Source organism: Leuresthes tenuis, unplaced genomic scaffold, assembly GCF_036924035.1.
Source record: "Leuresthes tenuis unplaced genomic scaffold, fLeuTen1.0.hap1 SCAF_13, whole genome shotgun sequence".
Classification (NCBI taxonomy): Eukaryota; Metazoa; Chordata; class Actinopteri; order Atheriniformes; family Atherinopsidae; genus Leuresthes; species Leuresthes tenuis.
In genome coordinates, this window is record NW_027325367.1 from 17125790 (window position 1) to 17687245 (window position 561456).

The following is a 561456-nucleotide window of genomic DNA, read 5'->3' on the forward strand; positions in this document are numbered from 1 at the left end:
TATGTCCGGTGTACTAAAGAGCTGAGGTTATTTATTTGACTGTAAAGAACTTGGGACAACTTTAGTTGTTTTTCGTCCTGCTATATACATTTACCTTTGACCTGGGGGTCAAGCCACATAGGTATCCATGTTGAAGAAAGCATAATCAGTACACTTAATGAATTTATCATCTCCTGTGAGGTGTGTGTGTGTGTTACGTATTTATGACTGCCCTAAGTACCGCTCATCAGAACCAAAGCAGTAATCGCAGTTTCTTGACAGGGCGTTCACTTCCACCCATGAATTTTTATTACTGGCAGACTGGGCTTGCCACAGAGGGCATTAATTCACCATATGTGGCTTGGCTCGTACTAGTGGGAACCCTGAGTCATTTATAGGTCTTAAGCCATAAAGAAATACTTTATTTTTGGTGGCTTATCACTGATGTTTTATGGATGTAAACGTTTGGGTTGCTGGGTTGTGGAAATACCTCCCTCAGCTTGACTCTTTGGTTGCGTTTCAAGGCAGCTCTGTAATTTGTTAAGGTGACCATTCTAATAGCCAATTTGCTGCAGAACATCTGGACTAAAATCCATTTCGAATGGCTTGTTGACATTTACAACTGAAGAGCAAAAAACGTGTTAAAATCGACTGACACGCGGAGTTTGAGATCAATTAACAAATTGGATATATTGGAAAATGTTCGTGGCGAAAGCTTTTCAGTGTTTTTGTCTTAAAAAAAACCTGCAAATTTGAATAAGAAATGTTTAAATATTAAAAGTGTGTTTAGATGAATATGTTTAGATAATGGCATGTCTGTGTCTCTATTCAGCTTGCAGATAAACGGTATTTTCCACAGTTTAACTGACATCATATACATTAATATATCATACGATTAATAAAGGCTATTCATTCATCACAATTTCTGAACCTTTAATAAGTGCCGTTCTGTCTCTCTATAAAAGTAAGTGATTATGTTTTTATAAACCGGTCAAGTATTGTACAAAAGCTGCTTTTCTCTAATGTGATGTTATATTACATGTTCAGTGTTTATAATTAATGAACACATTAGGAAGAACTAATTAAACCTAACAAACAGCTTGTTTTTGCATAAAGCTGTTGGAAAAAATGGGGGTGGGGGAGGAGTGAAATCTCACAGCATCAGTGGCAGCTTTGACATTGCACATCATCTGGCACTACAGTTTGGCCATTTGGTTAATCATTGATGCAACACAAGCTCAGTCAACAACCAATAACTGTGTTGGGGCATGATGATGATATCTGGTTTCCTATCATGTAGTATCTTGGCAGTGTCAGAATGAACCTTGACACCAATTTGCTATCACAGATCAGTCTGCTCGCGAACAACAACCTCAGCTGTCTGCTCATCCTTTGGCAAGGTCGGAGATTTGGATGAAAAAAAAAAGAATAAAGAAAGGATTACAAACATATCACTTTTCACAGATACTTGTTAAACAGTAGCCCCTCTGAATGAAAAATATATTAGAGCTTATGGTCTGCATACTACTCTATGTAGGCTACAATATACCCTTTGAAATGGCAAAGCGTGAATTGTGGACATCACTTTTTAGAAATTTCAGTTATGAGACTTACAGTAAGTGTAAGTAACATTAACATATATCTAAAAGCTGCAAATATGGGCTTTTCACAGTCTGCTCATTTGGACTTTTTTCAGTTTACATCAGATTTAGTAAAGTGAATGATTTGTTCATGAAATATAAAGTTAATGTGCAAAGTAGCTGTCTTAATTAAGTGCAAAACATTCCTTTAAAATCTATCGAACAGACGTAGATTAGGCTCTTCAAGAATAAACCTAGTTATGTTGTCCTCAATGAAATATGTCACCTTGTAACAGTAAATATGTACAATAAATGTGAAGACGCCTTGGCTCGTAGCAGAGGTAAAAATCCGTGCAGGTTACTGAGCTTTTGCACAAGAGTAGTCCCATGTGAAAAGAAATGTTAAGTGTTCTTAAAAGTCTCTATTTAGCAAAATAAATACTCATAAGGAAAGTGAAACCTCACTCAGAATGCAGGAAATGTGGCCAGTCTGATGTGATCTTTTAGCGCCCTCTGCTGTATAGAAAACCAAAGCGCACTGTTTTGTGCCGCTTCACACACGCAGAGTAAAATATCGCACAATGTCTCACTGGGAATTGTAGTTTCATACCCATTTAAGGTCAAGTGTGGTTGCGGTGTACAGCACTCAAACTCCCGCGATGCAGCGGTGCTCCCCTAAGCCGCAAGCTTGCTCTCGCCTACGCTAAATCGACTGTAATCCTTACTGTACACAACTGAATCTATCTCTGCGGGTATTTTCACCCCAGTATAAGTTTTTCCCCCCCAAACGTACAAAAGAAATGGACAACTCTGGGAAAGAGAAGGAAGCGATTCAGCTGATGGCCGACGCTGACAAAAAAGTCAAGTCCTCTGGCTCCTTTTTGGGAGGGATGTTTGGAGGGTAAGGCAGCACTGCACCAAAGAACAGCAGCTAGCAACCGTCAGCTGTCAAAGTTGCCACGCAGGCTGTGTGCACGCAGTTGTTGAGTGGATACGGTTAGCTCTGGAGTTGTGAGCTAACTAAGGTTGTAGGAGCTTGTTGAAATGTTAAACCAGAGGAAGGTGACACTCGGTGTTCAGAGTAAAAAAAATCTTGCAAGTCAGTTAGCTAAGTTAGCTGTTACCGTGATTGTAAACAAGCGAGTAGTTTCTGCTGAAGCTTGTTGGCCTCTAAGCTTTCCAAGTAGACAGTTCATGTTTCATTAGAGAGGGGCTTCGGTTATCCAATTTGTCGATAGTCGGAGCCTTCTCTGTTATTCTAACCCGTTTCTGCATACTTTGACTTTGATAATCAGTACAAGAAGTCAGCTAATAGTACGTTTATTTTTTATTTTTTTGCGCAGTTATTTGCATTAAATGTCTATTTTAAGACCTCCACTTTCTATGAACCCAATGAAAACCCAATAAAAAAAACACTACTTGCATAATGTAATTCTGTCATAATCTCCAAACCAATAACTGGGAATGTATTGCTTTTTTCAGCAGCCCCCCCCCCCCTTTTCAATCCACGTGCCATCCCTGACAAATGTGTCAGGATGAATTGGAATTAAGTTCAAAAGGCATGATGGCAGTTAGAAGATTCGTCCCATGATTGCATGGAGCACAGACAAAACCATAACGCTTTTATACTGGCAGCTCTGGGGTTTGCCAGGCAGGGATGTAATCCTCTGCCCTCATTGAATGATCAGTGCTCCCCCGGAGGTTCTTGTCATGGACCGACATGGAGATGTTGAATGCTTCTGTAGTGGAATTTACGTTTCCCGCTCTTCCAATTTGAGATATTGCATTTAATTTCTAAATGAAAAACAGCTTGTTTGCATGGTATGACTTTAATATGCAGGACTAACTGATGGACATAACTAAATGGACATGTAGTCACAATCTGTACATGAGTTATAAGTGGGGTTTTTTTCTGTATTTTTCCAGAGGACATCACAAAGTGGAGGAGGCATGCGAGATGTACTGTAGAGCGGCCAACATGTTCAAGATGGCCAAGAACTGGAGCGGTGCGGCAGGCTGCCTCTTTTTCTTTTCTTTTTCTGTTAGAGATATCCGCACTTTAGAGGCTGTAAGATGACATGCTGGTTCATTGGCACTACGTGCAAAAAACCAAAAAAACCCAAACCAGTGTCAGCTGAATCCAAAGCAATGCGGTGAGGTTTGAAGGTGTCTGTCGTTTTTTCACTTTGCTCTTCTCTCCAGCCGCTGGGAACGCGTTTTGCAAGGCCGCACGCCTCCACATGCAGCTGCAGAACAAGCACGACTGTGCCGTCGGTTTCATCGATGCAGGAAACGCCTACAAGAAGTCTGACCCTAACGGTAAGAAAAGCTAACCTGGAGTAACCTCACCTGCGAACATTTACCCCATCTAAAGTGGGGATACGGCGACAGTCCATTACTAATGTCTCCTCCTGGGGAAGAGGTTACCTGTCTGTGATTAAAACACCCAACATCATGAGATTTCACAAAATATTGCTGCTTAGCTTGAAGCGTTTCGCAGCCAACATCATCAGCAGCCAGCAACTTCTAAGCATACACGTTAGTCAAGGGGAGATGAGCTCGTTAGCTGACTGAGACATATTTTTCTTTTTAGAGGGAGGAAGATTGTTGTATTTGGCTGTTTTTATGGTCCATCCAGCAGGACACACAGTGGTGTATAAAAGTCTGTGAACCTTTTACCATTTTCCTGTATTCCTGCTTAAGTAGGACCTCAAACGTCATCTGATTTTCACACCTGTCCTAAAAGTACATAAAGACGATCCAATTATAGCACAAACTGTTATATTTGCCCCATTAGCTATTTAAGAAAATGAGCCCAGTGTCACTGCTCTGAAAAGTATGTGAAGCTTAAACTCATTTCAGCTGGATTAGGGTCGGGATTTTGACTTGATCAGTTGAAAATTTGAGCTTAATTTGTCCTTAACCATTCCTTTTTTTGCTGGTGTTGCGCTGATGCTGCATGGCCCACTTCTATTATCTATATATCTGTATCTCATTGCCAGTGTGATTCTGAATGTATCGTTCCATCCGCGACGGCAAGTCGTTCTCGCCGAGACGCCGCAAAACAGGCTCAAACCACGATGCCTCCGCACGCCGCGTCTCACCGAAGGGATTCGCGATTGCATAGCTTTTTACGAACGCGACTCTCCATATTTAAGCCAGAAAGTTTTCCTTTGGTCGCATCTTTCCTCGGAACAGTTTCCCAGATGATCTCTTGTTGATCCATTTAATAGATCAGAGCAGCCACTCACACCCGATGGTCATTCTTTTGATTTTAAAGCATTCAACTCTCAATTCACCCTAACATTTAATTATGCCAATCTCAACGGTTGTCATACTCACGTAAAATATAATATTGGATCCCGATCTTTGATAATAAAGTATCTATGTCTTGCGTTTGATTGGTTTCTCTTTATTTACTTTGTGAAAACCTGAAGTTTTATGCCTTAATCATCCAGGAATATTGATCGTGTTGATTAATACGATACGTTTCTTACGGTTTACCTTGTTTCGCCCTGCTGTTACTATGTCTCAGTGCTGTGCAGTGAAAGTACTGTGCCACACGGTACAAGAGAGCTGTTGAATATGATGTCTAACTGTTCCCTCCTCTTCCCTTTATGCTGCTAAAAGAGGCAATCAAGTGTTTAAATGCTGCCATCGATATATACACAGACATGGTAAGATGCACATAGAACGTGTTCGTCGGTGTTCTGATCCACTGCAGTAAAGCTGGTCATGTTACATTTGTTTTTTTTAGGAAACGCATCAACTAAATGTTGCAGGCTTGTCCCTACCTTTTCCTCCAGCTACCCACATCAGCATACTCATATTGTCACAGTATCGTGCTTTTCAGTGCCCGTAATCTTTATGCAATTGCTTTTTCTGTCCATAAGAGAAGATTAAACCCGGGAATGCACAAACATTGTTGATGTAAAGCCACGGGCTGTACTTGACCTTGCCTCCCTGCATTGAGCATGGAACACCACACTTTCATTGACTTATGTGGCGTCTTGTGGATAGATCCAGTCAGTAATGATTTTTTTCCTCTCCTCTTCCCCCCCAGGGAAGATTTACCATCGCTGCCAAACACCACATCAATATTGCAGAGATCTATGAGTCTGAGATGGTGGACATTGAAAAGGTAACGCTGCCAAAGTCTGTGCAGGCAACTAATACTACCAATAACTGTGAATACTACAACTATAATGCGTGTTTGTTGTGAGGAACGTGTCCCCCTTTTTGTCACCTGGACAGGCCATAGCACATTACGAACAAGCAGCAGACTACTACAAAGGAGAAGAGTCAAACAGGTACCGTTTCTTAACTCTGCTGTTCTTTCAATATCAGGAGATCTTTCTTCTTGTTATGAAAGGTCCACTTCACCAGCTCTTTAAAGGACGGATTTAATCATTAAGTTCTTGTTTATTTACCTCGAATTAGAACAATCCTCATAAGACGAGGGCTAATGGAATACTTCCTACCTTAAAACTGGAATTTCAAACATAGATTTTGTATCTATTAGAAACGTGTTACTGCTCACAGGGTAACATCTGTGGCAGTTTCTATGTGGCTCTCAAGAATGTCAACAGTTACATCTGCGCTACTACTCTTATCTGCCTCTACAACCGCTTGCCAACTCTGGATGGATGCATTGTCCTGGGGACTGCTTTGGAGAACCCCCGCATGAAGAAGAATGCAGCACAAGCTAATGAACGTGAAGAACGGCACTGCCCACCCTCCACACATTCTGCTGAGCTGTTGCTCTGAACGCCGCAGGAGGTCACTCCTGCCAGCAGCAATAGCCATGCATAATGAAAGCTCCTAATTGTAAAAAATTACTGCCAACAATGAAATTTTCCCTTTGGGATACATAAAAGTTTTTTTTTTTTCCTTTTAATTTAACTGCATTCGTCTGCGGCTCATAACTGCCTCTGCTGAGCAGCTCCGATAATTGCGCTGTACTGATTTTCCCATGCTGTCAGTTTTACTGTTTTATTCAGTGTTACATTGATGTTTTATGCACGTTTTCTTAGTTCTGCCAACAAGTGTCTGCTGAAAGTGGGAGCGTACTGTGCTCAGCTGGAACAGTACCAGAAGGCTATTGAGATCTACGAGCAGGTGTGTACTTCTGCTTTTGCATTCGTGCATCCTGCTCACGTTTGCTGACACCTTTTGCTCCGTTTGAATGTTGGATCCAGGTTGGAGCGAACACGATGGACAACCCGTTGCTGAAATACAGCGCCAAAGAGTATTTCTTCAAAGCCTCCCTCTGTCATTTCATCGTCGACGAGCTCAACGCCAAGGTGGGTTTGCGCTACTGCGGCTCTCTCCGATTGTTTGGGAAAGTGGTGGTGGGGGGGGGGGTGTAGTCGAATTTTAACACGCCGTGTCTCCACAGATTGCGGTGGAAAAGTACGAGGAGATGTTCCCGGCGTTTTCAGACTCCAGAGAATGCAAGTTGTTGAAGGTAGCTCAGAGTTGAGCGCTGAAAAAAAAAAAATCCGACGAGCAAATCCCAAATGTCTTTTCCCTCTTCGACTTTGTTTATAGTTTGAGAATAACTCAGTTTTTCTTCTCTGACAGAAACTCCTCGAGGCTCATGAGGAACAGAACAGTGAAGCATTCACTGAGGCAGTAAGTCTGGTGTTAACTCTTTCAGCGGCTTCTCAGGACTGTGCCATGGTAAACCGCTCATTGTGTCCAACGTTTGCCTGTTGCAGGTCAAAGAGTTTGACTCAATCTCCCGTCTGGATCAGTGGCACACAACCCTCCTGCTGCGCATCAAAAAGACCATCCAGGGTGATGAAGGGGATTTGAAATGAGAGAAACCTTTGGGTAGGGATGCAGCATGGAGGGACAATTCAATCACGCATGCTTTTGCGCGCACACACACACACACACACACACACAGACACAAAACGATGCACATTTTCACGCTCATCTCACTGTATATAGCATCTGGACAGGAGTGTCTGCTCATCTGGAGCATCCCACTGCTCACTGCTGTACTGTAAGATACTGTCATTAGTTTTCATTCAAAGCATATCTGAATCCAGTCAGAATGTAAACCCCCCCGCCCTCACCTCTGTCCAGAGGATTGCTGCATACCTTTTTCCCTCTGAAATGCGACCTTTGACATTTCAGCGGTTTGTTCTTTCTAATCAGATGCTACTATTGGCAAGAGGCACTGCATGTTTTGTACAGTCGTTTCCTAGTCAGATGCAGCTTGTTTTTCTTTTTTTTTCTTTTTTTCTATTCCAGTTATTATATACCGAAACAAATAATCTAAATGTTGTTGTTTTTTTCTCCAGTTTCATGTTCAAAAGACAGGTGTGAGTGAACTTTCAAGAATGCTCCATCATCCTGTGTTTTGTGTTTGCTGGGATAGAAAAAGGGTCAAATCAATGTTCTTAGACCATAGTTATTTATTAGAGGCACAGAAAGGGATTTTATTTCCATTTTGTCACCACATTAAGCGACTCCTCTTGAAAAAGGGCAACGATATGCACAAGGGTAGACTGTTAAATATTTGTACCGAAACACAATGACATCATGGTTTTATTATTTTTAAGTTTAATACTTTAGGATATGCTGATGTATATCTGTATGCTGCGATATATATATATATATATATATATGTATATGTATATATAGCACCGATACGGAGCCCCCTAACACTTATCCCCAGGACAGTAATCTTGGGATAATGTGCTTTATTGGTCTCTCATCTCATGGCCAGTTGCTAAGCATGTCATTGTGTATAGTTCAGTGTTGTGTACATTCACTAGTGTTAGCCAGACCAAAGTTTTTACAACAGAGTCAGTTGCTCTTGTGTTCCCAGCTTCTTCCAGCTGGAATAACAACAATAGACTGTCGATGTGATCTGTATGCTTGTTCAAATAAAGGTATTATATACAGTGCTGTAGTACTGTTCAAAATTAAAAGCGCGTCATGGTTGTAATTTCTAGATTCTAAAGTGTATTCCCTTCTCCGCCTATTAGCAAGTTGATTTATTCCTTTATCGATGTCTTACGTTCTTCTGAGTGTAGTCGATCCGCTGCCTGTGAGGCTAATCTGATACCTGAAAGTTCCAGTGTGCAGGGGTGGCACATCACACTGGGAGTGGGATTTGTTAAAGCGCACCGTCTAACCTTGTTTTCCGCATTTCCACATGAATCCAAGACATAGTGTGCTTCTGATGGATTACATTGCAACTGGCTGACCAACTCTACTCAGTATTCCACTGGACAGTATGGCACTAATTGAGCGATTCAAATATTTGTTTTTTTTTATTGAAACATTTGACATCTTCTTTTAAAATGACACTCGTTTAGAAAATACCACCAATTATTTTTTATTTGTTCAACTTAACTGTTGCTCAGCAGAAAGAACGAAAACACCAGATTTAAAGTCATTTAATTTACCTTCAGACCAAGATTGATCCAGCTGTTGGTAACAGACGTTGATCCAGATGTTGGTAACAGACCATGTATGTTCATTCTAATTTGATTCAGTATATTATACTCTATGGAACTTGTACAACATAATGTTGGTGTTCATTACACCTTAAGTATAGCTCTATGGTATGTTAAGACAACAACTGAACTAAAATCATAATAATCATGAAATACCGGCTGGTCACAAAAGAAATCCTTTATACTTAAATAACGAGAGTGATGGAGTTTTATATCCTTGCATCCAGTGAGGAAGCTGCCATCAATTAGCCACCAATGCTGGCCATATTTGTTGGTGTTTAATAAAGATCTATAAGAAGAGTCGGGGGAAAGTTTTAAGGAGAGTAAAAGTGCCTCATATTCAGATTAAATCACACTCATGGGAAGTAAATGTATCAACAGGAAAAACAGGCACTCAACCTTATGCCAGCAGAACAAACAGCGGAGATGTTCCAAGCAATACTGATCACAGGCTCAGCGTTCTTTGCTTTCAGGGTAATAGTCGAGTGCAAAGTCAGGATAACGTTATCTAAGCTAACGAGAAGTCGTTACGTTGCCTGAAACGCATTAAGTTCATTAAGATCTGAGGCCAGTCCCAAAATATTTGCCTCTTTTTTAAGTTTTTTTTTATAAAACGCACCTAACCTGAATCTGGTGGCAGATGGGAGGATGCTCCCTCTGCTGCTAGTCCTGAAAACACTTCATTACAAAAGCAAAGAAATAACCATTGAAAAGAAAACTGTCCAGTGTCCGTCTGTGCAAAGCAACAAAACACGCTATGAAGAGTTCCACGTACAACGCTAAATGATTAATCAAAGACTAAATAAACCCCGTCATCTGTGTTGCGCAGTATCAGCAAATGGTGATCAGCTGCAAAAACCTTTACCAGAGCAGCCTTTAACTACTGAAAATACTTGTGTGTTTCTACACAGCCTCTTGATCCGAAGCTTCTGTTGGTTCAGCTGTAGGATGGTCTGCTGGGCTATGCTCTCCATCCCTTTGAGCAACAGCTGTTTGTTCGTTTTCACAAACCTTGTCATTAGCAGTCACTGTCTCCACGTCAGGCCGTAAAGTATCGGTCTCGGAGATTACCTTATTCTCTGAAGGTGGAGCCAGAATAGTCTGGGAAGCAGCTGCCTCCAGTACAGATGTCGTAGAGACCGTTGGGATGTCTGAGACTGATGCTAACAAGGCTTCGGTAACAGGGACTGAGAGAGTGGGCACGGACAGAGAAGTGGAAGGTGCTTCCGAGGACAGAGAAACAGTGTGTGTCACAGACACTGGTATAGAAAAGGGGACGGGGATGGCTGACCCATCTAAGGATATGACGTTTGTTCCCGCTCCGTTTGTGGCTACTATTGGCTGGATCTGCGTGCCTGGCGGAACCTCTGTGTGGATGACAGTGATGCCGCCATGGCTGACCAGAGCAATGGCTCCGTGACTGGTCCAGTCAGAGTGTAGCGTGACCGGCTCAGTCGGAACTACAATAGACTCAGTGTGGGGTTTTCCAGCTTCAATACCAGAACCAGCAGCACTAGGACTTTTGTTCGCCGTGCTCTTTTTCGGTCCCGCGTCAGCTCTTTCTGTCCTTTCCTTTGAGGAAAACCTGGGCTTCTTTTCCTCCACATTTCCCTCCAGCACCACCAGGTAGGTCTTCCACGGAGCGTCCGAGTCATGAATCTGAAGCGTAAACAAACGGGTGTCATTTTCACAGCGCTCAGCAAGGCAACACAACTGATCAGATGACCAAAAAAAATGCACCGGGAGTCACTGCGTCACAGTACGGTTCTTCAACATGGCTGCTGCAGCTTCAGCCAGGGAGTGACTTTAACCAACAAACTGCACCCATATAGTTGGAAAATACCCTTGTGAATTCTACGGCACCGCAGTTGGAGAAGCGCCACTCACCATAGTGTGCCTGCGAAGGGTGGACTTGTCTGTAAAAGTGCGTTTGCAGAGGCCACACATGTAGGGCTTCTCTCCCGTGTGAATACGCCGGTGCCTCTGGAGCGCGTTGAGCTGAGTGAACTGTTTATCGCAGTCTTTGCAGCTGTACGGACGCTCGCCTAAAGAAGATGCCCATTTCAGGTCACTCGCATTTTACAAAAATCACATCCGAGTGCGTGTGTAAAGAGTCCTCATAATTACCCGTGTGTATCTTAAGATGCTGGTTCAGAGAGTTCCTCTGAGCGAAGCCTCGGCCACACTGCTCGCACTTGTATGGCTTAAACCCGGTGTGGATGTTTGAGTGGTGTCTCAGGTATTCTTTCGATGCAAAGCTTTTCCCGCAGGCCTCACACATGAAAGGTTTCTCTCCTGATGCAAGGAGGGGAAAGAAAAGAAAAGAAAAGAAAAAAAACCCAGAAAAAGAGCAATCTTTTGGTCAGCTGAGTCATAAGTCCCATTTGTGTGAAGAAATGCTGAAAGCTGCTCACGTTCTACCTGTGTGGGATCTCTTGTGATACGCCAACATGTGCTTCTGAGTGAACCGGGCCTCACATTCATCACAGGCGAAAGGCTTCTCTCCAGTGTGAGTCCTAAACGTGTGTAAACGCACGGGTTTAGCTGTCATTATTCTATCACAAAACTACAAATACTCCTTTATCTTTCTGTTTATGATAAAGAAAGCTTAGCAAAACAAACACATCTGAAACCACACATTGGTCACAACCTTTATCGTTTTGTGAGCATTACTCAAATAGCATCGTGTGACCTCTCTACCTGTGATGCATCTTGAGGGCAGAGTTTTGGGTAAATCTGGCCCCGCAGTCAGTGCACTCGTAGGGCTTCATGCCTGTGTGAGTCCTCTCGTGCAACAGCAAGGCCGCTTTGGAGCTGAGCGCCTTCCCGCAAGTAGGACACACGTGTTGCAGGTTTCGTTCGTGTACCTAAGCAGCGGCAGAGACGGAACAGTTCATGCGGAAAAGCCCCGCCATATGTCTTTCGGGGAAACAAAGAGGCGCGTGAAACGTTCTCGCTTCCTCACCTGTCTTTGATGGCGGACGACATCCTTCTTTCGTTTGAAGGTCTTGGAGCAGGAGTCGCAGGCAAAGAGCCTCTCGTTACTGTGGACGTGCTTTTCGTGGATCTTAAGGTTGCTGCGGTTGGCAAAGGTCTGCATGCAGGTCTCACAGCGATAGACGACGTCTGCTTTCACTCCGTGGTAGGTGCTTGTGAAGAGAGAGGGAGACGGCCGCTTAGAGAAATACCAGAAGACAAATGTTCTCTGGGGAAAAACTGACAATGAAAATTTCATTGTGCCTGTCTGCTGCAGTGGTGATTATCACAGGGATTATTTGTTCGTTCAACTACATTTGACCTAATTTACTTTGTTTTCTCATCTTGTTCTGAGACTTAAAGAATTTATTCATTTTTACATAGCTTACATTGTCCGAGTTGTGGTGGAAAAGATTTCAGCGTGGTGATGTTAAGAGTACTGTGGTGGCATTCAATAAAGGAGCACTATAATGTTACCTGATGTGCTTCAAGTAGCTTCTCTCATAGTGGAAAGTCCGCTGGCACTTGTTACACTGGAACTGGGCCCTGGAGGTTCTTTTTAATTTCCCCTCGGACTGACCTTCCTCTGCCTCGTCTTCTCCCTCCTCCTCAAGTAAAAACAAGGGGTCTTGAGAATCATTACTCTGATCATCGTCCTCACATTCCCAATCATCCACATCAGAGGAGGGCTTCCCCAGTGAGGACTCATCTCCTTTATCTTTTTTATCTTCTGGCTGTGCCTCATCCTCAGTCCCGTTCCCACACTCCTTCGCACCAGCGCTGCCGACTTGACTTTCACCGTGAGGGGCCTCTTTTGGAGAATACCATTGCCTCTGAAGCACTTTTTGGCCCGCCACTTTCAGCTTTAGCCGCTTTCCTCGTCTTTTGTCATTCCTCAGCGTCATTTTTGCCTTACTTTTCTTTTTAACGACTTCCCTTTCAGAGGTCTGCGGAGAGAGCGGTCGCTTACAAAGTAAGCTTTTCGGGTTCTTCTGCTCTTTGGATTTTTCTCCTGACGTTGCATCGTGCACGTCAACCGGCTCTTCAACCGTGGACACAGACGTTTTCCCTCTGGGCTTTTGTAGAACTCCAGCACTCAGGGCGTTGCCACAAACCTCAGACAGACCCCCACAGTCCAAAAACTGTGCCATTGCTTGTACATCACGAATCTTATTCCTGGCAACTTCAACTTTACCAGTGTAAACAAATTCCAAAAACTTGGAGAAATCACTGAAATTCATATTTGATAGTATCAATTTGTCCTGGGTTGCATCCTCACACAGAAGAATCCTCTTGAAATAGCCACTGGATGCAGCAAGTATCACCTGGTGGGCCTGGAATTCTTGCAAATCCCCCTGATAGTCCACCTGCACCGTGACATCGCACAGTTGTCCTTGCAGCCTCAGATCACGCAGAGAAGAAAGAATGCTTTCATGATGTGAATTTGACGTGAGCTGGACCACTTTGATCCCCATGATTCACTAGTGGTGCTGAGAAAAACAGAAAGAGGTGACATGTGGGACATCAACTAGTATCTTAAAATTAGTTCTATGAAGGGGACCTCGGTGCCTCGTTTTGACCTAAATGTACGTCCTTGAAGCCATCACGACAGGCGCTACATTTAAAAGCAGTTTGTGAGGGTGTAACATGAAATTCTGCCACCCATCACAATCTGATATCCGATTTAGATTTTCTGCAAGTGAAAACGCTGTTGTGTGACCATAGTAAATAAATGGTCTTCTCGGTCTACTCGGATTATTTGATTCTAACATAATATGGAGAACTGTTCAATAAGAGTGAACAGCTGTCAGGTACGTGAACGTCTCTAAATAAGTATGATAAAACCAGCTAAACAAACAAACATTCACAGTGTAGCACTACTGGGTTTTGTGGTACTGGGTTTTCGTTCGTGGGCTGCTTTGACCAAAGGGGGAAAAGGGCAGCTTGTATCCAACTTGAATTACGTGCTTTACGAGTTCGTCAAAAATGACCATTTAAAGACCGTTCACCGCTCTGACAGAGGGTATACCCTCGTAAACACACATACCCACTCCCCTAAAACAATTGCACACATACAGTAATGATTTTGTCTTGATACTATTCACTGCAGGAGTCAGTAAATGCTAACAGTAGCATGCAAGCTAGGCTAGCTAAAGTTAAGCGTCAACCGCGCGACGAATGCGTGTGTAAACAACATCATGAACTCAATCTACATCACACTGCACACGGTGCACGGTTGACTTGGGACGGCCAGCTGGCTTACACAACAAGAAGCAAGTTTTCTTACCGTAAGCTCGGTAAAATGGCAGCCCTTCACAAATGCCGTGTTCAGCGGAAGGCACTTCCTGCAAAAGTCTCTCGCACGAACTGCACTTACGCGCCAGTGACATCCGGTGCCACAACAGCTGATTTGGGGTCAGCGCTTCGTTCACAGGGGCACTTAAATCATGTGAATGGCCGAGATAGAAAGCTGACTTTGGATCATTTTACTGAGCCATTGACAATAAGCGGTACCGAAAACTAGCGCATATGAAAAGTTATTCATGATGTAGCCCCTTCAGCGATCGGTTTATACGACTCCACAGCCTACATTTGTTCGGCTTTGACTTAAACATAATTTGCCATAAACAGCAATACTATTACTATTTAAATGCATTTAGCAGAAGTTAAATGGTGCTTTACGGCTTAGCGAGTTAAACGTTGCAGAAGAAGCTTTTTGGCAACTGTATCAATAATTCTGATTAGAGAGGGTAATTTGTGTAAAGTTATGAAGTTACGGTAAAACATAACGAGAACGTATTCATAAATGCAATACCCCACACTGTCCACAGGGTGGCGCAGCTGCACAGAGGGACAACGTCATTTTACACGTATGCTGTTGGCTGATCGACGATTCTCGTGGTACGATTAAAAATCTGTCCACACGTATATAAAAGCTGAATTTGCTGCCTTACTCGGAATTAGTCATTCTCCCTTTCTGAGATGTGCGTGTAATGGGGTGAAACTTCCGTTGATATTTTAAACGAGTTCATTCCGGCGTTTTCGCCCACAGTCTAATTGCAGTGTGCTGCAGTTGTCTGGGAATACAAATACCAATCGACCAACATGCTGACGGAATTAAACTCTTTTGTTCACATTCAAACCGTCATGTATTATCTACAGGGGTGCAAAATTCTGTCATTCCAAAGGTGTATGGAAAGCTACTCGGGGATTCACTGGGGTGCTGTTCTGCAGCAGCCGAGTTTTTTTTTTTTCTTTCTTTCTTTTTTTTCTTCTCAGGATATCCATATACCTTACATTTGTCGTAATGAATTCTGCAAGCTCGCTCTCTGCTCTGTTCCGGTGACTCATGCTGCTCTCTGGGCCAACCCCGTGCAGACTTCATCTCTGACCTGGAACACAATGTTCACCTGGCTTTTATTAGAATACACCTCTACCACACACAGTATCGTTAGATGACACTTAAAACAAACTGGTCCTTAATGATTTCTCATGTGATGATTAACAACTTTCAACGTTAAGTGTGTGATCCAGGAATTAAAGAAGGTTTGCATATATGTCAACATGAGGTATTCAGTCATCATGGATATAAGATGGGAGTTTAATGTAATAACGTGATAAATTATTCTTTGTGCACTTTAGTAATAATAATAAAGCTTATCTCAGTTCAGAAAGGTTAGCACTGTCACTTTACAGCGAGAGGGTTCCAGGTTCAATTCCCAGCTGGGGCCTTTCCATGAGGAGTTTGCATGTTCTCCACGTGTGTGTGTGTGTAAGTTCTCTTCACTACTTCAGTTTCCTCCCAACATCCAAAAACATGCATGTTAGGTTGATCGGTGTCTCTAAATTGTCCCTAGGAGTGTATGTGGTCGTTTGTCTCTGTGTGGACCTGTGATGGACTGGCGAACTGTTCAGGGCGTACCCTGCTATTCGCCCAAAGATGGCTGGGATGGAAAGGCTCCAGGCCCACTGCGACCCTAAAATTGGATTAAGCAGGTATAAAAAAATGGATGGATATTACGTCACACTGGTAGACATAATGCTTTATCAGTCAAAGAACAGAAGGTGAACAAATGGTTTCTGAAGCAAGTCGTATTTTCTCAGTGTCTTGGGTGATTATCACATAACTCCATGGCAGTTTGTGTCATTCAAAGGTTTTCAAGATATTAAAAAGTCATGGTTTCAGATGTTGGCGGTGCATAGCGTGCTAAAAGTCCAGCTGTATGACCAGGCATTCCAGAAACAAATGCATTTCCCGCGGATACATCACCAGGTTGTCAGCAACAAAGACGAAGTGCAAATGCTTGCTGAAAGGTGGCTCAGCAAAGAAAACATTCGGCCTTCTTTGGGTCGTGTTTGCTCTGCTATGGTAGACTCCTCCACACAACCGAAAATATCAGTGCTGACATTCCACAGCACACAAACAGCCTGACAAAATGTGCACTGTGTGAGAGAAAAAAACAAGACTCGGAGCCAAGGATGATTTTAATTCAGGGCTGCAGAACACACACTGTTAAAATAAGGAAAAAAACAGTAAAATTTTGTATTTTGATGCTTATGGCTGTTCTTGTGTGCAGGGCTTAGCTTAGGTGCTGGATCGTAGCAACACTTTCATTTGGATGCAACGAGGGTAAGTCAGTTAGTCGATGTCCTTACAGGACCTTTCTACTGCTCCTGAACAGGACTGACTCATAATCACAGCAAATGAACTCAACCAGTGATGGTACACACCAGAACATTACATGGAAGTTTGAACAGTGGTGGTCCAAGAATAACCACAGCATTCTCTTTGTGCTTTCCCAAATCACTGCACAGCACATGCCAGACCAATCATACAACAGTCCAACTCAGTTTTCTGTGGTGTTTTTGCCTTCCAATCCCCTCAGTGAACTCTGTTAGCTGAAAAACATATTTATTACATTCAGACTTGTGTTTCAACAGACTTCTGTCTATTTTTTGTCAATAACGCTTTCCTGCTTTGACACAAATTGAAATTTATCGGACTTATGTTAAACTGGAGAGTGGTTTCAGTTGCATCAGGAAATGAACATGAATCTTCACCCTTATTTGTGTAAGGAAAAAATTGGAAGTCAAATATTGTGCAGCACATGTTTGTGCAGTCCCGTCAAGGCTAAGGTTGCTTTGCCAGAATACACATAGCATACCAGGCATGTCTATGGTAGTCTATCCTGACATTTCAGTTTAACATTCTTGCTCCTTTTGTTTTTGTTTTAAAATGGCTCGATGCCACACCACATTTAGATAGTCCAGAGAATTGCTGGAACCCCTAAAACCTCAATGTAACATAGAAAACCAATGATTCACAAAATTTCAGAAGACTCCCCGTGCTAGCATTGTGGTTCCAGGGTCAGCAAAGAGACAGAGCGCAATTAAGGTCCACCCAGACTGGAGTGGAAAACAATTTAGTCCTCTCCCTTTACTGTGTACTGCATTAAGTTCACTTTCAACTGCAAAAAGAAAGAAAAAAAATCTGAGAAGCACATTGTATCAAACATGAACAGACCATACCCACCAGGTGTTACTGGATGAAAGAGATAAAAGGAGATAAAAGTCAATAGAAAGCCTTGTAGAGATACTGTAAGTTGCACTAAAGCATTTATACAGTGTGTAGCTTATAAACCAGAACGCTATGAAAGCTAGGCATTTATGATTTCAAGCAACCTATAGCTAACTAGCTAGCTTAGTGACAGCATGGTTTTTCCATGATCTTTTAATCACCTTTGCCAAGGTGGCAACATGTTTCAGTTTTTAATTAACAAACATGATACTTGATACATAACCAGAATGTTTTCATTTCATTCAGGACAGGATAGTGTAGTGGTATGATTGCTACCTTCCATTTGGGAGACCTAAGTTCAAATCCCCTGCATGACTCCAGTAGGGGTCCTTAGGCAAGACCCCTTTACCCTACCTGTAAGTCGCTTTGGATAAAAGCGTCTGCCAAATGCATAAACATTCATTTTCTATTTCAATTTACAATCACTATTTAACCTGGTACACATGTTTTTGGAGAGTGGTAGGAAGCCAAAGTACCCAGAGAGAATCTGTGGATACACTGGGAGAACATGCGAAGATCCCCCCAGCCAGGACTTGAACGACGAACCCTCTTGCTATGACGTGACAGTGTTAAAGGGGAACTCTGGTATTTTTAAACCTAGACCTTATTTCTGGCATGAAATACGTTTATCTGCTCACCGAGAACAATTTGGCGAAAGTCAGCATCCTTCGGAAACTATTTAGAAAACTTGCGATCGGCGTATATCCATATAACGGAGTGAACGGGGCTTAGACGATGCAGCCTCTAAATAAGGCATTATCTGTCTTTATTTCACTAATACTTTAAGACGAATGAATGAATGAACGAACACGTACTATTGCTCTGTTAGCAGATAGCTACTGTTATGTGGCTACTTGCAGCTAACGGAGGGAATTCTACACATACCTCTACTGGGACCACTTCATCGACAGTCATGACTGTAGCTACCTTTTTTTTAGCCTTCTACAGGCATATTTGCTAGTGTTTCAGGCCTTAGTTGCATTTCGTAGACTTATTCTTTTACACACGTGGCATTTGGGGTCTGCCATTGTGTTAATTGTGCAAGCAAGGATCAACTCCCTCATCATTTAAAGATACCATTTTTCAGAGCCAATGTATAAACAACATGTTTTCCCTCTCTTTCCATATTACTTTATTTTCTTTGAAAGTGAGCTAAGTTAATTGGTGATTCTGAATTGTCTGTAGGATTGAGTGTGAGCATGTATGGTTCTTTGTCTCGTTTGTCTCTGTGTTGCCCCTGTGAAAGACTAGCGACCTGTCCAGGATGTTCCACACCTCTTGCCAAAATGCAGCTGGGATAGACCACAGCCCCCCCCTGTGACCCTGAATTGAATAAAGTGGATATAGAAAATGGATTGATGGATGGATGGATGAAACTGGGTTGTATGAGATATCCATAAGTAGTTGAGAACAATGCCAAGCTTCATAGCAAACTAAGTCCATTGTTTGAGGCTCTGTCACATGCCAGCATCCCTCAGTGTCTGAAGGCAGCAACATTTATTCCTATCCCTGGCCTGGAACACCTGGAACATTGAGCGAGCTATGTGAGGATACTGTTTATTGACTACAGTTCAGTGTTTAACACAATCATTCCTCACATATTGTATGACAAACTGCTAAACCTGGGTGTCCCCCTTCCCCTCTGCTCTTGGATTTTAGATTTCCTCTCCAACCGCAAACAGACTGTCTAACTTGGCCACCACCTCTCCTCGATCATTACAGTCAGCACAGGCAACCCACAAGGCTGCGGGCTGAGCCTGTTATTGTACACCCTGTATACATATGACTGTGCACCAAACCATCCCTCCAACGGTATCATAAAGTTTGCTGATGACACTACCGTGTTGGACTCATAACAAGTCTACAGGGATGAGACCCAGCGGCTGACTGAATAACCTTTCACTGAACACCACTAAAACCAAAGAACTCATACTGGACTTTAGGAGGAAACAGGGTGCCAAACCTGAACCCATCTACATAAATGGAGATCGAGTTGAGAGAGTCAACACCTTTTACTTCCCTGGCACTTTAACTTCTGAAGACCTTATCTGAACAGCCAATACCACTGTGACAGTTAAAAAGGCACAGCAGTGGATACACTTTCTGAGGATGCATTGTATTTAGTATTAAGTTTGGCTTCTCAGTGTGCTGTCATCGTTTTGTTTAAACATCTCTGTGCAGAGTGCAGAATTTCACCTCCACAATATGTATATAGTGCAAAAATGACCCATGAATGGTATCTATCCTGCACCCTTTGTATAGCCTCCATTTCACCAAACAGAGATGTTTTTCTTCTTGTGGCTGCTCGGGTTGGAAAATACTTTCCTTTCATTGATGAAAAGATATACAGCATTCAGAGATGAAATTACTTTCCAAATGGCCTCTGACTCACCATCTCTATTCCCAGTGCTCTCCTGCTCTCCCCTCCCGACTTAACCCCCCCTCCTTCCTTCCTCCACCTTCACTTGTCCTTGTGAATGTTCTATCTATTGTAACTGTATACAGCACTTAGCACTTCAGACGGCAGACAAACCAACTCAAGGACAAATGCCCACTCTCGCGAAGCTCATAAATAGACGATTTGTCCAGGCTTACCAAGCACCTTACCCACAGAGCCTGTGTGGGCTGAACATTGTGTTGCTCATACTGAAATAGAACTTCGCTGCTGCTGTGTGAGGGTGGATTCGGGCCTCCAGCCTGCATTGAGAGATACCAGCTTGAACAGGAAAAATTATTGTTGTGTTGCTGTGAATAAGCTACAATGACTCACAAAGTCTATGCCTAGATAATGTGGGACTTGATTGTCCTGTTGCACTCTGCAGCACACTAAAACAGGTGTTACCTCCTCAGAGTTTCTCAGAATGCGACACTCTCCCCGACTGTGTGGGACATGACCGTCAGCACATTCCTTGAGAGCTGGATCCCCATAAGCAACAATTCCTCCTTCCTCTCTTTCCCTCCCTTCCTTCCTGCCGCCCTCGTGTCCTCTGCTTCGCTTCCGTGGATTGCATCACTCGTCTGCCTCTTGGCCTCCTCTGCTCAGACCCTTTAATCACATGTGGCACACACATATACACACACAAGTAAATGTGTGCAAACCACAGTCGTGCACACACATCCACTGTGGGCAGAAGGCACCCTCGTCAGTTCTCATACTGGTTTTGTGGCCTCAGTTGGAATTTTATGGTTGGTTTGAGAAGAGGATTTTGGAAGTTTTCCAGCTGCCATCTACAGGCTCTGCACTTCTCTTTCTCTCCTTCTTCTCTTTGTTCCTTCCCTTCTGCTTTCCTCTCTTTTTCTTTTCCTCCTCTCTTTCCTGCCCCCTCCGTGCTTCACCCACTCGCCCTCAAGGTCAGAAATATCCTGCGGTTTTGGTTTGATCCCCTCGGATATGCCTGTGCTCAGTTCCTCACTTCGCCTCTCCCTTCCTTTTTGTCTTGCTTGTGCTCGCACGAGTGTACACACACACACACACACACGCAGACACACGTACTGTAAGTTTACTACATTACTCTAAGCATTCCCATACAGGAAACACATGGTGGGATCGGCAGAGGCTATTCTGTGTGCCTTACAATTCACCGCACACACACAGTCCCACTCATCAGGGGTCAACAAGCTATCCGGTATGTAACATTTAGGATGGAAAAAGCTGTCATAGTTTTCAGACTTAGAAGTTTTATTCACTGAACAGGGTATCCCAATTAAATCTGTTGGTTCTGTGCCAGTAAAAATAAGTCACATAACCAGCTTCTTCCAGTTAAGTCACAGTTGGTGGACTGCACTGGCCACCAGGTTAACACAGTTCCTGTGGTTTCACCTTTTCCCTGAGTTGTGCAACTTGGCAGAGGCCCAGCACTTGAGCAATAATAGAGGCACTGGCTTCCTGAAATAACACCGGTCCAGCCAGTCACCATTTCATATCCATGAGTTAACAGAGAAGAACAAAGTCTTTCTCAAAAAAAAAAAAACCCTCAGCATCTTCAGTCTCTCCTGTGTGTGCTTCAGTCATGATTGAGTTATGATTTTCAACACAAAAATAGTTTCTTGCCCATAAATCAAGCTTTCTTCCTTCTTTCTATTTAAGAGTTGTCAGGGGAGTGATTCAGGGTAGTTTTATAAAAATTGCTGAAAGAAAATGTGTGATTTGGGGCAATAAATGTCAGCTGACTTGATTAACCCAACTAGACTTGTAAGGAAACACAATTTATGGGAGACCAATCAGCTTTGAAGGCGAATGACATTCATCGCATCCATATCTCCTATCTTCAAGATACATAGTTTTCTTCTATAAAAAAAAACAACAATTGCCAAATTTATTTTATCTCTTAAAACTTGTGATCTGTTGACCAACATCTTACAGAATTACTTGAATTGCAATGATTACAATGATCCCATATCGGATTAAAGGCCGGTCTCCCATTTGAAGGTCCTGCAGCTACCTTTTCTTCATATAGAAAAGGTCTCTTTTTCATTTATTTTATTTTTATGCTTAAGGATACAAATATAGGCTGATTGCGATTAATTGGCGAAATTAGAGATAATAAGCTTTAGCATATAAAAAAGTCCTGAACAGTGACTTTATACACCATTATCAAGCAGGAGATCTGAGTTCCAAACTTACTTTTGTCTAGTTTACTGAGGGTCTGGTCCTGGGGCCTGTGTAGTAGGCATTATTAATTTATTCACTTTTGGAAGCTGGACATTTCAAATACACCACCATCTCCAATAACAAAATAAATTAATAGAATAAAAACCTTTGGTTATAAGTAGCTCATATAGCAACAGTTCTTCACGTTAGCAGCTAAAAACTCAGATGAATGGACCCTCAGTGATGCCCAGGGTTTATGGAGTCCAATCTTTTATGCAGTAATCACATTATAATCCCTTTGTCACAGCCTGTGTTGCAGTTTCTACCAACCTGGGCCAGTTCAACACATAACTCGTGAGGTGACTGTAACCAGAAGAGGATTCAGTAAGTATTTGTGAATCGAATTTCCAGCGAAGTATTCTTCTATCAATTTGGTCTGTGGTATTCTGAGTTGAGCTTGTCATGTGTGAGCTCTCACTCATGTAACTGTATGCTGTCTCAAATGGTAATAATGTGCTTCACGGGTTAATGAGAGTAACTGAGTGGCATGGTAGAATACAGGATGTGGAAGAAAGGGATGAGTGGATTTGAGTTGCTCCATCTATGCCCTAAAACCTGCTGTATGAAAAGAGCTGTAAAGTCAAGGTTTAGAAAGGAAGTGTTGTACTGTACCTCTGTGTTATTTTGACCAAAGCATGTCACACACATTTCATTATGACCTCAGAAAACTGTGTCAACTTGTGACTAAGGGGCATAACGAGTCTTTTATTTGGATTCTCTCTTATACTATTGTGTTCAATATAGCCAAGGGTGGTGAAAAACATCATGGGGTACTTGAATAGTGTGACTTTCTGAATGTTTATCTAAATGGAGTATTTAGCCTTAAAAGATGCTGCGCACTTTATCATTTTTTTCCATGTTATGTTGTTTATTGGTACAACATACCAAAACTGATTAATTTAATTCAAAGATTGGAAAGGGATTGGAAATTGTTGAACATGAATTAAAAGAGGGAAAAAAAGGGAAACATAGGATGGGCTTTTAATCTCGGACCGCTTTTCATATACAAGGAGTCCCCAACATGCTGAATATCCTGCTGATATATCTGAGCTTGAGTCAGTTCCAGCACTTGTAGAGGCAGGAGCTTTGAGAAGGATTTGTGCCTCAGATTGATGCTTTCACGGGCAAGAAGAGCGACTCCTCCTAGTAAAATAAACCACAAATACTTCTCAGGAAAAGCTTCATTCTGCTGTTCGGTTACAGCTTGTTGACACAACTGCTCGAGGCAGATCATTTTTCAAATATGCAACCGGTTGTCAAATATACAGTGCCAAATTAACTTCAAGGTTACCTCCCAAAGGTCTGCACTCTCCATAATGCATTTGTCCATTTTCTTTGGGTAGTCTCCCAGAAATAAGGGAGACCACAGATATGAAAACACCTATGTGAAGTGAAGGCCAACCATACAGCCAGCTGGCCCAACCATATATGTTGAAATTCTCTGATATGGCGTGATTGATTGTAAAATTAGTGTCTTTCCAGTTTGCTCTTTTTTTTTTGTTGACTTTTGTATCAAATATAGAATCAGTGATTTATTTCTATCAAATGTGAGTCAGAAAATGGCTTCAAGACAAAAGATACTAACTCGTTGTAGGTGGGAAAATCAGGGCATTTACTGTTTACGAATAGCCAAGACCTTGAAGTAAGATGAACTGAACTAGTCCATCTTAAATCTCTGCGGATCACCACAAAGTCCTGATAATCTCGAAAAACACAGCTTTACTTTAGGAGCTTCTGTTTTATTGCAGTATGAACCCTGCTCCTTCAACAGCCTTTAAAAATGTCCAAAAATGGAGAAGAGAGAGAAAAAAGAGCACGGGGGTAAGGAAGGGATTTGACAGGCTGCTCCAGCGATGAATCCCATGACTGACACATTTACTGTGGAACAAGACAAGTATGTGAATGTGTGAGAGAGATAGAAGCGGACACTGAAAGGACAAGATGGAAGTAATGCCCCTCGCACTCACACCCATACAGAAAGTGAAATATTTACAGATGGGATATCTTTTTGTCAGCTGAACGAGGTCACAGGACTAAAGCTCCACTTCACTAATTTGATTCCATCCAGGCTGGGTAGAAATTTTGCACGGGCACAGGCAGTCTTTTTATACCCTTACTGTAAGCATCGGTGCAGTGCACTGATTTGTCACTTTTTCCATAATCAGCTCTCATTTGATGTTCTGCCATCAAAATGGCCTTCCATCTGAGACAGCTGTCACAGTTTATCCATATTATGAAGATAACATGGCCATCCTCAGTGGTTCGGCGGTGTCAGATGAGCTGAGTGTGGAGGAGATTGTCAGAGGAGAAGAGAATGATTCATTGTGTTGCTGTGTAATTGAATGATCCAGAGTTCATCATGGGCACGATGGTGAGATCATCCCCCAACATTAGACCTGCGGGTCTTGGAACTGAACTGCAGGACAGAACTTCGCAGTGCACAGAAACGGCCATACTGGTGGTTTAGCCTGTCTCAGCTCATTAACTACAAACCGTAAATTCCTAATTTTCCTGCTGACATTTTCTAAAACCGACGATTTGTAAAGAGACACTGTGTCTAACAGGCTGCAAATGGTTTCTATTTATTTGCGTGAAAGTCATTCAGCAGCAAGTTGAGAAAGTTCCCTGGAAGAGGTACTCAATTCCAATTAACGTCTTCCTTTATTTCATACGTTTGTTTTTCAGTAGGTTTCTAGTTTCATTCAGGGACACACAGATAAACATATATATTTATATTTAAGACCGCTGCTCTTTGTTGTGCTGGTCTGGATTTTCCTTACATACAGTTTTTGAATCCCAGTTTTCAGCAGCCAAAATTGTGAAATAGATGGCACCAACATATTCTGATGCCAACTGGTCACACACTGGCACTTGATAGGGTGTTAATGTCACATTAAGGCATATTGACATACCCCGATTTTCAACATGCCAAGTAGTAGTCTCCACACTCATCTTGTCGGATGAGGATATTAGAATCCTAACATTGCTTGCAACCTATGAACTTTATAAAGAAAACAAAGACAAAGCCTGCATCGAGCTTCTCTGCTATGTTCTTGGTTATAGTGGCGGTTACAGTGACATCACCTGCAAAAATGATAAGGCTACAGTCTCATGGTGTCCAGCTTAGATGTTAAGGTACTTTTATTCAGGTCTGTGAAACTACAATACTACAAAACTACAGCTACAGTTTTTTTTTAACATATAGCTCTTCAGACCAACAAAAGTAGAAGAGATGGGATGTTTGTTTTAAGTCCAAATTTGCATAATTTGGAGTTTAATTAGCAGCGTTTAGGGGATTGAACAGAAGATCAGTGCCACATCTGCAGGAATATTTGGTGGGTCATGATGAAGATATCACTGAAGCAGAAAGCATAGCTGTTGATTTACTGGTCTACGTACATTCTAATCCTGACGTATATGACACATGCTGTGGGTAATGATTGAGGAATAAACTGTGGCCACAATTGAGCTTCCTCTGAAATATTTCTGGCCTCAGCCTTAAGTTAGACGTAAGGAGCTTAGTCATTAGGGAGAATTGGGAGAACACAGCTGCTGCTCCTCCATGTCGATGGGAGCCGGTTGAGGTGGTTTGGATATCTGTCAAGGATGCCTCCTGGATGCTTTCCAGCTGAGGTATTTCTGGCATGTCGACCAAGAACAGACCACAGAGCAGACCCTGGAAAGATGGAGAGATGATGTGTTTCAGTTGAAGAGCAATTTGGAAGAGAGTCTTAGCATGTCTGCTTAGATTCTAGACCCCCTGACCAGGACTGGATAAGCAGTAGGATGTTGATTAACAGATGAATGGATGGATGGATGGATAGATAGATAGATAGATAGATAGATAGATAGATAGATAGATAGATAGATAGATAGATAGATAGATAGATAGATAGATAGATAGATAGATAGATAGATAGATAGATAGATAGATATGAATTTGTGAGAGATAGATCAATACCTTGGATGTCCTGAAGTTTCGCTCACATTCAGTTCCATATATGGCATATAAATCAAGCTTTTCTTCAGCCCTTCTTAAGACGTAACCTACTGTTTATAAAATCGAACAAAAGAAGCAAATGTCTCTCCCTCAGGTGAAAGAAAATATGTTTCATGCATCTTTAATTTGAGAATGAATCCCTAAATAAGGTCAAATTCACACATACCAGTGAAGCATTTGCATTGATGATTAATGCCACGCATAAACAACCTTTTTATAAAAAATGGAAAGCATCAATCAAGTTCGAATAACGTGCTTTCTAAGGTCTATTTATCTGAGGTAAACTGTAAAATGAGTAATAACAAGATGAATAACAAGATTTGCATTTAAAAAATTTGGTCATTTTTCCCTGAGCAAGGGCAGAGAGGATGATTTAGGAAAGCTGTTTGAGAGAGATAATAGGTAAAAGGATGAAGCAAGCGAGTGCTTGACTTCGAGTATAAAGCCATCTGTATGCTGTGTACGCACAGATCCGCACAGGCTATCCTTAATGTATAACAGCAGAGATGCTCGTTGGTACTCTCAGAGCTTCATAGATTGCCTGCCAAGACTAAAATGATTGCTACTTTGAAGCTGCAAAGATTTTATGAATCATGTGAAATTTGCCGTCATGTCTGTTCTCTGCTCCGCTTTGGGTCACTATTTTCAATTACGACTGGAGACTGGTCAGATGTCAGTTGTTTTAGCACTTCATTAGCTGGATACAGTGCTATCATAACATTGTGTGTGTGAGTAGCAGAAGTGTTGTGTGTTGGAGTGTCTGTGTAGGTGGATGGGTGGGTGGGTCACCTTGATTTTTCCACTGCTGTGCAAATCAGTAAGTTAAAGTAGGTTGGAGAAGGCAATCTTTTCCACATTTGTCTAGTGAGTCTCACATCAGAGCACAAAGAAGCAATTTACCCTCTCAGCACTGCACAAAGTAAACACACAGGCTGCAATCATAACCTCACCTCCACCCTCCCTCTCCCCCTTCTGCCTTCCTCTGTGTGCACAAGTGATAAAAGACACGAGGACCGGAGAAAGACTGCTAGGTACACAGGTAAATGGACAAAATGATCCAGTTTGCCTCATTAGAGCAAAACATTATGTTCCCAGGCACACTCGCAGAGCTCGGTTGTCATGGAAACCAAGCAGCACTGTCGCTGTCTGTTTCCGTGTCTGTCTCTTCACGTTTGCTCTTCATCAGGGGAGGCGGGGGGTGGGGGGGCACACTCAGATCACTGATACTCTACAGCACAGGGCTATGAGTCATACACATCATCTTTTGCATCTGGAACAAAAAGGGGTGGGGAGGAAAACAGCGCACGTGTCCACATACACACACACACACACACACACACGCAGCTCTTCAAAATTTCTGAAAGTGCATGCAAATATGCATCGCAGGGTTGACTACATATAGCAACATGAATGTTTGAAGTCTTGCCTTTATGCTATTTTCAGGACACGACAGATGTGGAGATGCAGCCCTGATTTGTGAGTGGTAATGTTTCTGTCAGTCGGCTTCTGTGATTTGGACTGTTTCCCCTCATTACATATCAGGTGGATTATGTGCTTTAATCGCCCTTTAGTCTCACTGATCAGCTGATGTGCTTACTGTGTTTCCTGCTTATCTAGGCCGCCAGATGTCAAAATCTGGGGTTGCACGGAAAGCCAGAGCGGCATCCTCAGCACCAGGGCAGGGTTAGGAGATGATTGATATGGAGGAGAATGCCAAACTTAGCATGTAGAACAAGCTCTGATCTGCAAAGGGATGTCGAGAGGAGCAAGATGCAGGAGTTTGCCAGATTAAACATTTTTTTTCACACCAGGTGTTTTTCATTTCAGCTTTAGGTACACAATATCACACACGCACACACACACGTGCACACCCCCTGAGGTGAATGGTAGAACAAAGAAAGGAGTGACACACTGTCACTTCATTCTCCTGCCACTGCCTACAGCTGTTTCAGCAAAGTCTCTCTTCTGGCAGCTCTTCATGTGCCTGCCTGGTACTCACACACTCACATACACTTGTCTCATGGTCATTTATCTATCCCACCAGCTTTATTCGGCTGCTTATCTCTTCAATCTTTTCCTAATTCTAGTGAACACACTCGCACACTCCACCCAATCTCCATCTCTTCTCCTCTTTAGACTGACATTAACTACTGGTACATATGGCTATCACATTCTCCATATGGATAGATGAAGGATATAAAAAACATGTTCATGGCATTTGAAGTGTATTTTCATGTTATAGAGAAGGCGTTTAGCATTCATAATCCTTAGTAACTCGGCAAAACATAGTGATGTCTTTCAAGAATTCTCACATGGCTGCATTTTCTCCCCAACAAAGAGAATACTGCTTCTTCATTACTTTGCCTTTTTTGTCTTTTGTCATGTTGGAGGATAAACATGTTTAGGGTGATTATTTGAGGTGCGTTGCCCCAATATCCCATATCATGAAAGTGCTGGAGAGACTGTCATTGGTCCGCTTAAGTAAGCAAGAACAGTAAATATCTTTCTGTTCTGGGGTTGGTGTTAAAGATGCCATCATCTGCTTGCTTCACAAAGCAGGCAGCACTGTGAGGATCATATTCTTTCATTTCTCCAGTGTGTTTAATACAATTTAGCCTTTGTTGTTATGTGAGATGCTGCAGACAATATGGATGCTTTCACAATTGCCTGGATTATTGACAGGTCAGAGTTTGTGGAAGTGAGAGGTTATTTATCTAAGAGGGTGATCAGCAGCACAGTAGCACAACATTGGACTTTACTCTCTTTGTTTCTCACTACTCTGTACACCTTAGACTTTTACCACTTAAAGCCTTGTCATCATCAGGTGACTCTGCAGTTATATAGCTGTGGGGTGTGTCAATGGCTAATAAGGGAGAACCGGTGGACCACTTTGTGGCATGATGTGGGAAAAATCACCTCATCAAAAACATGAACAAGACTATCGAGATGATTGTTGATTTCAGTAGGAGCAGGAGCAAGCTGAGCACTATTTCTCTCCTACGAGAAGAAGTGGAGGTGGTGAAAAACTACATCTTCAACTACTATTATGATCTCCTGGGTGTTCACCTCGATATCAAAGCAGAATTTGCTTTTTCAGATGTGTTTTTTCATAATCTTTCAACATTTGCAACAAGCTGTTGCATTTCTTCCATAAGTCTGTGATGGATAGTACAATTTTCTTTGTAACCATCACAGAAAGGAAATGCTATTTCTGAAGAAAGCAAAAATACAGCCTGAAACCTAAGTGAAAACTCCCAATCGGAGTATCTTCGTAATAGTTGAGATTAGATGTCTGAGTCATTAAACAAAGAGTTTGACACTGGAATGAAATTATTTTCGACCCCTGACAAATCTGCAGCTTTGGCATATGTAGTGCAGTATTTTGCCATCTTGCTGTAGCCTGTATTCACAACCATCTGTATCCATCTTCAAATGCATTAAATGAACTAATGTTGCATGAAACTGGCTGTTAAAGTTACTGATTGCAAAGTGTGGGGCTGATCCCATAACAGAACAGCATGTAACACGTAATAGGCAGCTATTTGCAGCCAACTGCAAATCAAACATCAGTTAACAAGAAAGTCAGAGAGGCTGGTATGAATCTCACTAGAGTCTTGGGCTCAGTGGTGCATAGCTGATGAGTTTCCTGCCTTACTGCTTCAAACCAGTCAGCCAGCCACTCCCTCCCTTGCAAACCAGCCTGTGTATGACTCATCACATGGAGCATGTGATCTTTTTCCCATTGCAGACACATACACATGCATATATATATATATATTTACAGTTACATTTGTCTACCAGGAGCTTCCCTCCCCAACAGGGCACGATGCAGAAAGACATCCCAAACAGAAAACCATAAAGGGAAGCCCTATATCTGTTTGTCTGGGTGTGCAAGTTTCTTCTTGCAGGTCTATTGAAAAATGTTTGAATTGATGGCAGTGTGAGGGGATGTGTGAATGGGAGAGTGTTGATTTTCCTACAGTCCGCTGTTTGATGAGGGATGAGTCATCCGAATGGAGACCCCGAGGGCTACTGGCAGGTTGGTGATTCATCCTGTAAGAAATAAAAACAAAAGGAAAGAAAGAAACTCTCGTAAAACAAAGCAAGAAGTGTGGATGAGTGGGTGCGTGCACTGTCCAGTAACGATGCTTTATGCATATGCATTCAGCATACATGTGAATTCATATCCATGTGTATGTATGAGGGCATATGCAAACTGCAAAAATATGCTGTCATTACATTTGCATGTGTGAAAGCGTCCCATCCATGCATATATTTATGTCTTATGGGTAGAAAGCTTGCTTTGAGTTGTTTTTGTTTGTCTCCTTGCAGAGTGTGGAGAGTCAGTATATGCATATATCAGAGAAATGCCACAGGGTTTTTTGTGACTCCATTAATCCAATATGCAGGCGAGTATTCCTCATTCCACACCCTTAAACTCTTATCAGCTCACTAAAGCAATATAGATGACTAAATGCGATGTGAACGTGCGGTTTATATACAGATGTGATTTAAATTATCTCATTATTTTCTTGTCAGATATGACTATACCCTCAAAGCAGATGAGAGCCACTGCATATTCAGAAAGGATTGCAGAACTGATATTCTTCTGGTTTCACAAACTTATTCATTTGTGTCATGAGAAATGGCTTCCTTAAACACAAACCATTCATTCAGCGTTGTTTTAGGTAATTTGAACACTTCAGATGAGTTATGGGAGTACTGTGCACATCACAGGATTTGGAGGAGGAGTTCACAGAAGCTAAAATGAGCGATCATTGTCACAAATGCAGCTGTGGTAAAAGCAGTCAGACTCTATCTCCTTACATTAAGATGATTTATCTGCTAGGCGGGATGCTTGGCTGATGATGAGGCAGTTATCTAGAAGAGACAACAGCGAGATCATTAATCTTCCCCCTGTGATGAGAACTCAGGGATGTGTGTGTGTGTGTGTGTGCACGTGTGTAGATGTGTGTGTCAGAACATTCATGTGTGTCTTTTTTCTAGGTAAAAGCAGCATGTGTTTGTTGTCAGTGCCACTGTTGATAATTTAGCAACGAAAAAGGGAACAGTTCCGATATGTCACTCAGTTTATGACTTAGGCGTACACGTGTGCACACACACTCGCTGATTTTGCTCTCCCAAGGGTCACCTAGAGCTGCATAAATTGGCTTTGGTTGGTTGAGGTCTCAGTGCTTGCAAATAAGCCAGACACTGCATCTCTTCGAAAAAATGGATCAGAATCCTGACTATCCTTCTAAACACGATACTCCCATTTATTTTTTTTTGTCTCCTCCCTCTGTCATCTTTCCTGTTATCGCACTCTTTCTTATTTTCTCACTGGTTCCTCTTTCTCTTGCCCCTGTCATTAATCAGATTAAGAGCATGTTCTCACTTCTTTTTCCCTTTACTCATTCACTCTCCTCTTCCTTTTTTCACAGCTCATGATTGGAGTGGAAAGTTCCTCCACAGAATCCTTAAAAGCAGCTGCTGTGGTATTTCTTTACTCATTTATTCAGAAGGCTGTTAAATGCAGTTCCACTTTTCAAACGTTACAATCTCTCTACTGTTAACGTTAAAGCATCACTTCAGCTGCAACTCATTGTTGCGGTGACTGAGCTTGATTGCTTGGCTGAAGAGCAGGAACTTGGGAAAGAGCTTTCATTAAGGAAGAATGATACAGCTGTGTCACCAAAGTAGCCAAAGCTATTAATTTCCTGCGAGCAACACCGTCAGAAGAAACAAGCACTCATTTTGAACCTGACATCAGCATGCATCTGTGTGAAAAATGGAAAATCAAAACCGTAACAACAATCATTCCATGTCAATAAAAACTACATCTGTTTAGCACTCGTCTATAAATGACAATGAGTGTTAATAACACACTGAGAGATTAGTACGTAAACACAGCTAATGGATGTTGATATTGACATTTTGATCAGCAGCTGATGTTTGCATCTTCGTCTTCTCAATACAGCATTTTGCATTCTGCAAGAGATGTGAACTTGGTTCAACCGCTATACTTTCTCTATGTCTCAGGACTAATTGATCCCAAATCTCCAATCAAATCCATCTGGAGCTATCTTAGGCACATCTTGATAAATCACGGTGTACAAACAGTGAGTTACCAGGGGTACTTTATTCAGTGTAATAAAAATCTTAACACTGCCAGCCTAAAAAAATATCAGTTGGGATTTTATGAAAGTCCACATATCAATTTATTTGTTTTATGAAGACAAATAATCCGAAGAAGATTATAAATGTGGGATAAAGAAGTATAATCGGTTAGTTTTGTATTTTTTATCTGTATTACTTTCATTACCTTTCTCTAAATGATATAGACTACAATCTTTCCAGTGAGCAGAGCACCACAGCTATGCTTTTGCTACAAGTATTCCCAAAGTTTACTGTACACACTTTCATATGTGGTCAGCTGTAATTTCAAGGCAAGACAAGACATCCAGTAAACTTTGACTTTCCCACCTTGAACAGCTCAAAATGGGACATTTCAACTCACTCTCTGAAAACAACTGACACTACTTTCTAAATGTCTTTTAAACATCAAAGTACGTAATAGTGACTTAGCCAACTCCTTTTAGAATTTAACATTTAGGGAGAAATTTACAAAATTTCACAACTGCAAACACTGCAGCCATTCAAAGCTAGCATGGATGAGTTTCTTCAAATTTTGTCATGAAATCTTTGAGAATTATTTGTTATTAGGTCCTAAAATCTGTTTTGAAAGTTGTAATTTCCTAAAGTGATAATTCTAACTTAAAACACAGTTAGAATTGTAAGTTTTCCTCACATGCATATATATATAAGTATTCAATTAGTTTCACTAAATGCCAGATAAAACAGACAACCGAGTGAAAATGTGTTCCGTTTGATCTAGACCAAGTGAGTCCTCATCTTTTGTCTTGCCACTGGCTGCGTTGGCATGGAAACCTCAGTAGAGTGGGGAACACTATGGTCGATCAGCAAATGGGTCACACGGAGAGGAAAACAAGCATAGACCCACATATGCACACACAGACACACATAGTTCTTTGGCAACCCCTTTAGCGTCAAGTGCAGCGTTACAAAGCAAAGAAACCCCTGACCTATTTCACCACCAGGAGAAAGAATGAGCCCCTTTCTTTTGCACAACATGTCTGTGTTGCAACATATTGTACAGTTAAAGTGTAAGCCAAGAGTCCTATATTTTGTTTCAATCAGACTCTTTGCCCTTTATAGAAAACTGTCATCCAGGCCGCATTGATAGGCCACTTTGGATGGATTCCGGTTTGAAAGATTTGATGGCTGATGCAAAGTAAAGTGTTTGGAGGAGCATTTGCAAAACTGAACATTTGACTCTCGTAGGCAGTCTCAGTTTCCTGTTGGTGGTAATCAGGGAGACACCACCACGATGATTCATTATTGGATACCAGGGAGTATTTACCGCGGACCTAACCACAGGAAGTAAAAAGAGACGAACAAGAGACAACTAAAGGCTAAGGCAGATCATTTTTCCGATCTCCAATGCCTACTTGATCAAGTCACGGCTTAAAAGTGTGTTCTTGGCTCAGCTTGCATTTATGATCCACAAACCAGTCAAAGATTTAGTGTTACAGGAGTTATGGCAGTCTTGGTCCGTTGCCACATTTTGGTGACCTTGTAAAAGTATCTGCAGGGCGACGTGATGAAATAAAAGATCATGTTTACAGCTGCAAAATCTATGAAGGCTAAAAAGAGTTTGCAACAGAATATAACTTCTCTCTCTGGCAACCTTTAGCAATTAGCAGTAAATAGTGATACAAATGATGTAAAGAGATATAAAGAATGCACAGACACACACTCATTCCACGGTGTCTGGCTGGCTGGCTCTCCTGCATGGTTCAGGGCTGGCATTTAGTTACATCATTCTTCAGAGAACGGAAGCTCAGATTACAGGAAAGGCAAACACAGGCCTCTGGGGTCTATAAGAGTGTGTGCGTGTGTTTGTACTTGTGTGTGTGTGTATGGCACATGCTCTTGCTGTGTCTTCTTAGACAACCAACTGGAATGTTTGACATGATTCTCTAGATGGATGCAATTTCTTTTGGGTTCAAATTTCATCATTCTGTATGACACACAGTTTCGGGGCTGTTTATAGAGCTGACTTTTGGGTCTCTGTGCAATAAGCTTTCACATGCACCTTGTTGAGATGTCCTTTATTAGTGAGATAGAATATGCTTCCTTCGACTATTCAAGGATGAAAAATATATTGAGGTAGTGTTGGATGTATTTGTCCCCATATCTAATACAAATTCATATGTTGTGGCATGTGAGAAATAAACCAATAGATAGTTCAAGCTCTTTTGAAATTTTAGTTCTTTTAATAGAGTATCTAAGCTAAGAGGTCATTCGAGGCTCATGCAACTTATTACACAAGTAGTGCCTCCATTGTTTTCATAGCAAAATCTTAGGTAAAAAACAGCATATAGATACAGCATTTCTCCGTCAGCAGGCAGATCATATAAAGGCATTAAGGCAGTTAACTGCACAAAAGGCTACATAATTACCATGGAGATATAGAATAACTGAGAGCATCATCATTGTTCAGGTCGAGAGGTAGATAAAGCTGAAGTCAGGACAAAGGGCTCTACAGTTCACCAAGCATCTCCTCTCTTGTCTCTGCCAACAAGCATTGGAGTTAAATCAGTGCTGTGTAATTAGCAGGATGGAATGGGCTTGCAGATATTCCAAAGTCAATTGAACATCAATAAGTCCAGCTGAGGCCAGTGACTGTGTCTCTCTCTCTATGTCTTGTTTCATCACTCAAACCCTCTCAGCCCCACAGCTTCTCCTTTTCCCATCTGCCTCTTCTTCACTTAATCTTTGTCTATAAGTCAGACTCTGCTCCTTTATTCCTCTCCCTGTCTTTTCAGACGGTGGAGTTGAGATGAATTTTACAGTCGGTTTGAAGCTGCTTTTCAGGCATGTGGATGAATAGTTTCAGGGTGTCTCTGTATGCTGCTGCTGATGCTGCCGTTTTGCTCTCAGCATCTCAGAAACTGGGGAGCTGTCAAATGTCTGCTGCTCTCTGCTCTCTGCCACTCAGTGCTTTCAAGCTCTCATCATAGTGATTTGAGCCAGCCCTTTTGATTATATGTGTTAAAGTGCTGTGGCATATCAGAAGATAGTCACCCAAGCACTATTCACATACCATAAACAGATGTGCGCCGCTGCACTTTTAGACAGACACTTTGAGTAATTTAGATGTACTTCCTGCTGTCAACAGCAAAGTTTAACTAATGGCAGTCTGCTGCAGTAAGTTGTTGGTTCAGGATTGTTGGTTCAGGATGTCCCCATGTTTTACTTTCAATGTTTTAGAGAGCTGTTTTTTTCAAATAATTTTGGACTAAAGGTCTAGTGCCTTTGAAAATGATTAACAGGCTATGCTACGAATTATACAATTCTAGCAGGGACATTTTAGTTTAAAAGTACCTCAATTCTGTGACAGTGTATCTCAGCTGATCCATATCTAGTTTATTGAAATTTCCACAATTAAAACAGCTGACAGGTGATATGAATAACATGGCTTGTGTTATAAGGGAGCATCTTTTCTGATTTAAGTAAACGGTCTGTTCTCAAAGTTGCAAAGAGCAAATATGGCTAAGCATAAAATGACAATAGATAAAGATGGCTTTATGAGTGGGTCAGAGCATCTTCGGGTCTTGTGGGGTGTTTTGGGGCATGCAGCTAGTCCTGTTGCAACAGGGCTCTGAGGCACTAAGCAAACACGAGGTGTAAGGACAATTCTCATGCATGTGCAAGCAAATGAATCACCACAAAGCTGTAAATTCTTTGGCAACAAGTAGCATAAAACCATCAATATTGACATCATATTGACTATGAATATGATTTTTATAGCCTTTCAAAAAGGAATAATGAGCTCAACTTTATTTTGACCTGCTGGTATGTTTGTGTTTTAGGTGCACGGCTAAGATCATGACGTAGCTAACATGGCATACAATCGCTGCAATAGGCAGCATTTTAATCAAATAGGCCAGCAGACTACAAATGATAATAATAATAATAATAATAATAATAATTCCACTCTGCCCTGTAGCCTTCTGTAAATCCACACCAAGTTCAAATATTATTTTAGTTTAGAGATTTGGAAAGCAATTGATAAATTGACAGTTAATCAAAATACCCCTGGGTTATTTAGGTATGCTGAAAGATGGAAAGCCCCACAGCTGTGTTTCACACATTATCATCATTCAGACTGTGGGATTGAAGCTTTCTGGGTATGAGTCGCCCTAGAATAGACATTTTTCACAGCAGACATTTTGAGTTGTAACAGCATAAAAAGCTGATCAGGCCTAGATGCAACAAAATAGAGCTGCCTCATGCCAGGTGAACTTTGCTCAACACAAAACAACAGTTTGGTTCATTGTTTTCATCCATGGATCATGACACTAGAACATTTTGGATATATGAACAAACATTCCTGTCATACATCTTGGTGAAACTTGGCTGAAATGACAGCTTTGATTTAGCTTTAATTTAGCTTTAATACAGCTGAGAATTTTCTGCCCATGCTTACCTCTGTCCAACCCTGAAAGCCAATAGGATGGCCACATGAGTATTAGAGCTGAACCAGAGGCTAGTAGAAGAAGGTGGCCAGGTTTGATGAATCATGCTGTCTTTTAGATCTCATGGACAGCCATGGACATAACTGGTGATTACCTAACGGAAGAAAAAGGCACCAAAATGCGCTATGGGAGGAAAACAAGCCAAAACAGGCAGTGCGCCATTCTGCTGGGAGACCAATAGTCCTTGATGATATTTTTGACATTGTTGCAGGGCACATATCCCCTGATGGCAGTGGCCTCTTTTAGCATGATAAGCCACACTGAACACATTGTCCTGGAATGGTTTGATGAAAGGCCAAAGTCATGTCAGGCACATGTAGGATGTGCTTTGAAAAACAAGTCTGACTAATGAAGATACCCACATTCAACTGTTTACATTCAGCTTTTCAATGAGCCTGATACTACGGGACACGTTGAGTTGGCTTTTTTGTGTTCATGCCTTAATGGGCCAGCGCTATCGTGGCAGAATGAGAAGATATACACAACAACAAGAAGGTGATTTTAATTGTGCTTCGTATTGGTGTATTTTCGATATTTAAAAACGATCCTTGTTGGATGCATTGGTAATCTATGCATCTTGCAATCTGCAGAACAGGTTGCAAGACTGTCAAATTATTATCTACACCCTAGTTCTGTAGCAATAATTTACAGACATTAGATCTGAATCCTGGTACTGGATTAAATTATGGGGGACAAAATGATTCAGTATGCGCATGATGATATTAGTTGGCATAAAATAATTAGGTTGCACTTTCTGCTCAAAGATGTTATTTAATATTGGATGATGTCTGACATTTCTCATGTAGGTGATACTACCAGTTTAATCTTGTATTTATAGACCCCTGACTTTGTCACAGATTGGTTTCCTGTGTACATTATTGTAACCCTCTGAGGTCTGTGATCACACCAGCTTGATCAGATCGCATGATGTTAATACAGCGCCGTAGAAAACAAACTACAATTAATTTTGATATTACAAACTAGAAAAGAAAGATACCAAGCGTGGGTAAGTCAAACGTTTTTTTTTTTTGTGGTATACAAAGGGAAAAGTATTCAAAAATGACCAAAATGGGCTCAGACCCCAGATGGTTAATATTTTGGATGTATAAGCAGGTCTAAAAGAAAAAGGGAGTCAAGATTCTGTCTGAAAAGTGTCGTTGTCTTGGTAACTTCCATTTTGGCTTTAGTTTGGACTGGTTTTTCATCGTTTTTCCTCTTGCTTTTGAGAAATAGAATTGCATCTGCATGATAAACAATAAGTTTGTTATGTATCATCCAGCTGCTTTTATGATCTATAGTTGTGTGTTCACCACCATCAGAATGCCATTCACCTTCATTGTATTGGATTGAGGGCAGCACCCTTAACTTTCCAATGTCCTAATAAAAGCCTTGGCTTGCATTCACACGCTGATATTGCTGACTCGAGTTGAGCTAAACTAGGCCAACATCCTTCTGTCTTCAGAGGCTTAAGGAGCAAACTCACAACATTGTATTCTATTTTCCCAGCTATTATTCAAACGGCATTACAACCTTTTAAAATTTGGCTAAAGCAGCAAGTTTTGCTTTTAATGAGCTCAAGAAAGTGCAATTTTGCCTCAAGGCTTAATTTGCAGTCAAATTGATTAATTTGAGCATTCTGTATGTGAAGAATTGCGCTTTAAGACGCAATCTTCTTCAAGTCTGTAGGCTAATTTACAGAATGGCTGGACAGAAACTCATTTCAGTCTGAATTTAGCCCTGCTCGAACAACATCTTCTCTCTCCCTTTCCTTTGTTGCTGTCTGGAATCTCTTCTGCTCACTTTGTGTAATGCAATTCAGCAAGGTGACAATAATGTGGCCTACAAGCTAAACCTGTTGGCCATATGCAAAACACAGTCATGTAACTCAAAGGAAGATAAAGTGGATAAGGTGGCAGTGATGAAGAGGAGCGTTCTGATGTTCCAGGCTTCTAATTTGAATTTTTTTCTCTCTTTCATACAACACACACTGAGATAGTTATCCTCATGTTTGCCGTTGCAGATTCTCTAGCCACATAAATTTCCTGTGTTTTTCATTTTGATTATGCTTTGTTTAATCGTTTAATTGTAGCAGTCGCATGACCCATTTATGCTGATGGACACAACAGGCACAACAACAGCGGAGAAAATAAAGGTATGACGAAGGGTTAAAAACAAAAAAGTCATCTTTCTGAGTTCAGTGATGTTGCAAGTAACCCGAGATGTGTCAACAAACCTTGTAGGATGTCATCCTGACTGTTTATAGGATCTTTGTTAAAATGTTTGCTGTGTAACACCTTTCAGTTTTAGCTTTAAAAAATGGTTCAAACACAGAAGGCTTTACTGATCCCATGTGCAATGAAGGGCAAATGTTTATAATGATGTCAAAGATTATAGCAAATCTTCATTATGAAAATAGCTAAAAACCTTAAAGACACCATAAAAAACCCCACATAACTGAATTTTTCTTTAAGTTTTAGAACTTGTTTATGCTGATAACTGGACTAACAAAAAGGGTTCAGATTCTGCAGGGGACTAGATTTCTTAACAGTTATGTACCTTTATCTTTTTTTATATTGCATTAATGCTTAAGAAATGGGGCAACATTAGCATTCATCTGGAGTTTTGTGTTTGGAATTCTCCCTTTAGCTCTTTTCGAGTCTCCACAAGCTCACAATGAAAACATAAGTCTCTATTATCCCCCTCTGTTTTCACAAATTAGCTTCTACTACTCTCTTGGTGCTACTTACTGATTGGCAAGTACAGCAGGATTGCCACCAGAACAGCTGCCATCTTGTATGTCCAAAAACTAGGCTTTGCAGGGTCATCAAAGTCAACCAAATCAAAGCTTTTATTGAGAAACCAAAACAACAACATGAAAGACTTTACCCCGTAACCCCTACAGAGCTGCAGGAAAGATTGAAATACATGTGCAGATTTATTACAGTGCCAACCCCTCTCAGAACCAGCCATACTTTAAGTATATTAAAACTGATGAACATAATTAGCTGTACTTAATTTATTTGAAAACATAGCTTGATGGTAAATTGAGCCTATTCTGTACACACTCCTCATGTACTACAGCTCACCTCATACTTCTCTCACTACATCACAGTGAGCTCATAAAAGGAATTTGATGAATAGATGAACAATGAGGCTCAGATTTAATCATGTTCAGACTACATGGATTGTTTTCAAGCATTACATCATTGCTTGTATGTAGTGGCTGCATATCTCAGCTGATATTTTCCTAAAGTCAAGTGATGTAAATGTCTATGCAAAGCACCATGGAGTGAGGCCATCAGCCACCTGATCTTGTCATTCAACACCGTCTGAGTTAAAAATCAGAGCGTGTACTCCTGGGCTAACTCAGATAAAAACTTTTGCCTTAACAGGTTTGCATAAGCAAAGAAACATGGAGACAGAAGCAACGAGGCAGATAGCCAGTGAGTGATGTAATACATTAACTGTTGGGAGATTATGTTTTCTTTGAATGGATGAACAGTTGATTCGATACTGTCACTTGTTGGCAACTGGCCATCTTTTACTGCAATGCAGTATATCACCACTGCAACATTGTAAAGGAATCAAACATTCAGTCGTCTGCCTCGTCTAAGATAAATATTGGAAGGAGAAAAAGGAAGAGCAAACACTGTACATTTAAAACTGTGTCACCGCAGTGCTTCAGAAGACATTGAAGGGGTAAATTATTCACTGAAGCTTTCTGATTAAAAAGTGATAAATCAGTCCATCCAGGCTGGCCCAAATGGAAACACAACCTTCAAACACAGCAGAGAGGTATTCAAGTTGGCTGGAGTACATGACAACAATCTCATTATAGACACCAACAGTATGTATCCCTCCTCTTTTTTATCCTCTTTGTCTCCTCTTTTCACTTTCTTGTTTTTTTCTTGCGCTCCCAAATATGCAAAAGAGGCATTTCCTTCGGTTCTGTAATTAGCACAAAATATTCAAAGCAGATCAAAAGTTGGAAATTAATTAGTTTTCGTATTCACAACAAATTAGCGTTTTATTGAGGTGTGTAAAATGTCCCTGTGTGTGTGTCTGTGAGTTTGCTCATGTTTAAATGCTGATCCTCAAAGCTGACCTTGAAACTATCAGTTTATATATAATTCATTTCCAGCACCATTACAACCCCTTCAGTGACAGACTTGCTTGTGGAGTTTCGGGAGAGAAGAGGCCAAACATGAGCAGGCTCTTCATATCCCTCTGGTGAAGATGTGTAAGCACTGAAGTGGTTGTGCTCTCATTTAACCTCTAATTTCAGTTGTACAAGAGGTCTAATGTCAATCCAGACTCATACTTTCAGTCTCTGAAACCCACATGTGTCTATTTATTAAACTAGGTCTGCTGAGTCATACCCACGCACACACACAAGGCCTCAGGTTTTGCCCACTGTTCTTGCTGTGTGTCTACGTGGTTGTGTTAGGTGTCTGTGAGCTTGCATGCACATGTGAAAGCGTCTAAGTCTGACACTCTTCATGTGCATTTCAATGAGCACTCATCAAGTCGTAATGAAAACACGCATCATATGCCCCTTAGATGATTTGCAACTGCCAAGCATAAACCCCCAAGCTCTATATTGCAAATATGTCAGGGGTGATGGTAATGTTAGCCCTGAGAGGAGCTGATTGTTCAAGCATTTCATTAGCAAGCATGACTGCCTATTCTGAAAAAAAAAAAAAAGAAAAGAGAGAGAAGCAGGTCCACCAGTTAACAGTTTAGGAACTTGAAATGTTGCAGCTGTTTCTGCATGTTTTATCACAGCATGCACCAGAGAGGATGACCACTGCAAAACAACATTTTGGACTGATGGCAGGAAGCGCTGTGGTTATGATGATAATTGCTCTGAGTAAAACAGGAGATGCAGTTTCTTTGCGAGACTGTGCTATGGTGGACAAAAACTGGGGGGATCGTGTTAATGTTATTTTTTGTACTCGCTCACCCACATTAGGTACATCCATTTGACTCATACACGCCTATATTTCCTGCTTTTTGGATTGAATTAGTTAAGGAGAATCTCTTCAACGTCTCTGCTCTTAATACTGAGTGGCAGCCCATTTCCTGCCTCTGTTTGTCGGAGTTGGAGGGATAAATCTAGGCTTGCCTCCACAGAAATAATTAGCATTCAAGCATAACAGCCACCCTTAAACTGATATGGTTGGATTCAAGTACTGATATGGATATATCCAAGAAGGAAGAAGGTGATGATTAGTGTCCCTTTTAATATGAGCACTTAATTGGGTAATTTAATTAATCTCACTACTGTCAGACTGACATGTTCACAGTTTGAAGATTAGGACGAAGCCTTAGTTTGATCTTCTAAACATCTGTGTTGTGACTTTCTGTCAAAGTGGCAGAAACTTGTTGCACATACAACACATGCTTGTGCACTTTTCCCTGAAATCATGGGACCTTGGTTTTGCCTTATCAGTTCTGGAAAATCTCATCACGCGCCCTGTAACTTTTGTGATCGCAGCTTGGCGTATGAGCGCCTGGGGTGAAGTCAGTACTCATCAGCAACAATCAAGGTGAGGTCCCTCTCCCCAGGCATAGCTGAGCCACCAGCCACATGTTTCTCACTCACCGCCCTGCCTTGCATCATGCTCTGATGATAGCCACAACAAGAGGCCTAACGTTGTTGAGACAGCGCGCTGCAGGGCTCTTGGCTGAGGCAAAAGAGTGCAAAACTTTGCATCAGAACTTTTTATGAGACAGACTGGGTGTGTCCAAATTTGTTCAAAAGTTTCAGAAAGAAAATTCAAACAAGTTCTTCAGGGGTGACTGCATGCCAAAATTTGTTAATCCTTTCTGGCTACATTTTTAGGTTTTCCTAATGGCCCACCAGCCATTGATCGCCACTCTTCAGCTGGCTTGTAATAAGCAGCTACATCATAGATCTGTCTGCTGAGCTTGTATCCAGCTATGATGAATGCAAGTGCTTTGCTACTCCCCCATCAGGAGACAGGCTTTTCTGTGGCCCTGTCCATTAATGCATTATAAATGAGCTCTCTCGCATCTTTCAAGAGACATGTGAGGCATGTGAGATACCACAGACCAGTGTTTCCTGTCTTCCAGTAAGGATCACCACGTGACCTGGCCAGCAGGAAACCATGTGACACAGCAGTCCAGACCACCAGACCAAAAACTGAATATATACTTAAAAGGAGCAACAACAAGGTATAAGGACAGAACTAGAAGCTCCAACCCTATATTTCAACATTTTTCATGGTTTATTTTGATTGAGGTGAAAGAAAATTATTTCAAAATGATCAACAGTTCAGCAACATACAACACTGTCATCATAAAGGATCATTTCTACCCCAGTATTTCAGTTGTAAATCAGTTAAGATGCAACCTGCATGAAATTTTCATAATAAGTGTGCGTTTGACTTACAAAGAAGTCACCTGATTGGTAGACATGCCTCATCTGTATCTGCATCATGATGAATGCCCCTTCTTTGGCTCTCAAACCTATATCAAAGGCTTGATTTCGGATACTTTCTCCAGGTATTAAGTAGAGAGGAAAAGCCAGTCCTTTTCATCTACAGCAAAGTTACAGGGATGCCACGTTTGAAGTCAGAGCCAAGAACGCTCAGCTAAAGCGCTGCTGCTCTTTGAAGTTGCTTGTTGTGCAGGCACAGTTGAGAATTCATCTAACGTTCTGATGGTTGCACTGTGTCACATGATGAGTCTAAGCATGAAAGCTGAAGATATGTTAGGACGGGAATAAAGATTCCCCTTTCAAACCATTAGTAAATGTGCTTTTGGATGCTTCATATGTATCTTGCCGCTAGCAGTCTCTTTCAGTATATACAGTACACACTGCACAAACAAAGCACACAGGGCGTTTGCCAGACTGGAAGTAAGAAAGATAGGCTGTGCTGTGATCCACTTTCATTGAGTTAAGCCCCATTGCATGCACAGTGGTTATGTGAACAGCAGCAGATATGCTATACACAGGAGCTCATATAAACACACACCTGCATGCACACATGCAAAGTTGCTATGGGAGAGCAGGAGCCACAATGGAAACTCTGAGTCATGAGCAGTCCTTTGCCATTCTGAACCTAAATTATTGTGGCACTGAGTCACAACCAGGTTTCCTGTGTGTTCATTTTAATGTCTGAAAGCGCGAGCGTGGACAAACACAACTCTAATCTGCAGTCTGAACTGCATATTTTCAGATAAGCATGGTGTTATTTTGTCTGCATGTACCATTTAATTGATTTTCTTGTGTGCTTTGAAATTTTATGCAATGTACTTGATGAAGGATTTATTATTTGCGTGTTGCTTTTGTGTGAACACATTAGATGAACCACAAGAGGAAACCTGTTGTAGGAGAGCAATAGAAACTGTACATAATGTGTCTTGTGCTTCAGAAATAATTGTGTTGTTTCAGAAGAGAAGAGAAGAGAAGAGAAGAGAAGAGAAGAGAAGAGAAGAGAAGAGAAGAGAAGAGAAGAGAAGAGAAGAGAAGAGAAGAGAAGAGAAGAGAAGAGAAGAGAAGAGAAGAGAAGAGAAGAGAAGAGAAGAGAAGAGAACCTATACTCTTAAGAATAGACTTCAGCCCAAACACGTGTCTGGTGGGCAGCTTGTTTTACAGATCAAGGGTGTAGGCAGTCAAAGATGCCGCAAATAGCAACATAGAGGGGGATTTTTATATCTCTCTTATTACCCGTCTTACACATCGTTCTCATGCTCACATTTCACATCTCAAAAAACACGCTCGCTTGCATCCTACACTTACTCTTATTCTCAAATTTTCTTAACAGAGAATTTCATTTCCAGATCTTTAATATATCTTGATAGTAAACACAACGTAGTTGACATGTCAACATGACTCTGGTTAGAAATCACACTTTTCCCAGAGAGATAATAAGGGCTTTTAACATTCCTGTTGCACCAACAAGATTGTGTAAATGCACACAGGCACACAGTAAAGGGTGTATGCAGAGGGCATAATGACTTGTAGAGACAATGAGATGTGTTTGTGGTTGCAGTGACTTGATTAGGATGCCTACATGAACATAATGCATTGTACATTGTGTCCTGACATCCTAGTCATGATCTGCTACAATTCGATACTATCACACAACACTTGGCAGCCAACTGACAGTCATGGTAATGTGCTTGCCACAGAATTTAAAGATATACCCACCCAGATATATTGCATTTTGTGGAGATGACACAAAATCCTGTAGGATTCTACAGGAGGAATGGACGCTCTGAACCAAAACAGTGTTATGGAGTTCACATTGAGGACAGTCATTTGAAGCAATCACACAAGATTATGTGTACACCAAACATCCATCTGAGACCACAGTGAAAATTCTTTAGGCATCACGATTGCTGGTTGTTGATCAGAGGTCTGAGCTGGGGACCAAATTGATTTGAAAAATCTGTAGGAGTGATTATGAGACAGGAAGGTGGGAGGATTTGAAACTGAAACCAGCCCAAATGGAATCAGATGCATGTTTAGTCAACCGCCATCAGCCTACTGCCGTCTGCCTAAAAGCTTTTGACCTTTGACAATTAGAAGTTTATGGAAATTGTTGCACTTGAATGCACATAAACCCAGGCACTCAAGCTCTTTTGTAGGCACACCTAATAAATTGTCAGTAAAACATCACCATGCTTGTGCCCTGCCAGTACCAAGGTACATACCAACCCTATCTCAGTCTCAAGCATGGCTCTGTTGATCAGATTTAGCTTTATATGTGCTTTTCTGCAGGCTTCATTCACAAGAGAGAGCAGGTTGCGACTGTACATTTTGTCTTTCCTCTACTTCAAGCAAGCAGGCCGGGAAGAATGAAGCGGCAGCCTGCCTCAGATGACTCATCCCCATTGATGAGCTTAACAGCCATCAATTCCACTCAAGGGAGCTGGACCCAGCTCTCTCCCTCATCCGCTGCACTTCTGCCTGGGGTAGGCTTCCTCTACTCTCCAACTCTCCCAGCAGAAGGCCTGGAGCTGAAATTAGAGCTCTGGCAGCGGGCCATGTGAGAGAGGGGCAGTGAGCAGGCAGCAGCCATTCATTCCCCTGGAAGCCTTAGTCAGATTCATTGTAACAGAGAGACAGGGCTCAGAATGGGCATGGTATTTTTTCCACATAGAAGCCGCTACTCTTCTTTTGCTGAATGGTCCCATTGCAGCTCAAGAAAAAGTGTTACAGAAATGCAACGAGGCACAAATTTAGGAGATGGCTTGTCATATGAAATCTGTTGCTGTTTCAACAATTTTCGTATCGTTGTAATAATAATGAACTCAAAAGTATGTTGAATATGTTTCTTACGTCTGAAACGCATGTTTAATTTTTTGTGCAGTAAATATACTGAAGTTTCATGTCATTAGGCAAGCTTTGGTCACACAAGGGTAGAAATACTCCACTATACATTAATATGGTACAAAAGACATTATTAACATTGAAGTACAGAGATTAATTTAGTTACCTGTTTACTTGACTTTGTTAGCAGCAGAGTCATAGGAAGGGCTTGGTAAGTTAGTTATAACATGGTTCTGGGCAAATACGCTTGGCCCTTCTCCAAATCTAACTGATTTCTGACTGTCTACAACAGTGCAGGCTGTTAAAATACAAATGTATGGAGGAGTACAACTATGTTAAATAAACCTTAAAACACTATATATGTTCTACAAAGCACCTTACAGCCATTCACCCATTTCACATTAGTCAAAAAAACAGCGAAACACTCTAAAACATCTGTGTTTTGAGTGCAACGGGAAAATGTATATACTGCATTTGGCCATGCGTCTAATGACTGCAGTGGCGGGTATTTTACTGCTCCGGCTCTGATCAGTATTGTCGGGAACACAACACTTAGATGCACATTTCGATCAGCAGTGACAAGAGTGGGCACGGCTCACTTTTTATCTGCAGAAACACACGCTTCTCAGCTACAGAAATTCAGAATACACTCGAGAGAGAGGATCAATCATGTGCTAGAAAAAGCATTTGCAACACGTAATGACGTGGCTCTGTCTTGGCTCTCTGCTTGTTGAAAATCAAATCAGTTCTTAACTAGACCTGATTTAGAATTGGCTCTATCACCAGCCCTGAATGAGCACCGGCACTGCTTTGATCTAAAAGGGCTATCAGTCCCATTGCGTAGGCTGACATTTATGGTCCAGTTTAAAAGAGAAGCCTATCTCAATATTCTTAGGAAATATTGATTATCAGAGTTTGTAGTCCAGTACGCCCTGTAGGATACAGTGTAATGCCGTTCCTTCACGCTATCACAGCTTACAGACTTGTCCCCTGAGAGGTAGAGCTAGTTAGTGGTCATAACTTGTCACCCTCAAAGAACTTAAGGAAATGCACTATTGAACTATGAGTTTGCAATATTTAAAATAGCTACTCTTGGTGAACCCCCCTCAGCAATATAGGGCTTCTTGTATGTTTGCACTACTTTTTCTATAACCCCATTTAAATAATCGAGTGGCAATTGGGGGTTTATTGTTTTTGTCTCCACATGTGGAAGTGTCCTTTGGTAAAACACTAACAAACGACTTAGCTGCTGGTTAGAGGAATGCCACTAAATCACCTGAGCTGTGGCCTTCCTGTTCACACACAACAGTCAGAGTTACTTGACATTTTTCTGCTCTGATTGGTTGGAGATCTATTCAAACATTCAGTGTTTAGGTTTGTGTGGTTATTTACACCTCTTGAAAATCTAATGGGAATGGAGAAGTTCCATATCAATTCGTCTTTGTGAGTTTGTCTCTTGGTGCCCGCCAAACAGATCTCTTGAGGTGTGGTTATGCTGACCACATTGGTCATCAGTCGGCACAGAATGGGCGTGGCTTCTGAGAAAATGGGGTCCTGAAACCATAGGAATAGCTTTAGAAGAAGTTATACAGAAAGTACAACATGCATGAACAAAAGCAAATACACAGTTTCAACCTGTCTGTTTCACTTTTAAGACATCTTTGATGTTTCTGTAACATTTACAATAGATGCAGTCCTTGGGTTTAGATGACTCATACATATGAGACAGACCTCCTCACACTCTTCCATGCCGCTCTTTCATTTTTCAAATATGCCCCTCTTAACCCTAACCCCAGGTTGTGAAATTCGACTGACTAAAACTACACCAAAGTGCTAGGAGGGGCAGCTACTGTAACATCAGTTTAAGTGAACTAGTAAGCTAATTATTGCTTACTTACTTCATGTCATGTTTCGATTAGTTCCTCACATGTTAACTAGTAACTGCTCCCTAATTTATTGCATTACCAAATGTAACTTTTCACACTAAATATCTATTATTAATTGTATTGGATGCACAAATGTAGGTTTTAGTAACATCTTTAATATCTCATATGTTCATTATGATTTTTTTGTTTTGGCAAATGTGTCCCCAACATGTCAGCACTCTGGCAAGGTTTCCAAGAAATCATGTATGAAAAGTATCTTTGAGATAGGTTTGACGCTGTCTGTTCACCATGTTTAATATCTTTGATCAGCTGAAATTGGTACAAAGCAAACAACTTATTACATCGACATCTGGGATCCTTTGTTGTATATTATTTGATATTTTCTTTCAACCCAGTGCCTTTGTTTTCTGCACCTCCAAAATATGATGTTATCGCTGTCTTAGGAGATTGCTTTTTGGTTCGCTCTGTCATTTCTTTGGCGGTTATTACCGCTGAAGTCAGAGGGGTCACCTCGACATATTGCACAAGTTGTTGAAAGCCATCTGTTAGTTTTCATATAATGTGGCAGCCCGCTGGCACTCGTGGCACATTTCAGAGCAATAATGCACCATTTCCAAAAAACATCCCTAAAGTAATTTACTGAATAATATCTGCAACAGGCAGGCAGTTTGGGCCGTAGCTGTGCCATATCTGATACCTACACAGTTGGACACTTTTCACAGAATGGTTACAGTCACCAAAGGTGCTTGTTCCTGTCTGCATGCTTTTGTGTCTTTTAAAGCAAAATACTTTGAAGTGTACCAGCTTTTCATGGCTCTAATATTCTCTCTGGCTAACATGATAACCTTAATTGTCATCTGCAGCAGCAGCAGTGTCGCTGCTGGAGCCCCTGCTATTGCTGTGAAACTTAATAATGTTCTGTTTCATTTTAAATGATCAGAGATGGGTATTGTTCCCAGGCACTGTTATGATAGGAGAGGAAAAATTCTTCTTTTAAGAATACTGTCATGATATATTAGTTTAGAAAATACAGTGGATCATTGATACAGTAAATGTCAGTAATGAGGCTAGGATTAGATGTGACCACCATTGTTTAGTCTGACAGAAAGCAACCATGTGTCCACCTAGCTGGCCCAAAGAACGATGTCTAGAATTTTTTTCCAACAGAAACTGAATTTTAAAAAATCATCATGCAATTTTAGTGATTGTTTTTAATTATGTTACCAGAGTCCTCATTTGCAGATCATCTCTCGGCAGGAAATATAATTTTCCAAGGCTGCAATAATTACATCATGGTTGTGTAATTTGCATCTGTGTGTGTGTGTGTATTGCTGTGTTTCATTTGAGCACATGTGCATGAAAGAAAAGACAGGAAGCGTAATTAGATTTGTGAGAAAATGAAATCAAATGAAAATGAAAGTGCATCTATGTGAATGAGTGGCTGAATAGCTCAGGCGAAATCTTTGCACCATCTTTTCTGGGTTTTACTGGTAACATGAACACTTATCGTTGACAAAGAGAGATGACTCTCAATGGGGTCTGTAGGTGATGACATTCGAAAAAAAACAAAGAAATCTGGTGGGAAAGCATGCAGGCAGAACTTTTTCTTTTGCTTTTATTTGACATATACATGTGAGGTCAGCATGAATGCATAACTCCAGTCAGCAGAAAGGGACAGCTAGGGTGCTGCACTGAGAAACTAGCTGATGAGCTGTTCTCATCCTCAGTCTTATCTCCTCATCTGTGTTCCACTTGCAGAGGTGAGTTCCAAGGGGGCTGTCCTGGCCCGAGAAAGAAAAAACATCAAAGATAGAATCACTGAGATGATATCTAAAAGGTATGATACACACAATTCTCCATCCATTTATAATATATTAGACTCATCTAAAATCAGATTTCATATGAGTTACCTGCTCATCTGAGAGACATTATGAAAGGTTCAAGTAAGGGTTATCTAAGCCTACATCAGAGCACCAAGTCGTGGCCATTGTTCTCATTATCCATTTTTATGTGATCCATTATCATAGAAAGAAGAATACAGGAAAAAGAACATACGTATTTCTCTATACTGGCCTTCCCAGAATATGTGGTCTAGTCTAGAATGATTTGAAATATGATGGTATGGTAAATTAACTACTAACCCATGTCCAGTGCTGATTGACGCAAGCACGGTTTGTAGTACACATCAGCCTAAAAAAATCACAGCCAACGGAAGCATTTGTGCTTATGGTGACATAAATCAAAGCTCTTGTTTGTCTTTGTCAGTCCTGAGGCTATTTCACCTGAAAGGAGTGCCTTTGGAGATGACAGCCAATTATCATCTCAACGGCTACTCGTTCCTCAATATGTGAATACATGTCATATTCAAAGCAGTGTGGCAGACAGCCTTCACTAGAATGTTTGAAACTGCCATAGATGGCAGGCGTCCCCTCTGCAGAACTCATTTAACGGTTCATATTATCAAACTACGTGATGAATGTTTTAATTTGATATAGTCTGCCCTCAGTCTAACATGGCCTAGATTGTCATTTTACGACGTCTCCCTCCAGATTTTACAGTGAAATGGGAGGCTTCTGTCTGTTTTTATTTTTCTTAAAGGCAATGTGTAGAGCATTACACAGAGGGAGAGCCTTGCTTGTTTGAAATGACTGTCATGCCGCAGTTGTCCCTGTTGTCTTGAACAAGAGGCTGTTTGACACCCACATTATAATGAGTGAATGCACAGAGGAGGGATTTCATTCGGTGTGTAAATGTGTGTGTACCAGCACCTGAGAGAGTACAAACATGGAGACACATGAGTTCCAGAAGCACCTCAGACAGGCAGGAAGTTGAGTTAAAGTGATGGAGCACAGTGGCAAGTGATGTCCTCGCTGGCATTTCATCAGTGTCAGCTTCACTGCTGCCCCCCCCAATCTCAGAGTCTGTTGCACCTTCCACATGCTGCGTGGGACTCCACCTGTCTGATTGTTCTGCACAGTAATAGCATGGAAATAATTGCACAGTGGTGGTTATCCCTTGAAAATTGAAAAGAGTAGCAGCAGCTGCTCCACCCAAAAGGATTTCATTTGTATGAATTTAATTTTTAATATTGCATGGTCGAAAAGCTGTTTCAGAGGTTGTTCCACCCCATCAGGAAAAACCATTTGAAGAAATGCCGTTGCACCTAAAATGAACGCAACATAATGAAGCTGTAATTCATTTTAGAAGATCCAAGTGGCAGTAATCCGACTATAATCGTGCTATGATGGAGTTGTATGACTACATTGTGATGCATGGTGTTGGAAAAGGGAAGTGAATCATGACTCCGAGCCATAATTTTTCTTTCTAAGCAGGCATGAAATTTACCTTTTGGCACAAAGTGTTCTTTCCCAGGAGATTAGAGCACGAGGTCCCTGGAGTGTTTTTCACTGTGTGTGTGTGTGTGCATACGTGAATATGTGTGTGTGAGAGTGTTTGTGTTTATGTTTGTAGTCATGTACAATGTTCCCTGGAGGATGGAGACAGGTTGCCATGGCAGCAGCTTGAAAGTTGAGTGAATTGCAGTGATATATGTGTGTGTGTGTATAAACTTGTGCTCGTGTTCTCTCAGGCAGAGGCCAGACAAGGACGGAGTGCTCTCGTCGTTTTTATAGCTCATCATACAGACTCTGAATCATTGAAAAAGACCAGTTTACAAGTGACCTTCCACAATGTGAATCTATGAGACCAAAATTCAGACACATTTAGCACAAAAGCCGCTAGCATAGTAACAGATATTCCATTTAATTCATTCAGCTACATTACAGTACCATTCAAGCCTGAGAGGGCTACATGGAAAATGACACTGCTTGGTTCAGTTAATGTCTAAACATTGGCTACATATATATATTTATCATGAAGAGCCATACTTTAAAAGCAGAATTTCAGCCTAATTATATTTTTCTTATTGTATTATATATAGGATGAATTTACAGGAATCAAATAAGCTCTTTACTAAATATTCACAGTCTAAACTGCCATCCGACAAGAGGAGCCCTTGAAAGGGAACCAGTCTATCACGTACACGAATAACCACACCACACTGCACTGATATTCACCACAAGAGTCCATTAAGAATCATCTATTAACCTAACATGTATGTTTTTGAACTGTTTGAGAAAGTCTGACCCAGACAAAACTCACACAGGCATGGGAAGAACATGAAAATTCCACATGGATGAAAGGTCTCTGCCAAGATTTGAAAAGGAACATTCTTGCAGTTAGGAAACAGTGCTGCAACAACTACACCACCCTGCAGCCCTATCTGGCATTAAATTTTTGGTAACTCTCTGCCTTTGGATCGTTTTAGAGCTGTGGTGTGTCACTAGTTGATGCAGTCTTTCCATATATTATTCACTGATCCAAGATTGCAGGACCCCTTGGGGAAGCTGAAAAGAGTCAACTGCCCCAGCAACCAAAAACACATTTCCTTGAGTATGTGTCTGAAGCAAAAAACAAGATAACATGCTCTGAAAAGTACTCACAGATTATTCGTTTGCGCCATACCTTCTGGTTTTAGAATTCTTGCCTTCGATAACTTGCTCTAGCTTTCATGGGCACACACTGCCTGGAGAATTGAGCCATAAAAGTAAAACTCTGCCATTCACTCACTGTGATGTGAGAGTAAACAGAATGTAAGAAAAAAACAGTCTTGCAAGCGAGGGTTTGTGACAACTGGATAAAACAAGTTCCTTCTGCACAAAAATACTAAAAATGCTCATACCTCCTTTGAGCTTAGGATGATCTTTAAGGGAATAGTACATCATTTTAAAACTGCAGATAAGCCTGACATGGAAAAGCATGTCATGGGACTTTTCATTGGCAATCCAGTTTTCCTCAAGAGTATCTCTGTCTGCACATTTGTTATCAATGTAGGTGTCATCGATGTGTTGTTTTTTTTTAGTTCACACCTTTCTAACCTCTGCAGCCCACCAAAGCTGCACATCTTCAGATTGTGTGAAGAAACTCCCTTTAAGGCTACATAATCAAACTGAACACAGAAACCACTCTCTTTGCTTTGAGGCATCATTGATAACCACTGAAGCGTCAGGTGATTATTTCTACTTTTCTGCTTCTAATGTGTTGTCTCAGTATTGATAATGCATTCATGTGGTGGCAGAATAAATTAGACTAAAACAAATTGGAATGGAATGAATTAATTGAAAGATCAGTTTCAAACTGTGGACGTCAGCTTGCTATGAAATGAATATTATTTACATGATATAATACAAAGTTAAACCTAATGAATCTTTACCCTTCAAGTGCAATATGGAGTTGAAATTGTATCAAATGCTAGCTAGAGCACAATATATACATCTGCAAATACATTTAACAAATACCAATGGGAAAATTAGGACTGAAATAATCATAAGACAATTTTTTAACTGAGCTTGTAAATATGGATGGCCTTTCCTTTTATCACTGAAACTTTATCAGCCATATTAAGCTGGCATCTTCACCCTCCACCTCTGAAATGGCTGTTCAAGCAGATTGATTTCAATTTCATATTCATGTTTTACATGGATTTTCTAAGCAGAAGAAACAATATCTGCTGTCAGAGTGAACTTCAAAAAAAAAAATCTTTCCTTGCAGCATTGAGAGCCTTTAATGCAACTGTCATTTATAAAGTACACTCTGTTATGAACGATGGTGCAGGAAGGGAGGACCCAGATGCAGACTTCAAAAAGGGTAACTGAGGTTTATTCACAAAAAACAGACTCGAGGCAAAAATAGAGGACGCGGCAGAGCCGGTTATCAAAAACTTCGAAACTGTGAAACAAACAAAGACTACCTATGAAACAAGGCTGTGATTCAACAACACTAAGACTTAACAAGACTATGATGTAACAAAACTGTGAACATGACTATGGAGGCCAAACCTGACGCAACAGACAAAAACTGTGGCATGAATGATAAGCTGAGGATTTTTGCAATAAGTTATGGGAACCTGGAAACTATATACTGTGGGGAGGTGATTGGTGATGAGGTGCAGCTGCGGAACAGAAAACAGGTGACTTGAGTGAGACTAAGTGACAGAGGAAAAAACATGACAAGAAATGAATCTAAAAACATGACAAAACCTGAAAACATGATAAAGACTAGAAAACATAACAAATGACAAAAACAAATTAAAACATAAACCGTGACACACATAGCATGTTCCACTGATATTCCCATTTCTTTCTAATTGGCAGCAGTTCAGCTTGAAGTCATTCCCAGTCACACTAACAGATCTGAACCTATGCGCTGTTACATAAAAGAGACAGAGAAAAGCACTGAAATGTCATTTTATTTTTCTTTGCAGTGAGCCATTTCGAGGGCTTAAGCTGCAAAAGCTGTGTGATTTCACTTTGGGAGCTCTAATGTACGACTATTATTAACCTCCCCACTTCTGAGTGAGTGAGTCACCCTGTCCAGTGACAGGGCTGCCACAAGTCCTCACTCAGCTGTCTGACTTCATGAAGGAGAGATCCAAGCCAGTGACGCCAATCCCCGATCCCCCTCCAGTCAAGATCCTTCCTCTCCAAATAGAGGAGGTTCTGTCTGTGTGACTTGCCAGTCAAAATGGCTCACACACTTCCTGCTGCCTCAGAGAAGATAGCGAGAAAACGCCTCAGAAAAAACCACTCTTCGGGCACTGCAACCTGCATTCATTCGAAAATGACATCTTCATTTTAATTCGTCTGACGTGACGCCAAATAAAGAGCTGGTCAGAGGTCAGCAGGTTGAATTAAGGTCAGCGGAAGTGGCAGTGTTTATTTGATCTGCTCAAGTGTCCCCTTGGGTTTGCTCTGCCGCTGACCGGACGTTTTTACAAGTAATGTGTTCATTTATAAGCTCTCATGCATTTCCTGTACTGCCTTAACCAGGAAAATGTGTACAAAGGAAGGGGAAGTGTCAGAGCTTTGTTATTCTAAAGTGTCCTAAAGTATGAAACATTTCCATGCCATGCCGTTGTACTGTTACCTGTTTACTTTAATTGAATATTTAGCATGGAAAAAAAAGAGTACTGTGAACTTCCACCATTACCACTTTGTGCTCTTCCGTTGTACACTATGTCATTTTATTTGACAAGTCTGAATAAAACAACCTTGCAGTTCCAGGTGTGCTTTTTGTTTGAATGCAATTCTACTGTGAGAAGCTAGAATATCAAGCAGATTGTTTGGAAAAAGGAGACGTCCGTTACCATGGTCAGACATCAGAAGAGAATTTTTCATCTTCCCCACTCCCTCCTTTCTCTTTTCCGGCTCATCATTCCTATCCAAAGATCTGCAGGTCTGCGCTGGATAAGCACTGGCCTTAGGGGTGAAAGTGAGGAGGGGTTCAGTAGTTGCCCGGTATCAGCGTGTTCAATATACGTGTTCGGATGTGAAAATGACAAATGATTAATATCAAAACAATACAAAGAAAAAAAAACTATGATTTATTGTGAGTTCACTTTTTTCATAATGACTGTGTTTGTCTTGTCACTTCAGTCTGATGCCTTTGACTCGTACCTATGTATACACGTCTCCTGTTTGTTAAATGTTCACCTGCGTTCACTGTTTCCATCTGATGCCTTTTACTGATAGATCTTCATTATTGGGACACTTTCATCCCTCTTTCATCATGTTTTTCTACTGCCTGCTTTACCATCCTGTGTTCACCTGCTTTGCTCACTTTCACAAAAGATCCTCTCACTAAATGATCTAATTCATCATCTCTCGTATAATTGAACATGTCAGTGCAAGTTACCAACAGGGAGTGAATGTGACAGCACTGAAAGATTCTAGAAGGAGTAACTAAGCTGTGTCGCCATGTGATGGTGGAAAATTGGCCACTTTCTGAACGTGAAATCCGAGTAAAATCATGCTTTTACAGCAGGTTTTATTAGGTATTCTTCAAAATTTGAACTGATTGCAACCATCCAGAAAAAAAAAAATCTGTATACTTGACATAAAAGGAAGAACTGACCTCAGACCATTTTCTCCAGGCAGCACAGCCTATTAAGAAATTTGTGAGTAACACTGCTCTGGGGATTCAGGGATGCTCAGCCACCCTTATTGACCTCTGCAGTCTTCCAAGACACATCTTGTTTTACTGGTATACAGAGTCTATCACTGGAAGGCACTGCTGGGGTTGACATTCTAGTGTGTCTGGAGAGCTGATGAGCCTCGATGGATTTTCTCGAGTGCTGCTCTCTACTGCAAATGAGTCACACAGAGCATCAAAGAACGGGGGCAGGAGGAATCTTTGGGGATTATTATTTTTGATTCATGCACAGCTGTGGTTTAGGGCTTAACAGAATCCCCATTTGGAGTCATAGCAATGGGCAAATCCTGATATGCAGTGGCATCAAACAGAAATGTACAGCGATTAACTAGGTATCCAGGTTGTCCTGTGGTAACCTGCACCATTTACAAAGCTCAGGACCATGTTCTTATTGTTCTCAATAGAATAGGTTTAACAAAAGTGAAGCTATTGTAAAGTGAGGAGTGTTCCAGCATTGTAACATAGAACAAAGTGGGTGGCTTACATAGATGATATCACAGAAAATGCTCACAAATATGCTTGAAGAGCTTGTGGGTGCAACCACAATCTGCAACTGTGAGCCACTGTTTTTGACATAAGAGGCATTTCCATGTTGTGGGGGCTTATTTAGGCAGAGTGAGAAATTAAGAATTAGAAAAGTGCACGCTTGTGTATGTGTGTGTGCTCTGCTTCTGGCTGCAAGCGAGTGAGTAAAGGTTAAATCGAACACTTCTGTCAGTGTCTTGGGTCCAGCTGCAAGCATTCCTCCAGCCGCCCTGGATTCCTACACAGAGTTGCACAATCCTTCTGTCATACCTCCTGGTAATCTAGGATGAACTAGGGGGGAATAATGAACCTCCTATATCCTCTGTAACATATCACAGAGACACGACTGTGCAAGACAGGAATTTGTTACACGAGATGTATCATATGCGCCCAGTCCTGTGTTCGTTTTTAATACTCTAGGTGGAAAAAAGAGAGCTTTTACCAGTGATTTGAGGTCCCACTTGTAGACTTGTTCACAGGTGTGCGTTTTTTTTTTTTTTAGAGTTGGGAGGGTTGACATTTATATGCTTTCATGCTAAAAAAAAATAATCAGCTCACACTGTTGACTGCTGCAGCATCCTCTGTCACCTTCTTTATGAAATATTCAGTTTTAGCTCTTGTCTCTTTAAGGGCTGCCTCCCGAAAATCCAAGTCTGTCCTCATTTGTCAGCTGATTTGCCAACTTTAATTTATCCCTTATAGACCTGCCAGCACACCCATTTCTTTTGATCAAGTCGTACATTTTCATAATGCACTGCTTTTCCACCCTTTTAAAAAAAAAAATCTTGGTTGGTGTCCTGCAGTAATTGAATGTCACAGCAGGGAAGTTCTTTTTGTCCCTGCCTCGTATTTAAGTAAAGCCACAAAGATCCGTTAAAATGGCTAAAGATGAAAATGTTTTTCACTTAGATGACACTGTTTTCGTGTCTCGGATATTACTATTGTGTGTGTTTTGGTGAAGGAGGGATGCCCCCCTCCTCCTTCTCCCTTGACTGACATTTTAGGAGGCAACACATTTGTAGCACAGCATGTACAGTAGATATAGACTGTCTCACCATCGCCTCCCCGTCCAATTTAACAGCATGTGCTGCATTTAGATTTCTGGAGGCGTCGCCACAGTCCGTGGCTCTCACATGACTTCACTGCAGGTCGGAAGCCAATGGGGTTTCGACAAGTGAGTGACGTAAGGAGGCGGGTCGGTTCACTGGTGTATGTGTGCGTGCGTGGCCGAGCGTGCGCGCGCGTAGAACACCCTCCTCCGTCCGGCAGGAAGGCAGCTCTCTCGCTCTGTACAGACTCAGTGTGTGCAGCTCGGCTGGCCTCCCTCCGCTCTGAATGGACTAGATTCCCGGCCACGTAAGAAGCACAGCGGTTCCACGGGAGAGAGGATGTCCTGCTGAATCAAGGGATTGGCCTGGGAAAGTCGGCCGGCCGTCCCTTCCTTCCTCCCCATCAACTTGCAACAGCAGACATACAAGACAGACGCGGCACTTTGTTTCCACTGAAAGAGAGAGGACGTCGACTCCTGCACACAAAGAGCCACGGCAGCCTATCCGGATGGGGTTTTCTCCTTATGTGTTAGATGACAATCACCGTGCATGGATGTGATCCTGGGGAACAAGGCCGTGCACTGACCTGGTACTCGTTAGCCAAACAAGCTAAATAGTTAGCTCTGCACCTGCTAGCCATCATTTATCAGATACATTTCTGCACAATTCTGTAACTGTAATAAGCTCGGAAAACTTGATCCATTTGTTAAGCTTGCGTGTGTCCCCCACCTCCTCCTAGTGCCTGCAAGTTGTGTTCAACGTATTGTTTCCGTTTTACGAAACGTGTCATACCCTTAACCGGCGAGATAAGCTAGCAGACGAGCTGCCGGTGGACTTGGCACCCTTCATTCATTTTAAAAGCTAACTTTTGGTAGCCTTTGTTGCAGCTTTGTCCTGCCTGCTCGCTTTAAGCGGAATTGCAGTACGTTTTTAAAGGTCTTCCCTCGACTCGGGCGAGTAGTTCTTTGATTTAGCTTTGGTCTCACCTCTTGAATGTAAAACAAAGGAGGGCAAATGAACAGTAAAGAAGGGACGTCTCTTTTATTTTGTGGGTTGTATAAAATCTGTTGAGCCGATTTTGCCTGTTGATACATAACTACGTCCTCCAACAGCAGGGTGCAGTGAAATCAGATCATCTGAGGTTTTTTTTTTTTTTTTTTTTGAAGTACTCCATTCAAGCCTAACTAAAACCTTGGACGAATTGCCTCGTTGCACTGAGTTGACAACAAAGCTGTACCACCCCCCTCCCCCGGTGAAGAAGAGAACAAGGAGGAAAGTGTCCCCGATTTGTAGGAGGTATCGCACTTATTCCCCATGAACATACAGAGGTCAAATCCAATTAACATTTCACGTTATGGGAGATCGCGACACAAATCGCACGATTTCGAAGAATTGTCTTGCATAAGGACTACAGAGGCGCACCAGAGTTTCAGTCCCAACCTCGGCTCTCCCAGCCCGCCGGAGACCCCGGACTCCTCGCACTGTATCTCCCGCATCGGGGACTACCTTTTGTTGGAGCCGCTGGAGGGAGACCACGTTTTCAGGGCCGCCCACCTGCACAGCGGGGACGAGCTCGTATGTAAGGTGAGTCGTGGGCAATGTGGTGCAAATACTCCCGATCCCGATATAGATACCCCCCCCCCCTCGTTGCTTGAAACGGGGGTAAGCAATGTGCAACAAAGGGTTTCGTTGGATTTTTTTTTTTTTGCACCTTTTGTTTGCAGCGTCACATGAGTCAAGTTACTTAAAAAGAAAACTGAAAAAAAGCATCCTAAAAACGTTGACCGTATACTTCATAGATCGGGGGGGTGCACTTGATGGCTGCGGGTTGCCTTTTGCAGCAATTGCTTCAGCTAAACTTTTCAATAATTGCTTGACTTGTAAACTGAGAGCTGGCAGAGCAGCCTAATGGAAAAAGTGAATGGGGTGAGCTGCGTGGTTTGGATTGCATGATGTAACGTTGACAAAGGAGTGAGTAACCACGCACACACTCCTCTCAGTGCTATTCTCGCTTTTCCCGTGGCTTCCCCCTTTCATAATACAATACTGTAATGCTACTCTTTCACCCTTGGATTTATATTTGGTTCGTGGAAATACCCGTGCAGCGCACTTTGCACCAAAATGCTCGTCGGGTTGTTGGTCTTTTGAAGGGCCAGTGGAGCTGAGAGGGAACGCGCCCAGGTGTGGTGGACTTCACAAGTTCTGCCTGCTGCTGTGACATTGCCCTCAGCACTGATCACTCTTAACCATAAAAAGAAAACCAAAACAAAGTGCTCTTCCCTTTTAAGCACCGGGACGACCTCATGGCCTTTCCTCGCCACATTTATAGCCCATATTGACTTTTGTATTATGCCGATTAGAGGGGCTGTGGGCTTGTCCCATAGGAGCATTCCAGCCTTAAGCTGGCTTACGTGGCTTGATGAATTGAAACAATAGTTGCATGCACACATGGACTTATAAGGCATGACACATCCAGTAACCTGCACCTTTTGACTCAAGATAATGTTTTGTCATTGCTATGACAAATTAATGGCCTTTGGCACTGCCTATGAGCTAACTGCTGTTTGACCTCGTCTGCTCCGCGCTGACCTCAATACAGCAGCGATCAATCCCACCGCCCTGGATTGATCATTCCTGTTGAGTTGGAAGCTCGGGTCGCAGCAGAAGATCTCGAGACCTGTGGGGTGCATTCGTATTGCTCTGCGAGCAGAGGAGCACTCTCACCTGAACTGGCTGCACTGAAAGTCAATGGGAGTAGGGGGTGCTATGGAAACAAAAGAAGACACTGCAACCCCTAGGCTGCAGCACAGTGCCATGCGCTATTATGATGCTTTTTGTGTTTGCCTCTGTAGAGCTTCATTTGCCAAAAAATAAAAAGGAAACGCATGTTTGTTTGTGCAAGAATTTTTGGAGATGTGTCACGCGTTGGTGGCATTTTGTTTAAAGTACAGTTTGAAGGTTTTTGGTTTGGATTGGCTTTCCACAGTGGGAGAGATAAATTGCTGTCTGTCTGACCTTCAACCACTAAAACAGTCCCATGAGATAGTTGTTGTTGTCATGCATTACTCTAGATAAGTAAAAAATGTCTTTGTGTAAACATCCTCTTTTCCTTTTTTTTTTTTTTTTTTTTTATTCGTTTGCAGGTTTTTGACATTGGCCGATACCAGGAGTCGCTGGCGCCCTACTTCGCTCTGGGCCAGCATCGGCACATTAACCAAATCCTAGAGATTTTGCTCGGGGAGACGCGAGCCTACGTGTTCTTCGACAGAAGCTATGGCGACATGCACTCTTTCGTCCGCACCTGCAAGAAGCTGCGAGAGGACGAAGCTGCCAGGCTCTTCTATCAGATAGCTTCGGCTGTGGCACATTGCCACGACAACGGACTGGTCCTCCGTGACCTCAAACTGAGGAAGTTTGTCTTCAAAAATGAGGACAGGTGAGTTTTGTTGGAAGCCTTTGCCTCTGTCACTGTGCGTCGTGGCTTTTTGTTTGATACGTGTCGTGTGGTGACATCACAACTGTGCCAGTGTTGTCATATCTCAGCTTACACAGGAGATACTGTAAGCTGACACAATGCAGGAGTGGCCTGCCTCTCAGAGATGCTGTGCAGAATGAACAAAACTGGAGCTTGTGTCTGCCCCAGTTCTTTTCATGAGTGTGGTTTCTGTAGTTGATGCATGACAATGTCCTGTGTATATAAAGATGAAATTACATGTGCGTGAGTCATTACACTTTTTCTAGGCCAGCACTGCTGATGAAATGAAAAGCGTGGTCAGATAAGTTACCAGGATAAGCTTTTGCATTGCAGATGATCCGTGAAGCTGAGCCTTTGCACAACTGTATTGATGAGCAGGAGAACACTGTGGAACCACACTTATGCGGCTTCACTGACCCCTGGTGGCAGCATTTGATAACTACACCAGAACAGACTGAAGGCATCTGTTGCTACAGCAACCTTAAAGAAGCTTTTAGTTAGTGAAGTTTAATGTCATTAAGACGCAAAATATTTAACTTTTTTTTTCCAAATTGGTAATTTTCACGTACCAATACTAACAATCGAGTTTCTACGAGTCACTTCCTCCCAGCTAGTTGTTTTCTGCACTCTGCACTTCAGTGTCGGAGAGCTTGTCGTCATGTTTTGGCACGTTCTGTGGAATAAAGAAGTTGAGCTGCCTCACATATTTAGTACGGGTCCAGTAACCTTCAAAGCTCATGGACTCCGATGCACACCTCCTTTTAAATGATTGATGTCGGGTGAACTTCAAGACTGACGGCGCAGGGCGCTGCAAGGTTATATTTACTACATGGCCTGTCGAGACTCCCGTTACACCTTCTCTGTCTTCCTGAATCTGCGGGCATGAGAGTACAGTGATGGAAGAGAGAGGAGGAGACGACCAACCTCTTCTAGCTTATGAGTCCGAGACTAAAGGAAGTAGTGAATGCATAGAGAAAAAAATAAGATGATGCTTGAGCTGGTTTCTATAGCAGGCTCTATCTTCTTGACCCAATTTTTTTGTCATGCACCCATTAGTCTTTGACCAAACGGCAGCCTTTTGAAAGAGCAACAGTCAAAGACTGGCCTCGGTTGGATTATGTCGCTTCTTAAGCCCTCTCTTAGTTGATCTCTTCACAACCCGCCGAGACTGTGAGACTTTCTTTTTTATGATGCTTGTGATTAAGCCCAAACAAACAACATGTTCTACTGCTGAATTGGGCTAAGTCCTTCCTATTTTGCCTTCTAGGCCTTCTTAACCGTAATTGCAGGTTTGCACATCCTCCAAATGAGCTGTTATCCAGACAGCAGCATACTGCGTTTAAAATTCACATGGCTCATAATCTCTCTGAGGAGAAATGTGCATTTGGCTTCAGCAGACTAAACAATCTACATTATTTGAAAATGCAAAACTGCGCCGTGGCATGTTAATGAAATCATATTGCTTTTGCAGATAGGCTAATGTGTAATTGAATGCACATGACACAGATGGGGGGGAGGGGGGTGTTTCAAACATGTCCAAGCCAACGCTTCTTGTCTTCTTCTTTTGTTTTTCCTAATGGCTCCTGGTAGATTCTGTCACACGGCCTTTGTTTGTTACGTTTGGTCTTGAGAACGTCGCATGAAAACGGCTGCATTGACACACCCACAACAAATAGTCATTGTTTTCAGCACCCAGGGGAGTCATAGCCACTGTTGTAGGGTTTAGAATGCAAATAGATGCCGTTGGACAGGGAAGGGGGGGGTTTAAACACATTTTTGGGTGGTGCTTGTTGTCCTTTTTCTTAGCAAAGTGGCTCAGTACATGAAAGTTAAAAAGATCAGTCATGCATATTTATGTTTCCTTTGGGTTATGAAGGTCTGTTTGAAAGGCTGTTTGGATCGTGATGCATTTTATTTATTTTGCTTTTATGTTAAGTGAAATATCTTAGTAGAGCTAGCAAGTAAGTATTAAATGCTCTACTTCCATTTAAAAGCATCTTTTGTTCAGTGTCAAATTCAGATAGTAAGAGGGAGAAATGGTGACAGCCAAATGACCAAAAGCGTCTGTGTGTCCCTTGTTTAATTAAGACTTCATTGTGTTTTTGTTTCTGTTCTGTTCACAGAAGCCTTGTAAAGCTGGAGAGCCTTGAGGATACTTATATCCTGGCCGGTCATGATGATTCCCTGTCGGACAAGCATGGCTGCCCGGCTTATGTCAGTCCAGAGATCCTCAATGCCAACGGCAGCTATTCAGGGAAGGCAGCTGACGTCTGGAGCCTGGGTGTCATGCTCTATACGATCCTGGTGGGGCGCTACCCTTTCCATGACGTGGAGCCGGGCTCTCTGTTCAGCAAAATCCGCAGGGGCCACTTCAACATCCCTGAAACGCTGACACCGAAGGCCAAGTGCTTGATCCGCTCCATACTCCGCCGGGAGCCAGCAGAGCGCCTGACCTCTCGGGAGATTCTGGAGCACCCATGGTTTGTCTCCGCAGGGGTGCTAGGGGGCACTCCGGTGCACGGTAGAGGGGAAAGGGAGCAGGAGCAGATTGTGCCTGAGGTGAACATGGAAGAGGAGCTGGAGCAGTTCTTCAGCTGAACAAACACCAAGCACAAAAAACGGACGACTCCGCCACAGTCGGCTCGCCACGGTCACAGCAGAGCCAGAAACAGTAGTTTAGAAGTAAATAGGTGAATTTGTCACTCATAATAAAGGTGTTTCCATCCTGTTTCCTTATCCACCATTTCATGGAAAACCTTGAGCCTGGCATGACAAATGGCATCTATATATCATCTGGCGATGCACGCCCCAATGGGGGACGTTGCCACCAGACATGCAAATTGCAAACAATGTAGCAAATGTTCTTCTTCTTTGTTTTATTTTCCTTTTTTCTTTTCTCGGATGTGTTCGGTTTAATGTGGTGCTCATAACAAGTAGACACATTCACCATTTTTGACACTATGGAAAGCATGAAGGGACATAAGGACACGGGAAACCCGAGGAGAACGGTTCCAAATGAACCGACAAACTGCAGCACCACACATTTTCTTACAGATTTTGCTTCGTTTTTTTTTTTTTGTCACGGCTGTGGCTGGTAGTGAATAAAAACCACAGAGCCAGAGTCGGAAGTAATCCCAAGTTGTATTGCTAAACTAATACAAGGTGATGACGCCTGACCTGGGACCATTTGTTAAGAAACTGAGCGTTTTAGTTAGTTAGTTTTGTTTTTCCTCATCGTGTTCAACATGGTTGACCTCGCCTCTGTTTCATGGTTAAGTTTTGTTACATTTGTCTCAGTTTTGCATTACTGAAGATTCTGACATAGTCGCTGAACTCCTCGGTGGCCTCGTTTTCAGTCACGATTAAGCCTCTTTCTTCTCCTCTGTCTCTTACGCCTCTGCCACACTTTTATTTTCAGCAACGTTACTTTTGTAAACCATTGTTTTGTCCCCCCCCCCCCAAGCTATTCCAGTCTGTTGTTACTGCTGCTTCAGTGTGTCTCCCTAAACCTTAACCTCCAGCTGTATCTCTTCCTCCCAACACGGCATCAAGCACTTGGTGTGTTAGTCTAACTTAGGTTAAAGGACGATTCCGCCTTTTTTTTTTTTTTTGTTAAATTAGCTTCCTTTATTTAAAATTTATCCTTCAGTCGTAGGAACGAGAACATAACGTTTATTTAAATTGTAACAGCTATATAAATATATAGAAATAAATATAAATTTATATATTTAAAACTACATTGCAGGGTTTTTCTTTATCCAGAGATTCCTTTTTTTTTTTTTTTTTTTTCTTTTTTTTTTTCCATGTATGATGTAGGCAATATCTTGACACAGGACAGGCGCCATGAGCAAAGATGTCTGTCTGAAGTTTTAGGAAAAAACACAATATCGTCTGTGCCAGTATTCCTGTGCCCCCCCGACAGGCCACGCCACCCGGTCCTCCCTCACTTCGTTTTTTAAAAACTTGATACGAGATATTCAGTAGTAGTGTTTGCTATGATATGCTCACTCCATGACCTCATGTTAGTTTTCCTACTGCCTGTGTAGGTCCTGTGAAACGATCATGCTTGGAATGGGTACCAGTGGACATGTTTTGTCGTATCTCAATGTTACTTGAATTTGTGTTTTTTAATCTAGTCATCGGCATGTGCTCCATGAATGCTATAGCCTGCCTAGCGAGGGTAAAGGGTGGGGTTAGGAGGATGCTTGTATTGTATTTTCTTTTCTTTCCTTTTTCTTTTTTTTTTCGGTCCGTTTTCTTTTCTCTTTTCTTTCCTTTTTTTTTCCTTAAGAAAAGCAAAAATAAACTGACTTTTCAGAGTTGCTTTTCAATAATAATAATAATAATAACTTGGGTAAAAAAAACAAAAAAAAACGCTATTGCTTTCCTTGTTTTTCGTAGACTGAGCTACCTTTTAGTTTAAGTTGGTGCTGATTTGGTGCTAATGTTTAGTTCTTTTTGTTTCATGGAGGGGGGTTGGTGCATGGTGGGATATCTGCCTCAGATGTTCTGATTGTATTGTAACAGATTCTGGTGTTTTGTCCAAATTTATTCAGTAAATAAATTGTGAACTGCTGTCGGATTCTTTTCTCCTTTGCATTAAAAAAACAACAACCAAAAAGCTCACCATTCTCTACCATATCCAGCAGGATTACACGCTGACACTTTATGATATTTACTGAATTATGAGAAACGCATTAGCTGCTCGGAGACATTGCAGTATGTGTTAAAGTTTTATCTTTTCGTTTTCATATTTGACAAGAAGCTGGAAAATGGTTTGTCGTCCCCGAACTGCGACTTGGGAAATGATGCTCTGTGATGTTTGGCCTAACATGCATATATTTTCCAGTGTGACCAAACTAAGCAACTGCCAGCTCATAAAAAGACTGTAATCATTTGAAGATCTTGAATTGATCCCAAGTGTGTTGGGACTGCTCTGGCAGCTGCAGTTTTATCTAAATGATTACGTGTATAAGACTTCATGAAGGATACCAAGGGCCCTTACTTGTGTATGACAACTCTGTCAGGAACACTGTCCTGTCCTTGGGTCTGGCTCAAAAAGGAAATGACTTCAGTCTCGACTTGTTTTTATAGGTGCAAGTTTGATCTTATTCTTTCCACTGGTAATCCTGATTAGGGTTCGATGTATCGGACAAAGCAGACAGCTGCTGTAAATATCCCCAACTCTCCCTCTCTGACAATTTAAAGTCACGGGTTGCTGTTCAGCAACACCTGCAGGTGCCATGTTGTGACAGCCTTTGGTCTCTTTTCATAAACAGCTCAAGCCCCTCCCATCTTCCAGCTGATCCAAGGTTCTTGTGCTATTGTGCATTCTGATTTTTGACAGAAAATCCGAAGCAGAGGGCCCACGCACGCACAAAAAAAGGAAAAAAAAAAGCGAGGTGGGGGTTTCTCTGAGAGTCGGGAGTGCCTTCACGAAGTTGAGTTATTGGATGTTAGCCTGACCTCTAGTGGTGCCACCACCACAGTGGGAGAAATACTGCAATGCTAACTCATTCTGTTGAATTGCACTGCAGCAGTGTGTGATCAGATGGGGAAATTATGAAAAGGATACAGTCAGAAATTAATTCAAGCGCAAATTTCTAATAAGGCATCTCTTAAGATTTAATAAACTGTGGCAAGTGACCACTTTAATAGCCATAAGATATGTGTGTTGCCATTAATATAGACAGAGCAGATTTTGTCCATCCAGACTGTCCCTCCTCCTGCGTCACAGCATCGTCCTTTTATTAGTTTAAAAAAAATTCTCACAAATTTAAGCTTATATTATATAATTATTAGAACAAGAGGCTTTTGAACCTTGTTAGACGTCAGTAATGAATCAACGCATTGACACTATATAGAATTTTTTGGAAAATCTGGGAAAATTTTGAGGAAAATCTGTCCTCTTTTTGTTGTAAACTTTGGGAAACATCTGGAAAGTCTAACCGCTTAGGATTACTTAAAAACACAAAAAGAGAAGAAAGAAAAAATTCAGAGTGGGTCTGGAAAACTGGAAGCTCACTGATAAGTCCAAGATTGAAATTAGTTGCGGGAACAGAAGAGCACATGTGAGGAGAGGAACAGGAGGAAGAATGAAACAAAGTGATATCAACATCACACAGTGGTCAGAACATTCAAGTGTTGGGAGTATTGGACTTGGACACCTGCTCTGGATCAACCATACTCTGTCGAAGAAGAAGCATTCTATGCTATTCAGACACGTGCAACACCTGGTTTACATCCTTTAAATAGGGGCACACACAGCAGCAGGTTAATGTTCAGAAACACCTTGAAAGCTTTGCAAGAACTCTACAAGAACGGTAATATAAGATTAACATGGGAGTATATAAGAGATGCATCTTCACAGGTGGCGTCAGACTTTTCATACCCCACTGAGAATTGCATGCTTTGCAAATCTAATTCAAACTGATTAGCAATTATTTCTGCAACAGTGTCACAAACCCTGGCACATTCATAGCAGCTGTTGATCTGTGGACTATGTATTCAAGCTATGTGCAGTTATCTTCTGAACCGTCACAGTCGGCATGCATTTGAATTTGTTTAGCTGTTACTATGTGTACACCGTCTAATCAGGAATGTGATTAATTACATATCTTCTGCTGAAGACATGACAGGACATGACCTGGCAGTGCCAGCTTCACAGCAATAATACACAGGGAGACCACAACGCTGTTTCTATTTTAACAGGATCTGACAGGGCCAATAAAATCACAGAAGTTCTGCCCACAAATATCTTCACTGGTAGCAGAGATAAAGATTTAAAGGCTCATGGAGGCCAGGAGCAGCATCGCAGACAGCCACATTTCCTCCCCTACTTGCTTGTTTCGCCTGTGACAGGAATGATTCATCTCATGTTTACACTGTTCATTCACTGCTGTGCTCCTCCACAATCTGTCAAGACGCTGACATTCACAAACCATTTCAAGGCATAGAAAACATTCTTAAAACACCCCAGACTTGAGCTAAATGGATGATGAGTGCTTATGTCTTACTGTAACACCAAAGCAATGCTGCACCTATTTAGTTAAAGCCTTAAAGTCTTTTCTTTTGACATTTGAATGCGTTTATCCGATATCCTCAAGTAGGCAAAATAACGTATAAGCTCATTTTAACCAATAAGTTGTGTCATTGCTGATGGTTGCAAAACATGTGCGATGACCCGCTGGCCTGGAAAGTCCTGCTGTCACGGTAATCTTCTTTCACAATCCAATCTCTGTGGAGCTTAATATCACCATGAGATAACAGATGTAGGGCGGAAGTACTGTGGGCTATTTCTCTGATGCATGGGAGATTTTATTAATACCATCTATTTGCTATTGGAGATGGATAAAGTCTCAAAGCGGAAATATGGAATCGGCAGCAGCGTTTTTTAAAATATTTTCTCCATAGTTGAGGATTCTATGATACTGTGCCATCTTTGCCTATAATGTTTCTTCAGCCTCGAGGCCAAATGGGCATCTTTAATAAGAAAAGATACACATCCTATACCTGATAGCGCTCCTTGTGTTTGTAGTTCCTGGGCTTCCACCAGTCATCACCAATTTGAGAATCAATAGGATAACAGGAGGAGGAGGAGTCCGTCAAGTCAGATTTCTGTATCTGTGTAATGGCTGTAGCGTTCTGTCAGAGCGCAGAACCAGAGCGTGAGGTTTTTACTACACAGCACTTGCTCCACAGTAACTCGTCCTCGGCAGGAAGATAAGTATTCTGCAATTCAATTAACTTAGCCTGAGATCAGTTTCGATCTTATATAACTCAGGGGAAACAGCACTGCTGTCTCAGAGCGCTGGAAGTTTTTCTATATTCCACCAAGCTGCTCCAATTAAGGTTAATGGCATGGTTGTGTAACGATCCTGCATCAACAAGGCCCCATTTCTAATACCACTGCTATTGTGTCTGGGCTTTGGCAGAAAACAGGCATCCCCCAACGGAGCCAGTCGGCTATAAAGATGCTTTAGTGAGCCGGTCCCATGGCGCAAGGCACTGCGCATGGGTACCCTTGGGTGTTCTGGCAGTAGAGTTTTTGTGGCAGGGCACCAAAGGAAACACACAACAGATGGTCTGTGTTGTCTTCCACCCAGCGATGAGGCTTCTGCTGGCTCAGGGTTACAAAACACACTGAGAGGCCTGGTACTCAGTCAGGTGGACATGTGATTCATATGTGAGCTGGAAACATATTTTTGTATCCCAAATTCTGATGTCTATAATTTAGTGCCAAATTACTCTCTTGACAGCTGACAATTATCATTTGATTATTTGATTGATAGCAATGATTATTTATGATGGCCAGGGTCACATTCCCCTTAATGGTGGATTCAGTAACATAGGAGTATGTTTCAAATCACGTGCAGTTTCTCGTGAGGGTGTCAAATTGTCCTCTGCTGTGTTCGGAAATTATTATTATTTTTTTAAAAATGAGGGGGGGGGGCACTGAAGATAAGCACTTTCAACACTAGATGGTGCTCACATTTTTGTTTTATTTGGTGTTCTCTCCACTTGCTGTCAAAAGGGAGTGTTTATTTTAAAGGAGGTCTACAGATTACATTAAGATGCTACACACTGAGATTTTTTTCTTTTGCTAGTAGTTTCAAAGTTTTCATAGCACATAAGAACCCATTTCAATGACAGCCTTAACATTTATGACCACTATTGTGCCATGATTTGAGCAATCTTCTGCTGGAAACCCTCAGATTGGGACATTTATGTGGCTATTTGACACATATTACCTACCTTAACATGTTGCTCAATAAGCACTCTGCACCCTTTCACAGCAGAGGGAGACACAACTCTATGCCTTACAGGATTAGGGCTGCTGAGGTTGTAAAATGAGAACATATTCAATATTTAGTGGTGGTCATAATGTTATGGCTGATTTGCAAGCTGGGAAGGGTTGTGTCTTGATGTCTAAGTTAGATTGTCTTAACGCAGTGGATTTCTGACTCCGTACTACAGTAATGCTTTTCTGCATTGCTTTCAATATCTGATTGCGATCTTTCAATCAAACCTCTTTAAAACAAAAAAGCTTTTTTTTTACATATTTCTGGTTATTTTGTCTGTATTTGATACCAGTATGACAGGCACTTATCACTTCTCTTTGAGAGATTTAGCATTTAGAGGCCATGACGGTTTCAGTCTGGTAATTAGCTCTTATCGAGACATTTGGAGTCAGTTAATACCGTAGAAGGCATATACTTTTAAAAAAGACGCAGCCCAGAGATTAATAGTGCATTAAACACAGGAGGTCATGAGTCTGTCAAGCCTTATGAGTAGTTGCAGGAGGCAGGAAAGCTGCATTTCAATTAAGTGCTCAGAATATTTTTATGTTACCAGCTCGCATTTAATAGTACATCCTAAAATATTTATTTTTATCGAGCATTGCACCAATTATATGGTCAGTAAGCAGCATAATCAGAGCCACGAGATGACAGGGTAAATTGGAGAGTGGTCTTGCGTGCTGTCTTTGCTTTTCACACTCTTTTGTCAATACCCAATTATCCTCTCTGTTGCTTTTCCCAGAGATAGCGCCTGACTTAAAATAGCTTTCTTGTTGTATTTGTCTTTAATTGCAACGATTCTGAAGTGACACGACACATTGATCAGTCATTAATGGCTTTAAACAGTGCACGCTGAAGCAGAATGGAGATCACACGTGTGCTGCCTGGCAGGGTCACGACAAAAGATATTTCTTTGGCTCCTTCGTCATTGTTCTCACAAACGGCTTAATGACTCCTTCACTGGTCCTGAAATCTGTGGCTGGTGTGGGCAGCCATATTGACAGCAGCTGTCAAATGAAGCATTGGCTTTTTTTCTTTCTTTTTTTTTTACGTTCTTGCCCTGAGCTCTGAATCTCATGCAGTAATTATTAAAAATTCATCCTCTGGGGATTTCAAACATGTAATTACATCAATGTTTTTCAAGGACACCGTGTTTGTCCCGATGCTGATCATCTCCACTGAAGCATGAATTTTGCAGATAAGTTTAATTACATATGATGTAGAATATGATGTAACTTTCAGTAAGAAAACATCATTGACCAGCATGTTTCCAGTATCCAAGCTGTAAACAGCTTTTTTCATAAAGTATATAACATGTTACTCACTGATTTCCATTTTCTGCCCTTCAAAAATACTATTTTCAGAGTGACAAATAAGGAAGAACAGAAATAACATGCTATTTTTGTCTCTGCTTCCCTTAGTGGAGCAACTTGCACTGCTAAATATCAACTGAGAATCACAGAGCAGTTTTGGTCCTGGTGGGCTGACATGTGGCCCCCAAAAGCTTTAAATCATCTGGCTCAATGAATCAGTGCCTTCACTGAGCCAGATTGCCTGACTGTGCCCTGTGGGAGAGATAATTGGGTGAAACAGGTTGTTTTTCGAGCCCTACTGAGGTACGAGAGAAGCGGGAGGAAGGAGAAAGCAATGTACACTTCTCATTTGAGATAAAAGCTGTGAAGCGGGCAGTGTCTAGTTTCTGTTCTGTTCAGTTTGGGTTGGGTTTTTTCATAAAAGGCAGCTAGGAAGGTTTAATATCCTGTACTGTAGCTCAGCACATGGCTGACGGCTGTTGTTGTACAGAAATAAAAATGTGGTTATCATGTTAAAAAGACAAGCAGCGACAAGTCCAAACCCAATTTGATTTCGACATATATCATAATATGTAATATTAGAAACTATTTGGATCAATTATATATCATAGTTTAACGATTTTTTATTCTGTCTTTGGGGCATCTGGCATGGTCAATACTTTTTGGCAGCAAACTAGCATACTGTAGCTTATTTATGCTTTTTAGGGCCAGCTAAGAGAATTTTTTTGCAGTTCATGTTTTTGGAAATTTCTTTGATCTATCCTGCAAATGGATCGTAGTTCTGTGAGATTATGGGGTTGTCTTGCCTGCACTGCTATTCTGAGGTCTATCTACATTTCTTCATTTCTGTTTGGGTCAGCGGATTGTGGGGGCGGCGTCAAACATTAGTGTGCTCCATTGTCCATTTTGAGGTGTGTTCCAGATCATTGTCCCGTTGAGGAAGCCATCCTCTTTCTATCTTCAGCTTTTTTGTAGATGGTGTGACATTTGCTTCATTCAATTTCCATTTCTAGGGGTCAAATCTATTTTTTGCACCAGTTTATTGCATCTTGTACCAGTGTCTGCAACAGGAGTCCAGAGGGTGATCGATCTTTCGTCGTGCCAAACATTTGGAGAGGTGTTCCTCTCATTAAACTCTGCATCCTTTTTACCCCAAACAAACCATTGCTCATTGCTGCAAAAATGTTCTCACTGTTTCCTAAGCAGCTTTGCTGCAACAGGCATCAAGCTAGTTAACATTTGCAATTTCTTTATGCTAAATTCTTTTTAAATCAAACAAATTAGATGAATGAATTTGTAGCGATCCAACAAGCAGTTTTTATTTGATCTTTTTGGTCTTCCAGACTTCAACTTATCACTCCATAGTTTAGCCATATTCTAAATACTTTAAGCACATGTACATACCTTTCCTATGTTCTTAGAGCCCTCTTCCCATTCTTCATTCTTATTTTCAGGGCTCCATGCAGCTGCTCAGAGAAGGTCTCGAGTGCTTATTGTTCAGACATGGTTTGAGGAGTTTTAATAAATCACTGGAACTGGCATCACCTGACCTCGCTAACAATTACAGTGAGTGAACCTTAGTGGGCTAAAACCTATACATTTTCACAAGCTGCACATTTAATAATCGTTGCTCACGTAACGCGTTGGTATAAAACAAAACAACTTCCAACCAAAATGTTGTCATCTCACAATTTCTTAGGGCCTGGATTGGGTTGCTGTTAAATACTAAGTAATCAACATGTGGACAGATGTTGCCGTTTCACAATTCATGTTGAGAGTTGTACGTTGTCTTTGTCACAAATTGGCTCCATTAATCCTGCTCTATTCCTCTGTATTACAAATATTAAGAACTGTTGGTTAAATGATCGACTTTGTACTAAAGTTAACAAGTTTATTTGTTTTAGTCATGATGGAGCCACTAGTGGTGCATTCAGTGACACAGGAAATTGTCAATTACAACTTTCAACAGTGAACGAAAAATGAAAGTACATCTGTGGGATACAGAACCTTAGAGTAGAAATACTGGAAGAGCATTAATAAGCTAGTTTCTTTTTTAAGTGAACTGCATCATTTCTCATGTGAATATCTTTGTTTTGTCAGAGTTTCAAATTCCCGTTTCCAAGGCAGAACAAACTCAACACGATTAGATCATTAAGTTGGGTGGGAATAAAGATGAAGAAGCTTTCCTCTGAGCTGGAATATGGAAGTAATTCAGCACAAATCTGCATGCCTCACAGCGTGACCCCCAAACAAATTGCCAAGTTCAGAGTTGTTGAGTTGATAGTGACTTCAGACAATAATATATATGTTCCATAGGTTTTTCCCCCCACAAGATGTTTAATTTTTAAACAATTGGCACAATGTAATGTTTAGTGGTAGCTTGTGATCATGCAAGGAGAAGCTACAGAATAAAAACAACAACAGCTTAATATGTATGGCTGCAAAAGCTCAGTAGATATATGTAGAATGTGCATTCCGACTGCAGTTGAGCTGTAAGCAACATATTAGGTGTTGTCTCTTAAATATTAAATAGACTGTGCAGCATGTTGCGTATTCATCTGATGAGTTATTTTCATACTATTTATCAAGCCAAGTAAGACATTTAGTTATGTCCCTTAATCCCACTGATCATTCTGCAGCATTTTTAAATTCACACTCTGAGATGAACAGTTGTAGACATGCGCACACACACATGCACGCTCGCGCGCACACACACACACACACATATACAAAAACACCTACATGTGCACACAGACACTGAGACACAATAGATGGCAGACAGCTCTGCAGAGTTGTGATGTAATTAGACTTGTTAATTGGAAAAGAGCCTTTCGCCACCTGCGGCAGTGAAAGTGTGAGTTTTGTGGTCATCTCTACAGAAACAGGCCCTGATAATTGTTTTGGATTCAAGACACTCATGGCGGAGGACGAATGTGACAGTACAATTTCTGGTTGCTTTCAAATTAACTCAAACTGCAAAACTCGCTGGCATGAAAGGACATCATGAACTTTGTAGGGGTTTACATTCATAGGACCCACAATTTAATTCTCATTCCATCCACATGAAATAGCCACTTGAGCGCCACTGCAAAATGGCAGCCATTAAGTTGGTTCTGCGGTCTCTGACAAGGGCAACGATGAGGAACACCCTGACAAATGTTTTACTTCTTAAAACCTTTCTTAAACAAAGACAAAATAAGACATGCTTAAGAGGGTGAGCAGCATAAATGTCATTAAGACACATGTCGAGTTCCTAAACCCAAAGGCCCTCCTAACATTTGCATTTCTGAAAGTACTGCTGCTCCGGTCTGAATATGAATATGAATTTAGCTCAATTTGATGTTGTGCACATTATTCTGAATTCTTCACATTTTCCACTGCAGCTAACCAGACTCCTAGCATCTTCCATTCATCCGTTTTCTATACCTGCTTAATCTGTTGGTTGGGTCCGGAGCCTGTACCAGCGGTCATCAGGTGAGAGGCAGGGTACACCCTGGACAGGTCGCCAGTCCATCATAGACAGACAACTCACTCCTAGGGACAATTTTAGAGTCACCAATTAACCTAACATGCATGTTTTTGGATGGTGGGAGGAAGCCAGGGTACCCATAGAGAACCCATGCATACAAGGGGAGAACATGCAAACTCCACATAGAAAGGACCCAGCTGGGAGCTGAACCAGGAACCCTCTGGCTGTGAGGTGACGGTGCTAACCACCACACCACTGTGCAGCCCTCCAGTTTCTTAGTTGACCAAATCTTTGCCTTTTCATTTACAGCCAGATATTGTTTTCATTGACACCAAACACTGACTTGCTGTCTCTTCATTTACTCATAACAGATGTATGTTTAGACTTTCAAGTTAATTGTAATTTTATTCAAAACAATATTGCCAGCAAGAGCCTCCCAAGCTGTGTGGATGTATTCTATATTCACAGCTCCTGAGGACAAAAGAAAATTGCTTAATAACTTTTGATATTTCATAACAACCCAACCAGGGTTTTTCTCAGATTTTCAATTTTCTTCCAAATAATTGAAAAAGTTTTGGGGTTAAAAGGCTGCTGAGAAATGTCAGCCTGATCTCATGACAGAAACTGTAAAAAGTCACATTGGTCCGCGGGGGGAAACCGTTGCAGTTTCATGAGAAAGGCTCAAAAATTGTGAGATGATTATGTTTTTCCTGACATAGTCCCTTTTTGAATATGGAGATGCATCTTAGCTCCCACTACATGATGACGTCAGGGATTAAGACCCTCTCGCTTTTCTGCTATAATATTGCTTAAGAATGGTTGGGACTAGAAGTTAAAAAATTCATGGCTAGGGTTTAGTCCAAAAATGTTTTTGGCTTAGATGTTAACTGGTTAGGGTTACATCTTTTACTGTTCAAGGCTCTTTGTTCTTCTCATCACATGTGGGTGCTGCCCAACATAAGATAGGCAATAGACATATTGCTATTTCCCAATTTCTAACCATGGACTGTGACACTACTACATTTGGGCATTGTGGGCCCATGCCTAAGATGCTATACGATAGCATTTAATATCAACTGAACCACATGATTCTGCCTTTGAGGTCAGATATGTACTGTAAAAATGTGTTAAAAAATAACAGGAAGAAATATTTAGCTCTGGGGAAATGATACAGATGGCTAGGGTCAAATGTTCAACAGAACAATGTCACTACAGCTGCTTTTATGCACTTTTTGAAACGTAGAGATGTTCCAGAGCGGTGGCATGTGAGAATATCTTCCACCCGGACATCTAGTAAACCCTTCGGAACATTAGCAGGTGATGCAATGTGTGAGCGTGTCTGCAAATTTTCCAAATCATTTGCTGCTGCTGTGCGAGTGAGTGTGATTACGGAATAACTTTTTGCATCACGTGCTGCCTTCTGTGAGAGCCGCTCCCCTGCACCTTGTCCCATCATATCCATTCCCAGCAGAAAGCATCCTGCTGTGACGTTCTTTTGTGGACAGCAACACCGGAAAAAGTCAAATTGTAAACACCATCTCCCGAACATCAAAAAACAGCTTACGAAACTTTACGAGTGTGTCATAAAACTGGTTTTGCTTGTCGAGCCTTGCCTGATGGTGAGAGAACATTTCTTAAACTCACTGTGGCAGATCCCATCTAATATGTATTAATTAGAATACAGTTATTCCTGCTATGTTATGACAGAAAGATTTTGTTCAAAATAGAATAAAATCAGTAAAAATGTTGGGATGGAAATCGTTGTTCATCCTGGTATAGTGACTTCTAACTATCTTTTAAAATGGTACATTACGTGAACAAAAAATATCAAAGATAACACAGTTAAACAGGGATAATTTGTATTTTATCACCCACAAGGCGATTCCCAAAGAGAAATTAATTGAAAACCTCTCAGCATGGTGTGCAGTATGTCCTTAAAATATTGAGGAAATCAAACAAGTGGAGGACATAAGAATGACTGCAAATTAACAGTATCCGAGAGTGACATAGGATATAAGACATAAATCATAGGAAAAAAAATAAAGCAAAGACCTGATACAAGACCTGAGAGATGCATCTGGACCTTCAGCTGATCCATCACTGACGGCTTGTCAGAAATAGACTAAAAGGAAGGGTGGATGGCAAGAATCCATTCCCAATAAAGGGAGAAAAGGTTGAGGCCAACATCCAAAGAAGAGCTTTGGAATGTCCTTCAAGAAGCCTGGAGAACTATTCCTGAAGACTACTTAAAGAAATGACTAGAAAGCTTGTCTAAGAGGGTTCAGGCTGTGCTGAAGAATGAAGGTGCTCAGACTAAATATTGACTTTCAAGTGTGTTCAAATTGTACAAAATCAGTTTTTACCTTGTTTAATAAATTTCTATTTAAGTCTGCACATCTTATTAAATTGGAGCACCTATATCCCATTCTCTTTGCAATAGGTGAAGAAATGAAGACATATATAGTATAGTATATATAGTGTATATCTGCCCCCCTTGGCTAAATGATACATATATCACTTTTCTATTTCAATGGTTCTAGAGTAATCAAATTGCCATAATTAGCACCTCTGTTATCATTATTTTTTTCCCATTTGAAATATATAATTTCATGTGATGATCTGGGTTGTATTAAAGTCGCTTGTTCAGAAGTATCATCGGGTGAGAATGTTGTACCTTTAAAACAGAAGAAATGTATCTTTTATTTTCGAGATTTGTTTGATAGATTCAAGTCATGTAGAATTTCCTCAGCATGGGGAGCTTGAATGTAAGTGGTACCAAGCCAGAATCAACCATGTATGAACATACACATTATTAATAAAACATTTTGAGTATCTGAATAAGTTTGTGAGTGAGAACATATCTCAGAGGATTGCATCCAATTTTTCAAGTGAAATCTGTAGTTTTAAGAGCCATGCTGTGGAATGTAGATTTACCCAGAGGTCTTATATCTCTACTTTTAACAACTGCTGGTTGTATGTAGTCTGACAAAAAAATATCTCTTGAGGGCTGAGTTTAGTTAATCTAACAAGCTATACTGGAGAAACACTTCTTCATTTCACACCAGTCAGATATTTATTCAGCAACACTGCAACCCCCCCCCCCCCCCCCCCAAAAAAAAAACCCCAACATCTCACACACAAAAAAAGCAAAAAAACAAACAAGTAAACCCTATCAATCAATCAACTTTTAGAAACACCTTCAGCAATAAAATCTTGAACCGTTTCTGTATGATATGATCATTCTCTCACATAATTGTGGAGGGATTGCGGCTCACCCTTCTTTATAACATTAGTTCAGTTCATTAAGGTTGGGTTCGTTCACTTATTCACAGCTCTCCCAAGGTCCCACCACAGCAATTCAATCAGGTTAGGTCTGGACTTTGGATCATTGCAACATCTTAATTTCTCTTTCAGATATTCTGTTGTAGATATGCTGCTGTGTTTGGGATCATTGTCCTGTTGCATGGCCCAGTTTTGGCCAAGCTTTATTTGTCAGACAGATGGCCTCACAAGACGCTAGGCTCTACCTACTTTACTATGTTCTTTTTTTTGGGAGAGGAGGCTTTCTTCTGTAACCCTTCCAAATAAGCCAAAAATTGTTCAGTCTTTTTCAAATTGTACTGTGATGAACGCTAGCATTTAACATGCTAACTGAGATGAAGAGTCTGCGATGTAGCTGCCACTCTGAACATTGTACCTTGGGCTGAACTTGCTGGAACATGCACTCCTGGGAGGATTAGCAACTGTCTTTAATGTTTTCCAATTGTGAAAATGTTTTCTCGCTGTAGAACGATGGACTCCAAATTATTTAGCAATGACCTAAAAAGCCTTCTCAGGTTGATGAGCGGTAACAATTCCGTCTCCAAGGCCATTGCTGATGCCTGTCCTCTTTGGCATTGTGTTAACATGCACCTGAGAGCACCAGACCATCAAACTGTCAAAACTCCTGATTTTACAGAGGTGCTCATGCTTACTGATGACTAATTAGTAAAGTGCATTTGATTAGCAGCACCAGGCTGCTACTCACCCTCTTAGTTTCTGTGGAAGCAGTAAGGCTGTATTGATTTTTTTTCACTCACTGCTTATGCCTTTGGCGTAGAAATAACGACAGAGTAATATGGCATGTGTACACTATGTGTCATGGTTGTAGGTTGCATTATGGACCAGATGATTGTTTATTATAGCCTGATACTTAAAACCTTGGAATTAAAAGAGCATGTTTTCTCTCTTTTCTCGTGACTCCCTGTTAAGACAGTAGCATTCATTTGGGACAGTAGAAACTACTAAGATCATCAGCTGTCACACATTGTTTGAGGAAGATATTAGCACAGACCATGCAGATGCAACCCTGGCACAGGTGGTAAAAGAAGTGGTACCGATGAGAGATGTAAATAATTGCTAGAAAGAAGCTGATCCTGTGAAAGTGAATAAAACAAAATAGAGAAAATAAATAAAAGAGAGGCTCACACACACAACTGTCTGTGCAGGCTAACTCCTACAAATTTTTTTTTTTAAAAATGCTGTTTGACAAAAGACAAAAACTCCTGGATTAAAGGACTAAGGCTTTTCATTCATTCTCTGTTTCCATTCCTTTCCCTTGAATTATGAGGAAAACAATTGTATGAGCAGCAAAATAAAGGGAAACTCAGGCGTGCCATTTGTTTTATTTTTTTGTCCATTGCCCCCTGAGCCCAATTACTACAGTTCCAGACTTTGTCACGTACACTAAAGGGTATGAATAACACAATGCCCTGCAGAATCTCTGGGCACTCTAGCTAAGTAGATGCAAAATAAAATGTAAAAAAAAGCATGACAAAACAAATTTTAAAAACACCCATGCAATTTATCCATTTACTTATTGCTGTCATCACCAATTTACTACAGTTCTGTTCATTATCAGACAACAACGGCCCATTGTTGTGTTCTGCCTCTTGCATTGCATCTTTATAGAGGCTGCCATTACCGGGGAGTTGTACTGCACATCTCCCTTACATCCCGCCTCTCCCCCTTCCCGATTTGAGTCGTGCTGCTCGACGTACACCTATCACCATCAAACGGTCCCAAAGAGCTTGCCCCATCATTAAACATGATGCTCATTTTCCTTTGGGAGTGTCGCTCCATAAAACCTAGATCTCAGATAGGAAGCTTCATTGTTACCATGTAAAAAGCCTCTTTTAATTCATACCACTACCTGCAGGCTCAGAATTGGCTCATCGGGCTCTACAACAAATTAGTACACACCATTGCACGCCATCTCACACTCTGCCATGGCTGAAAGGCACAGCTGAAAGACTTCTGAAATTACTGCAGGATAGAATTTGACCCTTGATAAGGCTTGCTATCTGTTCTGCCAAGTGTGACATTTTGATGCAATGCTGGATGTCTCAGGAGGGGAAAGCACTCAAGTATTTTACTCAAGCATTTTGGAGAGCATACACTTAAGGTGTATATCAGTGAGCATAACTCCTACAGCTATCACTACGTTGTTTTTTTTTAGCACTGCCTTGTTATTTTACATGCAACTCATTGTACCTTTATTGCATCTACACAGTGTATTGTTATGGGTTAGAAGCTGTTTACTAAAAGATGATTTGGAATGCAGGTATGGATAATAATGGAGTGCTTGTACCTCCACATTGCAGAGGAAACATTTAGCTTTTTAATCCATTATACTTAAAGTTAGCTAATTAAACGTGCTAAATCGCTCTGCCCCTACAGAGGATTTTTTTCAATTTCTTTTAAGTTGTAAATCACGTAGAGCTATGCTAGGGCGTCACCATTCAAATTCGATGCATTAATACTGAATAAACTTCCAAAAGCAGAAATATTGTAAATACTTTGTAAAATTGTAAATTTGCTCCCCTGACGAAATTCTTTATCATGAGGTTATTTCCAGTGCGTTTACTGACCAACTTCATCGCATTTAGAAAATATTAAAATTTGATGCCAGCAATACACCCACGAAAAGTTGTTAGACCGTCATGGGTACCACTGTGTCATATCGTCCCTCCTTTTAATCGATTCTTAACTGATTCTCCTCTTCATAACGCGTCATACATTTTTTTCTAATGTGAGATCTAACTTGTAGGGAGGCCAGTCACGCTCACACTCCGTATCTATGAAGTCATGTTGCTGAAAGTCACATAGAACGATGGTGGCATTGTCCTGCTGAAATTATCACTTACTTTCTGGGAAAATATGTTACCTTGATAGAAGCATATGTCTCTCCAAAACTGCCTTATCCTCCCGTGCATCAGCGGTACTATCGGACATATGCAAGTCATCTATGCCATGGACACTGATGCATCTCCATACCATCGCAGATGCCGGTTTATGCACCTCCACTGATAACAGGCTGAATTGTCTTTCTCGTTTTTTGGTGTGCCGTCTTTCTATCCATCTGAGATGAGCTTATGCTCAGAAAGCATTTCTGTTCAGAGATGATATATGGCTTCCTCCTTGCATAATACAGTTTTAGATTACATTTCTGGATGCAGCAGACTGTGTTGGGTGAAAATAGTTTTCCAAAGTAATCCTGAGCCCATGTGGCTGTATTGATTACGGTGGCATGATGGTATCTTATGCAGTGTCGCATGAGGCCTTGAAGGTCATGCGTAACAAACAGTGGTTTCTCTCCTTGACCTTTTACGCACTGAGATTTCTTCAGACCCCCTGAATCCTATCACAGTCTCAAGCTCTGTGGGTGTTGAAAGACAAAAGCTTTCCGTAATCTTAATTTGAGACATTTTTTTAAGTTACTGATGATTCTCTGTCCAAAATTGGCATAAAGGGGTGAGCCACGGGTCATCCTGGATTAGAAACACGAAGCCTTTGGTGGACAGCTCCTTTTATAAAGAATCTATCCTCAACTCCTCAACTTTTGAAAATGAAGTTACTGATTGTGGAATCCTCCAGAATGCTGTTACTTGTATATTCTAAAAACTTCTCTGTCTTTCTTTGCTTCTCTACCAACTTTTTTGAGTGTGTAGATGCTGCATCAGATTCTAAATCTATTTTCTAAACACACAGAAAACGCTGGAAAATCCTTCCCTGCTTCCCTTCAGGCTCCCCAACAGTCACTATAAGCCTCAGAACTTAACACACATTTCTCCCAGCAGAGACTCAAACTTCACACAGGGGAGAGAACAGAAGTGTTGATGAAGGCTACTTTCCACTCAGGGCAGATCAAGCTTTTACGCTTGGTGGCTCACTGTTGCCAGTTATAAGTACATTTAATGAAACTGAGTCATTGTTCCACCTGTGCTTTCCTCTCTCAAGCAAGTTAAAATGTCTGCAGGGGGAAAACGCTCAGCCCAGGATGATAAGCAAATAAATGGTAATGCAATTATAATGCAAATAAACCTACAGACAAATAAAGACATAATTGGTAAAGGAGCTTATTCTCGCTTTAGGAGACACATTTTTCAAATGTCAGTCTTTCTATGCAACCTGCGCCGTGTCATTGCACAACAGTCTTTGTCCATCTTACATATACGAGCCTGTCTTTAGTGCTGTCTAAGTAGATCTGGTTATCTTTGATGTTTTTTGCCATTAAGGCAGAAAAAAGTGCTTTGACAAAATAAAACAGTGCGAGAGCCTCAAACCGAACAAATTCAGCCATCACTCACGTTGTTATATACATGTGAGTTTTCCAAATGCAACATGATCTTGCATGAAAAAGATATAGAGCACAGGTGTTTCCACTCCAGGCTAATTAGAGCTCTGCTCTGGTTGAAGTTGAGTTCTAATGTGGGGGGGGCTGATGCGATACCACCACAGACTAATGACTACTGATTTCGTCCTACCTTAACAACTTCCTGATGAAACTGTCAGTCAGAAACATTGTACATACCTACACACCTATGAGATGAGAGCTAATTAAGCAGGTTTGTACCATAGGTGAATACTTATGGTACCACTATATAGGATAGTCAGGGCAGCCAAGGCTGATGAAGTCTACATCATGTGGTTCTAACAAGGTGAGTCCATCAGCTGTTAAGCCACAAACTGAAAGTGTTAAAAGGTCATGGGCAGAACTCAAAAGATGTCTTGTGGATTTAAAGGTCCCTGTCTGAATCAATTGCAAATCAAGTAGCCTGTCTCAAAAGCTGCCAAGATAAAAGTTTGGCTATCTGAATAGTCCAAAAAAAAAATCTTCAGAATGATATTCATGTATAATTAATGAATTGTTTACACCTGTGTTTTTCTGCAACAACGCAAAATGTCCTCTGTGAAAGAGCCCTAATCTCGTTACAGAGTGCCTATCGGCTCCTGATATCGCAGTTTTTTTTTTCTCTGCTTGACCACATCATTTTGCTCATTGTGCTCATGGAAAAGTGGTTAGGGAAGCAAAAAGGACATTGATTTCTTTTAGGGTATTTGTATCACGCCAGAGAGAGTCCTGTTGATTTTCATTCCAGCCATCTAATCAGAGGCTGATTTACAACCAGTATGCTAAGTGAATGTAATTATCAGCATTTAACAACCCGGCTGGACAGAAAAGCTGCAGTGCTTTGGCTACCGCAGGACCAAGAAATTAAAAACAGCCAGCGTTCCCCCCCCCCCCCCCCCCCCCCTCTTTTGATAGCCAGGGAACTCCTCTGTAAAAGTTCTATCCTCCTGACATGAAATGGGTTCTACTAAACAAGATATTAAGTAATTATTATCGTTCATCTTGTGTTGTTCATGTCTCGAAAGGAATAAAATGTAACTACATGTGGATCTGCATGAACCTTTAGAACTCCCATTACGGCTGCTAATGATCCCTGGACCCTGGGAGGACAGCTCTAGTGATGCTGTGTGCCAGTGCAGCTCTGTGGACGCAAGCAATTTCACACATTCGCGGGTGGGTGGCGCTGTAGGGCTTGTGTCAGCAAAACAAAGTGAAAGGGGAGGAGCAGCATCGGGAGTAAAGTGGCCACACTGTGTGCCAGTCGGTCCGAGCAGCCGCTTACATCTCAGATCCGCCGCCGCGCTGCGAGCATACAGAGACTCGCCTGCCAAGTCTTGTCCACTCCACTTGGTGACGCGCACCGACAGGACACTTACCGACCAGCACATAGCCGCTACCAGCGCACAGTGTTGCTTCATTCGCTGTAAAATGCAACTGCAGTCTTTGCGGGATAAAGACAGCATTCATACATAATCAGCGTCGCAGCGAAACAAGGACAAACGCCGGGGGACGGGAGCAGCGAGCGGCTGGAGAGGTAAGCGCTCAGTCCAACGTAGGTGAGAGCAGTCGCCGCGCCGACTCTGTGCACACTGCGTTTTGACATGCTTTGTGTTTGGAGAGTTCCGACACGGGCACTTGTCCTATAGTGGATGAATGAGGAGGAGGATCGTCAGTTTCACTGCCAACCCTTAGCTGAGGACCATTGCCTGTGGTGTGTGCGGCGCTCGCGTTGTGCGCAAGCGCTCCTGCAAATCGGGGGAGAAAAAAAAAAACAACTATTAACTTCTCGTTTCAGAGACCCCCAGAAGGAGATGGTCTTTGGAAAATCGTGACGTAGGGGATGCCATATAAGTTAAGAAGAAAAATGTGGGAAGGCAAGGGAAAAAAAATTAGTTTAAATTTATGCCAGAATGGTGCGTAAACGACCATCCAAATAAAGCCTCTGGTAAACTGACATGTGGCTTTACCTTAAACTGCACCTTTGAATTCGGCCGCATACTGTCCTGAAAACAAACAACTCAGCTGTACTCACAACCGCACATATTGCATAGGAAAGATGTCTTGGTGTATTTATAGAATCCTCTTTTTTATTACTATTAAACTCGTAGCCTGCTGTAGACAAGACTCATCCTCCATGTAGGAAAGCATTGCTCATCACAAGTCCCACGTGTTGTGACAGTGAAGTGTTACTGTATGATTTTTGGCTGTGAACAGTGATTGTAGGAACATTGTGCTGTTTCCCTGCTGAAAGTTAAAGATGGACTTTGTGTCCATCTATTTAGAGGTGCTGCTGCTGACCATTGCAAGTAGTCAAAACAGACTTTCCTTGCAAGGGAGAAAGCTCTTATGAGGGTAATGCCTGTCACTCTATTATCATATATTATCCGCAGTCCATATTTAGCATGATTTATTTCGAAACTGCATATCCAACAACACACTTGTCAATCCTCTCTGGTCTTGGCACTGATGCCTGTTTACGAGCACGCCATGTGTGTGAGTTACTATATATAAATAGATGTACAGCCGCCAGACACAGCTGTGTTTCTCTTCCTTAATGGATGTACCCCCATGTTGTTGTTGTATTAATGGGCTGAGCATGATGGGCCAAGAGCAGGACACACTTCCCCACTGATGACATTTGAAAACCTAGCAGGCTATCGCAAATCAAGGCAGGGATTATGGGCTTTAGCCGTAGTCCTCACTGAGCAGACGGGGAGCTCAGCACTCGGTGAGGTAAGACAATGCATTTGCTTCAGAGCTGGAGCCATTTAACAGGGTCTTCTCACCTCATGTGCTGCGTATCAACGAGGACTGGCTCAGCATATTCGGAGAAACTAGTCACTGTATGGGAATGGTCACAAAGCAGAAATATGGAGACATGTCGGCACACAAATCAGAGGTCTTAACACCCCTGCGGTTTGGTGTGTAAAGGTACAGAGCTTTATTGTTAGGCAAGCGTCACCTATGTAGAAGCATTGTGGTCTTTTCAGTTTGTCACAAGCTTCTCTCTTCTGTAAACTCAGTCAGGGATAATCCCTCTCTATCAAATGTGGTTTAGGTTGGCCTGGGGAACCGCTTTAGCCAGAGGAATTCATTTAGAAATTACCCGGAGGCATTTATCCTATTAGTAAAGGGCAGGCGAAAAGGAAAAAAAAAAAACTGACTCCTGTTGTTCTGGTCAGCACATTTACAATATTTAGCTCAAGGCTGTTTATTAGTTTTTATTTTCCCAAGAAAGACTATAATTCTGCAAGGTCAGGGTGTATAGTATGTCCACAGCATTAAAACCTAAAGTCTATTATTGTGTTAGTTCAGCCAGAGCAGCTCTGACCTGTCTGGGTGTCCTGCGGTGTCTGGTCAGGGATGTTGGCAGTGGATCATTTGGGACCTGTGGGTTACAGGGTGGGGCCTCTTTGGATCATGCTGGTTCCAGTGCATCTCTGGGGTGCTCAATCAGATTTGGATCCAACTCCTCTGGCTCTTTGTTATGTTCCTCGAGCCACTCATGGGCAGTCTTTGCAATTTGATAGGTTCCTTTGTTCTACTGCCGCGGAGGTTGTGCTTTATCTTGAGCAGCGTTTGAGTAGATGGTGCATGTTTGACGTCAGATCCACAGAGATGTCCAGGTGGCTATCAGAACTTTAGACTGTAAAAATGTTTTGGTGATCTTAAAAATGTGGCTAATCCCCAACAAACATGCAGAAAGCCAAAGTATGTTTATTTTTTACCCCGCGCCCTGTTACAGCGCCTGGATCCTCTACTGCTGTGTAAGACAGCAGCGTTGAAGTGATGAAGCCATTTCAGTTTTCTCTATAAATTATTATCTTTTTAAGTGAACAGATAAGGCTTCTGTTTATCTGCAGCTGCTAACCAAAGCCAAAATAATGACATGTGAATGTAGCTGGCAATTACGCTGATTCTGTTGAAGCAATGGTTATTAGACAATCTGGACCAACATGCCCTGATCAAAACGAAGAGCAGTTGTGTATATTTTAGTGGTAAGAGATGAACTCTGTTCTCTCCAAGGTTAAAAACTGTAGTTGCATCACAAAGATGCGCCCTTGCAGATTTTGATGATAATGAAAGACTGTGTTATGAGGTACTTTGACTCAACGTGTACATATAGAGTTATCAGGGGTCTTTTTCTGTCACTTCAACAAAAGTCTCTGTTACGCTCTGGAAAGACGACACGCTCTCTAAGAATCCTTCTCCCTCTCTTCGATCTATCGCCTTCTAGTTTGGAAGGTTCAAAGTGGCTTGAGGGAAAGGGAGGGGTTCCTTCAGACGGTTGTGTTTGTCACCGCTCCCCACCACAATCATCAGAACAGTGTCTCTCCTGTACAGTTTCACAGACTTGCAAGATTACCGCACAGATGCGTTGAAGATGTTCTGGCAGCACAGGGTGGCTCACAAGTTCTTGCTGTCAGGTTTTCGGCTCCCTTTATCTGTTGAAAACTGCTGTGATCAGATTCTTGTAGCTTATAATGTTGCCAGCAAGCAGATGAAATGAGGTGACATTGGTACAATAATTTCAGCATTAGAAACACCCTGTTTTCCCCCAAACATAAACCATGCAGGTTACTCACAGACTGAGCGTTTGAACTTTCAGGCTTGCTTTGTGCAATTTTTGACATGATGAAAGATGAACAGTTTGATTTTCCTGATGGCACTTGTGAATACAGCAAGAGCCTCTTAAGCTTGAAGTGCGTCACTTAGCGATTGCATTTTAAGTCAGTTGTACGCAGATTGTTTCATAATTGTCAGTGAGGTAATCGTAGTGACGCAGTTTTTGTGCTTCAAATGTGGGATTTTATTGAGTAAAAGACTGCAAACATTCATAAATGTTGCATTCATAAAAGGAAATATTTGGGAGGTGTTCTTATTCGCTGGTTCTAAAAGATTGCTGTCTCTCTCACGTCTGTATGATCAACATAAATCTACAGCCAGCAGCTTACCGTTGCTTACTCTGGCACATATTTCCCTGTAAAACTACAATGTTGTTTTTTTTTTCCCGCAGCTTGAACTAGACAGAGCACTGCTGCGGGGGGTGGCTGATTCTTTCTGTTGTTGTTTTACATTGTTGGACACAGTATTTGAGGTTTTTTGGGTATGTATTTCCAAAATTGTACATTAATATGTCTGCTTTTATTTCAGTTAAGGTGACATCTGAATTCCCTCACCATTGTATCCTAAAGGGTGCTCCCAGGTAGCTCAGGGCAGTGTGCTTATCAGAGTTATCAAGAAGTCCTGTTGATGTGGAAAGAAATGCAGCTTAAATCACAGTGGGGCTTGAGTTAGATTGAGTGCATCTGTTGGAGGCGACGGCGATCATCCAGGCGTTAGCTGGGGCCGGCAGCCGGTTAATTGTTCTGAAGTGGCACCGAAGTACCTTGGCCTCACTCATTCATTAAAAAAGATTTAATCAGCAATCAGCGATTCGCCCATGTTTTCGCCAGGAATCTAAAGAAACCGGCTTGATCAGAGTTGAGAATTCATGGATCTGTTATGAGTTGGCTGCCTGCGTGTGTATTTGTATCAGAACAATGGAGTTTTCAGTGACAGGAGGAACCAGCTCTTAATATTTTTCCAAGACTAAGTGCATTCAGGCCATCTCTTCTTTTTATTTTTTTTCTTTATCCATGTGTTCTGTAAGTTCTGTGGTACAGTTATGCCACCAGGAGCGATGCCACCACTGCTGCGACTGGATGACGATGTTTACGGTCTGCTGTACAGCTACGAACAATAACTATGGACATGGCTCAGGAATTTCTTGGATCAGTTCAGCTACTTTGTCAGAAGCGAATGAGTCATCTGCAGTTCCTGCTGCAGCCTTTATGCATCCCTCTTTGGGTTTAAGTGGCAGTGATATCATTGCTTGAATATGATGTTGAATATTTTACATCCACGGCTATTGCACAGCATAATCTGCTTGCTAAGACTCAGGGCAAAAGGCCATGAGCAAATGGCGTGCTTCCCAAGCTCTTTAGAAACCGGTGAGCTATGAAAAGCGGTCCCTTCAGCTGCCCTCTTGAACGTAGTCACTGAAGGACTAGTGATGCTGGTGTCACATTTCTGAAAAGCCCACGGTTTCCCTGTTCAGAGACCCAAATGGTCTCAAAATGCACTAAGCTGCGAACCTCCTACGCCCTTGGAGAGTTGAATTGGTGGATCACTTTCACTGTTAGTTCCTGTCATTTAAAGGAGCTGTTTCATTAAATTGAACAAATGCTCATACTATTTAAATGATAAATCACTTTTGAAAGTTTCGTTGATGGATAAAATGTGCTTTTTAATGGACACATTTAAAAAAGGATGTATTTTTGCACCTCATTTATACAGTACCGAATTTTTGGAAACGCTTTCATCAAACGTGTCTTTCATGTTTCGATTTAATGAAAAAGGGTAAAAAAAAAAAATCAGAAATAAAAGCAGAACTTGTCTGCCTGTTGGAGTTCAGACCTCTCTGCCAATCTTTTCATGTTGTTAGCGTATCGCAGTCTGCACATATGCTATTTTTTTTTTTTTTTGGTCATAGTGTGGTAAAACAATGCTTTGAGGGGTAGCAGAACCAACTTAAACCACCTGGCGACTGCTGGGGCTCATTAGGAACTATTTACACAGATAATGACTTAACTCTAAATTCAGCCTTGGCTTAAACCAAACTAATTTAGGGAAAAAGGCATTATGAGAATTGAACACGCACGTAAACCGTCTGAATCGTCTCTGTATGTTTGAGGACACGCAGTGTTGATTTGGATTTGGACTCAGTCCTGTGTGGCTACATCTGGGGCCCTATGCCCTCTGGGGGGGCTGCTGTGTGAAGAGAGGCTCCACAGGGGCCCGGTTAAGCCTGTTAGCCTTATATGAGGGTGAGTGGCTGCAGAGAACGAGGTGGACATGGAAAATCTTTTTCATCTTGTAGCCCATCACCAGCAGCAGCAAAAACGGCTGCCGTTTTTTTTTTTTGGTCTGTGCAGGCCCCATAATACCCAGGCTAAAGGGGAATATCTGCTCAGCTGCTACTCGACAGCCACAGCTCCCTCAGCATCTCTTTTTACGAACCTTCGTCATTTTAACAAGGTGCACTTTACTATCTTACCTTCACTTTGGCATAAACATTATCTATAATATAAAACCCATTCTAGGTGTGGCTGAGCTGTTTAAAAATGCAGAATATAGCAGGCATGTTCGAGAGTGCACTCGTCCTTAAAAGGTCGCAGATGTATTATGTAATAATTTATTAGAATAATTGAATCCGCCTGGAGGAAAGGGCTAAAACTGAGACGCGCATGAGCAGGGTTTGAGCCGGACTGTCAGACTCGGACCAGGTTGGTCTGCTTGAAGGCGAGCCAGATTTGAAATTACTTCATGAGGAAAACAAATTTCACCGGTCACCAACGACACTTGAACTCATTTCCCTTGCCTGTCTTCTCAGAACCATGGGGGAAATTGCAATAAAGCTATTTGAGCTGTGCTGCTATCATTCCAACAGCACTATTATTGATGACGTGCCTCAGTAAGTTTGCCATGACTCTGCCATTTGGATTGGAATTCAGAGGAAATCATAGAATAATAGAAATTTCAGCAATATTTGATATCAAGCAGTCTTTCCCAGAAGTTTTTCAAAATCACTGTGACCTTTTTTGCTGTCCTGCATAAAGTGGTCCGAGTCCATCTTTTATTTCAAAGCTTTTGCTTGCACTCTTATCTATAAAACTCCCAATGATTTATCTCCAGTGAGGACTGAATATGCAAATATTGTACAATTAATGGAAGCATACAGCAGTGGCTCACAGCCATGTCCGATTTGCATACTCCAACAGTGAAAGTTGAAAGGTGGCTTTTGAGTTAAGAGGATACATAAATCCTTTGTTTGCAGAAGGTGTGATGTGCATCTGTAATGGGGCCCTATTTACAACCTGTTTGCCTTCGCTTGGATGTATTCTTCCAAGGACCGCAACAGATTATAAAATATTGGCTCCATGCACTCCAGCCTTTATTAATTCATGCTGGCAGTGGATTTTTCCCTCCATAAATACATGCACCAGGATCATTAATTGATTTTGAAATTACAGCACAACATATGGCAAGAAAAGAATAATGAAACTGGCCTGTTATGACTGACTGATTATTAAAATGTACCTGTGTTGTCGGTCAGGATAGTGTCCAGCTGCTGCCATTAATACACTTTTTATATTTGTATTCAGAGCCTATAAAAAAACATGGCAGTTAGATGGGCTGCCCAGCTGCCTCCACTCAGGTGCAACCCTGGTTACTTAACCTCTTTTCACATCCATGTAGTTTGTTGGAGTAGACTTAAAAGTCAGGCAGTCAGCACTCGCATCTGCAGCCGAAGGAAGAGCGGGGGGGGGGACCAAAGAGTAGTTAACTCCTGCTTGGAAAAACATGAAGGCCAGTGTTTTCTGCCCGGTCTCTGTGCAGCTCACGCATTTTATGTCCCGCAGTTTGGCTGCTTTTTGTATTCAAAGCCACACACAGACTTTCTCCGTGATAAAAACTGACCGTAATGTTAATAAGGCGCCAGCTGAAGGTGGTGTTGTAAAGATATCTCCTCTCATTGCTCTGTGCTTGTGGGCTCCGGCATGGTTTTGTAGCTTTACAGAGTCGACTTTTCTTGCTCGCAGCATTGGTGAGATAGGCCTATCCAACACCCCCGTCCCCCCACCTGCTCTGGACATAAATTCACTCACCTTTTTTACGTGAGAAATTCTCGACCTGTTGTCATGCTGACACAAAGGTGAATGTGATTTGTCATTCGAGTATTCCTTCACCTTGCTTTTGTAGTCTTATTACAAGGCTCAACTCACGCCAAGAGTGCCCTCACCCTGAAATGAATAGTCCACTTGAAAATGACTCCAACAACCTGTCGAGAACGGAGCCGATCTGATGACAGCCGAGTTTGATTATTAATGGCAGCTCTCTATCTCTCAGGCCCTAATTGGTCTCTGCTGATTGCTGAGCGTTCTGATTAAGAAATGCCATTAAAATTGATGTATTATGCCTCTAAGTGTTTTTTCAAATTTTCTTTTTTTCCACACTTAGATTGCTCCTTCAATCAATTGATAATTACGTAGATGATTTGTAGCCGGGCCTCAATTGGACAAGTTTGCAATAATTGTCATGACAGAACTTTTTGTGCACATCTTTCAGATTAATGATGGAGCAGCTTCTTCTGTGAAATGCATCTCGAGAAAATGTAAACGGTGCCGCAGCAAGTCCAGGAAATGATGCCACCGAATGGTATTTCCACACTTCCAAATCAAGAGAGGGGGATTTATCTAGTTTTTATCTGTAACTTGAAGAATTGCAGAAGTCCTTCAGTAATGACTTGAACTAAAAGGTTTTTTATTATTATTTCATAACCGATATGCAAACGGATAATTTGCTGGAGCAGGATTAAAAAAAAAATGTATTGGTTAATGACTTTTCTTTGTGTGGAGTTAATGGAAAAACATCTCTAATTTCACGACAAAGTAAACCTTTTCCCTGTAGGCTTTGACTTTACATTCCTGGAACAAATATATAAATAGATTAGATAAATTCAAGGTTTTGTGTTCCGACTTTGTGTAATAACTTTATTTATTCTTTTTACATTAAACCATTGGATGATTAAGGATCCATATTGTGAAATGTCAAGGAAAATGGACTTTATAGTTGTTAATAGTTGTAATTGGAGAAATGAGAGGAAGCAGCTGAATGGATGATGACTTTTGAAACTCATTTCTAATTTCTGCACAGTTGTTCTAACTTTCAATGAGTTTTTTTCTCAGGATTCTTGTAGCTCTCTTACATAAACAACCATATGTCAGATTTTTATTTTATTTTTATTCTTTGGACTCGCACCCGGTGCAGCAGCAGACACACTTTGGCTCTGCGAGGTGATGGTGGAAAGAATTGGTTTTATACCAACAGAGCAACTGTCTTTTATAATCCTCCCGAGGAGGATTTGGCAAGGTAGCCGTTTCCATTCCTGCACAATCATCACAATGGAAATCCTGCTTTTTTCCCCCTCCCCAGGATAAAGAAACTTTTTCCTTCATCCACCATTTTTCATCTTAAAAGGAAAAATACTGTCCAAAATCATGTTGTACAGACTGGATGCATTTGACTTGGAAGTAGAGTCAGCAAAATGTGATGAATGAGTGTTCGATACTGTTTCACTTTTGCAAAGGGTTCTTTCTCTGCTTTGCAGCCCCTCCTGGGAAAAGTCCGTATCTTGAGTGCGTTTCTTTGAAGAGGCGCAGATTTTTCACCTGACTTTTTAAAAATTCATCTTGGTTGCATACCTGAAGGGGAGAGCTGGAAATGAACCTGTGCAAACTTAGAAATCTGTGATTGTTTGCTGCCCAGCACCGCTGGAGCCTTCCAGTGCCATGCCAGAAACAGTAGGTTTTCTCCATCAGTGTTGCAAGGAGAGGAGAAACGCCACAATTGGACTTTTTGTTGTTTCAAATTGTAATAACTGGTCCATTTCAGGAAAATAATGTTTGTTGTTTTGATGAAAGGAAGCCTAATTTACCTTCTTGCTCTGCCTCACGGTGCTTCATGTACTTAAGTAAGAGGCTGGGAGTGAGCATTAATGTGTCTGTTTAAAGTTGAGGTTCAGGGGAAAAAAAAGGCAGTAATCATCGAGCCAGTGGAACAAGTTATTTTCCTCCTAAGAAGCAGGATTCACAGCCGTAAAAGTCCAGTGTGGCTGCTTCATGGAGTGTATTTCTCTGTCTGTGTCAGTTTTTGTTTATTTTTGTTAAGGGTATGAGACACAAAAGTGTCATTTAACAGCTGAACTCTGGCTTTGTAAAACTAGTGGAGTGGAGGAGAAAAGATCAAGTGGCAAAAACTATCCACAACAAACTAATACTATCTGAAAGTGACAGTCGGCCATCTACTGTTGATTGATGGAATGAGGAGAAAATTCAGTGTTCAACTGTGCATTGACAGTAGAGAGAATGACTGCCATCTCATCAACCCCATATCACAAGCACCTGCACCAAGCAAAAGTATCATCAGCATCACTTTCATGCAACCATCCACAGTCCCTACCTGCCTCCCTTCATCCCTGTGAAACCTTTTTTTTTTTTTTCTTTCTTCTGTTTATGTTTGACTTTTTTATTTGTAAATTAGCTAATTTCTTAGGATTTGCTCAGAAATACTGACTCCGGTTTCTTGCCCTTTTTTTTTTTTTTTAATATATATATTTCCTTTGAACATTTCTTGGTTTTGTGGCAAATTGGCTTTGGTTTTCTTTCTTTCTTTTCATGATCAGCCTGTATGTTTCTCTTTGTAAGGGCTTCCATTTTGTTTGTACTTGCTCCACAATTTTAGACACAGCTTACTGGGAACAACTGGCTTTTTTTTTTTTTCCGTCCCCAAGAACTCTTGTAACTGCAGACTAATTGACATATTTAGGCTTGGGCACCATTTGTTTTGGAAATTTAATAAAAATATCTGGTTTAGATGATCTAAAACAGCCAAAAATTACAACAATTCTTTCTTATTTTGTTTTCAATAATCTTAAATGTTCAGCTTTTTAAATGAAACAGGCTAATGTCATCACAAGAATTAATTTATGATATACATCCATTTCATATTACAACTGAACACCTTCCAAGAATGGTAATTTACTCATTTTTGCCAGGGTTGCTTCACAGAATCGCTGCTATCTACAGTTCTGTCTTTTAAGTTGTACTGCTTTTATTTTGGTTCTTTTATTTTTTTCAGCCTCAATACAAAGTGATAAAAAACGTCCACAACGCTGATTCCAAGCAGAAGCAGAGACTCGCTAACAAAGAATGAGATGTGGTGACTTCCAAAGGCTGCCACCGTGGTGGTGGTGGTGGGGGGGTGTCGGATGATTGCCGTTTTTACCAACACAAGCATTGTTGTTGTGTTCCACAATGAGGGCCTTTGAAGCCTCTTGTCCCGTGCAAACCCTCCACTTTGTTGTCATTTTGAAACGAGCACAGCCTTCAGTTTGGTGTATAATTGTCGCCATTTTTAAGAAAATCTCGCTAAAGCATTCATTTGCTGCCAATCCAGCAGAGCTTTCCAACCATATGCTGTTAGTTTGGCCTCCCCCCACTGCCAAATTATCTGTCGCTGACCTCTAATATTCTCTCAGGGCTGTTGGAGAGCTACTGATAGGTCTTTTGGAGTATGCTTCTGTGTAGTTCATCTGTTCTCCAGACCAAAGATGACACTAATAAATCTCTTGATGCAGATTGTTCCACACTTGAATATGTGTGTTTTCCTTTTTTCTTTTGAGTGAAGCGAAGGGAACGCCTGATTTTTCATCACTAACAGATGGTGTACACAAGAATGTTATGGCTGCACTTTCAGACGTGTTAATTTTCACTTTTAAAGCCTCACCGTATTCACCAACTGTTATTGTTTCTGCAGGTGGAGACGGCAATACTCAAAAGATCCAATTTGTCTGTGATGAGCATCCCCATCCACCAGAGACCAAAGGTACTGTAACATATGAAAAGCTCATTATCTTGTATCCCAATAAAGATCATATTATGAGACAGACAAGCCACCCAGAAAAACTCCCAGTATGAGTCACACTGCTCATCATTTTATTATACACATGAATGTTCTGATGGGGAAATATTCAGAATAATTCAACTTGAGTGAGTCGATCAAAGTTATTATTGAAGTAAAAAATGATTTGGTTATTTGAAAAAAAAAAAAGGGTTTATTTGTACTCCTCCAATTCCCTTATAATGAGCTGCACTTGATTCCTTGATATAGAAGTGTACATGTGGTGTTGGCCTGGTTTAGTGGGGGGTTGATCGTCCGGAATTATTTGATATACGGTGTCATTAATTCTGCTTGACTTCCCTGCTGTGTCCAGAAAATGAGCTATGTTTGTCTTTGTTTTTTGTTGTTTTTTCTCCCCCGCAATAATCTTACGATTCTGTCAGCAAGCAAAAGCGACTTGGTCTCGGAGCAATTACAGGGTTAGAGTCTGGTCATTAAGAGATAGGATTACTCCTGGGCCGCGGGACCCCAGGAATGTACAGACCCCTCTGGTGGTCTGCTCACCGCTGATGAAATAGAATTGAATTAATGGGGTTGCCCACTGCGAGGACTGATTAGAACGACATACTGCCTTTGATCCCAGCGCGAGGTGACCAGGCGTGGGCGCCACAGGCATTGGAGGGGGGTTGGGCTTTGTGTCTCTGTGTATTAGTGATTATGTGTATGTGCCCGTCCTGGGTCAGTGCATCACTGATGAACAGGACTCATTATGAGTGCTCTTTGCTGTTTGGGGGGGGGTTCAGGTGTAAAATCATTGTTGTATGGTATTTGGTTTGTGTGCTGACTGTGGTCTTTGTGGTCTGATGCTGTGGTGCTCCATGCTGTGTTCAGCTTTAACAAATTAGCCACAGCTCTGCATGCATTTCCAATGGCTCACCTGCGATCACACCCGCAGCTTGTGTTTTTTTTTTATTTTTCCTCTGAAACATAGAGTGGTAGGTGGTCACATTGTTTGGTATACTATAGGCTGTTCTTTGTCTGACACGACTCCAAATGAAATGATGAAACTCATGAAGCTGCAACTGTTTAACTTTAACAGTGGTATTGATTACTTGGTAGTAATAAGTAGTATAGAAGCTGATGAGGCTCACTTGAGCATAATATTAGGCCTTTGTTTGACAGGGCGCTCCCTGCCTCGGTCATTAAGGCGCCAGCTCACACTAAGTGCTTGTTGGAAGGACGTGCATCCTTCTGATGTCAGGACTCGTGTGGTGCATCCAAGTTTCTCTTTTTCATTCTTAACAGCTACTTTTTTTCAGTTCTCATATGTACATCCAAGTGAAGCACCCCCTGTTGGCTTATGCTACTTATGTTTTCAAGAAGAAACTACCATCTGTAGATTATTAACATGTTTTTGCTTTCAGTTACAGGCTTCTCCTCTGACTTTTGACTATGACAATCCAGATTTGGCATAGTCACTTTGCCTTCTAATATGGTTTGAAGACAATATTGGCAGACTAGTTATCTCTTAACTGCATCTGCAGTCAAACTACTGCATCAAATGTAACGCAAGAATAGGTCCCCAATGTTTGTAACTTGGACATATTTGTGGCATAAAAGCAAGAGCTGGTGATTTTATTGTTATTCTATGATGCTTCTGTAAATTATAATAAATATTGTAACATGGGGATTTAATACATATCTGTTCCCGTTGAGTACATACAATAGGATTTGTATGTAGACACATGGGGTAAGATATCATTTCTTTTTGACTGATATAGTCCATCATTTCCGATAGTAAATGAGAAGAGGACATTTCCATGAACGTGGCATTGGTTAGTTAGCTTTCTAGAAAATACTTTCATACTTTACTGCACAGCAAAAAAAATGCCTTGAGTAGATCTTGTTTCACTTCATTTTTTACTTTTCATATACAAGTGTGGCACTCATTGTTTAGGTAAGTATATTCTAGTTGATATCTTGCCACAGCTCCAGTTTGTAAATCTTGTGAAATAAATGCGTGTTAGAGTTGTGAGATTTATTGACGTTTCACGAGGTAATTGTTCAGATTCAATGTACTACAGGTATACTTTACTGATGATCCACATATTTTTCCCTTTACTGTTTTGCTGATTAGATGGTGTGCAGACTCTTGTTTACTCTGCATGTGCTCGTATAGTGATGCTGCGGACTCATTCTTACATTTACTCTGACGTTGATGTGGGAGTCTTGCTTTGGCACCATGTGGGAGCTTCAGCAAAATCTTTTTTTAATTGCATTTTTTTTTTTTTTTTTGTCGGTATAATTGGGTCATTGACCTGTTGATGGCATATTATATTCAATCCACAGGTCTGCTTACCAGTGTAATTAGATCTTGAATGTTGAAATCTGGTTCTGATTTGTGTTTGTTAATCTTTACACGCCCAGTGTTTAACTAGTATTGTCCACTCTCTCAAGTTCTGCGTTTAACACCCACCCCCCACCCCCCGTAATCAAATATGTCTGATTTTTATATAATAGTCAGTGGTTAGGCGGTGTTACTGATAAGTTTGGATTAGTTTTGAGATCTTCTTGCAACTGCACTTATGCTGAAAACATTTTATCGTTTGATTTTTTTTATTTTTTTTTCAGCAGCCCCTGCAGTGGTAATTTGTTTCAAGTCTTGTATCTCAAGTCTTCTAATTTAAAATGAAACTGGGGAGATGCAGAGTTTGGATGTTCTTTGTTCAAATATGCATTTAATCCTCGCAGCAGTGTGCAAGGAAAGAAAAGATGCATAAGATCTTTTTACACAACTGACAAAACCCAGATCATTCGGTCAAGAATATCCCTCTGCCTTGTCCAAACCACGTCTAGGGAAATAATGGTCATCATCACCCTTGTTTCCCCAGCAGTGTGCTGTTTGTGTTGGGCCCCCAGACGGTGGGCTAGAGCTGTTTGCCAGAATAATTCTCAAGGCCACCTCAAGTAATGATAGATGACAAGCTTCTGCGAGGAGGAAAACGTGTCCCCTGGTGCTACGCAGAGCTGCTCACACAAAAGTGTCATCAGCTGGCAGCCTACCTGCTGCACTACTGCGGAAGAAGTGTGAAAGCAAATAAGACTGGAGGGTAATCTGCAGCAGCTAATGGGGAGAGAAGTTACCCAAGTTTAAGTCTTTGTGTTGAAGAATAAAGGTGGTTATACATGTGCCTTAAATTACTATGAGGGAAGTGTGGTGGCACAGACTCATCCCTGAACACCACTTAATCCAAGTCGCCACCATGTTCATGCTGAGCGTGAAGTTCTACGATGTTGCTCTCATTTTGGACTTTCCTTAACTTAAGACTAAACTTTAACTTTTCATTATTCATTATTTTATTTCATTAAAATGTTTTTTTTTCCCCACGTCTTTGGTGGTGCCGTTATACACCTACCTGGATAGGTGGGTCCGGGCTTGAGTACAATTTTACAATTGAGAAGACATTGGGGTTCCTTACCTTTCGATAAATAACTGGGGAATTACATGAACCACGAACGTCAACAACGGATATTGTGTAAACTTGGCCTACAACCCGGTTTGGTGACCCCATTCATTGATGGAGGCAATGAGATGTTGGAAAAGCTCAAACACTCTGTTAGAACCAGAGTCTGTCACAAAAACTACTTTGTCCTTTGCATAATTGTAATAGTATGATTATTTTGACCATGTAATGCACTGAAATAGTAAAATGAAATGATGTGCAGAAGTCTTGAGACACCCGTTATTTCCTTATATATTGTCAGGGAAAGGTGCAGGAATTAATTGGACCATGCAAATTTGAATGAAAATCACTGTATTTAAGGCAAACCATTTTGTACAATTAGTAATTTGAAATTCGGTATTTGGTATGACTGCCTTTACTTTTCAACCCAGTCTGAACCCTCTTAGACAAGCTTTCTTGTCATTTATTTAAGTAGTCTTCAGGAATAATTCTCCAGGCTCCTTGAATGACATCCCAAAACTCTTCCACTGCCTTTTGTTCCGTTCTCTGTCAGGATGATCCCACACTGGTTCAATAATGTTGAGGTCCAGGCTCTGGGGAGGATTCCTCCCTCCATCAGACCTGTTGCTACTGATTTTTAGTCCACTTCTTGTATCAATTGGCATACCTCAGCCTTTTCTCCCTGTTTCATTTCCTGAATGGTTTCTTGACAGCAGTAGAGCAACTTTGAACAGCAGATGAATCAACTGAAGATCCCGATGCATCTCTCAGGTTCTGTGCCAGGTTTTTGCTGGATTCTTTTCCTTATTCTTATGGATGTCACTTTCAGATAGTATTAGTTTGTTGTGGATAGTTTTTGCCACTTGATCTTTTCTCCTCCACTTGTTCGGTTTTGTCAGTCTTTTTAAGGACACACTGCACAGCATGCCGATATGCCAAGTTTGCAGGCTCTTGTCGATGCAAACATATTTTGTCTCTAAAACTGTTATGTTTGTTTTTTTTTCTTTTTTGTAGATGCAACTAATGAAATGGACATAAATTATGTGATAGGCTGCTAGTAACAAAGTCCCTAAAGATACAATTTAAAATAGGTTTTTTGTGAAGTCTTATGTGTAGAAGACACATCTCTGGCTCAACCCTTTAGTAACTTTCCTATTTCGGCTTGAATGATTCATATTTTAGTGTTAAATGGATTAACAAACAAACAAAAGACTTGTGCCTCTGAAAATGATCAGGTACAAGGAGTGGACATAAGAAAAAAAAAAGAAGAAAAAAGAGTGGAGCTCAATGTACAGAAAAACTATGAATAACCCTCAGAAAGCCAGAGCTATTGCTCGAGACCACTTTAAAAGATACAAAGATGCAAAATATAAAAAAAACGAGGGATGTCTCAGGAATTTTGTGCAGCAGTGTCCGAACAGAATGATAAGTACGCCCTTAAAAAAAAAAAGCAATTTGTATTTATTTTATAAGAGCTGGTTTTATGAGTGGAGGTGCGGCTTGAAACCAGCCCACAGAACTCTAATGCATAGAGCAGAAGTGAAGTTTTTTTTTTGATAATTGAGATGTATTGCTTTGAAGATTCCCTGCCATCTCTTGTCGAATAATTTTTTTTTGGGATAATGCTGTCATCGTTAATGATCAAATGCATGTGAACACTACTGCTAACATTGAATAGCAAAAAAAGTTGAGGTCACGTCCATTCATGTGCGTTACAAGTCAATAATGCAATTATTGTGACGGACCTAATTAGAATATTGTAATTGATTTAGTCTTCAAACTATCTTCTCAATTAACATGTGTTGTCATAGATATCGACGTTGGTGCAAAATGTTCTTTCCTGTATCCCATTATGACATCTTGCAATATCACGTTCAAATAATAAGATACTCGCCTCTACGGACAATTCCCTTTCTTTACTAACATATTTAAAACGTGAAGCCCTATATCACTTTAAAGACTTGAACAACATCCATTATAAGCATTACTATGAAAGTAAACATGGTTAGAAATGGTGCTTTACCATGAATGTGCCTCTTCCTTAACTGATGGTCTCACTGTGATGGGACAAAGGCTCCTAATAAAATACATTTAATAAAAAAATAAATAAAAAAAAAAGCATGCTTGAGGAAAGGCCCCCCACCCTCCAGCATTATTAAAACAAGAAAGAGCCTTCACCTGCTGACAAAGGTGAAAACAAAAGCTTTTAGAAAGGCTTTTATCAGGCTGTGGAGCGGTGAAGTGTTTAGCTGCAGACAAAAAGGGATGAGGCTGGTTCAGGATGAAGGTATGTTGTAAGCAGAAAAGTGATGTCACTAATGACATGACCTCTGCCCAGGCTGCCACAAAGTGGATGTCTGATAATGTCTCTGCTTCTGAGCGCAATCAGGTGTGCAGCAGTGAGAAAGGGAGAAGGTGAGGGTGCAAGGTCGGGCCTTTCACAAGCCGTGCCCCGCTGCCATTCACGAAACAGCTCTGGCCTTCGCTGCGCACCGCAGTGGCTGCAGTGATAAAGATGGCTTCATTTGCTTTATTTTGTTCGGCGGTGAGTGGGAGAGAGCCCATTGACATGCTGTTACCAGACCATAACAGGAGCGGAACATAAAGTCACAATCATAAACACCGACTGCGACTCGCGTTGTAGCACGCACCCGGTAATATTCTTGTCACATAAACAGTGAGGTATTGTTCCCTGCAGTGATTAAGATGTAAGGCACCGCAGGGGGTCAGCCCATGGTTAAAGGAGCATAGAATCGGAAGAGGCTGACATGCACATACACACAGCGGGGGGCTTTAGCGTGGCATCTTATCCAGGCCATTGAGGCTAATATCTGTGAATGGGGCATGCTGGCACTTGAAGCTGTATCTGTGTCGTCTCTTTTCCTTAAAGTGCCCTCGGGGACTGAACAGCTTGAACACATCATAAGGTAAAGGGAAAAGTATGTGACTACTTTGTATTTAGTGTTCTCAGTTGAAGTGGATGAGAAAAATAATGACCACTCTCCCACATTTAAAGTAATTTAAGTTGCAGCCGTCAGATCAGGTTTGTCTCGGGGAAAAAAATAAAACTTTTCGTATTAGCAGTTAAAAAGGTGGATGCCCCCCACTTTATCTCGCCACAGTGATTTTTAAATAACCCATTTTATGAGCTCTATTGTGCAACATTTCAAATAACACCATGGAAATTGAATCAGCAAGAGCTCACTGCCTTTAGTACAGCTTCATTAAAAGCTTTCCAAAATTCTTTTGCTGCTTTAAAAAAGTCACCTGGAATTAAAAGGTTGCGAGTGTTTTTTAAAGCTTGTTTTTCAATCTAATTTTCTTTATTTAACCCAAAGACCTCAGTGAAATGAAAAAATGAATTCTCTCAAACAATAAGATATACTACTATGACACTGAGCTAATCCATCTGGAATAGAAAATGTCCAATAAGTTTTTTTCCTTTTTTTTTTTTCTTTACAGTGCCAGCTGCAATTTATTGATAGCACCACAAGCTTAAGAATTGCAGGGATTTATAAAAGCGCAGCTGCAGGGAAACATTACTCAACAGTCAGACTTTGACAAACATGCTTTACCAGGTTGTATTAATGTGTTTCAAAGCCACTTTAATATGTCTCGTACTCCTGTTTTGAATAGACAATTCATGGAGGGATTGCATCACTGCAATTTAAAAAAGCAGAGAGAAAGCTGAATTTATTGATCAGCATCACTAGTGTTTTAGTTATTATCTACACCTTAATGGCCCTGTGATCTAGGCTTCGATGTAAGTGATGCGGGAATTATTTTTATACTTGATGGTGCCGCTTTAGCTGTGGGACTCGACCCGACAATCAAAGCTCGGTGTGTCATGGTTGCCATGCTATTGGCAGATGCTTCACCCAGCAAATAAGGTATATATTGTTTCACTTAATGTCTTGAGCAGCTCTCAGCTGGAGCTCGGATATAAAACAGTGGGCGCTTCAGCAGCAGATTTAGAGGTAATTTCATCTTTGCAGAAGATTATATTAGATTACATTACATCGCTCTTTCCTCTTCATACTCGAGGCAGTGATATTTAGCTTTTTTCGTCAATATCTGGTCAGTGGTTTTTCTTTATTCTAACTTTCTGTGCACACTGATGCTCAAAGAATGCCTATAAAAGGGGATGAAAACTTGAATGTACTGTTAACCTCTTCATATTTCATCTTTGCAGAAGATTATATTAGATTACATTACATTGCTCTTTCCTCTTCATACTCGAGGCAGTGATATTTAGCTTTTTTCGTCTATATCTGGTCAGTGGTTTTTCTTTATTCTAACTTTCTTTGCACTCAAAGAATGCCTATAAAAGGGGATGAAAACTTGAACGTACTGTTAACCTCTTCACCCTTTTTTTTTTAAGAGCAAGAAAAAAAAACACAAACTCAAAAAAAAAAGAAAAGCTTCACCCTTCTTTTGCTGTCTGGGTTGAGTTAGTTGCCCAGTGTTGGGGTTTCCTGCTCCGTTTCATTTAAAAACAATGATAGTGGGAGTAGCCAAGGTCCGCCCACCTTACCCTCTATTAGATTTACAGAGATGCATCTGAAAGGAAGCAATTTCCATGCCTGGTATGGAAGCTCCTTTTTAACCTTAATTACATCGCAGCTCTGTAAGGACCAAATGTTCTCTGCTGAAATTAATTTCCCAGCAGGGACTCTTATCAAAGAATTCACATGTACCTTCTTATCGTCTGTGGTCAGTGGCACTGTGTGAAAATTTGCTCTGAATTAATTGAGAGCATCATCTGGCAATATTTTTATTTGGATATCTCCCTCGTGTTGACATAAGCTCTAATAGCCATCAGCAGAGTGCAGTTCATTATGGTATATATCTTTATTCTTGCTTGTGTGGAGGAAGTCTTTGTTTTACGTGGTTTCTTTTTTTTTTTTTTTTTTTCAAGTGCTGTTCACAAGTGTGACAAAGATTCCAAGACTGGTGTGCATGAAGCAGATGACTACAACAACTTTTCTCATTATATAGGAAGTTGAGAGGCTTTTGTTGGTAATTTGAATTATGATTGCTGAAGGCTTTCAGCAGAGATGAGAGGGAAAATACAGGCATAAATCAGTGAGCCAATACCAGCAAGCTCCAGGTCATTTGCAGTTATGTATATAGATGTGCTGTTGAAGATAAACATTTGTTCTTGAGCGTTTCTGTGGCTTAAATGATATGAGGACGCTCGATCACGCCTCTTGATCTGCAGCTTTGTGCAGGAGTTTTATGGATGTCACACATCTGTAGTGCAGATGTCAATGCAATTCTATAGGGAATCAACAGAGGCCATCCCACGCTTGTAAATGTGCATTCCTGCACCATATGTGTTTTTCCTCAACTCTGCCCTTGAATTCTCGTCCAGAATTGTTGCGCATTGCTGAGGCAAAACAAATCGTATTTCGATTTTAAATCATGCTCTTACTAAAACAATCAAAATTCCCATCAGCTTTGCCACACTCGTGCACGTCTCAGCCGTCTTTCTCTTCAAGTTATAAACCAGAAAAAAAAAATGAAGGCACTGGTTGTAAAATTGATTTTGAGATTGTGTTCATAAAAATACTCAACACTATAGCATGGAAAATCTGAACGCCGAGTAGCGAGCTAGGCATGCTGCCTGAAGTGTACTTGAGGTATCGGATGAGCAGGTGTTGTTGGCTTTGGAGAGCAGTTGAAAAATGAGCTTGTCGCTGTACATCCTGACCCTGGACGAGCTGATGAAAGAAAAGCAAATTCATTGGTGAAGAGTCGATGAAACTACTTCGGCTCACTCTGGTTGTCTCACATGTCTTACATCAGGGAAGACGCCTACAACTTTCCCTGCACAGTGGGATTTAAAAGCATCCAGCATGTGATCTCTTGAGTCTGTCACTTTTTCGTCTCGTCTCGTCATTGATGCTCTTTCTTCCTTCTCCATGTCAATCTCTTCTGTTTTTTGTCAAACTTGGAACCACCCACTGAGATTAGATTAAAGCAGACATGTCGAACACGAAACTACTGAATTACATGCCTGAAGCAAAGCATGCTGGGAAGGAGAGACGTTTGCAGCACGATGCTTGGTGACAACAGAAACGGCCAGTGATTTAAGTGGCACTGTCCCCTGTAATTGCTGCAAATTTGATTTGGTTATGGTTTATGCTGAATTTCAGTGAAGCCACACTGTAATATGTTTTTTATGAGATTTTGTATAATCTTGTTTTCTCTGCTATCGTTGCTTCACATATGCCGTTTTGTATTTGATATCATCATTTCATGTTGTGATGAGGTTTCTCACACCTCTGCTGTAAAGCAGATCTTGACCATGTTGAAGCATAACTTCCTTGGTGTTATACTCTGAGTGGAACATTTTGAGAAATGATCTATCCAAAGTTTAAATGAAAGGTAATAGTAGAGCCCATTAAGGCTGGTGGTGTAATTATCATGTAAATGACCAATCAGATTGTGATCCTCAATTGAATCCACTCGCTGTCTCTCCTCTCCATATTCCATTTTTCTTTCTGGTCTAAACTGACATTTCCATCATCTTCAGCTTTTTAATAAGCGAAAGTGTTAAAATATTTAGTGTGTGAAAATACATCTTAAATTGAATTGAACCATACTCAAAGGCCACTTGAGATACCTGGAAAGCCGCAATTTATAGAAGTAGCACAAAGTTGAGGGCTGAGTTTCTCTGAAATAAAGCAAATTTCCAGACCGTGTTTACAGAAATATTATATAATATATACATTTGAAAGACAAGCAAATGGATGTTCAAGTGTTGGTTTGTAATTGCCATCATTTAAAATGCGGTGCATAAACTGTAAAAAAAAAAAACAATAGTTTGTGCCGACCCTCTGCTCACAATGTGGCAGGAAGGGAAAATGATATCAAAAAGCAAATAAATGGACAATCTGTCAAACAGAATTCCAACATTAGTGAAGTTGTAACTTGATAATCAAATTAGCCTGCATTACTTGAGTTGTCTTGATGATGTGTGCAAGCCACCTAGGTTACTCAAAGGCTTGACTCGAAGCTTAACTTGAGTTGCTAGCTAGCGTAACACAACTAGCTTTTGTCATGTTCGTCCACATCTTGTTGAACAGCTTCTGGTTAAAAGGGAAATTTATGTTGTCTATGCTCAATGGCGACATTGGCTGATAAATTTACATTCAGGCATAGAACCAAGTGAAATGTCCATGTCAAATTCTGACCCATTTCTCTTTCTTTTAGTGAAGATGTATTCTTTTTAATTTTTCGAGTAGTTGTGTGTGGCCTGTGGAATTTAATAGATGTTAATCCAAATTATAATGCCTATTTGATCATACTGGAGTTGTTCTGTGTTGCTCCATCATGTTTGCAGTTTAGCTGTGTGTGTTTTTACTTAGCTGTGATGTAATTTGCACAGATGTGTAAGGAGCGATGCGTTACTTGTGGTGAAAAAGGAGAGCTCTATACCACGCAACAGAAGCTTTTAAGCTGCCTATTTTAAAAATGAATTCCCGCTCATTGCATTATATGCATTACTGATGATGGATTTTGTATTCCAGCTCAATTTAGCCCCAGCATGTACATTACCAGAAGCGTGCTTGGAGGAGCGATATTCTGTACAGAAATTAGCGACGGAATGAAGTCGTAATGGTGTAATCAAAAAGGTTATAAACTAAACCAACGCATTAAGCTTTTCAAAACACTTTTATTTGCTAGTTTTGTAAAATCATTTCTCTTTAATTGGTCAGAGTTTGTCTTGTTTTTTTTTTTTATTTGATTTAAACATCAATTTTTTTCAGCCTCATTGGAAAACCCATGGAACAGCCTTTTTAGGTAGGAGATCCACCTCCTTATCAGCTCTGGGGAATTAAATTTTTTTTTAATTGTCTGGAGTGATTTCTATACATCCAAGTGAAAGAGCTGACGGGGTCGCCGACCTGTGAGCTTCAGTCCCTTCCTTTTACTTTGCACCCACGCCATCCTGTCCACCTTCTCTACTCTGGCCAAACTTCCTTTTTAAAACTTTATCATTTTAATCTTCCTTACCAAATTGTCCACCTCTGGTCAGATAGAGCTTCTTGTTTAGTTGTAAAAAATCAATAGCTATTACAGGAGGGAGAGAGAAAAAGAGAACGCACTCCAGAGGGATGGAGACAGTTTGCTATCCCTGTCAGTCTGACCCTGCCTGACGGCTGTCATCTCCCTTAATTGCTTTGCTAATATCATCCCCACTCAGCCTAGATTTAGGTCAGCAGGGCTCCTTTGCTGAAGCTGACTTGAGGCCGTCTTTCTTCATGATCCTCCCTGCTTTTTTTTTTGCTTTTTTTTCACTTCTCCTCCATTTTGGGCCATTTAAAACACAGTAGAAATATAAGAACGAGACTTTCTCTTGTTCTGAGATGACCCTGGTTTGGATTAATCCAATTGAGGCTTTTTTCAATTTTTTTTTTTTATTATTTCCTGGCAGTAGATAATCATTTATACACCCGACTCTATTCTTGGATGGGAAATAGGCTTGCCAGAATTAACCTTTTATATTTCCCTCAGGTGATACAGGATCTGCTTTTTTTCTGGTTGCTGGGTTTCTGCTATTGCACCTTTTTTACAGACTGCAAATCTTCTTAGTAACTTTGAAGCTTAAGATTGATAACCTCAGAGAATAAGCTATTTACTGATTGTTTTCTTGTGTGTGTGTGTTTGTTTTGATTATGAAAGAGGAACACTTCAGCCAAAGATCATTGTTTTTATCAAGCACCAGTAAATCTTCCAGTTATTTAGTTTGTATAACTGGCTTCTTTTTGCCTTGTGGAAAGAGAACATCCAGAATGCTTATTGTTTCCACGTGTTTATTTGACTAAATTTAGTCTCTTTCACGCTAATGCAGATTAGAAGATATTTCATTAGATATCATTTGCATATTAATCAATTTTAACAACTCAATCAAGACAAACCGAGCAGTCTTGACACAAGTGAGCAACTGGAACATTTTCAGGGTGATGCATGTTAACATTTTTTTCAACTAGATGATGGTTTCTAACTAAAATGTTTTAGAATTTTACAATCCATCCATATCTTAAAATGGCAAATTTTCCCTTTAATGAATTTTTACCCATGCTTTTGGCCACAACTCTCCCCTTCAGTTGATCTGATACCAGAATTTCCCTCCATCTGTAGTCTGACAGTTTATATATATATATATATATTTTTTTTTTTTCGCTCATGCATCATTCATTGCCTGATTTATGAAACATTTCATTCTTAAAAAACAGGATGAAATGCATCTCTCTTCTGATGGCGTGAGATTAAAAAAAAAATACAACCTTTGTGTAAAAACATTTGACTCTAATATGGCAGCAAAACAAACCAAGAATCTCGAACTTGGTCTCCTCCAAAAATTGCAATTGACTCGTACGTCAACAGAAAATACCAAATTCTTATATTCAACTCTAAACTCTAAACAACTAGGTAAATACCATGGTGATATACATAGCATAGACTCAAAATTTTGAACTATTTAAGTCGTGTCTTGCCTTACACCAGAGGAGTAATTAATTTGTTTCAGTGCATACTGTGTTGTTTTCATCAAAATATCGCTCAGCGTGATAGAGGTATGACTGATGTTGGACTCGTGCGTGTAAAATTCAGAGTTGGCCTCAGGAACTTGAGTGAGTAAGCATTTATTTAGAAGCAATAAAAATAAATCCCCAGTTTGGCAGCTGAGAATGGGTGGGATGATATGTCAGGCATGTAAAATCGACAGCAAATTCGTTCCTCTGCTCTAAGCTGAAAATATGGGAAAACTGCCGCATCAGTGACGGTCTGAGGTCTCTTAAGCAGACGAGTAAGCACTTTGGTAAATGCATATTGTTTATTTAGTTGTGAATTTGGAGATTTTTTTTTTTTTAAAATAATTGTCTTATCCCATATAAATGTGCCTAATGAAGTCTGTAAAGCTAACTGCTTCCTATTTAGTGTTGCCAGTACTCCATGTACTGCCTCAAATAATTTGAGGCTTCAATCATTTTCACTATCAAATAGATTTACATAACAAAAAGTTTTCTGGGGGGAAACTGATGCCTTACTTTACTCTACTGCTTTAGAAGAAGAAAAAAAGGAAAAAAAAAGTAGCCATTATTGATTTTTGTCTCCAAGGGATGAAGCACAGATCAGTTGTTTTCTGCCTTGAGTAAATTGGTGAAATTCTATTCTATGCGAGCTTATGAGTCTGTTATATGGTATTCCCTTTGTTTGTTGCATGTTACTTGTTATTTAAAGCTGTATCTTGTTGGACTAAAAGTTGAAGTGAAAGAGTGAAAGAGTCAGAACAGAAGCAGTGGAGGCTGAAAAGCCAAATTACTTATTTGTCATTGTGGGGTCAGGTGATGGTGTAAAGGTGGCATATAGCAGTTTGATTTCAAGTGGACTTTAATTTAACAGCCAAAATAATTAGTATTAGGCACATCCTTTGTGCCATTTGATAGCTTAATTCTCTTGTCTGCAGCTTCTCTCTTGTTTACATCCACAGTCGTGGCTACAGGCAGCCATTTTAAACAAGGTGGCAGAGCACAGAAAAGGGTTGAGGGGCTAGTAATTGTGTCAGCAGCGGGGCCACGGGCCAGGAACCGTCAAGACCTCATACTTTCCCCTGCTCCAGGTTTAATGGAGCATGTGTGGGCCAAGGTGTGCTGCCCCTGATCCAGTCTAGGCTCTACTCAAATGGCCTCCCGTCCTTCTCTGATAGACACAGTGGAACAATAAGCCGAAGGTGGAGCAGCTGGAAAAAGCATTAGTGTAAGACTCTTCCTGCTGTTTGCCATTTCAGCCTTGCTGCCCATCGTTTGCTTGCACAGTAACATTCTTATTTTTATAACCTTTTACAAAAGCACAAAGCTTATTTTGTGTCTTGTGTTGGATTGTTGAAATTCAGTATAAATGTGCAACAAAATGCTAAGGTGTAGCATTCACACATTTAGGTGAAAATGAGCATTTGGAAGCAACAGTTAAGAGTTTGCTGATCTCTCCCTATGAGACCAGACCAAGGTTTTTTTTTTTCCTTTTCCTTTTTCTCCGTCCCCTGGTGGGCTGTAATCTTGTGTGTACTGGCCCACAGTTGCAGATTCCAAACAGAGTCGAAACGAAGCTACTCTTTATCGTAAAGAGCAAAAGTCCAGCTGTCATCCAAACTGTTTGGTTTGGAGGAGTTTGGGAGTTGAGGAGAGGCAGACCCTTTGGGTAGCACAAGGCCTGTGTTTTTGGAGCTGCTAATAATGGGATAAATGCCCAGATTTCACAGATCTGTGGCATCTTTGCTTAAGCCACATAACTTGGTAATAATGAGCTTTTGATTCAAAGAGTCATTGCTTTCTCTATCCCTGCATTCTCTTCAGGCCACTTTCACTGAATTTGATTGTTGACAATATGCTGCACTACGGTGCACTGGAATTTGGACTTTATCTTGAATGCCTGGTGGACCATCTATTTAAATATGCTGAATTATTGCATGATGCCACTGAAGTAAATGGTATCATGTGATAGCATGTTGCGGCTTTCTAGCTATACTTCTGTTGCTCATCCTCTTTGTTAGCAAATGTCAACTTTTCTTACAGAACACTGTATGAGATGACAGGAACGTTTGATCTGGCACATTATTTGACAGTTTTCTTTATTGAATAAAAGTCTCAAGTCCTTCTGGGTAAGTTGAAGTAAAATAATTGTCAGATTAAATTACTTTACATATTGTACGTCATAATAGTTACTAGAAGAGTAAAACAAGCCATCCATGCGCTCTGTGCTGAGGTTGGAAGAAGTTCAACATGGGTGCAGTGATCTGTGATTACATGTCAATATGCCCAATCAGATGGAATCTGGCAGAACTCAAGAAGGGACCCACCTAAGACCTATAAAGTGATCAGCTGCCTGAAGTCTGTTCTCATTTGTCTGCATCTTGGTATGACTCTCCTCAAGCTGTCAAAAATGCTCCCTACAGCCTGCAGCAGAGCTGGCATTGGTCAGTGGACAAGTGTTGCTCCTGTCTCCAGACTTGTTATGGATGTTATGAACCCACACTCATTTCGCTCAACTCATGACCTCTTTCTCAGTAACAGTAATAGCAGAGCTTCCCTCTGAAAGCTTGGGACATCCTCTATCCAAGTCTACAGCTGTTAAAACGAGCTACTTCTGGGATATCTCTTTGGTCGCCTCATAACTGAACTGGCACTGAACTTGGAGCCATTTGCGCACGTGCACTCTCTCCCTTGTGTGGAAAAATCCCAATGCTAACATACAAAAGAAAGCAAATGATAAACATCAAATCGTCTGTACATTAGACCCGTCATTGTGAGGATGTTGGTAGACTGCAAGCTTTCACACAACACACTGATCCTATCCACGGAGTGTTTTCCCAACAATCTCAGCTACAGCGAAACCTTGTAGACCTTGTAAATTCAAAAACAAGTGATACTCTTTTACTCTTTTAGCGTATTTTTGTGTCAGTGGGCTAAGCATGTTAGCCTGAAGCTGAACATGCTCTTGTCTCTAGTTTTTATTTTTGGAACTGCCTGTTTGTTGACGGCACTTAACTTTTTGAGCTGCTAAAAGCCTTTGACTTTGTGTTTTTTCATAACAGCAAGCTGAAAAGAACGAGGCAATTATAAACTCTGACTATTGCAGGAAAGTGATGTGGCCTTACATGAACTGCTGCCATCATATACCACATGTGTTGAAAGGATAAGGCAGCTATAAGTGTAACTGCTCTCCCTCTCAGAACAGGCAAATCCTTTTATTGTACATTCATTTCTAAAAGTTACAGTTTAACACTTTTTGTTCTTGGGGAAAAATGGCTGAAACCTAAGCCTCAATTAAACTCACTTAAGTCTGCATCTCGGGTACTGAGCACGACGAATGTGCAGGAGAAATAAAACGATGCTGAAACTTGTCGTGCTGAGAGTGTTTTACCCAAATGACTGCAGGGAACAGAAGTCCAGGAAATTGTGCAGGTGTTTCCAACACATTGTTTTATCGTTGTCGGATCCGCACGGAGCTAGCGCACAGGCTCAGCTTGACTTTGTTCTCATGTTGATTAGCCACAGCGTGTCTGGTGGAGGCGCTTGCGCCACTCACTCTCTCACTGAGGCACCATCTGCACCTCACAGCCTCATTGTTTGTTTCACACTTTCAATCCCGTTCAGATGTGAATGCCAAAACAATCAAGTGGAAGACACTGACACGAACACTCATGAGGTTGAATTTGTAAGTCAAATTTCTCCCCTTTGCCACGCTGTGTCCCGGTAAACAGATTTTGAAGATGAGCTTGTTGAGTGGCGTCTTTTTCTCAATGCATGGCCACAACCTCTCAGGGGAAGATGAGCAATGCTTTCTGTGATTGGGGGAAAAAAGCGCAAGGCAATATTAGGATGATCTTTCATTGCTTTTCAAATGGCTTATTCTATTTCTTTACTTATTGGAATATGTTTTGTTAGGCTTGAGGAATGTTGTCAGGTATTGAATGCGCTTTAGCAAACTCCCATCACATTTGCTATCTGAAATTCACTCTTGTTGATATGAGGATAAGAGCTGCTGAACCAACAACGATGTGGGAATGAAAGAGACAACTTATTTTTCTTTCTTTCTTTTCTTTCTTTTTTTTTTTTTAAAACCACCAACTCAATAGCACCTTAAGATTTTTGTCTCCTTCATTGTTCATGGGATCACATCGGGGTGAGGGCCATATTGTGCTCAAAAAATACTCCGAACAAGAGCAAAGATGAAACTGCTTCAGTCCTTTCTTGATTATTTTTATCTATAGAAAGCTATAGAGAAATGGTAGATGGAACATAATTGATGTAGCTCCACTGAAATCAATTTCAACACTTAAAGTGGCATCAGCATTCCCCCTTTACTATCCCATGGGCTTTATTTTTATAGGATATTTCAGAGTTTTTCTTTTATTAGTAGGGCTGCCCCCGTGTTGTAAATCCCTCAAAATATGGCACAGCAAGGCATAAAATGCTAGCTCACGCTGGATAATGGACACAAAAGTGGCTTAACTTGCAAAACCCAGAAATATTCACTCATTTTAAAGGACAGTTGCTTGTGAGCAGGCCTCAGTCTGAGAATGTCATATGTGTTGATTGTCATCTTTTAATTAGTGTGATTCACAATTTGTTTAAGTAAGGTTTGAAGAGGTAACAGATTTAGATACCTATAAATGGCAATGTAGTTGTAAGCTAGACCACGAAGCTGTCTTGAGAATTACTGTAAGAATTGAGATCAAGTTTAGGTAGTTATGTTGTTCCTAGTTGGTGTCTCCTAATGGATAGTTGAATGATCAACCTACGGTATAGATCAATGCAAACTTGTGTTCAGATACTGTAGCCATAGAATTAGTCTTGACCCAATTTCATGCAGGGATCATCTTTATTTGATAGTTGGAGGATCTCTGCACAAATGGTATTTTGTGGTGGTACAATGGTATTTTCTTTCACATGTCAATTACAAGTGAAGTGACCGCAGGGGGAGGAGAGGTTTCTGAGGTGAAATATTCCAAATGTAGCATACACAGAGTATGAGACGGTACAAAGATACTGGCTGGAGTCATTAAAAGCTCTCAGACCTTAAACCTGTGTGAGCGCACCTATAGAAACATTTCTGTAACTGCGTTTCTGACAGCAGCTGCCTGTGTTCTCTAGTGCCCCCGGACTCCTTTTGATAATAACGGTTATTTTACCTCCCACAACACAGGAGTTGCTAGTCTATGGTGGTCTGACTTTGGTGTTTTAACGTGTTTGTTTGGTTTCGATTGAGGCAGCAGTAGGCCGGGGACTCCTGTGCTCTGCAAGGTAAAATGACTGTTTTTGTCAAAGAAGCTTGCTGGCTTTTGAAGTGATTGATGTAACTCCAACTGGAAGTATGCTCATCTAACAAAGGTTAGGACAAACTTTTAAATTGGCCTTTTGTAGTTTTCTCTCCTCTATTTTTGTCCAGAAACGGATTTCTAAGATGAAACCACAAGAGAACTTATTTATTCCACAGAAGCCAACCGCCCATGTTCAGTCTCTTAACATTAGCCTGCAGAGAGAGGTCATACTGAACCCTCTCTCTCCTCCTCTAACTTCTCCTTAAAAGCGAGCTATTATACAAAGCTAGGCTGGCTAATGTGGGGAATATTTGTTTTCTAACATGCTAACAAGCCAACTTGCCAATTTCAGCATGAGGGAAAAGAGCAAAAGAGCAATGGCTGTTAAAGTATTTCACGTTTCTAAATGAATGCCTCACAGTTTTCAATCAGTCTTTTACATCACAGTGAATCTCTCAGATCTGAGTCAGAGTACCTGTTAAAAAATAATACCATTCCACCCATGCTGTGACCACAGGTTGTCAAATTCCAATGTTCCCCACGACCCTGATGGAGAACGTAACAGGATGTAATTTTTAATAAATGAGCTACAGGGCAGTTCTTTTTCCCAACGTCTACAAGCCATGTTCGAGAGATTTGCCTTAAATAACACTCCATGACTGGGCTAATTAAAGTGGCCAGTCATTTTTATTATGTCCTTGGCGGGGAGCTTTAATACCTCCTTTTGAGGGAACAGGGGGCCTGAGAAGTCGAGGAAGGGCAAGCAGTTTCCTCGAGTCGTCTACGTAATCAGATTTATTTTTTTATCTATGACCAGTCAAACAACCTTTGCATTTACTTTAGTTTCAGGCCTCTTTGGCATTTCTAGAATAAGAAAAGGGTGAAGATTTTGGATATTGCATTTCTGTGTTTGATAAAACTAGAGGTCGAAACAAGGGCAACGGCATTTGTTCTTGAAATGTTGTTGGTGGCTATTTGACAAATCTTTTATGATGTGGAAAACAAAAAGTCAGGAACGTCTGATAATAAATATTGGTGAGACTAAAATGTTATTTATGTAATTAATTACCAGCATCACTTTATTGCTTGTCGTGACCACATTGGACTTGTCCATTCCTTCTCCTAGCAGCTGCGTTGCTTTAGTTTCCCCATGGTAGGGATTTGATATGAGATTCACAAGACAATTTTTAGTTTATTACTGCTGTGACCAGGTAGTCCCTGATAAGATTAACCAATGTCTATAAATCATTTCTGCTGTGTTGGAGGCAGCGGTCAGTGGCTGAACATGTATATCCAGCTTTGTTCACCGGAGCAATACTGTGCCCTTGTGTTATAAACAACACTTTGGAGAAACTGCCCCTGACTGCTGATCCAAGACTGCTGTGATGACGTGGTGTTTCTGCTCTGATACTGGCTGTGGTTTGGGCTGAGTGTGTGTGTGTGTGTGTGTGTGTGTGATTCTCCCTGATCTGTTGAGAAGGCCTTGATGTGCCTGTGGGGGGGAAAACGCTCTCCGGCCCCGAACCCAATTTCCACTGAAGGATTGAGGAGGCTAACATGCTCTAGGCGGGGCGTTGAACTCCTTTTCTTGTCTCGTCTTTTAATCACATCAGGCTTTTAATTCTCTCGTGAACTCGTCTCAGACCTTTTCTTAACCTTTTATGAAGAGCAGGCAGATACGAGAGTCGTGGTTGCCGTTTGGCTCTCCATAATCTCAACAGAAAGCTGCATTTTTATTATTTTTTTTAAAATACTTTTTTTTCCCAGTAATACCTCTGGTTATTTTGTGTGGTTGGTTTTGTGTCTGATGGCTTTTTTTCTTTTTCAACACTCATCCACGCACACAATAAACTGATGAGTTTGGTTCAATGGAAACTATTAAATCAACATAAGATATCTAGCTTCAGTATCGACCAGAATTGTGGAATGCATTGGTTTCGTGCATATAAATATGTGCTGTTACTGGCTTTATATATGTTGCTAGCGAGCATTTTTAAATGATCTCACATCGAGGCACTGGTTGGTCGCTTTAACCCACCTTTGTACAGTGCAGATGGACTGATGGATGATGTGGATGTGTGTGCTCATGTTTACATCATGCTCCTTTTGTCTGCAGTGTGGCTCTCGACAGATGAAAATGTTGCTCATGTAATCTGTGTGGGCCGCTGCTGTCAAGATACAGATAAACTGACTGAAATCAATAAACTTCTTCCCAACCTTTTACTCTCAAAAGGTCACAGGCAGCCGAGTCTTTTCCCTCCTAATTGTTCGGTGTGTCACATCTGACTCCAGCGATCCGAGGCTGCCTGGGAACACCTCACCAACACCACCGGCCATCTTCCTCCTGTGTGATTAGCTGCGAGATTTCTTGGAAGATGGATGGTTCAAATGTCCTTGACTGGTTTGCAATAAGTGCTGCCATACCCTCCCTCTATCCAGCATTTTAAGTCATTGTATTCTGTTTGATGGCAGGCTATTACTGGAGATTGTTTGTCCTTTGTTGTACAAGCAGGTTGGCACAAGGCCCCTTTTCTTTTTGGAAGCTAGTGGCCTGTTTTTCTACTTGACAGACACACAAAGCATGAAGATAAGCATGATTTAACTCGGCAAGCGCAGAGATTGATAAGTTCATCATAAAGATTACAGAAAGGCACTTACGAAGACAAACACCTGATATACGGCTAGGCAAACAATGAAAAAACAAATCTATGACAGTAAATACACTCAAGTTTTGGCAGTTGCTCAAAGTTAGTTGTCTTTTTTGTGTAAGATTTTCAACTGATCTGAAAGTGTAATTATTGTTTATGTTGATGATGGGGTGTCTTAAACACAACAGTCCATCAAAGTGTTCTTTTTCCATTTACTTCCTCTTATTGTGGAGCTGTCAGCACAATATCAACCTTCAGAAGCTGACAGTGTTTTTTTTTTGTTTTGTTTTTATTTAAAAAACACTAAAGCTGATATTAAGGTCCTCTATTGCTGTGTTATCTGCATTAATAGTGCAAACTCTCCAGAATAGTTGAGCCAATTACGTGGGTTATTCAGACTTGATAAGAACCTTCTAATTAAAATGAACTGAAACATTTAGATGGGGGACAAAAAAAAAAGTTTAATCTGTCTGGAATCCAAACAAACAATTGCGAGCTTAACCTGGAGCTTGTTCTCTCAGGCAGGTTTCAGATATTTCCCATACAGACGGAATAATTCTGCAACAGAATGAGGCAGCAGTTATGCACTCCCAGCTCCCCTGGCAAAAAAGGTGAGGGAAAGAGACGATGTAGTGGAGGAATGACTGACTGCTGAATAAAAGGTATGGATTGCCGGAGGAGAATGACCTTGGCATTCATATCACATTGTGGGAAATAATCAGCAGTGGCGGGCCCCTGATGACTGCGCTGCAAACAATGAGCTTCGCCGATTAAGGGAGTGTGTGAAAGGAATGTGCTTCTGTTTCTTCTTTTCTTTCAGTCCTTTTCTTAAAATGATGTTTTTTTTTCGGTTTGTTTGCTCGCGGGTTTGTTCCGGAGGCTGCAAGGCTTTGGGGTTGCTCATTAAAAGTGGCTGCCTCTGCACCACCTAATAACGTCCCACACATAAGCCGATCCTATAATGTCTGTTTGTGTACAGCTATAAAGTAAAAATGGCTCGCACGTAATGTTTGCGCTCAGCTCGGGAGCAAAAATTCATTTTAACCTTTCTTTCTTTCTTTTTTTTTTTTTTTTTATAAAGCGGCATATACAGGGCAAGATGGTTGCTTTAACTGCTGCTGGTATTCAGCCGGCGCATGCCAACCAATGGCCTTTAGTCTCTCTGACTTATTAATATTTGGTTTGTAGATACTGTGATTTTTGTTTGGTATTCAAATAGCATAGATGCGGAATGTGAACAGCGGGAATATAGACATCACAAAGCTCAGCAGTGTTAGCAGTCAACCCAACAGTCTTTGTGACATTCAGCAGTTTGAAATGGCATTTGTGACATTCACTGAGTGAGAGTAATATATTCACCTCGGTTGGCTCATCTAGGCCTCACCCAGAACAGACAGCTGCTATAAAAGCTACATGCACCAAGTTTTCTCACACTGTCAAAAGCTTTCTTTTGCCGAGCTGCATGGTTTTATCGCCTCAGAATGGAGTGAAAAGCCACTAATACAGGGTTCATGCTTTATTCAGAGCTGCTAGTGTATGAGGTGCGCTTTGTTTTTTATGTCTTGTACACATAATGTACATAGATTTTTCACACCATCACATTTATGGGTTGTTTTTTGTTTCCATCACCCTGCAGCACGGTAGACTGGCTTTAACCCGCATCTAAATGGGGGAAGATGTGACAGTGGACTATTATTTTCTGACATATTGCAATGCTGGTGTCATATAGCATTTAATTCAGTTGATGGACACCGAGGTGTTGCTGCATTCAACTTGTCACGAAGAGCATTGCTTTGAATCTTTTTTGCTCCTCACGCCGTATTAGTTGGCAAAATGACACCTCCTGCCATTCTCCGAGTGCTCATGTGGAAGCCTGAAGCTACGCTTTTTATTTGCTGTCCCTGTTCAGTGTGAGGCATGCTGTACATCTGCCTCCTACACCTGCAGGAGAGGAAACAAGCTTCTCACCTTGAGCACCAGAGCTCCAGCACAGCTTTCCTGTCCTATAAAACACAAACTTATATTGTTGGTTAGCTTATTTACCCCTTCTTGTATTGTTGCTTTGTCATATTACACCTTGCAAGCTTTAGGATTGGTTTGTATAGGCTTCAGATTTGAAACCTCATTCTTAGAATCCCAACTTGTGCTTGAAGTCAATCATCCATCAGTCTGAACATTTCATTGCTTTTAGTATTTGTCGTAATTACAGCTTTGCTCATTCTGCACTACACCTTCATTTATTCCTCTATCTCTGCTATGCCTTAGGACTCTTATCCATTCATTGATTTCTCTGCTTCACTCTATTACCTATTAGTCTAAAATCTGAGTGCCAACTTTCTGCAGGTTTTCTTCAATCCAGTTGTAAGCCTTAAGCTATCTCTCTTCTTACCTACTTCCATGGAAGCCGGTTGCTAAGCATAGCTGTCTTTCTAAACTCAATCACCGTGTTTTTGTTTTTTGACTGCTTCCTGCTGCTGACACTGACAGCCTACAAACACAACCTTCCCTGCCATCATCAGCAGTAATTGTAAGCTGTAAATTACCTCGGTAGTGTCCTGAGGTAGAGTCTGTGTTTTGTTTAATGACCCTCAAAGAACTGAGATTTCAGCTGTCAAAGCATCCAACACTGATCTTTCTAATGCAACAAACAACTGAATTCATGTTCTACTTTTCACATCAGCCAATAATGAGTTATTTTTCTTATTTTAGCAAGCTAGAAGCGTTTTAGCAAGCTAGTTAGAGTTTTCAAATGTCAGATGTTGTGCATCCTTCCACCACACAGCAGCAAAATGGTCTCCGCTCTCAATGGCATTGGCACACAGCAGCAGCCTAGCTTTGGCAAGAAGTAGAAATGTTTTGCAGCAATTGATGACTGATCTGAGCCGATGGAAGTTAAACAGTGCAAAAGTAATGTTTGCCTAATGCGGAGAAACATACATAATTTCAAGTGATCTGTCAAACAAATACAGACAATTGTAGCTCATACAAAGAGATGTTGGAACAACGTAAATGGATGCATGTTCTGTTCTATATTTGTTTTGCTCTGCAGAATTAATTGGTGGTCCGAATGAATCAGAATGAGACAAAGGAAAGAAATGGATCTCTAGGTGATGTTTAGGGATGGTTCATCCCTTCAGGACTTCTAACGAGAGATAATGCCATCTTGTTCTCTTCAGTGCCAGTAACTGCTGCTGCTGGAGGTTCCCTGCTGTGTCTGAAGGACGTCTTTGCACCCCGCAACGTCCACCCGCTCCTCACGCATCTTCCTGCCTGAACACCCTGTAATTAGCAAACTCCCACAGTTAATCAACACAGTGATAGCTGCTGACAGCATGGAAACTAAACATAATACAAATAATGTAAAACAGGACTTTTCCCACTGTTTCTGGCTCCGTGAAGCAAGTGTAGAGCTGTGATGGACTGGGCAAACTCTAAATCGGGGCTTTCAAGGCCTCCGTATTGGTGGAGATTGACAAAGAGCAAGTATGAATAAGAAAATGAGAAACCAAAAGAGCTCCACTGCATTGGCAGCTGAGGAGCAAGCAGGTTATTGTATTTACAAGTCAAGCATGTATGTGCTCGCTCCTCCACTAGAGTATTGAGAAGGCGTGTAGCACAGTGTCCGTCGAGAGTTCTCAACACCGCCGTGCATTTTACCGCTTGTAAAGCAATCATTTCCATCTCCACTTCCCCTCGCTCCCCCCACCCCTTCGGCTCCTGGCACTGCTGAGTCAGCACACCTTCATATGGGGAGCGGCTCCCTCAACCGAGACGTTATTGATTTGCCTCCGTTTGTAAGGGGGAAATGTTCCCAAACCTCTCAGGCCAATTTTGCTGTGCTGCGCAGTCAGGAGCGCCGCTGGGCATTGGATTGAGCGTGGTGGCGGAGGCGGGGGGATATACTCATGAACACACAGGCAGTCAGCTGCATTTGGACAAATTAAGTATTGGATCAGGGAAGGAGTAAAGCATACACCCACATAATGAACATAGAAACATGGGCTTGTTCTTGTACGAATGGAGAGGAGCATGCATGTTTGGTTTTGTGACTTTGTGAGTTTACTTTGGTAAATACTGTCACTTGAGTGAAATTGGGATTTCTGTAAAACGGCTATCATTTCAGAAAAATATGAAATAACATTGAAATATAAACCTGCAGGGCAACAGAAAGGACTGCCAAACACTGCACGCATTTGGTAACATATTATTCGTCAGCACTCAGGATATCCCTCTTAGAGATTACACGGTGCATAGGTTTAGATAAACTTAATCAAAGTGCGTTTATTAATTCTGATTTTTCTGCTCAGTTAAGAAATAACCTGACTTGGCAGTCTTTGTGATCTAGTCGTTGGGCATTCTTTATGAACGTGCATGAGAATCGCTTCCTTTACACATTCTGTCCTTCTGCCAGTGTGTCCTCCACATAGCAACTACAGCTGGACTGTACAATTTTAAGACATGTTTTTGTCTCCCCCCTGCCCCGGTGAATAAAGGCCCAATCGGCTATGATTTATGAGGGGAAAGCTTCAATCACCCCCTGATTAATTTACTGCAAATCTTCTCCCTGAAGTTTTCGCTCTGGAAGGGAAGCTCCCATAGATTTGTGAAAGTGCCTAATGCAAAGAATGCTGTATCCACGTTTTTCAAGCATCAACTTACCACTGCGCTTCATTAGTAAAGACCATCAGGGAAATTTTGGGACCAAAACAAGATTTGTGCTAAGGGCAAAACACTCATAGAACATCCCAATATCCTAATCCTCTTATAATTTCAGCTATATGACAAATTCTCTAACAGAATTTTGCAGAATCATCCAAATGCAGAAAGTATAGTTTAAACAAACTGATCAGAGTCATCTTTAAGAGAATACGGGTGGAATTGGATATCTGTCCGTTAAACAAATTGCATCATTTCCTGTAATTGATCACGTGAGCTACACAAGCAATTTACTGAGAGCTTCATAATACATAATGCACAACTGCTCAATGATGATTTATGTTATTTGATGAGTTTTAGTTGATTCAATCAGTCAGTTGTTGCAGTTCCCAGTGAGAATTGTAGTATTTTGAAACTACGTTTAGTCTTTTCAGGTATATTTGGGCAAAATTTAGAGGGAACGCATGTATCAAGTAAGTGTAGCTGTGTCTACCATCCCACAGCTTCAATCTTCTTTTTTTCTCCCATACTTGTGGGATCGTTGTCGTGTATTCTGCTCATGCACACACACACGCACACTCTGACTCACCTCGACCACTTTTAACCAGCACGCACTTTCACTTCAGTGTAGGCTCGGGCCAGTGAGCTACATCATTGCTTCATTTGGATCAAACTCCAGAGCTCAGGAGTCATTTATCTACATAGTGGGTGTGTGTCTAACCTTCAGGCATCCCACTCTTTGCCACTAGGAGAAATCAATGCCGGAGCGTAGAACAAAGGGAGACCCCCCCACTTTTAATTCACCAAGGTAGAGATTTGAATAATTTATATTGTATTCTTCTGCTGTAGATGATTCATCAATGCACAGGCATTGTAGGGTGCATTTGTCTTATCTGCAGTTTTCATAGAGATATATCTTTTAAGTGTTTTTTTCTTTTTCTTTTTTCTTCCAAATTTCTTTATTTGGTAATATGTTGTTGTTAATAGGAAGTTCTGTTTTGAGTGTGTGTTAAAGACTTTGGAAAGGTTTTCTAGAAAGAGATCAACCTGATGTTGAAGGCTTTAACGTCCTTATCATGGAGTCATAATTATTGTTGCTCGCCTTGCTACTGATCCAGATCATTCACACTTTTGAACCAGTATTTTTTGCCTACCGGCGGTATTTTTCTGTGCCAACTTCACACAATTCTTCACCTATCAGAGAACCATTGTGGTTCTTAACAAAAAAAAAAGAGAAAAATGTCAAGGAGATTTAGACATCTGAAAGATTTATGAGGTAGCAGTTCGCTATTATCAGTCTGCCTGTGTCTAATCCTGAGTTTCCCCTAAAACTTCTAAAGCGTAAAGAATTAGTTTGCGTGTGTGTGTCTCAAGAGTGACTGATGATATTAATGCCGACTGGAGGATATATGTGCCTCTGCATTTGCTTTTGTGTGGTCTTTAAAACGCACATCGGCACACACTCTCACAGGTGTAAGAACATACACACACCCCCGGCGTCTTGCTATCCTGTTTTTCCAATCTCCTGTGACGCAGTCTCGCCGGTACTGCTTGAGTGACAGCTCTTGGTTTGTCTGGGTATCCGTGGTTACAGCCCAGAGGCCTGTGCCGGGGGACCCAGACCTGTCAGCACTCTCTGAATCCTGAAACCAGAGAAGGATGGCCGAAAGCCACCTTTGCCCTGAGCTCTGCTCGTCTTTTTTGCTCCTTTTTAAAAATCTTTTTGTTTTAAACTCCGGTTCCTTAACAGACCTGTCATTGGCAGCTTGACACAGCAAGACAAATTAGGTACCCTTTTCTGCTACCTGTCTCTATATGAGATACTAGAGGAGAGAAACTTGAGAACAAATTAAAGCAAATATGAATACAAAGAAACAATCCAGTTAGCTGCTAACCATTTGCTTTTATTGGTTGCATTATTTTTTTTTTTTATCTTTTCTTTTGCTTAAAGGGATATTAGATACAGCAGGAGTCAAAGATAGAAGTCAAGCCAGAGTGTTTTGTAAGGACAGCTGGTTCTGTTAATCTTGAATCTCATGCTAACAAATCAGCTCAGCCTTCCCTAAAAGGGAACTCAGGTTGCAACAGATCAGGTGTCTGTCAGTATCCAGTGCCCCACTGCCGCTACTTCTGCCTTGACGGAGACATGCACGACAGCTTTGATGCCAAAATTGCCTGTCGATGCAACGCCTGAAGCCCAACAACTGATGGACTGAGACAGAAAAAGAAGAGGGGTGATGAAGGCAGGAGCAGAAGAAAGCTCAAGTGTGAGTTTGGAGGTTGGAGATTTGGGGGGGGGGTTGACTTGGGCTGCCTCAGGCTCAGGCCGTTGAAGGCGGTAGTGCTGCCGGAGTATGTGTGAGAGCTTCCAACCAGCTAATGAGAATATTTAACATTTGCTGAGTCCACACTGTGTTGGAAGTCATTCATCACTCCACTGATTCAGTTCTTGCTAGTTGAGCATGTTGATTGTGCAAGATGCTTGCCTTTGGGCCTGAGCTCTATTCTAGGAAGGGCCATTTACTGCAGAGAAACACTTCAGCCTAATGGCCTAAAGGAACTTGACTATCTCACAAAAAAGTATCTTTTTGAGCAAATGGAATAAAAAAACAGTAGGAATTTCCACTAAATGTTACGACTTCCTCAAATATTAAGTAACTCTGAGCCAACTTGAATGTCTGGGTTGGGTTAACATGATATTCAGTACAAAATAGAGTCTTGTTGTATGAACAATTTCTCTGACTACGTTTCTAATGTCAGTCTTGTTGAATGAATGAAAACGGCTCCAACTGAAACAGGACTGATACGAGTGAACCTTACACACCATATACTGGTTCATTCAACAAAGTGAATTTGGTTGGGTATTATTGAGCTGGATGCATGCACAACCATCTTCAACAAATCATTTAACAAACCTAAACTCAATAAATTAATTTTCGAGCCTTCTCTATTTAGTCAGTCACATCTGCCTTAATGTCATGCAAATTTCTTAATTTGTTGAACAGACTTTAAGCTTCCTCTCGCTGTCATGGTGAGGGATGACAAAGGCTAACTGGGAATCTTTGCTGTTACATGTAGCGTGATGAAGAGAACCTCGCCCTCATACCCTTTGAGAGCGAACACCTCCCCAATCTCACCTCTGAAAAAACTTGACCAGTCTGTGATGTTCCAGTGGCAGCTGGGATAGGCTTTAGCCCCCCTGTGACCCTGAAAAGGATTAGGAGGGTATGGAAAATGAATAATTGATTGAGTTGCTAAATTTGATTTGTACCATTTTGAGCTTTTGTAGTATTTTTAATCAGAAAGGTTCTGGGTTAAAAGGTTAGAATATTTTTGCATTCTGTTTTATGTGGAATGCGTGACCTTGTGCGTTTCTTGTGGTTTTATTTAGTCAGAAATCAAATTACAAAGTCTTCACCGTCTCACCGACTGCAGCTACAAATCCACTGATGCTAAAGCATTTTTTGGATTTGGCTGTTTGCCGTTTTGATATGTTTGAGAGGGAAGTGAGGTCTTTCCACCCACACGCTGTGGGCTTTATCAATATTTTTCCTCCACTGTGAGTAACCTCAGAGAGAAAAAGGTGAGCGGAAACCAAAAATCAAGAGCAGAACCCTTAAGCCATTCCAGAGTCGAGCACTCTGCAAAGAGCTGCTCCTTTGTGACTGACCAAGCACAAGCTTCTTATCGCTCGATAGGACGTCAAAGACTGCTTCCTTTATTATGTGCATTTCTTGGTGACCTGCACATAACCAGCTCACATTCTCATTCACAGGAGAATATGTACCATGTGCTGCCAAAAAAAACAAGGCAACCCAAGCAAAAAAAAAAGAAAAACCGGGTTACCCGTCCGGTGTCTCTACGATGTGTCAAACCACTCAGTGACCGTGATATGACCTGACTGGAACGCAGACGCGCCGGTGGGGTTATAGTAAGGTTGATGTGCATGTGTTTTTTTTCTTTTGTTTTTTTTGTGTGTGTGTGTGTGGCGTGTGCTCAGACTGGCATGTAGTGACGATGAAGTGGTCGTGTAACTGAGGAGCAGCCTCGCACTCTACCTGACCCCTCCAGTGATGAGCATAACATGAGCACCAAGGCTGAGGCAGCCCAACCCAGTCTAACCAGGCACGGCACAGCTCAACACAGGCACCCATGACTATTTAATGACCGTTTCCAAGGCACAGGCCCGAGAAAAATGCTTCATCACATCCAAGTGTGTGTTTTCTTCTGCCTAAGACAATGAACACCATACCCCTGTGAATGAGCAGAACATGGATAATGGCTAACGGAGACGGCACGAGCAAATTGGCTCTTTGCTGCTGGATTATATGGGATTGTTTTCCTCCCAACTTTGGGGAAAATGGGACGTCACATAACACTTAGATCTCCTCTATTGCCCTGTGTTGATTTAGACTATTTTCACTTTCTAGCGGACATTGAATGGCTCTTTGAGACAAAACCAACTCCCAGTGACCCCAAGCCTCATCTATTTTTAATGGGATAACGGCAAAAGATCCATTTTTAAAAGAACACATGCATCGCTAACAGCATTTCTATTTATGACGGAGTGTTCACCGGGGCATGCTGTCTGTTATTATCGCAGCAATTGAGCAGTAAGCAAAGCCCTTCACAATTACCTCCATTAACACCGCTAAGATGGACGCAACTGATTTTTAATATCGTTGTGGCTGCCTTTCTGTCCTTCTGATAGGCTCTTAATCCACTTTTCACTCCTGATTTGAATCAAGTCTATGCCTATTTGTATGTTTTTTTTGACAGCAATGCGGTTTCAAGTAGCCAAATTTTGCTTTTAAATGCGGCACGTTTACCACGATCAGTGTGGTTAAGAAGGAAATGATGCAACTCCTTTTCTTTTTTTTCTTTTTTTTTTTTTAAAGAAAGTTCCAGGAAATTGACATTTTTCTTGAGCGTTACCTTGGAGGAGCAATTTCCTGTTAATTCCTTTTTCTTCTTCTGTTTTTTTTTTTAAATAACTTTTTAGTGTACTCATCAAAGTGCAAAAGCCTTGATCACTGATGAAAATGCATTTGCGGAGGGCTTGTTCAGCTCAACTTGAGAAAAATCTAACGTAAAACTACGACTTCATGGAACCTTGATAAATCTTAGAACTCTAATTGTCAAGATAGGGGAAGAAAACTAACTTTAGATTTCCACAGATGCCTTCAGTGGTCACTATCTTGATTTTATTTTTTTTTCTTTGTCTGATAATAGCCGTCCACCTTTAGGTGCACTAATACAACCCGGTACCACAGCTCTGCCATACATTTACTGAGATTCCACAGGTTCACTTTTAATCCTTATTATTTAACTTATCATTTAATTTTCCCAGCATGTACACTTTTAAACGCAGAGCAGTCCGCTACACTACCACCACCCACTATAAAATGCTTGTGTCATGTTAATGAGAGTCGGTGTTAAATGTCAAAAGTAAGTACACCAGTTTTGAAAAGAGGTTTATAATAGTAACGTTTCACAGTTCTAATTCGTATCAGTGTGCAAATATTTACATCTCTGGAGATGCGGAAACACAAGTCGCAGACACACCAAAACAAAAGAAAAAAAGATGATTAATTACCTATTTATTTATGAATAAATAAAATGCTTATATGCAAGTCATGAATGAGATAATCATCTCCTGTATTTGTATATGATGTATTTGAATAGAATAAAATGTTTTGTTAATCCCCAAAAGGAATCGTATTGCTGCTTTGTATAACAGTGAATGTTGATTTGAATAAACTAATGAAGAAATGAGAACAATCAGCCATTATGAATACAGTGTCATCATTAGCAGTCTTTATGTAAGATTATTCAAGTGGGCGAGACCAACCTCTTGTACCAGTGTTTATAGCAGTGTCGCTGAAGAAGCCTCTGACTGAGGACACCCTGCTGTGTTGTTTCTTATGGTTATTTTGAGTAACCACTTTGAGGAAGTGCAGAAAAAAACAACAGCACGAAGCAGTAAGTAAACTGAGGAAGAAAACACGTTTTTATGTTGAGAAATTGTCTTACAGATCAGCGAAGGGTATCTCTAAGGGTAACTCTGTGACAGCTGTAGCTGTCGTGTTCCAAGGAAAATCTTTCTGTGAGCAAACTGCTCGGTTCTCTGATATGTAACGCTGCAGAGCTAACCACATACACCCAGGGATGTTGATGCATCAAGATGTTGAAGCTGTGTTGCAACTTTTTCAGGGTCCCCTCTGTTCTTTTCCCTCAAAGGACCCAATCTGTGCAAAACTGACATGTCGTTGTCTTTCCCTAAGCCACTGTAATTCATCAGCACTTGAGGTGGCTTTTGCTGATTGCATTTTCTACAGTGCAATCTCTACTATGTCATAGAGAATTTGGCTTTTATTGTGGGGCGGAAAGTTGATGCCGACTGCAGGGGACAGTGGAAGTGAACATGGTGAGTTTGCCATGCTGGGTCTTATTGCACATTGCAGATTCTATATGTACCATTGCCTGTGCATGACATGTGTACTGTGTGTGATGGAGAGTGAGCGTTTGCAGTTGGACCTGCAGTTCTTCCATCTGCTGCTCCCCCAAGCCTTTCTTTTCCTGAGATATATTCATAAACGGAACCTCCTTTCATTAGATCATCTCTCTTTGTCTGGTACATAAAAAAGTTGCTCTTTCCTTTATTTTCCGCCTCTGTGGCCTAGAAGGCATCATAAAAGTTGCTGTCCAGCCTTGGAGCAGCCACTGTAACAGCTCTAATTAACACAAGAATCCCTTTGCGGCCCAACAGACATGAAAGAAAAATGGTAGCAGTTTCTAGGGTTTTAGGATTTTTCTTTTTTCTTTTTTGCTTACGTGTGTAAACTGCTGGAATATAATGAGCAGGAAAAGCAATGTAATTTAAAGATCTGCAGCTTTTAAATGTCAGTATGTTGCATCGGTTCAACTGAGCAATGGAAATGAGGGTTTCCCTGGAATAAACCGGAGAGGCAGACTATAACTGTGAAAAGCTGATAAGAGCTCCGTAACTAGAGGTAACGTCAATCCCCGGGCCCATGATCATTTTTCACTGTCATTTAGAGAAATGACCATGACAAGAAAGGTGAGGGGAAATAAAAAAAGAGAGAAGTTAAATGGCCTGAGGGTATCCAGCCTGTGAGTGGAGCCCAACACCTACTGTGTATTTTTCCAATTAGGCTCGTGCTACCCCAGAATTACATTCTTTGATTTTTAAGAAAGAAACAAGCTTTGAACATAATCAAAATGAACACCAGGACCGCTCAAACTTTATACTCGCATGTCTTTCTCAATGCATTCAAATATGCGTTTGTGCTTCACCCAGACCTCGGCTCTGTGGCCATTTAAAATCTAATACGCGCCGCCAGCTTCCACGCTGCGGTCATTTTGTAAATGACTGTCCCCGTTTTTTGTTGGAGGACATGCAGACTAAATTAGCAGGTATTACGCCACCCATTGTAAATCTCTACTACTTATTGCTTCCTTGTGACATGTAATAGTAGAACACTGAGTGTTCTTTCATTTGGCCACTGCGCATCTGGGATTTTAAAGGGAAACCATCCAATTTCCACTCTGTTGCACTGGCGTCACTGCCAGCCTCAGAGTTTTAGCTCAAAGCCTGTATTCAGCTCTGTGAACAATAAGTGACAGTGAGTGGCTCAAGTGGCCTCCACAGAGCTGTTTGTTGTGCCATAATCAATACTTTTAAATTCATATTTACTCTAGTTCTGGACTCCGTTTTGATTTCTTTTGCTTGCTGGACATGCTGTACCAAAGTCTGTGTTTTCATTTACGGTAATAAATAGGGAAGAGTGGCACTAAAAAGCTCCTCTACCATATCAGATGAGTTCAGCAGTCATGTAGTCCACTCACTGCCTGCACTGCTGATTGAATTTCCTCATTATTGCATTATTGCCCTGAAGATGGCTCTTGGCTATGTGATGTGCTGTGTGAATGTGCACTTTATGTGACTAGCTAACCTCTCTTACACCTCCTCTTCCTCCCCAAGGCTCCTCCTCTTTGCTGTGTTTCAGCCTATATCTGCATTGGACATAGTTAATTGAATAAACAGCTGTTTTTTGTTGTTTTTTTATTCGCTGAAGGCGCCTCTTTACTCTGCTCCTGGTCTGTGTTTTGTAATCTCACAGTGTACAGTAAAGGAGCGGGTCTTCAAATAACTGTCATTAGGCATCATCTCATTATATCACTGGCTTTTATTGCAGGGAAAAGGGAGGGATCAGCAGCACAATATATGCTGAGGTATCTGTTACAGTTCGGTGACAAGTTAGCAAAGCTATTATGAGTGTGTTCATTACGTTGACTGACAACTTTGGTTCACACAGTGCTGACTCACTCAGTGTGGAGAACTATTTGAAATTTAGCCACATGTTCCTCCTACACTTAGTAAGATTCAGAATGGATAATCACATGTAATTTGAAGTTGACAAAATTGATGTGTATTCTCATCTATTACGTAATAAAAGTTGCAAGGTGTCAAATGAGGGCTATATGTTTGTTTTTCAGGATGACTACACCAAACTTTCAAGAAATAGATTGTAATCCTTATTGACAAGAATGAGCTCTACAACAGTTATTATGGCCCCTACAGAGCCATGATCTCAGTATCACGAGTCAGTGTGGGATTACTTGGAAGAGATAAAGGACGCTGAGGCAGCCACAGGAGGACTGTGGCATGTTTCCCAGGATGCCACAGGCCTAGAGACACTGACAGCAAGTGTATAGTTAGCTTTTAGAGGCTAAAACTTTTTGCACAACACTGTTTTTTTCATGTTGCTATATGATGAAGTCACAGAGGCCAACTGAAATGTGTTTTTTCTCGGTTGTTTTCTGTCGCATTGTCTGCTCAGCTCTCATTTTGACTAAATATTTTCATCACAAATTAAGGCAGCAAAACAAAGGCCGAGAAAACGAAACTCGCTGTTTTGCATACAGCTACCAGAGTCTCATAAAGAATAATCCAAAAAGAAAAAAAAAGATCCGTTGCGATTCTCTTAAGAAGTATGAAAAAACTTTCAGCGGCTCACATGTGCATCCCTGAGAGTGATCTTTGCCCATATCTTTTAACAAAAGAACGACTGGGGAAGACCAGAGGTGGATGCAAATTAAGAGGGGTCGATGCATTTAATACATGGTAATTAGACTCCACTGTGGCACCAAGGTTGACCTTTTCAGCTGTGGCCATGAGTTGTATCTTGACAGAAAGGAGCTCTCTGTGGAAATAGAGGTATTAAGTGAAGTCCAGCAAAGTTGATGCCACAGACCAGGCAGGGAATTATTCATCTTGTCAAGCACACACTCGTTTCACTCCCTTCTTATTTATGTTGTCATCCACAGCTTTGATAATTGCATTTTGCTCTTGGGGGAAAAATGTTGCAGATTCAATTTCTCCCTTGGTTTTGATGGCAGTTTGTTCAATGCATATATTAATAAATTTAACGTGCACTTCTGATTGTACGGGCCCTTTCAAGCAAGTGCGCATTAGTAACTTTGGAGATAAAGCCAATCTCAAAGCTGCTGATGCAGATGCATTTGTTTAACAGACAACTTTGTTTATTTGTGTAATTTCCTCTCACCTTTCAAAGAGCTGAATCTATTATTGCCTTTGTGTTTTCAGTATCACTGCAGCAGTTATCGTGCCAGAGGTTTCATAAATGACACTTGTGGGATTTTTTTTTTAACCACAGCGCTGGTTTACAAGAAAAATAATCGGATGAAGACAGAATAGAGCGGGTAGAGGTGCAAAGAAAGTTTATAAAACTTCTCTCTGGAAGTCAGAATTTTGAATCATTAACAAGGATTTCTGTAACATGTTGGCATTGGACTTCAGTGCAGATGGTCTGTAATCAGTCATCTGTTAATCGTATGAAATTACGAAAAAGTAAAAAAGCACATTTTCACCACATTTGAACAACTCAAGCCTTTTCATATTTCTTACGATTTCATTTGCCTTCTAATCTTGAGTGTCCGCTTGCCCCCCCACAAAGATAAAACAGGGATGTGGTTTAGATATTCTCCTGTGATTTGAGAAACCCGAATAAGCGCCTGACACATCAACAGTTGTCGTTAAATCCTTTTGCTTAAAGATTCAACACGAACAACCCATGGCCCGTCTGCTCCGGCAGGTAGCCAATATATACATACGTGCAATATATACGTCGTAAAAGCCAACTGCATGTGAAGTGTATAAATGGCAGCCATGAAGGTAACAGAGTGGAAATAATTTTCTAACCCTCACCAAGAGTGTTGATGAACCAACTGATGTTGTTCTCTGAAGCCAACCAGAAAGTTGCGTTTCGTTGTGAAATGACGCGTTTACATGCAACTCAGCCAAGTGGCATCCACGAGTGACGGATGCGTCATAAAAGTAACGTATTTTACCGTCAACCATGATCGTTTTCAAACTTTTAAACGGGTAAGGTTTTTGTCTTAACCTAACCAGGAAGCGACAGAGGTGTCGCATCTGATGACATTTTTCTTGTGCTGCACCGTAACTCGTGTCACATTAGTCATGTCTCTTCTAATTCCCAGCCACGAACCTTTTCAAGTCCAGTCAGTCAACAAAAGAATATCTGCGGCATTGGAAAAAAATAAGAGAGAAAAAACAGCTATCACTGACATATTTTGACCAAACTTGACAAAGTATGATGGAAGTACCCCCTTAGAGCAGATTTATCTTCTTATGCTGAGTACACAGTCTACCTTGAACTCTCACGCCCTTTTCCAGGGTAGCTGCTGAGCATACATTTGCTGCTCCATACAATCGATAAAGAGGAGGGAAAGAATGGGAAGTAAAATGTGTGCTAAGGAGAACAAAGAAAAGGGTGGGAAATGCGAGGAAGAAGAAAAGATGCAGTACATCTAGATTTCTGTTTGAGTGTGTGGGTTGGTTTTCCACATGAATGAAGGGTGAACTAGCACACAGACCTACAAAGGACCACCCAACTGTATGTGAATGTGCATGCTCCAGTACACGCAAGCAGGGGGTCCACAGCTGTGGCCATTTATTATGGCTTGTTGAACACTGATGCTCACTGTGAATCCGACCAAATCAAACCTCCTTCAGTTCCTTGGATATACAGTAGCTACCGTGGCTTTGGATACGGAAACATGTTGTGCATTTGTTGTGCACCCTTCGTGTAGAGCGGCGTGTGCTTTTGTGTGCATACAAGAAATGTGTTTCATGTGTTCAACTATTGACGGCAGTGGGTTTTTCTCCCATATATTTATTTTTAAATGTATGGGTATCTAAAAACCTTTGGCACTCGAGTGGTTTGATGTTAAAATCTGTGCTTTTCTGCGATAGTCTTTGTGTGTGAGTGTGTGTGGCGTGATGGGAGGTCAGTCAGAGTGCAGTGAGAAAAGTGTGTCATCAGGAGGTACACTGGTCCCCTCCTGTGGTATTTTCAGCTAAGTGAAACACCAGCACCGCTGCCAAATAACTGATGCACAAGCCTTCTGTATCTCCCTCTCATTGACAGACTTCACACACGCACACAGACACTTTGTCACGACCAGTCACACTATTTCGCAGTGTTTTGCACATACTGTGGTGTGCACACGCTGGCAACAAAAGCACATACACACAGAATTGCAGCTGCTGTGCTGCTGTGTTTCTCAGTCATACACAGTCAAGCGGAGAATTGTTTTGTCACATTAAGTCACAAAGTCTCAGACTGTCTCTCACCCTCTCCCAGAGTCTGACAGGAAAGCATACATGCAGATGGAATTTACCAATATCCGTGTATACTCTACTCTTCAGAGCACACATGTCGAGAGGGGATTTAAGCTAATGTAAACAAATGCTGTCGACGGTCTAATCACAGCCTACGGTGCTGAGCTGAGTGTTGTTAGGCAACTCTTTTATTGCGGGAGGGATTTAGAAATCGCAGCACTTTGAAACGGTGAACCTTCTTTTTTACGGAGGCTCAAACAGGACAATTGACACAACCATAAATGCAACTGAAGACCACAGAAGGTGTTTGGTCCTTGATGTTTTGCTGAGCCTTTACTCTGGTGGTCGTCGGTTGCTGTTGCTTTTTTTGTGGGTGTGTTTTTTCTTTTCTTTTTCAGAAAACTTTTTACCAACGCTTGTTTCAGCCTTTTTACTTGAGGTTTATAAATGGTTTGTACTCTGTAATGAACACTCTGTATTTGCTCTCATGGAGCCTTCGTCTTGTGTTGGGCTTGGAAAATGATACATCTACCTCCCGGAGAGAATTCTTCACTTGGCTGGATGTTGTGAAGGAGTTTTTCGTTATCGGGACAAGGATCCTGTGATCATCCACCGCTGTTTTCTTCCACCGACGTCCAGCTGAGCTGAACAGTGCGTTCTCTTTTTCTCCGATGGATCCAGACTCTTGATTTGGCCACCTTTTACTATATTCTTGCCATCCATCTGATGCACTTGTTTTTTTTTTTGTTTTTTTTTCATGTGCCTGTGCTTCACAGCAAACACAAATGCTTCATCAATTAAGCTTTTAACAGCTTAATTGATGAAGCAATAATGAAGGCATAGCCCACAGCTTTCATGAAACAGTTTTTGAGTCAATTGTTAGATTAGGTTAGATATTTATTATTAGATAAATATTAAAGACCTGTAATTCCTAAATTTTTCTACAAATTTAGAAGTGAGTATCCTCCAATTAAAGCCAAGTCTCCATTTTAAGCCCATATTCATTGTTGATTATAAAAATGTTTCGGTAATTGGTGAAATACACAAATTTTAGACCTAAATGTATGTTGGAAAGCAACTGTAATTGAGAAGAAACAGTCAACACAACCTGAACAATTACTGCTTCAGCAGTAGACTTGTAATCATTACCAGCATCATATGCCAACCACAATCTACACCAATTATGCTGAAATGATCCATCGATGGAAATTGGTTTCAGATTATTGTTGGTTATTGGTATTTTATTAAAGCTGAAATGCCGAACATTCATTGGTTTCAACAATCCGAATGTGAAATTTCCCCGCTGACGTTGTTTTTATGGGATTTCTAATTAAATTGGACAATTGTTGGAACAAAAGAAACAATATTCACACCAATTTTCTGCAGTTATGCATTTGAGCTCCTCTCTCTTCTGAATTTAATAACATTCAGACCCCATTTTCTGCCTCTTTATTGAATGAATTATTAACTTGTTCACTGGGTAACAATCAGTAAACCAAGTGGTGGTGTATAAGTGTCAATAAACTGGATCTCTGAAAATTTATATAAAAGAGAGGCTGTTAATTATGAATAAAAGCAAAAGCTTTTTGAATCCCCACTCTGCTTCAGCGAAGAAAAGAACCGATGCCAAGTTGAAACAAACCACAAATGGCTGACGGATAAACTGCAGAAGGAGGGTTGAACGCTGACACACATAAAGTTGGCATGATCCACCTTTTGTTGTGCGTAAAGTTCCTCTTGTACGTGAACACTGTCACCCCGCCCCCACCATCCTGTGAAGGGACACACAGAAGGATGCACACCAGCACACAGCCCAAACAGAGCTGCAGATGGAATTTACACAATACTCACATACTCGGGGCTGCATGACGGCTGTAGGTTTTTGTTTGGTTGTGGTGAATGAGGCAGGCAGTGCAGCGTAGTGCTACAAATACTGTAAACACATTTCCAGCCGGGCAGGGTGGTTGTTTGAGTTGGGGAGGCCATCCCCAGCTGAGCCGACTGACTGAGAGTTTTGGGCCATGGTTCTGACAGCAATAGACCCTGGGAGAGGAAAACGTGGTGCAGATGAGCATTTTAAGGAGGATGTTGCAGCATTTATTTGTGTGCGTACAGCTAGGAGAGTAAAGAAGAGAGAATATGACATTTGCTTATCTTGGTGTGTTTTCAGGTTTTATTAGTCTTCTGTATATGTGGAGTAGAACTGAACGCATCAATTTGAAAGGGTGTGTGGTCAATAGGAGTCATCTTGTGACGAAATGTATTATAGGATGTAATGGTAAGTCCTGAGAAAGTGCTTTAACTCTCCTTGGCGCCTTTTAATGGGTTGCTTAAAAAGAAAGAATTGATTTCCTGGTTCATGCCTCTGAGATGCTTCTGTGCAGCACCAAGAGCTACTGCAGCATTACATGTTGTTCAGCTGTTGTGTATATGTGTGTGTTTGTGTGGAGGGAGAGAGCTGAGAAACAGCAGTTGAGAGGAAATTAAAAAAAAAAAAGAAGAAGCATGAGAGTGAGACTTTGCAAAAGGGAGAGTTTAGTTTTTGTTTTTTTTCCCCCAGCCCTTTAGAGTTTCCCTTGTGAGTTTGCTGGCAGCTTGTTTGCTGGTGGAGGAGCAGCAGCCGTCGGAGGTAGAGAGATTGCGATAAGCCCCTTCAGAGGCAGACAATAGACGGTATAATGCTGTTGGAATTAACGACTGGCATCCCTTCGTTTCTCATCTGATTAAGACCCAGTGACAGTCTTCTTGCTACAGTCTCTAGTTGTCACCAGCTATGACTAATGAACTGTGATATCCTGCTTCTTTCTCTCTCCTTCTCCATGTCTCACTCTCTCTTCACTTCACGCTCTATCGATTATTGAAATACTCTCCGATCCCTCCCATTCTTAACACGCCCTAGCAACCCCCCCTCTCACTCGGCTCCTTTCATTTGCCCGTCTGCCATGCTTGCTCTCGTCCCTGTGCTGGTCTTTATCTTGTACCATTCATTTGGCTAATTTGATATTTGGAGTTGATAAAGCTCTGAATGGAGGCCCATGTTTTCACACACATTTGTCTCCATCTCCCAATCTCTCATTTCTCTCTCTTTCCCTCTCTCCTTTTCTCCTCCTGCTTCCTCTCTTTTTCAGAGTAGCAATAATGAAATCAGGCTCCAGCCCTTCATCTGTATTAGCAGCATTTTGCGGGTCTAAGAGAGACTAACAGCCTGCTAATTCTCTGCCTCTGATTCGTTAAACTGACAGGCATTTACATAATTTAGCTGCCCGCCTTCCCCTCCTCAAAGGTTGCCTGCAGACGCATCTGACATTGAACGGGTTTCAAAGTTGTCAGCGTAATGGCTTGTTTGATCAGATTTGATTATTTGTTTAGAGATCAGGACGAGAATTGCAGAAATATGCCCCAAAATTTATTATTGATTTCAAAGCGAAGTAAAATGTTTAATTTTGTCTCGTGACAAGTTAACCTGATTCTTTTCAGTTTCTCTAACTCTCTGATTCGGCTCGCCTTCAAGGCACACGGTACTCACACACTCCCTCTCTCTTCCCCTCCAAAGTGTGCTCGTGTCGGAGGCAGAAGGGGTTTCTTCTGCATGTGCGTGACGCTGACAGACATGAGCAGTGGCTTCTCTTTTACCATTTCCTTTTGAGCTCCAGTGTCTCAGGGCTCACAGCGCTTCCGGGGGAATAATGCACACATGCACAGTCACATGCACCAGCCACATGAGTCTGCAGAAATATGCAGGCTTTCACAGATTTTACACACATCATGCCTCTTGCTCTCTTGTTTCTGGCAGAGTGCATGCAGGTGTTCCATTAACCTTGCAGGCTGAAGGCGTCTCTAGGTAGCTTCATTATGTGGCATTAGCTTTAAACTACTGTTGCTTTGAGGCCTTGCATACACACCAACACTAAGCTCCCTTCCTCCCTCCCTCCCTGACCCGTATTGTCAGAGGGCATCCGTGGTGTAGTCATGCTTTTCACCATAGATAAGTGGCTATGTCTGGGAATGAGGAGTTGTGTGTGTGTGTGTGTGTGTGAGGCCCTCCTGCTTCCATGCATTAATGAAGAGATGGAGTACCAGGTGCCCTCTGCGAGAAAGAGGCATTGAGGGAACCTGGTGGCAGAGGAAGAGGAGGAGGAGGGATTGGTAATATGGTTTGGCATTTTAGTGGCCTCCTTTTCTTAATGGTGCTTCGGTCTCACTGGGATTATCCAACCAGCACGCTGTGTCATGGTCTGTAAACTGTGCTGTGCCGGAGGGGAAAGCCATGCTGAGAAGCAACAGGGGTTGCAAGGTGGAAGTGTCAGGAAAAGGCGGGCTGTGTTCTCCAAACGCCTGGCGGGATGCAACCTTTATCACAGCGAAGGGGCTTGAAGGAGCGCATGAGGGTTGCAGCCCACGAACCCCATCTCTGTGATCTGGCTGAGAGCAAATGAAGCGTAGAGAGATGGAAACTAAACTAATATCAGCTGTATCAGTGAAGGAGTGCTAAAGAAGGAAAAGATGCAACTCCCCTCCAATTTGGTACCATTTAAGGGTCGTAACAGTGGGTGAAATGTTGAAACATAAAAGTTTGATTATATGAAATAATTCAGCTTCTTTTTAATTTTTTTTTAATCAAACAATTAAGAACATTTCTCCAAAGAAAGCACTTTGCACTAATGTTCTGCAGAGACCACTTGAGGAAGTGTTCCTTTCCCCTCTGATGAAAAATGGCCATAGAAATGTATAAAATCGCACTCCCTCTGCAGAGCAGTTTGGCATTTTTGTTTCACTGACACCCCCACTAGCCCGGTTTTTTACAGTACCTGTAAATTATCGCTCTGCTCTGAAGCCTCCCCTTGCCACTCCCCCCCCTCCTTTTTCTCATTCCTTTCCGTTACCCTAACTTTCTTCATTTATACCCCTTACACAAATAGAAAATCTCTCTTCCAGCAGCTTTAACGTTTAACTCTCAGTATACAACGGTATGAGCAGCGGGTGTATCTTTCACGCATTAAGATCTTTCTCCATGCTGTCGCTGTCAGTGCTCTGGTCACAGTCTATCTATAGTCGATGAATTCCTAGTAGTGCCTGAATTTTAGTTTGTTGCATGCTGTCCGCAAACAAACAACCCCCCCACTCCATTTGTGGCTCATATGCCTCTATACCACTCAGAGCCCGGGGCTGACCCTTACAGCATATCAAATTCTACATTTCACAGCCTTTTTTTTTTCCTATATTACTGATACTGCTGAGTGCAGGGAATATTATCCTCATATTTATCCCTCTCTGGATGCAAGTCTATCCCTGAATCGGCTCTCAACATTCATAGCTGTATTGGTTGCTACCAGAGTTCAAAAGGCCACAGAATCGTCTTTGTTTGCTTTGCATACATGCCAAGCGACACCCCCACCCCACGTAAAAAGTGCAGTTGATACTGGGTGAGTAGCTCAGCTTGTTTTATTTATGAACATGTGTCCAAGGACACATCCATTACCTTCAGTGGTTACAAAGGCCCTGTATAAGAACCGGTGGACGAGTGTTATACAGAATTTAGAACCGTTTCTACTATGAAGCCCATCTGATCTAAGCCCATTTCTTTATAAAGGGACCCAGGGGCATTGTGGATTACACCCTAAGTATACCACAGCTCATATTTCAGCCATGAAAAATGGAAAAGCATGATTCGAACAGTTCATATGTTGCACTGAAATGGAGAAAGAGCTGGATAAAAGCAGGCTTACAAGGAAGCATTGATGGACCCTGTGCTGTTCAAGGCAATTCCTTTGATGCCAATCAAAAGATACACCATCTCTCATTTGAGGCTGATAGAATGGAAGCAGAGTAGATAGTCGTGCAGTGTGTCACGGGTTCGTCACAGGCTACAACTTAACACAGATCATTAGTCCCACATGTCATAAAGATGTCTAGTATGAAATCTGAGCAACATGAAAACGGCTTTAAAAGGAGAACAAGATCGAAGAAGAGCAGGGATACCTCATCTGCATCAGGAGTAATTTGCAGCTCTTCATGGTCAAGTAATTAAGATTAAATTGAGTGAAGTGATTTTTCTTTCTTTGCAGAGTTTGTGGTGTAAGTGGTTTGGCCTGTCAGCAGAGCTGTCAAAGGGGCTGTAAGAATGTATGAACAAAGAAGAGATGAAAGCAGCTTTAGTTTGTCAGAGTATGAAAGAGGTGACAACTCACCAACTGTAGTCTGATACAAATCCCAGCTATCTGATTTTACAGTAAATACACACCATTCAGATAAATTTCATCTCAAGCCTGACCAATGTGTGTTATGAAATTTATTCTAGAGTATGTTTGTAAGCTGTACAAATGTCATATCAAAGCCAAGGAAATGGAGCCAAAACAGAAAATTCTTAGGTGAGTTAAATCAACCTGGTGGAAACATTTTGAAACCACTGGATTTAATCTATTGATATTGGCCACATTCGTGAAAAGTGTGCTGACAAAGCTGGCATATACTGGCTATGATGGTCTTACAATTATTGTCAGTGGTACCCAATTGCACATCCACAACATTCACAACAATGGAAGGGTAGCCAAGCTGCAATTTTAATTTGATTTATCTGCTTTATGTCAACCACAATACAAGGTGATGTATTAGTCTCAGGAGAATTATCTTCCTCCTCACCTGTCACTACTTAAGTGAAGTGCTTTTTTTGTTGTTTATAGTTTTACAAGTTGTTTTAGCCACCAGATTGTAATGGGCATCTGCTGCAATCTCCTTATGTGCTGTCTGGAGTGTTGAATCTGCCAACCCAAGTGCCACATGAGTATTAATTAGTGATATTCCAGTTAGTCCCGAGCCGTTGGGTTCCCAGCGTTCCATTCAGTATGCAGTGTCCTTTGTTTAGTACACCTTGTGATCCAGACAACTCCTGTCAATGTTTTGAGCTCTGCTAAATTCTTTAGATGTCTTCCTTCCGGTAATGGGAGGCTCTGCCCACAAAGAGTATTTTTGAAAAGTGTGAATGTGTGAAGCTATTTAATAATTTTTAATCCAAAGAGGTTTATATGTTTCTTTTTTGTACTTTTTTTTCATAAAGGCTTTCAGGCAGAACGCTCCGATATGCACTCGGAGTGACAAGCACACTGAGAGCTGGTTAAGAGATAGTGCTGATTTAAAAAAAAATAAAAATAAAAAAAAAACAACAGATTTTTCTTTCCTTTTTAATACTCAAGGTCCACTGCGTGCCCATTGTGATCTCCCATTGGAAAGTATTTCTATCCCCGATGGCCAGTGTATCACTGTAGCCAAGTGCCTTTTTTTGGACGGGGTCAAGGCCGTAGTTTTTCTCACCAAGGATGAGATGCTTGTCTGAACTAAGGTAGATATGCCGATGGGTTGTTCTTCATTGATCTTTGTTCGGGCCTCCTTCTGTGTGTGTCCTCCTCATCACTATCAATATTTTATTTATGCTTCCCTCCTTAACGTTAAACTGAATTTCTGTGTGTCTGTTTATGTTTTAATCATACTGTTGTTGGGAAACTGTCCAACTTTTAGACTACATAATCCAATACATAGCAAGTAAGCCATTTAGTTGTGCTGTTTGATAAACTGAAAGTTTTCATCCACTTCATAGTGCTCTACAAATTTGTCACATGGTGCAGCAAAAGTAGTACACAGAAGCTATACACTGCATTGGTCGAAATAGAGCATCATGCATTATAGGTGACTAAGCGTGCTAAATCTAGCTACTGCTAGCTACCGCCAATTTTCACAGTTCATTACTGTTATTTTCTAACCTGTCGACTGTTTTTGGTCTGCAAGTAATATCCTCACTTGTCCCAACCACAAAGAGAATAGTTTCTTTTTCTGCCTGAAAGGCAGGGTTTGAGAAATGATTTGCTAAATATGTGCAGCAACAATATTCGAGCGTCACTTGTTCAGTCTAAACAGTTGATTTGTTGGGTGTAATTTGTAATGTCGCTAGTTTTTTGTATATTTGCATGCAGGCTACAACGGTGAGGCCACGGAGGCTTTGCAAACAGTTGTTTAATTTATTTGTGTGTTGAAGTTTATACATAATTACAGTATGATTATGAAGCAGCACTACATTCAGGTAGTGTCCAAAATGCATCACCAGCTGTCTGCCCCTGTCCCTTAGTAAGTCCTCTTTATAGTGAACACTATAACTACTGAATAAGTCTGTTAACAAGTGGGCAGTCCAAACATTGTCTTGGGTGGTGAATAAATAAAAATTCCCCAATGTTTGTGTCGGCACAGTGAATGGTTACCCATTGAGATTTCAGTATGCTGCAGAAAGTCTGTTTTTCCAGCATTATAGTGACATATCCAGTCTGTGTTATTAGATTGTACAGATTTAAAAACTGTTGGCAGCTTTTGGGTGTTGCATTTCAGACCTGCTAGATTTATGCTTTCTACAGTAAGTTTTGTCAGCAGATGAACATTACTCATTTTATTCTCACGTTGACACATTGTATTCCAGCTTTGATTTGCTGATGCAGCACCATCTGTGAAACAGTTAGGCATGTCCATGATTGTTAGTACAATTGTGCCCCATTTATCTGTACCTTGCACCACACGAGAATCGATACACACTTTGACAGTTCTGCTGTTGTTCATCAATGCTGGGCACTGTGTCACTGGGTTTCATCGTGGGTTTGTTGGGTGCTTCCACTTACCTCATGCATTTATCTCCATTTGCTCATCCATTAATCTCCCTTTTACTGTAACCCATCCAGCTACAGGCTAGCCAAACCAGACGAGATGCCCCATTACTTATTTAGGACCACTTTAAAGGGGACCAAAGTCAATTGAGAAGCTACTTTTTTTCCCCTTTTTTTCTTCCCTGTAACAACATTTGCCGAGCGGCCTCAAACACAGCGGGTAAAAATGAGATTGAATGAGATGGAATCAAGTCAATAAAAAAACATGGTGGGTAATGTGCCCTGTGGTCAAATAGTTAAGTGAAGGTCAACCTGCCAGGGCATTGTGTAATCTTGTGGCTCTCTGGCCAGTGACAGGCAGACAGATTCGTAAGGCCATGATGGAAAAGTTGTAGGCCTTCAATATCCGACTAAATTGATGTGACCAGAAGAGGAGAATGATAGTTTTTCTCTCTGTAATGAAATTCTTTTGGCCGTCTCATATTATAGTAGATCCTTGTTCCAGGGATTGCAAGTTTTGATGCATTGAGAGCTCATGTGAAAGGACACATGATAAGGGGGGGTTACAGGGGCGGGGACGGATTGTCTGTTTTTTATTTGATTTTTTTTTTATATATATATTTTTTCCAGCCAGCTGCACTTGTTCCCTTTATGCGTATGTGTGTGCATGAAGAGTGCAGCATGGACACTTTTACCCAACCTAATCATGATCCCCCTTTTCTTTTTTTTCTTTTTTTTTTTTATGTGTGCCGACCAACTGCCCAGGCCTATACATCACAGCACCCTAATACACACTCATGCGACCACTGTCTGTCTTGTCTTTCCCTTTTTCCAAGCTAAATATTACTGTGTATCACCCAGTGACACTCTGGCAACATATTAAAAAGAGGAATAGTGGCTGTTCTCTGTTATTGCCAGGAAAGTGATTTACCATGGGGCCACATTCCCACCATATTGATTAAAGAACATGAGCGTGTGTGCATTTATGTGTGTGTTGTTACACCTTTTCAGCCATCTCACTGGGCTTTCTCATTTTCCCTCTCTGTCGTTGCCCGTTCTTCTCCTTTGCCTCTCCTTCTCCCCTTTCTCTCCTCCTTTTATCTCTCACTTCACTTCCCCTATCTCTGATGTTGCCTAAAATCCTTCAACACTCCCGTGTGTGTGTGTGTGGGTGTGTGTGTCTTCCTCTCTCATCTTTGTCGTCTGTGGACTCATGTAGCTGATTGTGTGTGAGAGTACAGCTGAGGCATGGCAAAATAAGGGAGGGAGGGAATGGGAAAGTGAAAATAGGAGAAGCAAAGAGAGTAAGAAATGAAGGAGAAAAAAAAGCCTTTTCTACTGTAATTCTGTCTTCGGTAGCCGCAGCACATTTTATTCATTCAAATAATTGCAAGCAAAACATGCCAGCACTACATGTTTGAGACACATTTCAAATTCTTTGGAGCTCACAGTGAACATAGTTTTATAAGATGTTCAAGGAGAATTAAAAAATAAGGCTACACACATCCCCACACACACACACACACACCTATACTACTATTATACTACAGGACCATGCATGATGGGTATTATACAGAATCCTCAAGTCACATTCAAACCTGCTGCTGATGACTCCATATGTTAATCAGTGGATTATTTTGTGACTACTCAGCGGTTTACTGTATAATTATCAAACCGCTAAAAATGTCCACCACATTTCACCATCAATCTTTACATTGATGGTTTTTGAAAAGCTGGCCCACCATTTCTGTATCTCCACATCTAATGAATGGTCGTAAAATAATATACAGATGTTCACTGAATCAAAATAGAATAGGTCGTGTGCTACATTTAATGTTAGTGCAGCCATAATATCAGTGCTCTCAGTTTTGAGCGAAACGTTACAACTACTGTTACATTTTCAGCATTTTCACGATGGGATCTAATTTATCAATTTTCCTCTCTATTTAAACTAATACTGCACGTGCTGCATTCATGACCCTACAACTCGCCTGAACTTTACTATATGGGTTGTGATGCTAATGCTTGCTAGTGACTGTAGTTAAGAGCAGCAAACATAGATTGGTTGGTGTTTCTGGTGAATTCTTTTCTTCACTGTAGTGTTAGAGGTCAGGGGTCCAGATAACTTAATGTCGGTTTGCTAACTGCTTCAGTTAGCACGGCAGTTGTGAGTTTAATTGCTGCCTGAGGGATATTTTGGTTTTCTTAAAGTAGGGTTTGTTGGAAGCACTTCTGAGCACCAGCACCTGTTCAAAATGGGGACAGGAGGGCATATTTATCGAATTTCATCGAAAACAACTCAAAACTCAGACTATTAGAGGATTGAGTAAACAATATAATTTTATACTGCCATGTGGTATACCACATAGCTCATCTGTACCCAGAAAAGTACCAGAAACAAATGCTGTGGTCGGCCTTTTTGCTTAATGGCAATAATGATTAACAATTTGTCAGTGTTTGCCTGCTTATTGACTGATTGTTGTCTAAATTGTTGTAGCTCTCTTCACATCTCTGTAGATACAGTGCAGATTCTCAGTCACCTGTCCACTCTGCAATTTAAAAAAAAAAAAAAAGGTTTTGTATGTTTTTACTGTGTCCCCCTTTTTGTGGACTACTTGTGTAGAAAGCAAACGTTCACAAATGCCACTCCGGCCGTAGTAGACATTGACGGATTCCGATGTAGTTGGCCGTCAGTTGGCGAAACTGCACTAGGAAAGAGCACATTCCCAAAAGTCAGTACCCCTCCTACACATTGGTGTATACCTCATTCTCTTTGTCTTCCCCCATCTTTCCCTTTTTTCTTTACGGCCATTTCAGTAGCCTCTCTATTTGTTCATTCCACTTGCCCTAGGCTGTCTCCCAGGCCATTAATCTATACTGCTCCAACCACTCCTCTGGGCCAGACCATGCTGCGGCGCCACTCGCCATGCACTCTGAAAGACCGCTGTGCTCATACAGATATGAAACGATGGACAGTGACAGAGAATGGCTTTTAGAGAATGCACCTAGAGACCTGATAAGTGGAGACACAGAAACATTCTAAGAGAAATGAAAGTACCCTCGCCTCTTCCTCACTTTTCATGTCATCTAAGACAAAAGTGATCGACTCATGCATGCGAGAGTCTGAGGTGATGTTACCCTGAACAACTCCACTGAGGATACTGTGGTGTCTGCCCTTTTGAAAAGGTTGAGATTTGAGGATTAATATGCTGTTGGATCACACAGGGGGATTTCTGGCTGGCCTGAAGCCTACCTGGACTGACAGCAGCCATCCGTGGTGATGGGCGGGGGGGGGCATCGAGCAGATTGCCTGGCGTAATCTGTTAAGAGTGTGTTACTACTTTATGTACCTGGATCAGAGAACACTTTTGTCTGTAAAATGTGTTTCTCTTCTTCATGAATAAATGCATCTCTGCATCAATGCCCACATGTCTGGACTTAGTTAGAAAGAGCAATGAAGAGATGCAACAAATTTGGCTTCCTGGCTCAAAGCACCATTGTTAACCATTACAGAGAACATTAGAGCTGATTGGGTTGGGAGTTTTGTGTGCAGAACATCTGAACTCTATTTTGCTTCAGCTTTAATGTAATTGACTCTTTAACTGCGACACATAAATCTTTTGATCAGTTGGATACTTAATTATTTTGGGGAAATTTTTCAAAGGCGCTGCTAATCAAGCTAAGTACACAATATAACTCTCTAATCTGTATCCTTTAGCATCTATTTCTGAAAAACAGGAACTTATTAAAAGTTGAAAATTTGAAGCTAAATTAATTTGTAATGATCGGATATGCATGATAGATCAACATTAATGTCTTTGAAATGGTTATTAATTTAATCTGCAAGCCTTCCGAGATTGAAGAGTGACTTTATGTTGACTTCTTCCTCAGAGCTCATCGCAAGGGAATAGCCAGGCTGTTAATGTCGTCCACAGTGTTAGCTGAGGATAGATGTGCAGCCGATGGGCAGAGCGTCCCTCTGGCAGAAGACCTTTTTTTTTTTTTTTTTTTTAAAATCACGTATGATGTTAAACATAGATGAGTTTGAGCCCTTTTGTGATGGAGAGGAGCATAATTGAAAACTCGGGGTATTTCCATGGCGACAGAGGTGATGTCATGATCCTTGCCGCCAGCATGGTCCCTGTCGCTGTCCAAAGTCATTCAACTCACAAACCTTTCCATTGTACATCACCGTTACTGTAGCCACTGTTCATACTCTCCTCCACATTGTCTCCCATCTCTTGCTCTCAGTTAATTTTCTTGGTCCTTTTTTATTTTTATATTTTTTTTTCACCCTCCCATCTCTGGGCTACTATTGATGTCTGGATCTCTTGATCTCTCTTCCTTGGCCGCTCACTCTAAGCTGTTGGTGTTGAAAGAGATGGATGCCCACTGCCCGCAGTAATCTCCACAGCAGCCATTTAGGTAATTAAGTCGCTATTCTTTTACTTGCCCCGCTTCCCGCGCCCAAAGCTGAACGAAGCACACATGCACAAGGCCTCGTGGATGTTACAGTTGTCCCAACAATACAGCAGCCTATAGAACATGCCGGCTCTTATTTATTCTAACCGACGTGTGTGTTTGTACGTGTGTGTAGCCGTGTGTGGCGTCAGAAAGTGTGAGCTGTTTGTTCTCCAAACAAAAACCAACAATGGCGTCAAAACAGAGAAACTTGCTAAAGGATGCAGCGAGGAGAGAAAAGGCGACAGCTGCCATGGGCCGCAGAGAATAGGCACAAACGCACGCATACACCGACACAGGCATGAGCACCAAAAATACTGTGTGATTGGCGTCTGGAAATGTGTTGCTCCAGAGGAAGGAGGGGGGAAAAAAGAAAGCTTGCATAGGCTGGATAGGAAAGTGCACACGCTCGCCCCAGTTTTGTTTTTTGGTTCTTTTTTTTTTTTTTTTTCCAGCTTCGTGTCTTGTGGTCGTGATAATGTAACGTTTTGTCGAAAGTCTGTGTTTTAATTAACTGAGCAGCGGAGTTCACTGGTGGAGGTTGCAGCGCCTCTCTGTTCCTCAGGCTAATGACATGCCCGGGATGCTGACTGCCAAAACACTGGCAGGGTGTTACTAACTCGATTATTGCAACATTTCATAATGCGGTGGTCATTCCTGTCTGCGTGGGTGCCAGTGAGAGCTGAAATGTTGTTTTGGACGGTAGAATCGGGTCTCGCTGTTTTCACCATGAAAAACAGAACAGACACACACCGTGTGTGTTCAAACTGTGGTAAACAAGCAGCTTGGAAACGCTTGCATCATGTTCCACACACATTCAGAAAACAGCTGCCTTCTTCCCCGCCCTGAAAGTTTTTACTCATTAATGCTCTGCTAAAAGAATTGTGCTGATGCGCACTGAGTGGGAAATTTCCTGTCACTGGTGCGGGCAATGCAATATTTCTTAATCTGAAGAAAGAATAACCCTTGGCCTCAGCTCTTTTTATTTCTCTTCTTGCTGTCTGTGTAATACAAGAGAACCATTTGGTTTTTTTATCCTCTCTGAGCGATATGGCCTTTGCTTGCATGCTTTATAAAATAGGAGATGATCAGGGAGTGTCTGTCTCTGGCAAAATGAGGTGCGTGTCACCCCGCCAGTGTTTCATCCATCAAAGTGTCAGATTGATGTACAAAGTGCAATCTCTCACGATGGTCTCTGAATCTGTCGGGGAATCCTTACAGAACCATGATATAAGGAAGTGTAAGGTTTGGATTAGTTTTGGGTTTGCTCCAAAGTGCTCACATGTTGTGCTGTAACAGCAGCTGCTAAAGACAAGAAACGCCTATGTGCTTCTAATCAGCTAAAATCGAGGCAATTTTGGGTTTCATATGCCGCCCAAGCGAGAGGATTCTGTTTTGAGAGGCCCCACATTTCTATGACTTGTCAGTGACTCCGTGCTGTGTTCAGATTCCATTCGGAGAACTTAATTACGTGTACGATTAGTAGCAACGTGCTAATTCCCCTCAAACCGCCAGGATTAATTCAACCTGCTAATGCGAAGAATCAATCCCAACAATAGGCTTTTTTGGTTTCCATGCCAGCAGGTAGCTGTATTTAGCTTTGCTTCGTCAGAGGCTCAGGATGTTCCTTTTCTCTTCATCTCCACCCAGTTTGAGCTAATGGGATAGACACTGAAACTTCAATTTTCATTTTCTGTGTTTGCTATTCCTCTACCATCCGTTAAATTGTTCCTGTGCTTCATGCAATATGAGCAAAAGCTGAAAATTACCAGTGTTTTAGGTGGTTCGGTTTGTTTTTATATATCAGTGTTTTAAGAAAAGTCGGTGGGAAAAAAACACAAAAGTATTTACCCTGTATTATCCAATCCACTTAATTTCCCCTGTACATTGCTTTATTAAAGACACCTGTGTGGTTGATATGCGCAGATGTATGCGTGTTTATGCTTGTGTAAACAGTTGTGAATGCATGGCATCCAAATTAAAACGGTGTATCTGGTGTGCCCCGCGCAGCGAGCCTTCAAAAGCACGAGACTGACTCACTTTGCCCCCGGGCTATTCTTGTACCGACATTCTCTTCTTTTATTTGAATATCAGTGTGAATACCTCTGTTGTCCTGGAGGAACTGTCAACACATGGTTTCTAGTTCCATTGCTGCATATGTGACGTGTGTGTGTGTGTGTGAGCAAAGTGCAAGCACCTGCGCCAGTTGCTGTGTGTGTGGTTGTACTTCTCCCTTAGGGCCACTCATTTAGAGCAATATCTTGTCCTCATAAAGTTACAGCATACTTTATATCCCCGGCCCTCATTCGTACCATCCGGACCTGCTGCTGGACGAATGGATCATTAGCACTGGCTTGTGAATGTGGCGGGTGTCTGTTTGTGTGCTGAAGCTGGGCTGTCGCTGGGTCAATAGAAGTAAACACCACTACAGTTTGGAAAAGGAACCCTTCCTCTTGGGGAGTATCTGTAGCAGCAGGACTTTACAGCTGGGTATTAAAAGCAGAGTGCATGTGCCAGCAAAGCAAACATCACACCCTAGAACAGTAGAATGACACACGGCCGACCCCACTCTTAACATCCTACTCTCTATTCCTGCCTGCACGCACTGTTATCGCAGTTATTTCCCGTTTGTTGGCTTGCTCACATGATCTGGCTGTCTCTCCGTCGCTGCCACATTCTGTCCATCTGTTCCACTCCCTCTTTCTTCACGTCTATCCGCAGCTCCCTGCGTATTCCCACATGGCTTTGTTAACGCAGCTCTGTCACACACATCCAACATGCTGCGCGCTTTCTCGGAGTGACAGATGCTATTCTAAAGGGTGTGTGTCTCACGTTTCCACCTGCCAGACAACGCTTTATTTTAGCTAATCAGTCAGCCGTCGTTCAAGAGCTGAGGTTATTGGAAGCTCCCAATGTGTACCGTGTGGAGTTGCACTAACATGTCGGGCATCTCCATGGTGATGGCGCTAAGGTCAGGATGGTGTCAGCTGCAACTGGCCTCGCACTCACGCAGTCGCTGGCAAATGCCCACACATGGATTCACCCACAAGCTCTCTGTTTTCTATATCCACTGTAGTGTGTCATTTGGATTGTGATGCATCAGCAGCAGGAGAACAGGTAGTTTAAAAAAAAAAAAAAACTGCAATCAAAACCTCCCAGTGAGCACAAATTCTGCCTCCACCACCGCTCACGGCGTGACTGACAACACAATGAAGACGCCAGTCAGTCGACTCATTAGATTTGATTGCTGACATAGTATTTCTCACTTTCTTTCTCAACACCTCTGCTCATGTTTGAAACAAAAGCCTTTGTCTTATTATTTGAGCTGTCTGAGGATTAGTAATTATAATTATTTGTTTAGTTCCTCATCTCTCAGAAGTATTCTGAGTATTCAGCTTTTATTTTAGGCAGGAAAGAGAGTCAGAAAATAGGATTTGGGATGCAAAACACCTTCAGGTAAGATTATTAACATGCTGACAGGGTTCCAGGAGTTGAAAAATCTCATTAATTGCTGTAGGGTATGACTGAAATGCTGTCATTAATTTTTGCAAAATTGAAAAGGCATTTAGATTGACTTAACTTGTACGCCTCGCAGCAAAGGTTATCATCTCTCCTCTGAAAGACCGTTGCCTTGTCCGTGGCTGACAGGGACTTCATTGAAGGTGAAAGAAAATGGGTAAATCTTCATTGGCACCATCTCCCCGGAGCTGTGTGGCATTGAGCAAAGTGTCATTGGAAATGTGAAGCATTTAAGTGTTTATCTAGTCTGGCAGAGTCCACAGGTGTGTTGGGTGTTGGTTTCCACAGGCAAATCTAACCTCACAAACGCACGCTCTCAGCCTCAAGGCGGGTCTCGTGCACACACAGGCTTTAAAGGAGTTGCAGAAACGCAACTGCAGGAAGGAATTTAGGTCTCTGTAATTAGTAGCTTAAATCCTTCTGTTCGCCAAGGACCATAAATGTAGTGGGATTTGTCTCGGTGACAAGGCGCTCTGCAGGGATCAGTTGCCGGCCTCCAGTTACCCAGTACATGCAAGCATGCATAGTGCAGGATGACAGGAATTCACTTAGAGGGTTGAGCACATATTGAAATGTAGAGCTAAGATTCTGAAAATGCCACATGGGTAAGTGAGTGATAGAATGCGAAGCATGGTAATCTGAGAGCGGCCCCTTACGCAGAAACAACAGCATTCGTCAATTATATAAGGTACTTAAGACAACTCATGTTAACATTAGTATCAGCTGAAATGGGTAGCACTGTGGCATCTAAATAAGAGCCGGTACTTTATATAACGTGCAAATTGCTTACACCAGGGCCATCTCCCCTTTAGTCTGCACTGTACAGTCAGCAGTTGTATATAATGTTGCAAATGAGAAGTAGTATCATATATATTTTACTGAACTGAACCTGTGAAAGAATCAAGTTCAGAGTTTATTTCTCAGATATTACTGATAGAGTGTTCTTTGTTTTCTATTATAATGTGATCCAGTTATTACATTTAAGTAGAACCTCGAATGAACAACAGCACATTAAAGGCTGCATCATGTCATTATTCATTTTACAATAAACTAAGCCAAAATGCAGAAGCAGTACATTTGAAAAATATAGTTAACCCCATGACTCAACTGCTCGTGGAACCAATTTTAGTAGCAGTAGCTCCAAATAGTATTTTTCTGTATGATATTATCAGTCTCCCACATTTGGCCCACTCATTCTTTACTGTGTCGACAAAATGAACTGAAGTTCATTAAGGTTTGTGGTAATTCACTTAGTCACAGCTCTCTCAAGGTCCCACCACAGCATTTTAATCAAGTTGAGGTCTGGACTTTGACTGATTCATTGCAACACCTTTATTTTTTATTTTTCAGACATTCTGTTGTGGATTTTCTGCTGTGTTTGGGATATTTATCTATTTGCAACACCCACTGTCAGCCAATCTTTAGCTGTCCAGACAGATGGCCTCACATTTGACTCTAGAATACTTTGGTATCCAGAGGAGTTCATGGTGGACTCAATGACTGCAAGGTGCCCAGGTCCTGTGGCTGCAAATCAAGCCCAAATCATCAGCCCCCCCAACCACCGTGCCTGACAGTTGGTATGAGGTGTTCGTGTTGTCTTCTTCCAAACATGGTGCTGTACATTACAACCAAACATCTCTACTTTATTCTTATCTGTCCAAAGGACATTGATCCTGAAGCCTTGTTTGTTCAGCTTTTGCAAACCTAAGCTGTACAACCCTGTTTTTTCTAAGGAGCAGAAGCTTTCTCCTCCAATGCTTCCAAACGAACAAAAACTTGTTCAGTCTTTTTCTAATTGTACTGTGATTAACTTTAACATTTATATGTTAACTGCGGCCTGTAGAGTCTGAGATGTAGCGGTTTCTTTGAGCGCCGCACGGCTCGACTTTGGAGGAACCTGGGAATCTTTTCCATGTAGAATGATGAACTCCAAATAGAAATGGCCTTTTGACCCCCTCTCAGATTGATGGGCAGCAACAGTTGCTTCTCTAAGATAATTTCTGATGTCTTTCATCCTTGGCATTGTGTTAACACACACTCGAATGCTCCAGACCAGCAAACAGTCAAAAATTCAGCTTTTTTAGAGGTGCTAACACTTCCTGATGACCTTGATTAATTCCTATGTACGCAGTGGGGGTGCACTTGGTTTTTTACACACTGTCTCAGCATTTTGGCTTAGGTTAAATTAGTAATGTCAGTATGATTTATCATAGGCTCTTGTTTATCTGAGGTTGTCTTTACTTAATTTTATGACCTGGTGAGGACGACAGGATGTTTTTAATGATGTCCTGACATCAAATACCTTTGAATTAATATGGGATATGCTTTCTTTTTTATTACGTGACTGTCCAGTATTAGCTACCGTATCTGGGTAACCTTTATTTCTAAGGTTTTCACACATGAATGCATTACGACACTATCACCTGCCGTTATGATTAAAACAGACGTGCAGTGATCTAAGTGATATCACGTGTTATTCCAGTCACTTTAGGCAGTACGGATTTCTGCACGAGTGGCTTGTAATTGATAAGTTTTCACATGTTTATGTGCTTTAGCGACTGTGTTCCATTCATCCATTTTCTTTTTTCTTTTCTGAAGTGCACATTTTTGAAGTGCAGCATTGTTCACCATAAACTGAAAACTCAGACAGGCCGTGCCCAAGCATGCTAACTTCCCCGGTGGCCAAATTGTCTCAGATACCTCTAAATCAACAGGTTTTGTTTGTACTTTGTTTGTACTTTTTTGTTTCTAGTTCGTACCGCACCTACGGTTGAGCCTAACAACCATGTGCAACCAAACCTATATCGGCATCGCCCTGATGACACCATGCGACCGAGTTTATCTGTCCAAACCCAGTTAATGAGTCTGCTTAAATCACAATATCTCCTTGACAAATACACTAAGTGAGCACAATAGCTTTGTCACGATTTTTAAATTTTGCCACAAAATGGTGTAGCACTAGTGAAACTAGTCTGTGAATTATCCCTCCGCCCCTCTCAAGACGGAACATTTGCTCACTTTCTAGAATATAATTCAGTTTTATTTTTTTATTTTTTTTAGAGAAACAGGAAAGGTGAGAAAGGAATGGAGACAACTTCAGTGTGCACTTCTTGTGCAAACTTTTCTGTATGATCAGACGGATTGATTCGTTCTCCAGTGCACACATGCTCACAGTGTTTAACAGGAAGACCAAGTTGTTTTTTCCGTCTGCATTAGTTGCACAGTGAATGCACGTGTCTGTACGGGATTGATGAATATAAAATGTGTAAAATTATCGGAGCAAACGCACTCTGCAATAGCTTCTGACTATTGTGGAGATAATGCCCTGTTTCTCATTCTTTCCCTCCATGTTTTTATATGGAAGAATTTTCCATGTACCCTCATATTTCTCAGCAGTGGTACAGCGCTCAGGAGATAAGAGAATATTACCTGGCACTAACTCTGCCATTGTTCCACTGACCCAGCACTGTGTTACTCTCTCCGTACATATTTTTAGAGATAATGCAAGGTTAGTCTGTGGTAAAATTTGAAGTTATTAAAAGGGGTTACCATGGCGAGGGAGAGAGGTTACTGCAGAGAGCGTGAGAGAGGATCCCAGAGCTTTCAGTTGCCCCGACCGACTCTGTTGCCACGAATCAGCTCGCTGTGTTTGCACAGAGTCGACCGTCGCATGTGAGAGAAGTAAACGAATTTAGGATTTAGAGAAGGAATGAACATGTATGATTAGAAATACTGTAGAGGAGCATTGTGAAAGAAGGACACAAAGAGGGAAAGAGCGAGTGCTTCAACAGCTAAATGGAATGAACGGTCACAGCAGTTAAAGTTAGAGAAGTGCCAGTGCTCCCACCACAGGCTGCATAGTGCATCACTGGCATCAAAGCTTTGAAAAGAACCTTTGATTTCCTGCCTGGTCCAAGATGCTCACTTACCACTGTGAGTTTTTCAGAACGTGGGTCTCAAAACATTACTTGCATACACAGTCATTCAGTGGTATATACTGCTTTTGCACAAACACACACAGATGCACACTGAGAAGATGGCATTTCAAGGCGTTCTCTCCTCTGTGAGGCAAAGAAGCAGCGTGACAGACCCCAGTGAGAGGAATAAAGACTTATCATCTGCTGTCATTCTCTCCTCATAGACCAGGGGATTTTGCATGGGGCTTGCTAAACCTGGTTTGAGGTTGTTATTTATTTATTTCATCTGTTATCGTGGGGCTTGGGAAGCCTAACATGCCTTTGGTGAGGTTGAGCACAATGTGCTTCAAACCTCTCAGTGATGGATTTCACTTCTCAGATCCTGTGCGTCTTTGATTTACGATATAATATGAGAGTGATACGCTGCTCTCATACAGTACAATGGCAGCATACTCCTTTCTGATGTAATTCCAGCTCACTGTCGCCTCTTAGCCTGTCGCAGCCTGCTGTGCCTGAAAAGGGGAGAACCCTCAAATGCACTTCAAGGCCAGTGGGATTGAATTAACCAGCCATTAGATGTATGAGATGAGCTGTAATTGCAGGGGTATTTATCTATTCAGTTAAATGAGTTTTGACCGTGAGGTCATGTTACTGCTGCGCTGCCCTCTGGAAATATTGTGCCTTACCTGTTTCCACTTGGATCAGCCCACGTGGCTTTAACCTCTCATTGTTGAACCATATGAACATTTTTGCTCCCTAGCACAGATAATGTTTTTGTATCTCGGCTCAGCAGTGCTCAGCTCCCTCCATCACGTCGCACCCTTTGTTAATAATGGAATGAATAGGAATTAGAAGCAACAAATGAACTGCAGCGTGTTCATGTCAGTCAGGTCTCCAGAGAGCAGATACTGTGAGCATTTGCACCTCCATGTCAGTATATTTTCTGCTCATTTCACTCGATGTCTCACTCTTTATATGCCTCTGTTTTTCTCTTTGTGAAAAAAAAGTGGTCCCTGTGTGTGAGCTTTTATCAAAGCTGCCACTTCCACATACACTCAAAAAGAGAATGTCATCATGACCTCTTTCTTTCCATTTTGTGCAGGCCTGCCCCTGTTGTTCCTTCTGAGAGGAAGTGATGTCACGCCACCACCACCGCTTTGAGAGGGACTACCGGGGACCCTGGGAGCGGAGAGACATCCGTCCTTCTGTCCTCCACAATGGAGGAGCCAACAATAGCTGTGCCTCTGCCGTTGTCAATGGCAACAACCGTCCGGGGCTCCTTCCCCTCCCAGTCATCCCATCCCTCCTCCCCACCCCAGTTACAGTTGCCGTGACAACCTCGAGCAGTGACATAGCGGTCAAGCGATGCATCACGGGAGCAGGATCAGTGACTCCAGCCTCAGCCAAGGTAAGGTGCTGCGATACATGATATCCTCTGACTCACCTTGGAGGCCTCTCCAAGTTTTTGTCTAGCTTTTGTCTCTCACTGCCTCAACTTTTTAATCATTGATGACCCCCCCCCCCCAAAAAAAACAAAACAAAACTGGACATCCATCTAACTTATTGCATGCTTTCGAGGCTTTCCTATTCTCTTTCTGTCCTCTAGTTCTCCCCAGCATTCTCCAAACATTGCTCCACCGGCATGCCTGTCTTCATGGTTCAGCTGCCTCCGCTCTTCAAGCCCCTCCGCCTTCTTCCTCCTTCTGTTGCCTCCTCCACTCTCCACCTTTATCCCTCACTCCAGTTTCGCTGCTCTCTCTGCACATTCTCTATCCAATGCCGCCTCCTTGCCAAACCATTTTCCTTCCATCTTCATTTTCTCTCTCTGCCAAATAGCAGTCTTGTCCTGCATTTGCCTCCTTAGTAATTCACTTCTTTCATTATGTAAATGACCTCAGACAGTAGCTCAGATATATGCTGCTGTCAGAAGTGATGCTTTGAAGGGGACTAAATCATTATAAGCCCTGAGTCGATATAAATTTGAAAACATCTTTTGCATTTGCATGGCCTGTGATCAGGATATTTAAACTCAAATTGCTTCTAAAGGTGTTTTAATAAGGATGCATTCATTCCTTATTTACAGACTGTACAACTGTTCGGTTTGTTTTCACCCTCCTCCTCCTCCTGGGATGTGCTAGTGAGCTGGCTGCCAGAAGTATGTGAAAAGAAGGGGCAGTTGGACATTTCTAGCCTCTCCTCTGCCTCTGCTTATATTGACACAGTCATCCTGTTTCTTGGTCTCCTGCTATTGGTGGGGTCTGCATTTGTAAGAGCAGAGGTAAACAATGCACTGGTAATTTAGCCCCTAAGTGCTCATCATTAGACTCCCTGCTGAATGCACTGACCACAGACACAGTAAATCTACTGTGGCACCATGTAGCCCCTCCTTTTGTGCGGACTAATTACATACATTCAGACAAAGTCTGGCCAACTCCCACCGTGACCGTTGTCATCATTCAGTGGCTGCCAGAGCAATTAGGTGCTTTGCCTTGCCCACAGGTCTGTACTTCTTTAAAGCTACAGTGTATGTGGGAAAGTTTGTTTGCAGCAGCAGATATATGAGGATTGCTCCGAAGATTCCACTCTTTTATTTTATTTAAAGAGTTACCCTTTTACTTTGTTTTGCCTGTGGAAGTCCTTTGAACTGTAGGCGATAAAGCAATACACAAGCTGCTTTCTGCTTTAATTATGGCCTGGAAAAGATAGAGATGCCTCAAGAATTGGCCAACGCCATAGGAGCCTATCCCCTCTATCTTCATAGCTGCGTGCTGTCCTCACATGCTCCCTTTCTCTATCTGTCATCTTCGATCAAAGCTGTTGGTGGTCACAGAGAGTCTGATGGACGGATGCGGCGCTCTCTCCATGGTCCCTGTGTCTACGCTCTGTCCATGGCTACACTAAAAAGCTGACAGTTTGTATTGATTTCCACTGTTTGGGGACTTGCTCTTCATAAATACACCAGTCTATTTGGAGATGGTGTCCAATAGCCAGACCTGTACAGATGTACGTGTGTGAGAAAGCGATACCCCTGCATGTCTAACCGTGCTATCATCTGGGGCAGAACAGGTATTGTTTTAGTTTTCTGATTGTTTTTTCGATCTTTTAGATGGTTTTGTTGTGATTAGATTCAGCTTTAATGAGCAACTAAAGACAGATCTAGTTGGCACAACGGCGCTGTGGCGGGTTGTACGTTTTCACGACTTTGTAGGGGCACATGTGCGTGCGGGACAAATGCTGAGTGCTGGAAAGTACCGTCCAGCTGCATTCTTCATGGGGATGAAAAGCCAACCACACGGAACAGTGAATTACAGTTAATTCGGTGCTACAATATCCCTTTCCAGACCAGTGATTAATTGTTGTATTAACTTGATGTATTTTCTGCTCTTGTCATGGGTGTACATGCAGTGCACCCTCTAAATCCATGCTATTAATAACCAAAACTATTTCTGTCCCCCGCTGATTAACAGGGCCTGCATATGTCAGCGGAAAGTTTAGCTTCACTTTGTATGCTAGATGTTCTTCCAAGAGATACTGTTATCAGCAGTATCATTTTCTCTGCATTTATAGATTCATCAAGTGATCCTATTATTGTAGTGAGCAACGAGGCAATGTTAAGTTCACAAGAGATATTCAACAAGTAAACCAACATTTCACCATGATGGGATTGGTGTTCTGCCGTCCGACTGGTGTGGCTGCTTATGTTAACTGTGAGCACACAGAGGAATTAACTCGGGAATTTGAACATATCTTGCCAGAGATCTTTATTTTAAAACACCTGCTTGTCATTCAAGTCACAAAAGTGATTATATGCAGCTCATATTCTGTATATTCTTCTCATATTCTCATATTCTTTCTTTAAATGCTGTTACAGCTAACGCACGTATTATGCAAGATAATCAAATAAACTAAACTGAATGACCTGAGTAGTCATATTGCTGATTTAGGATGTCAGCCTTTGTGTTTGATAACATGAAAGGAAAAAGCTTTCACCATATAAATGCTGAGAGCTGCTGACTGCCAATGAGCAGCAAATTAAATTACCACCTTGTCATGGGATTGCCAAATTTAACATCCTTTGTTTTGAATGTTTTTGCCGTTCTAGTAGTTTCTTTTTTTTTTTTTTTTTTCAGAAGCATTTGATTAGATCTTACAATGAATACTATCTATGCCATATGAATATGACATATCGAGTGCTTCTGACCCTGAACTGCTCTAGAGCGCCCGAGCCTGAGATACCGCAGTTCACAAATTCTCTAATATTATCTAAAAGAACGTTTCAGGATCTTAGAAATGTGTCTGTCAAAGTAACTATTCTCAATGGGCAGTCGCTGCATTGGCACCTTTGGGTTTTTCTTCAGAAATGTTTTGTTAATTCTTCTTCATCACTGCTTACAAAAATTTCCACAATTATTAAAGGATTTTAACCTTATTTATCAGTGTATATCTCTAGAACTACTAGGATTAGTGTCCATTAGCACAGTGTCCATAGCCGGTTTCAACTTTTTTACTGACTTTTAGTTTGCAATAGAATGACTGTAAACATACTGAGTCAATGTGGACAATCCTTTTCTTCATTAACTATTCATAAAGTCAGCCTAACGTTTGATTGTGTGGTCAGTTAGAGTTGACAAATGAATGTAAACTTGCTTCTACCGGCCCAGTGTTGACACAGAAATGAGTCGCAACATAATTGCATTCAAGTTTGCATCATTGTTATGATCCGGCGCTTTGAGAAGGCTGAATGTTGCTGGGAAAACTCACCTCGCTACTAAGAAGCTTTAGTTTAATGGGTTAGCCTTTAAAACTTTTGTTTGTATTGTGTGTTTGTTAAAAACCCTGTGCATGGTGTTCTCTTCGGACACATTACACTTTTCAGTGAACTTTTCTCATGGTCGTCGCCGCTCGCACTGAATAGAAACCGTCTCCAGTTGATGGCTGCGTGTCCTCAGTGTTGATAAAGGAAAAAAAAACAAGAAGGCGGTATTACTTGTATATGGCCACATTTTTTTTTATTCTTTCTTCATTTATTGTAATTCTAAAGGGTAAATAGAGTTATGCACTACACAACCTTGTATTCTGAGTTTTGGCAAAACAATTAATAAATAAATAAAACATACTTTTAAAAGATAAACTGACTTCTCGGGGAGGGTCTTGGGAAATATCTACGCTTTTTAAAATTATGGTGAAACGTTTGCAATTTAATGTTACTTGTCATTGAGTGTGAGAGGGGATTTTATGGGTTTTATACATGGACTAAAGCTGGATTTTTAAAATTTTTTTATCTCATAACACATTACTCAGAAAGCACTTTATCATAGATACGCCCCTGGAACACGGATTTTTCTGCATGGACTAATCCCTTGTGTTCAACCTCCCCTTTATATTTAATAGCAACAGTGCCAGGATTTCTTTGCTTGTCCATATTTATCACAAATGCAAGAACCATGGTTGATCTAAACAGAAAATATACTGGTCTAAGGATCTAATAAATAGACTTTTGCTTAGATATTTATGTTGATTTTTCATATCACTGGCATTTTGAGTTACTCCATTTATATTATTCATCTCTGTTGAAATGTTTTGGTGGTGGAATTTTGATTTCTGGTCGAAAGAGCAGTCTTAAGCTGTTATTAGTATTTACTTAGCCTGTGGCCATCTCATTAGTTAAATGTTAGAAATAAACCGAGTGTATTTGTTTTCATTTGATGTGTGAAACTGTGGCATTCTGGTCAGTTGGCTGCAGAGGTTAAACGAGAAAGGAAAATCTCTTGTTTAGTCTGGTTGAACTTAAAGACATTCTGTGAGGACTGTCTTTAATGTTTTGTGTATAAATATTTCTTTTCACAATATTCTTTTGTAGAAGATGGAAAAAATTTTATTCTTTTTTAATATGGGGTAAACTTGTGAAAAGCATATACATGTATGGTCAATTTAGCATCGCCAATGAACCTAAAACCTTTCATTTTCTGTGTGGGGAAAAAAAATACATTTTTAGTCTTGTTTATTTTCTTGACAATGTGAATGAAGAAGAGTCCCAATATCATGGATGAAGAGTGGTATTGAGTGCATGAAAGCCACATAGAACGATAATTTTACTTTGGAATCATATTGATAACAATCTGAATTGTTGCCCTACACTTAATTTATTATACAAGGATCCATAGTACAGCCTTAGGGCAGCGGCTTGGTAAACCGTATGGAGTGTTATTGCAGCTTTACGTACGATACCAACTGTCTGCTTGATCCTCAAGTGTTAGGCAATCAGTGGAATTCCTGCTGCTGACACTTCATTGTAGTAGTTTATCTGAGCAAGGCCAAATGAGGTGCTCTGTTCTGCAGAGCACGTCTCGACACAAACTGCTAAACCTCAGTTTCACGCTCTCTTTGCGTAAAGATCATCACATGCACAAAATTGGCAGCGCTTTAATTGCGATGCGCATCGCCTGAAATGCTAGACGTCTGTTAATTGCACCGTATACTTGTCATGTTTTTAGAGGGCCTGTTTTGAACATTTCGTATCTTTGCTAAAAGTTATCAGTCTTGCTGATAAAACCAAAAAAATGGGAGAAAAAAAAAACATCCAGGCATTACCAGTGTTGGTCAATAAAGACCGTTATGAAGCAAAATTACATATTGTGTCTTGTTGGTCATTTATTTGAGCCAGGGCAGGTAGCTCGTGAATTGAAGCAGACCCCATGCCGCGGCCAACACAACAGTGAGCAGCAGGTGTCGAGGCTTCACTCTGACACAATCAAAAAACAGAGCGAAAACTCACAAAAAGCATTCCTCCTCTGAGTGATTTTTCTTCTACAGCCAGTCTGAAGCGGTTAGTGTCATTTCCCTGACATGTGAGTGACGAGGTGTGGGGAAAAAAAATCAGTCTATATATTCTGGTCAGCTTTAAAGCATTTCTAAGGCAACTGGAATAACTGCTTTCAAACAGGAAGTGAGTGTGCACCCTCTTTGCAGCACATTAGCTGTGGTTTCACTTTTACTTTTTCCCTTTTTTCCTGTTTTTAAGAAAAAATATAAAAAAATATATTTTGCCAGACTTCTACATCTGCATGAAGAAAAACTCTCCATGTGAATGCCAGTCCTTTGTCAGCAAGCCTTGTATTGAATAGATGAAGAAGATTCTGAAAATATTGAGTCTCTGCCAGGCTTGAGGCTAAAGGGGGGGGGGACATCTTTTGAAAAGTGGGATAACCTTGTGACGAGTCGTTGTGAAACGTATTGAATATGAAAAGATTAAAGTTTGAGAAGGCACACGCTGGGGAAGCTTGATGAGAGAGAATGGAGAAAGGAGGACGGGTGGGAGGCGGCGTGCCAGGTGAGAGTTGTTTTGAATTAGCTTCAGATAGGAAAGGAAACACTGTAGTGTGGAACTCTATCATCGAAATAAGATGAAACTTCACATTTCCAACAGACTCACCATGGGGTCTTAAAGAAAACTCTGCTCTGTTATGATGAAAGCCGAGAGCACTAAACATCAGAGCAACAAAGATTATTGCTTTGCAGCTTGACTTAATATCACCCAGAATGCTTTTGTACAGATGGACATAAAAATGGAGTGTGATTCAAGATGTTAATAGTGTACCAGAATTCACAATATATCTGCTCAGATCTCTCCTGGATGCTAAATACCCGGATTTCTGGGGCGCCTTTTTCTTTCCATGGAGGTGCAGCTGAGTAAACAGTCTTCACTCTGTGAGGCCTGGATGTGATTTATTAGCGTCTACCGTGTGCGTTGTCATCTTATCACTGCATGCCAGTTTCTTCCACAGTGAAAATGTCATGAAATCAAGCCCTCAAAAGACAGATCTTCAGAAGCAGACCAGCCTCATTGATGAGGAATACTTTATTTGAGCTCTGTAACACTCATTTATTATCCATATGGCATCATGTAAAACCTGAAGCCTTTTTCATAAGTGAGTCAAGAGTCCCTTTATCTGACTCTGAGTGTTTGAACAGTTATGCAATTTTAAATATGCAGAGCCAGCGGTCCGTTGCCTCCTTTTTTATTCTTTTCCTCTCCGAGTGGTTAAGCGATGCATGTGTCCAAATATATTTTAGCGAGTCTGACAACGAGCTGAAATGAACCTGTCAGCTTTTTCTGCCTTGTCCATCCCGATAGAGTGCCAGTTAGGATAAAAACAGCAATCACTGGGAAGGCATAGAGCTGCTCTCAAGCTTCAGAGATGTAGCCATTAAAATTTGCCGCTTCCATTTTTGCCTTTTTTCTTATTGGGTCTTATATTTTTGCCACTCTTGCAAAACAGGGTTTTAATTAGTTTAATTTGTAAAAGAAAACATTCACAGCTTGCCAAGGTTAGATGTAGACTTGTGCGCCTGAGTTTAAAGGAATCACACTCTATACACACTTTAAATTCTAATTTTCCTACTTCATTGTAATGTTTGTGTTGGGGCATCAGCAAAAGACGTGATGTGTGCGTTTATTGACCAAAATAAAATCTGCCATCAGGTATCAACATGAGTTATTTAAGAAACGGTGAATCTCGAGGGCACAGGGTAAGGACTAAGCTGTGATTTTCCTTCAGATGATATAAGGAAACTTTTGAGTGTTAACGAGAAGCAGTGATTTTTATGTTTACAAGGAGTGACAGCACTGGGGTCTGGATATCTCAGCACCGTGTGGGGAGAATTAAAGCTTTCCACTCTGAATAAGACCAGGCTGTGCTGTAGTGATTGCTAATCAAGGACAGAGATACAAAGCCAGACAGACGGAGGCAGAAAGCCAAACAGACTGAAAGACGGACAGACAGTGAGGGCTGCGTACTGTCAAACTGCCATAGGTATGACATTGTTGAATGAAAAAATAGGGGGGAGCTGTCAAACTTTTTCCTTTTTTCCATCTGCATTTAAATGAAGCTGGATGGAAAGTAAGAGTCATGAATTTGATGACAGATTTAATCAGAAATTCCTTTTTTTTTCTTTCTTTTTTTTTTGACCATGAAAAGAAAATATTGACAGCAGTCTTCTTGATTTTTAAGAGAAAAAAGCCCTCGGGATGACAAAAACAGCAGGCAGATGTGAGAGGATAACAAAACAGCCGGTCAAAGAAAAGGTAAGGGCAAGTGTTATCTTAGCCTGTCTTGTCAATCCCACTGCTTCGAGATGTTCCACAGCATTCATCCGATTCACGTCCTGTCATGGGCCTCCCACATCTGTCTTGCTGTCTTTACTGGTGGGATCTAAGCTGACCTTTTGTAATAACAATGGGGCTACCGCATTTATCCATCCAGCCACCTCTGCCAGAATTTTCCAATCTGGTTAAGTCTTCCTTCCCTCCGCCATTGCTGTCAATGCACATGCTGGAGATGAATCCTTCAGAAGAAAATTAAATAGAGACACAGGCGAGTTATGTTTGTGGAAGCGAAGCATCTCCCAAAGCAGGAGACCTCTCGGTGTGCGCCTGTGCTGGACACAAAAGCCTGCGTGCGCAGCTCTGCCTGCACAGGAGATGATTGTCCGGGAAAAGCTTTCTCTTCATTTTCTGCAGTTTTTTTCTGTGTATGCGTGGGTGGGAATGGATAGCAGCCCTCTCAACACACCGGCTGTCTTATGAGTCTGGCTCCAAACAGGCGGCTTGATGGCTCAATCTAATAAGCAGTCATTGGATCCCAGATTCAAATCTCTCTCCACTGTGTGAAAGATGAGATGTGAGTCCCTTCTCTGTTTATGTCATAGTGACTGTGCAATATGAGGGTGTTCTATTGAAGGGGGGGAGGAGTGCGTTGTCATCCAATACTACACATCTGTTCCGCCACCAGAGCACAGAGATCATTGTTCTGCTGGTCTTCGACAGAGCTGAAACTGGCACGGTGGACGCCACTACATGGGCAAAAGTGTATTTATAAGCAGCAGATTCGACTCAGAGGCTCTGATTTTCTTCCCTCTCCACTCCTCTGCTCACAGATGGGTTGGGAAATTAGAACCTTTTCCCTGCAGTAGCACCATTTGATGGAAGTAACAAAGCCATAGTTTCCCCACCTTTATCACCCCTGCTTTTTATATCCTTCCATTACACATCTATTACAGTTTCAAAATCTTCAGCCCATTGCTCTCCCTCCTCCCGTCTGACATCCCTCTAGCTTCTTCAAATAACTCCTTGTCTTTGTTAAGGCATAGATCCTCATTCCTACGCCAGCGTTGCCTCCTTCGGAGCGCGCTTGTGTGAAATTGGATTGCTGATCCGTTGGTGCTGAGCAGCACAGATGTAATATGGGATAGCGTCAACCGCATGCTCTGATGGCGGCGACAGCTGTTACAGGACACCGAGGGATCAGAGATGGCGCTCGACTTCTAGTCCCCATCTCTTCAAGACAGGAAATGCTCTCAGCAAATCTCACGACAAACATTAAGCAGAACAACAAACAGAAGCACACCAGGCTGCGGTGAGGGAGGCCGAACTCCACAGCATCCGTTTGCCCAATACGCTGAAGTGTCAAGAGGTCATTGTCGATCCCTCGGCAATTTCAAGTGGCTGTCGTCTTAGATTTTCCATTATCATTTGTCAGCGCTGCCACCACTGTTTGTCACTCCTCCTCTTCCTCATCAGAGGGTGAGAGGTATATGTCAAGGGTGGAAGTTAAACTTCACACGAATTTATCTTGTGATTAACACATTCTCATCCTCTGCTAGCCTGAGAGGTGGGTGTGAAGGGTTTGTGCACTAGATTTTATGCCGCTGTTGGAGGCGAGTCTCCACAGCAGAAGTGGTATCAGAACATCAGGAAATAGGCCAACAAGTCGCTTGGATGAAAAAAGTCGTAGAAAAAGGAAGTTCTTGCAGTACTTTTTGCTGCGTCCTGTTGACCTCTTTTTCCTCGCCATTTTCATTGATAAACTGAACATCAACGTATGTCGTGTTTGGTCTCAAGACTTAGAAACTCCCACAAAATTAGCTTTTATATATATATAAAAAATGTGTAAACGGGAAACGTGTGCAAACCATATACTTGGAGCATCTAACTCAGAATGAATTGTGTGTATGAATTCAACCTGTGCTTTTAACTCCTAACAGCTGTTCGCACGTGAGGGAGACGAGTACACACGGAAAGCTAGAAATTGTACAATTTTTTAACCTTTATTGTGAAGCTGCAACATAAACCTGAACATAAAGGCCTGAACATAAACACGTTTTGTTGCGAGATCATGTTGAATTGGACTGATCCCACGATGATTTAAAAAGAAAAAAGGAAACCCATCATGCTTATTTGAGCCCTTCTTACTATATATTGAGACTAATTCTGTGATCCAGTTTATGCACATGAGCTTTATAAGGTGGCTCTACAGACTTTGCAAGAGAGGATCTGAAGGAAGAACTGTGTGGAAATTTTTTGTTTTTCTCCCTTAAATAGGACAAGGTGCCTGCACACTCTGGTCTAGTTCACATGTATTTTTAAAAAACAAGGTTTTAGCTCGACACAGCGCTGTGTAAAAACCTACACATGCAGAAAAAATAATTGGTGCACTCATAGAAGCAGTCTTTGGCAAAGAAAGTTGCCTCCACCAGTTGACATGTAATTCAAAGCAATACACTTGGAACACTTTTATGCAGAGAAGTTTGACTTCAGGGCAAATGTTGACATTTGCTTTGTCCAAATGAGTCAAATAAAAAGCAACTTTTTAAAATGCACTACACAGGAGTTCAAGGCTGCCACTCATCCATCTCTGTAATTGAGCACGTTATCAAATGAGTGGATCAGCTCTCTAGCCCTTCAAAGACCCACACTTAATACCCATATTTCCCTTCCAGTGTTAAATGAGACCCCCGCTGAGCCTGGCTGATTGTATGTCATTTGTTTTTTTGTGCGCAGTGAGAGAAAGCCCCTCGACTGCTAGCTTCTTTCCTCCGTGGCCAACCCCGGCCTCTTTGTCTGTCCTGTCCCACAGTCGCAGAATAAAGAGAGGTGGCATTTAAAAAAGGTCCACATGCGGAGGGGTTGACATTCAAAGTGCTGCCACCTTAAGGTTAACCCTACACGAAAGGCGACGGTGAATACAGGCTTTAAAAGCATCAGGCATGTCATGTGGAATATCAGGTATCAGTGAGGAGGCAGGCTGAGTAGCGTTTGAGGTGTGTAGGTAAAACAATACATCTCTCTTCTGCATGTCTGGCACTTGACTCAGCTTTGTTTCACACCTGTGCAGTTTAAAGTCTGGGTGCGCTCTCAGCATCAGTTGCGCGCAGAAAAAAAGACAACAAGGTTATTTTGCCTTGCTGCGGCGCTCCCGAGGTCTTATTTGTGCAAATGAGTGTGGCTTCAGAGGCAGCTGTTATGGACTTGCCGTCAGATGCTGCCAGAGGCTGAAACTCTCGTCGAAGCGTTTGCTTTTGTCCTTTTTTATTTGAATAAGTGCGCCTTCTTTGACTGTACATAGACATTGACAGTCTTTGCTTTGAAAATTCTTCACTCGATTTGGTAAGGTTTTCAGTCGGGTGCACAGAAGAGACAATAAACAAGACTTAGAAGAGGCTTCCTGAGAATACTGTGAAACAAAATCACTTGCCAATCGACTGGGTGCTCCCCTTTCTGCCAGAGCTGCAACGTAAGCAGATCTTCAGCACGTATTGTTTCACATGATATTTTGTGGCTGCATGTAGCCCCTAAGATGAGTCTGATTGACTTTGCTGGACTTTTTTCTGTAATGCATGCATGAGACTTGCTGTTCTTAATCAAAGGTCTGAAGAGGTATCGGCTACATGGACATAAATGTTACAAAGATCCACTATGTTTCAGTATGCATCGTAATGACTGCTTCAATCCCAAGTGAATGTCTCGTGCTGCAGCATCATCAGCTGAAGTTTCTGTTTGCTTTATACTTTAGTTGTTCCAGTTGGGAATCTTTTTTAAGCGTGGCCTTCAGAGCTTTTCCTGTCTTTAATCAATTTTGCAATACTTTGTATTGTAAGCCTGCCTGGCTGCTTGGTTCTTTTTTTCTTCTTTTTTTCTTTTTTTTTTAATGAATTAGGTTGAATTTTTTTCTGAACACCCAAGTAACCCCAGAGGATTTATCTTTAACATGTATTCGGTTGGTAAGGCTTAGAACACGCATACTTAGAATTGCACTAATGATGAAATAAACTCAGCCTGAAGAATTCCTAACTAATAAAAAAAGGGCTTTGGATACATCTTTTTTCCCCCTCTGTTGAACTTGGAACCTTTATAGATTTTATGTTTCAAATGCAACACAAAGACTTGGATGATTTGGTGATTTAGTGTGGAATGTCCCTCTGTTGGTATCAGACATCGAGTCAGTATTCCTCCAAGTTTTATTTCAATGTATCAGGCAAAAGCAGATAAATACTAACTTCTTATCAGGGGCTCATCATGATTATTCTCATTTTGCATCAATGTCTCAAACATCTGCTTGATTGAGAACTTTCAGCCCCACACATACAGAATACATACATACATACATACATGCCATGTATGTCTACGGCATGAAAAACTATTAAGATGGAAATCAGCCTGCCTGGCTGTAGACTTCTGATTTGGAGATCAGTACTGTGATACAAACATATCTTAGTTATTGCATGCCAGATAATGTTTCATATGCAAAACGAACCACATTGTTTAGCCTTTCTCGTGCTTTAGCTTCCTGTTTGATTAGGATGTCCTGTTACTGTGAGCCAATCTCTTGTACTTTCATCGAACGGGTCTTGGGTCCCTGCAATCATTATCGTCAATAACAACAAGCATCACTACAGCACTGCCGATTGATTTGGCTTGGGGCGATAAAATAATTGCCCTTTTTGCATGTGTGATGATGGATGATGCTGATTGGCGTGTGTGTATGCATATCTTAAATGGCTAATTTGCTACGCTGCTGTCCTGACTGGGCAAAAATTCTAACGGAGTAGAGAAGATCTGTTTGGGGATGGCATGGCAGCAGTTCCTTTTTGCATATTTAAATGAAAAATTATCTTAAACTAGGGGCTTCTTAAGAATGCTTTAACACTTTCAGCAAGGAAAGGCAGCACTGCAGTGCCTGTCGTCAGCATATGTAAACAGACAAACCTTGTTTCCTTAAAAACAAAACTCACATTTTATAGATTACATTGTGCCTGTATATATGAATGCTTTGTCCTCACACTAAGCAGTGAGAAGAAAATACAGAAAATCCCACATGGGATTCATGACACGTGCGCCGGATGTCAAGTCCCTTCTCAGCCATCTCAGTATGTTGATGAATTTTGCATTTGATTCTAAATTGGATGCGCTTGGCAGACAATAAGGAATTTGCACCAGGAAACCCTTGATTAAACCTCTATAACTGCAGTAGACTGACGGGTAACAAATTAGTATTGAAAGGGGAGTTTGATAAGGTCTAACGTCTTAAATGGTTGATATTTAACTTTGTCTAGGTTAAAAAAAGAAGTTTGAAAATGAATGCCAGAAAAATAAATGTCTCCTGTCAGGCTCACTGTACAAGCTCAGGACAGAGAATATGTTAAAACAGCACTGACACGTGCATCAGAGCTTTTATTGAGTTTTCTCTGGCGACAACATGCAGACTGTATGAGGTAGACTGTAACACCAGCAGCCAGCTAGATGTGAAGACCATGGTGTGGATCATAGCTTCAGAAAGAATTTAAGTTGATTTTCATTTTGATTGAACATTGGCAGCATTTTAAATAATGTAGTGGGATCACATTGGATTTAGGACACTTTAGCATTTATCAGAATCTACTCTTTCAAACTGACATGCAAAGACACTGCAAAACTAACAGCTGTATTATCAGTCTTTATTTGTGTTTCCTTACCTCTGTATGTTACATTCAATGTTTTTGTATTTATTGCTCCTCCCTTTTGTTGGATAAGGGACTTTGTAACTATGCTGCAGTATGAAGTAATTAGTTTGTAACTTGTGGGCACATTAAATGGCAAATAAAGCGGTTTTCTTCTGTTCAGATAGTTGTAAACAGAGCTGGCTGATACGCTTCCTGTCTTGTGTGATTTAGCACATTCAAGCTGATTTTTCTATTGATGAATGCCATAAAAATTCTCAAATTGTTTGCGAGTATGACAGTATTTCTCTTTGATTGACTGTGTGTGTTTGTGTGCTACGGCTGAGGCTTTTTTCTTTTTCTTTTTGTGTTGTTTTTGGTTCTGTGTGTGACACCAGCAGAAGAGCTATTAGTGCTTCTGTATTTTGCCCTCAGCAGCAGCACTTATAGTCTTGCATCCTCATCGCTTCCACCATCGTCTCATATGTTGGTCGGACTTTTAGACATTGTTAGTTTTGGGGCAACACAGACAAGTTGGTTCCCTTAACAAAGTAGAACTGGCTATTGATTTTAAATTTGTCTATGTCCTTTATGGTGCTTTTCTTTTGGATGGGAGCTGTTGTTGTTGGCCTAGCGACCCACCTGACCCACACAATTATAGGGTAAACACTGAATAATTTAAGCTCAAATCTTTGCATGCATGGTCTTCATTCATGAAACCCATTGTTGAAAATGAAAAATAAAAAAATCTAATTAGGTTGTGTTGGATTCCATACAACTTTTCATCCGTCTCTCATTATGCTTTCATTTCTCTCGGTCCATTATTCGATTGTTGGCCTTCAGCATTGTGGTCCGGCTGGTGAGGTCCTTCCCTTTGCTGGATGCTCAGGGGATCTAAAGCCAGTCGTTTTAATAATACACACAGAAATAATATATTTTAAATGCAAATTCTAATAGGGACTTTGGGGGGTGACTCAATCATGCTGCATTTGCGGTTTGACCTTTGCAGAGGCTAGCAAATTACTGAGAGCTCAGTGTTTCTCATTAGGTCCTCCACGCATCATCACACTGCTAAGTTGCCCTCTGCTATAAGCACAACCCTGTATACAACATGTAAATGTCCTCTTTTAATCTTTATGGAGTTTACTTTTGAGTTCTACTGTGTCTTAGCACCATTGCCGTACAATGTTTAGTGTTTAATGGTAGCTAGAGTTGAAACACTTGGAATAAAAGGATAAAACACTCAATTATTGGTTGACATTATCTACTTGAGCAGCTTAATGTTGCTGCTAACAGAGAAGAATACAGAGAACATTTTAGCTGATTGTAGTTGGTCAGGCAGTTGGAAGCAGATGAAGGCAGCTCTTTATAATTCTGGCTGTATGTTGGCTGTTGTTTTCATGCTGCAATATCATTTTTAGACCAATTAAATGCCATCCTTATGCTACTGCGTGATGGATAAAAATCTAATCAGCCAAAGTACCCAAACTTTTTGCCAAGCGATGTCCTCATTTCCTTTCACCGCTGGAATTTGGAGAGTGAAGAGATGGTGCTGGAGGTTGTTATTGCTTTGCTGGCAGATAATGCAGCATTTTGCAGCCTTTGTGCTGCTTTACAGCCAGTCTGCAACGCGGTTTGAGCCTTTTTAAGTCTAACAAAATGTTCCACTGTCATAATCCATCCATCCATTCATCCTACTTAACTGCCTGTCCTGGTTCTGGGCTTTTTAAGGACATCTTATTGAGGCTCGAAGCTTAATGTGATGCACTGGCGAACAAGGGCACCCATTTTGAATATGTGCAGATTAAAAAAACATATTCAGCACTTTATTACTGCGAGTCCTTCGTGGTAGCCATGGAGCCACTTTGCTGCCATTCACAATGATAAAAACCTCAAAGTTTGTTATTGGAAACAATCGTCCTGGTCTTCATGTAATGATCTTAGTAATTCACACGGATTCTACTACGTGTTCCCACAAAAGACAGAAACACACTAGCCAAAGAAATGTCTGAAAGTACACACAGTTTATTCCATTTACTTTTGGGCTCAACTTCTCAAAATGACTTGAGTCTTCACTGCCCTGACATTACATATCCAGATCTATTTGCTAGCTATTATTTACCGTGCATCGTGTCAGCTCTCTCCATCTCTTGCTGCATATCTCAACATCCTGCCATCACACTTACGGCTGGAAGACTTTCCTAATCCCCTCATCATATATATTTTGAAACTCGTATCGCCACTAAGCGCACAAATGCGGATCAACAAAGGCCACACAGATTGTATTTCTGCTTATTTCTGCTCTAATAACAGCACTGTCAACTTTATTGCATCCATAATCAGATTAGATACTTCTGGGAAATAAGAGCTGATAATGTTTGAAGTGGAAGATAATATCCTTATTCAAATTAGTCTACAAATTGGAATGGAATAAATTGTCTGTTGAACATAATATTTTACTAGACACAAAGCAATCCAAAAGTAATTGAGAGCAATTAGATTATGATTACTAAATTTGATTAACCTGGTGGATTACAATACTGGTTGTCAGTTTTAAGTCTGTAATATATTACAAATCACTTATATGTAACAGAGTACAATTTTTCCAGGAAATGTCTATTAAGGGGGTGCTTCCAAAGCTCTGCTGATAGATTAGTGGATGTTCTGCATAGATAATGTTATCGCGTACAAAATGAAATTCTGTTCTCTGGAGACAAATTCATGCTTAATAATAGCATTATTTCAACTTTCCTCTCAGGCGTTGGTTGTCTTCTTCAGCCGTGGCATCAGCAAGGAAACTACTTTCATCAAAATTTCAAGTGAAAACGCACCAAGTAAAGTTTCACCATAATCAATCATTGTCCCTGTAACGGCTTCATTAAATCACGTAATTACTCTGTAATTGCTTGGTGCTGAAGTGAAGCACTCCTTTATACACGTGTTAACCTGCTGCACAGGTGTGCAGGCAACGCTGTGTCCTGACTGTCCGTTCTGAGTGGCTGTCAAAGTGCCAGAGATGGGTTTTGTTCTGAAGTACTGTTTTGTCACTTGCAAAAAGGCAGTCGGTGTGTCCCTTGCGTACAGTTTTGACACAAATTAGATGTAAGGTATGTCATTCCCTTTTCATTTGCTACTAGTGCGAGCCCTGTCAGCTCAGTTTGCCATGTTAACATGAGAAATAAAATAGAAATGTGCGTCCCACTACGTCGGTCTGTTTTGGTTGGAAATTCCCCAGCTGTCATCTCAATTAACAAGCTCATTTCGAGGGACTGTTTGCGTAGTCCCGCCACATCTTGAGCTCCTCCTGATGACTCTCGGAATGTCAGGACGGCGCACGAGAAGAACACTCTTCGAGGTCAGATTGAAATTGGAACCATTTCATCATGAGTCATTATGGAAAGTGCTTTGCATCGCAGGGAGCGATAAATATTGCCAAACATGAGCCAAGCACAGTGAGTACAGAGTTTACAGTGTGCCGCGCTTGCAGATTGTTGTTTCAAGAGCCACATTTTATTTATTCTTTCTTTCTTTTTTTTTTTTTTTATTTGCAGAGCTGTTTAAGTCTTAACAGTCGCAGATCTGTGACCAACCATGCATTTTCTTTTAAACATAACGCATGAGTCCTTCACAGCCGTGCCACCGCCACAGAATCTGCTCTGGAACTCCTGGAAAGTGCTCAGCATTAGCACGCAAACGACCGTGCCGGCAAATTCAATACATTCAGTCTGATTGTTTTCGAGCAGGAACATGTTCTTTGTTGGCTCGAAAAGACCTCAAACTGTAGCACGTGGGCTTCGCTGACTGAACAGAATCTTAATTCAAGACATGCTTTCAATGGCAAGTGGTGTCAGAAAACTACTTGAAGAGCAGATATGTGCGGGATCTGTTTCAGAGAGTGGAGAGAGCTTGTTGTGTTTTATTGTAGGCCTTTTTTATTTTTTACTTGCAGTCATTCATGGAACATCTTTGCAGAGGTTCCTAATTCTTGCTTGAAGGGCAGTCAAGACAGCCTCACATTAAATTATAGAAAGTCCAGAACAGTCCAATTGAAAATCAACTGAATTATTATCTCTGGGCCCTGCGAGCCCACAATGGAGATTATTAAAAATGAGCGTGATTGTCTTGTTAGTGCAAATTTGGTCTGCCGACATGGAAATGAAACTTTTTTTTTTTTCATGCAGAGCAGTGTGCATTTGTGTGTGTGGCTGCGTACGCGTGTGTTTTCTCTCAGGAGGATAAAAGCTGAGTGATGAATACGTGGGTGTGTCTGTGTCTCTCAGCAGAATGATTACCTTGACGAGGTGAAAAATGAATAAGTGCAGCTGAATGAAGCCCCTGCTTTTCATTTAATGACAGCTGCTGATTTGAACCATAATGGCCGCATAGTATAAATCTGACTCGAATGTCAAAGCAGAACATCTCGGATCAGCAAGGTCACCGGCGCATCAAGAATTTCCATCCCGACAAGTTTTCAGGATTCTTGTGCCAGAATGCTTCATAAAACTTAAGTGCAGAAGTAAAACATTATTCACAATATGCACACAGACTGATATAGAAGTTAATAGAGGTACTGTAGGCTGAAGTGAATGTGCTGGAACCATTTTGAGTTTCTTGTGCAGTACAATGTCCCTGTTTAAAAATCCCTGAGCCAACCACCATCAAGGGCAGCTATTGAAACAATTTTTTCACTCACACAAAGCAGACAGAATTGTTTAAAGCTAAAGGGACTTTGTGTTGGCGCTGTTGCGGCTCCATTGAACAGTAACAAAATATATTTTCTCAGGTTGAAGAAAAATGCTGGACCTTTTTTCTCAATGGTATTTATTGTGGTTAAGTTTTGGGGCCAACTTGTGAAGATATTTCAAGATAATCTACTTTGAGATAAAATTTGATAAAAATTCGTACACCAGATCAAATAACACAAACAGTATATTCATCCAACTCTACCCCACCCATAGAAGCTGTGACTACTTGTGTTTGTCATCACACCTAAGAACCTGACAGGAGCTATAAGTATAGGATGCCGATTGGTCCAAACCGGCCACAAGCGGCTTGTTTTGAGCCTGGAATCGTGCAAATCTCACAAGATTTCAGGTGCTTTGCCGGGCAACTTTGGGAAACCAAGTGGGGACACATTACTGACATGCCCTGATTAGAAACCTGTCCGCAAACGGTAAGTTCGTGTGCACATCCAGCAGTTGCACAAATCAACATGCATGTTGCATCATACATTTGTGGCCCACTGGCAAATTTAAACCCAATATTTTGTTTTTCTTGGCTCTGCTTTTTTTTATTTCTTCTTGAGTACCTCCTCAGAGAAGAAGATGACTGCTAAGCTGCTAAATGGCAACCTCTCCATTGTGTTTACCAGTGACTGGTGAGCTCCATCAAACTGGATGAAGCTTCATTTTCAGGTGGTGGATAGGGATTCAAGTCATCGTACATATTACTAAGAATATATAAGTACGAGGAAAATGTGTGAAACTAAAGGTCAGGTCAACAAAAAAAGAATATTCTCGAAGCATCAAATGTATTTAACATTCTTCATTTCAATAACTCATTCAAGGATAGACAGATTATGGCAGGGAGAGCAGCCTTTATATGGAGTACATTCAGACTGCAGGTAGTAATGCTCAATTCCTCCCTGCGCGGAATTGTGACAAACGCATACTAAGAGTGACGTAGAAGTTGCATGAACTCCAATTTGCAATAAATCCGACCTGTATCCGATTTATGTCCACGCACTGAAGTGGCCCAAATTGGAACTGAGAAAAAAAAATTGGATTCCACGCGACTTCACGCTGTCATGGAAAAAAAATCTGATCTGAGTCACATAATGAGCAAAAGAAATCGGATTTGGGACACATTTAGCATGCAGTCTGAATGTAGTCTATAAAATGAAATGGTTACTATCTCTTCGGGTTTTGAAATATTGGATAAGCACGGTGCAGTTCTTCCTCTTTTAGGCCTTTTTTGTGTTGACATTAACCGAAGACATGGCTCCTCTGGAGCCTATGAAGTTTGAAGTCTTCGACCAACGTGACTGCATTCTTGGGCTGCAAAAACTAGCCAATTTGATCTCTTCATGAGAGTCTACTATAAATGGGTAAAATCATCCCCAAGTGTCAACTATAGAGCATATTCTAGCTAATGACTATGTCTCTGTTACAGTTTCTGCCTTTTAGTGCTCTAACAGGATTGAGCGTTTACATGAAAAACAAGGCAGCAGGTATAAAAGCTTTTAATAATGAATCTGTGACACCTACACATTTAGGGAAAAAGGCTTTGTCAGGTTAAAAGAGTTGGATATGAATGCGGGCATGACATGATGCAAATGAGTTTCTGTTGCTGTGACTTTTGGCTCCAAAAAGCCTCTTAAGGGTGACGTCTCGGATAATTTCTGTCTATCTGTAAAGCTGGTACAATTTGTTTTTGTCTCCTTATAAATTGTAAGCTGACATTTTGAGAAGGATGTCTGTTACAAAATTGTCAGCATCAGCTTGACTCCAAATCTGTAATTTAACTTTCAGATCAAGCAGACCTCTCGTCTTTGTAGCTGAACTGAGTCTTTGTTCCCCTCCTGGCTGAATGTTGCCTCTTCTGTGTGTATAATCAAGGTGTCCCGTAAAGATCTAGGTTGAGCTATCATTACGACATAGAACGGCCATTCTTTTTTATTTTTTCTCTCTCTGTGTTTGCTGAAGGCACCTGCTTTTAAATTTATTGTGGTCAAAGAAACAGAAAACATTAATATTTATCAGGTGGAAACACAAGGAGAGGAGGAAGTTTAATAGTTGTTCTTCAAATCCTTTAAATTTGTACTGAGCGTGGTGAGGATGTGACCAAAAATCTCTTGGTGTGTGTGACCTGCATATTTTCCCGGTAAATGAGACATGTTAAATGGTGTGCCAGAGGGAAAATGGGTCTTTTCAAGCAGCACACACTGTTCCGATCATCACAGATAACCAAGCTGGAAGGCCAGGGACCTAATTTAAGGGCTATTTACCATATGCCAGATTTTCAATGGAGCTGTACCCAGCTGTAGACGTGAGCAAAAAAAAAAAGAAAAAGAAGAAAACATCCGTGACAGACAGCCCACAAACAGAGATACCCTGAATGGTGTTTGAGCTCCTCTTCAGTTTTACTTATACATCCACTGAAAATAAGGAAAAGAGTCACCACTTTTTACAATTCAAAAGAAAAAGAGAGATGGGATGTGATTAATTCCCAAGCACATTCTCTCGATCTATCACCTTTGACTGATTCATCAGCAGCAAAAGGAGCTCAGTTTTTTTTAATCGCAGCGGTAATCCTACATCTGTGTTTCAGCCAGGTTTTTCTTGGAGCAAGTTATGTTATGTTTTTTTTATTTGTGAACTTGTATATGCAGCTCACAACAGAAGTACTGAAATTACTATTGAACCCTCGCTCTCCTCGTCTTATCGTCTACCATCTATTCCTTTTGTCATGTGGATACTCTGCTTATCTTTTTGGCTCCTCATTTCCTCCACTTGCTCTATTCGCAATCTTTCTTTTTTTCAGGTGACAATGCTCTCGGCGGGTCCAAGCATCATCAGATTTTCTATTCGGAGCAAAGGCAGACTCGTAACAAAAGGAGACCAACGGTGTGGTTGGAAATGTCAGCATAACACCAAAGCAAAAAAAAAATTTGTCCGGCTTTACTCCCGAAACTGCAGGGATTTTGCTGCATTATGCGACATATAAAGTCTCCCTTCAGACAGGAGGGCCAGTGGTTAATGCCTGGCATCTTAGCCATGTTTATTTCTGCCATCAGCAATGAGCTGTGCTGTACCTGTCATGTAATAGTTAAGATTTTTAAGGCAAGGTAGGTATTGATCTGAAAACCTCAAGACCTGTGGTTGATTCGAGATTGCTTTGATGTTTTCAGAGCAGCAAGGCCCCACCAGTTGGGCAGCTGACGATCATCACCGGGTATCGCTTTAATGTTCTTAAAAAATTCTACCTCTGTGCTTCTGTTTGTGTTAATTCCCTGCTATCTAAATTCATTGCACTTGTTGTAGCGTCATTAAAACAAATATGTATGCCAGATTCGTTAGACAGAAAAGAAAGGGGAAAAGAAGTCTTCTTTAAGTGGACATGCAGGCCAAATAGCTGTCATGTTATAACAAATTTAACATGGTTACATTTGTCCTACTTGTAACCGATCCAATTAGCCACCTAACTTACTGAGGCAGCTTACCGCAATCTAGAAATTGGTGTCCATTTTCATAATTTACCTGGTGCTCCTAAGGGTCTGCCCACTTCATACTTACTTTTTCAGTCGTATCTTGGTAGACGACAGCTGGTGAGTGGTAGACGGCTATGTTAACTTTACCTTTCATTATTGATTAGATCGATGTCATTAGTTCATGAACAGACCTGCTGATTCTTGCTCCCGATGAGGGTTGTTCAACTTGTGCGGACGTGTCTTTGTGACCGCTCACTTCACACAACGTGAAAACACGTCTGCTGCGTCGTTCCATTGGCTTTTGCATTGCCCAAACAGTTCACATCCACTGTGGCCTGAACGCCAACAGGCACAAAAGTGACTTGGGTAGGTTTAGGGAAAGATGATTGGTTGTATTCTACGGGGATCCTGTGCATTTAGACCAAAATAAGTACTGTTTGAAGATTAGGCTTGACTGACATGCGTGAAGGGAACTTCTCGTTGAGTCATCTGCATTATTACATTCAGCAAACGACAGTTTACAGTAATGTGGAATGACAGTGATTGAGGGTGTTGTGAACATTCTGGGTTTTGTGACTTTCAGCCCAGTAAATGCCTCCTGCAGTTCCCTCCTGCACAAGTTATCTCAACTTTGACTTTGAGGAGATTTTGCAACAATGAGAAATTGGAAAGTCTTTCTTTTGTTACTGCCCCCAAATATATGGCCTCATTTCATCGGCTTAACAGCCTCATTTAAATGAGCCTAATGACTCCCACTAATGTCCGGGCATGGCCGAGAGATTGTGACTGCTCTCACAAGCGGTGTCCTCTGAATGCGCATTGTATATCTCCATTATGAGGCCTGGTCTCTGTGGAAAACACAACCCATTTGTTGTCTTCGCCCATTGCTCAAGATTAATTTTGATATCAATTTGGTGGCTTCTCTGTTATACAGTTTATATATTAAGATTTGTGGGGCCAAATCGTTTGTGAGGAGGCGGAGAAGAATTTTTTTTTTTGTGCCCTATATTTTTCAGGGAGCTGTTCATGATGAAAAAAATGTTGTTTTCAGTAACTGGGAAAAAAAGGAAAAGCTTAATAAATCCATTACATCAGTCATTTCAAGTGTATCCTTCCCTTTTTTGTTCATTACTTCCCAGCAGTATAGCTTTTGACGGTGGAATTGAGTACTGGAAAGGTCACTGAAATGCTAATGCAAAAATATAATTTCCATTCCGCTCTTTAGAATTCACAGAGAATACTTTGCTGAAGGGAAATGTTAAATCTCCACATTAGAAGCATTAGTTGCTTCTATGTCACCCCAGTGTCAGCCTTTGTGATGACTCGGCTGTGTCGCGCTCAATATACAGTCTTATAGTTTTCGTTAAACATCGGAGTGTGAAACCAGCACTTAGCTTACCCCATTATGGATCAGTTTAAATAAGAGACTATGCTTGGCGTCAACACAAATCAATACGTGGACAGGCTTCCTCATGTGGTTGTAACCACCAAAACAGCCCCCATTGTGCCAAACACTCATGTCAAAGGCGAGTGTAAAAGCACACACAGACGAATATGTGACAGGAAATCAATGCTTTCTGATGGGGACTGAAACCTGACAGCTCAATAAGCTTTGAAGTGAAGAACATCCCTCTAAAGTCTTCCCTTTACGACCAAACCTGCATCCTGTTCCTGCGAGGGACTAAGAAGCTCTCGACCCTGCATACTGTTTCAGATTACAAGCCCCTGCCAACGAGCACACAGTGTACCAGTGTGCAGGGCTGATAAAGGGAAACGAGAAAGCACAGATGCTGCAGCCGAGAACAGTGCTGCTGCCTTTAAAGCCCACCTCCAGAGGCATCATTACCTCATTCAGATATAGTAAAAGGGAGAGAGCACACTGCTGGTCATTTGGACAGAATCCTCTCAAAACTTACTTTCGAAACTGGCTGAGGCAGCAGTGTCGAGGGCTTCTTATCTCTTAAAATTCCCTCTCCAAGAAACCTTTGACTACTGCCCAGAGCAAACGCAGACAGCCACATTTGTGATATCCAAGAAACAGTTAAACCACTAATGGTCTCAGTTTTAGCATAAAAGCGAGACAGGAGTGATAGGACGGAGAGATGGAATACTCCCCATGTGTGAAGATTCACCGCTTTTATTTTTGGCTGCTGGAACACTTTTTAATAACATGACTCATCCATGTTAGTGATGTTAGTGATAAATCAACTAACTCATGAATATTTATGTTGTCTGTCTGTCTGTGTCCACCAAACAGAGACACTTTTTCATCTCGCATAATCACGCAACAAATAAGTGAACTGAGTGACGAAATGAAATTACTTTCTGAATCCTAAAGAGATTCAGTATACCACAGGCTGAAAAAGTCTCCCCCTTGTTTTTTTTCCAGCACTAGCTGTCACACGTGCAACTCATGTGTGGCAAAGCAAATCTTTGTGTGGCACAAGGACTGGTAAAATAACTACGAAATGACATTCCTGCCAAGTTTGAAGGCAGTATGTGGAAGAATAGACATATGTCAGCTAGTTAAAGAGGTTTCTTTCTGACACACTCTCCCTTTATTTAATTCCATACAACTGTGTTGTTAGCCTGCAGTTAAATGGAGCAGACTGAGGAGAGCTGGGTACCTTCAAAATGGAAAAACAAAGGAAACTAAATGTGTGAACTCCAACGCTGACAGGCGCGCTGCACTGATTTACCTCTTGAAGTAGCATATTCTTGCACACTAGACAGCTTTTACAGTATTTATGAAAATGGAGAGCATTGTTGTAAATCTTTTTTTTTTTTTCCAATGGAATTTAAGTTTTAGGCGGGTTTAGAATATTTTTAAAGATTTTTCCACAAACGGGCTGCTGAGAAACAACACAGGCATGAAGACGTCACCCGGGCTTCAAAAAACATCCTAATTTTACTTGTCAATTGTAACTTTCAACACATGAACACCGGAGCCGGACCTTGAAATTACTTTTGCCATCTGTATAGAGCAGCATTAGCATTTGAAAAAGCAACAACATTAGGCCAAATCGAGAGAAGCTCATTCACAGCCACTTGAAAGGCGTCTCCAAACAGAGAAGTCTTTTGCTTTAAAAAAAAAAAAGAAAGAGAAATCCTCCCATAATTCAAGCAAAGGTCCATTTATCCACCTGCCGCAGCGTAGTTCATGGCTATTTTTCAGTTTCTTTAGGAGTCCTGGGTCTCTAATGATCCCAGCATGTCTCTCCAGTGTATGTCCCACCCCAAGCGGTGCGCTGTGTGGACTCCCTCCTGTGTTTGCAGCAGAGCTCCGCTGACCGCTTCATCTTGTGGGATAAAAACCAGCCTTTCAGTCTTCTCTCAAACCCTGGGGGAGCTGAGCTGGAGTTCCAAGACTAAAACCTCAAAGGTTGGAACACCACCACAGGTCACACGTGTTACTGCCGGGAGCTCTGCTTTTTGGCTGGTAGTCTCAGGCAGGCGTCCACATCCTTTCTCAAGTCATTTCACTGAAGCAAAAATAGATTTAGAATATCAACTTGTTTATTTTCCTGTGAAGCTCAGATGCAAAAATGGAGTGTGTCAATTTCTCTTGCATGGAAATGTTTTTTTAGCATATAAAAAGGGTGGAGAAAAAAAAGGTTTTATCCGCAGAGGCACACTGGTAATTATATACGTTAGTGAACTCATAAGGGGTTTTAATTTGACAGCAGTAATAAGAAACTTCTGCACCCCGCTTTACTCTGTTGTTTTTAGAAATCCCAATGAAAGGTGATTGATACTCTTTAGCCAAGTGGCATATTCATTTCAGCTCATCTGAGCAGAGCTGATAAATTTGGTCATCGTCTTTTTTATTTTATGCTGCTGCGCTGCGGCATTAATTATGCACATTTACAGCAAATTCTAGTCACTTGCTGTGCCTTTTATTTTGAGTTTAATTACTTCCACTTCTACTCTGATTAGAGATTTATTCTCCTCTGGGTGTTGAGGTGATGTTGTGATTTAACAATGTAAAATGCTTTCGAGACAGATAGCTGGGAAGTTAGCTCATTTTAATGTAGTTTTGGTGTGAAATCAGCTTCTTCAGAGAGCATAGTTGGGCATTTTGTCAGACTAAAGAAGGGTGTGGGCCAGAAACCTAGCTGCTCTGTGCTTTTTGGTCCCTATTGACAGAATCCTTTTTTTCCCCTAGATTTCTCAGTGCCCAGCAAAAGTCAATAGGACGCTCCATGGGATCCATCTAACTGCCTGCATGCTCTGCCTGTTTTATAAGCATACATGCATGCATGCACAGTATCGAAGAATGAATATCAAATGCTATGTTTAAATCATCAAACCTCGCTAGAGTCTTTCTCTTAAGCATAGTTGTTATTACTAATGTAGCTTTTTCTTCTTTTTTTTTTTCTCTCGTTAGGTCCACTTAATAAACACAAGTCCAAGAAAATTCAAATAAAGATGTTCTGCTCTGCATTTAGCTCCTGTTAGCAGACATGTGGATTAGAGAGTTCTGCTCGTGTTCAATTAAACCTCTGCATGCTGTGAAGTGAATGTCTCTCAGGAGCAACATGTTCTGCTTTCCCATCACATCCGTTTGGCAGTTGCTGTGATAGAGAAATAAGTGAGAAATAAGTGCAAGGGGGCGTGGGAGGTTATGGTCAAGCTACCAGAATACAGGATAGGGTAGGTAAAAAAAAAAAAAGAAAGAAGAAAAGATGTCTTTTAGCTGCTTCACCCAAACTGAGGTTGATCTTTTCCATTGATTTATTAAACACTGCACCTAACTCATCCTTGATGGTAAGAAGCTAAAGGTGGTTGTTTGGCTGCAACAACGTGATGAAATGACAGGATAGCTTAACCCAACAAAGTGCTGTGTTCCAGAAGCGACAGCAACATTCATACAGTATGATTCTGTCAAGGCAATACTGAAGTGCTGTTTAACAACCATAAAAGCTTGTACTGTATGCACATGGAGGTAATGAAATTCTTTTGTTCAGTGTGTTAGTTTGGTCCTTGGAGCTATATTTGTACATGCACATGTTCCCTCTGCACCACAAAAAAAAATATTCTAGCCTTGACACATGTTTATTTGCAATTTGGTCTTATCTGCCGGCACATCCTGCATTTGGCTTGCATATTTCATGCATTGTAAAAATCACTGAACAGCTCTTCACACTGTTTGTGAAAGTAGATGTTGTTTTCCTTTCATATTGCAATATCTTTACAAATCCAATTTATTCTTCAGTTCTAAATCTCTGTTTGTCCAGTTAATGCTCATTTCCTAGACCCACTTATTAAGGCTTAGACACGGACACAAAAGGCCATACGAGGTAACCCTCTTGCCTCAATTTCGTCCACAGACGAGAGCTCCACAATCATCTGCGACTCTCTGATGCTGCCACTGTGACAGGCAGTGGATATTCTGTTCCCCAAACACTCACCACACATCAGGCGGGGTCACGGCCTGCTGCAGACCCGTGCCCCTTAACTGTCGCCGCCACTTGCAAAGCAGGCCAATGTGGTCTGTGACACTCTCCTCTGGGAGGTGTTACCATGACATTAAGAAATCTCCACAGCTCACATGTCCAAGCACTGGTCACCCTCTCTGAGAAGCCTCAGCGTGCCACTCAGCCCACCGATAAGACATGTTCAGCTTAGCCGTTTTCTTGAAATGCAAGAGGAGAGAACACATGAAAAAGGGGAGGGGATGAGGTAGGGTTTGGAGGGCAAACGCTGCAACCTCGGAGCACTCATGGGATATTAGGCGGTCTTTCCAGCCCTGCTTCCCCACTGAAGCTTATCGGCCTCGCCCCTGCGATCACGCTTCTCTATTCTGGAACGTGTGCGCCGAGCCAGGAGCTGTCGGAGTGTCTTAGCTGGAATTTCAGTGGAAGTGAAGTCCGTTCCCCTTCACTCGTTCGGCCCGGGGCATGAAATTATAGAGACTGTATCCGCACCCTTTTCTGCGGTACATCAGTGGCATATATACCCTCTGGGTGCTTGTGTTGTGTGTTTTCATTGTGTTTGTACCTTGTGCTGCTCGGGGTCAGTGTTAAATGTCGGTGCCTGAAAGGATGTACTTTGTTTTAGGTTTTCAGGTTTTAGAGTACAGACTGGAAGTCGGGAACAGTCAACTGCCAGTAATGGCTGACATTTGTTTTGTATAAAGAGATATCGCCTCAGTGCAGATGGTGACTATGGATATGACATTTCTGTAAGCCGCTCCATTTCTTAAGGAAAGAGACATTATAAATGGTGGCTAAAAATAAACCAAATTGACTTGAATATTTTGGAGACACTGAGCAGCCTTTCTGTGTTTTAGATTCAGTTGAACAGTTACACATTTGCTAATCTTCAACTTTGCACTCTACTCTCCATTAGTTCTTGCATTTGTAGAGTAAAATGGTGAGAAAAATCCCAGATTTATTATGCAAGTGTTTCTCCAGGGTAGCTTTTGCAGTCTTAGTCGTCTATTTTTTGTTTTTGTTTCAGCCTGACTCAGCAAAGAGGAATTTGTATATGCATTTTGATAGCGCTCCCTATTCACAAAGAAGCCTTAAAGTATCACAAAATATGTGCTTTAAGTAATTTCCTTGTCTGAAAAGCACAACAGCTTTGTCTCTGTCTATTCGGTGTGCAGCCTTGATGCTGAATACACACCTTCACCATTAATGGCACCTTGCTGTTTCGGTACGTTGGTGTACGAGTCGATTTTTAAGATGGCTGCCAAACATGGCGCGGTAGCCTCTTTGTTTACTCGCTAGATCCTCTGCTATGCTCCAGTCTAATAGATTGGACACAGCCACCTCGTGGTTTTGGCGCCAGCATTCAGTGCCATTATGACAGAAGTCCAGAACAAATCCACTTCACATTTAGGTGTCACCGCGCTGTCATGGAGAGGAGATACCTTTATACAGTAAGTGAATAATGTCCGATAGAAAATGAGATGTGCGCTTTTGTTCGCCCCTTAATGCTCCTGGTCAGTTTCGGACCACACTCGGCTTTGGATGGAGGATGAGGAAAAAGATTTTTCTTCCACTCCTCTCCATTTTACACGAGCTGAAGATGATGTGTCGTAGGCAATGATACAAGGCAACGTGATGGATGGGTTTGTCTTACTCTGCCTTTCAGTCTTTCACACCTTCCTCCGCTGCCATTCTTTCTCTCTTTTCTCCGAGGAAAGCCATTATTTCCATCACCTCCTACATTTCAGCCAAATTCACTCTATCATTTCATGCCTGGCCAAAGTGAGGAAAAAGCCCTTCTGTAACAGTTACATTTCATGTCCTTTCTTGCACGTATTTTTTTTTTTGTATGTTTTATTCATGTTGTGGAATTAGAATGTGATATTATTTTACCGCTGCACCCAATATGGCGAGGCAAGGCAGTGGCTGCTGTAATCTAAATTCCTCTCTGATTAAATTTGTGTACATGCATCTCCCAGGAGATAGCCCGCTGATCGAGGAGGTGCATATTTCCCGTTGCATATCAATTAAACCATGATGGCAGCTCGATGCTGGACCAGCAGCCCGCAAACACACCAGGGCCACTCGTTTGGTAAGAACGGTCTAAACCAATCAGGAAAACAACTGGACATTAACAGGCCCGGTTGATTTACCAGACCAAGTGAGTGGTGTTGCCCAACGGCGCACCACCTCCTCGCTCGCAGGCTGTTGTTTCCCCTCTTGTGCGTAAAGATTTTCGCCTCCAGAGGAACACTGAATCTTAAACGGTAGAACATAATCAAGCTGTCTAGCTCTGGCCAGAAAATTGCACGTCGGCGTCTCATTGTGTGTGGCAATTGCGGTAATGACATTGCACAAGATTAACTTTTCAGTGTTGTGTTGTTCCTGACCATGTCTGTGTCTTTGTTATAGCGCCTGTTTCTATTTAAGCCCCCCCTCGTGACCCTTTCTCTAAGTCAGTCCTTTCTGCTTGCTGTTTCTCCACCTGTCTCTACACCCAAACCTGTTATTAAATCTCAGAGCTGTTGGTTGATTTGATCAGCGTATTCGGTAATGATGTTTGCCCCGGTGGGATCTGGGTGTAAACATAATCATCCCTCTCACTCTCTTGTGCTCTCTATTGTTATTTCTCCCCAAGTTTCACAATGAAGCAACTTCTCTGTGAAAACTGAAGCCACTTCTTAGCGGGATGGGAGCACAATGTGTTCAGGCTTAAGTATAAATACTCAAATCACAAGCACAATATGTGCAAAGAGCTGGGGCTTATTTAGAATGTCCACGCTGGTAGTTTCTGTGGAAGCTCGATGTCCTGCTTTGTGTTTTTATAGGATTAAGCTGGTGCAGTAAGTCAGACGGACAAGGGCTGGCTTGAACAAAAAGCAAAGGCAACTAAATGCGATGAGCACAAGCTTTCTGTTTATTTGGATGTGGATAACTCGAAGCAATCAAAGGCCAGAGTCCTGGATCAGCACAAGGCCCCTCCTATACGTACTAGCAGCAGATGGTGGCCAGAGGCAAAAAAGCTCTGGTAGGAAGGTACAATGCTGCTGCCTGCTACTGCAGGATGGTAGAGCAGCACATAGTGATGGATGCCGGCATTTGCCAAATCCGAAAAAATAGCCGATGCGCCAGCTAGAATTAGACTGCTGCCTCCGCAGCACCGACAGAGGTTGGAAAGTATATATTTAGGCCCGATTTGTCTTGATTTCATCATCCTCTGTTCAGTGCATGACTCGACATGTCTGCAACATTCATGGGTTTGAGAGTAAGGGAGATGCTTCTGGTTCTGTGAGTGTGTGTGTGCTGATGATATAGATCAGTTCTGAGGAGAAATATGTTAATATAGAGAAATAAAGCTTCTTAAATACAAACCATTAAGGAAAAATGTCACCTCAAAAGTTAAACCAATAATAATTTGCAAGCAGCCAATTTGGAAAATGATGTAAACTATTGTTTACAGTTCTTTCTTACCGATCTGTCAGATTAGTGGTTACGCCGTCACCTTTGCATGCCACGTGTTCTTGTTTTTACAATTCTGATGCAAACCTCTGTCCAGGTTTTTTTTTATTCTACTCTTTCTCCTTTTCCATGGCGCGTGCTCATTGGTTAAAGAGTTTTAAAGAGTCGTAACCATAATGCAGATGAGTGGTTTGGTCTCCAGCCAGTTTGCTCATGTCTCTGTGAGCTGCAGAGCATTTTATAGTACATGCTGCCTCTCTCACTGAACAGAGCAGACGCAGAGTGCAATGTCCTGGTGTCGGGACAAACAAAAGGGCAGTCTCGTCATCAGAAAATGTACTTGTTGCTAGGTGCTAAACCAAAATTGTTAAAAAAAAAAATAAATAAAAAAAAAAGGACCTTAAAATGCAACAAATCTAGTCTTTATCCACATTTCTAATAATCTCTTTGTAATAAGTAAATGTCTGAGGTGGCTTTTGCCGTTTCTCAAAAAGAGTTTATGCTTATAATGGAGACGCCTTTTGGGACCAACAGATTTAACAACAGCTCCACTGAACAACTGTACTGGGCACTGAGCTGTCTCTTCATAGTGTTTAGCCAACAGGGATACACTGCTTAAAAAAAACACTACCATGAGAAGTTTATGTCAGAACAGCAAAAATAAAAGTGGGGCAGTTCGCACAAGCTGACAGCGTAACCTTAAAGCCGACAGCGGAGACGGTACAAGTCTGACCAATGAGAAGGAAGCTGAGGCAAGTGTAAACAAAAAGAAAGAAAAAGGCAGACAGTTTGCATCAGTATGCAAGTTATATGTGTAGTAATTAAGTTTTACCTTTCAGATTACATTTCTATGCTCAATTATGTTTAATTATCCAGTTGTTAGCACAAAGCTGATTCCATGCATCCAAGGCATTCTTAACAACAAAAATCATCAGTTCACATTTTGAATACAATAAACACGTTAAATGTTCATTTAATCTGCTTGCAGGGATTCCATGTAGGATTTGTAATTGTGTTTCCACCTTGTATGGTTGTGGACACAAGAATAATCTCCGCTTCACCTTCGAATCAACAGTTTAGACAGCAAAGGTCATCACACAGGCCAGTTCGGCACTCGTACCCTGTTCTCCTCAGCCGTGCCTTTGTAATGTGTGCAGGATGTGGTTTTGCATTCTCTTACTCAAACATGCCTGCGCATCCTTAGAAAAGAGGAAGTCTTGAAGTCAGCCTATGCCGATCTAAAATCTTGTTCTTAACATGAAGTGAAAATTCGCTTTGCTGAGGACACTGAAACAACCCCACACCATCACAGAGCCGACCATAAGGACTAGACACGGCATCCGTTTCCTCCAAAAAGTTCTGGAAGCATTAGTCCGACCACATTGCATGTTTCCACTGTTGGTCCATCACAGATGCCTCTTAGCCTAGAGAAGCTGACACCACTTCTGGACAGGGTTGACAAAAGGCTTTTTACTTGCACGGTAAAGTTTTAAGTGGGATTTGTGAATGTAATCCTTGAAAAAGGTTTCCCACGTTGTTAAATTATTAATCTCGATCTTATCTTGATGTAGTGCCGTCTGAGGAGTCCAACTTAGGCTTTGCACTCTTGCTCTTTACTTTCCCATGACCTGTGTAATGATATTCCGTACTGCAGCGGGAGAAATATACAATCCAGTACATTGTAATTTTTTTGTGGTTTTTATCATGCTTTTTCTTTTCCAGAAACTGCTTTTGTACCAGTAGAAATCCCCTGCTGTGTTTGTCCCAATTTTTTGCCCTGAATTGCCCCCATTGCCAGCTATTTCTAGGAATGTACCGTACTCTGGAACGGAATGAAAGTAAAAGAAAATGGAGGAATCGCTGCACATTTGAAAGAAATGGCATTATACCTACTGACACAACTTTTTCAGATTTTTTTTTTTTTTTTTTTTAATTTTTAATTTTAGATTGTGTACAATACAGAAATGATACAGGAAATTAAGTAACATATGAATTTCTAAAGCTATTAGTTAAAAAAAATGATAATGTGGGATATCTCTCATGTATTTTTGAATTAAGAATCATTGTAGATGACTTATCTTTGTAATTTGTTGCTGGCCACATAATGAGTTTATTAAATGAGGTAGTATAGGAGAGAACCGAATAATGAAAAAAAGTTCTCCACATCTTCCCATGCACATTTCTGCAATTTCATATGTATGGTTCTGCATACGTGCTCAAAAAGCAAATCTATCTGTGAGTGTTTGCATTGAAGTGCCACATTGCACACTTCCAGCATGTGGTCCGTATGCACGGATGTTGCACACAACACAAAAAACCCATACCCAGCCAGCTTGACAACAAACACAGAATGGCTTGGCTCGGCTCAAAAATTATTTATCTGGCTCCCCTCCTCCTCTCCAGCATGGTTTTTGTCAAGTCACAGGAAACCATCTGCTGCCCGGTGATAATGTGTGGCCAGGGAGGAGGGGACTGGAAATAGGAAGAGCAAATAAAATTGAGAGAAAATGGCAGCCACTGTCCCAGAACCTACAGTACCTTCCTGCCTGCCTGCAGCTCGTCTGCCATCTTAATAAACACCCCGGCTTCTGGGGATGTGTGTGTGTACATGCACGCCTGTGTTTCCAGTGTACATGTTTGTGTGAGTTGTTCCTATCTAACCTTGATCATTTTCAAGTCAGGATTGTTCCCGAGCCGAGCTGATATGCTGTCAGTGTGATGGCGCTGACTAAAACTCTTTTTTTTCCCCCTTCCTTTCTTTTGTACCTGGTGTGCTAGATCTGTGACAGATGGACCTCCTTTCAGCATAAGAGATCTTTCGTGCAATTTTTTTTCCCTGTTTTTAGTAAATAGGTTGGAGTTTTAAATGCAAGGTTTGAATATAGCAAGGGAGTCGATACTGTGCGTTAATGAGAAGCTGCCTGCACAGAGATGAAAGTGAAATATACTTTAAGAGGGAAAATGGTATGTGAATACCATGTGAGAGAGGAGGAAAAACATTTGTTAAAACAAATAGCTGGCCATACCAGTCCCTCACCTTGAAATGGTCTGAGGTTTCTCTCCTCGAGTCTCCAGGGCTCTCGAGTGCAATTGAGCGCTTTGGGTTTTCTCTGAGTAAACCATTTCAGTTTTCTCTTGTCTGAAGTTGACAGGTTGAGCTGAACAAAAAGACCTGACAGTCTGTCTCCACCTAAACTCAGCGTCATGCTCTCACTCCATCACTCTGTTTTCTACTTTGCCTTGACATGTTTCCTTTAGCTGTGTTTTTTTTTCCTTTGGCCCCCAGCACTTCCAAACTGTCAGATAACTTTGAATATAGATACATCAAGCAAGTGACACTCATTGAACTTGTCTGCTTTTATGAATTTGTTGATTAGACAGCAGATGTTGCGCTGCGTCACTGTCATGTGATATCTTTAAGTGCCGAAGGACCTTGCAAAGCTGTGATAAATCTGTCTTAAAGCTGGGTGGGAAGTTTTCCAGAAGCAGGATTGATCCAATATGTGAGGCTGCACATTAATTTGCTGTGAGCCGAATTGTTTGGACTGCGGTTTTTGTCACTGTGCGGTCAGTCAGACAGGCTTTGTCGACACAGCTGTTGGAATGCATGATGGCGTGCTTGATGAAGTGGACGCTGGGTCATGGGGGGATAATGGAATTGAGGGATGGAGGGATCAGGCAAGAGGACACGAGAGGGGCCTGGTGACCAGGTCCTTTCTATTAACTCTGGAGGCTGGCAGGAGAATAAGGTTTGGCTCTGCCCTCTGTCTACCCAGTTGTTAGGCGAGCCGTCCAAACTTCAGATAGGGAGAGACTAATATTGCTTAGGGGTCCAGTGGTGATTGACCCTGTGTTTTCATCAGCCTGTGCCTGCCTGATAACATTCCTTATTCTCCTCCTAGAGCAAAAATATTGGAGAAGTGGGTGCCCAGGAAGGCTTGGGGGGAACTCTTAGTTTGGAAAAATTGTAACGGATTCACCCAACGCACACGTCGCAGAGAAGCTTTTCATTTTCTTTTGGTTGGAAATACACAATTTATTTTTTCTCATCCCTGCAAAAAAAGAAAGAAGAAAAAACTGAATCTGTGCTTAGAGTGGTTTCTTATTTTCAAAGTTAGGATGTACAAACTGTCTGGGCACGAGTCACCACTTCAATGTAACCCACACTCGAAAGTCAATTGTTATTAACATATAAAAATGAAATATTGCTCTGTCTGCGGAGACTCTTGAGACTGCGAGCTGGACTTTTTTCCCCCTTTCTCCCATTATGCATAGGCTGTAATCATCACTCACTCACTGCTAATTATACACCACACTCCATTATTGCGGCTCTCTTCTAGACCTTAAAGAACTGTTCAGATGGCAGGGATTTGATGCATTTTTCATTCAACTCTTAAAATACTGTCTCGTGAAAAAAATACACCTTAATTCAATTCTAAGGTTATGCGTATCAGGACATAATTTGGCGGGGGGTCCTTACAGGTCTTAAAATTTAAATATATATTTACAACCTCAGGTGAAAAGCAACACAGGAAATATATCATTATGTCATGGTATTGTTGTTGTTGTTGTTTTTTTAAATAAATGAATAAGTCACATGCAGAAGAAGTGTGTGAAAAATATCAACCTTAACTGCTGCCAGATTAGTTTGGAGAGTAGGAAGCAGCAAGCTGCTGCTAACCAATGCTAAGCAATGCTAACAAATGCTAATACTTTCGATTAATTGATCATCAGTAGGTGTAATAAGCTCCATTACAAACAGAGGTCTGACAGTTTTTCTGGTCTGGAGTGTTCAAGTGTGAGTTAACACAATGCCAAAGGGGAACAACGTCAGCAATGATCTTAGGGAAGCAAATATTGCCGCTCATCTGTCTGGGAATGATTATGGGAGCATTTCTTAACTATTTTTAGTCCATCATTATACAGTGAGAAAGACTGTTCACATGTGCACAGCACAAACACTTCATACCAGCTGTCAAGCACGTTGGTGGAAGGGTGATAATTTAGGCTTGTTTTGCTACCACAGGACCTGAACACCTTGCAGTCATTGAGTCCACCATGAGCTCCTCTGTATACCATCTGTATCTGTCTGACAGCTGAAGCTTGTCTGAAACTGGGTCATGCAACAGGACAATTATTCCAAACACAGCTGCAAATCTACAACTGAAATAAGAAAATAATCAAGGTGTTGCAATGATCCAGTCTGTGGCAGGACCTTAAGAGAGCCATGCATAATTGATAACTGTAAATCTCAATGAACTGAAGCAACGGTGTGATGTAAAGTGGGCCATAATTCCTCTACAATGATGTGAGAGACTGATAACATCAGACAGAAAATTAATATTTTAAGCTGCTAGAGCTAAATGTGGTTCTACAAGTTGAATCGTGGGGTGTCTTTTGTTTTTCACTCTGCGCCGCATATGTGGTGTTAAATATGTCTGATGTTGTTGTTCTTAAGTTGTATTAAACAAACCTTCATGTCCTGAATACATGGCTGTGTTGTCCGTAGTCATTGATATACTTGAGTTCAGGACCATTTACATGCTTTTGTTTGTTTTTTGAAAGTTTTTTTCCTTTCATTTCCTTCCATTTCCTCCCTTTTTCACATATCTGTTCGCTCTGTTTCAGGTTTCCGGACTGTCTCCTGGAGACAGCCAGACCCCAGGGCTGCTGCTGGCTCCAGGCGTTAGGTGGGGACAGACGCCCATCAACCAGCTCACACCGTGGGATACCGATGAGCCTCCTGCCAAGCAACATCGAGATGGTGAGCCCACAGGTAATGAATCACACGCACAGCATTTACATACACGGTCAGGTACATTCACACTTCCTCTGGTTCTACCTGACGCAATTTAACAGATTTTACATCATTGGTATGCCTGCAGGCAGCAGATGTAAGCATCCACATGGACTTCACACTTATGTGCTACACCCCAGACGGTTCTGGCCAGCTACACTAGCATCAAATGCTAATGAGGCATCTTGACTGTCTTGCCCTACATAAAATACATGCTTGCCTTCCAAACATGCATACTTTACAGATATAATCAGGCATAATATACGTTCATAAATATCAGCTTTACATAAACTAGCTTAATCATGCATAAAATTATAGAAACATCAGTTTGATGTCAGGAAGGTGGAAAAAAAAAGACAAGACAAAAAAATAAAAAGACAAACTAAACATTTACGAGCCTTCTTAACCCCCCCTCCCCATCCTTTCCTTATTGTTATGGCACCAAGTGAATGTGTCACACTTAAACCTACATAGCTGAAGGACTCCAGATGAGCTCCATCACATCTCATTTAAACATATTCTATCTGTGCCTTTTTAAAACTTGAACAGAGCAGTGGTGCCACTGCTGTGCAGTGCACAGCCCTGACATTAACGAGTTAAGCCGTTATTAAAGTTTTTTTTTTTTTTTTTTTTTTTCTTTACTCGGACTGTAATGAACTCACCCAGAATGGCTCTGCCCTAGAGCTGTTAATTTCCTTTTTTTTCTTTTTTTGCTCTGTCGGCCTCTGCCTCCTGCTCATCACAAAATGTGCCTCATTTAAGAATAATACTGGCACGGGAGCTTGTTCCAGCGGAAATTCTGGCCCAACAAATCCACATCATAGACAGCTGCTGCTCTGTGGTGGCAAAGAATCATGTTTCATCCCCTGCTGCCTCCTGTTCCATGCGCCTCCCAATTATAATTTGCATGTCTTACATGTATATGGGTTCGTGTATTAATTATTGAAGGAGGACTCTTTCTTTGGTGAAAACCGTTAGTGGTGCTGTTTTAATGAAGGGATGCAGTCCTGATAGAAGAGTCTGGAGCTCTGTGGTGAGCCTTGAGGTTTTTCTTTCTGCTCCATCCCCACCACAGCAGCCCCCACACCCACGCTGCAGCACGGAGCGAAGCAGGAGGAGAGTGATATGTCACCGACCCAGCACGCTGTCGCATATGACGCTTAAATCCCAGCGCAGTGTTGCATATTGATTTTCGCATGTGCGCTATTCCAAACTGTGACTGGCGTTGCAGCAAAGCCAACTCTTCTCCACACTTCACTGAACTGTGTTGCCAGAAAGTTCTCTGCCAACTGTGCCAGAATTAATCAACGGCTCCTTTCACCACAAACTTCACTGTCGTGTCTACAGTCCGAGTTAAATAAAGTTTATTTGAAAAAGAAGTTTTGGTTCAACTTCATCTTATTTGTGTTTGAAACCGTTGCTTTCTAAAATCCGGAGTAAATAGATAAGAAATAAGTTGAGTTAGATATTTGATTCTGAAGAGCGAGACGGTAAATGAGCTCGGAATACATTTAATGTGAATGCAGTTCAGTTTGCAACAAAGGCCTGTATTGGTCATTGTTGGGTTGTAACAATGAAATTCTTCTTACCAAATTCATTGAATATTTTTCTGGTAACAGAAGTGAAGAGCTGGAAAAGTTCAAGGCCGTGGAGTTGAAGGGCAGACACAATGTGTATATATATCAAATTATAATGAATGCCATTTCTACATTAAAACTTTGAATCTTTGTTAGATACAGAATTATTGTACTACCTCATTTATTTGAATCCTTTATCAAAAAGAGCTACAGAAAGGGGAAATTAAATGTAGGGTTATTGCCGACTATCTCAATGACTTGTGAATTATGAACTGAACTTGCTTCTTTTCTACAGTCCTCTATTTCCACCTTCTTTTTTTCTTTCATTTTCTTTCCACTCTGTATCTTTATCTCTCTTTGCTCCCCGTCCATCCCTGCCCAAATTATTATATCAGCAGGGTTAGTACATGAATAATGTGGACTTTTTCTTTTTTTTTTCTGCAGCTTTTTGCATGCTGTGATTTAGCCTTTGGCCCCTTAGCAGAGTGCTAGGCTATTTTTGGAGCTTGGACCAGATCAGGAGGGGCTAGAGATGAAGTAGAAGAGAGAGAGGGAGGGAGGGAGGGAGGGAGGGAGGCTGCATTCAGGTCCAATATGTCCAGCACATCCTCAGCATCTATCGCCTCAGGGTAGAGAAATGATTGGCTCTGAGTGTCTGAGTAAACACAGACTCCTGCATCGATAATGATGCCAAATGCTGCATGCAGTAAACACGTTTTCTTTTGCATTCAGCAAACCATTTTTAATCTTGTGGCAGACTAAATCTCTAATTTTTTTTATGATCTCGACTCTGACTTTCTATACATTCCCTCAGATTTGATTTATAGTCAAAACAAACTGGAGTGGAGCACTGGTGGTGTGCTAACCAGCAGACTCGCTGGAGTCTGTCTTCACCTGCTGGGGGAGGTTCAATGATGCTGCTTAGAAATGTTGAATACCCATTATTTTAATTATAGGGACAGAAATGCACTTGTTCTACAAATTTGTGGTCAGCTTGACTTGTCTCTAATAATTATTCATACAGTACAGTGAAAAAGTCGTGAGGCAACCCTCCTTTTTTCATGTTTTGCTTCTCAGCTGCCAGACTTTTTTGTGAACATGAGCAATAGTTCTTCAAGCTTTCTGACGGTCTTTCATTTTTTTTCTTTTCTTTGAACACTGGCTTCTGTTTCACTCGCTTTCTGTCCAACCTTTGTTTGAGACTTTTTTTTTGAGAAATGTGTTTTTATGTTTAAGCCACTAAAAGCTGACCGTATAAACAAGATAATGAACTCAAGATATGAACCAGTGTCGATGCATGACAGTTTTGCACAGAACCAATTTTAATTCTGTCAGTTCTTTGTTATTAGCAGCCTGTCGCAAAGAATCGTCATTTATGTCCATTTCTTCAATCGCATCTACAAATCATGCCGAAGATAACAGTTTGACAGACATTAAATGGTATTCTTACACCAACAAGGTGATTCCCAAAAAGATACCCGCTAAAAACCTGGCTTATCTCAGCATGATGTGCAGTGTGTCCTCATAAAGTTTTAGGAAACTGGAGGACAAAAGATGAAGTATTAGGCCTTTAAAAAAAAACTATCTAGAGCAGATGAACAGTATCTGAAAGTGAAAATAGAAAAGATTCCAGCAAAGACCTGACACAGGACCCGAGAGATGCTTCTGAACCTTCAGTTGATCCATCCACTGTTAAAGAAGCCTCATCAGAAATGGTCTCCATGGAAGGGTGGCTGTCAAGAAGCCATTCTTAAGGAAAGGAAACAGGGAGAAAAGGCTGAGCTATACCAAATGATACAAGAAGTGGACTAAAAATCAGTAGTAACGGGTCTTCTGGAGGGTCGAATCCTCTCCAGAGCCCGGACCTCAACATTACTGAAGCAGTGAGGGATCATCCTGACAGAGAACGGAACAAAAGGCAGCAGACATCCAAAGAAGAGCTTTGGGAAGCCTGCAGAACTGTTCCTGAAGACTATTTAAAGAAGTTACAAGAAAGCTGGTCTGAGAGGGTTCAGGCTGTGTTGAAGAATAAAGCTACTCATACCAAATATTGACTTTCAAGCTTGTTTGAACTGTACAAACCTTTTATTTTACGTTTTTTTTAATGAATATACATGTTCCAATAAATCACTTTCCCTATATCCTGATTTTTCCAGCAATATATTATGAGCACAATGCTGAATTTCCCCAGGTAAAAAAGGCTTTGATGTGAGGAAATGTGAAAGAAATTGGTTGAATGGTGCATTTGGTGTTACGATGCGTAAACTGAATTTATAATTGTTCCATCTGTTCCTTTTTGCCAATCAGGTCCAACCTGGGCTGCAGCAGTAGCAGCTGTCAGCCAACCCAGTCTCCTGCCCCATACCTACGCCCTCCCTCAGCCGCCATCTTTCAACCACAGCGTGACTGCGCAGTCGCCCATCATAGGAGTAACCCCTTCCATTCAGACACCAATGCCACCGCAGCACCCCCTCATGACAGCCCATTTTCAGCTGACGCCAGTGTCGACTCAGCAGCCGCCCTCTATGGTACTGAGCATGCCCAGTCAGCCTCCGTACCACGCTGCTCAGCCAACAGTTACACCGTCTGCACTCACAGCCCAAGCCAACCAGGTGGTTCATCCAAATCCTCACAGCATGATGGGCAACGGCCACTTAACCTCTCACCCCAGCCTCCTCCAGCCCCTCACCCTGCCTCTCACCAACGGACAGGCACTGCACGCCATGCCCACAGCAGCAGACAATCAGGATGGTCCGAACGGGCTGCAAATGCTGAGGACAGTCGGGAGTGGAAAGTATGAGTTCAGTGACCCAGGACATCCCAAAGGTAAGCACAGACAGTCTCGACTGGTGCACATTGTAGAGGCAAATATTTTGTTTTATTTATCGCTATTTTTTAAAATCCTAACTTCAATCCAATCAGATTTGTTTGGTTGACTACCTGAGCCTTGAATTGAATCCAAGCTGGGAAAGTGTTTAGTATGAAATCAATGTACTCTTACCTCTGTTGACTGTGACCTGCTCTTATGTTGGGCCTTTCTGGAATGAAAAACGCAGACCTCTAACCCCCTCGTCTTTATACCAGAGCAGTTTCAGATGCCAACAGTCGTAAACAAGGCTTCTAACATTCAAGCAGTGGGTTGTCGAGACAGAATTTGCAACCAGAGCCAATTCACCTCAAAGTTGCTCCACAAGGTTGTTGAGAATAGAGTGCGTCTAAAAGGAGGAGAGAGGCGAATGCGGCTAAAAGCTGCAATGCCCCTTATAAACCATTCTTTGGGAAAATAACATGTACTGATCTTAAACTGCCACAGCACAGTAACATGTGTAACACTGTGCTCTGGAATTGGTTTTTACTGCGTCAGGTTAATCTTTTCACTGCACTCTCCCTCAACTCCCCCCCCCCAAAGTCCTACTAAACACGAGGCAGGAAAGGCTTTGAGTCTCTGCCGTCACATCTCTGCTGAAATCTTTTGAAGCCTTGTTGACTTGTGCTGTGTTTGTGCTGTTGGTTCTCAGCTCCGCCTCGTGCCAGAGTCTGCAAAGCCATAAATCGGTGTTTGCTTTAACCTTGGAGTTTATGACGCAGCATGCTAGAAGCAGATGTTCGCAATTCCCTGACCAATTTTCGCATTTAATGAAGCTTTTAATTCACGTTTTAGATTGTTTTCTTTTACCTGACCCATTTTGATCAATAAAATGGGTGCAAATGAACTTGTAGATAGCAAAAAAGCAATTATTTGGGGAGGCTGCCTGTGATATATTAAAATGAGACTGCAGGTAGAAATGGAATTGGATAATTAGATGAGCTCATCCGCTTGGTTCAGTCGAATACAAGCTTTCGAATTTCTTCTGTGCTGAATAGACTGTTAGGGTCCAATTACATGTCAAAAACAATTCTTCCAATAGACCAAAGATTTGATTAGATTTTATTAGAATTACAGTGTTTTTACTTATCAATCTTACAGAAATGATAAATCCTCTATTAAGATTCAACTATGAATGCGCATCGTTTGTATGGTCACAGATTTTCACTTTCTGTGTTGTGATGTCAGAACGGAAACATCCCTGTTTCAGCTTTGAAAGCCTGTGCAGGCCTCGATGAAGGTCAAACTGCTAATGCAGGCCCTTGAATCTCAGATTTCCTAAAGCTTTTCATCCCTGCTTGGCACAGAATGGACCTTAGTAAGCATGTCATTGTGGTAATGTCAAAAGTGCAGCAGATATAGGAAAAACTGATCAGTCGTGACGGCTCATCAGAAGACAGGAATACTACACTTTGCTGCTGTAATCACAACACTGCCGCACTGACTGCTCTGGCCTGCTGAGCTTTAGCCCTTCTGTCATTTTGTTCATCTTTGCCACTTCCTGCCTTGTCCATTGAAGAGCTCACAAATCCCAACCGCCCTCAGGTAGTATGTAGTTTGCTTTAAATCAATTAACACCGCATACGAATGTGGCAAGGTTACCTTCTGTCCTGCTGCAGTTGCATCGTGTTAGAATATGGAGGCAAAGCTCCTGAGACCTCCACCCTGGCTCTCCTCTGTCACAGTTGCAGAAAGTGCCAGCCTGCCGTTGGCAAAGAGGAGAAAGAGAAAGAAAGAAATGGATATAGTTCATGAAAAGGCGCAAAAGGAGCTACAGGGTATAGGTGAGTAATCTGGTGCTCTGATAAGGGTTACTTTGCAGGCTTAATATTGTTTGAGTTTTTTTTCTAGAAAAAGCCAAGAAAGGACTGTCGCAAACATGCACCATCCAGCCGGCTGATGCATGCTGCTTCAATATAGTTCAGCATTGAAATTCAAATAATTATGTTAAACCAGCAAATTCAAGTGTTAGGCTTAAGTATGGATCCATCATTCTGGTGGGAATTTTCACATTCAAAGACCAAACGGGAACTTGCAAAAGGTCAAAATCTGGACAGGTATCTTGCATTTTGGTGCTGCATGCAACTGCTCGACACACTGAAGCCACCACTTAAATGTATTGGAAAAACTTAACACAAAAAAAAGGATGTCTGAGCCTCCTGAGACAATGCTGCTAAGCACTGATGTGCAGAGGCGGTTTTGTGGCTTTTTGATGGTAAAGGCATGGATCTTGGAACAGCTGACAGAGCTCTTCCTCCTTAATCCAGCCTCACAACAGGCCGTGTGTGTGTGTGGGGGTGTCCGTGCATGTGTGTGTGTGCGGCAACTTGTTGGGTGTGACCGTGTAGATGTTTTGTCAGATGCCAGCCTTAAAGCCAAACACCACGGTGACAGAAATCACAGTCCGTGTTTGATTTGGCTTTGCCTTCAAAGGGAGCAATTTGTCTTTGCTCTGCATCAGTGGGCACATCAACAACTGTGTGCCCTCTCTGTGTCCATCTGTGTGTCTGTCGAATCATCCCGTTTTCAGTATGTAGTGTGTGTGTATTTTAGGATGCAGGTGTCATATATATATATATATATATATATATATATATGTGTGTGTGTGATAGATAAATAAATATACGTGTGTGTGGATTCACACAGAGCAGCTGGAAGGCAGCTTTAACTTCATCACCTACTGAGAGATGTCAGTCACCTGGCTGTGATCTGCCTACCGAGTTTCTCCATCTACAGCAGGGCTTTTCATAATACCTGCCTGTCATAGCCCACAAATCTAACTCCTATCTCCTCTGTTGTTAATTTCCTTCCCACCACTCTCTCTTGCTTATGTTTCATCGTCTCCTCTTTGTTTCCCTCAAACGCTGATTTCTATCGCTATAAAAGACAATCTTGCCAAGCTTCTGCACTTAATAATCTCTCTGCATCTGTAGCTGGCACCACAGAAGTCGCAACCGATAGCTTATTTGCTGGAATGTGGGGATCCAAAATGACTGACATTGTTGTTTAAAAGGACAGTTTAAAAAAAAAAGGAACAGTACACAGGAGGAGGTGAGATTAGAAGAGATAGATACTGAGAGAGAGAGCGAGGATGATGCCGAGAGTGGAGTCGGTGTGTGTCTATTGACCAAGTCATTAAAATCGATGGCTGTCCTGATGAATATCAGCCAGGGTGAGCTGGTGCCAGGCTCTGTGGGGATGAACTCGTTCACTGCAAATGTGTCTGAGCACAATTTAAAAGCAGCTCACGACTAAAAGACATATTCATATCAAAAGGAAGTAATTATTCCTTCACATCTGAGCCTGTTCTAGAAGAATCTGCCGTCGCCCATGCCAGCTACTTAAATTAAGCTTTTGATTTTGTTGTCATAGCTCAACATGTACCAAGGACCGAGGCTGCTGTTGGTAGCAGGGTTGCGGTTGTGCTTCACGCTGTCACGGTAGAAGCGAAACGAGGAGCTGTACGTGTCTGAGGCTTTGGCTGAAATTGAAGTTCGAGGTCATGGGCGGATCTGCGGGCCACCCACTGCAGTACTGAGCATTCACCTTTGCTCCTCACTTCTTTTGTCACATCAAATATTGTCTTAAAGCTCCCTCAATTTCACTGGCCTTTCCCAGCTCTGTTTTCTTTTCTGTCTCAAACGCACGCGCGCACACACACACACACACACATCAGTGGAAATCCATCTATGAACACTGACAATCACAAGCATAAACTCACGCGTGAGGTCCCAGCACACACAAACACGGACTCCAGCCGCCATCGTACACATCCTCTCTGCCCAGGAAGTTCATCTTCCAGTCAGCTCACATCAACCTTCATCTGGGGACGAGGCCGCTCTGCAACTGCTAGTGAATGCAATTAAGATGTCGTGCTGAGTTAAGATCAGAGTTTTACTTTGCCACGGAAAGATTGGCGCAGCCTCACATCCAGCGCGTCCTTGCTCTGCTGTGACCATTTCATCTCTCTTATCTGCTGTATTCATACTTGGGCCTCAGTACGATTTTAATTACATATTCACATCTGCTTACTTTTGGGCCCCACATATTGTCACCACAGCATCACTATCCGCTTGCATATCGAGTCTCATTATTTCTGCAATGTTACCACAAAGGGAAACATTTTAGATCACCAGATTAGTGGGACAGTCTGTGTTTACAAGGCTGGTTTTTGTATGCTGGCGCTGTTTATTTAAGGGGCAAGTATTCTTTGCTATTTTTTGATAAACTTTGTTATGTTGGTATTTAGATGCAATTTAACTTTCTTACTGGTTGATGAAGTCACTGGATATGATGACATTTTAAATCTATATCCCTGCTAATTGCTGGCCATTTGTTATTACTAAGTAAACCTATAGCTCAAAGAATTATTGGTAATGTTAGTGATGTGTAAATATTAATTTTGATTCAACCGCTAGGAATAACTGCTTGCATGACAGGCCAGTTATTAATGGTGAGACCATTAATCATAACAAACATTAATTAAACCTTCCCATTTCTAGTTTCTGGCTATTGTCCCTCTTTCTATGTCTCCTCTAACAGAGTGCAGAGCATCTTGACGACATCCTCTTGGCAAATTATACAATAGTACTTCCAGTGAGACAAGTAATACTAAATCTGTTGGTTTTTATTTTCAATTTTAATATCCAACATGCTGACTCAGATCAGCGAACGCAGAATGAGCAGTGGCAAATTAATTAGAATCGCCATGGTGTTGTGCCGGGTGATTATCTTAAAGCCATCCTCGTCAGGATTAGCTAAAGAAGAAGTAGGGTTATTATTAATCCAAAACAGGCTTAACTTGCGATCTAAAATGCATGAATGTGATTTTTTTTTTTTTCAATATTTTTTTTTTTCCCGCTTTCCCTCTCATGACATTCCTTAATTTGAGAAAGCGCTACAGGAAGCTGAACTGGGATTCACAACAGCTGCGAACGTTGCAAATTATTAATGAGGTTGAAATTTATCACTGTGGACAATCCAATCACTCTGTATATGCAGGTAATTCTCTTAAATGAATACATGCAATACCTTGGTGATATGCTCATGAGTAACCTTGGCACAAAGGTCTATATGGAGCTTACATATTAATGGTATTGAGTCAAACATCTCCTTTTAGAATGGCATGAGTGATGCATTTATGTGCCCAGCAGCAACCTGACACTGTCTCTTTAACTTTGCTGAGGATGGCATCCATTGAGATGTGTAGCTGTTTCTAGTATGGTTTCAGCTCTCAGGAGGGAGCAGAAAGAGGAGGGAAGGGTAGAGGAGAGGAAACGTGAGGTAAGACAGCGGCTGTGAGCCATAAGCATTGGGGGGGGTTGGCCTCACGCTTTCCTTCTATCTCGCCCTCGTTATCGTATTTTAAAGGAGAGGAGCACCGCTAGCAGCCCTATACATTGTATCCCCCCACAGTTAATATAGGGACAGCAGATAGCTCATTAAGATTGATCATTCCTCGTCCACCTACTCCATGCAGAACGCGGCACCAGCTTCATTAATCACTTGGATTTCAAGATAAAGCTCGGTGGCGGCACAGTGGAAGGACCTGGAGCTTGACAGCCCGGCTGCTGTACGCATAATCACAGACGAGGAGCAGTCGCCCGGCTCCCTGCCACGCTAGAGAGGGCAGCACGTCTCCTCCTCCCTTGCTTCTTCATCCCTTCTTCAACCTGTCACTCCCACCTGTGTCGTTCTATCCAACTGTCTGTTTCTTTCATATGCCTTTATAGCCTTCCAACTATCCCAACTTCCCATACCAACTCGCCTTTTCCCCTCCCTCTCAACTTCATGCGTTGCCCCTGCTCGGCACCTACCACCTGCTCCATGCTTCCCCAACTTTCCTCTGGTCTTTCTCTACTCCACCGATGCAAGAATTGTGAGCCATGTCTTTAACAGCTGTATTTCTTTATCCCAGTAATGCCTCAGTTAGCAAAACCGAATAGAAGATTTAAGAGAAAGGGTTAAAGGTGAGAGGGGAAAAAAGCCTGATTGTTTATAGCTGGAGCTATATGTTGACAATCCAATCAGACTGTCCCCATTTTTACTTAATACCCTGACAAATTCTTTCTGCTTGAACTTTAGCTATTTGGTTGGCACGCACGGAGGTTCAAGTTGCTCTAAGTGGGTGCTTGTGCCATCCCGCTTCATTTCGGTATGTTTTTGTTAACTTTTGTTCAAAAGAAAGAAACAAAAAACAGAATTTTATGTAAAAAAAACAACAACTGTGAACAAGCTTTGTGTCATTAATACAACAGGGATCTAAATGCTGAAGGATTTAATTTCAGTTTCCACGCTGCCACCAGCAGATTTTTCAAATCTGTTGTGGTGGCGGGGGCTTGAGCGCAGTTTCTATTTCAACTCTTTCAAACGATTTTAGTCTCTGTGACACTTTCTTTGCCCTTACGTTGGCAAAAAAAATGCAGGATATAATTGAATTGAACAGTCAACGACAAGGTTGTCTGCCTGAGCTAGAAATGTTTTGTCACTATTGAAACCAAAGGATTTCTAAAGGAGCCTTTAATTATTTGTAACTTCAGTTTTATTTCGCCCCTTTGTCAGCTACTCAGGCTGAGCCAGTGGATTAGAATTTCTTTAGAATCCAACTTTTTAGTCTGTGAGACTTCTATCCTTCTGTGTCAATCACACAGTTTGAAAGAAAAACTCTTTAGCAATCTTTTAATGCAGAAAATTGATCACCAAACTGTACTTCAGCTATTCAGAATAGTTTGAGCTCATTTTCTTAAAACCCCTTTAAAATGCCAGGCCAGTTTGTGTTGTCTCCAATCAAGGTGGTCTCTGCAGAAGTCTACAAGAATGTGGTTTGGGAGTTTGAATCACTAGTTTTCTTAGCAATGATGAAGATGTGTGATGAACATGGCAGGTTCGCTCAGAACCTTCACTATGTCCATTCTCTGATACTCTCTGACCCTCTAACCAGCTGTGATATACAGATCTAAGGCTCACACTGACCTTTCAATGATATCGCAAAAACATAGGAAAATTTTAACATTGGGTAGAATGAGCCCAAATATTTCCCTGAATGGTTCAGCAGTCAATCGCAGGTTAAAGCAAGACAGCCATTTACACTCACAATTACACCTACAGAGAGTTTAATCACCAATTAACCTAACATGCATGACTGTGGGAGGAAGCTAAAGCAGCTCAAGGAAACCCACGCAAGCAGAGCATAACATGAAACTCCATAAAGAGAGGCCTAAGCCATCAACTGAAGAACATTCAGCTACTTCAGAGTCGTACAGTACTACACTCGGTTGTATTCCGCAGTTGACTTTTGAACTTCCTTCTTAAATTCCTTAAAATCAAAAGATAAATTAAGAACCCTGTTCACCTCTCTGTAACCTAGATTTGAAAAGAAGTTGAGTTCTATTTTTCATTGCTGTAAGATCATACACTGAGCATTGAGTGTATTCCTAGAGGCCTCAAATGTGAACAGTGCAGTGTATCAGCACTTTAACTCTCTCTTAAAAGGAAGGAGATCTGTTTGGGTGTATAGTAGGTAATTCAGGTTGCACATCAAATGGGCCCGAATGTCAAAAACTTTGTGCCAGAGGTCGTCGAATATAACTGGATTTACTCATGCAAGTCAAATATTAAAGGCCTTGGAGTTGTAAGCTGCGGAGTGTTGCCAACAAAACCCGAGTGTAAACTCAGCAGGAGCTACCAGGGAGCTGCTCGGTAGTGGAGTTTTTTCTCTAATGAGAAGCCGTTAATTGCAACAGAGGGGGAACTCAGCACCCAAAACAGCTGCAGATGCCCCGTAACACCTCAGTTTAAAAAAAAAAAAAAAGAATAAAAATGCCAGAGGCAGCATCAGCGGGTTAATGTTCGCTTTGCGCTCACTTATCTGAGTAGATAGCCAAACTTTGTCTATGCCCAGAAACTTTTAAATGGGTTTGATAATGCATGCAGGGCATCTAATAAATACTAATGACAGGACTAGACATTAGCAAGAATTGCTGCCCTCTCCAACTCATTATTCCACAGAGTTAGCAACAGGCTTAGCATGTGAATAGGTATAATTCTCCTGTGACTTAGACAAATGATAATGGCTTGCACTGCAATCAAGTGATCTTTGTAGGCTAGTGGTGTTCTCCCTGAGCTTGATGGTCTTCTTTAGCAGTAACAATAAGTTGCCCAAACAGCAATCTGCCATTGCCCTATTAAGTTTTACGAAAAGTGTTGGGTTTTTTTTGCTAGAGGCTGCAGCTCTGAAATATAGTGTTGATTATAATCATTTTTCTGCTACAGTCAAGTCTCTGCAGCCTTTCCCCACTCTGATACAGGCACTGTCTCCGAACGCCTCTCTCTGGTGTGCAGGATCAAAAGTATCATATTAGAGATTTAAACTTAGATTACAACTTTACAAGGACACACCTGCAACACATAAGCACTGGAGCATGCTGGGCACAATCAGAGTTTGTGGGGCCTTCCAGTCACCTAACAGATTGTTTTCTATCCCTGGAGAGAGAAGGTGAAAGAAGGGAGAGAGAGAGAGAGAGAAGTACAACAGAAAGAAAGAAGTGAGGGGAAAAAATTTGATGAAATGTAAAGATTACTCGCATGATTCCACTCTGTAGGCTGTGGATGCTCATCCCAGGCGTGCAGTCTGCCAAGGAGACTCCCACATAAAGCCTAACCTCACCACTAACCTTTCTGCTTGGGCTGCTATGACTTTCACAAAGTTACCCAGTAAACACATATCCTTTGTCTCCGGGGCGAGGTATGACATTTATCTGAAGCTGTGTTTTGGCGACATGGGAATTTTGTTGTTGCTGTTCTTAATTTTTGTTTTCCTGTGCACGTTTGTAGCTAGTTACGCAGCCCTGCTGCTCAGAGCCAACCTGGAGGCTAGTATCACATGTGAGAAGCTTGCAAACCAAACTCAGAAATGAAGGCAAAGTGTAAGACAAGCTGGGCCATGTGCTTACATTCTCTCACGCATGCAGTCAGCCTCCAGTGCGTGCCTAAATGTGAGGGGCAGGAGATGGCGGGACACAGCTGAGGCTGCTGACAGGGCAGCAGAGGGGGGGAGGTTACTTTCAAATTTCATTCGTGATTAAGTGGAGTTTGCCCTTTGTTTTATACGAGGCTTCCATTTGGAATTATGTATTTACTCGTATAATGTGAGGCCTTTTTTGTTTGTTTGCTTGTCTCTTCATGGCCCCTGTTTTCCCTTTTAAAGTTAACTTTCTGGCACTGCTACATTTATATTCCACAGCGGCAGCAGTCATTTGGTTTTAATCTTTCGTCACACTCACAAACCTCTGATCACTTCAGGCACACTCCAGTGCCCGATTAGTTCAAAATCTGTAATTAGAATGCAATTGAACATTTAAATACTGCACTTATTATTATCAGTTGTAAAAGACAGGCTTTTAAAGTAGTTTTTACGTTGAGTTTGAGCTGCAGATATATTTTGTATTTGATTGACAGATGAAAATATGAACATTTACTGAGTTTAACATGGAGAAATTAACAGAATTTTAATTTCTTTTCCCCCTTGCACAAAGTTGTTGTGCAAGCTTTGATTTCAAAGCACAAAAGTCAAAGTAAACAAGAAATAAATAGAAATTTAAGTTTGTCAAACCATAGAAAAATATCATCAACCATTCGACTATCATTCATTATGGTTTTAAAACCATAAAAAGGTGCAGTGTTATTTCAGTGTGCTCAAATGGTTTGATTTAAACTTGGAAGGCAACTTTTCTCAGTTCCCAATTGTAACAAAAAAAAAAAAAGGAAATGGAACACATTCGAAAGCCAGTTTATTAAAGAGGAGTGTACGGTTTCAGTCCAAATCACTAAATCCAACATGGCTGACCTAGGCATAAAAATGGTTGATAGCTGCATTAATAAAGCATTTGTCAGCACTTACATCAGTTTGTGTCTCATTGAATTAGTCACAGTCAAATTAGACAAATGTGTATCAGTAAACCTATTACAACAGTGTCTGTATGCCCAAACTACAGCCCATCAGCCTGTTGTCAACTTCTATTGGGAATAACTGCAAGCTTTGTCAGTGAGCACGTCCTTCGTGCAACTGGAGCTCTGTTAACTTTGGCGTGACATCCTTCCCACCTCCTAGTTCTGACTTGTTGGGAAATTGAGCGAGACATAAGACGCTGGGGCAGCTCAATTTAAGCCCACTAAATTGGTGAAAAGAGGGTTTGAGTTTGTTTTAGGTGAACCGAGCAGCTTAGATGTGAGAAAAAATATTACAGTCACTTTCCCTCTGTGGGCTAAGTTGCTCACTAAATTTGATCGAGAATGGTAGGAGGAGTCCATTTTGCTATGATCAACACTAGCAGCATCTTAATTTTTCCGTTAATCCCAGTTATATCCAACTAAAGTTTGGAAAATGGCCACTGCAGGGGCAGGTGTTGGCAGTCATCCTCAGGTGTCCGTGAGTGCAGCTCAACACAAAACCAATCCACTAAGCATCCACTAATGGAAGCTACTGGAGGAACTGCAGTTCTCCTGAGTATCCTTTGTATATACGCAGTGCTAAACTTTGATAGTGGAGGGAACTTGGTGTTTAAAAGAAAACAAATAAATCCTTGATGTTTAAATCCAGAAAGTGAAGGCACAGGAAGCCCCCTAACAACTGGTTGTTAATCTGGCCTTTTTTGTCCACCAAGCGTGAATATGATTCCCTGATTTGGTGGATAGCCCACTAACTTATGTGTGGCTGCATTTCTCACAGAATGAATCAAACTCTTATTCGTCTCATTATTCCTGGGTGGTTGAAGTGAGCAGAAAAGAAATCTTTAACAGCAAAACGGTGAAAAGAGATAATTCTAACTCTACAGTTGGGTTTAACATAGCCTCTTCACTCTTTTTTAGCAAGTGTGAAACAAGTCATTTCTAACACATGTAATCTGCTTCCATGTGCATCTCTGAATTTGCTCTGACCAAACTTTAATGCCAGATTAAGTTCCTTTGCCAAAGAGTTGCGGCTTCTAATACTCGTTTGTAAAGCCTCTCAAAATACTGGCTTTACTTCCGACTGTCATTGTATCTTCTATGAATAGTAAATACATTCGCTTATTTGCTTATTTATGATCCAGGCGGGTTTGATTAACTTGCCAATGATCTAGAAAATAATAGTAGACATTCAGAGTACATGTTGTACATGTTGGTAGCATGCTTTAAAACTTAGCTGGTATTCCAAGGTGATGCAGCTTCACATGATATATTAAATGTATGAAATTCAAGATACTGCTTTATCTAACCAGAGTATTTGAACGTCAGTTAGTGAACGCTTGTAAGGAGAGTTTCAAGCTGCAGGCAATGCAATTGCACACCTGCATATCAAGTTACCATTATCACCTTGTGTGATGTCGAATGTGGATTCAAATATTCTTGTGCTTCAGCCCAGGGGATTTCAACAGGCCATGCTATGCACTGCTTCTTCGTTTGAGTACATGTTAATACTTAATTTTACACCTGAATGGCGCAAGTATTGTAAGGCATATCACTAAAATGCATAAACATAAGAAATTGCTTCAAATCTCCTTAGTTTAATCTTTGCATAAAGCCGAATTATGACTTGCAAATCGCCTGCTTTGCTAAAATGCGAACAGCTAAATGAACAATGAAGACTGAAATAATTTGGGTGAAATTAACTAGTATTCAACTGAAGAAAGATTTCACCTTCCTGCAGACAACAATAGCTCCATTTTTGACCAGTACATGTGTGTTTTTATGCACTATTTCAACAGAAGTACAGCTGCTTCTTTTTAGCATTTCTTTCTTCGATCTAAAACATTAAAAGAATCATTTACGGGTCTTTAAGTAGATTTCCTTAGCGTTCCTTAGTGGTTACTACAGTATATGAAGTTACTGCACATGATTCACTAAAGTAAAACAAGAACGTGTAAACATTGTTTCTGAACTTTGAAATGTACATGTAGTCCTTTAGAAAAACAGAAGAGTAACTGAGTTCTGCAATCAATCACAGCACATAAAGATCAAAGCCACTCATGTTGAAAATCCTCAGTCTCTGAACCTGCAGCGGAGGTGAAGGCAGCACAACCATGTGCCTTCTGATTGGACAGTTTGATCACAGTTCTCTGTGATTGGATTGTCACCATCCAGTCAGATTGAGGTGTAACGAAGCCAAGATTTCCTCCATAAAATATGAGCGTCATGCACACATGTATTGGAACTTTGAGCGGTGGGTTTTTCTGCTCTGTATTTAGAAACAGATGCTCTTTTTAACTTTTGTACACAGTATTTTTACACATGTACAATGTTTTTATTCACAGGTGCAAACTAGATGTTCTCATGTTCTTTTTTTTAAACACGTGTTCGAAGGCTCATGTAGTGCTACAAACCATGATAGTACTTTACAAGCTTTACGCCTTTCTGACGCTACTTTGAGCCCACATGGCTGTAGTTGATCACAAATAGTTTGGCAGCAGGATTCTTCAGTTTATTTTTTTTCATCTCAGCGCCTGAGGTGAAGTTTTCTATCTGTTGTACTCATGATCAAATCTGGGTCTCAGTGTGTGCATGGAACAGAAGTGTTCCTGTTAACCTGACTAACAGAAACCTGCGTTTGTGTGAGCTGGCCAGCTCTCGCTCGTCCGCGTGACTAAAAATACACACACAGCTGGATGTCCCGAGAGAACTTGGATGCTCAGTCAACCTTCTCAAGATGAGGCACAAATGACACATAGTTTTCACAGATGCTCCCTGAAAGGTTCCATTCATACAGAAACACAAGACCTGTGTCCAGATGATTCATTCAGCCTTGTTTTTCCGCCCTGATTTTTAATGCGTGTTTGACGGAGCCCTGTCGCTTCAAGCAATTTCTACAATGGCAACTTAGCAATAATTAAAAGAGAAGATGGAGAAGTGTCGTGCACCCAGGCAGTTCTAATCAAATCCCTTTCAAGCGTACAGTATGTTATCTACACCAGCCAGCAACTCCTCATAAGCACAGCGTTGTTATTAGGATTAGACTCTCATGACAATATGTTGCCTAAAGTGGGGCGTTTGTGTGTGTGCGCACGTGCTTGGGTGATGTTGCATTTGCATAGTCTGCATATGCATGACTGCGTGCGTGTCTCTGCATTAGCGTTTGCGTGTTTTTCCCAATAACAATGTCATCTGCTGCGGGGAGGATGGATTACTCGAGCCTGACTTGAGTTTGACAATGATATCCTCCATAATGCTTAAGTTGAATCTTTGCTAATTTGTGATAGAGTAGATTGCAGTGCACTTTTACAGTTTCATGTGGAATGAAGTAAGTGAGCATAATCCTTATCAGCATCCTGCCTCATTGGCATTACAACTGATAAAACAATCTACAAATTTGAGGCCAAAGCTTGGCCTGATAAAAGTATTCCCAAAAAGCGAGAGTGTCCTCGCTGAGTGATTTTCAGACCAACCTATGATGCACATTCATAGATAGAAACGGAAATGTGCCCCGAAAGAGTTGGAATCTGAAAACTCTGGAAGTTATGAGTAATTGTTACTTTAAAAAGATGATTAATGGGAGCTATTATCTACTCATTTATCAAAACCCATCCGCACATTGTTGGTTTTGGAGAACATCCCACTTATTTATTGAGCCATTTTACATAATTTTGATGCATAATTGTGCAATTCCCAGAATGATGGAGGAAAATAAATACTCCAGTCAGGCGCTGATGCTATGAAGCAGTTTGGCAGCTGTTTCTATACAAATAGGAATGCATGTGTCGTCCAAAAACAAGCAAAAAAAAAACTAAATAAAAAGTTTAGTTTTGCAGCAATTTAATTTTGACAGAGAAAACGATTGTTTACACGAAATACAATCATTGAGCAACTTTGCACATATAGTGACAAGCCTTTGGATTTAGTTTGTTAAATTATCCCAGTGGAAAAAACTTAAAAGCTGGTATATCATCAAAAACAGTTCATTTATGTAATTACTATATAATTATTAGTTACGGCAGTGCTCATCACATCTCATTAGTTCATCTTGTTACCCCACTTGCTTTATGTTGTGAACTGATTTTGTTGAAACTGGCATTTTGAATGAATCTGTGACCACATCAAGCTCACGCACTGAGCTGCCTGGGAGGTGCTGTCGGATTCATCAGACTGTGCGGTGCAGATTGCATGAGTCATATCAGCGAGCGGGTAAATACGTCAAAGGAATCAGGGATTTTTCTATGATGCTCGGAATACTGAGAGGTGTGACGCACAGCGCGAGAACTTTGTCAACCGTTGTTCACAATTAAAAGTACAGTTGTAGTTGTCCCTCAGCTTAACTTGCCATTTAAAGTGACATAAGTTAACGTGCATCGCTATACACACTGTTTTGCTGCACATTGGTTTTGGGACTGTGTTGTTGGAGCAAAAACAAAATGAGCGGGTGTGGATGCCAAGGACATCAAGCTTCCCCTGTACTTGGAGTAAAATAAAAAGTCTCAGCCGATTTTCTTGTGCTTTCTTTAAAAGAAGCTGCCGTCAAATTTGCCTTCACTGTGAAGAACTGTTTAAGGAAAAAAAGAAGGGGGGGGGGGTAGATTTAAGATGTTGCCCTGCTTTCTGGATGACACAGGTGGCCAACATCGCTGGTTGTTTTTATCTGGTTCAATGGATTGGGTTTAAAAACAGCCAAAGGAACACACACACACACACACCTTTAGCTTCCTGAAATATAAATCTAAACATGCATTTGATGTGAAAATGGATTGTGCTAGATTTGACGTCCATGTAATTGCACCGCTGATATTTCCCTGGGTGACTGGTGCTGGCACAGCCGGTATTACCCAGGTGTACCCATTAAGAACTGATTTGCGGACGTAGTCGAGACTTTGGGACATTTCGGATTCTCCTAAAAATATTTTGAAAGTGTAGCTGAGCGTTGAGGCTTGATTTGTTTGCTCAGTTTGAAATTTTAGCTGAGGTCATGTCCCAAAGGAAAAGTTTAAATAAAAATGAATCTTCTAAACCCACCCTATGTGCACACACAATCAAACACTGAAACCCACATCTTAAATCTCAGGTGAGTATTCCAATCATATACATACACACACGGCACAAAATCAGCTATTGGCTAAAAGGATTTTTTTACATCTGTAGTGGCCCAGAGTTTCATCATCTGTGCATCCCGAGTATGTATGAGAACAACGGCAAGAATGAAAGAAAATAACCACATAAAACAAAAACAGTCAATCGAAATAAGGATGAGTTTCTTTTCCAGACATCATGCCCATCAGTCCACCCATTTAGATGTGTGAAGTTGTTAAAAGCCCCTCAGAGAAACCAAAACTGGCCAGGTTGCTATTAGAAACAAGAATCCTATGATGACCTACCTGAATAAGACAAAAAAAAGCAGATTTTTGACCAAAAAAGAATTATAAATGGACATGCCCAAAATAAGTACAGTAATGCACCTTCAATTCGATTTATCACAATCTGAGGAAACAGCAGAGGAAAATTTATGTAATGCGCTCTTGGAATAATAAAACAAACGTTGTGTCTCTTGGTGTAGATTAAGCTTGTTTTGCATTGACTCCGCAGAGGAATATGGATGTGCATGCCTTTCTCTTTTACTCTTGTTGATTATTTTAAAGTTTTGCTTTACAGTACCTTGGATACTAATTCAATAAACCACGTTTCCCTGATTTTGCTTAATATGCACATTAAATATTAACTGCAAGAGTAGGTTGAAGCTCAGTGCAGAGCTTCTTAGGCAACCGTTTCAAACGCTCCACCCCAAAACAAACCTCATGAATCGGATTTTACCATTGGAAAAAAGCTGCATGCAACTTACTGTTTGCACGCTGTTCATGTTTCTGCTTTAAACTTTTGTCCATATACTTGTCCAGTACCTGCAGTATTTCGCTGCTTTCAAGCGCAGACCAGACACTGCAGTGCTTCGAGGAAGGAAGGGCCATGGTGGCACTCTTGTTTGCTATCCACAGGAGTATCCTCTTGTTAAAACTTGACTGTGACCGCTTGTCATATATTGTACCCTCTACCTGCCTAATGAGGAAGCCACTGCACCAGCTGGGACCAGAGATTTTCTCGTCCCCTCTGTGCACACAAACATAAAGAACAAGAGCAATGTGCCTGACATCCCGTCGCACTTTAGCAGCAGGCCAGTGGTCCCCCTTTGTTTATATTCCTTTTCTGAGCTTGTACTTGTATTTGCTTCAACTTTGTTCTACTACTACCAGTTATTTGCTTGGGGATGCGTACACGTCTGGCCCTTGAACGGGAGGGTAATCACTGGACAGAGTAACTCTGTGCTTTTTTTTTTTTTTATACTCCTCCAGATCTTTTTTTATGTCTATTGTAGAAGGAAACAAAGGGCCAGGCGGCGTCTTTGAGGGGCACAAGTTCCTTTTCTCTCTGTCTTCCCATGGCTCAGTCCAGGCTGGTTGACAGCAGTGCCGAGGCTCCAGCAGAGCAGCTCAGAAGATTTAAGCAAAGGGAAAAAATAAAGCAACCTCATCATGGACTATTCTCTAAGGCTATATGGTACCACCGCTCTCTTACAGACTGAAATCAGGACAGCTAGAGACTCAAGGGGTCTCGAGGATTTCTGATGCCTTGCATGAGCTGTTTTGCTGGAAGTAGGCACAGACTATTGAGACATCTTCAGAAATGAATGTGGCAGTGATTGTTAGAGGTATGTGTTAGAGACTGTTTAGAGTAATTGCACTCTGAAATAGACCCAGGCTAGATTGGGCTGTACATGAGATCTGATGGCTTTTATCCACGTGAAAGCGCAGTTTGTTCTGGCAGATGGTATCTCCAAGAGTGGTCTGATAGTGTTGATGACATCTAGCACCTGCTAAAGCCTGACATTTAGCCACCAAGGCTTTTGAGATAGTTTTTCTTTTTAATGGTAATGTAAGAAACTATTTCTGATGAATCGCTCAGTTGGAATAGTGGTTATCCATTTCTTCCTAAAAAAAATTTAAAAAATCATCTGGATTTTATGGTGTATTTCTGAAATGGAGTTTTGTGGTGACACAAAGATTTTAATTTCTTGAAGAGACTTTTCAAAAAGTGGTCAAAGAAAAACTTCAAGTATCTCTTTTTTGCTTTACTCAACTGTTAATTGAGTACTCAAGTCTATTCATTTCGTTTCAGGAGTTATTTTTGCATGAGCTCATTTTTAAAACATTTTTAACATTTTATTTATTTATTTTTTTATATTTTACTCAGTTTTGCAGGTAAGGTATAAAAATTTTTATTTATTTATTATTTATCAATCTATATTTTTTACCCGGGATACTAGAAGTTTTGTCAGAATATTTTTTTTCAAGTCTAAAAAAAATGTAAAGTGGCATTTAGAATTGATCTTTTTCCAGATGTTTTGCCTTTTTTGAATGCAGTTTATTGTAAATATCGCAAAGAAATTTCTCCGTATGAAGATGAACTCTTCCTTAAATAAAAAGTAAGCTAGCATTAAAAAAAAAGTATGTATTTTAGCTTGATTAGCAAGAAAAATATATTTCTGCAACTTGGTTTTAGAAAAATTGTCAAATAGGAATCAATAAATGTTGCTTCAAATATTTGAATATGAGCGTTTACCCTTACATTATTTTTTCCACTGTCATCATTTACTTGGTGGTTTCAAATAAAAAAAAATGAAATGCTACAAAAATAGAAATATTTTTCGATATCAGATCAAAAATATTTACTGAAATTCATAAAATGCATTACTGCAGCACGAGGCAAAAGCAGCCGCTTAATTAAAAAGACGTGCAAATGTGGTCACTCGAGAAGATCTTTTGGAATTTTGTAAAAGTGGTCTCTCGACATCATAGCAGAGTCTTTGGGGCTTTAGTCTGTTGGATCTGAGGTTTGGAATGGAGAGATTACATTATCCAGCGTGTGCTGGTGCTGAACTTTTGACCATCACTCTTGCCCCTAAATGCTCTTTGTGGGTGTATTTTACAAGTGAGAAACCATTTTAAGAGGTGTGTCTCATAAAATGCTCTCATTGTTTGTTTTTTTATTTTTATGACAGATGTAGTCACAGTAAACGAGTTAATTCCTGACTAATATCAGATGATTTAATTGTTCTGATTGATTTGGATAGATATTGCACCACTTTACAGGCCCCAGTGTGAAAGTGGTGCAACACTAACCTTGTAGGATGTGGTCACATATGCTTTTTTTTTCTTCTTCGTTTTGAGGATTTAAGAACTTTTGCTTTGTTTAGAGGGAAAAAATAAGCTTTTTGGAAGCCTGACAGAGGGAAAGCTTTTTTTCTTAGGAGGAGCTCCTTTGTGCATGATTATGAACTGTGTTCTCGGCCTGCTGGTTTTATGCCTCTGTATGCCCTTCATTGAAATAGAATTTCTCAAACACCCCTTTGCATCAAAGGCTTTTGCACAAGGAATCCCATTTTGATCAGACTCCCTCAGTCCCCCATGTCTGTTCCATCCTGTTTTTGCAGCTTTAAGGCAGATTTAAAGGCAGACTCAGTCTTACCTTTCAAATAAAATTTTTACTTTAATTTAGGGCTCGTGATAATCATTAAACATTGTGTAAACTGTGAATTTTTCTAAGGATAAATGTCAGTTTAACCTATTGATGGAAGAAATATTTAAATTTTATTAGTTTTGTAGTATTAAAATTACTGTTAATAATTTATTCTTTTTCTTTCATTAATGTATATTGATATGATTATAATTACTATATATATATATATATATATATATATATAACATTTAAATGGTAAGTTAATTTAATTTGCATTTCTTTTATTTGGTTATCAAAATACAAGTTGGAATTAGCCCCAGTTAATATGTAAAGTTGAAAAATTGTGCACTCAGATTTATTTGCAATAATTTGTCACTTATATACACTTTTGAGGTGGAAAAAATCTATATTATTTATCGAGGGGAAAATGACGGACTGCAACTATAAAAAATTTACTTAATTTAACAGACAGAGTTATTTTTCGACTTATTGGTTAGCTAGCATGGTTTATTCTGGGTAATTAAGGTGCAGGTGCTGGTTGTATGTGATTGTTGAAAGTTTTAAAAGAGGACATAAAGGTCAGAGTCAACACATCAGTGGAACTTTCTGCTCCGCTACGCAGAGTGTCATCCAATAGGATAGAGACGTGGATGATTATACGTTAACTGGAGCTGTTAGAATACAAGATCATTTTTCTAAAACGTGGAAACACAAAGTCAAACCGGAAATAATTATCAAAAATTTTACAGAGGTCACTCAATTTTTTTTTATATATATTTTTTTTTTCAAGCGAGTCTTCTCTACCATTTCTTCCTTACTCAAAATAATAAAGAAAAAAAACTATTTAAACTGCTCTGTGACTTATTCCTCCCTTAAAAAAAAAAGAGTCCATCTATTTTTTAAAGAATAATGTAACGGTAAACAATTATAAACTAAAATCTAACTTTGCGTGTTAGAAATCCAGTAAGATTTCGTATGTACATTTAAAATTTTATATTCAAGAATTTCTTTATATTTTGTTGACTTGCGCAAAAAATCCAAAAGCTGGTTCTCCATACCAACATGCAGATAATCGCATAATGATTGTCCTACTTTGTGTCAGTACATTTTACTGTCAAAAATATTTCTTCATTTTTAACCTAATTCTAACTCAAACGAGCCCACCACAAAATGGTGGGCCTGCGCATGTAAAATGCATGTATAACCCTAAAATGGCTCCGAGTTCAACAACCAATGGCATGCTGAGTCGTCCTCCAACAGCAACCAATCGACAGCTCAGCGAGTGACTTACAACACCGCGTAATGGGAAGGCACAGTGCATGCTGATAGGTTACTTGAAATCACGCCTGTGGGCCCAATTGGCCACAGTACACCGAGATATTTGACAGTAGAGTTACTAGGCTGAACAGCAGAGTTGGCACAGTGTTCATGCCCCCATGTGGTGTGTCAACCAATCATAAAAAGCATGCGCAGGATAGCTTTGTTACTTTAAGTTCATCAAGGGCAGGACAATATGCTATAACATGACACCAGTGCATGCTTTCCATGATAACCTCAAGAGTTGCACTGTAATTGAACATAATACCCCGATGAGAGTTCAAAATCGCGCCACTATTTTATCCATCTGGGACGTCTCGGTCTTGCAGAGCTTAACAGTCCGCAACCCCACCCCCCACCCCTTTTGGGGTATTGAGATGTTTGGTGCTTCAAAGCTACCGTGGTTCCTTCAAGCACGAATGTGCCTCACCACGCTCTGCCCCAATCCTGAGAATGAAGACGCCATGTGCAGTTTCATGGTCCCTGTTGGTGACGAGTTGTTCCAGGGCGCTCTCTGATCCACCCACAAGAAGCCATAATTAGCTTTTCCATCATGCATTCAGGTGTGTCTGCATGGCTCTCAGGGAGGCGGCCATTGTTTGCTGACAAGTGGAGTTCTCTGTCTCCCCCTCTCACTTTCTCTATTCTTTGGGCAAATGGACGTTGTGAGGTGTGGCTGATTGGAGATGAGAGCCATAGCAGTCGCTGGAAATTCACTAATTCAAACTCCAAACTACTGTGTATTCACTATTCACAGTCCATGCCCACACAGTAATCAGATGGCTGGGCCAACTGACTGTGGCCAGTGCAACGTGGAGAGTGGAGAGAGATGGATGACAGACAAGGCAGCCAGCAGTCTTTGTGTTTATGTGTGAATGTACACGGCTTACGAACCATGCAGCTGTGAATCCAGTCAGAGAGCGGCGGACATACTGTCAAAAATCGCATCTCTCATTATTTCTTGCCTCATTTAGTATTCAGTGTGTTTAATAACCAGGTCATTTTTTTTTTTTTTTGCCCATTACTTCCTTGATGTGATAACTCTGAAGGATGCGCTGCTCAGAGAAAAGGCTTTTAGCGAAGCACGCCTCTGAATAGCACCTTATTTGTCATGTGTCTTTATACTGTATAATTTCAACTGCCGAATTAATTCAGAGCTGAGCTCCCAGTGTCAGACAGGACAATGGAGGGAGCTAAATGAGTAGATATTCCAGCCAAATAGAAGGGCGAGTGTCATTCCAGGTTAATTAAATCTCAGCTTTGAGCCTGGCGCGAACACAGACCTCTGTCGGGATGATAACATAAAAAAACTCCTTTATTTCGCCAGATTGTTCACCAGAACAATCAGTCAGATCAGTTTTCTTACATTTCAAGGCTAGGCAGCTCCTTTAAGCACACATCTATACATAAACACATGCTGCCCTTTCTTGTTGCACATGATATTACTGGCTAGTAATTCACCAATGCAATTGTTCAAATACCATGTTTAAGCTACACTTTTGAAGCTAATTAGCAGATTAGCCTCTGGAAAAGAAAATCCCCATGTGCTGATTAGAGGAGAATTTGCTACCTTTCCTATCGAAATTATTCCACATCTCACATTCTGGCTCTTTCCTCAGCATGGAATGTGTGCCTTTGCACCACGCAGACTTTGCTTTGTGCCAAAGTATTTACTGTGCCTCGCAGGCTGCAGTCTCTGTGAAATGCTCTTTTAATGCCTAGACGACCGTATGGAAGGTGTCTCCCTCTATAATCAGGATGTTCCACATTCTGGCATGTCTGTAGTTTATTATTCGATTGCTTTAGTGCTCTTTTTAGTGGCGCTCTCGATAGGAGATTAACAGAGCGTCAGTGTTGGATCTCCTTCCCCAAGCTGTAGAATAAGTTTCCAGTCTCCTGCTGATTTTCACTCTCAGCATCCCCTCATGGTGCCTCATTAAGATTCAGACAAACAAGCGCCTCCGACCCAGCACTACAGTAAGGCCAGGCTTAACATGCTGCTACTACACCCCAATTCACTGTGTTTTGTAGCCCTCAGCAGCACATTGCTTTGGCTCCTAGCATGTTTTCTCCCAATTCTCACCTTAATCTTTGTTTTTCCAGTTCATTTTTTTATTTTTATTATTTCCAGAGAGGAAGACAAGAGTGAGTGTGGATTTTTTTCTTCTAAAGTGTGTAAGGAGAGGGTGGTGGGATTTTGGGATAACATTTGAAGGTCAGCCCTACACAAAGATTTTTATTTCAATATGAATAATGCATTGACGGTACCTCTGTTTTCAGCCCTCACCTCTTTTAGATACTTTTTTTAATCTCATCCATCAAAGTTGTAGAACTGCTGTATAAATTTGCCAGAGTTACAAGAGTTACAGAGTTTTTGGTCTTATTCCTAGTCCTGCTACCCACTAGCATGTCTTGACTATTTCACATTCCTCTCTCCTTTACCTAATATGTGATCTTATCTTATTTTCTGCTTCCTTTTTTTCCGTTGTGCTTTTTTCTGAAATGTTTGATCAAATCTGTGCGTGTCACTTCTTCTCTATCATTTGATGAGCATCGTTTCCTAAAACTGGTGCGAACTGTGCTCTACAATCTGCACTTTTGCTTTCCTGCCATGTTGTCGATTCACATGTGTCTGTATATATGTTTGTTTGGAAAAAAAAAAAAGAGTGAGAATTCTAAACCCAAATGTGGCACTGTCTGTTTCTTTTTCTTGTTCTACAGAGATGTTGAAGGAGCTGAACCAACAGCGCAGAGCGAAAGAGTTTACAGACCTGAAAATAATTGTTGAAGGCAAAGAGTTTGAAGTCCACCAAAATGTTCTAGCTTCCTGCAGCTTGTATTTCAAGGACCTGGTGAAAAGGTTTGCCTTCGCTCCCCCTTCCACCAGCTGTTGATCCAATCTGTTCTTTTCATAGGGCGCATTTGTGTCGCTTCTTTTTCCCTCCCCCTCTCTCTCTTGCAGGTGTGTGAAGACTTTGGTTCCTAGCACAGGGCCAGCAGCCATTCCTTCCTCCTCCCACTCAAATGAATGTATCTGAAACCGGAGAAAAAGGTCAACATTCGTCATTACCTTTCCTCCCCATGTAGGGCACTTTAACCACATTTCCATTTTAATGAGCAGTGAAAATGTTCCATGACTGGGGATGCTTTAAAAAAAAAAAAAAACTCACCAAAGGCCCAAAACAAAAGAATCATACATCGTGCCCATTAGATGGTAATTTGCCAAAGCCATACTGTCCTTTGTGGGCAGAGGGAGTTTTGTCTCCGGAGCTATAATATTTTGTTTGTTGCTAATTATTGAGTTTTTGCTTCAGAACGGCCTTTTTTTATATGCCAATACATCTTGGTTAGTGTGTTTTAAACAAAAAAAAAAAAGACATTTCAGAGTCATAAACAAAGGATGAAACAGAAGCACATCTAAGACATCTTACTGAACCACCACTTTCACAGGTTAACACCACCATTCACTGATGTATTCATCTGATTCTGATCCAAGTATTTCCCCAGTATTCTACCCTTCATTCCTCATATTCCTTCGTCTTCACGGGTTGTTTTCTTATTGTTTGTGCCTGTGTGTCAGCTGTAGTGTATGTGTGTGCATACGTGAGTGTGGTAAAGTCTGATAGCACAAGTATGTCTTTTTTCGATCCTCCCTGTTTTCCGGCAAGTGATTACCTTAAATCCCTAATGTCCTCATCCTTACTTCAAATCCTTGCAGGTGCTTTCGGCTTGATTGTAAGTCCTCTGGACCCAAAGGTGTTTTCCCCCTCCCCACCTTTATGTTGTTTGTGTGTGAGTGGTGGTGTTGAAATGGTTAGGAAAGAAGTGCTCAGTGTGGACAAAGCCAAACAGAAAGACGCACATGCCAGCGATAGCAGGAATGCCGTGGGGAAGTCTGTCACTTTGCTCTGTGGCCACGTTGCCTCCATGGCGAGCTCATCGGAGAACAGAGAGCTGCTTATCAGCTCCGGCGGCCTCCACGCTCGCCACCGATACACTTGTTCCTCCTCAACGGGGTTAGAAGGAGGGAGACCAGCAAGAGAACAGAGGTGGAAAAGCAACAGAGCTGCATCTCTACGAGAACCACTCGTCTCCATGACAGCTACACGGGCCATGAATAAAACTGAGACAGCGAGTCTTCCTTTTGACCTTGACAATGGCACAGACGCATCCTGTGAGACCGAAGTGACTTTGGATAGGACTGAAGCCCCCGCGCTGGTCAACCTGTCTATCAGGTTGTCTCGTCTGTGCCTCTTATCTGGGACATGGCCAGATCATTTATGCACAAAGTCGGGGCCCCTGAAAGACAAGCAGGGCTCCCAAAGGAGTTGGCTGAATTTCATCAGGCTCATCCTCATGCCTGCTGCTGCATACAATAACTTATCCTTGCTGTTTTCTTTGACAGTTTGAGAGGGTAAATCGTCAGTAATTGGGTAATTAATCATGAGACTGTTTTGATTTAATGTCATAATGTCAGATTTCATGAGATTTGAAAAATATACTAATTCGGCGTCACTCTGGAGAACATCCAATGACTTTTCTAGGCTAGTAATCATTTTTGTAGACATCTTTAGTTTGATGTAATGAAACGATGATATCAGCATTCTGCTAACATGACACCATCAGCAGTGCCTGCTAAGGCTTGTGGCAGCTCCACCTTATGGAAACAAGAATAAAGCAGCAGTGACAATTTGACAAGGCAGGGTCAGAAAGGGGGGGGGCACACGCAAAATGACCGAAGATCGAACAGGGCTGGCAGAGGGAAACAAAGCATTTTGGTCGGAGCCGTGAGGTCTTTGCAGCCGAACAGAGTTGCAAGCTCAGTCTGTCCCTGAGTTACGACCTCCCATGTGCTGCTAGGGTCAGTTTTTCAGTCCGGCTGGAATTATGCTGATGCTTCACGACGTTTGCTACTGTCCATATCTTTACGAGGTCAAATAACAGAGGCAGGCAGGGAGAGACTTCATCTTCTTATATGCTCTGAACCCACCCTTCCTCGCCTCACTCATTGAGTAGGCACTGAGTAGTGCAGCTCAGACCCCCTGTCAGCTCGTAAAACATTGTTGTGTATGAGTGTGTACAGTATGTGCTTGAAATTGGAAATATGTGTCCAGTGTACTTGACATGTGGTGGATGCAGGTGTTTTACAGCATGCATGCTTTTTTTATGTGTGTGTGTATGTGTGTGCAAACACGTGGGAGGCGATGACGCACTTCTTTTGTGAAAACTAGGTAGGCTGTATTAGTCAGAATAGTCGAGGTGTAATCCTGGAAGGTGGGGGAGTACACATCACGCTTTTTTTTTTTTTTTTTTGTGGTCTAGCAGCATAGTTTGCAGGCTTCACATGGATTTCAAATGGAAAATTTAAAAAAATAAATAAACAAATTATAAATAAATTGAGCCCTAATTTTCAACTCGTCTCCACTGCCGACATTCTCACCTGAAACATTGGGGCTTACCCCTACAATGTGCATTTTACCTTAAAGTACCTGGAGGATGCAATGCCATTCCTGAACGTACGCACACGTTTGCCCTAACCCCCTCCAAAAAACCTATTACCTTACCTTTAAAAGGGCCAATGCACAGAGCAGGGAGACAGATCATCTCTGGTAATTCCATTTTACCCCTCGGGAGTTTCCAATAAGCGTGCTCGCAGGCGTTTAATTTATGGCCACTGCATCTCAGCACCACTGTAATGTAAAAAGCTCCAGAATCTTTGAGCAGTCCTGACACGTGCTTTTCTGCCATTTGTTTTCTCCCTTCCCCCTCCCGGCTGTATATGTCGACCTATGAGTTTTCTATGATCTTGAGTCAGACCATGAAATGTGCAGGGAGCTGTTTTAAAGCCCATTACGGTGTCGGCCCAGTGTGAACACTGCCGTCCTGTGTGAACTGTTTAGCCCTCTGCTGCATGATTTAGCTTTTAGAGAAGACTGGTTACTGCTGTGTCGGAATTTAAAGGACACACTCACCCAAATTACATAAAAAGATAAGGAAGTTTCTCATTTATTCATTCTTTAGATTTTTCGAGTTGTTCTATTTTTTCTTTTGGTTTTGGTAACTTAACAAATTCTGCCAAATTCAATCAGATTAAGACAGTTCCTCTTATGAAGAAGAGAAAAGGCAATTCTTCTCTGACACATACAAGAGGCCTGGACCCCGTGAACCTGTCATGAAAATTCTAAAAACGAGAAAATCGGTTAATCCAATAAGCTTAGATATCCATTGTGTTGAATTCAGCGGCATCTAGTGGGTGAAGTTGCAGACTGCAGTCAAGTAAATACCCCCTCTCCTTCCACTCGTACAGGAGAATCTACAGTTCAAAGACTCTGTGAAAGAGGTGTCGACACAGTCTGAAATTAAGGGCTTGATTTAAATTGGATAACCACAAGTAAAACAATTCTCACTTTCACGCGATTCCACATTAGTACAAATATAGTTCGGAATATTCTGTTGGATTTCTGTAAATGGGTCCCGATAAAACCACGCACTATTGTGAACTACAAGCTACTTCCAAGTAATTTGTGTTTTTTTTTCTTTATTTCTGGTCATCACTCCTCAAAGTAAATTTATTTTTTCATGTCATGAGCCCCCGTCAAGAGTTGCGTTGATGGCCATGTGTTTCATACTTGGATGGAGCTTTTTGACTCTCCACCTGTCACCCGGTGTCCGACACAAACTGGACTTGTTCCCGCCAGGTAGCCTTGAAGGCTCCTGTCTTGGACACCTGCCATGAATGCAGTGCCATGACCTCAATAGTAAGGGAATAGATATAAACATAAAACAAAAATATAAACCTGACATTCATAAAGCAGCTGCATTCTGTTCATTTATATAATTCATTTCTGATTTATGCTGTGACAAGATGTAAATGTGAGCCATTTTTAGCCCAGGCGGTCTTGGCTTTGCATCCTCTATCTCAGCATACCTTGGTAGTATATACATTTCCACTGAATAAATGGTCTTGTTAGAACAAGCTAAATGTATTGCCTGTAAATGGGCTTTTTTAAAAAAAAAAATTATTGAGGTTGAAGGATGTTTTAGGAAATATGTGTGCGTGTGTGTTTGTGTTTGTTTTATGCCCCACCACCTCTGCCTCACCGCCATTTTGACAGTCGTGCCGATTTTAAGACTTCCTCTTGAATAAGTGGTTCATTTTTCACAAACAAATTTCTTTGCTTGAGTGTGCCCATCATTTTCCTCCCCTTGCCCTATCTCTTCTCCTGTCTCTCTTGTCCTCCTCGCCTCCCTCTTTCACTATTTAAATTCAAGTCTGCAATCAAACGCAGCATAAATATCCACCTCTTTTAGAGAGCTCCGGAAAAGTCATTTCCATAACACAAGTGCTCAGACAAAACAAACTGCCACTCGAGCTGGTTCCTATTGCACTAATTGACCAGGATGATGAGCATGCTCTTCTTTTATTTTTAGCTCCCCCCCTCCCTCTTTTCTTCCCACCTCCCTCCATCACTTTAACCCTGAACAACACTCCCCTTCCCTTCTTTCTGTCCTATTGCCTGCCCCCACTGCAGGGCTTTGTGCTGAAAAAGGGCAATAACGCTTATGTGGCTTTTTGCTTTGCAGGAGGAAAAAGAGTAACTACTTTGGTTTTTCCAGCCAATGTCCATCCAGAGACAAATGCAGTTGTCTTTCATTTTATTTGGATGTCCTTCTCCCTTCTCACCTCCAAAGTACACTTCATAAATGACGACTAATGTCTCAGTTCATACACCACAGGCTACTGATGATTATTGCAGCGGATGTTTAGGTGTGATGGTGTATTTTTTTTTTGGGGGTGGGCAGGGATATCTCTTATTTAAAAGACCAAGGCACAGTCATGGAACAACCCAAACCCTCCCTCAGAAGGATGGCTGCTGGCTCCCTGTGGAAGAACCGTCTCGCCCTGCCTCCCTTCCTTTTGTTTTCTCCTCATTGAACACTCACTCCAGCCGTTCTGTCTGTCTCATATTTATTTATTTATTTATTTTTTTACTTTCTTTTTGTGTGACCAACTGCTGTTTGTTATGATTTCTAATCCAACCAACAGACTTCTTCAAAAAGAAAAAGAAAATAGACACACGTGAACACACACGCTCACAGGAACAGACACGGCATTATCACTGTGCTGCCATGACTGGCAGGAGCAAACAGCCTCCATCCATCTTAATGTAGGCTACTTTTTATAATGTTGATATCCGTATCCGCAGGGAGCGAGACATAGTAGTGGGGGGCATTCATTCTAGAGGGCTTTGATTCCATTTATTTTGTCCTTGAGTGGATTATTGTTTCACATGGGACATTAAACATGGGTGGTGAGGTGTTATTTAATGCTCTCATACCTCCCCAAGGGGATCCTGCATGCAAAGTAATCTCGGCCATTTGATCCCTGTAAAGTCACAACGTGGCCCAGTTCTGACAGCAGCCCTCCTTTCCCTGCACATATCAGGCTCTGCATTACGAAGGGATATCATATTCTATTTGATTTGCTCATTCAAGCACTCCCTGGCACCTCTTACATCATACCAGCAGGAGTGGATGCGCTGCTTTGATATCCAACACGGCAGCGGAGTAGGCTCACAAACAGCGAGTGCTCCGCAGAGCAACAGACTTTAACCTTAGCATAATTTACATTCTGTCCCCTTTTAATGTATGGGCTGTGCAGCCACTTTCTACTGTATCTCTCTGTTTTCTGTGTTTTAGCTCATATCTGCCCTGCCATGTATGCAGGTTCCCCATTAAGACCATGCATACATGAAACCACACGTGTGAAAAGCATGAAACAAAGCAATAACTTTTGTTTGCCTAATCTTTGTTCAAAAGAGACATTTTGTTTCAGATGCAGCACTATAGTTGCAAATCTGCTAGCCCCATAGAAAAGTAGAAACCATCCAGAGTTCTGTTTTTGTCCCTTTTTGCTTTACATTGTTATATTGTTCTGTAATGATACTCTTATTTTCTCCCAACTCTCGTACTGCCCCAGGTGTTGTGTCTTGCATACATTTATTTTTTTCCCCCGTTCCTTCTTTTTGTTTTTGCCTGATCACCGATAAGATTACTCCTAACTCGACTGTCTCTGCCGTGATTGGTTGGTCAGGTCGTCCGGGGAGACGAGGAGCAGCGAGGTGCTGGAGCTGAACATGAGTAACATCAGCGCTGATGTGCTGGAGCTGCTGCTTGAGTTCGTCTACACGGGATCGCTGGTCATCGACTCGGCCAACGCCAAGACGTTGCTGGAGGCTGCCAACAAGTTCCAGTTCAACACCTTCTGTAAAGTCTGTGTCTCCTTCTTAGGTAGGAATAACCTAGAAATTCACAAGCTGGTGATGCATGTTTACAATGTTACCTGTTTATGGCAGCAAGCTTGTGCATGGCTGTTACATTAAATATGCCTATGTAGCCTTTTGTCCTACAGGCAATATCAAGACTTCCTCCCCATATACAGCTTTACAGAGGTCTGGTGTAAAAACCTACTTTTCTACTAGACTCTGCTCTTTCCTGTCATGTTTCCAGCACTTGCATCCATGTTAGAATTCCACCTGCCAACTCCTGAGTTGGGCACTGTGCCTCTGATCTTGTCCCAGTGGGCAGGAGCAGCACAGACACAGATTTTTAAAAAGGTCAGGAAACAATTGTCACTTAAATGTCAAATCCTCTGGCCTAAACTGTGATGGAGTCAAAAAAAAATAGCAAAACAGATTGATACATGGACAAGGTATGGAAAGTGGAGAATCATAGGACGTTTTTTGGGGGGGGGGGCCCAAATCGCATGTTGCAGATGACTAAAAAGCTGTAAATGTCAGCTTTTGCATTCCATTTAATAAATAGTTTTGAGTATCAGTAGCACAAGGGGAAGTGCATGTAGGCAAAAAGGTCAGCCGCAGGAAAGGAGAAAGGAAAGTTAAAAGGGAACCAGAAGCTCACGTTATTGATTTGTTTTTCTCGATTTGAGGGGGGAAACGGAACAACGAGGAACACAGTAAAGCCATTTGTAACCTTCATCGCCAGTGAGATGTCAATCCATTCTTACTCGACAAGATTCATGACATTTCAGCACATTAGAAGGGGAGAAATGGAGGCGCAAGCATGTGTCCTTGAGCAAAAATTGATACCGTGTCAGAAATTATTGAAGTTTGAAACAAATACGCTGCAGAGGAATGGCAAACATTTCCTCGACCTACTTCCAGCGTAGCGCTTTGACTCTTATTCACACATCTTTGAATTTAACATTAAAAAAAAACTCAACACAAGTCACTTATTGTGTGCCAGCTACTCTGGAAGAAATTGAAACTTTTCAAGCTTTGGAAGTTCAGAAGTACAGCAGCAACGTGCTCCACTTCTCAGCCGTAATGAAGATGTTGTACACGGCAGAGCTTTTCAGATATTTTTACATGAGAAGTTGCTGACACCTCGACTTGCAAATTGAGTCCCGGCATCATGAAAGAGACCAATAAAAAGAAAATATTTTTTGAAGATGTCGAATTTAAAGTCAAATAACCCCTGTTTTGCTTGAGCGGCTTAATAAAAGGATATTTTCAGAAAGCCTTTTGTCTAGCTCCAACCTTAACTTTGATGCAGCATTAAGCCTGCTTTTATTTGGTATTTGGTTTGGCTTTTGTTATTTTGTGATTTACCAGATGTTTAGTGACCTTCGCTGGCTTATATTTATTTAGGAAAGACTTGTAGATTCTGTCTTCCGTGATGAAAGGCCCGGCGTTGCTTCCCTTTGACAACTTCTGTTTAATCAGGCGCCTTTCAGTGGCAAGTCACCCATTTGATCCATGCCTTTTCCGGCTGCTGCGTGTATGTACAGTGCACAGCAGGAACATTTATCTCCTGTGTGACAAAAGAAAATGTCTAAAAAAAAAAAAAAAAATTAATAAGTGACACCACCTTAAATATGGCAACCTTACAAAAGATCACAGACAGTGACATAAGCCTCCTACCCGCTGGCCAGTCCGTCGGGGTAGTTTCATATATTCTCGGCTCTGTGTATGTGTCCATCTGTGTGTAGTAGATCCTGAGATCTGACACAACTTCTTTAAAGTGTCCCAGCTAATCCCACAACCCGCTCACTGATATCCTCCACCTCATGCTTGGACTCTGAGCGATCGATTCCCCTCGTTGTTTGTCCCTGGAGCTGTTTTGAGTTATTATACTTGTTCTCCCTTAGTCTCAGGCAGATACACAACCCAGCAGGCTCAGTGTCTGTGCTACCTGGAGCCGCTTTGTCTGTTTTTTAGCTTTGTACATCTTTTTATGGATGTCTGAGTCGTGTTTTGTTCCCCCTGTCTTAATCAATCTGCCTGTGTCTTTTGTTTCTTTCTTGTTTCCTCTCTCTGTTCTCTCCATCTTTGTCCCTCTCGCCTCGTGTCTCTGACCTTCGTTATTGACTCCAGAGAAACAGTTGACGGCAGCTAACTGTCTGGGCGTGCTGGCTATGGCTGAAGCCATGACTTGCACCGAGCTCCACAACATGGCCAAAGCCTTTGCACTGCAGAACTTCCCTGAGGTGAGTATGATTGATCATCCTGCTTAATTTGTTGATTCCTGTGGAGCAAATTTGCACAGAAGCTTTGCAACTTAAAAAAAAGAAATGAGAGCTGATAATAATCACTGCAATAAGTTCAGATAAAGACACAACACAGTCTCTTTGATACACTTACAAACACACACATCTTGGAGCTTAAGGCATGGCAAGTTTATTTGTAGAGCACAATTTGTACACAAGGCAATTCAAAATGCATCCTTAAGAGGATGCTGAATCACACAAAATAACACTGGAGACAAAATGAGAACATTGGTGAGCTGACTCCAGGGTTTGAAAGCATGCAGCTTCTCTGACCTTATCTTAGTGCCATCACAGAAGCAAATACATATGATCTCAGTGTTTATCTGTGAACCTGGAGACAGCTATTAATCTCCAACCATCTCTTAACGTTTCAGAGGCTTCTTCCTACATTTTGAAATGAAACCGTAGTCTCCAATAGTATGAATACGCCACCACCCCCCTAAAAAAAATGTCTAGTTTTGCTGCAGAGCTTTGGCTTTATTCACATACTGTCAGGGAATCCACAGACACAAATTGTGAGGAAGGCTTAGCAGGTTCAGTGTCACAGGCATTAGATATTTGACTCCTAAAAAAGCAACCTTTGTTTTCGATCCATAAGTTTTCATCTCGTTAACAGTTAAGTCTTTCAAGGTTGCTCGCGATAATCTCTCTAGTTTAAGACATATCTAGAGCAACTGTACATAAAAGCGGTCTCTATTTTGTAAAATGCTCAATGGAAATCTGTTTAGTGCAGCTGTGTGTGGATGGTTAACTCTCTCAACTTAGTTATGTCATTAAGTCGTGCTGCCGGTTAAGGAACTTTGTTGTTTTGATATGTTAAGAATTGGTTTTGGCATCCCTCGACTTTACTGTAATTCAGTAAAACTGAGTTAGGCTAAATTGTATTCATACTTTTGGGAAGTTCTGAACATAATCACCTTCTTGCTCGGAGTTACTGTTGATGAGAAGGTCAATACACTGCTCAGGTCCTTCCATATGAATCTACAACTCTGAAGACTGTGAGCTTAGTGTAAAAGCCTGACGCAAGGGGGGAAACAGCTACCATAGCCCAATCCTCACCAAATAGAAAAAAATAATGCATTATATATTACCTTTCCTGTGAGGCTTCCAGGCAAGAGAGACCTAAAGAAGTCAATGTGCCTGCCACTGACTTCGGCTGCATCCAAAATCGTTATCTATTGACCCCTGCACACTGCTCCATGTGTGCTCTTGTTGTTTTGTTCGAATTCGTGAATTCAGGAATAGGAATTGTTAATATTCAACATTCATAGACGCTTCTCCAAATAATGCCGAAATGATTAAATCAGCACTTACTACTTAATGTCTTGTTTTGTTTTTTGGCGGTATATGTCGGCCCATTTGGATTAAACTATCGAGAAAATCCCAAAAACTATTCGAAAAAAGCAGCAAACAAAAGAGGTCCTCACTCAAATGAATAAAAAAAACGATACAAAAAACTTTCTTCTCGGGGATGTCTTCTTTTGAAGGTAGAGAGTGTCTTTAAAGTTCAGCCAGAGTTTTTAAGCTTAAGATCTGTTCATTGTCTAAATCAAGATCAGTCCCAGTCCAACAGGCAGCTCCCACCGGTGTGAGGTGGAAAAAGAGGACTTACTTCCGACTTGCTTGTGTAAAAATCCCACCGACATGTTTTTGACTGTTTGACCTCTTTCAGGTGGCCGGTCAAGAGGAGATTTTGAGTGTGTCCAAGGAGGACCTTGTGTCATATTTGTCCAACGACAGTCTAAACACAAAGGCCGAGGAGCTGGTTTACGAGACGGTCATCAAGTGGATCAAACAAGACCCAAACTCCAGAGTGCAGGTAATAAAAGAAAATAAAAAAAAAAGAGACTTACAGTGCGCGTGCTTCTCTGCACCAACAAATAATGTAAAAAGAGAACATTCTGTACTCGTGTCATGAGACACAAACGGCAACATTAAACCTCTCGTTACCACTGACAGTACAGATCCCGGAGGTCTGTAGAGCAGTATTAGAGCAGTTGTTCTACAGACCCTCTTCTCAGAGAGGAGAACAACATGAAAAGCCAGATAAGTGACTCCGTGTTTCCTCCCGGTTGTGTTCATCAACTTTGTTCTTCACATGCAGCCTAACACAGCAGTTGTTCATATTCCCAGGAGTGCTTTGCCCTCAGAATGCGTTCTATTCTTAGTTACTTGTTTTGTTTGTGAGGCACTGTACTGCTTGAAAAACCAACATAAACGCAGACAACCGCAGTCCCTTTATGTGTTTGTCAAACAGGTGTTTGATTTATTCCTTGAGGCTGTTAATCATAATCAAAGGTTATATCCCTGAGATGGGTATTGACAGTGAGGTACAGCAGGTCAAATTTTAACAGGCGTGGAATCAATGAGCCTCAAGGTGAGAGCATTAGCTCCGGCCCTTTTGCACTGTACATGTACGCCTATCCTGGTGGGAAAAGGAACTGAGGTTATGAGGTATTTATGGGTTCATGAATTTCAAACTGATTTGAAAGCATTTTATAGCTTTTTTTTTTTTTTTAAATTGAGGTGAGAGTATTATCAGATGAATTACACCCAGCCCATCACTGTGAGAATCATTCCCTCAAAGTACTATTTTATCATCAGTGGAGGAACTGCCTCGTTTCAGCTGGATCAGATTCAATGCAGACCTCAGCAATCAATGTTACTTTATTGGCAGCTACTTTGATGAGGTACGTACGTCAATATTTGAATTTCTTACCTTTTTGGATTAACATTTTGCATTTATCCTTTGATATGTGGCACTCTAGTGATTACAGTGGGATCCATAAGGAAGCGCTTCGTAGCGGAGAATCTTAAAGTATTAAGAGCAACACAAGGACAAGGACAAATTGTTGAAAAGTTGATGGCGATCACTGCCAAAAATGTTCAATAAATTGTGTGAAGGGGGTTTTTGACTTTGGTATGAGACTCTCTGATAACCGATAAAGCCACTAAAATTTTAATTTGTGGATACACTGGTGGAGAATTGGTATATAACATAGGATGCCTGTCAACTTAAACCAGCTCAGTCCAGCAGTTTCCTTCAATCTCACACTCTACTGGAGAGGTGAGGAGGTGAGCTAGTGACATGAAGTAGAAGAAATGTTCCTGGTTGTCTGAACAGCCCACCACACCGGTTCCTGAGTCGTTACAGCAGGGTCACTCCATCTTCAGAGAGAAAAGAATGTGTTGGAAAGAGAGTCAGAGCAAGACAAAGAATCAGAGCAAGGCAGAGAGACAGGAAAAGGGTGAAGGGGTGGTTGAGAAATGAGAAAAGTGGAATGGAAAAAGAGCCTGTGTGTTCTAATCTGGTATCCAATGGCTTGTGCTTCTGCACAGAGCCATGACATCTATGGAGCAGAGATGTGATTGAGCTCGCGGTCAAGCTCAAATCTCCTCCCTATGTGTTGACTGAAAAAAAAAACAACTAGCAAGCCTGAGGACAGAGCAAGACAGGAGTGAAGACGGAGTGTGCTGCCTCCATAATGCCACAGGAGAAGTCGATGTGGCCCCGAAGGCTGAGTTTATACGCATGGTCCAACTCCAGCTCGTCATTCCCTTCCTCCCTTGCCTCTGTCCCCTCTGCCCATTCGGTGGCAGAGCATGGCAGAAATCACTCCCCCAGAACCTGTGACACTTTTTAATGACATGGCAGAATGTCACAGCACTAAAGGAAAAAAAAAACTCCTCAACAACGTGGGCTAAGAAGAGCTTTAAGCCTTGAGTGAAGTTTGTGATTTTGCATTTATCCGAGCGTGCGTTTTATGTGTCTTTGTAGATTTTTGTGTCTGTGCATGTGCTGTGGATTGTAAGCCACTGGCTATGGAGTAGAAAAGTGTCATATTGAAGGCGCTGGGTAAATAATATGCAATTTTCTCTCTCCACTATGCTGTCACTAACAACCAATGGCACCAGGAAACGGTGTCCGGACATCGCTTTAGAAACGGGGAGCATTTGAGCATTAATAATGGTTTGCTATGAGACACAAAACCACTGAATAAAATACAGAGCTGTTTCAGTTTTCTTTGTGTATCATCAAAGGTGTGATCCTGCAAGAATGTGTCTGTCTGCAAACTTAAGTGAAAAAGGGACTCACAAAAGCTTCAAAGGGAAAAAAATGGCCTTTCAGCAGCAGGGTGCATGGAGAATTTATTATTGAAACAGCCAGTGAATGAATCTACGTCAACTTTGAAAACCAATTAATGATTTTAGACACATCTATCATTGACTTGTTTTCTTGCTCACATAAAGTTAGATGAAGATGGATTATCATGCGATTAAATATCACTTATTTAAAGAGAGGAGTGAAGAAGAATGTACAGATTATCACGGTTCAGTTGTAAACACAGTTTATCTCAGCCTAAATGAACTGTTCTTACAGTATTGTACAAAAGTCCTGTGACACTCCTCATTTCTTTCACATTTTGCTTCCAAGGAGACAGACTGTCTTGTAATCCTTTTAAATTGTCTCGAGCAATAGTTCTCCAGGCTCTCTGAAGGTCTTTCAAGGTTTTTCTCAGTTTAGTGGCGTCTGTTTCACTCGTTTTCAGTCAATGTACTTGGCCATTTTCAGAGCAATAATGTTTTTTTTCTTGTTAAGCCACTTAGTGCTAACATATGAACAATTCAAGCTTTACAAAAAGCACCTAACTCAGTCATTATGGCTGCATATAACAGACAAACATGCAAAGAACCTATTTTAAATTGTAACTTACAGAGCTTTGTCATTAGCAGCCTGTCATAATGCCACATTTTTTCCCATTTCCAAAAATGCCAACAACAATGCAGTTCAACTGACATGAAATAGGATTTTTACACCAAAATGATGATTCCCAAAGAGCTACTAGCCAAAACCACAGCACATGATGTGCTGTGAGTTGTTAAAATAATTGAGGAAACTGGGCAAGTGGAGGACGAAAGAAGAAGTGTCAGGCCTAAAAAAAACTATCCACAGCAGATGAACAGTATCTGAACATGTATCCTTAAGAAATATGAACAAATCCAGCAAAGGTCTGACACCGGACTCGAGAGATGCACCTGGCCCTTCAGTTGATCCATCAACTGTTCACTGAAGCCTCATCAGAAATGGTCTCCATGGAAGGGTGGCTGTCAGGAAGCCATTCTTAAGGAAGGGAAACAGGGAGAAAATGCTGTGGTTAAAGAAAAAAAAAAAAAGGCTTGGGAAGTCGGTGACAACAGGCCTTATAGAGTGATAAATCCTTCCCAGAGCCCAGATCTCAACATTATTCGAGCAGCGTGGAATCATTTTGATAGAGAACAGAACAAAAGGCAGCAAAACATCCAAAGAAGAGCTTTGGGATGTCCTTCAAGAAGCCTGGAGAACTATTGCTGAAGACTACTTAAAGAAATGACAAGAAAGCTCATCTAAGCGGGTTCAGACTGTGTTGAAGAAGAGAAGGTGGTTATAGCAAATATGACTTTCAAGCTCCTTAGATGCATCGGTTTATTGAAAAGTACAAAGATCATAGTTTATATAATTCTTTTTTCCATTTTCTTGGCGATGTATGAATAAATTAAGTGCCTTTTGCACAGTATTGTACACTAAAGACAGGATTTGGATAGTGTAGTGGTAAGATTGCCACCTTTCATGTGGGTTCAAATCCCCTGCATGAAAGGTACTATCTCCAGTAGGGGGTAGGGGTCCTTAGGCAAGACCCCCTTACCCTAACTGCCTACCAGTGTAAGTTGCTTTGGATAAAAGCATCTGCTAAATGCATAAACATATACATATATAAACATATAAAGTACAGTTAAGTATCAGGTCCTATACTATATATAAGAACTGAATACTCTACCCACTCATTCACTGTGCAGTATGCTGATTCAAGATAACTAAACAAAAAAGAAAGCTGGACAAACAATATCCTGCATCTCTGAAGGTGCTGACACAGAGACCTGTCCTTCCTTTCACTGAACACTCCTTTGTGGGACCACCATTGACACATGGGTCCAATTATAACTTACCAGCCTATGCTATATCCCTGAATAGGACCTCCATTATGCCTCGCTTCAACATATTGCATAAAGGATCCTATCTTGCCAGGTGACTCAACCTGACAAAAGGGGCTGATTAATTGGCTCTTTGAAAAGTGGCCAACTAATGTAACTGCTCAAAAGGACAGTTAATGGTGAATTTTCATGATAAAAAAAAAAATAAAAATAGGAATAAAAAGGCTAGTCTTGCCATTAGAGAGGCCCTGCTGTCTGCTCATCAGAAATAACAATACCCTGCGCTGATATTTGCAGTTTCCAAGCCAAATTAATACAGTGAAAGGTATTACTTCTTAAAAGTTGCCGCTGATTATTTTGGGGATTTATACAATTGACTGATATTATAGAGATTTTTTTTTCCCCTGTTGGCACTCATTATGAAGAGAAAAAAATGTTTCCAGAACAAATGATGCTATCATTATGTAGTTAGTGTACAGCATTATCAAAGAGAAAAATGCTTAGAGGCTGCGCGTGGGTATAAACTGAGTTTCCCTCACTGTTTCACGATTCATTTCCCTTCAAAACTACCAATGACCCGACCACCTCAAGCATCACTTTCAATTTAGCGATTCTCTTTTGAAATTGCAAGTTCAAAATGGAAAATTTGTATCATCAAGAACTACTCCGGGAGTGGTTTAATTTGCTTTGGATAAGAGGGGCTTGGTGTCACAACAATCATCCTTGGAGAGGAAACTGAAACGGCTGTCGAGTGAGCTGAAAAGCAGGTGCGGCCACTGCCCGTGTGATCACTTTAAAGAGACCAAGCCAAGCAGTGGAGATCGATGCCAGGGATATTGTTTGCCGTGTCTTTTCCCTGTCTGTGTCTGCTTCTCTTGGTCTCTATCTTGTATGACCTCACACACCCTGAGGGGGATTTAAACAACTCACAGGACAACATCGTGCTTATATACACTTACAACTCTGAGAATCGCTTGTATAGTACAACAAGTACAACGTGCGTATTAGAGGGTGGCCGTGACCTGATGCAAACCAGTGAACTCTGGATGTCCATTCTCATCTGTGTCCTTTGTAATCCCAGAGCGCACTCAGTCCTGATGTGTGCAGCCAGTTGAACCGCAGCCACTCGACTGCAGCGACTGTGAATCCAGAGGCGTTCTCTCATGAACACACAAGAGCGGCGTGATTTAAAGACCACTAATAAATCGTTTCTGTGTTGTTGTTTTTTTTTGCTTTTTTGTTTCGCAAGGAATAATAAAAGTGCGCTCCGCCGTGTCATCAAGTGGAAAATACCAATGTTAGTAGATACGGCGAGATGTCAAAGATGATTCAGTGAGTAACAGTAAGCAACAAAGTTTTATTGTAACATATAAAATGCAGCATTTCCAGCGAATATGTTTTGGATTAAATCAGTGGAAGAAGACTTTCTTTTTTTTTTAATTTGAATGAATTCATGCTGAAATAGGCCTCAGAGGAGAACACATTGCACCTGTCAGTGGTCGCTCAGGGCAGCATGCAGCATCTGTCGTCTGCTACGCCTAACTCCATCTCGCATCCATCCTGCTTGCAGATTAGCACACGTAGTCATGAAGTCACTAGAGGACACAAAGAGGCTCAGCAAAGCATCACTTGGACCTAAATGAAGCACCATTTGCAAGAGCATATTTTCTCGTCCATATTGTGTTGGCAGAAAAAAAGTCACATGCATGTATTTTCTCTCAGAAATCTGCACTTACACTCAAAAGGGCACAGAGCTGTGGTCTTTTCAGTTGAGTAAATTTTTCAGTGCTGTGAGGGTAAATATGGGCATGTGCTCTGCTAAACACGGTCTTGTAAGCCGGTGTGTTTTTTCATCATTATTATTCGTATAAAGTTTTTTTTTTTTAAGCTTCGAGTTGCCCATTTCTCACTCCAAAGCAAATGCTTGCTTCCATTTTCTCAGAGCAAGGCAATGAGATAGGGACCGTTTGTGTGTCATTTATTTGATGCTGCTGTGGCACTGTATCACTGCACACACACACGGTGAGAGGTGTTAGTCCTCGCTGACAGTAGCGGAATGGGAAGTGTTCAGTGGACATTTGTCATCTGTGTTAGCGGATGCCGGCCTCCCGGCGGCTTCTCTGCCGCCTTTGACAGATCTGAGAGGCTCTCTGTTAGACACATTATCCCTGCCTTTCACCAGGCTCAACCTATTCACATCCTCTGTCCACCTGCCTGAATATTTGTGTGTCTGAGAGTGAATGAAGAGAGAAGAAAACGTTGGAGCTGGGCCGTGCAGCAGCATTTTTCTTCCAGGTTTGGCAATAAATGCATTCGAACACGACTGCGGGGAATATGATTTTTCTGGCACGGAGAATGTTGACCTGGCGTCTTTGTGCTCTTGCTCGGTTCGTGTGTAAGGTGGAGACCATTACGGAGGTGAGGTCGCACAGTGTTATCAGGGTTACATATCCTTCTATGAATTTATATGCATATGGAATACTCATAACTGGTACTCGTCCAGGGAGAATAGAACGGGAGCGGAAAGTGTACGAGTGGGCTGACAAGTAAAAAGGAATTACCTCCATGTGTCATCAGTCTCCTGTGGATACTTTCCCATATGCTCCAAGAGTTAGAAAAATATTGAACTTCTCATTAGGTGGTATTCAGTAACCTCTGTATTTTGCAGTTGGCACAGTAGCTGTTGTAATTTGCATCTAATAGACGCCACCTCTGATTTTAAAAAGTGCTCAAGAATCGCCTGGATGAATAGGTGTTGAAGATGGAAATGACAGGTGACCGTTCTCATATTCACTCTGCAGGCCTGTGCATGAGCGAGTGATTGCTCTGGAGCTTGATGGAGTTGGAGAGAAATTGACTTGGATACATGCGCCTCCTCTCATCTGCTGAGAGTATGTCACTCATTGGCCTGAGTGTCGGGAGCACTCTCATTTAGCCAGTTCTTGTCACTCGCATTCACATATATGGACAAATGAACATCCGACCCTTTTAGCAGACTATTCATAAGGCATGCAACTGGTATATGCACTTTCCATGCTCCCTGGGAATGATAAAAGCCTGCCATTAATATTTACTTTCACGCCCAAGAAGGAGCTTCGGGCCTATAAATACAAAGAGCTTTACTTACCTTTCAAATACATTTAGGAGATATTGAAACGTCAGACCATAATGATTGTTATTTTATCCCTACATCGAGCACAGTACTGTTTCACATTGAACAAATTACCGTAGGCATAATTTTACCAGGAAGGTACACCTTGGCAATGCAAGTGTAATCTCTAAATGTATATACAACAACAGAATTTCACAAAATAAATGACAGGAGAATTGTTCCAGAGCTCCAATTTGACTGACAAAACAAGGTTTAATATATATATCGGGGATCAAAAGGGTTCAACATTTGGATTGAAATAAAGGCTTAGTCTTTATAACTTGAAGTACAGCTGAAACATATGTAAATGTGTTTTTGCAGATGTCCACCACAGTTGTTTTTTTCCTACTGAATTACATCCATTACCAATATAGCCCATAATGCCACCCTCTGGCAACATATGCAGCCCAGTTTATTTGATTTTTTTTAACTAGCCGGTGAAAATATCTCTGGTTTGATGTTTTCCAGCTTTACAAAGTAATCTTTAAGATTTGCTTCTATATTAAATGAAAACCTGAGTTCTGATTTGGGATGCTTCTGTTAATACCAAACAACCGAACAAGACAAAACATGTTTCATAAAAATTTGTATTCGTCTTGTAGTAGCATTGCCATGGCTGCTTTAGTCCTTTACTCTTAATACCGATTGATACTGCTGATCTCCCTTTCTCTAAGACACATACCTCTGGGCCCTGGCTGCTTGCATCCAACCTGCTAAACCAATGAAATGGAAATGTTGCCAGCTTAACTGAGGAGCATGAATCTTGCATCTACTTGCAGCTTCAGAGGATGTAAGAGCCCAAGTATGACTGAGAATTACAATCAAGCAAAAGATATATGTGCAGCAACCACTTTTAGTCGGACTTTTGTAACAACTTGGTCCAGTTCAACGTGAGATTGCAAAGAAACTGTGTCACAGTGAGTGATTTGTTCCAATTCTCAGAGCAGGTCATTGGCAGGTTTCTGATAAAACTCCAAGTACAATTATTTAATTATGGCAATATGTGTTATTGTCTAAATGCAGTAATTAACAGTACACACCCATTTCTACGAGTTCAGCTGTGTATATCTCTGGTTTGGTACATTACAATTGATGAGAAAGCATTGTTTACTAGCATCTGCTGCTAAATTAAAGCCTCACTGCTAAATTATTTCCCTCTCAGATTGCTAGAGTATCTATATATATATAGTTATAGTGTTTTTGGTATGACTCGAGGTGTAGCTTTATTATTTTTGCATTTACTGCATTATATCACACAACAGATGCCCAGGTTTTGATAAAAGGTAATATGTGCACGATATAAGCGCCGTGTAATGTAAACTGGTGTCAGTGACAGCCAGCATGACAACGTCTCCTTAGCCAATGTGCTGTTGAAGCCTTGATGGTTGATCCTCTCCGGGAGCTTCTTCTTGTTCACGGTCTGACTCCGGTTGAAACTGATATAGTTGCTTTGTTCTGTTAGAGACAGTCAGTCACTTTCCACTCGAAAAACCTTTCTCTTCCCCTGCGGCTAGCTTAGTTGTGTCTTAACTATTGTTGTCATAGTGAGGAGAATCCTTGACATTTCTCAACAACAAAGGTGAGGAGGGGGGTGGCTGATATTTTGACCAAAACCTCCCTCATACATTTCAAAAAGGCTTCAGGAAATTGTGTCAAATTGTTACAAAAGGGCATAATATGTTACCTTTCGGTTGACATTACAGCTGTGCAACGCTGCATGTTTTAACCCCATTTTGGACTGTTGAAAGCTGTCAAAGACCAAGTTTAAGCTGAGAAGTATATGAATTGAGACTCTGCAGATGGTTGTGTGCTTTTATCATTTGGTATTGCATTAAACAAAGCACAACTGGCTCATGGAAATGTTGACAGTTTTTGAAGTGAGCGGTCACACACTAAAGTACTGGACCAAGTAAAATTTTGAGAAGATTACAAAGTTCTTCCTGAGGGACACATGAATCTCTCTCTCTCTCTATCTCTGATTTCTTGGCAATCCATCAAATATGCAAGACATTTCGTTCAAAACACAATACGTGAAACTCATTCATTTTAAAAGGAAAGCGACAGCCTTGAGAAAAGGGTACGCGCAATGATTTCTGCTTGTGAAGTTCAGTGGCTGACTGACATGAAGCAGGACTCCTGTTTTTCACTGGGTCTGACACATTGGATTTGAATATTAACATGAAGTGTGCTACTCTCCCTCATTTCCATGCCGATATATGCATGTGTGGGAGGAAGACTGAGAAGCAGAAATGGAGGTGGAGAGAAAATCAGACAGTTAGGGAAAAAACAAAACAAAAAAAATGTGTTGGCAGATGAAGAGAGTTAGAGATGAAGACTGATTCTTAATTTTTTTTACACTTTTTCTTAAGAATGGGGCAAAAGTAGAGGGTTTCAGGAAGGGGGCCGACTCTTGAGGAGAGATAAACGGCTACATCTTTTCCACTCGTGCACACTTGAACATAAATTATATATCTCACGCTGTTTTTAGTTCAATTCATTCCCTCATTGTAAATGAATTGTACAATTGCACTACGTGGCTGTTTATTTAATCAGAGGTTATGCTCAGAAATTAAACTCAGATTTACAACTCACCAGATTAACAGTCATTACCACAGTATGTTGTCCTGCGTTCTCACCATGTGTTGATATTGTTGCAACAAAGTACGACAAAGTACAGACATTGTGGCTGGATGCAGCCATCTGTCTCTTTTTGTCGTTACCTGCGCACATCTACAAGTCTTTATGGGTGTGTTTTTGGCCCGATGTTTTCCTGTTATGTGGTACCACGAGATGTTCTTACCTTTTTTGCATGGACCAGATGCTCTCTGCGAGGTAGTTTTACTGCCATTAAATGATATTTGGCAAGCGAAGAGAGGCTGCAACAGATGTGGCTTTGTATGCAGCCAGTATGTACAGATGGTAAAGTGGGATCCCTGCTTTTCAGTCATTTTTCACAGTTAAAGACCAAACAAAATGTGTGTGACTGAGCACTTGTGCATCGTGCAGTTGCAGTTTAGGTGTACAGCTTGTGCATACAGTAACAGATATGCACAAGCATTGTTTTCCAACATCAATGTAATGCAAGTGTAACTTATGGTGGGTATGAAATGACGCCATGTAGTTGCAAAACTAGTCAACTTTCTGTTTACTGAAGCACATGTGTATTCAAGTGTGTAAGTATCGAAGGTTTTTTCTGAAAATGTTCTGAAATGTCTGCCTGTTCATAGAGTTTCATTTAAAAAAGAATTTGTGAAAGTATTTATGCACTTATGACAAGGCCACAGACCCGCTGTGTAAGCCTCAGTTGTGGAATGGTCGAGGCATCTGTTGTCTTCAGGAGCACCTCCGATGTTTTAGTAATATTCACTTATTCAGATGTAGTCATTTGATATCTGTCAGTCTATCTTGTATTTGCATTTTCGATTAGAAGAGAAAAAGAAAACAGCTGGTTGGAAACGCTAAAGAAAAAAATGGAGTTTGAAACATTGCCAAAAAAGTTGTGCTTTGGAGCGGATGGTATATTTGGAATGGAATTTTCATTGCCCTCTGTGTTGTCCATCACCTGCTCTCTGACCGGTGCTCTCTCAACTGCATCATCTTATTATGCCTCTTATTTTCCCTCCAAGTGGAGAAGAGGCACAATCTGCCCCGAGATAAACCCTTGATATTCGCTAAAAACATTTTTTTTTCCTTTCTTTCTTTTTTGCCTGATTTATTTTGAAAATCTCATCAGAACTTACAATACTCTTGGATGGAAATCAATGAAGAAGAAAATACTTTGGCACTGGCGCACAGCTACAGGCAATTAAAAGATTCCAGGCCACATGACCAGAAAAATTGGGCAGAACACACAATAAGCCCACATCTGAGAAGTCAAAATCAAAAAATGAAGCCAGCTGCTTCAAAAAAATTAATAAATAAATAAAAATAAAAAAAGGCACAGATTTCCAGATGCATTCAGTGGCGTTGGGGCACTGAGGGGCACCACCTGGCTGAAACTGCCCCACATACAGCCTTAATTTAGCTCCGAGGGTCAGAACAGTTACTACAGGACCTACTTCTTACTCTTATTAGCCAAAACTAAAATTATACATGTGAAATTTAACTTGCACTATTCTTAGATTTTACTTTATTTTTTACAAAAATGCCAAGAAAGGCTTTCCTGCAAAATGTGTTGATTGAGGGAAAATTTGGCAGCATCTGACAACTGGCATCAAAGACATCAAATGATTCCTGAATAACTAATGTGGGTGAGGTGGTGGCAGACCAGGAGAAAAATAGCTTGTAATAGAAGTTTAGAGCAGTAAGCCCGAAGCTTAAGTCCCACTTCTGAGTGTGACATGAATAAGTAGCTACTGGGCAAATCATCCGCTGCACTCTTTAATTGAAAGTACTTGCTAATCTTGAGCTCAGAGGTCTTCCTATAGGAGGAACTCAGTATTCGAAGCAGCTTGCTTCGACTTCACCTTCTTGGGCTTCATCAGTTTGTGCTCCGAGTGACTGCGAGTGTTTATGTGGGTTATTGAGCTGTTTGGTTGATAAACTGTGCTGTGTGCATTCGAGGAGCAGGGAAGCAGACAGTCCCAGATGCAGGACGGAGTTTGGCTGCAGGCGTGCTCGCGGAGAGGAAATGTCATCAGCAGTTTCCTGTGGAGCCATCACATCTTTGCTTCCATCTTTTTGTCTTTGCTTCAGATCACTTAAGCACGCCCACTTATTTATTTTAGTTTTTTAGTGTCTTCTCTGTCTCTCTTCCTCTACCACTGTGTGTGCCTCTCTCTGCTGTCGCACTCCACTCGTTTTGGTCAGGCGACGTCTTTATGGAGCAAATGGGACACATGGCTGAGTGAAAAAGCCTCAGGTGGGAGAGAGTGCTGCCGAGGCAGAGTGTCAGCTTATTATTTGCTCTCCCTTGAATGATGTTCCTCCGAGTCTGTAGTTTTGTCACTTTCCCTGCACGGCCCGGTCACTTCGCTCTGAGCCAAGGGTCAGAGGGGTCAGCCTCCACTCAGCTCTCTGTCGCTCTGTCCAAGCTTGTTTACAGCTTTTACTCTCGACATGGATGAGACTCCCATGGGGGCACGTGCACACTTGTACGCACATAGTGGGGGAGAAAAAAAAAAAGAAAAAGAAAATCACTCTCTGCCAGAACTGTAAACAGGGTTGCCTTGGTAACACTCTGTCCTGCCACTGTATCTTCACACCTAAACGGCGTGAGCTCACGTAACTGTATGCACACCCCGAGATGAAACAAAACATAAATGTTAGTACAATATTTGCACTAAGTGCAATACTTAAGTATTTTGTACCATTTACGTTCAAAGCCTTAATCACGATGAACCAGTTCCCCACCATGGGAAATTAAAGATACCAGTTTTCAGCCAAAATTGCGTCAATTTAATCTTTTTTTTTTTCCCCTTTTATGCCTTCACAAGAAAAAAACTTGCTGACGGCATTGCAGCATTTTGGCTTGAATGGTTGTGATTAGTGGGAACTGGGTCTTAATTTAGCTGCTGAAAGAACATTTGCTCTCTGATGAAAGATTTAATTTAAGGAACGGAAAGAAATCTAAAGCAGAAGGTGGAAGTAAGATACTCCCCGCTGCTTCGTTTGAGCTCTCACAGCGACACTAAATGCACATATGAAAGGAGGACTGTGCATGGATGTTACTGAAAATTTAGCAAAAACGTTATTTGTGGCTTCTTCTTATGCGTATCAGTCCCTTTGTAGCTGCTGAATAAAACTAAGGCTCGAGAGTTGTGAATACTCCTCCAATGGCACATGATAAAAACTCATTTTCAGGTAGGATTTTCCTCATTTTTCTGCCCACGTTTCAACATTGAAGTTTTAAAACTGAAGAGTGAGCTATGCCGTGTGTTGAGCTGAGGTTTTAAGGCTCTGACACTCGCCAATCGCCGGAATTTGATCAAACATTATTCATAATTCTTTTCCCAACTTAAATCTGGTCATTAACAAAAATAATTTGTGGAGCAAGAATTTTAATGAAGCTGGGAGTTCATCCAGCTGTCAGTGTTTACTGACTCTGATCTGTTCTGTTGATCTTGTCTTTGATCATTTGTGCCAGTTTCACTCAGCGACATGTTTCTTTTCCCCCTATTAAACCAATATTTGCCTTTCCTCTTTGTGTTTGTCCCCCTCAGCATTTGTCAGAGCTGCTAGCCGTGGTGCGTCTTCCCTTCATCCACCCGTCCTACCTTCTCAATGTAGTGGACAACGAGGAGCTGATCAAATCTTCTGAAGCGTGTCGCGATCTGGTCAATGAAGCCAAGCGTTACCACATGCTGCCCCACGCACGGCAAGAGATGCAGACACCCAGGACCCGGCCAAGACTTTCTGCAGGTACAAGCACAGATAAACGAGTGTGCATCATCGTTGCCCTGGTCTGGTCTGGTCTGGTCTGGTCTGGTCTGGTCTGGCCTGGCCTTGGCGGCAGTCACATGATCTTCCTTGCACATAACTGACACCGAACAGATCATCGGCACCTGTGCTCCCACACACACACACACACACACACACACACACACACACACACACACACCTACCTATCCACTATTCATATTTCACAGCAAGGTGACAGAGAGGTCGTGTCTCCACAAGGAGACCCTGACTTGTCAGTGCTTTGTATTGATTTTAGCCCACAAATGGAAAGAAGTGATTTAGAACTCTAGAATGTGTTGCACTCAGCTACTGTGAATACTTGTGCACATAGAAGCCAGGTCATTTCTCTAAATGTCGGGGCGAGTTTTTCTTCACTCAAACAAATGAATTCTGCAGCCAAGCCTGATTGAGGTTGCCGTCAGATGCTGAACTCATTTTTTTCAGGGCAAACCCGGCACATAAACATCTCCTCACAGTTTGGTAAACACTAGGTAGACTCAGTCAGGTGTCTTGATTTGTAAGGCAACCAGCTTTTTGCTTTCCGACTGTCAGCGACAGCCGAGCGGTTTGAAGAGCCTGCTTGTTTACATAGTTAAAATCAAAGAATAATTCATGGAAATTGAACTGCGGCAGCAAATAGCTTTTGGCCTTTAGATTTTTTTCTATTTTTATTTTCTTCTCCTCCAACCCTTCTGCTTACTTATGGTGTCTGCATGATATTATGAGTTTCGCACCACCACACCTTACAATTCAGCACAAGTTATTTTCTGCTTGAAAGAATAAAGATAATTGCCTAACAAATGCCACTTTATGGGAGGGGGTGGTTTACCAGCCAACTCTGTTGTCCAGCCATTGGGTTTATTTGCCAGTAAACAAACACTGGGGAAAATTGCGTTAGGTCAACATTTGTGTCTTTAATTGCCTGTAATGCAGTCCTGTGAGGTTTCATAAAGAATCATTTGCCTCGTGAGAGGAGACATTTGTGGCATTGCATGTGCTCAGCATCATCCCATTTGTCATCCTCGATCCAGTGGGTTCTCTTTGTTCTCAGCAGTTTCTTGAAGCATACCCTGTCGAGGCCCATTTTGTAGTGTTTGGTATGTGCATATCTTATGTGTTATACATTCCCATTATGCAGGCTTGTGTAGTGATTCCCAGCAGCTCTTGGTCCTGTAAAACAAAATTATATAAATGCATAAACTTTGCTGGGATGAATAGATTCATGATGCATTCTATCCCCCATGGCTCACTGAATTAGGAATGTTTGGAAGTTTTCCCATCAACCCTTGAAACTCCTCTCAAACTGTTTTTTTTTTTTATTATTATTATGACGGACTCTCTCATGTATCGGTTTCATTAAGTTAAGCGTGTTCTAATGTGCTGTGGGGATGAAAATAAATATATTTTTTGTAATTTTTTTTATATGCTTGCAGAACTGAGTGTTCATTCTGCTACCGCTTATATTTGCTTGCACGCATACATGTGTTTCAATCATCTGCTGCATTGGATGGTGTCGGCTCTGCACAGCGGGGTGTGTGGTCGCTGGGATTTGCGGACGTGGGGATGGGCAAAAAAATTAAATAAAGACTGGAAGGAGAGTTTGAGGTTGTTGAGGCGTATTGCTGGCACACAGCAGATATGAAACTGAAAGGACATGGGAGAACAGGAGGAGAGGTCACTATATGGTCAGAAAAGAGGAGGAGGGAGGGAGCCTGGGGGATCAGAAATGAAATTTGAAGGGCAGACTTTTGATTGAGTTTATTCCTTGAGCATGTGTCTTCTTGTGTAAGCAGTGAGTGTGTCACTTTCCGTGTGTTTGTGTGTGGATATTAAATGTGCGCAAGCAGATGGGGCACCACCTGAGCTTGGTTGATAAGTCTGTCAAGCAGAAAAAGAAAGGAAAACTGCCATCCGTGAAGCACTTCTTGCTGAGTGCAGTCCGTCTGTGAACTTGCGAGTCTCGTGCATATGTGGGTGTATTAGTGTGCATGTGTGTGAGTTCGCACGTGGGCACACATCTGAGGGCCTCATACAATCATTCTTTTTACTTGTGATAAATTTGAGTCAAATATAAGCCTTTTCAGCTTGGAAATTTACGTTACTCTTGTGAGACAGAGTTTGAATAAACATTCTCTCAAATTTACACTTAAATGATTTGGACTTATGCTTATTTGAGCTATTCCTTTACAATTTCTTTGTCGAGCCCAGCTAACTGTGGAGTACTATTAGTGCTCTTCAGAGAGCATCTCCTATCCTAGCACTTACCCTGTACTTTGCTATCCCCTCTACTGCACTTTATCTTTCTTTAATTCCCTCTATGCCTGCTCTCTATCTCTACACTTGTCACTCCTGTCACTTCTGACAGTGTCCGACTAGTGGTTTCCTTCTATGTAGCTTAATGTTAGCTTCGATGTTAGCCGTATGTTATATCCTCATTTGTAAGTTGCTTTGGATAAAAGCGTCTGCTACATGCATAAACATAGACATGGTGTCATAAGTATCGCTATTCAGTAAGCTGTAGAGGTGCAAGTAGGAAAAATGGGTTAGGTTATTCTCACACAGGATCAGGTCTTATGTACGTGCTGCTTTTCAGTGACTTTGAATTACTTGTCTGGCATTATGACATACAAAAGGAACAAGAGGATTATTAACCAATTGAGTGGGCAGAATTACTGCTGTTAAGTATTTTTATTCAACATCTGAAGTCAAACTGTGCACATGATGCGTTGGAAACTAGTTTTTCACAGTGTTAACACGAGGCCACATACCCTGCACATTCACGGTCACATAAGGAAATGCCAGCAGGGATAATACAACCTGAATGTTGTTAATTTATTTTTTTTTTGTAGCTACTGGATACATCTATACAAGCATTGACTGCAGCTGTAACTATGAATGTGAAGGTACATCACAATGGAGCACAATCTTGTGAGTGAAGCTCACTCTTTACCTCTGCCTACTGTAATTGTTGACTGGCAGGTTTTTCTTTTGGCTAAAAATGTCCAAATCTTATTGAAAAGGGAAGAGACGGAGACAAACAAAATCAGAGAAAAAAGTGGACCCAGCTGAGACGAATAGAACTGCGGGTCTGAATGCAAGATGAGCTTATCATTGAAGCTGGTGTGCCGAAATCTGACACCCCCACCAAAAAATAAATAAATATTCCTGCAAAGGCAACATCTCTGTGACTTAAAGTTAGTGTCTTGTCTTTGAATGTGTCACGTTGATGCATAGACGCATACAAACGCACATCCATGATCTTATCTCATAGTTTCTTCGTGTTTTCAATAATAACAACCAGTCGAGGTTTTGCGTTGGGCAGCAATAATCTTTTGCTGTTCTCACATGGTTATTTTTTTTGAGTATTTTGAATTAGTTTGTTACATTAACAATTAAAATGCTACAGCTTTAGAAGCCATTTTGTGCAAAGATCGTTTTTTTATGCTAAAGTCAGCCCAACTTCATTAAATTACATTCCTTTTAGCAGATGCTGTTATAGCAGCTTAACAGTGAGAAAAATGGGGTTTAGTGTATTGTAGTTTTTGCTCTTGTTTTGTGACAACCAGCCCCTGATAAAAAATAAATAAATACCAGGTTGTTTAGCTCCTGAGTACTCTGATTATACTAGCTAGTCACTAACTGAGCTACTAGCTTGTTGCTAGTAGCTCAGTGACTTGGGAAGGAATTGAGCTACTAGCAACAAGCTAGTAGCTCAGTTAGTGACTTGGGAAGGAATTGAATAATTACATAAAAACTCACGAAAGGGCTCCAAATTGCTTAGGAAAACTGCACTTTTTTATATACCAGACAGCTTCTGTAACATGTAAAAGTCTGCCTGAACATTAATTCTGACATAAATGTGTTTGCTTATGTGTTTTTTTTATGTGTTTACCACTTGTTTTTGCTGTGTCGGTCTTATAAATCCTGTCCAGGATACACATTAAAATAAATCACTATTGCCATCTACAATATGCTGCAAGATTAAATGGCATCACCCTTTTTTTTTAGTTTCTAAAAAAAAACTAGACTAGAGTACTTGCTCCATTAGCTGTGAGCTCTAAAAGTTATTTTTATTGTAGCTGAATAGAAGCAGCCAGATGGTTTTCACACACCCCTAATTGCCTTGTTTTCTCAGGTTTTTCTGTATATAGACTCCTGCTGTGCTGCTTTGTTGGAATTTTTTCTTTTTTTTTTTTCTTTCCCACATCGCCCCATTTTTACTGATGGTGATTTTTTCCCATCATTCACCCTGACAGGTCCCGATGTGTTACCAGATTGTTTGACTGTCTGTTCCTTAGCTGAGTTAAGTTTTTCTGGTTTAAAACAAATTATGTATTCAGAGCACGCTCTTTTACATCTTGAATTACATCAAGTTTTAAACTTGTAAAAGTCTTTATAAGTCCCATGACATGAAGTTTGTTTTTGAGCAGCCATGCTGGTTTAAAAATTAGGCTTAGTTTGCACTCATTTCATGTGCCCGAGGATTTTATTGAATAGCTGCCTTGTCCATGAATTTCATTAGATGCTAATTAAGGAGCCAAAAAGGTATTTAGCACAAAAATTGGCTAGCTGTGATCTCCAAACATCAATGCCAGTTTGAATTCAGACTTTTTGGAATGTTTTTGAGGTTTTGTGTGAATGTGGTTGTAGATATTTTTGGTTTTTTTTGACAAGCAGTACTGAGTTTTTAATGTTATTCAATGTCTCTTAGTTTCCAGTTGAGACCGTGAACTTCTGTGAGAGGCAGGTTAGCTGATGTCCTCTATGCTCATTTGGAAAGAAGAGTCTCGGGGAAAGTGAAAATTATGTATGTCTTATAATGAATCTCCAGCATTTATCGTAGTGTTTGTGTATCCATTAATTGCTAATTGGTTAATTAGACCGTAGATGTGCATCTGATTTGCTGTCATTAGTCTTTCCAGGGGATTAGGGGATTAAACAGCCTCTGGTGCTGTGAGGTTATTCGTAGACATTTTTGTCGTGTGTTATTAAAAAGAAAAAAAGTTTTCCATTGTGCCCATTATATGTTTGCATGAGTCCAGACAAACTTATTTCCATTTCTGTCTCTCCACATGTGTCGCTGTCGGCTAGAGGAGGGCTGAGCCGCCGGGGCAAACTGTTAACTCAACCCAGCCAAGTGGAATAGCACTCAGACAAATGAGCTGTAATGACTAGGAGACGCAGGGGTCCAGCTCGGCTCACAGTGTTTCTCTGTCTTGCTCGTACACACTCAAACTGTTAGACATTTAAATGCATGCACTGTGAGTAGGAGTCCTTGTATAGTAGCTTCACTCTTTCTCAGCCCTTCGTTCTTTCTATCCGCATCATCGTTCATGATCGAGCTTTTGTGTATGTAAAAGCAAAAAAAGTTCAACTACAGTGATGCACAACAGCAAAGGGAGCTTAAGAGATAAGACTTGTTTATCTTGCAAGTTCACTCCAGCATATCCACACTTTTATCTCTGATCCGAATTGTGGCATGTGTCACCTCAGGATTTAAGCTGCACTCTGAAATACTCTGGAAAAGGTGATAACAAATCTTATTGACCACTTTACATCGTTACAATTTACAATGCTGGCCATGTGCTCATTTTAGATGGCCAGAATTTATTAGATCAGCCTGTGCAATAGTGTGTGGCTTGCATTCACAGTTGGGAGACAGTAAAAATAGGCCATTCTGTGAGGTCCGAAGCCCGTAGGCGTGACATCCATTCACTCATTCACACCTCTGCCCGCCAGTAGCTCCTAAGAGATTAGTTGCAGTGTGCTACACTTGCAAAGAAAGAAGAACAAGACTTACACCTTGTAAGGAGAGCATAAAAGATGATCAGATGACGCTCCTCTGAAGTCTGCCACCTCTCGCTTTTGGCTCAGTCCCCGATTAAATTTATTCCTCACTGATCCTGGCGACATGTCCTCAGCTGCTCATCCTCGACTGACAGTCGCTCTTTTTTCTGCAATAATTGAATTTATTTGTTATTTGTCATCGTAACACTGGCCATTTGGTGAGAAGATGGTAACAGGGAAGCTGTCATTGGTTTAGAAAGACAATTATAAGCTTCTTTTTTCCCACTTACGAGTTTGATTATTGTCCCGCTCTGTGTAATTATTCAGCCTGGTTTGTCTTTTAGAGCCAATGCAGCGTGAGATTGCTCTGTTTCACCTCTCACACTAGAAAAGCAGGATGCAGGAGAATGTGCCAGAAATGTCTTAATCGCTCTTTGTGAAGAGTGCCCTTCAGCGGATCCCCTTCCGATTTTATTTCTGGAGCCCGAGATGGTATTTGAGGCAGGGAGAAAGACACAGAACAAGCGAGCAGAAGCAAGAGAGTTCAATGCAGCTATTCACTGGAGAATTCGAGTATGAGTTTTTGATATTCCTTCGGCTAATCATTGAAATCTCAAGCAAACACGTCTGTCTCAGCTCATAAATGTAACATGGAGGCAGTAGATCTGGATTAGATGACCTCTGCTTTGAATATATGCAGGGGCTGCAGTCAAAATTAAGGTCCTGTCCGCTTGACCTCTCAACTAGTGAGTATTGTTGGAAAGAGCTACGGGGAAGCAGGGAAATGGTGGATCAGATGTGGGGATGGGGGGTGGATATTCTGTTTCTGAGCTGCAGTTCGTGCTCGGACCAGTAGTGTGGAGCATTTATAAAAGCACGGATCAGCCTCAGCACATTTGGAACTTTGACCCGCTGTACCTGCCGCGAGGCTTTAAAGCTTCTACAGCCTCATCCAATATTCAGCAAATGGGGTGAACCTGCTTTGAGCTGGATCAGTACATGTGCTGATGGTGCAGATGTGGCAGGCACATGTGTGCCTGCATAAAATCATCAAATTGCAATGCATGCGATTTAAATCCTATAAGGTTAATAGGGTTTGTTCCTCCAAAAAAACAAGTCTTATTTTATTTTATAAAGCTACAAAGAACATTTCCTTCAATTTAATTCTCTAATTGAAGGGTGAAAAGTCAAAAAGGACTTTGGCCTCTGGAGTCCAGACCCTTTGCTCAACAGTTGTCCAACAGAGAGGCACCAAAATGCACACATGCATGGACATACATACACACTCTTGAAACCGTCCATATATATATTGCACCTTCCTAAACTCGGACACAATTTGTGAGTCCTTGGACCACTGATTCTCACCATTGCAAATTACATGTCTGGGAGAGAAATCATGGGGTCCGAGAGGGGAAAGAAAAGAAGGCAAAAGACAGAATGGAGAGACACAGCAGAGATAATAGGAAATAGTTATGGACCAGCAGTGAGATATAAATGTGTCTGAGCCCAGAGAGACTGACTGCTGGTGTCATTGTGGCTCTTATACCTAGTAAATGAAAGTGTATTCTTTTGGTTTTCCCTCTATATACAGTATCTGAATGTTCCACGTGCTGCGTATTATGCATGCTGAGCTGATGTAACATGCAGACATGGTTTCTTTTTCTCTTGTCAGACTACAATACATCGTTTGTCATTGTCACCATGGCAGTCTTGTGATTTATGTGTTTGATGCTTCGCTGCAAACCAGATTTTATTGAGAATAATGTTAAAGTTTAAAACTAATGGAAAAAGGAACTCCACTCATCAATAGCTTTCAGAAAATAGGCCTTTGAGTTACATCCCTCTCTGGCTTTTCAGTTTAAATCTTCAACATACAGTAACTATAGAGAAGCAGAGAAGTTGGTGAAGGACTTTAAATCAATTCCAGATATGAGTTATATTCAGTGCTCCCAGTGTAATGTACAGTCAATGTGTGACGTACATTTATAAATGAATCTTTAACGCTGACTCCTCAAACCTCACTCAGCATACCGAATGACCAGGGTCACTGACCGCACCAGTAGCTTTTGGCAACAGCTCCCCTCACTGGTGACTGCAAGTGCTAGATCTACAGCAACAGTATGCACCACAGTTTGGAATTATTTATGAAGGACAGCAAAGTCCACAGAAAGTTCGGTTGCAAGGCCTCGGTTACTGAAACTGAGCTCTAAAGAGTGCCTGCATAAGAAGCCTAGCTGTGTCCTGAAATGAATCAAACAATTTGAATCAGGAACAGACAAAATCTATCAAGACTGAACTTCAGACCATCGAACGCAGCGTGTAACTTGTTGCCTATTGATGTGGTGTTTTACTTGAAAGAAAACATCAAAGCAGAGTTTTTACTACATACTCGTCTGTGGTGTGCGTCTTTACCACTTGAAGAAAAGGGAATCTATATACCTTGTGAGGAAACTAATGCCTTTATTGTATTTTTACAATTTTTCGATTTTGTTGCTTCGCTGCTGCAGGCCTCAAGCTGGTATCAAACAGACTCCAAGGTCCATTTTAAGTAGCTTTCGGTGATATCGCTTCATCTGAAGGAGTTGGAGAACTTGTGAGAATGTGAAGCACATTTTCGGTGCCTCTCTTCAATGTTGACTTAAAACTTTAGCTTTAAATTCTTCACCTTTTGTAATATGATTGAAAGCTCCGGAAGTCGCTTTAGTAAATTTGCTGTTGTTGCAGTTGAAGGTACGGAAATCGGATGTTGACTGTACAGCTCAGTGTTGTCATTGTGTGAATTCAACTAGAATTATTTGGCTTAAAATGGATTATAATTCCTACCGAAGAATTGAATGAATTTGGATCATAATTATGGGAATTCATTTGGTTTTAGGTGGATTATAACATATTGGATAGAACTGGATTCAAATAAATTCTGATGCAGTCTAATTATAATTGGATTCAAATTAATTTAATTGCATTATAATCAATTGAATCCTTTTGGATTATGTTGAAATGAACTGGATTATAATGATCCAGACTAAATTGAATTGTATTTAAGTGGAACTGTTTTGAACTTGTTCGCTTTCTCCGTGGTAAGCGCTTTAGTTGTGAATTTGCACTATATTGAATTCAACTGAGTTGCTCCCACGGTTTAAAAATGGCGTCGTCTCTGTGACTCCACCCAGATGATCCCCTCGATTTCCCGCTCTGCTGCAGCGTGGTGCTGATAAAAGCAAGGTCAGGCAGGAGTACAAAAGGTAAAACGTGTGTTTGGTGAAAGAGCAGGAAGCAGTGAAGGAAGATGAAATGGAGAGTGTATTTGAAGGAGAGTAAAGTCCTGGGGCTTTAGAGAAAAAACCCTGAAGAGAGAAAGCAGGAGAGGTAGGTTGGGAGCAGGAGGGGAGGTGTTCGCTGCAGGGCAAAAAAGAAGAGGAATAAGGAAGGCAGGGTCACAGCATGAGCCAGAGAGCAAAGTGAGAAAAGACCCACTGTGGCAGCAGGGTGGAGGAAACGACAGGATCTTTCCGTCCTGCCTTTCTCTTTCCATCAACCTCACTTCCTGTGGAGTGATTGTACACCCATGTGAGTGTGTTTGTGTCCACCATGAAATCCGGGCTTGTTTCAGCATGGGGTAAAGCATGGGCGGCGTGCCCCTGTCGCACACAGGTTCATTTAGTTGGAATCGGATGTGTGGAGGCGATTCAGCGAGACTGCCAGGGGGTGTTTCTATTTTTTATATGCATGTGTGTGTGTGTGTGTGTGTGTGTGTCCTCACCTCATGCTTTGATGGTGGGCATCATCTTCAATTTGAGTCGGTTCTTAACACAAGACTGTCCACAACACATCCTTATTGGCAGGTTTCTTATTTTTTTAATATATTTTCGGCAAAACAGAACTTCCTTCTGAGGGATGTCCAAGGAGCAGATGCATAAAACTCTGTAGAGTCGAAACTCAAACCGTATGCATATGTTTCCTGGTAAGATTTCTAAAGTTTTGCCTGCGCGTGGTCCTCGTTTACAAATCTTACTCCTTAATGAAGCGTACGCACACTTAATTTCTGCTCCCATCGTTATTCATTAATGGATTTACCGCACATGCACCTTTCGTGAAGGAGCAAGGCAGAAACTGTTTCATGGGTTTGTGTCTCACAGAGCAGCAGCAGCCGTCCTTACACATGACCCTTGCTCGTGGCTTCATCCATTTATATCACCACAATTAACAAAATGTGATGATAGTAATAACTGGGCTTATAAATTTGAGCGTGCGCTCAATTATTTGCAGCTGTGTTAGTGAATAGCAAATTGCATATATTAATTTTAAACTGAACAAATATTATAATAGGAAATGCGGGCTCTGTGAAATTGGCTGTTTTGTTTTATGTTAATTTGGTCTTATTTTTCATTTCCTCTTCACAATGACATGCTTGATTTGCTCCGAGTGAGACCTGACAACAGGCTTCCCGAGTGCATGGCTCAGTACGGCAGACCCAGCTCCACAGGCCAAGACTCAGCAGTCCAGCTGCATGAAGGATTAAGAGCCACCTTTTTAGGACATGTACACATCCCAAACAAAAAAAAACAAAACATAAGGTTCAGGAGGAATAAATATATTTATTTGTTAAATCTCTTAGCTGTGGCGTCGCTGGTAGCTTCAACTACTGCAGCCTTGACTTCCCTCCCAGTCAGCGTCTCCACTTTTCACACCTCGATTCAGGTGACCCATAGGTGACAATGACTCTAACAGCCCAAAGGTTGGTCTGGTGTGCAAGAGACACACACATGATCTACGAATGACCCCACCAGGGCTGAAAGGCCTTAAACCACCAGCCTCTTCCAACTGATAAGAGGTGAAATGTTTTCAAGAGCAACAAAAGTCCAGCTGCCTTCTCTTTAAAGGCATCACCATGACCTGGATGACGTGTGCACACATGGTTTAAAGTATACCCGAGGTACACGCATTCTCTCACCGTTCTCTCTTTCTAAACATCAGTTTATGTGTGGGAGGAGGCTTCCACATTGTTAAAACATCCAGCCCCAGATGGTTTCCATTTTCTGTCTCTACTGTCTCACTGAAGACAAGTTTCTGAATTTAACTTTAGTAGCACAAGCTGATGATCAACCAAACGGAAGCAAAGCTTTTCTCACATATCGCTGAATTTCACTCGTGTTTTTTGAGGCAGAGCCTTTTTTTTTTTTCTTTTTTCAGGCCCAGCTGACACTGCAACTTGCCGTTTTAGTAGCATTTCTGTGGTAAATGTCTGAGGGGCAGAAAAGATTTTATATCAGCCTCCGCAGTACAAGTAAAATTTTAACAGGAACCAGATTAACAAACAAAGCCGACTGTTTCTCCTTAAATATAGGCAGGCTGGAAATATGCCTACGATGTAATAAAAGGTCAGTAACAACGAGGAGAAGGAGAAGTTTTCTCCCCCAAACTGCCATGGGTATAAACTCTGTCAGGAAAAGGAAAAGAAGGGGAAAAAAAGAGCTGTCAAGATATGGTTATCCCTTCATCCCCAAATGCTTTTCTCCATCCTTCGATCCTCCATCCTTTCATCCCTGTACCTAACTCCCATCAAACCTCATGCTGACTGACAGCCGTCCCTGCGAGGCCTCGTTGTCTGAGGAAAAACATACATGCACACATATATACACACACACCCACGCAAGCCTTTGATCCGATGCTGTGACTCCCCGTCAGCGGTGCCCCTCTTGTGTTTTGTTGCGTTCTGACAGGCCGGCGTTGGCTTGTGTTAGCTTGTGAATGTGCTCAGGGCTTCAGGGGTCAGAGCTGCGCGGCAGCCTCAGCGCCCAGATGTGGACTCGTGCTGACGTGTCCGGTCGAGCGGAAAGCGGAGAGAACGGTCATGCACGTGTGCGCTAGGTGATCATAAAGACCCGCATGTGCATCGACACCAACAACTCGGCAGCAATGTGGAAGCAGGTGGAAATACTTAAGCCGGACTGACGCCGCACTGCGGGGGACTGAGCAAACGAAACAACCATTTTGCACCCTTTCTACGTTTTAGGAACGAGGTGAAAAACAAACATTTGGCATCGGGAAATGTATTTGAACACCATTACCTGATAAAAATGAACGATGAATACTTTTAACGTGAGCATTTACAGACATTAAAAGAACAGCACGGTGGAGCCTTGACTGCCTGCGCAGCGAGGGGAAAAAAACACAAAGACGCAGAAACTTTGCCAAGTTAATTGAGGCAGTCAATATCAGCAAACTGAAACAACTAATTGGATGAGAGAAAGTGAGATGAAAGGAGATGAAAGAATTGGTTTCACAAAGGCGAAGAAAATAGTCATACTTTTAAAATCCAATAAAGTTGAAAAATAGCATGTGATAAAGAGGAATGTGGTTCAGACATGTAGAGCAATAGCAGAAAACTAATCACTGGGAAGAACAATAAGGGAGCAGAGTCAGTATAATTAATGTGTGTGTGTGTAGGTGTGGTTGGAAGCTCATGAGGGCGAAGACAAAGAGTCTATTTACTCCCCTTTATTTTTGTCAGAGCGCAGGCACTGAATCTTCTGCTGTCCCATAAAACTACTCTCTCATTTATTAACTACGTATCAAATGTCTGTTGGAGGTCTTTAGGGCCGTTTGAGGCTTCGAGTCTGGGTTTGCAAAGCAACTGAGCGGTAAAAAAAAAAAAAGAACCCTTAACTCAAAATCTTTAGTAAGCAGCACTCCAAGAACGCCGGTCTTTTCCTCGCTGCCAGACAGGGCGGCGACCGCCACAGATCCTACGCCTTCTGCGTTTTGTCACGATTGTGTCGCGGACCCTCATCTTTGCAGTGGCACAGTCACAAGTTTTTCCCTCCACCGTCACTTTCTTTCCCATCCTACACAGAAGAACACATTCCTTAAATCCTACAGAGGAAAAGAGCCAGCCGGCTTTAAGCTGTCCACTAAGTCTAAGCTGTGTGTCCGTGATATGTCTGAGGCAGTGCTCACTGCTCTGTCTGCTTGCTAAGCTTCAGCAAAGCCCATTGTAGTTTCTGCATCTTTCTCTTCTTTTACCCTCATTCCTCTTCCTAGAGAAAATCTCTCTGTTTTTACCAGCTTTGAGGAGGGAAAAAATAAAAGGGTAGTTTAAACTCAAAGAAGCATACTGTATGTCAAAGATTGCCGTCCGTGGCTGCATCTGGTCAGTATATATGTGTGGAAAAAGTATGGATCCAAACAGGTGAGCCAGCTGTACACCTCGCTTTGGAGTTTATGAAGATTAGCTCCCCTTTCCTCTCTTTCCGTACTTTTTCCCCTTTGCTTTTTTCACTCTCCTTCTCTTTCCTCTCACCATATCTATTTCTCCTTATCCTCCCGCTCCCTGGCTGGCCTCCCTCTGCCCGCCTGCCTGCTGCTGCTGCTTACAAACACACAGCTCATTTTTGTTTCGTCGCCTTGCCTGCTCACTGGAGCCTGCTGCTGCCGCCGCAGACTGAGAAGACCTGAGGACACACATGTGGCAGCCTGCCAATCCTGTGTGTGTGTGTGTTTTGGATCACTGGTGTCTTTATCCACCGGCTGTGTGTGTGTGGATTTGTCTCTGAGAGCAGAGATCTGATGAGCTCAACATGTTTGAAGTATCTTCTTAATCACACGTTCACCATCACTTCCAAATGTGCATTAATTGATCTGCTCATCGATTTTGTGAGTCTCCTACGCCATGCGTAGTGGTGTATGTTTCAATAGGAGTGTGTGTTGTAGTGAAGTAGTAAGTTTGTGGGAAGAGAACCAAACAAATGGCAGCCCCATCAGTCTTGTTAATTGAGTTACACTTTCCCATTTAACACAGTTCCCTGTGACTAAGAGAAAAGTTTTCTGTTTTGCATTTTTGTTTAGCATTTTCTGACAAGCTTATCAAGTCAGGCACAGCCAGGGCCTGCTAAATAAAAAGCATAATGGTGTAAAAATAGCATATTAGTTGATTCCTGTGTAGCCTGTTCTGGTGAAAACGGGCGACGTGTGTCATTATTAAATGCATAGATATGCCTTAAAGCAAAGCATTATGCCTGCAAGCTACTGCTGCACAGAGCTGTCCCAAAGAGCCCCCGATTCACTCTTGGCTCTTATTTCTTGGTCGACAGCTGTCTTAATGACCTGCTTTATCCTCTCTTTCCTCCCCTTTGTCCTCCAGGTGTAGCCGAGGTGATAGTTCTGGTGGGAGGGCGTCAGTCTATCGGGATGAACCAGCGCTCCTTGACAGCGGTCACCTGTTTTAACCCTCAGAGCAGTAAGTGGTACCCGTTGGCCAGCCTGCCCTTCTACGACCGCGAGTTCTTCAGCATCATCTCGGCGGGAGACAACATCTACCTGTCAGGTGAGCTAAAATGTCCACCCCGGCAGTGAAGCTGAAAGCTTTCATTTCAATGGCACAGAGTGGGGGGACGAGTGATGGACTCGCACTGCAGTTTTGAAAAGTTCTCACTATAGCAATGAACTTCTGCCAGAGTATAAAATACTTGAATCTAGCATCTGAATGTTTCATCTGGGCAAACACAGTTGCCATAGCAATGCAAATAAAGATACTAAAATGTAAATTTACAGGACTACTTCTAATTAGACCTTGAAATGGGATTCTTTTTTTTTTTGTCGTTATACCTTGAGGGTTTTTGGTTCTTTGTATTGTATGTGCTTGAATTTTGACCAGATCTGTGGTGTTTTTAAGTGGTTGAAGTGGTGCTTTTCTTCAAATTTCTTTGACATTCCTAATCCTTTATCGCGGACCCTTTTCCACCCGTTGCCACCGTGACTCAGAAAAGGGAACCTGCCCAGGCCCTCGTTCACTGCTTGTGACCTTTATCAAACACTTAGCTGAAAAAGGGCGGCAAACCTCAAAACCTACTCAACTTACTTTGAAAGCATTTTTTCCACCACCCAACACAGTTTACTACTTTAATGTCTTTCTGTTCATAAAAGTTTTACTTTTTGTGTGTAGAATGTCTTTGCTGCTCTTATTTTATTTACTTGAGTGTTTTTTTTTCAGGGCTGTACAGCTGCTGCAGTGTTCTGCAGTTTATTTAGCTCCATAGTAGCCCACTGTGCGCTCTGTGACTCCCTCAACGTGACACCTTTAAGTCGCTCCTTCAGAGGTAAACTGAATTTCTCCCTCCGCGGTCGATTTGTGCAAGAATCTTGCACGGTGCTCAGACCTTCACATTTCACCATGGAAATGCAACAGGATTTGTCCTGGATTTGTACCTTTCCTCTCCTGCTCCTTTCATATAAATGTAAATTTGTGTTTGGGCTTTGGAACAGGTCTGCATGTGTCCTCCGGGAGTCATGCAGCCAGCAGGGAAATCAGGGCTTTACAAGCTAGCCAATCAACAGCTCCCGGTCTGTAACCTTCCTTGCAAGCTGCACAGGGTCACTGTGTCACGGCTGGTGTTACATGTCAAACAAAACTGCTAACAGGGGTGATTGGAAGACAGCTAAAATGAACATTGTTTCCTTGGCTGGCTGGATGACAGGTCAAAACAGTAGCAAACAACTTTTAGTCAGTTTAAGTTGTCCAAGTCTTTCCCTGTTCTGATGACATGAAAAAGCTTCTTACCCAAGGAGTTTGGATCTGAATACTGTCTGAGACCGTATGAAGGAAGGACGTTTACGTGCAGGACGTGCATTTGTGATAAAAAGAGATTCCTCTTTCGATTCTATGGTTTTACAAATGGGGACATGATGAAAAAGTGCTGCCAGGAGACTTTTGGACAGATGATGTTTGGCCATACGCACAACAAATCAGCACGAACACGATGGCGGAGGACTGATGATTTGGGCTTGTTTTGCAGCAGCAGATCTTGGTCACTTTGCAGTCATTCAACTGACCATGAAACTCCTCTCTAAACCAAAGTGTTCTCGAGTCAATCATGAGGCCATCCGTCTGACAACGAAGGCAATGAACTAACTTCAGCAATGTTGTAAAGACGAAAATTCCTTCACAAGGCTGTGAGAGACTGATAATGTCATGCAGTAAATAATTTGTTCAAGTTATTGGTGCTAATGGTGGCTTTTGAATTATTATCATTCACTGTTACTTGGCAGATTATGTTTTACTTTGAAAAACATAACTGCGATAAAGCAATATGCAGCGTTTTGGCTCTCATGCTACTGTGAAACAGGAACATAAACTGTAACAGGCCGCCGTAATGCTCATAATCCCTCTGTGCCAGGAGAGCGGTATTCCTTTAAGATGGAATGCATGATCTGCACACCAATTTCTATATTTATTTTCACTCATTTTCTAACGGTTAATATTTTACACTGCATCAGTTTGTTTACCTTTGGGACTAAACAAGTAGCTAAGCCACTTGAATTCACTGTAGCACAGTAACAACCAGTGTTCTGTCTGTGCAGCCGTCTCTGCCACATAGACTCCAGCGGTTCAGCGGTCGTGCACTCATTCTCCTGTTTTCTCATTTTTCTGTGCTGTACTTTCACGCAAATTAACTGCTGGCCAACATTTATTAGCTCCCTCTTTGTCGATGCCTTTACTCACAGAACCGGAAGTTGCGTCCGGTAACTTCTGCTCAGAAACCTTTGAGCTACTCAGCACCTCTGCCAGCTACAGTTTTTAGCAGACTAATTGAGGAGCTGTGCAAACACACCAGCGCACAGGTAGAAATGCACACGACTCTGTAGGCCAGATGAAGGAATGATTTGATATACTTGGCAGGCCTGTCGACGAGAATTGTCTAGGCAGGTGTAACATTAGTATCAGTGATGAGGCTGCTATTTACTCTCTAGGGGTAGAAGTTTCAAATAAATACCCTTGATCTATACCTGACAATAATCAGTGTTCATTCTTTTTGACACCTGAACTTATCAAGTAGATGGAGACCAAAGTTGCTCGGTTGGTTAAAGCTCCGAAGTTCTTCGAGGGGGTTTATAGTGCCGCTGGAGACTTGACTTTTTTTTTCTCTTTACCTTCCAGGTGGCACTGAGTCAGGTGTGATGGTGGCTGATGTGTGGTGCTACATGTCCCTGCTGGACAACTGGAATCTGGTGTCTCGGATGACCGTGGCACGCTGCAGACACAACAGCCTGGTATATGACGGCAAGCTGTACACCATCGGAGGCCTGGGCGTGTCTGGAAACCTGGACCACGTGGAGAGGTAAAAGTCACGCAAACCTCACCTAACTCCTCGTCTCCAAACAGCTGGCTGTTGTTGTGCCAGCCCCGGTTTGACTGCCGCCTGAGCGTGCGACGGTCCTGCAGAAGTAGGTGGATCCAGAGCAACACGGTTATGTGCAAATAAATATTCAGGCCGCACCACGCAACGTGGCAGATGGTGTGACATGCAGTAGTGCGGCGCAGCATATTGCAAAAGTGGTCGGACAGGTTTGTTAGCATTTTTCTGGGAGAGCAAGAGGTGCAGAGGAATGAAGCTGAGCTGGAGCATATTAAATGGCCACAGCTGTGAGAGTTGTGGAGCAACAGACCGCCTCTTACTTGTTCGAGAGCAAGAGAAATTTGCTTTCAAAGATCAGAGTGGTACAGTGTGTCTGATTCCATCCACTTCAATACCAACACATCACTGACACTAAATTTCAAGGTTGCACACTAAAGCCCATTCAGCTGGGTCTTATTTTATTTTATTTTTTTTGTTTTGTTTTTTTGCTCTCGGTTTATTGAAAGTCCTTCAGCACAACGCCAGACTCTGGCAGTGTTCTCATGGAGTCTGATGAATTCCTAGTGGCGTAAAACATGAACATGGATTATCCAGATTTAATAGTTTGATTCATATGACTTAACACTGCTCTCTGTCTTATTTTTCCCTCTAACCTGGACTGATATGCATGTTTCAGCAGAGGGAGAGGGCTACCTCCCCCTGCATGGCAGAGCAAGATTAACCAAAGCAATCAAAAGAACATTACTGAGTATATTAGAACAGGCCGCTGCTGCTCATTACCTAGCAGCTCAATTGATCTCCAAAGCTGTTCGCAATGCACAACAGCCCTCCAAATGAAACAGCCTAATTTGATATTTCCCTATAATGCTGCTATACGGTGTCGTTATGACTGGCAGTAGATGGAATATTTGCCCCGTAATGGAAACGCACTTGATTCATCTGTCTCCAAGCTGCTTAATTTGAAGGGTTGTTGATACATCCAGGGTATTCCTGGCTCCAAAGAGATCAGCATGTCTTCGCAATGTTATGCGTTTGTTCGCGTTCGTCTGACTGTGCCCTTGTGTGTGTTTTTGTGCAATCATGAGGCTTCTCCGAGGCCCTCAGCAACTGGACTCAATTAACAGCACCTTAAAACTTTAACCCACTTTGCCTCTCTCAAAGAACTGCCGGAGACCTCCTCTGTGTGGTGTTGCTGCCTCGGTGAAGGTATTACAGACAAGGGGGGGGGGAATCACCCGTACACATGCACACATGCAAACAACTCAGGCTCAGACTTCGAAGAGTTTGGAGGAACACGCTTGATGCTCAGGCTCATGGCATTCCGTTGATAACGCAGGGTCAGAGTTGTTTTCACCGGGCCTCATCATGTAAAAGCTTAACGGGTCTCTGAAGATGTTTGAGCAAATTGTCGGAGCAGTCAATAGGCTTGTTTCTAAGCAACCCAGGCTTTTATTTTATTTTTTTTTCCCAGAAACACCATGTGTTGCAAGAGTCAAAACTGAGGCAGAAGGTCCAAAGCCTCAAAAATTCACAGAGAGAGAATGCTTCTGGGTGTTTGTGCTTTTAAAGAAGTTATGAACAGGGGCTGTATGTGTGATATTCCTTTTATTAATATATCTGCTGATGAACTGAAATTGCACATTTCTAGCGCTTTCATTTTTTTTTTTTTTTACAGTTACAAATGTATTATTCATGGTTCAGATCTCCATCTAAAATGTATTATAATTGTAGTCTGCTGTTTTTTTTACTGACTAGATGTGTTGACCTGCTGTGAATTCCTTTACTACCAACTTTGTTGATGAAATATTGATTAACCAGCTGGCAGACACTGGCAGTGCGAGCTTCATGTACATTTATGAGGATCAAATCATCTAACTGCATTCAGTGGGGAGTAGGTGTCGCAAAGGTTGTAAATATTTGGTTTCCTGGAGAGAAAACTGTTTTTATCTGGAAGGCATTCCATCCTCTGAATTTATAATGTAACATTTTCAGCTCAGGCATCCAGTGATATTTTAGGAATGACTGACAATACTTTAAGCGTACGCTCAATCCATAGCACACATTTGGTTTTGTCCCTCTGAGCAATGTTTCTGTCATTTAAAATCAGCGTCATTTTAAATATATCTCAGCTGCTAGAGCTGTTTATCAACCGGATTCCACATTTGAGTGAGATGTGTATTAACAGGTCGAGCGATGAAAGAATTAAGGCTCAGACAGAACAAAGAGGTTGACTTGGAGTGTGAGCACAAATCATCAACAGCGTCTTTAGGAGTGGATGGTTGTGTGTGTGTGGCCCTAAAACTGCGCTGATCAGAAGACAAGCTACTTCCAGTAATGACCAGGAGCAGCATAAATCAGTGTAGCGTTGCAAACAGGCAGACCTGTTGATAATCAGCAGACTGCAGCTCACCGACGACTCAGCGAGAGTTGTGTCTTGTTGCTGCAACGCAAGCACACATAAGCGTGAGCCTAATTACCTGTTCGATTTCAAATATTTTAAAGGTGCTCTTTGGCTCAAATCCAAATAAAGACCTTTAATCGTGTCCACTTCAGTAGATAAACACGTCGACGAGTTTTCCAATGGAAAAAAAAAACGTGTAGGTCATCAGTTCATCCCTTTAGATACGACCCATCCTGTAAACTACTGCCCCTACAAGGGAAAGAGGGAAGTACAACTCGTATAATGATACCCAGCATTTTCATAGGGAGGATAACACGGTACGCAAACAGAGAACTTTTGGGACTTGCCTCACAGCCTACTGTGTAACACTGTGATATCTGTAAACAGTTATTATTCAGGGGGAAAAAAGTATGTCTGTAAAAACCTGCTGGTGCATCGCTACCTCCTTACCATTCTGTTATAAACAGGCCAGAAATAGACTGAAGACCAAAGCTAGAAGTGCCGCAAACTGTTTTTTGTATCGCGTGTTTGAAATTTCCAGTTAAGAAAAAAATAAATATGTTGTGGCTTGGTGGAGTTTGTATATTTTTTCAAGCCAAACGGCCTCAAAGGGATCTAAATCTGGACCTTGGTGACAACAGATTTGCCATGTCTGCTATCTGTTATGATCTATAAAAGTATCAGCTGATAAATCCCACCGACTAACGAGAGTTTCCCGTCAACCCTTTAGCTGACTTGAGGCAGGTTCTCACAGGCATTCTGCCAGAGCTGAGGAGCAAGTAAACAAGGCTAGTTTAAAACCGAGAGCAACATGTTTTCGCTGTTTGAATTTGAAAAGCTGTGTGGACTGACATTGCTTTATTTTTTTTGCCTTTCTTCCACTTTCTGACCGTTTTGTTGCCGTCATCATCTTCTGCTGGCACACAGCTTAATTTTATGTGATCCTGTAGCACAGACACCCCTCAAGGCGAGTTAAACCGATGGACTGAGCTCTCGTTGATCATCTTTTCTTTCCTGAGATGATATGCATACACGATGTGTACGAATCAGTGTGGGGCCAAGCTCTGCTGCTTAATAAGGTCTGCGTGTTTGTTTTTCCACTGAGGAGGAGAGCGCAATTGCAAAGATTAAGGAGGATTTGCGAACAACAGGCAGCTGGTTTGTCAAATCAACTTGAAAGGCAGGTGCTATAAATCATACACAATCTCAACAGCTTGATGAAGGGTTTGACAGATTAACAGCAGCAATTTCATAATACTCATAAACACTAGTTTAATTCCTCCTGTTTCGTTTCCCTTTGGAACAAGAGAGGGGCTAAAAGCACCATTAGAACAATTATTACTCAGAAAATTCAACTCAACCTTCTAAGGGTTTTCAATGGAGAAACTATAGAGCTGAAAAAAATCTTCAGTTTCCTTCAGCCGGGGGCCCCGCACAGTTTATTCTTCCCATGAACAGATATGAATTAAATAAGGCTTTATTTCATTTCATTCTATAACCTTGACATCCTACGCACAATTGCCTGAAGTATGCTTCTTCGGCATGCTCTGAAAGCCCCCCCCTCATCTCAAAATCTCATATTTTGATTAAGTTTACATATGAATCATCATACATGGGAGAGGAGACAGCTGACGATTATTGAGATCGGTTTCAGGTCGTTTTTGAAAGCATTTGTCTGTATCTGCTTTGATGAATGAGCCCCATTAAAAGAGCTGATCCTTGATTTTGCATCAAAACACAAGATTTGGCATGTGTGCGGCTCTGCTGTGAGACACGATCGACGCTACTGTTGCTCAAGGCCGTGAGGCCAAAACTCTAAAGATAGTAGAGACTTCAACAGTGAGGCAGTCGGTCCGTAGTGGGAGTAACTCCTGGCAAGTGGAGATAAGGGAGCTGTTTCTTTTTCTTTTTTTTTTTTTTTGCCTCTGCACAATGAAGTAGAATGCTCACATCGAAAGAGCGGTTGTAATATGGAAATGTAATAACGTTCAGAAAACATTAATCAGTGCATGTGAATGGTTGCCTTGTTTGATATGCACATGACTGGCGAGGATTGTATCTGAAGGCTGGGAACGGCATGAAATGGTGCGACGGCGAGAGCTGATTTGCTCCACTTATACATTGAATGATGCAGATTAGTTTTTTTTTTCCACACTCTGCCTGTTTTGGTTTATTATGGGTGTAAAAGTATTTCAGTACATGCTTCCATGCTCCTTGTTCATGGATGATGTGAACATGGAGTGGATGGAAAGTTTCCAGTCTTTTGCGTTTTCCACATTTTGTCATTTTTCAGACTCGTCTTGACATGATCAGTTGATTTCTCTCCTCCAGCACACGAACAAGGTTTTTTTTAAGTGTATTACTAAAACTAAAAGTTGGTTGTATGCCTTTTGCATAAGTGTTCAGGCCATTCCTTCTTGTGGAGATGATGTTACGAGTTCGGCATGCCTTTTATTTTCTTTTCCAGAAATATTCCAGCTCAGCCTGTTTGGTTCGGGAGCATCTGTGCACAGAGTTCTCCGAGGTGCCTCATTGAGTCCACATCCCCACCCTGACTGTGTCCCTCGAGAACTTTCACAGAGTTCTCCTGAAGCCATTCTTGTGTTTTCTTGACAGTTGTCTTACTGAAATGTTGTCAAAAACATCTCCAAACTCTGGCCGTCACTCCCTGACGGTGTGTAAGAGACTCATCCGTGACTTCTTGTGTGTGCCAATGCGATACCCGTTTTGGGCCCCCAGCAAAGCCCTGAACAGGCTCCACTACATCCAAAACTACCACCAGGTGTTCTCACCCGCAGTAAACCCTGGCAGGAAATCTCTCCGACCCTTACTCACCTCTAATTAAGCTTTGCATCCTTTACAAACTCCTCCCTGATCTGCTGATCCTCCAAGCTCTTGCTCCTCAGTACCACGCCAGCCTCCTACATACTTCATACATCCAAGGACCCCAAACTCTCCAGAATTGTTTCCCTACTAATATTTGTTGCTCCTCGTCCATGGATAAATATTGTTTTTAAAGTTCTAGAACACTATCTATTTATCTATTTAAGTTTAGCTTATCGCACGACTGCTTCCCCACCAGAGTCTTATCAGCTGGAATTATCTGGAGAAGTTCTGGACTCGCTTTAAATCTTTCCGTATAAATCTTTCCGTATCAATCTTTCCCTTCATTGCGATGAGGTTCGCTGCCTCTACCACAGAATGATACTCCTCCCTTCCATTATAGAATGGCGGGAGCTACCACACAGACACTTGTGATGTCGGAGGATGAATGAAAGGATGGATGGAAGTCTGTTAGGCTCAGTTGGACCCAAGTCGATTTTACCAGGGTCTTCAATCTTTTATTTTACTTATGGAACACCTTTTGTTTAAAGAAACGAAAGTGTTGATTGAAGAAAGGAAACGTTTGAACTCAATTCTGGACAAGTCAGGAAACTTTCCATATGCACCGTATGTACTGTACAAACACGCATATACGTTGTCTGTCTGCATATAGCCACAATTGGCCAAGGTCTCTCACCTCCCTGTACTGGTTCTTTGACACCTAATTTGCAGTCCTTCCCGCTTCCCTCGCTCCCCATCTCTCCATTCATCTCACTGAGGGTTTCACGCTCCTAACCGTGAAATTCACCCACAATCACAATTATGTCTTCAATCAGAGCCATCTCAAAGCAGGCAGGGTACCGTCTTTCTTTGGGAACAGCAGGAGGTCCAAATCAACACTCGGAGGACCAAGCGAGCTTATTCCCGTCACTGTTCTCTGCACTAATGACTGACAGATTTTCAGAGAAGGGAGCAGTCTAGTTTGGGAGGCTTTTAACTCGCAATCAGGTACCTCGGGCCTGTATGCTCCTCAGCATGTTGATCCTTCAGCAAACCAGTATGATTGCAGATATTGAATTATTCATGGGTGTCTAATGATACGTCAATCACAACTGGTTTTGTTTTATTTATTGCCGACTGTGCATAGGTTTGTGCATCCTCCAAGCTCTATTGCAAGTTAATATTGCATGATGACTGTTAGCAACGTTACACTGAGTAGAGCAACTAGCTTTTCACATCAGGGATGTTGTGCTGTTTGGCTAACAAGGCCGAATGGGGTCGGCAAGGATTTTGTATTGCCTTTCAAACGGAAAATTACATTTCAGATTGCACGTGTGCGAGGAAATTTTGTTGTGAAAGCTCCATTGTTCATGTGGCGCTTTTTCCATTCCTTTAACATCAGTCGTTGGGCTGAGGGTTAGGATTGTGCATTTCCATCGTGATGAAGGTTGCTGTTCTCCTCCAGAGTGGTCAGCCTTGGTTTTAACCAGTGGTTTTATCTCGCACATAGCAAAACCGCCTCCATCTGTTTCATGAGTTTTACTTTTTCCATTAAAAGCCGCCATTCTCTGCATAATGGGGCGTTCCAGGAGCGGTGGTTTACTTTGCCACATGAAGCGAATGACAATGCCTCGACCCCGCACGGGAACATCGAATTGCTCCCAGGAAATTCAATCAACTAAAGCATGACCAAGAACATGCAGTGAGACGGAGATTCCGGCAGGAGGAGGGTTCATCATACCGCACGCTGAATGCAGTTTAAGTCTTCTGCGGGCTGCTCCTTGAACTTGCAAGTCATTAAGTACTCGATGTCAGCAGGTGGTGCACACACTGCGTTGCTACTCAGTCATAGAAAAGACCCCCTTCTGTGAGACAGCAGGGGTGAGAGACGCTTTGCATCTCATGAGGCAGAGTTCGCCTGTCTGAGCGAGTCAAAGCTGAAAAGCAGCTAGGAGGCGGTCCGTTGAAATAGGCTTGTCTCACACATACTGCAGATCTTACCCTCTGAACCTGAAATCAAGCAAAGGCAGATATGCATGTGAACACTTAGGCAGCAGTGTCACACAAGGACTTGGAGATGAGGTCCTTTGTCCATTTCAGCTTCCTGACCAACAGCACTCTCTTTTGGAGATATTGGGTAAATAACTAGTAGGGTAATGATGGGAATACCAACAGAGGATCCCGCAGCTCTGCAGCGTCAGGGGTCCGGGACCCTGCAGCGAAACAGTCAAGAAATCGTGAAGCAGAAAGAAGGAGCAAGCCAAGAGGAGTTTAGTGCTGTAGAGCCAACCGAAGACGATAAGAGGGGAGTGAAGATGCTGCAGCTCCAGGTGGGCGCCATCAGTCACACTGGAACTGGTGGGCTCGTGTTAAGACTGCCTTATTCTCGTCTCCCAGCCTCTCTGCTGCAATAACCAACTGATGAGCCGCTGTGCATGTCTATTAAATCTTTGTGTTTCTGCGTGGATCTGTTTCCACATACTCGGTCACACAGCACCCGGGGCTACTTTTCGAGGACGAGGAATGGGCTGGATGGGGACGGTCACGCAGCATGATACTGTGGTAGAGGGAGCAACAGGCTCCCAGAGCCCCCTTGCTCAGGCATTTCCCCCCTAGTGAGCTAATCCCTGCTCCTCAGGATTAACAGACTTCACAGGGTTGGCCCCTACTGTGCTGTCAAGGCATTGCTACACCCTCCGACTCTTCGCCCAGCCACTACCTCCTTCATTCCTCCCCTACTTTTTAATCTCTCGCTCTTTTGTGTAACCCATCACAATGAACAGTTGACTGTTGGTTTTATATTATTACTAATAATCTACTTTTGGATAGCTGCATTGATCAAAAGCCAAAAAAGGTAAAACTCTGGTAGTTCTTGTATACACAGCTTAATGAATGCCTGTTGTATGTTGACATCAGTACCTCCCTTCTTATTATAAACTGTCATTTTCCATCTCCATGGAGAAGTTTTCCCTTCTCTCAATAACTAATGGGAGTCCAGGGAAAAACCGAGTTAGCCCAAATCAAGTAGATTATCACATCTCTCACTATACATGCCTCTTCATCTCCCTCTATCCTCCCCCTGGTTTCCTCATTTAACCACAATCTCCAAGCTGTCCTGCTTTTCCTGCACCGTTGCTCCCTCTGTCTCCTCATAGTGCTGATTAGGTGGGCAGGAAGATGATGGGTGTATTTGGGGCCTGTGAGGCCACCGATGTCGTTTCTGTCTGACATGCTCCAGCAAAGACATCGTCTACCCTTCATTGTCTTCTAATGGGGCACCGGGGTCTTGGAGGCATGGCGGTAGATGGTGCACGGAGGGTGTGTGCGCTTGTGTGCGTGTGCGCTTGTGTGTGTGTGTGTGTGTGTGTGTGTGCGCGTGACGGTCAAAGAGAAACACTGGCGGGTAGCGGCAGGTGTGTTCGAGAATGGCGTTAAAGGAAGGCAGATAGACACTGCAGGTAATGACTGGTACGAGCTGCTTGTGCTTCTGTCTCGCTGATAAACGACTGGCTGGCACTTCAATTTTCAGCCTTTCGAACAGGCGAGCCATTTTTCTCTCACCTTCTTTTTGCTTCTTCGCTTTTGTTTCCCTCCACATTTTCGTCTTTTCACCTTCCATCTTTCACTCCAGAAGAAGCACTCACTATAAGCTTGTATTCCCCTCGACTATTTACTGTATACCCTTTTATCTAATTACCACCCTCTCTGTCGTGCACTCGCTCAGGTTGCAGCAGGATCTTGCTGGCTAATTATCAGTGGTTAGGATGTGACAGATGCCGCCGAGGTGGTTGGCAGTAAGTTCGCTGCATAGCACTGGCAACCCTTCCCAACATCCAGGCACTGCATCTCCCAAGCACCCAGGGAGTGATCAAAACTGGAAATGGGAGGGTTACTTGTTATATATAGATTTGTCCTGTGCGTGTGTGTGTACAGCCAAGGTGAGGGTGCTCACATCAATAAAGGATAAGCGCAAACGCTAGACTATTTTCAGCTTTTACACAGGTCAGAGTTTGTGTGCAGCAGTAAAAATGTGTGTATGCATATATGTATAATACAGAGAATGAAAAAACACCCTTCGTCCTTATTGGTTAAGTACAGGTCATGATTACAGTAAAACATTAATTAATTAGATTGATTAATTGTTCAAGGTCAGGTTAGAAACAGTTTCCGTGTAATATTTTGCAATAATTTATGCTTTGATTAAATGGCTGATAGTTTTAAGACACTCAGCCTAATTTATCCTCATTTGTCCACTAACTAGTCTTGTCCAGAGTAGAAACATGGTGCTAAAGGCAAAACAGCTGGCTCATTTTTGTGTCCACTGCTATGACTTATCTAAAAAATGCATTGTACCGATTTCAAAATAATCAATGGAAAAAAATCCCCCAAAAGCAACAGTTCTGTGCTAAAATCAACAGGTTTTAGTGAATTTTTAGTCTGAGTCGGAGTATATGTGGCTCCTAACCTCACCCTGGCAACTGCCACTCAGAGCTCACAGCTGGTGGACATTTGGTAATCAACATCTTTTCTCATTTCTAGTCTATCTAAACACATCTTGATTGATTTAGCTTAAACTTTTTAGCAGTTATCAAGGCACAGGGGGGACAGGCAGTTTCTCTGGAAACTGTAGAGCCTCGTTAAATTAATGCCAGATTTACACACCCAGCTTCTCTTTAACCCACTCTTGTTTTTTGTTACTGTACGCATATGATGACATGGCATGTCCTTGTTTGTAGATTCCCTAATAAAAAGCAAGATAAACATGCTTTCACACGTCTCACCTTCTCCCCCCCACACACACACAGACCACACATATCTCCACAGTGATGGCCTACTTGGCTGCTATCAACACAGAGGCTTGCTTTGGTAATGAAGTGAGGTCTCAGCCTTCCATCTCCCATCTCGTTTTGAAGAGTGAAGGAGCAGTAATTGGTGTACGACCTACACCACCGGCAGCACTCGTGTCCCCTGTCCTACGTGACATTCCCATCCAATTAAATCTGCGTCTGCACACACACGCTCGCAGACCCTGAAAAAACCACACACACTCACAATTATCATTGCTCCCTGACTTCTTTTCCTGATAGTCTTTCAAGGTGCCTTTTAAGTTTAGATGAGTGTTGCACAGCATGTCTAAAATCTATCGACATGCAGAATATGTCTTTGTCTGTACAGCTGGATTGTGTGCTGAGGCATTGAGGAAAGAGAGTTGTACTCTGAATGAGTTCATTTTCAGGGATTATGGGTAAATCTGTGGGGCCAGTGGATGGATTGCTCTCTGTCTCTCAAGGATTAGCTGAAGGTGACACTGAGGTGGGAGAGCTGTGTCCATCTGTGTTTGTATGTGCTCCCATAGTCCTGTTTGTGTGTGTGTGTATCTATGCATGGTGTATAGAGTAAGTCTGTTATTAGCCCAAAATGTGTTGTAATCCATCAGAGTTAATGAGACGTGCGTGTGCTCTCCAACAGCGATGGCAGTGGAGTGTGTTTTGTGTATGTCTTTTGACTGACCTTGACTCCAGTCTGTCAGAGGAGCGGACTCCCAGGCTGTCCATACGGAGAGCAAGACTCCATCAGATCCCCAGATGTCATCCTACACAGTCTGTCAGATGTTTTTACTGTGAGCAAATTTTAAGCACAACAGCACTGCCCTTGAGGAGAAGTATGGCAATCTGGGAGTTCATAACTACGAAATATTTTCAAAGGTTAAATCATTGGATCACAACATGATACTGGACTTTTTTAGTGTTCAAAGATGCATTTTCTTGGTCATAGGAAGCCTTGAGACATCATAAAGAAAAATCGTTGCATTTATTCATCTTTTTAGCGATAGTTCTTGTGGAATTTTTTTTGAGACAAGCCACTTCGAAAGATCGTTCAGCGGATATAAATTCAAACATTTAACAGTTTGTTGCTTACAGTATATCCAGACTTTAGCAGACATCGCTAAATGGAAACAAGAGATCACAAATCGACTTTTTAAAGGGTTCCAAAGTAGCCAACTGCACTGTATCCACAGTGTTAATCCAATTGTCTCTTGTACAAGAGGCAAAGTCAGCCGGCTAACACTATTCTCTGTCAGTTCTCCTCTTTATAGATTGCCAAATCAACAGTGTGCAACGTAGGATACATTTTCACGTAGCAATAGGTGATTGTCATCGTGCATCACATCACTGATGAACTTTAGCTCTGTAAAATGTCAGTCGTTTAGATGGTCATGGATAGAATGGACATTTTCATTTAATATATTAACGCTGACAAAATGGTTAGCGAACGTGGACCTCACCCATTAATTTGAAACTAAACAAAAAATGACTGACTGAAGCATTTTATGTTAATAGTATCAGTCAATTTTAAGAGTAAAAAAAAATCCATTCAAATTTCATTCCCGTGCTACCCTAAAAAGCTATTTTTACCAATTTTTGTGACTGTGTTAGCTTGTGGTGCTAGCATGACTTCATCACATTGATAACTGCCTGAGCTTTGACTTGCTACATGTTTCCTACAGCATATTTGCAGACCCCTCAAGTGTTAGTAAGCGTAATTTCTAAGGTTAGAAAAAAATTGCTGTCGCTTGCAATAACTAACCGTGGATAGCGCTGACGAAACGTAGTGAGGCATTGTAACCTAATCGGCTAACAACTGGAAACAATTCTCCAGTTCAAAGTTTTTTCTTTTGAGCCTAATGCCAAATGCTACATTTGCTACACAGTTCCCACGATGGAGCCACAAGCCTGTAAGCAAAAATGTGCGCTCCGTATGCCACACATTCACATTTGTGAGTGACAATAAGCTATTTCTCTATGAGGAAGGACTCAGTAGATTTCACCATCCGATATTGATTAGAAACCTGGAGTGAGAGAACACACTCCAGGTTTCCAGGCTGTGGCATGCAGAGAAAATCAACACGGGGAACAGAGGGTGTATGCACACGAGTTCAGATTAGTTGGATCGGAGCTGCGGGTTTTGTTTTCATCGCTGAATATTTGCGTGGAGCTCGGTCTTTTTACACTTTCCTGTGATCCGTGTTGATTGAGTTGGAAACAACACAGAAGTGTCCACATGTCTGCCTACATGTCCTGCAGGTAAAATGTCACAGAAGATTGTAAATCTGAGGACATACTGCTGCTGTGGTTTGGAGACATGCACAGTATGTGTGAGTTGTGGTGCCCAACAGACAGCAGGGTGATATAGGAGGTGTGGGCGCAGGCCTCACAGTTTCTGTGATGTGCTCTGACACACAGATGGCAGCTGACACAACACCAATAGACACTCACTCTTTCCTCGCACACCCACTCTCACTCCTCCTCCCGAAAATGGATGCTCTTGTTACACGCCTCAATCATCTGACTTGATTGACAGATTGGCAGATTAATGCAAAAAATATCATCAAGCACCCTCCTTCGCTGGTTTTCTCTCTTCCTCTATACCTACTTCATCTGTTATATTTCACCTGTCTTCATTTTACCAATTTCCTTCCTTGTCACAATGATTGTTCCAAGGTGTTCAAAGCACTGCTTGAGACATTAGAAGATGAGAAAAGAAGAGGGAGGTCACAGAAGAATGAGTTCAGATAAGCTTTCATGGTCGTCGCCACTAGCCTTCTCTGTCAAAACAGCCCACATGCACATTAGAGAGAGGTTCTGTGAGTGTGTGCCAAAAGAAGCCCAAATGTTGAGCAGCTCCAACAAGATTTAACTTTTACCTGGACTTCATAGAGTGGATCGCGTCTCGCTCTTGAGATTTTCCCCCACCTAGCTACTAATGAACTTTCTGGGCAAATATGAAAAAATGTTAATGCAAGCAAATGATGCCTGTATCTGTGTGCAAATTGTTTTGAACGCCCTCCAGGCTGGAGCTCATTCACACAGTAGCACTGTTTGCCTCAAGCCAAATCACAAGCTCTCAGTTCATTACTTCTGACAGGACACAGAGAGGCTATGAGGGATTGATGCACTCACATACGAATGCTGCTCCTCTCTTCTCACGCCGGTTCCAGTGCCATTATTGAAACCAAATTAACTACTGCCGAACATGGCGCTGCATATGGATGGCTTCGTATTGAGGTCTCTGGGTTTAATGATGCCTGCTTTGAGCTAAATGCTAATATCAGCACGCAATAAGGCTCAAAATAAGAATGTTAACATGTTTAAAATGCGCTCATAATTTCTGTTTGCTTGTAGGCAAAAGGTAGAAGCGGAGGCTGCTAGTGTTTGTTTGGAAATCCAAGCATTGGACAAATGGAAACTTTGTCTTGAATAGTGTATATTTAGCCGTCCACACCTGGGGAAACAATTAACCAAAATTAACTTCTTCACATGACAAAGAACGCAATGTTTTCATTCACAAACCCGTTCTCTAACAAAGTGGAATTCTCAACTTAACCCACAGTTTTTGCGGTCCACTTTAAGGATGAGGGTGTGTGTGTGTGTGTGTGTGTGTGTGTGTGTGTGTGTGTGTGTTTTTGGGTCCGTGTGTGTGTGTGGGCAGCAGGGAGAGAACACAAGATAGACTGAGAGATAGTGTTGACACAAGTAAGTTAGATAGCTTCAGTGTGGCAGGGATTAATGTGAATTCGTAACTTAAGGGCATGGGTTGCTGCTCGATAAAATCTAGAGCATCAGCTCCTTTCAGTTAGCCGATGAGTGCTTTTCTTATTATTTTTATTTATTTATTTATCTTTTAACTAAATTCTATTTCAGTTCCAGTGTACGCACTCAGTTCTTAAAGGTTACTCCGCTGTGGGACCTGTAACTGTGGGTAACAGTTTAAATGGATGGAGGTTTTTTTTTTTCAGGGTGCTTTTCCTGTTCGTGCTGTCAGGGTTCGTGTGTGTCGTTCCGGTGTGGTTGTAACTCCGGGATGATGCACTTCTCTGACTGTTAATGGATCTTTTTCGCTGCTGGAGAGGTGCATGAGCCTGTGTGGTTTTGTTATTTGAGCGAGATGTTTTATTTCGCTCTTCCGTTCTCCCCCTTTCTCTATGTAAAAAAAAAGAAAAAGACTTTGGTGTGGGGAAATGAAACATGTTACTATCTCAGTGACTGGCAGCCCACCTATTATAATTTATCTCGGGGCCGCGCAGTCCATCTTCTCCACTACACTTTCAGTTCAGTATAGGCGATGATGCTTTCCTCTGTGATTACACTGCATTTTTTATGGGGTTTTGTGGTAGGTATTTCATGTAATGTGTGGTCGGGGATTGGGGGTGTAAGGTCAGCATCCACATGCAGGAATTGGCCAATAATCTTCCAAAATGGTTACCTGCTTTATGAGATGCATTTTTTTTCTTCAGTTATTCTAAAGCACTGCATCAACATTACCATTGCCGGCTGCCTGTATTGCATTACTCTGTATCCGATTCATTAACTTTATTCTGCTTTGCTGATGCATGTTGGTACTGCTTCACTGCGGCTTCTCCACAATCACAAGAAAACAGGATTCCAGTCACACACACACATGCCCGTGCACGTCTTTTAGATGTATACTGCCACCGAGAAAATCTAAAGGCAGCCTGCATAACGACTGGCACTTTACTGCATCCATTAATTTACATGATCCATGACTCAGATGTATGTTTCCTGGTTCACGTTACAAAGGGAACGCCTGCGGGGCAATTTCTGCTTTTATGCCAGATTTCCTTTGCTTGCCTGCATCATCACGGGGTGACGCATCCTCAGCTGGTGAAGCCCACGTCCGTACACATGTTCCAAGTTTTAGAAGATGACACAAATGGATTCAAGAACACCGTTCCTATTTTCTTTCAGCTTTCTCTCGGTGCGTAGCGCGAACATCATCTTGAAGGCTGGAGAGGAAAAAAAAAAACTGCATTTGAAAGCAGTAACAGAAATAACTGGGATCGGTGGTGTTAATTCGTGTCATTCATTTATTTTTAGGATTTAGAAAAAAAAAAGATTGAAATTAGCTATCAGTTGATCTGACTTACAGGTGTTGTCCATCTGGTATACGGCATTCCTCTGTGCCATACGACTACAATGTTGTTCATAGACAACATCAGTGAGCTGTGTGTGAACATAAGCATTCTACAATGTTGGATAATTACAGTAAATTACAGAGACATCAATACTGATGAGGTGATCCAATGATTATTATTCTTCCACAAAAATGAGTCCCCAATAAATGCTGTGGTCCAGTGTTTCCCAATGCTGGTCCTCAGGACTCACCTGAATGTCTTATTGCTGCAACACATCTGAAGACTGCGACTGAAGGCTACTTAAAGACACCATGAGACCGCTTTTCCAAGAGGGTTCAGGCTGTGTTGAAGAATAAAGAAGGCCATACCAAATATTGACCTACAAGCCTGTTAGAATTGTACAAACCAAATCCATTTACGTTTGCATGTTTGCATGACCTACTGTATCTCCTGCCTCAAATGGAATCTCGCAGAACTGCTTTGAGATGATTTTTGACGTGCGCTGCCATTCCGATGGCAGTTTGAGCCCCACCATTTACTCAAACCTGTTATGTAGTAATAATCAAGTCTCCATGCTTTGCTGACAGATATATTTAGGCTGCGTCTAATTCTTCATCAGCAGTACGCAGAGCAAGGTAGGTCGGCAGGTGCAGAGCTGGCTAATCCGTCTGCCGTCGACATAACAAACACGACAGGTGCAACTGCATCTTCACCACGGCAACTGTCCAATTTCCCCTGTTATCAAATGTTATGGCTCTCATCCAGTCTGGTCACAGGAGGACAAAGACCAGAGAGATGTTAGTTAGTTGGCCCCCTTGTACCGACAGAGCTGCAATGAGGGGGCTACCTCCCACATAACTGTTTCAAAATTTGATTTCTGAATTGTCCATATGTCAGTCGCAGCCTGGCTCCAAGCAGGATTTTTATCCAGATTACATTTTCAGAAACAAATTTAGGTTAGAGTCTGGCCTCTTTCTTTCATTTGCAATTCTTCCTACTCTTCTTATCAGTCTGTTATTGTGCCTCTCGCCCCGAATAAAAGCACCCGATGCTACGCCGCTTGTTCTGCTGTAATCTTGCAGCTGCATTTCAGAGATGATTGTCCCTGTGTGATGAAACGAGCCCCGTCAGGTGCTACAGATGATTACATGACTTCATGCAGCGATCAGTCTTTGTGTACAAACATTTATTTATTTCTTTAAAAAAAAAAAAGCCATCGATGTGGTGCAACACGTTGATGGATAAACTCCTACAGTGTCTTAACAACAATGCGAAAGCTCCGTCTACCTTCACAGGAAAGAGAAGCACAGATGAAGTCTTTGTAATCAATGCTGTATCGTGTTTTTTTTTTTTTTCGACTCCTCCGTCTCTTCTGCCATGGCGATATACTCAAACCATATACACTCACTTTCTGTCTTTCTGGTGTCAGGCTTGATGTCACGGTTCACATTAAATACTTGCTGGTGAATCACTGGATGAAAGCAGCATTGTGTTTACATTAATGGCCTTTTATGGCTTATTTTCCATGATATGCTTCTTACTGAAAGACGGTCTCCCATTTGAGTGACTCTGGTTATTTGACTTGAGATGCTACATCTTTGCTCACTGCTTTGAAGCCAGAATCTGGAATTGGGAGAAAGCTCACTCATTTTATGAAACTATATACTCTTAAAGTCCAATGGGAGGATTATGTTTCTTTGTTGTTGATTTTGTCTGTCCTTTGTGTTAAACCCCCTCTCTCGTCAGCTCTGTTTGTCTTAATTACATGCCCATGAGTTTATTTTCCCTGAAAGCGATGCCCTCGTGCATTGAAATGGCATAAATATAACTCTACACCTTTGCCTCATTTAGTATGCGCAGCTCTGTGAGTATGCAAATTAAGCCTGAGTGTATCTCTGCCACTCGCCTGGCTGCAGCTGCTCACCCTCAGCTCTGCTCAGTCATCGGTTCAACCACACTATCCAACCGCTAATAATGTGTGGCTTATGTTTCATAAGGCATGCCCCCCCCACAACTTGACATGATTCATTCCTTGGCTTTGTTACGTTTAAAGCCCTGACTGTCCGAAACTGTGTTTCAGAAACTGTTACTGAACTTCTAAGGTGGAAATGCTTCGCCGAGGTACCTGCTGCTTATTTAGCTCACGTGTTTTAGCTTATATTAATGCTATATTGACTTAACTTGGCTTGTAACAGTTTATTTTTATTTTTTTTTGGGGGGGGGGGGGGGGGGGGGTAGCATATGTATGCTAATGTCAATGTTTTCAGCTTTAATGGTATGTTTTCTCTACCATCTCCCATGGGGGAGTTTGTTTACCAGCGAGCTGCTATCTTTGTCTGCTTTAAGACTGAACCAAAATGTTAGCGCTGGGGGCTATGTAAAGATTTTAATACCGAGTTCAGTCTTTTTTTTTTTCTTCTTCTTATATCTCATCTCCACCAGCTGCTTGCTGCAGCCCTGTTGTATTTTTTGTCTGTCCTTTAATCAGCATCACTCGGCACAGTCTGAAGCTTAAATTTACAAATCTCCCGCTAGTGTAGTCCGAAGGGTAATTACGTCTGCCAGAGTCTGACTCCCTCTATCTCAGCAGGGCCCAGTTACTCAATCTGATACCGGTTTGTGGATGGGTGCGTGTGTGTGTGTCCATGTTTAAGCAGCGCTAATTGGCACTCTTGAGTGTTTCGAGTCCACCTCTCTTAGTGTCCTCGGTGTCACCACCTCCTCAGACTGACAGGTGATTTAAACCCATCCTCTCAGCAGCAGTTGCCAAGGACATTATCAGGCCCCTAGGAGAATATTCCCAAAGGCTCAATCGCACCATCTCCTCTCGCACTTTATCTAACAGCCCTCTCACGAGAAGGTGGATGCAGGTATGGCTCCCGGGTGTCATTTAAATTCTGCTGGACCTCAAATGTCACAGGGCCTGTAGCAGTAAATACTCCAACTTTTTCTTTCATGCGCTCCAACGACATACAGGTATTTTTCCAGGCACCTGTGCACTAACGAAGGTCGTTGATCACAGCAGAAATCTCTGATTAAAAAAACTGCTTTCATGTGAGAGTCTCCTTTTAAACTATCTCCCAAGTGTTTAAGTCTAAAGTTTGTTGTCCGATGGATGTTGGCTAAAGGTGTTTTTATTTGACAACAAAGACACAACCTTGATTAGGGAGGCTTGCTTTGGATGTGTGTTTTAATCACAGATCCCGGACCCGTTTGCGACTCTTTAATGAGGCCCGCTCCAGCTGGAGAGCTGTCGGTGTGGCGGCTTTGATCAGTGGCCCGTAGACACAGGATTATACCGCTAACACGCGGCGCTAATGGAACCATGAGTCAAACAGCACTCACACACACTCATCTAAACACGTGCCCTTGTTGCGCGCACGTCAAGCACAAATGCAAATGTAAGAAATATACATAAAAATACACACACTCGGCATCTGACAAGGGCACAGTCCAGGAAGTCAGTGCCTGGTTTTCTCACAGCCCGTCGTGTCAGGCCCTTTCATCTGGGCTCAACATTGAAGACTCTGCCAAAGAGGGCTCAGTATGGAAGGTCCAAAGCTCAGCACTGACACACAGCCCAGCTCTTGAGACTAATGGCTAGTAGCTCGCAGCATATGTTGTTTTGTGTAATTGCTTTAATTGCTGTCATTGTACGTAATGGTTGGGCTTTTTCATCTTCCCTGGTGGTGTAGGCATTCTGCTAATTATATCTGTCAGCTTTGCAACCAAAATGAGTGTTTCACAGTAAATTCAGTGCAGTAGAACCCTTAAAATCTCTTTGTTTCTGTGAGCTGTTGGTGTGTGTGTGTGTGTGTTCCCTTATTGTGGACGTGTTCAAGAAGTGAGGTTAAGACTTTACTTTAGTCCAGTTTGACCTGCTTGTTTCTCTTGAGTTCTTTGGTTTTGAAATTCTAACTATCAAAGTATAAAATTACAGTTGGTGGAAAATTCGTCGTCTTCTTTTGTCTGTGCAGATACGACACTATTACCAACTTGTGGGAGACGGTGACTCCTCTGCCGAAGCCGGTCCATTCCGCGGCCGCCACAGTGTGCGGAGGGAAGATCTACGTGTTCGGAGGTGTGAATGAGGCCGGGCGCTCAGCGGGCGTCCTCCAGTCATATGTACCGCAGAGCAACACCTGGAGTTTCATTGAATCTCCCATGATAGGTAAGTTACAGCACACATTGATCTTGCCATTAGTACATGCTGTGTCCTTGGAAACTTTTTGCCATTGTTACCATCGCCTTTTCTCATGGGGCGGCCATTTTCTGGTGAACACTAGGTCGTGGTTTGATATTTCTGAGGATGTGGACTATGTTTTCTCTCACTGTACCTTTAATTGTGCCATTTTGAGTTTAGAAGACACTCGCAAGCTAAGTAAGCTCTCCTTCACGATAAAAGGAAAACGCATAAATGCTACAGCTGGGATGGACAGAGAGCAAAAGAAATTAAACAAGACTTCTGCACCACCTCTTCGCTCTTTAGGCTTTGGAAAATTTGGCCTATGGTGACAGAACACCTACCAAATTGGTTTATTTTTTTCAGATGAAAGAAGATCAAGTGAGTTTGGTGCAAAGTGCAGAAAAGTCACTTAGACCCTGACCTCTGTGCAGACAAGTGTTCCAGATTTTTTCTCAATATGCTGTCCATACAAACACTTCACAGTGGAGGATTCCTGCTGGAGATGCACTCGATGTAAGGCATGAGGTGCAAGACATCAACTGCGTAGATCACACTGGAGGCTGGCCATGATTGTACACTGTGTGCTCAACGACATGTAAAAGATAGCAGCTGAGGATCCTTGAAGACTGTTTTTTAAATTTTTTTATTATTTGATTTCAACGCCACATGTACAGTCATGTGGATAAGAAAGAATATCCCCTTTCCATTTTTAGGTTTGATAAAGTCTGTAAAAAGCACAGTGGAAAAAGTCCCTCGCACCAGCACATTTCCAGTTAAATTTGTCTCACCTGCTTGTTTTCCGGGCATGTTAATTTGACTCTGGTTGTACAACGGGTCGCTCCACAAGAGCAAACACTCTCTTCTCTCACACGCCACACCTCAGGAACATTTCAGGAGTCCAGTTACACGTTTGAAAGCAGTTTATGAGATGTTTGCATGTGTCTCAAGGGTAAGTGGCACATACTGCTACAATAGTCGTGTATCACTTCATATGCATGTACTCCTTTACTTATTCACATCTCGCTATCACATTTAAGGGCAACAAAGATTCTCTGGCCCTCAACGATGGTTGCCTAGCAACACTGTTCTCACAACTCTATCCACTTGAACGCATTCCGTTTCGTGTCATGAACTTGACTTAAGCAGTCAGAGTCATAAACTCCTCATGGCCAAGTGAAAGCAACTCAGAGCACTGTGTGTTGACGTTCATTGACCGTCTCACAGCTTTGTGATCTTCCATTTGACATGTTGTTAAATTGTGTATACAGCAGTTTATATCCGCCTTCTTCGTATACCAAAGTGAAAATAAATCCAGCTCCACTCGAGTGCAAATAGAGTGAGAACCTGTGTGTGTCAGTCTTGTACTTACTGATTAGGGCATGATCTTTTTCTTTCCTCTTGCTTTTTCTCCTTATTATTATCATCACACTCTTCTTTTTTTTTTTCCTTCTCACTTTATTACTCTGTTATTGTAATGCGAGAACCATCGCCGGAATGATGTGCGAGTGCGACCACTGCCCCAGACGTGCCGTTGGTCAAACCTGGAGCAGCATTCCAGTCGAAGCCACCAGGGACATGTAAAGGATGCGAAGGAGTCACAAAAAATACTCTATGTAACCAAGCTGCCATAACTTCAAGCTTAGCAGGGAGTAAACAGTGTACGGCAAAAGACTCAGACGTGTTCGCAGTGCAAAGATCGTATCCACCAGCTGTCGTCCCCAGTCCCACCAAAATGATTGTGTTAAAGTAATAATTTGACTATTTCAGAAAGGATGAGATAATTAGATAAGAAGGTTGACGTAGTCTTTACTCTATTCCTAACAATTTGTTAGGCAAATGTAGTTCCCAGGCAACCAGCAGAGACACGAGGAAGGTTCTGATTCAGACTACTAAAATGGTCACAACCCTCTAAATAAAGTAGGAAACTGGCATTTTTCACAGTGAGCAAATGAGATATGACTTACTAATTAGGGAGATTTCGACATGCTGAAATGCAGTTTGTTACCTTTGGCCACAGCCTGGCTTTATGTTTCCAGTCTGTGAGCTAATCCAGGCTAACAAGCTGCTGCCTCTCGCCTTGTGTTTACCACACAGAGATGAGAGTTGTATTGATCTCCCCATTTTGATCTCATAATAAGCATGCGTCCTAAAATAGTGAAGTGTTCCTTTAAAATTGTATCTTAAAAAGAATTATGGGGCACCCAGGTAGCCTCAGGGTTAAGATGCATACTGTATGTGCTAAAAATAATAAAAAAACGCTGAAAAATAGAGCTTGGGCAAAATAAGAAGCGATGACTGTATCTTAATTCAAATCTTTCCAACAAGCAGCACCTCCTTCAGCACTGTAGCTCAGAAACTTGCTCTCTGCCATTAACACCTTATCAGACAGGAGTACTGTCGGGGAAAATGCTCATTATGTAACACGGGTGTTTGGAGAGAAAGCTGAATGCCATTATAGGGCTCGCAAAGCAGCTGGCAGAGGAGAAATGAGAGAAAAGTCTCATACACACACACATAGATCCAGACGCTCACAACCTCTGCTTACCTCATATCGGCAATACAAACCCCCGGGGGTACCAGTACACGGCGCATGAATTATGCAACAAGCCAGGTTCCTCCGCACGCGTGTGTTTGTGTTTTTTGTGTATGTGACACAGCTGCACACAGACAGACAGACAGACAGACAGACGGACAGATAGGCAAACAAACAGACCGACCGTCATCTGTCAGGGTGTAGATGAGCCGGCGTCTTGACAGCCAGCACGCCAGGAGATAATAGACGGGTTTAGTGCTTCCTGTGAAATTGGGCCGGCGGTGATTTTATGAGCCGGTGGGGAGCGCTTTCTCGAACAGCCCTCTGCCTCCTTCCATTGCTCTCCACGTCTAATCTGTCTGTTCATCTTTCTCCCTCTCAACCCCCCAATCTCGCTTAGTCTCACTGTGTCCCCCTCCACAACCCACCCCACCCAATTTCTCGCAGTCTCTCAGCAGTCTTATCGACTGACACAAATACAGCTTTGTGTGTTTTCTGCGACTGTACACCTGTGTCTGTGTGTGCATGTGTGTGTGTGTTTTCCATCTGCACGGACCATCTCCCGCGCGGACAGCAAATGGGTTTCACAAACACTTATCAGGACTGACATCCTGTCTCTTGTGAAAAATACTGCTCGTGCCAAATATAGTCCCTCCAACAAGTCTGTCGAGGTAAGCAGGGTCTCAGCAGCATCTCCGTTTTCCTTTGTCTCCCATAGATGCGTGTGCCGAGCGGCGAGTGTACCGCTGTGAGCGCTGACCGCAGCTGAGCACATTCACAGCTACTTAAGAAGTCTCATTGCTTTATTCCTCATGGGTCGGCTCACCCAAATTACCAAAATGCAGAGGTTTTGAGGTATCAGACTCTGCGGTTTCTGCCTCAGCCCCAATCCAAGGATCCATCCAAGGAATTTTGTTTGTGGTGTTCACACAAAGAGAGATGACATTTTTTTTTAAGTTAATAATAATTCAGCACACAACTAGACCTTTAGAAGGTCATTGGTTCTCCGACTCATCCAAACAGTGTTCTGGCAATCCTTGATAAATATTTGCTTTTCTTAAAAATGTTTAGTTTGACTTGCAAACTTTTAAAATCCCTGCACAACTTTGGCTTTGTTTATTCAGATCTCCCCTTCTCGAGATTCATTTTTATACGTTGTGTAATTTTATTCCTATAAAAAGATATTTTGGAGAGAAACATTTTTTTCAGTCGCTGCTGTAGAACCACACAGCCTCCTTATTACAATCCCACAGGGCAGAGCAGACGTCTGTCGATCCAGCTCTTTTATCCATTCAAACGTAATGGCTCTTTTTGAATACGCCTATTTGAAAAAGGCTCCACGAATTCGTATCCGTCAGAATGAATTGTATGGTCTTTTCTCTCGTTATTGGGTTCAAACTGCGATATGTTCACTTTGTTTGTGAACACATACCCGCAGATCCATACGCCTGCTAAACTCTGCTGGACATTTTGTCAAATGTCGACGTGCTGAAGCATCGAGCCACGATGACGGACACGGCTGCTCAAACATCACAGCAGCAGGTTAGATATGTTAGCATGTTGATGTTAGAATTTGGCTCAAAGCACCACTGTGCTGAGACTGTAGACTTGAGATTTTTCTTCGTGACACAGCTGATTTATGAACTTTTTCTGGGCTTCCCTCTTCTCCCTCTGCATTGTTTTATTCTGTTAACTACTTTCTCCTGAAAAACAGCCCTTGGGGAAACTGTGCAGGGCTTTTTCAGTAGAGAAATGGAGGTACTGATTCTGGCACAATGTATGAGGAGATTCTGGTGATAATTTTTCAAAGTGCCATTTACTTCTACAAAGTTATACAGAAGGCAGATGCTTTCAGACCTAAAGTTCGCAGCATCTTCATGTAATTTAAAACCGTAATTAAGTTAATGTGCGACATCAGATCTGACGGCCTGAGAAATTTGACTGACAACAAATGACCAACTGACCAGAGGTCCGCTTGTGGATTACATTCCCTTTTTAATTCTACACAGTTTACTAAAGAGATATTATGCAAAACAAACAAAAATCGATTAAATGAAATCAGACATTATGTGCATTAAGCACTGAAATAGGGTCTTTTACTGTCAAGGTCGCATGATTGGTTGAATTTAGTGTACTCTGTGTCGTTATCTTAGTAGTTATACACTTGTTGTGAAATGACTCATACTCTACAACACCACTCAGCAAGAGGCATCAAAAGGAACCCTCAAAACAGATCAGGGACAAAGTTCTCGAAAGGTTCAGATAAGGTTTTGGTTGTGAAATATTATTTAAAAACTCAAAATATCTCACTGACCATTATTCCATTCCAACATAAGAAAATGGCAGACCCCGAAAACATACAGACTTTCTGCCGGAACTGGTCATTTTGAGCTACAGTTGCTCTTTTATTGGATGGAGCACCTCCCGTTGCGTCCCCCCACCCCCCCTTGCCTGGACCAGGTCCTGAGTCTGACACCCCCCCATCCAGGAACATCCCTCAAAAGCTTCAATTGTGAAGATGCTATGACCCAAATGTGTCTAATGGTCGCAATTTGACCCTCATTAAAGTAAAAAATCTGTGTTTGTTTTATAATCAGAAAGATAAGTAAAGATCAAATATGGACGATGCAAGAGTAAGCAGGCTGAACCGCAGCAGAAAGAGCTGTGAACTCCTGTAAGCCTCATCGAGCAGGCCTCATTATATCTACACCTTCACAGATGCAGCTAATTAAGACCGTTAACACACTGAAGCCTATGCAACACCAAAGGGCCCTAAGATAACCCTGAAGGGGCTGCAAAGCTCCACAGCAGAGATATGAGAGTCTATCCATAGGGCCGGTTTTAGCTCCGCACTCCACAGAGCTGAGTGAGCAGCGAGTGCATTTGAGAGCCTCTCCAAGCATGTAGAAGACGGTGCTCCTCCACCATCCCCACACTGAGGCATGGCAGTGGCATCATCATGCAATGGGGATGTTTTTTACCGACATTAGTTTGCACAGAAGGGATGAAGAATGGTGCTAAATCCTGGCAATTTCCAGAGTAAAACTACCAGAGATTTCAAACTGGGACAGATGTTCACATTTCTCTGCTTAGCATGGTGCTGAAACAACACTCGAGTGGTTTAAGGGGGCACATTTAAATGTCCTTGTGAAAGCCCAGACCTTTGGGAGCTTGGAAGGAGTTGAGGCAGTTTTGTTGAGAGCAATGGGCAAAAATCCCTTGTGGCTGGATGTGGCGAGTTTATAGAAACATACCGCAAGAGACTTTCAGCTGCATTTGCTAGAAGTCTACAAAATGTTGACCTTGGGAGGTGAATACTTATGTTTATTTATTTCTGGGTTTTTTTTCACTAGGATTTTTGTTCATGAAATGATACAAAGGCTTCAGAAATCCATTTTGGTCAGAAGGCAACAAAACAGGTGGAAAAGAAATGCCAAAGAGGTCGAATAGTTTCGCAAGGCACTGTATACCTCCTTTATTTGTCAGCTCTGATTCAGAAAGGAGGTGTTTGCTTGCCTGAATATGTCAAAAAACTTATATATAAAAACTTATTTTTTGTGACGACTTAAAAACCTTGCGCTCCTTCAAACCGTATGAAAAGAAGCTGAGCTGTTTGCAAAGCCAGAGCTGCTTGTTTGTTTTTAGTTTTGGTGAAGTGACCCCCTGGAAAAACGTTACTGGACATGACGCATCATATGGTACATATGGAAACACACACAGACAAGTATCCAGCTGGGTTTTTTCCCCAGTTGTTTACCTCAGCAGACGTCCCCAGCTGACAGACAGTTCTCCATCGACCTGTCCACTCGGGGGACCCGAGAGCTGAGGCGCCGCACCCAGGCTGCTCTATCGGGAAATTGACCGCGGAGCAATTACTCCCGCAAGTGACGTGCCAGCCGAACGACCACTGAGAGCGCCATTATGGAGGAGGAAGAGAAAGTAACAGACTGAGGGGAGGTAGCGAGGGTGGAGTGTTTCCGTAATTACCTAATTGGACATGTCCCCATGACGTTGAATTAAAGCAGATCATTCTCTTTCAGCTATTTTGCTTCATTTCAAAGCCCGCTCTTGTTCTCCCCCGCACCACAGAAAAGGCACATTGTGTACTGAAAAAAAAAAAAAAACGGAGAAAAAAATGTTGCTGCTCCAATTACCCTCTTGTAATCTCATCTAAGCTTCTGGCAGCAAAGACTGAGGCTTGTTTGTCCTCTTCGTGCTCTCAGACAGGCAGGAGTTGGTGTACCTCACCTCATCCTCAGCCTTTCGGATGTTGACGTCTTGTTTACGCCTTGTATGTGCTCCTCCTCCACCTGTGACCGAACGCATGCTTTCACGTCGGCGTAATGCGGCGGTGTGATGACGACCGCTTTTCGGGCGCCTTTATCCGAGAGCCTTATCTAGATCTGTATCGGTTTGATTGTGTGAGAATTGGGATCTCTACGGCCGTGTGTGCGTTATCGCCCAGGTAGCACTCCGGTGTTATGGAATCAGATATCTGCTGCGTTGATGCAGAAATGCGATAGGAAAGGATGTGAGGGAACAACAAGGTGCTTGTTTAGACAGCAGCAGCAAAAATTCGCCCACAGCTGTGTGTTTGTGTGCTTTCCTTTGTTTGGTGTCCTTGACCCGAACCTGAGGGGTCCCAGGCTTTGGTGACAGTGTTTTCTTTTTTTCAATCAGGGTTTGAGGGACCACATCGGGCCGTGTTGCCCCGCAGGCACAGCCTGTGTTTCCATCACAACTGTGGTGTTAAAACCTTGTGATTCCACCTTTTCTTTTCTTCTCTGTTTATTCATTTTTTATGTAGAATGCGGTCTTTTGTGGAGTTGGGTTTTCTAAGCTTAGAGCGGTGAAAACAAGGTAAAGAAATTCCTCCCACCGTCTTACTCACTGCTTAAATATTTATTTGATCACTGTGTTTCAGGCCGGCCAACCTTCGTCAGGTATATGAGCTGCATTGCAACACTTCAACAGCATATATCAGATTTTTTTAACATTGAGAGTCTCAGTGTTGCTTCAGCAAAAAAGAACGCTCTCGCTTTTACACACACGAAGGCGAGAGATGTTGAACCCCAACAGCAGTCCTCTGAGGGCTGCCAAACGAGAGTGAGATTTACCTGCCTGGTTCCTTTTCAAGCTCTCAAACTCGCTGCTTACTGTAAGTCCACGAAACAGAGGCAAGAGCAATGGTGAGAGCCTCTGAGGAAGAGAGGGAGGTTTTTCCCTTTGAGAGCATCCTGTTATTATTTCGCCTCAGGCGCCAAGCAGTGAGAAATTAATGTTCTGTGTTTATGGGACCTAACACAAAACACCATGTACACACACGCCTCTGCTGGCTCGCACATACGTGTGCTCATACAGACTGACAGCAGCATATCAATGAGATGAAGGTAAAAGAGGAAAATAAACACGTCTGGCAGAATGTGAGGGGGACCAATCAGTGACAACTTGTTTCTCAAGGGGAGAAATTGAAGCTGACGCCTCAGGTTGTTGCAGCCGTTCACATTGCATTTGATTGTGAGGAAATGGTGGCAGTACCTGTTTATAATGTGAGTGATATTAAGTGTTCACCACTTTAGCCTCCACTGAAATGCCTCAACTGCTGAATGAATTGCTATGAAATTACATAAAGACATGTTGGTCTCAGAAGAATGAATCATAGACGACTTGGGTTAGCTTTTCCCAAAGCTGTTGTTGGGCAAACTTCTGTGAGTTTTAGTTAAATGTCAAAACTCCTGTACTGATACTTCTCCTTTGATACGCCCACGAGGACAGAGTGCCGACAAAGTAATCTGACCTTTCCAAGTCTTCCACATTTGGACATGGGTTAATGGATTAAAGTCCCCTCCCCCCTCGATCATCCACACACAATTTACCACAGTGGCAAAATATGCTGTTTATTTTCTAATCTATTCCTTTAAAAAAAAAATTTAAAAAAGGCAAAACACAACTTCAAGTCTTCTTTTAAATGTTTCCTGTACGGTTGGCACAATTTTCTGCCATTCTTTAGTAATGTTAAAGCTCAACCTTCTTGTATGGTTAAGCCACACTTAAAGGGGAACTCCGGTATTTTTAAACCTAGACCTTATTTATGGCATGAAGTACATTTATCTACTCACCGAGAACAGTTTGGCGAAAGTCGGCGTCCTTCGGAAGATTTTTGTTTTTTCCTTCCCCCTTGTCCTGTTCAGCATTATGGCAGCAGAATTGTAGTCTGAATACCTTTGATGCCAAACAGATTTGCTTTGCCAAGGGAAGTTTTATAAATGTAAAGCTCCCCTTGATGCCCATTTATTTATTTCTGTTTACAATATATGACATGTAATAGAACTGAACCGGACCGGGGGACAAGGAAAGAAGAAGAGGAAAGAAGGGGAAACAGAACAAAAATAGAAACAAAAACCAGACAACCAGCTGCTACACCTGTAAAAAACAAAACAGACAACAATCCATGGCCTCTGAGGGGAATCCAGCCATAGCGCCACCAGGAGCACCTGAAAGCAGACAAGCAGAGAAAAAACAAACACACAAACAAACAAAAACAAGCACAAGAAGCAGCAATCGCATACAACACAGCTGTGGATATAGATGACCTGAGACGACATGATAATACATCAACTGCTTAGCGACCATGCTACTGGGCTAATGAATGTGTGTGTGTGTGTGTGTGTGTGTGAGAACATGCAACACCCATGGCACAGGATCTACATGGTAACCGTGCTTAGTTATGAGTGTATAAGTGTACAGAGCCACAATCCACAGCCCCCCCAAGCAATCAGAAGCAGGCAGAGAGGGCCACAAGACCCAGGCCACCAGCAGCCCCCACAGAGCACAGAACCCAGGAAGCCCACCACAGGGACAACCACGCATCCACCCAGAAGACTGCAGAGGAAGCCCCCGGACAGAGCCCCCATAAGCATAGGGCAGAGGCCCTCCGAGAGCCAGGGGCAACAGCCCACCGACCCCGCCAGGCCCCAGCCGCCCAGACACGGGCCGTGCACTGGACCCGGGCCCCAGGAGCCCGAGCGCCCCCAAACCCCCCGGCAGAGGCCCCACCCAATACCCAGGAGGGCCAAGTGCCCCAGACAGCCACGCAGTGGGTCAGCGCCTGCCCCAGCACCCCTGGCCAAGTGCCCTGGGAGTCAAGACGTGCCCACAGGTGGGTGAAGTCGCGAGCAGCGGGGAGAGGCAACGCCGCCCCCCCATCGGGAGAAGCACAGGCAGGCCAGGCGACAGCAAGTCCCAGATCCAGGCCCAATCATTACCACACACACTTTCACGTCCCATACATCCACACATCCTCCGCTGGGGTGTAGCGCAGCGGCACACCAGGGGGCCAGCAGCCCCCCAGCCACCACAGACCCCGAACCAGCAGAACAATTAATTAATCCTCCTGGCCCCTCCCGCCCCGAGCAGCAACCAGGAAGCAGGGGTGTGGGAAGAAGACCCCTCCCCTCACCCTTCTGGCTCTTCAATATTTTCTAATACTGAGCGATTAAAATTGAGGGGCAGCCAAACTTGTAGAACTGGGAGCGCGGCCCTCTGGGCAGCCTACATACCCAAAGAGCCCCGCCCACCAGATGCCACTCAGTGTAACCACCCCCCAAGACCTAATGTGAGTGTGTTTGATAAGTAGTAATGTCTAAGGTGTAATTAAAACAGGGGCGGGGAACTGCAGAGTGCAACCAAGGGGGACCACCTACGTGGCCCCATCCACTACACCCCACCCAACACACACGCCCCCAAAGCCCTTCATGTGTGAGTGTGTGCTGTGTACAGGAGCCAGAAGGGAGAGGGGTATGGGGATATACACTGGGGGAGAGTAGCTCCCCCGGAAGATATTTAGATAACTTGCGATCGGCGTATATCCATATAACGCAGTTAATGGGGCAGGGATGATGCGGCCTCTAAATAAGGCATTATCTGTCTTTATTTCACCAACACTTTAAGAAGAATGAATGAACGAATGTGTACTATAGCTCTGTTAGCACATAGGTGCTGTTATGTACATTATGTGCTACTTGCAGCTATAGGAGAGCTAACGGAGGGAATTCTACACACACCTCTACTGGGACCACTTCATCAACATGCATGGCTGCAGCACAGCTCAACCCCTCTTCCATGAGGCTTTCATGGCAGGATCTAAACCTTCACCCCATTCTGAGAGCCTTCGCTTTCTGGAGGAACTTCTTTCCTTTGGCTTGTTCAGTATTCTTCAGTATCCATCGTTCCCTCTACCTTGACAAGTCCCCTTGGCCTGTACCTTGAAACATCCCCACAGCATGATGCTGCCATTACCTGGTTGAACTGAAAGGATAGGGTCTATGAAGTGATGCTCAGTGCCTTGTTTCCTCCACAGATGCTGTTAAGGATTGTGACTAAGTTCAATCTGTTTCGTCACCAGGCTTATAGGCTCTAATGTTAAATGGAGACAAATTAGAGATCACACTGATCAGCCATAACATTATGACTCACCCACCTAGTGTTGAGTAGTACCCCCCCTTCCAGGAACATCCCTCAAAAGCTTCAATTGTGAAGATGCTATGACCCGACTGTGTCTAATGGTCGCAATTTGACCCTCATTAAAGTCAATCTGTGTTTGTTTTATAATCAGAAAGATCAAATATGGGCGATGCAAGAGTAAGCAGGCTGAACCGCAGCAGAAAGAGCTGTGAACTCCTGTAAGCCTCATCGAGCAGGCCTCAATATATCTACACCTTCACAGATGCAGCTAATTAAGACCGTTAACACACTGAAGCCCATGCAACACCCAAAGACTTATGCAAAGCTACTGGTTGTACAGGGGGATGTTACACGTCGGAGTAGATTTCATTCTCTCCTCATAATCTGAGATTCATTCATCTATGCTCATGTAGGTAGGTTTTCGTGCCTGAACACAATCCCGTCTCGCAGGTCCTCAGAGAGTTTTCTCTTTCTCCTCTAAGCAGCCGGAGGAAAGGTGCAGAAGGTGCTCGGGAGCGGCTCTTTTTTCTTTCCAGCTGCCTCTGCCGCCATTATTAAGACCTTACTCCTCCCGCTGTCTGCTTTTGATGAGGAATGTCCATCCATTGTGGCAGAACACGGAGGACACGCCAAATGTGTGCGCATTATTCATGCCGCGCGTAAATTGGACAGCTGCGGTGTGCTGGAGAGGCATCGCTCGGAGTTTGAAACACACCTTTCTTTTCCCACACAGCGTGGCTGCTGCTGGCTAACTTCAGGTTTCCAGTGGCTTCGTTAGGCGCAAGCTACTGTTTCATTTTGTTTCTCATCATCTATAATTCTGCAGCGGCACTGCTTGGATGCCTCTGTTTTCCTCGTGTGAGACCAGACTGAATTATACAATATGCACAGTATCCATTATCCCACCTGTTCGCTCATGTATTGCCAATAAAAGCGCGTTGCACTTTTTCTTTTAAATCTATGGAAGCGCCGGCGGGCCTAACGCAATTGTGAATTATGTGGACTTGGCTAACCCTTTTATATTGCTTCCAAGCTCAAACACACTTTGGAGTAGAACCCAATAAAGCTGCTGTGATTTATGAAGTGCGTTTTTTTTCAGTATAGGTATCCGTTCTGCTCTGGTTTGGTCTTTTTTGTTGTTGTTTGTTGGTTTTTTTGTGTGTTTTTTTTCCCCCAAAGCAATCTAGAGGCATATCAGTAAAGCGATAAGGAGAATGTTGATGATGATAGTTTTTTCCATTCAGCGCAGGGACCAGCAGGGGTGGGTGGGGACAAATTGATGCCATTAAAGTGAATGGAAATGTCTGCTGTGTGTGAGAAAGACATCCAGACAATAGCTGTGTGTTTTATTCAAAGGAAGGGTGGGGGGGAGAAAAGTAAAAAAAAAAAATCATCTTTCTTTTTCCTTCCCCTTTTCTCTCCATCTCTGTCTCTCTGCCTGCTCTCATATCTTTAGATAACAAATACGCCCCTGCAGTGAGTCTAAACGGTTTTATATTCATCCTGGGAGGAGCCTACGCTCGCGCTACCACTATCTATGACCCAGACAAAGGCAACATCAAGGCTGGTCCCAACATGAATCACTCCCGGCAGTTCTGCAGGTAAGAGATAATTAATGTAGCAGCACCATATGTGAGGCACAATCCCCAGTGTGGAATTCGAAAGAAATTTCAAAAGCTCATATAGCGGCGCCTGTGTGCTGTGAGCGAGCTTCAAAACCACTCTGGCATTATTGCTCATCCTTAGAAATCGTGTAAAACTTGAGCTTATTAGTAACCTGCCAGCCTTTGTGTGGTAACACAGGTATAAAAGGGTTGCACTGGGAAAATGTATTCAGGCCATTTAATTAAAACCAGAACAAAGCACGATGGAGTTCAGCTTGGTTGGAAAAAAAAACAAAAACTTTGCGATTCGTGGGCTTGATTTATAAATTACCATCACTAATGCTGCTCTGCGCCGTGCTGTTAGAGAGAACTATTAAAACTATTATGATCCTTAACGGTGACATTTTGGTAACCTTTTTGGGAAGGACTGCTGTCCACATCTGTAACATTAACATCCTTCTTTGGCACGAAGCTGATGCAGGGAGATGAATACAAATTAACAGCAGTGGGATCACGCTCTTATATCTCAGTCAAGTCGAGCCACTAAGATGTGCACTTTAGCAGATAATGAACTCCGCTTTCAGGCCCGAGTTTTTCCTCGCACACGCTGAGGAGAAGAAAAAAAAAAACCCAACAGAACAGAGGATGCATGAAATACATTTGGGAGGCAATTACAGACAGTGATCTTATGTGCAGAACGTGCAGCATAAATCACGTTGTCGGAGTTATTGATAAGCTGCACCAGCACACGCCGGGCAGCTGTTCTGCTACATTTAACTAAGTCTGACACCAGAGAGGGGAGGTGGGCGCCGGGAAGGAGGCAGAGCGACAGACGCGCAGCTGCTTGAGGAGAAACACGCAGACACTTCAGAAAAAATTCTGCAGCGAATGCTACCGCACAAAAGATGAAGCTTGGCAGGTCATCGCGCAGGAGAGCAGATATTCTCCCCCCTCACCCCCCCTCCGCAGGCCTCCCCTCTGTTTTCAAGGACCAGAAGCTCCAGGCTTTGCCCCCGCGCCCTCTCCATTCTGGATCAGCTGCGCTTTCCCTCTGAGTCGATAGCGGGCTTTATGTAATAATCTTTCCGAGTCCCGGCGGTTTTGGGAAACAGGACTGCATGTTGTTCGCCGCGTGCGTGTCTGAGCGTGCACCTTATGTAAATGCTGATCGTTCCAAACCCCGATAGGACTACAAAGCTCTAATCAGCTTACAGCCCAAGTTTTAATCCTTTCCGCACACAAACTCCTGCTTCTGTTTCTCCTATCAAATGAGCGCATTTGTACAGATATTTGCCTTTTCATTAGTTTTCTCTTGCGCCCTCAAGAGAGAACAAAAATGTGTGTGCGTGCTTTTTTTTCCCCTCCCTTTTTCTCCTACATTTGCCTGGTTGGGTATTTCGAGAGCATCCGTGAGTGTTGTCAAATGATCGCAGGCACAGCTCCCAGCATGACAAGATGTTGACTTTGGGTGGCTTTGTTGTCAGACTGTGATCAACAACACGAGCTTTATTACTACTCCTGCGACTCATCGCTGTGCGCCATCAAAGCTCCAGCGGCTAACGCTTGCATTCGGCTTCTTATCGTCACAACACGGTGACTTCTCATTGCTGTTTGGTCCTTGCAGTCGGTGTGAAGACACCTGATTTCTAACACACACATGCCTTTAGATGGCCAATTGAGCAGATTGCATTTCCTGGGACTATTTCACAATAAAAGTTGTCTGCATTACATTAGAATCCGCCACCAAAAGTATCCAACACTAACAAGTCGTTAATGGTGAAAACAACCTCAGGTGAAGAAAAACGCATGATGTATTACATATTGTCATGAATTAATTAATTCATTAATTTAAGCAGCGTGCGAGTGCATCCTAACCGTTGCCATAGGAATGAAGAGGGTAAGAGGCAGCCAGATGTGTCAGACTCTAAACACCTCATACCAACTATCAGGCATGGTGGTGGAGGTGTAATGATTTGGATTTTTGGGCTCTCCGGCAGATAAAATATGGCTGAAATAAGGTCGCGTATCAGGATGAATACTCCAAACACAGCAGCAGCAAACCTACAACAGAATGTCTGAAGAAAAGAATCGAGGTGTAGCAGCGATTCAAAGTCTCGACCTCAACCTGAAGCTTAAGCTTGTAGCATTTGTTTCCACACAGCTCTCCAAAGGTCGCGCCACAGAATTTCAGTGAACTGAAGCAGTGTGGTAAAGAACAATGGGCTGAAATTCCTCCACGATGTGAGACTGATATCATACAGAAAACAGCTGCTGTGTTCCACACGCACAGGAGATAAGCAGGAGGCAGTTCTGCAGTCCTGCACTATGAATCAAAAAGATTAAAAGTTTTTGGTTTCCCCGCCCCAATCTCAACTCATCCCCAAAATTTTAAGTGTATATTTCAGGAAAATGTGTCACTGAGCAAAACCTCAACCCCATCTTCCTGTCCTTGCAGCGCCGCCATCCTGGACGGAAAGATCTACGCCACGGGAGGCATCGTGAGCAGCGAAGGTCCCGCCCTTGGCAACATGGAGACGTTTGACCCGTGCACCAACACTTGGACGCTCCTGCAGTCGCTGCCCTGCCCGCTCTTCAGGCACGGCTGCGTGGTCATTAAGAAGTACATCCAAAGTGGCTGAGGGTGGCTCGGGCCGGGTCGACGCCAAACACCAGCTGCGCTCCGGTTGTGGGACGATGCGCGACGGCAGCTTAAAGCCGGGCCGCCCGCTCGGTGACCTCTGGACTTGACGGCAGCATCGATCCACACAGTTGCCCCCCCCCCACCGCTCATCCTTCAAATAAAGCCCTGTGCAGAATGTACTCATGTTCAACTACTCAGCCATGCCAGGTGACGATGCCTAACCTCCTCCAGTACTGTATGTGTCATGGTAGTAGTTCATCCTCTCATCCAACAGGCACAGGGGACCCTCTTAGTAATTTACAAGCTTCTTGGGTCTTTTTTTTTTTTTTTAAAATGAAGTCTTTTCCAGAGCTCCACCATCTCTCCACTCCCCCCGTTTCTTTGATACTATGCCTCTGCTCAGTGAAAGCCATCGCAAGCCCCCCCCCCATTTGTTTTTGTCACTTTTTGAGTGAATTACATTTGTGTTAGGCTCCTTAGACATGGATTAGCGGAAGTTTCTTTGTGGTGTTTGAATGTCTTTCAGTTGCAACATCTACATGACGAGGGGAAACGCGGAGGACAATAAACGGGGGGCCGTTTTTCCTCTTTAGCAGCGGAATTTGACGAGTTTCTTCTCTCTCCACCGTGTCAGGAAGCCAGATTCTTGCTGTGTGGATTTATGAGGTGATTTCCAAACCAGATATTTGAACTGTGCCTGACCCAGTTCTTTTAACAACCTCAAAATCCAAACAGGCAAGGTTTAAAGAGAATTGTTTTTCTGCAATTCCAGCCCGATACAGATATCATCTGGACGGTTGGTTGCCTTTCTCCTCCCCCCCCTCCTCTATCTTTATCCATACTCTTGCTTTCTGGGACAAACACCACATGTAGAGAGAGGGAATTCCTCTTTCTGCTGACATCTGATCAGATATTCAAGTTGGGACAGTTCCTCCGGGGGAGAGAGAGGAAAGAAAAGAGGAAAAAAAAAAGCACAATATTCACATTGTGACTGTTACCATAGATGTTATCTGTTGATCCATAGTTTCCGTCTTTCATCGGCTCCCCCCCACCCTTTCTTTCTGTTTTATACAATGTGTTCCTTTTTGGCAACCCACAAAATGTCAGGGTTGGTATTCTGTAAATACAGGAAGGAAATATGTATATTTTAAAAACCTGAAGGTGATTCTGTATAAATGTTTTTAGAAAAAACAAAAAAAAAGCTGATAGCCTGGATTTAAAAATGTCTGTAAATCTGTACCTGAACAAGGAGAAATTAACGGTTGTTATTATTGAACCCTAATACATATACCAGAACATGAACACGTTGTCGTTTGGTTTTTCTTTTCCTTTTTACTGACAAATTAAGTTAAGAGTTAGAAATCATGACTTGAATAGTTGTGGAAAAGAAAAGGTCTAAATATATCACATTAATATGCACAGAGCGACTTGGTTTCAGCTGATAAAATTAAAACTAAGGGGTGCGATTCCAATATTTTTTTTATTTTTTAAATAACCGACCTTACATGTCCCAGTCTTATTTTACTGAAAAACATTGAACAATACCCATGAAACAATACAAACTTGCTTTAACTGCACATGAGGCAGTCAGTCAGCCCTCTCCCACGGCAGAGAAAAAGGGACAGTGGCTGATTTTCAGACCTTTTGCGGTGCTAGATAAGATTGGTGGATCGATTTCACATGCAAGCATCGGCCGATCGCCCAAAATCAAGGAAATCGGGGCTAATTAATACATTAAATAGAGATTCGGGCCGTCGTGGCTCCTCCGTCCAATTTTCACAGCCAGGAAAAAACACCAAGCAGCTCAAATGTACAATTTGCACCTTTTATTCAAGTATATCACAGCAGTTTATTGAGAAATACAGTAAATGTTTCATTTCAAATATAACTTACACTAAAGTAACGTTGCGAACAGGTGTGTTAAATACACAAGTGAACAGAATGGACAAAGCTACAAAACGTCTCGACTAACATAACTGTGGGAGGAGGGGAGAAAAAAAAAGAAGGGGGGGGCAAAGTTATTAAGGATAGAACAAACCTTTTCCTTCTGCATACTGGACTAAGTAGTCTCAACTACCAGACAAAAATTGGTTGTTAGTCCAAACTGGCTACAATTTATAATAAAGAAGATCACAATGTATGACATTTAACTACCCATATTTTATGTCCAAATGTGTTTAGAAATCCTATAAAATAACTCTTTTGGCAGAAACTGGAGACAAAGTGAACAACGTGAAAAATGTCTGGTCCGGTTTCTCTCTCCCCCCGATTCACTACAAAGAAAACAGCCTTAAATATCCTCATGTTAGTCGCTTCCAGTAAATCACAGTCTGTAACCGAACGACCAAGAAAACATCAGAACGACGAAATAAATAGAAACGGAGCTGAAAAAGGGCATGTTGACGCTTGTTTGAACCTGAGAGACCTGTAAACCCTTTAATTCCCCCGCACGCGCCGGATAAACCTGCTACACAAACGCTACACAAAACTGTTTTTTCTTTTGTTTTGTTTTTTTTTAAAAAAGAAGAAGAAGAAAAAAGGGGGACGCGTGACGCTTCCCGGTTTAGTCAACTTGCAAGAACGAACGCACGTACGAAGACAACTTACTGAATATTAGGTGTAAAACACTTGTCGATAATAAATAATCAGAATGGTGAGATGAAACTCTGCAGAGGGGGAGAAAAGGGTCAAAGAAGGCGACGAGTGTGTGAAGAGGCAGACGGGAAAACAAGCCGTGGGTTTCTAAACGTGAGGACGCCGGAGGAGAAGACCTGGAGCGTACAGTTCGACCTGAAACTAAAGCACAAAATACAGTCCATGTCATATCCTTAAAATGTAAGCAATCATCATCTGGCTCAAATGCAAACATACATAACAATCAGAGATACGGACACCTCTTGGATTACTGCAGCAGCTGTGGTTGCACTGATCTGGTACCTGTGATGGTACATGTCGCAACAGTATTATCGGGGGGGGGGGGGGGGGAAATACTGTTTTTGTACCCAGTAAACAGTTTCTGCATTAAAATAAACTAAGCTGAGGTAGCAATGGTTTTTCCTCTCTGCAGTAGTCCAAGTGCTAAGCTGTCGTTACCAGTTTGCATCAGTTACGCTCTTTTTGCTTTTTTTTGTTTTTTGTTTTTTTTTGCCACCCAGATTTGGAGAAAAAGGCAGAGGTGAGCCGGGGGCTGGAGAACTGCAACCCCCGGAGGTTTGCGGGTCGGACGCGAGAGAGCGCTTTTGAGAGAAAGAATCGACATTTCTCCAGTCTGCACCTGCTCTGAGAGAAAAAAAAAAAACATCTTTGAAAGCATGAGAATACCATTAAAACCCTTCGAAAGCGGGTAAATGCCTCGATATGCCACAGTAAGGAAAACTTCTACTGCGTTGGCCACAGATGGAGCTTCTCTTGTCTGGTGTTGAAAAGCAGAATAAAAACTGTAGAATCTACAAAGTCTGAACATACATTTCAATTTAGGGGGAGGGGAATACAAACAAAGGAAAAACCTCATGTAATACACTTTAAAGTGATGGGCACTGCCTAGAATGGCCTTGTTCATTATGGATTCACCACCCAAGCAAAAAGCAATTTCAATTCAAGCAAAGCAATTTCATTCCAAAAAAAAAAAAGGTAAAAAATAATCATAAAATACACAACATAACATAGGATTATTATGACCATCTGTGTTCAGAGTTGAGCCGGTGACCAGGCACCGTCGCGTCAGCACCTTAGAGGGAGCGGGAGAAGGCTTGGCACCACGAATCTTTTCACTTGCATCTTTAGGATTTGTTTTTTTTTTTTGCATATGAAAAACTGAGGGAAGGCTGGTGTTGTCGAGCTCTCGTCGCACCCGCTTGTTCGGCTCGGGTGGACGCCGACCTCCCCCCAGCCGGCCCGGGGTTTGACAGGATATGAATACGTTTAGATATTGTAACAAAATATTTCAAGTGCTGCAAACATATCTGGCCAGACAGTGACACAGACACCCCAGGTGAGTTACTCGGACTGTTTTGCTAGTTTTTATTTAGTTCTGGGTTGAGGTTCAAACTTGAGACGTAAACCCTCGATATGTTTGAAATAGTTTAATGCTGTTAACGTATTACTTTCTTTTCTGCTTTAAGAGGACTATGAGCTAAGCGGTTAGAACCCACCCCAACACGGAGCCTGATTGTTGTCGTAGTAATTCAAATTTCCTGCTGAATGCATCACTTTTCGAAGCTTTTAAATAAGGCACACGCTAGGCAGTGCAAACTACAGTCGCCTTCCAGTTTGTACTGCTTCCAGTTCCTCAGCCACGGGTGTTGGTGGGTGAAAAAAGGTTTAAAAAAAACAAATCAACTGACGGGCACAGCTTGACAGGGAGAGAAAACATTCATAGTGGAGATGTAGTGACGGGGTGGCGGGTTCAGCTCCCACTAACTATTCCGAACCTGACAAGCTGCTGAATCTGAGCGCCAGAGGTTGTGTGTGTGAGCGGCTGTTTTTCTAGATGATCTACAAGCTGCGCTTCTTCACCACCAACTCAAACACCGAGGGGCTAACTGATGACTACTATAATATAAAGAGGACATAATTGCTTCTCGTCCTGCTGTGCTAACCTTATCGACTTCGTGTCCTACTGAAACTTCTTTGTAAGCTTTTGCAGTGGGTGAGTATCCTTGTCGGTGGCTCAGATATTAAACCAGTCAAGTAGCTAAAATGGCAGAAAGAATTAGCCACATAATAGCATGGTGATAACTGGCCTATATGGTGAAGAGTTCCACTTGAGGGCCAAGAGGGCTCAACAGTGTAGTTCAATGATTCAGTACACTATCTGTCCTCTCCTGGTGGCACTGCAATCACACTTCTGCTGGTGAGGGTCTGAGTGAGTGAGTGTGTGCATTTCAAGTGTGTGTGTTCAGAAATACGAGCGTAGCAGAGTGTGTGTGTGTGTGTGAGCTGCCTGATGTGGAGAGAAGCGGCCAGGTTGTGACATGACATCGCCCGAGCTGTTGGATTTGCAAGTTGTCCTAAGTTGAGAAGTGTTCCCAAGAGCAGCATGGATGAAGGTTAGGATAGCACCCGAGTAGCACCAGGGTTGCCCGTCGCCGTTGGGGAGGGGGGGTTGTGTGTGTGTGTGTGTGTGTGCCTCACACTTTTCCACGCCTCACACACCTCCAGGGGTTTGGTTGTGTAGAATGGGTCTGGATCTGGCCAGGTTCCTGAGACGATAGCACCATTGAATGTCTCTGTCCTCGTTTTCCAAGCAAGAGGGCGCTTGATTTTTTCTTTCTTTTTTTTTTTTCTTTTTCCTTATTGTTCTTTTTGTCTGTCGTGTTGTGTTGAGGGCTGGACTCTGAAGCTCGCTCGCTCGCTCACTCAGTTTGTGTGTGTGTGTGTGTTTGTCTTTGTGGTCCCAGGTTGTTCAGGATCTACCTGATTGGTTCATTCTCTCCATGTCACAGGAATGTTTCAAAATGCTGGATCCTCTCCTCCATCTCCTGTGCCACAAAGAAGAGACACAAACACATATCAGCACATGGCGCTTAATCTCATTCAACACAACAAACTTGGGTGTGTGTACAAAGCATCTGCGCGCCATGCTTTCAATATTACTTGGAAATTTCCCACAGCAAACAACAGCTTTCACCATGATAAATGATGTAAAGTGAAGCAAAGCTGTGCTAGAGTAAGACGGGCGATTTTTCTCAGCATGAAAACAGCAGCTTGACACTGACTGAATCTGAGCAGAGCCAGAGGAAGAGAGATGGATGTTAGGCTGCAATAGAGCATGATTAATGCCTTGAAGATGTTAGACTGTGTGTGTTCTCTCATCTGAATGGCTGATCGGTGCGACAGATGCCCCTACATGATAGCAAACCCAACTAAAGTTGAAAACCATCAACTTTTCAGAGAGGAGATATTTTGCACTTCTGAAGAGGGGAAACTTTTCCAGGTAGGGACGTTCGTTTACGCTTAAATTTCGTATTACACGCACCATTCTTTCAAAATTGGAGAATGACAGGGCTATACACACCAAGCGTACACCACAAAGGCCTCGGCTAATGCTCTCCGAGGGCTCCGTGTCTCCAGTTTATTTGCAACCAATCCAAAATGAGACGTGCACGTAAGACAGAGGAGTTTAAATAAACCAGAAACAACATTCCCCAACCAGTAAACGGACTTCTTAAATGCGAGTATTGGCTGGTTTGCTTAATCTTACCCGTGTGTCTGCGCAGCTTCATAATTAGTCTTAATCCTAAACCATACAGCAAACTTTATGCCAAAAACTACTCGAAGCCAGCAGTCCTTAGCCTTTTTAGCACAATGGACCAGTTGTCATAGTGACGATACTTTACAGAGTTTGTACAATTCTAATGAGCTCCAAAGTCGATGTGTGGTATGAGCAGCTTTCTTCTTCAACCCAGAGTTCCATCTTTTTGCAAAAACAGTGAAGCGTAAGCATAGATTAATGCGGCCGGATTTCTAATAAAGTCGCTCGTCGTTCACATATTTTTTTGTTAAATGTGCCAGATCCTGTGATGATAGCAAGAAAAAAAGGATTTAAAAAGAAAGAAAACAGCCGATGAAGACTACGCGTCAACTCGCAATCGCTTAAAGCAGACGGTCGCTCTGCTCTAATAAAAAATCCGGATTTTATAACCAAAGTGTCTCCTGACAAAATCATCATTAAAGTAACTTAAAGACCGCATCTGAGATGTGAATTCAGCAACGCTTATATGTCCAATGATTTCAGCGGTGGCAGAATGTCACACAGAGTGCAGATTTTACACTACATCTTTTTTTCTCCAGTGTCAGCAGGTCAATGGACTGTACTTGTACAGAGTTGACCACACAAAGCGCTTCATGCCACATTCACCCATTCACACACACTCATACAGCACATCTTAGTAACTCATTCACACACCGATGGACGCTTCTGTGAGCAACGTGGGGTTCAGTCTCTTGCCCGGGGAAGCCGGAGTCCAACCACTGACCTTTCCGATTGGTGGGCTCCAGCCTGAGCTTCCACCTGAGCTACAGCCGCCCCGGTAAGCATGGTTATTTAAAGCTCCGGCACTAGATGGACCTATCGAGGGAACACTGTGGCATTTTCCACTGCAGCTATGGTGCGTTCATTGTCTAGAGGTTTCTAGAGGTTTTCTCAGTGCATCAGTATACTTCTACAACGAGTCTACACACATATATTTTAAGCTGAAGTGAACCCAGACTAAAGGAACCTGCTTAGAATGTCCCCTCGTTGGACGGATAGTTTTTATTGGTCTTCTTATCTTTCTCTTGTTTCGTTCTGGCTGCAATGCACAAACGGTAGAAGTATTCAGGTGGTGTGTGTGAAAGCGTCTGCTTTCTCAGCCTTGTTCCAGGCTTAAAGTAAAAGTGGCCATCTGTTCATTTAACCGTCGAAATGTAGCACTGCACTCAACATTTTTTATTCTGAACATATTTTAACATGGTCACAGGGCTAATGCTAAAGCCCAGGCCATTCAGCTTCTTGTCTAACTGCATTTATAACACCAATTAAGCACTTAGCACCCCCACAGTAATCAACACCAGGTCACAGAAACTGTAAAACGCAACGCGGCTATGAAAAGCGAAGCCGACGTGCGACTGAGTCAAAAGTCACTTTGAAAATTTGCCGAGAGCCTGGGCTCATTAGGCACAGCCCGGGTTTTAGACACATCGGTGCTCTTAACACCTGTCCACTTCCCATTTTTCACACCCAACACATACACCAATTTGCAAATAAGCTCTTCACTGCCTGCGAATGCCTGATCTTAAATTAATCTGCCTGGAGCTTTTGGACCTCGTCATGCGCAACATGTCGCCTCCTGAGACTGTACCCTCCGTCTCTGATGAAGCTGGGCCTGAGATGCCCTCTCGCTGGCATGGGTCCATCCTTTAAAGGCAAGGTCTAATTCACCCATAACTAAATGGGTCAACTGTTGCACAACAGCAATATCATTTCCCCAACAGCGCCATCAGCACTAAGTATCGAATATTAGAAAACAGCATGGCATCCTCGGCTCTCTGGACACGTCATCCGTTTGTGATGCAGGTGTCATCAACCACTTCAGAGCGCCAGTCTGGTTCGAAGCCGCCTCATCTACCGCCACCTGAGTGGCTGATTTCCATCATTTCCCGCATCAATTTTCTACAGTTCTGCGACTCGTGGGTTAGCAACGAAAACGAGAACAGTGTAAATGTTTGGTTTTCTTCTTCCTTCTTTTAAGTAAAAGAAAGAAAAAAAAGTGCTGAAAGATAATTATCTGTGTTGGGTTTTTTTTTTCCACGAGCCGCTGGCAACAGATCGAACGCTGAGAGCCAGAGCTGCTTTGTGTTCTGTTTTCTAGACTGAGGAATTGGGTTTTCTCTTTTTATGTGTGTGTGTGTGTGTGTGTGTGTGTGTGTGTGTGTGTGTGTGGGGGGGGGGGGGGGGGGGGGGGGGGGGAGTCTCCTCTTTATATGACAACCTGCGTGTACATGTCATTTACAGAAATCATGTAAATGAGAAAAAGGCAACAGAACTGCAACATGTTTTAGAGGCAGTTTGGGACTCAACCTTGAGGTTATTTGAATGAAAAAGCTGGGGGGGGGAAGAGACCACACACACACAACCTGTTTGCCACGATCTTCACGCAGAGAAAAAATGAGTAACTATTATAAACTTCAGAGAACTTGATTGGTAAGTGTGTTCAGTTTCAGGTCAAAGGTCCAGTTCCCTTACCAAGTCTTTAATTGGTGTCTCATACATGGGAAGAATATAAAACCAGCTTCAGGAACTGCACTTTGTAGATAAAAGCAGAGCTGGCATGTTGCTGTGTACAGAGTTGATGCGTTCCCTCTGGCTTTAACTAAAAGCGGGGCGCAGTTCACTCCGAAAAGGTCAGCTCCACTGAAGGCTGAGACGAGACGAGACGGAGGGGGGGGGTGTGTAAGGGAGACAAATGTATGGACACGCTCCATTTCACTCGGCTCTACAATTTAGCCACAAACGCCACGCACTGCAACAGAGTGCAACATTAAGTGGAGCTGGCTGCTCGCGCTGTAATAAATATCACGTGCACGTGCGTCTCTGTGTGCATGTTTCTGCATCCTCTGGGGAGTTACAAGGAGATGACCTGCTGTGGAGTCAACACGCCTGTTGGAAACACAGGCAAACAAAACATGTGTCAGATGAGCTGACATTTCTGCTCTCCAAACACCAATTTAGGCTGGCAGCATGAAATGAACCCAGACACGTGCCCCCCCCCGTCCTCCCCTCCTCTCCTCCCCTCCACCGGCCGACCTGTCGACAGGCGGCACCACCTGGCTGACTGTTCGCGCTTTCTCTCCCTCTTTGCCGCTTTGCTGACAGCCAGCTCTGGCTTCCAGCGCGAGGACACTGCCATTCCTGGCCCCTTGTCGGTGCCGATAAGCCAACATTAGCAGCAGATGACCAGATGGGGTTCTGGGAAAACGTACAGCAGTTATTTCTGTATGGAATGTTGTCAAAATAGATTAGGAATCACAAGAGAAAAGTGCCCTTTACTCACGGTGTGTGTTTTTTACGTTTATTTTTCCGTAGGGCTGCCGAACCAGGAGGTAGGGTATGCAGATTCCTGTGCCATACATATTCATCCGACATTTATTTGATGCTACCAAGATCGTCTTTGGGTTGTCTGGCACAGAAAATCAGTCTTTAGGACCCCGAGTGAATCTGACCTGCCAAATTTATGGGGAATTCTTTGTGGGGCTCTAATGAATCGTTTAAATCCCGGTTCCTGTCTCACTTACTGTGAGCTTTTCTCTATCCCAGACGCTGAAACTAACTTGCTTGCCCTCATTTAGAGTTCCCACTGTCCTCATTAGGTCACCTGGGGCAAAAAAAAAAAAAGAAAAGAAAAAAAAGGCCACTGATACATATAAATCCTCACTTTCCTCCCTGATATAGACTGTATTGGGTGCCATTACTGCCCAGCTCCACTTCCACGGAGGATATCTATCCTGGTTCTGTGGTGATCTCAGAGGCTGCCAAACACTGTCTTCTTTCAGCATGACTCGCGTATAAATGTCTGCATCTTCGCTCCCAAATGAGAGGCGAGTCCTCTCGGATATCATGGAAGGTAAAACCAACGCAACCTATCAAATAGCAATGTGAAACGTTCTACTTAGACCGAGTTACTCTCTCCGGAGAAAATTCTAATCTGCCACACAAAATAAAACACACGTGGCCGCTGCATCTCAATAAATGAGCTGAACTGCTGACACGTCTTTTCCAGGTGAAATCGAGGCATCAAGGTTAAAGTTTTCTTGATGTCTAACCCTCTATAAACCCGAGTCTGGCCTAAAATGACAAGAAAGTAGCTTTGCAAGTAACCTAAAATGCTCTATTCAAGGTCTGTTCACTGTCCTGCTCTTGATTATCAGATTTATTGCATTCAAGGGAAACAAGTGGACTATATTTTTCCATCTAAAAGTGAGTGGGCTGCAGACTGAATACCAAATAGTTCTATTTAACTAAAAGCAGATGAGAACATAATGGCGTTATTGCTCTTTTTAGGCTCAACAACGTCTCTAATTTTCAATGAGAGAACCCACGCCAACTTGCTTTTCTGAATAGTTTGAACGGCCATGGAAAGGTGTTTTATTCTGTGCTGTGGAAATATCTCGAGCCATCCCCTCATTTCTTTAAAAAATTCCAGGAGAACTGTAAATAGGAGGAGAGAATTAATGAAACGCGCGCATGTCTAAGAAGTCAGTTTGATATGACCATTTGTCTTCTTCAACACAGCCTGAACCCTCTTAGACGAGCTTTCTTGTCATTTTCATTAAGGAGTCTTCAGGAATAGTTCTCCAGGCTTCCTGAAGGACATCCCAAAGCTCTTCTTTGGATGTCGGCTGCCTTTTTGTTCTGTTCTCTGTCAGATGATCCCACACTGCCTCAATAATGTTGAGGTCCGTTTATTTCTTTTCCCTTGATGGCATCTTTTTTAGATACTGTTCACATTGAAGATAGTTTTTTAGATCTGCCATTTATTTCTTTTTCTCTCCCCTCCACTTGTTCAGTTTCCTCAAAATGATTTCACAGACACGACGCGCACCGCGCCGAAATATGACAAGTTTTCAGTTAATGGCTCATTGGGAATCACTTCATTGGTGCAAAAATGCTATTTCATCTCTGTCAAAATATATTTTTTAACCGAAAATGGGAAAAGAAAATATGTTTCTTTGTGACAGGCTGAAATAAAAATGCCTGAAGATACAATTTAAAATGGGTTCTTTGCCAAGTTGTCTGTTATGCGTAAAAACAACATACATTATATTGCCAAAATACTGCTTCTACAAACATTTGTGAAAGAATGGGTCGCTCTCAGGAGCTCAGTGAATTCCAGCGTGGTACTAAATATTCCACAGTCAACTGTCAGTGGTGTTATAACAAAGTGAAAGTGATTGGGAACGACAGCAAGTCAGCCACGTAAAAAATGACAGAGCAGGGTCAGCGGATGCTGAGGTGCGCAGAGTTCGCCAACTTTCTGCAGTTCTCCAAACTTCATGTTGCCTTCAGATTAGCTCAAGAACAGTACGTAGAGAGCTTCATGGAATGGTTTTCCACGGCTGAGCAGCTGCATCCAAGCCATACATCACAGAGTGCAATGCAAAGCGTCGGCTGCAGTGGTGTAAAGCACGCCGCCGCTGGACTCTGGAGCAGTGGAGACACGTTCTCTGGAGTGACAAATCACGCTTCTCCATCTGGCAATCTGATGGGTGAGTCTGGGTTTGGCTGTTGCCAGGAGAACGGAACTTGTCCGACTGCATTGTGCCAAGGGTAAAGTTTGGTGGAGGGGGGATTATGGTGTGGGGTTGTTTTTCAGGAGCTGGGCTTAGTTCCAGTGAGAGTAACTCTGAATGCTTCAGCATACCAAGAGATTTTGAACAATTTCATGCTTCCAACTTTGGGGAAACTGTTTGAGGACGGCTCCTTCCTGTTCCAACATGACTGTGCACTCGTCATGTGCTCACACAGACGAATGAGTTTGGTGTGGATGAAATTAACTGACCTGCACAGAGTCCTGACCTCAACCCGATAGAACACCTTTGGGATGAATTAGAGCAGAGACTATGAGCCAGGCCTTCTCATCCAAAATCTGTGTCTGATCTCACAAATGCACCTCTGGAAGAATGGCCAAAAATTCCCATAAACACACTCCTAAACCTTGTGGAAAACTTGCCCAGAAGAGTTGAAGCTGCTCTAGCTGCAAAGGGTGGGCCGACGCCATATTAAACCCTATGGATTAAGAATGGAATGTCATATGAGTTCATATGCGTGTAAAGGCAGATGAGCAGATACTTTTGGCAATCTAGTGTAGGTTCATCCCTTGAGTTAGACGCTTTATGGGTCGGAGTGAAGTGGCTTTTTCGAAAACACATTCCGTTACAAGACAAAACTTTGAAAGACCTCCAATAAACCAGGAGAACCATTGCTAAAAGACCACGAAAGAAAGTCTGGCTTGGAAGCAAAACATGGTGAAAACGAGGAGAGATTAAAGAGTTTTGCAAAGAACCGCATCATTATAGTAGAATTTATATCTAATTTTACAAATGCCATGAATTTTGCCAACTATTTCCAGTGCTGTTCTTATGCTGACAAACATTTCAAGGCGCTTTACGAAGGCCAGATCAGCGTGTGCGTCTCTCTGACCTCCAGTAGCCGGGTCTTGTCGTACTCTCGGCGGTGCTGGTAGATGCACTGGCTGAGGAGGGAGTACAGCCTCTCCAGCTGCTCCACGCTGTAGCCCTCGCTCTTCTTCACCACCATCTCCAGCAGAGCCTGTGAGGGGAAACAAATGGGATGAAAAACAACACGCTCAAAAGGTTTATCTGCCACTGAAAACTTCTCAGAAGGTGCGCGCCGCACATTAATTACTGTGTGCACAAAGCGACAGAAGTGATTCAGATGCAAACAGACAGAGGTACAACGCTGAATGACCCGTCACGCAGGGAAAACGCTGTGGTCGGCGCTTGGAGGTGCAGCATTTGGAGGTCAGCTGTTTTCAAAAGCAATTAAGATCAGACTGACAGCTAATTAAAGCTAATCATAATTAGAACCAAGTTTACATTTCACTGCTACTTTAATTAAAACACTGAGCAGTCTAAGGCCCCTTTAATTGACCCGTTTCTCACATTTCAACCAAGCCAAAGTCAGTGTGTGTATACGGGGCTCTATTCAAACACGGGGCTTATCAGAATGCATGGGCCAAGACTGCAAAGACACAATAATTAATGTTATCATCCCTGGCATAAGGCAAACAGAGACACCTGAACGACTACGAGCAGCCGCCTGTGCGAGGGACGCAACGGGAGACAGTGACCATGTATTAAACACAAAACGGAGGTAATGTCATGATTAATAAGACGTGGATGTTTGTCAGAGCCTTTCATCAGTGCACATCTGAGAGGTAATTACAGTGAACAGAAGAAAAACTGCAGAAGCAAAAGGTCAGCGATGTATTAATCACTGCAGACCATCTGACATTGATTTCTGCTAAAATGACAGTTGGCTTGATTAAAGTTACTATCAGAATCCACATAAAGAGAAACTTAACCCCAACTCATGAATAGAAATCTGGCCTGACGAACAACGATTGTTGGAAACATCTTTACTTTTCAGCACTGGCCGCTGCAACGGGGCCCGAGCTGGCCGGAGCATGTCGACGCAAATATAACGAAGGAGCAAGTGACTGCTTTACATGGCAGTGGGCATCGTTATTAATGCAACACCCCCCCTCCCCCCCCCCCCGCGCCACGGTGAAGGAGCTGCCTTTCTCCTTGGCCGCCCGTGTTAACAAGCAGCACGGATTGAGCGTCTTCAAAAACAAACGATCAGGACAAACTGCCTGAAAAAGGAATTAGAGTGAAGACATCAGGACAGCTATGTCCCATTACAAATGACCCACGCGGTAAGAAAGAGAAGCCGTACCGTATGTCAGACTCCTGGTAGCCATAACCACGGGCGTCGACTGAGGCAAACATCCCATTATTCAGCACATTTTTTTTTTACAACTTAAATTTGTGATTCAATTATCTGCATAAATGTTTCATTTCAATGCATAAAGACTTTTTCAGCTCGACTTCCTGGTCAAGTTGATCTTACTGGACTCATATCAAACTGTCACACTTCCATCACTTAATCTGGCAGCAGAGAACGAGTAACTGCTTATAAGCCCTTAACGTAAAAACAAAACATTTTAATTCAATTTGTTTCTTTTAAAAATAATTGACTCTTTCGGGTTGATCGGCTCTAATCTAACTACCTTTGTGCTTCTGGATCAGGAGACTTCTCGGGGTCCATCCTTTCTCCAGCCAAATGAAGCACATTGCAGCAAGATGCCGATTTAAACAACTTGCGCGTAAAAGCTTTAATCAGCATCATCTCATGTGTGTAAGAGTGTGCGGCTCGTCTTCATGCAACAAACGCTGCATTTCTATCCATTTTCACTACATCTCGCTTTGAGTGCACCTTACAGAGCACCATCCCTCCATTACAGCGCATCTCGCAGACCACAAGTCATTTTATAAGGCCTCACAGAGCCTCTCTTCACCTCCTCTACAATCCCATTTCAAAAACACACTTTTGCACAGCAGTCTTTGCTTCCATTTTGTGTTTTCTTTCTCTTCTTGCTCACGTCTTTACTTCCCCCCTCCTCCTCCTCCTCCCCAGACTTTATTCTCTTCTAACCAAGCTGATTGCAGCAGTGTACTTCCCAGCCTTTGTCAGCTTGATCAGGATGTTGGCATCAGTGTGTGGTAAATGGTCTGAGAGTGGGTCTTACACAGGCTCAGTGACTGAGTGAGCTCACAGCCCACAAAAGGCCAGTAATCCCTTCTGTTAAAGACTACTACTGACACGGGCCATTTAACCTCACCCCCTCTAAACTCCCTGTTCCACCTCAGCCTCCCCCATCTTTACTCACATCTCTATCCACGAGCGTCTTAAAACCGGTGGGAGAAAAGCTGTGGTTTCAGAGAACAAAGCAGAACAATGACACACGGGGAAAATTGCAACCCTAAATCAGGAACGGTTGGAACAATATGGGAGTGAAAAGAAGAGAAAAACCAGCACTGAGTTCTACGTTCGATTCCAAGATATCCGATGTTTTGTCTCATCAACTCGATTCAATTTTTACGTCCATTTTCTTCATTTCAGACCTACAACACACTCCTAGAAAAAACTTTCAGAGCCAGCAATAGGCCAAAACTAAATGTTCTTTCAAAATGGTGATGTCGACAGGTGAATCTAATCACAAAAGCAGTTTCTTTTCACAAAGACAGTCTTTCAGGAGAAAAGATGGAAAGTGCATCTCCAGGGTTATGCATATTTCTCCCTCCAGAGCGCATGAATCATTAAACCACTCGAGTATTCTGAAGGAATTTCAGCATGTGAAAGGCAAGCGCTCAAGCCTAAATTGGACACCTGCGACCTTCAATCCCTCAGATGGCAAAATGGCTGATATATATAACCAGATGGACAAGAGATTACTGTGGGAAACCTCTGTGAAGCACGACAAAGCCACTTAAGACCTCACTGTGGGAAAAAGAACCTTGGCGAGAGGCATCTGGGGTGGACCATCCCACAGTGGAATCCCGTGCTGGAGTCACAGCAGCCGCATTCAGTATTCAAGATCTTGCTGTGTGATGTGGGGCAAAGATGAAAAGGACTGTGAGCAACAGGTCCCGACTCCAGGCTCCCTCCTGCGATGGCAGCGTCGATGCAGAAACGCTCGTCCAGCTTTCACAACCACTTTTGGGAGGACATCTTTTCTCAAATTCTTCAACGAAACGATGCAAAACCACATTCTGTCCACATTACAAAAGGCTTGTCTGAGGGGGAACCAGTCCTGACCGGTCCCTGTATATAATGTACATAAACACGTAACAAGACGTGAGATAAAAGGTAAGGGTTATTTAACTATTTAGCATACAATCCCACTTCTCTTTTCTTATTAGGGGCTGTAATTTGACTACAAAGAGTTTTCTCTTTTCGCACAGAAAAGCACGAACGTTCAAAGATTTTATGGAGATGAAACACTGGTTTTAAATCACCGGGGACTGAAGTGTCGAAGGGAGACTCGTCCCACTCTTCAAAAAGAAAAGAAAATCACAAAAAGTTGCCGCTCGCAATAAGCGAGGACAATGTTCTTTTGCGAACTTATTAAAAGTGACTTCGGTGCGTGTTACACTCAAAACTTTGGGCAATAAACCGAGCAGTCATACAGGTGGACTTGCAGCCGACTCTCTACGATACCCTGAGCCTTGCTCAGCAGTGAGTGAGGAAAAAAAAAGGGGTTAGCAGGCAGTGAGTGAGTGTGTGTGTGTGTGTGTGTGTGTGTGTGTGTGTGGGGGGGGGGTTCAAATCCAACGGCGGCCGTCACCAGGGACACTATTAAGTCTTCGATATCTGCCTCTAAGAGAGCAATTCAACCCCTTCCTCTTCTCTTCCCTTTCTCCTCCTCCTTTTTTTGTCTCAGGCACTCACAGATGAATGAATTATAAATGATTTTGGTTTGTTTGTAACTATAAAAATAAACCAGGTGTGTGTAAAGTCCGGGCACAGGCTGGATGTGGTCCTATCGGGTGGTGCTTGGCTGATGGAGGGAGGGATTTGGGGGGGGGGGGTTTCTCAGTGGCAAATGATGTAGTTTTCAGGGCACTCGGTCACTCAGGTAATGCAATATTGATATTGTTCTGAGGGTCAGGGGCAATGGTGATAAATCTATTACTGTGGTCCGAGCACATTAAAATGAGATGGTGCTCACGGTCTACCGGCCCTGTAACAACTACCGCTGGGCTCCACAACTCGTCCTGAATATTCAATGACTGGAATTTCCTTCATTTGACGGCTGTGAACTCTATTTGAGTGTAAAGTAGGTGGTGGGGGGGTGGGTTTAATCTTCAGTGCAGGGCTAAGGGTTGGTGAAAGTCAATCCAGATATTTGCTACATCCGCTGACTGCTCTGTACTTTATGAAGTCACGCCGTTTATTCGGCGTTTTAGCAACTCCCATTATGAAGGTGTTGGATTTAAAGGTGGGGGTCAAACTAAATGAAAAAAATGGTTTAAAAAAAGTATAGAAAATACATTCAAATGTTATCATAGAACCTGCTGCACAAAGATCAGTAAAGGAAGCTTAGAGACTTAAAGCGGGTTTCCTGGGCAGGGGACAGATCGAACCTTTCTGAGGCTATAATCTAGAAGTCAATCCTAGTTTAATAAGTGCCCTCCCTGACACATTTTAAAATGAGATCTGTGGAGTGAGGCTGGCCTGATAAACTGGCCTCACTGATACAGTTCATTAGTTTATCTCTCAGCTTAAAACATCCAGCAGCTCAGAAGCGTAATCACAAGGGACTCCAGTATTTTCAAACCCCAAATTACTGACGGCCAATAACCCAATATCGGTAAGCAAAAGGGAGAAAACGGCAAAATAAGAAGAGAGACGCACAAACGTCTCCAGCCAAGTCGGCTGAGAAAGCAACAGGTCACTTTACCTTGACTTCAATACGAGGCAACTACTCATTTTAACATTTCGTTTAAAAAAAAAAAAGTCAATTAATTAGTAAAAGAAAGTCAAAGAAAGACACTCGCAGGTCTCAGAGTAGAGTTAGCAAAATAACAACACTTAATTTACAGCTCCCCTCCTTTCGCCCCGCTGATTAACTGTCAAATGTGAGAGCTTCTTAACAACATTGTGTTTCCTTCAAGTAGTAAACACTGAACAACTGTATACAGAGAGAGGGGGAAAATTATGTTTCCAGACTTCTGGCTACTATTAAGCTGACAAAAGTGAAGCCAAGCATTTTAAATACCATTTTCATGTCGCGTTCAACTAATCAGGTGAACAGAATTCTCAGTTTATACTAGCCAAGGGCTGAGTGAGATGCATGAGGTGCAAGCACTGCAAAAAGGGCATAATAAATCAAACTGTGGGCTTGGAAAGACTGCAGACTGGCCCAAAATATGGCAGGAATTACAGAGACTGGTATGTTTATGTTGTACAAGTTATTGACACAATGGGCCCTTACATGTATGGCCAAGAGGCCCAGCAGTGCAAGTGCAATTACATGCAAATACATGCACTGTCAGAAGCATCAGTGGGAATGAATGGAAATAAAAGGAGCACTTGAAATGTCATCTATTTTTATTGACAATCATGCCGCAGTCCAGCAGCACTATTAGACTGCTCCCTATTGAACAGACACGTGGCACGGCCACTTCGCCAGCGGGGCCAATGCTGTCATTATGAAGCAAGATGACAAACTAAAATGGGGCCCATTTGTGTTGACGGGCTTTTTGAAAAAAAAAAAACAGGAAATCCCGACATGCTTTAAAAGCGAAGCATCAAGCCAACAGACTCCGTACTGCGCCAGCAACAAGAAACGCTTGCTTTTCCTGAACATAAAAGCGGCAGAGCGGACGATAATCTGTGTGTTCTTGGTAAGATGGAGGAAAAATTGCTTGGCCAGATTGGATTTCTTGTTACTGAATTCTCATCTGCAATCCTCAGCGCCGCTTCTCCTCGCCCATCTGTGGGAAAGTGTCTGAGTCTTGATGAAAGAAAACAGCTGAGAATGAGAGACAAGCTCGGAGGAGGGAGAGGGGGGGGGGGGGGACAAGCCTCTGGACCCATTTACTCATGCTGAGAAATTCATTTTGATCCAGACAGCGTCAAGCATCATTTCAGTGAAACAGGCAATAACAGAACTTGATTTTACTAAGTGAATGAGAGCAAATAACTCCACAATGCCCCTGAAAGGCTGTATGCAGAAAGTGAAATAAAACCATCTCTGTCCTGCAGGTCTTGAGTGTAAGGGTCTGTGCACAAACTCATAACACTCTGATGGCATTCAGCTCCAGACAGATTTCAGAGCCTCTTCCATCACGCTAAAAGTCAGAAATAATGAGCCCTCGACAATCAATGACTACAACTGAAGAGAGAAGGAACAGTGCGCCATTGGCTGAGGGCTCCCAACACAAATCAGGCAGCGTGCCAGTTCCAGCCCTGCCAGCACATATCTGCTTAAATGGCGACTTTCATCCTGTGCACCGGAAATTCAATTTGTCCCATAAGCCCGGGAAGAAAAAGCAATTATTCACAGTCCCCACTCTTCAAAATCTGCTTCTTTAAGATATATCCCTTCTTCTCCACAGGAACAAATAAACCCCCAGATTAGTGCTGCGTGAGGCTGTTCATAGAGGGAGCCAGTCCAAGCACAAAGATTAAACCAAACTAAAACGCCCGTCAATCAGATTGAAAGATGGGGTTCGGGTTCGGCAAGAGAAGACGCGTACCCCCCCCCACCATCCCAGTCATCCCCGTGGGACATGTGTAAACGCCACCAGATAATGCTTTGATAGCTGGGTGTCACTTCAGAGCACACAGGAGAGAAGTAAGCACATGTCAGAAGAACACTTCTTTTACACCAATTACACTACACAGAGCGCTCTAAAACTAACCCCCCCGCCCAATCTGATCAGCGGGAAGTGCTGTCAAGGGAGCCCACTGAGCCGAGGCTCCAATTTACACTTGGGGTATTAGGTGGGACCATAGCGTGACAGTGTAAAGTACCACGAGACGCATCACGATTCCTGTTACTTGAACGCATATCGGCACGAGCTGGCGGAGCCAGCGGGGCAGAGAGCAGCTCATGTTTGAGTCATAACCTTTGTTTCCTTCAAATCTTTAAAAAGGAACAACACCTGTTGATGAAGAGATGTGAAAGCTGGTCCACCTCGGTAATTGGCTCCCACCTAAATTCAAATAGCAGGAGTGCGCTGTTGACGGTTGAGAGCTGTATGAGGTCAACAGACGGTGACATAAATATAGGATGAATGGAAAGGAGGGATAAGCTTAAGTTAGAGTTATCCATCTGAGAAGGGCAGTGTGACAGCCTCAGCTCCAGAACAGACGGAGATCTGGAGGTAGCTTAAGCCTGGTCACCCATGATTGCACTTCCCCAGCCTCCACACCTTGATTCCCTTTTTTTTTTTAAACTGCACATTTTCTTTTACTTTTCCTATTCAAATAGGAAGACAAACACTTCCAACCAAATGTAGAAAGCACCTCAGATGAGAACCACGCCATTTCTGGCTTCCTGACATCGTACGCCAGCTACAGGAGGGGGAACGAGCTTAACTACTGCTGCTGGTTCACTAAAATGAACATGGATGGGTATCCTTCCAGAGGAAAGTGGCCTAAGCTGAGACTGATTGCCAGTTCTGCCTCCAACAACTTTTGGACTGAGGCACACACACAGGAAACTTCATCTAGCTTCTTTGTTTTTGCATATTCAACTCACACACCAAAAGTGATTCAACAGTTCATTGGATGCAATAAGCGACCATAAAGAGTGAAACAATGAACCAAAGCTGATTCTGTTCCAGGAGGGAGGAGAAAACTATGTAACCTGTGTGTCCAGCTTACAAATCTGAACTCAAAGACAAAAACAAAAGCACGTTGGTGACGTTCTACTACTAAAGAAGACATATTATGTCTCCCCCATGCCTCGAGCTTTGGTCGAAGTATCTGTTGGTTTAAGCACAGCGGCCCAAAAACCATTTTGAGACCAGGCTGAGTTGCAGTGGTTCGGCACTTTTAAACATTTAGTTATTTACTGGCAGAATGTGTGGATTTTTTTTTCCAATCACAGAAAAACACACACCCTTTTAGAGCTTTGATATTTAGCATTACAACATCAAAAGTGAAAACATTCCAAGAAGCCGGGACACTAACTTCTGCATTTTCTCTCACTAAAGGGTGCCTGATGCATAATTCATGTTGCTGAATTATTTAATTTGCTGAATTATTTTTGTAATGTGCTTCAGCATTGCAGCACTAAGGTATCAGCGCTGATTCTCCACTGTGAAAATATCCATTTGCAACACGGGTTCCAAGATCAGAAACAGGTTGAAGAACAGTGCCTTTTCCACGGAAAGATGTTAGTCTTTCTGTCCCCGGTTCGTCTACGTGGATCACGCTGCCTGTTCAGTGTAAAACCCACAGAAGGGCACAATGCCAAATCACTGCAGCTGCAACATCCTGCGTGCTCTAAATTAGAAAAAGGGCTGCGTAAAATCAGGCAAAATGGTGATGAGGCATGGACCGGAGTTTTAAATAGCTCAACTTTTTGGTTGTTTAACGTATCAATAATGAATGCCGCTTCAAACATGGAGCGACTCTTCTTTGCTTCTGCCTTTCAAGGCTTTTATAAATATATCAACTGAAGTAAGTGTGGGGTGAGTAAAGTGAAAAACTTCAAAGTAAAAGCTGAAAGTTCAACCTCAGTCTTAAACTATAGATGGCGACTTCTTTAAAAACCCTGTTAAATTGTTTCATAAAAAGAGGGAAAAAATTAAGATAAGGAAGTAAAAAACATTTTGCTCTTCATACTGCTAAAATCCATGTTCCCAGATTCAAATATAATGTACCCTTATGCCAAAAGATGCTCACCAAAAGCCGCTGGTGGTCAACCACTACAGGAGGGATGGGAGGGGCAGGAGGGATGGGAGGGACGGGTTGTGGCTCTTCTTCTGCTGTTTCAGCAGATCCCCCCAACTGTTCCGCGGGGCTCCACTTGCTCGTCTTCACTTTGGACCCATCTATGAAAAGACAGATGCTTAGTAGTTAGAAGGAACATTAAAAATGGGAGCTATTAAACTTTTAAGCTGTGTGAACGCAGCCAAAAATGACCTTAAAAGCACACAAGTCCGGGAGCCCATTTTCCTCATGAAAGATTATAAAGCACAAACTGGATCATTTCAGAGAACATTAAGTGAAAAAAACCAACTCCCATGACTACAAGATCCCTGCAATACAACACAGCACGACAAAGACCAACCCATTTGAAGTCACTAGCAGCCAGTGAGTGAGCAATACTTCACATCTGGCTTCTTTCCTGTCCGTTTAGAACGGTGTTCAAAAATCCCTTTGATGGAAACAAAAGGCCCGGCCTCAGCTGTTAAGAGAGGGGGGCGGAGTAGCCGAGTTCTCTGTTGGTTAAAGAGCCACGGTTTGTTTGTTCTGTTGTGTGATCATGGCATCCCTCTGATGGCCTGAACGCATTTCATCAGGACCATTTCATCAGCCTTTCAGCCGGGCCCCTGCTCATCAGATGCTGAATCCACAGGGCTCTAATCAAACGTACGTTTTTGTGCATCTCGGACTGATGACTCATGATTTCTGCCAGCGTCAGTGGAGGAGAGAAAAGCCCAGAACTACTGCAAATGATCTTAAGGTGCATACAGGAAGGTGTCGAACACAGTATGCACAACTTTCAAAACTTTGTTTCTCAACTAAATGCATTAGCTGCTAAGATGTGACGTCTTTGCACACTTTGTGACTGAGGTGGTTTTCGTGCATCAGAGCAAAACCAAATCACTGGATGGAAATCAAAAAAGTTAATTTATCATAATGAAGTGGTGGGCGAGTTATTGGCTGGCTGTGTGCGAGTTAATAAACTCGTTTGTATCGGCAATTAGCACAGAACAGTTAATAAGTAAAAAGAGGAAGAAAAAAGCTCCACATTGAAATGAACCATCTGTGCTGAAGGCTGCCACAGATCGAAGTCTGGCTTTATACCTTCTTCATCTTGATCCTCCTCAACAGTTTCTGCAACTGCTCCACCATGCAGGGGATGTTGCTCCTGAGTTGGTTCACACTCGTTCTCATCTTTGTGCTCTTCCTGCTCTGGTTTATTACAGCCCTCAGCTGTGCTCTGAGGAGTCCTTGTCTCACCCTCACTGCTCCTTTTGGGGCTATGCGAGTCCAAGCTGTCCATCGACTCGGTTCCATTCACACAGTCCACTTGTGAAACTAGAAGACCCTCTGTGTGTTCAGGCTGGACCTGAGCGTCTGAAGCCTCGGACGATTCGATCAAAGGCTGGAAGTCAGCCTGTTTGGCCTGGCTATCCCTGTCGGCATTCGGTTGAGAGCTGCCACTAAGGCAGTGTGGATCCATTTGTTTCTCTGTGCTCTCAGACTCTGCCTCTTTGGCTGCGGGCTGCTGCTCCTCCTCTACTACCTCCAAAGGTTTTGGCTCCTCTCTGGATTCACTAGTATCTGGGGGATCGTCGGGAGGCACGACGGGGGGCTCGTTTGAGCTCTCCTCTTCTGTGGAGGGGACATGGGGATGATGGCCATTGGGTTGGGGACCTGTGGTATCACAAGATGATTCCTCATCCTGTGTCAAACATGAGTCACTGGGCCCCGCAGCTTCCACCTCTGCCTCTTGCTCCTCCTCTTCCTCTTCTGTTTCTTTCTTGTAATTCTTCTTCTTGCGTATGATCCCACGCCCCCAAGATGGCCGCCGGCGGAACTTCCGCTTTATATAATCTATGACGAAGAAAAGAAAGAGAGCATTAAACAAGGAGGCAATGTACGGAACCAAGATTACAGAAGATTTTAAATCATGCCAGTCCATTCCTCTGCTTTGTTGAGAATTCTTTAGGGATGGAAGAGAGAGAGAGCCTTAAACGGGATAAATAAAACAAAAAAACACAGAGAGGATCAGAGTTTTCCATCAGCCCTGTGTTGAAAAGCGCACATTTGGCCTTCTTCAGAGAGCAATAAACAGTGGGTAACAGTGACAGCGGTCCTGCTATATGGATACTGAAAACAGAGGACAACACATGGTGCATGGGATTTTAAGAGGAAGGACAGAACCAAATCCTGCTCACACGAAAGGGCACTTGAAGTGTCATAGCAACCGAGCAAAGATACTAAATGCAGTGAAACTTCAAGGCATTTGACTTAATTTACTGCTCCAAGGCGCACACGCAGAGATACAGACCCGGGCATCAAAGTCAGAGTGAAGGGCAGAAAGGGGCCGCTTTAAGTCAGGGGGAAGAGATCTGAATCTGGCAACGCATAACCATGACTTGTCAAAAAAGAATCACACATCCGTACTATGAAGAAAACAGGCCGTTTTTCTTTTAACAAAGCAAAGAGTCGCAGCCCATCCAGCTTCTTTGACACTGCCTAATTCAATGCAAAGTCTTGTACCTCAAAACGAGGAGCGAGCGGCAACTTTGGTTGAGTTGAGGTTTTTCCTGTGCAAGAGTATAAATGAGCTAATGGACACCATTATATCCCAGCAGACTCATTAAAAGCCATAAAGTCCCTGCCATTAAAATGCTGTTGGGGGACAGTGGAAGGATCTAAATCTGCCAAATGCAAAATTAATACCAGGCAAAATGATTAGGACTACTCAGAGAAGATCACGAGTAAAGCTTTTTTGCCTTGATACTTTAGTCTGTCTCCATGGAATCATCCGAGTGCACCTTCCCCCCAAAAAAGATGTGAATGGGCACATTAACGAGATATGAGGATATGCCTGCAAGTTGCCTGTCGAATTCACTCTCTGCCTCCGCAGCTTTTAAGCTGGCTTTCATATTCTCTTTTTAACGATGTGAATATGCACACTAAGTACCTGCCCATTAACTAGAATTTACATTTGTTCTCCCAGAGACAAGAAGAAAAAAAAAAAACAATAGAAGGGAGATGATGAACCAGTCAGTAGTTCCAGATGGGTTCGCGACCCTTAGATTCCCATAACTGCGTGCTCTTGTGAAGTTTCCCAGCCATGAATTTCCACCACACCAGAGGGAACTGAATCCACTTCACGTCAGGTAAGAATTTGTTGGATCTACATTTGTGGGCTAATTCAGGGAACGTACAACGTTTTCCACGGATTCTCGAGAACATTTCACTTGCACTCGCATACCTTTGTCTCGCTTCCTTTGTGGGCTTCTCTTCACCTCCGACTATCTCTCCGCTGTCAGTAAGAATTAAACACTCGGGTTACGTCTGCTCTGCTCTAGCAGTAAAAGCCATCTATCGCTATTTAAACTCACACCAGAATGCACTCAAGTACTGCCTTTGAAATTTTTACAGCATTCTCAATTTACTATACACAAGGCGGTGGTTCCCAGACACTTTTTTTTCCTTCTTTTTTTTTCCTGGAAGCCGATCCGCTTGTATCTGCCCTCTCTCCCTGCTTTCCAAACCCATGTGATCGCGTGGACTTGGCGGCACATGCAGTGAGACTACGTTACACAACTTGAGCTAGCATGCCGCTGTCCAGGGATGTGATGTCAGATGTTTGTGGCAGCCTTTTTGAGCCTTTTCTTATTGTTACAAGAAGGCTGAAGGCAGTGTCCAACGGGACTGAAGGGTAAAACAGCCTAAAATTGCATTTTGGCAGTCTGCATTCAACAGTGCCTCCCAGTTCTAACATATCAAAGCTTTATGCATGCATTCTCCTGAAAATATTAGACACTTAAATCACCTTGATGGTGAACATTCTCATCGTCGCAGCCGAGTGGAATAAAGTAGAGGTTTTGGGATTTCTTTCAAAAGGCCGTGTCTGTGTTGGATAAAAACGTGACTTAACTTCCTCCAAAAAAGCAAGTTCATGTGCCCAGTAAACAGTTGCCTAGAGACACGTGCATGTGCAGTGTCGCCAAACAGTTTCCTCTGCAGTGGAAATAGCTGTTACTCCCCGTTTGGCATTTTCCAACCCTGTCATGCAGTTCGTGCATGACTGTGCTTGTTGGTTTCACCGTAGAGTGAATGCATCTTAAGAGGCATGTTGTTTTTAAAAAGAAAAATGTTGCCAGCGGTTCTTAAAAAGACACGACCAACATATCTGTGTGGAACAGCAGTGTTTGATGTGCCACATCCTCACACAAACTTCTGATAATCCAGCAAATGTTTCTACGTGTGCAGATCCAATTCTGACGACATCAAGCAACTCCTGGGATCTTTAAATCTCCCCCGAAGGGATGCAGGGACCCCACACGGTGGGAACTCAAAGGGGATTAGAATCTTTTCCTCGGGGACTGAAAGATTCCTTGTACCACAGCGACGAGTCTGGCGCTCTGTATATTCAACATACTCGTCTTAAATACAAATATACACACAGAATTAAGATTTAGGACTCTTGAAACTAGACAGAGATCAAAATGTTCTCCCACAGCTGGAGGTTCAAAGGCACAATGAACCAGACACACCCACCAGGCACTGGACATCGTGCCTTCAGTTAGTGTCAGAGCATTTCTGCAGAGGGTACGAGGAACGCAGGCGGTTTTTAGGTTAGTATGCCTCTTTCATTTTTGGTTCTTCCTGATTTTATCAGGCAGCGGGAGGGAGTGCCGTGCAGGAGGCAGATAGGTCTTGGTGCATGACTGGCACATGGGACAGTTGCTCAGAAAGAGAGCGATAACAAAGAGGCAGAAACCAGGCCAGACATCTTGGGTATTTATGAGTGAGTGGCGTCGCAACAACTGTGAGCGTCTCTTTTTCTCATCTTGTCAGAATGCTCATTTTTTGACTACAATCGCTTCGATTCAACCTTCAGAATTCGGCTTTTGTTTGGTCAGTGGTGGGCCATGCGGAGGCTGTGTTCAATTCCAATTAAAAAGACATCGATTTTATTTTTTTTTTTTTTTTGCATCCAGGTTGTCGTTTATGTATTCCGTAAATATTTATTGCGTCTTTTATTTAAAAAAAAAAACCCAGCAAAGCTGCACACGTTTATTCCAAAGAGGACAAAAGTTAGGAGCTAAGTGGCTGATTTTCTGCTGACCCTTTTAACCCGCTCTTAGATATATCCTTTCGGCAATCTTTTATTCCCCACCGCGCGAAACCAAACAATCAATCTACGGCACAGGGGAAGAGGTCTTACTGGGGTCAGCTATCGCCATCGAAGCTATGAAGCCTGCTCCTGAGGGAGTGAAAGGTGAGTCAGAATGGCAGCAAATGGCTCGTCATAGACGGCTCTTAAATAATGCATGAAAACTGTTAGAGCGTGAAGAGGCAACCACGAAGGGGAGATATGCCGAGGGGGGGGAGAGAACCAGAGCACTTTGTTATAATTAAAAGAGCCTAACCCATACAGAATTTATGTAGTTGCAGAAATATTCAAGCTGCCACCACACATACTTGTCAGAACAGTCTGTGCACCCATACACACACACACACACACACACAAACAAATATAACTTTTAAAAGCAGAAGCGCAGAGAAGGCCCTTTCCAAGCTGCCATCAAGCAACTATTAAATAAGTTAATCTGAGCAGACATCCATGGACAATTCTACAGCTTGCATTAATCATGACACCTCATTGTGAGAACTGCTCACGAACTTTAAACCTGGAGCCTGCTGCGTCTTTCATGATTTCTGTGTCAGGTCTCTGCCTCTAACCAAGTAAAACAAGAGACCTACTGGACCCATTAATGCCCGGGTTTTACTGCATAAGAAGTTTCTGTTAAAAGTGCAGAGTTCTGGATTTAGTGACATCTAGAGGTGAAAAGGGCAGAATGCAACCGACTCCATACACCCGGCCCTCATCCCAAACTTCCCAAACGCGCTGGAAATGGGGCTTTGACAGAAAGCGCCACTACCCAAGCCGACAGACGTTCCGAGGTCAGAAACGGTCACCGTCAGTGCTTAAGGAACAATAAACGCAGCTGCTGCGATCAGCGAAAGCTAAAACCATGACTCGTGCAACTACTGACAAGCGTCTCAAAGTGAAAAAACCGCGATCCAAGGCCGCGCACATAAATGCAACGGCCATCTAAATAATCCGTTTGAGATTCTGCTCAACTTCAAAGCAAAATTCCCTGACTGATTTCTGAGCAGCACTTGCCTGCAGAGAATCCCAGGCGAACTAAATAAATGTATTCCACACACGCAGGGTCCCCTCATCTAACCTGGAGAGATGCTCTGTTGTTTATTAACCTACTTACCTCCTTGCTGCTAAATGTGTGTGTGTGTGTGTGTGTGTGTGTGTTTCGACGTTTTTTCCTGAACGGAGAATGCTTGCTTGTTAATTCTACTCTATGAACCTGCATTTAGGACACCGGGCCAACCAAACACATGCAGTACATCCCCCCCAGTGAATATACAGATGTTTTTGTGCATTTAAGTGTTACTTAACACCAGGAACTTACAATTACTGTGCAAAAAATGTTGCGCCACCCCTCGTTTCATCTTTACTTTGCCTTGCTTTTAAGGAGCTGGACTTTCTTGTAATCTATAAGAGTGGCGTTGACCAGTTCTCCAGAAGTTCTGAGGGTCTTTTTCAACTTTTTCTTTGGACATTAGCTGCTTTTTCACTGATTTTCTATCCAGAGGGATATGGGTTTTTTTTCTCATTTTGTTCGTTAAACCACTCAACACTGATAGGAAATCCAGCAAAGACCTGCCGCGGGCCCTGAGAGATGCTACTGAATATTCAGTTAATCCATCTACTGTTGCCTCAAACCTAATCAGAAGTGGTCTCTGTGGAGGGGTGGCTGTCAGGAAACCATTCTTAAAGAAGGGAAACGGGGAGAAAAGGCTGAGGTATGCCAAATTACACAAGAAGTAGACTGAAAATGAGTGGCAACAGGTCTCATGGAGGGATGAATCATCCTCAGCCTCAACATTATCAAAGCAGTGTGGGAGCATCCTGACAGAGAACGGAACAAAAGGCAGCCAACATCCAAAGAAGAGCTTTGGGATGTCCTTCAGGAAGCCCGGAGAACTGTTCCTGAAGAGTACTTAAAGAAATGACAAGAAAGCTCGTCTAAGAGGGTTCAGGCTGGGTTGAAGAAGAAAACACCGATATCAAATTGACTTTTCAGCTTCTTAGAATTGTACAGACCCTTTTTATGCCTTGTTTACTACATTTCCATTGACGTGTGCAATTTCCCATTTCCTGTTGATACTAAATGAAATGAGAGGTGGCCCGAGACTTCTGCACAGCTCTGTATGTGCAGATTAGTCATAGCAGTGTCGAATACAGAGGACTTTCAGGACAGCTATTGAATATGAAAAAAACGACTAAACGTAACAGCAAAGGTGTGATGTCAGATTTACAAGACAACTGAAAGCCTAAACTGAGAAAGTCTGTCAGTCTGAGAAATTAAAAAAAAGAATGTTTTCAGGAAAACATACCAAAGCACTTTGAATGAGACACAAAACAAACAGGAAGGCAAACAAGCAGCCCGTCACAAATCAAATGTTTTCCTCAATATCCGATGCAAAATGGATGAGCAGACAGACTGAATGCACGTTACGATGCTTTTGTTGCAGATGTTTTTTCCAGTCTTTTACCCACAGATCATCGCACCTGGTTCATATCGGCTGCTCGCTCAAACCGCTGCAACCAATGTGCAACCGACCAGCAAGCGTGCTGCAATCATGGTGACGCGCTGCATCCGGCCCGGCGTTTGGTCATCCTGTCCCGCGGCAATCGATGGGTGTTGGTGCCTCAATCCCGTGTAACACAAATGAAGTATTGACTGAGCCCGGCTCTTATCACCTGCGACTGATGGGGAAGCGCTCACAGCCGAAAGTTGGGACTCAGACTCGCGCGCACTGTAAATGCATCGGCCTGTCTGGGTTTTAAAACAAAAAAACCCCTCCTCCAACAGGCTTCTTTCCTAACGTGTGGATGATAATTACTCGCTGTGATGAATAACTCGCGTACTCCCGATTCTGTGTCACAGAAGAATCTCCGGTTTATATGACTGAAACAAATGCGATGTATCAAACGTAATTACATTCTGCATTATTTCATCATGATAGACACAGTTAGCGGTTTTGTCTCATCTTTGCCAGGCACATCTGGAATGATGGAATACCTGTCACAGCCCGTGCTGCATTGCCACAGGCAGATAACGCACACACTGTGCACCGGTACAGCCAAATAATACGCTTTTAAAAGAAGCACCTGGGAGGAGCGGCTTCCCACCTTCAAAACGCTTAGAAACTTTTTTTTAAGTCATTAAAGTTGCTTTTAATAGAGTGAAAAAGGAGAATATACATTCATCTTCTATTGTACTCGCTGCGAAGAATCTGAATTGTAACACTAATTTGTCCCTGCTGTTCAAAGCGTAAGCAGCGAGAGCCTCTTCCTGAGAACCATACAGCATTTTCCCAAACGTATCCCCCTCGTGGGAATTTCAGCCAATTCTGAATCACTGAAGTGAGCCGTAATTAACACAATACAAAGGCTGTATATCCGCCGCCATGACAGCTGAACAAATTCCAATTCGCTGCTCCCTGAAAACTTACACTGAATTATTAAAATCTTGTCTCAAGGAAGGTGCACATAATATGAAACACAACCACATAAGGAAATGGTAAAAAAAAAAAAGGGGGGGGTTTAAGAGAAGCACCCTTTTAAAGATTTATGTGATGTAAATGATGACCATGTAAATTTTTTAGATGCCTTTGCTCTTTGGAGCCAGCAATACTGTTCTTCATTACAAATTCTGGGCATAAATGAAAGGGAAAAGTAGACTCTGCAGCTGGCTGGCATCAAGCCCGTCCAAACCTCAAATGACCTCAAGTCAGTTGAGTGGTTACAGTCAGTGGTTAAAGTGGACATAAGTGTTTCCTACCCGTAGCATTTAGCTTGTGTATCCACATCCGTGCAACCTAAATGCATTTTTATTCTCCGCTTTGTGACAGTCGACGAGCAAACTCCACCCGGAGGTTTCGGGATGCAAGTTTTCGGCTCTCAAAGACACTTCTCCACACTGGAACAGTACCGATTTAAATCAGCCATTGAGCAAATTTATAGAAAACACACTGGTTGTAATTACCTTGTCGTCAAGGCCGAGGACACCTTTGTGTGATTACAAGTCTTTTTGTGTCCTTTTTCCCTTTGTCTCTCCAGCCTGAAAAAGTGCAACCAGGCAGCGGCATTTAGGAGTCTGAACTACAGAGTGAGAGATTATGCCAAAGAAGGAGGCGAAAAACAAACAACGTGGCAAACGATAAAGAAGGCGATGAGAGCCAGAAAAGCTGTCGTGGTGACACAGGGCCTCGGGGTCTCCGGGTCTTTCAGTCATGAAGGCGAGACGCGGTTCGTCACCTGGTGTGACACTCTGCTCTAGGATGTCCGGATCAATAAATGATCCCATTCTTGCTTCCTGAAATTAAGGAAATCAGTCACTTCCCTCTGTTGTATCTTCCAAATCCCTACCTGGCTCCTTTTGTTTCTTCTCTCTCATTTCAAGTCCAACACGCCACTGTGCTCAGATTACGCAAAAGGTTCCACATTTTGAAAAATAAACCTATTTGTTTTATTGCCAAAGCTCAAGATCAATACCACCCTCCTTTCTGCACACTAAGTACAAAGCTGCAGCCAATAAAAAGTTCATTTAGCTAAAGCAGGGGGGGATATATAAGCAGTCTGACAGGGGCCAAAGTAAAAAAAACACCTCCATCTGTAATATCTTGTTATCTTTTCTCAATCCATACGCAACATTGCAAACTTCCTTCTTTTATGAGAAGTTATATGCAGCAAATATTCTACAGCTAGGCCACTGGCTTTTAGTGGATCTATGCTGGTTGCCTGGCAACTTCACATTGACATTTTGCAGCAAACCGCTGATTCCGTTCAGTCGCACTGCGACCCGACCGTCTCATGTTCGTGATCCCGAAACATCTGCAAGCACAGCAAGGCAAGAACCGGGGAGAAAAATCTCTCTGAATAATACAGAAAAACAAGTAGTCTATTACTCTGAAAAAGTGTTTTTTCACCCAACAAATGCAAACAGCAGGTGACTTGGCACAGTGGACGGTCTGTACTGTAAAACCTCGTCCCAACATACGACCACAAATGCAACTCCAAAGAGAAAAAGGAGCTGAGGACATAATTAATTACACCATCCATCTTCTTGTCTTTCTCCTCTGTGCTGCTTAGTAAATGGTCTGTGAGGTGACAATGCCCCTGGTGTCCTGTTCCCTAAAGACAGATTTCCCCTCATGCACCAGCAGCTCCGAGCCGTCGAAGATGTAAGGCTACGCACACATGGGAGGGGGGAGGGGGGGGGGATTACGTCTGTTGCCCCCTCCACGAAAACTTTCAGCCACACACATGTTGGAAGGACATAGGAGCTACAGTGACTGGTTCATTTTTACCGATATAAGAATAAGGGAACATATAAGATAAAAGAAAGAGGGAAAATATGGAGGGGGCACCTGCAACTGGAGTCCTCTGACAGAGGAGAGGCTGAACAGCCAGATGCTGGAAAAAGGAAACTACTGTGAACAGTATGAGAGCGTGAGATTGAACTTTAGCCTGTCGAGATCAGCATACGTGTTCACGGTGGAGAAAGCCTCCCTGTAAAGTTTCGCTGCTTTAAGGTAGACATACCAGCTCATCGCAGTGCATGTTCTGTATTGTAATGATGTGCTGTTGATGGATCCCATGAAGGAAACTGGAAGTTTACCGCCAAACGTAGTCTGCAGTGGGACTGTCGCAATGAAACATCTGCATCGTATATTTCCAGAGAATACGTTGCACTTTTTAAGTCCTGCGACTTATATATCAAAATATATAGAATTGAACATGTTTTTAAATGTTAATTCATACTGACTGACATTAACCAAGGAGTAAACTTTGCTATCTACAGCAGCGAGAGGATACTCCAGGCTTGTGAAAACTATACGCTGCTCCTGTGCCCCTGAGAAAAATTAACTTAAAGAAAACTGAGAAAGACTGGACACAAACAAAAAGAAAATCCTATTCTGCAGATTACAAGCTGCAGACGGTAAAATATGCAGCTGAATACGGTAATCGAGCAGCAGAGAGAAAGTTTGGAGTGACTGAGAATCTTGTGTGGGACTGGCAGAGCTTAATCTGACAGCAATGAAGAAAACAAAGAAAGCTGATCAGGGGCTGAAAGCAAGATGGCCAGAGCTGGAGGAACGAGTCCACAGCTGGAACAACGTACTGCCGGAGAGGCTCCTCAGCGGCGCAGTAACGTCTCCACGCCCTGGCACTTGCCAAGGAGATGAATATAAATGACTTTACAGGCGGGCCCTCGTGGTGTTACTGCTTCAGCCGCAACAGCCTCTCTATCAGAGCACAGACACCGGTCTGTGAAAGTGCCAGCAGGCTTCCAGGCCAAGGTCGACAGTTTCTGTGAGTTCTCTGAAAAGCAGGTAAGTGAACGCAACGTGTCACCGGATCACTTATAATCCGCACTTATAGTCTGGAAAATACGGTACATATATATATATATACGCCCTGACCTCACTTTCTTTTCTTCCCTTTAAAGTTTTCTATTAGTACCACCATATAATCATAGTGAATGCTTTTAGACCCAACAATCATAAGAAAATCAGACATTATGACAGCCCTAGCCTGAAGTTTAATGTCTTTCTGCACAGCCTGTTCTTACTCTCCAACTGGGCAACATTAAAGGAGTCATTATGTTGGTTTGTTTCTGTGTTTTCTTCAGATTTAAGGTTAAAAAAATAAATAAATGTAGCTGGTATTGGCTACTTTTCACCCAAAGTAATCCCAGAGCAACTGGTGGTGCATTTAATGGCAAATGGGAATTCAGAATTTCTGACTCTAAAAAAAGTTAGAAAACGCCTATTTAAAGATTTTTTTTTTTTTTTTAGAGGATTGAAAACATCTGACAATGTCCCGATAGCGTCTCATGAGCTGATTTATTTCTTGGGCAAACTGAATAAATTCAAATGGAAAATCTTCAGAAAAAAGCAACACAAAAGAGTTTTAATTCTCACTTTGGAAGTCCAGGGAAAATTAGACGATATGAATTTAAAGATGAGCGAATTAAGAATAGGAAGGCTGGACAATTCGCTTTCACAAAGGTGATTTTTTTTTCTTATTTCATAATATACCTCTTGTGAATATTTATAGAACCAAACAACTGACAGAATTCCACAACCTACAGGCCTGATTTCATCTTACTGCTGTGCTCGTTTCCGTTCTTCTGACCTTCTCAGAAGTCCAAAAACCAGAAGGTATCACAATCCCTCTCTGTACGACGGCTGTGGTGCTTTGCTGGAGCTCTTACTCGTGCTAAATTGATTCGATTAAATACAATTAGGGACCCTGTGAGCCTGTTAAGAGATTCAGGTTGTCACCGGTGTATGATAATGGCACTCGGCAGTATGGGATATTAAATCAAACAGCGTTTACACACGGATCCTTTCCCCTACATGCACACGTTTCTGGATTAGCTTTCTCCTTGAAGACACACTGACTTTTACAAAAATCTCAACAACCCCAGGTCGAGCTGATCATCTGCTCGGATGCTGAACAAACGTCTGCTTCCTGACGTGGTCGACTTTCACTTCGTCCTCCACAAAAATCATCCGATCGCCACTCAAACTTTTTTCAGGACATTTTTATGCAGCTCTGGGGGTGGATAAAGTTTCCCCCTTTCTGAAGGGCGGAGCTTTTGGATCAAAACCGACGAATAGCTATTTGTGTCCGGGCTCCTGTGGAAAAAAGCTAAAGGAGCGGCGCCTAATGTGTCACTGAAAGACACTTGGGCATATTAAGCAGACGACTCCGACTGGGAACCGGCTTCCAGGCTGCAATCAACGGCTCCAATTATTTAGACAGCAGCTTACTTGACAGGGAAAAGGTTAAACAGTTTTACATGTATGCTGGTTTTCAATAGCAACAGCAACAGAGTGTGTGCTTAAATGCAAGATAACCTTGACTCCAGCTACCACATGCTGAGGTGGGCGTTTCACTTGGAGGTGCTGTGGGGATTGCTATCGATTGCTGGAGAATTTGGAGTTTGGCTGATTCGACGCTTCTGACTGCAGCGCTTCCCAAAACGCTTCCCAATCGCTCACTTCACACAAACTGTCAACACTCGTCTTGATAAAAACGTATAGCTGCACACAGGAACAGCACCCCAGCTTTACATCTCCAACGGAATTCACTTGAGACCTCATTTTCTGGATCGTTTCAAGGAATCTGCTGGGGGTTTTTTTTTCTCTTTTTTCTTGCTCCCGTGTTGTTCAGCTATCTAACAAAGGAAATTAAAAACCTGGCAGTTAGACCTTTAAAAGAAAGAAATAAAATGACTCTAGAAAATGGAATCAGCTCATCTCCAACTGTAGCCAACTGTAGCCAAGTGGGACGATGGAAAAGCTCAACTCGCAATCTTTTTGTGGCCACTGCGTCTCTGTTAGTAACCAACATGCCGCAGAGGAGAAGGTTCGATAATATTGAACAATGGGAACGACCAACAGGCCTGACACGTGCAGAGCAGAGATGAGGAGTTACACAAATGCACTTGACTCTTACGACACGTCCTAATGAGCGTTTAGCTGGAAAAGGGCAGCTTTGTTGAGAAACGCACGTCTCGCCTCTGGGTTTAATGAAGATGGGGGCGATTGGCCGGGATCTGTGAGGTAATTCAGTGTCATTAAAAATCCTGCCCGAGCAGAGTGGCGTTTCTAATGTCGTCTGCTGTGTCTGGCCTCTTAAAGAGGCCCATGATGTGTGAGCGTGGATAGGATGGATAGGTGAGCTGGCGTTTCAAAAGTTCCTCTAACTCTATTCAACCCAAAAGTATTCAGCATTCGTTAAAGAGTAAAGAAACTAAAAGAAGCAGTGATGTCCGCGTTAATACGAGGGCGATGCACTTTAAGTTCGACCACCAGTGTCAGAATCTTAAAATGAACACATAAATAAATCACTGCTTCAATTGCAAACTGCTATGCACAAGGCAGCTACCGTAATGAGTAAACAGATACCGTGTCACTTTGCATGAAGTAGTGCCCAAAGTCCAAAAGACAATTTGGGTCTCACAAACAAATCCATAAGTAATTCCAACCAATCGGGCCCTAATGCATCATGTTTGTGCGATTGTTCCAGTCAATTACAACTTATCAGAATGAGGCAGAAAGGGGGAAAAGCGGCCCATTAGGCTGCTTGGCGTTTACCATCTTCTGATGTTTACTGACATTGACTAATCGACTGCACTATGGTCAAAACAATGAGAGTAAAACCCCGGGAGGCCCTGTAAAAAAAAAAAAATTCTGTTTGTACTTCAGACTAAACGCTGCAGCGTTCGCCTGCTTTTTGCTGTCGGAGAGAGAGAGACAGTGTAAAAGAAGACTCCCTTTATAATCACACAAAGCGCAACTGCAAGATTCCGCAATAATTGGAATGGCGGCGCGGCTTTGTGAAAATCCAAGCCTGTCAATTACCAGCTGGAAGACCGAAGGATTAAAAAACAACAAGTTGCATTTGAGGTCGAAGCCAGTCAGCCGAGCAATCTATCAGCAGAAACGTCGCTGTTAAAAAGTGTAATACAATGCTTTGTCTCCAGAAAGCGGATTTAAAGCGATTTAAAATGATAAATACTTTTTTTCCCCAACCAAAAAGAGTAATACGGACCCCACGACACCGGCAGTATTTCCAGTGCTCACCCTTGCCCTAATCTCACGCCCAGCCCTGCTTCTAAAAACGGCACTAACCATTTATCTTAACTGCGCATCGTCAGCAATATAACACTTTCTGTCCAGCATTCAAACGCCCCCCCATCTCTCTTCTTTCCCCATCACCTTTCTCTCGTCCTCAGGCAGCACAGCTTGTAGTCATTGTGCATGCACAGAGGCCCTGAGCAGCGGCGCTCAATCATTCAGCTCAAACTCACCAGGCTCATTTCTCTCAGGCAGAGATGTAAAGCTGTTTACAATAATATATATAGAGAGAGTTGTCTAAATCGCTCCGCAATAAAACACAGGCATTAAAATCCCGTGAAGAGGGCCGTGTTAAGTGCGCGCACGTAGCAAAAAGCAGCCACTGTGAACGGTGCTGCGCTGCGAGCGAAAAGCTCCACGCACGAGTCTCCAGTCACCACCAGCCATGTCAGCTCCTCTGCTCCCTAAAACAATACATGGAGGCATCGCAGTTGATTTTACATTCATTTCACGCTCGGTGCCACAATGATCCAAGAGGCATCTGTGCCCACAAAATGGCAGCTTATGCTCAGGGCTTTGCATGGATTTTATTAGTGAGCGCCACAGGGTGTGAGAGTGTGCAGCTCAGCCTTCTTTTCCCAGAAAGCCGAGAAGCAGCTTCAGTAAAAAAAACAAAAACAAAAAAGCAGTGTCCATTTCTAATAACTAATAACGTCTCCGTGTCAGCTTCAGGCGAGAGATGCTTATTTTTCGGTGGTCGGCCACGAGAACGCTCTAATTTCGTCCCTTAAGAAGCTGAGGAAATATTGCAGCCACAGAAGAGGGCGATTCATCATCTTCAGCCTGTGCTAGAAGCTGTTCAGACGGTTTTCTAGAAGAACTGACATGTGCAATTTTAATCTCCAAATATATAAAAAACAGCACCAAACCTTACGCTGCTTATTTGTTTTGGGGCGTCATCGAGCCAGAGTCATAAAGAGCCATCCTTAATTGGAGCCGTTCAGTGAGTCCGGCATTACACGGCAAAACAAAAGCAACTGAAAACAGCCCTGAATCCACGCAGGAACCCGAGGAAACTCAACATTTCAAGTGACTCGGTGTTAATGATCAAAAGAAAACTAAATAAAGCGGAGACCGTAACTGAAACAAGATTTACAAGGTGAAAAGTCCTCTCTCTTTTAATCTTGTCTTCTATTTCAAGGTTTGGATCGTTTTAATTTATTGAGCTGTTTAAACTGAGTGGCCAAATACAGCAGCCCCAAGATTAGAGCTTTATACAAACAAACGACTAACCACTGCTGTTTGCTGCAGGTAGCCGGCAAGAAATGTCATGCGAATCAGATATCATGCAATACAGACTGGCTTCAAGGTAAAATCTGTTCCCAGAGGGTCTAACGTCCATTTAAATGTAAAAGCCACATATTAGAAAGGTTAATAGAGCTGTCTCCTTTCCTTTCTTTAACAAACAACAGAAAAAACGTCTTCCCATTGTCCTTTTTGTCCCAAGCAAAAACCCAGGCCTTGCTTTTATGCAGCAACTGCTTTAGCCTGAGGCGAAATGAGTGTTTATTATGAATTTAGATATCCCATCAAGGTCCTGTGATGGATTGACATCGGAAGTGGGAAGAGGAGCCGTCTGTTTATCATAACGCGAGCTACAAGGCAAGCGGGAGAGGCGAAACACGTCCGTCTTCTATCTATATAAATGCAGGCAGGTGGCTGTTGCCTTGGGCGTGCTGTTGAGTGTTATGGAGGACACATTATGCGGTCTCTGCATTATTCTTTCTTTCTACCTAAAAATAGTTTAACAGCTGACGTTTTCTCTGGCACTGCTAAAACAGTCGGAAAGGTTACGCGCAGTTTTTCAAGCAAAAGTGCCGAGCAACCCTGCTACGGTGAAATTTAAAAGAAAACAACAACACACGCGCTACAGGTGGGAATGTGAGATGACACTCGTGACCAAGTGGAGAATTTAAGGAAAGCAAGAAAATAGAGAGAACAATAAGATGAAGTTCATCAACATAGGGCCTCGGGGCTTTGCACATAGAAACTGACTGCTTCAGCTTCAGTGACTGAAAAAAACCCTAGAGGACTTAATTATGAATGAAAGGAAGGCACTGCGTATGAACCCGATCCTTGTGGTGATGCACTACGGGTGAACCCGGGCCCGTGGTCCATGGTAATGGGCTTTGGGTTTTCTGCTCCTCCTGGGAGGGAGTGGCAGAAGTGGTGGAGGATGAGAGAATGGAGAAACCATGACAGAGCATCCACACCGGCTAATGGGAACCCACCCTCCCCGTTTCCTTGCCCATTAACAGCAGCATCTTCCTAACCTCGGAGCGACCTGGAGGCGGCGGCAGCTGTACCAGCATTCTGCAGCTCAACAACTGGGCTTCTGCTCTGCTGCTGCTGCTTTTAAGAGCAGATTCAGAAATATCACTAGCCTTCAAAAAGCCCTCCGCGTAACCTTCTGCGTGGTTCCAAACAGCGCGTCTCATCCCTGCCACCACTCGGGTGCTATCTGAATGTCACAGGCAACTCTCAGCTCCAGGCAAATGCAAAAGGGGCATGGGAAGAGAGGGGGAAAGGTGGCCTAGATAAAAGCCCTACAGAGCTGCAGGAACCAGCCCCAGATAGGCTCCCAAGCTGCAGGTAATGATCGAGGATAACTTCAACCTTCAAGTGTCCTGACCTTCCACCACAGATAAAGTAAAAGCCACCAATCCGGGAATGACCCGGGTAACGTTCCCGCGCTCATTTCCTCAGCGTTGGCACGGAGATTGGCATCTCCCCCTCCGCCATATGCACTGTGCTTTCCTTGTGAGCTTCAGTCATCTCTCAAGACATAACTTACACTGATCAATTAGCCTAATAGATGCCTTGCTGTGGCACTCCAAGTGAGAACTAGCTGGCACTGTCACAGATTAATCACCTGACTTAGCCTAATTAATTACACCTCTGGTGGAGGCTGATAACAACCCTCCCAAGTGCTTCTAAATTGGCGGTCCGCATCTGTGACATTTGGCATTACAGAGACTACAGCGAAAAGTAGCATCTGAAAGGCGATACTTCATGCTGGATGTCATCCTTAACACAAACCAAATAAAACAGATCTGCGCAGATAAATTATGTTTTAGTTCATTTTATTTGGAGTCTTTCACTCTTTATATTTGCCAATTAAGACTAAGTAGGCAGCATCTCCCCTGAAAAAGAAATTGTTTACCCGCCCAGCAGGGGTTCCATTAAGGACCCTCTCATGGGAGACAAGCACCATCTAGTGTTGATCTGCTGTACTGCAGACACACACACACACGCACACACACACAACCTAAGTTTTGCCAACAGAAAACCGGCCGTTATTACTTCAGTTGATTCATTTGGCCACAAAATAAATATGGAACATTCTGACATGGAAAACAATTTTTATCTTATAAGTTGATCTGAGCACTTCTCAGGGGACCCCTTCCTGTAGCTCGTGCGTTTCTCCTTTGTCCAAATTAAAGCCGAAAGGCTTCTTCCCCTTTCGGATGACGCAAACAACCTGCTTAACTGTGATTTGTCCAGGTAACAGCCTCATTAGTCTGCCCCCTGCCCATCCCTGGCTCTTCCTTCACCCTCGGGCACCTGCCGTTTACCACAGGTGGGCATGTAATTGCTCTGTGGCATGGTCATGTTCTGAGTGGCAAAGAGAGAGCAAGCCTTACTAATGAGGCTGCTCCCCGCGTTGCTGTCTGCGAGCAGGTGGGTGTGTGGCATCCCGTACATCTGGTTCACTGTTGTAATATCACACAGCTGCTTGCTGGTGCAGCAGACAAGAAAACAAACAAAAAAAAAGCTTCAACTCTTCATTTGTCTTAATATTTGTGCATCTCCTGCCTCGTCTGATTTGTACTTGTGAGCGTTTAGGTTATGGAGGCACGCGTGTTCGCCCTGCAGGTCTCAGCAGGCGCCCGGTTCAGGTGCTGCGATAGGCTGAATGAATACTCACTGGCGGTGCACGGTTTGTCCGCGGCTTCACCGAGAGCGCTGCTCCTGGACGGCTCCTCTCCTGCGCCGTGGTGCCTTCGAGTTGGCAAAGCAGCCGGAGCTGCTGTCAGCTGAGCTGGCAACAGGAGGTCTGCGGCACACACACGAGAAGTTATTGACAACACCATGTGTGCTTTGTGTGCACGAGCAATTCGGTTTGTGTAACCGTGAGACGCACTTCAAAAACATACTGCTGAGTGGAGAGAGTGTTGGTGTGTTTAAAAAAAGCAGCAAAAGCAGGGAAGGTACTTCAGCAAGACAAAGATGACCAAAGGGTTGTAATATACCAAGCAGAGCACTACTACGTGTCCCCCAGTACAGATGTTAATATATATATGCCTGACCCACAGCCTGAGTGTGACAGGAATGAAAAACACATCTGGAGTCTGGAGACATTCGTGATATTGAAGTTATTAGCCAAACTTCTCACAGCTGACGGTAAGTCCCCGCAGAGTCGCTGCAAGTTCCCAACGCGGCTGCGACTAAACATCACAAGGCGCTGAGCTAATTGATGGTTTCTATGTCAGGACCTTGACTGAAAGATGGGGAAAAAATGCTGTATTTCCTCCTCTCGGGTTTCTGCTCCTGCACTATTCATTTCGCCGAAGAGCAGAAATCAAAAGGGTCCGGGTGACTTCTGAAAACTGCTTCCTCGTTGAGGCCCGAGTCAAATGTCAACAGGTCCTCGGCGCATATCGTCAATTAAAGTTTAAACTCAGAACTTGGCATTCTGCGTAGAAGAAACACAAAATCTATAAATGCTGTTATGAGGCCTGAGATGTGTGGAAGGTTGGACTGCAGCTTTGTAATTTGCTCATGATGTCTCCGTCTGGAGCTGTCACTTATAGACGCACACATGGCTGCAAGAAAAAGTGTAACCTGAGGTTCCTGTCCAACAGCGGCACAATTTGCTTTGTGCAAAGAAACATTACAGCCGAACCCAAGCTTGATTTTGTTCAGACAAACATAAATAAAATGTGAATTGCGTTGCTTAGGAACTATGCTTTACATGAGTAATGAAGAGCACTGTAATAATGTGTTAATTAGCTTATTCCCATGTGGGCCAGCAAAGCAACAGGAATATTTGCATTTGATTCTATGTCTTTGTGCTCAGTATTTAAAAAGCTACATAAAGAGTCAATACTTGGCTTAAGTGCCTCATTTAGCCACACCGTATGAGTGTTTCTATGTGCATAAGGCTCATTTAGATTTGCCCGGCGTCCGCTCGGGGCTGTTTGGGGAGTGTAAAAATGCAGGGCGCCGGGCAGACAGCGAGCACAGAAGGTACCGTCTGAAAGACTGGAGCCTCGGGCGTCACGTCTGTCTCTGCCACACACGCTGCCCCAAAAAGAGCGAATTGCTCCATCAAGTATTGCAGGACCATCCAAAAACCACAGTTCTATTTTCTCAAATGATCTGTCAAGGAGGTTGTTTTCCCCGTTTTCTTTTCCCCCCGTTAAATTGAAGTCCTTACCCCTTTTCCCGCGTGCCACTTTGATCTCTTCACACATGCGGTCGAACTCAGGATCCAGCTCCGCAGCAAATATAGCATGGGCCGTGTCCTTCAAACTGCATGCTCTGTGCCGGATCACCTTGTCTGAGAAGGGAAGGGAGGGGAGAGACGGTGAAACATACGGCTAATGGCACAAACTCAATCCGGAACGTAGCACAGAAACTCTGTTAGAAAGTTTACATATTCATTTATTTCCTTCGCACCTTTAAGGCATGTCCTCCACACTGAATCACACGTTTGAGGCGAATAATCTATTCCAAGTGCGTGTGTGAGAAAGACGACTGCAGCATCTTCGCACACTTTCCATAACAGGATATAGGTGCCTTTATTAAGAAATGCTTTCAGGCACAACACATGCATTAAAGCATCGATTTCTCTTCATACATAAAGACAGAAGGGAGGAAGATACAAACAAACATTCATTAAATGCACGCTCATTATCCAAGATTTCTTAAAGCCATACAACTCCCATGTCTCTTTCTCTGTATATGCGCCATAGCATCATTAAATTTCCCATTTCCCTCGATGCATCCAAGGAGGGAAAATAAAGACTGAGTTGCAGACGCAGGCTAAAGGCATAGCCGCTGTAAACAGACAGTTTCTCATTACAGCAGGCAGTAGGAGAACAGTTCAGGCATAGAGGGGCAGAGGGGTCACAATCTGCCAACTTCTGCAGTCTAATTGGAAGATGGCTGCTTAATTGCAACCGAGGCAAATTGTGTGTGCGTGTGTGTGTGTGTGTACGAGTGACTTTTATACGGAGTGGGTAGAGTGTGTGGAAATGCAAGTGCGTTTTGAGGGCAGCGATGTCCGTCAGTGGAAGAGGTGTCAGAGGCCGGGTAGGATGACGAGAGAAAGTGTGCGAAGAGCCTCGCCGAACCTCCGCATCGACATGCCAAGTTCAAGAAGAGTTCCTTCAGAGTTTAACAGAAATCAATCAAAATCGTCATCACCGCTTCCCTCGAGCAGCTGAAGTCGTATTTGTGACACTAAGCCACTTTGTGGAGAACAGAGAGGTCGCCCTGTGTTCGGTGTTGTTGTCATTTAGCAAAGTGTGGAGGTAAAACACACGGAAACTGCTGCGGCTGCACACAGGACTTTCAATAAAGTCGGTATGTGGAGCAAGAAGAAATAGACCGCTGAGGGATAATGAGGCTTTTTCCCTGCACTTTGAGAGCCGGTGCCGAACTTGCCCGGCAGCATAACTCTGGGTCATATTCCCTGGGCCACGCGCAGGGCGAGCAAGGAAGAGGCTTTGTTAAGTCTTCTTTATTAAACTGCCTAATTGCATTTTCTCCCTTTTAGTGTATCATTTGTAGCCCTTGCATTCTAACAAATGACCCAGGCTCTCGCCTGTAAAGACGGTAATATGATTTATTCATTTGGGCAGAGAATTGCCTCCCATTAGTATCAGGCAGCTACATTCTTGCAAGAGAACTACAGCAGCTAAACACACAAGGCAAGAATTAAAATTGTCATTAACTTTAAGGGCCGAATGCAGGCAACCTTCACCAAAAATCGCAGTATTACATCATGAAGGGGATTTCATGTGTGTTCCATGTTCTAAATGCAGTATTTCAACACTACTTTATATCTGATGTGTGCTTAAATTGCAACAATAACAAGATTCTTTGTGTTTACAAGTGTGTTCCAGCACTTACTACAAAGCCCAGTTTATCCTTCAGAGAGGTTTACTCAGATGGGAACAAAAACAAATGAATATCAGTTCAAATTGAAAGATGCTTTCAAACGTCCACGGCAGCAAAGTAAGAATTATGCGGAAGAAATGCTATTTTTAGTGGCCGTTTTTCAGACTGCACTCCGTCTTGGAACTTCGCTGCCAAGAAGCCCTCGCTGTGAGTCATTAAATGCAAGATCTAAATGCTCTCAAACGATGGTGTTGATCTAACCGAGCATAACAACAGAAAAGAGTATTTGGCAAGTCCAATGTTGACAAATCAGAAACAGCCTACAGTGTGTTCCCGCTAAAGCTTCGTTATATGTTCAGAGCTAGTTTTAAAGCTCTTATGACGGAGCTGAGGATCAAATGCAGTCGGCAACTTCTAGAAATAAGCACTTGTTGTTTATCTGAAGCTTTATTACAATGTAAATGTGTGTCAATTCAAAAGCTTCTGTCTGTATGATGGTGTTGGTGAAGAACATGTATGCTGCATGTATACTTATGGACTGTAGCTTACAGTGTTTGCATGTGTATTCAGGAGCATGTCAAGTATTGTAGTCCTCACCTCCAGGATCCTTGTCAGGGTTGTATTCTAAAGCGTTACTGCAAATGAGGTCGATGTCCACCAGGAAATCCTTGGCTGTCAAATACCGGTGAGTGTCAATCTTGGTCATGACTGTGGAAAGGTCCATGGGCTGCCTAATCACCTCCAGATAGTCTGACACCTGACACACAAATGGCAAAGTTCATTTCAATAGAAGCCGGGGAAAAAACGCCGCCCCTGCCAGCCTGTTAATGAGGCTCGGTCCCTTCATGAAACCTTACCTCCTCAATGTCAACCGGCTTGCTGAAGATGTTGAAACGTTTGTCAGTGGCCAGGCGCTTGGTCACGTCCCTGAGAAAGAGTCGGAGCTCCCGTAATGTGTTTTCCTCCTGCTCAGCCAGGCGGCGCTGCTCCTCTGCCGATAGGACCCTGGGGCCTGGAGCCTCCGCCACCGGCAGCAACACTTCACACCTCGCTGTTGGGAGGCCACCAAGGAAAACCCAGGGGTAAGACAGTGTACCGTGCTAACTGTATAGCTTTTCCCCCTCATTCTGATCTACAGGAAAATCCTAAAAACATCCACCAAAGATCGGGTGCCGTGTAGCTCAACTGCTTAAGCTGGGGCCCCGTGTAAATAAGCCAATTCCTCAATGTGGCTGGATGGGGTCCGAGTTCCAGCTCGGGGGCCCTTTTCCACACATCTCTCCTCACTCTCTCTGCCCCCTTTCCTGTCTACCTACTGTCAAATAAAAGGCCACTAGCGCCCAAAAAACAAACACCTATGAAATAAATAAGCAAAGCAGATTCAGAATAAAAAGTATAGTCTTGGTGTTGTTTTTGTTTCCAACAGTACAACGCGAGGCCTAAGCTAAGCTTCAGGCCAAAGAGATACAAGCAACTATGCAAGAGATCGCTTTTTAACACCACTGCAAACTGAAAATAAAAACATACACCAAGGCAAAAAAAAGTAGGATTTAAGAAGATTTCAGAATCCTGCAAGTTACACCACAAAAACTGAGGTGTTAAAACTCACCAAGGATTAGCCTGTGGCCAGTGGCCGTGTGATGAAGAATAGCAAGCAGATACCCCCCCCCACAGTCCTCTTCCCAATATCCCGGTGCTTGCCCAAGGCACCTGCTGACATCGTTAGGAGGAGTCTACAGCACCTAAGGGCGCTTCACTCCCGAAACAGCAATCTTGCCATTCTAATTATGCCAAATTGCAGCTGAGCCATTTTGGAGCCATTCCCCCTCCGCACGTTTCTGCTGGAAGTCGGACTGCTGTCCAAGGAAGGCGGGAGGCCCTGCAGAACGCGGGGCAAGTAAAGCAGGAGACCCCTGCCTCGAATCGATTGTTGTTAGTCGATGAACGGGGGCATCATTTCCATCTGAAAGTCCTTGTACTAAACTGGAACAGAGAGCTGTGGGAGCAATGGTGCAGCAACATGGGGGATGTGACTGATAGGTGGTGGGGGCCCCGATGCTGATTTGATGCTGGTGAGGAATAAAGACGGTCATGATTCCCATTGTCTCCCCCCTCCAGCATCAATAAAAGCTCAACTTACATCAACTGTTTCTGAGCATGTCAAACATCTCACTTTACACCACAAATCATGCTTAGAACCAGGAAGATTTCCCCAAGCATGCAAATCAGATAGGATCTGTTTTTATACCTCTACACAAAGTCTAAAGAAAAGAGAGAGAGACTGTGGGAAAGACTGAAAACAGGACTGAGAGCTAGGAGGGGAAACACTGCCATCTAGGACTGACAGCAGAGATGAGTCATAAGTGCATGTGTACCTGTGGTCCTGGGGCGTGGAGGAGGTCTGGCTGCTTGAACCAGCAGCAGGTCAGAGAAGAAGTTCCTCTTCTCCTCTTCTCCAGGAGGGCACAGCGCTACTACCTCACCATAGGTCCTCTGAAATATACTTCTCACCTGTGGTTAAAGGGAGAGAGAAATAGTCTTAGAAACGAGCCGCTATGTAGGCAGTGGGAGGTTCGTCTTACATCAGTCGACGCTGGGCTTAAACACAACTGAGCACAGCAGAATCCAAGCGCTCGACTTAATGAGCAGGTGAAACGGTTTATTTTCCACTAATAGGAAGGTAAAAAAAAAAAAAAAAGGAAAATGGGTCTTTCATCATTTTTACTGGGATGAAACCGACACCGAGCAAATCATCCAGATGATCCATCGCCTTAGAGTTGCAATAAAACTAAATACTAATGGATTCGGGGGGAGAAATAAATAAATAATAATTACAGCTTTTAGGACATGACTGTTTAAAAGAGAGGAAGTCTTCAGGTAAATGCTTTTCAGGAGTTTATGTGCGGAAAATGAGCCAATACAGGAATAAAAAAAGAACCATTCCTATGCAAATTATTACTAAATTATTGTAACCGTATAGAAGAACCGACCCAATTGCTCGTGGGTTTTTACTGAGCTGACAAGTTCCTCTTCTTTCAACATAAGTGCACTGCAGACAGAGTGCACTCGGCGGTGAAGAATGGGGCCACTTAAGATAGCAAAGACAATGCAGACATAACGGTGATAAATAACCGGTCGGTGTGGTATTCCACAGTTTAAATAAATCAACAACATGGCGACGGCATTAGAGGGCGACCCCCTGCTTTCTTGATAAACGACATCGGCAGCGGACATAAATAAACCCGTAATTAGTCGACCCACGACTTTTTCAGGATTTAGTTGCGTAGATTTACCAGCAAAATGAAGGCCGAAACAAAACAAAACAAAACAAAAACAAACAACAAAGGCATTGGGACTAAAATCATCTCGATTAATGTGGCTGAAACTTTACGATATGTAGAAAATGTTCCAGTTAGCTTTCAGAAACCTTGCAGGGAGCTTCATGGATCCCTGAGCTGAAGCTCAAGGCCACTCCTGCCAGGAAGTTGTGCCGCTGACTAAACCCCACCTGCTCCTCTTCACACCCCCCGACACGTCAGTCATATCGATCCCGAGCCTTATCCGGCCTGCTTTGCCTCCTGTTCTCTTTTTAGCCCTCTGGATTGTGTACTCTCCCTTCAGCAGACGGTAGGTGAATAAAAAAATAATAAAAAAAGGAGGGATGAAGTAAAAACGAGTGAGAGCAGGGGATCCATAGACATTTAAAGTGTATGCGGCACACAGCAGGAAGGAATCTTCATCATGATATCAAGCAGCAGGGGTGTTGACACAGGATAGAAAGCAGAGATGTGTGGACTGATAAACGCATTTAAAAAAAAAAAAGAGAGAGATAAGAAGTATGCGAATGAGAGAGTAGACTCTGCTAAGAAAATGTGTCATTTCTGCCTGGATACAGCAACCCTAAAACAAAACTGTGTGCCTTCATTCTTTACCGTTGCCATCACTTCAAGGAGCTCTAATAAACGGGCAAACCTGCCTGAGTCGCCACACAGAGAACACAGTCTCAGAGTTCTCAGGAATGACAGCAGATCCTGCAGAAAAGAAGCAACTCACGCAAAAAAAAATGGAATAAAAACGAGCATTACGGATAGAAATCAAACTCAGTAAAATGAAATGTGTGCTGGGAAGGTGGCGAGTGACCTATGGCATCAGCTCCGCCACAGACTGATGTAAAGTGAAGCTCTCTTTACCGATCTACATGTTTGACCTTCACCTCCTGTGCTCAAAGTGACCGAAGGGACGCGAAGGAGCCACTTTGGGCCGACCCGACGAAACACGGAGCGGCTCAGATATCCGAAAGGAGCTCAAAGAGGAAACGGTGCGACTTCGTTTTTTTTTCTCCTAAACGAATCCTCGGAGGCAGCTTGGCCTCCGCGTTGCATCCCTGTGGGGGTATCTCGACACAAATGTTTGAGAGCGGTTCCATGACATGCAGGAGGGATTAGGTGTCCTATTTAGAAATTCCTCAGGACCCACAAAAGAGAGCCGGAGGATGTTGCTGAGAGAGTCGCTGCGGTAACAGCCGCCCTCCTCTCCTGCCATTTAAACCTCGCCCCACAAAAGCAGCTAATTACGGACCTATGAACGGCTACAATATTTACACGCTGCCACTCTGCTGCCAGCACAAAGAAAGCGGCACCGTGAGAATGCTTTCAATGTATCACAGTGAAAGTTTGTCTTGCACCGCCACCATCTGGCTTTTCCAGCTCACTTTGAATAAGAAAAGACATAAGAAAAGAAGGAGCATTTTAAGAACATCACGGGGAGAATATTTCCACTGACAACAGCGATTAACCTCTGTGTCCAAAGTCTAGCTGGAAGACATGTGAAGCTGCTCACAATTCCAATCTATAAACTGAAACTGGTTTTTCTATTTAATCTGTTCCCAAACGCTGAGCTCAGACTCCTGAAGCATTAACGGTCACATCTTTATAGTAAATCAGCAGAGTTTCTGTGCACCTGTGATGCCTCAAGCATCCGTCCTAAGGAAAAAAAAAAAAAAAACAGGACACCACATTTCTCTCCAATTACAGATACGTCGCTCTCACAGCCTCATGATCAAGCAAATTTCCATTTTCATTGGTCTTCCATACGAAAGAATGCCCATCTAAGCAGGATGAACAGCTGCTAAGTGAGGGAGGGAAGCCGTGGAGCTGGACCCGAGCCTGTAGAGTCGGCTTGGCTGTGGAGGGATGCTGCCCGTTCCCTGCTGAGGTTTGGAGCTGAGACAGCAGCTGTCACTGTGTTCTCTGTACTAGAGAGTAAAAACAAGACCGTCAGATGGCCAAATCACTGAAAGGGCCATAGATTGCAGCATTGCAACGCTTTACAATTATGCATAAAACTAGCAATTCAATTCAATAGAACTAATTAGTGACTAAAAATGACAATATTTAGAAAAACTGCAAGACATCAGTTTGACTCCGGACTTCCAGAAAGAGTCTTCAGAGCTTGCATCACGCAGATAACCGCTAGTTAGCGGTCGCTTAGGATTACAAAATCCTTGAGCGTAGCACAACCGTTCTCAGAGGGAAGATCTCAGAGAAAAGATCTCAGAGAAAAGATCTCAGAGAGAAAAGATCTCAGAGAGAAGATCTCAGAGAAAAGATCTCAGAGAAAAGATCTCAGAGAAAAGATCTCAGAGAAAAGATCTCAGAGAAAAGATCTCAGAGGGAAGATCGCAGAGAAAAGATCTCAGAGAAAAGATCTCAGAGAAAAGATCTCAGAGAAAAGATCTCAGAGGGAAGATCGCAGAGAAAAGATCTCACAGAGAAAAGATCTCACAGAGAAGATCTCACAGAGAAGAGATCTCACAGAGAAGATCTCAGAGAAAAGATCTCACAGAGAAAAGATCTCACAGAGAAAAGATCTCACAGAGAAAAGATCTCACAGAGAAAAGATCTCAGAGAAAAGATCTCAGAGAAAAGATCTCAGAGGGAAGATCTCAGAGGGAAGATCTCAGAGAGAAGATCTCAGAGAGAAGATCTCAGAGAGAAGATCTCAGAGAGAAGATCTCAGAGAGAAGATCTCAGAGAGAAGATCTCAGAGAGAAGATCACAGAGAGAAAAGATCTCAGAGAGAAGATCTCAGAGAGAAGATCTCAGAGAAAAGATCTCAGAGAAAAGATCTCAGAGAAAAGATCTCAGAGAAAAGATCTCAGAGAAAAGATCTCAGAGAGAAGATCTCAGAGAGAAGATCTCAGAGAAAAGATCTCAGAGAGAAGATCTCAGAGAGAAGATCTCAGAGAGAAGATCTCAGAGAGAAGATCTCAGAGAGAAGATCTCAGAGAAAAGATCTCAGAGAAAAGATCTCAGAAACACCTCGGCTATGTTTAGTCAATAACTGTTGCCAAGCGAGCCACTGTTCTGCCAACTGGCCTGACAGAAATACACTAAACAGCCGTTATTAAAAGTCCAGCATGCTGTACAACCTCAGAATCTAGTCCCGTCTTTACTCGAGGACAGTGCTTCATCACATGCTGACTAACACTCCAACAACCGCCAGCAAAGCTGCGAGGACGACCAAATAATGACCAGAGCTCAAATCTAAACTCATACACAGAGTGGCAACATACATGACAGATCTGTATTTACTATGAATGTCAACGGTAATAACCCATCATAGATATCATAGAACAGAAGAGATTTCCTTCTCTTCCGCTCTGAGATCTCATTACACCAATACAACAAAGCCAAGCCCCTTCCCAAAAACTTTCTGCGAAATCAAACAACGTCACATGCAAACAACGAGTTTACATGTGCAGCTCCCTGTCGCACAGTCAGCTGAATGCACTGCTGCTGAACACCAACGGCACCCAGAGAAAAAAAGAACAAGTGCTTCCAGTCACGGGGCTGTTCTGGTGACCCCTCTCAGCAGAAGGAGCGACAGTTTGTCCAACAGGAGGCGTCAACAATGAGGAGAACTCCTCGGCGAGCCCGCGGCTCAGAATTTGTTTACAGACGAGAGAGAAGGACGAGCTGTGCGATGTGTGCGCTCCGTACCAACGCTCGTTGTTACCCGCTCGTTCTTTCAGTACAGCCAAGTTTCTAATCCGCCACGCCGGAATCAAAGCTCAACCTGACAAGTTTCCTTTCCTGACATTAAACAGAAAAATACGTAGAAAATCCCTCAAAGAAGACTTCAAAAGGGCCACATGTCGAAGTGTCCCTGTGCAAGACACCGAACCCCTCGCTGTGATAGAGTGTAAAAGCATTTCAAGTGCTCAACCAGACTGGAAAAGGGCTCCTTAAGTCCAGTCCATTTACCACACAAGGTGTTTGCCTTTCCAATGCAGAACCATGCGCCTTTAAGTTAATCACTGCCTCTATCGATGCCGGCAGGTGCTGTCAAATCTGTGCAGACTGTAAATCAACAACGACATAAGATGTACAGTCTGAGATGTACGGGGGAGTAAACTTATTTAGATTTGGCAAGTTGCTTGTTAGTGTTCTAATCAATTGAACATTTCATTCACATTACCTGTATAGGGTTGACTCTGCACCCAAAGTGTATTCTGTTTAGGTTTACAGATCGTTTCTTCCCAAAAAACTGGATGAAGAATCGAAAAAGAGGCCGATCACTAACATCCAACGGTGCCAGATCAATAGCACAGCCCACTGTAGCTTAAATCACGAATGTCTGATTTTATCTTTAACTGTGAAAAGGTCCAGAGACGCCGTAAAGGGAGGAATTTGTGTGCTTCTGTCCTCTCTGCCTGTCGCACGAGGACACAAATGACAAGTCATTTCGGTCCAGCCTTTAAATATCAGAGCTTTCACCAGACCGGCATCGTTTGCAACGAGGTAAGAACCATCCCGAAGAGCTGCTCCACATAACACTCATTACGCTAATGAAAACCCACAACAAAGCCGCCGCACAAGTCAATTAAACGGAGAAGAACAAAGGAAAAATCCAACATAGCCTGAGGACAGTCTTGATAGCCCCCTGCTGGTTCTGTGTTGACCTGAGCGCAGATTGGATGGGATTTTCGTTTCTTTTTTTTTTCCTTTCCGTTTCATGTTAAATGTCTTTGTGTTCACTTAGACAAGTTAATCAGAAGAAAGCAAAACTGCAAGTCTGATCGATAAATACAGCTTCTGACGGTCCGCTAACAAGTAATAAAGAGTAAGGACATGGTGTCGGACATGTGCGCAAAGTATGATTACTTTTAGCACATGAATCTACTTACTAGAGTCGAGTATATAGAAAACTTTTAAAAAAAACACCCTTAATGCAATGCAGAGAACTGCGGGGAACTTCCAAACAAACAACGGGGCTTAACAAAAGAAAGATGGAAGAAAAAAAAATGAAAATAGATTCAAGGAATAAAGTGAAGAGCTGTGAAGCAACAACTGCGGGGTTAATTAAGAGGTTAGGCCTCTGTGGGTGCAGCAGCCTAGGTGCCTCAGCTGTAATGAGCCAAAAACTGAAAGAATCATCCCATGAGCCCAACTTGCTTTGGAGCAAAGCCACGGTAAAGGCCTTGCCAAAATGCTGGGCACACACTTTCCACAGAGACAGAAACGGATTAAGAAAAGCCTACGGTTAGTACAGGCATATCAATACTGCGTGTGGCCTGGGGTCAACCACAAGGCCCCCAGCATCTGAACCTAATTAAACTTCTTCTGTTGCCTGACAAAGGAAGCTGCTCCCTGTTTTGTTGTCTGTTTTTGCCCCTCCAATCCTCCCTCTTTCCCCTCATTTCCACTTCCTCCATCCCAATCCTTCTCGTGCAGCCTAACCCCACATGATTTTTTTTGGCTTTCAGAGAGATAATAACAAAGCCAAAAGGAAGGTTGAAAGGGCGGGGGTCAGTATACCCGGGGAGAAAAGTGGGCGGCTGGATAAATGACAGAAAGGAAAAAAAGACGAAGCCGGAGTACATTAAAGGGGAAAAACAACTCTGTGAGGGGCAGATGACCTTTGTGATCGTGACACGTTGTGACGCCCTGACAGCGCTGGCATTCCAGCACAAAAACAAGGACGAAAATTTCAAAATGTCTGCCTCTAAATCATGACATCTGGTTGGAAAAAAAAACAGTCTCTCACAAAACAGATACACGTACACATCAAAAGCATCATAAAGTCCCCAAAAAAGACCTCCTGGGAAGACTGAAAAGGTTAGTTAAGGTGTGTCTGGATAAACAAACAGTACGGTACCTCATCTGACAGCTTGGCATACTGAGTCTCAGCAGTGCCGAGGATGAGGATGGGGCTGAAAGAGGGCACATCCTGCAGCAGGGTGAGGAAGGTGCTCTTCACAGTGTCACTCACCGTGTCCCACCACTCTGAGATATGTGGCATGTACACCACACTGGGCGTGCTCCGGCGGGCCTCGCGGAAAACCTACAAACACAGCAGGTCAAGCTCTAATAAGGCGCTCACGCCTGCGCGCTGAAAAAGCTCCGCAGTCAAAGCCTCATTTCCGTGTACTGGGACGTGTTTTTACCTGAGCACAGGACTCCTCCGGCGTCTTGGCGCTGACGGAGTACAGAGTGGGCAAGTCCAGGCGGTGCACTGGTAGCTTGTCCAGGTGGTGCAGCAAGGCGGGGGCCAAGTGGGAGCTCTGTCCTGAGCCTGGAGCCCCTGCCAGCAGCAGGCGAGGCCGGTATGATGTGGGCTGCTGGAGGGCGGAGCTACAAGCAGATGGGAGTTGACGGTTGGTGCACGATCGACCACCTCATGAGCACAGAACAGCAGCCCCCTCCTCGTTCAAACCGCATCACAGCTGCAGCTCCGTTGTTTTCTTTTCAGTTTTGATCGCTCGCGGCAAAGCGGCAGTTGTTATTACGACAGCCCTGCGTGCGTCTCATTAGCAACGCATATCTAATATGCATCTAATGACGGGCCTGAGACCTCAGTAACTGTTAATCAGCACAAATTTGAAATTCTTTGCAAAGCGTTTTCTGCCAGCGTGAAACACTTAAAGAACAAAATGCATACTGTAATCTGAACATAGAGCGACTCCTGAGCAGCAATTCATTTCTAACAGCTGTAATAAAAGCAACCCCCGCGGTCAAGTAATGCACTTAAAACAGAAATTCTGAAAAGAAAGAGCCACACGCCAAGACGAGCGGTCAGAGGCAAAATGGTAAAGGATCATTAGAGTTAGAACATAACTTCTGCCACATCAAGCTGCCTTTTAACCACGAGTATACACAAGCTCCATTTTCTTCCAGAAGAACTAGCAAAAAAAAAAACACTCACGAGGAGAAATGAAGGAAGGGTCTGTGCATTGCAGAAGAGGAGAGTCGACTCTTTGGGGATGCAGCAGGCTGGACTTCATAAATGGAGGCAAAGCCATCCTCATTGTCATCGTCGCTGTACAAGTCCTCTCCGAGCAGATGATTGTCACCGCCTATCACAGAGAGGAACGCCACATGTGTAAGGCTTCAGATGTGTTAGTCGATGCAGAGGCGGCAAACTTCTGCAAAGTTTCAGACCCATCGCTGACATTAATGAGGCCATTTAAAACAATAAGGATTAAAAAAAGGGGACTTGCTAGACAAATTTAATGTCCATTTAAAAGGGATGCAGTTCCACAGGAATTTATTTCGTTATTCGGGTGTGAGAAATACAACATCTGAGAGCGACCTCCTGCTGGTGAAATGCTCCATTAAGTCTAATCAGCTGTAAACGCTCCTCTGCGGACTGGAGTGGGAGCTGAGTTATTGTAGTGTTCACACGATGATGAGCCTGCTACCACCCCTAGATATTATGTGATCTGTGTACGAGGGTAATTGTAATAAGTTTGGGAAAAGAAGTACAGCTAATCAAATACTGCAAACTGCCAGCAGGAAAACAAACTAACAAGTGAGATGGGTGGCATGACAGGGAAGAGGGAAGAGCAACAATCAGCAGGGGAACTAATCAGCCAGCTGAATCTATAAGGGCTTGGGTTGCAGAGCGTTACCTTGTGTGTTGTCCCTGTCAGTACAATAAGCGTGAGGGAAGACTCGGAGCAGAGTTTTCAGCAACAAGGAGAATGAGCTGGCCAACAGGGGCCTGAGGGTAGGGGAAAGGGCTCGGCCCGGGGGGGCCAGAGCCCTCTGGGAGGCTGGGACAATAGTCTTCATTGCCTTGCCGAAGTCGCTAGGCCCCAGGACGATGGAGGTGACGTCCAGCTTCAGTTTGACACTGCTGCCATAGATCTGGGGGTAGCGGCGACGCAACGCCATCAAGGCTGCCTCTGTGCAAAGTGCTTTGATGTCAGCACCACAGTAGCCTAAGAGAGTGGCAGATAAACAAATGCTGAGTCAGGTTATTTGTTTCGGCTCATTCCGGCAGATCATACAAACTGCTCCCTTCGTAGTTCCACGGGGTGTTCCGACAGGAAGCGCAACACAACGTGCGTCGCTCTTACCGACACATTTTTCTGCCAGTTCATCTACAAATGGCTCAGACAGTTTGGGATTCCAGTCCCGTGTGTGAATCTCCAAAATGTGCTTTCTGGCCTTTAAGAAAGAAAAAGGGGAGAAAAAAAAAAAAGGTAGAATGTCTGGATTAGAGAGCAAAATTGAGCATCGGATACAACAAACACAACCAGGAAAGCACGCCATAGATAGCACAAGCAAAGCAGAACCAGTTCCTCAGATTCTAGTTTTCTGGGGAAGGGGTTCGCGCAGCAGAGGTTGAAGGTCTGTAAACTATTTGCAAGAGCGCCAGATGCTCAATCAGCTCACTGGAAAGCCACTGGCAGCGGCCTGCAGATTAGCTCTTGATTACTAATGATCTCAGTGTGTGAACAAACAATACAAGGCGACCCATTAGACAGGCTCCATGGGGAAGAGTCACCTACACTGAGCTGCTTATCCACTTACATGTAACATTTATCTATGTGTAATACCGTTATATGCACCGCATGATAAACAGGCCCCCCCCACCAGTGCAAGATTAAAGCCATCAGATCGTCTAACACACAGTCTGAATGTGTATCTTCATTTTCTTGAAACCTAAATGCCGCATGTTTTGCTGGATCAAAACTGCTGTCTAGTGGTTGTGAAATGAGATGCAGATTCAGTTGGGCACCGATAGCTGAGCTAAGCCGGGTATAAGATAACATTTTATTCACTCCTACAATGAAAAGTCCGTCTAAAAGGATTTTCCAAATACGACAGAAAAGAAAAAGAAAAGAAGAAAAAGCAACAATGGAACTGATGACGACAGGCCTGAGGTTTCTCTCCGTCTTACCTTCTTGTCGGGCAGGCTGAACAGAAACTCCCGGTCAAAGCGTCCAGGCCTCCTGAGTGCCGGGTCGATAGAGTCAAGTCTGTTTGTAGCACCAATGACAACTATCTCCCCACGACTGTCCAAGCCATCCATCAAGGCCAGCAGCGTGGACACAATAGAACTGACCGGATGCGACAGAATGTGAGTTATGACATCAAAGCTCATATCCAAAATGATGCCAATTACAAAAACTACACACATACACACACACACTCAGAGGAGTAACAAGATTAGAACAGAGACAAAACTAACAAGTCAGTACAGCCCAAATAAACAAGGCCTTATTTCTGCAAACAGTACACAGACAGAGTCTATTGAAACATGAATACCAAACAGTGTGAGACAAAAATATCAGCGGTCGACTATAGCGCCGTGAATGTATTCACCCAGCTTGGCAGCTACAGCAGATCATCTATAAAACACACACTTTACGTGTTTTGAGTAAACTATGACCCAGATTTTTAAAGCCACACTTTGACCCTAAACAAACATTGCTTAACAGCGACGGTGTGGCGAGTATCAACTGCGAACCGTGTTTGAGTTCGCCCCCAACCGCTGTTCCTGAAAAACATTCTAAATCAGAAGTGAAACGCTTTCGATTTCCACCCCCGACCCCAAATAAATAAACAAACAAGGGCTCAAGTGTAACAGCCCGAGCCATTTCCAATCAAATCTGCCCTGCCAGCGGTGTCAGACCTGGAGTTTAAGGTCAGCCTGCACCACCTATTGGCAAGCTTAGTGAAAACTATTTAAGAGCGCACATCTGGACCTGCCAATGGCCATAAAAACAAGTCGGAAATCCATCTACTTTATTAAGATGCAGTGTGATAAAGGTATTTGTTCTTATAGCTGCCAACTCAACGTGTTTAAAAAGCGAAGCTTTACTGAAGTCTTAGAGGCTTAAACTCTTCGTCTAATTCAATTCTTAACAACCGTCATTCTTATTTTGATGAGAGTAGAGATGTGACACATAATCCATCTGCTGCGGACGCTGTTTACTGGATTAAGAGCGCAATTTGCCGATGGATTGTTTAAGGCATCAACAGCGTGTTTAAAATATGAGGATCAATACAAAACAGATGCTCCGTCTTTGATACGAGGATTACAGCCACATGAGCCTTACCTGTGTATCTGGTCTTGCCTGCTGGAGCGAACAGGAGCCAAACCATCAATCTCATCAAAGAAAATAATGGATGGCCTCATCAGATAAGCCTGACAAAGGGCACAGACAAGACCGATGTTAAACTTTGGCTGGGTTTCACTTGTTGTTTTACCTATTTTGCAGTAGTGTGTTTTCTAAATAATTAAAGACATATGCAGCAATCCTATATGCAGCACACAAGGAAAGCAAAAACTGAAATGTTCCATTTCTGTCACCGCTGCCGAAGCTGTTGCTACGCGGTTTTTGGCCAGAAGCCACCTTCCGACGTTCGCTTCCGTAGGAGCAGTCTGGGCGCCTCACCTGGTCAAAGAGCAGGCGTAGCTGCCGTTCCGATTCTCCCACCCACTTGCTGAGGCAGTCGGCTCCTTTCCTCATGAAGAAGGAAACCTTCCTCTCTCCCTGACTGCACTCGTTGGCGAGCGCCCGAGCGACCAGGGTCTTTCCTGTCCCCGGCGGCCCGTAGAACAAACATCCTCTAAAAAAAGGGAAAGGACAAATGAGACCAATGCTTAAAAAAAGGTTTCCTGTTAAAATATTCAACCCTGTGGTTTATCAATGATTTATGTAAAAAAACTGCATTTTTAACACTTTGTCCAGCCTTCACCAACCTCTCCACCGACTCCTTTAGTGATTTAACTTCTCAACATCCACATAACATAAACAACATAAAATAGAATATCTTCCGTACAAACACTTGAGTTATTCTCACCTGGGAGGCTGAATCTTGAATCTCTCAAAGATCTCAGGATAGAGCAGAGGGAACACTACCATCTCCTTCAGGGACTGAATGTGATTACCGAGGCCACCCACGCTGTCAAATCTCACCTGCAGAGGACGCACACACACATCATAAGACAGGAAGTGTCTGTTTGGCAATGCAAATCATCACTAAGTATCAATCAAGAGCTCCTTAGAAAAAGCGGTTTAATTAAAACACATCCAAGTTTTTTGATTACAGCTTTGCTACTTTTTCATTTAGATTTCAACTCACTGAATTGTCGAGGTTCATGGGGTCCACGTCAGCCAAGCTCGCACCCACTTTCACTCTGTCCCGCAGCACGCCGCTGGCCAGGTCCTCGGCTGTCAAGTTCATAGGCAGACACCTGTTGAATCAAATCCATCTGTAGTGAGTAACTGAATCTGAAAAGTAAAAAACGGTTCACGCAAAAACTGAACCGGCTTTGAAACACAAGAGGATAAAACAATCGCAAAAGATGAAAGCGAGATAAAAGAGAAAGCAGCGGCCGACACCTGTTCCGGGCCCGGGTCATGCTCTTGCTTTTTCGCCGCTCGAACCGCTCTTCGTCAGAGGATGAGGTGGTGTCGCTGCTGTGAATGGCGTGTTTCTTCACTCTGGAAATGAAAATATAAAAAAAAGCGTGCAAAAGCTGGATTCAGTGCTGCGTCACGTCATCGTTCCCCATTCGGGTTTCATCCCTTCGAAAAAACAATAGCCGCTCGAGAGCGTTAAATGTTCGTCTTCGGATCTGAGGTTCCACAAATCTCTGCCCACCTTATATGGCTTCTTCTCGCTGGGGATCTGTGGGTGTCAAAAAGTGAGGGGTTGCTCTGTTTTCTGTTCACAGGCTCTGAAAAAGCAAACACAAAGTGAGTGGATTCACACATACACGCATCCCCGCTCCCAACACAAACTGACTTTGTCAAAGACGCTCATTACCGATTGGTGGTGCCTCGTATCGCTGCACCGTCTTACGCTGCCTGAGGTTGTACGGTCTGTCGTTTTCCTCTCCCGGCTCTTCCGCTTCATCCCCTTCGTCGTCTTCGTCTTCTGCATCCTCCTCCTCCTCCTCTCCGTGAGATTCTGAAAAGTCAAAAAGTGACATTTGCAAACTTCGGATAAGAATCCCAGCATGTGCTTGTTTTTAAAAAGTACACAAAACATGAGCAAACAAACAAAAAACTTAATTTTTTCTCTCTTCAAATCTCCCGACTGATTCAGCTGAACTGAGTAGAATTAAACTGCTGTTATTACAGCAAGCCAGGAGGCACAAACCAAACTGTGGCTTTAAAGCGAGCTGATTGCATTTTTTGCAACTATCAAGTAGTTAAAAGTTTAGTTTGTTGCAGTTAATCATTTGCGCCACTAGATGTCACCACATCCTTCACACTGGACCTTTAAAGATGAAACACAGACTCGTGTTTTCTTCTGTCCTTTGCTCCTGTGAGTCGCAACTACAGCATTAAAAGGAAATGCACCTTCTGTCCCTTCCTCCTCCTCTTCCTCGTCCGTCTTGCTCATGGCTTTGTGGTGCGCCGGCATGTTGAAAGTGCTCCTCCGCATGGATTTCCTCCGCTTCACCCTGGAATACATGTCCATGTTTTCCTGAAAGAAGAGAACCGTAATGCCATCGCTTGCGTTCACCTTACAGTGTCAGACGGTGGTGATCCCACTGCGCTCACCTCCACAGTTTCGCCGGTCCACATGCGAAGTCGCTCCACTTCTCGGTTCTGCCTGATGCTGGTGATGTTGTCCATCTCCTGGAGAACAGCCTCAGCAGTGCTGCACACAACAGAACACAAGGAGTCACTCACTGACCAAAAACACGTGTAAAAGACGTATATGATCAACTGTGCCTTCAGTGCAGCATCACAGACGGACACTTTCCTGGGCTGTCCCCCATCTCTACTTTAGGGAATCTCGTGTTATAGAAGGTGTCAGTCAGCACAGTTACATGCAGAGTTGTCAAGCTACTAAAACAGCTCGACTGGGCCACCTAACTGGACCGCCATCTCAGTATACATGCATGGGAGCAGAGAAAATGTTCCAAGACATTCTGCCGCTTGTAACTTTCCCCGTGGGAGATCACGGGACATGCAAGCGTAGTGGAATTCGGTGTGGTTTTAAAATCATGATTTTATCAGAGCAAAGCAGCAGCGAAGCTGCAAAAGGACCCACAGTCTCAATGGGGTGATCCATAATAACATTTTCTGACGTATCTAGCCTTCTGATTAAAGAAAACCAAAAGAATAAGAATGACAGGAAGTTTATAAGGAATTTATACACTTGTGCTTTACTGTTTGTACAGAAAGATGGAAACAATATGGACCTTTGGAACATTTGCGGACCACCTTTGCCCATTTAAGTCTAGCTGAGTGATTCAATCCCAAACCGCACTGTGTGCATATGTGTTCGTCCCGTTTTTGTGCGACTTCGGTCGGATTTTAGAAGTTTTTCCTTGTGTCATGTAAACGTGCTCAAGGGTGCGAGTGCCAGCTACCTGTTGACCAGCTGGTCAAACAGCAGGCTCTGATTGAGGTGTTCAAACTGGCTCTTCTTCACCCGGCAGCTTCTCTTCAGCTCCACGTGGCCATTCATACGGGAGTGATCCCCCCCTCCGCTCTCCTCACTCCGGTGATTCATATGGGCTGCGTTATAAAGAAAGGATAAAACAGAAGATTTCTTTTGTAGCCCTCTTCCAAAATGTGCACGGTTTAGGAATAGGACAAATGAACAAGAATGGCATTACCGTGACCATTTTGCATTATGCGGGAGGATAGCCTAGAAACGGAGAAACAGAGTGAAATTCAATCTGAAGTCACACTGAAACTTTCTTTTCCAACCGAGTGTAGCACATAAGATGGAAAAAGGAAGCTGTACAGTAAAATATGTCAGTCTGCCAAATACTGCAGTAATGAAAAAACAAGAGCAAACAGCTGACCTGGTGCGGTAGGTGGGAATATCCCAGCTGACCCTCTGGTTCTTTGCCTGCGGAGATGGGGAAGTGTCACTGGAGCTTGGCTCAGAGGCCGTCTGCCGCCGCGTCCGTTTGGAAGGGGGTGCCAGCCGTGGGCTGCTGGGACTGCTCACATCACTGCTGGGTTCCTTCTGTCGGACAAACCGCAAACATTTTAAAAAGAGGAAGAAGAGAGTCCAAGACTGGCAAACAACCAGAGTTGGACTGATGAAAGCAAACACCGAGGAGAACTACAGCCTTTTGCTTTGTGTAGGCAACGAAAATATCAACTGAATATCACATTTTCAGCAACCCAAAACACTTCAAGGACAAAAGAATGCAAGAATGTCTAAAGCCTAAACCAGACTACTCTGAAGACAAACCTTTTTTCTTTTCTTTTTAAACCCACCTCTTCGTGCATTCTGCAAATCACAACACCAACCAGACATGTGCCCTTGATGCTCACACCTTTCACAGCTAAACTTTCTTGCATACCTCACCGCAGTCATAAGCAACCGTCTGCAATGCCGGCAGATGGGTTTGTCTGACCGGCTAAACAGAAAGATTGATGCAGACAAAAGAAAGAAAGAAAGAAAAAAAAAAAGGTGCAGGATGTTCTCAAAATAAAGCTGGGCAGCTTGTGGGGCGCTCATTGAGATCATTACCCCGTTTAGAAAAGACACAAAACGAAACAATCATTTCTGACTTGATCAACAAACTAATCAACAAGCTGTTTGTGACAAAAAAGTGTGACACAATGAAGCCCACCCACATATTGTAATATCATGAGTCATCATTTAGCCTGACTGTATTGCACAGCGCTGGTCTTACAGGGACGACTTGAATGTCTTCAACCACAATTCTGCAACACTAAGCAACCCATTAAAACGTCAGGAACGTGCACGGGATTATCACTGAATGATTGGCTCGACAAATTGATTTTCTCGTCTGTGCAGACGGCTATAACGATGCGGAAATGCAGGGAGATACGAGACCTCCTGGCTTGCATAATCGCATTGTTTACATTCTGAGACAAAGACTGACAGCCCGTGGGTCAGAAGATCAGAGTAAAAACTGTACACAACAGTTTGGTGTTTCACCAAAGCAGAAATGCTTCTTTCGGAAAAACACTCGCAGCGCGTGTTTTCAATGCATATAGTAAAAAGAACCTGCTCGTGGCCCCTGGGGTTATTTACAACAGAAAGTTCACCAAGTTCAGACTTGCTAAATACGGGACTTGAGCCAGCCAACTGTTGTGGACCTACGACTCCCTTCCCCCACTGTAAGCTAACTGTCGGGCTAGCTATTACCCACAAACGCTAGCTTAACTAAGGTTTTATCTCTTAACAATTTATATAATAATTAGGCTGATACTTCCAGTACGGAGACACGAAGTTGTACTACCAGTCCTTTGTCAATTGGCTTTATTTGGGGGGCTAATTTGTGTTGACAATGGTGAAACAAGTCAGCCGGGTAAAAATGCCAAACACAAAGGGAACTCAACTTGGTGCTAGCCAGGAGTTAATATCGCTAGCTTGTATTGTGACAGCTACATAATACCTTCATTGCGAGTGACACGCTAACGAAGAAATGCATTCAACTCTTTAATAGTGCATCTGTACGACTGGGCGGGTGTCAGTTTGAATGCCGTCCGCACCTGGTCGTAAATAAAACATTAGTTGGAGCAGCTTGAGGCCAGGGCTACAGCTACCTAGCAAACTAGCAGAGCCAGCTAGCTCGCCGGCAAAGAAAAGAAACCGGCTTACATGTTCCTCAGAGTTCCGCTCGTTTCTCGACGACGACCTTGTCCTCGAGGAGATGAAGGGACCACTCCGCGTTCGGGAGCTTTTCCTCGTGTTCACCATGTTTTCTACTTTGTACCGTTCTCACTGAATCTCTCTCGCCGGCTCCAAACACTGCCTCAGTGAGCGCAGCATCGAGGCGCCATTTCTCCCTGTCTATCTCTCCCTGTCTATCTCCCTCCCAAGTGGTAGTGAATCTAGTTGGCAGGTGCATTAATTTTTGCTGACAGAGATTATTACCGCAAAGAACTAATAACCTGGTTATTTTATGGGATTTTATACAAATACTACTAATGCACTACTAGTTAACCCAAATACTTGGTTATGGGTTAAAACTTGCAGGATGCAGAGGGAATATTGATTGTGGGCACTAGAGATGCATCAGAGTTAAAATCACTACTCTAAATCATAGTAAATCTCTGAAGGCATGTACAGTTAACTGAACAGACCTAGTGCCCAAAGAGTCATAGGATCCCTGGTGTCATCACAAACATAGCCATTCAATGTTTCCTAGAGAAACTTGAAGGAATTCAAATGAGTCCAAAAAGTAATGTTTAAGATACACAAAACAACTACAAAAAAAGAGCAAAATCACCGGAAAGTCAAAGCAAGTCAGCCACAAAGATGATAAAGAGGTCAAAATGAAGGCCATCGTTACCTCAGTCAAAACTTGAGGTCGAGTCAGTCAATATGACTCATGAAAGTACTTTTAGGAAACCGAAAATGTCTCGAGAAATGCTCAATTTTCCCAGGGTGAACCAGAACACTTATACGGATTCATGAAATGCCAAACTATAACACAAAACAATCATGAAGGGATGCGAAATGATAATAAAGAGACATAAAACCAAAATGATGAGTAAAGTGTGATACAAACTTACAGCGCAGACCCAAAATGAGCAAAACAGGACAAAAAGCATTCATAATCAGTACCGAGAAATTACCTCAGACGCATCTTGTGGTTACCAAGAGAGCCAATATGAGCAAAATTAGACAAAATGACACAGAACAATCACTAATGGATGCCTCATAACCCAAATGAGCGCAGCTTTGAACACAAACAACCACAAGTGGCTTCAAAGTGAATGACGAGATAAGATGGAGAACCACTGTAAGATGTGAAATGATAAGACGTCAGTTTACTTCAGATGCTAAAGGACCAAAATAAGAAAACAAGAAGTGACTCACTACAACTAACACTGGGCCGCAAAAAGATGCGAAAGGACACAGGGCGATGCTAAATTTCTGCAAGGTATTTGAGGGTTTGAGTCACAGTTCTAGACTCAGAACGATCGAGTCCACAACCGTGATTCACACGTTTTTGTGGTGTTACTTTCACTGTGGGATTCCGATACCAGGTGTTTCACACCAAATCGTTGTGTGAATTTTGCTTACATTATGCTTCATTCTGCGTCTACTGATATTCAAGTCCTGACCTAACTGGGAATGAGACGTTTGTGTTTAGCAGGGGAACAGAAGAGGGAGATTACTCACTTCTCCACAGTGCATTCTCCAAGCATATGATAGATACGCTTGGAGATGGTTGTGCCTTCTTTTCTTCAACAAAAATTGAGCCCTGATTGGTCATAAGTGGACAAAGTTAATTTGTATAGTTACATTTTCCGTTCCCAGTTCCAAAAGTAGGCAAGGCAGTATCCATATGTACTTCATTTTCTAGCTCTGGAAGCCATAAAAAATGAAAGACAGGCTCCTTGTGAACCACACATGTGTTTGTGTTGGATGGTATGTCTCATAGGTCTACAATATATCCAAGATGTTTAAAATGTATTTAAGATGGATTGTTTTGTGTTGATCAAGTGAGGCAGCCCCGTCCCTTTATGAGCAAAAGAACAATAGATACTGTCTGGGTTTTTTTGTGTGTGTTTTTAATTGTAAGGATATAATTGCAGTTGATACTTATTTCATAAGACCAGATGTGGTTATAACCACTTAACGGTTGCACAGATGCATCAAGAGAGTGAATGGATCAACATGATTAACAGTAACAGATAAACAGGAGTGTGGCTTTTTCCTCTTCTCCTTCTTCTTTTTTTCTTTATTAATTGGACTCCAGAGTCTATTCAACACAGTTTCAGTTGTGCTGAGTTCAGCCATTTAGCAACCTCACGACAACAGGAGCGGATTTACGGCGCCGTTACGTCACACTGTGTCTTGCTCAGCAGAAGAACCGCTGTCCGAAACTTGAAGCTGCAGATGTGCAGCTCAGGATTATCCGACAAAACGCGAACTGGTAAATCAGTATTTGTCCTTACCCTTAACACGCGCGCGTAAATGAACATTTGCTGTGCTTGTAGCGTTTGTGAAAGCCCCGTTTTGTGGTCCGCTCTTGTGCCGTTGACGTCTCGCGTGACCGTGTCTCTCCTTTGACGCCCACTTGCATAAATAACGACAACGCCACAGGCGCCTCGGTTATCTTTATTTATCAAGAAGCCTGGTTAAAACGACTATTTTTTATCCACACTCTGTATGTTTTTCACACACTGTTTCCAAGACTGGCGGTAATTGAGTCGAATGCATAAAGCATTGAATAAAGGGCAGCCAGTAATGAATATGAAGTGTACTTCTGTTTAAAAGGCCCCGCTAACGTTACGGAGCGTGTGTTTTCGCTTGTCATTTTCTCAGATGGAAACCGCAGAGCGTCATGAAAGCAATTGACACCGAGGGGGGTGAGAAAGGTGAACAATGGTAAGTCGCAACCGACCGGCCGCAAAGCAATCTTTGTAAAATAGATGAATAAAAGGGAAAACATTTATTTGTTTATTTTTAAATTCAGTTTTCTATCGATTCAGCTGAAGTGCATTTAACTGCTCCAACAATGCTTCTGTTGTGGTGTTCAACGTTGTTACTCAAGGGAGAGCCATTTGCATAGAAGGGTTATTAGTAAAATGTGTAAAATATCTGCTAAGACTAATCTTAATTATTTGGACAGCACTGGGTAAAGAGCAGAGCATTTTTCTTATGTTGAACTTTTTTTGACGGAGGGGCTTGAACTCATCATCACAGGTGCACACAGTAAGTGTTCAACCAGTCACAGAGATACATTTTTCTGTCACTTTTAGGACTGGCAGCGAGGACAATGAGGAGGAGGTTCCAATGAGTCGCAGTTTCTCTGTGGAAGACCTCCTCGATGAGGTTGAGAAGATCTGCTACGATGCTTCGGGGACTTCAAAGGTCAGAGATGAACCCACTCACTGATCCTATGGCTGCCCTGCAGTGACTCCTGAAAGCCATGCAGCGCTCTTGACTTCTTCATTTGTTGATAGCTCCGTGTGTTCTTTGTTTAATCAACACGTCAGAATGCGATTATATGCTTTTTAGGCTTGGAATAGAGTCATTATAATGTAAAGTGCATGTTATACCCTTTTTAAGCATGTAAAAAAAGCAGTTAATTTCTATTTTCATTTCCACAGACCAATGCCCAGGATACCGTTTTGTTATCATCGATTTTATCATTTAGCATTTTCGTCTGCTTTACTTCTATTGTTTATTTTGCTTTCATTTGTGGCTACAGTCAGATTGTCGGGGGATGAAAAGCTGCTGTGTTCTTTTCCTCAGCCCCTTTCCTTCTTCATCTCTTTGGGGGAAAAAAACTCCATGAAGACAAGTAAAGATTGCAGAACTTGGGGGAAAGACGCTTCCGCTAAGCTCTGAGGCTCTGTATTCTTAAAAGTTCCCGGGGAAAAGAGTTGCTCCTTGTGAGGAAATTCAAAGAAAACTCTTAGAATTGTGGACGTTCTGCCTGGAAATTGGAAGAGTAGATGCCAGTAAAGACAGTAAAGATGACCCTTAAAACGTGAAAAACTGTTGCGAGCAGGAAAGGAGACTTTAAAGAGGCTTCAGGGTTTCTTTAGCAGATGACAAAATGGCCGAGATGTGCTCAAGACAACGGATGAGACAACAATGTGGTTCATTAGCACCGACAGTACAGCGTCTATGGATAACAAATGTCTCATTTACAAAGGGAAAGAATAAAGGAAGCAAACCAAAACTCTTCATTAGAATGTAGAGAATTCACACAGCTGTCATCATGGCTGCCGCCTCTGACGTTAGGGGGTGGAAAAAATGCACAGCAAACCTAAGTTACACTTGAAGACGTTGTGGAAGCATGCAGTCGTCTTGATGCAGACAAGCCTTGGAAGAAATGCAAATGTGTGATATTTAAAATGGGAACAAAGAGAAGCCACATTTCTGTGGTTTTAGAGCCCACCTTTGGCTAAAGCCACCATTTGCGCTGCTGTTATCAAATTTGGATGAAGATTTGTTTGGTTTCCAGGCTTCAGTTTGATTATGTGTATAATGGCGGCTTCTTTTGGTTTGGCCTTCTAAAGGGGGCGCACGGCTTTGTAAATACACCGCAGTGATTCCTTTGATTACTCCTTTTCTCCAAATTTCGAGTGTTGCCGTGTTTGCTCCATAAATGCGTACCCAGCAGAGCCAGGCACAAAGATGGCTGTGTCCGTGCCTTCTGTGTGCAGGCTTACAGCCTCGGCTCGTTAGTAAATACCAACACAGCCAAAACTCTGCCACAGGAGTCTATGCTGTGTGGCAACATGTCAGATCGATGCTGTTTCTGCTTTCCTTCCAGGTGGAGATGGTGGTGAGGCTGTGGAAGGACGGCTTCACTGTAAACGACGGGGACTTTCGGAGCTACTCCAAACCAGAGAATCAAGATTTCTTGGATGCCATTAAGAGGGGGTGAGTTTAATTGGCTTCCACAGAATATCCCCAGAATGTAAGAGGAGTGCTGCTTCGACTGTTCCAGCTTCCCTCCAGCTACGTCTCAACCTCTCCGTAGCGAAGCTGCTACAGCCTTCAGTAACGGCCATTTGTCAGTTCCTTCGAATCTAAAAGTGAAGACATCAGAGTTGCTCAGCTGTAACGTCTCTGGAAATGAAAGAAAACCATGATCATAACAGTTGTTCATTTACTTTAAATGTCCGCGATATATTGCCTGTTCACTGGTAAAAGGTTTTCTTGGTCAGTATGATAACAAACAAATGTGCATTTGGCCGACAGCCGCTTACCTGGCGTATGACAAACAGACCACATATCTAGATAAATGTCAAGGAAAAGTTTGAAGCCTTGTAGAGTCTTATTACCTCTGAACATTTGCAGTTTTAAAGCTCTTTCAGTATTCAAGTAAAGCCTCCTAAATTGAAAATGAAGGTCAAGACATCAGGGGGAAAAAGAAAGAAGGAATCCTAAGTCACACATGAGGTGATGTCTGCCCTCGGTGTGATTCATTGGCCTGAGCTCACAGTCAAATGCCATCAATCTCCCCAAGAGGAAATTAGCTGCAAATACGTCCCCGGCTACAGACCACAACCGGGCAACTTGAAATAGACGGAGCATAATTCCCGTTTGTGCGGCTCGTTTGTCATATCGATCCATCTGACAAGTCTCCAAAACTGATTTACATTCTGTCCCAGGGAGCTTCCAGCAGAGTGGGGGAGCAGAGCGGAGGAGGAGGAGCTGGAGGTCAGCGTGGAGGACCTGACGGAGGAAAATTACGTTCCCAGGAAGAAGACTTTTCACCCCTTTAGTGGCAGAGGATACCGACTTGGCAGGTGAGAGTTTGTTGCTGTGGGAGTTGGATCAAAACAACTTATTATCATCACAGAGTGATTAACGATGGACTGCTTTAAGTAGGTTTCTCTCTCAAGTTTCCAGACGTTCACACCACAGCTGCCATATTACTTTACACCACTAGATGTCCCTCTAAACCCAGCTATCAAATCGGCCAAAAGCAAAGTTGACCGCTGTCAGTTTAACAACGGGAGAATGTCACTGCAGACGACCAGAACACACACACACACACACACACACACACACACACACACACACACACACAAATAAAAAAACAGAAAAAGAGCAATAAAAATGTTATTATTTTTGCTTTGAAAATGAAAAACATTCACTTTGCACATGCTGTTCAAACACTGAACTGATGGTTAATCTTTCCCCCCCCCTGTCCACTCTCAGTGTTGCACCCAGAGTTGTGGCGAGGTCACCATCTGTACACGAGGATGGAGAATCTCCTCCTATTCCCATGGTAACACTAGACCACGCCCTTCCCGTTACCTCCCTGCAGATCTGGTTGGCTGACGGCAGGAGACTGGTGCAGAGGTTCAACCTATCGCATCGGTGTGTACCGCAGCGTTGAGGCTAAAACACACCACCTCACACACAGAGAAAACGCTCCAGATGAGGAATATCTTGACACACTTCGCTCCTGCTGCGCTGTGCACAAATCCCGTAATCTCGAAGCTTCGCGGGGAATAAATCGAACGAGGGATGACTAAAGATTTTTTTCGCTCGGGAGGTGGGGTTTGTTTTGGGATTACGTAATGCTTTGTTCTAGTCTGCTTAAATCTGAAGGCTGAGGTCATGGCACATGTGGCTGCAGAAAACATAATCTGAGATGTAACAGCGGCGTGGATCTATAAAATCCCCAATGAGGGATTACGTAACTCTGATGCAGCGTTTATATAACAGGCTAAAGGATAGAGAGGCATGAACCCCTCCAACCTTAAGTGTGTAAGGGGTTGGGCTGCCATAGGATTGCATGTATATCCCGGTTGGCATTAATAATAGATGATGTTCTAGTATGCTGCCTCAAAAAGAAATCACGTGTCACAATCGGGAGTAGAGTATTAGGCCGGGAAGGCTGCGCTACGAAGTAGAAACTGATATGTTGGTTTTTTTTTAAGATAAATATTGTTATATTTCTGCCTTAGAATCACTGATGTTCACGCTTTCGTGGCACGCTGCCAGAGGAGCTGCCCTCCTTTCATCCTGACGACATCGCTGCCTTTCCGAGAGCTCGACGACAAAGAATTAAGTCTAGAAGAGGCGGATCTGGCCAACGCGGTCATTGTCCAGAGACCTCTGAACACACAGGCTCCCTTTGGACACTCCTGACCAACAGGGCCCCTCGATTCACCCAGCATGTGACGACCCCCCCCCACACACACATACACACACATTTCGATACATTTATTTATTCGCCCTGCAGTTTGTACTGCATTTGATGATTCTGGTTCTTAGTGACTTTGCGGGATTAGCGGCAGGCTAGTGGTAATGTTCTCACCAGCTAAGTCACGGAGGCGCTGCTGACAATGTTTACCATGTGCTCTGCTCTGATTGGAGGACAGAGATTATCTGCATATATGCCTATAACCACACACACCCGCCCCCCCAAACAAACACAAACTGCAGAAAAGGCAAAACAGTGATGTCACCCAGAGGATGATCGGCTATGTGTGCTCATGATTTACTCTCCTCATCACCCACTCATCACCACAGCCATCCACACAACAAAGTCTCAGAAGTCTTCCCAAAGTGTGCTCACCACTTTTATGCACTATTTGCAGTTTAAAAGAGGGGAGGGGGGGGGGGGTTACGCTACAATTTTAGAATATCAAGCTTGGTGATGTTTTGTTTGCACAGAGTAATTCATGTTGGTCCAGTTGTTTGGGTCTTTCGGGGCTTTTACATGGCGTTTCTTTTTCCGTGAACATTTCTTTCTTTTTTTTCTGTTGTTTTAAACGGGCGGGGATCAAGACTGTCAAACTGTAGTCTGACTGAATCATTGAAAAGCATATCACAAATCATGGTATAATACAATAAAAGTCCTCAAAGTGATTAATTTTTTTCCTTTTAAAAAAAAAATGTTGATGCAGAGCAAAAGCAATGAGTAGGTGTTGTTTTTCTTCCTTTGTTATTTTCTTCTATTTGGAAAGAAAACTAGTGACCGGGGCAGGCATTATGGAAATGCGCTACATTGTGACGTCATTAAATCCAGGAAGTAGCTCCGGAAGACAGTTTTAGAGCTTTAAAGCTTTTCCTTTCAGGCGGACTTTGGGTTTCGAAACATGAATCTTTCATGTTTACGAAAGTCCAAGAAATTAAAAAAAACTACATGACCTCTTTGAGCAGGGAGAGGGAGAATCACATGTAAGACGTGATCATTTGTAGAAATCACTTTCCTCCCTACAAGAGTTTCTGAGAAGAAATTGCGCAGATGCGGTCAAGTCGGTTGAATTCCAGCTTGTTTCTCAGATAAATGCATGACGGCTATTATTCGAGTAAAAACAAAAGTAAAAGTCTGGGGAAAGCGTGAAGAAATTAAATAAATATATAAAGATATGAGTTCACATGAAATTGAGGGAGATGGTGTTTTCCAAGTCATCGCACAGTTCCTGTTGCTCTGGAAACACTCTGACAGACATAATGTTTGCTATATTAACTAATCAGCAAAAAAAAAATCCCATTACGTAATAGATATGGGCTTAACGTGCAGGCTCTCTGCTTTAATTTGGGTATTCCCGTCAAAATTGGATGAGCGGTTCTTCCAGTGGCTTAAATGCAGCTGGACAAATCAGCATTACCACAAATAAAATGTTAATACCTTTGTCGAAAAGAATCCTCTGCAATCAGTGACGGTCTTAACTCTGGAGTGTACGAATATCACCAAAGGGGTGTTCCTTAAAGTGTTAAAAAGGCACTTCTCAATATTCATATTAGGAAGACAGAAGTACATCAGAAGGTCATAGCGCTCTGATGATGGCTAAAAGTGTTTTTTATTGGGATGTGAGCCGAATAATAAACTGAAACGTGAGTGCTTCTGTCTTTGTGGTGTGGACATTGAGATGCGCAACCCCCTTTTTTTCTTACTTCCACCAGATTTTGTGCAGCTATGCACTCCAGTGAAGAGTCCATAGCTGCACAATCTCTTCTTTTTTTTAACTTTTGAATGAGTTTCTTCTGTTGTGATGCTTTGCCAGGCGTTCAGTCCAGCTGCCTTGATGACCTAAAACACAGCTTGGCTGGGATGAACACACTTTGAACACCGATAAGACGGCAAAGTGTCTTCATCAGAGGCTTCAAAAACCAGCACAGGTAATTTCCTGCCCTGTTATTGCCCATCTGTGCTGTGACGTCTCATCCGATCAATTTTGCTGCCTTTGGTCGAATAAGAGCAGACGGTACATCCTTCTACAATCCAGATGTCAACAGCTGCTGCTGTCCTCTGTCACATCGTAAACGCAAGAGACGCAGCGCCTCTGGAAGCCACGTATGCTCGCGCCCTCTCAGCCTCGCGCGCATGTGCTCCACAGTTGACGGTGCAGGCTTCAGATCAACTTGGCGACTTGTCGGTATTTGATATCGTTAAAGCCTTCACTTGGCTGGGGTGTCTCGGAGAGGCTTCTTTCCCAAAGGGAAGTGATCCGCAGTCAGAGGGCGGCCTGTTCCATTTGCACTGAGACCTTTTACGTCTTCTGCAGCAGCTCCCAACTGAAAAACGGCCCGTTTGGAATGAACTGCGCCTGACCGTGAGGCACAGCGTGAGTGGTTTGTCCAACGGCGTGGGAGCCTCTGAAGAAGAGGTTTCTGCATGTTCAAACTAATTTAAGCTGAGCTGAGTCTGGACATTCAAATTCTATATTCATAGCATAATTGAAATTAATAAAGAAAATTGTAGCCACTCAAGATAAGGGGGAGGGGTAAAACCTTTGAAACTGCTCATCTTTTCCTGTCTGTCCTGGGGTGTGTGTTTGCTTGGTCTTATTTGACAGTGAATTCTCCTTTTTCCACTGACATACTGTATATAAGGACACCCTCGTGTACTCTCCCAGGAGTGTACGCTTGCCTCTCTGTCTCCAAGCTTTTTACCTGGCCTCAGAAGGAAGGCGAACACCATTATCCATCTTCAATATTTAAAGCGCGGCGGCTGGGGGGAGGGTGGGAGTGTAATGGGGGGTGTTCATGGCTGAGGAAGACGAGCTGACATCCTCTGGATAGCGAAGGTCAGAGGAGGAAACTCGGCAGTGATGCCTTAAAACCCCTCCGTGCACATCAGGCGGGGTTCTTTACCTGACGCTTTGTGCATCACTTGGGTCTCGGCGAGGTGGGGGTGGGGGTCCGGGCTAAAGAGTTAAAGTGATCACATTTCCTTTGTACTGCATATTTAATAAGCCTAAGCATGCAGGGAATGACTTCTCCTTTAACTCCCACATTCCCTTTCCGAACGAAACCTTGCGCTGGCCCAGCAGCCAACCTTTCATTTTGCACATTCCTCTTCACGCATTATCGGAAACATCCCCACTGTAACGCGGGTCATATGCCTGACCCGTTCTGCGGCGGTGCTTTGGTCGTTGTCGGTAATGTGGTTCTGGTCGAGGGGCTTTCGCACTTGGAATGCACAGAGAGGTCTGGGCTCAGCAGTTCAGTCCTCCATAACATGTTTGTTGTCATGCTTCTGAGGAGAGACTCGCTGTGGAGAGAAAACGTCTTCTTCTAAGAGAGCTGCCTATGAAAGTACTTTTGTGGGAGAATCAAAGGCTCAATATTTCATAAGCCACATGAAACAGGGCCTTTTTATGTATAAAAACAGAGCCATTATCATTGGCTGAAGGGCGATATCTCATGCTCCAAACAGAATAAAGGCTTTTTGGAGGATAAAGTCAAAATGATTATGTCTTCCAGATACATCATAAGAGTTTATAGAATAAGATATAAACCTACAATTAACAGGATATTCCACCAACCGTGCACGTCATATTGGGCTCACTCATTATGCGGCACACAGCTCAACTTCTAAGTCAGATGTTTAATGAGTTCTTAAATCTTCACAGCCTGCATAATTGTCTACAGTTGATATTTTTATCTCTGAAAGAGCATAGCTGAACAGAACTGGATGTAAACAGCCCAATAAACAGCCCATTTTAAGCATTACAGGGCAGCCGCATCTCTTGTTTTGAACTCTCACTCCTGGCTTAAGGATTATTAAAGTCAAATCTCACCACAATCGCCATTAAGAACAAAGAAAAGAAAGAGAGACGAATAATTTGATGCAGGCTGGCTTGATTTAATTGAAATGATTTGATTTAGCCACGGCTGAACCAACAGAGAAGAAAATCTGCTGTCGGCGCCGTCGGTTGTTTGATTGAAGGGAATCAATAAGAAAGCAGTCTCACGCCATTATTTGTAATAGCTATATTGATCCAAAACTAAGCAGTTTCACAATGAATACTCAAATATTTTGTGGGGTCTATTTCGCAGCCAGTGAAACTGTCAAATTGCTTGATTTTCAAGGCTCCAAAAACATTACTATGCTTTGCATTCCATAGAACTATCACAAGTCACATTTGCACAATTTTAAAATGTATAAAGGAATTAGAGAGGGGCTAACAGCTGCCTTACGATGCGGACCACAGAACTGAGTTCGAGCCCCGTCCAAGTCAATATTGTCCAAATACTTTTAGCTTTTCTAGTCTGCTGTGAGTTGTGACAGAGTATTGGCCACAATACATTTAGATGGTTAAGCATTGGAATAAAAAAAAGTGTGCTTGCTTTAAATTCTAATACATCCGCGGTAACAAACTGGCACGGCAGGGTCTTTGTTCACTTATTTTCTTTATAAAAGAGGAATCCAGTCAAATAATAATAAAAACAAATCTCGTTTTTGATGATACCTGTTTTGGATATAGCCTAACTAAAGCTTCCACCACCCCGTGGCGCTGTTTTTGTGCAGGCCTGGGCTTTAGGTTTTTTTGGAGTTTCCTTAAAGGTACCATGGGAGCTGGGAATCTCAGCTGTGGCTTTCCTGTGTGAACTTTTACCATGTTCTCCCTGTGACTGTGTGGGCTCTCCTCGGGTACTCTGACTTCCTCCCACAGTCCAAAAAACAAACAAACAATGAAACAAAAAAATTGGAATTAAGAAATGGAAAAGAAAAACAGATAACAGCAGGAACAGGCTCCAGAACCTGAGCACGATGACGTAAGGAGACAAACGCCTTGCTTGGAGTTCCTTTACGGTTAGAAAGATGGATTATATTGTATCTTGGACCCTCAAAACACCTATTTACATTTGTGGGGCCCATCAATGTGGCCCCTGCAAAGCGGTCGTACCCCATAGTTGGTTTTGGGGCCCAAAACGATTCAGCTGCAGATGTGCTAAAACGCATCACATTGTTAAATTATACAACTAAGATCATTGTTTAAAAAACGACTTCAGTGATGCCACTAAAACTACCCCCGTCAGCTACGAGACCATCTAGGGCAGATGATCACGATGACAGTGAAGGTGAAGTGTGGGAAATATGCAGCCGGAAGCTCCTGCGTGTCTTTTTTTTACGAGCATACCTTTCGGGCTTCCTGTTACGAGGAACCGCGCAGGTATTTGTTCGGGAGGAAAATGAAAACAAACAGGTTTGCTTTCCACCTTCCACTCGTTCTCATCATTTCACTGTAAACGCAGCAATACAGGCAGGGATTATGGGGGGGTCATAAGAAGACGTAAATGATCCACGTGTGACAGGCCTTTTTAAGTTTCTCATTAATCTAATCAGAGGTGACACGAAAACAACAACAACAAAAAAGCAGAAACTGACTTGAACCATAATCTTTGGTTCTGTTCGGATTAAAAACACAGACTACCCCTGTTGCCAGCTTCCTAACACTGGCGATGACAATATGAAACAACGCACAGTATCCATAATCTCCTCATACGCGCGCACACACGCGCGCGTGTCGTACGGCACCGCGGCCGCTGCAGGGCGCAGCTCCGTCACTGTGCTGGAAGCAGGAGTGGAGACGGGCTGTCCATCTCCATCCTCCGCAGTCTCCCTCTCATCATTGTCCCGTCCGACTGACTGACGGACGCGCGGATCAGCGCACGGACCGAACCAACCGACTGCTTCTTCTCCAACACCACAAGGTAGGACGATGCTCTTGTTTTCCCCGCATGCTTGAGTGGTGTTTTTGAAGCGCGCGGCGGATGGAGGCACTTCCAGTTCTTGGAAGATGAGGGTGGACAACATACTCCTGCGCGGGACGTTGTTGGATTTGCGCCCGTGTTTGCTCTTCTCTGAAGCAGCTCTGGAAGAATTTTACTCTGGCCTTCACCTTAAATGGTTGCTTTATATATATTTTTGTGTGTGTGTTGTTGTTGAATACTCTATGTTTTCTGCATTCTCTCATGTATGTGTCCTCATCAGCATCCAAAGAGCTTTGCTCTGCTCATACATATGTGTGTTTACAGGCCTGCATTCTTGTGTTGGTTTGTTTCACTGCATACTTGTAAGGAAAAAAAAAGAAAAGTATAAGTGTATGCCACTCTCTGACTTTGCCCCTCCCTCCTGGCTTCATTCCAGAGCACAGCAGCATGTGAATGGCGGCAGACGGCAGCAGAGTTGTCACAGAGGAGCAGGAGGAGCTGCCGGCCTCCATGGCTGTCACTCACGCATCCCGGAGCCAGAGCCACATCCACTTTCAGCCGCTGACGCGCACCGCCCAGTGGCAGGCCACTCTGGCTCACACCAGGAGTCACAGTCCCACTCACTTCATCACTCCCTCACACACACAGTCGCAGAGGTACGGCTGTCGCCTCACACACGGTCTCTCAGCCATGACCAAGGGGGAGAGGGGAGTGCAGGGCTCTGCGGGGAGGTTCACAAAGCCCAGCGAACCCTTGTTTCCTAAAGCTTCTCAGCAGGTAAGATGATCTGTTTAAAGACACTTTGGTTCTGTTCGGTTCTACAGGTTGTTTTCTCACTCTTACAGCAGCTGTGACCGCTCTCTGGAAAAAGCACTTCAAACTAATCGAGAGACTTCACTCTCATCTGGTGTTTATTGCTATTTGTTTCGACTGTGAGTGACTTGATTGGGTGGCAAAGGAAAAGTGCAATGTCTTTAGTCGCTTATCTGTTTGTGGTCAATCAGTGTCATTGTTTTCCTGAACACAGTGATCCATCAGATAATGGATTCAGTGCCTGGAAGGTGATTGTTTTCATTTGAGAGAAGCTGTTCCAATTTACTGGAGGATCTGCTTGATGATCGCTTCCTTCTGAATGGTGCTGGCCACTACAATGAATTACTCATGTGAGAAGAATGGGATGACTTTCCATTTCTTGTTTAATCTTATCTGAAAGCCACATAATGTGATTGATATTTGTGAGGCAGGCATGAGACGCTGCACGCTTGGTTTGCTGCTCCTCACGTGCGCCCGCAGGCTGTTGAATCAAGGAAATGAAAGGTAGCCGAGACAACCGAGCCTACTCGTGAATGTAGTGTCCCTTTATTAAGGTAAATATCATATTTTGCAGATAGAGTTTCAAATGCTGTCGCATAACAGTATTATGACAGTAAATCACTCCTTTTGAGCATCACCAAAGCTCTGGGTTTCTTTGAAACAGGATTACATGTCGGCAATCTAACCAGTTCTGCATTTGTGTTATCTCCACCAAACCTCTATCAAGTATGCTACGCTTTTTAGCCTACTTTGCATTTGCAGTTTGAGCAGTTTACCGTGAAGTGAATTTCCCTGAAGTTAGCAGAACTTTTCAGATCTAAAAACTCAATAACAGGAATTCTCTTTCTGCCCTATTAAGTGGGTGCAAATTGAGATTAGCATGGGCAAGTTCCGGAGTGCTTTTATCTTATTTTATTAGACTTTAACAAAATGCAATCTGCTGATGAAGACAGAGAATATTCGGTTTAACTGTATTTTGCCAGAAAAAGTTCATATTTGGTGCTGAATTGTGTGCTTGTTGTGTTATTTATATGACTATCATACATAGAAAAAGGGTCTGTGTTTTTACATTGTGGTTTTCAGTTGCTGTTTACTTGTGCTTTGCCTTTTTTGTTTGGTGTAGGCACATAAAATACCTGGTTATGGGTTAGGTTAAGGTTAAGGTCACAGTAGGTTCAGTGTCCCATCAGCCACTGCTTTGGTTTGGGAGCCTGTTACATGTAGCTTTTGGAAGCACTGGCCAATCTTTCCAGGCCTTCAGTTAAGTCATTGGCTTTCAAAATAAGATATATTCAGGCCAAAACTTTCTGTTTCTGGTCATTAATTTGTTTTTAAGTTTTTTATGCAGATAACTACGGGCAAGCTAGTCCTCTCCTGTGTCCATACATGCAATCCAAAACCCAGGGAGAAGAACGTGGGCGTTGAACATCTGAATAAACTTGCCGGTTCCTCTCTGCTGTGCTTCAGCTCTGCCTGCACAGGCATTCTCACAGAGATGGCCATGATGAATTTGCAGGCTAGTTTCCACAGTAACTGTAGAGGAGGCAGTGAAACCAGTTAGAAAGCCCTCCAGGCTCTGTCGGATTGTTCTAACTCAGGCACGATAGTCTCGCAAGTAACATTAGAAGCATTGGGAGAATCCGGAGGAACCAGATTTTTCACATATTGCCTCGTGCATTATGGGATAACAATGTATGATTGCATGCAAGTATGTATTTCTCTTTAAAAATGACAATAGATAATAGTCCCGTAGTCAGCAGTGAGAAAGCCAGCACTGCAAATTCCAAAGAACTTCCTGATTAATCCCAGTATCACATTTCGTAGAGCTTTGTACCTAATACGAACACCAAAAAAGCTCCATCTAAGGGAGGGAATAAAGGACTTTCAGCAGTGTAACCAGGCTGCTGCTGACATTTTACAGTGATAATCGTAATCCCTAATCTGAGCAGAGGGCTCAGAGCTAATGGTGTTGACTTTTATAAGTGGAATTCATGATGGTGTGACCTTAATACGCAGAACTGTCAGAAAACCATTTACTGCATCCACATGGCTTAATTGGCTTTAAAAAAAAAGTGTTTTCCCATTTTCTTTAATTGTCCTCCGTCATGATTAAAAGTGATTTCTCCTCTATGCCGAAGGATTCATCAATGCCAGAGATTAGTCTCATCTGTCCTTGTCCCTCACTTGTGTGCTGCCTGGACTCTGCAGATGCTTGCTTTATTCTGAGCCATTGTAGCTAAGTATCTGTGTGGGACAAATTGTGTAAATGTAGTTTGGTTTGTGCATCCAGACAACAGCAGAGGGGATATCCTGTTTATCCCCTTTGATGATGAGAACCCAGCAATGAAAGATTGAGTGTAAGATTTTGGTGGGAAAGAAAAAGTGTTTAGAAAGAGAAGGAAGGAGAGTATTTTTGCACGTCATCCGTTAAGCAGCACTCTCCAGACACCAAAGACTTTGATTTTTCTCTCCAATTAGGGATAATTGCAGTGAGAGTGGAAGAAGAGAGAGTTTTGAAGTCGGAACCACCGCGCAGCCTTTACTTACCTCTGACCCGCTTGTCTTGCGATTGAATAATTATATACCTCCCTCCTGGTAATTGTCGTTCTCCAACCCCTCCGTGTTTTGATGGGGCGAAAGGAGGAGGAAGAGAAAACCTGAGTCGGATAATAACAGTGTTTTGGTCATGGCTGTGGTTACTTTGGTGATTTCCTTCTTTCATATAGCTCTGAGGGGAGTAGCTGTCGGCCAAGCCTGGCCGCTGGATGTGGCGAGATCCTGTTGTGTATGTGTGTGTCTGCATGGGACACCAAAGGTTACAAAGCGGGAGAAAAAGGCAAAGGCTGATATGTGCACGCAGCCTCTGAGACAGTTGTAAATATTGGGCTTCTCAGACTGTGGTGTCTCATTTTATTCATGTCTGGAGATGAAAGCTTGCCTGTGGTGCACAAACGTTTGCACGCGCACACACATGCAAACACGCATGGAGTCACGTGCCTAATGGATTTAGCAGAGCATGAGGAAGGAAACAGAGCCGCAGATGATTCGGTGGGTTTCTTTGGCTCCTCCATAAGCGTCAGTGTCTGCACCCATAGACCACAATGCTAACAACATACAGGGGGTCTCCTTCTGATCCTTTTTTTTTGTTTGTTTAAAAGCACACACACACAGGCGCACACACATTTACGCTTATAACTGAACAGCTGTCCTGTCTGCTATGGTAACCTGCCATTTAGGGAGACCAAGATGCACGAAGATCTGGTGATTTAAGGTTGTGTTTGAGGGGCAATTTTTTTCTCTTCAGGGAGTTAAATACATGTGATATACATCTTCCACATACATCACAGCAAAAGTAGTGAATTACTGACTGACTGTGACATGATGGTTTGGAAGCAAATTTAATTTTGGAGCATTCTGACAAACAGTTCTGATAAGGATAAGTGCAGGGTTGTGTAAACACTTTTGGGAAGAAAACTTTGTTTCTTTTTGCACGTTGTGTAACATAAATGTGCGCAATGCCATGTTAACACTGAATCTGAATCATCCACACATACATTATAGTAGCTCACATCCTAAAAATCTGCACTTAGTACGATTTACTATGACTTTCCTACAACAACTTCATTGTAATAATGAGAAATAGGAGTTTTCCGCTGCTGGAGTTTGAGGCCTGTTTCAACCCATAACCTTACACTGTTTTTCACGATTTTGTTTTAATTCATTTTCTGTTCATTTAGTGCACCGTCCAAACAACTAATGGTTCCCTCCATTTTCTGACTGATTTTGGCGTTACATATTTTGTAGTTTAAGTTTAAACACTTAACAGAATGTGTCCACTTGCTTAACAGAAAGGCTGAAGGGAGCCACTCAGGGCTATTTCTGCCGAAGCTTTCACTATCACGTGCCCGATTCAAGTTTCTAGAGTCGAAATGTGCCTGTAGTCAAGAAATCTACTCCAGGTTTCAAACTCAGAGTTGATTTTTTTTTTTTCTTGTAACTCAGCACGACTAACCCAGGGAACTTGGAAAATGGAGCTGCCTGTAAAGCATTAGATGCCTTGAAACGGTTTATTTGAGGCCACTTTAGGGTGTTTTCCTAAGCAAAACTAAGTGGTGTAGTTGCCTAAGCCTAACAAAAACAGCAAGTGAATGTAAAAGTGAAGAATTAGAATAAAACACATACAAGTGTGAACATTATAGTACCCACAAAGGAAGCAAATCCAGCTTTTCTGGTTGACGGCTAATTCTAATTTGACGGCCACCTTTCTAACCGCATAATGTGGACTCATGTCACCTGACTGCAATTGTTTGAGCCTACCTAAATCATTCTGCAGCTGCATGCAGAGAACGGAACTGAATTCCATACCTATTTCAATTCCATTTTACACTACCATTTACACTCATCTACCATTATTTAATGACATCCACTTATTCATTTGAAGGTGCATAACTTGTCGTTTTTAACCCGATTCTATCGCTTAATGTTAGCATAATAGTTTTAGTTGCAAGGCCAATCATCATGACATCACCGTGGTCACATATAGGTTTTTAACCAATTGAAATAGGGAACTGCATAACTCTGGCAATGGTCAAATACGCTTATGATCTACATTTAAGAGTGGCATCAAATTATTAATAAGATGAGTAATGGCATTTTTTTAGCATAACAGTTACTGAAAACACTACATTCTTGTGTCTCTGTACCTGAAATCAAGTAACAAGGATAAAATTAACACATTTTAAGTGGTTTGGAATCTAACTTTAAAGCAGTTATGTTATGTATTTTACGTCAGGTATCAGTAGTGGGTTCTGGGATTCTCCTGGTTTGTCATCTCCACATGAAATTAGTCTTTACAAGACTATTTGAGAAGTAAATTTGCTGACTTTGCTACATTTGTTACCTAACACTAAGTTTTCCTCGTCTGTCTTCACAGACGGACCTGAGCCAGAAGTTGACATTATGCAGTAAACTCTGTTTCGCCATCGGAGGCGCACCCAAGGAGGTGGCCGCCAGCGCCACAGCCTTCTTCCTGCAAATCTACCTGCTTGACGTAGCTCAGGTATGTCTTTGAAATTCAAAAAGACCGTCGAAGTGAAATGAAAAGCGCGTTCGACTCCCACATACGGTTAAATGGAAAAGTCCAATCTGTCCCTGTTTTTCTCTGCAGATCAATGCCTTCCAGGCCTCCATGGTGCTGTTCACAGGTAAAGTCTGGGGAGCAGTGACCGATCCTATTGTTGGCTTCTGCATTACAAAGAGCAGGTGGACCAAGATTGGCAGACTTATGCCATGGTGAGCTCCCTGCATTGTTTTCCTTACAGGAGGAGAAACGACGAAGCTTAAAAACTCACATCATGGGATTTTAGTTTTAATTCAAGACTGTGAATTTGAAGAAATGAGCATGATTCTTGTAAAGTATGATCATCACACCAGATTTTTCCTCACGTACTTTAATCAAGTAAATTTGTAAAATTTAATTACTTAACACTAAAAACATAAAAACTAATCCAGTCCATAATAGCTACAATTCTTAACAATATTCGGTGTCTCATCTTATATATTCATTATTTTCTCATTCTTAAAAATCATTCGAAGACACACGACACACCAAAAATATCGATTACCAAACTCCGACCTAAACACACGCCAAAGTGAGTCTGTTTCCACACCGCCATGCTTACGTAAGGGACTGTGATTTGTTGGTGGATTGCGACACGTTTTGTTTTGCTCTCACATGTAATTATGGTTGCTGCATGATGTTAATGTTTGTGAAAAATCTTAACAAAAACAAGCCAAGCGCTCCACTTTTGGAGGGTTTTACCCTCAGGCTCAGGACTCACACCTGAGGATTGCACCAAATAGACACTAATTGTCCTTTGTTGTTCTTGACGCTCCCTCTGATTAACTTTACAGAAAGTATGTCTCAGGGGTGTGGGCTGCCCCCCCCCCTTCCCCTTTGATCTCAGACGACATTAGATGAGGAAGTTCTTCTGAATTTTTTTATGATCTGCTACTATGCTGCTCGACTTCATCTCATTACATTGATGTAACCCTCCAGTTCACATTTGGCTTCCTTTTGTTGCATCTCTAAGATGTTTCTTTGTATCTCAGAGCTTGGAGTGCCCTTTCATATGTGCCTCTCTGGGTTATATGAAGCGTCCACCAGCATTTGCATTAATCCCAGTTTTGGAAAAAAAAAACATTTTAAGCCGCTCAACATGTATATGCAGTATGTCTTTTGAACACACTACTGTGACACTGTCTGTAATAGCACAGGCAGCAGTTACTGCCTTCTGTATTATAAATCATAGATTACACACACGCCAACTGTGCTGGAGAGGGACCAAATCCACTGCTGTAATCCAGCCAGCTAGCCACACTCGATTGCAGACAGATGCTGACGTTAAATCAGCTTTGATTACCCCTTGAGAACATGTAGATGTGCACATTCTGGCTTCTGTGTGTCTATGTGAATGAGTGCGTTTTTTTAGTGTTTGCTGAGCAGTATTTGTGTTGAGAGTGCCAGACACTCCCCCGGTTTTTATCCTATTTGGAAATTCCCCTCTGTCCATTCAGCAGGAAGCTGACATATCCACAGCCAGACATCAAGTGATTTGTATCTTTTTTCCATAAATTCTTAAGGATGGAGTCTTTGGGCCCAAAATGCCCTCTTGGGTGCTGCCATGTTTATTATTTGTCATTACCTCAAAATACCAGGGATGCATGTAAAAGCCTGCGAGACTGGTTCTTCCTGATTGTCTGTGTAAGAGCGAGGGGGTATGTTAGGGGCTGGAGAAATGAGAAATTATTAAAGTAAAAACAATCCAGCATTCACAATTTTACTTACTTGACAGTAACACATCAATGTGAAAAGTGTTATACACTTAAGTGTTGGGTTATTACCTGTAGTGAGAACTTAACTGCTGAAGCGGTTTGATTAAATTAATGCGACAGCTCTCAGACTAACCACTGTGTTGGATGGATTGTCAGCACAGGCATCTACTGCAGAAAGCTTCAGCATGTGAAGGCCTGTCTGTTAAAGCTGACATGACAGTTTACATTTGGGTTCTAAGCTAATAACCTTGACACCAACCAACACATTGGCTCTAAAAGTTCCTCATACAAACTCTTACTGTAAGCATTTGGTAGAGCACATTTTTCAGTGATTATACTCATCTTATCAAAGGTTTTTTGGAGGTAAATCAACCTAAACCATCCCTACCATTTGGTTTAGGTATTTAATGCCAAGGTATACATTATGATATATTTTTTTTCTTAATGAAACTTGGAGAAAAATAATTCTGTTTCTTTGCAAAGACGCAAAGAAACATTTTTATTTTGTGTGGACATTAAGGGGATATTTGTTTCTTTATTCTTTCTTATTTCTCATTCTTTTTTCCAAATGAGGTTGTATACAGTACTTATAAGAAGGCTGTGTTTTATCTGCAATAAAAAGCAGTAAAAATTAGCAAGGAATTTGTAAGAGGTAGCTATGCTAGCAGCTACTCAAAACAGGAAGAGGAGAGGAGAATATTTTGCCATTTGAAAAAACTAAATTTACATAAATTTATAGCAGAATGTATGAAGGATATGTTGTGAATTGTGTATCTTATTTTTTTTGGCACTACATTTTCTCAATCAAAGACTATCCTCAATGCGGCGGTTGTTAAGTAGATGCTAGCCGGTCAATGTTAGCATCTATAGTGGCTGCGCCTTACATAAAGGCTCCTAGAAAAAGTATAGTGCCAATGTATAACCCAATTTTGTACCACCCAACACTGTAAAATGTAAATAGAAACATAATGCAATGATTTATAGTCATTAACCAATCATTTTTCTTCACAGTAAATCGTAAAACTATATCAAATGTTGAAAGTGAAACATTCTGTCATTTCATTAAAAATAGTAGCTAATCTCAAATTTGATTGCAACAACACATCAAAACAAATTTGAGTTTGTGAGTATTATTTGGTGAAAAAAAGACAATATGTCAGTTTGGACCCTTCTTAAACAGTTTTATATTAGTAAAAAAGGATTGATCTGTAGAAGTGCAATGCTAAATTTTAAAAGACATTTTCAAAATTTGGACAGTTACTACTTACTACAGGTATAAAGGTAATGCAGTTTAACAAAACATACAGTATTTACCTCTAAACTATGTAGTAGACACATAAAGCAACACGATAAAGTACATTCAGCACAGTGTAAATGAGTTGGCTTGATATATATGACCTACAAAACCTTCAATCAACCAAGTGATCACATTCTAACCTAAAAGACCTCATCTAAATCCCTTTTGCACTATTACATAACATTTAATTAATAAGCTCCAAGTGTCCTGAACAAGTCAGTGAGAAGAGAATTTTAAGTGCCTGTGTATTATCAGTTCACTAAGCTTTAATTAAGACTGTGCAAACCACAGGTATGGGTGTCACTGTGCATTCATGCATGCGACTGCTGAGAAAGTATGTGAGTGTTTGTGCGCATGTGCCTTTGTTGCCTCTCCCTCAACACAGTCATCTTGCAGGAACATTCTAACTGTCCCATTTACTGGCCACGGGGCCCTTTCAACGCTCCCATGACCAAGCTGTCAATACTGCAGCACCAGCGTTGTCGGCTGCCTTTGTCTGAGCAAACAATCAGGAGGAGAGAGATGTGGGTGTGCTGGATGATGCCAGAAATGACTGCAACAGACCTCTCTCTGCCTCTGTGAAACGCTGTCTCTATCCTGGCGCAGAGCAGGTCAGAGGTCGGAGTGCCTGTGGCATTCGTCACAGTCACCTAAATTCCGTCAGTCCCTTTCTTTTCTACCTGGACGCGTGCCCTGCATCACAACTGTTCCAGTCTCTTGGCCACATGACACAAAAACTCAATATTTAGCTTAGAGGACAGGAGGAAGAGGGTGGAAGATTTATTGTTGTTTGCAGCCGAATCATACCAGCAGCCATCCGTCTTCTGCCCTTTTCCTTCTTTATTTCGCAACACACAGCTGTTCACTGTAACCATAATGATACATAACAGTTGTATACTTATGAATTATACATGACCCGCATGCTGTATCACTCCAAGTTCTGAGAAAAGCACATCACAGCAGAATTGCTTCACGCTACATTCACTTGTGTGCGCGCTGCATATTCATGTGTTTATGTGGCTACGTCTGCATGTGCGTGTGGAGATCTTTCAGCGCTGCTTGTGGCGTTGAAATATTTTGGCATTTCCCAGCAACGTCTTTCAAGGACAAATTCCTGTCATGCTTAGAGCAGCGAACTTTAATCGTGCAGAAGTAAGGCCTGATGTTTAAAGTGCTATGAAAATTAGATAACACGATCACGGTCTCATCTGTCGTGCTTTTATTTTCTACAGGATGGTGGGTTGCACTCCATTCCTGGTGGTCTCGTACTTCTACCTCTGGTTCGTTCCTCCTTTCGCCAGCTGCAGGTTCATCTGGTACCTAGGCTTCTACTGCCTCTACCAGACCCTCATCACTGTGAGTACCTGTGCCCGTTCGGCACTGCTTGTCAAAGAATTTCAGGATTGTCGCGTGATGCTTCACGGAAACCGGAGATGAAAAGCAGCGATTGATGTCCCTCATGGTTTGCAGATGACATATTGCGTAACGTTGAAACGACATCCAGAAAATGTTGCAAATCACTGTTTAAAGTGAAGATGATCACAGTTGTCTGGTGCCAGGCTCTGACAGCCCTTAGAAAATATTTTCACTTTGATTTGTGAGATGAGGAGCAGATTAAAGCCCAGGAACATTTAAACACCTTTCCTCAAATGGGAAGTGTACTTATTAGATTGCCTTTTTGTTATTATGGTTTAGACCACCACTCTCTATTTTGCTCTGTGTTTGGGCTAACCCATATAGCATATGCTACAAAGCACTTAGACCACTGCAGCCACACTGCGGTGAGCTGTAACTGCATGCAATTCTAACTACTTGATAAGTATACAGTCAGTGGTGCCAGGAGCCTCTTTCCGGGTAAATGCTGGTTGCCACTTTTAGCCACCCTTCATTGTCTCTGACTGTGTGTTTGTGTGAAGTTTTGTTGGGCAGGGCAGCTGCTATAATTCAGAGGGTCACAATACACAGTATCGTCTATTTATATAATCAAACAATAATGGGTTTCTATTAAATTAATCACCTCTCACCTCCATCTTTATCCAACAGGGAAGTGGTTCTATAAATGTTTGCATCCAGTAGGCCCCATAGATGACATGCTGCTCAAGAGCAATGAATACAAAATCCTTTCATGGCCGCATTTATTTTCGTTGTGGTGGTGCATGCTCATTTGGCCACAGTGCTGACTGAGCTCTTGTGTAAATTACAAAGTGAAGCTGGACTTGGGTTGCTCGCCTATTCTCTGGGAGAGGTGGTGAGGAGGAGAAAACGGATCTTAGGTTGGCCCACATGGAAAATGCAGAGATTGCTTTTGATATATATCTATATATATGTACACTGTATGCTTTGCATCTGTATTTTTACTGAAACGTGCAGATTAAAAGCATCAAGCCTTTTGACTGTAAATACACTGTGTGGACTTGAGTGCAGTGATGTTTTGATTTTAATTCCCCCAAAATATCCATATCCTCTTTCTGACAGTATGATAACCAAATGCAAAATTATAAGGCATTGTATTTTGATTACTGCTCGAGAAAATGTCGTTTTAAAATGTAATTAACGTTTTCACTGAGTAAAATTCCATTCCATTTCACTTTATCTTTGAACAAGGTATACACCGTTTTGATCGTTGGTTAAAGTGTATGTTGATTATTTACTTTAATGATTTCAAAAATAAAAAATAAATGTTGGAAATAAAAATAAATAAATAAACGCTGTCGCTTAAGTAAGCCTAAACCACAAAATCTTTCTAAGACACTGTCACTTTGTACACATTCAAATCCTGATTTGACGAACAGAATAAAATTATCTTGTGATTTTGAACATACACAGTGCTGAATGACATAAGATAAAGAAGGGAAATTTAGTGATTGTACCGAAAGTTAAAGTCCTGATTTTGAAGAAAATTGGTTCCTCTCTGGTCTGCGAAGTAACATTAAGATGTTAGCCAGCTGCTGTTAGCATTAGCCAGCTGCTGTTAGCCAGCTGCTGTTAGCCAGCTGCTGTTCGCCAGCTGCTGTTAGCCAGCTGCTGTTCGCCAGCTGCTGTTAGCCAGCTGCTGTTAGCATTAGCCAGCTGCTGTTCGCCAGCTGCTGTTCGCCAGCTGCTGTTAGCATTAGCCAGTTGCTGTTCGCCAGCTGCTGTTAGCATTAGCCAGCTGCTGTTCGCCAGCTGCTGTTCGCCAGCTGCTGTTCGCCAGCTGCTGTTCGCCAGCTGCTGTTTGCCAGCTGCTGTTTGCCAGCTGCTGTTCGCCAGCTGCTGTTAGCATTAGCCAGCTGCTGTTCACCAGCTGCTGTTAGCATTAGCCAGCTGCTGTTCGCCAGCTGCTGTTCGCCAGCTGCTGTTAGCATTAGCCAGCTGCTGTTCGCCAGCTGCTGTTCGCCAGCTGCTGTTCGCCAGCTGCTGTTCACCAGCTGCTGTTCGCCAGCTGCTGTTCGCCAGCTGCTGTTCGCCAGCTGCTGTTCGCCAGCTGCTGTTAGCATTAGCCAGCTGCTGTTAGCATTAGCCAGCTGCTGTTCGCCAGCTGCTGTTCGCGTTAGCCATTCAGTTTTTTCAAAACTTTTGAATTTCCTCCTCATGTTATGAGACTTTTGCAGTTTGTCACTGAGCTGAAACCCCATTGATTCTGTCTTACCCACGCCATAACACGAGTCTTGTTGCTCTCTTGCAGTGTTTCCACGTGCCTTATTCTGCTCTCACTATGTTCCTAAGCACAGACCAGAAGGAAAGGGACTCAGCCACCGCCTACCGTAAGATTTTTTACATTTTTTTTTTACTATGCAAAGACTTCTTAATGCCTGAAATCCCAAATTAATCTTTTTTAAGAGCTTCTAATTTGCACCTCCTGTGAATAAATTATTGAACCTGATTGGTGGATTTTTGCCCGGGTGATGACAGGAATGACGATGGAGGTGCTGGGGACTCTTGTGGGCGCCGCGATCCAAGGCCAGATTGTGGCCAGTGCTCACACTCGGAAGCACTGCCCTACTCACAACACGTCTGCCGGTTACCTTGGCAACAGCAGCGGGGCAGAGATCGTCAAGAGCCTGGTGCACTCCCAGGACTACCTGTCACACTCTGTAAGTGTCTCTGTGCCAAGCCAGGAGCTCAGGTGTGCTAAAATTAGGGCAAAGAGTTGCTTTGAAAATAACAAGGCCTGTCATAAGCGTTCTTGAACTTGGAGGAGCGATGTGTGCTCAGGGAGGTTTATTTTTGCAAAGTCCACAAGGTTAAAGAAAGAAAAAAAAAAAAGCAAAGTTGAATGAAAAGAGGGATTGTTAAAAATTGGCTCCACATTTTCTGACTGTCTAAAGGGCCTGACATTCTAAACATGTTGAAGTTTTAACCCGTGTAACTCCTGGGATTGAAAGGAGACGGCGCTGTTTGATATCTGAACCTGGCATCCTGAGCCAGCTCCTCGTTCATGACCACAAAGGGGGTTCCTCCCTCACATCAGGCTCCAAACGCGGCCCCAATACATCCAGGGGTCTTTACAGTCTGCAAGTCATTAGCCCTATTTATATCCCACCCAGAACATTTGAAAGCACCCCACCATATACTCTGCTGGAAATATTTGTCTTTTACTTCAAGGTGGCTGCAGCTTAACTTGGAGCTAGAGGAGAAGGAACATAAAAGGAACGAGTTATGTCCACATTTCAGTTCCAGGGGCTGTGAATAAACACGAGCTGCTGCAGTGAATCCATCACGGGACTTTTTGTGAAGATGAAACTGTCCCCGTGTTGGATTTTAGTCGCACCGCAGCTATTTGGGCTCCAAATGTTTCTTTTCCAGTGGATTTTGGGTGAACTCTTTCGGGGCAGCCCACTTACCGCACCAAACCCTCTGCAGCCACCCGCTAAATTCTCCCGCGGTCGCTGGTGATGGTGGCACACCGTCTGGGCAAACTCAGTCTGCCCTCGGAAACAGGGAGCGTTTGATGTGCAGAAGTAATAATGAACCTCTGAGGCTGAGCCGCATGGAAAAATAGCAAACAAACAGAGGTTGTTTAAGGCAGAGCAGTTCCTGTCGGGGTACAGCAGTAAACAGTTCCGTCCGTATTTTGGGATATTTGAGGTCTCTTCCTGTTTGTGCTTCTGTTTGTACAGTGAATGCACGCGGCAGGTTGTGCATCTCCGACCGGCGGTAAAAGCTACACAGAAAGTCGCATGCAATAAGTCATGCACTCATGAGGATTTGAAGCACTAAATAGAACTTAAAGAAAAGCAGAAGCTGATGCCTGGTGCAGCATTTTGTGTCCAGAATGGATGTTAAGTATGTTGCAATGAAGCGCGTCAATGTTTTAGGCATTTGAGAGCATTATGAATTAAAGATTGAGAAAAGTCTCAGAATAGACTTGGTTTGTGCCTTCTCTGTGAGAAGAGATGGATGGATGTAGGCCAAACTGTGTGTTTGTTCTTTCTCTCCGCAGAAGGAGGTGTACATGATAGCTGCTGGTGTGATCGGAGGAGTGTTCCTAATCTGCACAGTGGTGATGTTCCTGGGAGTCAAAGAGAGCGATGGTGAGACTTTGGAGAGCCGTCACCTCCCCTGTTGTTTGATCAGTCGTATTCAGTCAGCCACTTAGAGGGCAGTCTGAAAATGTAACTCGTCTTTTTCTTTTCAATAACATTGGCCCAATCACCTTTTGCCTCTCAGACTTCCAGCCTTCAGCCTAACCCCAACCCTAATAAGGCTTTTCACATTAGGCAGTGCATTTTGCGTTCAAACCGGTTTAGTTGGGGCTAAAGTTGCAGTCCTGTCTTCGAAGAAGTGCGAAATATTTTTTATCTTTTTATGTCCTACGTATAGTACAACATATGAGGCCTTGCAACTGAACCATTGCATTCTTTCTTTTTTAAACATTTGCTCCTTTTTAACTTGGTACGATTCACCAGTGATTCACATGCCAGCATCATGCCTGTTTTTATGATATTATGTACTGTAGGTGATGGAATATCCAAGTTTTTTTTTTTAAAAAGTACAATTAGGGATGTGTGTATTCCCGTGTTGCACCAGCTGTTTTGCCATGCTTGCTTAATAGAGGATTTCAGCTGCTTGGTGGTTCAGTTCGGTATCCTTTGTCCTATTAAACGAAAAGTTTCGTGCCACTCTGAATGTTTGCTGGTTGGCCAGTTCAGCTCCTCACGACAGCATCATGCGTCAGTGTGGTTTGTCTTCGTCTTGCTGAAATAAGCAAAACTTTCCCCGGAAGAAAAGCATGATTTTGGGTAGCGGCGTGTGTTGCTCCAAACATTCAGCATTATCTTTGGCCCCAGAGAAGTCAATTGGCATTTCTGGATCTTTGTTTATCTAACTCTATTTTATCTTTGTCTAGCCGAAAAAGGAGTAAACATTGAATAGTGGCAGTTAAATTTAAAAGAAGCTTAAGTGGCTTCTGTCTAAGGTGGGTGTTCTGATTGATTTATTGTTTTGTTTATTTGCGCAACTTTATTTAAATTTATAGTCTCCAGACAAATTAGTTGGTTTATATGGGAAACAATAATCACAGACACGAGAAAAGGATCTTTATTTAACATATGTAGTGAGCTATGTGTAATGCGCTATTCTTAGATCATTATATCTGATGCCTTCAAGAGGGACGAACAGCATTCACTGCAATGCAGGGGCAGTTCCAGTTGTAGCAGTGAGCAAATCCACCGCCTTGCCCTTACTGCATGTTATCTGATATGCTGCCTCCTTATGTATTTATTCCATGTGTTTCAGATCCCTATGCTCCCAAAACCGAGAAGCAGATCCCTTTTCGTCAGGCCTTCGTCCTGGTGATGAGACACGGGCCATACCTCACTCTGACTGCCTCATTCCTCTTCATCACTGTCGCAATTCAGGTAAATGTATTTCTGAAAGGCGTCTCAGACGCGACACTGCGTGGGAAAACGCCGGCGCTCAATGTTGATTTGATGAGTGCAGAGGAGCACTGACTGAAAGCTCTGCGCTTTAAAGCGTGCTTCAGGTCTCAGGACTCTTGCGATGCCAGCAGAGCGAGTGCATGGTGTGTGTGTCAGATTTGCCGCCGCGATTTGACACTTTTTGGATAATGGCAAGCTTTCCAAGGTTTGCAGCTTATCCGCTTCTGCATATTTTTCTTCAATCATCTCGGCTGGAGGTGTCAGCTGTCATCCGCGGGAGCCTCGGAGTGGGAATAGATCACAACAGAACACTTGTCAGCAGCTTCTCCAGTCACCTCATTTGGCACTCAGCACACCGAGCTGAGTGCCCCCATCGACAGTGCTGAGTAAACAAGGGTGAATATCTGAATGTGTTATCTCTGATTTCTGCAGCTCATACAGAGCAACTTTGTCCTCTTCTGCACCTACGCCGCCGACCTGAAGGATCACTTCCAGAACATCGTGCTTACCATCCTCGTGAGTCGCCAGATTCAGCTCTTATTCATGCTCAAAAGTCAATTTGTTCAATATTAGTACATGGAATCTGCCCTTTTTAGAATTCTAATTCTGACCTGCTTACCAGGCTGGATCACATCATCTGCTCCCACTTGTCCACACAGGTTTCCGCGGTGATAAGCATCCCATTGTGGCACTGGTTTCTGCAGCGATTTGGGAAGAAGACAGCAGCTTTTTGTGGTATCACAGTAAGTATATAGCTGTTGTTTTTGTTTTGGCAGCTCGTAAACACTAAACTTGGAGCTTAGCGCCACCTGGTGGATGGATTCAGAAGCGTTTCAATCACAGAAAGGCATTGTCAGAATATCTACACAGCCAGTAAACAAAGCTCTGCTTTCTGCCTCTTTCTGTGTCTCTGTAGTGGATCATGCCCTTCACCATGATGCTCGTGCTCATCCCGGACGTGGCGGTGGCTTACGTTGTGGCTGTCTCCTCTGGACTCAGCGTGGCTGCTTCGCTGCTGCTGCCATGGTGAGAAATGAGACATTTTCACCTGTCTGTGCAGTGGGCCTGCGCTGCTGCGCCGTAGTAAACCAGAATTCTGTGAGCAGCTCTTTAGAGTCCCAAAAGGCCCTGTCCAATTACCCAGTTCACGCTACGGTCATGAAAGTGATGTCATCGTGAAGACTTAAGAGTGGGCCTCTACTGTAAATCTTCCATACCATCACAGAGCTCCGACAACACCAGTGGTATCTTTACATCTGTTTTCCAGCCGCTCCTATGGCCGTCACTGCTCCTCAGCCATCTCCTGCTCCCTCCCTTTAAACCCAAATTATAGCCTCCCATGGGGTCATGTTTAGATTGGAAGGAGCCGATTGTTTATCCTGTCTGTGGGCAAAGGCTCGTGGTTCCGCCCGCTGCTCATCATCTAATCGTGTTATTAGCTCTGTAATTTTAGCCCACCGATATTATAAGAGCTCTGTCAACATCTTTACCCGGGTGGGCCAGATAATTAAAGAAAAGTAGGGAGGTCTATGAGACACACGAACTGAAAGTTTTTACCGTGTCGCAGAGGGAAGTCGGGCATTTGAGATAAAGGTTGTACGGTAAGAAAACCCAGCAGTGCACATTCATTTAAAACTGCACTTGTGTGTGTGTTTGTCTCCGTCTGCAATCCAGGTCCATGTTGCCTGATGTGGTAGATGACTTCAGACTGGCCAACCCCTACTCTAAAGGCCATGAAGCCATCTTCTACTCGTTCTACGTCTTCTTCACCAAGTTCGCTGCGGGCATCTCCCTCGGAGTGTCCACCCTCTGCCTGGAGTGAGTCTGTTTTACTTCGCACGCCTGCATGATTCACACACCTTGCCCTGGTGGAGGGCACGATTCACCAGTGATTCACATGCCAGCATCATGCCTGTTTTTATGATATTATGTACTGTAGGTGATGGAATATCCATGTTTTTTTTTTTTTAATTTTACAAAAGGAAGATTATTTTTAAATTTTGTGGACACGTTTTTTTTTTTTTGCATATAGCTAAACATCCTCCCAGCTTTACTTCTGAGAAACTCTGCCTCTCAGGTGCTCTTTTCATACCCAGTCACGTTACCGACCTTTTGCTCATCAACACAAGTTCATTTATGTTGCCAACTGTTTGCAGTACTGAGCTGCACGAGCTGCAGCGTCTTCCTCCGGCGTATTTTTCTTACCGCTCTTGTTGCTGACATTAACTCAAGATGAGCCACTCATTTCTCATGAAATAGTAAAAAGTCTCCCTTTCAACATTTTAAATGTTTCATGTTCAACTGCGAAGATAGATTTCTTGCAGCCAGTTTCTCTTTTTAAAAAGAATCTCTTCATCTTTGTGCGCGTAGGTTTGCGGGGTACGACACCGGCGCCTGCAAGCAGCCCCCCCCCGTCGTGTACACCCTGAAGCTGCTCATCGGCGCCGCCCCCGTGGCCTTCATCGTCACAGGGTTATTGATCCTTCTCCTGTATCCCATCAGCGAAGACGTGCGCCGCAGGAATAGGATCTGTCTGGAGGAGCTACGGTGTGTAGAAATCATTAACGGACACCTGAGGGAAAAAACTCTAATCCTTCAGCTTCAATGATCTTGCGCATCGGGCTTGGTTTACTTACTCCTCACAAACAGCTGCATAGGACCCTCTGTGACCGTGGAGTACAGTACATGCCTCCGTGATGTATATGTCGTAGTGGTACGAAGCAGCAGAAAATGTAGATACTGAAGTACAAATATCTAAGAGGTGCGCCCAAGTGCAGCACCTGAATACACGTACTTACAGTAAATATGTGTCATTTTGAGACCCTTTGAAGTTCTGAGCATTTTGTCATGTTTCATACTGACTTTATATATTCTTTGTTTCCTCATTGTACCTCATTGACGGAGCAAATACAGCTTGCTGGAGTGTTTTGCTAATTTATCGAATGTAAAACAACAACAACAAAAAAAACCTTCACCTAACTCAGCCTCTCTTCTTCTTGGAAATAATTCTGCAAGGTAGGCACTCCTTTTCCTTTGGAGAATACTCCAATTTCACTCAGCAGAAAGCCGTCAGATCGACCAGGATGGATGGGAACCGCACGGTTGTTTTCGCTTGCTTCACGTCTGCAGGGCTTTCACTGATCTCCCGAAGCCGCTCCTTTTTCGTCGGTCCCGGACAAAGATCCTTTGCACTTTTTCACTCTGTATTTTCCTGCATCCGTCTTTCATTTCATTCCGACAAACCCGCCACACCCCTGTAGCAAAAAAAAGAAATGTGGCCAATTTGTGTCTCATCAAATCAGAAAAAAATTGCCTGTAACAGCAGATTGGGATGTGAGTTTTAGTATGAAATGGCTGTAACACCGCAACAGTCTGAATACACACGATGGCTGCAGGAACTCTGGATCTCTATCACTGTGTGGTCAACTTGTTGGGTTACCTGTCTGACCAACGCTCCTTGGAAACATCTCAAACATCACCGATAGAAAGGAGCTCCGTTGTGTCACACAAAGCGGCTGAAAACGCGCATCACCGGAACACTAATCGAACAAAACACGCCTGCAACCTGTTTTTGCTTTTTTTCACGATGGAAAACTGTATGTAACATGATTGAAAACACAAAAAAAGGAGGGTGGGGGAGGGGCGGGTCTGGAAACTTTGCGTACGTACTGTATTTACTTTCTAACACTCCCATGAATGTAGCACATCACTGACACTGATGTCTCTCGCAGGAAACAAAGCATTGGCTCCAGAACAGTGGAAGATTTGAGTAACGTGTGAGCTGGATCTTGAATGGAGTGAATTCACAAAGCCACGGATTCCAGTGTTGCGGCTGGAAAGTTGTTCTTTAGTGTATATTACACTGGCAAATATTGAAATTGTTATACTGTAAACATTTTTTGTTTCATTTCCACGTGTACTGTATAGTCATCTTGGATCTATAAACATATAAGAGTATCTAATTTATAGAGATGAATGTATATCATGATTTTGCCGTGTTTAGCTCTACAACACTGTTGTTTATTAATGATACGCGATTACCAAGCGATTGATATGAAATGAATAAATGTTGTAGAGGCCGGGTTGCTAGATTATATGTTTTTTTTGCCTGTGAAAATTCAATATTGTGAGAAATGTGTGCGTTTCTTTGAAATTTTTGGTGATCAGACGTAACACTCCCAACAAGCACAGGACCATGAGAAGGGAGCTTGTGTTGAGTGTTGCGCCCCCCTGTGGTCAGGAGGGTGCACTAAAACCTAAACAAGATGTTTTCCGTCATACTTTTGCCTCTGTTCAGTCAGCACTGAGCCGTCCCTGCCTTGATGAAGAAGCAAAGAGAAAAGGGACGACATTTGTCAAAACCAACAAAAAGAAAAAACACGGCTCATTTCTGCAGTTTATTTGGAAGCAGCAACGTGTCAACATTACGCCCCGAGGGGCGTCCTACGAAGCGACTTCGACACAGGCCACAAAGAACTTTGTGTTTGTGCAGATTACTAAGGTCATACATGCCTGCTGTGTATTTAACGAGAGCAGCTCATGAAGCTTTTAGGTCCCATAACAGCGGAAGTCACATTGAGAGTTTGAGTTGGGATGAAAAAATGCACCAAGGATCAAATATCCAATCGATTAAATACAGAAAAGATGTCTGTAACTCAGCGTGTTGTAGTTTAATTTGGCAATTATAATGCCACCATTGAGAAATGCGGCTCCATTTTAAATTTTCTATCAGCTATTTGACAATCGAAGGTCTATCCCGCTTCACTGTGACACTAAAAACTCTGGCTTCAGGCTCCATACGGCATATGTTCGCAGTACAACTCTTAGAATAGGGAGATCTTGTGTGTTTTAATGGAAAAAATTAAAAATAAAACAATTAGCCGGCAACGCTGTGAGACTGTGGCTCACGGCACGCAGCTCTGCAAGTTCATGCCACTTTTGCTCCGTCAGGGTCGAATGCCTGACTCTGAGTCAGATATCATACGGTAACAGAGGAAAGTGGCTACAGTGGTTACTATGTGGCTGTCTCTGTGGTTGTACTGGGACTTTGGCTAGGTGCTGGGCTGGATGGGCAAGAGTTCTCCGGACTTCCAGGAGTCCGCAGGGTAGATTTCCTCTTTCCGTTGCGCACTGTGAGCTCCTCCTTGGGCTTAAATGTCAGAGGCACGAACCCATCCGCGTCTGCCACCAGTACAATCCACAAAGGTCCTGTAGGAACAATAACAGGTTGGTGTGTCGAACTTAAGGACAGCTCACAACAGCAACAAAACATCATGTTGTAAGCAGCTTGTGCTCTAAAGCTTGTAATCTGACCTAGGCTCTTAATCACTTCCAATTATAGCTTAGGCACGTTAATGTTAGAACAATACCAGAGTAGGTTGATAACTGGAGTAAAATTGATATTCCTTATGGAATAAAGTGCATAGAAAATCAGAAGAGAAGGAAGGTGAGAAGATACAGAACTGGAATACGAAGTCGAATACCTTCCAGCCTTCTGAAAAACCAAGTGGGGGGGAAGACCTACCTAGAGGACAACAGGGAGTTTCCTCGAAGTGCTTTCCATTAATCAAACCCGCACACCCTGTCACAACGCAGTTAATCTCACATGCAACGAGAAGCAAAGGGCGTTTACAAAGGCCACTTTGATTCTGCTTCACAGCACAGACGAGGCCACTGAGTGGAAAAGTAATATTCAGCGACGATAGGGGTGCAGAGGCTACAGATGCTATACTGCCTGCTTATTGAACTGGTCAGCCTGCTTTGACAGCAGATGTATTTTCCTGCACGTACCGTATATCATCTCCACAATGCTTAGGTTGAAGAGGTCTTGGAGGGCACGCAGACACAGCTTTCCTTCACAGAGCAGCACCGGCCTCCTCTCATCAATGAAGACGTTTTCTGACAACTGCTTCTGCATGTGCACATGGAAGGAAAACGTCATGGAGAAGGAGTTCAAAGAGGCCGTCACAGTCATTTAATATGTCAACCTGACATGTCTTGAGGTCTTTTTTTTGGTACCATTAGAGAAGGAATGCATCAGTCCTATCGTGCAATAACCACTCATGACAGAAAGTGATGCCAAAGAGAAAAAGTTTAAAGAAGAACCTCTCCTTCTCTAGCTTTGATTGCTATTCCTGCACAGTGCAGTAAATACAGTGTACATAAGCCTAAAAAACAAAAAAAAACAGGGAATTGTGGTAGATAAAACTATACCTGGCATGTGACATTGACGTATGGAGGCTCGCTGGCATTAGGGTAGACACTCGGGGCCTTCTTGCCATTCTGCGTGTGATCTTTGATTTCTGTCAGGCACTGCTGCACATCTGCGAAGCGAGTAAAAAGCCTTTCCATGCTGTGCACCAGCTGCTCCAGTGCGCGCTCCTTGGTTTGGGGGGACATCTTTTCGGGCGGAGGCAGCGTCAGCTCCGTTTGAATCTTCTCCGATGCTTCGAAGCGAGGAGAGCTGGCCCGACTGGAATCTCTGCTGACCTGGCTGGCAACTGCCAGGCTGGCCATTCGGTTGACATGGTCCATGTCAAAATTCTCCACTGTGATGGAGGAGGTACTGGACAGGGCTCGGTCTGATCGGTCGGAGAAGTCCACGGAGCTGGTGACGGGGCTGGGGTCGCTGCTCCTCACCTCCTCGACCAGCCTCCGCCTGTTCCCTGGTGAACAAACTACTCCTCTCCCAGGCAACACCAAGTCTTTTATCCCTTGGCGCTCTCCGTCATCCTTTGACAGGTGCTCTGAGTGCCTCCTAATCCCTGCGCACAAATTAGCAGAAGTCTCGTGGTTGTGAGCAGAGGGGGATGGTGGGATGGGTGTCCCTCCATCGTATATCAGCTCTTTGGCTATGAGACGGAGGAAATATTTGTCCGTGTTGGAAGACGGGAGGAAGGCCGGGTCGTTGGCCTTCTGCCTGCCCACCATCAACAGCAGCACCTTGTCACTGAGGAAGCAGACTCCTTTGGGCCTGTCGTTGTGCTGCAGGGAGATCTGCTGGATGTTCGGCATCGCAGAGGCTGTGATACAGTACACAAGAACCATGTTGCATGTGTTGGAGGCCACTGCAACTGTGGAGGCACGCGGATCAAAAGCGACAATGTCGGGGACCAAAATCCCCGGGATGCTGACTTTGCGGGTGGTGGTGACCTTTCGTTCATAGGTAACCAGAACAAGGTGAGAGCTGTCCTGGCCAGAGCCTGTCACAGTGTCCCGACGACGCAGGTGGAAAAGGGGGCTGGGGTCTGAGCGACGGTGCCTTGCCAGGAGGTGGGTAAGATCGAGAGGGCCCGAGCTGGGGATGTAAGATCTTTCTGATTCAAGCGATCTCCTCCTCGAGTCTAAAACGCTGTCATCCTCTGACATGACCACATGTGAGCTCTGTGGCTCCGTTTCTGTCAGCATGTCAAACGTTAGGCCAGAATTTAACCCACAAATCTTATCAAGCGGCAGCTCTGTCGCCACTGCTACCTGAGCCTCCCCCGTGGCCTCAATGGCACAGATGTAGCCCCCCACGTCAAAGATGGGGCAGAATGAGCAGGCCACCAGACTCTTCTGGATGTCATTCCAAATGAATGAATGAAGAGCACTGCCGATAGCCACCACCAGGCGGGTGCCATCTTTAGTCCAACAAGCACAATGAATCAGTCCACTACCTTTGATGTCCGCTTTGATTCGCCTGTTGTCCACCCTGACAGAAAACAACACCGAACTGTCTCTCTTAGTCAACACAGCCAGAATGTCTAATTTAGGATGCCAGACACAGCCTTGAGAGAGCAAAGGGAACGGTTCGCTCATCTCACAGGTCTGCGTGCACAGCAGCTTGTTCTGCTCGAGGGCACTGAGCTGCAGTTGCCACACGGTAACATGTTTCTTGTGCTGAACAGCAAGCAGGGCGGGAGAGTCCGAACAGCACAGCGGGCCCCAGAAGAGCCCGAAGACGTGCTCGAACTGCCCGATGACGTTGGTGTCCCCAAACTTCAACTCACCATTGAGGAAGTAGAGAGCTGTTAGGCAGACCTGCTTGCCGTCTGTCCATGCAATCCCATGCACAGGGTGGATGGCTTGGTGTAGAGTGTTGAGTCCTGTCCTAAGCAGCTTTGCCTTCCCAAGATCCATCCCGGCAGGAACGAAGAAGCTTGTTCAAAGAGAAGAAGAAGAAAAAACGTTTTCAAAAAGCCAGCATCGATGACAGATCTGTATCTGATATGAAGTGGGCTTGCACAAGAGTAGGTATTGCAACCTATGCAGATTAAGAATAGCGCAAGCCTCTTCTGTGTCTCCTTCCAAGTACATGCTTTAATCCCCCCCACCTGCCTGAGCTGAGGCTGTGGTGACGAACACCTATAGCTGCTTATACCGGATGACCTTAACGAAAACACTATTAGGAGCTAAAGGTATTAATTCTTTATCGAGTTACCAAAGCATTTCGTTTTTTTAGAATTGGGGGAGTCTGGGTTCACCCTCACAAGAATAGATTGGTTTTCCTTAGGAGATTTAGATATCACCAGAAATAGAGAAAAAGCTTTAAAATTAGAAGTTTGAGCTAAAAATACACAACTACATATGTATACGCGCAAGTGTAAGCGGAACTCTTGAAGAACACACAGAAAACAGATATCAGTCTGAATGAGGACAAGCTTTATAACATTTGTGATTAAGATGTGATTCTATAAACTTGCATTTCCTAGTGACAAGAACCTCTATACTAGGTTGACACATCTAGTTCTTAACGAATAAGTAAATAAAATAAAAAAACTAGATAAACATGCAACTCTAACTTGAACCTACCTTAAACCACCTCAAGCATCTTATATAAAAACCGTGAAAAGCACGAAATGTGGGTTTTCCATCAATAACTTCGCGTTTTACCGGTTAAAATGCGTCTCCAACGTTCGTTTGGAAGTGACTCGGAAGCAAAAGCTAACTGGACAATTGTGGTGCATCATGGGATATGTAGTTTAATTAGGACTATTTTTGTCATGATTCGGCTTTATAAAGAAGCGTTTAAGTCAACAGCTGGCTAAATTAAGATAGTTAGTATGAGCTAAATGTTTGCTGTGACAAACACTATAGTTAACCAAAGAAAGAAAATTAAACTGACAAGACTGCAAACTACACTGCACATCCGCTGCGTGGCGCACGTCTAAAGACGACGTCTGTAATGTAATCGTAGTTCTCAACGCTGTATTTGGACGCTGTCTCGCGACAAAATCTTGTCTTACGGCCGGCTGTAGCTGCGGGTCGGTAGTGGTCGGTGAATGCATGGTTTCCATCGATAAAGCCCGACTTGTAGCCACAACGGGATTATACTGGCTGTAGAAAGGTTTTTTTTTAGGCTGTATGCTGTATAGCTCATATTATAAGCAGCGCAACCATGGGCGTGGAAGTCGAGACAATATCTCCCGGTGATGGTAAGTAAATTTATCCGCTTGGGTGTGCTTTGATGTGGGTTAGAAGTAGTGGTGGTGGTGTTCGGGCTCGGTAGTTCCCCAGAATGTCGGACAGAGGTTTGGGAATACAGTAAACGTTACATTTCAAGTCCAGGGTCTAATAAGATTAGAGGGTTTGATAGCAGGTAATTATTCCCGCTATAATTAGAGCTCTTTGTAAAGCTTTTTAAAAAAAATTAAATGCAACTCATCACGGACGCCTGCTCGGCATTTTTCCAGAACTCTCCATTCTTAAACTGTGCCAAAGTAAATGTACGGGGCGCTGTAAAACAAGACTTCACAGTTGATATAACTGAGGTTTTCAAACAGAGAGATGCATTATCACGTATAGCCTCTCGCAACCTATTCGTTACCATGAAGTTGGAGTGCTATACTGCTCCCAATGGCTTGTCTCGTATTGTTAAGACATATTTAGGTGCATCTGATAGTTTCCCACTCTGTCTGTCAACGTGATGATGAGAGTGACAGATCTGACTGGAATATGTCTGCAAGTTTTTTTTTTTTTTGTTTGAGGGGGGGTGACATTCCTGCAAGGAACCCCAGGCTTAATAGGGTCATCATCAGTGAGACATGGCTAACTACAAGATTAGCCTCTCAGACTGACAAGTGTGCAAACATGCAATAACATTTATTCTCCCTCTCTTTCTCCTCTTGACAGGACGAACGTTTCCAAAGAAAGGCCAGACGTGTGTTGTACATTACATAGGTAACTACCTGTCTTTTCTATTCTTTAAAATCCCTACATCCTTCCTGTCTCCTCGCTGAAGGAGGACATTTTTTTGCCCCCCTTGGACAGCATCTGCAGCACAACATGGCTCAGATGTCAAGCCATCCAAACAATGAGCTGTCTGTTGAACGCCAATGCACCTGCGTGCGGCTTAGTGTTTCAGGAAAAACAGTGGCGTGGCCTCCACTGGACGAAAAATACAAGTTTGCTCCAGTTTTGAACGAGAAATCTGCTGCGCCATTGTGTCGGTAATCTTTTTAAGTATTCCAGCTTGTGCTGCAAACACACACACACACACACACAAATGCTGCATTTTTCCTGTTTGTCTCTTGTCAGATCGCCCAGTTTTGGAGGTGGGGCACTAAGACGCTGAGACACTTGAGAAATACATTTGGGCTGTTCTGTGCCCTGAGGTTGTCAGACCAGACAGTAAATAAAGCCCAGTGTGCATGTCATCCGTCAACCGTCTATCACACGGTTATTATGTGGTTATAGACGTTATTACACACACTCTGGCACTGATTCTGTGTAACACCGGTTAGATATGAACATGAGGGTGTTTTTTGTGGTGAATATGCCGTGCTTTCAGGTATTAGTTTGTTCGCCCTGGGTTTTTCCTTGCTGTTATGTTAAATACTGCCTTGACAGGATTTAATCTTGTTTGACGTGTGTGTCATAGTCTGAAAACATATAAGGTAACGAGTGTTGGGGTGTTTAACTCTTTGGGTTACTGTTGGGCTTGATTTCAGCTGAAATGAGCTGCCGCTGTGATAAACTATGCTGTAATTGGAATATCTACATCTCAGGATGTAAGGATGATCTGCTGAGATATTTGTGGTCTAGTATAGGGACAGTTTAAGAGTCCACTGCTCCTTTCCTTGTGGTTCTATCAGATAATTAGACTCACACCCCGTCAGAATCTCACCCACTGTAGGCATCCCACACTTTATCTTGCTTTTCTGTCCTGTGTTCTTTCTCTCTGGTGTCACAATCACATTCAGTGCTGTTTTTTTTGTTTTTTTTTACTTATTACATCCTGGGGTGAAACTAAACTGTCTGCAGCGCTCTCTCGAAATCTAATGCATTTCCCTGTAATTTTTCTCTTATTTTCCAAACACAAATCTCTGCGGCGCTCAACAATATCGGTAAATTAAACTAAAATAGTTTTTCCAACATTGTTCGGTCGTAGTAACGGCTTTAGCTTCCACCTTTAAATGTCAGTCTGAGCTTGTTTTATTCATGTCCTCCCAAACCTTTGTTTGCCTTTTCTTTTTGACCAACAGGATTTACCCATAAGCTGCTGCTATTTTGGTGGCAAAGGCACGCAAAATGCAGCGTTAAGCCAAAGCAAGCCATAACTTGTGGAGCACAAAAGACTAGAAACATGTTTTTGTATCAGCTGGGGAAGTGCATTTGCAGAGGTTTGTCAGGAAATAACGTATTGGTATCAAAAGATTAGATGGAGAATATAGCTGACTTGGATGAAACTGGCAAGCTTTGTAATAATTGTTATTATATTCTAATAAGATTAAGGGACAGAAGCACCGTCAACGGTTCACACATGATGTAATGATAGTTGAAAGACTGTATTTTGATTTATTATATTGTATGTGAGCCTACTTTACACCTTTTTATTGATGAGTCACTTTCCCAGAATTTAGTTAGAAAGCTGACCAAATGAATATTTGAATTTTTCTGTTATCTTTATTCATCCCCAAAGGAAAATGACCACGTCGCAGTATTAATTACCAATGGGAAATGAATGATAACATGAAAAGGAACAAAAAATAAATAAAAATCAGTCGGCAAACTTGGAAAGTTGGAACTATAGATAAGAAAGGTGTAGTCCAAATGTCTTGGAGATTAAAGTTCTCCACGGACGCATTGCTTTGTCTGTAGGCGGGCAAAAACAGAGCCGATGATGTCACACAGGGGAACTCTCTTGGTAGGCAACTTGATACGGAAACTCAAAGATGACTGTTTGCCATCCAGGATGCAGAAACATGTCCAGGAATCGCACCATCTGTGAACAAGCTCTGCGATCCCTCCTTTGTTACCACTCTGTCTGCAGTCTCTGTCTGTCCTTATAATCTGAGAGCCGTGTGGAGGTGTTTAATGGGTTCCTGCGGCCATGTCTCAAGCGTTTTTCTTCCAAAGTAGTTCCAGGGCTGGCTTGGAACCATAGCCAGCTCTTTCTGTATCGACTCCCAAAGCTCGGGCTCCAGCAGCGAAAAACCGTCGCTACAACTCTTTGCTTGGCCCAGAGCAAGAAACCAATTATGTCAGGGGCTGGGGAGACCTTTAAAGTGACGCAGTGTCGTGGCGTTGTTGAGGCTTTGGTCCAAAAGGAGTGTCATTGAAACGCATTACACTGTCCTTATCAGCGCTCCGAGCTCGTCCCTTTTATTATCAGTGAATTAAAATACTCTGTATTGAGTCAACCCCTTTCAAAATTGCAACAATAGGGCCACCATGGCTTTAAAAACAGCTGTTTATCAGCAAGCCCTTTGTTTTGTCACGTGCATTTGCTTTTAGTGGGTAATATAAGTAGGTTTAAGATTGTTTTATTGTGACAGATGCAGGCCATGCTTATGTAGGTGGATGCAGTCCAATAAAAAAGATTATGGGAGCCACAGATTTGACGTTAAATGTGACATGTTCTCAACCACAAACGACAAACGCGTGCTGTCCTTCACGTCCGATCTTTCCAACGTTGTTTTAGAAGCACCGGCAGAAATTACCACCCCGCCATCCAAACCAGCGTGGAAAAAAGGCTCAAAAACTTTGTGTTTTAATGGAAATAAAACCTGCAGAAAATCTCGTAGCGACCGCAACAGGCTGCCATTGGTGCGGCACCTTAATGAATGACAATTTAATGACCAAAGGTCATACCAGTAAACTTCACTGGTATACTGTTATAAAGACAGAGAATACCACAGCGCATGCTGCATGAAAAAGCCAAGGGACTAGACTAGTTAACACTTTTTTAAAAATTTTATAAAGAAATGGTACCAAGTAAAGATTTGTAACCCAAGCTTGTTGATGTCATCCAGCTGGCTTTCACAGCACAACCACAGAGTGTAGCCCTGACGCAACCCTGCCCTGGTGTTAGTTTTCCAGAAAGCAAAGACAAACAGTAAGAGGAGAGATTTCCCGATACATAATTGGATTCTAAGCCACTCTATATTTCCAGCATTTAGCATGAGAAAGCTTTGCGCTTACAGAGACGCTCACTTGCCCTTTTTCTAATGCTCACTTTCATCTCTGGGACTTTAAACACGCAGACGTACGCATGCCAGAGCGCACAGACACACAGATATGTCTGTGTGACCCTTCTCTGACTCTGGTGAGAGTGGTCAGGCGCCCAAATTAGCAGAGCGCGCTCGCTGCCACAAGGAAGATATCAGCCACGGCCTCATAGCAGCACAATAAGTCACGCTCGCTCCTGCTTCTATTAAGTCTGAATGTGCTGAGCTCTGTGTGAAGGGCTTTGACTGAGGGAGGAATATGGAAGCAGGTGTGATAACATTCAGTGTGAAGAAAAGAAAATGAACCCATGAGTCACCATGACACGAACAGCATATCGTTAGTCGCCAGTGCAAGAGGCATGAACTTTGGGAAGTATTTACCATCAATAAACCTGGCTGTCGTTCGTTATCGTGATGCGTTCACTGGTGAGACCCAGTGGCTCGAGATGTGTAACCCAAAAATAGAGCGAGTGAGCTTCAGGCTGTATGTCAAGAGCGGCCAAACTCTCTTTCAGCTTTTTCAAGACGGTTCAGTTGATGCAAGCAATAAAAAAAAAAAGAAAGTCATTGTATGGCTCCTAAATAAAGATTCTTTAAAAAAGAAAAATGTGTTTGGGATTTTGGTGAAACCGGTTCCCTTTGGATTAGTTTGAGTGCTCGAGAATGGACGACATATCTTCATTCACCACCCGGCTGGCAGATTAGAATACGAGGAGAAATATGTTAGTTGTGTTGTAGCACCTTGATAACTATCTAGTAGACTCTGCTGTACCATTGAGTAAACAGGACTCTTCATATCCCACATAAACCCACTCCTATTTTGCAGGTTCAGTCATAGCATTTGAGTGACTTTTAAGCTATAGCTCCAAACTTCTCCTTTTCACGTCAGCTTCCACTCTCAGATGGATCATTACTTTCTCCTTCTTATTGAGACGTGTGTGCCCGCAGCTGTGAAAGGTGGCAACACACTCTCGCGCAGATAACTTTACACACATCCCGTTTCATCCGCACTTGAGCCCAGGGGGGCTGCTCCGCTGGCAGCCGTCCTAGACGAGGGCCAAGGCAGGATACAGTAAACCAAGTAAAAATAACCCCACCCCTGTGTGGTATGGCTTCAAGCCAGCCAACTACCGAGCAAAAATCTTCTCACGAGGAGTGAGTCTGGGAGCTGGCCTCAGGAAGGGACAGGCCTCGCCGTATTTTTGCAGAGACCCCACCCATCCTTAGCTATACAAAGAGTGATAACAGAGCAGTGACATGGGGGGGGGGAGGTGCAGTGTGTGGAAAGAAATCCTCACTAAAAACTGGGCTAACTTGCCAACCAAGCTGCAGTTAACAAATAAGGCCAAATATCAGAAGGCATGTCTTTCTTTAGAAACGTTCCTCTGTGGATTATTGGCCAATGGGAGCAAGGTGGAAATTTTCCGTGTTGTTATTCTCTAACCGGTTGTCTAACTGATTTGCTGATGTGCACCACAGCCCCGTTTCACCCCTCTTTTTGCCTGTGCCGTCACCTCAAACCAACACGGAACGGCTCCTTTTAGTTCAGCAGGAAGGAGTTTACTGCATGGGTGTGCACAGTATCTGCTTTGCTTCTGCAGCCTCTCCAGTGACACCCTGACCAACCATAGGACTCAGCAGTGCAACGCCCAGGATTTGATTCCCTCACTGGCCTCAGTGTTTTCCTTCAAGTTGCAGTTACCGCCGCCAGAAACCGAACCCAGTTTTTCTGCAGTTGCTGCAAGACGTTTTCGTCATTCTGCTACTCAAATGACCTGCAGCAGGTGGTATTCGCCTTGGCGTGTGAACTTGATGGCTCCATGATTGGACAGGGCCCAAGCCTTCTGACATATGGGCCACTGGGATTCTTGGAAAAGACAGACTTACTAAGTTTAGGGGAAGCGAAAGAGGAGAGGCAGTACAGTATCAACATTCACAGGACTAGATGAGTATGACACCATAAGTAAACTTCAGTTAACACCAACTTTAAATGCCAGCTGTACACACTTGTTGAATTACAACAGAGAGAGAGATAAATCAAAAGAATATCGCAGGACAACGACATTTTACCGACATGGGTGTTAAGCTACCTCTCTAAATTCAGTATTGCCATCCATATTTTACTGATGTGCAGCAGTCCTCTCGCTTTACCAATGCAGTCGGGCTGCTTCCATTTTACACTATAGGTTCGTGTGCGTAAGGCATAAGACGAGACTATTACCGCTTTCATAGAAACTAAGGGGATAAGTGGCAGCCTCATGCTGCTAATCAAATGCACTTGATTCATTGATCATCAGTAAGTGTGAGCACCTTCACAAAAGCAAGTTTTTTCGGTTTGTTGGTCTGGAACATTCAGGTGTGGTGACCTAAGAGAAGCAGTTGTTGCTGCCCTCAGAGTCTACAGGCCTCAGCTGGCATACAGGTTCAATTAGAAAAAGACGTGGTTATAGGTAGGGTTGGAGGAGAAAGCCTCTTCTCTCTAAAAAAAAACAAAAAACACGGCAGCACAACTTAGGTTTGCACGGTTGCAACTGAACAAACCACAAGACTTCTGGAACAATGCCAGTCTCGAACCTCATCCCGGCTGAAATGCTGTGATGGGACCTGAGGAGAGCTGTGCTGAAATCGATGCCCACAAAGCCGTAAGAACAAAAGCATCGCTGTAAAGAAGAATGGGCCAGAATTTCTCCACAATAATGAGAGCGACTGATGATGTCACACAGAAAAGCTTCACTTCAAGTTGCTGCCGCTGAAGGTGGTCCTACAACATATTCAGTCATGAGGTGCACTTCACACACTGCTTCAGTAGTTATTGTGAAATAAATAAAGGCTCTAATATGTAATGTGTTGCTGTAGGTTGTGTTTACCTCATTTTAAGACCAGGTAAGGACGAGGTGAACTTTCCTTTTCCACATACCTGTTTGTGTTGGGCCCAGAAATCTGCGTGGACCCTCACACAATGATAACGAATATCCAGATTCATCGGTCTCCACAAACACTGCAGCTCCGCTAAAATTCTACTGTGGACTACTGTTTGCTTGCACTTCCATATTTCTTGTCTTTCCGCACGGTTTGTGCAGAGGAAATCGCCAACTGCTGTAAAGACTTCATTGTTTACGCTTGTTGGCTTTGAAAGGGTCAGAAAGTTCTCATGAGTCATCATCACAGTAGCAATGCATTACCTCAGATGGCAGCTTGGATTCCCTAAAGTTGTTAAAACAACTAATAAAGTGGGCCAGTGTTTTCATGCCTCCTTAGACATGTTTAATGGCCCAGTGTTATTATCACGCCTGAAAGGTTGGTCATTGTTCGGAAGGAGCAGAATCATGCGCTGCTCCGCCTTTGTTACCCCTCTCTCCCTGTGGTCTAGACATGAGCAAGGAATGGCCTAGTTAGCTTTAAAAATAATCCACTAACCAGGCCAGTGCTTCCTGCTTCACATTTCCTTTGTTCATTTTGAGTGATTGAAATGGGGCCAAGGAAAGAAACCCCATCAGAGTGGTACTTTTTGTTTTTTCTTTTCGCCACAGTGGCAACTAACTGAAGGACAGCCCTAAAACAAGTGTGCACTTAAATCTTTGTTTTGTATTTACTTTGGTACCAGAAGTGTTTCTCTGCTCCTTTGGCAGGTATGCTACAGAACGGGAAAAAGTTCGACTCCTCTCGAGACCGGAACAAGCCCTTTAAGTTCAAGATTGGACGGATGGAGGTCATAAAGGGCTGGGAAGAAGGAGTAGCACAGGTAAAAAAAAATCAAATAAATTTTTGTCGTATATATCTCACTAGCTTGATTCTTATTTTATCCGTTGTAACCACAACTGGGCCATCGGTCATTTGTACCTGTGTTGTCTGCAATAAACCTCCTGTTAAACCTGGATGAGTGCTTCAAAAATAGTGTGTTTGGTTATTTTCTGCGGTCAGAAGACTGGTTACGCAGCACTATTTCTGGTAGTAACTATTATTTTAACCAAATCTCATAGTCTCAAGACTCTTGTCTAGTCTCATAGACTCAAAGTCATAAAGTTATGTGCATCGTCCTGCGCAATTACATGCTTATAAAAGCTTGCATTGTCACTCGGGGCTTGCAAGGAGCAGAAAACACTGGCTGCTTCAGAGTTAGCAGGAAAAGTGTAATGTAAAATATACAGATATGTTAAAGTTGCTTCAAACATGAAAAGAAGGGAAAATCATCGCCACATCCAGCCATGTTTTCTTTTTTTATCTGTGCCCTCAGATGAGCCTTGGCCAGAGGGCTAAAATCACCTGCACACCAGATATGGCTTATGGGGCGACAGGCCACCCCGGGGTCATCCCACCAAACGCAACGCTTATTTTCGACGTGGAGCTGCTCAAGCTGGAGTGATGTCCCCCGCAAGAGGCCGAAGGTTAACGGGGGCCGCGTTTCTGCAGGGATACACCTGGTTGCCGTCTCCCACCTATTTTGGTTTCTACAGTCTTCTTCAGTTCAGTATTTAAATGTGTCTTCTGCTGCTTTCTTGCCATCTTGTCATCACAGATTCTGCTAGAAGATATTCACATCACACAAGACTTTCACACAAAACATTGTTTTCTGTTTGCTAGAGACGCTGTTTGTCGAGTTTCATTTCAGTGTTGTGAGTTCTCTCAGAGGAAAACTTTGGCCAGATGAAAATCAATAATACATTGCAATCAAAACATAAACTGCCTTACAATTTGAACAGCAGAGGAAGGGTACAAATGTGGAAGATTCAATATTTCTGCTCTGTACATTAACCGGGCATTATATACCACTGTCTGCATTGCCACTTTGATAAAGGCTTGTCCTGCTGAATGCTCTGAATGATGTTGCTGTTTAGTGTATTTTATAACCGTGATGCACATTTACTGCAAGTGTACCCAGTCTAATTTGATCAATGCTGTACAGCACTCTTAAAGAGCCATTACAACTATGACAGTTTACTGACCAACTCTTGAATAAAAATGGCATGTACTGTGTTGAGAACTCTGCCTCTTGTGTGTAATGTATGTGTGATCGAGAGAGAAGAATGATCTGTTAGATCTTGCGTCTATATCGCCACCTAATGGATGCTTTAATGATAGTACACAGAAGCCCATTGAGGTCTGAATGCTAAAATACTGCTTCTAATCGATATTCTACCATGTATAACAACTTAGTAAACAAAGTCGGCTTACATTGCTATTTGAGTGTACTAATATAGTTTGACATACCCTATTTCAGTTGTTGGCTATACTGCTAACGAAAGCAGGAATTTATTATCTAAATAATACTCAAGAAGCTTGACTGCAATTTTCACTTCCGGTGTATTGGGTCAAAGTTGACGGCACTTGACTCTAGCAAGCCATTGGCTGGTTATCACTGTTATGAAACCTCATTGGACAAGAGAACACACGCCTTTCACCAACTCAAAGCAGCACAACAAACTACAAGGTCAGTAATTTTGTAAGAAAATACTTAATTATAAGCGCCGTGTAGCATACACGACTGCAAAATGTTTCATGTAGCCAATTCTGTCTTCTTCTCCTCCAGCCAAGGCAGACAGTTCCAGCCGCTCGACGTGTCATGTTAGCTAACAAGTGCTTAGCATTTAGCCTGACTTTACATCATTGTTTTTTCACCCTCTCATTGGAAACGTCATTTTTAACAAAATATTAGCTCGTGATAGCTTTTAGAGTTATTTAACTAGTGGCGTCATTTTTGTTAATTTTTTTATTTAATAGTTTTTTAAATGTTTTGTTTTGCTAGGCGACTCGCCACAATGTTATACAATTGCTAAAAGAGTCGCTTTTGAATAGAAGAAACGGCAGTTGATACTTTCACGCGACAGTATGTGTTCATGTGCACTGGTCACAGGGGGATTTGTGTGCCTAACCCCTTAAGAATTTTATTTAAAATGCCAAATAACTGCACAGTATTTTCACAATGCAACGGCATCGTCCATATTTGTGACGCAGCCGGTGACGTTAGCCGAGGTTGTTTTTAGCCATTTCACGTTGCACGGACTGTTAATAGGCACAGGTATGCTGACCTTACTATTACTTAAGTGCACACCTATATAAACGTGACTGCATGTCGACCTTGACCGTTTAAGTCATGTGTCCCTGTGTGTTCAGGCAGGTCAACCAATGAAAGATTGAAAATAGATGTTTTAAGCATTGATACAGGAGGAAGTTTGCAGCATTCAACATGGCCAAGATATTTTAGCAGAACAATGCCCCAGAATGTACTTTCTAACCAAGTTTCTAACTGCTTGGCCAATCAGCAAAGCTGGGGAAATGTGGGGGTGGGGTGAGGAAGGGTGGGGAGGGAGTCTGAATGGAGTTCTGTGGAGAAGTTCTGGAGAACTTGCGGACATCTCTCAAATGTGAGATTTATGGAGAGGGAAGACGGTTGACTGCTTTGAGCTGTACTTAAAAGGCCATTTTTTGCCTTTCCAGAGAAAATTGATAATTAGCAGATGACTTTGCGGATAAAAAGATGGTTTGACTCTCCTGGTTACTGAATACATGTAGGACGAAAAGATAATCGAGTGAGTTGGGAATTATTGAATTGGCAAATATATTGCCCAATAGTTGGCAGATAATTGAGCTTTTAATTATTCTCATAGAAGCACTATTGTTAATTTCGCTCGTCTGTTTTTAAACATACAATTTGAATATATTGTGCAATATGACTGTAAGCTCAAGCCATTGTCCTCAGATGACTGTGTAATACTTGTGTCGTGCCTACACACAAACTGGTATCCTCTAACATGCGGTCTGTACCTGCAGGTTTTCCATGTGTGTCTGAAAGAGCCACCAGTGAGCATGCTGACTGCACAGAAGGCGTGTGCGGCGATGGCTGCCCGCCACTTGGTTAGAGCTTCCGTCTCCTTGTCCCACACACACCGCTCTCTGATCCATACCTCAGTGCCATGTCAGGACCAGACTGAGCTGCATCCCGAGTGGGCCAACCTGGCAAAGAAACAGCTGAAGGGGAAGAACCCAGAAGATCTCATCTGGCGCACACCCGAGGGAATCAACATCAAGCCGGTGTACACTCGGGCAGACTCGGAGGGACGTGCTGATGAGTTGCCAGGAGTGTTTCCCTACACTAGAGGGCCCTATCCCACCATGTACACTTACAGACCTTGGACAATCAGGCAGTATGCTGGCTTTAGCACCGTGGAAGAGAGCAACAAGTTCTATAAAGATAACATTAAAGGTAGATGTTTTATTTATTTTGTTTCCAGTTTGATCTGATTCGATGCATTTACAGGCAAAAAACAGGAAAAAGGTGCAGCGATTTATTGAAACATAAATGGAAATACAGCTATTTAAAACGAACATGGCTTGAAAATCAATATTTGGTATGACCAAATATTGATTTATTGACGTATGTTGTGGAATGAAGGTGGCCACCTATCTTTTTCAACACAGCCTGAACCCTCTCAGACAAGCTTTCTTGATCCCTCAGGGATGTTGTCGTCCGGGCTCTGGGGAGGATTCATCCCTCCATAAGACCTGTTGCCACTGATTTTCAGACAACTTCCTGTGTCCTTTGGCATACCTCAGCCTTTTTTCCCCGTTTCTCTTCCTTAAGAATGGCTTCTGAACAGCCACCCTGTCATGGAGTCCATTACCATGAGGCTTTAGTGAACAGCATATGGATTAACTGAAGGGCCTGATGCATCTGTCAGGTCCTGTGTCAGATCTTTGCTGGATTTTTACCCTACGTCTTCGGCATATCAGTCTCAGACACTGTTTATCTGCTGGGATTAGTATCTTTTTGTCTTTCTTGAGACAGACACTGCACAGCTTGCAGATAAAGGCCAAGTTTTCAGCAGTTAGAATTACTGCTGACATCTTTAATGTAAGGGCATTCACAGCCACATTTATGTAAGGTTTGAAAATGACTGCTTTGTGGATGTTGAAGCCTCTTTTTTGGAGGCTCAAATGTAACTGGACGGTTGATAGCTGTGCGGCGCGGGCACACACAACCTCTAATCGCAGTGGGTCAGTAGAGGCGACCGGTGATGTGACAGGACACAGCGGCATCCGACTGAATCGAAGTGTTGGGTCAGAGAATGCGCTGTCTCCTCTGATTCATTCAGATGCAACAAAGCTAACCGGACATTGCTTCAGAGGGATGATGACTGAAAGCATATTGTGAATGCCGCCGCAGGAGGAGAAAACACGTTTTTTATAGGCTATTAATAAAGAGATTCACGGACAATTGAGAAACTTCTCCAAATGTCAGACTTGCCTTGCTGTGTCGTTAAAGACCTTTGAGCTTCTTTTCCACATCATTTATTGGCATCCTGTCGCTAGGCTGCATCCCAATCCCGCAGTGTTTTTTTTTTTTAGCTGCCCGCTCCAGCCCGTAACAAAGTTCATACCGTCCGCTCCTGTGAGATTTGAGTTGGTCCCGCCGGGTCCCAAATGCTGCCCTCTAATACACAGAATGGTCTGAACCAGGGATGTCAAACTCTGGTCCTCAAGGGCCGTTGTCCTGCAGGTTTTAGATGTTTCCCTGCTCCAACACACCTGATTGAGATCAATGCCTCATTAGTGGGTTTGTGCAGGATGTAACAATCTTTTGAAGAGATTAATTTCATCTGAATCAGGTGCGTTGAAGCAGGGAAACATCTAAAACCTGCAGGACAGCGGCCTTCGAGGACCGGAGTTTGACATCCCTGGTCTGAACGGTCACACAGGGAGCATAAATGTAAAAAAAAAACAAAAAACAAAACATCCACGTAGGCTATTACGCACAGTTTCTCTTTATGATTTTTTTCGCTTTTGAGCTCCACTTTCTGGTTTCTTTCCCGACATTTTTATTTTTCCTTTACTCACAGTTTCCACTTCGGCAGAGTTTAAAGACCACAACTTCTTCACTGGACTGGCACATCACAAGTTGACAGCCATAATCATTAACCAATCACAGCGGCTTAAATTTATTCGATACATTAATCTTCCCTCCCTCCCCTCCCGCTCACAACTGCACACAGACAGCAGTCAGAGTGCCTGATTTTTTTTTTACGCTTTTTTTTTTTTTTTTCCTCGAGCCTTGCGTCGGGCCCCCTACGTCGCCGGGCCCCGGGGCTTGAGTCCCGATAAGCCCGTGCATTAATACAGGCTTGCTTGTGAGGGGACAAAACATCCGGCAGAAAGCACCGGCAAAGCATCACAAAGGAGCAAACTCGTTTTTTAGTAAGGTTTTTGGGCTTCATGGACTTCTCAGTGATCTTTTTGTATTCAACCTTTTATTTCTGGTTGTTTTTTTTTAATTGGAAGAAATACACATTGGATGACTATGATTCCCAAATGCCTCCAATATTTTGGTTGTCTTTAGCCTCAAATTAAAGCTGATCATACACTTTAAACCGGCTCTTACTTTACCCTCACCTCCAAAAAAGTTGGGACGCCGTGTAGACTGTGAATTAAAAGCGGGACACAAAATGCTTGCACATTCTTATAAACCGTGATTTTACTCCCGATAGGATCTATCAAATGTTGAATGGGTGAGATTATACAGTTTAATCCCAAACAATTTGAGCTCATCGTGAAGTTGGCGGTTTTATTAAAAGTATCAACTTATAAAAAGTTTTTATAGCATTATGCGGTGCAATTTTTTTGCACTTGAAAGGTTTGCGTGACATGTTCTAACTTTGAACAATGTCACCAAAGCTCGCGGGTTTTAAACAGAAATATCGATGATTTGAATCTGCTGTCATTTAATTATGAAAACAAAGATGCTCTTTGTTTATTGCTCAATAATCAGATTGAAGTGCATTTCTCGGCGTGGGCAAGAAATCAGATATCTTGAACAAGACTGGCTTTCTTATAGTGAGATGTGGATGTGATTTACCGACCCGACTGATGTGTTATGTCGATGGTGGTTGTGCTCAGAAGGTTAAACCGGGAGACGATTCTTTGTTAAATCATCTGCAGTGCCTCATGAGATTTTCATTGAAGTTTCTCAACGAGCTCCCACCCACGACTGCCCTGTCCATGTCCTCTTCCTGTCTCTAACCCGTTACCTCTTTTGACTCCTTTCACAGCTGGCCAGCAGGGCCTCTCTGTGGCCTTTGACCTCCCGACGCACCGCGGTTATGACTCGGACAACCCCAGAGTCCACGGGGACGTCGGCATGGCCGGCGTGGCGATAGACACGGTAGAAGACATGAAGATGCTCTTTGACGGGATCCCCCTGGAGAAAATGTCAGTGTCAATGACCATGAACGGGGCAGTTGTTCCCGTGTTGGCGATGTTTATTGTGACGGGGGAGGAGCAGAACGTGCCGAAAGAAAAACTAACCGGGACAATTCAGAATGACATTTTAAAGGAGTTTATGGTTCGCAACACCTACATTTTCCCCCCAGAACCTTCCATGCATGCCATCGCAGACATCTTTGCATATACCTCCAAGGTATGTAACTCAAGGGAAGAATTCTCACTCACTGTCATGCAAGGTTGCTGTTATTATTGTTCGAATTAAGTTAATGGTCTTCTTCGGTTATGTTCGCAGCACATGCCCAAGTTCAACTCCATATCCATCAGTGGCTACCACCTTCAGGAGGCCGGCGCCGACGCCATCTTGGAGGTGGCCTACACCATTGCTAACGGCCTGGAGTACTGCCGCACTGGTCTGAAAGCAGGCTTAACCATCGACGACTTTGCCCCAAGGTGCAAAACCGTTTAAAGATGCACGTTTTGATGTACAGTTTAGTAGCTCACACCACTATGGACCAAAGATGTAATTGTAGTTGGAATATATCTCGGGACATTTTATAATATTACCTCCTCTTTTACCTCTACACTTATCCCACACGACTCAAACTTTTGAAAGTGTTTCTAATCTTTTATTTAAACCTCGAGCATCAAGGACATTTTTCTGGTGTTTCCTTTGAGATCGGGGTGTGTGGTGTCATCATTCCGCTGCCTCGGAGTCTGCCGAGGGAGAAAAACACGCATTGAATTTAGTCATTCAAGTGCAAAGGAAATTGCCTCCGAGTACAGTAGATTTCAAATGACTGTCACTTTTAGAAGTGCTGATATCAGAGCGTATTCCTTTGCAATAAGAAAGACTCACATATTTGATTCCAAAAGAGCTTTAGACTGTAGGCACTGTATCATAGAGGATCATATGTTTTCTATACAGTATGAACCTTCACAGAGAATCACATATCTGTATCTTTTATGACATATTTGCAGTTTAACCGTTGGCAGCTGGTGGAGCCACTTTAGTTTTACCGACATGTTTGTGTTATTTCTACCACGTAGGGATTTAATGAAGGAAGGAAGTCAAAGGTCGTCAGCTCTCCGTTAAAACTTTCCCACCACACTCTTATGACACGTGGTGGTTCTGTCTCTCCACGCGCTCGCCATGGTTTTCGCTGCCTTTTCATTCACTCACGTAACAGCAGACGTCGAGGTACACGCAATCCTCGGGAAAATCCTCAGGGCCCAGTCCAGAGCCTGACCTTTCTCTTCTTATAATGACTTCAGAGACAGGTTTTATAGATGGATTCTTTGAATCACTACAGAGTGAATCAGTTGTGTGTAATGAAACATTTTCCTCAGATGTCCATTACCTCTCTTTACGGCTGATGGATTAGATTTTATTTGACTTTTTTCTTGACTCGCGACCCAGATTTGACCTCTTGGCTCTTAATGGTGGCGCTCTTAATCCATATTGGCTTTCAAAATGATGTCTTTTCACTTTTTTCCAGGTTTCTCTTGTTACAAAAGGAAAAAAAAAAAGATGCTTCTCATTTTACATAAGCTCTCCTTACTGTTACGCTGTATTCTGGGTTTTATTTGAAAGATGCTTAAAAGCCTTTCCATGTTGAAAGGGAGAAATACTTAATGATTCATTTCATCTTGGCTGAACATCTGTGGCATAATTGCAGCATTTGTTATGTATAAGCGCCGTTGTTTGACACCCATATTCCCTTACGACTGACCTGATACGGCACTTTTGAGACTTGCTTTGTTACTTTGCATCACGTGCATGCACTCTTGACAATATATATTCGAATTTATCTTTCCAATATATGTGAAAAAGGCTCAGTTGATACAGAGGACTGGCTCAGCAGGTTTGGGCAGTGAAGCGAGTCTGGAAATTGAATGAGCCTCGTTGATCTCATGTACTTTTAAAGTTCTAGATGTCACAGATGAGTGTGTTTGACCATCTGGCTCTTAGCTCTCTGATGTTAATGTAATCCATAGTAAAGCAGAAGTTTTTTTCAACAGGTTTTCTGCTTTCGCTGTGCTTTCTGTTTGTATTGTGCCAGGTTGTCATTCTTCTGGGGTATAGGGATGAATTTCTACATGGAAATAGCCAAGCTGAGGGCAGCCAGGAGGTTATGGGCCACTCTCATTAAGGAAAACTTCCAGCCCAAGAATGCAAAGTCTCTCCTCCTGCGCACACACTGCCAGACGTCAGGCTGGTCGCTCACAGAACAAGTAAACGCAGATCATTATTTAACTGAGTTTGTGCTGCGTGTGACGCAGAGTTCTTTAAGTCTTGAGTCTTAAAAAAAGAGTTTGGATTGAGAAAGTGGCGCCTGTTTGCTGTAGGATCCGTACAACAACGTGGTCCGCACGGTGATCGAAGCCATGGCCGCTGTCTTTGGGGGGACCCAGTCTCTGCACACCAACTCTTTCGATGAAGCTATGGGCTTGCCGACCGTGAAGAGCGCTCGCATCGCCAGGAACACCCAGATCATCGTCCAGGAGGAGTCGGGCATCCCCAAAGTCGCGGATCCCTGGGGAGGCTCGCACATGATGGAAGCCCTCACTGACGATGTCTACAACACTGCTCTACAGGTTCGTCATGGCGACAAACGGGAGGAAGCGCGGCTGTTCATTCAGAACAGTCAAAGCAAAAAAAAAAAAAAAAAAAACGTAGTTCAGTCTGTGGAATAAGATAAGATTGTTTCCTAGGTGACTGTATTTGGTTATATTGAGGTCAATTTGATTATCCATAAAGTAAAATGACTGCAGTAATCCATGATCATCGTTCTGGTTTCGCCTTTCATAGTTCATCAAAGAAATAGAAGAGATGGGAGGCATGGCCAGAGCTGTGGCAGAGGGCATTCCAAAACTCCGCATTGAGGAATGTGCTGCACGGAGGCAGGCCCGCATCGACTCAGGTACTGCGGAAAAACATCCTCTCAAAGCTCTCATTCTTTGCTCTTTGCGGTGTTGCATGCTACGACGTCTGGAAGTACCTGACCACCATTCACCGGCATTCATTTTTTAACAGACGCTAACCGCTTGCAGCTATCTGAGTTTAGGTTTCATTAAAGCTCCACTGTGCAGTGAGCCGTGATATAAAGTGGCACGTAAAAGTTTGGTTACCACAAATAGCTAACTGTGCATAAGATGTCCCGACTTGGGGGGGGGGAAAGGCACCTAACAATGCATTTCTTTAATTTTTTAAAGCAAGATTAGTTTTATTTTTTTATTTCCATTCTCTACAGTTGAAAGAAAAAAAAAAACATTGAAGCAAAAACAGAGCCGACCTGCATGCTTGTTGATAAGTAAAACCCTGTTTTAAAGCCCAAACCACGATCGTTTCTCCCCACATGAACGGTTCACACGACTGAAAATGCATCGGGCTCCTTTAGACGTTCATTTGCAAACTTGTGACATAGTCATAGTCCTTATAAGCAAAGTGTTGTGGGGAGATGGCTCCTTTTGTTTATTTATTTTTTCTACACACACAAAAATGTGAGTGCAAAAAAATGACTTTAGCCTGGCCTAAAATGGACAAAAGAGCGTTTCATCTCTGACTTTATGCCCCTTGGAAATCAGCTGATTTTCTGACTCACTATGAAACTGGGAGCCAGGGGGGCCCAAACATTTGCATAGCCCTGGAACTCCCTCCTGGATGCGCTCTGTGACTTTTCAGAGCGTTCACATTCCCATAAATAAAATACAGCAGACGACAGGCAAAAGCCCAGGAAGTACGATGTCTCTTTGATATTTCTTTAATCCCTCCCTCAGAGGGACATCGTCTCAGAATTTGCAAAGTTTGTTCCAACTCTCTTTCTCAAAAGTAGTGCTATTGACAGGCTGCGTAAGACGGCCCCGAGCTTGTGTTCAAGAAAGGGAAGTTTGCCAGTTTGAAAGAATGTGTAGATAAAGAGAATACGTGCTGGATGTGGGATGCTTTAGTTAGAGCAGGGACTGTTGTACTACTGTATGATATCTGTTGCTATGGCATTAAAGATGCTGGGTTTTGGCTGTCAAACTGCTTGGATAGTTGCTCTTAGTTGTAATCAGTTTAATGTGCACTTACGTAGTAGATGAGCCGGAGAGAACGGCTTTTTCAGAGGCAGTTATCAAATGAGGCTAATAATTTTTAAAAAAAAACTTTCATTCAGTATCCCATGATGGTTATTCTCCTTCTGACACATCTGCACTCCTCATCCTCCGAACAAAACAACTAAATACACTAACAACGCGGGACAGACAGACGCTGCTGCCAGGTCGCAGCTCGGAGACGTCCGCTGCTGCAGTCTCTGCCCACAGCAGGACTCGGTCCAGTGTGTTGGCAAATTTTAGTGAAATGTACCTGATCACATCGCACTGAATGGATAGTTTGTGCTTTGCTGTTTGTGTTAGGCTTGATGTGACAGCTCGAGGGGAAGGTATGTCTGGTTATTATGAGGGAGATTAACTGGGGCTTCTTTTGCTCTCTTTGGAATATGTGCTTACTTATACCTCAAAAGGTCAGAATAATTGCTGTGAAGAAGAGCAGAGCCTTTACAGACTGTGTTGCTTCTCTCCGAAAATCCCCCTGATGGCAGCTCTCATTGATATTCATTGGATTTTTTTATTTTTTTATTTTCATCCGTTGTGGGCCTTGAATTCTAATCGCTCGCATCGGGCTTCGGATACGTTCAGGTTTTCTTGCTGTCGGATCGAAAATATCAAACTGTAATTTTCAATAATCTTAGGAGAATCCGTAGAATTCCTACATTCTTGTCTCTTTTCTCACAATTTCTTTTGAACAGTATGGACCGTTTTAGGGTCACGGCCCCCGCGGTGATCAGATCAGGCACTCGCAGCACACCACAGCAGGGTTCAGGAAACAAAAGAGATCAAACGCTGTAGCTACTGCTGGCTTTTGTAGCATTTTGCATGCAGCCATCTGTTTAAATCATGTAAACGTTTTGCCCTTATTTGTCTGTGACACTGTGAAACTGTCAGGAGGGTGTTGTGGTTAAAGTACAGCTAGAAACGTGCATTTTTTAAAAACTTTTCGAGCAGTGACTGTGTTTTTGGGCTCTGCCTCGTCTCCCACCGTCTGCCTTCACGATCGTGTGTGTTTAGTCAGACCCAACGGTTGTACCTGCAGATGAGCTACTCTAACTCCAACAAATTCCCCCCACGGAACAACCCTTTCTGTTTGTGTCCTCAGGATCAGAAGTCATCGTCGGGGTGAATAAGTACCGTCTGGAAAAAGAGGAGACTGTGGACGTGCTGGCCATAGATAACACCATCGTGCGTCAGAAACAGATTGACAAACTGAAGAAGGTTAGTGCTGCAGTTTGCACCAAGATGCTGGATTATTAAGGCTTTTTATTTCGTGTTTTTCCAGGCATTTCACAAAGAATACCTTGCAGGTTAACAACACCAGCGAATAACACCTCTTTTTATTTCAAATATGTGCATATATTCCCTATAATAACATCTAGTGCTGTTTTAGTGTCAGAGTTCTTTGCACACATTTAAGCAGCGAGGTAGCATGAAGTTCAACAGTAAGACATATGGACCCACGCAGGAGGACCCACGTTTGACGTTAAGGCGATTGAAAGTACACGACAGATCACAGCGTCATTGTGATGAGCCTGATGGACCTCGAGGACTCCAAGCTAAGATGGGAAGAGCTAAGATGAGGAGAAGCATCGTTCAGAGAAATGATTTTTGAGATGGTGGACGACTCAGCCGGTCTGCTCATAAGTTAGCGACATTAGCTGGTATTTGTTCACGTTGTTTTCACATTTTTCTAAAGTTTATCATCGCATATTAGAGGAGAACAAAAGAGGAACCCAATGCCCAAATTTCCACTTACAAGAGAAGATATTAAATTAGTTTGAAATAAAACTAAGAAAAGCTGGGCTGTACCTTCAGTCCTTTACGATCAGCCCATAAGAAAACTCAATTCTCCTCTGGATTAGTGCTCTTTCAGGAGGGCTGTTGCGCCGTCAGCTAATCATTCGAGTTGTTTTCAGGACTGCACTCTGGGGCTGAATTTAAGAAATGTTGATAGGATTGTAAAGTTTTAAGCATTTTCACATGCGAGTGCCATTCCACACGAAACCAGCCAGAAAAAACTGGGTTTACTGTTGACAGAAACCTCATAGATTGTGTGGAGAGATTTTAGTTGATACAGCTGAGGTGGTCTTCCTGGTTTTAGGGAAGATTCAGCGTTGCAGTGCTAAGACACACGTCAGCACACTTAAATTTCCTTATCTACCCTAAACCTTAAACCTCAGTTGAAATGCAGCAAACTCGGGGATGAAGTCATCTTTTAGCTTTTAGATGAACCAGCTGCCACACAAATGTACGCTGCATGTATTGTGTGAACGACAGCAACTCTTGAAGCCCTCTTCGTGTTCTAGGTGAAGGAGAGTCGTGACCCGGAGGGTGCAAAGAAGTGCCTGGCAGCCATCGAGGAGTGTGCCCGAACCGGGGAGGGCAACCTTCTGGAGCTGTCTGTGGAGGCAGCACGAGCCAGGTCTGACCTCCTCACACAAAGCTCTACACACACGACTTCTTTTTTTTTTCTTTTTCTCCCAAGAGGGGCAGGTTTTAACAGTGGTGCACAAGAAGCTGTTACATGACAAATTATAACCCAGACGAACTAAGTCACGAGGGAAAAGGAGTAGGAACATTATGTGAAATCTTTGCCAGACACTGCTCGATGCTACTCTGTTGGGATTTTTACCCCATTGAGTAACTTCAGAGTTAGATGTTAAACGTTACCCCCGAAATTTTCTGTCCAGCTTCTTAAATGAACTTGCTTACTTTTTTTTTTTCTTTTATAGCTGTTAGATACCAAAGTTGGACTTTCTTGTTCGCTCAGCGTCATTTAACAGCAATTCTTTCAGAATCGCTACTGCTTTGACAAGCAAGTCACATGTGATAACTTTGTTTTGTGCTGTCAGCATTATCAAATCAATTTCCCAGACATGGATAAAATGAATTAGACTGTGAAAAAGTCATGGAACCATTGAAAAATCTCACACAATCCTGCCATCGGTTTCTCCTTGAGTCATAACAGCACACTGTACAGTCTGTATACTCTCATAGCACCATGACAGTAACTAACATCTGAGCACAGAAACGAGCCATTTCTCTCAGTTGTATTACTGTATCAGGGATATTGTGGGAGACCAGACCAGAGTAACTCGCTGCCATCAATCACTCGGATAAGAGTATGGAAACCTGTTTGGAAAACGTCTGAGCTGAGAATGGCAGAGCCGCAGTTCTTGTAACACAGTGACGAACGTGCTCCTCTGTGTAGATGCACCGTTGGCGAAATCACCGATGCCATGAAGAGCGTGTTTGGGGAGCACAAGGCCAGCACCAGGATGGTGAGCGGCGCTTACCGGAGCGAGTTTGGAGAGAACGAAGAGATCGTGCTGGCCCACAACAGGTAACATGGTTCACTTCACGGTCTTCATAAATCACAGGGTGAGTCTCATTTGTTTTCGTATGGTCCCCCCCCCCCAGGGTGGCAGATTTTAAGAGGCACGAAGGCAGGAACCCTCGACTGCTGGTGGCAAAGATGGGCCAGGATGGTCACGACAGGGGGGCCAAAGTCATCGCCACCGGGTTTGCCGACCTGGGATTTGACGTCGACATCGGACCGCTGTTTCAGGCGAGCGTCTTAAGCTTATGTCACATATGAGAGTCAACGAGTATCAGCATTATGCGCCGAGAGTTGCATAAAGACGTCGTGAGGCTTCTCAAATGGGCATCTCAGTAGGAAGTCGTCCGTGTGAGATTCATTCTCACCGCTGGGAAGGGTGCATAGTATTTTTTAATAGTTTTAATAGTTGAGGAAATGGTTCTGTTGTGTTGCCAATGTTTTCAAGCCAGTGGAAAGTGGCTGCAGGCCCTTAGCTGCCGTCTATCTCGGCCAGGATGCTCCTGGGAAAGAGATTTTATTTCCTGGTTGAATAAAGGTAACGTAAAGAAAGCAAGGCACTAACTGTTATTAACTGGCCCTAAATGCTCTGGAGGATTCTCCTGCTGGGGTCACACCTGAGACCATTTTCTCCTATTTGGCAAGAGCGAACGTTTCAGACATTTTCAGCCCTTTCTCATGAAAAGCAACTCGATCTGTCAAAGCGGGATTAGTCCCTATAAACTGCTCAGTGAAAGGACCAACCATTTGGAGTTCGCTAGTTAAGAGAAGGCCTGCAGAGCAGATAGAGCCCACATACCTCTGTGTGACCGAATGGATATGATTCTGGATTGATGTTGACATTAAAAGTGCTGTTATTGCGAAGTTAGTCCGTGCCCTACCTCTGGAATCTTCTTTTCTTTATTTTCTGTTTGTGGCTTTTAGAGTAATTGTGTTAGCATACCAAATCAAATTAAATTAAGATACATTAAATTAAACAATTTAGTTTGTGCAAAAAAATATTGCATAAAGCTTATAATTAGGTGACTCATTTATATTGTGAGCATAACTCGGAGTAGATGCAGCATTTAAGTGTGTCCAGATGGGTAAACACTGGACCGGTGCTTTGTTGAAGGAAGGTTCACGGGGAGGTCGTTCAGGTAGAATCGCCTTTAGACACAGGGATCGGGTGGTTTTAAGGCGGAAACCCGTTTTTTTTTTTTTTTTTTTACTTATGATTGGAAAAACAAATCCAGGATATGCTCATTTAGGTAAAAGCCCATCTAATTTCAGCCTCGGATGAGATTTTCTTCATATTTGCCCAAATGCTTTAGATAATGACGACCACTGAAAGCTGGAATAAACACTGCTTCTTAGTGGTGAAATTTGGGGAAAAATAAGATTGGAAATCCGTGTTTTATGACATTGATTTGATTTGGCAAAATGCTATAACTGTTCGAAGGCAGCCATCGTTCTTTGTTGATGTAACGCACAACGGCGTCGGCCCCAGAGCTCCTTCTGGATCCTACCCGGCCAACGCGGCGAAAGCAGCACGCTCAGACTTCACACCCTGCAGCTTCAGATCATTTTTTTCCATACAAAGGGAAGTGGACACAGGCCGTATGGGCCGCATGCCATTACTTTTTCCAGTAACGTGTGGTTGCAGTCGGCTGTTGTTTGCTTGGCTCATTGCAGAAATTTGAAATTGAAACAAGCTCCAGATGGAAGCTCGTATTCCAGTGTGCACACCAAAGGGATGAGCCCTGCGGCCACACTTGGTTAGCATAAGCTCTCAGCCACTGATCACATGGCCTGGTGTGAAGCTGGCGCTGTGGAAATAAAGAAAAAGCTTGAAATGAAACACGCTTTGCACTCACAGCACGGCTCCTCAGGTACGGAGGACTGGAACTGCCACGATCTGAAAGAAATACACAAATATATGAATTGGCTTTAGTTAATTTGATAATCTGTACCGGTACTGTTTAGTATTTGTCCCCTAACATGTTGGGTGTTTGGTCTAACAGACGCCCCTGGAGGTGGCCCAGCAGGCAGTCGACGCAGACGTTCACTGCGTCGGGGTCAGCACGCTCGCTGCGGGCCACAGGACCCTGGTCCCAGAGCTCATCAAGGAACTACGGAAGCTCAACCGGCCGGATATCCTGGTCATCTGTGGAGGCGTCATCCCGCCACAGGTAACCTCTGAGAGTCCGCGCACTGGTGTGTCACGTTCACACGGATGGTAGAGACGAGCTAATCCAGCCTTCTGCAGTATTTTTCTCTTATGATTTAGATCATTAGAACAAGAACTTCTGAATTTCACTGTAAACTTGATAAAACACTCTCCTTCATTTCCTTCTGAGTATAATTTTAGTAACCAACCGTGGGTTGTTAACAGCATAATCTCATCTTCTCTTTTCGCCGTATAGTGAATGTTAAATTACTCATTAGCTGTTGTCCACATTAACCAGGGGTTTTGAGTCTTTTTAAGGTTGACAATGTGTTGGGGCCCCGTGGGCCTAATCTGTATCCCACCTCCCTGTGTGTGTGTGTGTGTGTAGGACTATGAGTTCTTGTATAAGAGCGGTGTGTGCGCCATCTTCGGTCCAGGAACCAGGATCCCACAAGCTTCAGTTGAGGTGATCGACAACATTGAGAAGAGCCTGGAGAACATACGACAAGCCATGTGAAAAACAAACGCCTTCAGAAGAAGAAGAAGGGGGAAAAAAAAGATTGTGAGAAGATGTTATTCGCGTCACTTACAGGAACCAACGTGTCAGCTGGAATCAGAATCAGTTTGACCAGCTGCGTGAAGATGTAAAGAACAGAAATGCCAGTCGTCACTGTCAGAGCATCAGAGTTGCATTAATTACATCGTTTCTGTTTCAACACTATCACTCAATCTAAAGATCTAACGACACACTTAACCTCATCGACAGGAAAATAATCTTCCAACACACCGTGTGTGTGAATTAAAATCATTGCAAGGTTGGTATTTTTACTAATATCATGTAAACGTTTCAGAAACATGAGATTAATATTTGAGAGATTATATTTGTGATAGAAATACCAACGACGATGCTCTGCATTGGTTAAGATCAGGACCATCACCTTACAGAAGTTTGGCTTCAGGTCCACGTTGTTTTTCTTTGTTATCTAAGGTAAACCTACGCTGAATGTCATTTCTGAGTGTCCGTGTGCCGTTTTCTAGAAGAGTGTGATTTAATGTCAGTGTAGTGGAGATGGGGAAGATCTCAGATCTATGAAGGTAGACTAAAGAAGAAGAAAAAAAAATAAAGGAGCGCTGTTATTGCTGCTTCTTATTTGCATGGATCATATCTTTCTGAACGAGGCCTTCTGCTTTATTGTCCTGCTTCCCTGCATCTGTTTGATATGAAAGATCTGTGTTTAAGAGCAAAGCAGTTGAACACTGATTGCAAATTTTTGAACAGTTTGGAAGTAGTATTTTTGTACTTGACATTGCGAATCACGTTCAGCACTCTTTGGTTTAAATAAAGTGTGGAAACTTTACAAATGTGAGTCGTGTACAAATGATGTGAACTGCAACACTTTCAAAGATGACATTTTCTGGAATTTGACATTTAATGTTTCAAAAATGGATATTTTTAAAACGCATTTCAAGTGATGAGAAATGGATCACAATTATAAGAATATATTAAATTGATAATATCTTAAACCTAGCTGGATTTCACCATGGAGCTCAAATTTCTGCAGAGGCCAAACATCAAATGTGTTGCCAAATTCACCCAACCTTCATTTTAAGGATTGTTAGCGGTGATGGAAGTTGAGCCAACTTTTGGTTACTGTTCACCCAAACACAAAGAATAAAGTGTGGCAGATTTGCGCTGCAGATTTGTCTCTAAATTTTGGAATGTTTTTTTCTTTGAATGGGCCCTGAAATGAAACCATTTGATTCCAAAACCGGGTTGATAGAGCTGAAGCTCATGTACTGTGCACGTGCCTGCCCTTATCTGCCATCTTGGATGTTCAATAACACGTGAAGATTTCTATGTGTACATGTAATTTAATCAAAAGGCAGTGAAGGACACGCCTGACTGCTCCAACCACATTCAGGGGGGGACCTGACTAGCTTCATCATTTAAGCCATGTGAATGCTCAAGTGTCTCAGTCTGCATCGAAGACTTGTCCACTTAGCTGACAAGATGATTAAGAGCAACGAAGAATTTGGCAGAATCTTGCACTGGTTTGGGTTCCAGTGGTCATTATTAGCCTTTTGTTTTCTATGAGGCTTTTGATCAGTGGGGAATGGAGAATAACCAATATGTTTATATATATATATATATATATGTATATATATATTTTAACCTATATCTTTAATCTTGATTTGGTCCAAAGTTGACTTTGAACAACTTGGTATCAAGCTGCGGAAAAGCAGGCACATGACAAGAAGATTATTCAGGTCTAACAGCTGGAAAGCGCTCTTGCGGAGACATTTCCACCTTGAGAATCACTGGGCTAACATTACATATTGACTCCTCTGGTCATCAAATGTGTCTTTTGGGTCATGTGAATTTTGAGCATTTGCCATAAACAGAGCAAGCGGTCTTGCAGCACCACTTACCAGCCAGAGTGCAGTGCAGTTCTGAGATCCCTCCCCAGACAGCTTCACATCCATTCACACTGACTCATGTGATCAAGAGGCGCTAACAACCCTACAAGAAGCCAGTGTCTGGGACTCCCTCGTGAAAACTGTTTTCTGGAAATTCCATCCAGGCCATTTGCCTTTATTTGGCACAAAGAAATAGTGTTATCAGGATGAATGTAAATCCTTACTGACATAAAGTAGGTCGACAAGATCCCATCAGAAGAATTCACAAGAGACATATTTAAAGACCGTGACATACCTGGCATGATCTGAGGTACTGTCCAAATATGATTTGAAGTTTTGGTTGGCAATCTGTTTGCTTAGAAAGGCACACACACACACAAAAGCAAGTCATAATTCACTTTTTAAAAGAACCTCTCCTTATCTCTTCTTCAGGGAAGCAACTCCATTTTAAGATTTTTTTAAAACTGATCCATGACCATTTAAAGACAGCATGTTGCAAATCTTCGGTAAGTCTGTGGTTGAGCGTGCAATTTTGTTTGCAGACATCTGTTGGGACACCCTCATCAGAGACAGTGACTCAAAGAAACAAGCAAACGAAGAAGGTCATCTCTGTGCCCAGAGCTGCTCTTGAGCTGCTACAGCTCATAAAGAGCTAATAAAGAGAACACAGCACAACATTTTACATCATACTGATTAAACAATAAAGTCTCTTCACCCAGAGGCTTCTTCAGGTCTGCTATAAAGATTGGTACAAGACGGACCAGTCTTGCAAAATTAATGCATATGACAATTTGTTCACAGTATTACTATTTGTTTTTCCATCCTGAAACAATGTTTCTCTTTTTGGATTCAGTAAAGTATTATTGAATTTAATATAACTATATAGTGTGGTGGCAAATCCTTGTTGGGGCTTTTCTGTGTAGAGTTTGCATGTTCTCCCCGGTGGAGCACGTTAGGTTGACTGGTGACTCCAAATTGTCCATAGGAGTGAGTGTGAGCGTGCATGGTTGTTAGACTGGCAACCCGTCCAGGGTGTACCCTGCCTCTTGCCCAATGACAGATGGGTTAGGCTCCAGCCTTCTGCAACTCTATAACACAGCACAAATGGCTTAAAGTTATCTATGTCTGTTTGCTAGTTGAATGCTTTGATCCGCACAAATACCCTTTGGCTAGATTAATATGATAATTTAATTCATGAATGAGTCATTCTGATTTTGGCGGTCACCTCACTTGACCGTAGAACAATAAGCATAACCATGAAGTCAACATTTGCTGTTGACTTTTCTTGACAGACGTTGGACGCATCACAATACAATGTGGTGCATTCATGGCCCCTTTGGGTTGAATCCATATGGCACCCCACTTGGCTGTATTCACAATTTTTCTCTTTTAGCAACCAAATAAAAAAAGAAAACAGCCACTTCAGTACAACAGAATGACAGACATTATCTTTTATCCCTTTCTTACCAAAAATCATGCTAGCATGCTAATAACCTAGATGACGGCAACCTTAAACACTAGCATTAGCATTTATCAACCTGCAACAGATCCCATTCATTTAAGTATATTTTAAGGTGAATCAGATTTAAAGATCTAAAATGATTCTGTGAGACAGTCAACGGTTACTTAATGTCCACAACTTTACTGTATTCATGATGTGTTTATTCTCAGACATGACCAATGAATTGTGTACATAAATATGCTCAAGGGTCAGAGCTCTACATTCACATATTTTTAAAAAATATAAGTACTCTCAACAGCAGTTACGAGATCAAAGAAAAAAAAAGAACACTGCACAACAAAATTCAAATAAAAAATAAAACAAAAATAAAATTTCACATTTATTTGGAAAACATGGGTGTCACTAATGAAAAACAGGGAATGAAAATGCCTTGAAACATGCTAATTTTCAATACTACACAATGTGAAATAGTGTTTACTTGAGCATAACAGACCATGCTTGTGCGATGACTTGCCTACTTCAAAAGAAGTTACTTTTTTAGCTCTCATTCTCCAATATTAAGGGCAAATGGCTCAACATTAACAAAAGGATTCATGGCATACTTGTAGGCCCAACAGTATCAAGCTTTCAAAACATTAAGTGTCTCCACAAACAAGGCTTTTTTTTTTAATCACTCCTTTTATCAGAGACTGTTTTAATTGTGGTTTGTGCATCGCATTGTGCCTCGGAATTTCAGAAATGCACCGGACACCCTGAGTATCCATTCAGTGGCATTTGTGTTTTTCACAGATTCCACAGGTTTTGTGACCCAAGTCATGATTGTTTTTTTTCTTCACTTTTTTGATTATCTTTAAGTACCACAGCCGACAACACAACACTTTATATATAGTTCATTCACAAATGTTGACTTTACCGATTATAAGCAATAAAGATGGCATTTGTAATAACTGAAAGCATTAACACCACAGAAGGGATCAAAGTGATCAATTTTAAGATGGGTTCTAGTGAACAAAAAGTAGGCTAATGAAAGCTTTAAGGCCACTTGTACTCTGTTTCATCAGAAGTTGGCTGACAGATGCTGCCATTTCTGATGGCATCAAATGCTTAAGAACAGTTAACCACTTTCAAAATAATTGCCTTTTAAAGATATAGAGAGCTTAACATGGTTTACATGAAGTACCAACATTAGCATAATTTGCTTGAAAGAATGTAAGCATAGGGTTGCTTGTCTCTTTTGTCTCTGTGATGGACTGGCAACCTGTCCAGGGTACTTTGCCCAGTGACAGCTGCAACCCTGATCTGGATTAAGCTGGTATATAAAATGGATGGATGGATGGATGGAATATTTGCATTGTTACCAACATCTGGAACCATGTCTGTGTTTTACAGCTTAACACAGCACAACTGGGATCCTAAAAAAAAAAAACTTTCCTAGTTATATATTTCTATCATATGACATGGGATGTTACTGGAGTTCTCTGTTCCCAACGCAGCAATATGGCTGTCGGCATCATAGATCTGCATCAAATTTTCATCAAAAGGTTGGGGTGCCATAGAAGAATTTATGTCCGTTAATAGAATGCTGAACCAGACTATGTAACTTGTGCTGCAAAGGTGGTAAAGCTATCAAAACAAACAAACTTTCACAATTTCTCCCAACACATTTTTATAAAGATATTTGTTTTTCAAAGAATGCTGAGCTGTCGCTGCCTGCGCTGCATCCAGAAGTGGGCTGCAACATTTAATGGCAGTGCCTCTCATATTCTTGTCAAACAAATGTATAACAAACATGCATTTCCATTTCCAAAATAACTTTCATCCTGACCATTTCATTTTCATGTGTACCACCAGAGACTGCCAGCTATATAAGTTTAGTTTCAATGAAGCACAGAAGGCAACATCAAAGTACGGCAACACACAACCAATTCATGTTGCTCGATTAAAGTTTGTTCTTCTTCTGATTGTTCATCAACAGTTTTGAGTTGTAGTCTGACGCCATATAATTGAAGCTAATGGTAACGTTAACCCTTTCAGGCATACAAGGTGTCACACTATTGTTTTGATACTATGGAGACAGTGCCACCAAGAATAAAAGTAAGTTTACAGAAGTGGTTGCACTTAGGAGAGAAAACTTGTGGACTTGTGAGGTCGCTGCTGAACAAAAGTCAAAATGGCACTGTGCTATTAGATTTATTTAGTTTCTAGGTCTCTTCACAATGTAGATGTAATTATGTTCAAAATCAAACAAACTGAATTTCGCATGATGCAGTATGTATATATTTTTTGTATGTACTGTATTTTTCTCTTTTTCAAATACTGACTTTGGTGTCTCAATTTATTTTAAAAAAACAGTTGAAGCACGTTAACTTTCAGAAGACAAAATATTATCAGCAGAAATATGGTTGAAAAATGATAATATGAAGAACAGAGCAAAGCGGTACTAGTTACCATTACATAATACCAGTCATAATTTTAAGGTTATTTTCCTTGCAGGCTGTATTTATTCACATTGTAACACATGGTTTAGTCAGAACACCGGAAGCACGGTCCATCATATCTTTACAAATTGTTTCTCAACATAAACTGCTGTTGGGGACAGGATAAGTTTGACCTTCAAGGACAGCACAACTGTCCCTGAAATAGACAGTACAAAAGAAAACACTGCCTGAGGACAGAAAAATTCCTTCACAACATCAAATTGAATCATTAAAGTAAACACTGCCTCTATCCATGCTTAATGTAATGTTTTTGTTGCATTTCTCTGTACAAACTTTGGTTACAATTGTTGACTTTTTTTTATTCTTTTCTTTGATCATGCGTGGCCGCCGCTTCTCAGGCAGTTTCACATCTTGCTCTATGACAGTGTAAACATGTGATAAATGACAAACCCGAAAGCTGTTTGCTTTGGCCAGTTCATCAATAACATAGGTTTACTCAACAGAGAGTACATTTTTTTTTTTGGGGGGGGGGCTGCAATGATATAAAGGGGTTTTGCCAACTCCAAGCTTAAATTAACTCAAATTCTATAGTTTTTGTTGGCTGAACATTCACAGCATTTAATATTGTGCAATCACTACTCTGAACCACCCTGGCCATTCACGAGCAAGGCCATTATTACCCTGTTATGTTATATTACCTTACCAGTTAGAAAGCGTTCTGTTCTGACAATGTTTGCAAGATACAAAACATTATGATATCTCAAATGTTCCCACCGTTTACATATCACCTCAGTCTTTTTTCTGAAGTATGTTCCAATAAAACAGCCAAGTCTTTCAACCCAAAAGTCACTGTCTTGATTCCATGATCTCCTGCAAAGTTTCTTGTGGTGCTTCTTTAGTCTTGACGTTGGCACTAACCATGTAAATGTTGTTGTCGTTGACGCTGTTGGACATGTGGCATGGATTAGAGCCTAGGCATAGCCATGGTAGTTGCTTTACCTCCCTTTTGAAGCTCTGGCTGAAGAAGTAGTAGATCATAGGATTGTATACTGTGGAGCTCTTTGCAAACATGCATGGCAACAGGCTGACTTCAGGTGGGATTTTGCTACTGTCATGGAAAATAGACCAGAGGCTTACTAAACCATACGGCGTCCAGCAGCCTATGAAACCCATGCTGATTAAGACAGCAATCTGCAATAAGAAAAGGGAACAGTGTTAGTGAAAAGTCCAAATACAGCTTCTTGGAAAAGTACAGCCCTCATTTGCTAGGAAATCTTAAACTTAAATCTAGTGCTCCCAATTACCATCAGAGGGCGCATTATTAGTTCAGAATACTAGTTCATTATCAGGTCAGATGAAACTAAAACTGAGCTGTAACCATTACCCTGAGAACACCATCCCCACAGTGTAGCATGGCAGTGGCAGAATCATGCTGTGAGGATGACTGTAATGCTAAGGCCCGGGAAAATGGTCAGAATTCTAAGGAATGATAGATGGTGCTAAATACTGGCTAATTCTTGAGGATAATCTGATTCGGTCAAAATTACAATGACCCAAAACATACCGCTGAAGCAAGATTCCAGTGGTATAAGGGAACGCATTTAAAAATCTTGGAATAGTTTAAAGCCCAAGACTCTTCAGTATAGTCAATAGATTGCTGTACACCAGCTAACTATCCAGATTTGAAGGAGCCAGAGTAGTTGTGAGACTAGAGGCTCATCCCAAGAGACTTACACCCCATGGAGATTATTGACATTTCAACATATTTAAACAAGCAACTTGATTCTATATATAAAGATAATAAAAACATAATAATAAAAATATAATCAAACAAATCCTAGAGAATAACATCAAATTTGTATTCATTATGCAATGACAATAAAGTAATTCAATCATTTGAATGGCACGTACAATTAACAATTTTTAAAAAAGTACACCCCCATGTCTACCACTCCTTTAAGTTAAGTTGGTAATTATCAGAAACCCCAGTGAGAGACAGGTGGTATTTAAACCTCTGACATATAAGGTTTGCTGCTCTTAAACTGTGTGTTATCGTCATCACACTAAGATCAGCTCAATATGGCCTTTGGTAAAAAAAAATTTAAAAAATGTTTGTGGAAGCCTCAGAGTCAAGCAAGGGGATAAAATTATTTCAAAATAAGTCATTCCACCTATAAATTCTTCACAGGTGGCAGATATTTGAAATGACTACCAGTTTGACAAGGTATTATCGCTCCAGCAAATTCAGCCCCTAAGGCAGACTGTTTGATGCCCAAATAAGTCCCGAAAACTGCATACATTTAAAATCAGCAGGAGCCCGAGTGGTTGAAATAGATTCAAACAGTAACGTGACAGAACTTTACTCAAACACATTTGCCACTTCCTGGTTGCAATAGCACTTCTTAGTTAGGGCTTGAAATCAAAACTACTTAGTTTGGGTTAAAAAAAGAAAAAAGATCATGGTTTTAAAATGCAACTGTCATCCTCATGGTCACCATTTTGCTGGTTGTCTTGGATGCATGTAAACACAACATTACAATGAACCTTTGTCACTTCCTGCTTCAGTTTAGCCAAGAATTTCACTTTGTTAAGGATAGAAAACAATTATACTTAGGGGTACCTTCATTTATACACTTCATATGCAGCAATTCTCACAAGAACAAGAGGTCATATATTCTTCTAATGTAAATGCACATACTTTTGGGTTCCGTGAGCACACATCACAAGAGGTTGTATTTGGGAGGGCAGTCTTTGTTGGATTTTTCCCAGTTGGCCATTAAGTGCGTCCCCAAACCCCAGTTTAACAATATTACAGTTCTATTATTAAAAGAGACCAACTTACTATTAACAGCCTCCGGTGGAGTTTGACAATATTGGGCACGTGGTTGCTGTTTCCTGATTTTCTGTAGGTGAAATAAAGCTTCATAGCAATGCCAAAGTAGCAGCAGATGATGATGACACTGGGCATGACCAGGTTGAAGGAGAATAAGGAGATGACAAAAGAGAAGCCCTTGTGTTTCATCTGTCCCCAGGCAAGTGAGCAGGACAGGCCAAAGGGCTCCGGCCCGTACTGGCCCCAGCCCAGAATGGGAAACAGAGCCCAGATTAGAGCATACAGCCACGTCCAAATGCACAATATCTTTGCCTTCTTCCAACTGATTTTCTCCTCTGCAGAGAGAAAAACAAAGGTTGGTCATTGTCTTCTTCAATAAGCTGTACATTACACGAGTGCTGTCAGTCATTCATCAGTATGCATCATTTCAAAATATGTAATAGTTACGCTTAATTATGCACTGAACAAAATATATCCACATCATGATAAAGGCAGTAAGATTGTAAGATTCCTAAATGTTTTGTGGTCCACCCCCAACAACGTGTACGTTTACAGGTGGGAAGCTATAGTGATAACACAAGAAAAAATTTGTACTTTCACCAAGGAGACTGGAGTTTGTGTCCCTACTAGTACCAATTTGCTTTTTGTTTTATTTTTCATGTTTGCACTTTTTCCTTCTTTTTTATTTCCAAATCACTGCCCCCCCCCCCCCCCATTTTCTTCTTCTTCACCGTCTTATGTTTGCAGCCTCGTAAAAGTAATACCTTAACTTCCTCATAGTGTTCTAATGATCTATTTTTCTATAAAGAAAAAGCAGGGATGAAAGTCAGCAGAGATTAAATAGATATTGCTGCAGGAAATACAACATTTTATCAAGTTTGAGGAACTGCTCTATTGCATCGCTTTAACAAATTCATGTGTGCTATGAATCAATAACCCCATGATTTGTTTAGACATGTTCATGGCCTAGAGGGGGACTTGTTAATGTACAATAATCACATTTTAGGTCAAAGCAGTTGACACTATACAACTGGCTTTGATGTTTAATTCAAAATAATATAATTGATGTAGATGGCTTGAATCTGTATTTTGGAGAATAATCAAAGCTATTCAGCTTAATGGCCATCTGTGTGGAAATTTTAAAATAAAACATATATCCAAACATTTTAAAACAAGTGAATATTTTGGTTGTGAGACCATCATCACTGCAACAAATCCCAACCCTCTGCAGATTTATGTGTTCTGGGATTAAAAGCAATAAAAAGCAAACGATCTTGTAAATGCACTCATCAGCTAGACATGATTAAAATGGGCTAAAATTATGTCTGAATAAATCAAAAAACCTTATGTGCTGCATTTTTGGAGCATGTCTGTAAATATATGCAAAGTATATTCAAACAGGCAGTAACAGTAATATGTGATGACATTCATAAATATTCCAGAAGGCCTTCACATGGAGAGAAATAGCTTATGTAGCCTGGGTGAACTAATCCAACACGCTGGAAACATCATCATAACATGGAGAGCATTGGACAATTTTTTTTTTTTAAAGTCCAAAAGGAGATTGAAATGAGCTTGAAACATTGAGAACCTGTGGATGTAATATCCCAAAATGTTAAAAATGAAAATCCATTTCATTCTGATCTACAGTAATAGCACTCCATCACAGTGGGTTAGTAATCTCTTAGATGGGTCCATAGATTGGCACAGAATTGTTTTGACCTATATTTGTTGTTTCAGATTGCTTTTGTTTTCTTTTTTTTTACTGACATTTATCTGTTTTATCAATATCTTGAAGGACTAATGGACCTGTGTTTCTGCCTTTCAAACCAATTGCTAAACAGCGCAGATGAGATGCAAATTGATTTGCTACTTGTTATTTGCAACGCCGTCTTGTCTTCCTCCTCGTGCCCTTTGTTGATAAGACCTCATTCACGGTGAATTTGTCCTATGCTCTCCGTGGTGTTGTTGCTGTTGCACTGGTAATCATACCTGATTTAAATGGTCCAAGTCTCAAGTGTTTACATAAACTGTGATCTGCTCATTTCAACAGTCAAGTGCTCACATTGTTATTTCTGCTTGTACAGAGCTGCCATGTCAACAGCATCTGAATGCAAAAGACAAGCCTGATATTTTGTCAATGTCTTTATTTCTCTCTCTCCCTGTAATTCAGTTGCAACAAACAGTGAATTTTGAGGTGATGACAATCAGTATCCTTTCCTTAAGGACATGACCCCTGATTAGTTAGAAAAATGCTGTGAATAATGACTTGCAGAAAGAGGTCCTCTAAAGGCTGTTGTTGAAGGATGTATCAACATGTTGTTAAATGCTCACTGGAATCAGTTAGTTTCTCCATAAGTGATAGAAGACTGTCCTGGCTCCGATGCAGTTAAAAAGGCCCAAGCCATGATACTGCCACTACCATGCTTCACAGATGGGGATAAGGCCCGTTGGCTGGAGTACTCATTTTCACCAAAAAGTCCCATTTTAGCTGCACCTCCACTCTAAGAACATTTCAAACGGCCTTATGGAAATGACCTATGCTCTTTAAATCAAACGGGACATCCACTCGCCAACTGACTGCTGTACCTCTGAGCGAGAATCCTCGGCTCTAAATGTGATTAGCCTTTCTAACAATTCTTCAAGCCGTACTCTACTGTGAAAGCAGCTACCTGAAAACACCCAGCGAGAGAATCTTTCTGCCATCTATTGCTTTGTGGATATCTGTCATTTCAATGCTAAGAGTATTGGGCAGCTGCTAAGAGAAACTCATAGCTACTGATTATTGGAACAAGGTTTTAGGAGTGTTCATAAGGCCATGACATTTGCTTTACACAGCCTTTCATAACAGTGAAGTTCCAGAACTAACGAGCTAATGAAGGTCAAAGACATAAATCATTACAAATGAAATTATCTGACTGCTCAAAACTCTTGGGTTGTCCGTACTTCTGCTCAGTGCTCCTCTCACTTTTCACTCTAAAGTCATACTTAACATAGAGAGAGAAAGAAAAATGTTTAATCTTCAGCTTCATCCCTTTTAGAGATCGGCTCATCTTTTACTCACTTAGCAGTGAAATTCTGACCAGGGGCGCCAAAATGTTTGTGTGCTGTCCACTGTGTCTCTGAAAAGTTCCATTTACACCTGTTTCCAGTATTTAAGCCAAGCTTAACTGAATATTTGCTCGCTATTTGACTCAATGTACGAAAGCATTTGCCACAATATCAAGTTACTGCTTTGATCAAGTAACCCAGAAATGTAAGATGTGAAATGAGAAAATAAGTTATTCAGACAGATGAGCGTAGCAGGCAGCTCTTACAAATCTCACAGTAAATGCTTTTTTAAGAACTGAAACATAGTGTTGACATGTCCCTTTTCCAGTTAAGGATCATTTTAAATATTCATGTGGGGTGGAAACACGGAAGCAGCCAACTGCCGTCTTGTCATGCAAAGTGGATTTGTCGCTTTTCCTTTTTGAAGTTCAGTCAATAAAATTCTTGGAGAGTCATTCAGAAATCCTTTGAACTGTTTTTTGCTCATGAATCTGTAATTGTAATGCATCAATCCAGTGGAACAGATTTAGGTTTAAGCACTAAAAGGGTTCATATATTTAGTGCTTGCTTTAACACTTGCCACTGTTGAGAGTCTTCTGTGACTAAGGATGTTATTGTCATCTATTGTGCGAATAAGGTTGTCACAGCAATGTGAGACTGATGTATCACTTTGGTTTAGAGGCTGCTGCATTAAGCTTTTGCTGTGAACCTTCTTGACAATGTTAAATCTTAATATCCCAGTTGAATTTTTAACCAGCATTTTGAAACCAAGAGTTACTTACTGGGAGAGTGCAGATTGAGGGACACTACGAAGCGCACAATGGCCAAGACAGTGAGGTTCATGATGCTGGCAACGCCAAAGAAAAAGCCTGCTAGGCCATAGTAAATGCAGGATACATCTCCCCCGAGCCAGTGGTGGCTCCAGGCGGAGGCAACGGCCAGGGGGTACATGGTGACAGCTGCTCCCAGGTCCGTCACTGCCAGATTCACACTCAGAAGCTCTGGCGGCTTCATCCTTGATGACCTTTTGAAAGCCATGATGAGGACTAGCAGGTTTCCCACGATGGAGAGCACAGCTGAGACAGACAGGAGGAGGAGAAGACAGTGGGGAAAGAAAAGGAAACAGATTGAACAGTGATCTTCCATTTTCATGGTAATGACCCTATGTGAACTGGAAACTACCTCAGAAGTGGATGCCTTTTCATTGCCAATCAACAATCTCCAGAGCAGAAAAATGAAACCAGTAACAGCAGTGCTTTAAATAACTGATTGCAAAAAAGAGTCAATCCCCACAGACCCCTATGTTAAAATACCCAATATCAGAATAAAAACAAGAATCTTTACAATGATACAAAAATGTTGTTGGCATCTATAGTTAATTTATGACAGTTGTAGGGGAGTGATATTGTGCAAAAATAAGTCCTCTGTTTAAATGATACACTAGTGTTGAAGTAAAGCATTTCTAATGGGTGGGCAACTTGGGAGTGCTGTGACCTCAACCCAATGGGTATATATTGTGTCGTCATTGAGTTCTCAGTCAAATCTGTCCTTCACATCATCTGCAGCCCTTTTCTAACTGCCTGTTCGAGATGGGGTTGAGGCTGCCTGGCCGAGGCGAGCCGGGGGTGTGTTTTAAGGTACAGGCGCTGCCTCCGTTTGGTTGGTACAAAGAGCCACATACTAGCGGTGGCTCAACGAGGACATCTTCCCTGCACCAATATAGCTCAACCGCTGAGTGAAAGAGTGCCTCAGCTGGTAAAACTCAAGTTTAATACAGCCAAAGTAAAACAAGGAACTATAGTAGGTTTGAAGGCAGACAAACATCACAGTAGCTATGTCCATGCTGTGTCTGTCTTCACTGCATAAATCACAGATCGTCCCATCTGTGTGTGGCTGAATTTGCTGGATAATTTCACTGCAATAAATCTTCTGTATTTGTACAACATTGACTGCATCACCGCAGAAGTCAAGCTTACTATTCTCCTGTGAATAATCCACCGAATATGAAAAAGCACACAATGTCAGGGCAGGGCATGAGCTTATTCGTCCGAGCTTACTGGAGCATTACCCACTTTATCATCTATCACTTCCTGATTTAAGTGCATTCTTATTCTTTCTTTGCTGTTATCAGACCCCTGATGCTCTGCGCTGTGTGATGCTCCTTCTGGACCGACACACAGGCTGAACACAGTTTGAATACACATTAAAACAGCCCAAACATAATCACAACCTGTGTTCGGAGAGCACTGATCTGTCATGCGTGTAATGTGTATAGGGTGAGAGAAAGCGTAGAACAAACACAGGGCGGGAGGTGCTAAATGCATGACCTTTACTTGTAACCGTGTTTCCACAGAGCTGTGCTGCTAGACTTACTGAAAAAAATCAGATGCCTGCTGAATATGTAGCAATAGCTAAAGGACAGTTGATAGTTCTGGGATTGAAAAACAACAACAAATCTGACAAACTCCAACAAAAAAAAAAAAAAATCTCTGTGTGTGTTTAAACTGTAAGCAACCCATCTGATGGTCAACTCATAGATTTCAGAACTCACTGGGAGCTACAGATCTTTGCACCACTTCCCTCCAGCCTCTCCTCTGTGTATGTATGAAGCAGATTTATAAAGGATCATTTTAATATATTTTCTGTTCACGAGGAAAAAAATTCTCTCCTAATTAATTAGACGTGCCTCAGTTTGTGTAATGCAGCACGAATCTGGGTCTTGGAACACCATCTTCAGAATCAGCCCAGTAGCCCACTCTGTCTGAATTCACCCAAAAAGGGAGGTGGTAGTTGGATTTGTTTCAACACTAAATTATCTATCATTCACATACTATGAGAACATTTGTCTCGTTCGAGCCTTTTGAGACTCAGAGCTATCAGCAGACCCTGAAACTGATCATAAGAACGTTAATTTTTTACACCTCTAACATGTAAAAGTCATCATCACATCAGACTGATTATGTGACATTAAAATGGAACACCTCTCTTGCTGAAATGGAACAGTGACACTTAAAGTACTTATTCTCTCACAGTGCACTTTAGTTCTTGCCCAGCTGCTCTACATAGGCATACGATGCTGTGTTTGATGGACACATTGACATATTCATACAGTTCAGAGAAAAGTGTATACTTTTGCTTTCATTATTCTAGTTATTACTGTCATTAATTCCAGTTGCAGAACGAAGTGTCTGACATAGAAGATGAAGACATCGGCTTATGAACACATAAGAACACATTGTGTCTTTAAAAATTTATTGTTTTCACCTCAGCCCACATGATCATCTATAGTGCATGGACAATAATCCTGGGATTTACACCTCCTCCCAATGTCTTTCACAGGCATAGTAAGGCAGTGGTTACAGAAGGATTTCAGATCATATGTCTTCCCAATGGTGTTGCAAGATAGAGAAGAAACTAAATGTATTCAGTGCTTAAAATATTTGCCCTGTGTGTATGGATTCTGATAGTGTTTTTAAAGCTGTCATAGTCTGATTTTAGAGTAGAGGTAGCAACCCATTTGATTTCTTTGTTTGATTTTAGTCTAGTTAATTGGCTACATCTACACGAACAACAATATTCTGATAGCAACCAGATATGAGGTAAGGCCACATTCAGGGTAAGCAATAATTGAAATTAAGTCTACAAGTTAACTTGTTTTTTTGCCACATTTCTTATCATCAGCACATCTTCTCACACCAGGTTCACTCCTCCACTATTGGTTTTTCCCCATTTACTTTGCCTAAATTATTAAAATGGTGCGTTGGTGTTTCCAAATGAAGAAAATTAGCTGTGTAGCTTTGTAAATTAATAATCTTACATGATTTAATGTGAACATTAAAACTGTGTCTTCATTTAGTCAATGAAAAAGAAACAAAAAACGACTCTCACTTTTTAATTAAATCTCCATATCTTTTCACACGTCACCTAATTATTTTTTAATTGTCTTCTCAACTTACTTTCCAAATGCTCATAGGTGACAGTTATGTAAGTAGTATCCCCCTTAGATTGGACTGAAAATCTGCTAAATGTGAGCATATTAACAGAAATCAAACGATGCACAACATAAAACATGTGAAAAGTGTGAGAACTTTGAAGCTTGATCTGCCTGGCTCAAGGCTAATCACCTCTAATCAAAGCTAGCATATGGTGCTCTGTTTTTGCTAATTTAGCTAACAGCTGAGCCAGTTCAGCTCCAGTTTCCAGGGTTGAGTGTTTTTTCTAAGCATCCTTTCCCCAACAGGACCACCTTGCTCATGGATCTTCGCCACTCTTAATGACATTGTAAGAAATTAAAAACAAGCTAACAAGCTTTTTAGTGAACTAGTACAAGGGAATATAACTTAAGCAGGTAGACAGTCAGATAGCTTAGAGGCAAAAAGCCATTTCAATTAAACAGGCTGTCCCAAGCACTGCTTAAGTTAGCTCATTTTTAAATGACCATTTTTAGTCATGTCATTTCTATGAAAAGGGAGAAAAAAATCCCTCAACTAAAGCTTTTTTGCTCCATTAGTAATGATGTTTAACCAGGGAAGCAACCAAAAATGTACAAATTTCTACTAACTTAGAACTCAACCTAAACCTTAATTTGATTATATCTAACTAGAAGACCAAGTTTAACGGTACTTTTCTGTTCCACAAAAATTGTGACAGACTGCTTCAACGTGTAAGCTTCCTTTCTCTGACTCTCTACCTCCCCAAAATTAACTTTGAACCCTGGACCTCCCACCGGATCCTCTGTGGAACTGTTAAAGCACAAAGCCCAGTGACCCGATCAACTTCCAGCTCACTGAAAATTACTTTGAAAGAAGTGCATCCAAGCCAACAGCTCAAACCACTCACTGCGCAAGAACAAAAAAGAATCAATGGGGAAACGCAACGTTACCCTCACTGCTCAGGTCTACAAGGAGAATGGGTCTTTGACAGTTACACAGCCACTCATTAGAGGTATGGAGGAGTTCACATTTTAAAAGCTCATTTTTAATAATGTAAATTAGGGTTATGAAATTTAAAATCACATTTCGATACATTTAATGCTATTGCTTCCAACTCACCAAACATACCTTTTTTTTTTAAATCACCAGGAGCAAAATGGAAAGGTAGTGATTTAACAAACATCACCGATGCGAAACTGCCTGTGCTCCTCTCCATACAGAAAATAAGTAGGACTATGCACGGCATTCAAATGCAGTAAAGTAATTTCATGAATGTCAAACAAATTTAAATAGAGCATGACAGGAAGATCACAGATCAGCTTTATGCATAATGATCGTACACTCACTTGTACAAGGGTGGGTGAGAAATGGGGCAACTGTTCAACAAACTAGTGGTAATCAGTCCTTTGTACCAGATTTAGACAGATATATAAATGGAGGATGGTTTCGTCATCCTAATCCTAACAGAGCTCTATAATGCCATAATGGCACAATATTGACTGAAAGAGGATTATGTCAGAGAAGGGGTGAGTGGGGGCATTGGTAGGGGAAAGGTGAGCAGTACAGAATGGGGGATTGATAGATATTAAACATTAATATCAAACAAAAGAAAAAATACAATCCACAAAACCGACACGTGTAGAGTCCTCTACACTGTCTCTTAGCTGAATTAATCCACGGAAATTAATCATTGTTTTCAAACCTCATGTTTTAAAAATATGAGGGGAGGATGATCTTTAGACCTTTTGCAAAGACTCTTTCAAGTGTTTAATCGACAGTTAATATCTCCATTTATTGTTTGAACAGTTATGTCATATAGAACAGACTGCTTGAATCCATGAGCTGTAGCCCTATATTTAGAATTTTCCTAGTCTTCCTAAAATGCCAGTGCATGCTTATGCACTTTGCGACAAAGATCATGTCATACATGTGATGCATTGTTCCAATAAAGGGCCTCAAATCGAACTTCTCTTGAGAGTCATTAAGCCGCTTAACCAAGCTTGTATCCATCTTTTACTATATTTACTTATTTCCATCCATTTTCTATACCCGCTTATTCCAGTCCAGGGTTGAAGCCTATCCCAACTGCCATAAGGTGACAGGCGGGGTAGATCCTGGATGGCTTACCAATCCATTACAAGACCCCCACAGAGACAATCATTCAAGCTCAAAGTCACCCTTACGGTTATTGTAGAATCACCAATTAACCTAACATGCGTATTTTTAGATGGTGGGAGGACGCAGGAGTAGCTGAACCCACACATGTACAGGGAGAACATACAAACTCCACATTGAAAAGCCCCAAAAGGGATTTGGATGAGGAACCTTTTTGCTGTGAAGTGACAACGCTAACCCCAACACACAAAGTTTTTTTCTTTAGTTCAATTAGCAGTCCCTAGTCATCCTCTCTGTATCAGCGTTTAGCCTTGAGAGGGACAAAGATTTTTCATTTTAGGCCCCACTTGCACAAGGTCAGTTATGTAGAAGTTATGTAGACTTATACATTGTCTCTAATCATGCAGTTCTATGTTTAAAGTTTCTATTTTGAGTGCAGACATGCATTCATGCTGACAGTAATGTACACACATAGCCAATTTGAGTGATGTAGTCAAGCACAGTTTGAGGCCTTATCCAGGTGTATTTTGACAAACAAAGCTTTTATATTAATTTTTTACCCATCGTTTACATGCAAGTGAAGTTTTGAAGCATTGAAAATGAAACATTTTGGGAAAAGGCTTTGCAGAGCAAAGAATTCCACTTACTTCAAATGTGATGTCATGCATGGACAGACAGTTGTCATACTGTCATGTTTGCTTTGATGTCATAATATATGCCATTATTTTACCTATTTACGTGGCAATGGGAGCTAAGACTGTGCCAATGTAAACCTTGTGAACAGGCCTTTTCACATGTCTGCACATAATTGTACACTGACACCCTGATTATACTGAGCAGAGGAGCTACAATGTGATACAGAGGTTACTGAAACATAATCTAACAGTGCAAAGACACGAAATTTGCTGGTTTTAGACTAGATCTGTTCAGATTGTCAAAGTTGGTTGGTTTTAGAATGAAGAGGTCAAATCTATGTGTCTGCAAGAGTGTGTAATCAGGTGTCAGCCACTACTATAGAATTTGGCCCAATCTTACTTGCCCTTACTTGCCCATACCCCTAGATTTTTCAGGGATTGCCCCTTTTCTTGCAAAGATTGAGAGAACCATCCAAATAGCCCCTGAACACTCCGGTGGAAGGGTTGGATTGTTTTGATACATGGTAGAGGATTGATAGACCCAAATGCAGAGAGGCTGACGGATAATGAATAAAACAATCATTATTTAACAAACCCAAACTAATGGCATTGTCAGGCAGGAAATCCAGAAGCACAAGAAACTCTTAACAACCTAACAAACTAAACACTGAGTACAAGATACAGCCAGACAGAATAACCATGGGGGAAACTACAACAGCGAACTGTCTATTGAGTTAGAGTACCTGAGCGCTATAAATGCTGGGAGGGTTGAAAAGTTGAGTGACAGCAGGTGAGTGATAAACAGGAAACACCCCTGAATGCATCTTGGCTTAATGACAAGAACAGAGTAACTTAAACTGAACCAAAGACTGAAAGTATCTGGAGAATAAGCAGAACATATTTGGAATACAAACTTAAGAGAAACATGAATACGAATACTAGCAGAGCTAACTGCACTTAACTAAACTAGGGACTTGGTGAAACAAAAGCCAGAAGCTAAACAGGGCATAAACAGAACAGAAACACTTGAAACAAAACAAGAATACAACAGAATAAAGAATAAAGCACACATTATAGTGTCTCCTGTGCGATTGTTCTGCATCTGTCATATAGCTATGAAACTCATTGTGCCAGACTTCATTGTAATTATGTAAACGTCCTGAAAAGAGCATAGCCTCCTCCAATAACCCAAATCGGAACAGTCCCATTAGTGCTGATGTCCGACTCAATTTCAATGGTAATGATAGGGTTGTGTATTCCCTCTGTGTGGTGGAGAGAACTGGATGGAGATAAGATATGTAATGATTATGATGAATGAATGCTCTGACATAATGAAATCATTTGGATTTCTTCACATAATTTTATTTAAAACTGGAATAAAACAGAGCATGGTTCCTATATTATTGAGTTCCTTTAACTGGTATGAATGCCACTAGCCAGGATGCCCTTTTTCCATTTGAGAAACCAAATTCTCTTCACGATGTGAAACTTTGATCAAATTATGTCTTTTGATTTTAAACCTTCATTGCTTTGCTCTGTTGTTCCTTTACCAGGGAGACAGCAGTCTATGTTTGCTCATTCCCTTATTTAAGCACAGTTTGGCCAAAGATGCTATCTTCCATCTTCCATTATGCTTTGTACATCTGTCAGTCTGCCTTTGGTTGTTCTGACAAGGCTGCAGGCAGATGTAATGTGTGAAATAGCGGGGGGGTTGTCGCAGTGTCTGTCATGCTAGCTGATTACTACAACTCCTGGAGCGTTGTTAGACGACAGAACTCCAGTGAAGAAAGGATGTGACTGTGCAAATTTAGTGCATCGAAATGTTAGCTTTGGCTTTACTATTAGATGTATAGTATTGCAATGAATATGACATATGCAACAATTGTATAAGTAGTACTAGCATAGCTCACAGCATGGGCATTTTGAGTCAATATCAGCAGGCTAAAACACCCTGCAGTGAAAGTGCACTTAGAAATAGCTCAACCCCTTCTAGACTCTGTGGACCACATTGGGGTTTTGTTCAGCTGTAATTTCTGAACCGTTAGTGGGCATTTTTCAATACAATAATACGTCAATTGAAAAACCAGCACGTATATATACACACATCAGCATGCAGAGCTACTCTTATGTGGACACTGCACTGACCTCCATTCCCTGTGTTTAGCCTACCCCTAACCTAAACCATAAAATTGAACCATTACCTAACCCTATTACATTCTGCCTTATTAGGACTTGGATTTGGTCCTTAGAAGGATTACGGGGGCCACATGCACAACGAGCACATAATTGGCCGTTGGGCACAACTGGACCATCGGTGAATGTCTATCTCTCTTGTAATTTTGGTGTGTAACACACTGCCACTATTGCTGAACTCTACCAACCTTTTTTTTCCCAGTCTATCGAACATTGCCGAATCACCGCTGGGTCTGTTGGTGAACGAGCTCCCTCTGACTTGTTGTCCAGAGTAGCAAATGGGAGCACAAGAAAGAAGGTGGCAGTGATGACACAAAACAAACTGCTAACTTCCCCTTTGTACTCGATTCTCCAAAACATGCAAAGCTATTCTAATAACACGGCATTGTCGAGTGAGGAAACCGAAGAACAATTGACATTCATGATTTATAATAACCCAGCCCCTAAAACATTATTGGAAAACTTTTTTTCATTCCCTTTTTCTCCTGGTTTTCCCTATTGCATAAAGTATCTACTGCTGCCGCCTTCTACACTGGTAAGTTACATCTTATTGCATTGGTGTAGAACGTGGATCCTGGCCAGCAGTTAGAAGCAATCTTTGTGGTGTGTTCGATTGCTATTTTTTCTCAGACACTGGCAACATGAGGAGACCCTGCAGGAGGCATCTTGTCGCTGCTGGTTCTTCCTGTCAATTTGACGTATAATAGCTCTATGTCTCAATGAGACATACACACGTTTGTTTTCATATCCCAATGAGGACATTCCACTGACATAAAGTCTTTCCTACACTCTTATCCTAGCCTTTACCATCAAAACTACATGATTCTGAGTCTAAATATTTCATTAATGTTTATGATGACCCTTTTTTAAAAAGAAACACTGTCCTCATCCTTTTTTTTTAGCACTAATCTTTTTGATGCTTGGCAAATATTAAGTACACCTTTTTCAATCTCAGCCCCTTTTCCATTGGAAACAATCAGCTTTATTGATTCTAATCCAATCAGAGAAGATTTAATTTCTAATCTTATACCTTTACAAATAATTATAGTATGAATATTGACAGGCAATATAAGTTACATAGCTCATCTCATTACAATATAATGATCTGCTGCAAAAGCCTGCATCCTGGCATTCCTGCCAAATAATCTAAATGTCTTTGCAGCAAAGTCACACATCCCACATGTAATAAGAGCACTGCAGAAGCAGGCTCCCGCCGGACATCAGTGGGCCACACGGAAACTCCTTAGAGAGGGCAAAAAGAACACAAAAAAAGAGTCTGAGGTGCTCACCCAGCATCCACACTCGCCAGATACTGATCTGATGGGATCTGATGGCATCTGTGTGCTCCAAGCCGAATCCGCTAAGACCCAACTTCACAACCCACTAGGCCCAAAGGATATATTGCTAACATCCCGGAAGCAGACACTCCAGGACACCCTCAGATGTCTTTTTCCCACGACAAAGGCCTTTTCCATGCCTTTAAGCTTTGTCAGCTGGTACATTCTCAGTCCTCTCAGCATCTGGCCCTTCTGTATCCTCAGATCCCCCCAACTCTGCATCATTACAGTCGCAAATGCCACTCTTTTCTATATATTTTCGTCCTGGCTGCCACTCATCATTACCGCATTAACATCATGCTCACTTGACCTTCCTATGTTGTTCTGCGCTTGAGTTCTGGAAACTGAAGAGACACTAACTGACACTGAATGAAACCAATCTACTAATAGTATGTTACAAGGACTACAAGTTACAACCTAATAACCTGAATAGATTTAATGGGGGGTGGGGGGTGGGGGGGTGGGGGGTTACTTTACAAAAAGTGGTGCTAATACTTTAAATTGTTACTGACATAAAACAGTAGTGTCCAACTGAGTAGACAGATGATTCATCATTATTTCTGTAGAAAATGAAATTGATATTTGTAAACTTAAACAATTATATTGTTCCTTATATGAACCTTCATGTAATAAATCATATAGTTTCAAGGACCTTTTACTATGAAATGATTTCCATAAAGCTTACAAGCTGTACAACATGTCTCACATTTCATTGGCCATCTTGGGGTTGCAAAATGTGTGGCGCACTTACAAAGATTGTTAGGCAGGTGGCAGTGTGTAGGACGACTCATTGATGTTCACTGAAGTGGCTAATGTGCAACTATGCCCTCCTAAACCATGCATTTATTAGAAATCAGTCTTTGAATAGTTGGCCACTGCAGAGACTGCTGTGTGTGGAAGAGGTGCCCTAACCTTATCTCGTTCTAACCCTAACCCTTAAACTAAATATTAACATTAAAAAAAAAAGAATTTATTCATAAGGTCTCCGTAGTAACAGGAGGTTCCCATATGTCGCGGCAGTTTCCTGTCCCCACTAAGACCCACAAACAAACACACACCCGCACACACAGAACTGCTTTGGTCAGTTGGGGTTATTCTTGAGGATGCACCTCTCTTGAACCCTGACCACACACCAACCCAAATGACCCGAAAATAAATGGAGAAGTACTTTCAGTTACCCAGTTGTTTCAGTGTGTACATTAATACTTATGTCCCTCTTAGTTACTGATACAATAAACACACACATACTTGAATAGGCAGCGTTAGTTTCCCTGCCTTAGCCACGTGTAATCATGAAAATAAAATGTGTTTTCCCCGATGAGGCAGGCAGGTCAGAGATTTCTCTCAGTTGTATGGTGTAAAGTGGAATGCAAATATCTCGCTCTCAGGCGAATAGTATTATATCACCTCTGTGCGTAAAATGGCCTGTGAAAAAAAAGTATATGTCTATTCTCAAGATCCCAAAACCAAGAGTAGTAAAAAATTACGCATGGCATTATTAAAAACAAACTGTGGCACAGAGAAAAACAACTAATTTAGTCATGTTTACGCGCGTCATTTAACTTACTTAAAACCAGCAGATAGCAGCCTGCGCCGATGTCCAGCGCCGGTGATAAAGTGGAGGCGTAGATATCCATTGAAAAGATGGCAAGCAACCGAAAAAGGTGACAAAAAGGTTCCTCATGCGATCTTCGTAGAGCGTAGAAAAGTCAAAATATGCCGCTGCTGATGCGCTCCAGTGTCACATCCCTCAGTCCGCAAGCAGGGAGCAGAGACACAAGAGGCTGCAGCTTTGTGCCTATAGCCAGCGGTTTGTTGTCAGGGAGATCATGCGTAAAGGGCAGTGCTACCATCCAACGTCTCTAGTGCTGCCGTGTGACTTTCCGCTGGGCTCCAGCCTACAGGAGAAAGCACTGATCTCTGGTTTGAGGCTGAGGACTGTCTTCCCACAGAAACTACCATCAACAGTTGGAATAAAGAGGATAACTTGTGCACTAGACAGGAATGCTATTATCGCTCTTAAGTCAAGTCTACAGAGTCTAGAATGTCTTAAAATGTACAATCATGGCAACATGAGGAGTGATCAGCTCATTCAGGCAGTATTCTGGATTATGTTCCTGCATTCTTTTTGTAGTGGATAATCATCTTACATATTTCCTTGAAGCTGGAGGGCCACATAACAACTTTGTGGTTATGTAAAAGCTGCCACTGTAAGAGTATGTGGGCCAATCTTAAATTCCTTATGCTCTGTTTCAGACTTACTGTTGGTATTAGAGGAAATGATTAAATCACTCACCGAAAACCTTCATCCATTTTATCTTGACTACCTTTTTTGTGGGGGTTTTATTCTTTAGCCTCTGTCATTTTAGTTTGTGTAGCTTGTGCTCATGTGTGGATATCATAGCAGCCACTGGGGCCACAGGAGCCATTTTCTCAGTCAATAACGGAAAACATAACCCTCGCCTCTGCATCATAAGATGCTTACCCAGAGAGCAGAATGCTGCCGTCTTAAATGTGCTGTGAAATCTGTCACTTTCAGGTGCATTGACAAAATACATCCCCACGGGTCACAGCACTTTGAAAGGCTTTTCCAGCTTCGGGCTCGAGAATTGCATCCTTCCTTTCTACTTAGCAGTGAATGTGGCTCAAGTGAGTTCACCGCTTTCGCAGTACACTGGAGTCTATGTTAATTCCATGAACTGGGATATCTGTTAGTTTTTCATCAACACAAGCTACATGTTTCTATGGACGGCTTTCTCCTTTTTGGAGCACTTTGAATTAAGGCGAAACAAGTCTAAATTAGATATTTTGACCAAATTCAAGCATTTTGAGGGCTTTGCCCCGCTTTGAGTCTCTACACCACTGCCACCACCTGCTGTAGAAAATTCCCCAGGAATCAATTATGGAGATTCAGTGCCCACACTGTCCAGATAGCCTGTAAGACAGGACATCCACGATAAAACACAAGTCACCGGAAGGAGTGCAGAGAGAAAACAATGTTTTATTGCTGCTGGTGAGTGTGAAAAGAACAGCATCAGAGTGTTGTTGGGAAAGTTTTAAACGATGGATCCGTGGCAAGAGCACAAAGCATTTTAAAAAGTGCTTTTGTGGTTTAGAAATGTATTTAGAAACTAAAGGTATCAGTTTGAAGGATATTTTTCTGATAAAAAAGCCTGACAATAAGATGATGTAACTGAGGGAAAGGTGCTGATCTACCTTTATTTGATATCAATCAAACTGATTTCCTAAAGTAATAGCTACTGCCAGCACTGTGTGGAAGACTGAAACGGCCAAAGTACAAAATAAACGCAAAAATACAGAAATGGTTGGCTAAAAGAATATTCCAAAAAATGCCACAATAATAAGATAAGAGTTACTTTAGATAACCGTTAATGTATAGAATGTCACACATATTGATATGTCTTAGGTTTTGTTTGTATTCATAAAACTTATTTACTACTCCCATTTATTTACTTCTTAATTCTATTTCAATTCAAATACTTTTTGGGGATAAATTCTTCTTCATTTATACATGTATTTGATTTTTCATCCTTTTCTTTCATCCTTTTGATGATATTGATTTCTCTATTCTTTTTTCCATTGCATTGTCCTTTACATTTATTTCTGTATTATGTTATCAGCTCAAACTGTATTTTATAAAACAGATTACATTTTTTCCCCTCATTTAATGATTCAGAAACAGAAAGTAAGAAAACCCAGCACTTCCTGTTCCACCACCATGATGCAACACACTTCTTTGTTCAAAGGACTGTGATATCTCGTATTCTCTCAGTCCTGAGAGAATCTGCTTAAAGTACAAAAGCTTAATTTTTCCTCTGCACTATGATGCAACTGCTTATAGGAGGTTCTTCCATCTGCGAGCTGAGCTGAGGAAATAGAACTATTTCAGTCTCCATCATGTAGCGAAAATTTCAAAATGAATTTATTTTCAGAGCCTATCCCAGCGGTCATCAGGCGAGAAAAGTATATATGACTAGATGAAAAAGTTTAGATTGATGAATGAAACTGTAAACTGAAAGACAAAGTACACAGAGTGATTAACGCAAAATTAGATGAATGCAGTTGAAAACTAAAGCCGAAATGTATTTTCCACATTTAATACATTCATTATAGCCTAAGACAAAGAACTCTGCACTCTGCTAACATTAAAGGACACAGAGCCACGCCACCTGAGCAGCCTAAGCTTAAAATTTCTGTTCCACAACAAACTTGTGACACAGACTGAACTATACAGACTGATTGTCAGGTATGCTGTTGAAAAACATGCTGCTGTTGTCATCAGTTGAGCCTCAGAGCACTCATCGCCAAAATATCAGTGAGAGGAGAGATAGGCTCGTCGCGCAGAAAGACATTTGATACATAGATGCCAAGTATGCCAAAATTCTAAAGTAGTTACTTTCACTGCAAGTAGTTACTTTTATAACGCTGTAACTCTATTACTAACTCAGTTACTTTTTGAGGGAAGTCACTGGGACTAAAACAAAATACTTTTTTTTTTAAAGTAACATGCTCAACACTGGTGGTGTTAAATGCCACAATTATAGGGGTAGCCAAAAAGCTAAAAGAATTGCCAGATTCTTGAGTATTGTCTTAATGAGTATTTGTATGGCACGATAGTCCCCAATCGCTGTGTGACTGTAAACAGTGTCTTCCACAAAATCGTCTTAATGTATTTTGTTGCTTTGCATAATCTTTGTCAGTGGGAGCGTGTCAATATGAAATAAAAGAGAACCCGGTATTGAACCCTGAGGAACTCTATATGCCATTTTTGTCCAATCAGATCTGTGACTATATAAGGACACAAAGGAAGTCTCTGTATTTGAAGTTGGATTCAAACCAGTGTCCCATCCAGTTTTCCAGTCTGTGGAGCAATATGTTGTGGTCGAATTGTTGTGTATCCAAAGCAGCATGGAGATCCAGTGAGACAGAAACGTTGCCTGTGTCAATGTCTAATTGGATGTTGTTTTTTTATTTCAACAAGACTGATCCCAGTGTTGTGGTGTGTAAAGAACCCTTACTGGAAGATGTCAAAATATTTACTCTAATAGTGGCTTAATGATTGCTGGTTATAGAGCCTGTGGAAGAAGCACCTGAAAGAAGAGATGTGTTAGAAGGTTCTCAGAGGTCTGAATCAAGAACCGCCCCCAAAAAAGTAAGACTGTGTTCATGAATTTTTTCTCGAACTATTATCTTTTGAACATTTATTATAGGCTTACAAAGGCAAGTTGGTTACAACCAGTTGTATTGGTTACAGCGGTGATAATCAGACAGTGAGATAATTCATTTGCTCTGGGACATCTAGCCTCAGATGTAACGATAGAAGAAAGATGACCATTCTGCAAACTAAGCAACACAGCTCACATGCCATTGTTTCCAACAGAAATATTGGCTATCCAGTTTGACACCTGCACAAATCTTTATCCATGTCTCGTCTTATAGACACATGTTGGGCTAATATTAGAAATGATCTATAAAAAACGGAAACTAACAGATGATGACGCTTTTACAGCCAAGATCTTTTGCATATCTACATAGCCTCAGGTCACAAATGTCAAACCTAATGACAGAATAATGTGGATGTGGCTTTCACTATGTATGTCTCAGAAGTTACATGAGAAAAATAAGTGAGTAGTTTGCAACAGCACTACAATTGTTTGTGCAAACGTGACAATCTGACCACAAGCCCAACGCCCTGCGGGCGTTTCACTGCAAATAAATGCTGCTATTTTAGCCTTGATGTTTTTCATGGAAGCACATCGAGTGTATCCTCAGGGTCTGTGTTCAAGCCAGATGTCAAGAATCATTTCAAACTCCTTTTCTTTAAAGCAGCTGAAATTTGCACTGTTTTCATAGCATGTCTTCTTCTGTCTTTTCCCTGTCGCGGTTTTCGTTACAGACATCTTAAGTTGTTTATTCTGTGTGGTTCCTCCACTACAGCAGAGCTATGTTTGGAGCAATTGCTGCTCGTGTGTTAGAAAGATTCTGTAAAGAAAATGAAGGAGAAATTCTTAAAACCTGGTGCAGACATGGAAGAGGGTGCTTGATTTTGTTATGGGTTTGGATAACTTGGCTCTGGTTGAGGACTGTGTAGGACGATATAACTTTAAAAAAAGGTTTCCTTTAGGTTTTTTTTTTTTATCAATCTGGTGATCTTTAGACTGTAGATTGCTTTCATATACTTTTAAGATGCACCAAGTGTTAAGGCCAAGTGTTAAAATGATTGATAGGCTCCATGCTGATCCAGTTTTCTGAAAATTGCCCCTCAAGAAGCATTTTTATACAAAATGCATAAATACATTCCTTCCCTAATGTTAAGAAAACCATTTTGTTTGAATGAAATAATTGACTAGTTTGATTTAAGAAAGACCTATGCAACATATGAGTTTACACTGTTTTTATAGCATCTTCTGCAGTCTTCTCTGCACCGAAAAGACCAAAATAGATCCACGGCGAGAGTAATTCGTGAGTATGCATTCACCGGTTGTCTGGAAATACCCAGTGAATGCTGATTGGACATCTTAATAGTCCTCATTGTAAAGCTGGTCATTAACCAGTCACTTCAGTGCGGTGGCTCTAGCTCTTTCAGACAAAAACGACAATGATGTTCAGGAGAAAGTTCAGACGGTTTGGACCAGTCTTTTGCCCCAGTTGTTGTTCAGACAAGTACTTCCCAGAGACATTCTGCTGCCGAGAGGACAGAGGAGGAAAAATGTGATGCAAAAGAACACATCCCATCCATTCGGTCAAACAAACATAACGTGTTGGGCACACAAACAAGACGTCTGATTAAAAGAGTCATTACTTTAAAGGTCTTGCTGGATAGTATGAGATTACCGGGATGGCGACATGTAATTTTTTTTCATCAGAGTGTGGCTGCAGGAGCAGCTCTAACACCTCTCTCCTCAGCTACATGGGCAGGCAGAGACTGCAGACATAGCGGTAACTGTGAAGGAGGAGAGTTACACTGCTTGTTAACAACAGAAGGTGTAATCCTGAACATATCACAGAGAGGGAGTGTGTTTGCACCCCAGATGTTGAATTGTTGAACCTGCTTATACTGCACTCCTACCGCACTTCCTCTCTCCTACACTTCAACTTTCTACAGGTTTTACAGTTGGTTTATATTTAATTTGTCATCTATAACATTAGAATATCTTTGATCAAGATTAATACTGCAGCAATATAATTTCCCTTCACTTAAGATAATTTTTAAGTGAAGTGAATTGAAGACACATCAATATTTGTATTTGATTTGATTCATGTTGGATTAGATTTTATCACAATGGTTTTTACATGATTTTAAACCTAAATCTACCAACCTATGATTATAATCAAACACTGTTGTGCACAATCAAAGCTTTTACAGCAGACATTTAAGTCACAGATGTGAGCTTTTATAGCAAATAGTTTGGTTTCGTGGAAAAGGCTCTGTTTGACCGAGGAATTAATCCAAGCAGTAGCGAGGACTCCTCTGAGAAACTAATCCCCTGATTAGTGAAAACAGATTTCCTGTGTTCAAAACAGCAAAACCTTTTCCTTTTCACTTCCACTTACTGTTGCGTGAAGGACAATATAACTGGGGGATAGTACTTCAAGAAAATATTGCCCCCTGAACTTTCAACCTCTTTTTTGGACGTCCATCATTCTGTAAAGCTAAATTTGAAATAAAGAACAAAAAGTGCGACACTACTATTACTACTACTACTACTACTACTACTACTACTACTACTACTACTACTACTACTATACACAATAACACTTCAAGTCATTTTTTTGTTGTACTGGCTCAACTATGTAGCTTCTGACAGACCAGTCTTGGGGGCTTCTGACATTCCAAACACTACGGTCCACAGAATAATAAGGTCAGTAGGGCATTGCTTGTGCTCTTGAATGCCTTGTTTCCTTAACCAGAAAAGATTAAGGATGTAGGTGCTGGCCTTACCTCGATAGCAGGCTTCTAAGCATTTCAGATGGTATTTGATGACTACCACATTTGGAGATGAAGGCTCAGAAGTTGGACACCAGCCTGCAAAACAGAATGAGGATACCAAGGATCTTCTGCCAATTGCAGTGTTGATTTTTCCATGTCTTTAAGACCATGATTACAGTAGTATCTGTCAAAATTGGTGGTAGCATACATTATTTTCATACCCAAATTGTTTTTTTAAAAAGGCACATTTTATCATGTCATCAATTTCATAGTCTGTCATTGTCATTTTCTTAAGTTATGACTGCACATATAACATGCATGTTGCATAAAATGTCTCTACTGTGTTCTGTGTATTCCACTTGTTAGCTTGTCGTCAAACATTCAAACTGTTCCACTGCTGCCGTTTCCTCTGACAGCTCCGTAAGCACTGTGGCTGTTTCAAAGTGGGTAGTGGCATGTTTTCTCTCAATTTCAGCGTCAGTAAATCTGTGACTGACCTCGCTGTCGGTTGAAGAAAGCTGTCAACAAGCAGTCACTTAAATCTGGCTTTACCATGTTGATTTCCCTGGGATTTTTAGGTCATGTCGGATTTGAGTAGTTCTTTGAATGGGTGGTTGCTGCCCGTCGCCTGCCTTCTCTCTCTTGTTGGACTCTAGTCACCTCAAAAGACTGGATCAACGACAGCTTGAGCTAACACAGACTCCTGGCTGGATAAAGAGATGAGTGCTAGTAGGGTGATAGATCCAGCACTGAGCAGCAATCTACTGTATTTTAAGGAGGCAGCTGTTGCCTCCCCTGTCTCTACACAGAACCCATATGCTGGAAAATATCAGATTAAAATGAGATAGCACAACACTCATATGAAAGCTTCTCTGCCTAAGTAAAAGGTGGCGGTGCTGGGCCACCACCCGTTTTACAGGCATGATTTCTGTTTTAGGCTCTATGGCTTTTTTTCTGTCAGATATATTGCACATAAAAGTCCAACAAATGTTTTTCTTTTTAATATCACATTTTGGGAGATGGTCTCCAATATGTAAAAACCTGTCCCCTAAGTGTCCTTGTGCTGTCTGAAGCATGGTTCCCACCTGTCAAACAAATCTGCTTGCATTGCACTGACCTACCTTTAAAACTACAAATATGCAGATGCTTTGCAGCCACATTTTGTTGGTTTTAACGTCTTAACAATGAGCAAAGATGGCAAATGAGTCTTTGTCTGTGAGAGAAAATTCGAGAGTTTTCATACACGTTTATTTCTCTTTATGGCACATATCCTGTCAGGGGAGTCAAGGGTAACACCTACACCACTTTCTTTTTTCATGATGCATACTGTGGAATCTAGTGCACCGAATGTCCAATTCAAAGAAAAAGTGCTCCGCTCCCACTTCTTCCCCAACCTCTGCACAGATTAATTAAAAAGTTTTGATGGTTCTTTTCTTAGAACATCAACATTTAAGTGACAAACTGCTCAATTGCCACTTGTAATCCGTCCCATAGCAGCCTGATGGTCCACAGCCGTGTTAAAGTTGTGTCCACAATACTAAATGTGTAGTTCTGCTCATACAGGACACAAACCAAATCACCAGCATACCTCTTAAGATAACACTGAATGTACCAAAATATAAGTACATGTGTGACCAAGTGAGGAAATGCCAGGATGGCTCGATTTCATTTTTCATCCATGTAGTGTTTGCGGTATTTCAAGGATTTCAGATAAGGCTCGAATGATGTTTTTGAAAGCCTAATATAAGCAAGGAAAAAAAAAGGGCAGCAGCTCTTATTAGCATGCACACTTGCTGGCTGTGAATGCTCCACTTATTTCCCAGAGTTATTACTTCAAGAGCTTGCTGGGTAAACACTGAATGAAGCAGACCACTGTAAATGATTCAAAAATGGCTTTTATTAACAGTTTGGTTGTATTCCTATTCTTTGCATATGAACCACATTTTCATATTTCCCGTTAGTTTTGTTGTTCTCCCCAAAAGTAATTTAACTTCTAAATAGTTTACAACTTTTACAACAGTCAGACTGATTAACTATACTTCATGTATAGCTATACTTCCCATGTTTTGAGATGTCCCAAAGAACACAGCAGAAATTAGCTTCATTCGGTGCAATTCATTTCAACGAATGATGTATCATTGAATTTCTTTTTGAGGTTCACAAGAAGATTCAATAGGTGTCATGTTATCCTCACCCTTAGTCTGGTCTCCATTTAGAAGCGAATCAAATCTAAAGCAAAACTCTAGACAGTAAGAGATAAATGTTATCAGACATGTTTCTGGACTGGTTTTAGAGGACATAGACTGGGTGCAGACTTGCCAGATGGTGGCAGTATGGGCTATGTTGCCAGAGATTGTTATTCGGTAGAAGAACAGGAAACAAAAATCAAGGAGGAAACAACAACTGTCGTGGACATTCACAAGTGGAAAACTGACTTTGCTCTTTAGGGAACTTTCACCACTGGGAATATCTGAGTCTTTACCAGGTCAGACATAATTTGCAAAGTTGTTTCCATTCCCTAACGCGCATCAAGTCTTTGTTGAAACCGACCAAAAACTGAAGCAAGCGAGCATACATAGTGTATTCCTCTTTTTGAGAATGAAGTCTCATATAGAAATGGGGAAAAGGGAAAAGGGGGAATATTGCAAAAATGTACAGACTTTCAGATCTTTTGAGTCTGAACTGCACACAGCTCTGCCTTCTAGCCTGTGTGCATTGATGCAACATGACTCAATACCAACAAACCAACACTGAACACAAAAGTTATCACATGAAATGATGTGATAGCCATTTTTAATGTGTTAATCCATCTGAATACTAGCCTGTGGGTCTGCAAAGCCCTATCTGACTGTAACTGTACGTGATAGTTCTGAAGAAACTTGAACATAGTTCCATGGTAAATTATATGAAGAAAAAAAAATCTATTGTGTGTGTTTGTGTGTAAAGCCATTGCTTAGAGGTTATGTTCTCTGTGAAAAAGGGTCTTGTTCAGGAACTGAGATTTGGTGTGCGAGTATACCCCGCTGTATATGTCCACTTTTCCCCTCTCCACTGGTGGATGAAGGCATCTGTCTATCTCAGTCTCTTCAGCAAGCTCAATCATGTCTCCGAAAGCAGGAGAGTTACAGATTTCATTGACTTACAGTTGATGAAACAACTCCAAAACAAATCCATCTGTATCAGACCCTGTAGCCTTTATGTCATCAACTGTAAGTTGTAGCTCAACAGTGGTGCCCACATTTCTCCAAATAACACACCTGCTGGCTGTCTGCTGCAAGCCGTGCTCAATCTTGTCCCGCACTGAAGCAGCAGGTTGTTTAACTACATTTGTTTAAAGACCTGTTGTTTAAGCCAGGACACTGGGTCCACTAGCCCAACTAATTGTCTTTTTTCCAGTATACAAGCACAGGTGGGTAATTGATTTGGGTAGAATAGCCTTATTGACCAACATATGTCCACTTTACCAGAATAGGTACCAATATACATCTTTCATCCTGTTAATATTGACCTATTACATCTCGGACCAAAACTGGCAGTTCAGCATCATGGTGAGTGGCGAGCTAGACGCCTTCACTTGTCTGTACATATCGTACAATTTACCTCTTTTTTTTTTTTAAATGAGAGAAACATGTTTCTCTTTGTGGTTATCTATTACCAGTTTCTTATTCTTGTGCTGAGATCTGAGTGGACCTCGTGGGAAGTTGATAGTGCAAGTGGCTAAACAAAAGGACAAACTGCTTTTGGCTCTCATTCTCAACCTCAAGCTTTTACCACCAAAACTCCTATGTTTCCAAGAGAATATTCCACAAGGTCCTCATCTGGGCCCACCTTGTAAGGAGAACCTGAAACTAAAATATCGATCTCGTCAAGGTAGTATTCCGTTAACATCAATACCAGCTGTAGTTCTTTTTAAAATTTCTTTAATCAGTACAGCACTTCTTTTTTTTATTGTTAATGTTACTGCTTTCATCATCATGTCTGCATAGCTGTGGTGCAAACACCATCTATAAAATGACAAATTATGGAAGTGTCTGCTTCCATTCATGGCTAGAAATGGGAGTGGAAGTAAGTTTGTGCACAGCAATATAGTTTCAGGATAGTTGAGATTTATAAAACAACATGTAAACACAGCTTTATAAATCTGGCAAAAATAAAAATTGTGGATGCACATTGCTGCCTTTATGCGGAAACACAGTTCTATGCTCCTGGCCACTGATGACGACGTTTATGAGAGCTTGAGATTAATTTTTTGTAGCTCTACAACTGGGAGCATGTGGAGATTATCCTCCATATGATTTAACTCGTCAATCATATGGTCAATCATCGACCCTAAAAACCTGCAACTCTTTTCATAATGCTCCTTAGTATAATCCACTATTGCAATTATTGCACAGTGAGATTTGATGTCAAAATTAGAAATGCTATTATTCTCTTTGCATGTCAAACCTGTTGTATGTCTGAGACAATTAAAAGTATGTGTCCTAAGGTTTATTATCAACAATGCCAACTGAATAATGTCCGTCTCTTCTAACTATATTAAACTATATTAATGGCACTAAAAAACAAACAAACAAAAAACTTTTATGGATTTGGTTCAGAGTTTAAGGAAAATAATGCATATGCAGACACCAGACAAAGGAGTTTAAGCAAAAAAAAGGAAAAAAACGATCAGATAAAACTGCCTGCACAGCCTAGCCCGGAGAATAAGAGGAAAGAAAGGTCTAGTAACAAAAACTAAGTAAATTGAAAATAAAATTCAGGAGGTAAAAGAAGACAGAAGGATGCAGGAGAAACAAACTTTGCTTTTATGTTAGAAAGCAAAGACTCAACAATCTTGTAATCCCAAGGAGATACATGAAGAAAGAAAGCTATTTCAAAGTGTAACAGTAAGAATTAAAAAATAAAGACAGAACACAAAAACTGTGTTCTATTTTTGCGTCCTTGATTCTTAGTCCTATGAACGATACAAACTAAAAGGCAGGGAAGAGGCCCTTAAAAAGAGAAGTCATGGCAACAATCAGACAAAACAGATCAAAAGCAAAGATATCTGTTCTTATCAAATGTAAAATGAAACATCATTGCCTTGGATGTCTCGCATTATTAAGTAAACTATAAGACGTTGGTTTGAAATGACAGCTCCAAAGCTGTCGTTTTAAACCAATGTCAATTAAATATGTGCGGCACAGCTGGTTCGTCACTCTCTTTTTTTTTTCTTTTCTTATAGCCTACAGCTGTAATTTTATATTGGGCAGATGAGCATTCAATGTTTGTCACAGCTTATACTTTTACAATGAACTCAATTTATGATACAGTGTGATGTGTTGTATCCCTTGATGACATGGCTGCCAAAAAGACCAAAACACCTGCACCCTTGTTCATAGTTCCTCCATCGAGCTTGCTCTTTCCCCCATCTCTCACCTCAAAAACATTCTTTAAGACAAATGCTAAAGATTAATATTGTACAAATGTTCGTAACGTATGTTTCTGTTTAAAACAATGTTAAATTATGTTGAAAGCTATGAGATGATAACCATCGGACCATTAAATGTTGTCAATATTTAATAAAGGAAGCAATCATTCGTACACAATGCATCAACATGATGTATTTTTGTCTTCAAGCATTGGAAACTTTATTGCTGATGCTATCGCCATAGGGCACATGCACGTGTAGCAATATGCAGAGCTATAAGTCAAACAAGAAGGGATTGCAGTGTTCAACAAAAGATTATGTGATCCTGGACATGTTACTGGGAAGGAGTGAATCTGCATTCCGGATGTTGGGCTGTTGTCTATTGAGAAAATTCACCTGTTACCTGCCAATGCTCAATGTGAGCCATGTTAATGCTAATATGGATATTTTGCTAAGCAAACTTTTTCTTCTGCGCCTTTACGAAACGCTTCCCGAAATGAAGATTTTTGGACAGTTAGTTCTCAGATTATCCGATGCACACGACAGACAAAAGTTTTGAGAATTTTTAATTTTTTTTTTACACATGCCCAGTGTTGCATTGTGTAATGAGCATGCACAGGAAACCTTAACAACAATGGTACCTATAAACTGTTTTTTTTTGTGTGTTTTTCTTTGGCTATCATCACCATAAACTGTAACATCATGTTGAGCATCAACTCTACTTCATTCACATAAACAAATTGCATCAGTCTTTTTTCTATTGTCTATCTATTGTTCTAGTTTAGATGTTTCTGCCAAAGAAGAATGAGCTCACAAAGCATGCTCAGAATGTTCTTGTCATGTATTTTGACCTGTTGGTAATTTAGACATTTACGAACACCTAGCCATCTGGCCAGGCATGACTATTTCAGGGGGTGGGAATTACTGCGTTCTCGTCTGGATGGGGATATTTTCTCAAATGGAAAACATTTGACCCCAACACCTGGCGCAGACGTTGTTAGTCCACGCTATGTCTGAGCCAACTTGGCTTTGTTTCAATGTCTCTGGTTCATGTTACCTCTTCTGTTCTAAGGGCAGCAACAATATCACTGCGCCAGCTTACTAGCTATGTCAGCAGCCTGGCCGATATCAATAAGTCCTTCCACTGCCTACAAAAGGCTTGTCTGAAAGGCAACATGGAGAATCTCCTCGTGACAATGAGGAGAGAAATGAAAATGCGGCAACACCCACAAAGGGACTAGTTGTGAATAAGTGTGTGTGTATGTGTATATATTTACATAGACGTGTGTTAAAGATCCATACATTCTATCACATTATGTCATGATGTAAACAAGCAGTCATAAACACTATTATGCTCACTGGAAAGATAATTCAATACAGTATTAAGTTGTAGCAAAACAATGGATGGATGATGCAGCTGTGCAACACATCATATTTAATTGACGTTGCTCTGAAGTGACAGCTCTGAGGCAAAGATGTCTCAGTTTGTTAAATGTCTTGTTGCCAGCACTGCTCTCTCCTCTCGTCCCTTACTTGCCAGCTCTGCTCATCTTGGCTGGAAGGGTCTAAGATGTATGTGCAAACCGAGAATTTAGGCAAGGGGTTTAGTGACAGAATTCAAGGTATGAAATAGTCAAGTGGGTTAATCTAAAATTTTAAAGCAACAGGATTTATTGTGGAGTGAAAACTGTAACCCTATGAAGACTTCAGTATTATAGCTTACTTGATGTGTGATCCAATCTAGCAGGTCACAGGTGCATCTAACCAGTGTCTGGATGACTAAATGACTTTAATGGATTGATGAAGCTATTAATGTTATGTAAATCATGTCTGAAAAGGTCTAAATAGAAGCAGCAAGAGCATAAAGAGCTCGAGTGGAGCTGACATTGCATGTTTAATTAGTTAACAGCCTGAAGTGTGGTGAAGATTTTTCTTTAAGTAGAGCTGCAAATTACTGATTAGTTGCCTTTCTCTAGTTCTCCAACCTAATAATCACATTTATTTAGTGTGGTCAAAGTATCAAGTGAAAGAACTTGTTCTTTGCTAGAACACATGTTGTCATTACTGGTCATGTAATGGCAACATGTCCATAAGTATATGGGATTTTATAAAGTAGTGAAATGATTAAAAAACGGGGTTAACTGATTTCCTGTGTAAATGATCTTTTTTAGTTAATTTTGGTTTTAATATCTACTAGCTTGATGGATTTTCCTGAGATTTCTGTCATAAAGCCAGTTCAATGGAAGTGAATGGAATGGTGTTAAAATAATTATTGTTTGTTTAAAAAAAAAAGTCAAGGATAGATCAAAGTTCTGGTGTTATTCTTCTGTTATATGTGCACTCAAAAACCCTATGCTAATGAGTTGAGCTAGCAAGTCAAGGCAAGAGCCTGGCAACTTCAGCCATGTGTCAGTGTATATGTTGATTCTAGCTGCTTTTGGTAGAAGTTATGTAAAACTACCAGGTTCCTCAAATCTCAAATCTCTTTCCCTTTGGCTCTGTGCTCAATTAATCCACTGAGTATTTCAGTCACTTGTGTAACTTTGGCTCTCTGGGAGATGACCAGCCCTCAAACCTTATAGTGTTGTTGCCTCTACACCACATTACCCCAGTGTGTAATCACACCAGTAATTATGTGCACATACAGTCCAGTAAAAACTTGGCGCTTCAATCTAGGAAACTTGAATTCGATTCTCTGAGGTGGTGAGTTGCCAGATCTTAATTGATTTTGCATTTCTGCTCCACTCTTCACAATTTTTTCATTATTCCTGTTCATTCTAACTACACAACCCAAATTCTGACATCCAGGGAACATGCTTTTCCCTGATGCCAGTTGATTCCATGGAAAACTCTGAGTTTCTGGCTCCAGAAACGCTGATTTGAGTTAGTTTAGTCAACTCTGAGAAGTTTCACCTTGAGTTAAGTGCGTGCGCAAAACTATAAAAAGCCAGCATCAATGGAGCCTAGATTCGACGAGTCACTATGGCAACGGGGAAGAGGAGAGCTACGTTTTTCACCAACCTCGAATTGTGCTCATACATCGAGTTTCAACAAGTTTTTAGAAAGAAGTGCAGCACAGCTGCAGCTGCAAAAGAGAGGGTGACGACATGGAAGGACATTGCTGCTCGGGTCAGTGCGTAAGTTTAAATGTAGTCCTTTGCGATCACAATAATATTACAGGGGAAAACTGCTTGAATGGTAGCCTATTCATTTATTTCATTTAGGTGCATTCCCACGGGGGAGAAGCACACTTGGCAGCAACTTCAGATGAAATATAAAAACATTGTTCAAACATTTTGAGCTTTTTTTACACTGTAAAGTAAATATTAAGTGTCTATTTGGCTGTGCAGGTGATTTATCCCCAACATAATGCTGTTTTCACGCACATAAATGTCTTCTCCTCTATATCATGTTCTATTAAATGATTTAGCCTATTTAAACTAACACAGACAACAGAAAGAAGGCAGATGCCCGTAAAACGGGCGGTGACCTTTAACTTAGGCAGAGAAGCTGGCCCTAAGCCCAAATATTGGAAGGCCAGTGGCTGAGGGACTCCCTGCAGGGAGCTCATCCTCTGAGTCCACCCCTCAAACCACAAGTGCCTTTATAAAATGTAATAGGCCTATAGATATCTTTTTAAAGCCTATTCATACAAATATTTATTTGTCTTTTATGTCTTTTTTTTTCTTTTATCCCAACAGATTCTGATGGTACCGCTCAAAAAGATAATTATCTGGAAATGCTTAAACATCTATGATAACCATCTCCCGACGAATATTTAATTCTCTGCGCAGTAATGCTGCACCTTCATCCACGGGATTGTTATCAAAAGGTCATGCCATGTTCATGAAAAAAGTCGCCTCCTACAGTGCCTAATGGACTTCTAGAACTAGAAGAACTAGGCTACGCCAAAACTCGCCTGCTGACTGAATGAATGAGGAAATCAAATGGCGTGGGTGGCTGAAAGAGGGCGGAGACAGAGAGAAACTCAAGTTTTTTTGAGAAAAACCTGGTCCCGACCAGGTTAGGTTCATGGAGTCTGTTACTACGGTAACTGACCGAGAGCTTAAGTTACCTCTCTGTCTGAAACAGACTAGAGTTACCCCTCTTTCTCTGGTTTGAGTTACCTCCCTTTGTTAAACGGAAAACTCAGAGTTTCCCTCATTTCAGGATTAGTAAACTCAAAGTTTTCACTAAACCTGCTTTGTTAAACAGACATCTGCCCTGAAAAATCATGAACAGCAACTTTGTGATTCACTAAATCACAGTTCTTGGCCTTTGAACATGTTTTTAATCAAGCATTGACTCCAACACATAATATTTCTATTATTTCTTCAAAGCTCTGAATATGCTTTACTGAGGCTTCATTTGTTCATTCAATCATCGTACAGTTGCTTTACAGAGAGTTTCTCTCATGCTGCGAGAGTAATGATTGCTGATTCTGCAGGCACAAAAAAGCTTCCTTTTTTTGTTAAGTATTTACAAATGATTAAATAATTAAATTTGCCCCAGCTGAGAGCGTTTCTCAAAAGCAGCACATAGATTCTATACCCGCCTCATCCGTCGGTCAGGTCGAGGGGGGGCTGGAGCCTGTCCCGCCGGTCATTGGGCAAGAGGCAGGGAACACCCTGGACAGGTCGCCAGTCCATCACGGGGCCACACAGAGACAAACAACCACACACACGCTCACTCCTGAGGACAATTTTTTTAGAGACACCAATTAACCTAACATGCATGTTTTTGGACAGTGGGAGGAAGCTGGAGTACCCAAAGAGAACCTACACATACACAGCAAGAACATGTAAACTCCACAAACTGAACCTGGAACCCTCTGGCTGTGAGGCGACGATGCTAACCACCACACCACCGTGTGATTATGTAGTTATTTTTTGGAAGATATGCATTGATATTTTGTTTTGAATCTATTTCTGTTCATTTTGCAGTTTATTATTTTTTTCAGTATTTTTCAGTTCGAAATATTTTGAATGAAAAATCACAAATTTTCAGAAATCAGTGAAGTCAGTGACTATATCTGTCATGTTCCGTGTTATTTTGATGTTTTTGTCATTCTGTTTCTTGTTTAAGTTCTGCCATTTCCTCACTCACTTCCTCAGTCTCGCTCCAGTCCAGTCACCAGCTCCACTCCCTTCACTTGTGATCATTTATCCTCAGCTGCAGTCATTCACCAGTCACTCTCCCCATAGTATTCCCTGTTTTGTCACGGCATTTACCAGATTCTCACCGTTACCCTCCTTCGTGCTACTCCCAGTTCCTTGTCTCCGTTTTGGTCAGTCAGTTAGCGCTACTAATTCAATGTTTGATTTTGTTTTTCCATGTTTGATAATTTTTGGTGTTTTTCCGACTTTGTTTTAAAAAATGAATAGTTTCAATTAATCTTTACCTCTTAGCTCTCGCTCCGCGTCTGCACCTGGGTTCTCCTTCCTCACCTCCACCATTGAAACGTGACAATATCCCCACTAAGAGAAATTGAATTGATAAACAGTTCATGAAGATGAACAGCAAACAACAAACGACATTAACAAAACATCTCATATTTGGTTCTGTTATTCAGCATTTGATTAGTCACATAAATGGGAACGTCAGTTTTAATGTGTGTCCTCATCACTGCTGAGGTGTGAAGTGCAACAGCGGGGTGGTTTGACTGGGACGTTATCATGTTTTTCATCTGTCACTTTTCATACAAGGAAAGGCTTTCAAGGTTGACATAATGATGTAGTTTGGTAACGGGCTGTCACAAATGTTCTCAGCTGTCAGAGGTGAGATATCCATTTGTACAGATTAACAAGGCAGGATCCTCTGGCCAAGAAATGTCTACTATGAAACAGATCCTCTCCTGGTTGGAACACTGTACAGCACATTTGTATCTTTTTCATACAGTTGGAAAATGGTGAAGCTTTGAACTGCGGCATCAAGTATAAGAGATAGTTTATTCATTAGGTGGGTTTGAAAGCTTATAAAGATCTACTGTATTGTTTTTTGTAGATTCTTTTCACCACTTTACTTGAAAAAACAAGAATTTGACCAGAAACATACCAGTGTTTTAAAGACTGGGTTTGGATCCAAAATGTGTCGATAAATCAAAGTTACACAATAAAGCAAATTGACTAATTGAGTCAGCGAGACCAGCAATCCGTTTATCAGTGTTCCACCACTTCGGTCCTCGGGAGCCACTGCCCTGCATGTTTGAGATGTATCCCTGCTCCAAGGCTCCTGTTCCAAATTGAGTGGGTCGCTATGACAGCATGTTCTCCAGTTCTACATCAGCCTGTTAATGATCAATTAATTTGAGCAAGGTGTGTCCCAGTAAAAACACAGATACAGATACCCAGCAAAACTTGTCCTCTGTTTCCATGGAGACCCTTTATATGTTTACCCAAATGAATATTTAATGGGCCTTGAATGGGTCTCCCATATTTAATTTGTTTCATGTTTTTTTACATGTTCCCAACTAAATGCAAACAAAAAATATAATGTGTGAACACGAAGTCCTTTCCCCACTTCCCAAAGAAAAATAGCAAATCTATTTGGTTATCCTTTGGACCTAGCTTCAGTAATGTCTGATAATAGGACATTGTCGAGTTTTACTTTCTCCTCATTGGAATGGAGCAATTTCTGACAGAATTTAGGGATTTCTTTCTTCCTTTCAGGGTGAGAAAATAATATATTAATTAAGACATAATATGCCGCTTTTTCACAAGTTGACACAATTTCCAGAGGCTTTTATGAAATGGCTGGGTCATGCTTTGGTCAAAATACCACAGGGATAAAGTTACCACTGCACTCTTCTCAAACATGTCTGTCGTGCAAAATCCCACGAGTTGTACAAATATCAAGAAGTGTACATATTATAAAGGAAACAGTCTTTGGGGTGGAAGTGGAAAAAAGAAAATCGAACAGAAACTCATTCTTTCATGTGTATTCAGTAGAGGTTCTACGTTAGTGCACCACTGAAGAGAGGAGTGAAAGGGACCAACTTATTAAATGAAGACGATCCCCTGTGACGCAGACACACACTGCTCAGTCTGAGCAAAGGAACAAAGAAAAGAGAACTGTTCAGCTTATAAGCTTTTTTTTACAATTTTGATTGAAATAACCATTTCAAATATGAAACTCATCCGACTTGATATGTAAGTTGGTATGGCATGACTTAACTTACAGAATCAAACTCATTTTCATGTTAAATGCACTTTGTTTCCAGTTAAAAAATGTAATTAAATAGTTTTGTTGTTGTTGCGTAGTTCAGGGCTAACAACCTAAGTGACACTTGTGAAGCAAGTCGGGGAATGAAATGAGCTAAATCAGCTATGAATGCCATGGCTGAGGATTTCTTCTTTGAATCTTCAGAGCTCCACTCACAGTCTTATAATGGTCAGGGCCGACAGCTTGGACAGTCTCTGTAGACTATTTTTTTCAGGGTCCAATTCTGAGCACTTGTTGGGTGGGTCTGTATAGCTAATTTACATGTACTGTGATGAACCATTAAAACATACAGCTAGCAAACGACTAAGAGGTAAGATTAAGGAGAAAAGTCAGTAGAAGCAAGGTCTAGCAAAGAGCCAGTGAGAGCCCGGAGCTGGTAGAGAGGACAGCTGAGTTAGGTTTCCTGTTCTGAGAGCTCACAAGCAAACTTGGGCAAGAACTAGCTATGAGGTTTCTTGGCTGTATGAACAAGCCAGTCTCCAGAGCGAGCAAAGCTCGCTCTCTCAAGTGCTCAACTGAAGAATTTGGCAAAACTTGGTTAAACTGGTGGCTCAGCTGAAGGATTCCCACAGCTCTGGAGATCCTGGCTCATCAGACTGGTTGTTCACATACTCATTTGGCCACTAACTTGATAGAGAACTCCTGAGCTAAAATTGAAAGTGGTCAAAGGACCTGGAACCTCCTTGGTTCACTTAATGAGTAAAAAGTTGGTGTCGGCCACTAATCATCTGAGGAGAAATGTTACAAATCATTAAACAGGGCCAGGTTGTTAAAACAGAATGTACCAACAAGCCATTGATCTGTTAGTAAAGTCAAAGTCGCAATTCTTTTGTCACATATATGCTTGATAAAGCCCAGGCTTCACTGTCAGCCCATTCCTTTGTGTTTGGTTTAAGTTTTTACAGTTTAACATTAGGATGGATGATTCATTGATGTTTACAAGTGTTTTTGGTCATGGCAGGTTCCAATGTTGTGCTCATACATGCTAATGAGTGTATCACAGTCAGTCTGGTAATGAGAAGCAAATTTGCATTTAGATCATTTACAACCCAGTCACTCAATTTTGAGATGCAGTCCCCAACTGTGCAAGTATTCCCAAAGCTTGTTCCTTCTGTATACTCTGAAATGCTCCGTTTTTGTTGCGAATAGCAGCAGGAATATAAAAATGTACAACTCTTACTTTTTTCTTTTTGTACAAACGCTTTACTTGTTCACTAAGGAGGAAAAGTTTAAGAAATGGGAGGATAATTTCTTTTTGTTTTGTTTCATAGACATGCAACAGAAACACAATCAGGATTTTGTCCCAAGTTGAGTATTGTAGGTATTGTAAGTTGACAAACTGATGTTTACAACCTCAGAAATGGTCTACTCCGAGGCAAATAAAGGGTCTCAGGTTAAAGTCCTTCTCAAATGTCCACACAATGCCATGGCTGATCAAACCAGAGGAACAAAGCCAGTGGCCTGTTTAGGTTGGCCTAAACAAAAAAGATGTATTCAGTTTAATATATGTCAATCATTCCACATCTGTACATCAGCATCAATGATAGAATGCCACTGGGACTTTTGTACATCTTCCAAGAGCATGTCAACCTTGTGTGACAACTGCTTATCAGGGTCAACAACTTCATACACTGGTTCTTTACTCATAACTTGCTACGGACAGAACAATTGCAACATATTGGTGCTACACTAATATCAACAGTGGACTAAGGTGGCGTACTCAGACAAGAGACATTTACATTTTTAAGCAGACTTGTGTTCAGGAGATGGTTTGGAAGGATCGCTGCTCCCAAAGTGCTCTTTTGCCGAGTGCGTTTATAACAAATAATGTGCACATTGGCCTTAAATTGACTGAAGGAGATCTTAATTCAGAGACACTGCGGTCATACAGTGGAATCAGTTGTTCAACCCTTCATCTAGCACATTGGAAAAGGTGCCATATTCCAACATGACAACGCCTGACCATACATATTACATCTGGCCTTAATATCTTGTAACTAAAAATATGGAGCTTTCCTGCTCCCTGCCAGGAGTTCAGACCTAAACACTATCTGACAGTATTATTCCTCTGTGAGAAGGCATAGTAGTGCCATCATTGGTACAAACAGAGGGAACTGTTAAGAAAAGCAGGGTTTTTAGATTCTGTTAGTATATAAGCAACATACCTGTGCAGTAATAACTTGTGCTCAAGATCAATTCTATGATGACACTACAAAAGAAAATGTAATATATGGTCTTTGTATTACAAAAAACAGGTAAGAAAAAACTTCTTGCGATATACTGATGTAATCAATTGTGATATTTGTCTGAGTTCATTGTGATTCTTGTATAAATTACATATCTACTAATAGTGAACTGAATTCAGGGTCGTACAATATCTTCACAGTTGTATTTAGAACTCCTTTCTTGTTCAACATACAAAACAAATCATTTCTTTGCACTTCGATTCTTTGTCTTGAGCACAAAACCTATCCTGTCTGCGTATTTTTTTTTTCAGGTTTATCTCAGAGTAGCTCCTCTATGTCTGTGCAGCATTGTTTATGTGCACCACATGTAAATTTGATTCAAATGGTATAATGTGAAAGCTTCCACAATGAGAACAGATGGCTGAAAGTCACACTACTGTTTTAGCTTTACACTAACTTCTTTTGTAAAGTTTTGTTTTTTTCTATTTTTAATGCAAGTTTTGTTTTACGTTTTGTGATGGCATCACTGCAATAGGGTGTGCTCTGTTTCAGGTTCATCTGGTATGCTTTAAGCAATTTGCCATCTTTGTACAAACTTTGGTGAGAATTGGCTCTTTCTCCTTTGTCTGTGCATTATACATGTAGCCAAAATATAGTCATGAGTCAAGGTTTTCATAACTTATATCGTTCAGACTGCTCAAACTAGCTTCTTCTCCAGTTTACTTTTTTTCTTAAAGCTAACTGGCTGCATTTAGAGGTTGCATATTTATGGTAAAGACATGAGATTGTTTTATTGATAAAAATGGAAGTCTTTGCAAAACATTGAATTAAAATCAAATTTCGAATCTCCAGATTTAAAACTTTATTTCTTCAATGTCAAGCTAATACAAAAGGTATTAGCCCAACCAATGTTAGCATCTCACTTGCTGGGAGCTCCAAATACACACATGAAAGTTCCATCTGCACCGGCTTTTTGACATGTTGCCCTCCAGCTTTGCTTCTTTAGCAGGTAAACCCCCACCGTGAGGATAACATGGGATGGATGAGCGTGAGTCTGGAAGATTAATATATGTGAGAAGTTTGTTTGAGGAGATCTTATCAAAGAGGCAGCCTGGTAATAGGAAGATAAATTGAGTCGTGTGATTCTGCTGCAGGAGCAAGTTTCCCTCCCAGCAGCAGGCAGCCGTTTACTTACAGAACTGTGCAAAAGTCTCGAGCCACCTCATTACGTTACATATTTCCAGGGAAACTGGGAAAAGGGTGCAGATATTTATTGAAACAACTGCAAACATAAATTTAAGCACAGTATGTAAAATAAAAAGAGTTTATAAAATTCACACTAATTTTAAAGTCAATATGTGCTATGTCAACCATTAGTCTTCAACTTGGCCTGAACCCTTAGAGGAGCTGTCTTGTCATCTCTTTAAGTTGTCTTCAGGAACAGTTCTCCAGGCTTCTTAAAGGACACTCCAAAGCTCCTCTTTGGATGTTGGCTGCCTTTTGTTCCGTTCTCTGTCAAGATGATCCCACACTGCTTCAATAATGTTGAGGTCCGGGCTCTGGGGAGGATTCATCCCTCCATAAGACCTGTTGCCACAGATTCAGTCCAGTTCTTGTGTCATGTACCATTTGGCATAGCTCAGCCTTTTCTCCCTGTCTCCCATCCTTAAGAATGGCTTCTTGACAGCCGTCCTTCCATGGAAACGATTTCTGAACCATTTCTGATGAGGCCGCAGTGCACAGAAGATGGATCAACTGAAGGGCCAGATGCATCTTTCATTTCTGTGTCAGGTCTATGTTATTGTTTTGTTTTTTTTCTGTTTCTACAGCACTTTCAGATACTTTTCATCTGGGGTGCTCTTTTAGGGCATCCATTGATTTGTCCTCTTCTTGTCTAGTTTCTTGAATGTTTTGATTTAGTTTACAGCTTAAAGCCTTTCAGGAATCATGTTGCTGCTGCAAAAATACTGCTGTATGTTTGTAAATGTATGTTAGCCTTGGTATTTTTTGTGAGGCAATTAAAAAAAAAAGGAAACAAATTATGTATTTTTGCAATACAATGTGTAAGAAAGTTCTTAAGATACTAAAACAAAATTTGTTCTTCACTAAGTTTTCTTATGTGGAGACACAACACTGATTCACCCCCTGAGTCTTTTTCTGCTCCAGTGATTCATAGGTCAGGTTTTGGTTGCTCACCACACACACACACGCACACACACACACACACACGGAAAACTGCAACTGTGGGAGGTCTCGGCAATAAAGAAACCTGAACTGTGCAGATGGACAGGAGAGCATAGGGAGTATAAAAAGAATAAAGCCAAGGGATATGACGAAGATTACCCTTTATATACAGAAGCCAGAGGGTCTGCATAAAAGAGGATAAAAGATGATCTCCATTCTTGTGTTTTCAGTTGATATCGAGACGCTGCAAAGATCCAGGTAACATAACAGAGGGAAGAGCTTAAGTTTGTACATTCTGCCTTTTTGTGAAATCAGCTCAATTGGGATTTGTGTTTGAGTGATATATTTATCCCACAGACATGAAACGGGTATCAATCTACTCATTTAGCCTTGGGCAGTTTCTCAAATAACCAAATTGTCCTCTGAACGCCCCCCGCTGAAAATTATGTAGTTTCAAATTTTCATCATCATCATTCTCTTCTTATGTGTGCTGATGTGTGACACGAGACGAACCGTGCACATAAAAGAAACCAACTCTTTCTGCACATTGAGCCTCTATCAGGATGTACTGTTTTCATAGGAGATAGTGATTTAAAAAAATCAAGTGTAACAGTAATACATAAGTGTTTGAAACACCATTCATTTTTTATGCTCAACAGATTTCTTACAACAACTTTGAGGTGAAAATGGAAGCAAGTCTGGTGAAGGTGGGAGAACATAGAGGGAAAGGAAGAAGGAGAAAATGACAAAAGACATCCACCTTTATCCAGTGCACTGCTTTCCCATAAGCGAGGAGTTAGACTTCAAGCAGATACAATCCACAGCCTAACAGCCAAATCAACCTCTGTGATCTGTGGAACATGTGAAATTCAGCTCTGGCTTACTGATCCTCGACTAATTGGATCATATTTTGTTGAAAACATCCCATTCATGAGGGATAACAAAGTAAAAAAAAAAACTGTTTCGCAGGCACAGATATGCACACATGAACGCTCAGCAATATGTTCAACGTTTGTCTCAACAGGGCTCAGGCTGCTACGGAGACAAAACTCTTCACAGAAACCCAGATGTGTAAAACCCCCAGAGTGGTGACCAGTCAATGACACTGTGCACTTTAGTTTTGGATCTTTTTCAGTCCCTGGTCGTTTTCCAGTGTCCATTAAGCAGCACAGTCCATTAAGCAGCTTTATTTAAATATATCATAATGTACCGTCAGCTTTGAGCCCATGTTTAGTGTCACAGTCTTTTAATTCAATTAAACTTTAGGAATGAACTAATAGCCTCTAAGTAAATCAGAAGCATTTGTAGATCCATTGCTCATACATAATCTCATGTAAGTTACCTCTCCCTTACAGTCTCTCGTCCATGGCGCTCTTATGAATATGCACACACACACATGCATAAGTAAATGCACGCATGTGGACATAAAGCTTAACTGTTTAAGTGAGACACACAAAAGAGGCTTACAGATTACATAAAGGAAACCTTCTACAGATTAAATAAAACAGCACATGCAGTGGAATGGTTAAAGAAAGATTTCTGCAGTTCTCATGGGAGTTACCAATATTTATGTGCTGTCCTTATTTTACCTTTTTTTTTCTACTACAACTGAGCACCCTCAGTTCCACAGCACTGAATGAGCCTGAGGAATAGATAGCTCAGGGTTAGAAGTCAGAAAGTAGAGAGGGACTCCATTCACCGGTACAAAGGTTTTTTTTCAGCACTTCTTTGTATTTTGTAGCGTTATCCCTTCTAGTGTTTTAAGCCATCGTCTTGATAGATGCTGAGCAGAATTCCCATGTCAGTTGGGCTGTATTAGCATGCAGTGCATGACGTTCTCCAGAGATAGTTCTTGAAGTTCTGCCAAAATGGTTCAATTCTGATATCATCAGATCACAGAATCTTTTTTGTCATGCCCTCAGAGTCCTTTAAATGCCATTTTGCAAACCCCCAGTGAGCTGTCATAAGTAATTTACTCAAAAGTGGCTTTTGCCTAGTCACTCTACCATAAAGGGCTGATTGAAGTGCCACAGCCATCGCCTATCCTTCTACAGGCTTTCCCATTTCTGCAGCTCTGTTTCAGTTACCATTGGTTTCTTGTGCATCACTCTGAATGAGGACCTTCTTGTCTTGTTTTGCCAACTCTGGAAAAAAACCCGGAAAGAAATGGTTTCATGCCGCGCCCCGATAGGTGTCTCACTCTAATTGGTTAACAAAAGTTCCTTTTACTTGATGGCTTGGTTTTTGTCATGTCATGCAGTGTGACTTTAGGACCTTTCTCAGATGTTGTTTGTCTTTCTAAACCATGTCCAGTCGATTTAGTTTTTCCCCAGAGGTGGACAGTCACGTATTAGGGTGCTCAACAATTATTACGTAATAACCAAAGTTGGTCATGTGAAACAACATCAATGAAAAATATCAGCCACAAAAGGGAAATGTATTTTTTTTCCATTTAACATATTGCTTACACTCACGATCCTACTCTCGTATTCATCCGCGTGAATCCGAACTGTGATTCCATATAAAAATAAATGAGCAAAGCTTTGAATACTTTTTTTAAAGGATTATCCAGTGTTTACTATGCTAAAGGAGAATAGAAAGAAACCACTAAGTCAGTTAACCTAAACTTACCGTGGCAGACACTTAAACAACTTAGCCGTTTTGCTTTGGAGGGACCCCCAAAGGTAATGGAGGCTGAAAATGCTTGTGAGCTTCGGCCTTGAGAAGACAACAGTATCTCTGGATCATGTTCACGTATGACGAGTTTTAACCTGCATTTATTGATGGCATGGTGAATTGCGTTCACAGACGATGATTTCTGGAAGTGTTCCTGAGCCCACGCGGTGATTTCCATGATAAAATCATGCCTGTTTTTAATGTAGTGTTACATAAGTAACAAATTCAAGATGAGCTAAAGATTTTCATCAAATGGCAAAATGTCTCCCTTTCAACCCTTTGTACATTCTCTACAATTCTATTTTGAATAAAGTCTGTTTTTTCAGATTTGCAGTCATTGCAGTCTGTCTTTATTCACATCTTGTACAGCGCCCTGACTTTTTTTCAATCGGTGGTCGTAAGTCTGCAGTTATTATCTACGCTGCTGCATGTTGAAGCAGCAAACAGCGCTATATATTCCTCTCTGCTGGTGACATGCACGTGTGCGTGTGTGTGAGTTGCTGATGATACAGCTCTGTGTGTCTGTCTCTGAAACTATCTCAGAAATCAATAACAATAGGCTGTCGGTTAGGTAGGCTATGCTTATGCAGAAGGACTCCAATGTCTGAAGACAAAACAACTGTGCATTGTTGGTTAAGGCAGGGTTGCTAACAACCTTCAGCATTTCTAAAATCAGTCTTTCAAATCTCACACTGAATTGTAAGAAGCATCCAAAGAATTTCTCTATTAAAACTATAATCCTTCTTTCTGTTAAGATGACTTTTTAGTCTAATAAATTCTACAGTTGTTTGTTATCTGAACAAAAGTATCCTGCAGGACCAGGATGAACAATTCTTCTGTTTCACTATAGGAAATAGCAGAACGTACAAGGCAAGACACTTATGAATGATGACTTCTTTAAAAAGCATGAATAAAGGCTGCTTTAACTTAACAAAAAGCAAGAAAGATATATCGAAAGATAGTTTTGACTGTGTACACTTGGTTTATAAAGTAATTCACAGTGAAGGCAACTCTATTCTAATTGTGTCTTGTTTCAATACACACTGTGCTGTTTTTATTTGGACAAACTAGAAGTAGTGCCTTGAAATTACACAGTAAACAATTGATATTCAAAGCGTCTCAGTGGACATCTGTGTTGTTTCTTTCGATACATTCAGGATGCCACACCGGAGCAACAGGGAGACTAAGTGAGGGAAATGAGATGCATGTAATGGAAACGTGACAGTTTAACTTAAGTAGTTGAGCTGATGTTAAAGTTTACCTGGGTATAAACTGGAGGTGAGAACAGCAACCAGAAAACGAAGGACTGCACTCAGAAAGACGTGAAATGGTTCAGGGACTCATGAGAACAGAGACTCATGAGCTTCTTGAACTTCATACCTGTCTGCAAACTGATTTCAAAATCAAAAGTATCTGGTTTTTGCAGCAAAAGCATGAATAGCATCTGCTTTTTATGCATTGCATTTCTATGCACAAGAAAGGCGAAGGATTGTTGATAGATACAGATAAGAATGTCTCTGCAAAAAATAACAGAACACGAGGGCGAGCCAGATATGGTGCTGCTCGAGGCAGCTTCTGGTGGAAACACCTGGGTACGGATGGTGTGAGTTTTTTCTATTTTAAAGTGTTTTCTAATCCAATTGGTTTCTGTGGCGTGTATAAAGAGCGTCAGTGAAGCCCAGACACTCCTGCCTGGGGGCGATCTAGTGAGAGCACCTGGGTTAGAAAGACAGCAGGACTTTGGCATGTCACTTACAAAAGTCGATTGCTGTCACAGAGATGTGCAACGGATACTAGACGTAACACCTTTGATCTTAGAGAGTTTCTGTGTGTGTGCTGTGTTATCATGCAAAACGGACAGCTCTAGCAAGTTTGAGATCATAATCGTGAAACCAATGAGCGTCCTAGATTGGCAGCTACAGGTGTGTTTTAGGTGTAACTACAATTCATAATCGTGGCTCCTGTTCACTGACTGTTCCCATTGGAGTATTTAGATGATCTGACTGCTATAAGTTAGCTTGTGGTAATGATCATGTCTGCTCTTCTCCAAACAGCAGGCACACGGGGGACTTTTCAGATGAGTCTGTGTAACAACTGGGACGGAAAATTTATTGCTCCTCCTTAAGAATGCGCTGTGTGTTGTTTTTCTCTGTCTTACAAACAATGCGTGCCTCATCATGAGTTTTTCACATGATTTTACATATGATTTCTATAAGTGAAGTTTTCTGATTGCATCAGCTACTTACGTGGCTAAGTCAGTAAGTAATTATCTCATTTGTCCCGTGCACATTTCCCACCTTTGGCTATATAAGTACTCATGTAAGGTCAGACTACTTCTGGGTTGAAGCCTAGCGCTGTTACTCTCCTTCATGAAGCACAATAAATCTTGGAAACGTTGGTGCAGATTCAGTGTGCTTGGTTAGCAGAAATTTCCACCTCACAACCCATGTTGAAATCATATCAGCTGAGTGTCTCTCTGGGAAAGTGGTGAAAGAGGCCACAAAGTCCACAAAGCGTTGGCACAGTCCAGGCACTTCTTCATGAGGAAGATCATGTTGCTGTTTTCACTTATTGAGACCGTGTCAAACAAACTCGAAAGTGCAGATTTGGACAGTCGCGGCACCTGCAAATGATTAAACTGATTAACAAGCATGGATGTGCGTATTTAGCATGTTTCCCTTTCATGTATCGTCACAAAGTTTTGGCTTTTCTTCCATCTTCCATTTGGATTCACTTTTCTTCCAAATAGTAGAAGACAAAAATCAACTGAAAGCCCAAACAAAAAGATGGTTCATTGGTGTGTCCAATGAAGCAGGTGGAATGTGACATGCTGGCTGCTTGATGTTGGCGAATGGGGGGGGTTATCTTTGTCCTCAAGGAGGGAGCAAATACCTTACTGCAATAAGGGTTTCTCTCTTTGAATATAATACTAATCACGCCGCTTCACTTGAGAATGTTTAAAGTCACACAGCATAGAAAATTTGCTCTTTTTGTGCATCTGCCACTGTGGTCTCTGAAAGCGACATAAGAAAAATGCCCCCCCCCCCCCCCCCCCCCCCCCTCATATATTTCAGGGTTATTTCTTTTAATCTGTTAAAACTAAGATTTCAAATAAGCTATATAAAACAGCAGCAGAAACGGTTACAACTGTGTTTTCAGATCCCTCAGTCAACATAAAAAACATTGTTTTCTCATTCAGCTCCAGAAAAACATTTCCAGGGCCTATTGGGAATACTCACAGCAAAGGGTTATTTTGTTTGAGACCTTTCGCCACGACAGAAAAAAGGGGTAAAAAGTGATGTTTTAAACCACGACACTGGCATGATGCTCATGCACAAACAAAAGACATCATGAGGACCTTTCAGAACTAAAAGGTGTTTCACGTTATACAGGCACAAGGTGACATGATGGTGGTAAACAGCCAGAGTACTTATGGCCACACAAAGTGTCACATTGCATAGTGGCCAATTAATTATGCTGCCTCTTCTCGTCCTCTTTTTATAGAATCCCATTCAAATACTCTCAGACAGACCTATGCTGTAGAGTGAATGCACTTCTGATTTATGCATTTCAGTGTAATGCACTTTGAGTGCTGGGTTTCATTGATATGTGTAATTGGCAACGGAGGATTAGCTGTAATTAATTTCCTTTTTTTTTCCTATTCTTCTCACATTTGCTGATTTTCAGCCTCCTCAACTCCTCTTGCCCGTTAAAACAATCCCAAGACAAATGTTTTCAAGGATTGTTTAATTCCTACAATGCTTACCAGACGAGCTCTAAGTGATTATGTCTTTTCGTCATCTGTGACATCTCAAGGAGATGTAACATCTTAATCCTACATTGTAAATGCAATTAAAAGCCTATCAAACAGATTTCATGCCCATCTGACATGCATAATATACTACTGCAGCAGGCTTCAACAAAACGGTTTGATGATGCATCTTATTCAGCTAAGATTGGTCTCAGAAGAAAGGATGTTGGAGTGATTATTATCTAGTTTAATTTTACTGACCTCTATAAGTCAGCTTTTCCTATTCTTTATGAAACTGATTTAACCTTCTTAAACCTGCAAGTGCAATTGTGAAATCTGTTGAAATTAATTGGAAATCACAACTCTAAATAATGTCTGAAAAAGCTGAGAGCTCACCCACAACATTTCATTTAAGCTTTAGAATCCATTTCTTCCAAATGTTGTTTTGCTGTTGTGTGAGCTGTACTGGCCAGAATCTTGAGAAAAATTTTCACTGTGGCTCTCGTGTGCAAACCTCTTTTGTTCAATCTTTGTGTCGATACCGATTACAGGACTACAAACAGAAGTCAGTTCTTTTTCTGAAAGATGTTGTGTATCACATTCAGATTATCAGATTCCAATTTAAACAGCAGGTAAGCATTTACTGAGCAAAGCTTAAATTGTACAATGTGTACAGAGAAGGGATGTACATATTTACATGGACAAGGTAAATTAAATTGGAAGGCTATGTGTTACATGTACTGTAAACAGTGGATTTGTCTTTGATCTTTTATATCAAGTCCTCTTCAGTGACCAGAAAATTTTCCACACGATTAAATCTATGAAATAGACACAAACATCTCCAATAAACTCCCATGCTTTCCTGCTTACATGTTGCCTGGAGTAGTAGAAATCCAGATTAAATCACAAATAAAGAAATCGTACAGCATGTCTATAGCTCGCAGGGGTAGTAAGCTGGATTTTGGTAACTGTGCTGCAGATCTGCATGAATATGACTGGAAGTTAAAAGTCATCTCAGAGTCAAAAGGCCTAATGACTGAGCCGATAATCGTGAAACATGAATGAAACAGCTTATGCCAGTCGGCTACCACTAATGCAAGCTGAAATACTACCCCGATTCCCCCCAAAAAAGCAGAGCAGGCACACTGAGTAAAATGTATATAAAAACAGATTGAAACGATTGGTAATTCTCATAAAAGCAATATTTTATTCACAATAAAACATAGAAAACATTTCAGTTGTTAACGGTGAGATGCTTTACTCTTTCAAGGAAAATATTGGCTCATTTTGAATTTGGTGGCAACAAGACATCTTAAAAAAGTTGTTTACCACCGTGTAGCATCCCCTCTTAAACAGTGGTCTATAAATGTCTGGTAACTGAGGAGACCAGTTTCTGTTCAACGGTTCTGGGTCGCCTTTGTCATATTTTGCGTTTTATGATGCACTGATGCAGCGTTTTACAAAGGGAATTCATCATTTTAATTCCCCTGATGACACAACTTATTTCCGGTTTGCTTGAGTCCATTTTAAATGAGCCCAGAGCCCCTGGTTCATGTTCACATATGGCTTACGCCTCTGACCTGCTGTTGTAGATGGCACCGTGAACTGTGTTCACAGTCCATTGTTTCTGGTAGTGTTCCTGAGCCCATGCAGTATCATGGCCATGTTGCAGAGTCACACTATCATACGATGATGTCTTGTACTGTAGATAGTGGTGGAATGTAAATCGAGGGTTGACAATCACATGTTGAAGTACATTATTCTGATATTGTGCCCTTATTTTCAGAGGCAGACAGACTCTGCCTGTATTTGTCAATGAACCAAATTAGTTGCAACATGCTCCTCCAGCTGTTTATTTTTTAGTAGGACTTACTTTTTCAGCCGTTTGTTGCCCCCTTCAAGCTAATATTTATCATGAAACTGTAAAAATCTCTGTTTTGAGATGCTTTCTATGTTCTGTTGTGAATGAACAATAGGATTACCAAATCATTGCATCATGTTCCTTTTTAAACTTTGCACAGTGCACCCCTTTTTTTTAAAACTTCGTTTGTACTTTCCCTGCCTGAGCAAACTTCATAGACTTACTGAAATGTTTTAGATGGCTCCATTTCACAATAACTGAACCCAAAATGAAGTCTGTGCTTCCAGTCACTAGCAGCTGAGAGCTGGAGGTGTTTTGATATCAATATGATGATCAACTGTAGATACTCTGCGCTTACAGTAATCATGCAATGGTTTCATTTATTGTCTCTGGAATTACCCAAGTATATTCTTCTCTCGTTCTTTCACCCCTTTTATGTTTATGCCCGGGGCAAAAGCCACAACCAATCCAGAAGACTGTTGCAGCATTTGACGCCTGCTTAACTGGCATTCTAAATAGGGCTCATAAGTTCTGTGGTCATAAACTGCCAAGTAGATATATATAAGGAGAAAATTCATTTTGAGGGGGTTTTACAAAAGGAAAAACGTATCCAATATGAACAAGAAATAGTGAACTCTATATAGTGCTCTATATTTGAAATAAGCCACATAACATTCCTTTCCTAAAATGAATACAACAACTTGTTTTTTTTCCCATCTTTCCACATGAACAAATTGCACTAGGGTCACAATCCATGTGTGTTAATTCTCTGATGATGTTGTTGGCTTTTGCTTTCTGTAACATAACTGGATTTGCGACCCAGGGATTCTAAAATGTGAGCTGAACCTCAAATGGGAGGGAAGTGAAAAAGGAACTATGACTATGGAAAACACACAGAATGAGTCTCAAACTAGCAACTTGTGGCATGAAGGTCGGCGGCTCGGCCATCCCTCGTTACTCCTTAAATGTGGCAACGAGAACAATAGTTACACATGAAAAATGGACATCATGACAGGCTGACGAATCAAAGCATAACCTGCATCTGTGTGAGGAACAGAGTGATGAAAGCATTGTAGTTGTACAGTTTTTGAGCCTTTATTATAGGCATGTGGTGCAGACCCACATATTTCACATTCTGACATGAGTTCAGGCCAGACTAGTATGAGAACACAACTGTCTACAGAAATAATACATATATTGTGTTTGTAACTAATTCTGCCGCCAAGGCTTTGTTTGGCTTTGTTCATCACTAGACAACACATGTGTAGTTTAAGTTGGAACAACCGAAAAAACAAAAAAACAAGAGGTGTTATCTGCTTTTAAACATGAAGGATACATACAGGGAAAAAGTCCAACACAAATAGAAATGCTTTGGTGAGCTGTTGTTCAGGCATGTTCACAGGTCCTGAGGAAGTGTCATGTGCTGTGCCTAGCATTACTTTATAATGCGTAAAAATATCTTCTTGGACATCTGTTCCATCTATAATTCATCAGAAAGTGCTGTGTGATGATGTGAGTGACTGAGACATGAAAGAACCAAGCACTGCAGCATGGCTTTGTGATTTTACAGTGATATTAATCTAATTTAAGGAGCCATGGACCCAAGGAATGATTACTGGGAGAATTCACAGATAATGATTTACGATGAAGCTCCAAAGATTGCAGGGCTTTTTTTTTGGATTTCTTATACCTGATACTTAATAAATTATTGCTTTCCATATATTATATGGCCTTTATAAAGTAACTTGGGTGATCAGATCTTACTCAAATCCCAGTGTGAGGTATGGCTACCTGTTTGGGGTGGACATCCTCTTACACTACTACCAGATTTATCATGCTTGTTGCACTGAAAGTCATGCCCATCCTTCTGCTATTGAGGCAAGAGGTGCCACTTCCAATCCAGGCCTGGTTAACAGCTAAAGCGACAGACAGGTTTTACACGCTGATGGCCATGTTGATGTCCATTACAGCTAAGTTCACTGTCAGACGCTAAGCAGCCTTGAGCAGGGTGAGGCGACAAGCTGCTCTCACCAGGACTGCTTCCCTCCCAACAGTAGACAGGACAGCTGCAGGAGACAATGATGAAAGGAGAAATAAGACACATAAATGGTATTATGAAACACTCCCTCAGTATTAATTTATCTGATCATCTTGTGCTTACATATTTAATATTTTCAGAATACATGGATAAGAATAGAATGGCTCTCTGCTGCCTTAACTTTTTGTGGTTTAGTGTGTTTTGAGATGGCTTTTCAGCCTTTTTTCTGCTCTGAGCCACAGTTTGAATATGTGACCCTCATCCAGTAAAATGCACATTTGCTGCCATCTCTATGACCGCAGTCACTATGGGTTTTCACTATCTGAAAGCTTATTGCACGATTCTAGCACCGTTAACATCAGATGCTGGAGAGCTCAAATTATGCAGTCACGAATAAGAAAGCAAACCCTCCTTCAATTCTAAAAATGTAATAAAATCAAATACAATTTATCAAAAAAAAAATCATCTAGTCCTTACAAGATCTTGAAATGAAGTAATTGAAACCTTGGACAAAAAACAGTGTCAATACTCATCATTTTAGCTTGTGTCCTCCTTTTATTAAGTAAAGGGCAAATGTGATCCAAAAGATCCAAAAATGTAATTTGTCAAACAACATTTTTTCCAAAACAGTTAAGTTCTCCTGTCTATGTGGCACGATGGTGTAGTAGATGCCAGGCTAACAGTGTGTTGGAGGAGTAAAACAATAAGCTGCTGCAGAAATCCTCACTGTGAGATGGCATCGCTTGTTTATTAGTGCAGAAATGTCATTTGCAATCAGGTCAATCCTGCGTGCCTCTTCAATAATATTCAAATAATGAAGTTTTTGTGATTGCACCACAGACGTATGTGCACCAAACAACTCTCTCAGCTGATGTATGGCAAAAAAAAAATTCATATTCAAGAGCAGTTTTGGTGAGCATCATTAATAACATGTTAAAGAGGCACGGCCGGAAACCTCTTTTTGCCAGAAGAAAATGGTCCTTTTCTTGATTTTGTGCATCAAACAGAGAAAGGGAAATATAACTGACGTCTTGCCCCCTTCCCAGTTTTGTTGGTATGCGTGCCCCTCCATTGCTCCGTTCCATCTGGTAAATTGTCGCCTTTTTTTCATTGATTAGCCTCACTGGTAAGTGTGTCCTTAAGGCTGTACAGCTGTTCCGACCCCAAACTCTTTGTGTTGTGTGTGTGGAAATGTTCATACTTCAACTATAAAACATTTTCACAAGTTCTATTGTTCATTTTCTTCAATTAGATGTAAGTGGTCTCAAATCACAATCGTTCATGATTTTCTTTTAATTTTCTTATAGCTGTTAATAAAGCACTGGATTTTACCTACACAACTGGATTAAGAACTGTTAATCCAGTTGTGTAGGTAAATTTGCTTGTTTTGTTTGCTTGATGCAGACCAATAAATTGAATTGACTCTTCTGAAACAGCATAACAGCTTTTCAATGACCACTGGAAGAGTCTTTCTGCGTGGTTTTCTAAAGAATGGGAAGCTACACACTGGATCAAAATTTAATGACTCGCTACCAGCTGCAACATGATAATCTTTGTGGCCCGTTTCCATTGGGAGGCCCTTATGTATTTTGCTAAATAGATCCAGATGGTAGTTTTTTCCTCACTCTTTTTTTTCTTTTTCTTTTCTTTTAGGCCATTCCTTGTTTGATTTGTAGCAGTTTTAGTTGGCTTACTCAAATGCCTTATTTACAACACTTTATTACCTGAAGTCTACAGTAGGGTCTGCGGAGCTTTTGAGCTGCACTTGGAAGTGAAGCTTCTTTGATTAGCTCTCTGTCAGGTTGGGAACTCACCACTGCAGATCGAGATTATCTTCCTAAAATGACTTCAGAGAATGCATTTTTTGTGAGCTGGGTAAGCAGTCACACTTTCTGTAGGTATAATTTATGTTTGTCCGTATTCTTCAGTATTCAGACGAGATTAAAAAAAAATAGCTTGTTCTTAAAAGCTCATCAAATATGTGCACTTCTCATGCGGCAGCGAGTCGTAAGTTTCATTGAAGATGAACTATTCTGGCACTGAAATGTGTATGTAATGTTATCTCTGGTCTTTATATCAATGGAGCGTTAAGTGCTTTTTCTCTTTCTTGTTCAATACAAGCTTCTTATGTTGGTTGTCAACTAAAAATCGCTGTGCTTATGCAAGTGCACTTAGGCCGGAGAATGGCATTAGGTGGCCAAAGGGCAGTGCACTTTTATAAAATCTGCCACTAAAGGCAAGGCCGTAATGCTTGTGACTTTTTTCCCACAGAGAAAGCAAATGACACGACATTTTGATAAACAGTGTGTGGGGTGGGGCTTGAGGTCACTGTCAATGGCCTCTGTCAGTGGGTTTCGGTACCTGTAGTGATTGTGATTCGGACTGTGTTTGACACAATAACTGGCAAGTGAGCTTAACAACAGTGGATGTCACAGCAGCAGTTGATATTAATTAAGAGCGTTTATGAGCTAATGAGGGTAAACCCACATTCTTACTTTGTCTTTTGACACAAGAATATGGTGGATCATTTTCAACTGACATTTCAGGACTGTCAACGTTGTCCGTCCTGAAATGTCAAAGTAGTTTTTATTTTTAACCAGGAGGTCACATACATAAAGATATATGTATGACATTGGAATGTCATTTGGACTAGATGCGTGCAGTCCAGTGGTGTGAAAAAGAGGCAAGATGATCACAACTAAAGGGGTTGATTTACAAGAAGGCAACATGGCAGGACAGCTACAGATACCTGCAGGTCCCTAAGGGAAATTAACACTTCAAAAAGGCCATAAGGAAGTCATACACAACCAAGTACCTACAATGAGTGAGGCAGATCCTGAAGAGTCAGCTGAGCAGGAAGAAAGAAGTCTGAGCCCCAGTTATCAGATATATTATTGAGGCCAAAGGAGGAGATGGAAGTCACTGATATCAAGACAAGAAAGCTTGAAGACCATACACTAAGAGGAAGAAGGGAGACTAGTTGCTCTGGATAGTGGCTCTTGTAAGTGTCAGAGCTACTATAAGGAATGTTAAGTTCATGCATGTGGTTGCTTTAAAAGGTTTTAACAATTGAAGGCTACGTATTGTGTTTGAGTTGTGAATTAAAAACAGACCATGCTAAAGTGCAAACGTTTGGTATGCTACAACCTCCTCAGTTTGTTAGACTATCTAACCAACTTTATGGACTTTAAAATGAACAGAGGCAGATATCACATCATTTGATTAAACAACACAGGGTTGTTACGGCGAGAAATACTCGTACTCTGAACTTGGAAATTCCCAAAAAATGTTGCTGCTAGTGTAGCTAAATGCATTTCTTTTTAATTTGATGAACTTGATAAAACGCAAAGGTATTTCACTGTAAGTGTGGTCCAAGTATAGATGGATTCATGTTTTTTGATACACTGCTCAAAAAATGACTCCAGGTCAATCACACTTCTGTGAAATCAACCTGTTCAGTTAGGAAGCAACTCTGATTGTGAATCAATTTCACCTGCTATTGTGCAAATGGAACAGACAACAGGTGGTAATGAGAGGCAATTGGCAAGGCAACCCCTATAAAGGAGTGGTTCTGCAGGTGGTGAGCACAGACCACTTATCTGTTCCCATCCTTTGTGGCTGATGTTTTGGTCACTTTTGCATTTTGTCTGTGCTCTCACCCCTAGAGGTAGCATGATGCGGTGTCTACAACCCACAGAAGTTGCTCAGGTAGTGCAGCTCATCCAGGATGACACAATGTGAGCTGTGGCAAGATGGTTTGCTGTGTCTCTCAGCACAGTGTCTAGAGCAGGGATCTCCAACTCCGGTCCTCGAGGGCCGCTGTCCTGCAGGTTTTATGTTTCCCTGCTTCAACACACCTGATTCAGATGAAATGGATCTCTTCAAAAGATTGATTGTTAAGTTCTGCACAAGCCTGCTAATGAGACATCGATCTGAACGGGACTGACCTGCCCGTTCCTCAGACCAGAATCCATTCGAGCACATCTGGGACATCGTGTCTTGTTCCATCCACCAACACCACGTTAGACCACAGCCTGTCCAGGAGTTGACTGATGCTTTAATCCAGGTCTGGGAGGAGATGCCCAGGCGTTGTAGGGAGGTCATACAGGCACGTGGAGGCCACACACACTACTGAGCCTCATTTTGACTTGTTTTGAGGAATTTCCACTGAAGCTGGATCAGCCTGTAATGTGATTTTTATTTTTCCACTTTTATTTGGAACATGATTCTAAATCCAGACCTCCATGGGATAATAATTTTGATTTACATTGATAATTTCTATGTTTTGTTCCCAATGCATTCCACTTTGTAATGAGTAACAATTTTCAACTGCAATATTTCATTCACTGAGATCTAAGAAGTGTTATTTTAGTGCTCCTTTTATTTTTTGGAGCAATGTATTTGACAGAATACTCATAGACTCAAGATCATTTCAGTGATTATAGGCAAGGTTTCACTGGACAGTTATTTATTATAAAAGACAGAGCTAAAACAAATTGCTTACTGCAATAGAATCCTAGAATGTTACATTCTATGCCAATGGTTCTTGTGTCGTGACATTCTTTGTAGTAACGTTCCAGACTTTCTTATTGGGTTTTAGGAAATGAAAGCGCTTTTTCGAACATTCTGCGGAGAACTTCCTCACCCTCTGGAGTGTGTGAGCCACAGTCATTTCACTGCGTTTTACTCAGAGAAACAATACATTCCCTTGTCGATATCAACAAACTAGTTCTTAATGTCACACCAACATTATCTTCATTTCAGTCAGATAACATCAGACGTGCAGATGCTTAAATGTGACGTGCAGAGAAAATGTTTTAAGGAGGCTGGAGTGGCTCACAGAAATGTGTGTAGAAAAGGTAAGGTGTTGTTTATTAATCACGATTAATCTCATACCAATGTTATGCTGATGATACCCAGCTCTATCCGTCATTCCCACCTGACGACCACACGGTCTCAGCACGAATCTCAGACTGTCTCTCCGACATATCAACATGGATGAAAGCCCATCACCTCCAACTTAACCTCCCAAAAACTGAACTGCTTGTCTTCCCAGCCAAACCAACCATACACCACGGCATCTGCATCCAAACCGAATCCCTATCTCTTGCTCCATCAAAGGTTGCTAGAAACTTGAGTGTCATGATTTATGACCAACTAACCTTCAAAGATCACTTTACCTCGGTTGCTCGTTCATGCCGCTTTGCATTACTAAACGTAAGAAAGATCAGACCATACCTAACCCAACATGCCACCCAACTCCTGGTGCAGGCCATGGTCATCTCCCGCCTTGACTACTGCAATGCTCTCCTAACTGGTTTCCCAGCCTGTACTATGAAACTTCTGCAGATGGTTCAGAACGCGGCGGCGCGTCTGGTCTTCGATCAGCCTAAAAGAACACAAAAGAACACAAAAGAACCTCTGTTCATTGAACTCCACTGGCTACCCTTAGCCGCCCGCATCAAATTCAATTCACTGATGTTAGCCCACAAAGTGCTTAATGGAACGGCTCCCATCTACTTGAATGCTCTTGCAAAGGCTTATGTCACAACTCGGTCCCTCCGTTCGTCCCAGGATTGTCGTCTAGCAGTGCCTACACCACGCCGAAGACAATCCAAACCCTTTTCATGTGTCGTCCCACGATGGTGGAATGACCTACCGAGCGCTACCAGAACAGGGGCGTCCCTGTCTATCTTCAAGAAACTTTTGAAAACCCAGCTCTTCAGAGAGCACCTCCTATCCTAGCACTTACCTTGTACTTACCTACCCCCTATATCTTTGCACTTTATCTTTCTGCACTTCCTTCTATGCCTGCACCCTATCTCTACTCTGTCACCTCTGACAGAGTCGGACTAGTGGGTTCCTTCTATGTAGTTTATTGTTAGCTTTTTATATAGCTTGTTATATCTTCATTTGTAAGTCGCTTTGGATAAAAGCGTCTGCTAAATACATGAACATAAACATAAACATTACTCCTTTTTTGTTCATTATATTGTCTGAAAATGATTGTCAGACATGTTACTGAAAGCATTTTGTCCCATGGCCAGTGTGTTTTACTTTTTTATGTTAGAACATACCTGAGACAACAAGACAACGCTGGAGGCAAGATCTTCCCATATGGCTCCTATGGTATGGGAGTCCACTCAAAAGGTAATAACTCTGACTTTTATCAATATTGTCACAGATAGTGGTCATTTTCTGTGTTGTTCATTTGTTTTATCAATCAGTGAGCTGCCTCTTCTGAAAGAACACAGTGAAGGTAAATGTGTGGTACAGCAGGTACCGTTTCTCTGACCTTCCTGTCATGTGTATCTATGGTGTTTGGACAGGTGGTGATATGGATGCCCTCTGTGCTGGACCTCAATTCATTGGGAGGAAATGCTTCTTCACATCCTTTGTTGAGAAGCTGAAAGCTGAGAAGGAGGTCAAAGACGGGTCAGACATATAAGTGTTGCTTTTCATATAAGTTAAAGATTTTTTTAATATTTTTTTAGCTCAAAAGATTGATAGTTGTCTCTTCTTCAGGTCGTCGTGTCATATGTTCCCGTCATAAAATTGACCTTTCAAGGAATCGAGGTAAGATGTCTGAGAAAGAGAAAATAGATTACAAAGTCGGTTCAAGATTAATGACACACGTTCAAATCAAATGTTTTGGTACCCCTTTACTTTCTAGATTGACTTAGTCTACATCCAGCTGGCACAGAGGACCATTCCTGAAAATAGAAACCTTCTTGATGACAGAGTAGCGAAAGACTTGGAGTTACCCTGCATCAGGAGTCTCAATGGTGTGACACATGACACATCTTCTTGGCAGCATTTTCTACTGTTTCTGCGTCTGTTTTAACCTTCACAGTTTTCTTGTTTGTTGGTTTTTAGGTTACAGAGTTGCAGAGGAAATCCTCAGGCTCGTGCCTAATGTTCAATCCTTCAGAATCACTCTGAAAGCCATCAAGCTGTGGGCCAAGCGTGAGTTTAACACAGACCTAGGTGGGCCAACTGCTCACAGAGGAGATTGTGAACTTCCAGTACTGTGCAAAAAGTCTTGATTTCCAGAAACCAGACTTTCTTTAATCTTTTAAAGCGTTCTTAAGTAATCGTTCCTCAGGCTTTCTGAAGGTCTTTAAGTGTTTCTTTGGACATTGGCTGCTCTTTCTCCCATTGTGAGTCCAACCATGATACCTGACCATTTTCCGAGGATAACTTAAGGGATGAATCAGTGTTGTTTCTACACATAAAAGAGAACTTAGAAAATAACCAATTTTAAGGAATATATGACAGAATCAGTCTTTTTTAAAAAAGATTTTTATTTTGTGGCATTCCACGATAAACAGCCATGAGTCATGGGATCTCTAAATAAGCAGAAGACTTTATGTATTTGAGCTTGGAGATTTATTTAATCAGCAAGTTTAATTGATTCTGGGTTACTGAGGGAAAACAGGATTTAGTCTGAAATTCTGATCACTTTATGGCCTCTTTTAGACGCACAGCAGGGAATAAAACTGTCATGAATAAATCTTAAAATCTACTTTTTTTTTGTTTAGAGAAAAAAACAATCTCGACTGTTTGCCTTGGAGGATATTGGAATATGAATTGAATTATTGCTCATAACTGTATGAGATTTAATCCAGTAATATACCACAAACTGATCTTTATTGTGTTTTGTGAGCACGCAGTTTGTATCATTGAGATGAAATTTGTGCCATTCCCATATGCATATTATAATAGTTTATTTTGTTGCTAAGTAGCTTTCTGTCTCCCCAGTGGGTGGGTGGTCTCTTTATGAATAACATTTGTCCCAATTCAGGGGAGACGTCTTCATAATTTACATTTAGTAACATCAAAGTTACTTATCTTGTACTCAATGTTTTGTTTTTTCACACACAGTGGAAGCTGGTCCTGTGCCACATGCTGTTTTATGTGTGAAGTGCTGTTAATTATTTTAAGCAAGGCTTAGTAAAAAAGGATTACCTGATTTAACTGGGTGTAACTTTAACATTTTTGGCTTTTATGTATTAATAAAGTAGAAATTAAATAGTCATCCTGCAACGTTCACCAGGCAGAGGATCACAAGAGATTATGGCAAATGGGCAGTGGCTCAGGCCTTGTCCCAGGAAGCAACTAAATTTTTACCCCTAACACTACCCTAACTTCTACCTTTACCCACACACTCATGAACAGTGGGTCACCCTAACCAAATACTTAAAATGCCTAACCTTAACACATGGGGTTCCCGTACCCCTGGAGTATCTTAAAAGCCTCACAAACGGTTATTCACCTGCACCTGACAAAAATTCTCTCTTCCTATTGCATAATTACTGGTCAAACCAGCTTCGGTGCAAACCCAGTGGATCCGGCACACTCCAAGCTCCTGTCTAAAGTTAGTTAGTTGTCTAGATCCAACCAACGGTAAGCCTCCATGCAAGCAAATGAGTTCCATGTTCACACCGTATACTTTCCCAAAATTTCACCTCTCCACCATGTACCCAGTTTGGGATCTGTGCTACCGACCACCAGCTCTAGTTTCTAAAAGCCCAATGAATGGCAGCTAAGCAAAAGTAGAACGCTATTGTCACCAAACTTGGTCCTTGTGGACAGGGGCAACAGGCAAGCTCACAGGCTTGCAAAGCTTTCAGATGAGGTGAAGAAAAAGGGATAAAGCATAGAATAAACAATAGATTTGAGTTTACTGCTGAATGCGCTCAGAGGAAAACAACATGACAGATGGATGCAGACTTCCCTTCTTTGACTTTGCTTCTATTGGTAAGTAATAACTGATTGGCTCTCTTGTTGTGTGTTGTGCTTTGCTTGGCTCTATCAGTAAAGTTGTGACGTTTGGGTTTATAACCAGGAAAAGAATGCATTCATTATCATTTCTTCCTCAGCTTTCAGTAGGTTTAACTTGGAGGGGTGTGAAGCTGTGGTTGGTTACTGTAGTATAACTAATGAAATATGTTTGTATACACCAGGGGTTTGCTCTTTTGTGTGGCTCACAGGAAATGCACAATATCACATCAATGTATAGTACAAGATTCCTGTTATGTTATTTATCAGATTTTGAAACGTATTCCTGTAGAATATAAAATGGTGCAGTCTTTTTCTTTTTAGTAATGTAATGGAATTAGCCATCACCTCAGTTATGCTGCTGTCAGTCTGGGCTGCTGGGGGACCTCCAGTGATGCATTGAGCACCTTTCCTCCCTGTGATGCCTTTAATCTTTACTTTCCATACACATTTATGCCGATATTCTCTCTTTTGTCTTTCTCAACAGGTATCCCTGGCCTGCTGTTATGGTGTTTGCTCTTTCCGATTCTCTCAACACCCATCCAGTCGAGACAGATGGCCGCCCTTCCTGAGTCTGCTGGAGGTTTCTTCCTGTTAAAAGGGAGTTTTTCCTTTCCACTGTTGCCTCGTACATGCTCAGGACAGGGGATTGAACTGAAAAGAAGACTTCATCCAATCCGTTGGTTTCTTTAGTTCTATAGCTTTCTATGAATTCCTCCAAATAAATTCAGTATTATTGAATTTTAATCATTTGGGTAATTCATTTTATTCAATTTAATTATAATATTGGATTACACTTAATTGGGTTATGATTGGATTTAACTATACAGGTCACAGTAATACAATGTAACCCAAGATGGAATGCAATTTAAAGAAGATGACAAAATATAAAGATACCTTAATGGATTGAATTGGAAATAGGGGCATGATGGATGAAAACATCCCAGAGGCGATGTGGTATAATATGTGGAAAACAGAGCAAACCACAACACAATCGCAGACAAGGAGAGAATTCGCTTGGAAGAACCAAATTCGATATCTTGTCACATCTAAGATTAAAAGTAAACGAGTAAATGTTCAACAACCACGTGTGAGACTATGTAATCACCTGGATTCAAACCACACAAATATTCGGAAATTATGAGAAAATGCAACCCTTCTCGGATAGGATTCATTCAGGTATCTGAGATACTAGGGTATATAATCCCCCAATCCTGTCATCTTTTGCTTGTGCCATTTGGAGGAAAATGAGCACTTAAAAGATCCTACCCTGATAAATATTCTACTTGTGGCAGCCAAGAAAATCATTCCTTAGAAATGGCACATTGTGGAAGATATCCTAACAATGGAAAAACTCACATTCCTTCTTCTCCCCTTAACCTATAGAGAAAATGTCATTTGGCTGTTATATGCACATCTTTCAAGCTGAAAATAAAATGATTTGTGCAAAAAACACAAAAGACTGCACAGTGAAGACATACAGGTTGTCAGTGGACTAAATTGCAGACACAACAATGTGACTATTTCATGTGATTTATCTAAATCAGAATAACTGCAAGCATTTGCCATGAAAGGTAATAACATGCTAAATACAACTCTGTCCTTCTAAAAATGACCTCTACCGAGCCATCAAGTCGGTTTCCAGCGCAGTGAGTGACAGCTATCTGAAGCAGTTTAGATTTTCTAAATGGTCTACAGTCCTTTAGCTCAGTAAATAAAACGGTCTTCAACAGGAATGTAAAAGGGTAGAAAATTAGAATCTTTGGGACTTTAATGTGGTAATTAACTGCAGATGTGGTTTGCTACAAAGATGAATGGATCTTTGTAAACCACATCTGCAGTGGTCTTTTTTCTAGACCACTTAATGTTCACAAACATGTACAGTATCTTATACTCCACCCAATGTAAGTTTCCAATGTGTCATTGTTAAGGGTATTGTAGTGTATGAAAGAAACACATCTATTAAGTCCTGAAGTTCACTGGACATCAAACCTTTTGATGTTCACTAGTTTATATCCTGCTCAGTGGTAGTAGGTAAAAACAATAATTGTTGTTCAGCTTACTATTGTTCCAATGGATAACCACGCCAATACATGTAAAGCAAACCTTGATGGATCACCCATGCCGCTATCTATAGTCAAGTAACTATTGCTCAGGGACTGAGGTTCTCACCAAGAAAGAGTCATCTAATCCAAAATCAGTGGATCCGAAATGTACAAGATTGCCACTGAACACTTGAATGAAGAAAAGGACTTCTTCAAAAACAGTTTGTCTTCTCATGATAATAATTTTGAGCTTAACAGTTATGCTGTGAACATAGGTCTGTCACAAAGCACAGGACACAGATGCAGGGTCGTTTTCAAGGCAAGAAGGTTTATTTGAAATAAACAAGTTGAGGATCTCCAGACAGAGCAAAAACAAGGGGCTGTGAAAATCTTAAGCACTCTCCTCAATAACTATATACGAGGATGGTGCAGCTATGAAAATTATCAAAACAAAACTCTCTCCACTCCAGGAGGAAAACAGAACAGGCTATGAACGATTACAAATAAACACTCACGCTCTCCTAATGAGGCGGACTTAAACAAAAGATGCTCACCTGATAAACGCGGCGAAAATATTCAAGAACAGAAATCGCTCCACGAAGGGAGACTCCATCAAACGTGAACAATTATCACTAAACTCTCCTTTAACGGAGGCAAACAGGATATACTAAAACTCAAACACAAAATCCCTCCACTAGAGGAGGAACTATAAAACTTCTTAATCGAGGTTACTATGAAAAATTAACTAATCAAAATCACTCCAAAAAAACGGAGGAACAAAACAAGTTCTAGAGTGTAAACAGGTGTGTAAACAGGGACAAATTAAACTCAAACCTAAACACGAAGCTCACTGAAATTCTACCAGTTTAAAAGGAGACTAAAGGGTGTAGCTGAGGCGTATGGACACCAAAAGCCCAGCGTGGTGGAGCACCTGTTCCTGGATGGGCACCGTGCCACTGCTCTCTGTCTGCCTGCTGTGGAGACTAGCTACCCACTGATGAGGAATTAGAATGCCATTAAGGAACACAAATAGCAGGATGGTGCAGTTCTAACTAACAACAAACTAATTCTGTGTCTTCAATTATTTCCTCTTCAAGGTGGAGGAAAACTTTTTTGCTCATCGTTGGTGAACATTCTGTTCTTTAAAGTACCAGTGAATCCAATAACTCTCTTTCAGTTAAATGTGACAACATGAGCCAGTGTACATTAGTAAACTCTTTACCTTTGCTTGCTTATCGCAAGATATAAGTTGAGAGACGCTGATTGGGATAATGATAAATATGTCCATCCTCACATAAACCTTCAATGAGTTTTTTCTTTTCTATCACTTTGAGTATTCATATGGCGTCAAATGAGACTTTTCAGTCAACCACATTTAATGGTTTTTATGTCAGTTAAATGTTTTTGTCTTAACTTGTTCTGGTTTTTTTTTCGTGATTTGCTCATGTAGTGTTTATTGATTAATCTAAGTTCTGGTGGTCAAGGAACAGACATGGTCATTATGGGATTTTGGGGGGCAGTGGCAGGTGGGAAGAGAACAGAGAAGTGTGTGAAACTGCAACCCTGCGTCTCAACCCTGGGTTGTCATGGTTTTGGATTATAAATAAATGTTTCTAGAAATGACAGCTCCCCCATCAGAAGTGGGACTGTTGGGAATTCTGTCTCTCCTAATCAGACCAGGCTCTTTCCAGAGATAGCCAATTGTTTATGTGGCTCACACTGTTAGCAGGACACAAACTTGACAGCGTGTGGTTGAAGGAAGACATGTAGCTAAACATGTCATCACTGCTCAGATTTGGCAGAAGTTAAGAGAAAACTATGGAGTCTGACATTGTTTTGGCTACCACTGGCCAGGCAGCTGACATTACCCTCTTTGATAAGGTAAACCTTTCAGGAAACAGGTGTTCCATATCCAGTCAGCATCATCCAACTAATCTCTTTAGCTGCTCTGTTTCTTTTCATAACTTTGTGTGCTCGATCATGAGCTGATTGCACACAGTGGACCTGCAAATATTTTTCTCTGAAAACACACCATGTTCACAATAGTACTAATGGTAGCAGTCAGAATGAAGAAAAGGAAAAAAAGCAACCAGCTGAGAGATGCTAAAACCCTTTTATATGACATATTCTACATTCTGCATCGTCATTGAAAGCAGGATTAGTTGACTTTCTTCCAAAACTGCTCAATATTTGTTGAACTTCAGTGCCTTGATTTACTAAATTTAGCTTTACCCTTTATATTTAGTTTAGTTTGAAGTGTTGCATCACCAGAACAAAGTCTCAGGGTGTAATTTCAGACAGTCTTTCAAGTAAACAATACATGGGTGTTGTTACTGTAACAGTCTAGTTACCACCTCCAATATCGTGCTAAAGTCTTGAGCTGGCCCTCATTCATTCATATATTGGCCATAAAAGAGGAATTAGGTGCGGCAGTTTATTGACACATGTGGAAACACAGCTTCAAAGACAGTATTTAGTATGATTAGTATCCTTTTGCATTTATCTGTTTTTTCTTTTTTTAGTTTTTTTAATTAGTCATGCAGTTTATAATAATCATAGCAGTAAAAGCAAAACTGTGCTATGGATACGTTTTGGACTATTGTTATCAGGACTTTCATTGCTAGATTTTTTTGTTTTGTGGACGACAGCTGAGTCAAAATGCAAACTTAAGGAGAAAAGGCTTTAACTGAGCAACTCACTAGGGAGGATGTAAAAGATAGCACGCTGCCTTTTTTGGACTGCTCTGTGCACATTCAGGAGGACAGCGGTCCCAACACTGAGATACACAAATCAATATCTGCTTTTTGACTTGCACCAACGTGAACTGGATGTCATCAGACCACTCCACCATTGGGCTAAAAAATGTCCCTACTAAGGCAGAGGAAAAGGGAAAAGAAACACACACACACCAAGTGCTTCAAACCTATCCATACTTGGATACTAGTCAGAAAAAACGTCTGGTAAAAACAACTCAGCATCAAACAGAGTGGAAGAAGCGCAAAGCACAAAAATATTGTCATTTCATATGAGGTAAGAGTGTCCAAAAAAACTAAGAAGGATTTTCTCCAAACACAATCCGGTTGTACATTGAACCAAACAACACAGTCGGATAGAAACTGGTCCTTCCAAAGGAAAAAAGACTTCAATACAAGCCGAGCGGGGTTGTATATGCAGTTCAGTGTAGTGAGGCGTTCACAGACCTTCATAATGAGGAAACTAAACAAATGCTTCACCAGCGCCAGTTTCTCAGATCAAGATTCAGTGGTCCACTTAGATCTTAAACAGAGGGGACAGTAAGGTAAGGTACACATTTTGGTCAGAGAACACAGCTCTGTTTGACAGAGAAGTTAAAGAAGCCATTCATGTTCCAATCCAGAAAGTCGATGTGTACCTTTCTTTTTATGCATTTGGCAGACGCTTTTATCCAAAGCGACTTACAGGTAGGCAGATCTTGCCAAAGGACAGGGAATTTGAATCCAGGTCTCCCACACAAATGGTGGCAATCATACTAATACTAATCATACTAATAATAGAGTGGATTTAAATATACTGTGTGTACCTTTTATTTATACAGGTATTTTCATTGAGACATGGATTTTCATATTTAGGAAAGAGCTACGGTATTTTAAATAAACATACAACTAATTAGTTCCAGACAGGTATGATTATCTGTGCAGTATATCCATAGTTTATGTAAGTACCAAGTGAAAGGAGAATGAAGAAAACATTTCCAAAGATACTTTTTCCATTGTCCTCAAAAGAATTTAGCAAATGATGCTACCTTGGTGACAGCAATGAGTGGTCCTTGTTTTGCTGGCTACTTGCAGTGAGCAGTGGTCATGGAGAGTCAGTTACCACCATCTTAAGCAAATCAAACATTAAAAATGTCCCGGGCTGTTCGTGCAAATTCAAAACTGCTGTTTATTACACCTTGTGACTTAGAATGGTTATTTATTTTGTCACTATTCAACCAACCAAAGAACATCCGTGTCGCTATTCTTCTTATTTTTTTACACGATTTATATGCAATAAGTCTCACCAATGTTCAGCTCTAACTGACAATCCTGCTGATCAAATCACAAGACACAAACTGCGGAGCAGTTAAAGCAGAAGTGAAAGCTTAAAAATGCAAAAACATACACCACCTTCTACATTTTTGAATACCTAATGCCCATCAACTGAATAAGCTGACTAACAAATCTTGCTACTCGTCAAAAAAGATTTTAAATATTTTATTCAATTTGTGACACTTCAGTGACTCGTCAAATGCTCAGAAAAGTTGCAACGGTTGGACAAATATTGGAAATGCAGGATTTTAGGTTAAAATTCTGTTAATTGATGTGATACGTGATGTGGGGCTACTGGATAACACACTGCCTCATAACATGACACATTCAGTCTAATAGAGCCTGAATGTCTCAGACGTTTACCAGAGGGTTGAATTAATAAACCGGGGTGATAATGTTGTTATCTCTGTGGTGGTTTCATCAGATAATCTGGTCACAATCAACATGTAACTCATGCGAATGATTTGCAGAGTTCCTCCCACAACATAGGCCCATTTTGACTCTGACACTGTCACATTCCGCCATTTTCTCAGGTTTCCTTGGCATCAACACGGAGAGTTCAGTGTCGGTATTCAATGCCCCAGATAAACACACAGAAATGTCGTATTTCCCTGTTATTATTGAACATGTCAGATTAGCACAGTGCATTGGAGTATTTCAAACCTTACTGAGATTTTCCAAAACCTTTTCTTTGGTTCCTAAACCTAAGCAAATATCATAGCTTTTCGATGATGTCTGTACTTTGCTCATAAATAGATACTCTCTGATAATCTTGGTGCTCTTGCTCTCTGCGCATTATATCGCCTCAGCTTGTGCATCAGGGCCCCAATACAAAGTATGGCATCATGCGTATCTCTGAGACATCACAGGCTTTGACAAAACAGCAGGATTTGCCGCCATGGGCTGGCAATTCTACACTTAAAATATATTAAATGGAGCTGGCGAGATAAGGTGTGACAGCAGTGTGTAAGTGATGCATTTGCCCAAAGGAGGTCTGCTCTGCAAAAACATCACAGCCTTCTTCTCATATTTTTTGTGTGTCCTGCAAGACAAATATGGGTCAGCACGAGCTTATATTTTCAAACTGAATCACCACTTGACTACATTTCATTTACCACTACCAGCCAATGGTTGCTTAGTCATTTTATCCCTCACATAGTCAGATACAAAGGAATGTACCTGCTTTCGATATATATATAAAACATATTCCCTTTACCCATTCTTTTAAGTCTAATTCCTACTGTTGTTTTAAGCCTAAATCCCACTGCCCTTTAAGCCTAAATCCCATTGTATTTTTAAGCCTAAATCCTACTTTCTTAAAACAGATGATCATCTTCCATTGCTTTTACATAAAGCTCATGAAGCTATTAAATCTCTGATACCGCTGTGGGAAAACTGAGCAGTAAACAATGCAAAGAGAAAATCTTGTGCACCTATAGTGAGCACCTGGAGAAACTCAAAATTTTTGATACAAAGTGAAAATAATGGGAGAAATCCATCATGAATAGATTAAAAAAAAGCAGCTAAAAAATGTTCCCTGTTGTATGTTTTTTTTTGTTATAAAAAGACAAATGTCTACAGTAGAGTAACATCATGCTATTCAGTTATTCCTTACCATTAGACCCAAAGAAGTCAAAGACAAATTAACACATTTATGTCACCAGAGTCCTTTTATTAGTACTGCAGGCATGGCAACCACAGCGGCAACCATAGCTGGAGAACATAAGAGAGGCTTTGATAAATGTTCTTCCACCCAAACACACAATATTAGCTTACATGTGTCTGATTTATACTGTTCCTTAAAAAGTAACAAAAATAATGAAACTATAAGTTTCTCTTTACGTACGGCGCCATGTTTACTGCGGTGTAGAATCCCCCCCATCTCTTAACAACAGTCTGTAAATGTCTGGAAACTGAGGAGACCAGTTCCCGGACCTTTAGGAGAGGAATGCTGTCCTATTCTTGTCTGATATAGGATTCTACCTGCTCAACAGTGCTGGGTCTTCTGTGCTGTGGTTCCTGATGCACCAAATGTTTTCAGTTGGTGAAAAGTCTGGACTGCAGGCAGGCCAGGGCAGCACCTGAACTCTTCAACTATGAAGCCATGCTGTCGTAATTGATGCAGGATGTGGTTTGGCATTGTCGCTACTTGCTGAAATAGCCAAAGTCTTCAAAGAGAAAGACATTGTCTGGATGTCAAGATGTGCAAATTTTAAGTTCCTTCGGCACCAGTCCAACCCAATACCATCAGAGATGCAGGATTTTGAAATGATTGCTAATAACAAGCCAGATTGCCCCTCATCTTTTCAGTCCGGATGATGCAATGTCCCTGATTTCTAAAAATAATTTAAATTTTTGATTAATCTGTCCTAAGAACAGTTTTCCACTTTGCCTCAGTCCATTTTAAATGAGCTTCGACTCAGAGAAGACAGCTTGGTTTCTGTGTCACGTTCACGAAAGGCTTCTTCTTTGCATGATAGCGCTTTAACCTTCATTTGTGGATGGCACAATGAACTGTGTTCGAAGACAATGATTTCTGGAAGTGTTCCTGAGCCCACGCAGTGATTTCCATGATAGAATCATGCCTGTTTTTAACACAATGAGGGCCCGAAGATCACGAGCATCTAATATTGATTCCCAGCTGTGTTGCACACAGATGTCTCCAGATTCTTGGATTCATTTAATGATATCCTACACTGTAGATGATGGTGGAATATAACTTGAGCCTTCACAATTCACAAGGATCATAACTCTGAAATTGTCATACAGTTTTCAGTTGCAGTTCTTCTGCAGATTGCAGAAAGTCTGCCCATTTTTTCTTCTGAGTGTCTCATATTTTTCATTACATAGAAAAATGCTTCACTTTGAACATTTGATTTATTTTTTTCTGTTCTATGGTGAATAACATATCAGATCATTATATTAGCAAATATCTGCACTCTGTTCCTTTCTTAACTTTACACAGCCTCACAACTTTTTTGGAATTGGAGCTGTATATATACAGTAAATGTGCCTCCCGGCTATATGTCTCACTTCATTGCCTCTTTACTTTTCAGTAGTCTATGCTAAGTTGAGACCGACTGACCATATATAAACTTTTATTAAGTTAATGTGGTACTAAATGATTCTTTAAAACATTTGCTAACATGTATTACACTGATCATGAATATGGTATTTCAGGGCTACTATCAGCCTTGTCATCTTCAAGCAGACCTCTGCAGTTGTATGACCTTGGGATGGTATAGACCAAGGATGTCCACATCCGGTCTTTGAGGGCCACTGTGCTGCAGGTTTTAGATGTTTTCCCTGCTTCAACACACCTGATTCAGATTAATGCATCAATAGCGGGCTTGTGCAGAACATAACAATCTTTTGAAGAGCTCCATTTCATCTGAATCAGGTGTGTAGAAGCAGGGAAACATCTTAAACCTGCAGTACAGCGGCCCTTGAGGACCAACTTTGGACATCCCTGGTATAGACTGTGACAGAGTCTTAGAAAGTTGGTCCCAAAATTTAATGAGGGAAGGAAGGAAGGAAGAGGGCATTCTTAGAAAGGCTGCTCCATTAAAGACAGCAACATGACCAAGAGAGACAAGGCCAGAGAGACAATTTTGGACTGAGGCATAGAAAAACTGAATTGCAGTAAATCTTATGGGATGATCTTTTTTTTCAATAAGTATCCTGAAATTGCGTAATTTTGTACTGTTTGTACTGTTGTACAGCTTCAGAGTGCCACAGTCTTCTATTATCAAGATCATCTTTTGAGTAAAAGAGGCCCTCTAGTGTTCCTCTTATGCAAATGACTGTTGTAAGTTGCCATCACAGTACAGCATGTCCTGCTCTCCTTGACATTCATAGAAGGTGTAATTACTTGTATATACCTGACTTTTTAAAAAAGTCAGGTATATACAAAGTCAGGTATATACATTCTAAAAGGGTGAGATTACCCATAAGACAACGCCACCTTCCAGTGCTTGTGAGATAACTGTAACAACACACAAGTAGTGAGAACAGATAGGTAGAGCAGAAAATCCCGCCTTACAAGCATTACATTACATTCAGCATGCTTTTTCAATTGCGGCATTCAAGTGATAAAAGCCACAACACGCGATCTTATCTGCTAAAACTTTAGAACAATAGAAGGTAGAAGTATGTAGAAGTATGGTTCAAATGAAATCTCTTTTAAATAATGCAGGTTGGGGTCTTGGCATGATGTATTCAGCAGCTCTGTGTGGGGAAAAACCTCTTTGGAGGAATAATTAATCAAAAGAGTCATCCATTATTCATCAGTCTGTCATCTCAAACAGACTGTGAGTGAGAGGCATAGTCAGAGTGTGTCAGGGATGAATAGTCGAAAGAGCCAGCTTTGACTGATGTCCTCACTCCCTCAAATATGGCATGAGATCATGTTTAATGTAAGAAAATATGCTCTTTGCTTTCAGAGCACTTTAAAATATGTATGTAGCAGTTTACTTTAAAGGTGATAAACATGTAAAGAAAAAAAAAATTCACAATCTCTCCATGTTTATCGTGAAACACTTTGTAAAAGTCAGCAGAGCCTCAAAGCAATTGATTTGGTTAAAAAAGTATCAGTTTTCATTAGTTTCTCTGTGAAATGATGCATTACAGACCCTGGACGGTACATGGATTGCAATCTATGTACAATAACATTGTTAGTGCACAATGTAATAGATTCAGATTTGGATTCAGTAAGTTTTCCTTGTCTGCGACTATTCCTGGGTTGCACAATCAATTGTTACATCTATTAAATATGTTAAAATCAATGACAGATGTCAGGTTTGATCCAATTGTGACAACTTTAGCAAAATATAGTTTGTAAAGTCCCAGACTATAATCTTATGACTAATATTTTTCTTTTCTTTCCTTTCAAGCCAATAAAAAGCTACTTTTATAGTCGTTCTGGATTATGGAGATGTAATTTTCATGCTGACATGCTTTAGGTACAGTCTACCATGTACTTAAAACTTCTATTTATTATTGCACATTGAATGCAGCGGTTAGATGGACGGCTTTGTCCTTGCATAGACTCAGATATTGATATATTTGTATCTATAAAGCTGTTCTTTGCCTCCTGCTACCACATCTCATTGTAAGATGACTAAATTACTGTTTCCTGTAATTCGCTACACTTGGGTATTGACCAGGTTTCCCTCTGTCGATTCCAGTTGATTGCAAAATGCTGCAGCTGGACTTATTGAAAGGAAAAAAATCTGCAAACACACATTTCCTGTGCTTGCCTCCCTGCACTGGCCCCCCTTTTAGAGTTTGTATTGATTATAAAATCTTACAGCCCTCTCATGGCTCCCCCGACCATTGAGATCCACAGATAGTGCTCTGCTATTTACTCTCAGACCACAATTCACAACAAAGAGAGATTGAGCCTGTTCCACTTGATTCCCCATTTAATTAAACTCTTTGCTCACTGAACTCAGACACAAGTCTCTAGCTACCATCTGATGCCTCCTTAAAACAGTTCCTCCTTATGAAAGGTATCGGCAGAGGCTGATACATTTCTTTATTGAATTCTTGTAAACATCCATCCAACATACCTCACCTTATCTCTTTATGTAAAACATTGTTACAGCTCTTCTGACAACATTGGTAAGGAAAGTGCAATGCAATTGTTATTATTGAATTATTACCTCCTAGCCTAATTTACTCAAAATTTTAATTGCCCCGATTTGACCTGTTGCAACTAATGATTACCTCTTCTGATCTTCCTATACTCTTTTTGTTTGTTGTTGTCTTTGTAGTTTATCCATCCAATACAAACATACACTGCTGTGCATTAAGTGCTGATAGAGCTACTTCCACTCTCAGATTTTAAATCTCAAGAGTTCCGTTTTCCAGCCTGAATAAAGGTTGAATAAAGTATAAATTAAAGCTATTCAGTGCATCAGTGAACACAGTGATCACATCAATCCGTATTCATTGGCATTTTCTGAGTTCATAAAAAAGCAAGTAACAAAGGTGATGAATAAAATATCAAAATGAATGTTGCGAGCAAGCATTTAGTCATTGTTTTATCTCTATTGACCCACATAAGGTTGAGAAACAAAGTCCAAGCAGTTGAAATGTTGCAAGTCAGAGTATGACCACTAGAGAGCAAGATTGTTTATCTCAACCATTCCCTTTACCTACAGCTCATGATCGTGAGCGACTTAGTGACACTGCTCACATACACAAAACAGAGTTTTGAAATTCAAAAGTCAAATGAAAAATAAAGTATAAAATGACAGAACATTCCTTGAATATCTAATAAAAACTTAGACAATCTGGTGTGATAGGAATATATATATTTTTTATCTCTTTTCGTACTTTATTCAAACTCATTTGACAGCAAATAACCTTGTTTTTCAGTTGTGATATGCTCAGTGGTGTATGCTAATCTATAATTGGCCTCAAACTGAGATGGTTGTCAGGCAACCCACAGTCTGCTCATAAAAGCACAACAATCCTGTCCTATCAGAATAATCTCTCACAGAAACCTACTGATGTCAGCCTTGTGTGACCACTAATGTGGATAAAGTTTCAATATTTCGTTTCTACATAAATCATCGTGATCATTCTCTTTTTAAAAACTGCATGTTCAGGGGAGGCATGATGAGTGTTGTTGGCCTGTGAGAGAGTTAGAACAACTTTGATGGGAGCCCTGTTTTAACATGGTGAGTGAATTTTGGCACCACCAAAGGCACCTTCCTGTATTTCTTTTTCATGGGGGTTCATGCAACTCAGCTTAATCAAGGCTGCTGTGCACAAAGGGGGTATTTGTTTAATCATTTTGGCCCTGACCGCGGTATGCACAGACAAACTACACTTACAGCCACCGCTTGTGTGGTATCAGTGGACATGTATGTGTCTGTGAACATGTGTGCTTTCCCTCAGTACCGCTGGATGTCTGAATGTACTGAATACATGCAGATACTGGTTGTTTTCTACTGAGCTGCTTGGTTTTTTTTTTTGTATGAATGATAAGATTGTGAGGATTTTGTTTGTTTTATGGATCTAATCTAGCCTCAAGCCACTAATCTCAGCTCGTATTTTACCAGCTCTAGTGGCTTTTTTTGATGTGACAGGCAGTACTTTGTTAAAAAATAAAAAGAATCTGCCAAAAATCCATCGTTTATGTTTTCAACTTTTGCCCCCCACAAGTATCTAACTATAACTTTGTCATTACGAGCATAAAATATCTACATGTTGCCTGAGGCTCCGACAAGTTGTCAGCGCAGTGTCCGCTTTTACAGTACAGTACCAGCCTTTAAACAAAAAAGAAACTAGGAACCTGATCCCTGTTGACACAGTGTTTAAATGACAGCATTCCATAAACACAGAGGCGGTGGGCCTCCTCTAGGGATCTGTATGAGCCTTCAGCTCCTGTGTACAGTTGAAATAGCTTGTAGATGATTAGAAGGATCAAATGGCCGAAGGATAAAACCACAAAGGGGTGCTCTTGTCCGTGTGAAAACATTAAGGTGCTCATTATGATTACTTACGACCTGTTGACTCTCTAAAATTGCTGTGAAATTGGCCATACTGTTGAGGAATGCTGCGCCCAGACAGACAGTAATTGCATTTCCTGTTAGTCTCTAACTCAACTCTGTGTGTGTGTGTGTGTCACTGAACACCTCTTTCAGCTTGCCGAGTGTAGACTGAACTGACACTCAAAAGCGATGAAGCAAGATTGCAGACATTACACGCGAGTGAAAACCTTCACAGTATGTTTTTCATCAGGATTTTACCCTCATCATGGAAGCCGCTTCGCCCAGACTCCTGACCAGAGGTTTAACTCAACTTTACAGGATTTTCTGATGCCATTGTCCGTTAGCGGAGCATTCACCTCAAAGGCATGGTTTCAGTCTGTTAGCATGTGCGTATGTATGGCACTTATGAAAACCTCCTGCTAAAGCGTAATGCAACTCCAGAAAACGCTTGACTGCATCCAGGCCTTCTAATGGTACTGAGCTGGGAGAACAAGCTCCCCCCGCCTTGTCCTGTCTGATAAAAACCGAGGTTTGGACTCATGCCATCACTAGGGTCTTGGCAGGATGCAATGACTCGCTGAGGTTTGAAACCCCATTAAAAATTGTCACTTTATTTTAAGCAGCTGCCACACTTGTGAGTCCCACATCCTTCTGGAAAACGAATCAGATCTCCAGAGCTGGCTGGAGATTGGCCCAACAACAGTTACAGTATGACTGTCTTAGCTGTTAAGTTTGTTACCCGTAGATGCCTTCAGGGTAAGAAAGACTTTATTTTCTTGTCCGTGTATCTGTCAGGCATCATCTGTCTACAGAAGCTGTGAATAATATTTATGAAATTTCAACTGCATATCCGTCTAAACCAAGATTGTAGTGTATAAGCCAGCTCAATGTCCCAACTAGCTTTAGTAAATTTAGTACAGACACTTTCTGGTACAAACTGCCAAATTTCAGTGTTAACTCACAGTAAGTCTATTGTGAGCCCCTTCTGTGCTTCTGTTGCCAAATGAAAGATTCATTAGCGCTCCCTTGTCATAGATCTCCATATTTCATTTTTACTAAATCATTTTCCATGGACATATCTGTTTTAAATTACCAACAAATCAACAGAAAAGAGGATTGAAACAGAATGCAGGAAAGGACCATGATTCCAGCCAGTATATCCCCATCTACCTAAATCTATGAAAGTATAGTTTTAAGCTTAAAGTACAGCTCCAATTTTGAAAATGAGCAAACGTGTAAATAGAAACAGAATTAATGATTTACAACCCTCATAAGCCAACATTTGATTCACAATGAAGCAACATATCACATGCTGAATTGAAACATATTATGATTTCATGATAAAATATTAGCTCATTTTCAATTTGATGGCAAAAACATGTCTTATAAAGGTTGGAACAGGGCCATGATTACCACTGTTTAGCATTCCCTCTTCTTTTAACAACAGTCCGTAACACTCTGGGAACTGAGAAGAACAGCTGATGGACCTTTGGGAGAGGAATGTTGTCCCATCTAGTCTGTTGTAGGATTCTAGCTGCTCAACAGTTCTGTGTCTTCCTCGTCAAATTTTGCACTTCGTGTTACACTAAATGTTTTCACTTGTTGAAAGGGCTGGACTGCAAGGAGGCCAGTGCAACGTCTGAACTATTCTACCATGAAGCAATGCTGTTGTACTAAATGTAGTATGTAGATTAGCTTTGTCTTGATGAAATATGCCAGGCTTTCCCTGAAAAAGATGTTATCTGGATGGGAGCTTATGTTGCTCTAAAACCTGTACGTAGCTTTCAGCATTTATGGTGCCTTTCCAGATGTGCAAGTTGTCTTTTTTTCAGTGGGTACTAATGCAGTCCATACTATCAGAAATTCAGACTTCTGAACTTTGAGTGTTGACAACAACCTGGATGGTCCATCTTCGGTTTACTCTGGAGGACGCTGCATTCACAATTTCAAAAACAATTTCAAACTTCAATTTGTCTGACCACAGAGCAATTTGCCACTCTCCACACAATTTGTTTTAAGAGCTTTGGTCCAGAGAAAATAATGGTGTTTCAAGATTACATTAATATATAGATGTAGATGGCAAAGAGAGCTGTGTTCACAGACAGTGTTTTCTGGAAGTGTTCCTGAGTCCATGCAATAATTCCCATGACAGAATCATTCCTGTTTTTTAATGCATGAGCATCTAATATTGATTTTTCAGCATGTGACTTGCACACAGAGACATATCCAGATTCTCTGAATCTATTGATGACATAATTCATTGTAGATGATGGAATATTCAATGTTTTTGCACTCTTGCATTGAGAAATATCATTCTGAAAGAGGTCTTATGGTCTAATCATTTTAGAGGTCTACAGAGGTCTTGACATCTGCAGTTTTGGAGGAAAAGCGCACAAGCTATGGCCACTGGAATGATCGGAAGCTCAGAATAAAAATGCTTCCATAAGTTTACCAGCAGGTTGCCTTTCAGCTGTTTTGGTGGTGTGCTGGTAGAATGCATTTTTCTAGCTGAGAACCACTTACTGTTGCATATCAAAATAACACCAAAGAGATTAGATAGTAAACCACTGCAGAGATGCATCAGTGGTAATGTCGGGGATAACTTATCTGTGAAGTCATCATTTTTGCTGCTATACAGATTTCAGATCAGCGTATGCCGTCATCCAGATGAAGTTTCAGGGAAGGCCTTGGTTATTCCAGCAATCCGATGCTAAAGCACATCCTGTACATTTTACATTTATTGTGTTATTTTCAATCAAATATAGGGTTTAAATAATTTGCAGATCATTGATTTGTCTCCCTCTTTTTGTTTTACTTTTACCCGACTTTTTTGAAGGAAATTGACTTTCAAGTCTTTCAGAATCGCTACTGTACACTGGCTGTCAGTCCTCTACTTTTGTATTTCTTTCCCTGTCTGGTTCTCTTTTACACCCATACACATAGATACACAAAAAACACACAAACAGAAACTCTCTCCATGCATGTAGAATGGTTTTGTTTCCCTTGCCTGACATCAAGCTGGCAATTTAGTCCTTATAGCATGCAGATGGTTGGTGTCCCTCCAAGGTAAACTTCAGCTCTGCCAGATAGAGTACACATTACCTGCCAGCAGCCTCGGCTCTAACATGGTCTAGTAGCGTCCACCAACCCTGTGCTTCATAGTAGGCGTCTGCCTAGCAAATCCATATACACAGTCAAGTTCCTGTTGTGCTTGAGTCCTCAAATGGCTAGAGATGAGTATAAACAAGCCCAGAATCCCAGCTGTTTATTGTTACAGGTATATGCAGCCAAGGCCTAGAGATGGGGCGAAAACATGACTGTTTATTTTATATCCCTTTCTGAAGTGTGCCTGGAGACACTGGGAGCAGGATGAATAGCACATTTGGGAGGAAAGAAAAGACAAAAAGCAAAATAATCAACACTGGAGCAGAGAGATGGAGAGAGTGTGTGAAGGAATTTTGCTAGAATTTTGCAACAGCAGCATAAAATAGCAAGTCCGAAAAGTCAGAAGAAACATGTCTTCTCAATGCTTTATAAAAATATATATATATATATATATATATATTTCAGAACTAGAAGAAATGGGGGGAAAGAAAAGCGAAACGGCTTTGTTTTTGTCTGTAAGAGTTAAAATGTTTGCCTAGGCTGAGAGCCAGTGTGGAGGACAGCCTATTGCAGTTCCACAGTTCTGGTGGGCTACGAAGCAGAGGTCAGCTAAGTCTGCTGAAATCAAATCCAGTGTCTCCCACCCGCAATAACAATGTGGCAAAGTGGCCCAAGGGTAATGACATGATTATGTTGTTGTGTTCTGGATTAAATTGAACGAGAAGTTTGAGTTCTGTCTGTGCTGTCTTTTTGGATTACACAGACATGCAAGGCCTGTCTAAGCAAAAGCCAGGTGCCTTATCCTCAAACCTTGTGTGGCACAAAAACAGCACTTTTAGCAGAACTTTGGCTTGTGTGGGTCTGGCGATCGAAAAGAGATCTCTTATCCACTTTCATACTGGAATCCTGTTGGACATCTCTGTCAAACGGTCCCACAGCATCCAGACCTGATGACAAAAACAGATAGACACAAAACACTTTCCCAAATAATACCGCTCGGGCATAATGTTAATCCAGCAATTCCCGACACTCGGTCGGGCTCAGATGAAATAAAACAAAATCAGTTTCAGACTTGATATGCATCTGCCTGGTGCAACATGAAACTTACAGTAATTCCACATTCCTTTCTTGCAAATAGGCAACGTACACAATGAGGACTACACACTGTGATGAATATAAAGGCGATTTGAAATGTTACACTGCTACAAGATCCTGCTTAATCAGAATGAGCCATGGTTTTCAGATGGTATTTAGATATCTAATGCTAACAAATGAGGCTTTGCTATTATACTAACAGGCTCGTACTGTTATTTCAGCAGCCAAGTCTGTCTCTTTTTAGTGGTCAGAGAAGCTTAGACATTTTCCTGAGGCATGGACTAAGCATGTTTGGGTTTGCACATTCTCCTCTTAGCATGTAATTGTGCTGTTATTGCGCTCAGATATTGGTATGCAAAGTCAATGAATTCAAGCTTTGACATGGCAGCAGTTTGTATCTTTAATAAGCTGTAGGACCTGTATGGTGTTTATATTTGAAGTGCATAGTGCTAAAAACATTACCAGTGACTGTTATCACCATTCAGATTTAGTCTATCTCAAACCACTTATGATGTAAACACAGCCGCTTAACCACTTGTACAGATTAAATCTGCACTCAGCGGTTTGGTTGCTATTTGTTCTTTATTCCGTTTTTCCTTCCACCTCGCACACCTCTCAGTTCGACATCAAGGAATGCATTTTTTCAGTCACGCCTCTGCACTCCTGACAGGTTGCGACTGCATGAGAGGGCAGCTTGTCCTGCAGAGCTATGCAGGCTGCAGGGGCCTATGTTTGGCTTGGATGCCAATGAATAACATTGTATGGAGAGAGGAAATTAAAAATGCAAGGTTGTAATTTACTGGAGAGTGGAACTGATTTAAAGGCTTCTTTTTTCTTCTTCACGCCGCTTTGCTTGAAGTTTTCCAAATATGCCACAGCTGAGTGTGAACTGAGCTCCGTTGTGCTGATAATAACAAGCCAGGCAATGCTGCCAGCTCTCTGAACCTTACCCCCTCATCCCATGGCTTCTTGGCAAAGACAGAACCAAGCAAAGGTAGGCCTTCATGAAATCCAAATGTTAGACATGCCGAACGGGTTTCGCATCTCAAGAAAAATGCAGCTTTATGCTATCACCAGAAAGGCAGAGGTATTTCCCCCTGCAGTTAGGCTACGTATGTGCTATTGGCTTGCCAGAGAGCTGACGGATATCACAGGCAACATTATCTGATTATTGGGTTGGTCCCACAGTGAACATGTGCCACCTGCTTGCGGTCACTGTGGGCAGCTTTCTGGTGTGAAACAGGTAACAGCGGATTAATAGTGTAATGAATTCACCTTTACAAGGCAATCAAGCTTCTTAAATTAGAACACTTGTCTCTCTGTTTAAGTATGACACCCAATGTTCTGTAGTCGCTGTGTGCAGAGGGAACCCCAAACATAGAATAATAGAGTATATTAGAACGTGGCATCTTACCCTTGCTAGCTGCTGAGCTAAAGGAAACTCCACTTGGATTTTTTTTACAGCTTTCTACCTTTATAAACCTCAAATTTGCTGCTCGGTAACTCAACCACTTCCTCCCTTCCTGTGAGATCAGGCAGTTAAGCAGGGTGAAGCCAAGCAGAGCAGGGGCTTGCAAACAGCTGGCACAGTACTCACTGTACCTTTGGCACCTGTGGGTGGGCGTCAACACTGCTGGCCAAACACACAAGGCCGTCATCCAGCTCTTACCGTGGCTGTGAACAAAGAATGGAGTCACAGAGCCACCTGCAGAAAATGAAGAAAGTAGTAAGATGTGTATGCTGATCTTCCCTGAAGTCGTGCAACAGATATCAGGAAGTTCTGTCTGTCCCTAATTATTGTCTTACCTCCTAATTTATGGATATTTCACTTTCTTGGTTGCATAGACATGAGGTGAAAGATTTTGTTGGTTTTTGAGTCACTGCTCTCCTGCAGATGGCGATGTTGTCTTGTTCTGAGATTGCAGCATACTCTGGCAAAGTCCACGCCACGATGTGTGAGGCCTTTTTCCTAATTGGTGACATTTAACAAGCATATGTAAATGTCTTTCCCTGTCTCCGTCTCCTATTCCCTGTTGGCCTCACGCCTGATATCAAAGACTTAAATAGCTTCAGCTCTGGGAGGAGGTGGCACAATCGGGGTGGAGATTTTGCACTGAGGTGTGGATGACTTACACTGCCAAGACACCCTCGCGGGCGCCTGTTAGAACATCAGCTGCGGGGCACAGAGGTCAGCCATACAAATGAAGTGGAAGCTGGTCTGTTTGCCTAAAACCAGCGCCAACTGGAAGAGTGTCTCAATGATGGTCACATGGAAGACTTTAGGGCTGCAGGGGCACACACCATTACCACCAGCGGAATTTTCCTAAAACAAGGCAAGAGAATCGAGGGCCAGCTAGACGGAAATGAAATGAGTGAGGAGAGACAGGGACCTTCCAGAGAGTAGCGAAACTTTCCACAGGCTCACTGTGTTCATGTGGGGCCTTCTAATGAGGAAATGATGCTGACATATTAAAAAATGAGGTTGTCTTTCTCTGGTTTCCTCACTGGCTGCTTTTGTTGCTGACTGTCCATCATTTTTCACCCCCTCTCTCTGTCCCTTTTTTGCCTCCTTCTCTCTCTCACTGTTCTCACACCCAAGATGTGCTGATGTGTGTCCAGGAACAGAAGGCATTAACAGGCCGCAAGAGCAGGCCTGAGAACCAGCCACTTTACTAGCCTCCCACCCCAACACTAACTCCCCCGTGATGACACAGCTTTTTCTTTGCCTTGATGGCAGCCCAGAACAATAGTGGACCAAACTGAATCGCAGACTGTGCAGGAGTAATAGCTTTCAGACTGAAAGACGTAAAACAAGCATATTTCACAGTTGTTGAAATAGTTCAGTGAGCACAAATATACATATTACTTTGGTATTTTCTTCATTTTTCTTTTCTGGGCACAAAAAAACATGTCTGCATCACAATTCTAATACACAATCTGTGGAATCTGTTCAATTTACATTGAGAGGTCCTCCTTGAGAGCAGCAAACTCCTCCGAGGCTCTCATACAAAGGCCATAGTGTGGCCTATGTCACCATCGCTTCATCTCCATCAGCACACAGACGTTTACTTTTCAGCCCTGCTTCATTCTACAGGATGACAGGCACACTTGGGATTTTTGTATATGATAAACTATGTGATAGGTAACCCCCACTGACCTCCCCTCCACCTTTTCCTCTCTCCCTTGCTTTTCACAACCACTTTTTTTTTCATTCCTCCTTAATAAATCCTCCTCTCAGATTTCTCTGTCTGCCCCTCATGCGTCCCCCAGCCTCAGCCCCAGATGCTGGCTCTCTGCCCACAGCTGAGGATGTGAGTGCCCAGCGACGCTGTGTGATCCCCCGAGACGGGGAGCCAGCGGGGCACAGTGGGGGTTGGGGCAGTGGAGTGGCCAGAGTCTGAATGAGCTGAGCAGCCACAGGAGAAACCACATAACCACAGCGTGTGTTTGTGTGCCGTGCCGTGTGCGTTGGTGTGAAGCCGAATCCCATGGGTCAACACGCTGTGTCCTGCAGATGCAATATTGGAAAAACATACCCTTATACACAACCACACACGCATATGCACACTCACGCATGTGTTAGGGTCTGTTCAAGAGCTCAAAGGCACAAGAATGGGCAGTGCCTGTACACTGCTGTTGAAAGCATTATGTGTCCAGCATGAGCTGGAAGCAGCTGTCACAAGGAGATTCTCTATTTTAACAATGGGGTTTGTTAAGTAAGGGCAGACAGAGTCACTGATTCATGCTGCAATGATGCTCAAACACTGAGCTGAGCACTAGAGAGACCAGACTGAAATTTAGGTTGTGAATTTGAAGTAGTGTATGTAGATACTACATTGTTCAGACTCATCAGTTTAAGTCCACAGACCTTAAAGAACATCAAAATGATCAGCCCACAAAAACAAAAGGAAGCATACGTGCTACGCTCCCCCTGTTTGTCTGATGTGTTTGAAAATGTGGTGCTTCGTTGTGAATGGATGAATATCATACACTGCTGAGAAGCATGAATTTGATAGACATATCCTGTCAGCTTCAGAGGTGGCACGTTTGAAACAATAACACCAATCTGAAAAAAGATGATAGTGTTAAAAATGGTTGATGAGGTCACTATAGCTTCCAGCCTTATTTATTGTGTATTTTACTGCCTGACCATGCTGTTTTTACTGACCTTAAGTACTTTTATTGCCTTAACTTAAGCAAGTACTTTTAATGCATAATGGGTATTAAAGTAGAGGAGCAAAAGAAGTCAAAATAAAGGCAAAAACAAGAAGACTGGGCCCTACACTCGTCAGATCTGTGTTGCTTGTTGCTATGTCAGCACTATAGAATTATGTTTTTCCTGTTGTCGTTTCCTACTGGCTCAGCCGATGTGTCTCATATGACCGCAGAAGGACAACTGGCTTTGTGGGCTCTAAACCAAGTATCACCATGACAGATAGGGAAACCCATTGGTTTTGGGATCCGTTACCTTGTGCAATTCAGCATTTTGGTGATCAGAAAGTGGATGTGTCTGAAAATGCTCCAAGGGTTATGTACGCCCAGAGGGCAGTGGTTTGTCAATCACAATGTTGTTCTGCCATTTTGTAAGGTCTGAAATTCCCAAAATCAACATAAAGCCATTTGAGTTTATGGTCTTCTTGACCAAATTTTTACTGAAGCCACAGATAGAGGAAGAATGTTTATTTTTTCATAGACATCTACATGAGCAAACACACTTTGCTTATCACAGGAGTTGCTGACCGTGATATAAATTGCAGGTATGAGGCCCCTCTTGATCATATTGTGCTCCTTCTTCTTCTTCTTCCATACATCTTTTTTGTTCCTCTTAACTTGCTGCTGTTCCTCCTTGGTAATTCTAAAACTTTAACGTTACAACACAGGGCTACATGGTGTGGTAGTTAACTCCATCGCCTCATAGCAAGAGGGTTCCTGATTCACATCCCGGCTGGAGCCTTTCTGTGTGGAGTTTTAATGTTCTCCCCGTGCATGTGTGGGTTCTCTCTGAGTACTCCTAACCCACCGCCCAAAAACATGCATGCCTTGTTAATTAGTGACTCTAAATTGCCCCTGTGTACGTGTGGATGGTTGTTTGTCTCGTCCGTCTCTATGTGGCCCTGTGATGGACTGGCGTCCAGTCCAGGGTGTAACCTGCCTTTCGCCCAATGACAGCTGGGATAGGCCCCGTCACGGGTTGGATTAAGCAGGTATAGAAAATGGATGGATATTACAACACAGGTGCTGCATTGGTTTCTTATTTGACACAGAATAAATGGATATCTTCATGCCTCACATGGGATTTCCCCTCTCTGTACAGCCAGAAATGGTTCATGATGATTTGACAGCAACCACCTCAGAGGCAAACACAGTCGCTTTCGTCTCCTGTGTCAACACCCCTGGTCTTGAGGTGGTGGTAGGGGGGTTAGCAATGGCGGTTTGACCTATCATTGTATTAGTCCTGACAGGTCTTAACAGGATTAGAACTCCAACCTGCGCTGAAAGAACAACAGAGGGAAAATGAAAGAAATCAGAACACAGAGAGGCTGTGGTTGTCATAATACACATGTGGGTGTGAAATGGACTGGATTAAAGTTTGACACATGTGAGGCCTGTTAGGGGTTCGCATGTGTGCATAGGGTAGTATGAGTGTGTATACATACGTTGCTCCAGAATGTGGTGAACATCACCTCCCACCCCTCACGCAGTTACACGCTGTTTGTTTTTACAGTTGCATTGTGGGACACCATTGCCGAGCGGCCCCTGCTCCCAACTGTCAAACAAGATTATTGGGGTTGCCCCCTTCGCTCTACAATATTGAAGACTACTGAAAGACTCAGCCTATAGCTTCATCAGAAGCACAAATGTAGAAAAAAACAGGGACCTGTGTGCACAGTCAAGAGAATTTTCTCCCAAGTCCATTGCTTCGCACCACAGCAGAAATAGAAACACGAAGCCATAACAAATGAAAGTCTCTTAAAACAAAGGCTCTACTATTTTGAGTATAAACATATCCAAGAAAGACTGTTTCCTTTCGTCAACGAGCGAAACAAAGACTCTTTAAAAGTGGCTCTTTATGGTTTTGAGTTGCACAAAGAAATTGGATGGGGGTTCAAAGTCAGCTCATTGAAGGTCTTCCCAGGATAACAAGAAGCATGGAGCTTTAGAGACAGAATATAGCCTGAGGTGAGAAAACATATGAAGTGTTACACTGGTTATTAGAATCGAAACCTGTGAAACAGAGAGGAGTATAACCTAGTATTTGAAACGTATAATCTCAGCTGGAACCTTAAATTTACAGGTTAAAGGCTCTTGAATATCTCTCAAGTGTGGGACTTGACATTTTTTGTTTATAGATTTTTTTCCCCCTGATCTGGAAAGAACATCATGTGCATGCAGCTTTCATGTCATCAAAAGCCATGATTCTGGCAGAGGATGACCACATTCACATCCCCAGCCAAGGCCGGGGTCAAACTGATCAAAATGCATGATTTGTGTCAGACAGAATCTTTCAACAAGTCCTCCACTGAAGCCACTACACAGGTCTGCTCAGTTCAATAGCGCCCTGTTAAGTACTGCACCTACAAGCAGCCTTAGGGAATTATGACTCATATGGGAATTTTTTAATCAGGTCTTTCCTTTAACAAGCAAAAAATTCCACACAAAGGGATAATTCTAATGTTGGACACACGTTCACGAAAGGACTAACATATCACAACCATTACATGTAAACACAACAATGTTACAATGTAATTTCTGGTTGAGTTTAGGTAACCATTACTTCAGGGTTCAGGGTTTAGAAATCAAAACTACTACTTTGGGTTGGAAAATGATCATAGCAAGGGCTAAAATACATTCTTATTACGACTGTCCCCCTCGTGGATGCCATTTTTACAATTTATATGCTGTACCTGTCATGACTACTCAAGGAAGAATATTCTTCCAATATAAATACAGGTCGTATCTGCTTATATGAGCCATCAACTGATGGCATCTTATCTGGGAGAACAGCCTTGATTCTTCTTACTTAGAAGCCAGGCAGAGATAATGTCCCTCCAGAGTCTGCACTCTCCAGCCCACTTCAAATAACTACAAGTTTGTTGTATTGTTTTTCTGCCTTCAGAAACTCTACAGTGTTAAAACATTAAAAAAATTCTCTGAAAGATTTCCAACCACTGAAAGTTGACATGTCACAATACCCCCAGTCAGTCATAAATTATGTCACATCCTATTAGCCTACAGTGAAATCAGATCCATTTTCTCTATGTGTTGCTTGGCTAGCTGTGGTGCTAAGTCAGAGTGCAGACACCTGGACAGGAGAGAGCAAAAAGAGAGGTAAGGGAATTGTAGAAAGGGGGGGGGGGCATTAAAGGGAAATCAGGACTGATGAGTCTACTGGAAGGTGTAGCCATAAATCTGGCTGTCTCCAGTCTGAGAATCACAGAGGATAGAAGCACATAATTTACGAGGTCTTTACAGCCAAAGGAGGTGGCATTTCACAGAGCAAAGGGTTACAAATGGAGAGACATTAACCTCTACCTGCTGCTGTCAAACTGATACAGTTGCTCCATTGCTTGCAGGAAAACTAGCATTTGAGGGTGAGGAATGAGCTTTAGAAGTTATGGCCTTTCACACAAGTTAGATGCTCTGTGTGATCAGTGGTGGAAAAAGACCCACATCTACCTCTCTGTCAGCACTTGGTTGGAGAAAGTGAAACTTTAATTTCTCCACTCTGAAAGGGGCAGGTTACTCACATCTTTCAGACCAGCTCGAGTGTATTTTAAACAACAGCGAGGAGAAGTCCTCATGAAAATGAAAAATCTCTGCTACAGAAACGGTCTGTGTGTTCTACATGATGAAACGGGGCGATTGAGAAACACCAACAAAAGTGAAAGTGATAAATTTGACAGTCAGACTATGAAAACACATCAAACTGAATACCCCTTTTCCAAACATTCCAAAGCTCGTTTGAGCAACTTTGCATTTATTTGTTTTTTAATTCGTTCCCATGCATTTTAATAGATCCATTACCTATAAATATCCAAACACACACAGGGACATGTCCTTAACTGGGACCAAGAATAACAAGCTGAGGAAGGCTTCAGATAGAAGGGGCTGTGTGTTCATTATGATATGCAGCGTTCAATTGCCACATTAATTAAGCAGCTCCAGGCAGCAGTGGCAGAATGACGGACAGGCCCAGTCACAGGAGGTATGTCTGATACTCTGCCAACTCCAAGTCTTTCTGTCGGGCTGTTGATTTATGGGCACAGGCAGAATTCGGAAAAGTATCCAGGAGTCATATTTTTAGTGGGCGGTAGTGCCGTGCACATGTGCAGGGACTTAAGACAGCCCCGTGGGACGCCATTCGTCTCTCATCACTGCCATGTTGATAAGATCCTCCTCTGTATGATACACACATCCCATTCAGGACTCACACACTCACATTTGGAGGAACCAGGTGGTGGTCAGCTTCCTGCAAGAAGGGTTACATAAATATACAGCCAGCGTTTAGATGACACTCGGTCTCTGGTATATTCTTTTTGTAATCCTTTTGTGAGTTTGTGATTTGCGGATGTTTAACAGGAAGTTATTGAGGAGTGTGTACAGCCCGGTTTCCTTCCTGCTCAGACAGCGGTGTAATTTGGCTGTGTTTTAACAGCTCCACAGCTCCCTCTGCTTGGCCTCCCTTCCTCCCAATATTTCTTCCTCATGCTTCACTTGTATCCATTTTAATCATCCTTTTTCACAAAGTAAAGAAAAAGAAAAATGAGCAGCAATTTTGGTGCCAGCTGTCCCTTGATGTATGCTGGTCATCAACTGCACATGTGCGGATAATGCTGTTTTGTACTTATTTGAATATCAGAATGGCTGATTATGAGCGTGGCATGCGTGAGCACAACCCTGCAGGAGCAGGGAGCAAGAAGGAAAGGACAGAAAGATGAAAGAAAGGTCGACTTAATAGCTACAGGTCTGATGTTGCATATTGAGTCAAGACACACATCTGAAATGATTCAGTAAACAATTTTGTACTGACGGTTGCCATATTAATTCATTCCAGAATTCTTAAGAAGAAAGGTGTTAAATGACTGTTTTTTATATTTCAGCTTAAGAGTAGGTTTAGCTTCCGGTACAATTAAATTAAATGCATAACTTAGATGGATTTTAATTTAAAAAGTATTTAAACAGTTATTTCAGTATAGGAAAGTTGCTCAGATGGGTGTTAGCGCATTGCTTGCAGTTTGTTTTGACTAGAGATTGTATGTAAAAGGTGGACTTGGTGACTAGGAGTGTTTATCTCCACATTTTAAACCATTTCACCTGTATCTAGACACATGGGGCAAGATATGATTGAGGGAAAATTATGTACGTTTGTAAATCTAGTTGGAAAAAAAATGTCTTTGGGGTTAGGCGCTGCTGTCGCTCTTGCTTGTGATAGCTGTATTAGCACCCAGATATTCATTCATATTCAGCAAGACATCTCACCACTTCAACTGTACTCCACAGACTGTCAACCAGTCTTCCTTCCTTCTTATAAAATCTAAATTTTTTCCAGACGTTAGAGTTGATTGTGCATTGTAGAGCCCGTTAGCATTGGTTATCACACATGTTTTGTGTTTACCTCGCAACCTTTCACCGCTACATCTGAGCGGGGCTCAAACAGGCCGGCTGATACACTTTTTAAATAGAGTGAGGCATCTGCTCACTTGGTGTGCGCCCACTTTTACATTTTACTCTGACATTGAACCGTAACTAGTTGCTGAGCAGGATTTGCAGCAAAAAACCTCAACTGGATTTAGATGAATATAGAAAGAACATAGCTATCAATTGCTTTGTGACTCATTATATTCAATCGGGGGTTCCATGTACCAATGTAATTATATATTTTAATGTTAAATTCAGATTCAGATTCATATTGACTTCATCTTTATGCCCCAAAGCCACTGTGATGTCAGTTGCTAGTTTAAGGACTTGTGTTACAATCATTTGAATTCAGGGATTCTGTGAGCAGTGCACTTCTCTTAGAACAACATAAATTACCTTAAATGACAGACCTTAGCGGCTTCTCCATCACAATGTAGTCATACCTTATAGCATGCCCTTGTTTTATTCTAAATGGGACCATAGTTCAGAAAATGTAAATATTTACCTAATAAATAAGACCTGAAACAATCAATTAAGACCATAAACTAAAATGAAAATTGTTTGCTTAGGATTACAAGTGAGAAGGAGGGTCATTTTTCTATCTATACAAACTGACTCTCTTTAGAACCTCAGGAGTTGCCCCCTGCTGGACATTTGGTAAAATACAGGTTCAAGACTTCAGTTTTTTCAGAGGTTTTGGATTTTTTCTTTTATCATCATATAGTTTGATAGAGAACTTGTCTCTGCTTTTTAATGAGGTAGTTTGTTTATCTATGGAATATTTTTGCTCCTTTTTTTTTTTTAAGCTGTCATTGCATTTTTTTTTTTTGGCTTTTTTTTATAAGCCTTTTCAGTGATAATATGTATCGTATTTCCAAGGTGGGAAAGATTTCTGCATTGAAATTAACTCATGTTTACAAGGTTTTCGTAGACCGAAGGGGGAATTTACCACTGGGCTTCAGACCTTATTCTAAAAGCCACAAGTTTTCAGTGTGACAATCAGTTTATGCTAATTAAGTTAGCTGAACTTTGTTTCATAATATAATCTTGATATTTTCAGGGAATCATATGTCAAACCTAATTATCATGCACTAAATCCACATTTTCATATCAGTTGCAATCTTTAGAAGCTAAATAAATTTTCTGGCATCCAGGCCTCTGACTATGAAAATCTAGCTTTGTTTATTACACTGTAAATAGCTCCATTTACAACTTTTAACCATAAATGGAAAGTAGCTCAATCTCTAATTGCCTGAATTTTCCAAGATTTAAATGCTTGACCTATGTCACACATCTCGAGTGAGTCATGCAGGCAAAAGCAGTGACTGTGTTAAAAGTAGCACAAATTGCGTGTTACACAGCACTACATTCATCTTACTAGATCAACACTCGCGAGTCATCTGATCTCAACATATAGAGAAAACAGAATGCTAATGCTGTGGTGATCGAAACACGCTGCATTTTTCATCACTGTCAGATACCAGTAAGTGACAGGAGGCTGGAAGTTGGCAGGAGCTCTTGGCTCCATGACTGCACAGTCAAGACCAGATGAAATGTATTCATGTATGCAGAGCCGCTGGCAGTTCTGCTCACAATGTGTCGCTTAACCAGAAGCCTTTTGCTCGGATCCCGTGTCCCTTTTACCACCTCTGACAACAGATGTTCTAGTGCTGATTAACACTGTGTAAGTGAGAGGTTCATTGGCTAAAAGGATTTGTTTGATTTCAATAAAGATTAAAAATCACAATAAATACAGCACCAATATAGCTACCGAAGATAAACAGTGATTGCTTTCAGATGAACCCCACAAAAAGCTTGCTGTACCAGTCTGGCACAATGTCGTCCTTCCTCTTTGGAAATTGATAAATGCTCTCATTTCTGAGGCACACAAACACAGAGCAGGGTCGGAATAAAATAATTGTTGCCCAGCACAATTTAAATAAATCATTTTGAAGCGATATCAGAATATAGCCAAATACGTAATTGAACACAGCTTTTACACTGACAAATGGAAAAAAAAAGGAAGCTGACTTTATTTCATTTGCCACTGGGATGTTGCCTCTGTACAGTAAGAATGAAAACCGCAAATTGGTCTCAACAATTTCTATACCTCTGGAGTTGACCACTTTAAAATTGGCCCGTTCGGAGATTATAAATATGGCTATTTGATGGCTCTGTTATTACGCTTGAGAGAGGGGGGGGGGGGGGGGGGGGGGCTTGCGGCTGGAAGGCCGGATGGTTTCTCTTGATGTGGGCTAAAGCTTTGAGCTTCCACACCACACGCTTCTGTGCTCTGCAACAGGAAAAACACAGGAGATCGCTTCCAAATGAAAATGCGTGTGCACATGAACATACGCACACACACACAATACACACTCAATGGGGAAAAGCGATAAACAAAATAAACAGCTCATCCATCCATCACACAGCTCCCCGAGTGTTGGATCAGTGACAACGCTGCATCCTGTCACTGTAAGCAGGAGCCTCATAAATGATGTGTTTTTTATAGGTGTTTTAATAGATATTCCTCTTCCCCACGGACACACCTCATTTCATTCTTTTGAATGTTAAATGTTGTTTTTTTTATTGCATCCTCAAACAAGACAAATGTCTATTTATGCTTTCATTAAGGAACAGTAAAGTTTTTCATCTTTAATAATTGTTTACCTTGAAAAGCAGCCACCGTTTTTAACAAGGTAAAAGGGACACATGAATTTTGTTTATCATCCTGTTTCTCCTTCTTTTAGTGTGTGGATGCACGTGTGTGTGTGTATGGGAGTTGCATTAGGCCACAACAGCAAAGGTCGGCAGGAGGCTTGTATGCATCATAAGTCTTTATTGTCCCTGGTGAGCTGCATTTCCAGTAAACAGGGCCCTTATAGAGGCCAAGTTCCCCACTTGTGTTTGTGCGCTATGAGGTCAACAGTGGGATCATGGAGTCAAATGGTGAATGGCAAAAAAGTAAATCCCTCAGCAGGCATCCTTTACAATCTCGGTTTAACAAGGACCTTGGGTTGTTTTCGCTCTCCCCCTTTTTCCTCTCTGTTCTTTTTGCATCTGGCCGTCTTGAAAGTACACACACACACACACACTTCTTCCTCTTGCTGTGGGTAGCTGCTGCTAGGCTGACTCAGCCCTCCACACTATTCTTGGGTCCTGACGAACAGTGTTGATGTAGCCTGTCTGAAGGCCACACGCCATAAACCAGTCTTTGTTTCCCCTGCCACTTCTGCTGAGCCGTTCGCCCTCGTCTCCCCTCCCACAACTGCTGCTTGACCAGTCAACCAGTTGATGAAGCGTAAGCAAACCGCTACAGATCAACAAAAGGAGTTTATCTTTAAGTAAGTGAGTGGGCCACTGTAATGAAATGTGATACTGCAACTACTGCAGAGGCATAACAGAAAAATAAAGATGACCACAAGTAATTCAAGATATCCCCATAGCCTTAAGGGTCAAATCAATGTTTGAATACCATAGAGTGTATATAAAAGATGGACATAGTGACTATGTTTATTTTCTTTTCACAGTAGATTACCTTTCAAGATGTTGCAGGTTACAATATGAAAACAACATACTTTGAATTTAAACAAAAAAACAGAGAGATAGACAAAAAGTGATACCCAGGGCTTATTCAGCCGCTATGCAAAAGAGGAATTGCATGATGCTTTTAAAACCTGGGCCTATTCGGCATAACTCACGACTAAATAGTGCCCCAAAATGAGCAGCACCAACTGCCTGACAGAACTGGAGACCAGTGCAAATTTAAGAATAAAATTACTAATCGAAAACTGGGAAAGAAAAACAGTAGCGTATGCTTAACAAACACTGAACATTAAGGGTGCATTTTGTAACTTTGGTTTCCAAAAATCAAGACCACAAGGGGGAAAAATTTGATCAGACATCTCGTCTGATCAAATTTGTAGGTGATTCACTTATTCGTTTACAAGTCGGCACTGTTTTTTTCAGCTGACAACCAGAAGGGGATTCACTACAGACTCAGCATCCTAATGACAAGGAAATAGCCAACAAACAACCACCAATGAGAGGAGTGTAGAATTATTCTGATATTACTGCAGATATTGTGCAGGATAACACAGCTATCTTTACAGGTGTACATTATACGATTAGCAAAGATATTTACACTGTAACTCTTTTCACGTATGGGTTCCACCTTTTTAATGCAAAAAAGACATTCTCATTAATCCGCCGTTCTTCCTCTTTAGTCGTTCACAAATGCAACAAAGAGGTGACACGGCACCAAATGTTTGATTACATGCAACACCATGGCATTGTGGAATCGGGTGTTTTCCTACAAAGGTTAGCTGATAGCACATAAGCAGCATCACCAATGCTAACAATGCAAGATTTTTACTTACCGGTCCAGAAGAAAAGTTACAAGTTCTGGGTCAGACTTCAGAACATTACTGCCCAAAAGCTGTATCCACCAAAGAACTCTGAGTCACAGAGTCATGGGCCAGCCTTGGTATTTATTGAAAAAAAGTCAACAATTGAGGAAATGTTTCCTTCTCTTCAGATATAACGATGAACCTTTTCATATGGAAACAATCTGAAGTTTTGCTTAAACACTGAATCTGGAACAAGCAAAGCTCAATCACACGTGAACTCAAATATCAAATAAAAGACACATCTGCGGCATTAATTTCTTATATACATTTTCAAACAATGTTACGCCTCTTTCTCTGTTTGTGGCCTTTTGAGTTCAATTTCAATGGTAACCTTTTTTCACATTCTACAACAATAATAATAATATTTTTTTTTTTCTGGACAGATATTCTGCTTCCTACATCTCTAGAAGACTCCTGTTTTCCACCTTTTGTTTGGCCATTTTTGGGAGGGGTGGCCTGATGTAACTGATAGCATGAGGTCGCTAATGAATAGGCGCATTTGGACAGAGAGTTCTAAGAACGCAGTTCTAAGAACTGTCCACCTCGAATTTAGTTCCCCTTCCCCAGGGGAACTGTTTCATTTTGCATTCGCACATAAGTCGGGGACCTTTTGTCGGGACTGATGTGACGCAACCGTCTGCGACAGTGACGTGTTACTGTAGCGCCACACTCAACAACAAAACCTGCAAAACGTAAGGAGAGAAGAAAACAAAACACCACCACCAAGAAGCTAACATGGAGAGCGAGGAGGCCACCGTGTTCATGGTCTGCATGACGGCAGTATGAATCACTGTAGGAACCTTTTCAGGAACTCGGCCGTTTTTTTGCGCATTCAGACATACAGGAACTTGGGACCACAGCACTCAGTTCCTATAACCATTTTAGCCAGTGTCAACAGAGGAGGGGTGCTTGTGGGTCCTGATTAACGCGCCAACGCAGCCGCAAAGCATTCTGGGATTTGCAATATTAGCGGTGCATGCGCTGTCTACCATCCAGCTCTAGGAAACATTTGGTATTATCTCGCGGGCCAAATATAATTACAATTCCTGATTTGGCCCACCGACCTGAATTTGACATTAATGATCTATAGGATACAAGACACTACAAAGACTCATGCCCCATCTAGTGGCAAAACGTGGTATTGACGTTAAAAATATACTAATCTACTTCCCTCTGAATGCTAACCTTTTCAGCCCTTACATTGCCTCAACCGAATGAATAAAGTTAACCACCACATCAAAAGTGCTAATTAACTTTCCATTGGCACTGTTTTCATGGTGCCAGCACGTATTTTCCACTAACCATGTGTTTCAGAGACTGTGGTCATTCAGGTATTTCTATGAGACCTTTATGTGTGAAACAGTTGTTTAATTGAAGCCTTAAGAGATAAAAAATCATTCATCGTCACTATATCAGCAAAGGTAACAAGAGACTTCAGTACATATAAAAGAGACGCATGAACTGACCATGAAGAAATAGGAAGAAAAATAGCTATGTGTTCGGGGTCGCTATGTAATGTAATGACGTTTATTATCAGACAGACAAGCACTTGACAGCTCTCATAACCGCAGTCTTAACAGTCGCAAACACAGCCATTCATTGTGGATTTCTTGCCCTTCTCACTCTATCTGTCTCTTTTTTTGGAGGGGCCAACTGCTTCATTCCTAGAATCCAGCCAAATAAATATGCTAATAAACAGAAAGCGAGAGGAATATCTTGGCAGTTTGCAAACTGCCTGTCTACGCTGTCGTCCATTAAGATGTGAGATAAATTAAAAGCATGTCTGATATTAGCGAGTGGCGGCAGGGCTCAAACTCAAACCATCTGTCTGCGTGTAATCACGAAATGCACAGAGAGAGGGAAGGGTGAAAGGTATAACCGTCACCGCTGGAGGCACACACTGCTTATTAGGGGCGAAGAGAGGCACAAAAAGACTGTGGTGCCCCTGAAAATAGCGTAACCGTCATCAGATTATCACATCTGAGAGGAAATTCACATTGCTGCTGCGCTCAAAAGGGACAAAGGGACCTTTAAACACGTGTGGCTCGTGAAGCTCTGAATGAGGCTGACTGATGGAACGCCTCAGGACAGTGAAGAGACTGGATAAATAGAGTTACGCTGACAGGAGGCGTTGATCTGACGGGAGAAAGATCAGGAGGTGTGTATATCTGGTCTCTCTCTATGACCCAGATCTCTGGATGCTTGGAAACAGCGCGCACGCAGATCTGGTTATCATCGCTCATCGGTTGCCTCTAAACACAGACTCCACTTTTTGATAGCTGACATGGCTGCCATCAGCTGGATGTGGAAAAAGCAAAATTGACTGAATAGTTTGAAATTGTATGCTCCATTGATGGTATAACCAACTTCAGCAGATTTTGTGGAATGTTTGCAAAGGAATGGAATCCTTAAAATAAGAGCCACAGACTACTTTTATCAGTTACATAAGGCTTTACAGATGCCAACCACTAATCTAATGATGAATATCAAGTGCAGACTTTGTCAAAAGGTTTTATATTGAAGGTGTTGTGATTTTAGCAAATCTCCAGATCATTTTACCGCCTGAAATTGAAGGAGCGCGGGTCGCTGGTCATAATAAATTATGTCACATAAATCAATCTGCTGAGCAAGAAAAAAAAAGTCACGGGGAAGAAAATCTCTATTCATGATGGGAAGAATGAATCCATTGTCTGGGCAGCACTGTACTTTACTGTACAACATCCCGCGCGAAAGAGACAAATCACCCCGGGCCTTCATGAGTGAAGCATAGTGGGAGGCCAAGATGAATACAGTACATTTCCCCTCACTGTTTCCCTCTCAGCTCAAACATAGCAATTAAAAAGTCCCCATAGAAGCAAAGCTCGAAGGAGCCAGCAGCTCAGTGAGAGACACAGACCACAGCCTTTGCTGTAATTGAAACAGGGCCGACAGTCTAACAGCAATACCCACATTTATTTATTTTCAGCCGTTTAACATGTCTGAGATCTTTGTCTCGGAGAGCTAATTGCTCCTTCCGACAGGAAGACAGCGAGTCAATGGGTAGTTTATGTACAAAGAGATTTTAATCTGATCCCCCTTCTTGTTTTCGGACTCGTGGAATCGGTCGAAAATATGGAAAGTATGAGAGTCCTTTCTCAGTGTTGTAACAATAAAGGATAATCCCCGACTGTTTCACTAAGATTGGTAAATATTTAAAGTGTTTGCAGGGGTGTAAATGTTTGGTTTTTGCTGTAGCAGTACAGCAAAGTTTGTTTTGTTGTTGCTTGCAACTCTCCAGTCCATTACATCATGAGATCATTTGTTTGAGAGTTTGATTAGGGGTCTAAGAAAATCCACAAAAATGCGCAAAATTGTCCGCTCTTTTGGCCTGGCAAAAGCTGGGGGGGTGGGCTGGGTGAAAGGAATGCAATCATGCCGCGCTCGTGGATGTCAGCGCACTGAAAGATCCTTTTAAAATCCCATCCGATGAGTCTCCCAGACCACTCCAGTAAAGTAGAAAATGAGAAATGTTATACTTTCTCTCTCAACGACCACACACTCGCTCAACTTGCAAAGTAACAGCGGAGTAGAGGCCACTTCTGGAGTAACCAGAGCTTTTGATTTCTTTGAACGCCCCACTGTTCAAATTCTAATATCCCCTTTTGTGTATTGCAAGCATGTCTGCACAACTTTACACATGCGTCCCTTTTTTCCCCTCCTTTCTTTCCTTTCGTTTCCATTTGTTTGCTGAATTAGCCGAACATCAGGTGAGAGGAAAGGAAGGAACCAAAAACACGGTCACTGGCTCTCATCTGAGCACATCTGTCAGCCAGCTGTGCGTGTGTTTACACCTGACCTTAGCCAAGTCACCGTCTGGGTCTCCCTCTCCCCTTCACGTTGCCTCCATCCACCCCCTCCCACCCCCCTTCGCAAAGGTTTTCCTTCCTGCTGTCGAGGAAACTCAACGGGCCTCAGCTCAAATGAGCGACTGCAGCACCTGTGAGCGTCTCGCCTCAATCACACACACGCCACCGAGCGCAGTAGGTCCACGCTTAGCTACCGCAGGGCTCTGAGAATTGGTCAGATTCAAAAGATGATTTACATGATCTAAGCAAACTGAGGTTATTGACAGAGGGGATCATATAAAAATTGTGGCCGACAACTAAGCCAAGCAAGTGGTGGAGATATTGTGATGGGATGTATTTCAGAGGGGCCGATTCATGGTGGTCGCATATGTCATAACTTACATGTGACCGATGTTACTGCTTTTTCTCCGGTGAACGCAAGCACGTTGCGTCACACGAGTCCGCTTTTGTGAGCGCCACAGAAGACTATATATATACTCTGACTTCCATAGGGTAATTTATGGTCTTTCCTCATCCAAATGAAATTGTTTTGAAAAGACAAGTGTTTACACTCACGCGGACAAGGGAAAGTCTTGGTTTGTCTGATTACTAAACAATGCTAATCGCCATGATAAAAAAGGAGCATTAAAATCAGCTTTCGATAAACACGAAACAGAGACTCACAAGAAGATGGAAGATGGTTTTTTTTCCTTGTTTTTTTTTTTTTTCCTTTTTACTGGTCTGTAGGTGGCCAACCGAGTTTGGAGTGCAGTGAGACGTTGGTTTAGAGAAGGGCTTTGGGGTTTTAGCTGTCATTTTGTGGAAACAAACAAATCTCGGTAATCAAAGTCACTGTTTGGAGGAAGTCAAAGTCCCATTCCAGCCTCTCGACCAACCATGGGCTGTTTCATTAAAGGAATTTGTATTGTATTCTAAGTGCTCTTTGGTTTTTTTTCTTTTGTTTACAGATATTTGTTGTCTGTGTTACAGTGTTTTAAAAGGCATTGTGAAATAGCAGCAGACAGTATTTGACCAAAACAACAGAAACTGTGTTATACTGTAATTACAAACTATGATTTAATTTGGACCATATAATGACTTCAGTGATTTTTTTTCTTTTTAATCCTTAAAATCATGTGTATTTAGATTGTGTAACTAATCCATTTTACAGATTTGAATCAGCTTGTTAAGGATTGCCCCTCACCAAACTAATGCACAAATGTTTGTATGCTGAAGTAGTATGTGAGAATTTTGTGTGATGCTAGTGTTATAGTCACCATGCAATGCAGAGAGTGAATGTTCAATTTTGTGTAATATCTCTTTGATTAGTTCCATAAATGGCATTCATGCTCTCAGGAAATGATGCGATAATGCACACAATGAAAAGAGGCATACTGTTGATTTACTTAAAAGCACGTTGAGTGACGATTTTTCATGCAAATTGCCCTCAGTTCTTTGGCAACCTTACACCCTTAAACACACGTTGTTACACGTTTTCATGAGTATGATAAGCTGCTATTGATTGGAGGCAGACCAATACATACTGAAATATCTTCTCACTGAAGATGCTGTGGATAATATATGTGTATAATAACACTGTAAACGAGGAAAGATTCATTGCTTTGCTTGTTTATCGCCCCAGAATAAGTTCGAGAAAATGAAAGCATTTAAACAAACACAAAACACTAAAACTAACTGAGTTGAACAACCTTTTTAAGCTCCACAAAAACATCACCAAACTGAAGCAGCAAACCTCCCCTGAGCTACAGGTTAACAGTGACTTTTTGTAGATCGAATGGTTGGTTGTGCTGAGTCTAGAGTTTGATTTTAATACGTGACCAAATTTCCAATTGAGGTGTTGGTATTTTCAGTCAGCAGACAGTTTGGCAATTACTATAGTAACTTACTTCCAAATAGATAATAATTATTTATGAATTGTGTGCCATTTACTGTTACTATTCCCCTCTCTTTCCCCATTTTCGTGCCATCTCAGTCCACTTGACCTGTTCAGATAAGGCCCATAAGTGTGTAAGTTTATATATACGTACACTATATTGCCAAATGTATTCATTCGCCCCTCCAAATAATCAAATTCAGAAGTTCCAATCACTTCCATGGCCACAGGTGTATAAATTGAAGCACCTAGGCATGCAGACTGCTTCTACAAACATTTGTGAAAGAATGGGTCGCTCTCAGGAGCTCAGTGAATTCCAGCGAGGTACCATGATAGGATGCCCCATCGTGAAATTTCCTCGCTACTAAATATTCCACAGTCAACTGTCAGTGGTGTTATAACAAAGTGAAAGTGATTGGGAATGACAGCAAGTCAGCCACGTAAAATGACAGAGCAGGGTCAGCGGATGCTGAGGTGCGCAGAGGTCGCCAACTTTCTGCAGTTCTCCAAACTTCATGTTGCCTTCAGATTAGCTCAAGAACAGTGCGTAGAGAGCTTCATGGAATGGTTTTCCACGGCTGAGCAGCTGCATCCAAGCCACACATCACAGAGTGCAATGCAAAGCGTTGGATGCAGTGGTGTAAAGCACGCTGCCGCTGGACTCTGGAGCAGTGGAGACACGTTCTCTGGAGTGACAAATCACGCTTCTCCATCTGGCAATCTGATGGGTGAGTCTGGGTTTGGCTGTTGCCAGGAGAACGGTACTTGTCCATCTGTATTGTGCCAAGGGTAAAGTTTGGTGGAGGGGGGGTTATGGTATGGGGTTGTTTTTCAGGAGCTGGGCTTAGTTCCAGTGAAAGGAACTCTGAATGCTTCAGCATACCAAGAGATATTCAACAATTTCATGCTCCCAACTTTGTGGAAACAGTTTGGGGATGGCTCCTTCCTGTTCCAACATGACTGCGCACCATTGCACAAAGCAAGGTCCATAAAGACATGGATGAGCAAGTTTGGTGTGGAAGAACTTGACTGGCCTGCACAGAGTCCTGACCTCAACCCGATAGAACACCTTTGGGATGAATTAGAGCAGAGACTGTGTGGCAGGCCTTCTCATCCAAAATCTGTGTCTGATCTCACAAATGCACCTCTGGAAGAATGGTCAAAAATTCTCATAAACACACTCCTAAACCTTGTGGAAAGCTTGCCCAGAAGAGCTGAAGCTGTTATAGCTGCAAAGGATATTAATCCATATTAAAATCTATGGATTAAGAATGGGATGTCACTTAAATTCATATGCGTGTAAGGGCAGATGAGCAAATACTTATGGCAATATAGTATACCGTATATATATATATATATGTATGTATGTATGTATGTATGTACCAATTTACTTTTGTAGTCTTTTAAAAGTTGAAATCAAAGTTTCTAAAATACAAGTACAGATATTACTCCAGATGGGCCCAGGTTTCTTGATAACTGCTATCTAAATGTTCTGAGAAGTGCAAAAAAAAGGTACTGAATTGATTAAAAAGTAATGATGTTGTCATTCTGGCTGTGTTTGGATTGTCCACCTGCTCACTCACCCACAAGCCCCTGATCACGTCTCTCAATTTGCTCACAACTGATTCTTCCCCTCAACTCCTCTTCTTGAGTCTTAGTCCCTGTCTCTGGAAATGTGAGCAGAGGAGTTGAGGTGACAAGTATTTAATATATTGAGACGCTCGTTTGAACCTACTTCAGTCAAAAATGACATGTGGCACAGTTTCATCATCATACTTTTGTTTTGTTGCTATGTGTTCCAACATTTAACTATTTCTTAGATATTAGTTGATGTAGGATTAACGTGTCACGCCTCTTTCAAGTGTCATAGATGGCAAAAAGACTTCCACAAAGGTCACACCTCTGCAGCCTCTGCTCTCCTCCAGGTGCACTTTAGGAACCGAGACAACCCTCAAAATCATTTCCTGTGAGCATTTTCCAAGTCACAGGCAGGAGGACTGAGGAGTGAGGAAATAAGAAGGCTGAGTTCACAGTTACGTGTTGCATAAAAATGTTTCGTAGGATAGGCACTCAACAAATCTGAGGGGAAGTTTGTTGTTTTTGGTAGCGAACACATTGTAATCAAAATCTCACAAATCTGTGCTCATCAATTTTCTTTCCTTCTTTTTTGTACTGTTTCTTCCTACTGTAACTGTATAGAGAATGTGACATAAAGGCATTGCTCTCCTGTTATCTCTGCCTACTACTGATGTTGCATGGTTGGCTTTTGTTTTGTTTGGCTAAAAATGATGAAATCCTGTGGAGGAGAGATGGAAAAAGGACGGATCTTTCCCGGAGAAATTGAATTGCCTTGCTGAGTTTGAGATATGCTAATTATACACAGTAATTATTATTGTGACAAAATTCAGTGGTGTATTGATTTCTTTAAGCATGTGCAGTGGGTTTTTATGTGTTATTACATTTATGATGTGTTTTAATCTTGAAACTTTTTGTTAAACATGCAGTGGACAGGGATAGGATTTTAAAGACGTATCTTTAAGTTCGACAAATGAATCATTATCCTAATGTGGGACCTCACATGATCAATATTTAACCTTCAATACGCTAAAGAAGAATTAATAATTCTGAGGAAGAACAAAACAGATTACCCTATTGTTAGAGCTTGCATGCAAAAGCAACAAATAAGTTCCCGCTCATATCTTATAATTTATCAAATCTAACCTCTCAGGTGGAAAAAGAGGCTAGTCATTTCAAAGTTGAGACATCTGAGGAGTGTTATTTGCTCATCAGGCATTCTTAATGGGTTAAAAAGAAAATCAAAATGACAAAGCTGCAAATGCTTTTAGCTTGCTAGTGCTAGCATGCTCTGTCGGTTCCGTAGCGGCAGGATCCAAGCGTACAGTTTTTGTATACTACTTCTGGTCTAATGTGATTTTCTTTTTAGTGCAATGAGTAGTTAATAGGTTGCAGTTGCATTTGCATTAGTGCAACAAAATGGCCGACTCGCTCAATAATGGAATGTATATATATATATAGCCAATGAGAGGACAATTCGAACGCAACCTCTTCCCTTTTTTATCACTGAGGATTTATCTGCTCCAAGCTTTGCACAATAATAATTGTGCAATAATTATATACATTTTACAACTTCTAACATGATCCAATAATCAAAACACTACTACCAGGAGGTTGATGTATTTTTTATTTTTTTACAGACAAGTGATCCTTCTGTGCATAGCTGTGCTGGGGCTGCTCTTTGTAGCTACTGCCACAGCCTTGGTGTTAGTTTTGTGCTTGGATCGCTTTTGTTGACAACTGTATGTATGGATGTAATTTACTGATTTGAAGATTTCAAATAATTTTTTTTCTTCCTGATATGTACATATACTTAAACTTGGATTATTGGCAATAAATATTGCCTCATAGACTTGAGTGTGACACCATGTAAAACATTAAGTTGGATGTGGTTTGTAATTATTTGTGACAGATTTCTTTATTGAAACAGCCTGCAATGTTATAGACACACTAAACAGATGGACCATCTGTTATTCTGCTGTATTATTAAAAAGTAGCTGCTCAACAAGGCTTGCCTTCATTTTAAACACTTGCCAGTTATCACATCAACAAAGGGGTCAGCATATGAACAAAAAATTGATTTTTTTAAGAATTTCAATGTAGATTAATTAAATTCTGACCTGTAAAAAACAATTGAGATCATTATATTTTAACGATGAATAAAAGTGAAAGTGAGTCAGATTCTTTTTTCATCATATGGTTTTGTAGAAGACTTACATATTTTAAGTCTGTAAAAAACATCGTTCTCATTGAATCTCACAAGGAGGACAGTGTTGTTTCATAAGCTAGGCATGTCCTTTTTTTCTTAAAATCACTGAAACAGAGACGCCTAAAAGCCACCGTCATGGGTCGGAGGTCTGCTAAAACCAATGGGTGCCACATGGATGAGCATGGCCCGGTGAGCCAGACAGTTACGGATCGCTTGCTTTTAATTAGCGGCTTTGCATGCAGTCCATGTGGAGCTGCAAGCCCACCGCAAACGCGTGGAAGATGTGACAGTTGGGAGACATGGCCCAGGGAAAGGCTCCGGCTCTGCTGCAGCGTCTCAACTCAACACAATGCCCAATGTGCACGCCAGACCCGCGGCAATTAGCTTCTAAGGTTCCCCTAGTTCTGTGCCTTCTCTCTTTCTTTTTAATGTCGGAGCTTGGAAAGGCTCAATATAATCAAGTCAAGAAAAGTTTATTCTGTTTAGAATTCCATCTGGTTCCAGGGGGGCTAATTTTAGCGGCGCGCAGGAGTGGTATGCAGTGAGGCTGCATGTACCATCCTACTTAGAGCGGTCGGGGGGAGTGCTCAGCGCAGACACCCAGGCTCCGAAGCAATAGACTGGCCGACTGGTGTTTCTAAACACTGCTGTAGCTGCTCTCCCATCACTCAGCACACCCTGTGTTCCAACAAAACGTGTCCCTCTGGCACTTACCACAGGATCCAAGACTCTTTCACCCCCTCCACACCTAATTCCCCCCTGCCCCTCTCCTTTTCCTCACCCCTTCGTTTTTGCCAAGTATTGGTAACTTTAACTGTTTCAGTGGTTGAGCATCACCTCAGCCGAAGGCCCTACAGGGAGAATGGCTGCGCTCCAAGCTGTAATACTTTATGGTGATAACACTGATTTGATGTGACACTTAAAATTATAGTGGCCCGACAACACAGTCATTATATATGCCTGCATCATTTACAAGCAAGTAGGAAGAGCAAAACTCAATCTGCAGGACAAGTATCATCTTTGTTTTCTCTATGATGATTACAGAAATGTGACAAAACATAACCGCTGATACCTAAGATTCAACATGTACATATGGATGTTTAATTTCGTCACAAAGAAATTCTCATACCCAAACCTGAGTGGAATAAAGCTTATGAATATATTCTGATTAAATGTAAGTATACCTTTCTCAGTGTAGCATGGGGATTTATTGCCACCTGTCGGTGTATTGTCGATAAAAGTCACACCTGATCGAAATGCTTTCACAAGTCGCATTTATAGATCTTTTACTGTAGTTTGTGGAAAGTCGTGACCTGTGCATCTGTGGATGTAGCAGCTCCACCATCATCGTCGTCGTCATGCTTTGGGACTGTGCTGACAGAGAATAGAGGAGACTTGTCCTCTGTCAGGCTTGCACTGCACCAGAAGGGAAACCTTTTCACGCCTAGCTGACGAAACTTGAGAGAGCTTATATATGAGCTCTGTGGGACTCGCAGAGTCCAGTAGTGATTCAACCCAGTTAAGAATAACACACCCTCACCGACTAAGTACTGCTTGGCCTAATATTTTTTCTTTGGAAAAAAAAAAATCTGGTCAGAGCACAGTTTTGTTCATGTCTCTGGACTGCAATTTGTCATTTCACATTGTATGTCAGCATTTCACCCTCTGAGAAAACCATGTGTATCCCCACTGACCATAAGTAGATTGTTTATAGTTCCACTAATTTGATTTTAGGTTGTTTGATGGATCGTGGACAAGGGCAGCAGCCATATAGTCACTGCGCTAACAGTGCAAACTTCATGTTTTCTTAACCATGAGATTTTTTGTGTGTGTGCAATGCTAATCAGAGCAATGTTTATTACTCTCATATAGCTAGGAGGATATAAATATCAGAAATGTGTTCGTGTCAGGTTTTAATAGTGGAGGGATTTTAGTTTCCTGTAATTAATAAAGTTTAATTTGTGCAAACAGTGCAAATGGCTATTTGAAGAAAGTGAATGAGAATCACAGGGAGAGAAAATACTAAATGACACATTGAAATACTGTATATTAATTATAATAATAGCAGGGTAACTTACAAATCTCTAAGTGCACAAATCAAACAGTAATTTATCCTTAATTTCCAGTTGTTCATACCATTTTTTCTCTAATTAACCTAAAGGCAAAGTATGGATTGGTCATCAGCAAATGCTGTTATTAATCTCTGTCTGCAGTCTTAACAAATGAAGGCTACAATCATATGGAAACAATCTGGCCCCTGCCCTCAAAGAGACAGAAAACAGAGCCAAATGAAGAACATCCTTTCTGTTAAGACTTGTAATTTGTTTTTATTACCTATTAGGTAAAACACCTCATTTATCACTGTCAAACCCTTCACAAAATGATAGCTGTCCACATGTAAATCAGCTAATGCGATGTATGGTTCAGAATTAAGTGGGCTCTTTCTTATGAAATGCTCCACTCTGTGGGCTCAGTGACCCAGCTAAGCCACCCACGACCAGACGTTTTTCTTTCGCTGGGGCTGTGCTGGAAAACCGAGCAGAGAACACTTAAAAGCAGAACTGATTAAGCACAGACCAAACTGTGTTTCTGTACCCCACATGGTACAAGCCAGGGACATGAATGTGTGAGTGCTACAAATTCAGACATAACATTGAGTATTTGTAAGCAGAAAAAAAGGCTGAAGAACAGAGAATAATCTCACCTGTTTTTGTATTTCATTTAACAAATGCATAACACATTTATTCAATAAAATGGAGTCTGATGGACTGATCCTTATCCAGGCTGGCTGAAAGTTGAATCCTTACATTTTTTACAGAAGAAAGTTTATAACCTTACAACCCACAAAGAAGTTCATTGTGAAGTTGCACAATTCCTGCCGCTAAAAAACACATTATGTCTGCGATCAATAAAAAAAGCATTCACTTTAAATAGCTTACAGTTTTATTTCTCAGTGACATGTGTAAATATTTTCATGTTGGTAGAATCTACAGATACATTTGCTCATAAGTTAAATGTTGCCACTCAAGCTGGAGGATTTTGTCAGTTTATGTGTGATTTCTGAGAAGAGAAGCTGTCCGTCGCCTTTACTGTTACTTATTCAGCGTGTTGCACTCCATGCCATCATAAGCAACTACTTTCATCGGAGGCAAAAGCACTATGAGTGACAGGCCCCGTCTGAGCCGTTCCAAGTAACACAACTCAAAATACATGATACGGAACCATCCAATACTACTGTAGAGCATATCTGTCAGTCTTAGGAGACCTCTCCAAAACAGGGACCACACACTCTTTATTAGAGCCAGTAAAATGTCCCAAAGATGTGGCTGGACTGTGCTTTCTGCCTAGCTACCATGAACAATAGTAGGATTGTGCTGCTTCTCTCTTTTTCTTTTAGTAGCCCTATTATTTTTTCTAGGATTTGTTATTCTCACTTAAACTACAGGCTGGCTCCATGAGTGGGCCACGGCGTCTCCGAACCGGGCCCTTCTCAGGCCAGGAAAAACCCGGCGGAGCCAGACGAATAAAAAGCCAAAGCGCCGACGCCGCGCGGCTCCCAATCTGGTTCCTGTCAGGGGGACATCAAGGGAACACCCGCAACGCAATCTCCAAACGTCTCCCCTTCCTTTTTCCCCTTCCCCGCTTCTCCCTCCATCCCTCTCCACCCTTCAAGCGATACGTCTTGCAGATGACTGAACCATCGCCAAATGCTCCCAGAATGCTTCTTCTTCTTCTTTTTTTTTCTCCTCCATCTCTCTTTTTTCCCCCTCTCGTGTCTCCGTGTTTGGAGCCAGCCCACATGGATTGGGATCAATTTAGGGTGAAATGATAATTACCCTGTCAGTTTCAATTCCGACGTGATGAAGTGAGAAACAGGAAATGTAATAAACATAAATGGAATCTCACACGCTTTTGATTGGGAGAGGAATTGAATCAGGCTCCACAAACCTGGCTGAATTGTCAATTCTGTACCATCCCTGCTGGGAGACAGTTATGCATTTATGCCTCTTACCATAATGATGGTTAAAGTATATTGCTGCAGATAATTACCAAATTCCACATTCAACACAGAGGATATATGCCTGTTACTGTTTAGTTTGGAACTTCATACGTAAGAAATGATTCGTGTCACGTCTTTCCAGAGGAAAACTCAGGAGCATTTTCCCTCCTCCAAAATCCTCAGCAGAGGCCACACATCTCACTGTGTTTGATGACCACATTCAGCACCTGAACTGCAGCGAGCTTCATTTTGGAGCACATTTGGTGTTGGAAGATCCGTGATAGCGCACAGCTAACGGTAGCCAGCTCTAACCCTGTCAAGTTGGCTGCTCTGCAGCTGATGTATGGAGCTGATTCCAGCCGGGCCGCTCTGCGCTGCCTGGATTTGTTTAACCCAGCAGATCAACCTTCAGACAGGAGCATGTGTGCAGGTAATGGCTGCCATATGAGGTGAGGCCTACTGGATGCTGCAGAGGAGGAACAGCACACACACACACGCATAAGCAAGAACATCGCCCCTGGAACTGTTATGAGAGACAACAACAAATGTGCAAATAAAAAAAGTCAATATTTAAAAGCATTACAACTCGCTCCCTGTTCAGTCGGTTCATTGAGAGTTTAAGTTTATGAATTTTCAAACTGTGGATACAAACCCTGAACTAATTCTAGGCTCAGTTTGCTGTTGTGAAGTCAGTGTGGCTTTGAGCTGAGCCCTGCTTTGCAGACGATTGCCGTATACTGGTTGGCTGTAAGAAGTGTATGGGCACAGGCGAAAGGCGAGGTCGCCAGGCGGTGTCTGCGCATTGGTCTGGAAGAGCCACCGCCTGACCGACCACAGTCTAGCAGGATAAACAGCCCCCTGTAATGAGGATACACTAGAACTAATAAGTCTTTCCAGCATGCATAATCATTCACAAAGCAAACAAATAAATGTGAAAGATTAAACACGGCAGGGGCATCTTTGGCACTCGCCACGACCACCCAGGAGGCCGCAAGGGCTCCAATGACGAACTTAGCTGACAACCACTCAAACAAAAATAAACAAACACAACACCCTCTTACTTGTGATGAGAGGGCAATAATTAATTGTGCAAATGTTTGAGAGCAAAGTTTTCCACTGTGTGCATCTTCAGCAGAGATAATGTAGAAAAAGAGAGTTTGAGCCGCAGTGTCGGCGATTTAAAAATGAACAATTTTAGTATCTGATTTCATCCCTTTCACACTGTTTTATAGCGTGGCTTGTAAGGGCAAGCTCATCGTAATTCTTTCCCCGATACGTCACTGCGTCCTAAACTGGGCAGCATGACTGTAAATTAATTTGTTCCCTTTGCTGTACAGACAGTGAATTTGAGTAGTAAATTTCCAAGAGTAAGCTGGAAAGGATGAAGGCGCTCTATCTCACGGGCAATCATTGGTGAGTGAACCAAATATATCCAAGTAGCTGTTGAGCAGACCATCTTTTCCCTTCAGACATGAAAGGTGATTAACTACCCTTGAGCAACGCAGCTCAGGAAACACAGCGAACCGCCAGGGAGGTAAGATGTGGTTTTTAAACACAAAAAAAAAGGAATTAGCACCGCCCGAGCGCCTTCTGTTACAAGCTGCCCTCTTGTAATTAAAAAAGTTGAACGATATAAGTGATATTTCATACTATATGCTTGACCTTCGGTGTGAGCACTTGTCAGGAAGGGACCGACGGGCAAGTCTCCCAAATTTCCTGCCACCTGATTTATAACGGCAACCCAGCGAGCAGCAGCAACAGGAGAGCAAACTAGACCCAGGGGCTTGATAAAGACGCTTGGCGTTGAAAAGGCCTCGGCTACCAGCGGCCACCCTCTAGCCTGCACATGCCAGAGTCGAGCCAAACTCTGCACCTGGCCTCTGCAGAGCCCCGCCAAGTCTCTTTCCTGTTCCTGTTTCCTGTTATGACGTGTATTTTGAATGACTTTTTGCACCACCACCCCCCCACCTTTTTTTTTTTTTGTTGGGCATGCAGTTTAAAGCAGGTAAAAGAGGCATTCAAGCACAGAAGCCACCTGGGATAGCAGGTTGAGCAAAGCACTGGGGAGTTGTGCTCTGGAACATGTCTGGAGACAAATTAGTCTGCCTTTACTCATTAGTCCGGCCAGTCTCTCGCCTGGCAAACACAATATCAGCATGTGACAGTGTAACACAAACACCGCTGCCAGCTGAAATACGTTTGACGTATTACTTACATTGCTTTGTTATTATTAATTTGGAGCATTCACGGAAATATGAAAAAGAGAGGCTCATTCTTACAGAATCTAAAAGTAAAAAAAAAAAAAGAAAGGTATTAATTGTTAACAAGTTACTTTCATTGGATCATTTTTTTTGCTTTGATGTACCTGAAGCTGTAGAATAGTTTTTGGAGTGATAGCAATTTTTGTGATTCACATTTGTTACCTTTGGATCATAAATTGTTCCCTTCTTCTTTTCAGTTGGTTGATTTTATGTTGCAAAAGTCACTGTAACATACACACCCCTGCGTCGGACCAGTGATCTGCCAAGTGTGCAGCATAAAAAGTCTTAAAAAAATTAATTTGAGAGTCTTTGTGGTGCATCGTCTTCTTCTTTTCCAGCAAAATAGATGGAAAAGGCCTGCGTATTTAGCTACACAAAGTGCACAAATACCCTGTATATTATATCATGAACATTTTTAAATAAAATAATCTGACTAAAATCTGAATAGTGACTGAACTCTATGCTGCTGAAGTGTTTTTACAGATAGAGATTGAAAGACTCAGGCGGTAGAGCAATCCTCTGCCAATCAAAGATTTTGCTGGGTCTCCGGCGACAGGGCGAGACACCGAAACCCACATTTCCTCTGGTCCGTTCATCAGACTGCAAATAACTACCGCGTAGACATGAAAGTGTGTGAATAGGAGGTCAACAAGACAGTGAGGACGACAGTTACAAAACCTTAGATGAGTTCAAGGAACACATGGTGCATCAATTATAATTGTACACTGAATACAAAGCAGTTCACTCAATTTAATACGTAAGGTGATATTTTGATGTCTTTATTTTGACAAATATTTGTTCATTTATACTACGACAGTATCATTTCCATTCAATTCAAATCAGTTCATTCAAAGTACATACTCACAGAGATTCATGGGGTTTATCTCCATAATAAAGCAAAGATTTTTATCTCTGAGACGGCTTGTGTCCTGACGTGGTGCTATATAAATATTTTGAATGCATAACATAGAAACATCTAACCAGATATTACTCTAAATGAAACTCCATTATATGCCTTAGTTTTATACATATTAGTTAAAAAAAAATTTCCATTCCACATAATAAGTGCAAGTCAACTCTTTTGAATGCTGGACTTTTGCTTGTAAATGAGTCTTTTTCAAAACGGGACACACTTTTCTTTGAAGCTGTAGGTGTTTGCTCATTGCCGTTCCATCGTCCGTTATTCATTCCCCTTTTGCTGCGAGTGTCTTGTGTGGTTGAACACTGGGTGGCAGTGTGCAGGCTGGTGCTGAGACAGGGCCGGTGACCAGCAGCACACCAGCGAAGAGGGAGAGAAAGTGCAGCTGCCAATCCAGCTGGTGGTCCTCTCTCTCAACATCCTCCTGCATCAGCATAACGCCGGCTGAGAGCTGGGCAATATTTAGCCCTAAGAAAATATGAAACCTTGTTTCTATGACGGTAGGCTGAGGTACACAAAAAAATCTGGAATGACAAACCCCCCACTTCAGAAAACTGACTCACATTTCAGCAGCAGTGTACATAATAATTAGTCTGACCGCTCTTTTCCTTCTCTCTTCTACTTCTTGTCCTTATCCTCCTCATTTCCTGCCTCCTCTCTAAGACAGAAATAGATGGGCAGATTCCCATGCAGGGTGGCTATTTTTTAATCATCTTTTTTTTATTCTATTCACTTTAAGCTTTAATACACTTATATTTCTAAGTCAATTTCTAAATCCATGAATTGCATGTGGAGCTGTGTGTGCTTGTTTTCGTTTCTGAGCAAGAACAGAGCATAAGCATGTTCCTACGTCCAATCTGTGTATGTGTGTCCACCAGTATTGGCTGCTTATTATTGAATGGGCTCTCTGTGAAGTTTCCAAGGCAGGAGGACATCTATTAGTAGGTTAGCAAAACACTATCAGCTAATACGACCTGTAATTACACCAGCAGTGAGGAAACGCAGCAAGCTAACACCAGTATGGAAACAATCTGACAATGCAAACACTGCAACTAAGCCAATGCATGTCTCTATGTACATTTGTAAGTGTGTGTGTGGGGGGGGGCGAGTGTGTGCATGCACGAGTGTGGGGACGGAGGCCTCCTTGCACAGATTGTGGGTGTGTGAACTGTCAAATTGGAGTGGATGGGTGGGTGTGGAGGGAGCACATCTGGAGGGAATTTATTGTATAATTCAGTCTATTATTGCTGCGGTCGGTGCTTAAGGAGCACGCACACAATTACCGTCCACTCTGCAAGGCTACAAGTGGCCTCTGGCCTAAACTAATAAACTGTGGACGAGGGTGGAGAGAGGAGAATTCATTTGAGGTTATCATCATCACACTCCTCTCTGCTACCTCTCACACTGACACTTAGCAGGGTTTATTATAAATCAACGAGGAGCACCTTCTGTTAAGGCCTGGATTGTGGTCAAATTAGATGCGACTCTGGTTTTAAGGGTTTAAATTAGATACAGACTGGAGCACAACACGTATCGCAAGGCTCGTTCAAAGCTCAAGTACGTTGTTTTGAAATACAAAAAAAATAAAATAAATGAACAAAATAGCAGGAAAACGTTTCATTTTCTACTCTCCATCCTACGTTACACTGTATCACTTTCCATTTTTATCTAATGTTGGTCATGAAAAAAAAAACAAGTAAAAGACTTCCAAGTTATGCAAGCAGGGTTTAGATTCTTTTATTAAGAAAAAGTAGTAAAAAGTAGAAAAATCAAGTCTAAAAGGTTACTCGCTCTACAAATAAAATGTCAGCTTGTGAATGATATGTTGTTATACATTACATTAGGACTGTCAGTACAAATATCTCAACACACAAGCCCCATTTGACTTTACTTTCAACTAAATCCCTATATTGTATTTCAATAGTAGTAAAAAAACAAACCTGATGAAATAATTGTGTGGGGCAGAGAAGTGAAAATGCTTTTCAAATGCTTGCAACGTTATATTTTCCCTTTAATTCAAATAGCTGTTTATGGTTATCACCAGCTGTCCACAACCCCAAGTATTCAATCTTACCACCATATTTACCAAACCCTCTAATCTGAAAAACTCCATCCAAAGAATGTTTAATTTGTCTTCATTCTTGATAAATGATTTACAAGTACAAGTGCCTTAATCAGTATAGTTACATGATGTTTTTAGTCAAACTGTTTAGTTATTCAACTAAATGGTTCAAATCTTGTAATGCCTTTACAAACAAGTGCTCCACATTCACAGGTCATTGTCATTATTTCAACAGATTTTGCAGCTCTCATGTTTCATGTGAAAAAATTCGGTGTGGTGCATTGAGTAGGTGTATGAGCTAGGGAACTCTATTGGTTTATGAGGTGATGGCTTTTCATATACATTAGTTTGTGCCATTAAATCGTCCGAAATAAATCCCACCTCGTCTTTTCCATTTCAACAGCATCTAGGAATAGACTGGTGAGGCGTCTAGGATAAAGACTTTACCAGGGGAAAAATCTGCCCAGGCCAGCCAGTATCTGGCTCAGGCAGCCCTGAATGACCCGCAGTCAGTGTGTGTGTGTGGTGTGATTTAGGAGTTCCTAACAGCGCTGGAAAGGAGCTCGTAACCCAGAACAATAAAGTACTTCTCTTCCAGGCCTCCCACCGGTGACCTCTGCTGAAAGTGAAAGGTTCAACTTGCTACACGTGTCAGAGTTGCGACCTTTCACCCTGAGTGTGTCTGTCTCTTGCACTTTTTTCTGCTCCTTCTCTCCCGTCTTTTCACTAACTGTCTGTTTGTCCCCCTGCTCTCTTATTAAATCCCTGCTACACAAACCATTTCTTTTCTCCCTGTGCTACATAACAATGTTCTGTTTCACAGTCTGTAAAATTCTTGGACACTTTCATTATTGATTCTTCAGCTCTTTAATTCAGAAGCCTTTTGTTATTTTCTTCTCATCAAAATGTTTGAGCTTCTGGTTTGGCATGTCGTGCTTTCGCACCGAGCTTACAGCCTGACATAAGTTCACTTTACGCTGCTTCAGAACAATTACAAAAACACAGCACTTAGACTCAGCGGGATGCAAATAAAAGACACTTCTCCAAAGAAAGAGTTGCTCGTGCTCATCAAGCTGGTAAAAACAACAAAAATATCTCTAAAGAATTTGGAATCCACAGTCAGATAGACTGCACAGTGGGAGGTCATTCAAGATCACTGTCACCCTCTCCATTGTGGTCGACCAACAAAGACTATTCCGAGAACTTGTCTGCAACAGTACGTTAGCTTCACAAAGGAACCCTGGGTAGCTTCAAAGCAACTACAGGCACTTTTAAAATCGGTAAATCTTAATGTTTTTGAGACTAACTTTGTGAGAGTTAAACAACAAGGCTTTACACAGCAGGAGGAAAGCCATTAATCTTCCAAAAATAAAATTCCCTGTCAGCTGTTTACTAAAGATCAAGTTGACACAGCAGTGGAAGGTTAAATGGACAAATGAGACCAAACGAGAACTTTTACACTTTTACACTGGAGCAATTAAATCACTGCATTTCAGCAAAATAACCTGATGCAACCTGTGAAACAGGGTGGTGGGGGTTTGATGGTTTTGGCCTATTCAAGTGACATCTGAACCGGGACAGTTGGACATCATTGGACGACAAATTAACTTTGAATCTGTCCAAACTGAATCTCCACAGAAAGTGCATGGGCCATGCAACAATCTATAAACTTCAAAAGAAGCACTGTGAAGAGATCTGAAATAGTTACATCCCAGAGTACAAGTTCTTAAATCTTTACAGGCTTATGTACAAGGCTGATTAACAGTGAACGAAAACATTTCATAGCCATCGCTGTTGCCTAAGAACGCTAAAAACTTTTCCCACTTACAGATATGTAATGTTGGATCATTTTTTTTCAGATATGCTTGACAACAACAACTTTTAGATAGATAGATAGATAGATAGATAGATAGATAGATAGATAGATAGATAGATAGATAGATAGATAGATAGATAGATAGATAGATAGATAGATAGATAGATAGATAGATAGATAGATAGATAGATAGATAGATAGATAGATAGATAGATAGATAGATAGATAGATAGATAGATAGAATCTATCTATCTGTTTCACAATATAACCGCAGTATCTTGTCTTTTCTGTGAGGTGTTATGTCTGCCGGGTGCAGCGCAATTCCCAGCCTGTGGATACGCTGCAGTATTTACCAATATTGAAATAGCTTGGGATGAAGTGAGTATTAAATCAGGAATGTGCTTGTGGCAGATCTCCACCCCTGATAATATAGGGTGTTTTTTTCCCCAAGTGGTTTTGCCCACTTGTTTTTCTCTGTTTTTTTTCTCCCTTTGCAATGCTCTTTCACTCTTCCAGTAAAAGCGTGTGAGTTTGTGTGTGTGTGTGTGTGTGTATGTGTGTGTATGTGTGTGTGTGTGTGTGTGTGTGTGTTTCTAGAGGGTTTGTTTTTATTCCGGTTGCTGTCTGTGTTTGTCGTTATACTATCTTTACAACCCTTGGGTTGTGAGTTGGAATGTAAAGTCACACATGTCCAAAAAACACAATAAAGTCCACTGGTTAGACTTCCTATGCGCAGCCTCTTGGCTATGCAGTATCCATTTATCTTGCTTATTCACATAGTTTCTATAAAAATGGCTAACCTCTGTGGCCTTGTTGTGGTAAATAGTGACAGTTTGTGCTTCTGCATTCGCCAGTTTTCCTGTCTTACTATGAACATATTTCATTCGTTAATATCTACTCTGGAAAATTATAATAGTGTAAATAACAGTTAGAAAGTGGTCTTTATCTAATAAAATTGTGAAGGGGATGAATTGGTTAATTCATCCTGCTGTAACAGATGTCATACTTCAAGATATTTTTTTAAAATAGGAAAGAAAAAGATATTTTTTCTGGGTTGGCAGAAAAAAAGTTCTATAGGCCTCAGAGAGAAATTAAACATTTAAACTGAACAGGCACTGCATGTGTTTCCCTTATTATTGTTACTCTACTTCATTCACACAAGGCGCTTCATTCATTTAATACTTTGCCACAGCATTCAGTAGTCAAAATGATACCCTACTCTTTTGTCTGCTTCAATGTGCAATTTACACAGCTTGGTGATTTGGTCACGAAGAGACCACACGATGAAGGGCGATATACCACAGAGCAAGTGGCAAAAGGACAGGAAATATGCAATGAAATGTGCAATGAAGTGTATGAGGTCACCCACACTCAGCAACCAAAAATCAAGAGACTCACAGCCTTAGAATTAAAGATAATAATTTCTCTGACCTACAACATTTATGCTGCCACCACTGAAAAACTTGTGCAAGTCCAGTTTTTTTTTTCTTTTCTGAGCGAGCCTGTACATACATTCATTTAGGCTGAGTGTAGAGAGACCACATGAGAGGAAAACACAAACAGAAGCCAATTAGAGAACGATGAGGGGGAAAAAAATGACAAGAAAATAAATGTCATGAAACAGCTGCGGTCAGTGCTTGTGTGACACTTAACAGGCTTACATAAAAGAGAGAAGACAAGGAACTCTTTACATATCATGACAAGAACAAGAGGATGTGGACATTCTTTCTTTTGTTGGCTTTCTTTTTTTTCTTTTATTTCTGACACTTAAAAGGATCAGAGTGTCTTTGTTCTCAGGATAGCGTGGTAAACTATAGTTGGTTGTAATTTAGCGGGAGGAGGGGTGGGGGGCGTTGGAGTGTGATTCACAGAGCTGATACAGAGGATCAGAGAGCACCTACGCGCTCATTCATGTCCACTGTATAGAAGTGTCTCTTTGTGTCTATATATTATTATATCATATTACATATTATAGTGATGTCGCTATTTGGATATATGTTTGTTGGTCCAACAATTTAGTCCACACTGAAATATCTCAACAGCTATTAGATGGATTGTCATGAAATTTAGGTGAAACATTCATTATATCTCATTCAGGAATCATATCTCTTTTTGCAAAAGCAGTTTTTTTGGGTTTTTTTTGTATATAATATTATTTAGTATTAAAATATGATCCAGATGAGCATAGACCCAAATAATCAGCCCCTAGTTGCCAGCTCAGGATGCTGACTGGTCAGCAGTTTTCTATTGTGGCCAGAAACAGATAGCTTGGATTATCACGTGACTGTAAACGTGACAAAAACCCAACTCCTTTACAAGTCCCCCGAGGATAGAATCCAGATGACTTTGGTATTTCCTTTAGTGCCCTCAGAAATTTTCATTCTGAATTAAAAATTGATACAGATACTAGAATAGGTGGTGATTTTTTTTTCGTCTCTCATATTATAATCCCTTCCCAAGAAACTGTCATTCTGTCAACCTTTATTATAGTAGCACCATCTTGTCAACACTTTTATTTACGAGAGAATATCAGCTGAACTAGAGACTATCCCACCAGCCAGAGCTACACTTAGAGTTAAGTGATAATTACCAAATGTTAACATACTAAAGTTCAAAACAAAACTGAATAATACTGTGAAAAATTAAACAATCAAATAGTCACCATTATCACAGTAGTCTATTAGCATTAGCTTAATTATACTAAGCTGCTAATGCAGCTGAAGAGATTTAAGCCCAATGCAGTCTTTAAGTTTGCTAGCCTATGTGTGTATAGGTTTGGTCACTTTGTCAATGGCTACTTTAGCTATTGTACACGTGTACATTTTACATACTTTGCACCTTCAGTGGATTGTAGGTTGACAAAGTACAGTAACACAAGGGCTTTTCACTTTTAACCAGAAGGAGGAGTATACATTAGCTATATTAATGTTAATGGTAGTGCTAACAAGCTAGCTAACAGCAGTAGATATCTGCAACCGTTGCACAGTTGTTTGGTGGTTATGCATGTTAACCTAACATTTTTAATGTAAGAGAAAGGAGTGTGTGATGGGTGGTCCAGGGCTAAAGAAATTGTGTTCACAAAATTGCTGCAAGTTCTCCAATCAAACGTTGCAATCCTTGTCAGTACACTTACAGGAGGTAGTGAACTTCATGTAAGTGTACTGGTGGAAATGTCCCAGTGTTAGTCTTAATCATGTTTTGTGTATAGGATATATTTCAGTGTGCCCATATCACTGTTAAACTCAGATGAACTGAAGTGTGCATGATTTCTAGTCTCACCCACATAGAGCAAATGGTCAGCAGAAAGATGGTTACAGTGTGTAAACCCCAGCTGATGTCAGGTTTCAAAGGCTAAATACACTCCAAGTTCAATCACTCAGACTCTTACTCTGTCAGAACCCATAAACAGTGGCTCCACAATTACCAACAATTACTGAGTAAACTTCCATCTACTGTTACCAAATGATTTTTTGTGTGTTTTAAGGGGCCTTATAAATGAATCTGTGTAAAGAGCTGTTTGTTTTTTCATTGGGTCCACAATCTTCTAATCCTAGATCACTTCAAAGTATTTACAGGAACAAGCCATAACAGGATCAGCCTCTGAACAAGGCAGGAGATCAAAGGGAGGGGCTGCTGCCGACATAAATATGGAAATAATATGACTCAGTGGGAACATGGGGTGTAACAGAGACTAGTATGGCATACAAGAGAGACTGACTGGGAGACACACAAGAAAAAGAGAGATTGTGTTGTCTCCTTGTTGCTATTTGTTTGTAACGCAACAGCTTAATTTTAGGAGTTTTTATTTTACTCCTCAGGAACAATTTGTAGCATAGTTTGTGGATTTTTTTTTTAGTCCAAGCATGGCATTGTGGGGGATTCAATCTGGCAGGCTTTCTCTATGGAGTGATTTATTTCACTTCATATAAAAATGCTAAATATAACAAATAACAAAGGCATGTGGGTGGATGCTAGCTGATTTATTTGTATGCATGTGACCAGGATGCATTGGCAAACAGCACTCCTTTTTTCTCCATATTAAGGTACACAGTAGCACACAGCCTGTGGCGTTCTGCTAAAACAAACAAACACAAAAAACATGGCACATGACCCATGCTAATTTTCATAACCAATGAAAACCACCAAGGAAAGGCTCACTCAACAGAATGCTGTTTTTTTGGAAAAAAATGTAAAACTCACAATGTAAACAGAGTACATATGTGTGTGGAGTTTTAAACAAAATACCAACAAGATTTTGACAAATATTTTTAACACAAACACAGTGGCACGGGATAATCCATTTTGTTCAGCAGAGATTTAAAATACATAAACTGTGGTCTGATGATTTATATAAAACTTTATCAATAAAAGTTTCTGACTGCGTGTAATTCTACTGGAAAGAAGTGAGTGGGAAGCTTGCTGATACGTTGTTTTGGGTCTGCAATGGGCACAATTTTGTGTGTTAAAGTATAAATTTACGACAATAGTACAAGCAACCCTGCTGTCACACTGCTAACAAAATCAGATTTTTGTCCAATTCCGTGTCATTAATTAAAAGCACATTTTGCTACACTCTTTCTTTTCAATACTGACTTTTTCTGAGTCCAAATTGTGCAGAGGATGCAATTGACTGAACTCATTCACAGGGTTGTTAGTTTCCACTTGTAGTGGTGGTGATTTTGGGATGCAAAAAGCCTATTTACATATTTTTCTTCATGAACTGCATACGTTAGAGGCAGTCAAATTTCTCAGTGCATTTCAATTTGCAAAGCATTGGAGAATATTCAAACTCAAAGCAATAAATCTTCATAGTTTTTCTCAGTATTCTTAATGTAATCTAATCTAGGCTGCCTACTATGGCTCCTGTTTCACAGTTTACCACACTGCTGCTACAGTGCTTTCCGCTGCACTCACATTACTGCCATCCTGCAGCTTGAATCCATGCACTGATGCCATGTGCTGTGTATCAGCTATACATGAGATGAGTGTCTCTTCCAAGTCATGAGGTTTTAAAGACTTAATTTGCTGAAGGTAATAATTATCTGCTGGATAGCTGACTCCATTGCTAGGTAAGGATTCAACAGAAACATAAGTCAACATTGGAGAACTTTAAACACTAAAACTACACTGGAAAGTTGGAAAATGAAGCTGGTTTTAAGCCATCAAGCTAATGCTTTCCCTTTCATTTGAGGGAAATAACGGCGGCTTGATTTTTGAGGTGAATGTTATCGGGTTTCCCTTTCATCACGTGTCAAAACCATGCCCAAACAACACAAAATTAAAAGAAATCTCAACAGCAAGGCATCTGTAAAGGAAAACAGCAAAAATGGAGTATGATACATACTGATAAGTATGTTTAGATAAAAGTTTTAAAATTCATTCTATTAAAATGTGACTCAAAACCAGACTTCTAGAGTAAACATGCATTTTTAATTTCACTCTGAGCACAGCAGCAGAAACATTAAATGAAGACTGTAAATTTGTTTAACTAAAACTAATGGTAGATGTGATAAAAAAAATAAAGTGACTGCAGCAGCACCGCTGATGATATTCTACTATTATTATGTCATCCTGGCAACATGTCGACAAAGCAAACATAACAGTTGCAGAAAAAACAATCACAAAGGTGGTTATGATTCATTTATCAGGTGTTTATACACTATGCAGTGTTGCGTAACATCAGTTATAAAAGTTACCCCTTGTTTCTACTGGATGTGTTTCCAACGCATCTACTTGATCTGGTCCTTTCCAGGTCCAAAAATTAGACAAATCCCCAAAACTAAACCAAAATGCAGAAGCAATGTGTGTAAAAATTAGCGCACCCTTACAGCTTCCATTGAAATTTAGAGTAGGGTAAAAAGCAGCCAGCTGAGGCTAGTCAAATACACTTGATTAACTTGACCATCAGAAAGTGTGAGCACTTCTATAAAAACAGAGGTTTTGGCAGTTAGCTGACCAGGAATGGGCTAAAATCGGAGTCAGTATTTCTGAGTGTTGCTTATTACACTTTGAATGTATTTGTGACTCCCTGTAAAAGGTATCGACAAAATTCTGTAAAACATCATGTTTACCAGCACAGATTGGTTGCTGGCCAACTTTTCACGTTGTGGGTTGTGTGGTTTTGAGCACTTTGGCAGTTGTTTCTGTGTTATATTTATTTATTATGTCTGTGTACAGATTTTGTCAAAATTATGCAAGGCTGAGTTAAAAAAAAACAAAGCCTGTGGTCTGAGAACTTACTGGTTACTATCTATTGATTTCAGCAGTAATTCAATTTTATTTAACACAATAATTCAGTGGCTGGCTGTATCAGTTTAGGTCTTTGGTTACATTTGTGGATGTTTCCCCTATTAGGTTAAACTGGAGACCAGCTGTGTAGTAACAGTTTGGGATGTTAGAAATAGTCACAGCTCATAAAGAACCGTTTCTTTGTGTTAAATGAAGATGACTCCTATTTTTTCTTCAAAGGTGTGTTTGCTGTTTGTGTGCGTGTGTTCATGTGTGGGCACAAGGCAAGAATTTAAAGAGTCCCTTGGATGAATATGTAGAGCAGATGTAACAGTTGAGCTCAAAGGCTTAAGCCTGGAGCCCATTTGACACTATAGGAAATGTCCTCGCTGACAGAGAGGAAAGCGTCTGTGGGGTCATTGGGTTGATTTAATAGCCAGGATCTTCAAAACGATATAAACTTATACAGAAAATTAAATGCTTGACCCCTCCAAAGGGGTGTTTCTGTTTAACAATATAATAGAGGCTCTTGCCCTAAGTCTGGGAGTACACTTTTACGACTTCCCAATTTAATTTCTGCTTCTAACATAAAGGCATTTGTAATATAATAAATGCCAGCAACTTCTAGGGGGGAAAATCTATAACTCACTCCAGTTGGGTAATTTATTCCATTTGTTTAGTCACAAAGGGCTTTGGTCCGGATCAGAGACAACTGAGTTTCGAAAGCAAGCAGACTGGCCGGTGATCAGTCAGTTCCTCCAGAGCAGAAACAAGGACGTCTCTCTGTAGTCTCAACAACGCCTCCAAACTCACGGGCCATTTCTGCATCATAAGGAAACTCCATGTCAGCGTTTCATCTCAGGACTCACATGCTCTCACACAGATTGCTCCCATTCTCTTGGGTTGTTCACTCTCAAAGTACAAAAATACACAAACATGCCCATAAACAAGCAGAAAAAAAACCAAAAAGAAAAACACAGACTACAAGTCTGTGAAACGAGACACAACATAATAGAAAGCAGCGAGAAATAAGTGTTTGATTTAGCAGCTGTCCTGGATTCAGACACTGTAACAGGAAACTGGTTGTTTGAAGTGTTAGCTTCTCCTGAAGGTTCGAGAAGCTGATTTGTGACCAGAAAGTTGGTGACAGGCTGGAATAGCTGTCAAGCTGCCCTGTACCTGGTATTCAACCCTCATGGACCCCAGCAGAGCAGTTTTGTGGCCAGTGCTTGATTACTTTGGATATTTTTGCAGCAACCAAGTGTGAATGTGTGTAACTGTGAAAATGAGAGGCAGGGTGCTCCTGAGTTGACTTTTGTTTGAAAATTAAAGACTTAACATCAGTGTTAATTCTGTGAATGACAATAATGATGGAAAAAAAGGCAAAAACTTCTTTCAACTAATAACAGACAGCCAAATGAACTAATTAACCGTAAAGATAATCTTTTTAACCTTAATGTGACTGATATGCATACAAAATCACACTGATGGAGCAGTAGTCCCCACTACTTTGCACAGTCACTTGCTGTACTGTAGCTGCTTGTGTAAAAAGAGGCGGCTATTGACTGTCAGTCCTCTGTGGCCTCCTGCAGGGTCATGTGTCCACACTGCGTTGGTGCTACAATCAGCAACATACATCTACCTGTTGTAAGTTCGTTGACACTTAGAGGCTATCTGAAATCAATACGTTGAGAACCTGAGATGTAGGCCAATCTTACTGGTGTGGGGTTGTTTTTGGTCCTTTAGCTTTGCTTTCCATTAGATTTCTTTTTTTTCTTTTTTAAACACAGAACGTGAAGCTGACTTCATGCATATGTTTGTATGTGCAAGCAGGAACATGCCATATTGTATTCCAACTTGATTTGATTTGAGGATGATTTTATATGCATGTATACTGGGTTCTAACTTCATGGTCATGTTTTTGTGCACACACTGTAGTCTCTATAATCATATGTCAGTTAGAGCTGTCACTATATCTGATTTTCACTTTGTGGTTATCGTACGGATAATTAAAAAAGCATAGACTATGATAACATAATCACAATATCAATAGCAAAATTTAAAAAATACAATGCTATCAGACTGGCTAGTCCATGTTACAATATAATAATAGTTATTATTAGCACAATATCAATATTTAATCCTTTTAATATCACAATTATAGTCAATACGATATATAACATACCTAATCTCAGAGTTTCAAGATTATACCAAATATTTCTCTTTATTATCAATATCATGACTCACAAAACCCACAGCACATGACGCCATGAAATGGACATACTACTGACTGTATTGTCAGAAGTTTAATTGGTTTACCTTGAAATTTTGTGTGGACCAAAAAAAAAAAGAAAAAAGAGGGGTTTTTTTGCAGAAGAAACAAATAATACAACAAAATGAAGCGAAGCGTGGTAGCATTTTACTCAACTGGACAACGAAGATGAATGTGCATTATGTAGGATGAAGCTAGCTTTCCACGGTTGTACCAACGCAATGAGGACTCGTTAGCTAAACCATCGCAAAAATGTTTCACTTCAGGAGCAAAAAGACCAGACAGAAAGACAACCAAAAGGTTTTTACATGCTCGTGTGACAGCAAACGAAGGGAGCAAATAACTGTTTTTGGTGATTAATGTTAGTTTAACTATGACGTCACAACTCATAGAAGCAAAGGGAGCATTTAATATATGTTCTGCCATAGATCCTGCTGAAGTCTTTCCTCTGATGTTTGCATAATTACCAGTTTGGGGCTAACATACAACATTTTAACAGTTTCTTCTAAAGGTCTGGATTTGCATGTTGGTTTTGCTCCAGACATTGACTGTGACTTTTCCATTTTTACTAGCAATGCAAACACAAAATGAGCAAAGGCAGCAAAAGTATAGCTTGTTTCGGTTTTGGTATATTTGATCATTCTTTCAAATACCTGAAGTGCATTGTGGTATGTTTTGGTTAACCAGATAACCAGACAAGACATATGGTTACATGTAAGACAAAAATATGCTTCAGTGTCAGTTCAGAGGATTCTACTTCAAACTTTTTTGCTCTAAAAATGTCCGAATTGCTTTAAATCTTCCTTGAACTTCTGCATTACAATACTGAAAGGAAAGGGAACATTTTGTTTGAAAATGGACTCATATGGCCTCGCTCTGTATCTGTCTTATATCATGTACTTATCACTGACCAATTCCTGTGCCGGCATCTGACATCTTTGTGCAATTCATAGCCAATGAATTTCTAAGAAAATGAAAGGATAAAAATAAAGGTCACAAGTTGCTTTGTAAAACACAAAAAAAGTTGCAAAAAACTCCAAATGATTGATAAACAGTGGATGAATAACATGAATTTCTATCTGTAACCATGATGAGATTGAACTGAAAGAGATAGCAGCCTCACACCATTTCACTGGAGCAAGCTAAAAATTGTGTTAGCATTAATTCAAATTAGATTAGATAAAACTAAATTAAGATCAGACTAAAAACAACAGTAATCAGAGGATTAAAACTTTGGCTTCACACAAACAATTAATAAAGTCAGAATGTTTGTTTTTCTATTGAAGTTGCACTCTTTGAAAATATCATTTAAAAAATTTTCTCCTAAAGGTCTGGATTTGCATGTTGGTTTTGCTCCAGACATTGACTGTTACCTTCAATTTCCATTTTTACTAGCAATGCAGACACAAAATGAGCAAAGGCAGCAAAAGTATAGCTTGTTTAGTTTTTTGTATATTTGATCATTCTTTCAAATACCTGAAGTGCACTGTGGTATGTTTTGGTTTAAATGTGTCTGTCTGAGCAGATAACCAGACAAGACATACAGTTACATGTAAGACAAAAATATGCTTCAGTGTCAGTTCAGAGGATTCTACTTCAAACTTTTTTGTTCTAAAAATGTCCGAATTGCTTTAAATCTTCCTTGAACTTCTGCATTACAATACTGAAATGAAAGGGAACATTTTGTTTGAAAATGGACTCATATGGCCTCGCTCTGTGTCTGTCTTATATCATGTACTTATCACTGACCAATTCCTGTGCCGGCATCTGACATCTTTGTGCAATTCATAGCATAGAACTTCAGCTATCTATTGAAACCATGTGTCTCATATTAAACACTTCCCCTCCACTTCAAATAAATCAGCCATAGTTGATGTTCTAACTTTATTGCAGCTGTATTAGGCTGCGTCATCCCGGTCAAACTGCAGATATATTCGACTATTTCTTCCTCGCTGCTACTGTTTGGCTGTTTCAGATGTGCTAAAGGTGCAACAGCTAGTTTCTAGTCATTTTACAAAAGTGGAAAACTCTACGCTTCCCCTTTTATGCAGTCACCCAAATTTAATCTTGCTGTAAATTCAAGATTTGCTTTGCTTAGATTGATTTGAAAGGAAAACTCTTTCATGCTTTTATGGCTGAACCCTCAAATAGTGGAAGGATCTATTTTGAGGAGTGCTGTTTAGAAAGGGGCCGCCACAACCCCACATCACCCCACCCTGCCAGCATCCCATCTCACCCACAGCTCAACCCTCCCACTCTTGTCTCCTCTCCTGCACTCCTGAGGCCGTGCTGATACTTCTCTGTGATAAAATAATCTCAGGGGTGAGGGTCAGGCTGCAGGAGAGCATGACATGCCTCTGACTCTCCTCATTCATCCAGGCCTTTCATTACTAATCCCCATGCAGCTCCATCTTGCGTGAAACCCCAGCCTCATAGCCTCTGCCTCAGTCCCAACCTCAGCCCAGGGCCCTGAGACAGCCAGGCAGCCAGACCCCTCAGAGAGGCACACTGCCTTTGTGTGGCTGCACTCCCCAGCTTGTCTGCCTCCCATTATTCCCCCATTCAAGCTCCAAATCAAAGCCAGCTCACATATGAAAGGCTTTTGAGGTTTAAAGCTTAACTATACCACTGGTATAACTACTGCAGCTACTATTACCAACTCTGCATGATGGATCAATATTCATGTTTCCACTGTCCAGAGGTACATGGAGAGCCAATCCAAAGCAACTAATAACTCCAATATTAAAAATGTGTATGCATATCCAAACTAATTAGGTTCCAGTGATCTAAGATCAAATATGAGCTCGTATATTTTATTTTAATTAATAACTGCTCAGTCTTGTGGCAAGTCATGATTATAGTGTACCTTTTTCGTTCTCGGTTTGACAAGTGGTCAGTCAAATGGAGTGCCAGGGGGCCAGAGATGGAGAAGTTGGGAGTACAGAGGGATTTTTCTGCAGCGCGCTCTTTATTTAATCTAGCTTGAGTGGAAATGAAACGACAGCTGTACCACTCTCACACTCTCCCCTCCAACAGCGATGATGGATGCTTTTTGATTCCTCTTTTTCTGATGTTCATTTTGCTATGGTGCCCTTTCAATAAATATTTTCAAGTCTGTCAGTTAATTCTGAAATTCCATCGATGAACTCTGTCCAGAAAAATAAACAGGGCAGCCACAGCAGTTGGCCTGGATGGGGAGTTGTTATTTTGTTCGGGCTATTGGCAGGGTACTCTCCACAGAAATATTGCTTATTTTGCTTCGTTTCAGATTCAAGCTTCTGACAGTTTATGTGAAAAACTGCAAACTGGATTGCCATTTAAACACAAAAGCTCTGCTCTATAATTACAAGCTTCATTCACACAAATGATTGGGACAGACAGCCACAGAATGAGGATTGATCTTCAGACATGCATGTTTCTCCGATCTATAACAAACTGTGGTCAAATTGCAATCAGAGGGGGGAAAAAAAGATCATTTCCCTGATCATACAAGTCATCATATTTGCATCCATCTCTGCCTGCTTTTTAAGGATTGAACTGCAAACCTTGGAAATCCCAGCAGAGCAATTTGTTGGATAGAATTTGGGAAAACACTGTGGTGAAATTCAATGTCCGCTCTGTCAGTTATATTTCTTTATAAAGAATGTTGTTATAGAAATTGTTGACACAATCACCTCAAAAATGTCCTGCGTCAAAATTTGCAACTTTCATCGGTTGGTTTAGACCCAGTCAGAGGGCTTTGTTGTAAAAGTCACGAGTGGGCCAGCGGGCTGTAGTGGCCCACAACCCACTGAGTGGGCTCACTCGAAAATAGAATGGTACATTCCAAACCAATATAACAGCGGCAGTGCACCATCACAAGACCGCAGTAAATGGCAAAATTATTGTGCATACTTTCTGAGGCACGCCTAAAAAAAACCCACTGTGTCCACATGCACTCCCGCTAACATCAGGTAGTACTTAAGTGTCCTTTGCACTAATGTATGACTAAACATGCTGCCCCTTCACCAAGCTGCCCCGATATGCTGAGAGGGACAGTGCCATGTGCTGCCTCTGCCTCACCAGGCAGTAAAGACACCCTCGCCTTCAATAACAGGATATGGTCTGTATTTCTCATTTTGAAAATGTGCACAAACAGCTCTTTAAAATAAAACTTCTGTTTGATTGAAAACAAAAAAGGAAGAAGAAAGACAAAGAGTCACACGGCAGCCGCCCATTTCCTGGGAAACTTACTGTGTCGCTAAAGCTTTCGCAAATGTGTTCCTCCTGTGTCTTAATGCACAGACCCGTTTTCTCACTCTAGTGTTGTAAAAATCAGGAATGTCCCAGATGTAATGAAGCAGCTCTCTGAAAAGAAAGCATGGGAGAAAATTGAATTAATGTTAATATGGCCATTAGTTTACCACCCAGCAAGAGAAATATGGCAAACCTCAGCCATTCATGCAACACCGCTGTTAATCACTTTGTTACACTTCAAACTTTCATCTGCATAGTTCTGACCCAGAAGGGGGGGGGGATCTGTCTGCAGCATAGTCAGTCTTCCAACCATGCACTGAAAGCTCGTAGTGAACACACAAACTCTGCTGTGAGTATCCTTGAGGAAAATATCCACTTACTTCACAGCAACTCACAAAGGTGTGCCTCAAAACAGGCTGAAATAGAAAGGCTGACACACGCCGTCACTCTAGCTGTGTCAAATAACCCTCCTGTGCTTGTTGGCCTGTGAGGAGGCCATCGGATGAAAAGGAGCAGTGACTCGGACCAAAGCTGTCAAAAGTTTAATTTAATCTTGATGGAAAAGTTCACCTCACACAACAAATAGTAATACTGTTTTATGTCCGTCAGGCTTTTATTTGTTGGAGAAATTTATGGCCTAAACATTGACTCAAAATTGGTCCTTTAATTAGCCGCGGCAGTTGGAAATATTTGGTAACGGAAGCAATGAAATCAAGCCTTCGGATGCCGTCACCGAAAAGAGGAGATGTAATGTTATGCTCATTCACATTTCACAGATCTGAATCTCTCTGCAGCCTGTTGGAGTATTTGTACATATCCCTTGAATTATCTGATGTACATCATGTGTATCCACCAGTTTTATCTGACAATAGGAGTAGCATCAGCATGAATGTGTTCCAGATCTGGCAACCTGATAGCACGCCTTTCTTCTCCCTGTAAACAGATCATCCATTCAAAGCTTCTACATCTTACTTAAGACCTGCCCCGGCTCAGTGTCCTCTGACTGGTTCCACGTGTGTGCAGGCGACAATGACTTGTGTGTGTGTGTATGTGTGTGAGCGTGGTTGCGTGTACGTGGCTACACTGATGGGGGTCATGAGTCACTGGAACGTGGACGTGACTGATGCCCTCTCTAAGTCTTACTCTAATTACTACTGAGGTGTTGCTGATTGTCCTGGTGACAATCCAGAGCTTGACCGGTGTGATGTTACAGCCTCACCAAGATGACACTGTCCCAAAACCCAAGCTCATGAGCTGTAATTGTGCATTTTCAAAAGTACTGCATTACTCAATCACTACACACCTTGACGCTTGGATGTGCGTAGATTGTGGCAAACAGCGACCCTGTCAACTGCTGTAGTAATTGCTGCTGAGTAATGTTCTTGCTTTGGCTCGGAAAGCGAAAAAGCTCCCCAATAAATCTGGAGGCCATTTTAGGACGTCGCCCAACAGGCTGTAAGTTCACATGGGAAAAAAAACAAAAACTTGACTATTATAGGCCAGAGAAATAGCAAAGCTGAAGCCATACAACCTTAACAACATCAAATTAAAGCTCTCATCAAAAGTTGGCTGCCGTGGAAAGAGGGTGAGAAGGCAAGAAGTTGGCCAACAAAGCAGCAGTTAGAGGAAATACCCACACCGCTGACTGCACAGAAGCACAGCCTCTAGTCATTTCCAATGCTTGCAAAGACAATGGGGATATGCTGAGGCTTAAGTAATAAGCCTAAAATGACTTCCAGAGCGGCATGGCCTTCTCAGTTCAACGTGGCAGTGATGAGGGGAAATCAGAGCCACGCGAGTTGAGGGTTTCGTGGAGGATCAAAGATCGTGATTAGCCAGTACTGTCCATCCGCCATTATAGGGAGATCTGCCGCCAATGGCAACCATATGCCGGCTGGATTAACCTCTCCATCACAATCACTATTCAAGGGAGGAGGAGATCAGGACAAGAAAAGCAAAAAGCGAGAGAGGAGAGCAGAACAGAGAGGTGAGAGTAGCCAAAGAGATGGGGGAGTGATGAGAGGAGTGGAAGTGGAGAGGTAGAAAACATCAAATGTCAGTCATTGATGTGTGGCATAACACATGTGCCCAATATGCAGGAAGGCTTTTGGCAGGTTTCCCTGACCTATATAGTCCGGAAGTTAGAGAAACTGCAGGCTGAAACAAGTCTTTCAACTTTTAAATGAGCCACAGTAGATTCTCTGTACTGCACATTTGGAATTTTAATAAAGCTGATGCAAGTGAGCAGGGAAGCAGTTTAATTTCTCCAGCTGTGTAGAAGGATGGGGGGGGGTCGTGGATTTTATTTAGAACTGAACAGAGGTTTCAATTCCTTGTGAACATCAACAAGTAGGATGCTGGAGTTATTTCTTTGTTGGCTTGTTGTGCCTTTATTTTATGCAACACCTGATAAGCAAAGAGAAGAACATGAAATAAAAGTACCGGCCGGATGTAGTTTGTGCTCGATGCACGAGGGTAGAAGAAAATTTACCACCAGGCTGCTCCAGGCAGCTTTTTAAATATTTTTTCATTTGTCAAAAGAGGATGAAGCCCTTCATATACACACATGGAAAAACTGTTTAAGCTACAAGCCAGAACATGCCTGGCAGTGGCGACATACAAAGCTGGTCTTTTCAGTTTCCCGAAAGACTTGATTCATGTTTTATTAAAAAGATGTTTAAAAGGATCTGTGCATCAGTGCTGGACCGGTGCAGAAGTGAAATGGGACCAAGTGGCGTACCGAGCCAGTCAAAGTTTAGACACACTGACTTATTCAAAATGAAAGGGTACGTGGGTCCAAAGTTTTGACTGGTACTCCTCGTGATCCCTGGCTTTAGGAAATGGAAAAGTTGTCACTGCAACAAACGTGTTTTTTTTTGCAGAAAGTCAGAGGTAAAAGTTGACTGTAACTCACGTCTACCTTAATCTCCTGGAGTTTTTGATTTTTATGGGTTTATTTTGCACGGCTACGTTTGTCTCTTTTACACATAAACCTGGACTCGTCACCCACCCATTTAGGTAGAAACTGGAGATGTTTTGTGTAGAAAGTACCAAGTTAAATGGTATACGAACCCTGGAACCCAGGGTTTCCATTTGGTGTTCACACCAAATACAGACTTTTTTCATTTTGGAAATGCGTCAATTTCCCATACAGCCATGATATTGTGCTAATTTACGGACTAAGTCTGTTGAAACAACAGAGGAACTTGAAGGTATTTGCTTGTATTGGTGGCTTTGTATGTGTACCCACATGAGGAATTAGCAATTTGATTAGTTCAATAATAAACTTGTGTTAACTCTCCTCGACACACTGACCATTACGTCAAAGAAAATAATGGCCTTCATGTGAATGTATTCTGTGAAGTCATGGCATAAACAGTGAATACTTCAGTGCGCGTGAACGAATCACATTCTTTTGAATTAAATATTTGTGAATTGTCAAGTACGTTGGTGGAAGGGAGGACCCAGATGCAGACTTCTCAAAAAACTGAAGATTTATTCATAAAAAAAAACAAAAAACAGGCATGAGGCAAAAACAGAAAGCTCGGCTGAGCCGGATTATCATAAATACTTAACGGTAGCAAAACAAGCCTGTGGATAAACAAGACTATAGAAAACAATACTATGGCACTGTGAATAATAAGACTATGAGGTAAAACCAGACTTCGGTCACGCGGCGTGATCATGGAAGGGAAAGTGAGGATTCTGCCAAGACTGTGACTGAACCTGGAAACTAAATGCTGTGGGGAGGTGATTGGTGATGATGTGCAGCTGTGAAACAGAAAGCAGGTGACATGAGTGAACCTAATGTGACAGGGGAAAAAACATGACCTGAAAACAGAAGAACCTGAAAACATAACCAGAAAACATAACAAATGACCTGAAAATATGTGACATGAATGATGCAATACCACCAGGAAGCAGCTGGCCCATCCTTGGATCAGCGGAAACACAGGAGATTCCCCAAAGCTCATTCATGGGGACAGGGAGTGGTTTGCAAGCCATCTGGGGGATATAGTCTCTCCAGCAGATCCTGGGTCTTTTACGATTGCCTTTACCGGAGCATCTGACTACTACCTGACAGACTGTCAACATCTGTGGTACACAACCAACTGGACAATAAGTGGTCTACTAATGTTTCTCCTCTTGGTGATAAAATTAGTCACTGTTGTCCACTCTGCAATTCAAGCAAACTTTCATCCGGACATCATTTAGTCCATGCATGGCTTCACTGCTGAGCTCAACATGCTGGTTCCGTACGGGCTTCTGTGAATCCATCTTGTTGAAGTTAGAAGTCACTTCATTCACTTGATGTAGTCAACCTATGGTGCCTTATTCAGCAATTTGTTCATCCCATTATCCATAGTTGGGTATCAGGCTGCATTAGCTGCCTGTCATGGCTATAGAGCTAGTAAAATACTTCAACTGCTTCAAACAAACATCTTCATATGAGTCATTTAGAAAGAAAAAAGTGGTGGAAAGCACTGAAATATACTCTCAAAACAATCAGTGATGAACCAATGTGGAGCTCTTCATTGGCTTTTTAAAATATGTCTGCAGTAAAAAAAATAAAAAATAACGAGTCGAGCTACGGTTAGAATTCGACCTGCTCATTCAATCGGAACATCGTTCTCTTCCCAGTATACATGCACACTCGGGGAATTGAGGAATTAACCAAAATATGTTCGGTGCCGCCACACTGGAGAGTTGCTTTTTTTATGCTTCTAACTTTGGGAGAACATAATACATGTTAGTACAGCTGAATTCACTTTGTTAGTTGAATGGTGATTTGTTAGACGACGCTGGGGTTATAGAATCAGGACGTTGGTGGAACAGGGCAACAGTTTGGAAATGCTTTAAGCAACAATGAGTGAATAATTAATGGGTCTTAATGGGCTCTGAAACATTGAGCTGACAATGAAAAGAAAAAGAAAGTCAAGTTCATGTTAATGAGAGCAGGTTTATTGGGGATCTAGCTGTATCAATTTACAGTTAATCTTTACTGTTTTTACAAAAAATATGCAAAAAGATTGAACTCTGGAGCATGTACAAAGTGCCTTGGCCCATCTGGGTCTAGTTGAGCTCATACATGCAGTATTGATTCAACCCAATTACTAGAGTGGATACCCATACATATACACATATATGTAAATATAAATACATATGTATATAGGAGTGTGTTTGTGTGTGTGTGCATTAATTGCTGTTTGGATCAAACAAATAAGCCATAAAGCTTGAAGACTTTAATATATGTCAGTCAGCTGTTTGTCACACTATCATGTGTCTCCTTCATCCACTCCTCCCACTCTGTGCCTGTTCCAAATTACTCAGATGAGCCGATGAGTCCTACATTTAATGGATCTCAACTCCTTTCATCAGCAGAGAGCACAGTCATCATCACTGAGTGGAAAGCCTACGTGGGCTTGACTGCTCAGGGAATAGGAGCAGGATTAAGTGATATCACATTGTTTAGCAGGGGATCTCCCTCACTTGGCAGCAGCCCTGAGATGCAGTCATGCCTTCAATAGGTGGATAGTCATATCTTGTGATTTGGCTCTGTGAGCACAGATACTGGTGATATTTTATCTTGCAGCTGTCATGACAGTAAACTGAAATTAAAATGAGGGCATTTATAAGAAAAGGGATGAGTCACTTGTGTATCATATAGACACATTCATGCAGTCGTATTACACACCAAGAGCATCTGCTAGGGTCTGTCTTTCTTGTTCTCCCGTTGAGGAAGCGATTGGGTGGGACCTGCAACTTCATTCTCTTGAGGACAGTTTTTGCATGGAGAGTGAACTATCTAATGAAAGAGAAAGGCCTAGCTGTGATTTGTGTGTTTTCTTTGTGTTGTTTGCTGTAATTACACCACTTGGCCTATGAAGTTTTTTGTTTTTTTTAAGCAGTTTGTGAGCATGTTGGTGCATTAGCTTACAGAGAAATGCACAGTGATGCTTTAGGTAAACCAGGGCCTTGTTATAAGAGAAGATCAACTCAGATAGCTGCTGCTGCTGCTTAAAGACTTTCTAAGAGCAGTTCTCACTGGGCCTCACATTGCTCTCGGGTGGCATTTTAGCTCTTACAACAGAAGATAATATCTACATGTTTTTGGTACCGTGAAACCTTAACTTCCTTACAGTATTGTGCAAAATTAGACCATCTGAGAGAAATTCATGCCTTGCCAAATTAGACTTTGTGCTTAAATAACATAAGAATAACATTTATATCCTTAATCATGTTGAGGTTTGCCGAAATAAGTGAAAGGAGGAGATTCTGTACCTGAATCAACATGAAGCCATTGCGGTCACAGTAGAGGAAAAGATATTTGTGAATTTGGTGGTTGTGCCTGTGAATAAGCAGAGCCTTAAATCCACCATTCCATTCTAATTAGGTGCAACAGATTCAATATAAACGTCACGGCCTCTCATATAATGCTGCCCATTAAAATGAAAACCACCATTAGAGAGCACTGATGTAATGACTGTTATGAATACAAGCAGCTCTAAATGTCAAATGTCATTTATCAGGGCCACCCAGGTTTCCCCATTCTATGAAACTGTAACAAAAGTGCACAAAGGATTATCATGAGTTCCCTTCTTCACCAAAAACATAAACCTAGAAACAGTATGAGGAAGTATTAAAGGGAACAGAATATTAAGTCTCTTTAGAAATTACTTAAAAGTGGGATGAGAAATTGTGCATGCAATCAGACTGATCTAGTAGCTGCATAAAACAGAGAAATAAATGAAAAGTTTGCCCATTTTGACCTCCCTGAATGCGACTATCCTTTAAAAATCGTGTACCATGACACATAATGTTAGGTCTCTCATCTCAATTGCAGCATGGAAAATTTTCCTCACATTTTCCACTGATTTGAGGTTCCCACCTTTTGTGCGATTATCAAACAGCACCAGCTGCTCAGACACATATACCAGCAGTTGATCATCCATATTGCAGATTTGCTGACATCACGGCCCATGTGACTCAACTTTCCAAACTAAACTTGAAGGGACATTGAAATGTAATGTTGCTTACAGATCTGATGTTGAGTACCAATCCTAGATTGGTTGTTATATACATTAAATGTTATGTTATGTTGTACGTTTTTTGTGTTCTGGTTTTCACTTTGTGTTTTACTGTCTTGGTATCTTATGTCTTATTCTAGTTCACCTTCTTGTCATCAGTTTACCTCTTGCTTCCTGTTTTATTTTGTAGAGTATGCCCTTGTGTTTATTCTGCTGTTTTTACTTCCTGTCCATGTGTCACGCCAGGTTTTCGGTTACTGATTACCACACCTGCTCCTTGTTTATAATTATCTCCCTCAGTGTAAATTCTCCAGGTTTCCTTTGTTCAGTGCCAGATCCTTGTCTTCACTCTCCATGTTAGTCATTAGTCAGCGTTCAGCTGTTGGTTATGCCTGCATCAGCAGCCCTTTTTGTTTAGGTTTAACAAAGCTTCTGATTCTGGAACCTGTCCGTCTCTGCATTTGGGACCAACACCTTCACTCAACATGCCTCATGACACTTCCTGCACAGCCCCCCCCCTTACAAGCTAACAAGACTCAAAGCGGCTATGGGGCTGCTTTAGGTGATGGTTGATATTTTCTGACTTTCTTGCTACCTTTGTGGGAAGTTTTTTACAGTGTTCAATGTTTTGTATTCCAATTAAATTTCTGTCACTTCATTCAATCGCATCCTGTGACTCATTTCTGCCCGTTTTATTTGTAGAGCCTCCCCCCTCGTGTGTTCTGCTGAGTTTACTTCTGTTCTTGTTTCACACCAGCTCTTCATTAGCAGATTGCCTCACCTGCATCTTGTTTGTCGTTATCTCCTCCAGCGTGCATAGTTCTGGGTGTTCTTTGTTCAGTGCCAGATCCTTATCATCTATGTTTTGTGCTGTGTAATTTATTTCTCATGCCAATTTCAGTTATTTTTCTGAACACATTTTACTCCAGTGTTTTGGGATTTCTGCCTCAGCAACTACTTTAGTTTGGTTATTAATTAGGTGCGTTTATTTCCCCACTCCTGCCTGTCTTCTGAGCCTGCATTTGGGTTCTCTGAGCTCTCACACTAATACTGTATATTTCAGCTCTTTAAAAATGGACCGGATGGACACATCTACTATAACGAGTTGATTTTTTTTTTAAATTTATACAGCTGAATGCAGCTAGTCAAGTCTTTTGTGAACATGTAAATACAGCAATTGTAGCTAACACATATATGTAAATTTAAAATTTCTAGTAATGCAGTGTAAATGACAGAATCTGAAAAGGTATGTGGGGGTCAACTTTATATGATATTTGCTGAATTACCTCAGTTCAGTAACAATGAATAAATAGTTATTCAGGGTACAATTTACAGTTGCTTTCAATGCTTTTAAATCAAAAAGTGTAGTGTAGTGTAGTGGTTAAGTGTCACTACATTTTAAAGTGGAAAAGCAGAACACCGGGATATTGATTCATTCCCCTCATGCTGTAATTTTAGCAGTGCTTTCTGGAAATATCTATTCCTGTGGTTGGTTATCCAAAGGACAACACAAAAAGACACGTTAGAACATTTCATCGGATTTCATGACACGGAGAAAAATACGACAAGACAAATATTGTTTTTAGGTTTATGACATTTGACAGTAAATGTGATATATGAAGTGTAATGTGTAGGTTAGAAAACTTCTTCAGTTCTCGAATATGGCAAGGAATCTTCCAGAGGAAACGACTTTAAGCATGAAGTGTTCCCTCAATCTATTTTGAGTGAAAGTTGGTTCATTTAATATAGTGGAAAATCACATTTTCTATGCTGGTTTGCAGCATAAAAGGCAAAGAGCGGAAGATTTAGAATTCCAAATAAAGACGGAGACAGAATTTTCTTTTTAATGTCTCATTTTTGTTATTTTAGTCAGATCAAATGGCTCCTCATTGCTTGAGCAGTATTCAAGAAACAGAACAGCAAATATGTACTTTTGCCAGCAAGGAATGTGTCCGCATTTCTTTTTATGTGACTTTCGATCAGTTTCATGTGCTTAAAAAGAAAAAAAAATCTCCTGCAGTGAGGAAGAGCTTATGGCTTTATTATGTAGCAATGATGTGTGAGCAGACATAAAAATGTTGCTTCCCCGCCCCGACTCTTTAGGGAGGACACCAAGGGGAAAAACTGTAAATCTTTCATAAGCAAGACTTTCAGCAATTTAGTCACCCTTTGAAATTTCCCTTGATGAGCAGTAATTGCCATCCAGGCCCCTCCATCTTCTGCACACTTTCATGTCCCCTCAGTGGGTCTTGAATCATGGCATCCCGTGGTCTGCTAAACGACCCTCAGGGTGTCTGATCTTTCAGAGAAGACCACCAAAACTGCAAAACTTTGGCACCCCAGAAGGTCGTCTGCCGTGCCCATTAAATCATCTCACCCTAATTCCCATCTCAATGTAGCCTCGTATTCCTGAACAAGATAAATATTTGACTAATGCATCGTGTAGGTGCAGCACTGGGCTCAGGCAGAAAAAAAAAAATACTATCCAAACATTTGTGAAAGGGGAGCGTTCAAGATTTGCTGATGCAGTGTTTGCACATCACTGATAAGACAGGATCTTGATTTTGTTAGTGACAGAACTCCAGTTACACAGCCAGACTATGTGTTTTGATGAGTTCTTGATACAAATGAGGTCCTTTTAAAAATAACATCAAGGAGCTATAGCTAGTGATTCTTGGAATATACTGGAGCAACACGTCTATCTGATAATGAAATAGAAAGAATATTTGCAGACCAAATGTCCTTGATTTTAAAAGAAACTTAGTCGACATTCGGAGCATTTCCTTCAATTACAAACTGCTTCAAAAATATCAGCTATAATGTGGAAAAAATAAACATAGATAATCTGTTGAGAGACAATTTTGAAATGTTTACGGTATCTCAGTTACATAATGCCTTTTGGGTTGCAGTCCAATTGGAGAGACACTGCTGGCTTTCATTAGCAGCAGGCATTTTTCTCCATCACACTGAGCGATGCTGCCAGCAGTCTGTGCTTCTGAAAACACTGCAGGGCCCTGCCAACAAGTCCCTACCCCTCCTCACCCCCACAGCTCCAGGCGCAGCCAGACTGGGGCCAGATTGCTGAAAGGCAGCACAGGCAGTGTGGCGCTTTTCCAAGCCTGGCCACTTTGGAAATCGCCACACGCAAGTGCCGGCCTCCCTGTCAGTGGCGTGATGGGGTCACTTCTGGGGCCTGGGGTGGGTAAACACATATGACCCAAGACAAACTTTCACAATTCCGCCAGGTGTGCAAACAGAAGGCCACAAAAATACCCGGAAAAGTCTGACCTTGCAAAAACAATATAACTGCCTCTGATGAACTCCTACAGATGCAGAGAGGCCGAGCAACCCAGGGTGGAGCTGCCGTCAGCGGAGAGGGCTCGTCAGCATTGTCTTGTATTAGAGAATGGGTGAAATTGATTGGTTTGGACGAAAGACTTACCTGTCCTGATTGGCCACCAATGTGGAACTGATCCAGCCCACCCTGGCAGACGAGGAAAACCCAAAGCTTCATAGAGAAATGAAATGAGAAACAGAAAGATATCTTTTTCTCTGAGCAATAAAGCATCAACGATCCAACCCACCTCGTCCTGAACCATTGTCTCCTGGGCCGGTGAGTCCCGAAGCTGACCTCTGTGGGGAGTCTTCCAGGCACCACAAGTTGGTTTTGTGTTCGTATGAACTCTACTTGTTTGAGCCTATGGCACCAAGTCTGAAGGACACAGCAAAACAAGGATTAAACTACAACCAGATGCAGCACTGTCCTCCCAGATCATCTGTTATGCTTTGTCAGATTCTCGTCAGATAGCCATGCTGTCAGGGGAAGGGAAGGGCTCTTTTTCAGTGAGGGACAAACAAAGTGCTGCACTGTGTTCACAAATATGTTTTAATTACGGCTGCCAGCTAATGCCATGTCAAATACTGAACACCTGGCTCCGTAATCCTGAATATGTTTTCTTTTGCCCCCCTCTCCATTTGTGATTTCAGAATTATTCATTAATGCCCTTTGTAACGAGAGCCAGATATATATTTATTTTAAACTGCAGTAAATTTCTGTCATAACAAACATGCTGTTTGAGCCAACCGACATAATGATATCATTGTCAGAACTTACCTCCACTCACCCCGACTGCGAGACGGTGAGTGAGCACGTAGCAGCCTGCTGGTTATACTATTAGCAATACAGATGAGAGATGTCTGCATGTCTGTAAAGTCAACCTGTAATTATCGTGGCTGTATATCCCCAGGCAAGAGACCGAGTCAGATTTATAGATTTATTCTGTCTTCAAATTAGCATCGTGCCTCGGATTCCAGCATTTCATCTCGCAGGCAGCAGGAATGTTTTGAGAGTTAAAAAAAGCGGGTCATTGTGATTCACAGCTACACATCCCCAAACCACCATCTGTAAAATAGTGTTCGAGAGGCAACAATATGCGTCTGTGCTCTTCAAAGCACACATATTAGAAGCCTCATTTGACTGCAGATGTGCCACTTTCGTATTTTTGGAGCTTTTTAAGGCCTGTCTGGGTAAAATTGGTGGAAAAGTATGTAACTTTGTACATTGTTTGGAAGTAAGACTGTACTCCTGTTACAGTGTCCTCAGTTGAAAGAGCTGTCTAACAACTCTGTTTGGGTATAGCCCTCGTGAAACATGAGATGAAATATAAAACCCCAATATAAAACTTGATGTTTTATATTTGTATTGTTCTCACAAGGTGCAGAAATCCACTCACAAAAAGCGTTAACCTCCCGTAAATATTCTGTAAATCATTCTGTGTGTATTACTGATTCTTCTTTAATTGGCTTCATTTTAACAGAGCTGTGTTTCTTGACCTTTGCGCTGACCATATTAGAGTAGATTAGATTAAAATAAATCCAAATGGTTACCAATGAGGAAAACTACTGGTTGTGGTTTTACAGCTTCCTGATTCTTTGCGATAGAACTCTAGTATTTTAGGGAAAATTCAAAGATAAAGAAGTAAGAGGAGAATCAACAAAGCACAATGCAGCAGTATTGTTCTGAAGCTAAATAGTTACATTTGATTGAATCTGTAATCGAGTATTTTTTTACACACATTTTACTTCTAGTTTGCAGATAGATGAATTTTACTCACAACTATAGTTTTCTGATTAATGTCCACTTAGCAGATAATACTTTCATTTTCAATGGAAGACTTTATGTAAAAGTATCAATTGAACTAAACAGAATGTGAGTTGACTTGAACTGAACTGAATAAAATCAAATTGAGCGTAAGCGAACTGAATTACATTCAATCAAGCAGAATAGAACCAAACTGAACGATGAAATTATCCAAACATGCTATTTGAACCTTTCTCCTCTGTGTGCCACATTTTTTCACAGAAATCTATCTCAAACAGGGATTTCAAGTATCTTGCTCTCTCATATAATCACTCCCAGCAGCACCATCAGCCTCAAATGTATGCATTTTCCCAAACGTCACATATTAAAACTCCAAAATACACCGCGTTGTGATTGGCATTCTCTGTTTGAAGTT

General features: G+C 41.9%; 11 protein-coding genes and 1 pseudogene across 14 annotated transcripts; 8 read left to right on the top strand and 4 right to left on the bottom strand.

The window, feature by feature from the left end:
- The first annotated feature begins 2244 nt into the window (after positions 1-2244).
- Positions 2245-8503, top strand: napbb (N-ethylmaleimide-sensitive factor attachment protein, beta b). Its single transcript, XM_072362338.1, has 11 exons — positions 2245-2460; positions 3486-3565; positions 3762-3878; positions 5190-5236; positions 5623-5700; positions 5814-5869; positions 6593-6677; positions 6758-6862; positions 6958-7026; positions 7143-7193; positions 7280-8503. Exons 1-11 carry the CDS (start codon positions 2360-2362, stop codon positions 7379-7381), a joined length of 891 nt encoding a protein of 296 aa, XP_072218439.1. The 5' UTR covers positions 2245-2359; the 3' UTR covers positions 7382-8503.
- On the bottom strand, positions 7871-14370 carry gzf1 (GDNF-inducible zinc finger protein 1). Its single transcript, XM_072362337.1, has 8 exons — positions 14298-14370; positions 12488-13500; positions 12000-12183; positions 11735-11901; positions 11456-11550; positions 11162-11329; positions 10922-11079; positions 7871-10693 (listed from the first exon to the last, which is right to left on the bottom strand). Exons 2-8 carry the CDS (start codon positions 13483-13485, stop codon positions 9938-9940), a joined length of 2526 nt encoding a protein of 841 aa, XP_072218438.1. The 5' UTR covers positions 13486-13500; positions 14298-14370; the 3' UTR covers positions 7871-9937.
- A 43502-nt stretch (positions 14371-57872) lies between these two features.
- trib2 (tribbles pseudokinase 2) lies at positions 57873-65725 on the top strand. The gene is made up of 3 exons (XM_072362341.1): positions 57873-59258; positions 60818-61110; positions 63273-65725. Exons 1-3 carry the CDS (start codon positions 58989-58991, stop codon positions 63745-63747), a joined length of 1038 nt encoding a protein of 345 aa, XP_072218442.1. The 5' UTR covers positions 57873-58988; the 3' UTR covers positions 63748-65725.
- A 17941-nt stretch (positions 65726-83666) lies between these two features.
- On the top strand, positions 83667-294502 carry LOC140267162 (kelch-like protein 29). The gene is made up of 15 exons (XM_072362354.1): positions 83667-83935; positions 94822-94890; positions 153831-154136; positions 190214-190361; positions 194267-194785; positions 217329-217467; positions 223702-223898; positions 226004-226116; positions 227849-227995; positions 241459-241657; positions 255624-255806; positions 258417-258597; positions 277751-277944; positions 290412-290556; positions 293015-294502. Exons 3-15 carry the CDS (start codon positions 153864-153866, stop codon positions 293196-293198), a joined length of 2622 nt encoding a protein of 873 aa, XP_072218455.1. The 5' UTR covers positions 83667-83935; positions 94822-94890; positions 153831-153863; the 3' UTR covers positions 293199-294502.
- A 509-nt stretch (positions 294503-295011) lies between these two features.
- On the bottom strand, positions 295012-355683 carry atad2b (ATPase family AAA domain containing 2B). 2 transcript variants are annotated; one of them, XM_072362352.1, is made up of 28 exons: positions 355475-355683; positions 353694-353860; positions 353502-353533; positions 353253-353400; positions 352435-352534; positions 352231-352357; positions 351692-351835; positions 351527-351602; positions 351265-351366; positions 351005-351116; positions 350723-350838; positions 350314-350488; positions 349975-350063; positions 348813-348972; positions 347986-348076; positions 347536-347847; positions 346830-346980; positions 346072-346258; positions 345783-345968; positions 338999-339134; positions 337481-337674; positions 337221-337380; positions 334936-335058; positions 333424-333552; positions 315813-316565; positions 314685-314833; positions 305880-306008; positions 295012-298680 (listed from the first exon to the last, which is right to left on the bottom strand). In XM_072362352.1, exons 1-28 carry the CDS (start codon positions 355571-355573, stop codon positions 298639-298641), a joined length of 4389 nt encoding a protein of 1462 aa, XP_072218453.1. In that variant the 5' UTR covers positions 355574-355683; the 3' UTR covers positions 295012-298638. The 2 variants fall into 2 exon arrangements, with proteins under 2 accessions (XP_072218453.1, XP_072218454.1); XM_072362353.1 differs by lacking the exon at positions 333424-333552.
- A 1967-nt stretch (positions 355684-357650) lies between these two features.
- On the top strand, positions 357651-363186 carry ubxn2a (UBX domain protein 2A). 2 transcript variants are annotated; one of them, XM_072362634.1, is made up of 7 exons: positions 357651-357761; positions 358154-358216; positions 358591-358702; positions 360117-360226; positions 360961-361098; positions 361514-361675; positions 362269-363185. In XM_072362634.1, the coding sequence occupies exons 2-7, from the start codon at positions 358173-358175 to the stop codon at positions 362450-362452; spliced, it is 750 nt and encodes a 249-aa protein (XP_072218735.1). In that variant the 5' UTR covers positions 357651-357761; positions 358154-358172; the 3' UTR covers positions 362453-363185. The 2 variants fall into 2 exon arrangements, with proteins under 2 accessions (XP_072218735.1, XP_072218734.1); XM_072362633.1 differs by lacking the exon at positions 357651-357761 and adding an exon at positions 357820-358029 and having other exon boundaries at positions 362269-363186.
- Positions 363187-368084: 4898 nt separating this feature from the next.
- On the top strand, positions 368085-388152 carry mfsd2b (MFSD2 lysolipid transporter B, sphingolipid). 2 transcript variants are annotated; one of them, XM_072362531.1, is made up of 15 exons: positions 368085-368254; positions 368691-369031; positions 374001-374126; positions 374235-374359; positions 378431-378554; positions 380863-380941; positions 381090-381271; positions 382621-382711; positions 383916-384037; positions 384491-384574; positions 384718-384801; positions 384975-385084; positions 385733-385876; positions 386429-386605; positions 387790-388152. In XM_072362531.1, exons 2-15 carry the CDS (start codon positions 368708-368710, stop codon positions 387836-387838), a joined length of 1821 nt encoding a protein of 606 aa, XP_072218632.1. In that variant the 5' UTR covers positions 368085-368254; positions 368691-368707; the 3' UTR covers positions 387839-388152. The 2 variants fall into 2 exon arrangements, with proteins under 2 accessions (XP_072218632.1, XP_072218631.1); XM_072362530.1 differs by having other exon boundaries at positions 386429-388152.
- A 378-nt stretch (positions 388153-388530) lies between these two features.
- On the bottom strand, positions 388531-392958 carry wdcp (WD repeat and coiled coil containing). The gene is made up of 4 exons (XM_072362700.1): positions 392852-392958; positions 390272-392198; positions 389849-389969; positions 388531-389266 (listed from the first exon to the last, which is right to left on the bottom strand). The coding sequence occupies exons 2-4, from the start codon at positions 392177-392179 to the stop codon at positions 389073-389075; spliced, it is 2223 nt and encodes a 740-aa protein (XP_072218801.1). The 5' UTR covers positions 392180-392198; positions 392852-392958; the 3' UTR covers positions 388531-389072.
- A 271-nt stretch (positions 392959-393229) lies between these two features.
- Positions 393230-402469, top strand: fkbp1b (FKBP prolyl isomerase 1B). The gene is made up of 4 exons (XM_072362439.1): positions 393230-393474; positions 394172-394219; positions 401118-401230; positions 401723-402469. The coding sequence occupies exons 1-4, from the start codon at positions 393438-393440 to the stop codon at positions 401849-401851; spliced, it is 327 nt and encodes a 108-aa protein (XP_072218540.1). The 5' UTR covers positions 393230-393437; the 3' UTR covers positions 401852-402469.
- Positions 402470-402841: 372 nt separating this feature from the next.
- Positions 402842-418646, top strand: mmut (methylmalonyl CoA mutase). Its single transcript, XM_072362356.1, has 13 exons — positions 402842-402916; positions 404257-404689; positions 407529-407896; positions 407996-408153; positions 409764-409935; positions 410050-410298; positions 410513-410624; positions 412901-413016; positions 414105-414220; positions 415010-415141; positions 415219-415366; positions 417139-417306; positions 417673-418646. Exons 2-13 carry the CDS (start codon positions 404293-404295, stop codon positions 417799-417801), a joined length of 2265 nt encoding a protein of 754 aa, XP_072218457.1. The 5' UTR covers positions 402842-402916; positions 404257-404292; the 3' UTR covers positions 417802-418646.
- A 5802-nt stretch (positions 418647-424448) lies between these two features.
- Positions 424449-441335, bottom strand: opn8b (opsin 8, group member b). The gene is made up of 4 exons (XM_072361884.1): positions 441266-441335; positions 430269-430562; positions 426445-426770; positions 424449-424793 (listed from the first exon to the last, which is right to left on the bottom strand). The coding sequence occupies exons 1-4, from the start codon at positions 441333-441335 to the stop codon at positions 424449-424451; spliced, it is 1035 nt and encodes a 344-aa protein (XP_072217985.1).
- A 22169-nt stretch (positions 441336-463504) lies between these two features.
- Positions 463505-483525, top strand: LOC140266784 (poly(A) polymerase type 3-like; annotated as a pseudogene).
- Positions 483526-561456: the final 77931 nt, after the last annotated feature.

What these genes read in the sequence shown, in the direction of transcription:
- napbb (XM_072362338.1), top strand. Translation starts at nt 2,360, where the DNA reads ATGGACAACTCTGGGAAAGAGAAGGAAGCGATTCAGCTGATGGCCGAC. An exon ending in TCGATATATACACAGACATG is followed by an intron (nt 5,237 to 5,622) that starts GTAAGATGCACA and finishes CTTCCCCCCCAG; the next exon opens with GGAAGATTTACCATCGCTGC. An exon ending in GTGAAGCATTCACTGAGGCA is followed by an intron (nt 7,194 to 7,279) that starts GTAAGTCTGGTG and finishes TGCCTGTTGCAG; the next exon opens with GTCAAAGAGTTTGACTCAAT.
- gzf1 (XM_072362337.1), bottom strand. Translation starts at nt 13,485, where the DNA reads ATGGGGATCAAAGTGGTCCAGCTCACGTCAAATTCACATCATGAAAGC. An exon ending in AGCTACTTGAAGCACATCAG is followed by an intron (nt 12,184 to 12,487) that starts GTAACATTATAG and finishes TCTCTTCACAAG; the next exon opens with CACCTACCACGGAGTGAAAG. An exon ending in GCATCTTAAGATACACACGG is followed by an intron (nt 11,080 to 11,161) that starts GTAATTATGAGG and finishes CATCTTCTTTAG; the next exon opens with GCGAGCGTCCGTACAGCTGC.
- trib2 (XM_072362341.1), top strand. Translation starts at nt 58,989, where the DNA reads ATGAACATACAGAGGTCAAATCCAATTAACATTTCACGTTATGGGAGA. An exon ending in GGGACGAGCTCGTATGTAAG is followed by an intron (nt 59,259 to 60,817) that starts GTGAGTCGTGGG and finishes ATTCGTTTGCAG; the next exon opens with GTTTTTGACATTGGCCGATA. An exon ending in GTCTTCAAAAATGAGGACAG is followed by an intron (nt 61,111 to 63,272) that starts GTGAGTTTTGTT and finishes TTCTGTTCACAG; the next exon opens with AAGCCTTGTAAAGCTGGAGA.
- LOC140267162 (XM_072362354.1), top strand. Translation starts at nt 153,864, where the DNA reads ATGTCACGCCACCACCACCGCTTTGAGAGGGACTACCGGGGACCCTGG. An exon ending in TGACTCCAGCCTCAGCCAAG is followed by an intron (nt 154,137 to 190,213) that starts GTAAGGTGCTGC and finishes GCTCTGTTTCAG; the next exon opens with GTTTCCGGACTGTCTCCTGG. An exon ending in AACCTGGACCACGTGGAGAG is followed by an intron (nt 258,598 to 277,750) that starts GTAAAAGTCACG and finishes TTGTCTGTGCAG; the next exon opens with ATACGACACTATTACCAACT.
- atad2b (XM_072362352.1), bottom strand. Translation starts at nt 355,573, where the DNA reads ATGGTGAACACGAGGAAAAGCTCCCGAACGCGGAGTGGTCCCTTCATC. An exon ending in GGACCGGCGAAACTGTGGAG is followed by an intron (nt 352,358 to 352,434) that starts GTGAGCGCAGTG and finishes CTCTTCTTTCAG; the next exon opens with GAAAACATGGACATGTATTC. An exon ending in AGGCAAGACCAGATACACAG is followed by an intron (nt 348,973 to 349,974) that starts GTAAGGCTCATG and finishes GCATCCGGTCAG; the next exon opens with TTCTATTGTGTCCACGCTGC.
- ubxn2a (XM_072362633.1), top strand. Translation starts at nt 357,998, where the DNA reads ATGTTTTTCACACACTGTTTCCAAGACTGGCG. An exon ending in CACTGTTTCCAAGACTGGCG is followed by an intron (nt 358,030 to 358,153) that starts GTAATTGAGTCG and finishes TCATTTTCTCAG; the next exon opens with ATGGAAACCGCAGAGCGTCA. An exon ending in TTGGATGCCATTAAGAGGGG is followed by an intron (nt 360,227 to 360,960) that starts GTGAGTTTAATT and finishes ATTCTGTCCCAG; the next exon opens with GGAGCTTCCAGCAGAGTGGG.
- mfsd2b (XM_072362530.1), top strand. Translation starts at nt 368,708, where the DNA reads ATGGCGGCAGACGGCAGCAGAGTTGTCACAGAGGAGCAGGAGGAGCTG. An exon ending in TTCCTAAAGCTTCTCAGCAG is followed by an intron (nt 369,032 to 374,000) that starts GTAAGATGATCT and finishes CTGTCTTCACAG; the next exon opens with ACGGACCTGAGCCAGAAGTT. An exon ending in GGACTCAGCCACCGCCTACC is followed by an intron (nt 380,942 to 381,089) that starts GTAAGATTTTTT and finishes GGGTGATGACAG; the next exon opens with GAATGACGATGGAGGTGCTG.
- wdcp (XM_072362700.1), bottom strand. Translation starts at nt 392,179, where the DNA reads ATGGATCTTGGGAAGGCAAAGCTGCTTAGGACAGGACTCAACACTCTA. An exon ending in ACGTCAATGTCACATGCCAG is followed by an intron (nt 389,970 to 390,271) that starts GTATAGTTTTAT and finishes GTGCACATGCAG; the next exon opens with AAGCAGTTGTCAGAAAACGT. An exon ending in CATTGTGGAGATGATATACG is followed by an intron (nt 389,267 to 389,848) that starts GTACGTGCAGGA and finishes TTGTTCCTACAG; the next exon opens with GACCTTTGTGGATTGTACTG.
- fkbp1b (XM_072362439.1), top strand. Translation starts at nt 393,438, where the DNA reads ATGGGCGTGGAAGTCGAGACAATATCTCCCGGTGATG. An exon ending in GACAATATCTCCCGGTGATG is followed by an intron (nt 393,475 to 394,171) that starts GTAAGTAAATTT and finishes TCCTCTTGACAG; the next exon opens with GACGAACGTTTCCAAAGAAA. An exon ending in GTGTGTTGTACATTACATAG is followed by an intron (nt 394,220 to 401,117) that starts GTAACTACCTGT and finishes CTCCTTTGGCAG; the next exon opens with GTATGCTACAGAACGGGAAA.
- mmut (XM_072362356.1), top strand. Translation starts at nt 404,293, where the DNA reads ATGCTGACTGCACAGAAGGCGTGTGCGGCGATGGCTGCCCGCCACTTG. An exon ending in GTGGAGGCAGCACGAGCCAG is followed by an intron (nt 414,221 to 415,009) that starts GTCTGACCTCCT and finishes TCCTCTGTGTAG; the next exon opens with ATGCACCGTTGGCGAAATCA. An exon ending in ATCGTGCTGGCCCACAACAG is followed by an intron (nt 415,142 to 415,218) that starts GTAACATGGTTC and finishes CCCCCCCCCCAG; the next exon opens with GGTGGCAGATTTTAAGAGGC.
- opn8b (XM_072361884.1), bottom strand. Translation starts at nt 441,335, where the DNA reads ATGGATATCTACGCCTCCACTTTATCACCGGCGCTGGACATCGGCGCA. An exon ending in CTGCTATCTGCTGGTTTTAA is followed by an intron (nt 430,563 to 441,265) that starts GTAAGTTAAATG and finishes TGTCTGTCTCAG; the next exon opens with CTGTGCTCTCCATCGTGGGA. An exon ending in TCCACCGGAGGCTGTTAATA is followed by an intron (nt 424,794 to 426,444) that starts GTAAGTTGGTCT and finishes TTCTTATTGCAG; the next exon opens with ATTGCTGTCTTAATCAGCAT.